This window comes from Mirounga angustirostris, unplaced genomic scaffold (assembly GCF_029215605.1).
Source record: "Mirounga angustirostris isolate CCGP_5_RB_7025 unplaced genomic scaffold, mMirAng1.0.hap1 SCAF_5, whole genome shotgun sequence".
NCBI classification, from domain to species: domain Eukaryota; kingdom Metazoa; phylum Chordata; class Mammalia; order Carnivora; family Phocidae; genus Mirounga; species Mirounga angustirostris.
In genome coordinates, this window is record NW_026991713.1 from 85893078 (window position 1) to 86469793 (window position 576716).

General features: G+C 38.6%; 2 protein-coding genes and 1 non-coding gene across 15 annotated transcripts; all 3 read right to left on the reverse strand.

The window, feature by feature from the left end:
* Positions 1–2394: 2394 nt before the first annotated feature.
* Positions 2395–71754, reverse strand: AEBP2 (AE binding protein 2). Its single transcript, XM_045873783.3, has 9 exons — positions 70955–71754; positions 48595–48802; positions 40367–40474; positions 21307–21493; positions 17256–17380; positions 10561–10628; positions 7022–7135; positions 4566–4592; positions 2395–4017 (listed from the first exon to the last, which is right to left on the reverse strand). Exons 1-9 carry the CDS (start codon positions 71611–71613, stop codon positions 3972–3974), a joined length of 1542 nt encoding a protein of 513 aa, XP_045729739.1. The 5' UTR covers positions 71614–71754; the 3' UTR covers positions 2395–3971.
* A 47955-nt stretch (positions 71755–119709) lies between these two features.
* LOC123845178 (U2 spliceosomal RNA) lies at positions 119710–119901 on the reverse strand. The gene has a single exon (XR_006791007.1). It is a non-coding gene; the product is annotated as a U2 spliceosomal RNA (small nuclear RNA).
* Positions 119902–122912: 3011 nt separating this feature from the next.
* On the reverse strand, positions 122913–367028 carry PLEKHA5 (pleckstrin homology domain containing A5). Of its 13 annotated transcripts, XM_045873790.3 has the most exons (31): positions 366703–367004; positions 366483–366562; positions 364092–364149; positions 225808–225891; positions 224959–225079; positions 221175–221279; positions 218458–218530; positions 212447–212547; positions 208483–208598; positions 203625–204092; positions 197349–197814; positions 194086–194169; positions 191334–191453; positions 190457–190510; positions 173669–173749; positions 169065–169100; positions 168493–168555; positions 166523–166603; positions 166240–166389; positions 157010–157111; positions 153278–153389; positions 152130–152176; positions 151159–151347; positions 150186–150303; positions 135185–135303; positions 131422–131631; positions 130387–130527; positions 129865–129989; positions 127775–127920; positions 125601–125706; positions 122913–123570 (listed from the first exon to the last, which is right to left on the reverse strand). In XM_045873790.3, exons 1-30 carry the CDS (start codon positions 366792–366794, stop codon positions 125612–125614), a joined length of 3837 nt encoding a protein of 1278 aa, XP_045729746.1. In that variant the 5' UTR covers positions 366795–367004; the 3' UTR covers positions 122913–123570; positions 125601–125611. The 13 variants fall into 13 exon arrangements, 12 of the variants coding, with proteins under 12 accessions (XP_045729746.1, XP_045729741.1, XP_045729740.1 ...); XM_045873785.3 differs by lacking the exons at positions 151159–151347; positions 169065–169100; positions 173669–173749; positions 190457–190510; positions 191334–191453 and having other exon boundaries at positions 366703–366999; XM_045873784.3 differs by lacking the exons at positions 151159–151347; positions 169065–169100; positions 173669–173749; positions 190457–190510; positions 191334–191453 and having other exon boundaries at positions 127775–127923; positions 366703–366997.
* Between the last annotated feature and the right edge of the window lie 209688 nt (positions 367029–576716).

Sequence of the window (576716 nt, forward strand, 5' to 3'; positions counted from 1 at the left end):
TTAAGGTTTTTTTTAATTAAAAATAAAAATACAGTATTTCATTACATTTTTAAGGCTCCTGAGGCTCATAACCACCATTAGAAATGACAAAATATTCTTAACCTAAAAAGAAAAAAAAAATGCTGCAGACCCTTATTTATATTAAAGCTGTTGGGGCGCCTGATTGGCACAGTCGGTTAAGCATTCAACTCAGTTTCGGCTCAGGCTGTGATCGGGGTGGTGATGAGGGTCGCGAGATCGAGCCCCACGTCTGGCTCTGCGTTCAGCACAGTCTGTTTCAGACTCTCTCTCCTACTCCCTGCCCCTCCCCACCAAATAAACAAATAAATCTTTAAAAAATAGTAATATAAAACTGTTAGTGCTGGAATTATAAAATCCTCCACCAAGTCACAAATTCTTTAAGAATTAAAAAAAAGGGGGTGCCTGGGGCTCAGTCGTTGGGCATCTGCCTTCGGCTCAGGTCATGATACCTGGGTCCTGGGATCAAGCCCCACATCGGGCTCCCTGCTCAGGGGGAAGCCTGCTTCTCCCTCTCCCACTCCCCCTCCTTGTGTTCCCTCTCTCGCTGTCTCTCTTTGTGTCAAATAAAATAAAATCTTAAAAAGAAAAAAAAGAATTGAAAAAAATGTACAAAATTTTCTAATAAATTTTATCCTTTTAAGAAATAGTCTCAAAAAAAAAAAGAAAGAAATAGTCTCTACATATTCTAGAAGAATATTTTTCATTTCAAAATGTACCATTACCTCTCCCAAAAAACCCAAAACATTGAGGGTGCCTGGCTCAGTCGGTGGAGCATGCAACCCTTGATCTCAGGATTTTGAGTTCAAGCCCCGTGATGGGTTGTAGAGATTACTTAAAAATAAAGTCTTAAAACAAAACTCCAAACATTCAAATGATATACAGGATTTAACTGCCTTTCTAAGAAAGACTATATGTTTATTAGCATTTCCTTGTAGGTCTGCAACCCTAGGCCTTGTTTTACAGATAAATATCAGTTTTTCATACTGAGCAGCTACCTAAACTAAGGATTTGTGTTTGCCTTTTAAAGAACTCTGAAGAGGTATTAAAGACTTAAAAAAAAAAAATTAAGCATATAGAAAGCCCCCACCAACTATTTTACATTTATTCAACCATATTTTCCCATTTTAAATTTTATCTGAGTATCTAATACTTCTGTTAATCATATATTATTAAAACAAGAATTCAAATAGCAAACGATAAAAGATGTTTTAAATAACTGTGGCAAATTCTAATCCTTTTAGAGTACTTATATATTTAAAACATTTTATTAAGGTGTGAAAGGGAAAAAAGTTTTACAGTCAAAGATTTACTGACATGATTATCAATGCTTTCAATCAGAGTAAAACAAATCTTAAAATATGCATTGAGGTAATTACTCTTCATCTTAATTTCCTTTCATCTGAAATTCAGAAGTCATGTGTGTCCACTTTAGGGAAGATTTATATAGGAAAAAGTTTATTAGAAAAATAAACAACTTTAAATTTTACAGTATTTTCCACTTCCAAAATTCTTTTATATAGAGGAGATGTGCCTTATGATTTAAATATAATCTTGATTTACAAAATCTCATTTAGTCCTAAGGATACAAAAACACAAATGGTGAAATGTTGGTAACTATTAAGAAATTTCAATGTAAATTTTTTTAAAAAACACCATTTGTTGCAGGTACCTAATATAGCAATATTTACTGAAAAGTATAAATGACTTTCACTGAAATTTACTGTACTGGCTTATTACCAAAATTAGTACTGTAAGATTAAAATGTAGATTAATTTGTGTGTTTTTTAGGTGTGTTTTTTCAAAAATTTTATCGACTATACCAGGAACTGGCAAATTTTTCCTTAAAAGGTCAGAGATGAAGTATTTTGGGTTTGCAGGCCTTCTGTTCTCACTACTCAGCTCTGCCACTACAGGGAGAAAGCAGTCACAGGCAATGCGGACATGAATGGATACGCCTGTGGGCTGCAGTTTGCCTGCTGCTGAACTATACAATGGATTCTGAATAAGAGACTGATAATTTCAGGTGCCATATTCCAAATACGTCATATATGGGGGTTAGGAGGAAGAATATAAATGGTAAACATCACTAAATGAACTATTTTTGGTTAAAATTTTCACACTTATTTCCCAATCTTAATTGCATGTGTATATATACAAGTTATAAAACTATTTCGTTTTAATTCCATATTCTTTTTGGTGTGTTAATATATAGTATCAGACCAAAGTCAGATAAGCAGCAAAGTACCATGAGTGATTGAGTACTCAGAGGCCAGCTAATCAATAACCATGAAATTTGATTCTGACATCTAAATATTTCCAAACAATGAAAAAACTAATTTATTTGCTGTGCCGTTAAAGAAAATATGAGATGTGTATTTCAGATGTCGTTTTAAATTTTAATTGAATTGTTACAATTTTGAAGCTAAATGTGATTTGCTTTGTTTTATTAGAAAAAATACTCAGGCAAGGTCTACAATCATCGGTCAATTAAGAATGACTTACAAGAACATGAGGCAATAAAATAAAAAATACAGGTACAAACTATATATCTGAAACACTTCTATTTGGCAATTTTATAACAAATCAAAATTTTAAAAGAACAAAGGAGATTGCAGATTACTTCGTAGATACAGAATAAAGCAATTGATGAAGTGCTTAAGCAAAAGAAAACAAAAAAAAGTAAAACACACTGCTTTTCTTTTCTTTTCAAAAATAAAATCACATTTGCTACAGATCAAATGGATAATACCCTTATTAAACAACCATTCCAGAATGTCTTCTAGTAGCAGTGCTTTTATTTGCACTTCATTTAATTTTATATGACTCATTTCATGTATATAGCTCTTTACCCCACTGTTAACGAATAAAGTCTCCCATAATTTTTATTCTTTTTAAAATTTTTTAAAGTAAATGAGAAATGACTTATGTATCATGGAACCTTTCCCATTTTGGAACCAAAGGCTTAATTCTATATTTTTGTCTATTCTTTAAAAAATTTAGTGTAAAAATTGCTGGTTTTTATATCACTGTAGTAAAGTGAAAACTCCTCAATCAGGAGTATTTTCTGCAGTTTGACTGCATATAACCACATATACTTTACAATATGTCCTTCCAACAGTAAGGAAATAATTGATTTCACGGTCACTGTCAGAAATGAGTGCCATAATTCTATTATGGGTATAGGTCCTCCCTCAAAGACTTTCTGGAAGGATGTTCAATGTGTTTTGTTCTTATAGATATTAACAGTAGTACATAGTCCCTTAAGTCTGCAAAGACATTTATTGTTAAAGAAGGTGCTTTATTAACAATTCCTCTGGCAGCACTAGTGAATTACAATATCCTTCAATATTATTTCTACCCATAATATATACATTTAACTTTCATGCCTCTAGAAAAACATCTACAGTACATTTCATAATATAAAAATATATTACAAATCTGCTGAATTATTTACAAGCAATGTTCTATTATCTCTATGCAACATTTGTTTGATACAATACTAACAAGTTACACATATTTCCATTTCTGTAAGTTAAAAAAAATCCATATGGCTTCTTGCTTACCAAGCAAGAAAGTGATTTTATTTTCCTTTTCAAAACCAACTTTGGTGCATAAAGGATTCAGTTTGAAAAAACTTAAAAAAAAAAAAAATACAATTTTTCTTACGTTAAGAAAAAACAACTCATAAACCAAATGCTTTCCTCAGAAAAAAAAAAATTAGAGGCTTATATAGGTTAAAATGAAAATATGAGGATTATTCAAATAATTTGAAATAGAGGTTTTTCAAAAACCGTTAACAGATTAGTTATATAGGTAAATATTAACATACTGTACTCCATGAGAAAACCCTAGTCCTGAAAAGGGAGCCACCAGACATACTGCAACACTCTTTAACAGAAATTTTCAGCCCTAATTCGATAGACGAATTTTTAGTTGATTGCAAATGTCGTTCACTGTTTGCTTAAATACAAATTGAACACTTTTCTTATCAGAGTTCTGCAAAAGAACACAAATGGCAACCAATCACATCTATTTATCATAATTGAAAGGTAAATTATCTCTTGATAATTTTCATTGTCTAAATATTTCCTAATATGACTTCAAATCAATAGACACTGTCAAGACAAATATCCTTACAGTGCTTTTGGTATTTTTAAGGGCACATGTTGTAATTGTTTTCTTTCCAATATAAACTACTGTAATCGCTAAAAGGGGGGAAAAAAAGCAGCTTAAAGCAGCAAGCATGCAAAGCCTTTAAGAAGCTGTTCCACTAAGTTGCCAGAAAAGTGTTTGCTCAGTCTCCCACAGTACCATTCCATGAAAATGTGGATATACAGTAATATATTAATATATTCCACAGAAGAGCCTACTTCATTCACAGAATGTTTACACTAAGCATAAATATTATTCTAAATACTGGATTTAAGAAAAAAAAAAGGAAAGGGGTTGACTCTAATGTGCAACTTTTACTAAACCCATTGTCAGTGACTAAGACTGCAGGTGTCCCCGCTTGTTTGCTTTTTATGTATTTATTTATTTTTTACCTCTTCAACCTCTTCTGCGGCATTGTTCTAAAAAAAGAGAAAAGGAATATTCTTTTATTCAACTGAATCAAAACACATTAAGTATTACAAAAGAGACATTAAAAACATTAAATAAGATATAGGCAATGTGATAATCATTGATCATTAAAATTTATTTCCAAAGCATTCACACTTTAATGGATGCAAACTCAGTTACCTAATACAGCTTTTTAATAAATCCTTTTTATGTAACCTGATTCTGAAAGAGATTCTCATGCTTAACACATGCACTTTAACCAACTAGGACTTTAAAACTGATGCTTAAATCTTAAATAAATTATGTTCTTTTTAGTTTCATTTTGAAGTTAGTATGTTTTTGGAAGGTTTGTCATGGTTTCATTTTGAGATGTGTATAAGCCACAAAGTAATTCTCCTAAAACAAGTTAGAACAAATGCTTTTTTACCTCATTTCACAAGTTTTCAAAATCAAAACCCAGACCTTGCTCACATGTTACACCACAGCAAATGTAGCCACTTCTATTAATCTGTACCACTTTAGGAAAGACTCAATTCTAATTTCCGGAACAGTAGAAGCATGAAAGTTTAAACTCAAAATTAAATGTTAAGACCGGGGCAGGGATTGGAGGAGGGGGGTGAAATACAGTTAAAGAAAATTAACTCCACAGATGCATTTAATATGTCTTAAGAACATGTTCATTACCCAAAAATGAAATCCGTAAGAACTGTAGATGTACACTTTTGAGAACATGCAATGGAATTCCTACGCCCTTTTGGACAGTAGTTCCGCACCTGAATGCTTTTTTTTTAAGTCACTAAAAATATTCACTAAAATATCTAATTCGCTTCCTATATACACAAGAATTACAAAAATAAGCTGGTCTGTGAAAAAGGAAGACCCTTAGAGAGGGGGAAGTAGAATGCAGGGCAGAAACACAGAAGTTAGTCTGAATCTTATAATTAAGATTCATGCCCCTTTGTCAACCCTCTGCCTAAGGGATGTTTACAACCAGTTCTAATAGCAGGGTGGCTTTCCCAAAATATCACTCTTTTAGAATGCTAATTTTAATTACTACCTTCAAAGAGTAAGCAGAAATAAACCCTAAATTAAGTACCAGTAAATAAAGAATATTCAATTATTTTCTTATAAAGAGAAAGGTAAATCGTTACTTTCGCGTTATTTTTGGTAGTGGATTTTCTTCAATCTTCTCCTTTAAGGTAATTTCACTATTTACTACACTAGTTAACCTCTTGTTAACATAGTTCATCCCACAAAAAAACAAGTTTTTATGGTACGTATTATTAGCACCTTCATCAGAAGACATTTAAAATAAATTTGGGAGGGGAGTAGGGAAAACTCAAGAGTCTCAATGTTTCCACATGGCAAGGCCCATTATGTTAAAATTTCATTCTCAGAAGATATCTCCAATTACAAGAAATCCTATTATACTGAATAACATTCCAAAAATTGAGTCATAGAATGAACAGAACCTTCAAAGTGTTTAACTGCTTCAGAATTTGGCATAGATCACGGTCTCTTTATGACAGCTAAAATTCATATTTGGGATTATCAATTATTATATTCTATCTTATATTCTTATTCAACCTACCTATCCCTATGCAAAATACATATCAAATTAAAACTGATTTTAAAAACACAGGAAGTTTGCTCATGAAGAGTGCTTTTAAGCATTTTCACCACTTTCTGAATCACCCTAGTATATGTCATTTGGATGGAGGCAGTAAGGAGAGTTCAGTCACATACTATCTGTGTAACCTTGGGCAAGCTACTTAAACTCTTGCCTCAGTTTTCCCATCTGTAAAACAGAGATAGTAACACCTACTTCACAGGCTGCTGTGAGGATGAAGTATATGTAAAGCACCTAGCAAAGTGACTCAGCACATAGTCAGAAATGTTGGTCTCTTCTCCTTCCCCCCCTATACCTTCATAAGCACAGCACACTAAAACAAAGGTCAGATCAGAAAGTTATTAGCAATGTGAACACTGAGCTACCTCTTAAAAACAAACACAACAATATTTAAACTGCTCTACTAAAAAGTTTGGGTGGAGTATAAGTTTAAAGATTCAACCATTTATGGTATTTTAGGGCACATGGGATATATTCCCAGACCCACAGAAGTCTGGTATTATAGAAAGAATTACATACTTAAACAAAAGGCACTTATTTTCAAAATACTATATATATTACAATCTAAGCTACATAAGATAAATCGGGAAGTAAAGTGGCATATAAACTTTACCAAAATATTATCTTTCTGGATCCTACAAATTTATAAACGTTTGTGATGTAATTTCCATATACAAAGCTCCAGAAAGCAAAGTATGCTTGGTACTGAAATTCAGTACTTAAAAGTAAGTCCTAACCTTATATCCAAAATTTAGGGAGATTTAAGATTACAATTCAAAAAGTAAAACATCAAATCAAGAATTAAATTACCTGTATATGTTTGGATCCAAAAGCAAGGCAGTATCTTTGGGTAGCTTTGATAAATGAACTACTTTAGTTTTTAATTGATGTCGTTCACTTTCATTCACCCACACGTCAGGCAGACTATGTAAAAAACAAGTCATAAATGAAATAATATTAATCTTAAGCTTACTCTTCATATAACTTCACATTACCCAGACTTTTCTGCTGGGTTAACAAGCTTTTCAGGAGCCAAGAACAGCAATGGGATGCAGAGTCTCAGCTAAAAAATGGCAGTGAAATTTCAGGCATGAATTTGGGAATGAGTTAGGAATTTCTGGTGGCAAAGCCACATCAAACTTGGAAACATGCATTATAAAACACTTAATTCATGGAGTAAAATTCATATTTGAGCTTGACTTGATGACATTTTGACAATGACTGCTTTTTATTTTCATTTTTTATTGAATTACAGTTGACTTACAATGTTATATTAGTTTCAGGTGTACTACATATTAAATTCAACAATTCTACATTACTCTGTCACCATATCACATTATTATAGTACTACTGACTATATTCCTTATGCTGACACCAAGGTTTGTTTGTGTTTTTTTTTAAGATTTTATTTATTCATTCAAGACACAGAGATACAGAGAGAGCAAGAGCATGAGCAGGGGGAGAGGCAGAGGGAGAGGGAGAAACAGGCTCCCCGCCGAGCCAGGAGCCGGACGCGGGGCTCGATCCCAGGACCCTGGGATCATGACCCGAGCCGAAGGCAGACGCCCAACCATCTGAGCCACCCAGGCGCCCCTGACACCAAGGTTTTTTTTTTTTTTTTTTTTAAAGATTTTATTTATTTATTTGAGACAGAGAGAATGAGAGAGACGGAGAGCACATGAGAGGGGGGAGGGTCAGTGGGAGAAGCAGACTCCCTGCCGAGCAGGGAGCCCGATGCGGGACTCGATCCAGGGACTCCAGGATCATGACCTGAGCCGAAGGCAGTCGCTTAACCAACTGAGCCACCCAGGTGCCCCTGACACCAAGGTTTTTAATGAAGAAATAAACAAACACTCCACTAGATTAAAACCCATGTAAAAAAATGCAAGTGATCAAATCCTGAATTCAAAGAAAGCTAATCCTACCAGGAAATTCAAATAAAAGCATTCTGATATTTGGACTGATCAATTTCCAAAATACTAAGAATACACATATATTTCAATATATCTTAAAGGAACTATGTTTTTAACCTTAATATAAAAAGAGCTCTTACAAATCAGTATGAAACAGGTGAATATTCATTGGGGAAAAAGGGACAGGGGAGACAAAGGACACAAACCCAACAATTCACCAAAGATTAAAAAGTTTAAAAATTATATGTAATCATAGAAATACAAAATTTGTGATAATAATCAATGTATTAATAGTAAGCCAGAGAAATAAGCTCTCTAATGTAGTAGGTGGGATTATAATTGGCACAAACTTTCAGGAAGGCAATGTGTATCGAAAACCATTAACATTTTGCAGTTTGCGTATTGATTTTAATAGCTCTTAACAGTAGAGAAAAATGGGTAACTTTAATGTTTCAGCTAAAAAGGAGCTCATTAGGGGTGCCTGGGTGGCTCAGTTGGTTAAGCGACTGCCTTCGGCTCAGGTCATGATACTGGAGTCCCGGGATCGAGTCCCGCATCGGGCTCCCTGCTCGGCGGGGAGTCTGCTTCTCCCTCTGACCCTTCTCCCTCTCATGCTCTCTGTCTCTCATTCTCTCTCTCAAATAAATAAATAAAATCTTAAAAAAAAAAAAAAGGAGCTCATTAAATAAATTTTACAAAGCCATTTCAAAATATTTTACAGTAGGGGCGCCTGGGTGGCTCAGTTGTTGGGCGTTTGCCTTCGGCTCAGGTCATGATCCCAGGGTCCTGGGGTCGAGCCCCGCATCGGGGCTCCCTGCTCGGCCAGGAGCCTGCTTCTCCCTCTCCCACTCCCCCTGCTTGTGTTCCCTCTCTAGCTGTCTCTCTCTCTCTCTGTCAAATAAATAAAATAAAATAAAATCTTTAAAAAAAAAAATTTTTACAGTAGCATTTCCACAAAACCTGGGTGGGAAGGGGGGAAAGTGGTGGAAAATATGTTCTACATTAATGGCAGTTTGATAGTCACAGATCTAAAAAAAAAAAAAGCTAGATTTCTTTACCAATATGCTAGCATGTATTGTAAACTCCCAAATCTATTTAAGAACTCTTAATTCATGGGGCACCAGTGATTCAGTCTGTTGAGCATCTGACTCTTGATTTCGGCTCAGGTCATGATCTCAGGGTTTTGAGATAAAGCCCCACGCCGGGCTCCACACCCAACATGGAGCCTGCTTAGTTTTCTCTCTCTCCCTCGGCCCCTTTTTTCACCCCCATTCTCTCCCTTCTCTTAAAAAAAAAAAAGAATAAGAACTCTTAATTCACATCACATTCATTAACATCTCCTTAGAATGAGAAAATATTATAGAAAGGTATTTAATAACAAAGACAAATGTTAACCACATACTACTGATTTCTGAAAAACCAAGGATACATGAGATTCCATCCACTTAACTTTATTCTATTCTTGGTAGTTTTTTATTTTATCCAAAACTTCTATGATACACTTTCATTACCTTTTCTAACAAGAAAAAAAAAAAATTTAATGAAAAGATAAAAGGAAAATTGAACATGAAATGTCTAATTAAGGGATGCCTGGGTGGCTTAGGTGGTTAAACATCTGTCCTCAGCTCAGGTCATGATCCCAGGATCCTGGGATGGAGCCCCACCATCAGGCTCTCTGCTCACTGGGGAGCCTGCTACTCCCTTGCTCTCTGCCCCTCCCCCTGCTTGTGCACGCTCTGTTAAATAAATAACAATCTTTGGGGAAAAAAAAGAAAGAAAAGAAAGAAACGTCTAATTAAGGAGCATGTGGGCCAGAAAAACATAACTTGCTAGAAAACTAGCCAATTGATTTTTCTTCAAAATGCCTTGTGTGGTAGAAAACATTTAGAAATTTTTTAAATAAACAATTCAAACAAAGGCACAACTAAGGCTGCTTGCATACTACCTAAGGGTCACTGAAAAATCCTAAAAATAATCACATAATCACATCCTAAAAATGATGCTATTACAACTTTTATTAAAAACAGTAAAAAAGGAGTGCCTGGGTGGCTCAGTCGTTAAGCGTCTGCCTTCGGCTCAGGTCATGATCCCAGGGTCCTGGGATCGAGCCCCGCATCGGGCTCCCTGCTCCGCGGGGAAGCCTGCTTCTCCCTCTCCTGCTCCCCCTGCTTGTGTTCCCTCTCTCGCTGTGCCTCTCTCTGTCAAATAAATAAATAAAATCTTAAAAAAAAAAAAGACTAAAAAAAAAAAAAGTCATAAAAAAAAAAAGAGCTTTCACAGATTATCTTTTTAATACTGACAAGTCAAAATGTTTTGCAGTTTAATTTCTGTAATTCTTTTATGATATTCAAATCCAGTAACTTAAGTAATTTTTTAGTATAAAATTTTAATAAAAATAAGAGTCTATTCATTATACACAGTATTCCAAATACTTACATGTCTTCAGGCATCCAATGAAGCAAAAGTTTTATCTTTCCAGAATCCTCTTTTCTCTTAGCTATTACCTAGTAATGATATAAAAGAGATCATAAAAATGATTTGTAGAACATTATTTTAATATATCAATAAAAAGTACTTTTGATCCTAATCAAGATTTTTTAAGTGTTCATATCCTAGACCATTTATTACTACAATATTTTGTTCTGACCTGCTTTGAGAAGCTTCACCTTTGATAATGTATTTTCACAAAAAAGAGAAAAAAGGAGTTGAAGTTTTGCATTGCCAAATACTAATACCATGTTAACTTTATTAAGGGACTGAAAATGCTATTTATTTTACTATCAATTAAAGTCTGAAGATCAGCTAGACTGCCAGCCAAAAATCCGTATTGGCTGGAATATTCTTTTTTTTTCTACAGATTTTGTTTATTTGACAGAGAGAGACACAGCGAGAGAGGGAACACAAGCAGGGGGAGTGGGAGAGGGAGAAGCAGGCTTCCCACCAAGCAGGGAGCCCGATGCAGGGCTCGATCCCAGGGCCCTGGGATCATGACCTGAGCCGAAGGCAGACACTTAACAACTGAGCCACCCAGGCGCCCCTGGCTGGAATATTCTTGAAGAACAAGTAAAAGAGTAAAGAAAAAATAACAACAGCTGAGATAGGAAAAGTCTCTAATTTATGACTAAGATATTTATTGTTTGCTTGGATGTTTCTGTTTGCTGGTTGGTCTGTTATTTTATTTTATTTTATTTTTATTTTTTATTTTTTTAAAGATTTTTATTTATTTATTTGACAGAGAGAGATATAGCGAGAGCAGGAACACAAGCAGGGGGAGTGGGAGAGGGAGAAGCAGGCTTCCTGCCGAGCAGGGAGCCCGATGTGGGACTCGATCCCAGGACCCTGGGATCATGACCTGAGGCGAAGGCAGACGCCCAACGACTGAGCCACCCAGGCGCCCTGGTCTGTTATTTTAAATGAAACATTAGCCGATCAGTGTTTAGGTTCAGTTATAAGGAATCTACAGATCAAAGTTAAATGGTGGATCAACTGAATAAAAAGACCAAATAATATAAAACGTAAAAAAAGGCAACATACTTGACATTCATTACCAGATTCTGAAAACTTAAGGAAATGCTTAAATAACTGACCAAAATTGTTATTTTATAACTCTTACAACTTCCATATTAACAGAATTAGCACTTTAGTGTTCTCATAATCTAAATCTCAGTATTTTTACCAAGTTTAAGCAGCAGCCACCTCAAACTATATTAGAACTAAGTAAAGGGCGCCTGGGTGGCTCAGTTGGTTAAGCGACTGCCTTCGCCTCAGGTCATGATCCTGGAGTCCCGGGATCGAGTCCCGCATCGGGCTCCCTGCTCGGCAGGGAGTCTGCTTCTCCCTCTGACCCTCCTCCCTCTCATGCTCTCTGTCTCTCATTCTCTCTGTCTCAAATAAATAAATAAAATCTTAAAAAAAAAAAAAAAAAAAAAGAACTAAGTAAAAACAGCACTTTATAAAAAAATACCTCTATTCCCATTATTTAAAAACCAACACTAACTCTAGACTTGGCAATGAGATTAATTTAAGAGCCCAAAGACAGATCTGAAAATGTTGAAACAAAATACCTATACAAAAAAATAAGACATGAAAACAATGCAAACCAACCAAGCACAGCAAGCCAACTAACTGGTAACTAGGATTCTGCTGACCTCTTCTGGAGAAGGCTCAAAAGAAAACGTTTCAATTAAAGAAGTAAGACAAATTAGGGCAGCTGCACAGTATGTACCTCACAACCTATTTTTCTGCAAACTGTTTCATTATCAGTATGGTTATTTCCTCTAATTGCTTATTTGGATGCTAGGAAACTTAAATTTGCAGTTAATATTGAATAGTCTGCCTACTAAAAGAAGTGATTCAGGGCGCCTGGGTGGCTCAGTTGTCGGGTGTCTGCCTTCGGCTCGGGTCATGATCCTGGGGTCCTGGGATCAGGCCCCGCATCGGGCTCCCTGCTTGGCGGCAAGCCTGCTTCTCCCTCTCCCCACTCCCCCTGCTTGTGTTTCCTCTCTCGCTATGTCTCTCTCTGTCAAATAAATAAAATCTTTAAAAAAAAAAAAGAAGTGGGGGCGCCTGGGTGGCTCAGTCATTAAGCGTCTGCCTTCGGCTCAGGTCATGATCCCAGGGTCCTGGGATCGAGCCCCGCATCGGGCTCCCTGCTCGGCCGGGAGCCTGCTTCTCCCTCTCCCACTCCCCCTGCTTGTGTTCCCCTCTCTCGCTGTGTCTCTCTCTGTCAAATAAATAAAATCTTTAAAAAAAAAAAAAAGAAATGATTCTATTTAACACAACACCGCCTCCATCAAAACCTTCCTAGTCATGGAATTTGGGAGGTCCACATAACCCCCTTCTTTTCTATTGTGTCCAATGAAGTACCTTTTCCCATACTGTTACCTCTTCTTTCCACTTTCCTCAGGAAAAAGCACTCCTCAGATTACACTCTACCTTTGTGGCTCTTCCTCAGTTCAAGGTATTCATGCATCCCTGATGTGACTTCAGGGTGCAAATCACTCTTATTCGTTAGTTTTTTATTGTACGGCAAACATTAAGTATCATGTTCTTAAAACCTCTCAGATATTTTCTACAGCTAAAAAACTGATTTTCATGTTCACAGACGATTTTGACACAGTGAATTAAAAAAATTTTTTTTCCAGACTCCTAATATCACCAGTTTTCAGTTCCTTCATTCTTTTGATCATCTCTGTTCTTCCCATGGTGAACCTAAAGATTTCATCACAAGAAGCTGCTCTAATGGGCGCCTGGGTGGCTCAGTCGTTAAACGTCTGCCTTCGGCTCAGGTCATGATCCCAGGGTCCTGGGATCGAGTCCCACATCGGGCTCCCTGCTCAGCAGGAAGCCTGCTTCTCCCTCTTCCACTCCCCCTGCTTGTGTTCCTGCTCTCGCTATATCTCTCTCTGTCAAATAAATAAATAAAATCTTCAAAAAAAAAAAAAAAAAGCTGCTCTAATGAAAGCATGTGAACATTGGTGCTTCATTTTCAAAACACAAGCTTATTCACCGTCACCATCATTATTCCTTAATATTCATGATACTTGCTCATTACTAAACCATTATTTCACCAGACCTATTGCCCTTTAAAATCAGTGATAAGCCCCAAACCTCATTCCTTACACTTCTCTATTTATACTTAGTTCCTAGGTGACCATATCCAGTCTGATTCCTTTAAGTACCACTAATATGCTGAAAATGTCCATATTTGTATCTGTAGCCACACCTCTCCTCTGGGCTCAAACTCTTACCTCCATCTGGCTAAGTGAAAGAGGCAACAGATTCTCTACTGAAAGTGTCAAAAATTAAGCTCTTGACACTGCCCTCTCCCTCAATCTGCTCTCCCCAAATTCTCTGTTAGATGGCAACTCCATTCTTTTGTCCAGTTGCCCAGGCCAAAAACAGTGGAGTTATCCTTTACTTTCATTATCAAACACAACATCTGATCCATCCATAATTCTGGCCAGTACTTCTTTTTTTTTTTTAAGGTTTTTTTTTTTTTTTTTAAATTAGAGAGAGAGTACGAGCAGGGGGAGCAGCAGGCAGAGGGAGAGGGAGGAGGAGCCCGATGTGGGGCTCAATCCCAGGACCCTGAGATCGTGACCTGAGCCGAAGGCAGACGCTTAACCGTCTGAGCCACCCATGGTCAGTACTACTTTCTAAAGATATTCAGAATCTAACAATTCTTAGCATCTCCACTGTAACCATTCTGGCCTTTTCTCACCTCAGGTACTAAAAGGACTGATCCTCTTTTCCCCATCCTGACCTACATTCTGTTTTCAACACAGAAACCCAAGTGAGCACATTAAAATCCACATGAGAGGAAAGAGATCAGTGAAGTTTTACACTAGAAAACTTTTGAGTGATGGGAATGTTCTATATCTTAACTGTGGCGGCCGGTGGTGGTTTCACAGATCAACTGTCAAAACTCATAAAACTGTGTACTTTAAATGGGTGCAGTTTATATTTATTATACCTCAATAAAAATTACAAAACTTAAAAAATCACATCAGATCATGGCTACTCAAACTTCTTCAATGGCTTTCAATCACACAAAGAATAAAAACCAAAGTCTTAGTACAACAAGATTCTCCCCCTATTACCTCTCTGACTTAACTCCTACTCTCTGCCTTCTCGCATACTTGGCATATTTTCAGACATACTTAACATATTCCTATTTTTCAATTTTATATTTGATTTTCCCTCTAGCTATGACATTCATCCCCCTAATAATTAAATGGCTCATCCCCCACTTCCTGTAAGTTTTTGCAATTTACTACTATTTCATCTTGTTTATCCTGTCTCTTCCACTAGACACAGTTGTTTTGTTTTAATGGTTTTGTTCACTGTTGTATCATTAGTACACAGTAGGTGCTCAATATTTAAGTGAATGAACAAACAGGTACTAATGCCATACTTTGGGTCTGGTGACCACATCTTACTTACTGACCTTTGAAAAAAAGAACAATTATAGACCTACCAAATCATAAACCTATGTTACCAAACTTCAAAGGAGGATTTCAGGGGCGCCTGGGTGTTCAGTTGGTTAAGCATCTGCCTTCAGCTCGGTCATAATCCCAGGGTGCTGGGATGGAGCCCTGTGTCGGGATCCCTGCTCAGCGAGGAATGTGTTTCTCCCTCTCCCTTTGCCCCTCCGCCCACTTGTGCTCTCTTCTCTTTCTTTCTCAAATAAATAAAATATTTTAAAAACAATAACAACAACAAGGGAGGACTTTAACCATTACTGCTGAACAAGTACCTGATCTTGCTGAATCCCAACAGAATTCCCAATACAGTCATTTTAACTGTCTTCTCAAACTCTAATTTTCTTTTCAACCCTTTCATTCTTATTTAGATAACTATATTTCCAATGTTCTTTTTTTAATCCAATGTTCTTTAAAAGAGAATAAATAACGGTGCACCTTTCCTCAAACCCAAACTCATAACACATGCTCCAATCTCAGAAAATGTCCCTTGCTTTCGGTCTAATCTTTACATTTCTTGCCCTTCATTCTGGTAATCATAATCAAAATTGGGAATGTTTCACTGGAAGTATACATAAAAGAAAAAGTGAAAATGCAATGCAATAGAGTTATTTATAGGAGATGGAAAAACTATTCAAACCAGTAGAGAAACTGGTATCAATACTGATTTTTTTAGGCAGCTCTTTCTGCCCACAGGTCCTGTCTCCATGCTATACTAAAACCACATTTTTGCACCAATAATAATAATAATAGATCTTTTGTATTTAATTCTTGTGCATTCTGACTGATATAAGAAATAAAACCTAGGGCGCCTGGGTGGCTCAGTTGGTTAAGCGACTGCCTTCGGCTCAGGTCATGATCCTGGAGTCCCTGGATGGAGTCCTGCATCGGGCTCCCTGCTCAGCGGGGAGTCTGCTTTGCCCTCTGACCCTATCCCCTCTCATGTGTTCTCTCTCATTCTCTCTCTCTCAAATAAATAAATAAAATCTTTAAAAAAAGAAAGAAAACCTAAATTTAGTATATTTTATATTTCAACAGTCAAAATTAAACAATCCCTTTCTCCAGGGTTTCAAATCACCAAGGTCTGGTCTAAAATTTATCTCTACTAACTTACCTACACCAAAATACACCAATTTAAGGATGACTGGATAATAAAATGGCAAGGGGCATGGGAATAAAGAACAACTCTCTGTTACTTCCTAGCTAACCAAAAATAAAAGTATTTATTGCTTTTTCAAATTTGACACTTGAAATTTGAACTTGATACTGAACATAGTCATTCAAACAAATATACAGACTGCCTACTATGTGTCAAGGCACAATTACAGAAATTTGGGATACATCAGTAGAATAAACAAAAACTCCCTCCTTCACAAATCTTTAATCTGTGGCCGTTATCTTATTTAATTCCAACTTTAGATGTGTTCTGGGGGGTGAGGGGGAAGCATGTAAGCACTTATGGCTATGAGTTAAAAAGAGTCTAATATTCTAATTTTACAAATGAGGAAAGCAGAAAAGACACCTAGTTTAAGGTTAGAGCCTGATCTTCAAATGCCTACAAGCCCAAATGTCACCCCAATATTCCTAAATAGCTCAAATTAAAGGCTAAAATATTCAATTTAATCATCAAAATGTTGAATTGTGGAAAATACAGTTGACTCTTGAACAATGCAGAGGTTAGGACTGCCAACCACCCATATTATCGAAAATCCACGTTTAACTTTTGACTCCCCAAGAACTTTACAACAGTCTATTGATCAGAAGCCTTACTGATAACATAAACAGTCGATTAATATATTTTATACATCATATGTATTATATACCATATCTTATAATAAACTAGAAGAAAATATTAAGAAAATCATAAGGAAGAAAAATACATTTACGGTACTTTACTATCTTTATTGAAAAAAAATCTGTGTTAAGTGGACCTGTGCAGTTCAAACCCATGTTAAGAGTTAACTGTATTTGCTTTATAACCAACAATACATGTAATTTTTAAAATACTGATAAAGCAGAACTTTTTGTGATTTTGTTAAAATATATTTTAAGATTTTGAGCAGTTTAGAAATATGATTGTGAAAGTCAAAATACATGTTCTTGCAAACCTACATTGATAATTAAAAAAAAACAATAACAAATACTTACAGTACTATGAAAAACAACACTGTGTCCCTTCCCTAAACTTTCTATATGAGCTGAGAGATTAAAGCATATGGCTCGATGTCTTATCGCATCCAGTGTTTGTGCATCGAAGAAATCATGTGGTCGTGCTAAAAGTCAATACAAAAAGGTAAAGAATATTTAGAAAAATGCAACAATCTGCCAAGATTTTCCACAAAAATATGTAAGAAGAAGGACTGAAACAATTAACATACGTATCTGGTATTTAAATAAAAAATTTTATTTTGCTTTCAGAACACAGGGTCTACCTGACAAGAAGGATACACAAAAGTAGACTTCCAACTAATGAGTGAATGTGTGTTAACTATGCCCATTGGTGTGTGAGGTTCTAACCTTAGGCCTCATGATTCCACACTACAGCTACTATCTTTTCCATATAATTTCATATTTTATTTCAGTACCTCTCCTGAGCACCAGTCCTGTATTTTCAACAATCTGATGAGTATCTCATCTATCAATATGCTGAGATCTAATTCACCACACCCAAATATATAAAATACACGTCATGAATATTCTGTATTAACATGTGATCAAAAATTTTCCAAATCTGGGGCACCTGGCTGGCTCAGTTGGAGGAGCAAAGGACTCGATCTCAGGACTGTGAGTTTGAGCTCCACGTTGGGTGTAGAGATTACTTAAATAAATTTAAAAACAAATTTTTTTTCCAAATCTGAAAAACCTGTAATATTATTTTGGAGTTTTTGGCAAGTATTTTCTTGAATATAAGTAACTCTTCGGGGGCGCCTGGCTGGTACAGATGGTTGAGCATCTGACTCAGTTTGGGCTCAGGTCCTGAACAGTGTCCTGAGATTGAGCCCCATATCAGCTCCACACTTAGTGGGCAGTCTGCTTGGGATTTGCTCTCCCTCTCCCTCTCAAATAAATAAATATTCAAAGAAAAAAAATAACTCTAACAACAATCTAAGAAAATTATAAATACAGTTTTCAGTGCCAATGAGTCTGCCAAAATTCTAACTCCCAACTCCACCAGTTATTAGCTGTGTGACTTCGGCAACTGCTTAATCTACTTAACCTGTTTCCTTATTTGTGAAATGAATATACAACAGCTATAGACTATGATTAAGTAAAACAAATGCATATGAAAAATGTCTTAAATCACAAAGTGGTTTATATTAATAAGCTTATACTACTTTTTAAAATAAGTTCACAAATCTGGAGTAAGCAATCTCTTAGTGTAATCACAACAAAACTATACACTGAAGATTTAATTTGGTTTGGTAAGAACATTTTTTAAATTTCTGTTTTAATCCCACTAGTATTATTATAAATTATGCTATTTTTATTCCTAATAAGAATGTTGCTCAAAATAAGGAAAGTGAATTTCATATTTTACAATTGTGGAGCTTACTAATACATGAAAATTTTCAAGATCATCTGTAATTAAAAATTAAATTTTATTGACAATAAATGAAATGGCCTGATTTCCTGGTACAGTCTATTCTGAATTACATGTATGCTGATTTACCACACTATTCTGATTTACTACGTGAGGTGGATTTGCCTCTGCTAATCATGGAGTTCTCAGAACATCTACACAAATCCACCAGAGCTTTTGTGGGAAATGTTTTCACCAGTTGGCATACTCAATAATGAATAGCTATTTTTTCACTGGACTTTTCTTCAAAAGGAAATAAGCAAAACATCAAATAATAAACTAGCAGAACCCACAAGACTAGGAATGCAACAGTAAATCAGAAAAAAATATTTGACGTTTATGGGGGGAAAAAAAAAATCAAAAGGAAAAACAAATCCCCTTCCTATCAGATTTGTGCCTACTGGGGAGAAAAAAAAGTGTACTCTACTCTGTCCGTGCTCTCCAAATACGCTTTTTCCTGAGCAGGATAAGCACGTAGAGGAAACAGAGAAACTAGAACAATAGTCTCCAAAGCAGGTCTGTGTCATGATCCCTTAGGGTAAGGGAAGAAAGTACTATCACTACTTTTGTTTTTCATCTTGATGTTTTTCAATATGCCCTTCTTGGTACCTGCTTTATAATGTGTATCAGTAGCATTATCTGTGTGCACTATATAAGCACAGATGTTGGGACTGGGTGCTCAAGCATTTTTTTTTAACTGAGGAGCTATACACTCAAAAAACCTTTGGAGACCACAAAAATAAAGACTGTGGCTCAAAACTATACATGTTACCTGATTTCTTTTTGCCTTTTTGGTATGGTATTATGGGTATCTCCCCAAGAATGGTATTATGGCCATGTAAAAGAATATCTTTATTCTTAGGAGATGCATTCTTGTATGTTGGAATCAGGACAAAAAAGTATGTATGCAGGGAGATAAATCAAATACGGCATATTCTCTAAATGAAAGATATACAACTATTTATTGTACTATTCTTTCCACTTTAAAGTATGTCAAAATTGTATCAAACAGTAAGAGCTACAGTTCTACTATTTGTTAATATACATTTCACCCAGTTAAGTGAAAATGACCTCTCTGAATTGCATGAAGAAGGTACTATCAAAGTGATTTTAGTACACTACTATAGACTTGTATATTTTTAAGGAAGGAATGGAGTGCAATGGCAGCAGCTCTGCCATTCAAACCACAGCACTTAATAGTGGCTACTCACAGTGAAAGGTCTTGGATCTTTTAAAGTTCATATATTCAGGATTATCCTCATTCTCCCCCATAAAACAGGAAACAAAAAGGTTTTTTCACCTACCACAAGACCTCCCTCCCCACCACTCTCCCTACGTAGCCCGTTTTATTAGTTAATATTGGAAAAAACATTCTCAAAAGAGGCCAGACTTAAAAGCAGCCACCGGTCCCTCCATTTCTAAGTGAGGACTGGATACTTAACTGAACCATTCTCCTTAAGAGAACTAGCAAACTGTCGAGGTATTACCAAACAAATAATGTGAAAAAGTCAGTAAGTTTAAATGATTACTATGTATACACTCAGAAGAAAATAATGAGGTTATTAAGTGGAATAGGTGGGAAAGTTATTCTCAGTTTTGAATACCATAATATATATTTAGCAATTTTCTGTGATTGCAAGCTACCCAAATCAATAGTCAAGTAAAATAAACAGATGTCATTTCTGTTTTTACAAAATGGAAGGCAAAAGGAAAATGGATCCATAACCTAAATTCAATAGCCAACTCTGAAAAATACACTTGTTTATTTCAACAAGAAACTTAAGAGTTTAGAAAAGTTTGTCACCTATGATTTGTTCATTTGTCCACTGCAGCTTTGTAGTAACAAAAAAATGTTAACATTCTAGAGACAAACCTTCTAATCTGGTTTAGTGCCTGGAGTCTCTTCTATAATCAAATCCCAAGAGAAAGGAGGGTACAGTGCAATCTATTTTTTTCTTTCTAGTTCACCCTTGCAGTGGACTCCCTTTCAATGACAGCTGCAGTCAATCATACTTCTTCATTTAGGACATATTTATTTGCCAGTTGACACTAAGAACCAGGGCCAGTGCTAGGCTCTGGAGGTTCTAAGTCAATTCCTGCTCCCTGCATTTGTAAGCCTCATCATCTTGTGTTCTATCTTAAATATTGAGGATACATTTCATAATCTGGTAATGGAGCACATAAGAGGTGTTACAATAGACTTAAGTACTGAGACACATACTACAAATAGTTTTTGCTATTCACACATACCGCTTTGGGGCAGACTAGTTACTTTTATTTCATTATTACCTTTAACATGTCCAAATTTTCTAAAATACCAACATTGCCATATTTTAAATTTTCTTATTTTAGAACAGAATCAAAGGAGCCATCAAAATGTAATTCTACACAGATTTTATATTCTAAGGCCACATATACTTACCCTCCCTTAACTACTAAGATAAAACATTTATCACACTGAACTCTCACACTGACACCCAAGGGATCCTATCTGTTTATTATTGTTAACCAAAACATGCAAGCAGAGTTAAAGAACAGTAAAACCTCAATTCCATGAATGCCCCAAGATATAAACAAAAGCTATCTAATACACATACAGATTTTTAGTGAAACACTTACGTAATGAGCGTCGTCTTTTGTTCTTTAATTTTCTCCTTTTGTTCATCCCAGCTTTAGAAGGAGATTCTTCTTTGGCCTTTGGCTGGCTAGAAACTTTTGAGGAGTTCTGCTGACTGAAGTGTGTGGGTACATGGCGAGCTAGCCCTCCCTGAGAAGCAAAGCTGGCGTTGCAGCCACCAACAACACACTAAATAAAAATAAAAAAGGATGTCAGGGATGCCATGTAGGGCACAAGTATAATATGAATGAGGGAATATTTTGTAGTTTCACAAGTAAATCAGTAACACTATAGAACTATTCCAGATAGGAATTATAAGACTACTACATCCTTTATTTTTATAAGTTGCCCAAAATAATACACACTAGGCAGTGGCAGAGCTGGAGAAGAAAACTCTATAGTTTCACAACTCTCCAGTTTACTGCGCTTCCCGCTATACACAAGACAAAAATAGTGAATGTTCTTCCCAGAAAAAATATGGGTCTTCAATTAATCACTTTCCTAAGAGAAACAGTAAGTTTTTATTTTTTTTAAGATTTCATTTGTTTATTCGTCGGGGCGGGGGGGGGGGGGGAAGGGGAGGAGACACAGGCTCCCTGCCAAGCAAGGACCCTGATGCAGGACTCGATCCTGGAACCCTGGGATCATGACCTGAGCCAAAGGCAGAAGCTCAACCGACTGAGCCACCCAGGCGCCCTAGTAAGTTGCTTTTTGGTTTGTTTTTTGTTTTTTTTTTTTATTCATTTGAGACACAGAGAGAGAGAGAGAGAGAGAGAGCATGAGCAGGGGGAGAGGCAGAGGGAGAGGGAGAAGCAGGCTTCCCGCTGAGCCAGGAGCCCGATGTGGGGCTTGATCCCAGGACCCTGGGATCATGACCTGAGCCGAAGGCAGACGCTTAACCATCTGAGCCACCCAGGCCCCCCAAAGTTGTTTTTAAATCAAAGAATTAGATATCCTGGGGTGCCTGGGTGGCTCAGCTGGTAATGGCTCATGACCTCATGGGTAGTGGGATCAAGCTCCACATCAGCTCCGCACTCAGCTTGGGATTCTCTCTCTCCCTCTGCCCCTCCGGCCAAACACACACTTTCTCTAAAATAAATAAATAAAGCTTAGGAAAAAAAAAAGAATTAGATATCCTAACAACTACTTAGGACTCCTAGATTTTTAAAATTATTTTTATCTTAATGATACATACTACTTCAAGACCTTTGGCAGCCTCCCTACTGTTCTACACTGTTTTAACGGGAAGATAGACAGGGATACTGACTTTTGAACTACTAGATCCAGCTGCTCAGAGAAGACTTATGCCCAGGGTTGGTCTTATGCAACTCTCTGTAAGTTCCATTAAATAATGCTCTTTAGCCTTCTGCACTTGCCAGATTGAGAAAACAAAAGGTTAACTCTCCAAGTCCCCTGGCAGAGCACTATCCCACAATGAATGCAGAATGTTTGAATATCACTAAAATCATAGTACACAAATTAGCTACAGTACAAGTGTGTGACTTCTAACAAATAAATGTTACTAATTAGAACAAACACCATTTTCAAAATGATCCCCAAACAGTAAAATCCACAGCTGGATTTCTGGTGGCTTTTCTAGTAATAACTCATCCAATTTACTTAGCTTCTGACTTAACAACCAAACTCCAAGCATGACATCGGTCATGCTGAATACCAAATAAATCCATCACATTAGTCCTAGGTGGTTCAACTTATATTAGAGTTTATCTAGATAATACCATAAAAAATCTACATGTTTCCAGGCTCTTTCTTTCAATCCAGGCACCTTTACCATTTTAAACTTTTAAAAACACAATACAACTCTGTTGGTAGAGATCGTACCTTTATTTAGAAAGTCCCTCTAAATCTACCCAACTTATAAAAAGCCCATCTTCCTCTGAGGATATCCTGACACTTTCCTGCTTATCTAGATACTTATCCCAATTCATCTTTTCTCCATGCATTCTGAAGGCAACAATATACTTCTACGAATACATGCATATATATATATATATATATATATATATCCAGAAGCACCTTACAAATCCTATTTCTAAATATATCTGAAGAACTAAACTACTTAGAGATTCTGATAAAACTGATGCTGGCTGAAATATTTCACAGCAAGCTCCTTATACAGTGCCATTCATAATTATTCTATTTATTTTGATAGACAAGAGACATTTCATGGGCTCTAATGGTACTCAGCATTACTAATAAAAATCTTTGCCCATTCTAAGGTGCACACTAAGAGGCAGAGGAATGAGTCAAGGTTTTAGTTCAAATATTTACCTATTCTATGTACTATGTAAGATGCTAAAAGTAGGGGCTTCTGGGTGGCTCAGTCGTTAAGCATCTGCTTTCGGCTGGGGTCATGATCCCAGGGTCCTGGGATGGAGCCCCACATCGGGCTCCTGGCTCAGCGGGGAGCCTGCTTCTGCCTCTGCCCCTGCTCGTGCTCTCTATCTCAAATGAATAAAATCTTAAAAAAAAGAAAAAAGCTAAAGGTCTAAGAATGAATACTTAAGTTCCCACCCTTAAAGTGCTGACATGTGGTCAGCAGACATATGAAATGACAACTTCAACTACATTCAGGGGTTAAGGGACAGAAAGGAGCAATCACCCCTATCCAGTGTTTTATTTTTATTTTTATTTATTTTTTATTTATTTGAGAGAGAAAGAGTGAGAGAGAGTGCACGAGACGGGGCAGGGTCAGAGGGAGAAGCAGACTCCCCACCGAGCAGGGAGTCCAACGCGGGACTCGATCCCGGGACTCCGGGATCATGACCTGAGCCGAAGGCAGTCGCTCAACCAACTGAGCCACCCAGGTGCCCCCTATCCAGTGTTTTAAAATTAGTATTTCATTTAATTCTTACAATGACCCTATCAATAGTGTCCTCAGAGAGCCTGCATCAAGAATGTTCAGCTACAGATTCTGACAACGAGAAGTTTAGCAACTAATGGTTACTGAATTCTCAGAACTTAAAAATTTACTATGTATATTTTGAGTGCCAAGAAATAATGCTTTAAAAATTTCCATCTCCTATAGGGGCACCTGCGCCTGGGTGGCTCAGTCGTTAAGCGTCTGCCTTTGGCTCAGGTCATGACCCCAGGGTCCTGGGATCGAGTCCCACATCGGGCTCCCTGCTCCGCGGGAAGCCTGCTTCTCCCTCTCCCACTCCCCCTGCTTGTGTTCCTGCTCTCGCTATGTCTCTCTCTGTCAAATAAATAAATAAAATCTTAAAAAAAAAAAAAATTTCCATCTCCTATAGATTACCAATAGAACACTGTCTACTACAAAATCCACTAGGCAAATGTTGCTACTTAAAACTTTAAGAATACTCTAACCAAGAAACAAAACTTTAATTTTATTTAAATTAATTTTTATTAATTGAGGTAAATTCATAGAACATACCATTTTAAAGTGTACAATTCAGTGGTCTTTAGTGCATTCACAATGTTGTATAACCATCAGCTAGCTCCACATCCTTGCCAACACTTGTTATTTTTAGTTTATTTTATTAAAATCATCCTAGTATGAGGTAGTAACTCACTGTGGTTTTTATTTTATTTCCTTAATAACCATTTAATTAAAAAAAAAAGTAATGTCTTTTTACTGTAACAGTAAGACCAGCCCCTTCCACTTTAATTTTCAATTGAATACCTGATACTCAATTTCACTACTGAAAAACTTTTAAGTATATCTGAACAGCTTGGTATGTGAATCTACCTCTCCAATTGCAAATTTTGTGAAATCTAAATAAAGATGAAACGTTTAGCATCTGAACTGAGAATGCTTAAGTAGAATTACCCTAATGAGTTAATTTTACACTGTCCAATACATTTTAGGCATTGGACACATATAGTTAGTGAGCACTTGAAATGTGGCTATTACAAATTGTAAAGAATTTTAAGTATAACATACACACTGAGGGTACCTGGGTGGCTTGTAGGTTAAGCGTCTGCCTTGGGCTCAGGTCATGATCCCTGGGTCCTGGGATCAACTCCCTGCTCTGCGGGGAGTCTGCTTCTCCCTCTCCCTCTGCCCCTCCCCCTCGCTTGTGCCTGCTCGCTCTTTCAAAATAAATAAATAAAATCTTAAAAAAAAAAAAAATACACACTGAATTTTGAAGATTTAGTACCCAAAAAAGCAAAAACTTTCATTAACTTCGTATACTGCTAAGATGTTGAAATAATAAAATGGGTTAAGTCAAAGATACTGCTTAAATTATTTTCAACTATTTCAATTATTTTAATGAAGCACTGGAAAATATGAAATGATATATTTGGTTCATACATATTTCTATTATACAGTACTGCCACAGAATAAAGCCATACAGTATTTATTTCTCTTACTTTTTAATTTTAGAAGATATCATCCCTGTATTTCCTAACACCTAGTTAAAAACATACATTGTCCTTTGTGGTCCTTGTGTCATATGATTTAAGGAATACAATAAAATAAGACCATCTTTGCTCTGGAATTCCCAGTTTAATATTAGTTATTCAAACAAATTTGTTGAAAAACTCTGTATTTCAAATTTTAGAATAGCTACCTGACTACAATTAAGGAAGAGATGACAGTTCAGATTCAAGCCCTCAGGTTTAAATTCAGAAGGACTTTGTGATATAACTCCACCCAGGAAAATCCTTAAATATAAGAGTCCCAGTAGGCTAGCAGATTCATTTTGTCCCAGAATCCTTCAATACTTCAACGAACAGGCCCTGATAGCATCTAGAACTGAGTAAATATCACAAGTGTATTTTTTTTTTTTTAAGATTTTATTTATTTATTTGACAGAGAGTGAGACAGCAAGAGAGGGAACACAAGCAGGGGGAGTGGGAGAGGGAGAAGCAGGCCTCCCGCCGAGCAGGGAGCCCGATGCGGGGCTCGATCCCAGGACTCTGGGATCACGACCCAAGCCGAAGGCAGACGCTTAACGACTGAGCCACCCAGGCGCCCCGTCACAAGTGTATTTTAATCAGCAACACTTCAATGTTCTGGAAATTAATAATGAGAATTCTAAAAGAAAACAGTTTTGATTTTAACCATTCATCCATCAAGAATCATAAATAAATCTAAACAAGAAAACACAAAAGTACAATGAGAATTTAGAATGAGAAGTACTTTAAAAAAAAAAAGAAATAACAGAATTACACACATTTCATTTAAATACAAATTCTTTTACCCTAGAAGAGAAAATAATTTTAAGCATCATCTAATGAATATTCCATTCATTAGGTATATATCACAGAGAACAAGGTGAGAGACATTTGAGCTATTGCCTCAAATGGCCTTTCATTCCTCTCAACATGAGCATCTCATGGTGCTGAGTATGATTTTAATGTTCAAATAGTCATGTTTTCACCAACACATAAAATGAGCCCTGAATTTAAGCCACCACTCTGATGTTCTGATTTCAACAATCAGGGAAAAATCTGGTTGTTGAAAACCCAATGTTTTAAATGATCTATCTCCCAAATCTACTGAATACTCATGTTGGCTACTGTTGTGGTCAAGTAGCTGTTCTAAAATGTGAAACATGGAATCGCTGGTTTTGTTTTTTTTTCCAAATGTGTTTGAATGTAGTAATAATGAGACTATCTTTGCTAGTACTGTCTTATTCATATATTACGAGAAGTGCTATGAAAATCTAGGAGGGGCTACTGAAACACAGAGCAGAAAACATCAGTTTCACAGAAGATAGGGTAGTATTTATTAGCAGGTGATCTAAAGAAAAATAAAAATTCCAGATAGAAATGTTGGTTTCTTAGTTGTGACAAATGTACCAAAGTACTCTGAGGTAACACCCAGGGAAACAAAGTAAGTGAAGGTATATGGATACTCTCTGTACTATCTTTTCTTTGCAACTTACTTTCCTGTAAATCTAAAATTTTTCCAAAATAAAAAGCTTTTAAAAATTCCAAGCAGGGGTGTTTGGGTGGCTCAGTAGGTTAAGCATCTGACTTCGGCTCAGGTCATGGATCTCAGGGTCCTGGAATGGAGCCCTGCATTGGGCTCCCTGCTCAGCAGGGAGACTGTTTGTCCCTCTGCCCCGCCCCCCCCACTCGTGCTCATGCTCTCTCTCTCAAATAAATAAATAAAAGCTTAGGGAAAAAAAAAATTCCAGGCAGAAAGCACAGCCTATACAAAGCCATAATGATGGGGCGCCTGGGTGGCTCAGTCGTTAAGCCTCTGCCTTCGGCTCAGGTCATGATCCCAGGGTCCTGGGATTGAGCCCTGCATCGGGCTCCCTGCTCAGCGGGAAGCCTGCTTCTCCCTCTCCCACTTCCCCTGCTTGTGTTCCCTCTCTTGCTATGTCTCTTTCTGTCAAATAAATAAAACCTTTAAAAAGAAAAATTTCTTAAAAAAAAAAAAACACAATGAGCGTGATCCACTTGAGACCTACAAGCAGTATATAGTATAGCTAGATCATTATAGTAAGGGAATGAATGAGTTAAGCAGGTAAATAACAGATATGAAGACCCCATTATGCATCATGCTAGGAAATAGGGATTTTAATTTGGAGAGAGTGAGGAGTTACCAAATATTTAAAACTGAGTGACTAGGGGTGCCTTGGTGGCTCAGTCAGTTAAGCGTCTGCCTTTCGCTCAAGTCATGATCTCAAGGTCCTGGGATTGAGCCCCATAGCAGACTCTCTGCTTCTCCCTCTCCCTCTGCCCCTTCCCCCACTCTTGTGCACTGGGCTCTCTCTAATAAATAAATAAAATCTTAAAAAAGAAAAAAAAAACCTGAGTGACTAATAGAATCACAGAAGATAACTGGGGATAAAAGAGTAGGGAGAGGGGTGCCTGGGTGGCTCAGTCATTAAGCGTCTGCCTTCAGCTTGGGTCATGATCCCAGGGTCCTGGGACAGAGCCCGCGTCGGGCTTCCTGCTCCGTGGGAAGCCTGCTTCTCCCCCTCCCACTCCCCCTACTTGTGTTCCCTCTCTCGCTGTCTCTCTGTCAAATAAATAAATAAAATCTTTAAAAAAAAAAAAAAAAGAGTAGGGAGAGTAGTAGTAGTCATATTCAAAATATACTGAGGCTCAAATTGACAGGATTTGCTAATGCATTTATGGGAGTACAGGAGAAGTTCTTTAAGAGAGGAATCAAGAATGACACAGGGCTCTTAAAGCCAGAGCCCTTGATGATCTTACTATTTACTGAGTCTAGAGTAGAACCATGTCTGAAATGAAAAAATACTCTCTTAGACATCCAAGCCAAATATTCCATTCTGGAACCCAAGAGGGAATATTGTTAGGGCTAGAGATAAACATCTGAGAGTAATCAGTATATAAATAATATTTAATAGTATTTAAAACCAAAGGACACCTAGGGTAAGAACTTTAAGAGAGCACTCTCCAACATTTAGAAGTCAGGTAGAGCAGAAGCCAGCAAAGGTGACTAGACAGAGCAGCCAATGAGTTTGGAAATAGGGGTGGGAAGGATGAAGAACAGGCAAGTGCGACATCAAGGAGGCCTAGAAAAGAAAGTTTACATCAATAAAAACAAGATCCCAAATGCAACATGCACACAGTATACATAGCATAACTCTTTGTCCTTCTATTTTTTTCTCCCTTTTCGAGGACCACTGAACTGGTAGTTGCATTTACCATAGCAATGCTATTTAGTACAAGGTACCCCATAAGAGAAATACCTTGTAGAACAGTGGTTCTTAAGCCTAGGTGCACATCCAAGTCATCCAATTTTTTTCATTACAGCAAAATGCCTGGCTGCATGCCCCCGATTCTAATTTAATTGGTCACAGATGCAACTCAAGCACAGGATTTGGACACCCAGTGGCAGCACAGTTCACACAGTAAAAGAAAAACTACTTGATTCTTACCAGCTTTCTAAATAATGAGATCACGATCATCCTCCAATGGTGACCAATTAAGTTTTTCTTTTGGAGGAAGAAAGGGAATCATTTTTTTGTCTTTTAGAATCATGGGGATCACTGCAGTTATTATTCTTTATAGTCAAATATTACCACGTTTGGTCAGCGGGAGCATCCTAAACACTGGCTGCCAAGGCTAGGGAACATGAGAGCTTCAAATACAGACACACAGGGCGCCTGGGTGGCTCAGTTGGTTAAGCAACTGCCTTCAGCTCAGGTCATGATCCTGGAGTCCCGGGATCGAGTCCCGCATCAGGCTCCCTGCTCAGCAGGGAGTCTGCTTCTCCCTCTGATCCTCCCCCATCTCACGGTCTCTCTCTCTGTCTCATTCTCTCTCTCAAATAAATAAAATCTTTAAAAAAAAAAAATACAGACACACATACAAAATGTCAAAGACAAATTAAAGAAAGATAGCAGCACAGGGTATTTAAAGCTTCGTGTTACTACAGAGAATGTCTGTTGAAAATCAAAAGATTCGGGATGACTGGGTGGCTCAATTGGTTAAGCGTCTGCCTTCGGCTCAGTCATGATCCCAGGGTCCTGGGATCAAGTCCCACATCAGGCTCCTTGCTCAACAGGGAGCCTGCTTCTCCCTCTGCCTGCCGCTCCCCCTGCTTGTGCACTAGCAAGCTCTCTGACAATAAAATCTTAAAAAAAAAAAAATCAAAAGATTCTCACCAAAAAAAAGCTATATATATGAGGTGATGGATGTGTTAATCAGATGGAGAAAATCCTTTCATCACAACTGTATATACATATCAAATCATCATGATGTATAATTTAAATATCTTACAATTTCATTTGTCAATTATATCTCAAAAAGCTGGGGGCCCCCCTCAGGCACTATAATACATACATACATACATAAAATTATCGGCATCAACTACTACTACAAAACAGGTCATAAAGGAATAAGAGAAGGAAATTATTTCATCATCCATCACAGTGATGATGTAATAACAGTATCTATCATTCACTATACAACAAGTTACCAGAATTAACTTGTATGCACAACTATAAGGATATCATAGTTTAAGTCTGATTTGATAAAATTTCTTTTTTCTTTATCAACAATTTAGGCTAGGATCTTGATTCCAAAACACCTAAAAAGATAGGCTATTTAATGTACCAACCTTGAAAAAAAGTCTGAGTTTTTCATGCACTACTCCAACACAACGAGAAGTCATTCAAATATGTCAATATTATGAACGTAATCAATCATGCTGAGCTATAGAAGACTAGTTGCTGAGGAAAAGCTACAATAAATAAATTAACCCAAGACAAGTAAATAACTGTACTATGTTCAAAGTAAACAAATACTGGCAGAGGGGAGAAATGTGTGTGCAAAGTAAAAGTACATATTAATAAGCTTATCTAATAAAAAGTACAACTATGTAATTTCTAACATATACAAATCTACCAAGACAAACCACTGCCTCATTAGCAATAAAGTAAGGAAATCAAAACCATCACTAAACATATTGCATATCATTACTTTTTATTTTCCTCAGTTAAGTAATATATGTATTTCTAAGCATGGTAGGATTAAAGCCACTTAGCTGTCATAAAGCTTAACACCAGATAACTAACAAGAATCAAAATTAAAATTGAGGGGCGCCTGGGTGGCTCAGTCGTTAAGCGTCTGCCTTCGGCTCGGGTCATGATCCCGGGGTCCTGGGATCGAGTGCCACATCGGGCTCCCTGCTCAGCGGGAGGCCTGCTTCTCCCTCTCCCACTTCCCCTGCTTGTGTTCCTGTTCTCGCTGTCTCTCTCTATCATATAAATAAATAAAATCTTTAAAAAAAAAAAAAATTAAAATTGAAAAGGGAAAAAAAAAAGGCCAAGAACAGTTTAAAATATTCCCATACCCTACTACTGTAAACACATGTCATTTTTTTCTTTTAAAGATTTTAAGTAATCTCCACACCCAATGTGGAGCTCCAACTTACAACCCCAAAAGATCAAGAGTCCTACCCCCTCTACTGACTGAGCCAGCCAGGCATCCCAAAACATGTAACGTTTTCCAAACCCTTAATAATTAAAATGTTTCACTACATTTAACAAACCCTAAATGTATACATTATGCAGATGTATATATACATGATAAAGTGAACATAGGGTGGGGAAATCTTATCTAGAAAGAATCTTTGCACTTTAATTATCAAAGATAAATATTACAAAAACCCTTAGCAAAGCAGCTATATTTACATTTTAGGAGTATGTTGATTTTACAAAACTAAAATTCATAATGAGCTAACATCAATTATTTTCATAGGATACATATGAAAGCCAATTCCATCAAGTGATCTAGGTAACATCATCTATAATGGAACAAACTGTCATCAGGTACCCCTTAAAGTGATACAGTGAGACTTTTGTTCTACTTTCTCCAAAATTGCATTAACCAAATCTGATCATTACAAAAACACCAAACAAGCCCAAAATGGGGAGTATATAAAATTAAAGGTTTTTACTCTTCAAAACTATCAGTGACATAAAAGATTAAAAAAAAGGTTGAGGAAACTTTAAAGGAGTCATGAAAACTAAATGCGATCCTTGATCCCCAACTGGATTCTAAACAGAGGAAAAACAACGACTACAAAGGATATTATTGGGACTTAGTGCAACTTCAATACTAATAGCATCAATGTTAAATTTCTGGGTCTTGATAATTATGCTGAAGTTATGTAAATGAATATCCTTGTTCTTAGGAAATGCACACACTGAAGTATTTAGGGATTGTGTTCCTCTCAACTGTTCTCCAAAAAAAAGCGTGTGTGTGTGTGTGTGTGTGTGTGTGTGTGTGTGTGTGTGTGTAGGTAGGTAGGTAGGTAGGGAAGGAGAAAGAGGGAGAGATTGGGGTAGGAGGAAGGCAGGCAGATGGAGAGACAAATGATGGATGGATATGAGCAAATGTAGCAAAATGACAACTGGTAAATCGGGGTTAGGATATATGGCATTTTATACATTAATGTGTGACAGAGAAAATACATGAGTGTTCCACCTTCTCTGGAAGCTGAAATTATTTCAAAATTCAGTTTAAAAATTCTGCCTTTCAAAAAAAACACCATAAAAAAAGTCAAGAAAAACAATGTCAAAATGGGGGAAATTAACTCCTATCACAGCAGGGAAATGATGTTTTTCCTACTTAATAAAGATGAGTAGGTTAACAAGATTTCCATTCTAAAAATAACAAAATCGGGGCGCCTGGGTGGCTCAGTTGGTTAAGCGACTGCCTTCAGCTCAGGTCATGATCCTGGAGTCCCTGGATCGAGTCCCGCATCAGGTTCCCTGCTCGGCAGGGAGTCTGCTTCTCCCTCTGACCCTCCCCCATCTCATGTGCTCTCTCTCATTCTCTCTCTTTCAAATAAATAAAATCTTTAAAAAAAAAATAAAAAATAAAAATAAAAATAACAAAATCGGGGCGCCTGAGTGGCTCAGTCGGTTAGCATCTTGACTTGATTTTGGCTCACGTCATGATCCCAGGGTCATGAGATTGAGCCCCACATCAAACTCCATGCTCAGTATGGGGTCTGCTTGGGATTCTCTCTCTCTCCCTCTGCTCATACTAAATAAATAAATAAATAAAGCCGTTTAAAAATAAAAATACAAAAACAATACAGGAAAAAGAGTAATGCAAATATATAAAAATATATTTACATTGTGTTTACATTGCATATATCTACATATATGTAGAAATATATGGTAATATCACTACACAGAAACTTCTTGATGGCAGAACACACAAAAGTTTATGAGAAATGACAATCCAGACCAAGTATCTATTACATGCAGGAAATATGTACATTTAATATTAAGGTTTATATAAATCAGGAGGAAAAACTCCAAAAGAAGGGCAAAGCAACCAAATAATCAATTTAGAGAAAAAAATACCAATAGCCAGAACATGTAAAGATACTCAAATCTTGCTAGTAATCAAAAAAATGTGCTTGGTAAATTGGCAAAGATAAAATAATGCCAATTATTAATGTCAATAATTATTGCCAAGCTTCAGGAAGACTGGAGAAACAGCACTATTATATACACTGCTAGTTGGACTATAAATCAGTATGGTTTTCTGGAAGGAGATTTAATAATACCTATCAAAAGCAAGCCTATACATCAACTCTCTGAACTAGTGAAATAGCTTCTAGGAATTTATATTAGCTCCCAAAAGCAGTTTATAAAATACGTTCATTGATTACATTGTTCTTTATATTGAGGATAACTGGACCAAAAAAGATCCATCAAGAAAGGACTAATTAGGGATGCCTGGGTGGCTCAGTTGGTTAAGCATCTGCCTTCAGCTCGGGTCATAATCTCAGGGTCCTGGGATTGAGTCCTGCATCGGGTTCCCTGCAGCAGAGAACCGGCTTCTCCCTCCCCCCTCTGCCTGCCACTGCCCCTGCTCGTGTGCACTCACTCTCTCTTTCTCTGACAAATAAATAAATCTTAAAAAAAAAAAGACTAATCAAGAGCACCTGGGTGGCTCAGTCGGTTAAGCCTCCTACTCTTTAATTTCTGCTCAGGGTCATGAGATCAAGTCCTGTGTTGGGCACTACAGTCAGTGGGGAATCTGCTTGAAATTCTCTTTCTCCCTCTCCCCCACCTCTCTTTCAAATAAATAAATCTTTAAAAAAAAAAAAAAGGACTGATTTAAATATGATAAACTATCTCATAGGAATAGCATACAACCAGGGGTGCCTGGGTGGCTCAGCTGCTCTTAAGCGTCTGACTTCAGCTCAGATCATGATCCCAGGGTCCTGGGATCGAGCCCCGCATTGGGATCCCTGCTCAGCGTGGGGGGGGGGGGCTGCTTCTCCCTCTCCACTTGCCCCTCCCCACCACTCATGCTCTCTCTCAAATAAAACCTTAAAAAATAATAATAATAATATACAACCATTAAAAAGTAATATTCATTGATGTGAAACAATGCCCAATATAGAAATGATGACATAAGCTACATGTAGGTGCAAAATGATTCAATTTATTTCTTGATTTCATACATAGGTTAAGAAATCCAGTATGTACTACAGAATAAACAATGGTTTTCTATAGATGTTATAGTACACTATCTTCTTGAAGGTTTTTAGTATCAAATCTTTCAAACAGTAGCTGGTATTACATTTATAACATACTTATTTCCATGTGACAAAGTGGAAGAGCAAGACTCTACTGGGAATTAAGAAAAAACTTTGTTGGCTGTGAAATTTCAAAGTCTGTCATAATCAGGCAACGTTAGGTGCTATACTTAGCCCTTCCTTTCCCTATTCTCCATCCCTTTTCTTTATTCAGACTTCATCCTGAAGAATAAACAACTTTAAATATTTTCAGTAAAGACAGTGCACATTTTAAAAAATTCATCATCAAGATGATTTTATCAATTATCCACACCAAAGCACCACTACAGAGCAGCCACATTGATATTTTTTTAAGGTATGAATAAAACTGAACTCTTAGGTGAATGCTTGAAGCATACTGTAAATATAATGAAAAAGGCCCCAAAATACAATGCAAACTCCGTAGGATAATCAAATTCCAGAATAAGATATAGTAAGAGATAATAACAGTAATCGAAACACAGTACACAATCCATATATTGCACAGGGGCTATTCTGCATTATAAATTATTGAGAGGCACCAGAGCATGAGTGGTTAAGGACTAAGACCCTGAATTAATACTGCCTCTGAAGTCCTCAATCTACCACCAACTAGCCATGACCGTAGAAAATATTTAACCTCGGGGCGCCTGGGTGGCTCAGTTGGTTAAGCCACTGCCTTCAGCTCAGGTCATGGTATCGAGCCCCAAAGTGAGCCTCTCTGTTCAGCAGGGAGTCTGCTTCTCCCTCTCCCTCTCCCTCTCCCTGCAGCTCTGACTACAAGTGCTCTCTCTCTCCCAGTCAAATAAATAAAATCTTTAAAAAGAAAAAAAATATTTAATCTCTTCTTACCTCAGTCTCCTCATATCTAAAATGAGAGCAACAGTAATTACTTCAAAGACTATTTTAAGAATTAGTTAAAATAGGTAATGCAATAAAATATATGGGTAATATGCAAGGCACAAAATAGCATTAAAGCCTCTGCTAATCATGATTATTTCTGACCCCTACGTTCCCCTTATTCATTATACAACAAATACTGTAACAGTAAATATGAAAAACTTTTTGAAGTCAATTGCTTATACATTTAATTTCTAGATAGTCCAAGCTTACCAATCTACAGAAATAGTTCTAAAAATATTTCAAATTGCCACAATAAAGTATCACATACATATATGAAACATGCTACTCAAGGGGCACCTGAGTAGCTCAGTTGGTTAGGTGTCCGACAATTGATTTTGGCTCTGGTAGTATCTCAGGATTATGGGATGGAGCCCTGCAGAGTGCTCCACGCTCAGCAGGGAGTCTGCCTGAGATTCTCTCTCTCCCTTCTCCTCTGCCTGCCCCCCCACACGCTCTTGCTCTCTCTCAAATAAATAAGTCTTAAAAAAATAATAAGAAAGAAATGCTACTCCCTAAATAGTCCACTCATTCTTTTATGCTTCCTTTTCTTTCTCTCAAAAGCTATTAATTCTGTAAGTAAATAGTGGTGACGGCTGCAGAACACTATGAACACACTAAAAAACTACTGAATTGTACACTTGGTAAACCTTATAGTATGCAAATTATATTTAAATATTAGCCTCAAATGATTTCCCTATAACCATTAAGACAAAACTCTTAGATTTTCTATAATACCCCCTTTTTTTTTTTAAGATTTTATTAGAAAGAGAGAGAGAGAGAAAGTACAAGCAGGGGGAGGGGCAGAGGGAGAGGGAGAAGCAGGCTCCCAGCTGAGCAGGGAGCCCAATGCGGAACTCGATCCCAGGACCCTGGGATCATGACCTGAGCCGAAGGCAGACACTTAACCTACTGAGCCATCCAGGAGCCCCAACCCTCCTCATCTTCATATACTAAGGGTAGGCAAAAATTTCTTAAACAGAATACAAAAAGCACTATTTAAGAAAAAAAAAAAAGTTGGTAAATTAGGTTTCACTGAAATTAAAAACTATTCTTCAAAAGATCCCATTAGGAAACCAAAGACAGCAGTGCCTGGCTGGCTCAGTTGGTGGAGCACATGACTCTCGATCTCTGGGTTGTGAGTTTGAGCCCCACACCGGGTGTAGAGATTACTTAAAAAAAAATAAACAAAATAGGAAACCAAAGACAGATTGGGAGAAGGTATTTGCAATACATATAGATGACAAAGAAATTGCATCCAAAATATATTTAAAAATATATAATAAAAGACAAGCCAGGGACACCTGGGTGGCTCAGTTGTTAAGCATCTGCCTTCGGCTCAGACCATGATCCCAGGGTTCTGGGATCAAGCCCCACACTGGGCTACCTGGTCCAAGGGAAGCCTGCTTCTCCCTCTCCCACGCCCCCTGCTTGTGTTCCCTCTCTCGCTGTGTCTCTGTCAAATAAATAAATAAAATCTTAAAAAATAATAAAATTAAAATAAATGCTCATGTTATTTAAAAAAAAAGAGAGAGAGAGAGAGACAAGCCATTCAATAAAATAACAGGAAAAGGCTTAAATAGGCACCTCCCCAAAACAGGAAATTCAAATAGCCATAAGCACCTGAAAATGTGCTCAACCTCACTTCTCATCAGGGAAGTACAATTAAAGCCAAAATGAGATACCACTACAAATCTACCAGAATGGCTAAAATTAAAAGACTGATAATAGGAAGATACAGAGCAACTAAAACTCTAATTCACTGGTGTGAATGTAAAATGATACAACCAATTTGGATAAGAGTTGTAGTTTCCAAAGCTAAAAATGCCCTATTCTATGACTTGGTAATTCCACTCATAGGTAAACAGCCAAGAGAAATTAGGTTAAATAAAATGCTGCAGCCAGAACTAAGCCAGGATGACTGAAATCATAATAGAGCCGGGGGAGATTAGAGGATAGAAGAACAGACTAGAAAGGGAACTAAGAAATTCTGTTTTACTGAGAATATTCTTCATCAGGGTGGTGGCAGCACAGGTGCATACATCACAGTGCATGCGCACATGGAAACAATCAAGCTGTGGAACACTTAAGTATACTTTAGACACTTCATTGTACATTGTAACCAAAATATTTTTTCAAAAAAAAGAGAATCCCTCAAACATCACCACCTCATGACCTTCTCTCTATAGTTGACTCCCACTTACTTTCTACTACTCCTTCCCAGTCCTTATTAGAGTATTTTTAATTGATCCCTAATCCCCATTTCCAGACAACCTTTCACAGGTCACTATTAAAGCATTTAAAACATTTCATTACTTAAATCTATTTAGAGCTGTATACATCTGAAGAAATGTTAAGTTCCCTGAAGAGCTGAGGCCTGGCTTTCTTATTCACCTTGCTTCCAAGGTGCCTAGCACACTGCCATGTACTGGAGATATCAATAAATGTTTTCTGCACTTGATCTTAGCCAAAAGGCCGAGAAGCAATCAATAAATGTTTTCTGGATTTAAATGATGCCTATGGGGATGCCTGGGTGGCTCAGTTGGTTAAGCGTCAGCCTTCAGCTCAGGTCATGATCCCAGAGTCCTGGGATGGAGTCCCACATTGTGCTCCCTGCTCAGCGGGAAGCCTGCTTCTCCCTCTTCCTCTGCCTGCCGCTCCCCCTGCTTGTGCTCACTCTCTGACAAATAAATAAAATCTTCTTTAAAAAAATCAATCAATAAATTAAATGATGCCTATGACTTACAGAACAATGCCTCACTAAATCATTCCCCTTAACTTTTGTCTTTTAAAAACAATTTGTTTCCCTCTCTCCAATGGCAATCTTCTACCGTTTCTAAAAAGAGGATTTGGGCATGCATAAATACATACATACATACATACATACAGACATACAGACATAAATAGAGGATTTGGGAGAAAAAATGCATCTGACAGGCTTTGAAATGGATCTGCACAACATAATCAACCAGCAGGATTGCTGCTCTAAATAAAAATTTATGGAAATACACAAAATGAGAAAGTAAATGATTCTTCTACTTTAACAACAATAAGCTCCTACATTTACTGGATACATACTGTACAGCTCTATGAGGTAACTATTCTTACTAGCTACACCTTAAATGGGAAGTTTAAAAACTGTCCCAGATCATACACTTCCAGTACCTACCAGGGCCAGGATCTAAAGTATGACCACAAAAAAGACTAGGGTGTTAAAGTTATATAAGACCCACATGCCAAGAGAAAGCTCAATGAGACCATTTATTTAAAAAAGAATAAAGAGGGGTGCCTAGCTGGCTCAGCCAGTAGAGCATGCAAATCTTGATCTCAGAGTCATGAGTTCAAGGCCCACACTGGGCACAGAGCTTACTTAATATAAATTAATTAATATTTTTTAAAATAAAAAATAAAGAAAATTTGTAAGAAAAAGAAACCCAAATAGTTAAACATATGAAAAGATCCCCAAATTTCCTCATAATGAAAGAAAAGCAAACTCAAACTACATTAGGATGCAATTTCTCATCTATTAGACTGGCAAAAATCCAAAAGTTTGACACCACCTTCTTAGCAGGGCTATTGAGAAGGCAGATGCTCTAATGATGATGATGAGGACACAACCCCTAGGGTGGGCAGTTTGGCAATATTTATCAAAATCACCAATACTTACATAACCTTTGATCCACCCTCTCATATCATTTTTAGGAATTTTTCCTACATATATAATTATACATGTACAAAATGACATTATGGTCAAAGATTTATCACTGCAGCACTATTTAAAATAGCCAAAGACTAGAAATAACCCAAGTGTTTATACAAGTTTGGTTAAATAAACTGAAAGAACATTCTCTATGAACAAATATAGAAAGATCTCTAGCATAAAGTAAGTTAAAAGAACAAGGTACACATACATGCAACAAAGATATTAACAGTGGGGGAAACTTGGTATAGGGTATAAGGGAGCTCTGTAATCTTTATATTACTATAAATCTAAAACTGCTTTAAAATAAAAAGCTCAGGAGCACCTGGTGGCTCAGTCAGATAAGCATCTGTCATGATCCTGGGGCCCTGGGATTGGGCCCTGGGATTGAGCCCTGCGTCCGGCTCCCTGCTCAACGGGGAAGTCTGCTTCTCCCTCTCCCTCTGTCCCTCCCTGCCAATCATGAGCTCTCTCTCTCTCAAATAAATAAAATCTTTAAAATAAAACAAAATGAAAAGCTCATTTAAAAAAATAAGGTATAGACAGTATACAGTTCACTGGATTACGTGTAAGAAAGGAGAACGAAACTACGTATTTACCTGCTTACACTTTCATAAAGAAATACTAGAAGAATTCACTGGAAACTAGTAACAGTGACACGTATTTCACGAAGAAGGAACAAGAAAACAGGGGGCAATATTTCTCAATATAAGCTATTATTTTTTTTTTAACTTGTTAAAGACTGTCTTTCCAAAAAAAAAAAACCGGAGTAATTTTTAAAAAGCAGCTCCACAAGAATTATCTCCTTCTCTAATGAAACCCAAGGAAAGTTTCTGGCACAGTATTTACATACCAGCAGATTATGAGTTTAACAATTATTAAACTTCTCTAAACACAAACTTTTAACCTCTATGGTATATGCTTTCCATAATTAAAAATCAAAATATTTTGTTCAATTTTTAGTGAAGATAAATAGAAAAATGGTTTTTATAAACACTTGCTCTTCATACAATTTCTCAGAATACACCTATTTGATGCAGTTATTTACAACAAAGCTCAGTAATATGATCTCAAAACTGAGTGAAAACAATCAAACCCCTTAATGTTGTACAATTTCACTTTTTTGTATAATAATCAGTGTTGTTTACTAATAAAAAGACTGAAACCTATGGCAGTGAAAAAACAAAGAGCACAAAGTATTAAAAGCCACCAATTTTAAAGACGTGTATTCAAATTGGTCTGCTCATTAGCTATTTTGAAGACCCTAAACTCACTTTTTTCTGTTCTCCAAATTTTAAGAATTGGATTAAATTATCTTTATCTCCACCTATTTTTTAACTTCCATGTATCCACAGGAATGTCTAAACAAGTGCTTCCTTTAAACATTTTAAGAAGGGCAAAAGTATGCCCATTAAGAAATACACCAACTAAAAGTTAAAACAACTCACATATGCTTACTTACCTTGAAAGGTTTGTCTCCACTGTGTGTCAGCATATGCCTCTGTAACCAACTCTGACTGGTTGACGGAGTGTTATATACTTTGCAACCTTTCCATAAGCAAACAAATACCTGTTAAAAGAAGAGCCATAATTTTCATCACTCATTTCAACAGTTTTATTCCTTGTAAATTCAAATGAACATGTTGCAAGTCTTTAATTGACAAAAAGAGCCATTAATGTATGAATCAGTCAAAATGCTTAAACTTTTGAACTTCCAGTATGAGAGGCATGGTTTTAACCTTTTCCCCTTAAGGCTGCGGTCCAATTCCTTAAATGGGGACTGACAAACCAATCCCAAAGTGTCACTGAGAAGGAAATATACAAAATATTAACAATATATCCCTAAGGAACCAGGACTATACACCATTATTTTTATATTTACTACATGAGGGAACAAGCATGTATTAATCATAAATATCAGGAAAATATAAGGGTATAAAGAAACAATAAAAATAAATCAAAATAATCAAATATTAATTTTTAAAGATGAACTTAAAAAAATTAGTAAAGCAATTAAATTACCAAATTAAATTTTTCTGCTCTTGATTCCTTATTCTCACATGCATACTAATACTCAATTTTAGTGTTCATTAAAAATTATTTCTAATTATCTTGATTATGAAGCAAAATTTAATACAAAATGTTAAATTAATACAGTTACAAAAGCAATGGGTATAAACTGTTCTATCATCATTATAGATCCACATTCCTGGATTCATGTAATTGAGTATAACTGGGCTTGGAAAGTATTAATCTAACAACTAACAATCTAATCTTTATCATCTTCCTACTAATGAGAGATCAGTTTTCTAACATTATATTTCCATCAAACGGAACACTGAAAACTGTCCCCCAACATCAGTAAAAGTATGAATCCACTGTAATCATAACCTTCAAAGAATCATTTATAGGCTCTGCTCTCTTCTAAGGTAAGAGCAATTATAAATAGAGCGACACTTTGAAGACTTTACTGTATGTAGAACAGAATAAACTTACAGAACTGAAGAAACAATCATTAAACAGTTTAAAATAAACTTTTTTTAAAGCCTAGAAAAATCAACAGTCTAAAATAACTGAATTTTTACCGAAAACCAAAACCATTTTATATCAGATAGGTCTAACAAGGCAATACTGCTTTTGCTGTTTGACACAACTGTTTAGATACATATCCTGACTCCTGTACAGATTGGCTAATTTCTTTTAGTTACTTTTAGTTAAACAGATATAGAAATCATTACATTTCCTCCTTCATACTTCAAATCCCTGACCCTAGTGTAGGTTTATAAAATGATTCCTGAAGTTCCCAGTAATTAAGAGCTACATGTATTATCCTGTGGAAATTAATTCAATAATGTTTAATAATCACATGCAGATGATCAGTGCTATCTATCAATTTCCTGACTCAAGACTACTAGATTCTAAGTCTTGAATATTCAATTTAAGTAATAAACAGGACTCAGGTTGGTTTAAAATTCTCTCACAAGTCATACCACATAAAGAAAAATGCCTTAAAGTAACTGGAAACAAAATTAACATCATTTATGTAATGATTTTTGTAACAGTGAAGAATTCTGCTGTCTTAACTCTTAAGTAAGCTCTGTGCTGAGTTACTTTCAAACAATAAAGGTAAATACTCAAACACTACCCCTACCTAACATTAGCCAACCACTGCATTTGAGAGCAACAACAATCTGACTTCTCATTTTTTTCCCTGGTAATAAACATGAATATGGAGACAATGGCAGACTGTAATTCCACTCGATAATAGCCTTCACTCTGAGTAGGTATGGGCTAGACTCTAGATGGAATAATGTCTAGTAACATTATTAGAGAAACACCTTCAGGTTCAAAGAAAAACCATAACCTTCAACCTAACACATTTTATAGGAAATGAAGTAAGTGTAAAAAGAGACCAAAGTTAACTATGTTTAGCTATAATGGGGTGAAATATTTGGAAAATAATTCCCGGGGATGGGGGGTAGGGGAAGAGGAAGCACTAAAGTTGCACAAAGACAAAAGAGGCACCACAACACCACACCAAGGATCCATAAAAACCACAAAACTGTTTAAAAGCTGAATTTTTTCCCTAATCTGTGTTAGGAAGACACTTTGATAAAAAAAAGTTCAAAATCTGACAAAAGGGTCTTTCTTCTAACGTGAGTTTTTAGATGCACAGGATCTGAAAAATGTTTTCATACCCAATTTTTAGAAACTTTCTCATTGTAAAAATTAACCCTGAAAACCAAACACCATAGGAATCCAATCCAAATGTGAAAGGAATTATTCAAAAATAAAATCTGTCTTTGGTTCCTCTATACCATCTTAAAACAAATTAAGATCTAGCTGTATTAATTAGAATGCTGAGGCACAGAGGTGCATAGTGTAGTCTCTCATGATAGGCAGACATATAAGGTTTATTATTAGATGTAATAGAAATAGGGGCGCCTGGGTGGCTCAGTCAGTTAAGTGTCCGACTCTTGATTTTGGCTCAGGTCATGATCTCAGGGTGCGCTCAGCATGGAGTCTGCTTGAGAGATTCTCTCTCTCCCTCTTCCTCTGCTCCTCCCCCTGCTTGTGCTCTCTCCCTCTCTCAAATATATAAATAAAATCTTTAAAAAAAAGAAAAGTAATAGAAATAGCACAAAAGTAAATGACCTGAATTCTATCCAGAGCTTTCACACTTTGCAGCAATGCTGGAAGAATACTTATCTAAACCTCTATTTCCTTTTTCTTCAAACACTGTGAGCACACATTTGCTAACTCCAAAATACGATGAAAATGCAAGATTATATATTATAAGTTCTCTCAGAAGGACTACTTAACAGAAAAATTGGGTTTATAATAAAGACTGGCGGTCCTTTCTCAAAATAACTGCCACCAAATTTTTCTGCCAGACTGTCTTAAGAAAAAAGAAAAGAGGGCGCCTGGGTGGCTCAGTTGGTTAAGCGACTGCCTTTAGCTCAGGTCATGATCCTGGAGTCCCAGGATTGAGTCCCACATCGGGCTCCCTGTTCAGCAGGGAGTCTGCTTCTCCCTCTGACCCTACCCCCTCTCGTGTTCTCTCTCTCATTCTCTCGCTCTCAAATAAATAAAATCTTAAAAAAAGGGGGGGACGCCTGGGTGGCTCGGTCATTAAGCGTCTGCCTTCGGCTCAGGTCATAATCCCGGAGTCCTGGGATCGAGCCCCGCGTCGGGCTCACTGCTTGGCGGGGGGCCGGCTTCTCTCCCTCTCCCACTCCCCCTGCTTGTGTTCCTTCTCTCGCTGTGTCTCTGTCAAATAAATAAAATCTTTTTTAAAAATTTAAAAAAAAAAGAAAAGAAACCCCACACAGTTATCTAAAGAATATTTCTGGACTACCAAAGAATCTTCAAATTTATAATGACCTAACTTAAAAGATGTAGAGGTCTAAAATTTCAATGTTACAGGGAGGCTTGGGCTTTCTGCTGAGAAGTCTTCTGGAAAACCTTCCTCATTACTATCAGAATAGGTCAATTTTACCTTAAGGGAACTCCTCCAAAATGCCCCAAATTAAAAAGAATGGTACAAACCTGGGGACCAAGTGTAAATCTCCTTCACCTTCGTCAATTTCTTTGACCAAATGTACCAGGGGTATTTTTCTGACTGTATTCATGGCTTACTCCTTTGACAGCTTGTGACAGTATAAAGATACATGCACTTAAACCTATCTGGCCACTAACATTTCACACTTGGAAGTGTACAAATGAATCCAACAAAATTTTAATTGTAAAATCTACTGCAAAAGAATACAATGCAACGTGACAGAATCTAAGTATGCGTAAGGAAAATTCAGTTAGTAGTAAGATAAATTAAAACCAGCCAAGTATGGGGTGCCTGGGTGGCTCAGGCGTTAAGCATCTGCCTTCGGCTCAGGTCATGGGCCCAGGGTCCTGGGATCGAGCCCCACAATGGCCTCCCTGCTCAGCAGGAAGCCTGCTTCTCCCTCTCCCGTTCCCTCTGCTTGTGTTCCCTCTCTCACTGTGTCTCTGTCAAATAAATAAAATCTTTAAAAAAATAAAATCAGCCAAGTATATTCTAAGTAGAGCCAGTAGGCAATATAATTTATATGGAGGGGTGGGGAAAGGGGCTAGTATACCAAGGAATTAGATTTCTTTTGCAGTAAAATGATACAAAAAGATTTTATATAAAGCAAAAGATACACCATCTACAGTCAGGAAGGGGTTGAAGGATTTCATGGATCCCTTAAGCTTTAATATTTCTTAGGAAAAAACCCAGCTCACTCTTTTACAAGATTTGAACAAAGAGAAGAGAAACAAAGTATTTTTATATGTAATTATTTTGTCTCAAATTCAGTTTGCTCTTTCAAGACCTAAAATGACAGCTATAATTTTGTATCTTATTATTTTTAGCCACATTAAATGAACATTTTCAATTTTCTCTGTTAAAAGATATTTAATAAAAGAGAGGACAAAAATACTTAATAGAACACTCAAATTACAAGAATTAAGTATTTCTCCTTTATTACAAAAGATATGACCAATTTCAGGTTGTGTTCAGGAGATACCAGATAGGCAATCAAAACTCAAAGTGACCTCCTAATGATTTCACTTCCTAGGAGCATTCCAATTTAACCCTGAGTGTCTACAAATGTCATTTTATATAGCATATAAAGGTAACTGACCTCATTCAAGTCTTTGAATATCATCCCTCCCCCCGCAAATCTCCCTTGGGACCTCTACCCTCAAACACCCAAGAACATATACAAAAATAACTTAATAAAATGACACATGTAAAATAACTCCTACATCAAGAAACAGATTTCTTTCTGGCAACTGTTTTTAAAGTGAGAAATAGTTAAAACAGAAAGAACACTAATGGATGTCACTGAACCACTGAAATCCTACAAGACGAAAACTTTCCCACCTACCAAGACTTCAGTGTATATTAAGAGGACACTGGAATTTGAAATTTGATTAGTAAAATAGTTCAGTCCAGTTTTTGAAATCCAGTCATGCATGGAAGTATGGACCCAAGAACACAATTCTACCATACCTAACGAAAAAAGGCTACCTTTTTTTTTTTAAGCTTCTTTGTTTTTATATTTTAAATAGGGGCACTTTCATAAATGTTCCTTAAAAGGTACATTTCAGGTGCTTGAGTGGTGGAGTTGGTTAAGTATCTGACTCTTGGTTTAGGCTCAGGTAGTGATCTCAGGGTCGTGAGACTGAGGCCCTCATCAGGCTCTGTGCTCAGCACAGAGTCTGCTTGAGACTCTCCTGTTCCCTGTGCACCGCCCCCCTAAATAAATAGTCTTTTAGGGCGCCTGGGTGGCTCAGTTGGTTAAGCGACTGCCTTCGGCTCAGGTCATGATCCTGGAGTCCCTGGATCAAGTCCCGCATCGGGCTCCCTGCTCGGCAGGGAGCCTGCTTCTCCCTCTGACCCTCCCTCCCCCCTCTCATGTGCTCGCTCTCATTCTTTCTCTCAAATAAATAAAATCTTTAAAAAAAAAAAATAATAATAATCTTTTAAAAAAAAAGTTACATTCATAATTTGGTATTTAAGTGGTTAGTTTAACTTTTGAAATAGAAGAATCTACCCACTTTGATCTTTGAAAAGGTCTGGAAAAGCTACTCTACCCAATTTCAGCCTCCAAATATAGTTACAGTCCATGTGACATGGCAACATAGAAAGTTTAAAGGGGGGGGAAGAAGTTTCTAAGCTGTTACATGATGGTTTTATTTTCCCAGGGTGACAATTAGAATGGGATGAGAAAAAGAACAGGATTAATATAGTATTTAGATCTTGCTAACTTACTGCTCCAATAAAACTGTCATCTTTTAATAATTAGAAGCATAAAATCCTCTAGAGGTACCAATTTTTTCCTCATTTGTTTCTGTTCCATCAAGACAGTTTAACACTTGGGGTAGAAAGAAGAGAAATAAGAAATCTAAAACAAAAAAATTGTCATGAAAATCAGCTGTTTTCCACATATATGAGATATCTAGAACAAAGTTACGAAAACAGAAAGTAGAATAGTGGTTACTAGGTGCTGGGGAAAGGGAGGATTAGGGATTTACTGTTGAATGGGTACAGATTTCAGTTTTGAGATAACTGAAAAAATTCTGGAAATGGATAGTGATGATGGTTGTACAACAATGTGAATGTACTTAATGCCACTGAACTGTATGCTTAAAAACAGTTACAATGATTTTTTTAAAGTTCCCTTCAAAGAGGCCATTCAAAAAAAAAAAAAGTCCCAGCCAACACCCACTTTATTTTAAGCACAAAACCAGATCAAGATTTCCTGTTATATAGCTGTGTCTAGTTTTCAAAGTTTCATTCATACTTTCATTCTGAAAGCTTAAGTCTATGTACCAATGACTGGTATGTAAAAAATAATTTGAATGTATTTTCTCCATTGCTGATTCTTTAACATTTGTAGTTCAGCAATTAATGTCCTTCAAAGATCAGGCCTCCTTTCTGTGGTCAAAACAGCATTAGTCTTAAAAATTAACCAGATAATCTTATAATAAAGTAATTTTATGAATATGCATTCAAGAAATAACATGGGGGCAGGGAGGTTCATTTTAACAAGTTTATACTTATAGAAATACCAAGACTTCATGCCTAGCTCTTTGATATCAATAAAGTAAATATAGCTGCAGTGATTACATGATACATTCAGTCTGCACCTCCATTTTTTCTACAGATCCTTAAAGGGCTAAAAACTTTCTCATAAAGCTGTGTACCAACTCCTCAACATGTAGGATCCAACACTTACAGATGTGAAATTCTCCCACACCTACTAAGAGAAGCCCAGTAATCCATGATCCTATATATAGTTGCTAAGTCCAGTAACTAAAAAAGCATCATGCCATGGCTCAAAATGCTATCTTAGTGACATATACCAAGTGACATCAAGCACTGGCTCACAAAAGGCAACTCTGTAATAAATAGGAAACCAACTTGGTTGATAGTTCACACTAAAAATCTGAAATATGTGAGAAGGGAAAAAAGACTATTACAAAAGTAACCTAACCATTGAGCTGGGCTGGGTTAGAAGGTGAAAATACCATATGATGGGCAAAGTTCATTAATATACCATCTGTTGTCAAAATCAAATCTATTAAGACAAATCTTTACTTATCAAATTTAAGTAATCAAAAGATTGTTGACACATTACAACATATTGTGACAATGGCAAAGATTTCTTAGAAGAAATTTCAATGCACAAATACCACCGGTTAAAATGTTAGAGATGCTTATATGGTTGCATGTTTTTTTTTTAAAGATCAATAATGCAATCTAAGTATCAATGCAACCTTGGAAATAGTTACCCACTCACTTAAACCATAATGACCTTAACCATTTTAATATCAGTATTATCTCAATAGTGGTGGCAGGCTGATAGGAAATTATGTGGCCTAAAGATTATCTGTACTTACAATGTGACATTAATTTCTGGAAAATGCACTAAAGTGTGGTAACTATTCAAGACAAACCTAGTAAAGTTGAAACAAATTTTAAGTAACATTATAATACTTTGATCCATTATACTTTGACTCACCTAATTTACTTAGCTCTTAATTCACTATCCAATAAAAATTATATAAACTGACACAATTAAACGTATTCCTAAAAGGGTATAGGTCAATACTCACTAATCATAACTTCCTATCTAAGCCAGCTCTGCTAAGACCTGGGAAAAGACAATCAGTTCTCATTCACAAATAAGAATGCAAGTTGTCATTTAACAGAACTCTATATATTAATCCTGGTACCAATAGTCTCTCAAGTTAATTTCAGCATCAGAGATAATTTAGGACCATTCTAACAAAAGAAATCCTAGATAGTGCCAACTCCTAAAACTCAAAACAGAAACCTGGAATAGGCTGCATTCATTTATTATATTCCCACTATATTTTAGAAAGTCTAGTATTACCACTATATTTTTAAAAACTGAATTTCTTCCCACTATATTTTAGAAAGTCTAATTTCTTCTAAAGGCAAATTAAAATCCAACACATCTTCTGTTCTCTATTTGATTCCATCAAGTATGTGCGAAATAACCAAAGGAAAAAAATTGTGAAAAAATAAAGCCTGTGTAAAAACAATCCCAAATCACTTTGAGAAAAAAAGCCTAACTAGCAATTATAAATTAATAAAACTAGTGAAAACAGGGAGTGAAAAAAAGAAATGACAAAACCAACCCCTCCTCGCTGACCATCTACATGTATGGAACGGATGTGATCTGCCAGATCTGGACTAGAGTTGAAGCAAGCCTGGCACTGGTCCCAACAACAATTATAGGCAATATTTTTGCTTGAAGAAGTAGTGCTTCCTTGTCCATTCATCATTGCTGGAGTTGAACGCCCACTGGAAATTGTGCTGTCTACATCCATTATAGTACTGCTTATGCTACAAAAGAAGAAAAAAGGCTGTGTTATTCCTAGAAATTCACTAACATGAATATGATCTTATAAATAATTAAGATTACTACTTGACATTCTGCTCCATACAAAGCATACTAACCATATTTTCTATTAGAAAACAACACTGCTTTGAAATTATTTAGTTGGCAATGAAGTGCAAATCAAGGCAAAAAACACTAGTACCTCAAAACCAGATATGGAATAATTTAAGCAACTTTTGGCAGACATGAACTCCCCAATACTAAAACCTACAGAAAACACACACACACACGCATACACACACACACAGCTCAACACATTTCATCCCTTCCACAGTTCTAAGAAGCACAATACAGTAACAGAGTAATAGCTACTCTAGCTATAAATACTTAAGAATCAAGAGTATCTTTACAGTTCTGCAAGTCACTTGTTAATCCAAAATCTTATCTTCTATTCACTAATCTGAGGACACAACTGCTTGTCATAGCCTACCTCTCTCCATCTCAAAGAAGTTTGGGAAATTGTGCTGTATTTTCCCTTCTAAATAAAAAAGCAGGGACACCTGGGTGGCTCAACTGGTTAACCATCTGCCTTTGGCTCAGGTCATGATCCCAAGGTCCTGGGATCAAGTCCCACATTGGGCTCCTTGCTCAGCAGGGAGCCTGCTTCTCCTTCTACCTGCCGCTCCCCCTGCTTGTGCGCACTTTCTCTCTCTCTCTGACAAATAAATAAAATCTTTTTAAAAAAATTAAATAAATGAGCAGAAGAGAGAAAACTGGGTACAATCAAAGTTTCCCTGATTTTACTGAAGTCCAAATAAAATGTCTTTTCCTGGCCTTCAATTTTTTTTAAACTCATCTCAATCCACAAAAAAGGACTGAAAAGCCAATCAATCCTTTTTACTTTTTATTTACTAAACAAAGTATAACATATTAGTAACCCTTTTATTAAGAAAATCACATATTAGTAGAAATAAAAGTAATAGAATTCTGAATGCCCAAAATTTCATATCTTAATAAAATGAACACAGTTTTGCCTTCCTTTTAAAAGCAATCAATTTAGGGGAACCTGGCTGGCTCAGTCAAGAGAATATGTGACTCATCAAATAAATAAATAAAATCTTAAAAAAAAATCTTTAGAGGTGCCTGGGTGGCTCAGTCAGTTAAGCAACCAACTTGGCTCAGGTCATGATCTCAGGGCTGTGAGATTAAGCCCCTCAGCAGGCTCCACGCTAGCAGAGTCTGCTTAAGGTTTTCTCCCTCTCCCTTTTTGCCCCTCCCCTCGTGCTCGTTCTTTCTCTCTCTCTAAAAAACATAAACTTTTTTTTAAATTAAAAGCAATTCATTAAAAAAAATTTTTTAGTATCTTCCCAATACAGAAAGTACAGGGAAGTAGCTTCAACCACAGAGGGGTCAACAGTAACAATGTTTGCAGGCTAAAATCCATCAAAAGCTATGTATCTGCTTGCAATTTAACAAAAATTATGAAAGTTATACTAACTCTTAAGGGGTATGCTTCCCTACTCCCAAATTTTTAATTACAGAAAATTTCAAAAACACAGAAAAGTGTATCTAAATCTTAACTTCACAATTTACATTTTGTCCTTTTTGCTGTAATTTTTTTTCTCAATCATCTGCAAGTTGCAAACATGATACTTCAACCACAATTATTTCAGAACACATCTAAAAATAAGAACATTCACCTAAAACCACAACCTTATTTGCTCGTATGTAAAAGTCAAAATAAATTTTAACTTATTAAGTAAGCTTTCTGTTTTGTTTTTCCCTCCTCCCTTATTAAGTAAGCTTAATAATAATTTGTGTCTAATATCCTATGCACCCATTTAAAAAAACTAGCAAAAATGTTTTTGTAGGATGCTTCAGACATGAAAAATGTCTCAGATTTCCCTTTAAAGAATATTCACGTAAGTTCATCTGGCTATCTACCAGTCAATATATATGTTCTAAATTTAAACTCTAAAACTTCATTCTAAAACTTTGTAATTGGCGGGCTCAATCAGTAGAGCATGTGACTCTTGATCTCGGGGTTGTAAGTTCCAGCCCTACACTGGGTGTGGAGATTCAGTTTTTTTCCATTGTAATCTCTATTCAACTCTCAAATGCAAATCAGCTCTTGAATACCTAAACATTTATTCATGTTTTTTTGTTTTTTGCAGGAATAAACTGTTAATATGGCAGTTTTTCTATACTGAAATGCATATTTTAATTTGAGCCTTAGAAATTTCAAGTTTCATGAGGCCCTTAACCACAAAATGGTTGGTTACCTATTTTCCTTATTGCTGTTTCATACATTTTGACTATAAAACTCATACTTTTGTAAACCATACTAATTAACTCCAAAGGCAAATAAAATACTAATAGTTTTAAGTGAACAATCAACCACACTCAAATTATAAACAATCTTAGGGAAAGAGATAAATTTCAATGACCTACTATGATACAATCTCTAAGGTATAGCAAAGCGTAAACACACACACATGCACAAACGCAGGCACGCACACACGGTAGTAATGCTCTAATTTCCATACCTAGGTTGGAAAGGGAGATATAGACACAGCTATCCTCTAAAGGCAAACCTTGTTTTGAGGGATACACAAAACACTGTCCATGTTTTTTTGGAGGGGGGGAAGGGAGGGTCAGTAGGAGAGAAACTTTGACTATATATACCTTTTGTATAATTTTAAATCTCATACATGTACTACTTTCATGTCAAAGTCCAAAATTAGTTGAAAATGAAACCAATTTTCTCCTTAAATTGGACAGAGTAAAGGTCAAGAGCCTCCTACTTGTAACATATCCAACTAGCAATATAAAGACTATCTACACAGTGCTTAATGTACTTCTGCTTATTAATTTTACCATAGAAGGGGAACCTTGTAAGTCCAAATATCATAAACACTAAGCACTGGGTCATCAGTCTATGTGCAGTATCTTTCACTTGAAACACAGTACTTCATGTGGATACAGATCCTCATAAAAAGATGGTGTAATGCTGATGTTAAGCGCATGAATTCTATCAATGGCAACTAAGCTGCAAATGCAGTGGCAGAGGAGGTAAGGGACAGGTCCCATGCCCTAGAAGACTCAAGAGACCTTCACACGCGTGCAGAATACCCACAGAGTCTCCCATTCCCTAGCAGGGCCAACTGGAGTCCTGCCAAATAGCCCTTTTAGGTTCCTCCAATTTCTAGGAAGTGCCCAAATCCTAAGCCTCCAGGCTCCCTTTTGGCCCCAGTCATGCTGAAATCAGTGGTTCTCCCCATTCCTAAGACTGATAAAGGGCAAAAGTCCTGATGCAGGAGAGCACAGGAGACAAGCTGTAGTTAACTCCGATTTTGACAGGACACTGAGCTAGATGTAGATCTCATAGAAAACACTGTCCTCCTCCTTCCTGTAACAATAAGATATCAAGATGATCTGAACTAGATGAGGACATTCCTTTCACTTGATCCTGTAATATTCCTAGGATAGTAAATACATTAAAAGTTTTCACTCAGTTCTCCTTCCCAATGAACATCTATTGATTCTGTAAAATGTGAACAAAAGCAGACTAGTATTTGGACAAAAACCAAAGCCAGAAAAAGCACTCTTACTATTCAGATAATTATAATAATCTAAAGCAGTGCTTCTCAATATTATATGAATTACCTGGAATCTTATTAAATAGATACTGATTTGGTAGATTTTGGGGTAGAACCTAAGATACTGTATTTTTAACAAGCACCTACTTGTTGAGACTACTGCTACAACAGTGTAAGTAGCAAGACTCTAAAAGATCTTTTACCATTATTACCCAAGTTAGACTGATCAGACTATGTAAGGAAGTATCTCCCATTGCAAAATGATAAACTAAAGCATACACAAAAACACACAGACACACACGCACAACCTGTGACAACAGATAATCCCTAAGTTTCGAAAAAAACACATGTTGGAAATTCAAATGCAATATTTAGAGAAGGACATGAGACATTTTCAACATAACAACATTCCCTTTACCCTCTTTTCCATGGGCCCTTTTCCTCTTAAGAAACACCCAGCACACCAGACTTTTTTACCCCAACATCTAAAGTACACAGATTTTATGAAAATGATTTCCCCTGAGAATTCAAAGGCCAACTCACTGTAAGAACAGACTCTTCTTTGAGAACTCAAATACTATCAAGCAAAACATCTGTGTGGTGGATATGACCACAGCTGACAGGGTTGCCAACACTGAAAAGTAAAGAGCAGCTTGCTAAATGACAAGATACAGGAAAAGAGGAAGTGATACAAGGATGCTATATTATCATGATGGAGGACAAGACCATGGTCTTCATGTAACAGAGTAAGTTCACTGATCCGGTTTCAGATTCTACACTGCAAACACTATAAAACAAAACAAAAGAAAAAACTATGCCTTGTATGAAATAGCCATACAATTAACCTAAAAAGGCTATTAAAATATCCTTCCTTTTCCAACTAAATATCTGTATGAGGCCAAGTACTCTTCGTATAGTTCAACCAAACAATTCATTGCAACAGACTGAATGCAAAAGTAGATATGAAAAACTAGCTGTTAAGCCAGATATTAAAGACATTAAATATAAAACATCCCTCTTCAATTTTAACTGGAAAAGTTATTCTACACTAAGAAAATACTGTTTAGGGGTGCCTGGCTGGCTCAGGCAGTAGAGCATGCAACTCCTGATCTCAGGGTCGTGAGTTCAAGCCCCACATTGGGCAGGGAGCCTCCTTAAAAAAAAGATAGAAAATACATATACATATTGGTTTATTTTTTTTTTAAGATTTTTATTTATTTGACAGAGACAGACACAGTGAGAGAGAGAACACAAGCAGAGGGAGTGGGAGAGGGAGAAGCAGGCTTCCCGCCGAGCAAGGAGCCCGATGTGAGGCTCGATCCCAGGACCCTGGGATCATGACCTGAGCCTAAGGCAGACGCTTAACGACTGAGCCACCCAGGCGTCCCCATATTGGTTTATTCTTAAATTAATGTTTCTAAAGTTCTTGGTATTAATTTCTGCTCCTGTAATAGTGATAAATGTAACCCACATAAACAAAAGCTCTTTAATTTTTTCAATAACTTTTTTAATAGCTTACTGAGATCTAAGTTATATTCCTCAATATTTAAGAACGCAAAGGGGTTTTTAAAAGCAAAATGTTTGAGAACCACTGTTCTGGAGCAAAGCTTAAATGACTCCCTAAAAGAGACTGGAAAGAGTATGTTTCTGAGCTGGAATATTTTTATTTTATTCTGAATGTAATTGCTGAATTTGAAATTGAATCCGAGGCCCAATGAGTAGAAGCCTTAGCAGGAGGTTTCTTTTCAGTTACCAATGAGGAAATTCATTTGAATTGTGGATTTTCCTTGGTAAGATACCAAGGATACTTTTCTTCTCCCTGCTCCTAATTTCTAGGTTACTGAAATGTCTAACTTTATTTGTAAGATTTTATTTATTTGACAGAGAGAGAGAAGGCATGAGCAGGGGGAGCGGCAGGCAGAGGGAGAGGGAGAAACAGGCTCTATCCCAGGACCCTGGGATCATGACCTGAGCCGAAGGCAGATGCTTAACCAAATGAGCCACCCAGGTGCCCCTGAAATGTCTAACTTTAAAGGAGGGTTGAGAACAGGGGCCTGAAGGTATATGGGTATATAATTTCAATTCAAGTATAATTTACTCTTGTCACTCAAAACACTTAAAATATCAGAATTTCCTAATAAATATGTCACTGATTAGCAAAGTTGCAGATCTGTACTGCAGATCTAATTTAGGCCTCCACACGTCCATTTACATAAAATTAGATTTGCAAATCACACCCTTATGCCTTACCTAGTAAACACCTTCCAAGAAGACTCAACAGTTACTTGCTCCATGCTCTCCCCTCCTAGGCAGCTAGTAACAAATTAAAGGGCTGACATTAAACAATACTAAGAGTTTTACTGCTTAAGTTTGAGGCTCTAGGGGCGCCTGGGTGGCTCAGTCGTTAAGCGTCTGCCTTCGGCTTGGGTCGTGATCCCAGGATCCTGGGATCGAGCCCCACATCTGGCTCTCTGCTAGGCGGGAAGCCTGTTTCTCCCTCTCCCACTCCCCGTGCTTGTGTTCCCTCTCTTGCTGTCTCTCTGTCAAAATAAATAAATAAAATCTTTAAAAAAAAAAAAAAAATCATTAAGTAATGGTATTTTTCAAACAAAATTTCCCTACTAGTAATCCCCTTTCATAGCTCTTGATCAGTAGAACTAAGTGTAGTATATGGAGACTGAAAGACAAGCTGCCCATATCTGCAAGTCAAATTTTCAAGACTAAGCAGCCAAAATAGAACAAGGTGGAGCACTTGGTGGCTCAGTCAGTTGAGTATCTACCTTAGGCCTAGGTCATGATCCCAGGGTCCTGTGATCCAGCCTCAGGTTGGCTCCCCCGCTTCTCCCTCTCCTCCCTGCTCGTAATCTCTCTCAGTATCTCTGCCTCTTTCTCTAATAAAATCTTAAAAAAAAAAAAAAGGGGGTGGGTACCTGGGTGGCTCAGTCAGTTAATTGGGTTAAGCTCAGATCATGATCCTAGGGACCTGGGATCGAGTCCTACATTGCTCTTGCTCAGTGGGGAGCCTGCTTCTCCCTCTGCCTGCCACTCCCCCTGCTTGTACATGCTCTCTCCAGACAAATAAATAAATAAAATCTTTTTTTTAAAAAAAGCTGAAAACCTCTGGTGAGACTGACAAAAAAAAGAATTTAAAAAATAGAATAAGGAAATTTTGTTTGAATATTAAAACTGACATAAACTTGTAATGTTGATTTACAAAACCTACTTCGAATTTAAATTCACTTAAGTTTTACTGTTCTGACTTTATAAATTAATGTAAAATTTTTGAACTTATAAAAAATAAATACTAATAAAATATCATTTTAATATGTCTTAGGCATTGGGGTTCCACACAAAAATTCATTTGGGGGAAAAATGTCATCCACTACTCAGTCTGTAAATTGTTTAGATTATTTTCTCAACAATAGTCCTCAAAACTGTCAAACTACAAGTTATGAAATGGATAGTACTTTTACATTAAAAAGTTAGGAACAACAACAACAAAAAAACAGTTAGAAAACATGGAGCTGTATCATATACAGAGTGACAGAGAGGATAAAAAAAGTGCCATAAACTTAAAGAATGTAGTAGGAAGGAGCACCTGACCGGCTCAGTCAGTGGAACGTGCAACTCTTGATCTGGGGATTGTGAATTCAAGCTCCACATTGGCTGTAGAGATTACTTAAAAATAAAATCTAAAGGGGCGCCTGGGTGGCTCAGTCGTTAAGTGTCTGCCTTCGGCTCAGGTCATGATCCCAGGGTACTGGGATCGAGCCCCGCATCCAGCTCCCTGCTCTGCAGGAAGCCTGCTTCTCCTTCTCCCACTCCCCTGCTTATGTTCCCTCTCTCGCTGTGTGTCTCTCTGTCAAATAAATAAATAAAATCTTTAAAAAAAAAATTAAAAAAATCTAAAAAAAAGAATATAGTAGGAAAACAAGATGATCAAGGCATCTAACCACTTCCTTCAGGATCTCGAAGTTACTGATTGAGGTTCCACAAAAGAACCTTCCTAATCTCTAAAGAATCAAGGCTGTTTTATTTTTGTTCTTCAATGAAAACCATATAATCTTCAGAAAGTCTTAGGTTCGTAAGCTTCTATCTGACTTACTATAAAACAAATATTCTATAATTCTTATTTTAAAAGAATGAACATGGTCCTCCATATGGACTGAAGAAAGTGGCATGAGATAAAAAGAAATAAAAATTCTAATGATTTATAAGTTACATTTAACAGGGTCAGAGCAAGCATTATAAACTTAGCTTAATTCTAACTGGTAATAGCTTTACATAGAAATATGTAAATTATACACAGTTTTCAAGGTATTTATCAAATTGTAGGTAAACAGCATTATATCCACATTAGATTCCTAATCTAATCACAGAACGAGGTAAGTTGTTATTTGGCTAACAGGTGATGTTCCTGTCATCTACGAAATTGCCACTCACTACTAGAATGATTACTCTATGTCTCTCCCATGCTTACAATCAAAATTATTAAAGGCTAAAATTCAGGAGTGCCAAGCATTTAAGACAAGCCTGTATTCTTGACAAGTGTGAAGTTGTACACCTGATATTATATGAATATACAAACTTTAAGAGTGAAATTCTACTATTCCTCACCTCCATTTGTTGCAATGGACTATAATTTTGTGCCCTGCTCCTTATTCTAGGCATTGAAAATGGGATTGAAAGTCAAAACTAAACCAGTTAAAAGAAACAGGCAGTTCAAGAATATTATGAACTGCCTGCCTGTTACATTTTATGACTTTCTCCTAAGGAAAAAAAAAAAGATCATATAACCTACTGAATCAAAATTTGCATCACAAAAGGTGCTCTATTTAAATCTGCGCTACTATTCTTTATCATAACAGCTAAAACTTACTGAGTTTATTTCCCAAAGATGGCCACACCATATACACTTTCCCATATCCTTTTCTTACAATATGGCATCAAGGTGCTGGGGGGTCATTATTACCTCCCCTTGAATGTGAACAAGCCTGAGACTACTGCAAAAGTGATACTGCAAGACTTACAAGGCGAGGTCATAAAAGGCAATACTACAGCTTCAGCCTGACTCACTCTTGGGACACACAGCTTGGGAGACCAGAACTACCACATAAAGAAATCTGGCTCCCCTAAAGCCACCATGTTCAAGAGATCTCATGAAAAAAGTACACAGAGCTAGAGAGAGATGCCAGGGAGTCCCAGCTGTTTCGGTCTTCTCAGCCCAGGCACCACACATGTGACAGATAGGTGAGTGGGTAAGTAAGTTTTCTGGTGATTACAGTTCCCAGCCTTTATGCTGTTCTAAACTGACACCAAGTAGAGCAGGAATGATCTAACCCTACCCAGCCCTGCTCAGATCTTAGATTTGTAAGCAAAGTAATTGTTTTAAATCACTAAATTTTGGAGTTGGTTGTCATGGAGCCATAGTAATTGGAAGAATGCTTGACATGTATTAACTCATTTAATGTTTACAACAACTACATGAGATAGGAACATCAGTATCCTCATCTTAACAGATAAAAGACCGAGACACAGAATTATGTGACTTGCCCAAAGTCACACAAATACAAAACACCAATGCCAAACAACTCAGCTGCTACATTTATACAAAAGAAAAATATGGGCAAACCACAGATTTGAGAAATACTGAAATGCAGCCCATATCACATGTCAAAATAACAGTTTCACTTGGTGTGCTCATACAGAAAGTTGTTTCTTTGCTTTTGTACATCTGTAACACACACAACACAAAAGATATTTAACACTTACATATAATTTGATTCTTTGAGGCATATAGTTTTGCTAACAAGATAAACTATTAAATTTGATTCCTGGGGCGCCAGGGTGGCTCAGTTGGTGGCTCAGTTGGTTAAACGCCCCACTCTTGATTTTGGCTCAGGTCATGATCTCAGGGTTATGAGATCGAGCCCCAAATCTGCCTCTAGCGGGGCAGGGAGCCTGCTTAAGATTCTCTCCCTCTGCCCCTCCTCTCGCTCTTAAAAAAAAGGGGTGCCTGGGTGGCTCAGTCTTTGGGCATCTGCCTTCGGCTCAGGTCATGATCCCAGGGTCCTGGGATCAAGCCCCGCATCGGGCTCCCTGCTCAGTGGGAAGCCTGCTTCTCCCTCTCCCACTCCCCCTGCTTGTGTTCCCTCTCTTGCTGTGTCTCTGTCAAATAAATAAATAAAATCTTAAAAAAAAAAAAAAGATTCCTACAAGCCAATTAGCTTCATAAAAAAATTAATTCAAGGTCATAGAAAGCAACACTATCCTCAGATAGAACTTGTCCCAAATTTAGAACTTAAGCCACTAAAACAGATAGGAGCCTAAGAGTGCCAACATAAAATTCAACTCCAAATATTCATTTGTCTAGGGACAGGGGCAGTCACTTTGATTTTTATCAAGAACAAACAGTAAATTATGAAATTGGGTTTTAAATGCCATTAAGGAATTTAGATCACATCAGATTTCTGTTTTTGCCTTCCTGGTTTTGCCTTCCAAACTGCTACGGTGCTGAAGGCTTTTAGATCTTTAAGCTCAGAAGCGATCAGAAGAAATAAGTAAAGGTTCGCCTGGGTGGCTCAGTCAGCTAAGCATCTGCCTTCAGCTCAGGTCATGATCCCAGGGTCCTTGCTCAGCAGGGAGCCTGCTTCTCCCTCTGCCTGCAGGCTCCCCCTGCTTCTGCACATGTGCTCTCTCTCACAAATAAATAAAATCTTTTAAAAAAAAAAGTAAAAAAGAAGTAAAGACAAGTGCTTGTTTTATTACATGCGTTATATATGCTCAAGCCACATTTCCTTAAGGCCCTCCCTACTCACCTAAGGTGGAAAGAATTCTGCTCCTTCTGATCTGCTTGATTTGTACTATGAATCACCTAAAAGTCTCTCATTTAGAGTAAACTCCTAAGCCTAGGTAGTGTAGTGCCTTGCACACAGTAAATGCTCACATACTTTTAGTGACAAATTTAAGTAGGATATTTAAGGCAAGTAAAATATATGGCTTTGTCATACTGAGATAATCATAAAAATTAATTGGAGGCACACTAAAAATCATTAGCCAAAACCAAGATATTATTATTACTATTGTTACTGTAATTACAAGCTATTATCACTGTAATTTAAAAAGCTAAAATGGGTTTTTCTAATCAAGAAAAAGACTACTCTCCATCCCTACAATTATTTCTCTGAATAAAAACAAAAGATTTTTTCCCTAAGACCCAGCAGCATTCACTAAATTGGTCAAAAGGGACTTTATGCAACAATGATGAAATACAGCTTATGGAAAACAAGTAGGCTGCATTCGTATATTGCCACTGTGCACATCATTTTAAATCTGCTTCTCATTTCTAGTCTATTGCTCTTTAAGATTACTCCACCCACATTTTTCACGCAGTTTAAGACCAGATCAGCAAGCAATTACCTTCAAAAAGACTATTACTAAAAACATTCTATTCCAATGTAATTACATTATAAGGAGTTATCTTTTACCTTCTTTTTTTTTAATCTTTTACCTTCAAAAAGATTTCCAGGAAAATGCCTATATGCAAAGACGGTATGTAAAAAAATCTATGAAGACTAACACCCATTTTATAAGAAACAATCACATTTACTTGTTTTTAAGTTAGTGTTAAATCATAAAAATGATTTTATCAGATGATTTCAGTACACACATTTCTGCCAAAAATGCCTACAGGAGTCCTCAACACCTCAAAAGACATGTTCAAATGACTGCCAACATGAACGTAAAGCACTAAAAAATCTGCTGATTCATCCACTCTCGGTACTTTAACAAATATTTATAAAAAGTAATGACAAAAATTTTATAATTTAGCAATGATATAGTAAATGTATTTACTGAGAAATACAAATACCCTTCTACAGTCTCTATATTTTCTCTAATTAGTAACACTTCATCTTTTTAGAAATTTGAAACATAAATGGAAACCAGAAAGCAAGACAGGGACTTCGAAAAGCATTAAACTTAAATAAAATGCCAATAAAGACTCTCTATTCCCCTAAAAACTGAACAGCTACAACACTTAAAAACAACTTTTATACTTCACAGTCTTAAAAGGGTTCTAGGCTATGTATATTATAATTACCAATGAAAATAAGGCTCAGAAAGGTAAATGAATTCAAGCTCCTAAGTTATTCTTTGCAAAAGAGGCAGTTGAAATTTAAACTAGCCACTGACTTAATAGTATTTTAATTAAACTTCCCCAGTCAAGGTTGGTTACAAGAGTCATATAGGCAGTATAGTAGCTAAGAGCACATCCAGAGCCAGGACTGCCTGCATTCTCAAGGAGCGGTGTAAGTTTGGGCAAGTTCTAATGTCTGCACTTCCTTGCCTCATTAGTTTGTGAGGACGCAATGAAGTGAACTTCATAAAATCCTTCCAATAAGCTCAGAAGTCTCAGATTCATAAGCAAAGTACAGAATAGTAGTTTTCTCCTAAAATAGTATCTAAATTTATTTTTTTGTTGGGAAACAAAATATTAGTTGGGGAAGTCTGCTTTTTTTAATTTTTCAAAAATCACAACTTTTTTCAAATACTGTTTCTACATATGCTGTTAAAAAGAATTGGGAGAAGGGGTGCCTGGTGGCTCAGTCACAAGAGCATGAGGACTCTTGATCTTGGGGTTGTGAGTCTGAGTGCCACGTTGCATGTAGAGATTACTTAAGTAAACCAACTTTAAAAAAAAGAACTGGGGAAGATAAAAGGCACAGAACGGTTCTCCTTCCTGTTTCATACAGTTATGATAGTGAAAAAGAAGAAATACGTATCAGATACATCCACATTCAGTTGAATTCAACCGATTATTAAGTTCTGAATATGGTCAGTGCAATAGGTAAGTACAGCTGGTAGGGAATGGAAGTATAAAAATAAACTGAACCAGATTTTAATTCTTAAAAATGTTATAACCTAGAAAAGACAAACACAAATGGATATTTCAATATGACACCATAAAGTATGGTGATTTTTGAACCCAGAAGAACCTATGTAAAGTATCTTTGAGATCCTGGATATAGCAAAGCTATGCTTCCAATATTCTGGGTTATCGAAAGGATAAAATAGAGCATTTGCCAAGTCTACAACAGAATCACCAAATTTGAGCTCCAAATTATTTTACATTGTTTAAAACCCTCACTTTTAAGAAAAGGAATCAATCTGAAGTTCAGAGAAATGATTTGCAAGCAGTCTCTAGTAAGCCAGTACTATAATATCAATTACTTACTCTCACAGAAGTTTTCTTTCCACATCTATCTGCATAAGAAATGGAAGCATAAATGACTCTATGAATTAAATATAGCCCTAGGCCCTTTACATATTCCATATCATTTAATCACAACACTAAGATATTCTATTTTACAGGCAGGGAAACAACTTCTGAGAAGTTAAATGATAATTCCTTCTAAGTTAAGGTTAACTTCTCCTTGAGTTATTTTAGTGACGGATGTGTCTGGAAAAATAAGCAAGCTATTGTTCCAATGAAATCCTCAAGAAAAAAACATTTTACTCAAAAATAATAACATAATATTTTTCTTATAAGCCACTCAGGAAATTAGTTTTTCTTTCCTTTGATTTAGTTTCCCAAGCATGACTTTTTCCCCAACTTGTACCCTAGTTCAAGTCTCTTCATTTCACACCTGTAACTATTCCTACCACCTCCTAATTGGTCTCCCAACTCCCAAAATTTCCTCTCTACTTTTGCCAAATTTTCCTGTAACAAAGAAGTTTCATCATTCATCCAAAATACATTTAAGAATACCTAAGGGGTGCCTGGCTGGCTCAGTCAGTAGAGCATGCAACTCCTGATCATGGCATTGTAAATTTGAGCCCCACATTGGGTGGAGAGATTACTTAAAAATAAAATCTTAAAAAAAAAAAAAAGCACCTAAAATAAGCATCAGGCACTGTGCCAGGTGCTCTGGATAGAACAATGATCAGAAGAGACATGATTCCTGTTCTCAGGGAGCATAACCTCTAGCAGGAGAGATGAACAGTAAATAATACTCAAATTTTAACAAGGGCAATGAAGAACTTGGGAGTGCTAGCATGTGTCTAACAAAGAAATCAGGGATGGTCATGCCTGTGAAAATGTTTGAGATAAAACCTGAATGTGATTAGGAGTTACAAAGAGAAGTTGGAGAGAGGCAAAAAAAAAACAAAACAAAAAACTGATTCACACCCCTACACTGACAAAAATGCCAACATCTGTTATTGGCATGAAAAATCCCACTTTAGCCATTCTTATTTCTCAGTTCCAATGTGAACCCTCTGACCTAGGCAGGAAGTCTCCTGAATATGGTAGGCTCTATTCTTCCTATGTTTCATTTAGGCTTTCTAAAAATTTCTCCTTCCCTCACCTGGGTGGCTCAGTCGGTTAAGGCATCAGCTCAGGTCATGATCCCAGGGTCCCACTCCCTGCTCAGTGGGGGACGGGGGTCTGCTTCTCTCTCTCCCTCTGCCCCTCCTCCCTGTTTGTGTTCTCTCTCTCTCAAATAAATAAATCTTTAAAAACATTTTCTCATCACTCACCTAACCCTAAACTCCAATCCCCTCCCCACCAAAACTTTAACCATTGACTACAATACTTGCCAGTTTTTATTTTAATGTACTGTGTCACGCTTTACAGAAAAACTAGAGAACAGTGGAATCATCTTTTTAGTCTTCTCATTAAAAACTAGCTATCTGGGGGCACCTGGCTGGCTTAGTCTGTAAAGAGCATCTGACTCAAACTCAGCGTAGTGAGTTCAAGCCCCACATTGGGCATGGAGCCTACTTTAAAAAAATAAAAACTGGGGAGGAACCATCACATTTCTTTCTTAACACTAGACAGAGCACCATGCTAACCATCGGAATAAATGCTCAAAATGTGGCTTTTTTAAACATCCATACATCCCTCTCATCTCCTCTGATGCCCAAAATTGTCCATTTAGTTCCAAGGCCAATATAACCATGATTTTCACAAATGCAAACTATCCATCATAAAAATGAACTCAACATGTGATTAGATCACTGTAAATCCATTACTATTACTAGAGAATACACTCCAAAGATTTTTACTAATAGATCAGTAGCTTCACTTACATATTAAAAACTATTATATGGCCTTTTAGGTCAACCACTGAATAGATGTGTGTGTGTATATATATGTTAAAAAACCATTAAAATGTAGATTTTGCAATGAAGTATTTGGCCTGGCATATCCTTTTGCAAGTTTCTGCAGCACTCATTTACAGATACCTGCCACACATTTAACAGTTGGCCTAGTACATTCTTGCATTCAGATCTGATATCGCTTCATAACAACAATAAATCATTACTAACCATTTCTAGTTCATTTGTGCAGTCTGTCTGCCCACCCGTGAAGTCAGGGGCTTTGTTTTACTCGCTGCTCTTTACCCTGCACCTAGAATACTACCTGGCACAAAACAAAGGGGTTCTATGTATGCAGTAAACATTTAAAATAGACTGTGTGCCAGGGCGCCTGGGTGGCTCAGATGGTTAAGAGTCTGCCTTCAGCTCAGGTCATTATCTCCAGGTTCTGGGATCAAGCCCCTTATCGGGCTCCTTGCTCATCAGGGAGCCTGCCTCTCCCCCTGCTTGTGCTCTCTCTCTCTCTCAAATAAATAAATAAAATCTTTAAAAAAAAAAAAAAAAAATAGACTGTGTGCCGCCGGGACGTCTGGGAGGCTCAGTCGGTTAAGCATCTGTCTTTGGTTCAGGTCATGATCCCAGAGTCCTGGCATCAAGTCCCGCATCAGGCTCCTTACTCAGTGGGGAGCCTGCTTCTCCCTCTGCCTGCCACTCCCCCTGCTTGTGCCCTCTCTCTCTCTCTGACAAATAAATAAATAAAATCTTTAATCAAATAAAATAGATTGTGTGCCAAACACTCTACATGTAATCCCCATAACAATCTTACAGGATAATTAACTATTATTGACCCCTTTTGCAGATGAGAAACCTGAACAGTAAGATGGTAAGTAATTTAAATAACTGTCCCATAGTCACCCAGTTTAAGTGAGAGCCAGAATTCAAACCACACATTCTGACTCAAATCAGTCTTAAACAACTGCTCTCCCTACACTTTCTCCCTCCTTAACTTTGATAAAATGTTATGCATTTTTATACAATAAATGCTTTTTTTTTCTTCAAGATTTTATTTATTTGACAGAGAGAGACATAGCGAGAGAGGGAACACAAGCAGGGGGAGAAGCAGGCTTCCGGCCAAGCAGGGAGCCCGACGCGGGGCTCGATCCCAGAACTCTGGGATCGTGACCTGAGTCGAAGGCAGACACCTAACAACTGAGCCACTCGGGTGCCCCTACAGTAAATGCTTCTTAACAGTGATTTAGGAGGGGCACCTGGGTGGCTCAGTCAGTTAAGCGTCTGCCTTCTGCCTTCAGCTCAGGTCATGATCCCGGGGTCCTGGGAATGAGCCTGGCATTGGGCTCCCTGCTCAGTGGGGGGCCTGCTTCTCCCTCTCCCTCTGCTGCTCCCCTGCTTGTGCTGTCCCTCACTCTCTCACTCGCTGTCAAATAAATAAATAGTATCTTTTAAAAAACAAACAATGATTTAGGGAAAAACTCTGTGGTGATTATCCATTTCAGATTTTTCATACCCAAACTCATTTATAAAAATATGTATACAGAAATTCACAATTTCAGAATTGTTCCAACTTTTTTTTTATAGACTTGTCCACAATCATTTAATAAATATTTATTATGCACCTCTGGATCTCCTCTAAATTGGTAAATTGTTTTTGTTTTGTTCTAAGACTTTATTTATTTGAGGGGGGCACATGCATGTGAGCAGGGGGAGGCACAGAGGGAAGAGAGAAAGAATCTCAAGCAGACTCCACGCTCAGTGCAGAGCCCCACGTAGGGCTGGATCCCACAACCCTGAGATCATGACCTGGGCAGAAACCAGCAGTCAAGAGTAGGACTCTTAACCGACTGAGCCACCCAGGCGCCCCATGTTTTGTTTTGTTGTTTTATGTAAACTCTATTCTCAACATGGGGCTTGAACTCATGAGCCCGAGATTGAATCATAGGCTCTACCAACTGAGCCAGCCAGGCGCCCCTAAATAGGTAGTTCTTAACTTGGACCAAACTCTTGAAAATCTGATAGAAGCTGTTGACATCTTCTCAGAGAAATCACATGAAATTTTGAATAGGATCTCACGGGCTTTACTGGAGTACATGGACCCAGTAAACTTTAAACTTACCAACACCAAATACAATGATCCAACCAAAGGCACTAATTCCTGGCCCCCAGTTTACAATCTCCTTTATTTATATAAATGCTACTGTCGGTATTTCAATTTAATTCTAATAATTAAGTACTCACAAATCCAAGGTACTGTGTTTAGATCTAAATGAGCTAAACTGTCCCTGCTCTCAAAAATACCACTGTACAACAAAAAGGATGAACCAAGCATTTAAATAACATGGATTCTTCAGAGAAGTTCATAGGACTCAAACAGAAATTCATTTGGACTTTAGAATACCTTCATGGTAAAACCTCTTTTTCGCAGTTAAAGAACTAAGGCTCAAAGATTTAACTTAAAATCATAATACAGGCAGCAATACAAAGATCTGAATTCAGACGGACTCAGATTACATGCTCTGTATACAGATGTAGAGATATTCTACATCCCACCACCTACAGAACAGAGCCATAAGCAGGGAGGAAAAGAACAAAAATACATCTATGGGAATTAAAAGGAAAAAGAAATTAAAGCCAGGATTTACTGTGGCATTCTGACGGGCTTTGAAAGGTGGCCTTAGGTGAACAAAATCTGAAGGAATTATTGTGTAACTGGGTATGAATGAAAAGAAAAACAGGAAAAACTCATCCGCTAAATGAAAACATAGGAAGAATAGGGGCGCCTGGGTGGCTCAGTCATTAAGCGTCTGCCTTCGGCTCGGGTCATGAGAGCCCCGCATCGGGCTCCCTGCTCCGCGGGAAGCCTGCTTCTCCCTCTCCCACTCCCCCTGCTTGTGTTCCTGCTCTTGCTGTGTCTATCTCTGTCAAATAAATAAATAAAAATCTTTAAAAAAAAAGAAAAAAGAAAACACAGGAAGAATAAAAAATAAGCAAATATTTTAGGTCATAAAAAGACTTTGCGGCTTCTTCCTTGCTCTCTCAAATCACTTGCTCTGAGGGGAAATAGCTGCTATGTTATGAGGACACACAAACAAATATTGACTTGGTGAGTAACTGAAGGATCTGCCAAGAGCTACAATAAGTAAACCATCTTGGAAACACACTTCTAGCCCCAGTCAAGTCTTCAGATGACTGCAGTGCTGGCCAACTTTTTCACTGCAACCTCATGAAACTCTGAGCCAGAACCACCCAGCTAAGCCTATCCACTCCTGACTCTCAGAATTAACAAATGTCTGTTCCTTTAAGTTGCTAAATTTGAAAGAAATTTATTACACAGGAATAAATAGCTAATACAATTGGCAAAGTGTGAAATTTGACTTTGTTTACATTAGAGTCAATGCAGTTTTGTGCTAGGAACTAGGGAAAAACCTACACCTTGGAATTAAAAGTCTCACAATAATATGCAAGATGAAGTGGGAAGCATTTTTTCTTCCCATCTTCCACAATACTCAGTAAAGAGTTCAGCACACAGAAAATACCTGTGTTTGGTTAGCAAATCAACTTACACACAGGTTTCTCTAATCGACTCAACATAGTAGTCTTAATTTTTCTTAAAGTAAAATGACCCCCTAGAATCTCTCCATAAATTCAATCCTGAAGTCTTGTCAGTTTTTTCATGATTTTGTTTTGGGCACAGAGCCATGCCTTCCTTAACTGGGAGTTACAGGTCGTCAATGAAAACTGAGACCTACTAAAAGCTCTTTTCCCTCAAAAACTAATGATGTGAAGTATGGTGATTAACATAACATAATAAAAAAAATTAAAAGCTCTTTTCCCTAAATTTAATCAAACTAAAAGGGTAGCTAAAAGAATGATTTGAGAGACTACAGACAGCTGCTTCAGAACTGAAGAGGTTAAGTACTGAAAGGAGTTTATCATGAAGTATGAGCAAAAATTACTTTACATAAAAGTATTGTATTGCCTCAACCATACAGATTCTTAATAAATCTTGATGATAACTTCAGCAACCAGCCTTCTGGCATTAATAGGATTTAGAAATTTAGGCTCCGTATTAGATCTTCCCAATCATACTACTAAGAAATTGGGCAATATAAGCCTGTTTTCCCAGCATCAGAGCAATGTCAGTTACACCTCAAAGTTTGCAACTCCTAAGACTGGGTTTCCAAATTTTGATCCAAAAAATGGTAAGGGCTTGTGGCCTTTCCTGATCATTAAGTTTCATACTATATGCCTTTCCCTATCACCGCATCCTTACAAGTGCACTTTTCGCCTGACATCTGAATTTACCCAGAAAGGCTGATAGAAATCTAAAAGTGGTCTTGGTTTTTCAAAACAAGTCTTGGCTTCTATTCTAGTTGGGGCGGGGGGAGGGGGAGAAGAACATATATATGTGTATATATTTTTTTATATATATATCTGAGACAACCACAAAAGTAGTTATTATCAATTCACTTATACAGAAAAGGTAAGAATACTTTCAATGTATAATCTGATTCAATAGCTAGAACTAATTTGTAAACTAAAAAAATTTCAGAAATATTTTAAATTCTATTCAAAAATTAGTCTCAGAAATTAACTTTAAAACGGTGGTGATTATTTTTTAAAAGGCAGTAATTTTTTAAAAAGTAGTTAAGCTTATGTTTGAAGTAAAAAAAAAAAAAAGCTAGCTTATAGTGGTCTCGAGTAGCTAAATATCCCCCTAAAGAAAATAAATTATGTATCAACATTGTTTTCTAACTTTACCAAAATAAACACACTAACACCCTTACTCTGGTTTGAATAACTTTCTCATGGGGAAAATAATCAATGTTTTTGTACCAAGTGTCATTTATTCATTTTATAAATTAGTCTCTTTTCACCACACAACACTTCCAATACATGTTTGTAAACTGACACCTTGGATCATGAGCTTTAATACTTAAGCCTTTATATCTAAATGTTTCTTAAAAAGAAGCACTTACAGTTAAAATAAGACATTTCAACAAATTCTAAAGTATGTTAACTCAAAAGTATGATCTACTTTCAAAGTAAGAGAAAAACTGAATAGGCATTCTAAAAAAAACAGTAAATTCTAATAATAAAATCATTGATAGGAATGCCCCAAGTTTTTTAAAAGCACTTTAAAATCACGATATCCTTCCATCAGTCACAAAAATAAAAGCCTCCTACCATGAAATCAATTTATAAAATCCACATAGATTAGTGTAATCTGCAGGACAGTCCATAATAACTATGAATCCTTTCCAAATTTAAAAGGACTCATAAAAAAAAAAAATTTTAAGGCAACAAGGGGTTGGTCATTTAAGAATGAAGATTATTAAAATCACCATATCCAGTTTCACCAGTAAAGCTTTTTCATACAAGTGATAAATCTATTACCCTGAAACAGTAAAATGATTACAATATTTTATGGTCTCTAATGTTTAAGAATTAAGAAGAGCAAGTATGTTTGACTATCAAGTTTTAACCTTATTTGGACTTGTGGCTCTAATATCTTACTCTGAAAGATTATGTAAAAGTTAGATATTCCAGTGAGTATCTTAAAATATGCAATGAAGCCAAAACTCCACTTCCTGAAATATTACTTGACCAATAGTTCATCATCTCCTAAAGGGATGTAGCATAGATATTAACTCAAAAAAAAAAAGAAAAAAATCCTGACACAGCTTATTATTTAAGTTGAAGTATTCTAACTCTTGTGAAGTGGAAATAGCAGGGGGCTTGAAAACCTTTGTTCAGATCCAGCTCTACCACCACTTCCATTCTAGACTTACTGTTTTGAGTAAGACACTCAACTTGCTTCTTCATCTGTTAAATGGAAATCAAAATAATTCCTATCTTGCACCAGAGTTCTGAGAATGGGATAGACATTTAAACTGTGCAGTGCTAAGCGTTTATGTGTGTGCCCCCACGCGCTAGGTAAATGGAAGAGCTGTGGTAGATGCTAACGTTATAAACTGATGTCAACTTTCAAATATCTACTGGTATCAATGAAGGAGGATATAATAAAATGATAAGTAACATGCTTCATTGTGTGGTTCACATCCATTTTAAATTGTCTTGAAGACTCTCCTTCCTGCCATGCCTATACAGTTCAGCACAATTTCTCTAGGGTTTGTACAGTCTATTTTATCCCATCCAAAATATTTTTTCACTAGATATTAAAGTAAACGTCAAACAGAATCTAATGCTGTATTTTCATAATATTTAGAGCTTTGTATTCCTTATAACATTAAACATAAACCAAAGTTTTCTTTTTATTAGTTACCAATCAGAATTCCTAGAACTTTAGAATACTTAAACTTTTAAAGCCAAGTCAATACCGATGGTTAAAAATCTGTTCATCGAAACACTGATAGTCAAAATAAATGCTAGAAGCAGCATAAAATTCATGACGTGGTTCTCTCTCTGTTTAAAAAGTACCTTAAAAACCAATTAGTTAAAATAAAGTTTTCCAAAGTGATCAGAAGTAATGATAATAACAAATAAAACATACTAATGTAATAAATTTTAATGTCTCGGAAAAAATGAAGTGCATTTTTGTCAGTATCCACGTTATTTCTAACAAGCTTTAGAAAAAAGCTAGTTTCTGGAGATCTCTCCAATACATGACTTTAAATATCATCTAAAATTATGACATTCATGCTAAAGCATTATATAAGGATTATAAACCACATGCTATCATGATGTACCTTCCAGACTGTATTATATTACGATTCCAATTCTTTGATTCCGTAAAATTATTTTAAAGGACATCAATTCATTATTCTTTTCTACACTAATTTATACCTGTTTTAAACTTTCTCCCAGATTTGATCAAACACACACAAAAATATAGAAGTTACTAAAACCACTCTGGAGAGTATCTTAATGACTACACAGGAGGAATTTTAGAAGTACTGATTCAATATAAAAGATTAGTCTTTTCCTTAAGTAGTGAAAAGTGATAGTTGGGGGGTCTCCTCCCTAACAAGGAAGTTCTGTTAAATCCAGGCGAGACCAGCCATGTCGGAAAACACTTGTCAATTATAGTTCTGACAAGTGTTCGCGAGCACCGCTGGATGAAGCTAACCCTGGGTACCGAGGTGTGTACATCAAGGCCCTCTTAAGCTCCGCCAGAGGATCTGGGCCTACTTTGAGGTTTGTTTCTGAGTTAGAGCTGTCCGTAGGTCCGTAAAGAGTGCAGAGCGAGGGGAAAGAGGGCGGGGAAAGAGAGTTGGGGGGGAATTGGTTTGAGAGTTGGAAGCGGCTCTCCGCAGCGAGAGGGGCGCGGCGGCCAGGAGAGATTTCCGAGTTGAGAGCCTGGGGGAGGGGCCGAAGATTCGGGGAGCAGGGGGATCTCAGCAAAAAGTCCCCCCGGCCCCCTCTGAGGGGCACACGAGTGTAAAATGAAGAAGGGAAGGGAAAACGCTTCAGTGCACTGACCTGTCCTCCGAGTCCATGCGGCTCAGGGGTTCCCCATCCGACGACATCTCCAAGCTGCCTCGCCGGCCCCCGGAGGTCGCGCTGCTTCCGCCTCCCCCGGTCCCGTAGCCCTCGTCGCCGCCACTAGAGACGACGCTGCTGCTACTGCTGCCGCCCCCGCCGCCGCCCTGGCTGCCCCGCGGTCCCTTGGGTTCCTCCAGGCCCTCCTTGCCGTCCCCATCCCCGCTGCTGCTGCTGGCGGCGCCGGGGCTCAGCGAGCGCGTCTCGTCGCTGCTGCTCCCGCCGCTGCTGCCCACCAGGCTCTCGGCGCTACTCTCCTCCTCGCCCCCGCCGCTGCTGCTGCTCTCGTCCTCCTCCTCCTCGTCCTCTTCTTCGTCCTCGTCCTCCCCGGCCTGGCTGGCGCTCTCGGGGCTCGGCTCCGACATCGTCTCCGCCTCGCCGCCCCCCACTCCGCCGCCGCCGCCCCCACCGCCGCCGCCGTTCAGCAGCAGCGCTGCCACCGCCTCGGCCTCGGCCTCCTCTTCCTCCTCCTCCTCTTCCTCCTCCTCCTCGGGGGGCTCAGCCCGGCCCCGCGCCGCCGGGCCAGGGCTGCCGGGGGGCAGAGGGCTCAGGCGAGAGAGCTCCTCCAGGTCGGCCATGTCGGTGATAGCGGCGGCCATGGCGGCGCCTGCTCCTCCTCCTCCTCCTCCTCCCCGCCGCCGCCTCCCTCTCCTGACTCTAGCTCCCTCGCCCCCTCCCAAACGCCCAAAACTCCGCCGACGCCGCTGCAGAGCAGGAGGAGGGCCCGCGAGCTGCGTCAGCCTGCACACGCGCTACGGAGCCCGCGCGGGGACAGGCGCGCGACTGCGCGCACTCACGCGGAGACGGTTGCGCGCCTGCGCGGCGGCACGAGGTAGCGCCTCCCCCGGGCCGCGCATTCCGCGCCCGCGCCCGCGCCCCCACCCGTGTCCCCGCCGGGCCCCCGCCCAGACCCGCCGAGGGCTCAGAGTTTCCTTGGGGCCTGCCCACGCCTTCCCCCGCCTCGCAGCCGCCGGGACACGCAGAACGAAAGCCTGAGTGCTAGCCGGGGATTTTAACAGCCCTCCGAGTTCTCACGGTAAAGTCATTCATTCCGGGGATGTTTGGGGAGTGTCCCCCGGGTACGGGCAATGAGCCAGGAATCGAACAAGCCCCTGGTCTTCTGAGAGCTTGCAATCTACGAGGAGAGACGATTAAAATGAATAAAAATAAATAATGCAATGCAAGGTACTAAGTCCACACACGTAGCACAGAGCCACAGGTTTCAATCCAACCTTCGTTTGGATACCCAAGAAACGGTTAAGTCAGTCTCAGAGCAAACGTGTCTTATGTGCAAGATCTTCAAACTTCTTAGCTCATGAGTCCTCTAAATTCTGTACATCCTTGTACAGTTTAAAAAGAATCTACATTTGTCTCCAGCATGTTATCAATATTTTGTAATTGTCACCCTTGTAAATAAAGCCAGTGAACTCTACCGCAGGGATTTAATACCCACCAACATCCACTTTTTAAAATACAATTTTTTTTATACTTGATCAATTTCCATCCTTCCTTTATCTTCTGGAACTCATATTTACATTCCATATTCCCTCCAGAATTTTACCCTAATAAAAGATTTTATATTTGAGCTGTTTTATTGATCATCTTATATTTCCTTGTAATAAAATGAAATAAATTGAAATTTAAGGGTCATTTTTTAATTTCCTGTGATCACAGGAAAACTCGAAGTCTTATTTCAACTGATCAAAACACATATTTTAAATACTTATATAAGTGGGGCACCTGGGTGGCTCTGTCCGTTAAGTCTCCGACTCCTGTTTTCTGCTCAGGTCATGATCCCAGGGTCCTCAGATTGAGCCCCAGGTAGGGCTGTGTGCTCAGCAGGGAGTATGCTTGAGATTCTTTCTCTCCCTCCCCCTCTCCCCCTCCCCACCCCTGCATGCACACTCTCCCTCTCTCTGTCTCTCTCTAAAACAATAAATAAATCTTTAAATACTTATGTTAAACACAAAAGTAAATTTTTGTTGGAAATGCGTGTTACAGAGATGGAACTGCTAGTTCCAACCAGTTTTTTGCTTGTTTGTTTTTCAAGTAGTTTCCACACTCAGCATGGAGCCCAAGGCAGGACTTGAATTCATGACCCTGAGATCAAGACCTGAGCTGAGATCAACCTGAGCTGAGATTAAGAGTTGGACCTTTTTTTAACTTGAGCTATTTTTTTTTTTTTAAGATTTTATTTATTTAACACAGCCAGGGAGAGAGCAAGCACAAGCAGGAGGAGGAGCAGAGGGAGAGGGGGAAGCAGGGTCCCCACTGAGCAAGGAGCCCAATGCGGGACTTGATCCCAGGACCCTGGGATCATGACCTGAGCTGAAGGCAGCTGCTTAACTGACTAAGCCACCCAGGCACCCCCAACTAGTTTATCGGTAGTTGAGTAGAATGAGAACAAGTTCAGTATCACTTCTATTCCTAGTTTTCAATGCCATGGATGTACGCAATGAGCAAACTTATTCACATAAATAAGTAGATGAAAATGAATGGAGTTTCTAGTAATGCCACTTGATTCTTTGAACTCCTTCCAAATTATATGCCCCCCAAAAAAATCACATAAAGAACTAACAAAAAAATACTTTTCATGATCTATCAGCTGACAACTCTGATTAGGTTCTCTTTCAACTTTGCTGAAAGCAAGTAACAGAAAACCGCCTGACTTCTAAAGGATGTGTTACCCATTCTCATTCACTAGTCAACTGTTCCTTTTTTGGCATCCTGGAGATTTTTTTTTTTTTTTTAAGATCTCTGGGTGGGGAGAGAGAAACAGAAAGAGAATACATGCAGGGGGACCGGCAGGCAGAGGGAGAAGCAGGCTCCCCGCTGAGCAAGGAGCCAGACATGGGACTTGATCCCAGGACCCCGGGATCATGACCCCAGCCAAAGGCAGATGCTTAAACCGACTGAGCCACCCAGACGTCCCCAACCTGGAGATTTTTGCTTTCCCCCCCAACCCACCCCTAAGATTTGGGATGGGGAAGAATTATGCTTTTCTTTTGTAAAGCAGGGGAGGGGCAAGTGGGATAAAGAAGGCTGGAAAGAACTTCACACTCTGACCCCAGAGGTGGATCTTTAGGCAGATCACTTTTAAGAACAGCCACCTAAGGGAAGTGAGGATTTGAGAACTGCTTACATTAAAACAGAGTGTCCTGGGGCTCCTGGGTGGCTCCATCGTTAAGCGTCTGCCTTCAGCTCAGGTCATGATCCCGGGGTCCTGGGATTGAGCCCCGCATCGGGCTCCCTGCTGGGCGAGAAGCCTGCTTCTCCCTCTCCCACTCCCCCTGCTTGTGTTGTCTCTCTCTGTCAGATAAATAAATAAAATCTTAAAAAAAAAAAAATGTCCTGCTCATACACATCTTGGAAAGTCTTCATAGACCATGAGTACCCAAGCATTCTATCCACTGCCTTAGGCCTTTGGACAGCTGTTATACGTTCCATATGTTGCCTCAAGGGAAAGCAACAATTGAAAATATAATAGTATGGGGCATTATGGTTTACAGATACCTTTTTACACACATACCATGCAAATTACTAACCTCAAACATTTCAACCTCAAAGCCACTCTTTGAGATATACCAGGAATGCATTATCCTGTGTTGTAAAGTAAGTACTATCAGAGAGTTTAAAAAGTATATATTAGGCATATGTGCCAAGCACTGTATTAAACCCTGGAAATTAGGGTTAACATTTAGCTGAGCTAATCAAGGAAAGCAAGAAGAATGTAGGACTTGAACAAATTTGTATAATAAGATATATAACTACATTTAAGTTTAATTAATTTGAGCTGAATCTTGAAGAGTGAATAGAATAGAATTCTGTGTGAGGGGGAATTCTAGGACTGAGAAGTAATAACATGGAAAGGCATAAAATTTTATTCATGAGACTGTTAATCAACCATGAGTAAGCAATCTAGAAAACTAAAAAAGTCCTAAAGATTAGATTGCATAAAATCTTGAATAAAAAATTTGACTTTGAGGGCGCCTGGGTGGCTCAGTTGGTTAAGCGACTGCCTTCGGCTCAGGTCATGATCCCAGGGTCCTGGGATCGAGTCCCACATCGGGCTCCCGGCTCAGCAGGAAGCCTGCTTCTCCCTCTCCCACTCCCCCTGCTTGTGTTCCTGCTCTCGCTGTCTCTGTCTCTGTCAAATAAATAAATAAAATCTTAAAAAAAAAAAAAAATTTGACTTTGAAAGACAACTGAGATATATACTGAGATTTTTTTAAAGGTGTGATGATATGATTAAAGGTAATTATAAGGGGGCGCCTTGGGTGGCTCAGTCGTTAAGCGTCTGCCTTCGGCTCAGGTCATGATCCCAGGGTCCTGGGATCGAGCCCCGCATCGGGCTCCCTGCTCTGCGGGAAGCCTGCTTCTTCCTCTCCCTCTCCCCCTGCTTGTGTTCCCTCTCTCGCTGTCTCTCTCTCTGTCAAATAAATAAAAATTAAAAAAAGAAAAGGTAATTGTAAGGGTATCTAATGTATAGGAGATAGGAAGAAAAGTGTGAAGAGAGTGAAAGTGAATGGGGATTAAACACATGCAAGTGAGGGGCACCTGGGTGGCTCAGTCATTAAGTGTCTGCCTTCGGCTCGGGTAGTGGTCCCAGGGTCCTGGGATCGAGCCCCGCATCGGGCTCCCTGCTCTGCGGGAAGCCTGCTTCTCCCTCTCCCACTCCCCCTGCTTGTGTTCCCTCTCTCGCTATGTTTCTCTCTGTCAAATAAATAAAATCTTTAAAAAAAAAAACAAAAACACATGGAGGTGGCAGGTATCAAAGCCACAAGTTCTCTCGCTCCCTCCCCCCCCATCTCCCTCCCTCTTTCCTCTAACCCCCACCTCTATCTTCTCTCCCTTTCTCTCTCTAAGCCTTGGTTCAGTTGCAGAGGTCATTACTCTGCATGTATCTCCTTAGAACAAGGCCACTCTCCTCCATAACCACAATGGGTAATGACGCAAAATGTCATTATCCCACTCACTGAAGTGTGTGGCTAGAGGACAGACTTGTGGATGATGGAGTTCTTTCAGGTGGCATCAGATGAGAGGTGGGATGAAAACATGAACCCGCAAGAAGCAGGGTCTACCAACCAGTGCACATCCATAAACACCTCCATAAACTGTGACCCGTCTGTAGCTAGACAAGTACTGAAATTAGCTTCTGGAAACTTTCATAACACCTTGACAGAGTAATTTTATGCCTACTGAATCTAATAATAAACAATTGGGGCTTATATGTTTGATGTCATCAGTTTATCCTAGTATTCTTGTAATTCACCTTTCCTGTATTTTGCAGAAGTATCAGTCCACTGAAATTAAAAAAAAAAAAAAAATACTGGTCCTTTACAGATTGAAAATCACTGTTGTAGAGTTCCCTCCTTCCCACTAGGAGAGTGTGTGATTCTATGCATAATTAGAAGTTACCTAATAACACATCACTGAGTAAGAACTATTTGATTGGGAACAGTATTCAAACTCATCGACCACAGTACTAATGGGGGCAGATTAGTAATAATAACTTGAATTTTCCCTGCTTTTTTACCTACCAAGCCTGCTAACAGAATAAGGACACCTCTAGCTTTCTGGGAGCCTCTGGGGTGGGAGGTCTCTTGTACATTTGCACGCCCCCTCTCTCCCAGTGCCCCCCTCCCCTGCCCTGCTCTTCTAGGCACTGCAGGCTCCTTACCAGGATCTGTGATACAAGCCAAACAGCAAAGCCATGGTGTAGCCTGAAGAAAGGGAGACCACTGTGTTGACCTCTTTCAGGGGAACCCCGAAGCAGACTGCTTGTGCCCAATATCTTAGAAGGTTTTCAGTGAAACAGCTCTTTATGTTTTACTCAGAGCTCTGTTCCTCTTAGGAACCTAGACATGCTTTCATGGGCCTAGATTGGCGACAGATTTGAGTAACAACTACCCCAAGCTGTATTTATTACTCCCCATCCAATGACTAAGTCTTTCTTACAGAGCTTCTCTGTCTAATTCTTTTCCACTAAAATGAGTTCTGTTCTAGGAAGCAGTGTCAGCCCTCACGTCAGCAGTTTCTTTCAGGCCTGCCTTACCAGTTTGCCAGACATGCCCAGACACGCTTGAACCCAGCAACAGACCCAGCTGAGATTCAGGCTGAGATTCCTGCTCCACCACACGCGAGAGACTTCTGCAAACAACGTCTCTACGATGGACTCTAAAAAACAAACAGGGTTCTAGAGGGGAGGGGGGTGGGAGGATGGGTTAGCCTGGTAATGGGTATTGAGGAGGGCACATTCTGCATGGAGCACTGGGTATTATGCACAAACAATGAATCATGGAACATTTCATCTAAAATTAATGATGTAATGTATGGGGATTAACATAAGAATAAAAACAAACAAACAAACAACGTCTCTAAAACATGCAGCTATAGCACCCTTTCCACCTTTATTTCAGGCTCCTCATTCCGCATGTTGAGACCGCCATAGTGAGCAAGATCGGTAGTTGCATGATGACTTCATCCTCTGATGGACTTGGGGTCTAAAGAAAGTATGCGTGAAAAGATAGAACATCTTACAGAATGAAGGAATGATGGGATCCTAAAGCTGGAAAGAACTAGAAATCAGATGAAATCTTCCCCAACCTGCAGTTTGTCATCCAACCAAAACACAACCAAATAATGGCTATAGTTTTGTGTATAGTTTTATAGTTATATATACACATACAGATTATAGTTAAAATTTGTCAATGTGTCCATTTTGAGACATAACTGCATTTGGCTGACAACTTCCCACAATAAGGAGATCATATACATGTTTGGTATTTTGGATAGTTCCTCATTTTGAATATAGTAAAAATGCTTTCCTATAAACTAGCAGTGATGGGTAGGCAAATGTGAAAGGTAAATAAGTTGAACACCACATTTTTTGTGCTTTCAGGCATTTTATTTTATTTATTTTATTTATTTATTTGACAGAGAGAGACAGTGAGAGAGGGAACACAAGCAGGGGGAGTGGGAGAGGGAGAAGCAGGCTTTCTGCTGAGCAGGGACCCCGATGTGGGGCTCGGTCCCAGAACCCTGAGATCATGACCTGAGCCTAAGGCAGACGCTAATGACTGAGCCACCCAGGCGCCCCCTTTCAGGTATTTTATATCTGACTTGCTAACCAAATAACTTTTGTCAATGTTCAAAATACTCTTAATTACTAAATTGAATTTGCTGGATTAGTTACTAGAGCCTGCAAATTACAATACCAGTTAGTACTAAATCTCTAAGAAGGGAGGGAAAAAACTAAACAAAATACGTAATGGGTGAAATATTTAAAAAAGCACTCAGCAGCTAGGATAAATTACCTTGGCTTCAAGCCAAAAAAAAAGGTGTTCCACCCCTTTCTTTTCCTGATGAATGTATGTATGGCATCTATTTTGACCACTAACCTTACTCATACACTTTTTCTCCCTGTTCTTCCCATTCTCCCTTATTTTGTTATTTGTTTTATATCTACTTTGTAGCCCTTTATACATCTTGGTAAATTATCTCAAAAAAAAATTTTTTTTTTAATGAAACTCCACTCCCAACGTGGGGCTTGAACTCAGGACTCCCAAGATCAAGAGTTGCATGTTCACTGACTGAGCCAGCCAGGTGCCCCTCAAATTAATTTTTAAAGTGAGGTTTGTTGGTTTATTTTGTTTTTGTTTTTTGCAGAACCTGCTAATCCTCCTCCCACCTCGCTCCCACTTGGGTATCACTTGCAGCTAGATTTGGCCATGTTACTAAGTTCTGACCAATGAGGTATGAGCAGAAAGATCACATCCTCCTAAGGAAAGCCGGTTGCCCTCCCCCCTCTCACTCTTCCTGTGTCTTGTCCTTGGGTTGGGGCAGAGACTTGAATGTGGGGGTGATTCATGGTATGCAACCATGCATACCAGAACCACACCCTAGGATAACAGAGCCACAGAGAGAAGGGAACTGTGTCTCTAGATGAAGATGAAGGAATCAAGATCTCATTTTACAATACCGCCCACTCCATTGGATCAATAACTCAGATTTTTTGTAATGAGAAAGAAGTCTTGGGCGCCTGGGTGGCTCAGTTGGTTAAGCGACTGCCTTCGGCTCAGGTCATGATCCTGGAGTCCCGGGATCGAGTCCCGCATCGGGCTCCCTGCTCGGCGGGGAGTCTGCTTCTCCCTCTCCCACTCCCCGTTTGTGTTCCCTCTCTCACTGTGTCTTTCTCTGTCAAATAAATAAATAAAATCTTAAAAAAAAAAAAAAAAGAAGTCTTATGTTGTCTGTCTGTTGTAAACCAGCCAAATCAATATCCTAATTAATGCATGTTAAATGAACAAATAGATAGTGTTCCTAACCACTTCCAGTTTGGTCCTCCCTGATTGGAATCAATTTTGCTCAAATAAACTCTCAATTAAATTTTTGTTTATTCGTTTTAGAGAAGGGGGAGGGGCAGAGGGAGAGAGAGAGAGAACTTAAGCAGGCTCCGTGCCCATTGCAGAGCCCAAGGTGGGGCTCGATCTCACAACCCTGAGATCATGACCTGAGCTGAAATCAAGAGTGAGATGCTCAACTGAGTGAGCCACCCAGTCACCCCCCAAATTAAAATCTTCTTAAAAATTAAAAATAATAGGGGCACCTGGCTGGCTTGGTCCGTGGAGCATGGGACTCTTGATCTCGGCATTATGAGTTGGAGCCCCAAGGTGGGTATAGAGATCACTAAAAATAAATAAATAGAGAGAGAGAGAGAGAGAGAGATACAGATAGATAGATAGAATTAGAAATAATAAAATAAATAAACAGACAAACATGGTTTCTTATTTCCTAGAAATCTGAGACCCTCAGGAGTGAGGCCTTCAATTTTCTCCTCCTTTATCTATAAAATCATCTATATCTACACTAATTTTTTTTCTTCTCTAAACAAGCCTAAGCATTCTACTGTGGTGAACTCTTAGGTGTCCTAAAAAAAGAGAAAAAATGACCATATATGTATGCATGGTGGGATTCCCCCCTACCCTCACCTTCTTCTTAGGCACTTGGCTACCTAGCTGGAGGCATTTCCCAGCCTCCCCTATGCTCCCTTACATTCAGTTAGTTAACCTAAGCAATATTTGGTCCATCCAAATATTGGATTCTTTCAGGTAGAGAGCAGTAGCTACCAAAAAACTGTAAATATAACAAGTGTGTAAGCAAGGTGAAATTGCAGCTCTCTTTGTCATTTTAGGTGCTCTGGTGACATGTTGAATGAAAGATACCCTCAAGAGAAATATAAAACCATTTCAGGGGCAGGATTCTGTGCCCTGCAGTTACCATTTTGGAATCAGAAATCCCAACAGCTCAGCATAGGACAGTTTAGGACAAGCATCATGAGAAATCTCTAAGATATCAGATAATAAAACAAAACTTGTTGATCTGCAAACATAAGGAAAGTCTCCTAACTATTGTAGACAAGCTTTATACCTTGAGTAAGTTTAATGTCACTGTTTCTAACATTCATCCTGCTGTGTAACAAATCACTAGCTTCCCCAATACAAAACCCTTTTATAACATTCATTATGCCATTTAGTGAGGCTTTGTGGAGATCTTGATTGTAAAAAATGTGTTAGCAGCAACCTCCGGGGTATGCCACTTTCTGATAGAATGCTAGCTAAAGACCACTGACCTGGGATATTTTTTTTTTTCGTTAGTATACTAGTTAACTCTATAGAATTAAAACTTACGCTGTTGGTATAATATCACACAAACCAACTGAAATACGGTATTTTAAACTGAATTATGGAAATATTAACAGTTAATGTTAGTTCCATGACTGAATTCTTACCAAGAGAATGTGAATAGAGATAATATGTACAACCTCCATGTAATTTGTTCTTGACTTCCTTCCCCATGTGCTGGAAAAGAGCTGTACCATTAACCCACCTTCAACATGCAGTGATGGAAGAAATAATATGGAAGGAATATGGGTCCCTGAGTGACTGTGCCATGTAGAGCTAGAGGCCAGTTTACACTGACCAGGCTGTTACATGGCAGAGAAATAAACTATTTTATTCAAGCTACTGTATTTTTGGGTCTCTCTTTTTAATGACAACATGAACTTTACTCCAATTAAGAAAACTTTACATCTTGACCCATCAGCTTCCATTTCTTCTTCTGTGTCTTCAATCCCACCCTCTACTCTGGCTCCTTTTCAGTTTATGAACATGATCAAGTCCTTTATTTTATTTCTTTATTTATTTAGAAAGAGAGAGAGAGAGTGCGCACGTGCCCTAGTGGGAGGAGAAGGGGGAGAGGGAGAGGGAGAGAGAATCTTAAGCGTGGAGCCCAATGCAGGACTCAATCTCATAAATCCTGAGATCACAACCTGAGCTGAAAACAAGAGTCGGAGGCTCAGCCGACTGAGCCACCCAGGCGCCCCCATGATCAAGTTTTTCCATCCTTACAAATAAGTATTCCTTTCTTTTTCATCCAAACTTCTTAAAATATGAACTATACTTGTTTGTTCCACTTTCTTACCTCCCACATACTGCCTTTCTACTATAGAATGATATCCATCCCCAAATTTTTTTAAAAAGATTTTATTTATTTATTTTGAAAGAGAGAGAGAAAGACAGCAAGCACGAATGGGGGGGAGGGGCAGACGGAGAGGGAGAAATAGACACCCTGCTGAGCAGGGAACCCAACGAGGGACTTGATCCCAGGACTCATCCCCACATTTTTTAAGATGACTCTCAGTAAAATCATTAACTCAATCGGGAGGATACTCCTCAGCTCTGCGCCTACAAACTTGCTATCACATTGCAATGCAATTAAGTCTCAGGCCAAATTCTGCATTGTGCGCTTTGCTGCATTTTCTCCTCTGCTCCATCCTCTTTTCCTCTCCTCTCTTATTTCTACAATGCCACAGCTTCTAGATTGCTGGTATCTTTCACGGTTTCTTCTTGATCGTTCTGTTTTTGAAATGTTGGTTCCCAAGTCTACCTCCTTGGCCCATTCTTTCTTGTTCTAGGAAGTCTTCCTGGCAAATAACGTCTGTCCTGCTGATTCTGATCTCAGACAAGAGGCTCCTGTATTCACCCTCCATGTTGTTGGACAGCACTGATTCTCTCTTGAGGAAGAAGATCACTGATTTATATTGGCACCAATATATAAAATTTTATGTGCTTCTACCTCAGTTTTCCCCGTGTATTGCAAATTGTCTTCAGTCCATTTGACTTTTTAGCAATGATCAGTTTCTTTTTTTTTAAAGATTTCACCTATTTATTTGACAGAGAGAGACACAGCGAGAGAGTGAACGCAAGCAGGGGGAGTGGGAGAGGGAGAAGCAGGCTTCCCGCGGAGCTGGGAGTCCGATGCAGGGCTCGATCCCAGGACCCTGGGATCATGACCTGAGCCGAAGGCAGACATTTAACGACTGAGCCACCCAGGTGCCCCAGCAATGATCAGTTTCTATTAGTAACTGTCAATAGCATCCACTGATTGGACTAAGTGAAAGCTGGGCATGCCTTCCTCCCAGCACTGATAGCAGGAGGTAGATTACAAGGAAAGCAAGACTTCATCGTAATTCTTCCAATGTATAAACTTTTATTGGCCAAGTGGGCAAAAAAGTCATATAACATGTTCATATAAGTTTCAGGACATCTTCACACTTTGTCTTCAGGTATGCCCACATGAGTCTTGTATGAGAGACTCACTCTGAGGTAGGCATAGCAATATCCAACAGAGAATCAGCCAGCCTTCTATTCAGGTCTGTCTGTCAAGTCTGTCATTCCCAAAAATGGACTAGAAGGCATTGGGGAGAGATGAATAACACAGAATCAAATAGAACTTAGACCAAGAAGGTGGTAGATTGCTGGGCTTCCTACCAACTTACTCACCATGTATTGAATAAATTGTCTACTATGTGTCAGGCACTGTTCTTAGCATTGGGTATATAGCTATGAATAAAGCCAATAAAAATCCCTGCTCTTGTGAAACTTATACTCTGGTCAGGTGTGTTCTTGGTTTTTTTGTTTGTTGGTTGGTTTTGTTTTGTTTTGAGGCAGGTATCTTCTTGCATCTCATTCACATGAGTGACAGGGCTGTGATATCTTTCTAGCCAGCCATATATCTGGGACATCATTTATTTCACCAATGAAAATGTATTTCTAACGTCCCTTAAGCTAATTAATGAAACTTCTGATATAAATTTCAATAAAGATCCTTGAAATGCTTAAGTAGCCACCTGGGGATTATGGATCCCTGATTAGGGCACTTCAGATTATAACTAACTTCCCCTAGAGTGTGGATTCCTAATAGGGTAACTCTAATGATACCCAACCTTCCCCAGGGTGTAGATGAAAGCTGATTTACACACAAGTACATTACACTGTTTATAAGGAAGTGTTTTAAAGTAAACTATAACAGAAGTAATAAAACAACATGGCAAGAAGCATGGTTGTACAGAGCTCTCAAGTTTCATATACAGGTTTTAGAATACTGAAAGACACTATCTCCCTTAGGACCTCTGGGTTCTCCTCATGATCCAGCAACTACAGGGACAACAAACAGCATATCAGGGGCTTCCAGACCATTGTAGTGTAACCTGGTTTACAATCACGATTGTAAACCATCATTCTGAATGGCCAGTGTGGGAATAGTATGGGCATACTATTCCAACCATTGAGTATGTTCAATAACACTCTTGCTCAATTCTTTAGCCATGAAGAAACTGACAAGCCTCTTTGAATTTTGACTCCAAATACCTTGAGGAAGAGATTATAACTGTCCTATTTTGGGCCTGAGATTCATGCCAAAATTGATTTGGATTGGTAAGGCTAGAGGACCTTTACATTTTTGTTCAGTGGGGTGATGGAGATGCTTGAAGAAGTTCTTAGGAGTTTATGACAAGTGTATTGGATTGTTCTGGCACCAGGGTTTTGCCAGGAGAGTAAATCAAAAGGGCAAAGAAACAAAAGACTTAAAGATATAAGCAGGAGCATGAACAAGAAAATTTAAGTTGGGTAAAAAAGGAAGTAAAAAGAGGACTTTATGAGGGCGCCTGGCTGGTTCAATTGGTAGAGCATGCAACTCTTGATCTCGAGGCTGTGAATTCGAGCCCCATGTTGGGTATACAGATTACTTGGAAAACAAACAAACAAACAAACAACCCACAGGACTTTATTAAGTCATTTGTAGTAGAGAATATTATTTATATCAAAGGAGATATCAGGGGGGCCTGGGTGGCTCAGTCGTTAAGCATCTGCCATTGGCTCAGGTCATGATCCCAGGGTCCTGGGATCAAGTCCCGCAGTGGGCTTTCTGCTCAGCGGGAAGCCTGCTCTTCCCTCTCCCACTCCCCCTGCTTGTCTCTTGTCTTCCCTCTCTTGCTGTCAAATAAATAAATAAAATTAAAAAAAAAGAGATATCAGCATATACTTGAAATGCTATCTGTTTTGGTCCATTTATATATATATATATATAGTTCCACAGATGATCTGGTAGTGTTAATAACTGCTACTTTATTTTATTTCTTTATTTTTTTAATAACTGCTACTTTATAGTAATGACATTTTCCATATCTTATTGTGATATAGTAAGAAATATATGTTTTGGTCTTCATTCCTGACACCAGACCAAGAGGTCCTAAAACCTTTGTAATTTCCTAAGAAATAAAGGTGCTAAGGAGCACTTGGGTGGCTCAGTCAGTTGAACGTCTGCCTTTGGCTCTGGTCATGATGGAGTCCCAGGATCCAGCCCTGAGTGCAGCTCCCTGCACAGCGGGGAGTCTGCTTCTCCCTCTGTTCCTGCTCCTGCTTGCACTCTCTCTCTAAATAAATAGATAAAATCTTAAAAAAAAAAGATTTTATCTATTTATTTGTCAGAGAAAGAGAGAAAGAGCACAAGCGGGGGGAGCAGTAGATAGAGGGAGAAGCAGACAGAAGGAGAAGCAGGTTCTGAGCAGGAGCCCAATGTGGGACTCGATCCCAGGACCCTGGGATCATGACCTGAGCCAAAGGCAGACGCTTAACCAACTGAGCCACCCAGGCTTCCCAAGAAATAAAATCTTAAAAAAAAAAAAAAAAAAGAAAGAAAGAAAAGAAAGAAAGGTGCTAGAAACATCTTTTGTTCTAAAATTTGGTCTTTGACCCCACTTCCTGAGCCAGAGTTCCTAAATCACTTGGAATTTCCTGGGTGATAGAATCACTTTTTGTTCTAATGAGGCAATGCTTGGTGGGCTCCCATAAATTCAGGATGGGACCTGGTCACCCAAAGACCAAGCCATGATTAGAAGCTTAGAACGTCCAGCCCCACCCCCATCCTCTGGGGAGGAGAGAAGGAGTAGATATTGAGTTAATGATTTATCATGCCTATGTGATAAAGCCTCCATAAAAATCCCTGAACTACAGGATGGTGAATACATCCCATGTGCCGGGAGGATGGTGCACCCAAACTCTGCAGGGACAGAAGCTCCAGCATTTGGGACCCTTCTGGACTCTGCCTTAAGTATCTCTACATCTGGATGTTTTTCAGTATCTTTTTTTTTTTTTTTAAGATTTTATTTTTAAATAATCTCTACACAAAATGTGGGGCTTGAACTCACAACCCCAAGATCAAGAACTGCCCACTCCCACGATGGAGCCAGCCAGGTGCCCCTCATCAGTACCTTTTATTGTATCCTTTATTATATAATAAACTGGTAAATGTAAGTTTATTTCTCTTAGCTGTTCTAGGAAATTACTGAACCTGAGAGGGGGTCATGAGAACACCAATGTAGAGTCAGTAGATCAGAAGTACAGGTGACAACCTGGAACTTGTAATTGGCATCTGAGGTAGGGACAGTGTTAGGAGACTGAGCCTTAACTTGAGGGATCTGAGGCTAACTCCAGGTAGATAGTGTCAGACCTGAATCAAATTGTGGGACACCCAGCTGGTGTCTGAGAACTGTTTCACCCATCTGGTGTCAGAAGTATGGTGAGTGCGAGAGTAAAGGAAACCACCGTGTGATTTTCCTGCACACTTGTAATGACAAGGGAAGTGAAACATGCATTCATCCTTGACATCGACCTCTGAGGAATATAGGTGATCAAGGACATCACGGGTTTCACTGGTGTTTCCACTATGTCCAAAACTTCTTTTCAAAGAAAGTGAAGTTGCACGGGGGTATATTTAGAAGATCTGGCTAATAGCTGAATAATAATTGTAGCTGGAGTATACTGTAAGTGAAAGAGACTAGTGGGGTATTGTTTTGAAAATATAGCTAAGGAGACAGCATATTTCTCAGATTATTTAAAATAGTGAAAAGTAGGGGCACCTAGCTGGCTCAGTTGGTGGAGCCTGTGACTCTTGATCTCGGGGTTGTAAATTCGAACCCCAACATTAGGTGTAGAGATTATTTAAAAGTAAAATCTTAAAAAAAAAGAATAAAAAAAATAAATAGGGGCGCCTGGGTGGCTCAGTCAGTTAAGAGTCTGCCTTCGGCTCAGGTCATGATCCCAGGGTCCTGGGATCAAGCCCCTCATCAGGCTCCCTGCTCAACGGGGAGTCTGCTTCTCTCTCTCACTCTCTCTCTCAAATAAATAAATAAAATCTTAAAATAAATAAATAAATAATGAAAATGTCGAGGTGCCTGGCTGGTTCAGTTGGTGGAACATGTGACTCTTGACCTTGGGGTCATGGGTTCGAGCCCTGTATTGGACATGGAGTTTACTTAAAGGAATTAAAAAAAAAAAATAGCAGAAAGTTGAAAACTAGGAAACTGAAGCAATGAGAAAATATTGAAAACCTATTATGCGCAAGTCCTGTTCTTGCAAATTAATCTGAGTCAATTTGGGTAGGCACAACTTTTAGGTTCTTCTTGGTAGATACAAGTACCAAAAAAATTTCTTCTTAAGTAAAAGCCAAGATTCCAGAGGGAAAATTGGGTCAGGCACCCAGAATGCTCCAGTGTTTTGACCAGAGACCGACCCCTTAAAGGATTTAGCCTAGGGCATCATTGCTAAGGATACAGGCTACGGACGCCTGGGTGGCTCAGTTGGTTAAGCGACTGCCTTCAGCTCAGGTCATGATCCTGGAGTCCCGGAATCGAGTCCCGCATCGGGCTCCCTGTTTGGCAGGGAGTCTGCTTCTCCCTCTGACCCTCCCCCCTCTCATGTGCTTGCTCTCTCTCATTCTCTCTCTCTCAAATAAATAAATAAAATCTTTAAAAAAAAAAAAAAGGATACAGGCTACAAGTCTCTTGGGATTTGAACACCCTACTTATGCCAGGGCAGGAAGAATCTCTGCAATATTTTTAGATAATCATATATCTTGAATATCTTTTCATTTTGCCCTAAAAAACCCCCTCATTTCCAACATTCATCATGTTGGTCAACAAGTTACTGTTTTTACTGGTAAAATCCATTTCTCACATTTAGTAGGCAAATTGCAAAGAATCATTGTTGATCAAGATACTGATAACAGAAGCATTTGTAAAAGCTACCTCTGAATGTTAGGAAACCACCACCCTGCACTGTGAATTCCTTTTTTTCCCCTTTAGCTTTTCAATATTAACATTTTTGTACATATGAAAGGTAGAGAGAATAGTATAATGAACACCCAAACACTCATCACCTAGATTTAATAATTCTTATAATTTCCTCATATTTGCTCAAGTATTATAGAGTTAATTATATACATCATGACATTTCACCCTTAATTACTTTACTATGCACTTATAACCTAAATACATTTCCCCATGATCACACTTAATAAAATTAACAGTAATCCTGTAATATCCTTTAATGCTCAGTCTGTACTCAGATTTCCACATTTGTCCCCAAAGTGTCTTTTACAGTTGATTTTTAAATACCAGATCCAAAGAGAATCTTGCCTTGCATTTGGTTGTTAATGACTTGTAACTTCTGGATTAGAGCGCTGGCTGCCTCCGGGTTATGGTTTAAACCAAATGGCACACCCATAGCAACACAATGTATATGCTACAATATTTTGAAGATAACAACAGACCTCACAATTACTTTACTAGATATTTTCACCAACATTATCTTATCTATTTCATATATATATATATATATATATATATATATATTTTTTTTTTTTTTTTTTTTTAAAGTAACCTGACCCCAAGATCAAGAGATGCAGGCTCCACTGACTGAGCCAGCCAGGAGCTCCCTCACATTTTTCTTCCCCAAAGAGGAAGAAGGTGTCCAAAGAACTCAGCCAGACTAACAAGTATTCTCTATAGAGAGGAACTTTCTTTCTAATCAGTTCGGGAATTCTGAAGTTAAAAGCACAGATGGGGATACCTGGGTGGCTCAGTTGGTTAAGCAGCTGCCTTCAGCTCAGGTCCTATCTCAGGGTCCTGGGATCGAGTCCTGCATCAGGCTCCCTGCTCAGTGGGGAGTCTGCTTCTCCCTCTGATCCTTCCCCCCTCTCATGCTCCCTCTCTCTCTCTCTCAAATAAATAAATAAAATGTTTTTTAAAAGATGAAATAAAAACACAGATGATTCCAACACCATACTTTCAGAAACTTACCCACAGTATAACATGCAAGGTCTCAGAAATGACTCTAAAAACACTCTAGGATTGGGCCTCAAACCACTTCTCTACTCTTTTGTACCCATCCAGGTCCCCTGAGCTCTTCAGTGTTTACTGACAAGGCCAGGACTAGGGTGAGGAGAGGTGCCTAGGACAGAAAAATGGAAGGAGGCGGTATTCTCATATGCCACGCCCCCACTTACAGGACCCGGAGAGTAACATTTGAGATGATCATAGTAATAATAATATTTATTTATTTATTTATTTTTAATTTTTTAAAGATTTTATTTATTTATTTATTTGAGAGAGAGAGAGAGAGATGGAGAGCACAAACAGGAGGGAGAGGGAGAAGCAGGCTCCCTGATGAGCAGGGAGCCCAATGAGCAGGGAGCCGGACGCGGGGCTCGATCCTAGGACCCTGGGATCATGACCTGAGCCGAAGGCAGACGCTTAACAGACTGAGCCACCCATTTCTGCCAGGCACTGTTCTAAAAACTTTACGTGGATTTAATCCTCCCAACACCATGAGGTTGGAATTTGTAAAATCCCCATTTAGAGATGCACGAAGCCCCTCACCAGAGCCCGGGGGCTTCTCTGGCTTTGCAAAAGTGAAGAAATGCAGGCACAAGAGGAAATTCTCTCTTTACATGGTCATCTTTCTTCTCTAGTCCATGTGGCTATCAGGTCATGCACACCGCCTGCCCAGGGGGTTTCCATGCGGAGTTGGTGAGCTATATCCACTCCTTTGGCCAATCCCTAATACTGTGTTCTCAGATAAGCTGTGTAGTTCTTACAACACTTGAGCTAATGATGAACACTAGGTCGTAGGACGATTTCCTCTGTTTTACGAAATACGAGAATAGGTAGGTTTGTCTGCTTAGCAGACTTGAATACTTTCAGAATATCCAGTACCAAATCTGACATTATAAGCTCCCACACGCAGACTTTTAATAGTTTGCCAACAGCTTTGCCAGTTCTTTAGTTTATCAGTCAGCAAAATGGGTGTGTGTTTCACACCTAACCTCCCTGAAGAGCTTTCAGGAACCTACTCCTCGCTGCCATCATCAACTTCTTCTCTGCCATTGATATGGGAGTTAACTCTCGTTTAAGTAACAAAAGTTAGTTTACCCAAAACAAACTCTGCATCTTAGCACTTGTAAAGCACAGTAAGCCTCCCCTACACAGCCTGAAATGCGGCTATCTACATAGTTTAGCATATCACTGACAGTTCTCTTCAAGCTCTCAGCAACGAGACCTCTTTCAAATGCTTCCAGCCCCAGGAATTTGTAGCTCTCAAGGTCCACTTGGGCAGAAACAGTTCTGGTCGCTACCAGCAGTCTGGCCAACAGGTCCCATACATGATAATACGGTATTTTTATTGATTCAGCAAATACGTACTGAACCCCTACTATGTACCAGGATTTGTAAGGTCTCTGGCAAAGAATTCAAAACTCGGTTTGGGTCGGAGAAGGGGTGGATAAAGCCTAGAAACAAGAGAGCTGCAATTCCTAGAGGCACTAATAGGCTTTGGAGAGAGCAAGGCATTTGAACTGGGGCTCTCCGCTGGAGAAACCGTCTGTAAAGGACCAGACACAAAGCAGGTTCTGTCTCAAATATTTGAATCTATTCCATCTACACCATTTGGCTGGCAGGAAGTCCCTGCTCTCTGTGGATTTACTAATGGGAGACACAAACCTCTGACATAATGAAGTGGCAGGAGGTGTGTTTTACTCCAGTTTCCCTTGAAGGGCAAGAATAGCTGCAAAAGTTTCTTCGGTTAATCCCAGGGCACACATTTCCGTGTGGGTGCGCATGCTAGTATGTGATTTTCTGTTAAGTACAACAGGCTTCAGCTCTGTAAGAGAGAGTAAATGAATTCGTTTATATTTTCGATCAACAACAACAAAAAAGGAGGCTTAGCTGTGAAGTTAGGACACTGGGCCCTATTTTGTTTTTATTTTATTTTGGTGGGCGGGGCCCTATTTTAGAAAGAGTCTGATCTCTTAGAAGGGGGCTGCTTGTACTGTTTTCTTGTCCTGTTCGGCTCCATTCTTGCCCATATCTGACAATGAACGACACAAACAAGCTACATGCAGGCTGAAATCAGTTCCCTGGAGCATACTGAGGCTACCCATGAATCTAGGGGGTACTCTAGATTTTAGAAGGTGAAATCAGATAGTGATTCAGAAAGTTTGCTTTAAAATAAAAAAGGTGGGCGCCTGGGTGGCTCAGTCATTAAGCGTCTGCCTTCCGCTCAGGTCATGATCCCAGGGTCCTGGGATCGAGTCCCACGTCGGGCTCCCTGCTCGGCAGGAAGCCTGCTTCTCCCTCTCCCACTCCCCCTGCTTGTGTTCCTGCTCTCGCTATCTCTCTCTCTGTCAAATAAATAAATAAAATCTTAAAAAAAATAAAATAAAATAAAAAAGGTAATATGAATTATTGTTCAGAAGAAAATTTTAATGCAGCCCAAAAACAATTAGCTACAAAACCTAAATTAGATGCAGTACTTGCTAAATCGACTTTCTGTAACTTACGGAAAAACGATTCTGAAGCAAAGCTTACCACGTTATAATGAAAAAAGCCGTCTACTAAGCCTGGTCTGATTGACTTGGTCAAATGGTATATAAATTAAATCCATCTGAAGAATCTGATCTCCAAATGGGATTTTCATTTCCATAAGACTACAGTTTTAAAATGTACATGAAGTAAGAAAGTAAGAGTAAAATCATTTCCCCCCCACGGCTGGTGAACTTGGCAGCCCACGTGGAAAATGAGCAAGCTCTTCCCCTGCTGAACAAATCCATTCAAAATGATTTCATAGTTTTCCTTCCTCATCCTTTGGAATGTGGAAGCCATTTTCCAGTGGGTTTAAAAAAAAAAATTCTGAATTTTAACCCTTTGAAAGAAGATGTTTATTCTCTTTTTCTTTTGTTTTTCTAAGGATATGTAGAATAATGCATTGGGGATTTTTTTTTTTTTTTAGCACAAAAGCTGTAGGCAGGAAGTTGACTCCATCTTATTTAATTAGGACCCATGGGAAATAGTGTGCCTAATATAATGCAAAGTTCTGTAATTGAACTAATGTGATTTTGTAGCCACCTGCCAGAGAAATACCAATGCAGGTAGATTAAATGATGCAGGAAAAATTGTTTTTTTGCTTTGGTGTTGCAAAATTAAGCAAGCTAATTAAAAATCAGTAGTTGAAGATTGCTGGCTTTTTTGTCAGGTTGGATTTGTTTTGGGGTGTCTTTCTTCACTGGCCTAATTTCCCCGTATCTTATGCCAAACTCTACTCCAGGCAAAAAAAAAGATATATACATATTTGCTTATATACGCATAAGATATATCTTCTAGCAGAGAAACACACACAAAAAAACCTTTACTTTTGCATTTTTTTTGTATTTATTTTTTGTATTGATAAAGTTAATTCACATATTGGGATCCACAAAATGGAAGCTGTGCCCGTGGCCCAGACCATGTCACAAAACTAAAAGTAAGTCAGCTTGCACTTACAGGAAACACATGTCAAAGAGTCCTAACATATACTGCTCACAAACTTTTTTTTTTTTTTTAGATTTCATTTATTTAATTGACAGAGAGACAGTGAGAGAGAGAACATAAGCAGGGGGAGTGGGAGAGGGAGAAGCAGGCTTCCCGCTGAGCAGGGAGCCCGATGTGGGGCTCGATCCCAGGACCCTGGGATCATGACCTGAGCTGAAGGCAGACGCTTAACGACTGAACCACCCAGGCGCCCCACACTGCTCACAAACTGCTAACTGAGCTTTTGCTAGCTTACCTTACTCTAGAAAATAGGACCTGCTAACCTTATAAGGCAATCCTGGACCTCCTAGCCAATCATACCCCAATTCTGGGTTGCCTCTTCTGACGCTTTATAAAACTCCCTCTTGCCCAGCATACCTCAGGAAGAATGCTCAACTGCTTGTGAGACACTATATGTATTCCTCTAATCCATAGATTATTTTCCCTTGAATAAAGCACATCAGATTTGTTACTAAATTGGTTTTTTTAAAAGATTTATTTATTTATTTTAGAGAGAGAGAGACCGTTGGGGGTAGGGGGCAGAGGGAGAGGGAGAGAGAATCCCAAGCAGACTCCATGCTGAGCATGGAGACTGATGCAGGACTAGATCAAGACCAGAGCCGAAATCAAAAGTTGGACGCTTAACCGACTGTGCCACCCAGGCTCCCCTACTAAATTGTTTTTGCCATTTGACAGTATGTATTCATTCACATTAATCCAAACTGAGAAAGGGTTTACAGTGTTGGGGAGCAAGAATATCCTGTCCCCTTCAAGGTCCTTCTAACTGAATGAAGAATCAAATTGACATGATGCAGATTAACAGAAGAAAATAAAAGTTAAGGGGCGCCTGAGTGGCTCAGTCGTTAAGCGTCTGCCTTCGGCTCAGGTCATGATCCCAGGGTCCTGGGATCAAGCCCCGCATCGGGCTCCCTGCTCTGCGGGAAGCCTGCTTCTCCCTCTCCCACTCCCCCTGCTTGTGTTGTCTCTCTCTGTCAGATAAATAAATAAAATCTTAAAAAAAAAAAAAAAGAAAGAAAAGAAAAGTTAATAGCATACGCATGGGGAATCCACACAGATACTGAAATCCAAAAGCAGTCAGGCAGGGGCTCCTGGGTGGCCCAGTCGGTTAAGCATCTGATCAGGTCATGATCCCAGGGTCCTGAGATCAAGCCCCACATCGAGCTCTCTGCTCGGTGGGGAGCCTGCTTCTCCCTCTCCCTCTTCCTGCTGCTCCCCCTGCTTGTGCTCGTTCTCTGTCAAGTAAATAAATAAATTAATTAATTAAATAAAATCTTAAAAAAAAAAGTCAGGCAAATGGAGTATATATGTCATCTGAACTAAGGAGAAGTGGGTAGGGGTCTGGGACTTCCAAGGGAAGGAACACAATTCACAGGGCAATAAGAAGAACTGATGTTTGGTAATTAGATGTTTGCCCTGCCATAGAGATGGGTCACTCAGAAAAATTTTTCTTTGCTAATAACCTTAATTCTGGGAAAGACCCCCAATTTAGATTCTTCTATGTAGTTAGGGTGGGGGGGATTTTTCTTTTGAGCCCACAGGGTCTTGATTGCCTTCAGCTCAGAATAATCTTCATGACGAAGTGGTCCACCTTGGGGCAGCCTGACCTCAGTCCCTCCAAAAGGAAAAGTCTTTCCAACTCTACCTCCTAGCTGCCCAATTTTGCTTTTCAAAATGAATATTATAAGCTTGTTTTGGCTTTGTTTTTGTTGCAGTGAGGAATATAACGCTTTCTGAGACATTTTATGGACATTTAAGTAACTGCATATATATTTTCCCTAAACCCCAATCTTTATTTTTATACAAAGGATAACATTGCAAAATATTAATCTGTATTCTTTTCTTAACCCTCAAAATATATTTGACAAAGGAGCAAAATCTACAATTGGACATCCACATCCAAAAAAATTAATTTGGATACAGACCTTACACCTTTCACAAAAATTAACTCAAAATGGATCATAGACCTAATTGTAAAATGCAAAAGTATCGCACTCTTAGACAAGGACATAGGAGAAAACCTAGATGATCTTGGGTTTGATGATGACCTTTTAGATACAACACCAAAGGTGATCCATGAAAGAAATCATTGATAAACTAGATTTCATCAAAATTAAAAACTCTGTTCTTATGAAAGACGCTGCCAAAAGGATAAAAAGACAAGCCACTGAATATTTGCAAAGACATATCTGATAAAGAACTGTTATCCAAAATATACAAAGAAGTCTTAAAACTTGACAAGTGGGTATAATAAAAATATATTTGGTCTTTGTCGCCAATTCCTGACGGAGCTCCTAAAACTCTTGGAATTTCCTAAGTGACAAGAGTATCTTGTTATTCATAACTGGCCCCTTTGCACCAGTTCCAAGTTTATACTAATGAGGTGACTCAGAGTAGGGGTCCTAAGAGAGCCTGACCTGGTGATTAAAGGGTTGGAACACTGAGCTCCACCCACAATCTGGGGGAGGAAAGGGAGGCTAGAGATTGAGCTCTATAACAACCCTTGACAAAGAGATTGGAAGGGTTTCTGAGTTGGTAAACACATTAAAGTGCTAGGAGGGTGTGTGTCCCAAGTGGGATTGCAGCTGCACATCCCTCCATCCCTATACATTGCCTATGCATCTCTCCATTTGGCTCTTCCTGAGTTGTAGCCTTTATAATAAATGGGTGAACATAATAAAGGTGTTTTCCTGGATTTTGTAAGCTATTCTAGCAAATTACTAAATGCAAAAGGGGTTCATGGGAACCCCTGAGTTTGTAGTTGGTTAGGCAAAAAGTGTGGATAGCCTGGGCACCTCATTTGCAGTTGGCATCTGAAGTGGGGGCAGACTTTTGAGTGTGAGCCTTTTTATCTGTGGCATCTGATACTGACTCTAGGTAGATAGTCAGGAATTTAATCAAGTTGTTGGACACCCAGTTGGTCACGGAGAATTAGAGAATTGGAGAATTGACTGGTGTTGGAAAAGACACCATATATTTGGTGTTGGGGGAAAAAAAGTCTCACAATAAGAAAACAAACAACCTGCCCCCCTCCTTGAAAGAAAAAGAAAGAAAGAAAGTGAGAGAAAAAGAGAAAGAAAGGAAAGGAAAAGAAAGGAAAGGAAAGGAAAGGAAAGGAAAGGAAAAGAAAAGAAACAACCAGATTTTAAAATGCACAAAGGACTTGAACAGGCACCTCACCAGAAAAAATATACAGAGGGCAGGCAAGCACAGGCAAAGATGCTCAACATCACATGTCATTATGGAATTGCAAATTAAAACAACAATGAGATACCATTAAACACCTATTACCATGACCAAAATACAAAACACCGACAATACCAAATCCTGGCAAAGATGGGGAAGGTGGAAACTCTCATTTACTGTTTGTGGGAATGCAAAATAGTACAACTACTTTGGAAGACAGTTCGGCAGTTTCTTACAAAACCAAACCTACTCTTACCATATAATCCAGCAAACATGCTCCTTGAAATGAACCCAAATGTGTTAAAAATTTATGTCTACACAAAAACCTGTATCCGCATGTTTATAGCAATTTTATTCATAATTGCCCAAGTTTGGAAAGGACCAAGATATCCAGTAGGTGGATGGGTAGATTGTGCTAAACAATGGCATATTATTTAGCACTAAAAAGAAATGAGCTATCAAGTCATGAAAAGCCATGGAGGAAAATGAAGTGCATACTACTAAGTAAAAGAAGCCAATCTGAAAAGGCTACATACTACATGATTCCAACTATAGGACGTTCTGGAAAAGGCAAAACTATAGATACTGTAAAAAGATCAGTGGTTCCCAGGGGTTAGAGAAGGGAGGGAGGAATAAACAGGCAGAGCACAGAGGATTTTAGGGCAGTGAAACTATTCTGTATACCATAAGGTAGATGCATGTCATTGTATATTTGTCCAAATTCATAGAATGTACAACACCAAGAGTGAAGCCTAATGTAAACTATGGACTTTGGGTGATAATGTATCAATATAGGTTCATCGATTGTTAACAAATGTATCACCTTAGTGCCAGATACTGGGGGAGGCTGTGCATGTGTTGGGGTAGGGAGTATATGGGAATGCTCTGTATTTTCCTCTCAATTTTTCTCTGAAACTAAAACTGCTCTAGGAAGTGAAGTCTAAGGGCGCCTGGGTGGCTCATTTGGCTGGGGGTCCAACTTTTGGTTTTGGCTCAGGTCATGATCTCAGGGTCCTGAGATTGAGCCCCACGTTGGACTCCATGCTCAGCACGGAGTCTGTTTGCCCCCTCCCTCTTGCTCCTTCCCCAGCTCTTTCTCTCATAAATAAATAAAAACTTAAAGAAAAAAAAGAAAGAAAGTGAAGTCTAGTTTTATTTTGTTTAAATTAGCCAAAAAAGTAATTGAATATGTATCTTGGAGACATTTCTATATTGGTATTTTGAGTTTTTTCAGTTTATTTGCTAGTTCTATGGTATGGATGTACTAGTATTTATATTACCAGTTACCTACCAATGGCCATTTATGTGTTTTGTAATCTTTTGCAGTTATTACGAACCACGCTGCTGTAGTGTATGTCATTTCACATGTGTACATGTGTATTTTTAGGCTAAATATGCATTTGTAATTTCTATAGGTGCCACCAAATTGCCTCTATAGAGGTTGTATCAATTTATACTCTTTTTTTGTTTTTTGTTTTTTTAAAGATTGATTTATTTATTTGACAGAGAGAGAGAGCACAAGCAGGGGGAGCAGCAGAGGGAGAGGGAGAAGCAGGCTCCCCGCTGAGCAGAGAGCCCAATGTGGGACTCAATCCCAGGACCCTGGGATCATGACCTGAGCTGAAGGTAGACGCTTAACTGAGTCACCCAGGCGCCCCTATACTCTTTTTTTTTTAAAGATTTTATTTTTAAATAATCTCTACACCCAACGTAGGGCTCGAACTCACAACACTGAGATCAAGATTTGCAACCTCTACCAACTGAGCCAGTGAGGCACCCCTCAATTTATACTCTTAACCACAAAATATGAGTTTCTGTGTCTGTTTCTCATGTCACAACAGAGTGTCTTAGCAAATATTTGGATCTTTGCCAATCTGATAGGCTTAAATATGTTATTTCAGGTCATTTTTAAAAAACTTTTTCTTATGGGTAATTTATATTTCCTGCTTTTTTTTTTTTTTAGATTTTAACTTTCTCAAGGTTAATTCATCTGGAATTTATTTTGGGGAACAGTGTGAGAAAGAGATTACTATTTTTCCTTCAATATGATGAAATAGGGAGACATCGCCCACTCTTTCTTTATTCATTTGAAAGTCTCCCTCTTTCCGGATGCTGTTCTCTTTCAGGGCTATATTTTGTTATATCAAATACCAATATCTTAATGGTTTTAATAACTATGGCACCAGGCTATGCTTCAGAATCTAATAGGGCAAGATTTTACTTACTAATCTTCCTTCCTTAAAATTGTTTTTTTCTATTCCTTGTCATTTATTCTACCAAATGAATTTAAGAATCAGCCTGTCAATTTACATAAAGAATCTCTATGAGAAATAATGAGGATTGACACTGAATTCATAGGCTGATTTCATGGGATGACTGTATTTCAATTTAGGAATATGGTATGTCTCTCCATTTAAACCTTCTTTCACTTCCTTCACTAATGTTTTCTATTTCTTGTTAAGTTTATTTTTAAGGCAATTTAGGGGCTCTGTTGCCATCATGACTCAGATCTTTTTTTTTTTTTTTTTAATTTTTTAAAGTAATCTCTATACCCAACACGGGGCTTGATTTTACAACCCTAAGATCAAGAGTCGCATGTTGTACTGACTGAGCCAGCCAGGCGTCCCTCAGATCTTTTTTTTATTACAATTTTTTGATCTCTTGAATGGTTATTCCTATTGTGCAGGATAACCTTTTTTTCTTTAGTTTTTATGTTCATAATGATATGTATCTTCTATCTGGTGACTATCTTTCAGAATGATTTCCATTATTTTTCCTGAAAAAAATTTTTTAAAAGATTTTATTTATTTATTTGACAGAGAGAGACACATTGGGAGAGGGAACACAAGCAGGGGGAGTGGGAGAGGGAGAAGCAGGCTTCCCACTGAGCAGAGAGCCCGACGTGGGGCTCGATCCCAGGACCCAGGTATCATGACCTGAGCCGAAGGCAGACGCTTAACGACTGAGCCACCCAGGCACCACTTTTGTGAAATTTAAAAAATTTTTTATTTAATTTTTTAAAAAGATTTTATTTAAGGGGCGCCTGGGTGGCTCAGTTGGTTAAGCGACTGCCTTTGGCTCAGGTCATGATCCTGGAGTCCCGGGATCGAGTCCCGCATCGGGCTCCCTGCTCGGCAGGGAGTCTGCTTCTCCCTCTGACCCTCCTCCCTCTCATGCTCTCTGTCTCTCATTCTCTCTGTCTCAAATAAATAAATAAAATCTTTAAAAAAAAATAAAAAATAAAAAAATAAAAATAAATAAAAAGATTTTATTTATTTATTTGAGAGAGAGAGAGAGATCGCAAGAGGGAGAGCACAAGCAGGGGCAGGAGAGGGAGAAGCAGGCTCCCCATTGAGCAGGGAGCCCGATGTGGGGCTTGATCCCAGGACTCTGAGATCATGACCTGAGCCAAAGTCAGACGCTTAAACAACTGAGCCACCCAAGCGCCCCAAAATTTTGAAGTTTATTTTATTTTATTTTATTTATTTATTTTTAAAGATTTTACCTATTTATTTGAGGTAGAGAGAGAGCAAGAGAGAGCTGGAGGGGGGGGTAGAAGGAGAGGGAGAAGCAGTCTCCCCGCTGAGCAGGGAGCCCAACTCAGGACTTGATCCCAGGACCCCGGGATCACGACCCAAGCCAAAGGCAGATGCCCAATTGACTGAGCCACTCAGGCACCCCCAAAATATTGAATTTTAAATGTATTATTTCATTTTTTAAAAGACTTTATTTGGGGGGGTAGAGAGAATACAGGAGTGGATGGAGGGGCAGGGGAAGAGGGACAAGCAGACTCCCCGCTGAGCAGCAAACCTGACCTGGAGCTCAATCCCAGGACCCTGAGATCATGACCTGAGCCCAAGACAGATGCTTCAGTGACTGAGCCACCCAGGTGCCCCTATTATTTCATTTTTAATCTGCATAGCCTATTAAACTCATTCTATGTATGGGGAAACTGAGACTAAGAGAAATTAAGGAACAGGCCCATGGTCACACCCCAGTCCTGGAGTTCCTGGAATTCCAAAGTCAGTCTGCTTTCCATTGCTCCTTGGTACATCTCATTTTGTCTATTAAACTATCTTTTTATGTAACCATTAATTTGATCTTTAGTCAAAGGTAAATAAATCTTGTAATCAGAGCTTCGGAGGAGGATGGAGATAACATATTGACATATATCATTTCATTCAAAGCAAATGACTTGATATTTTAGTTAATCCATGAGGCTCTTTTATAAGGAGATTTATTATTTTTAGATAGTTTAGATTATTTTTAGATTTAGCACTTTTAGAAAATGGCACAGCGGCCCTTTTTCATCCCAGCATCTTAAAGGGCAGAGCTCATACTCTCACATAAAATAATTGGCGGGCTCATACTCTCACATAAAATAATTGGCGGGTTTTTCTCTTCAGTATACTATAAAATACTATTAATTTAATATTTCTCACTCATTTATCATAGAACAGGCACTACGCCAAGAGCTGGGTTAGAATGGTGAACAAAACAGACACAGTCTCTATACTTATGGGAGCTTCTATTTTAATGGAGTGGCATGTATTGAGAACATAATTTATGAAGTGTGATCATTGTTCTGATGGGAAATACAAGGTGATTTGAGAGCATGGACTGGGGAACAGGGCTAGTCTTGGTGTGTGTTGGGGGAGGCTATCAGAGACAAGTTCTTCAGGAAGCAAAATTTGTGCCAAGATCTGCAGAAAGTGTGATCAAGGAGGTCTGCTCAAGGGACGGAGGGGACTCCAGAGTGCCCAGAGAATTGGTGAGGGAGGAGAACATCCACATTAAGGTTGAAGAAGTAAGCATGTGGCACTTAAGGCATGTTGCTCTTTGGCCCAAAACTAATGGGAATCCTTTGAAGAGTTTCAGTAGTGTCTATTCACAACACTTCCGACAACAAAGGAGATTTTTCTCAACTATCTGACACCAGCTGGATGTGCAACAATTCATTTCAATGCAGACGCTTTCTACCTGGAATTAGCATCAGCTCCCACAGGTTAAAGGACTTCATCCCACAAGACTGCTCCCACCACAGACACTAATTATAAGTCTGGACCACTCTTCCTTCTGACTGACCAGCTATGAGTGAAGGGTTCCTACAACCCCCTCCCGGGTTTGATAATCAGCTAGAATGACTCACAGAGCTCAGGAGAAGGGCTTTGCTTCCTATTATTGGCTTCTTATAAAAGTTAGAACTCAGGGGCGCCTGGCTGGCTCAGTCAGTGGAGCATGCAACTCTTGATCCCGGAGTCGTGAATTCAAGCCCCATGTTGGAGATTACTTAAAAATAAAATCTTAAAAGGGTGCTTAGGTGCTTCAGTTGGTTAAACATCTGACTCTTGATCTCAGCTCAGGTCTTACTCCTAGGGTCGTGAGTTCAAGCCCTGCATTGGGCTCCGTGTTGGGTGTGGAGCCTACTTAAAATAAATAAAATAAATAAATAAATAAATAAATAAATAAATAAATAAATAAATAAATAAAATACAAATATCTTAAAAAATAAATAAAACAAGTATTTTTTAATTACTAAAATAAATAAATAAATAAATAAATAAATAAATAAATAAATAAATAAATAAATAAACTTTAGGGGCACCAGGCTGGCTCGTTTGGAAGGGCATGCAACTCTTGACCTCAGGGTCATGAGTTCAAGCCCCACGTTGGGTGTAGAGATTACTAAAAAAATTAAAAACTTAAAAAATCCTAGAACTCAGAAACAGCACAGGGCAGGGTGCTTGGGTGGCTCAGTTGGTTAAGCGACTGCCTTCAGCTCAGGTCATGATCCCAGGGTCCTGGGATTGAGTCCCGCATTGGGCTCCCTGCTCTACGGGGAGCCTGCTTCTCCCTCTCCCACTCCCCCTGCTTGTGTTCCCTCTCTCGCTGTGTCTTTCTCTGTCAAATAAATAAATAAAATCTTAAAAAAAAAAAAAAAGAAACAGCACAGGGCAAAGTATGTGGAAGGAACTTGGAGGTCCCATGCCCTCTAGGTGGGTGGGCCACCCTTCCGGCACCTCCATGTGTGTTCACCAACCCAGAAGTTCTCCAAACCCCATAATTTAGGGGTTCTGCTGGAGAACAACCTCCACCCTGGAGCTATCTAGGAGGCCACCCCCCCCCCACCAGTCACCTCAATAGCATACAAAAGACATTGTCATCACTCCAGAGCTTCCAATCATTTTATGAGCTGCACACTAGGAACTGGGGACAAAGACTAAGTATTTATCTTTTATGGTACTGCAGGTTTCAAGTAGAAGGATATGCTCAGGTTTCCATTTTTGAAAATAGCACTCTGCAGGATGGAAAATGGACTGAGGGAGATAAATCAAAGTGAGTGTTGTTGGAAGCTTGATCCAGGGGATGGAGGAAAAGCTGGAGAGAAGAGCATACACAAGGGCTATGAAAGAACAGTAGCAGGATGGGGAGGTGGCTTGGATGGCAGAGGTGAAGCAAGAAGAGGCATGTCAGGGGTAGCTCCTAGGGATCTGTCTGTGTAGCTGGAAGGAGAGTGATGAAGGAATCATGAGGTAAGAACTGGGGGAGGACTGGGTTAGTGTGAATGTGTGTGAATTCGGTGCGTAGCACGTTCTATTAAAGGTGACTTTGAGACATTCAAGTGGGATGCCTGTCAAACAAGCAGCTGGGGATATTCATTCACAGCAAAGACATGCTTCCAGATAGCTCTGGCTACAGATACTCATAAGATCACCTAAGGACATAATATAAAGTGAGAAAAGCTGGACACTGAAGCATGGGCTGATTACCTAGTTCAGGAATTTGACCAAACTGTCCTCTCTTCCAGTCTTATCATTTGGTCCCTAATAGGTACTGAATAAATGTTTGAAGAATAACATTTAAAGAATATTTTCAATGATTATTTGGACATCATTCTGGGCTTGTCATAAGAGCAAGTGAAATATCACTGGTTTACCTACCTCCCTTATTCCCTCTCAATTACACAATTTTTAGGCAGTAGAAAAGAGATAATGCCAGGGATCATGTGTGTGTGTGTGTGTTTGGTTGTAGCACAGAAGAGAACCCTGACCAATATCTGTAAAGGATACAAAGGACACAAATCAACAGCCAGATGAGGAGACACATAGGGCGAGGTCCCTAACAAAGGAGCTTCTATCCTCATGGAGCCTGGTGGCATGTGCAAGCATTCTGGGTCCCCAAGTGTGGAAGCTCTCTGAAAAAAAGAGAATAAAAAAGCTGTCCTCCTGTTTTTTTTATGGAGGCTTCATTACATAGTCATGACTGACTAAGCCTTTGGCCCCTGGCAACCTCCAGTCCCACTCTTCTCCCCAGGGGTCGGGGACAGGGTGGGACTGAAAGTTCCAACCCTCTAATCCTGGCAGCAGCCCCCACACTTGGATGGGATGCAGAAGTCACCTTCATCGATAAGAAGACACCCATTTCACATTTATGGCCCTGATTTCAGAAACTGTGGGTGAAGGCCAAATATATCTGAGAAAAAGATTTTGATTATCTGAATGACTGACTATATATTTCTTATAAATCATTATATAATAATGCACCATCCCATAGAAGAAAATGCCATCTTTGGATCTCCCTGAACTCAGGATATACTTCCATCATAGCACCACCCATAATTCCATAATTCCAGTAGAGCACTGAGCCTTTCTTTGTGTATGGGACTGTCTCCCTAGAAGACTGTGAGCTCTTTAAAGGCAGATATGTTGTCTTAGTCCATCTTTGTATCTACAGTACATTGCTTAGCATGAAGTAGGAAGCGCTCAACACATTTTTTTAAAAGAATACACTATCTTTTAGAGCAGTTTCAGGTTCAGCAAAATGGAGCAGAAAGCACAGAATTTCCCTATAACCCCTGCCCCCACACATGCTGTCTCCCACACTAGGGACATCCCGCACCTGAGCACTATATTTGATATAATTGATGAACCCACATTGACACATCATAATCATCCAAAGTCTATAGTTTACATTAGAGTTCACTCTCGGTATGGGAAATTGTACAGGTTTGGACAAATGTATAATGACTTGTATCCACCGTTATAGTGTTACACAGAATAGTTTCACTGTTCTAGAAATCCTCTCTGTTCTGCCTATTCCTTCCTCCCTTCTCTAACCCCTGGGAATCACTGATCTTTTTACTGTCTCCATACTTTTTGCCTTTTCCAGAATGTTGTGGGGTTGAAATCATAGTCTGTAGTCTTTTCAGATTTGTTCCTTTCACTTAGTAATATGCATTTAAATTTCTTTCATATCTTTTCATGACTTGATAGCTCATTTCTTGTTAGCATTAAATATAATACTCCATTGTTTAGATGTACCACAGTTGATTTATCCATCCACCTACTGAAGGACATCTTGGTTGCCTACAAGTTTTGGCAATTATGAATAAAGTTGCTATAAATATCCAGGTGCAGTTTTTTTTATATGTACATAAATTTTCAATTTATTCAGGTAAATGTCAAACAGGGTGAGTGCTGGATTGCATGGTAAGTTTTAGGTTAGGTTTAGTCTTGTAAGAAACTGCCAAACTCTCTTCCATCCTGCATTCCCAATGACAAGGAATGGGACCTCCTGTTGCTCCACATCCTTGCTGACACCACTACATACTATTTGAGTGGCAGAAATACCTTAAATTTCTTTTTCCTACATCAATGGATGGCTTGTATTTATTGGTAAGGTGATGTGAAGCAGCTCAGAGCTAATAATTACTTAGGGGTTTCCCTTGTAAGTGAACTGCAAACTCAAACTTCCAAAACCTGCTGAAGATTAGATTGAGAAATAAAATCTGGATTTTATTTTTTTGGCTCCAATTAGTGTGTAAAAATATTCTTTATTCTTATAACAAGCATAACGTTGGCAGATTAATAAGGACAAGAAAGACCTAGGTATTGAGTGTACCTGCAGATTGAATAACGAAATGTTTAAAGGAACATTTTGGGAAGTTTATTAGTCATTGTTGATTAAATGACAATGATTTGTTGCTCTGTGGGCCCAGCACACTTCCACTGCGTGACTCTGCTGATTTGTTCCTCTATATCATTTGGGAAAAAATAGGACATTAGGTCGCTAATGTTTGCCTATTTGTAAGATGAGCCCAAGTCATAAGTTATGTCTACAATGCTGTCCTTATTCACTTGAAATGCCCTTTAATATCCTACCAAGAAAGCTCCTATTCAATTACTTAAGAACACTTAAACTTCATAAATTATGAGCTGTTTGAACAGGTTGATTCAATTAAGAGTATACAAAAAACCCATATAACTATTGTCATAAAATTCTTTAAGATTATGCAAAAGCCACATGATCTTCCTGAGGTAGGACTGAAACACAAACAGAGCTGTTTTCTTTCTACTTCATGTTATTAAGTTTAATTGCTTCATTCTCGTGATTGCTTTTGAAAGAGAAGGAATCAATCAAGCTTTCACCAAAAGCGGATGCCATTGCATTATGTATGAGGTTGGCAAGGGAAGAGAGACCTGTGACCTAGAAGGAAATCAGGATCTAAAGCACTTACAAATGGGGGTCTCTCATGTGTCCACGTCTCCTTTGTCAAGGGGCACGTTGCCTTTGAACATGAACTTCAACATTATTCACTTCATAGAAGTTTCTCGAGTTTATCTTCTAAGATTGGGCAGTCCCTTGAATGTGAAGATGATGCTGATACATTACGAAAATATAAAGACACACTTTCCCCAGGAGTGTTGAAAAGGCCCTGTCTACACTGACTCCTCAAAGTCACTTGGGAATTCACAGCATTCATTTTTGAGATGGCAAAGAGGGATTAGGAGTGTTGATGACGGAAGAAATTTATCCTCTGAATCTCCTGGCTCCTGGGGGGCAAACCCTTGGCCTCATGGGTACCAGCACCCAACAAACTGAGTGAATTGGCCTGGATTCTTTTTTTTTTCTTTTTATAACTTATTTATTTGTTTTTAAATAATCCCTACACCCAACATGGGGCTCAAACTCACAACTCCAAGATCAAGAGTTACATGCTCGGGGCGCCTGGGTGGTTCAGTTGGTTAAGCGACTGCCTTCGGCTCAGGTCATGATCCTGGACTCCCAGGATTGAGTCCCGCATCGGGCTCCCTGCTCGGCGGGGAGCCTGCTTCTCCCTCTGACCCTCCTCCCTCTCATGCTCTCTGTCTCTCATTCGCTCTCTCAAATAAATAAATAAATAAATAAATAGAATTAAAAAAAAAAAAAGAGTTACATGCTCTACCGACTGAGCCAGCCAGGTGCCCCTAACATTCATGGGGTTTTAAAGCCATGTTAGAACCCATGTTACCTCCAGCATAGTTCCAGAACCATTTCTTATTTTGAAGTCTTCTCTTTCAACCTGTCAGCCAGCCCAGGATTCATTAATGTGTAATTTGTTTGTCATCTTTGTAGGCCCAGTTCAGCAGGCTGCAGAAATAGCCCACAAGGGCAGGCTATCCTAGGTGGAGATAAATCTCTGGAAGGAAAATAAGGATTTGGTAGAGAAAGCATCTTTTATTTATTTTTATTTTTTTAAAAAAGATTTATTTATTTATTTGAGCAAGAGAGAAAGAGAGAGCGACGGGGGATGGGGGTAGGGGTAGGGTGGGAAAGGAGCAGAGGGAGAGAAACTGAAGCAGACTCCCTGCTGAGTGCAGAGCCTGACTCGGGGCTGGATCCCACAACACTGAGATCATGACCCGAATGGAAATCAAGAGTGGAAATCAAGAATCGGAGGCCTGACCGACTGAGCCATCCAGGTGCCCCTAGAAAGCATCTTTTAATGGGCCTTTCTCTAGAGAAATCACATCATCTTCTGGCCTGACAGAGATTTGACTCTGATCATTATAGTTCTATGCAAGTCACAGGTCATTAACAAACAACTGAAAACCCATTTTTCTATAAAAGAGGTATTTTTTCTTAAGTGTCTAGTTTCCCTTTTACTAAGAATAATTTTAATGAACTAAATGGTTGTACGTGGACTGGACTTCCTGAACACAATCCTTTCTCTCACAGCCCTTAGTAGGATGGGGAGGAGAGAGAGGGAACTAACGTTTTTTGAGAGCCTCCTTAGGACCAGGTTCAGGACACAGGAATTTCCCAATTTCCTTTGTAAGGAGATGAGGAGAAGCAGGCAGAAGCCCAGCTGTCTAAGGATAGGCCTTGTAGCAGGGACTATGGTCTTGCCGAAGAGCTCGTCCCTGGTAGGAAGGGAGAAAAAGAGGGATAGTTGTACGACTACTGCAGGTACTACAGAAAGGTACTTTGCTTGGGCAGCCCTAATAGAGTGTCCTTCTGCGCTGCAACCGTGTCTACACAGCCTAAACAACACGTAGCCCAGTGCTAGGAACATGGGGGTCCACAAGGGAGGTTTTTGGAACTGATTCCCATTAACTTTATTTATTTATTTGAGGGAGAGAGAGAGAGCAGAGTGAAAAAGAGAGAGAGCACCAGTGGGGGAGAAGGGGATGGGAGAAGCAGACTCCCCACTGACCATGGACCCCCATGTGGGACTCGATCCCAGGAGCCTGGGATCCTGACCTAAGCCGAAGGCAGATGCTTAACCGACTGAACCACCCAGGCGCCCCCCATTAATATAATTTTTTTTTTAAAGATTTTATTTATTTGACAGAGAGAGAGACAGCGAGAGAGGGGAACACAAGCAGGGGGAGTGGGAGAGGGAGAAGCAGGCTTCCCGCCGAGCAGGGAGCATGATGCGGGCTCGATCTCAGGACCCTGGAATCATGACCTGAGCCGAAGGCAGACGCTTAACGACTGAGCCACCCAGGCGCCCCCCCCATTAATATAATTTAAAGCATGTGTTTAATGTCAGCTGTCACCACTGCTGTAACAGATTTTGATCATCCTTTGAGTCCCCCCCTTTTTTTTGGACATATAAACACTGTTGCTGGAATAGAATGATTATGAGCAAGGGCTGGGTGGTGAGCTCCCACTGCAATTCCGCCGAAAAATCTATTATTAATATCACATTAACAGCTCAGAATTTGGTTAATCTCTTAATTAGAAGGCACTAGGCATTAAAGACGAGCTGACCCAAATAAAGTTGGCTGTCAGGTGCTAATTATCTGCGTCCACGTGCTGCAGAATCTCTCAGCGGTCACCTCTGCCGACTTGCAGGGGCTCTGGCAGCCAAGCCGGGAAGGCTATATGCCTCCGGTGCATCTCCGAAGGGAGGAGGAAATGGAAGAATCTGTGGAGTGTGAGAGACTTGCACGGTGCTGCCAGAGATCAGTAGGGTACCAAACAGACATCCTGCCTCTGGGCTCGGACGTCTTACTTGTTTTCTGAAGTTAGTAGAAGCATCAAAACTTGGGAACATGCCCTTTCTCTCTGTCCCAGTTTTAAAAAGATGTAGAGGAGAACTTTTAGAAAGGGTTCTCTCTCTTTTTTTTTTTAAGATTTTATTTATTTATTTGAGAGGGTGGGGAAGAGCAGAGGGAAAGGGACAAGCAGACTCTGCACTGGGTGCAGAGCCCGATGCGGGGCTCAACCTCACGACCCCGAGATCAGGACCTGAGGCGAAACCAAGGGTCAGATGCTCAACCAACTGAACCACCCAGACGCCCCAAAAGGATTCTCTTTTGCATAATTTTATATTGAATTGAAGAGGTAACTGAGCATCCAAGTTCCCCACAAAAACTTACATGCTAAAGTCTGAGTCTTGTGGTATCATCACTCGAAATCCCGTGGCTTGCCATAGCACTCATTTATCAGCCACAGTTCTCTAGGTCTGAAGTCCTGGGGGGGGCTTCGGGCCAAAATCAAGGTATCAGCCCAACTGCGCTCCGATCTGGAGGCTCTGAGGAAGATTCTCTTTCAAGCTCAGTCAGGTTGTTGGCAGAATTCAGGTCCTGGTAGTTGTAGGACAAAAGTCCCCCTTTCCTTGCTGGCTGTCAACCAGGGGCTATTCCTGCTCCTGGAGGCCACTTGCATTCCTTCTTTTGTGGCCCTCTTCATCTTCAAACCGGCAAGAGGGTGGCATCCAGTCCCTGAGTTGTTAACCTCTCTGACTTCTCTTCTTGACGGAGAAATCTCCATGATTTTAAAGGGCTCATGAGGGAGATAAGGTGCATCTGGATAATCTCCCTTTTCCATTTAATGTCACCTGATCACAGGAGGGATGGCTCATCACAGTCATAGCTCCCACCCGTACTCAGAGGGGTGAGGTTCACAGCTGCTCTTAGCATTCTGCCTCCCTTAACTCTCAAAATCAGTTCTATCTCAAAAGACAGTAAAGAGAAGGGACTCAGGCACACCTTGAAGGGTATCAGTTCAGTACCTCCTTTTCGACCTTCTTGCTGTGAGGATTGGAAAGGGCAGTTGTTAAATCTTGGCAAATCCTTAACTTCTCTGTACCTCAGTTTTCTCATCTGTAAAAGGATGACAACCATGGTGTGTCCTTTGCCAGGTTGTTGTGAGGATTACACGTAGTCAGTATGCACACATTTCGTTAATATATATAGGACAGTGTTTGGCATGAATTGGTTGAACCATATGAAATTGCTGATGGACTGCAAATTGGTGTACAGAAAAGGTAATTTTATGTGACTCAACCTAATAGCAAACAGTGTATGGCAGTTTGTTTTAATTAGGTAAGGGCCAGGGAAACATAGTTCATCTTTTGCCTGAGACTAACAGGGCCCTCATTAAAGGGTTTCAAATAGGGCAGTGACATGATGACGTAGAGCAAATAGAAAGGTTGGTGGGGGAGAATCGGAAAAAAAAAAAAGAAGGACGTGAAAGGTAACTCTGCACACAGTCTTTCTGAGGCTGGCGCAGGAATCTGGGTGAGATGGAACAGTGGCAGTGAGGGTGAAACTAAGTAGATGTCACCAAGAGAGCTTTAGAAGGTAAAACGGACAGGGAAGGGACACTGACCAGATGCGGGCGTATACTGCTTCTGTTGATTCTATCTCAGAAATGCAAATATTACTCAAACATCGTTAGTTCACTCCATCTCTGTTATCACGTCAGCTGTCCAACGTACCATCACCTCTCAAGTAGCCTGCCACAAAGGTCTCCCAATCAGCTTTCCGTATCAATTATTATTTGCATTCCATTTTTTTTTCCTAATCCAATCTCCGTATTTCGAGGTGTTATTAAGAAAGTACTTCAGGGGGCGCCTGGGTGGCTCAGTTGGTTAAGCGTCTGCCTTCGGCTCAGGTCATGATCCTGAGGTCCTGGGATCGAGCCCTGCATCAGGCTCCCTGCTCCTCAGGGAGCCTGCTTCTCCCTCTCCCTCTGCCTGCCGCTCCCCCTGCTTGTGTGCGCTCTCTCTCTCTGTCAAATAAATAAATAAATAAATAAATAAATAAATAAATAAATAAAATCTTAAAAAAAAAAAAGAACGTACTTCAGGGGTGCCTGGGTGGATCAGTCAGTTGGGCATCCTACTCTTAGTTTTGGTTGGGGTCCTGATCTCAGGGTGGTGGGATCGAACGCTGCGTTGGGTTCCCTGCTCAGCATGGAGTCTGCTTGTCCCTCTCCCTCTGTTCCTCCCCCAACTTGTGCTCTCTCTCATGCTCTAAAATAAAGAAATAAGAGATGCCTTATGTGGCTCAGTTGGTTAAGCATCTGCCATTTGGCTTGGGTCATGATCCCAGGGTCCTGGGATAGAGCCCCACATCGGGCTCCCTGCTCGGCAGGATGCCTGCTTCTCCCTCTCCCACTCCCTTGTATTCCCTCTCTCGCTGTGTCTCTCTGTGTCAAATAAATAAATGAAATCTTTACATATGGCTTTGTCCCTCTTGTAACCCTCCCCAATCATGTTCTCTTCTCCTCATTCCATCTGTAATTAAATGTTATAGATAGGTAACTACCACCCTGATTTTGGTATTTATCATTTTCTTACATCTTTATGCTTTTACAACATTTACATGTGTCCCTATGTGTTTATGTATTTGTATATTTTCTTGAATATTTTATTGCTTCGTGTAGAAGAAATCACATTGTGTGTATTCCTCTGTCACTGTTCCCCACCCCCACCCTACTTAAACTCAAATCAGTGTGAAGTTTTCATGCTGAAACATGTTGTCCTAGTGCATTGATTTTCAGTGCAGAGGAATCTTCATTGTATGAGTATATAAAAATGACAGTTATTCTATTCAAAAGGCAAATCCAATCATGTCAATCTCCTGCTTAAAATACCTCAGCAATTTTCCACGGCTCTGAGGCTGAAGACTACAATCAGGCCTGGCTTGATTTCAAGCTCCTTCTGGAGCCAACGCCTCATCTTAAGCCTCTTGTCTTCCCCTTCTATTAACTAACTCCACTCATTTTTCACATCTCAGCTCAAATTTACTTCTTTGAGAGTGTTAGCCCCACTCTCTCTACCATACTTGCCAGATCACTTCTCTTATATGCTTTCATAACACCACAGTCTTTCCTTGGGATGCCTGGGTGGCTCAGTTGGTTGAGTGTCAGACTCTTGATTGCAGCTCAGGTCATGATCTCAGGGTTGTGGGATCAAGCCCCATGTCAGGCTCTGTGCTCAGTGGGGAGTCTGCTTGAGATTCTCTCTCCCTCTGCTCCTCTCCTGCTCATCTGTGTGTACTGTCTCTCAAATGAATACATAAATCTTAAAAAAAAAAAAAAGAAAAACCCAAAAAACACAGCAATCTTGTCTTTATAGCACCTACCAGAATAATCACACGATTTAATTAATGATAGTCTCTCCCTCCCCAAACTGGAAGTTTGTGGAGGCCATATCTATTTTTGCTCATAATTGCATCTCCAAGAGCCATGCAGAGTGCTTAGTACTTAGTAAGTGTTCAATAAAATTTGGTTGAGTGAATGAAAAGAGAAATAGTACTGAAAGCCTTTTCCTGCCTAGTAGGTATATTTTCCCATTTAATTCTACTAAATTATGGGGTGCCTGGGTGGCTCAGTCATTAAGCGTCTGCCTTCGGCTCAGGTCATGATCCCAGGGTCCTGGGATCGAGCCCCGCATTGGGCTCCATGCTCCTCAGGAAGCCTGCTTCTCCCTCTCCCACTCCCCCTGCTTGTGTTCCCTGTCTCACTGTGTCTCTCTCTGTCAAATAAATAAATAAAATCTTAAAAAAAAAAATTCTACTAAATTAAAACTTGTTAAATACTGTCAAAAGAAAGATTTCCACAGAAAATTTACTGATCTAGTAGGTTTTTATTCAGTGATTCACGAATTTGGGCAGCATCCAATCTAGCAGATAAGAAGGAGCTCTGAAGAGCCATAGAAGGTGAGAGATTTTTATAGACCAAAGCTGAAAGGAACAGAAAGTTACACTAGGCCCTTGCTGATTGGTTAAAGAAGGACTATTTTGGGGCTCCAGGCTGGCTCAGCTGGTGGAGCATATGACTCTCCATCTCAGAGTTATGGGTTTAAGCCCCACTTTGGGTATAGAGATTAGTTAAAAATAAAAACTTTGGGGGGGGTGCGGGAAAGCAGGACTACTTTCCTTACATGAGGTAAAGGGAACTTTAGCACTGGGGCCTGGATCTTCTTCTCCCGGGAGAGCTGAGTGTAGGAACTTATTAAGTTTTGCATTGCTGCTATAGGGCTTAGCACAAGCAACTCCATCTTGGGTCTACTTTACATATATTAACAACACATATTCCAGAATTTAATTTCAGACCATGATGGGGTGGCTGGGACTAGAGATACACCCTCCCTCTGTAAACAACTAGAAAACTGGACAAAGTAAATGAAACAACTCTTTTCAGTCACTGGACAACAAACACTGCGGGACTGTGATCCCTGAGGGGACGGAAACAAATGAGGCCAGTCCTATTGGCCGCCCCCCCCCCCCGCCCCGCCCCCGTATTTTTCTGGCTGGTGGTGCCAGGAGGGAGATCCTAAGCCGAGATAACACTGGATTCAAAAGAAAGAAAAAAGAAAAAAGGACTAAAGAACAGATAAGACAATAGTAAACAAATAGTAAGATGGTAGATTTAAACTCAACCATATATTGATAATTACATTAAATGCTGATAGTCAAAACAGTCCAACTAGGATGCAGAGATTGTCACATTGAATATAAAAGCAAGGTTGGGGCGCCTGGCTGGCTTAGTCGGTAGAGTGTGGCTCTTCATCTCTGGGACTGTGGGTTCCAGCCCCATGCTGGGCAGAGAGATTACTTAAAAATAAAATCTTAAAAAAAAAGGCAAGTCCCAACTATTGGGCTATCTACAAGAAATGCACTTTATGTATGTATGTATGTATTTATGTATTAATGTAAACTCTATGCCCAATGTGGGATTTGGACTCACAAACCTGAGATCAAGAGTCAGTGGTTTGGGGCACTGGGTGGCTCAGTCAGTTAAGGATCCGACTCTTGATTTCGGCTCAGGTCATGATCTCAGGATTGTGGGATCAAGCCCCTCATTGGGCTCTGCACTCAGCATGAAGTGTTTGTCCCTCTCCCTCTGCTTCTCCCCTGGCATGCCCTCTCTCTCTTTAATAAATAAAATCTTAAAAAAAAAAAAGTCTGCTGCTTCACCGACTAAGCCAGCCAGGTGCCCCAAGAAATGCACTTTATTTATTTATTTTTAAGATTTTATTTATTTATTTGACAGAGAGAGACAGCGAGAGAGGGAACACAAGCAGGGGGAGTGGGGGAGGGAGAAGCAGGCTTCCCACTGAGCAGGGAGCCCGATGTGGGGCTCGATCCCAGGGTCCTGGAATCATGACCTGAGCCGAAGGCAGATGCTTAATGACTGAGCCACCCAGGCGCCCCAAGAAATGCACTTTAAATATGAAGACACATAGAGGGTAAAAGGGTAGAAAAAGATACTAGGAAAACACTAATCATAAAACACTGAGGTTGCTATATTAGTACCAGGCAAAGTGGACATCAGGACAAGGAATTTTACCAGAGTGAAAGAGTGACACTTCATAATGACAAGAAGTGAATTCACTGAGGGGCGCCTGCCTGACTCAGTCGGAAGAGCATGCAACGCTTCCTCTTAGGGCAGGGGCCCCTTGTCCCTGCCTGGCTTTTCTTCCAATTATCCTTCATCACTTCCACCTAAAACCAAAATTTCAAAATATGCTAAGGAAAACCTGACAGAACCAAAAGGAGAAATAGATTCAAAACCACAGTTTTAGTTGGAGCTTCCAATATGGCTCTCTCAGTGATTGATAGAACAAGAAGATAGCAAATCTCTAAGGACAAAGATGTGAAATGATATGCTCTTGTTAAGTACACATGGAACATTTACCAAAATAGATAGTAATCTGGGTCACAAACTAAGTCTCCATAAATTTAAAATGACTCGACGGGATGCCTAGGTGGCTCAGTCGGTTAAGCATCTGACTCTTGGTTTCACTTCAGGTCTTGATCTCAGGGTCTTTTTTTTTTTTTTTTTAATCTCAGGGTCTTGAGTTCAAGCCCTGCATTGGGCTCCAGGCTGGGAGGGGAGCCTACTTAAAAAAAAAAAAAGATTGGAAATGGTTGGAAAACTGTAGGATGTGCTTTTTTGCTACAATAGAATTAAATTAGAAATTAATTACAAAAGTTATCCTGAAAGCCCCCAAATATCTGGAAATTACCATAATTTTTCTCTTTCTTTTTTTAAATAGGGTCCACACCCAACATGGGGCTCAAACTCAGGACCCCAAGATCAAGAGTTGCAGGCTCTTCTGACTGAGCCAGCCAGGCACCCCAGGCACATTTTAAAAGTTGATTTTAAACAATATATTCTTTGGATTTCACCAGACATTTTACAAAGCTGCTAAGTGAACTCTGTACTTGAGTGCCCTTGACCTTTATTATTCTCTAAGCCCTCAACTTGATCCACTTTCTGGTCCTTGTTCCCTTCTGTCTCTAATCCTCATATTTATATCCTTATTATTGTTTCCAGAGTTTTACCAAACTCTTTACTTCCTTTTCCTTTTGGATTTCTTCTACATTTGTAAAAGGAGGTAAAGGGATCATAGTTCATATATTATTTCTGTAAAGTGTATGTGTTGATTCTCCTTTCGGTTCAACCACAGGAATCTTATGAGAACTGATTACTGTCACTTTAGAAAGCAATCACAGACCTCCTGTAAGTTTTCTGGAACACTCTGGCCCAGATACTGTTAAGGTCAAAGCCTAGTGCCTCTTCAGACCTGACGATTTGGGGACAAGATAGATTTATGCTATTATTTTTTTTAAAAAATAGTGTTTGTTTTGGGGCGCCTGGATGGCTCAGTCTGTTATGCATCTGCCTTCGGCTCAGGTCATGATCCCAGGGTCCTGGAATCGAGTCCCACATCAGGCTCCCTGCTCAGCAGGGAGTCTGCTTCTCCCTCTCCCTCTGCCCCTCCCCCCTGCTCATGCGCGCGCTCTCTCTCGCTCTCAAATAAATAAAATCTTTTAAAAAAATAGGGTTAGTTTTGATTTAAAAATATAATTCTGCACATTGTCTATACAATGTCTTATGAGCCATCCCATCAGCAATCAAATAAACCAAATCACTTGAAACTCCAAGGAGAACTTACGCTTTATGTTGCTGTTCCTGAGATTTCCTTGGAGATGATACAACTTTACTATATCAAATCCCACTGGACCAATTTACAAAGAACTTTCTACTTAGCGTCCTCGGCCGTGACTGCTTTTTGGCACCCTGATCAGCTTTTCTTCACAATCAAGTTCTTCACCATTTTGAGCTGAGCCTATTCCTGTAGTAATTACCACCTGGCTTCACTGACTAAGCTTTGGTCAGGCAATGGAGGATGTGCTGGAGTTTGTCCTCTTAGAAGTAAAATGAAACGGAACAGACTGCAAGTAACAGTATTTTCCAAAATGACTTATTTATGGTTTTCTCTTTATACTTGGCTTTGAGTCAATCTCGAGAAGGTTTAATGGCTAAGATTCGGAGGTCACTTGGGGGCAGGAGGCCTCATCAGGTTGATTTTAACGGACTAGTTTATCTCCTATTTCAGGTCCCATGAGAACTTTCAAAAATGGAAATTTATGTTCTGTTCTTTATTCTAAAAGTAAAACATGATTGCTTGCCAAAAAAATTCAGAGAACGTAGAATCCTTAAAGAAGACCGAGAATTAGCAATACCACGCATATCAGGTTTTTCTGTGAGTGTAGAGTATCCATGTCTTTTTAGCAAAATGGGATCTTGTGAAACATATTATACTCTTTTTACTAAATATACAGTGAACAGGATTAACCACACCATAAGTAGCTGCAGAGTATGGGTATTCTCTTCTTTAATCAGTTCCCTAACAACAACAACAAATCAACTTCATACAGGTGGACGTGTAGGTCGTGGGGTATTTTTTGCAACGTGGCTCATTCAACACTCACTTCAACTTGCTTTCACTGCCCTGCTCTATTCTAGAAACTGGAAAGATGAACACTTGCTTTCCCAGACACCCTTACGGGTAAGGTGGCCATATCATTTGGTTCTGACCCTGAGATAGAAATGGAAGAGGCTGAGAACGTGTTCTGGGCTTCCTGCAATCCGCTTGGCACGCCCGGGCCCAGCAGTGACTGCTGAGGGCAGGGCAGGAGGAGAGGAGCTTGGCTCCCCCTCTGCATCCCTTGCCACGGGCCCCCTACTCTTTGATTGCTTATGGCAAGAGATAAATTATTTAAACCATTTACAAAACAAACTACAAGTGCCTCTGGATACTCACTAGATTGTTTAAGATATATTCCCAGAAGTAGCATTGCTGGGGCAAAAAGTATGTGTTTTTAATGCTTTCTAAAGGTTTTATCAACTGACACTCTAACCAACCCTATATGAGTATAATGGTTTCCCCCACCCTGCTAACTGTGGACATTACTTTTTTTTAATTCTATTTTATTATGTTATGTTAATCACCACACATCATTAGTTTTTGATGTAATGTTCCATGATTCATTGTTTGCATATAACACCCAATGCTCCATGCAGAAAGTGCCCCCTTTAATACCCACCACCAGGCTAACCCATCCTCCCACCCCTCTCCCCTCTAGAACCCTCAGTTTGTTTTTCAGAGTCCATCGTCTCTCATGATTCGTCTCCCCCTCTGATCTTCCCCCCTTCATTCTTCCCTTCCTACTATCTTTTTCTTTTTTAAAAAGAAGCACAGCTTTACTGAGGTATGACTGATATACAAAGAACTGGATGTATTTAATATGCACAGTTTGATGAGTTTGGACATATGATATACCTGTGAGATCATCATCAGCCACAGTAATAAAGACATCCAACACCTCCCAGAGTGTCCTTGTGTCCTTCATGTTTTTTGTGTGTGTGCATGGTAGGAACACCTAACATGAGATCCACTCTCAACAATTGTTTTCCAGCTTTATTGAGATATAATTGACATAAAACACCGTAAGTTTATCTCTTAACTTTTGAAGTGAATAATACCACATTGCATTATCACTTTTTGGGGCATGATTTCCAAACTACTGAGTAAAAAGGGATTTTTAATTGTTTTGTGTATCTTTGATTACCACTGATAATGAGCACCTGTCCCTGTTTACTATGTATTTGTGTTTCTTTTATAAATTTCAAGTTACATCAGGGCCCTTACTGGAAGCCTTTGCTGCCTCCTCCTTGCTCTTGGGCGGTTTATGGGATAGGGCTAGGGGCCAATTTGTTTGAAATGCTACAACTCCATTAAGTCCCTGTCACTTTCCAGTAGGGTATTATAGGCATGAGCTCTGTCTCAGGTCTGCTTTGGCAGACGCCCAACCATCTGAACCCCCCAGGCACCCCTGAAGATTTTAAGTATTCTCTACAACCAACGTGGGGCTCGAACCCACAACCCCAAGGTCAAGAGTCCCATGCTCTACCGACTGAGCCAGCCAGGTGTTCCCAACATCCTTTTTAAGTAAAAAACATTGTTTTCTGTTTTTGTAACTCCTCAATATCTGGATTAACAGAAGACAGTTGGATTTTTCACATCTCCTTCTGCATTCCTTCAGTTGAAATATCAGAGGTCAGACAGCCTTTGGGAAACTCCCCTGTTCACTACTTGGAGAATAAAGGTGAAAAGGGCAAATAACATCTTAGTGTTACTATGAAAATAGTTTTGATTTCGAGGATCCCCTGGAAAGGTCCTGAAAACCCCCAGGAGTTCCCAGCTACACCCAGTACAACTCTTGGGAGCCCCAGAGAGCAACTGGAGTGATAAGAGTGCCGTCAGTACATTTATTCTCCTGGATCTATCCCATGCAGGGTTGCCTACACTGAGGTTGGCTTTGTCTCTTGAAAAAGAGAGTAAGGGCTTCTCTGAAGTAACTCTCTTCTTTGGATTCTAGTTACTTCCCTCATCTCTTTGGACCTTCGTGTGAAACATCTGAGTTACTGCGTCCTCTTCGGTTCTTCTATATTCTGTGCACACCTTTGTAAATGACTTCTTAATGTATCCTCGCACTCTATCACGACATATAAATGAAACAAAAATTCAACACACAACACAAAACCTTATTATATGTCAGTGGTTTTCCAAGGGTGGTCCCTGGAGCGTCAGCATTAGTATTATCTGGGACCTTGTTAGAATTAGAATTCAAATTTTTGGACCACACTCCAGAGTGACTAAATTAGAAATTCTAGAGATGGGGCCCAGAAATCTGTGTTTTAACAAGCCTTTCAGGTGATTTTAATGCATGTTAACTTGGGATCCAATCTGAAAACACTGCTCAAATAAAGTAATTAATAGTGCCCTGGAAAATTTAGAAACTTTAGATAAAATCAGCCTTTAATTAATAAAAGCTAACGGTAGCAAGCATTTACATGGTGCCAGGAAAGGTTCTAAACACTTAACACATGTTAACTCATTTAGTTTTTACAATTAACTATAGTGTAATAGTAACAGACCAACTTTTGATATGTGGAAAAAACTAGGCATAGAGAGAATGTAAGTACTTTGGCAAAGGGCGCATAGTAAGTGACAGAGCTAGGTTCCAATCCAGGCAGGCAATCTAGTGCCAGAGTTTGTACTCCTGACTGCCACACAAGGAGGCCCCAGAGCAGTAACAAAGGTCTGGAGGGATTCAGGTTTCCTAGCAACAGAGTTGGTGGATGGAAGGTCCCTTCAGCCATCCTGCCAACCTAGGATGATGGCTTACACGGTTTCCCAGCACTGGAGGAGTGGAGATGAGCCCTTTCTAGGAGAGAGATAGAAGGAGTCTTCCCTCAAGTGGACTTGATAGGCTTTTCTGAATATAGCTAACAGAGAATGTAAGGAACTTTCCAGGAAGTTTGTGAGGCACTGAGCTTGTGAGAGAGACACAGCTCTGGGGTCCTATCCTCCACTTAAATGTGTTGTCCCAGGCTTGAATTACATGAAATACTTCTGCTGTATTCCCCTCACGCCTCTGACCCAGTCTTTCACCTTATGTTTTAGGTTGACTTTTCATTGTTAATTATTTTAAAATAAAAAATTAATGTTAAATTAAAAAGTTAAATTTAAAAATTTAACATTTCTGCTCTTACAGTACGATCCAAATGCTTCAGAGATTTATTTTTAACCTATAGATGAAGGATGTGATCAATTTTTCTGGAAGAATTCTGGGAAAACTTTCCAAATTACTACTTTCGCATAATAAAAAATTTGTTTCTGCATTAGTCAATTTATTCTCATACATACATAGTTGTTCGCAACTGTTCAATAGTGAGTTTCTCTGCCACGGGCTAAATCTATATAAAACCTTTATATGGTTAAAGTGACCGGGTATCTATAAATCAATATGCTTACAAATATTTTAATGGCCAAATAGCCTAGGACAGCATTCTTCAATCAGTACACAGAAACATTTCAAGGGTATGTGGGCAAGGATGACTTCAATGGACTTGGCATCCAGAACTTTTACTTTCCACGTGAACTCTTCAGTAAAACATATCACCCCTCCGACTCCTGAGATCAAGGCACTCCTTTCACATTAGCTCCTTTCTCCTTCGAGTATGAAAAACTTGTCTGAATCTTACTCTTACACCTCAGGGTATAAAATCCTCCAGGATGGTGAAAAAGTGAATGGCTATAATGGCTGAGTAACCAGATCTTGCAGAAATGGATGGAATTAGAAATAATTAACATCATTTAATTTTATGTATCATAATTTGTTGTGATCAAGTATGAAGTAAAATGGAAAATATAAGTTCAAGGAGAAAAAGGATGATGTAAATTTTCCTATTTAAAAAAAAAGCTTGTGGGGCGCCTGGGTGGCTCAGTTGGTTAAGCATCTGCCTTTGGCTCAGGTTGTGATCCTGGAGTCCTGACACTGAGCCCCCATGTTGGGCTCCCCCCTCAGAGGGGAGTCTGTTTCTCCCTCTGTCCCTCCCCCTGCTTGTGCTCTCTCTAATAAATAAAACCTTAAAGAAAAAAAAATGCTTGTAGGGTGCCAGGCTGGCTCAGTGGGTACAGCATGGGAATCTTGATCTTGGGGTTGTGAGTTCAAGTTGCACATTGGGCATAAAGATTACTTAAAAAGAAAAAAAAAAGCTTGTTTGCATTTTTATTTTTTTTTTAATCTTTGTTTTAGCCCCCCGAGCGGGGGGGGGGTGCACTATTTCTGGAAGTATTGCAATATCAGGAGGTTGATGCAAGGAGTGGCCAGAGCAAGCTCCTAGTCCATCTCACTGCTCCAAAAATCCACTTCATACACTGTCCTTGGGTAGAGGATGTCAGATATTAAACTGATAAGAACAGAAACTATACTTGATGTTAGCCAGAAGGCCAAGAAGTGATGAATTATTTTTTTTAAAGTAAGCTCTACACCTAGGCGGGGTTTGAACTCACGACCCCAAGATCAAGTCACATGCTCTACTGACTGCCTCCGGCTCAGGTCATGATTCCAGCGTCCTGGGATCGAGCCCCACGTCAGGCTCCCTGCTCACTGGGGAGCCTGCTTCTCCTTCTCTCTGTCAAATAAATAAAATCTTAAAAAAAAATGGATGATGAAACAATCAAAACAGTATTTATATTCTATTGGATACACTAAAAAAACTGATTTAACAGTTTTATTTTACAAAGTTAAATTGATAGGGGCATCTGGGTGGCTCAGTTGGTTAAGTTTCTGCCTTCAGCTCAGGTCATGATCCTGGGCTCCTGGGATACAGCCCCATGTCGGGCTCCCTGCTCAGAGGGAGTCTGCTTCTCCCTCTCTCTCTGCCTCTCTCTCTGGTCCTTCTCTCTCTCTCACCCTCTCTCAAATAAATAAATAAAATCTTTAAAAAAAAAAGTTTCAAAGTTAAATTGATAGTATGCTAAAAATTGCATCTTTTCGACGATCTCAACTTATGAAAAACTAAAGGTGTCAAACTTAAAATGTGCAAAGGGAAACATAATTTTAAAAAATACTTTTGTGGATATGCAAAGAAGTCTGCAGATTGCTTATGATTATGTTTAATTTTTGACCACCATGGGAGTATGACTTTTTTTTTTTTAAGATTTTTTTATTTATTTGACAGGGAGAGACACAGCGAGAGAGGGAACACAAGCAGGGGGAGTGGGAGAGGGAGAAGCAGGCTTCCCACGGAGCAGGGAGCCCGATGCAGGACTCAATCCCAGGACCCTGGGATCATGACCTGAGCCGAAGGCAGATGCTTAACGACTGAGCCACCCAGGCGCCCCAACTGTCTTCTTTTTTTTAAAAAAGATTTTATTTATTTGAGAGAAAGAGAGAGAGCACAAGCAGGGCGAGTGGCAGGCAGAGGGAGAAGCAGACTCCCCTCTGAGTGAGGAGCCCCATGTGGGGCTTGATCCCAGGACCCTGGGATCATGACCTGAGCTGAAGGCAGACGCTTAACTGACTGGGCCACCCAGGAGCCCCAGACCGTGAACTTTCTATCAACTGGGGGCAGGGGCATGTGGGGGACTTGGGCGTGATGTCTGAGTAACCAACCCAACAGGGACACGCATTAAACTTTGGAGCTTGCTTCCATGCTGGAAAGGTGGCGCCCATAACAACCCTGCATCTGGAGTAATGGCCTTTCCTGCTTGTCTGCCGCCCTCCTTACTCTAAGTCTCCATACTTCCTGGGCTCTCTGCACACCTGTCCAATAAGATAGCAGGAGTTGAGTAAGGTGAGCTTTAGGTGAGATAGAGAGTACTGATCTAGTTCACCATTTTGGAGAATAGTTCCTTTTGCTATATTCTGTAACAAGTACCTGTGCTGACCTATTGTTTGCAAGTACGGGATTTTCAACTGGCTTTCTGAAATGTTGACCCGAGTGACAACTACTCTATATTGTTTTTTCCAAACTCCCTAGGCTTCTAGCTATTCCAGTATGGGACATTTTTCCTTTTTGAAACAGTTCAAAAAAATGTTGTGTTTAAGCCAAAGTAACACACACAACACATACACAATAGACTTAAAAAGCCTCACCAAAAAAACCCAAGGAAAAATGAAAGAACAACAGTCACTCTCCCCCCAACACACTGACTGGAAGATCTGTAACAATAACCATATGGTGACTAGAGGGAAATAATAATCTGTAGCCTATTTCCTTTGGAAGACTTTGGTACGATGTCTTCAGATAAAGGCGGTATGCATAAACTTGTTTATGTGGATACAGTGAACTGAACACTCTCCTTCCATCTTAACCTCTCTTCTCATTCACCTCCTACAATATAGACTGTATCTATTTGCATTTCATTTTCTGTGTTTCTGTTTGGAGCAGATGAATTTTTATACATCTGCATTTTGAATTAAATTTAAATACTCTTTACTATAGCATGGGAAAAAAAAAAAAAAAGACTGACCAGTGCCAATTTAGTTTCAGCCATTTCATATAGGAATCCAAAAGCATCAAATTTCCTAGTATTCTGGGAACAATATATAGCATGAACAAAAGGTTATAGAGGAAAGAAATGTAATTGATTCTGAAGAGCGTAACATCTGCTAAGAATGTATTGTAAGAGAAAATGATCTCTGAGGGTCCTACTTCTGATGATGAAACGGTTTCTAGTTCCCCATGTCAGAGAAATAACCCTCTGCTCCACACACCCCTCTTCAAGCCCAACCCACTGAGCGGAGAAAGCAGATGTTTGAAGCTAGCTTCCACAACACAAATAGAAATAAGTGTGGAAAACTTTGAGAAATGAAACCAGCCCGACAGTATTCAGCCGATGGCCTCCAAGGAAATGTGAAAAAAAACTATGTTCTGGTCCAAATTCTGTCATTAAATATAATGTGACTCTGGGCCACTCAATGTATCTCCCTGGGCCTCAAGTTCCTTGAGCTCTCACATGGGAGAACGGCCTGGAGGGCAGAAAAGGTTTTTTTATGATGTTGTCTACAATGGTAAGATTAACAGACTATTGTTTCATCGAGAAGTCCCTTGAGTCTCAGACTTTCCATTTATTTTAATTAACTTATTTTTTCAAAGATTTATTTTTCTCAAGTAATCTCTGCACCCAATGTGGGGCTTGAACTCACAACTCTGAGATCAAGAGTCACATGCTCTACTCACTGAGCCAGCCAGGTGCCCCACAGACTTTTCACTTTATATGGGAAGAGCAAAAATTCTAACACAAGTCATTTAAGAACATCAACATTTATTTAACATGATAAAAAAGAAATGAGATATGAACATTTGCATTTAAACAATAGTAAGTAGCCTTTAATACTTACATGTGCTCATTGTATAATATATACACAATGAACATAATTACATTTGTACACAAACTAAGTACTGGATTTGAAAACCTGCTTATTGCTGTACACATCTATCCCAATTGAAGTATAAGCCCAGTCCTTCAAAATACCTACATTTTAAATTGTATTTTTAATAAGAAAAAGTAAGCGGTAACATTTGTGTTTAGGCTGACAAGAGTGTGGCAGTAACTGCTGACATTGCAATCTGACTGAGAAATAATTATAGCAGAAAACGGGACATACTTCACTTAGCAATAATAAAATGGCACATTTTAAATATATATAAAATTTTTACAAATCAAGTGTGAAACAAAGCATTGCAGTAGCCAAAATGGGAAGAAAAAGAAAATAAAACAGGAAAACAAGCTTCATTGGAAGTAATAACTAAATTTATGTACTGAAAAAGCAAAAGGAAATAAAAATCCACCTAAACTTTAGAAACATCAAAATCTGGAAATCAGCAACTAAGGAAGATCTGGCTGTAGACCGCACATTAAAAAAGCACCTTTGCTTATGTGCTCTGAAATCATAGCAGCAAGCTGGTGTCAGAACAACAACCTTGAGATTATGGAGTGTACATATGAGCCGTTAAAGCTGTTTGGAATAAACATTTTCCAGAAGTGATAAAATGATGCTCTGTGGCCAAAAGCATCAGAACTATGAATTTCATAGATTTAAAATATACTGTACAATATCTTCTCACATTGCTGAAGGTCCATGTCTTTAGTTTTGAATGGTTTCAACAGGAGTCAGTATAGCTGAAAAATAAAGACAGGGAAAATTACTTGACACCTGCAAAGTTAATGAGTGACAATTTCCTAAAGTAACTGAGGGCAGTGTTCTGTAACAACGGAACTGACAAGCATGGCCATGAAAATCCTAAGACATAATACAATGGAAGGACCTTTTCTTGTCATTTCATAGGTTTAATTCACAAAGCCAAGAATGCAATTAAGTAACAATTCAGAATAAAAAAAAAAGTAACCAAATTTGTGGCTCAGTCCAAAAGATCAACAAAATGAGCAAAGATTTGCATAACTTTGCTAAGATATAGATTAAGCTGCCTGTGCAGCACGGTCATTTATAAACCTTTCCAAAGGTTTATATAAACCTGCCAAAACGACTAAGTCAGCGAGATGACATACACACAGTGAGAAGACAAAGTAACGCCGCTTTGAGTGCCACCAGCTATTCCAGGTGGCTGTGTGCCAGAAGTCTAGAAAATAGCCGGCAGTAACTGGACGCCATTCCAGTATGTCATGCCACTGGCTCTTACAGTGAAAGTAAAACGAAACAAAATCCAATAATAACAACTTAAGGAACCTGGAAATGTACTTGAGTTTTAACTGTACATACTCTTTATTGTCAGACAACATTCTTTATTATCATTGGTCTGTGTACAAAGAATGGTAACCTGTTTATTGAGCCAAAAGATAATGAGACTGGATTTTAATGTACACTTCTCCACTAAGACGGACAGAGGCCATCTATCAAGTCCTTGCACAAGACGAATCAGATAAGCATGCTGACTATTCTTATTCTGGTATTTTTCTGTCACTTCAAAACACAGTAAGTTGAAAGTTTAAATGCCTGAGTGACAGAGGCAAGACACAGGTAAGACTATAACAAACAGGTGCTTTGTAACTCCAGAAAGGATGTCAATCCTGCATAAATACCAACTGACAAACAAAGGCCTCTTCTAGGCTCTATGTAGACATAATCTTAAATAAAAGTTACAAATATGACAAGACAGACATAAATCCTTCCAGATGAACAAAAGGACACATGTTACAGTTGCTACAAGAAGGTATGAATGGAAGAAGATTCTAGAAAATAAGCACTACTGGATAAGTCAATTTAGTATTTGTACTAATTTATTTTGAGAATCTAAAAGTCAAAGAATATGTTAGCAACAATGTTTGTAATATCTCTATGTATTTTTGCTGCTTATAATTGTTTAACAGAAACTGGTGGTAACCCTAAAGCATACAATATTCCTAGATCTGGTAGATGGTATGAGAAAAAAATGCAGAAAAAGGCATAAATGACTCCATATCTCAGTTTCCCTGAAAAGTAAAAAAGAGTATGTATCTACAAGTCCAAAACTGCAAGTAAAATTTAGCATTTTTCTATAAAATTGTTAAAAGACCTTAGAAAATTATTCTCAGCTCTTAGACTGTGGTCCAAGGAACAATGTTCAAGTAAGGATTCCTCCTTTCCCCGGCCCCACCCACAGCTTTTTTAGTAGTGACCTCCCTTACTTAAAAAAAATTAATTATTTCAAAATAATTTCTGACAGATCTTAACGACTCCATGTAGCTGGCCGTACCACAAACACTCCTTTGTACTTTAAGATAATTAACAGACTCCCCACGCGGTAGACATGTCTCACGAGCTGTAAAAAACATTACTTGATCAACATGTAATCGCTTCCACAGAATTCTCAGATCTGACTATGGAAAGGAATGCTAAGTGGGAGCACAGCTGCAAAATACCGTGAGGCTTGTCTTGGCACGGGCCATCCGCTCTTCGTTTTGCTGTTTTTATGGACGATGAAATAAGAGACAGAGAAATTCTGTCACGTAGCAAATCACTGGAAGGGCTGATGATGTTGGAGATCTGAGTGATTGGCCATGGCCCAAATACACAGCCTCCTTGCCCTGCCAGCGATCCCTAAAGCACAGTCCAGGATCAATCTCAAGTTTTTGTTCACCAAACCAACGAGTGAATAGAACTCCAGTTAAAAACTCTCAAGTTCAAGCACAAATGCAAAGGGTAACGGACGTACTTTTTCCGAGACTACACACACATGAAATGAGATCCCTCTGTGAGCTGCGGCTGAATAGCTGGAACGGGCGATGCTGAGGACTCAGGAGACGGGGACAGATTTTGCACTAAAACACACCAAGAGAACGCAAGAAAGTAAACATCTTTAGGGCACATCTGGAGAAGGAAATCTGGACGCTGTGATGCCATAAAATAAGAACATGCTTCAGGAAGGAATTAATAGTTGTATCTGGGTTCTTTGAAATTGACAATTATTATTTAGCATGAAATGTCTCTTGAAGACTGTTTAAAAATTCTTCTTCCTCCTGTACCTTAAGCTTAGACATTGTACACAATGTTTTATGTCAATTGTACCTCCACAAAATTGGAAAAGAAAATTCTTGTCGTCGTCCCCCCCTCTTTTTTTTGGCTTTGAGGTTAATTTTTAGGTGTCTACCTATGAATCACTCCTGTTGGGTCTCACTTTTTAAAAATTAATTAAAACAATTTTTTTTAAAGTACACTCTACCTAACATGGGGCTTGAACTCACAACCCTGAGATCAAGAGTCCCATGCTCTACTGGCTGAGCCAGCTGGGCGCCTCTGGGTCTCACTTTTAAAAGCCTTTCTAGTTCCATGCAGCTAAATACCAACGACAGTTTAAATGTTGTGATTTTAATACACCCACACACTTTATGCAGTTCTGCCAAAACAAAAACAGAAAGTGGTCATTGATAATTAAAAAAAAAAGGGAGCATTCCTGTGCATAATGCCTTATAAATGAGAGAGGCAAAAGAAAAGACAGTGCTTAGTATCTTTTACAAGGAAACACGACTTATCACATAAATTCGCATATGTATATAAGCTATAGAGAATACTGCCAGAATCCCATGTTCTTCCTAAGAACAGTCCCAAATAATTGAATTTCACTGTATTTGCCCTTTTGCAAAATGATGGGGAGGAGGGTCCAAGTAGGGAGGATTACGGATTACTATATATATATATTTTTTTTTAGTTACAGGTTTTTAATAGATACTCTTTATAAAAAGTGGGATGTTCCTTTCTTTCCCTGGCGTGCTGACAGTGTTTGTGTTTTTTTTTTTAAATTTTTTTATTCTTATGTTAATCCCCATACATTACATCATTAGTTTTAGATGTAGTGTTCCATGATTCATTGCTTGTGCATAACACCCAGTGCTCCATGCAGGATTACTATTTTTTTTAAAGATTTTATTTATTTGAGAGACAGTGAGAGAGAGTGTGTGTGCACAAGCAGGGGGAGGAGCAGACTCCCTGCTGAGTGGGGATCCCGAGTGGGACTCGATCCCAGGATCCTGGGATCATGACCTGAGCTGAAGGTAGACACTTAACCCACTGAGCCACCCAGGTACCCCAGGAGGGAGGATTATTAAGAATGGTTTTTTGCTTATGGACTATGAGAAGCAATGCTGATAATGTGCACTAGTTTTATGATCCCCCATCCCCATCCCTTCCCAATATCATAAAGAAAAAAAGAGAAAATCAAATCCGTGAAGGAAAAAAAAAAACCCTGAAAGTAGCATAGACATTTTTGTTATTTTATTTTTTAGTTAAAAAAAAAATTATTTTTAGAGAGGGAGGGAGGGTGAGGAGACGGGCAGAGGGAGAGGGAGAATCTTACGCAGGCTCCACGCCCAGCACAGAGCACACGAGGCTCGATCTCACAACCGAGACCATGAGTTGACCCGAAATCAAGAGTCAGTCAGTTGCTTAACCGACTGAGCCACCCAGGAGCCCCTATCTTCTGACATGCTATGGATCACGACCTTCTATCAAAGAGAAACCCACATGTGGATTATAGCAGTGGCCAAACAAACCTATACTATTAGGTATTAAATTTTCTACAGTTCCCAAAGTGGTAGGTTTGTGACTATTCTGAGAATCCAGCCTCAGAGAAACAGGTACATTTTCCACGTTCTGGAAGATCTTTTTAGAAAAAATTTATGGCATATATGTTAAGGTTAAGATGAAGAGAGAGTGAGAGAGAGAGAAGGAAGTGATCCCCAAGCCAGGACACTCTGGATCTAGGCCGAGGTCCCCTTTCCATCCTTTCCAGAAGTGGCATCCTTCCTGAAGGTGCATGTGGGAAGGCAAAATATGAATTCAGAGGTTCAGAGGAAACCCCAGGGAGAAAAGTATGAAATGTGTAATATCTACCTGCCATCGTTTCATTTCCTCTAGAAGCCTCAGGAGTTTGTTCATAAGAAACAATAGTTTCTTCTTGCTCATGAATATTGTCCTTTATATTCTCTTCAGGGTGGCTTTCTGCTTTATGATTTATGATCTGTATCTCATCTTGAGGGCTACTGAAAATAGATTGATATTTTACAACTTGTTATTACAAAATACAGTAAAATTTTTTCTTCCAATTTATCATTATGAAAATGTTTAACCATACACAAAAGATGCCACCATCTATAGCTAGTAACTGCTAACATTTTACTTGTAATCTCTTTTCTGCCCCCTTTATAGAAATTTTTAAACATAAAAAAATGAGAGCATTATAATAATACATGAAACCTGTGCACTCAGGTAATCCACGTTTTACCAATCTTGTTTCACCTAAACTCGCAGTCTCCTACTCTCCAAATTATTTTAAAGCAGATTCCAGACATATCATTCGATCTATAAACACTTCAGTTTGTATTTATAATACCTTAATGTCATCAAATATCCAGTCAGTGCTCAAATTTTCTTGATTGCCTCATTATAGCATTTTATAGTTATCAGTTTCAAGCAGATCTGAAGTCTATGTATTGTATTTGCCTGAGAAGTTTCTTAAAATTAACTTTAATCTAAAATAACCCATCCCACACATCCTTTTTATTCTTTGCCACTTAGGTGAAAGAACCTGGTTTATCCGTACTACATAGTTTACCATATTCTGTATTTTGATGATCATATTCCTCTTATTTTTCATAAACTGATAAGGACTTTGAGGCTTGATCAGATTTAGATTTTAGGGGGAAAGGTAATATATTTCATTAGGTGGGGTTCATGCATAGAACAGGTTGTTTCTTTTCGTGATGTTAAAAATGATCAGTGAGTTCAAGTTTCTTGACCCACTCATTACAAAGTTCCCTGTCAGATTTTCAGCTTTTCCAGCCATTGAGGAATATTGTTCAAATCCTTTATTTCATTAGGGTTAGCAAAACAGTGATATTCTCAGTCTTTCATTCCTTATTGAATGAAATTCTTCTAAAAAGAAAAATATTTCCTCGAAAACTTTCTGGCTGCAGTTTATTTGGGAAAGGCAAGATAAACACTTGATTCTTTGCCTTTATGTAAAAGGTTTTGGAATAAGAAGTCAATTCCTTACCATTGTCCAAAGTGGCCAACAAACTATTTTTTGTTGTTGTTGGGTCATGAAACTCACAAATTTTTTTTTTTTTTAAGATTTTATTCATTTATTTGACAGAGAGAGAGAGAGAACAAGTAGGCAGAGAGGCAGGCAGAGGGAGAGGGAGAAGCAGGCTTCCCGCTGAGCAGGGAGCCCGATGTGGGGCTCGATCCCAGGACCCCGGGATCATGACCTGAGCCGAAGGCAGCGGCTTAACCGACTGAGCCACCCAGGCGCTCCGAAACTCACAAATTTTTAACATACTAGATGTGTTTTAATCTATGCCTATTAACAAAACAGCAGGCTTTTTTTTCTTATCAGCTATTGCAAAAGTTTTTCAAACTCTATCTTGCTATTCATTGAAGAAATAAAGGCATTCTAAGTAACATTAAATCACAGCATTTCTTTTTTCCAGCTCTGGTAATTTTTCTAATGAAGGGTGGGACTGAGTACATACAAGTTAGAACGCCAGTTAAGAAATACAGCTAAAAAATAAATAGCATATCACACTAGCTTTTGGAATACATCAGATACTTTGGATTTCTGATCTGTGTCTATACAATCCATTACGCAGGCAATGCTGAGGTGCTGACTTTGATACAGCTTATGTATCTTTCTATGCTTTTTAAAGGTCCTTACTGAATTCCTAGGTGCCAAGCATTGTGTTAAGTGCTATACCTGTGTTTTCTTAATCATCGCAACACATTTGTGATATATAGACACTATTATTATCCCATTTTTACAAGTAAGGAACCTGTAGTTTAGGGAGTAAGTTGCTCAAGATCCTACATTTCTTAAGTAGCAAAGCTGGGACAGGAATCCAAGACTTTTTGACTCCGAAGTTCCCCATTCTTAACTGTTACATAATTTTGGGAGTGATTCCTTTGTCACTTTCCCTAATTATTACCTGTATGAAACATCCTCGGGCATTTTCTCTTGGTTTCCCTCTTTATCCATCACTTCCTCCGAACTTACTCCATTTGGTTCAGGTTTGAAAAGTGTTTTGGAAAAAATGTCCTCAGTTTTTTTAAACTATAGAGTAAGAAGAAAAATGATTCAAAAAAGAAGTTTGTTAAAAAATGATACCCTGTCAAATAGTTACTGAAATACATCTTTAGATTCAAGTATATGAAAAATATTTGCCTAGAGGGATGATGATGCACATTGCTAATAGCTAGCAGCTCTGGGATATAAGATTCTTTAATTGGGGTTAACAGTAATTTATTCTAGCCTTGATTATGTTTTAAATGTTCAATTAAGCCATTTTTTGATGCTGAATACATCACTCAAGTTAAACAAAACCTATCATTTCACTTAGACTTACGGTCTCTGCAATGAAATGAACCGTAATTATTTTCAACCTTACCACTTGATCTAATCTTCAGAAATCTACCCCTGTGGAATATCTGTTCTAAAGTAATCTCTCTACCTCTTTGCTGAAATCCGTATTTTGAGGTTCTGCTTCTTTTAGCTGAACAATTTCTGCTGCGGGAGTTTCATGGTTTGGCTTTACATCATTTTCTTTAATGACGGTATCCAATTCCTTAATGTTATCATCCCTTCTTCGAGTCTGTCCAAAAGATACATAGCAGAGATTCATACCACAAAGCCATGTACGGTTCTGGATAGCACCTGTTAGTTTTCACTCACAAGGAGGTTTCCTTATGAAAACCAACAGAGGAAAAAAAATATATATATATCAGTATTCCACACATTTTTTTCTCATCTCTTTTAATCATCCATCCTGTAATTTGTAGAATGTGTAATTATTCAACTGTTAATCTGCTGGATCTTTAGTAGCAGTGCCCGCCAGCTCTTGATTAGATGGCAAGGGGATTTCTAGGAAGGAAGAGCAACACTTTCAGCTGATACATGCGTACTAACAGGGACAACCAGACAGAAGCCACTCAAACAGGCTCCCTAGTCTGCTATCTCTGTATTTATGAATTGGAGTAACAAACAAATCATAAGAAATGGAATGGTATCACTTTACAAGGGTGGGGTTGGGATGTGATGAACAGTAGATTGAGAACTTTTATTTAGAAGCTCTCTCCTACTACAATTTAGGTCATGTTAAATTAGGACACAGAGTAATACACATTTTATTGGAGGGGGAATTGGGGACTATCTTGGCATTTGACAGTTGCTGAAAGCACTTTTATCTGCTTAGTATCTCTGTGAAGTCGATGGGATGGGCTATACCGTCATCTGATTTACAGCAGAGAAGAGTGAGTCCACAACTGGGACAAGGACACCCAACAAGTAACATAGCTCTGACTTTTTGAGTTCGGGCTATTTCCATTTGATTAAGCTGTCTTAGCTTATTATTATGGGAATTAAATAATATAAAGTAACTATCCATACTGTAGACATTTTTGAAAATCCATCAATCATGTAACTCCATGATCCCGAGTCAAGTGACATTAGATTTACACAGAAGAATGATTAAATGCATTAGATATACCTGGGTAATCCTGAATAGATTATCCCTGAAACCTGAAGGACTCTGTAAGGGTGACTGGTCTAAAGCACCAATAACATTTAATCCTTTTTTCTTTTCCCTCAAGCATGCTTGTTGATGTCTCCTTATTCTTTCCATTTGCTCTTCCACAGTCATCCTAGGTCGGGTACTTTCAGCCAAACAGAGCTGTTCCACTGCACTTCTGGGCCTTTCCTTTAAGTTAAACATAGACATATGAATACAAGGATGCAGAGTAACTTCTGAAAAGTATGTTGGAATAAAAAATGTTCTAAAATGCATTCATTTTGTTCTCTAAGTCAAAAGTAGAGGTTAACACCAGAAAGGCAAACTGTTTTATCCTTCACTAGTATTTGGTGATGCATGGTCATTGTAACAGGAAATTGTATAAAACTCAAACTAGGAAGGGGCACAGCTTCTAAATATAAGAGATTTATTTTATTTTTTAAAAAATTTCCCCAAGATTTTAAGTACTCTCTACACCCAACATGGGGCTCTAACTTATAACCCCGAGATCAAGAGTTGCATGCTCTGCCAACTGAGGCAGCCAGGCACCCCAGAGATTTATTTTAATGAAAATGTGATGTTTTAAGTCACACATTTACTGTGAAAAGACCTGTAGAGAAAAATCCTTAGTTAGTGATCAATAACAGGACTATAAAAATATTATTTTCCACAAATCAGATGGTTTTATTCAAAAACTTTATACATATATGACCCATTTTTATGGTTTACTGAAGGGTTTAAAAACATTAGTCACATTAAATAACCCATTCTTACTTCTTACTTTCTTATTAAAGATGAAAACAATATTGGTATAAAATGCAAAATAAGAACTTCAGTATTAGTCATAAGCAAATTTTAGCTTATTTTATATCCTAGAACATTTAAAGATTAAACATATGCTAGAATCTATGGCACAGAATCCATCGGTTTCTTTATGTCTCTGGTCTGAGTTGGCAGGGACTGACTGCGAGACACTGGTGACGCTGCTTGCTTTTGAAAAAACCCAGGGTGGAGTAAGCACTTCGTGATGAAGCAGCGTATCAGGCAAACCCTCGAAGATCTGTTCTCACTCCCGCCATCTGAAAAACGCCTGCAGGGAAGGAGCTATAGCTCTAGAGCCATTTTCTTTTTTCTCTTTCTTTCTTAATAATGATTTTCTTTTTTTTCTTTAAAGATTTTATTTATTTATTTGAGAGAGAGAGCGCACACATGAGAGCACAAGCAGGGGGAGGGGCAGAGGGATAAGCAGGTTCCCCACTGAGCAGGGAGCCCCACCCAGGGCTCAATCCCAGGACCCCGGGATCATGGCCTGGGTCGAAGGCAGATGCTTAACCGACAGCCACCCGGGCACCCCAACTAGAGCCATTTTCAATTGTATAGAATAAATATCTTAAAGAGCTCAAGTAAAAACTAAAAGGGAGAGGAAATGAAAAGTCTTAATGTGCAGAAGTGATGGTGATTCTCTTTTATATGTAAAATAAAACACATTTGCTTTGGAAAACAAAACACCAAAAAAACTATTAAAAAAAAAAAAGCAAATTCTAGATACAGATTGGGAATTGGCTACTATAGCATCCCTTTCCTTTTGTTTTTATTTCGGATTTTATTAAGTTTCTTATTTTATCCTTTTATTTTTAGTAACTACAAACATGTAGTCTTCCTCGCTTTTCTACTCTTACACAAAAATGTCACACTGCAACTTCCTTTTCCAAGTTGTCATATTGTAAATATCTACTGTTTTTAAATGCCAAATATTGTAATTTTTAGATCTTTTTCTCCAGCGATAACTGGAAAAGAGTATCTCACTGCAGTTTTAGTATTTATAAATTATTATGGGGTTGAACAATTATCATATATATTTTCCATAAAGAAACTCTTAAAAATAACTGACATATATTCATTCCTCATATATTATGAACTTGTCTGTTATATTCCAAGTATTTTAATCTAGCACTGATTTTGCTTATAAAGGTCTTTCCTGTACCAATATTATATAAGTGTAGTCTTCCATACTCTTCCTACCTGTACTTGGTTATGTACAATTTTCTACTACTTAAGATAGTTATGTACTAAAAAAAGATAGTTATAGAATACAAAATCCACTAATATCTTTCTTCTTCATCTCAACACACATTTTAACTTTTTTTTAATGTAAGCTCTACACCCAATGTGGGCCCTGAACTCATGACTACGAGATCAAGAGTTGCATGTTCTACTGACCGAACCAGCCAGGCATCCCTTAACATGCATTTTTATTTTAAATTTTATTTTATTTTTTTAAGATTCTATTTTTAAGTAATTTCTACACCCAACATGGGGCTTGAACTCAAAACCCTGAGATAAAGAGTTGCATGCTCTTCCAACTGAGCCAACCTTTTCCTGTTTATTTTAGCATTATAATTTCCAAAGAAAATAGCCTTTCAATCAGTAAAAAAAATGCCTAACTATGAACAAATGATACTATTATAAAACCATGACTGCTAATGGTAATATGGATATATAGAAATTCATTAATTTTTATTCTACAATAATTATCTTTCTAGGTCTTTATAATTTTGTACTAATTAAAAATATATTTCTTGTATATAAATTTGTCAGATATTTTGGGCATATATTTTGTAGCTGTAGTTTAATATCTTTCAAGAATAACCACAGATCTTATCATTTGTAGTACTTTCTATTCTTACAGTTTAAAATTATCAAATTACTTCATACCAAATTAGTAGAGAATTTATAAAGATGAAAAGTAAAAGTTCTGGGGGCACCTGGGTGGCTCAGTTGGTTGAGCATCTGGCTCTTGATTTCGGCTTAGGTCATGATCTGAGAGTTGTGAGATCGAGCCCCGTGCTGGACTCTGCACTCAGCTTGGAGTCTGCTTAAGATTCTCTCTCCTTCTGCCCCACTCCTGCTCATGCTCTCTAAGATAAATAAATAAAATCTTAAAAAAAAAAAAAATTCTTGGGCACCTGGGTGGCTCAGTCAGTTAAGCGTCTGCCTTCAGCTCAGGTCATGATCTCAAGGGTCCTGGGATGGAGCCCTGCATTGGGCTCCTGCTCAGTGAGAAGTCTGCTTCTCCCTTTCCCTCTGCCCCTCCTACCTCCCCCCTCCCCTGCCAGCCCCACTGGTGCTCTCTCAAAAAAAAAAAAAAAAAAAAAAAAAAAAAAAAATTCTTTTGCAGCCCAAATTTCTAAGACTACCTGGTTGAAAAGGAGTTAAGTACCCTGATAATCTTCCCCAAATGACCAAGATTAGACTGGTTTACAGCAGGTTGAATTAAATGGATCTCAGATGAGTATGTGAAATATAGAATTTATTTCCCAATCTCAATTCACATTTCTCAGGGTCACCAGACGACTGGCAAACTCCAAATCTACCACAGCTAAAAGGCCCTCTAAACTCAAGGTAGTCTGGAAATCCATTACCTTGTTGACTAAAGGACATGTTTATCAGTCTCATCAAAGAAATTCTTAGAGGTGTCAAGAAATGTAATATAAGGCAGCTATATTCCACAAACTGTGGACATCAACTCAAGGCTGATCAAAACAAACCTGGATTAGGTATTGAGTAGGTCTGTCCCCTAGGTGCTAATTTCCTGAATGTAATTTAAAAAAAAATTAAGATTACTAAGTTTTTCTTAGAGTATCTAAAAAAATTTTGGTGAAACACTAAAAAGAAAATTATGTATGAGAAAACAATATATAGGATTAAAAATCCTTCTAGAAATTAACTTCTAGTTAAATACCGTTCTTGAATCCATCATCTTCTTAGTTTTCCTTAAGGTTACATAGGAGGCTATTGTCGAAGATTCAGGTGTTGGTGATTTTGTTCTGGGAGGGACTACTCCAACAGGAAAGTGGGAACCTAAAAATTAAAACAGCAGTAAGTTCTACAAAACATCTTTCACACAACATAATGCTTTCTTTTGACATACTCAATTTCTGAGGCTTTTATTTATTTTATTTTTAAGTAGGTTCCGTGCCCAGTGTGGAGCCCAGAGCAGGGTTTGAACTCCTAACCTTGAGATCAAGAGCTGAGCTGAGATCAAGAGTCTGACGCTTGACTGATTGAGGCACACAGCCACCTCTCTGAGGCTTTTAAAATCAAAAGGCAAATTTATTGGAGCGCCCTGGTGGCTCAGTCAGTTAAGCGTCCAACTCCTGATTTCCACTCAGGTCATTTTCTCAGAATCATGAGCTCTGTACTTCCTAAGATTCTCTTTACCTCTTCCTCTGCACGCCCCCTTCCCGTTAGTGTGCACATGCTCTCTCTCTCAAAAAAGGGGCAAATTTATTTTTATTTTTTTCCAAAATGTCTCTAATTGCCAGCCTTATGTTTATTTATTTTATTTTACTTTTTAAAGATTTTTTTATTTGACAGACAGAGACACAGCAAGAGAGGGAACACAAGCAGGGGGAGTGGGAGAGGGAGAAGCAGGCTTCCCGTGGAGGAGGGAGCCCAACACGGGGCTCGATCCCAGGACCCTGGGATCATGACCTTAGCCGAAGGCAGACGCTTAATGACTGAGCTACCCAGGCGTCCCTGTTTATTTTTTTAAAGATTTTATTTTTAAGTAATCTCTATACCCAGTAGGGCTTGAACTTACAACCCCGAGATCAAGAGTCTGCATGCTCTACTGACTGAGCCAGCCAGGGGCTCTACAGGGCAAATTTATTGTTTGAAAAGGGCCAGGGAAAATGTAGTAGCCTTCCATTAATGTACTCTACCTAAGGTTCTACAGATTAACAGATGATATCAAACATTTTAATTATAAAATTAGAAATACACAATGGATAATATATCCTCACAACAACCTTCTAAAGGAAAGAAGGTAAATGAAGTGCAGTGTCTGCACTGATTTACTTCCTCAAGTCCATATAGCTCAGCAGCAGCATGGCTGGGCCTTCTCCTTTAGCCTTCTTTCCATTCACAACATTTTCAGAGATTGAAAGGACCTTAATCCTCTCACATATTAAAGATCAGGAAAGGCATGGCCCAGAAAGGTTAAGTGATTTACCTAAATGTCCTTAATTTCCATTTGGTCTCTTTTCAGTCACACTGTCTCAATAAAGAGTCCACTAACAACGTTATCAATAGTTATCTATAGGTAATCACTGCCACTTTCTCTTTTGTAATTTTAAAAATTTCTAAAATGAACACACACCATAGAAAACAAAACATACAACACAAAATCATTAATGCAACAAAAATAAAAGCAGCTAAAAATAAGTTAACATATAAAATATGCATTTATATTGTAGTCATCTTGTTTAAGCAGAATATATGCACTATCATCCACTGAGGACATTAGTAAAAGAACAAATTGTTAATATCTCAATGGTTTCCTTAGGGGAAAAAAAAAAGAAAAATACCACTCTCTTTGGGCTCACTTAACAGTTACATCAACTAAGTAGAAAAAGGAAAAAGGAAGTCTAATTTCTCCCCCAAGACAAATGGTAGGTCAATTATCCAGGACTCCTTTAATTTATACACCAAACAATCTGTAGCTTAGGTTTCTTTTTTTTTTTTTTTTAAGATTTTATTTATTTATTTGACAGAGATAGACACAGCAAGAGAGGGAACACAAGCAGGGCGAGTGGGGGAGGGAGAAGCAGGCTTCCCACCCAGCAGGAATCCTGATGTGGGGCTCAATCCCAGGACCCTGGGATCATGACCTGAGCTGGAGGCAGACGCTTAATGACTGAGCCACCCAGGCACCCCTGTAGCTTAGGTTTTAATATTGTTTATAAACTCTATGAATATTATAAGGTTGTATATTTAAGAATATGAAGAGCTGAACTGATACACAGTATAGGTAATTTTGCAATTCAAAGAGAAAGTCTCTATTATCCCAGTTAGTGATCCATTTTTAAAAGCCCCACTTTAAGTCACGTGGCACAAATTATACCATAATTGATCTGCGTACTTCAGACATTTATTCAGATGAGAGCTTATGATTATAAGTTAAAAAACAAACAAACAACCCAAACACCTAGGGGTGCAAAGCTGGCTCAGTTGGGAAAGCATTCACCTCTTGATCTCAGGGTTGTGAGTTCGAGCCCCATGTGGGTATAGAGATTATTAAAAATAGAAAATAAAAAACCAAACACCTAAGTTTTAAGAGGCAAATTTTGAGGAAGAATTCAAACCGAATAGAGAACATATGTCAGACAAGGTATTTTTTGTCAGTAAAGACATGCATTGATGGAACAAATAATTATCAACTTCTTTACTTTTTCCAATTCAATTAAATTCCTACTGATGAGTTAAAGTGATTTATTAAATTGCTAAATTTTATAAACTTGACTGGTCACATTTATCCAATACAGATCATGGGGCATTATGACTACATAGGAGCCAGAAAAAAGAATGGAATAAGATATAAGGTGTAGTCCTTATTTTATATATGCTCTAAACACTTTGCCCATAGGAATTAAAAATGTTACACATGTGATATACAGCAACATTTCCCCCATACCCTACCCGAAGCGAGTAGATGCTACTCAGGTCCAGGGAACCAGTGCTGTTGAAACAGGCACATTCTGGCTAGGTTTATTGAGGGTTTTTTTTTTAAATCTTTTATTTTTAAGTAATCTCCACACCTAAGGTGGGGCTCGAATTTACAACCCTGAGATTGAGAGAGTTGTATGTTCTACCCACTAAGCCAGCCAGGTGCCCCTAGATCTACTGAGTTTTTAAGAAAAGCTACAAAGTTCCTATTTTTTTTTTTTTTTTTTGTTAAAGATTTATTTATTTGAGAGAGAGAGTACATGAGAGGGGGGAGGGTTGAGGGAGAAGCAGGCTCCTCGCTGAGCAGGGAGCCCGATGTGGGACTCGATCCAGGGACTCCAGGATCATGACCTGAGCCGAAGGCAGTCGCTTAACCAACTGAGCCACCCAGGCGCCCCACAGTCCCTATTTTCTTTTAACCACAGGGAATGTTCCCTTATTTTTATTTTTTAAGATTTTATTTATTTGAGAGAGTGAGAAAGAGAAGGAGCAGGGAGAAGGGCTAGAAGCAGACTCCCTGCTGAGCAGGGAGCCTGACGTGGGGCTCGATCCCAGGACCATGAGATCACAACCTGGGCTGAAGGCAGATGCTTAACCCACTGAGCCACCTGGGCACCCCAAAATCCCAATCTTTAAATGTTGGCAACCAACAGGGAGCCTGGGTGGCTCAGTGAGTTAAGTGTCTGCCTTTGGCTCAAGTCACGATCTCTGGGTCCTGGGATCAAGCTCGGCTTCAGGCTCAGCACTCAGTGGGGAGCCTCTCCTCCCTCTTCCTCTGCCCCTCCCCTGATCATGCTCTCTCTCTCTCAAATAAATAAAATCTTAAAACAAAAAAAAAATGGTGTCAACCAACACATTTTTTTTGTGGGCTAAGAAAACTCCACATTTATTCATAAATATTAATACTTACAAATATTTATAACTATTAATTCAACAGGATGAAATAAATCATTATCAAATAGAATCTAGTAGCACCTTAAAGGAAAAATACACCATAAATGAGGTTTATGTTAGGAATGCAAATGGATGGTTTTTAAATTTTTTTATTTCTCTCCCCCCCCCGCTCTTTCTTTCAGCAGGCTCCATGCCCACTGTGGAGCCCAACGTGGGGCTTGAACTTATAACCCTGAGATCAAGACCTGGGCTGAAGAGTCAGACCCTTAACTGACTGAGCCACCCAGGCGCCCTGCAAATGGATGGTTTAATTTAGAAAATCTAGTAAATGTAACTCAATACATTAATATATAAAGAGAAAAACATGATCGCTAGCAAGGCATTTAATGCAATTCAGTATCCTTTCATGAAAAAGGAAAACTTGGGGCACCTAGGTGGCTCAGTCAGTTGAGTGTCTGCCTTCAGCTCAGTTTGTGATCTCAGGGTCCCGGGATCAAACCCTGCGTTTGGTCCCTGCTCAGTGGGGAGTCTGCTTCTCCCTCTCCCCATCGCTCATTCTCACTCTCTCTCAAGTGAATAAAATCTTAAAAAAAAAAAAGGAAAGCTTTAGTGAAATGAAAATGAATGGATACTTCCACGATATGATCAATGTAGATAGCCCACACCAAAGCCAGTACCATGATCAATGGGAAAAATTTAAAAGCATTTCCACTTAAGTCAACAACAGAATTAGGATATCCACTACCTTCTCTATTAACACTATTGTGCAACTACCGGCTCCAGAGAAGGAAGATACATAAAATGAGGAAAGGAAAATTACAATCATGACATAACTGTATATCTGGAAAATCCCAGCAAAACCACTAACTACTACAAACTACAAAACTACTAACTAACTACTACAACTACTACTAAAAACATTTAGATAATTTAAAAGGGTAATGCCAGTCTTAACTGGGGCAGTGTGGTATGCCGTAAGTGGGATCTCACTGTGGTTTTAATCTGCATTTCCCTGTGACTACAAACACTGCCCTTTTTTTTTTTAAGATTTTATTTATTTATTTGTCAGAGAGAGAGACACAGAGAGAGCACAAACAGGGGGAGTGGCAGGCAGAGGGAGAAGCAGGCTTCCCGCCGAGCAAGGAGAGTGATGTGGGGCTCGATCCCAGGACCCTGGGATCATGACCTGAGCCAAAGGCAGACGCTTAACTGACTGAGCCACACAGGCGCCCCAACACTGCACTTCTTTTCATGTACTTATTTGCTATGTGAATATACTCTCTTGTGAAGTGTCTGCTCAAGCGTTGTATACTCCCTGATTTTTTTTTTTAATCTTGGCCGTGTATTGTGTATTCATCAACAAGGAGAACAAAGATCTGGTTTGTAGGTGGCTGGTTGTGAACCTCTGCTTTAAAAGTTTCTCAAAAAAAAAAAAAAAAAAAGTTTCTCCAAATCATGGCTCTATGCCTGATATTTCATTAACTTATACACTACCCAAATTTTTACTTAGCACTTACTACACAATTATTGATTGGATAAATGAAAGAGACTTTCCCCTTTACTGTTTTTATTAAACAGAGCAGATAGAAAGGACTAAGTGTAAAATATGTGCAAGCATAAAGGATGACCAACCCATTTGGTCATCACATAGCTTAGAAATATCATCATGACCTTAAAACACTCCCTTATCCCCTCTCCTTTCCTGTCTCTCCTCAGAGGTAATTAACTGTCGAATTATGCATTTATCTTCCCCCTCGTTTTTTTTATAGTTCTGTAATATTTGAATTCCTAAAAAAAAAAAAAAACAACTTTCAGTTTTGCATATTTTTAACTTACACATATGTGGAGCTATATGCTATGTATCTTTCTACAATTTGATGTTTTCCCTCAACATTAGGTTAAATTTTTTAGTTGCCTTAAGTTTTAGATGTTTTTATAAACATGACATAGCTATATTTTATTTTTAATCCAGTTTGACAACCTTCTTCTTTCAAGAGAAGCATTTAGTCTAATTATATTTGTTATAATTATAATTACTCATGTATTTAGATTTATTTCTGCCACTATTTTTTTTTTTAAAGATTTTATTTATTTATTTTACAGAGAGAGACACAGCGGGAGAGGGAACATAAGCAGGAAGAGTGAGAGAGGGAGAAGCAGGCTTCCCGCGGAGCAGGAAGCCCGATGTGGGGCTTGATCCCAGGACCTTGGGATCATGATCTGAGCTGAAGGCAGTCGCTTAACGACTGAGCCACCCAGGCGCCCCCACCCTATTTTTTGTTTAACATTTTTCCCACTTCCTCTGTATTTTCTTTTTCTTCTTTTGGATTCTCGTTCGGTTTGCTTCCCTACTAGTTCGGAAACTATACAGTCTATTTCTTTTTCTTTATCTTATCCTTAAGCATGCATGCTTATTAAAGTATAAAAGTAATCATGATCATTACCATCCTCTGGAACAATACAAGGACTTCAGAACATATTAATACCAAGAAATTTCCTCCTGTTTTATATGCTATTGCTTTCAAATATTTTAGTTCTCTGCTTCTCAGACTTTCCATAACTGAACACCTTCCTTCTATATGAAGTGCTGCAGAACTCTCTCAAATGACAGTAAGTGGCAAATTCTCCTGTTTTTGTTTTCTTAAAAAAGATTTTATTTACTTATTTTTGAGAGAGAGAGTGCGCGAGTGAGCGCACGAGTAGGGGGGAGGAGGGGCAGAGGGAGAAGCAGACTCCCTGCTGAGTAGGGAGTCTGATGGAGGGAACAATCCCAGGACCCCGCTATCATGACCTGAGATGAAGGCAGATGCTTAACCAACTGAGCCACCCAGGTGCCTCAAACTCTCCAGTTTCTGTCTTTACTGTTCTTTCCTAGTTTTATTGAGGCAAAATGTATAACTAAGATGCAGAGATCTTAAATTCTTAAATGCACAACTGGTGAGGTTTGATAAATGCATTCTTATCCCTAGCTGCATACATATACAACATCTGTGTAATCATTTCAATCAAGATAGACCATCTTTGTCACCCCACAAAACTCCCTTCCAGTCAATCCCACCCTTCTGCCAAAGGCAACTGTTTTGTTGTTGTCTATCACCAATAGATTAGTTTTGTCTATTCTCAGACTTCATATAAAGGGAATCATATACCTGTCTCTTTATGCCTGACTTCTTTCACTTAACGTAATTTTTTTCATATTTATACAAGTTGCTGAAAGTCACACATGTACATCTATCAATGTTTTTTAATTGCTGAGGGGTATTCCATTATATGAAGATATCATAACTTGTTTATCCATACTCTTGTTTACAGACATATGGGTTGCCCCCAATTTTTGTTTATAATGAATTAAAACTGCTGTAAAAATCCTTGTAGAAGTTTTTTTGAGTAATGATGTTTCCATTTTTTTAGGTAAATATATAGGAGCAGAACTGTTGGATATGATAATTGCATATTTAATTTAATTTTAATTTTGTAAGAAACTACCAAACTGTTGTTCTATCTTATACCACCATCAGAAGTGTGTGTGAATTCCAACTGTTCTGTGTCCTAACAAACACTTGGTAGTAGGTCTTAATTTTAGCTATTCCAGAAGGTGTGAACTGATTTTAATTTGCATCAAAACTGCATTTATGATTGATCAGTTGTAAAACTTCTTCATATGTTTGTATACTTTATTTGTTTCCAAGTCTTTTGCCTACTTTTATTGGGTTGTCTTTATTATTGCTTTGCAAGACTGTTTATATAATCTGAATACAAGGCCTTTGTCATATGATATATATACTATTTTCTCCCATTCTAATGGGGAGGAGTTTTAAATTTTGATGAAATCTAATTAATCAGTTTTCACTGAGAGTATAGCCCTCAGAGGTTTCCGGCTTTACTTGAGGGGGTGTCCTATCAGATTCCTAATTTGTTCAGGTTCTGAGCTTTGTACTGTCACAAGGCATTTTAGTGCTCCACTTAAATTACTGGATTCCTCCTCTCATAAACTCACGACCCCAAGATCAAGAGTCCACATGCTCTATAGACTGAGCCAGCCAGATGCCACTGCATATGACTTTTGATTCCTCAAAAACTTAACTATTAATAGCCTATTGTTGACCGGCAACTACTAACACGTTATTTTATATGTTGTATGTGTTATATACTGTATTCTTACAATAAAGTAAGCTAGACAAAAGAAAACCCTATTAAAACAACCATATGGAAAATACATTTACAGTACTGTACAATATTTATTGAAAAAAAATCTGCATTTAAGTGGACACTCATAGTTCAAATCTATGTTGTTCAAGTCAACTGCATGTGAACACACACACATACAGTTTTTTATGAGACATGTACACATTTTCCTATATAACCACAATATCACACTGTTGATAATCTCTAGAACATACTTAAATTTCCATAACTGTCCCAAGAATCTCTTTAGAGACTTCAAAAAACATTTACTTATCATTTTTTTTAAAGTAATCTCTTCATCCAACATAGGGCTTAAACTCACAACCCTGAGATCAAGACCTGCATGCTCCACTGACTGAGCCAGCCAGGGGCTCCTAGAGATTTTTTTAAAACCACAATCTAGGTGCTTGGGTGGCTCAGTCGTTAAGTGTCTGCCTTCGGCTCAGGTCATGATCCCAGGGTGGGATTGAGCATCGGGCTCCCTGCTCTGCGGGAAGACTGCTTCTCCCTCTCCCACTCCCCCTGTTTGTGTTCCCTCTCTCACTGTCAAATAAATAAAATCTTAAACAAAACAAAAAAACCCACCACAATCTAAAAGAGATAGTACAAGATGGCAGAGGAGTAGGAGACCTTAGTTTCGTCTGGTCCCAGGAATTCAGCTAGATAGCTATCAAATCATTCTAAACACCTGTGAACTTAACCAGAAAGCTAAGAATAGCTGCAACTCTCCAAATAGAAAAGCCACCACTTTCTGCAAGAATGACAAGATGGAAAATCTCACCTCAAAAAAAAGAAGAAGAGGCAGTAATGACTGCCAGGGACCTAATCAGTATGGATAGAAGAAGTCGGAACTAGAGTTCAGAATAACGATTATAAATTTACCAGCTGGGCTTGAAAAAAGCATAGAAGATACTAGAGAATCCCTTTCTGGAGAAATAAAAGAACTAAAATCTAATCAGACCAAAATAAGAAAGGCTACTACTGAGATGCAATAAAAAATGGAGGGTCTAACTGCTAGAATAAATGAGGCAGAAGAGAGAATTAGTGATATAGAAGACCAAATGATGGAGAATAAAGAAACTGAGAAGAGAAACAACTCCTGGATCATGATGGGAAAATTCAAGAGATAAGTGATACCATAAGACAAAACAATATTAGAATAATTGGGATCCCAGAAGAAGAAGAGAGGGAGAGAGAGAGTCAGAAGGTACACTGGAACAAATTATAGCAGAGAACTTCCCTAATCTAGGGAAGGAAACAGGAATTCAAGTCCAGGAGGCACAGAGAACGCCCCCTCAAAATCAATAAAAATAGGTCAACATCGTGGAATATAACAGTGAAACTTGCAAATCTCCAAAAAAAAAAAAAAGGAGAAAATCCTGAAAGCAGCTAGGGACAAGAGGTCCGTAACCTATAAGGGTAGAAACATTAGACTGGCAGCAGACCTATCCACAAAGACCTGGCAGGCCAGAAAGGACTGGCATGATATATTCAGGGTGCTAAATGATAAAAATATGCAGCCAAGAATACTTTATCGAGCTATGATGTCATTCAAAATAGAAGGAGAGATAAAAAGCTTCCAGGACAAACAGAAACTAAAAGAATTTGTGATCACTAAACCATACCTGCAAGAAATACTAAAGGGGATCCTTTAAGCAAAAAGAGAGGCCAAAAGTAACACAGACCAGAAAGGAACAGAGACAATATACAGAAACAGTGACTTTACAGGTAAAACAATAGCACTAGATTCATATCTTTCACTAGTTACTCAGAATGTAAATGGGTTAAATGCCCCAATCAAAAGACACAGGGTAGCAGATTAGACAAAAAAGCAAGAACCATTGATATGCTGTCTGCCAAGAGACTCATTTTAGACCCAAAGACACCTCCAGATTGAAAGTGAGGGAGTGGAAAACCATTTATCAGGCTAATGGATATCAAAAGAAAGCTGGGGTGGCAATCCTTATATAGACAAATTAGATTTTAAACCAAAGACTGTAATGAGGAAGGACACTATATCATAATTAAAGGGTCTATCCAATGAGAAGATCTAACAATTGTAAATATTTATGCCCCTAACATGGGACCAGCCAAATATATAAACCAATTAATAACAAAATCTAAGAAACACATCTATAATAATACAATGATAGTGGGAGATTTTAACACCCCCCTCACTGCAATGGACATATCATCTAAGCAGAAGATCAACAAAGAAACAAGGGCTTTGAATGACACAATGGATACATTCAGAGCATTACATCCTAAATCAACAGAGTACATATTCTTCTTGAGTGCACATGGAACATTATCCAGAATAGATCACATACTAGGTCACAAATCAGGTCTCAACTGGTACCAAAAAACTGGAATTACTCCCTGCATATTTTCAGATCACAATGCTTCAAAACTGGAACTCAATCACAAAAGGGAATTTGGAAAGAACTCAAATACATGGAGGCTAAAGAGAATGAATGGGTCAATCAGGAAATTAAAGAAGAATTAAAAAAATTCATGGAAACAAATTAAAATGAAAACACAACTGTTCAAAACCTTTGGGATGCAGCAAAGGTGGTCCTAAGAGGGAAGTATATAGCAATATAAGCCTTTCTCAAGAAACAAGAAAGGTCTCAAATACACAATCTAAAGGAGCTGGAGAAAGAACAGCAAATAAAGCCTAAATTCAGCAGAAAAGAATAAAGATTAGAGCAGAAATCAATGAAATAGAAACCAAAAGAAAAGTAGAACAGATCAACGAAACTAGAAGCTGGTTCTTTGAAAAAATTAATAAGACTGAAAAATTCCTGGCCAGACTTATTAAAAAGAAAAGAGAAAGGAGCTAAATTTTTATTTAAGAGGAGAGATCAGGGGTGCCTGGGTGGGTTGGTTGGTTGGGAGTCTGCCTTTGGCTTGGGTCGTGATCTTGGGGTCCTGGGATCCAGCCCCACATCTGGCTCCCTGCTCAGCGGGGAGTCTGCTTCTCTCTCTCCCTGCCACTCCCCCTGCCTGTTCTCTCTCTCCAGCCCCCTCTTCTCTGCCAAATAAATAGTTAAAATCTTAAAAAAAAAAAGAGAGATCACAACCAACACCAAAGAAATACAATTATAAGAACACATCATGAGCAATTATATGCTAAAAAATTAGGCAATCTGGAAGAAATGGATGTATTCCTAGAAACTTATAAACTACCAAAACTGAAACAGAAGAAATAGAAAGCCTGAACAGACCCATAACCAGCAAGGAAATTGAAGCAGTAATCAAAAATCTCCCAATAAACAAGAGTCCAGGGCCAGATGGCTTCCCAGGGGAATTCTACCAAACATTTAAAGAAATATTAATACTTATTCTTCTAAAGCTGTTTCAAAAAATAGAAATGGAAGGAAAACTTCCAAATTCATTTTATGAGGCCAGCATTACCTTGATCCCAAAGCCAAAGACCCCACTAAAAAGGAGAATTAAAGACCAATATCCCTGATGAACATGGATGTCAAAATTCTCACCAAGATACTAGCCAACAGGATCCAACAGTACATTAAAAGGATTATTCACCATGACCAAGTGGGATTTATTCCTGGGCTTCAAGGATGGATCAATATCCACAAATCAATCAATGTGATACACTACATTAATAAAAGAAAGGACAAAAACAACCTCTCAACAGATGCAAAAAAGCATCTGACAAAATACAGCATCCTTTCTTTTTTTTTTTTTAAAGATTTTATTTATTTATTTGACAGAGAGAGAGAGCGCGCGAGAGAGGGAACACAAGCAGGGGGAGTGGGAGAGGGAGAAGCAGGCTTCCTGCGGAGCAGGGAGCCTGATGCAGGGCTCGATCCCAGGACTCTGGGATCATGACCTGAGCTGAAGGCAGACGCTTAACGACTGAGCCACCCAGGTGCCCTACAACATCCTTTCTTGAATAAAACTCTTTACAGTGTAGGATAGAGGGAACATACTTCAATATCATAAAAGCCATATATGAAAAGCCCATAGTGAATAGCATTCTGAGAGCTTTTCCCTAAGGTCAGGAAGACGACAGGGATGTCTATTTTCACCAGCCTCAGCAATCAGACAACAACAAAAAATAAAAGGTATCCGAATCAGCGAAGAAGTCAAACTTTTATTCTTAGCAGATGACATGGCAACTCTATGTGGAAAACCCAAAAGGCTCCACCCTAAAATTGCTAGAACTCATACAGGAATTCAGCAACATGGCAGGATATAAAATCAATGCACAAAAATACATTTCTAGTTGCATTTCTATACACAAACGAGACAGAAGAAAGAGAACTTAAGGAATCGATCCCATTTACAATTGCACCTAAAACCATAAGATACCAAGGAATAAACCCAATGAAAGAGGAAAAGGATCTGGGGGCGCCTGGGTGGCTCAGTTGTTAGGCGTCTGCCTTCGGCTCAGGTCATGATCCCAGGGTCCTGGGATTGAGCCCCGCATCAGGCTCCCTGCTCCGCGGGAAGCCTGCTTCTCCCTCTTCCACTCCCCCTACTTGTATTCCCTTTCTCGCTGTGTCTCTTTCTGTCAAATAAATAAATAAAATCTTTAAAAAAAAAAAAAAAAGAGAGGAAAAGGATCTGTACTCTAATAACTATAGAACACTTATGAAAGGAATTGAGGAAGACACAGAGAAATGGAAAAACATTCCATGCTCATGGATTGGAAGAACAAATATTGTTGAAATGTCTATGCTACCTACTGCACTTTATACATTCAATGCAATCCCTATCAAAGTATCATCCACTTGTTTTCCACAGAACTGGAACAAATAATCCTAAAATTTGTATGGAACCAGAAAAGACCCCAAATAGTCAGAAGAATGTTGAAAAAGAAAACCAAAGTTGGTGGCATCACAATTCCGGACTTCAAGCTCTCTTACAAAATTGTAATCATCAAGACAGTATGGTACTGGCATAAAAAGAGATAAACAGAACAATGGGACAGAATATAGAGCCCAGAAATGGACCCTCAACTCTATGGTCAACTAAACTGCGACAAAGCAGGAAAGAATATCCAGTGGAAAAAAGATAGTCTCTTCAACAAATGGTGTTGGGAAAACTGAACAGTCACACTCAGAAGAATGAAACTGTACCATTTCCTTACACCATACACAAAAACAGACTCAAAAGGGATAAAAATTCTAAATGTGAGACAGGATTCCATTAAAATCCTAGAAGAGAATACAGGCAGCAGCCTCTGTGACTTCAGTTCCAGTAACATCTTGCAAGACATATCTCCAAAGGCAAGGAAAACAAAAGCAAAAATGCATTATTGGGACTTCATGAGATAAAAAGCTCTTGTACATGAAAGGAAACAGTCAACTAAACCAAAAGACAACATATAAAATAGAAGATATTTGCAAATGTCTTATCAGATAAAGGGGTGTTATCTGAGATCTATAAAGAACTTATCAAACTCAACACCCAAAGAATAATCCAGTCAAGAAATGGGCAGAAGACATGAACAGACCCTTCTCCAAAGAAGACATAGAAATGGCCAACAGACACATGAAAAAATGCTCCACATCACTTGGTGTCAGGGAAATACAAATCAAAACCACAATGAGATACCACCCCACACCAGTCAGAATGGCTAAAATGAACAATTCAGGAAACAACAAATATTGGGGAGGATGTGGAGGAAGAGAAACCTTCTTACACACTGCTGGTGGGAATGGAAGCTGGTGCAGCCACTCTGGAAAACAGTATGGAGGTTCCTCAAAAAGTTAAAAATAGAGCTACCCTATGACTTAGCAATTGCACTACTAGGTATTTATCCCAAAGATATAAATGTAGTGATCCGAAGGGGCACCTGAACCCCCAATGTTTATAGCAGTGATGTCCACAATAGACAAACTACAGAAAAAGCCCAGATCTCCATGGACAAATGAATGGATAAAGATGATGTGGTATATATATGCAATGGAATATTACTCAGCCATCAAAAAAGGAGAAATATTACCATTTGCAACAACATGGATGGAACTAGAGGGTATTATGCTAAGCGAAATAAGTCAATCAGAAAAAGACAGTTACCATATGATCTCACTCATCTGGAAATTAAGAAACAAAACAGAGGATCATGGGGGAAGACAGGAAAAAATAAAACAAGATGAAATCAGAGAGGGAGACAAACCATAAGAGACTCTTAATCTTAGGAAACAAACTGAGGGTTGCTGGAGGGGATGGGGTAACTGGGTGATGGACATTAATGAGGGCACGTGATGTAACGAGCACTGGGTATTATGTAAAACTGATGAATCACTGACCTCTACCGCTGAAACTAATAATACATTATATGTTAATTAATTGAATTTAAAACAAACCACAATCCAATCAAGGTTGAATCATTGCACTGTATCTGGCTTCTTCTATCTTTTTATTCTTGAATACTGCCCCCTCTATCCTTTTTCTTTACAACCCTGAAGAATGATCAGTATTTAAAAAAAAAATCAGGGGTGCCGGGCTGGCTCAGAAGGAAGAGTGTGCAAATCTTGATCAATCTCCTATCTCCACGTTGTGTGTAGAGATTACCAAAAATAATTAAACTTTAAAAAGTCAGAGTACACCCAGTAAGAATACTATGTCATGGAATTTGTTTATTTATGTGTTTTTTTGGTTAAGTAAACTCTACGCCCAATGTGGAGGTCCAACTCATGACCCTAAGATCAAGAGTCACATGTTCTACTGAATGAGCCAGCAGGGTACCCCTCAGCCCTTGATCTTTTATGTACAATTTTCAAACAGAAGAAAACCAAAACCTCCCTACCCCCAAATCTCAGGAAATGGAAAACTTTTCAAAAGTTTGGAATGTACTTATTTCTCAGTAAAAGCTAACCTGGACTGATATGAAGCTTTTTAGTCTTTATCCCTCCTCTTAGGGCGAATACTCCAGAAATATTACATTATTTCAGAAGGGGATGTGGCCTCATGCCTAGCTGAGATGACATATAATGCATGGTTTATGGATCATGTTACCTTCCTAATACGTAAAACTTCTGAATTCAGAAGCTCATCAGATTCCAAAGGTTTCAGATAAGGGATTGTGGACTTGTATATATATACTGGGCCAACACATAAACTGATTTTATTGTTAAAATGTCTGAAAAACACAGGAGATAAAACATATCCCAAATGCTGACCTTTAACGGAAGTTTCCATTTCTGAAACAGGTTCTGATTTTTCTTCTCCATTAGATTCATCAACTTCTGCCACTGTTGTTAACTCTGGTTCACTCTTGTAGAGTCTATAATCTGGACCCTTGAAAGGAAGACATGTAATTTCAAAAAAAAAAAAAAGTGGCACAAGTTTCTTTTATAATGTTTACCTCTAAAGCTTCAAATCAAACCCCAAAAATTGAAAGCTTCAGTCAGCTATCTTGGGTACAGGCACAATTGATATATATAATTGATACATATATATATATTACAAATAACATAGGAAAAAAAACTGAAATATTTTTAACCAGTAAAAGTTTTGGTTTTCAAATTAAGAATATTCTTATTAGGGACAAAGTCATTAGAACATTTTTTATCCCAGTATATCTGAGGTCTGAAAATAATTATATTGTATTAATTAAATTAGCCCTATTCCTTATCTCCTTAATTCTCTTCTAGTTTACCACATTTTACATTTATTTGTTTAATCCCAAACCTCTTATTTCCAGCTTCCATGGGTAACATCTCTCCTTAGCAATGTCCACATCCTCTAATAGTTTTCCTAGATGGAACTGCCTATATCCCAACCCTTTTATCATTCCTAGCAACAATCTTTTTTCATTCTCACTTCTTTCTGATCCAAGGATATTTTGCCTCTAATATCCTGAAATGGTATATTTAAAATATGACTTCTTAGGCAAATGCAAAGTAGCCACTTTACAAAAACATTTATTAAAAATATGAAATTATGAAGTATTAAAATTGTGAAAATATAAAAAAATGAGAATGGTAAAACCAAAACAGGAAAAGCACAAATGATAACTATATATAAACAAACAGAAAAACACTGGCTAAAAGTGGGGTTTTAATCAACAAAAAGTTTGAGTGTAAAATAAACTTTCAAAAATGAGAGGGCAGGTACATGATTGCTTATTCTGTGGCTACTGAAGCCACTTACACAGTGAGATCCATTTCTTGGATATCCTTGAACTTGATGACTCTTCTTTTCTTCAGGCAGATGGACTGGGCCCCTGCTATAACAGAGCAAGGAGCTGCTATCACTGGGCAGAGGGGGGATTATGGGAGGCTGCTCTGTAAAGTCATAGGACCGAGGAAGTGGAGGACGAGGTGGGACTACTTCCTCTTCCTAAAGATTGTAGAATAGTCACCTTATTTAGATAAGCATATTGAATTAAGTATATCTAAATTCTTTGCAATGGTAAGTTAACTTAAATTCACTTTAAGATAATTAAAGGGACACTGCCAAGCCAAAAGTCTCATATTGGAAAGTAAATAAAAAAATGCAAAGTACGATAGCCGGTAACTGGGTCTTAAATATGGTTTTATCTAATTTTTTCCTGTAACATATGGGTTAGTGTTCATCTGAAGCTTAACATCAAAACAGATGTATAAAACTACTGTTATTTCACTTTAAAAATAGAAGAAAATCATTAATTTAAAAATCTTACTTTTTTTGGGTAATTTTAAGAGATAAACATTTTTTTGATTGGTTTTAATACAAAATTCAAGACCACAGATGGTTTCAATCAGGTTGACAGTATCTCTTTGTAGTTGTAATTTCTCTATGGTATGCATGACACACAACCAACTTATCTATCAATCATCCTACAAATTTTACCAAGAATAAGAAACAATGATAAATATTCAAATTACTTGTATTAGAAAAAGTATGACAATGTTAAAGTTTTAACACAGATGAAAAGTAGTGATTCAACTTTTTTTTTTTTTGCATTAAGGGAAGAAAAATCACATCTGTTAGAAGTATCAAAGTACTGAATCAGTGAAATTTCAAGATTAAAACAGTAACTTAAATATATTTAGGAAACATTTCTGTTATGAAGAGAAGACAAATTCTAATTCATGTGTTACACATTTGAAATAATTTAGAGATAGATAATCCAAACTTACCTCATTTTTGTACTTAACTGTTGAGAAAGGCTTTGACCCTGCCATACCTAAAAAAAACCCAAAATGTAACTACTTACACTAAACATATTCTTTAAATCTACATTAAAAGGAATCATTTCATCTCATTTATTTTATCTTATTTTTAAAGATTTTATTTTTAAGTAATCTCTACACCCAAAGTGGGGCTTGAACTCACAACGCCGAGGTTAAGAGTCGCATGCTCCACTCACTGTGCCAGCCATGCGCCCCCATTTCACTTATTTTAAATGAAGCCTTCAGTTTCTAATCCCTTGTTTATTAATGTTTCCAGAATCTGAAAGCAACTGTATTTAAAAACACAAATTAAAATATCTAGTTTAAACAAGAGTATAGGGAAATGGGTTTTCTGAAGCACTACTGATGTAAATGTAATTCAGTACAATCATTTAGAAGGGCAATTTGGCTGTGCCTAGCAAAATGAAAGATGCGTGCTCATTTCCAACTTCTTGTAATCTCTAGCCTTCACGTTTAGCTATATATACAATAACACCCCCCCCCCCACACACACAACATGGTTTATGACAGAAAAAAACAAATCCCATACCTGGAAACAACCTGTATGTCCAACAACACAAATGGATACATTATAGCTCATCTATACAATGGACTCTTACAGTTATTATTGCACTATACCGTTAAGGAGAAAAAACCAAATTGTTGAAAATAAGTATACTATGATTCCATTCTTTGTTGTGGGGGAAAAAAAAATCACAAAAGCAAAACATTATGCATGTGTATAATTATATACAAAAAACAGTCATTTATTTTTGCTGTGGGTGAGGCTGGCAGAACTTTTGTTTTTTACTTTATAAACTTAGTGTACTGATTCAACGTTACAAGAGTGCCTGTTTTCTGATGTCAAAAATCCATTCATATAACAAAAGAAATCCAATTCTATGCATCATCCTATTTACTTATTTATTTATTTAAAAAGTTTATTTATTTATTGAATAGTAATCTCTATACCCAACACGGGGCTAACACGGGGCTCGAACTCACGACTCTGAGATCAAGAGTTGCATGCTCTTTTACCTGAGTCAGCCAGGCACCCTGTGTCATTCCACTGAGACGTAAGATTATGGTCAATTACTGCAGAAAAGCTGATTTACCTGTTTCTGTAGTGCCTCTTTGCTGTTTGTGTTTACTCAGTCCTTCCATGACATCCTGAATTCTCCAAAGTTCTTTCTGAATCTGTGCACGCTGAATTCCTGCTGATTCAGTCTTTCACGAAAAAGAGCCCACATAGAAGGGGAAAAAAAAAAGTTGTAAATCCTACTAATTATATATTTAAAAAAATGAGAATTGCAGTGGATTAAGTTTTGAGAATATTTAACATGCTCTATGTGATTCTCCCAATTTTTCAACTTCTGTGGCCTTTGATGAAGCAGAGAAAGAAAAAATTCAATTTCTCAGACTTAAGTGCACTATTTCACATCTGTTCAATAAGCTTTGGGCTTGCATTATTGCTGATCACAAGGAACTAAAAAATGGAAAACAAAAAGAAAACAGAACAAAATAGAAACTCACAAACTCAAATTAAAAAAAAATATTTTTAAGGGAGAAGAAAAAATAAATGGGAAGTATAGTAATTTCCTAAGTTCTAGAAATTCTAGAAAATGAGATCATATTGGTTTCCAGTAAGATTCTAATAGAACTCTATGACTTATTGATACTTTGGATAACAAGAAATATCATTTTTTGGAATGTAAATTTATTTATTTATTTATTTAAAGATTTTGTTTATTTATTTGACAGAGAGAGAGACACAGCGAGAGGGAACACAAGCAGGGGGAGTGGGAGAGGGAGAAGCAGGCTTCCCGCGGAGCTGGGAGCCCGATGTGGGGCTCGATCCCACGACCCTGGGATCATGACCTGAGCCGAAGGCAGACGCTTAACGACTGAGCCACCCAGGCGCCCCAGGAATGTAAATTATTTTTTTAAAAAAAGGGCAATGAAGTACAAAACTGTCACATTAACCAGAAAAAAATTTTAGCTAAAAAGTCCTCTGAGGGGTGAAAATATGCTTTTAAGGTCTATAAACATGAGGACTATGTGCTATGCTGCTTCAAAAAGGCACTACATAACCTTGGTTACCCAGTTTCCCAAGCCACAGGGCTAGAAGCATCAAAATAAAAGAAGGGAAGTATTCACACAAGACCCAAACACAAGGACAACCCAGGGATGTGAATACTGGCAGAGACTTCTAGGGAGTGAATTTCAATTATAAAAATCAGATATGTGCACATGTATATAGGATACATATTATTTTTGCAATAATTAAAAAAAATGTATGTAGTTTTACCTATCTGAAAGGTGTACAATGAAAATCTCATTTTTGTATTATTTTGCATTTCTCTGATTATGATGACTCTGAACAGTATTCAAACACTTGTTAGCAATCTGAGTTTTACTTTCTATAGATTAACAAGTCATGTTCTCTGTCCATTTTTCTAATGTATTGCTTCTCCAAATCAAAGAAATTTCCTTGAAGATCAAAATAGTCACTCTTGTTGAATTTTAGTGGTTAGCAATACTTTTTGCCAGTATGCCATCTTTTAAGTTTGTTTATGTTGCCTTCATTGTTTGCTTATTTACTTAATTATTATTATTATTTTTAAAGTAAGCTCTATGCTCAATGTGGGTTTTGAACTCACAACCTCTAGATGAAGAGTTGCCTGCTCTTCTCAGTCTCCCGACTGAGCCAGCCAGGTGCTCCGTTCACTTATTTATTTAATAAACACTATACAGTATGTTTTATGTGCCTGATACTATTCTAAGTGCTTCAAAAATATCAACATATTTAGTCATTATAATAACCTGATAGAGGTAGGCACTATAATTTTTATTTTACAGTTGTGAATACTGAAGTGCAGAGTCATTATGTAACTGGTCTATGTGCAATGTTATAGCTCATAGAGTGAGCCTTTTAGTTCTTTCTTTTTCTTTCTTTCTTTCTTTTTTTTTTTTAAAGATTTTATTTATTTATTTGACAGAGAGAGACACAGCAAGAGAGGAAACACAAGCAGGGGGAGTGGGAGAGGGAGAAGCAGGCTTCCCGCTGAGCAGGGAGCCCGATGCGGGACTCAATCCCAGGACCCTGGGATCATGACCCGAGCCGAAGGCAGACGCTTAACGACTGAGCCACCCAGGCGCCCCTAGTTATTTTTCAAAACAAAACAATATTGTGGCCTTCATTATACCTTTAAAATATTAGTACTATTTTGTTAATTTTTTGAAAGAATTCTGGAGGAAATCTGATTAGAATAGAATTTGAGTTTATATGAAGAATTTTCATTAGAGAATGTTAAATTAGGCCATCCATGAACATGGTATACCAATTCCACTTCTCTATTTATTCAAATCTTATGTCCTATAATATAGACATTACATTGTCATGATGAACATTTTTTGTTAAGTTAAATCAGGTAAACTGCTGTGGCCTGAAAGCTAAAAATGAATTTTCACATCCCAAGGGGTTATAAAAAAAAACAAAACTGCCCAAGATTATGTGACCGAGTATATACATCTGCAACATCTAAAATATTTTAATATCTGGCCTTTTACAGAAAAAGTTTGTTGACCCCTGGGTTATTTCTTAGATATTTCAGGTTTTTTTTTTTTTTTTTCCTACTATAGTTAGTATTGACCCCAGTGTTCAATATAGAAGTGGGTACTTAACCACAAGTGGGTACTTAAATTTAGATAACTAAAATGAAATACAATTAAAAATTTAGTTTCTCATCACACTGGCAACATTTCAAGCCCAACAAGAGCATGTAGCTCGTGGCTACTATACTGGACAGCCCAGATGGAGGACAGTTGGTTTTCTAAGAGTCAACTTTACTAACCTTTATTCCTTGTATTGACTTGTCTGTTGAGTCCATAAGGTTTCCAAGGCAGATGGCTAAATTTATAGTCACAAGCATGAAGTGACTTTTACTATTTTCTCGAACATATATTATCTTCCCTTTCTCAGATCAACACTTTAAGACAGGTATTACTGTTTCTATTTTACAGACAAGAAAATTAACACCTGGAACTTAATTCTAGATGTGAGTGTTTACAAAACTGGATTCTTTATGCTAAGCAGTGCTGCATCTTTCCCTATCCAATAACATATCAAAAGTCAATAGGCTAAAATAGTTTGATAAAAAAGAGGAATTTAATACAGAATGCATTAGGATAAATTTTTATTTTTTTATTTTTAAGTAATCTCTATACCCATCATGGGGCTTGAATTCACAACCCCAAAATCAAGAGTTGCACACTGTACTGACTGAGGCAGCCAGGTGCCCTGGATTATAATAAATTTTATGAAAAGATAAGTTATCCTTTATTTGATAAGTCCATTTAAATTCAACACTTCAATACTAAGTTTAACACAGTTAGGCAGGAGCAAAAACATCACAGGTATCACACCATGTGCCCAACAGAAAAAAGAACTTTTAAACAATGAGAAATGGGCCACTTCGTGGGATAGTAAGATTCCTATCATTGAAAGTATTTAAACCTATGTCTTAGGTGGCCAATAATGTAAAAACTATTAAGGGCATGCGCAAATCTTTTTTTTTAAAGATTTTATTTATTTGACAGAGAGAGAGAGAGCAGGAACACAAGCAGGGGGAGTGGGAGAGGGAGAAGCAGGCTTCCCGCTGAGCAGGGAGCCTGATGCGGGGCTCGATTCCAGGACGCTGGGATCATGACCCGAGCCGAAGGCAGACATTTAACAACTGAGCCACCCAGGCACCCCATGGGCATGCACAAATCGTTCTAACGAAGTGGATTGTACAGTACCAGTCAAAACCAGTTGAGACAATGCAAAAAAAAATTCACTTCTGTACCTGAACTTCACCAAGGCAATCTAGCTGTTCTTGCATCTGGTTCCTGGTAACAGTTACATCATATTCTAACTTGTCATATTCTCTCCATGCTCGTTCCAGTTCCTAAAAATCAAAGAGCATTAATTACTTTAATGGGGGAAAATGTGCTTTTATATTGTTATCACTGCAACTACAAGCTTTCTAGGTTTTAGAAAATTGTGTAGTTAATATTGGGCAAAATAAAAACTTTTGTAATTCATTTTCCTTATAATTCATTTTTCCTTTCCTTTCCTGTTTAAAGCATTATCTAGATTATCTACCCTGGTTAAAATTTCTCCATAAATGAAAAATACTAAATAGTTCTATTTTAGCATGTTGGATTTTCAATAACACCAGAAGTCTGATGTATCTTTACTCAGAATAAACTTACAGTAATGTAATAAACCTAATTCAGCTAAATAAATCAGTGAATCCTGCTTATAGAGACTCAATATAGATGCTACTCACCTATATTTTTCTCCTTTGGAAAAAAATCACCCCCAACCCTAAAATCACAGAGAAAATTTTCACATTGGTATTTAACCACCTGTCATCTATTGAATATGGAATGATTCTACAAATGGTCAAAAATACATTGTCACTTCACTGTTTCAGGATGCTATTCTATGGGAGTGTAGGTACTCTTCTATAGGTTGTAATTACTCTTCAGACATTTCAGAGTGGTATGAAGTCAACAAATTGATAAAGTAAGGCAAGGATCTTGATCAGTTTTATTACTAGTATATGATGTGGTGTTGGCACATGTAACACAAACAACAAAAATATAGGGAGCACTGTTGTAAAATGAATTAGTAACTCTTGTCTAAGAATCTTCCACAACCAGAGATTTCATGCCCTGAACTGTGCTGAATGAAGCCCGCCCCGGGAAACGTCAGTTTAACAACACTAATAGTCTTGGGATAAGGAAAGAGGGTATGGAGTATGGAGGAAAGGTTATTTAAAATAATCTAAACAGTTTTTTTTTTTTAAATTGAAGAATAGTTGACACAATGTTACACAATAATCTTAACAGTTTGTTCCTAATGGTTCTCTTTTAAAGAGTTATTTTACTTCTGGGGCACCTGGGTGGCTCAGTCAGATAAGTATCTGCCTAAGCATCTGCCTTTGGCTCAGGTCATGATCTCAGGTTCCTGGGATCGAGCCCCAAGTTGGGCTCCCTGCTCAGTGGGGAGTCTGCTTCTCCTTCTCCCTGCCGCTCCCCCTGCTTGGGCTCGCTCTCTCTCAAATACATAAAATCTTAAAAAAAAAAAAAAAAAAAAGTTATTTACTTTATCTATTGTGTAACTAGCTTAAAATTACTTGAAAAAACTCAGGCAATGAGAGGAGCCTGGGTGGCTCAGTCGTTAAGCGTCTGCCTTTGGCTCAGGTCATGGTCCCAGGGTTCTGGGATTGAGCCCCATGTTGGGCTCCCTGCTCGGTGGGAAGCCTGCTTCTCCCTCTTCCACTCCCCCTGCTTGTGTTCACGCTCTCACTCTCTCTCTCTGTCAAATAAATAAATAAAATCTTAAAAAAAACCCACCTCAGGCAATGAAAAATTATTCAAAGTACATACTTTTAAAAATTAAAATGAGTGTTAGAATTTGGCCATTTGGGATAATTGCTTTTTGAATCTAAGATATCTCCTTAAGCAGGTTATACAGTGAATTTTATTTTTTAAAAAGTAGAGATATACCACTGGAGTTTTTTTTTATCATCTCTATATCATATAGATAATTTAGGGAGTTTATTTAACTGATTTCACAAGAATAAAATTTTTAAAAGGCAAAGTGATAAAGGACTAAAGGTTTTTACCTCTTCTATATGGTGTAAATATTAGTCTTCGTACTTGGCTCCAGCAAACTTTTACCTGAATGAATAAGGGTACTGATCTCCTTATTTATTTATCTCCAGACTCCATGGTGGCTCAGCAATTAAGATGGCATTGCCAGGTTAACACCTAACCTCTCTTGGAGGAAAGGCAGGTGTAGGGTCGGTTCAAAGGCTATACAGGCATCCAAATGTAAGAACTTTTTTTTTTTTTTTAAAGATTTATTTATTTATGTGACAGAGAGAGAGAGAGCGAGAGCAGGAACACAAGCAGAGGGAGTAGGAGAGGGAGAAGCAGGCTTCCTGTCGAGCAGGGAGCCCAATGTGGGGCTTGATCCCAGGACTCTGGGATCATGACCTGAGCCGAAGACAGATGCTCAGTGACTGAGCCACCCAGGTGCCTCTGTAAGAACATTTTAGGAAGGTAAGAATCCTTGCCTTTCTAATCCTAGAAGTACAGAAAACATTAACTCTAGAGCTAGAAATTATTATTATTATTATTATTTTTAAAGATTTTATTTATTTATTTGAGAGAGAGAGCACAAGAGAGGGGGAGCGGGAGAGGGAGAAGCAGACTCCCTGCTGAGCAGGGAGCCTGATGCGGGACTCGATCCGGGGACTCCAGGATCATGACCTGAGCTGAAGGCAGTCGCTTAACCAACTGAGCCACCCAGGCGCCCGAGCTAGAAATTATTTTAAGGGTGAAGAAACACAATACACTTTCAAGTTTTCTAGCCTGGAAAGTCCTGCCGTCACTGCACTATAACATTTGGCTTGAGACCCATAATCCTGATGGGCTTAGCTGTTTCTGCCTTTGTCTCTGGGCTCCTCAAACACGGTTATGGGTGGGCAGGACACAAATCAACAGAGGACAGCAAGGAAAGTGTCAGCGCTGGCATAACATCAGTTTTTTCCATTACCTGGCCGAGCATTTCACTGACAAATTCACAAATACCATGTTGAAAATCTTTAAATATGACCTTACGGGTTTTTTTTTTTTTTGTCAAGAAGATAATATATAGTTTGATAAGGCAATTAAAAGGGGTAATGACTTTTAGGGACACCTGGGTGGCTCAGTTGTTAAGCATCTGCCTTCGGCTCAGGTCATGATTCAGCTCAGGTCATGATTCCAGGGTCCTGGGATCGAGCCCCGCATCGGGCTCCCTGCTCAGCGGCAAGCCTGCTTCTCCCTCTCCCACTCCCCCTGCTTGTGTTCCCTCTCTTGCTGCGTCTCTGTCAAATAAATAAATAAAATCTTTAAAAAAAAGGGGGGGGTAATGACTTTTAAACATTCAATTATCTTAAAATCACAGGCATTAAGTCAGGAGACAGTGCTTTTGATAAAAAGCATGGAGAGTTTCATGCTATATACAGTTAAGAGAATACATGACATCTTGCAATCTACAGCCACATGGATTCCTCTCACAATGTTAAAAGAAGCCAAAGAGTATATACTATATGATTATACATGATTTATATATATATGATTATTAAAGTTCAAAAATAAGCAAAAAGCTAATGTATAGTTTAAGTCAGATAATGGTGGTTCTAAAGCAGTCATTGGGAGGGGAGTTTCTGGTATTTTAGTAAAATTCATTGTGTTGATATGGATGTCAGCCATATCTGTGCACTTAAATTGTGTCCTTTTCTGAGAATATTTATACTCTAACAAAGGTAAAAAAAAAAAAAATGTGTGTACACATGTAAGATTGTTACAGGGATGGCAGAAGATGTTAAAAAATTTGACTCAGTCTAACTTCAGGATGTGGAACAAGTAAAATGAGGATTTTAATATCTACCAGTAGAGCTATAGTGAATACGTATTATCATTTTTATTAAGAAAGTATTAGGACAAATAATTCATTTCCAAGTTTTAATGTAATAAGACCTTTCCTTTCCTTTTTTTTTTTTAATATTTTATTTTTAAGTAATTTCTCTACACCCAACGTGGGGCTTGAACTTACAACCCCAAGGATCAAGAGTTGGATGCTCTAATGACTGAGCCAGCCAAGCACCCCTCCTTTTCTTGTCCAATATCAATGGCAATTTATAACCAAATGCAGCCATGGGAACAGCTATACAATATGCTACATAAACATAAACGTGTAATCTATTTTTATAATCTTTAACTCGTATCTAGTTCCTCTTCTAATCTCTGAAATAATAACTATATTCCATCTCAAAGAAAGTGGCTATTTATTGTACAAATTTTAGATGTAATAAATTTGTATAATTATAAATGTAGAAATGCTAGAATATAGGGAAAGAAAAAATACCTATTAATGTACTACACTTTTGTTAGCAATTCTGTGGATTTTCTTTTAATCTTTCTCAGACATACACAATGGAAATTCACAAATATAGGGAAAAGTAGGGCCCACTCTGAATTCAACAGTATGGATACATGGCCATTCTGGTTTCATCTATAGTACTCACATATTCTATCTTTGGGGGATTATTTCAAGGCAAACACCAAGCATCACATCATTTCATCTATTAATACTTCAGTATGTATTTTTTTTTATGATTTTATTTATTTGAGAGAGAGAGAGAGGGAGTGAGAGAGAGCACCAGCGGGGTGTAGGGGGAGACGGGCAGAGAGAGAGAGGGAGAAGTAGACTCTCCGCTGAGCAGAGAGCCCAACATGGGGCTTGATCCCAGGATCCCAGGATCACCTGAGCCCAAGGCAGATGTTTAACTGAGTGAGCCGCCCAGATGACCCTCAGAATGTATTTCTAAAGAAAATAAACTAAAATGAAAAAATAACATGGAAATTCTTGTTTTAAAAATCATTAATATTTATTCCTTAAAAATTTTTTTAAAGGGTTTATTTATTTGAGAGAGAGTGAGAGCTAGCGAGAACGAGTGCCATGAGTGGCGGGAGGGGTAGAGGGAGAGGAACAAGCAGACTCCCTGCTGTGTGGGGATCCCAACGTGGGGCTCGATCCCAGAATCCCAAGATCATGACCTGAGCTGAAGTTAGAAGCTTAACCGACTGAGCCATCCAGGCACCCCTTTCTTAAAAATGTTTTCAAAAAATTACAACAGTTTCCCCTATCATCCTCTCTATGCCCCTGCTACTTATATGGGGATGAGATTGGGTCACTTGATCTGCAGAATTTCTCCTACTCTACATTTTGCTAATTGAATTCCTAGGTATTCCTTACATGCTCTTCTGTTTCCTTTTATTTCCTATAAACTCACAGTTACATATTGAGGCTTGTTGAGATTCAGATTTGATTTTCTGATAAAAATGCCTCACATCTGTTGTTGGGCACTTTCTACTGCAGCACATCAGGAGGCATATCATACCTGACTATCTCTTTTTGGGGGGATGTTGTATTGTAATTATAAAATAACCAGGTATTTAAAAATTATATTGGGGCACCTGGGTGGCCCAGTTGGTTGAGCGTCTAACTCTTGGTTTCAGCTCAGGTCATGATCTCATGCAGCCAGGCATCAGGCTCAGCTCAACGGGGAGTCAGCTTGAAGATGTGTTTGCTTGAAGATTCTCTCCCACTGCTCCTCCCTCCACTCATGCACGTGCTCACTCTCTTTTAAATCTTTAAAAAAAAATTATCTTAAAATCTTTCAAAACAGATTCCATGCAAATTCATAAATATTGATGGAACTACTACAAAAAAACGACACTATTGTAACCATGATTCTCAGAAACTCTTTATTACCTGGAGTATGAATGAGTATATGAAGATATTTAATGTGCAAGCTTTTCCCCAAAGCAGTTCCTTTGTCCTGCTTCCCTGTCCCTGTAAGTTTATAATCCTAAACTCTAGTATATCCACCGGAGTCTAAAATCTGTTTACTTATGGTCCTCCTAGCTAGAATCCAACTTAGAACACAAATCAGTTTAATGGAAGTCTATACACACAACTTATTCACTGTAATCGTGGGTAATCTCTCTGTTTTCCATCTTTAACATAATAATAATGGTACCCATGCCAAGGGGTTATGGGGATTAAGTACATGTTAAGTACTTAGAATCTGGTATCCAATAACTGCTCCAAGAAATATTCCTGATTACTGTTATTACTTCATATATTGGTATTATTTTTGCAGTGGATAAATGTATAAGCTAACTACTAGCATGATTCAGGATGAATGGGAGCCCTTTATACCTGCTTTATGATTTCTGAAATTCCAATTTTGGATTGTTGAGTAAGATAATTTAAATTTGATTTCAAGTTCCAGAAAGTACATGTTATGTGACCACATAGATAGTGAAATGGACTAGAAAGTACAGAAGCCTAAGAATTAAAAAGTCCTTGATTTAGGTGTTGATTCTGTTCCTTACTAATTATGTCACCTACACAAGTCATTTTGGCTCCATGAACTTCAGTTTCTTCATCTGTGCAGTGAAGATAATAAAAATGAAAATAAATGGAGATAATTATTTATTTTGCATAGGATTTTCTTAAAGATCAAACTAGATAATATATGTGAAAAACACAGAATTACAAATATATTTTGCTGCCATTATTAGATGAGTCACAAATTATCTGGTTCCTTGAAATGCTGGGTAGAGTAAGAGAAGCAGCCATTGAGCTGATAAAGCCTAAGAATATTTCTCTTACATATGGACATGAGGCCTAATGTAAATTCCAAGAGAGATGACTGTAGCAGATGTTTTATGGAGCTCCACACTATATCCCCTTTGCCCACCTAATTTCAAGGGACTGTGGTAAATTCCACGCACACCAGAGCCTCATGGCAAGCCAGCTACGGCAGTTTGGATGTGTGGGTGAATTAAGGACACTGGGGTAACTTCAACCAATGAGACATAGCCTCTCAGCCTTCAGTAGAAAATTCTGGGGCATCTACTCATTTCCTCAGAGAGTCCCCAGTTCCATAGAGTGGAAACCAGCTCAGTAGGGAAACCTTTCCTAACTTTTCTCCCTTCCTGTCTTATTCTCCACACACCCTCATTTCTGCTTCCTGGAATCATCTCCTAAATAAACTATCTTAACCCAGTCCCTCATCTTAGGCTCTGCTTTCAGAAAAGACCCCAAACTAATATAATGACACACTGAAAAATTTCAAGCGTAACTGACTGTTATTACAACCTTTCTCACTAATCAGGCTTACGTAAAAAGAAGTAGAAACAAGGTGAGAACACAGAGGCACTATGTGCTTAAAGCATGTATGTTTGTTGGATGGGGCTTCTAGAGAGAAGATATAGTATCAGGAATTAAATAAAACATAATAGGCACACTGCTTTACATGTCTGCCTTGTGTTAATCCTAATTTTACATACCTAAATGGCCAACTAGGTGAGGAGAAGATGTTCTCAGAATCAAAGCTTTGATCTTTGGGAGTATTAATGTTATACCTTTTGTATCTTTTATACCTCATGACTTGGATTTGAACCAATGACCTCAAGCAACTGTGAAAGAATTAGAGGAATCCTCTGGGATTCTGCTAGCATAAATGTAATTCAATTTTAAAGATTTTATTTATTTATTTGAGACAGAGAGAATGAGAGAGACAGAGAGCACATGAGAGGGGGGAGGGTCAGAGGGAGAAGCAGGCTCCCTGCCGAGCAGGGAGCCCGATGCGGGACTCGATCCAGGGACTCCAGGATCATGACCTGAGCCGAAGGCAGTCGCTTAACCAACTGAGCCACCCAGGCGCCCGATTCAATTTTAAATCTAATCAACATCCACTGACTGTTAACCATATGCTGTTAGGCTTGAGCTACAAATATGAACAAGTTTACAAAGGCAATAGTATAGTTTGTATTCTATGTAGTAAGACATGTGTTAGAAGAACACACTGAGGGTCTGTAATGACCAATGAATAACGCTGAAGGCAAAGAAAAAGAAACCTGGAAAGTGATTATATGGGTAACAACCAGAAAATGGGATATTCAAACATGATTAATTTCTACTAAAACATTTTTAAGCCTACTGGTCAAATTTAAGTTACTAAACCCATTTGGTAAGGGGAAAAAATAACAGTTCAATTGAACACTCATCCTCAGAATTTTCTAAAACAGATACTAAATCATGAAATAGTTCCCAACTACATTTTGATTCGACTCAGGTTGCCATAGGGATACTGAGCTTTTCATTAGCTTGGCGTTGACAACCTAGCCCCGTTTGCCCCTTCTAATATCATATTCCTAATCTTCTCTCCAGTCAGTTACTTTTATTTCTTGTTTCTCCAAACATGTCTCTCACATTCTCATCTCTTTGTTGTGGTTCAAGGCATTTTATCTTGTATGGACTACCCTTTTCTGTCCCTTCCTATCCAAATCCTACCCACCACTGGTTAACTAAGTGACTACTTCCTTTTAGACAACATTTCAGGTGCATATATTTTCTTTTTGACTCTATTAGAGAAAATCTATGTAGATTTAAGTCTTCAGGATTATGCTCAGAAGACATGGGTTTGAATTCTAGGCATAGCATTTATTAGCTTTTAACGCTGGGTAAGTCATTTGGTTCAATCATCACTTTTTTTTTTTTTAAAGCAGGCTCCTGCTGAGCATGGAACCCTGGATGGGTCTTGAACTCAGGACCCTGAGATCAACACCTGAACTGAGATCAAGAGTCGGACACTTAACCGACTGAGCCACCCTTGTGCCCCTCAATCATAAAATTTTTAATGCACATCCTACAGCGCTGGATGCCAGAACTACAAAGATGAACGAGATAGGGTTCTGATTTCAAGGAGATCACAACTGAAAGGATATTAAATTCTTAAAAAATTTATGAACATCACAGTATAATTAAGAGAATCAAATGAAATAATGGAAATATCTAAACTGAGATCAACACTGCAGCTATTAGATGATAATGTCAACAGCTTCCTAAAAACATTTCACAGGTGTCTTTTTTTATTGAAATGGTTGGTTAAATGAATCCAATTACCACCTTCCCATAATTATTCTAACTCCCCTAAAATCCACAAAATACTTTTCTTCTCTTTTTTAAAAAGATTTTATTTTTAAGTAATCTCTACACCCAACATGGGGCTCAAACTCACAACCCTGAGATCAAGAGTCGCATGCTCTACCAACTGAGCCAGCCAGGTGTCCCGAAAGACTTATTCTCTTAATGCAATAAATGTTAACATAATAAGTTTTCATTTTAATAATACATAAATGGAGTATTTATCTCCCTTATAAACAACTATTTCACAAGGAAAAGAATGCTTACTATAAGAGAAATAATTATATTTATTTTGCATCAGAAAACAAATCACCCCTTAATTTTTATTATTAGTTAATAACAAATTAATTTCTTGTTATAGTAAAGAATAATCCCAAAGACAGTCAAATTACATAGAAACAAATAGAAAAAAAAAAGAAAAAAGAACCACATAATATTTCAGTGACTCTTACTAGAAAAAAATCTGCTACTTACGGCAGTGGCTCGAGAGAGTTCTCTACATGTACTGAGGAGTCCGTTTTGTAAATCGTCCCTCTGTAACACCACGGTCTGAATGGCTGCTGGGTTATCTGCATTCATTTCTATCTCTTGGCTGGCTGATAGCAAAGCTTGCTCAAGCGTGTACTATTATAATAAAAATAATTACACTTAATGTTCTGCATCATCGAATTAATTCTTTTTACTTTAGTTTTATCAGTGTCCTGATAATAAGCATAAAAAGTAACATCAACTGAGATAATAAACATAATTGTCCTACTTTCTCCTTGTGGAGTTGCTGAAGTTTCTCTTCCAGGGCATGTACCACTTTATCTTGTTCACATAACCGGCTTAACTTGGCCTAGGTTTTAAGAGAAAATCTGTTGTTAGCAATTTTTTATTTTTCCTGTAATTGGCAGTAGGTAGTCCCGTAACTGAAGGTAGGTGTAACAAGAAAACACATTTAAGATAGCCATAGAATAATACCTAATTAGGCCAATCTTTATTTCAATCAGTAAAATAAAAAATAGCTTTTTATTTAGTTAGTTTAAGGATTTTATTTATTTAGTCAAGCAGAGAAAGACATGTATCATAGGACCTCAATGATACGAGGAATTCTTAATCTCAGGAAACAAACTGAGGGTTGCTGGAGTGGTGGGGGGTGGGAGGGATGGGGTGGCTGGGTGATAAACATTGGGGAGGGTATGTGCTATGGTGAGCGCTGTGAATTGTGCAAGACTGTTGAATCTCAGATCTGTACCTCTGAAGCAAATAATACATTATATGTTAAAAAAAGAAGAAGAAGAAGATAGCAGGAAGGGAAGAATGAAGGGGGGGGAAATTGGAGGGGGAGATGAACCATGAAAGACTATGGACTCTGAAAAACAAACTGAGGGTTCTAGAGAGGAGGGGGGTGGGAGGATGGGTTAGCATGGTGATGGGTATTAAAGAGGGCATGTTCCGCATGGAGCACTGGGTGTTATATGCAAACAATGAATCATGGAACACTACATCAAAAACTTATGATGTAATGTATGGTGATTAACATAATACAATAATAAAAAAAGATTTTATTTATTTACTTGAGAGATAGAAAGACAGAAATAGCGACAGAGAGCACAAGCGGGGAGGTAAGGGAGAAGCAGGCTCCGCGGGGTTTGATCCCAGGACCCTGGGATCATGACCTGAGCCAAAGGCAGATGCTTAACTGACTGACCCACTCAGGAGCCCCCAAAATAGCTTTTAAAGATACAATGCTTAACATGCATATAAAGTGAAAAAGCATTTCAACCATATTATTTAATCTACATAATTCGAGATACTGTTAGTAATTGAGCAGTCTCATATAACTTTAAATCATTTCAATGTGGTTAATATTTTTTTACCTACCAACTGCTAGGTATGTTAAGTGATATATGCAATCCTTAACGAAAATATCAACTGAATTCTGTTTTTATATTTTAAAATTATGCTCTTATGTTTATAAAAGAATATAAGGAAAAGATCGCTTCTAACTGCAATAATACAAATAAAAATTTGCTAAATGGAGAAAAAAACATCATTTTCAATAGTTTAAATGTTTGAAACTCTTGGTATTACCCTAATTTTTTAATTATGAAAATATCAGAGGATACTCCATGAAAATTTAAATACTACAATAAACCAGTTGTCCAGATGTCTGAAAATAAAAAACCTGGATAAACTGTATATATGCCCCAAACTTGACTGCATAATGACAAGTAGGCAAGAAAACTGGAGATTTCACTTTCTTTGCCATAGCTGTTAAAATAATTACCCTGTCTTTGTTAGATGACAAAACTCAAGCTATACCAAGTGGAATATACTGAAATGAGAAAGTATAACGACATGGTAAGTCAACCAATCTAAAATATAATAAAAAAAGAAAAGACTAAATTTTAAAAAGGAAGTAGTGATAGAACTTTTAGAGGCTGATACTTTCTCTAGAAGACAGGACAATTTTACTTTGCTTTTTTTGATTAGAAATGCCTTTTACTTTCCTTTAAGTGATTCTTAGTATGCTCAACTGCTAATTATGGGGGGGGTTTGTTATAGAATACATAGAGGAGTGATGATTTAATCTAACCTAGATGTAAAAGAAAATGCTACTTTATTTGATGTCGTTTTGGAGGGCAAGGGAGGAAGAGGAAGCTTTTTGTCATGCTTATTTCCAATGTTTTGGCAGGGAATATAACAGAGTACTGACAATATATATAGCATACTAACACTTACATCAATATCCACTTCTTCAGGTCTGTATTTGTATAATGTGCCTCTACATTCATCTTGTGACAGCTATAGGAAAAAATGTCAGGTAGCAAGTTTAAAAATAATATTTAAAAAATATACTTAGCCTATAGTTAACATTTTAGATTTATATAACAATAACAAAAATGGGATTTTAATGATTCTTATACTTTAAGAAGTTTAATTCAAACACAGATCATTACAAAAGCAGAAAAATATTTAACATTGATACAATATGCAAGATACATAAAAATGTTAACTTAAGCTTGTCAAACAAAATAATAAGTTGGTCAAACAAATTATACAGCACCTTACATTTTCCATTTGTAAGACACATATTATTTTAATGAAAAATTGACAAATACAATCATAGCAACTGTACTGAATCAAATATTCAAACCAGGCATATTTCAGCAGTCAAAACCACCCTTCACGGTATACACATAATCAGACAACTATGTATGTGTACACTCAAATGCGAACACATCTTAGTACAACTTTATTAACAAAACCCGTAACATACTGTATACATATACATAATATATAAACACACATACACAATATAAACTTATCTTGTTCTTCTGTCTTAAGAACTAAAAGATAATGGGGGAAAAGGATGAGTTTAATTGAAAACAGGAAACTCATTCAAAACCTCATAAAACTGAAAGCCTATGTTGTAAACTATGGATAGTCAAATTTCATAAAGAGTTTATATGTGTTCATTGACGCCATTTGTCTTATGATACTACAAGAAATTACTGCTCAGTGCATTTAAACATCCTTTCTTCGGCTTCGTCCCAATATCTTTTGGTCAAACAAACCTTCACTTCTGCTTGTGTTAATCAAGATTTCAAAAGCCATCCCCGTCAGTGATACCACAGGTAACATCACAGCCTCTGCAAGCAATATTTCACGCTCTCTTGTCTTTTGACTTTATATTGACTGCTAAGACAGTAACAAAAACATAGCAGGAAAAATTGACTTGGGCTCACTGCGTGTTTACTAAATGGCACACTTCTTCTCTAAGTAGGGATGGGAGTAATGTATCCCCAGTACATTCTAGATTGGAAAATTAAACTTCACATAAACACATATAAATGAATAAAAATGATAAAAAAAGGTTATAACTATATATACCCACTGTAAAAAACTGCTTGCCAGTTACATCTTAGAAGGAGGCATAATTTAAACAGCAAGTATCTTTGAATGAATCTAGAAATGTGGGTATCAGGAGGTTAAAAATGTAAGCATTACAAACATACAATAAGAAATCCTGGATTTATGTGTTTCATTTCAAGACATTACTTTCACGTCCTCATGCAAATGAATCTGTGACTATTTAAGGGTATGCAGTGATTAAACAAAACTTTCATAGAAATGAATTACCACATGAAAAATGAATTTAATGACAAAAGTCAGAATACTTGTGCACTATTTTAAAATAAAGATCATTGAATATGTCCTAAGAAGTGTCAATTGTCTTTCTAAATTAAAGCACCTAGATCCAAGAAAGTAATTTGTACTCTTATCTGAAAACAAAAGTGATGAAAAATAAGTTTTAAAATGCTTAGATCCATGATAAAAAATGAAGATAATGCCAAAATTAAATTTTCTCATTTATAAAAAGTTAAGAGATGTAAAGCCTTTAGCTCCTAAATGTCCAAATACACTTTACTTAATATTTAAAGTTAAATGCAAAACAGCTTTACTAAACCATAGAATATAAAATTTTGATGTAACTAGTGGATAGTGCTACACCTAGATTAAAATATGAATTGTATCCTATATCCCAGGGTCAACAGAAAAAAGCCTTGTATTTTAAAATGGAAATTTAGCAATGTGTAATACAAATTTAGGGTATTGGTATACTATTTTTATTTAGGGAATCTTACTGCATATTCATTTTCACATCAGTGGCAAATTAATAAAAAATGTGTACTGTGTTGTTACAATTTAAGAGTGATAGATCCTTATAGCCATATAAATATACTGCACAATACATTAATTTATTTTGTTGTTTCTGTATTTTTAGTACCATTGAAAAATTTATTTAAACCTTTTATCAAATTATTCAATAAAAATATTCATTAGACACTAACAAAATCTTAAAATAATCAGCCTTCCACTATACATTGCTTTTACCTATCAGAAGAAAAGAATAAGGAAACAGGATTGATTATTCTTCCAATAATTAACTTTTAAGCATGGTCTATTTTTCATTACTGATAATAATTACTGAGGCTTTTCTTAAGAAAAAATGGATATAGTTTATTGAAAAAAATTCCACCTAGAATTGAAGAAGTTTGCTACTTCAATTCAATAGTCCTCATTACGAAAATCCTACTAATAAGAAAAAAGTAATTTCATGAATATTCTCATTAAGTTCTGCCTAAAATGTTTCATGGCAATACTTTTTTATCATTTTTCAAATTCATCTTTAGCAAAAGAAAAAAAAGTTCTGGGTTTGAATACCTTTTTCTGAAGTACCTCAGAAACACTAAAAAAGCAAATGAAAATGGGCTATGTAGAATTACGAAAGGTTGAGCAGTGTTCAAGCTTCAATTTGAGAAGTGTATTATACAGATTTTATTGACATACATACATATAAGGAAATGTGCTTTATTTAGAAAGCTTTTTCATAATAAAATATCTAACAATATTTAAAAACACAGGGTTGGCATTAGGTTAAAACAAAATTACTTTTGTTAATCAAAATATAACTTTCTACAGTATCCCTTTTAAATATATATGTATATATTTTAAAATTTATAAATAAATACATATATATAAACCCCAAAAAGCATTTTTGGGGAAATATTTGATAAAATTAGACATTTTATGAGGACTCAAAAATCCTCATAGGACTGTAGGTATTTGCTAATATTAGTCTGTACCTTTAAAAAATAAATAATATTTATTATTATTTTATAAAAACTCTAGTACAAAAATGTAATTGTGAAAGACAGTAAAATGATTAATAAATGTAGAGGAATTTTTCAACACAATGTGGATTGATTTAGCATTTGTTTTGATTCAGTTTTATGTCCTTTTTATATTACCAATTCTAAAAAAATTCCCACATACGTAATTTTTCAGGTGTCCTCTTTTTTCTAAGAAAATGCAAACATAAGATTTCTCCTGCAAGAAAACCCAACGGCTATGATTCAGAATAACAGGTCATAAAACATGATAGTGCCACCTTATTTTCAGGTGTATTTCAGGAACCTATAACACAGCACTGTAATACAACGTCAGAAGCAAACTGTAAGAGTGTACAATATAAACTTCCATGAAGATTTCCTTTGGATCATAACACGGTAACGGAAATCTGAAGAAAAAAAATAAGATCTAATTTCAATTTAGGCAAATTAATAATATAGTTTGGGAAGTGTGTCTGAAGGTCACTGTTATCCACCAGTGGTGCCCTGTACTATTTAAGTACTATATTAATGGCTGATTTTTAAAAAAGGACTGCCTGAAGACACCCCAACTTGACAGGACTGAGAGTCAACACGCATTACCTGGTAATTGGTTGCCTAGCTCACGCCCAGGAATGGCTGCTGATGTTAGCCATTCAGATTTTTCTGTTTTGTACAATTTTAGTTTTTCTCCTTCAAGTATTCATATATTTAATAAGGAAATATAATAATGAGGAAATATATTTATATAAATCTATAGGTCTGGTCAGTGACACCGGTATATAAGACCACTCTCCGATATCACACTTTTGGAAAATTCCAATTAGAACTTTTAGTGCAACTGAGTAATTTCAATCAGCAGTGACTTCTGCATCATCAACCCTGATTACTGATCAATATAAAAAAGGAAAACCAATCCAAACCAAACTGAAAACCCACAAATGAAAATATACAAAATATGAAAAGTAGAAAGTATAACCTATTACAACAAAATGCCTTTGATCTCTTGTCATTTACCCTTACATAAAATGATAAAGTGACAGCTTCAGATACTGAGAAAGGTATTAATTCCAGAACAAGGGCTAAAGGTTCTCAGCAGTGGAATTTTGGAATGAAGTGTCAAGGTTCTATAATCTGGTTACTATAAAAATACAAAGATTTCATTTTCTTTTGAAAAGTAAAGCTGTTTAACTTTAAATATTTAATACTTTGTTTCTTTATTGATAGAAAACTTTGTTCAGAAGTAAGAGTAACCTCACCCTCCTACCAACTGTTTCAAGGCCCATCCATGATGCTGATCCCAAGATGACTAAAGCAAACCAGAGGCCTGTAAAGCCAGAGAGAGTTCAAGGTGCTTTTTCTTTTTTTTTTTTTAAATAGGTGCTTTTTCGTATTTTAATAAAAATACATTCATTTTTCATGTTAGTTAATTTTCTTCTTCTGTATGAATTTTAAAGTATTATAACAGGTCATAGGCCACAGTAATTTGAAGGTGTTGAAGTGGAAGAAGCTGATGTTGCAACACACACAGCTAAGAACATTTAGACCATGAAATACAAAAAAATCGGATAGGAATGTATAAAATGACTTCTTTTGCAGATCTGCAGATTACCAAGCTCCTAAAGTAAAGCCAGCCAGCTCCATGGTACATATTTTGAGTTAGGGAAAAGAATGACGTAAGATGATGCATACGATGGCTTAAGAATTTAAGACTACAGGGAGAAGATATTCCCAGTATGTCAAGAAGTGGCTATCTTTAGGTCTTACTATACCACAGTATAGAAACTAGATTTAAATAACTCCCATATAAATATTATCTATTCCTAAAACAGTGGGGTGGGGTAGGGTGGGATGGGGGCTGCCCCTAAAAGGAAAAAAAAAATTTTTTAACTTTTCCCTAGAAATCAGTTCTAATGCTTTTAGAGTTAATCGAAATTAATGGCAATCTAGTAAAAATTTTGCAAATGTACTGCAGACCTCCAAGTACATATCAAATACTCTGCACAAAAACTTCAGGAAAATGGCACACTTAATATTCAACAGCAAAATGTTCAGCAAAGCCATGCTAAGAATACTGCAGCATCTTAAAAAGCATGGATGAATTGCATTTTTCCAAATAGACAGAAACAAAAAATGAAATAAGAAAACACTAATGTTATGAGTAACTCTGAGGATAAACCAAAACTGTCACTGAGGGATTTTGCAGATGATAAAGCAGTATCATTCACTGTCCAAGACCTTACTTGCTGGTACAGTTGGGGTCTTAGCGCCGAGTTCTCAATCATTGTGTGAACCATGGTGATAATAGGTTCATTTTCTTTCATCTATTTCAAATCAGGAGGAGCATACAGCAAACATCAGTTTACAGCATAGCTAGATTTGAAAGACGACACTGTAAATATAGCCTCTACTTTAATATCTTCCTAATAGTGCAGTTGTTTACATTTTACCCCAAGGTTGTACAGATTTAACTTCTATAAACCATTTCAAGCAAGTATTAAATGCTGTAAAATACTTCCCAGGTTATAGAAAAGCTTACTAATTGCAATACTGCTGCAACTAGGTTTTACTTTATAAATATATTCAATATAGTCAATGAATATTCTTACATATACTAGAATAGATGATAAAGCATCATGACTTATTTAAAGAGTAAATTACAGGGTGAAAACCTATTTAAAAGGAGAAAACGGTATCATTTAATTGATTACTTATTTAGTAAAAAAGCTTAAAATGATATTCAGTTCTTTGTATACTGATCAGAAAAATATTAGTTCTCTTGTAATATTAAAATTCTATAATATAATAATCAGTATATCTCATCATTTAGGTAATCACATATTTCATTAAGGTTAATTTTGATAGACATCTATATACACTGTTTTGGATTTTCTCACAGTATAACACAACATGTAGAATTATTTCAAGGATATGCAAACTAAAATTTATTTGGCAAAGACTCAATGTATCTCCCTAGCTCCTAAAAAGGCTGAAACCATGTTTCACATTTCCAGCTAATGTTGTACTTAATTACTGCCTCTAGAAAAATATTTGTTTTAGGAGGTCCTGGACTTAAGAGCTAAAGCATTCAAAAGAGAATCATCATAATATATAGAGAGTAAAAGGCCAATGATGTACCATTTGTAAGCAGACAAGTCTGTTTATAATTGCAATTTGCAACATACACTTTACATAATTTTCATCCTGCATATTATAGAAAATAAGCATTTTTATTATGGTTAACAAATACTAGTTTACTGCGTTAAATCTACAATAAAAGTTTACTAATCTTGAGACTAATAAATGCATAATGTAAATAAAAGATAAATCCTGAAAAGCGTACATCTAAACAATTTTATTTTTAGCCTAGTTACCAATGTTTCATGTCAATAAAATGTTTTGATTGTCAAATTAGAAACTGGTGACTGGTTTATTTTTTTTTAAAGTTTTATTCAAACTAAATAATTTATTTTTTAAAAAATAATTTATTTTAAAATCTCAACATTTGCATATCAGTTAACCTCAAACTTCTTTTTCTCCCCTGCAATGCTATCCAGTAAGGGACTAAGGCATATTTATAGGTGACATTTCATGTACACAGGAAACAGATGTGTTGATATGCAGTTCAGGGCAATTTTTTTTTACAGTGTTGGAAAGTAACTTATAAATAGCCAAGTACAGATGTAAATTTTCCTTAGGAGAAAAAACTTTTATCATGGAAATTTAAGACCTCTTTATGTTTTCAAGTGTCTTCTATGTTTTAAGGGAATGTTTGTTATCTTAGTCAAATGTGAATCTTGGAATAAAGTATAACTGCTTTTATGTTTTGGCTTACTCATTTGTACTGATACACACACTTCATATAACACAAGTAAGCACAGGTCTCTATCCATTTTAAATTTTAATTTTCAAAGCAATCTCATCATTACTATTTTTCAACAGCATACCATGGAAATTAGTCAAAAGAATACTGGACTCAAATTTTTTTGCATTGGGTGGAGGTCAGGAACATGAATGTTTTAAGAAATAATGGAGATCAGAGAGTATCCAAATGTAAATGATACTCAGGGTCAAACTGAAATTGCCCACTGAGTCTTGGAAATCTGGCACTACAAATTGACCCCTGTGTCAAATGGTTACGTCAATAAGGCTCACACCTCTAAGTGGAGCTTCAATATAGTACAGATTAAGGACAAATGTTCATACTCTAAGCCTGGCAAATTTACTTGAAGGGACAATATGGTTTCTATACAAGGGTAATCAAGCCTGACTTATTTAGTGGACTACTTTGAGAGGGTAAATAGGCATGTGTGGAAAGGGATGACATATTTGTGATTTAAAAATGTCTGTTTAATTTACATGTCAAAGCTTATTAAATACTGAGTCACCAAGAAGGGTTTTTTTCCAAGAAGAAACTAACTAGGAACAGAAAAACTAAAAGTAAAAATAGTATTTAAATTATACAAACTGTAGGGCACCTGAGTGGCTCAGTTGGTTAAGCTACTGCCTTCGGCTCAGGTCATGATCCTGGAGTCCCGGGATCGAGTCCCGCATCGGGCTCCCTGCTCTGCAGGGAGTCCGCTTCTCCCTCTGACCCCTCCCCTTCTCATGCTCTCTCTCTCTCTCTCTCTCTCAAATAAATAAAATCTTCAAAAAAAATGAATTATACAAACTGTAGAGTGTTTCAGAGATCATTTCTGAAATGGACTATTTTTCATTATGAAAAATTTCATACATATTAAATCCTAAGTATTAAAATTAGAAGTCATCTCTAGAAACTGACAATTTAGTACAACAAAGGAATAAAAATGTTAGCAGAAATTATTTTGAATTGTGGGACTGTGGATTATTATTTTTTCCTTTCTCTATACTTTTCTGCATTTCCCAAGTTTTCCCCAGAATAGATACTGCTTTTCTAATAAAAAAAAAGTTACTAAAGAGTCAAGAGTAAAATATATAAACATGAAATAAACAAAATTAATGGAACAATCATATCCTCTGGCAAATACTCTTTGGTGATGAAAAGCTAAGAAAAATCTTAGCACCATGTGTTCATATCATGCTCAAGGCTGGGAATTAAGTGGATGAAACCTACTAGAGCTGTCTAGTGTAGTAAGGTCCTGATCCAGAAAACTGTTTTTATAAACCTTTATTCTGTCTTAGGAATCTGTATCTACATCCAAAATTTATTAGAAAAAAATGTTAAGTAATTAAAAAAAAGTAAGCTACCCAACACATTTGTAAATACATGTTAACTATCCTGTAATTACCGCCCCCCCTTTATTACTACTTCAGAAATCAAAATTCAAGTTTAGACCAGGGTTCTTAACTCACAACCACACCACTTGAGGAACTTGAAAAGAATACAGACACCCTGATTCCCAGATAGTTTTTTTTAATTTTTAATTTTTTTAAAAAAGATTTTATTTATTTATTTGACAGAGAGAGACACAGCGAGACAGGGAACACAAGCAGGGGGAGTAGGAGAGGGAGAAGCAGGCTTCTCACCGAGCAGGGAGCCCGATGCGGGGCTCGATCCCAGGACCCTGGGATCATGACCTGGGCCGAAGGCAGACGCCTAACGACTGAGCCACCCAGGCACCCCCTGATGCCCAGATAATTTTAATGAGCCCCTCGAGAATCTTTGATGTCATTAAAACACCAAGGTGACAGGATGGTCTAAAGATTCCTTTGGCAGAACTAACTATGATGTTCTCATAGTGTTAAAGTAAAATATAATTGGATAACAGTGTATGTTCTTCAGCTCATATATTCCCTGGGATCCCGTTTTACTAATAATAGTCCCATAATTACTCAGATGGGATAAGACTGTCTATGATAGGAGAAGCAGCAGGATCATTTCAGAACTCCCCAGGGTACCAAATCTACCTAACCAAGAGCTGTTAGTACAGCTGAGTAGTGGGCTGTTAATGATTTGAAAGTGAGTGGTCCTGTATGTGGGGGCTCTCTCTGCATGTGGTGTGCAACAGCTAAAAACTGAACGTAATAATCAGGATCCAATACAATGAGAGCTCGGTCCCTATTAAACAATTTCACTGATCTGACTGAATTTTCACTCTTTCCAGATTTATTGAATTGGAAATACTAGATCTGCTTTATCTCCAAATATATTCTAGAAATAGGCTAGCGGTTCCTTTCATTAAAACACCTCTCAAATATTCTATATTTTAATACTTAGAAACTAACTTTTTAAAAAAAGATTTTATTTATTTATTTGACAGAGAGAGAAACACAAGCCGGGGGGGCGGGGGGACCGGGAGAGGGAGAAACAGGCTCCCTGCTGAGCAGGGAGCCCGATGCAGGGCTCATCCAAGAACCCTGGGATCATGACCTGAGCCGAAGGCCGACTTTTAACTGACTGAGCCACCCAGGCGCCCCAAAACTAACTTGTTTCTGTAACTTACATTGAAACAGCATATTCTATCTGACTTTGGCTGTGTAAACTTTATGACAGCTTTTCAGTTAAAGTAGTAAATAATGACATAAAAAATACATAATGCTCCATGAGCAAGTTGGAATTTGATGCTCAAGTTCTTTAAAGTAAAATCCAATAATTCTCTTCTGATTTGAATACAAGGATCCTACACAGTATTATGATAGTGATGTTAACAGTTGACGTATTTTGTTTTAGGGAATCAGAGCAAGAGAAAGACTAATTAGTACATGGAAAATGTTTAGTGATTCACTTGAAAAGGAGTTAAATGCTTCACTTTCAAATACTTTAATTCCTTGTTTGAAGTAACAGGTAATATAAATTTAGATTTCAGCCAACTGATAAATTATAAAGCTACTAGTAAGACTCATCATTTCATAATAATAAAACATAAATGGAAATATCTTGGAAATACACTTAGGTAATGTCAATGTATTTGTTTACAACAAAACCACACATTTTTACTTAAAGTTTTTAAGTCCAAATGTTTAGACAAACTGCCTAAAAAGTCTGGCACTTCATTCCAGCCTCTTTCTCAGTTTTGAGGTATGCTGGGCTAATATGAACACAAAGTGTACTTTGATGTTGCTATCAGAAATATCCTGACTTACAAGCCCATCACCAAAGAGCCTTTTCAACACAATCATATGTAACTAGGTCATACTTACTAGGACCTTGAGCAGAACTTCCCAACTGACACCTGTGGGCTGGGAATGGATTACAGGTGTGTGGGACGGGGACAACCTCAGCCCTCAGTGGGCCTAACATGCTGCTGCTTGCACTTCTAGTCCCTGCCAAGGTGCTGTACAAAGATCGCCACTTTCTTTGTGTGCCATATATGAAAAAGATTAGAAAGCACCGAGATCGTGTTTTTACTTCAGAAAAACTGGACTTTACTTCTTTCTTTGGGGTTTCTTGTGATAAATCCATCTACCTCAATGGTTCTCAAACCTGACGGGCAAACAAAATCACCTGTGGACATTTAAAACCATAGGCAGGGCTGGGCTCTTGGCAATTCTAACTGGGGATAGGGGAGACAGGGCCCTGAGTACTGTACTTTCTTTCTGTCTTTCTGAAGATCCATTGATAGTTCTGACAGGAAATCAGGCTTGATAACCATGGTCCCATCTTGGCACTAACTCAAGTAATTGAGGACTAATTCAACTGTCCCCCAATAAAGACTTTTTCAAGGTCTTGATGAGTCAGTACTAAATGTTAATCAAGCTATCTGCACAAATATCAAAAGATGAAAAATTCCAAACTAATTATCTAAACGCAAGTATTACATCTCCATTAAAATAACTATCTTTGTATAAAATATAGCGTTAAGGTATTAACCCCCTTAAAAAAATCAACTGAATCTCATTATTAATAATACTGATGGACTCAGCAGAATCATGGGGGACCTGGGGTGTCAGGAATCCAACTGCCAGTTGTTCTATTTATCTAGCAACTCCTAAATATTAGTTTCAAAGTCTTTATCTTAGAAATTAGACCAGCTACTAATGCAGAAGGAACAGGATATTCTAACTCATGAGATAAATGCTCCTGAATAATTTTGGGGTAAATGGCAGGAAAGAGAAAGATTAGCAGTGAGCAGAGCCAAGACAATCATTCATATAATTTATCCTTGGAAAAGATTAATTCTTGAATCCTCTTTTAAGTATAAGAAGTGGTTAAGTAGAATCACAGACCTGTACCTCTGAAACAAATAATACATTGTATGTTAAAATAAAGAAGAAGAAGAAGATGATGATAGCAGGAGGGGAAGAATGAAGGGGGGAAAATCGGAGGGAGAGATGAACCATGAAAGACTATGGACTCTGAGAAACAAACTGAGGGTTCTAGAGGGGAGGGGGGGTGGGGTGATGCGTTAGCCTAGTGATGGGTATTAAAGAGGGCACATACTAAAATGGAGCATTGGGTGTTATACGCAAACAATGAATCATGGAACAGTACATCAAAAACTAATGATGTAATGTATGGTGATTAACATAACAAAAAAGTGGTTAAGTAGTGGCTTAATTGGTCTTTAAAAAGTTTATGTAATAAATCATCTAGAACTGTGTTGTCCTATAGAACTTTCTATGATGATGAAAATGTTCTACATTGGTATAGTCCAATATTGTAGCCATGTGACTCTTCAGCCCTTTAAATGTGGCTAGTATGACTGGGGAAAAGAATTATACTTTTATAAAAATGTAACTATTTTAAATGTAAATTTAAATAGTCACAAATGGCTAGTGGCTATGATATTAGACAGTAGGCTTAGAAATTCTAGACAAGTAAGTTTGATATAATTTTTTCCCTGATCTGGATCTTATTCCCAGAAGGGGAAAACATTTGGTCAAGCTCTGTCTTGTAACTGAGTTTGAGTCTGAATGCTGTGCTAACAGCTTCCTTCTTTTTGGGAAGAAGCAGTCTGAGATGACTCCTATCTACCCCACAGAGCTTTTGTCCTGATAACCTATGAGAAGACCCATTTCTGTGCTGTCATTTTCTATTTAAATGGAAAATGGGCTTTTCCTGAGTTCTTAATGACTTCTTAGGAAAAGAATTTTTAAGGTTGAGAATCTGTCTTAACAATAGCAAAAACCCCTGATGGCCTAATCACTGAAGAATTCATTTCTCAAGAATGTCCTCCTGCGTCTAGATCAATAAACTCTTAAGAAGTGTGGCAAGACTAAAACGCTAAAGAATTTGACATGCCTAGGGTGAAGCTTTGAGGAATGCGGAGTTCTTTATAAACAGGTCATTTAGATAATGACAATGTAAATGCATTCCACTCTCACTCTAGGAACATCTGAAAGTCCAGGAACCTGAGATTGAAGGGTATGACTACCTATTGAAACTACTCATTGTTTAACAGGGAGCAGGGAAATTTGAAGTGACTTTTTAAGTAGAGGAATGTAAATAAGTCTCTTTATAACTGATGGGGCAAAGTATGGAGGTCTATTACTGTGAAAATTTTAGAGCAATCTGAATAAACTGTCCATGCTATATAGGTTCTCTAAAAGTAAAACTTTGGGAAAATATTACTATTGCTATATATTCAGAAGAATCAATGGTACTTTAAAAGATGCTGCTAGACAATATAATATGTTTTCTCTCTTTCTTCAAGGGAGAAAGATGGATAAAACAAAAAATCAAAAAAGGAACAACAAATTGGGACACTAATATAGGAGTCAAACATATCTGACATTCCCTTAAAAGAAAAAGCAGAAGCATTTCTAAACTGGCTGATGCAGTCAGGATCACTGATTATAAGGCCCACTTACTGAGAAACATTATAAAAATAACCTGAACCCAGCAGAAAAAAAGGAGGGTAATCTCTATACTCACAACCTCATTTAAATTGCTGAATTTTTAGAGCCCCCATTCTGAGAAATATATGTACCTCTGATATGTTTGAAGAAAACTTTGAAAGCCTCAGGTAATGTCTTTCTAAACAATTTACTTATTTAATTTATTCACAGTGAGTTTCACCCCTTTTTACCAAGGGACTTTTAAGCTTTTTTTTTTTTTTTAATTAAAATCCTTTTGGCTACAGGATGAACTTTACAGATCTGATTTTTACTTCAGTAGCTTAAACCATTTTCCTTATTTAATGACTCATTCTTTTTTTTCATAATTTATGAGCTAAGGTGACATTTTAGTGCTCTATGAAAAAGCAAAGTTACATATCAATATCCACTATACTAAGAGGATTTAGGAACTCATTCTTAACCACTGTTCCTTTAGCTTCAAGGAATAGATTATTATCTGATGCTACTACCATCTTTATTCCTGGGATTCACAGGCAACCGGAAATATTAAAAGAACTCAAAATTCACTTTGTAAAAATGTATTATTGTGGATATGATGTTTGATATGGTTATATTTTTCTCTTCTTTGCATGTATTTTAACGATGCCATTCTTAAATTTTTTAAAAAGGTTTTATGCATTTATTTGAGAGAGAGAGAGCAAGAGAGAGAGAAGGAGTGTGGGGGAGGGGTAGAGGGACAGGGAGAGGGAGAAGGAGAAGGAGACTCCCCGCTGAGCAGGAGCCCCAGGTGGGGCACTGGGCTCTCCTGGGCTCAGCCCAGGACCCTGAGCTGAAGACAGATTGCTTAACCGACTGAGCCACCCAGGTGCCCCACCATTTTAAAGGGACAAACATTCCAAGAGTGAAAATCTGATTATCTGTTAGTAAAAAAGGTGTTCGTTTTGTCTGTGGGTAAATCTGCTTAAAAATATATTTGAGCTTTAAATCAAAGTTAAAATATCTCCTAGACATAAGGACCTGGGTTTTATTAATAGCAATTGTATTCTGAGTTACAACTGGCACTGAGTAGCAGATTTCCTACCATTAATTTAAAGATTTATCAGCTTATGTTTTAACTACATAATCAACTCTTAGGTCAATCTTAAAAATGATTTTGGCATTTATGCTCAACTTTATTTCCTTCCGGGGCTTTGAAAATAATTAAATAATTCTACTTTGTAAGCACTAACTTCCTGCCTTACACACTGAGCTCCATAAATCTTTGCTGAATGAACATTCTGAAAAAATTAATAAAAATGAGATAGAAACAAAAGCTACAGTCATTGGGCTACAAAAATATTTGCTTTTGTAAATACAAAATAGAACTGTATAAATATTATGCATTTAGGAGAGGTGGGGAAATTGTTTTCATTTTCCCATCTTGTTAGATAGGAAAATATAAGAACAACTCCATTAATTTTGGAGGAAGTCAAATAGATTTAGGAAAAGAAAACTCCTTAATACAGTGTACCCATCCCAGCTTTGTGATTTTGGGCAAGGGATTAAACCTGACTTACGGGAACAAATCTAACTGGCCCACATGCTACAGAGGGTATATATAAGCACCCAGGTGGGATACTGTATATGACAATGCTCTGGACTGTAAAGTGTTACTTAAGCTGTAGGATGAACAGGTACTGGACAGGTGCACGGTGTAGAGAATGGGATTGCTTTTAAAGGAGTATTGAGAAACAGTGACCTGCTGGCTGGAGAAAAGGGGCTCTAGAGTAGGAAGTGTTTCACAGGTTGGGGTGGTGGTGGTAGAGGAGTGAGGGTTTGAATGACAAAACAAAGAGACCTTATTTTGTAGCAAAAAGTTTGTGAAATTTTTGGAGTTAGCCGAAAGACATAACGTGGCAGGTGCTTTTAATTTGCCAAGATTTTGTGATTAAATGGTAACGAGGAGCTTATTTGTACAATTAAGGGTGTTATGATTGCCTCTATTATCCTGACTAAACACCATGCAGATATTGTGTATTCAGCTAAAATAACCTCTTCAGATAGTTCTACAGAATCTCACAATTTTCCTGTTTTCAGTAAAACTGTTCTTAACGTACTTTAATTTCGAGTTTCATGGTATTTTAAACTTTAATTGTGGTGGGTTTGGGCAGATAAAATATTAGGAGAACATACTGTAACTACAGGAAGCTGTTGGACTTAATTCTTCCGTTTTCATAAATTTGTATAATTTCCACGCTTAGAGTGGCGGAACAACAGAATTGTCATACCTTGGATCCTTCTAGGTAGGCTGCCATTGGTTTTTCTTTTCATCCTCTAGGCAATCAGACCATCCAAGACTGGTGTCAGGTTCTCCCAGCCATAGCTGGAGGAGAAGACTGGGTCTCACTTTTTTCTTTTCCCTTGAGGGCTTAAACCACCACTTTGAATTCTAGGTCTAAGCCAATAGCTAAAGTAAAGGTCCTGACCCTTCTCAAAGCCCAGGGAGCTCTTCCCCAAGGATGATGAGTTCAATAAATGTTACACCAATGATGTTAAAGGTCAACAATATTTTGAACCATTTCTGCTTTTAGTTTTTTGGTCAGGGAACTGAAGGATAAGATGACAATTGAAATTTTGGACACGTTGGGATTGTACTGAAGGCAAAATGTCCAAGTGCAGATTTCTACAAGCAACTAGAAACACATAACTGGAAAGGCAGAGTGAGGACTTTTAGATACCTTTTGTGCCCTTCTCCACATCCTATTAGCCCATCTTTTATTTCCACTCTTGCTGAGCCAACAATCACTTTGTGCATGGGAACCCACTAGGTGCTCATGTATGCATAACCTCGATATGCTGGAGAGTTAGTCTTGAGGCAGCCCTTGGCCAAAGGAGGATGGGAGTACAAATGTACTCCCAGTACAAATGCTCCACCTCCCGTTGTTCAGTTGGGCAAGTCTGCAGTGCTTCTTTCGTCAACAAGTATCAGTCAGATGAAGCCCAAGTTGCCTCTGGCAGTTGATAATATATTCCCTCCTTCCCTGCTCACTTTCTTTACTCCTGTACCTTGGTATCGCTTCCCAAAGTAAACTTCCCAAGAACAAGCCCGTATCCAGGACACCCACACCACAGACTCTGTTTCCTGGGAGAAATCCAGGGGCTAGAGATGAATAACTAAGAGACAACTAGTAAAATGATGTGTAGATGAATGCTTAGATGAGAGAACACCAAAAACCAGAGAACTTCTGGGACGCCTGGGTGGCTCAGTCAGTTAAGTGCCTGACTCTTTTTTTTTTTTTTTTAAAGATTTTATTTTTATTTATTTGAGAGAGAGAGAATGAGAGAGAGAGAGAACACCTGAGAGGGGATAGGGTCAGAGGATGAAGCAGACTCCCTGCCGAGCAGGAAGCCCGATGCGGGACTCGATCCAGGGACTCCAGGATCATGACCTGAGCCGAAGGCAGTCGCTTAACCAACTGAGCCACCCAGGCGCCCCAAGTGCCTGACTCTTAATCTCAGTTCAGGTCTTGATCTCTGGGTCATGAGTTCAAGCCCCGCACTGGGTGTGGAGCCCGCTTAAAAAACAAAAACAAAACTCAAACCAGAGAACTGCCCCAGTTAAGGCTAAGATGAGTGAAAACAGCAAAAAGTGATAGATTAATTACTAGTAAGAAATAGGAAAACCATGATAATAATGTGTAGGCAGTGGATAGGCCAAGAGATCAGAGTTAACACATACAGAATTTTCAATTCTAATCTACCCACTGTCTATTTATATATGACATTATGATGTCATACACTGCTTAAGAATTTTCTGGGTACTATCCCCCTCTCCCCACGACTTCTGTGATCAAATATGCAGAGGAAGGGAGAGACAGAAAAAGAAGAAAGGAACAAGGAGGTATAAGGGAGGGAGAGAAAGGATCGCTCTTAATAGCAAGGCATAAGAAAATACAGATATTCTGTATCATGTAACTAGCAGCATTAATGTTAAATAACATACTTTAATTTTTCCAGTTTCCTTAGTTTGCTTTTGCCAAAAGCCTATTCTATATCCCCTAGAAACATTATCTCTCAATCATCCCTAAAAATAGAAGCTCCAAGACCCCTTGAAATATTAGAGAAAATGGGATCTTGCTTAATAGCTCCACAGAATGAAGTTGCTGAATTGACAGGAACAATGAAAGCCATCAAGAATCTTTTCAATCATCTTGTTAGCGTTTTTTCCCTTATAGGAAAGCTGTCCTTCATGAACACAAAGAACAAAATGCAAAAAAGTATTCTTGGATTTTTACCTTGAATGGTTTCAGTACCAATTACATACATTCCGTTAATTGTTCCTTTTTACATTTCTCTTGGCATAAGTACGTTTAAAAGTGGTCAGATTGTGTCTACATAGAGTTTTCTTTCATTATAGTTCCTTGAAAGGATATCTCAATGCTACTACAAAACTTCTGCAAATTAGGAAGTTTAGCTTACTCTTCAAGATGTTTTAAAAGGTAATATTAAACCAAAATGAGTTTATCTTCCCCACAAGCATTTGAGGATACTTAAAAAAAAAAAATGTACTGATACATTACATACAAATAAGACAAAGATATAGCTATTGATTCTCGCAAATCTTAAACATTTTTGTACACCAAAGAACACCAGAGGTATGCGTGGGCTGTATTTTTCTTTTATTGTACTATGGCAAACTGGTTTGTCAGGAGAAATTTCCAGTTTTTCTCTGAGAATTTGAGGATAATGAGATCCTTTAGGTATCTGGTGTTAAAGAATATACTCTTTGATGCTATATTCGGAAACTTGACTTAAGTGTGTTCTAGCAGGGGGAGACAGCTCTAGCTGGGTGGAGGTAAGTCAGTTTCATTAATTATTGGAACAGAGGCATATTCTTTTCACAAAGAACTTTTGAATACATGGGGAAGAGGCAATCCCCAACACAAATGTGGCTGATTCCTTTCCTGTTCTCAAGCAAATGTTTCTGGTACAAGTAATTATGATGAATCCTGAAGGGAGAGGGGTACAGGCAGAATGCCACAATTTTAAGGGCAATTTGTAAAAGCACATTCAATGTTACAATTTTATATTTGAAAGATGAAAAAAATACTTGCTGCAGTACCAGTGCAAGTAAAGCTCGGATATGTAGAAGTCAAATTCCATTTTCTGTAGCAAGTATTTTTTTTTTTTTTTTAAAGATTTTATTTATTTATTTGACAGAGAGGGAGACAGCTAGAGAGGGAAAACAAGCAGGGGGAGTGGGAGAAGGAGAAGCAGGCTTCCCACCGAGCAGGGAGCCCGATGCGGGGCTCGATCCCAGGACCCTGAGATCATGACCTGAGCTGAAGGCAGTCGCTTAACCAACTGAGCCACCCAGGCGCCCCTGTAGCAAGTATTCTTAAAGGAGGAGGTTGGCCACCGGAGTGCTACAATAAAACCAGGGGGTGAGGAGCCAGGGCGCTGGAGAGGGTTTGTTACATGTTTAGTTTGCCCACAAGGGGGCAGCTCTTTGATCCTCATGTCCATTCCTACCTACCTCCTCATTGCCTAATCTCTCAGTTCCTAGCATCTCATTTGTTATCCCTGCCTACATGGCAAGCTGGCAGGAAGGTTTTAGGAAGAAGAGAAAGAGAACATCATCTAAATTTTATCGCAGCTCCTTTTTACTCACTAGTAGGGAGAGTTAGAAAAAGCATGTGAGGAAGAAAGGAACAAAGGGAGGGAGGAGCTAAAATCGGGGTGAGGAAAATGGATAAAGGAATGGAAACATTCTCATTTCCCCATTCCTATTCATCTTCCCTTCATGACTGACCAGAAAGTTAGGTACTCCCTTATTTTCTAAATAGAACCTGGATGAGGTACATGAAGTATAACCAGTTAGGATTACTGTATGTTCATAGGCTATCTTAAAATTCACAATGACAAATAAACCTAGGCTGGTCTTAATAAATGTAGACTGTGAACAGTCTACTAACTGGGCTGTATAAGCATAAGCAGACGATAATAGTATACTTCAAAATGAAACAAAAAGTAGAAGAAAATTCTACCATATAATTAGTATAGCTTTTGTTACTGTTAAAAACACTTCAGTACAGGACTCATCTTCAAAACAGTGGTTAATCAGAAGCCAAATTATATTGCTCAAGCTACAGGGACCAGGAGTCAAGATTTTTGGATTGACTGTGTAACATGTAGATCTTCAGAATTTCAGAGAAGGCATTTTAATTTTTTATTTGTTATAAGCATTCTGGTAATACCAGAAATGAATTTACCTCTGAAGCAACTCAGAGACTAGCAATTCAGAGACTATACTTGGCTCTATTTTTCATGAACAATTATAGGAATTAAGAGAATTTCCATCAATAAAACCTTTCTTTTGACTTTCTCACAAGGGGTAGGAGAAAGACTACATTTTGTTGCTGGCCTTAGGTTATTCTAATGATTTATTTGAGCTAGGAGAATTAAGCGTTGAAAGTGGGTATTAATTAGTATATGTTCATTTGGTATGATATGTAGTATAAAATGTGACTGGAGCCTTTTCCTCTGACTTTCAGATTTTAAAATCTACTTTTCAATTTGTAGCTATATAAAAACTGGTGAATCAGTTTATAAACCAGGCAACCAATAATGCTAATAAAAACAACAGACTTGTTAATCTAAAATAGGTTACTGGCAGTAACAAGATTAGAAGCTGGAAATGTTTTTTTTTTTTTTTTTAAGGTGGAAATGTTTGAATGAATGAAAAAAATTTCATTAAAATTCAAAATTAAGAATTTTTTTTTTTAAGATTTTATTTATTTATTTGAGACAGAGAGAATGAGAGACAGAGAGCATGAGAGGGAGGAGGGTCAGAGGGAGAAGCAGACTCCCTGCTGAGCAGGGAGCCCGATGCGGGACTCGATCCCGGGACTCCAGGACCACGACCTGAGCCGAAGGCAGTCGCTTAACCAACTGAGCCACCCAGGCGCCCAAAATTAAGAATTTTTTATATAACTTAATAACCTTACTACTGATATAAAATAAAGAACAGTTCAAAAGTAAATATTTCATTTACATTAAATGTCATTATTTAAAACCATAAAAAAATTTTCATTTATTTAAAGAGAGATTTTCTTTAGGAAACCTTAAGGATACATATATTTAGGCATATCTGAGTTTCTGGGCAAAGCCACCACCTTGTTTCTATATATTGTCTAATTACAGTCTAAAAATGGCCCATTTTTTCCCATCAGAAATAGTCTTATTTCGATTATGCAAATAAGCATTCAAACAATAACTGTAATTCTTTTCATTACCACAAAATCTCTGCTGACGTGTAGAGGGAGTAGAGAGGATCAATGAAAAATTGAGATTTTTGGAAGCCACCTATAGGACCATTAACATGGTCCTTTCCAACAGCAGAGGCTCAGCAGAGCGTGCTTAGAGAGGACCAAGGGGAACAGAAATTTTAGTCGGATCTGGGTCTCTTGGGCAAAGGGAAAAAACAGAGATCAACCCGGGAAAAGGAGTTGAGGAAAAGCATCTTAGTAGCCAATGGTGGTATCTTCAATATATTTACCTGAACTTTCCAGGTTTTTTTTTTTTTTTTTGAAGTTTATTTATTCAAGTGACCTCTATGCCCAACTTGGGGTTTGAACTCACAACTGGGAGATCAAGAGTCACATGCACTGACTGAGCCAGCCAGGAGCCCCCTGTGATTTTCTAAAGGTCTGTGTCTCTGTAATTCCAGTTTTGATTTATTGAGGTAAGTAACAAATTACAGTGAACCACTAGGTTTATTTCCAGAGATACTATATAACTTCAGATTCGCATTTATATCCTTGCTTTTTAAACCTAATTTTTGTAGTATCCCATTATTTTTCAGAACTATCTCTAGCTTTATAGGCAAAGGAGCTTTATGAAAGTTATCTACCATCTATCTTAGAGGCTTTCTGGCGATGTCACATTTTGAGGGAAGACTTATGTTTACCATTTCATTGGCTAACCTGTCTTTATTATATTGCTTTCAAAGTGCACAATGTAACACCGTGGTTAAATTTCAATAGTACCAGTCTCTGGAGTGGAGACTGGAATTTGGAGTCATGAAATGCTGATTTCTAAAGCATTCCCCATAGGCAAAATCATGATGAAAACATGTTGTGGGAAAATAAATAAACTACATATTAAGAAAAGTATATTTCTTTTTTTTTTTTAAAGATTTTTATTTATTTATTTGACAGAGAGAGACACAGCGAGAGAGGGAACACAAGCAGGAGGAGTGGGAGAGAGAGAAGCAGGCTCCCCGCAGAGCAGGGAGCCTGATGCGGGACTCGATCCCAGGACCCTGGGATCATGACCTGAGCTGAAGGCAGTCGCTTAACCAACTGAGCCACCCAGGCGCCCGAAAAGTATATTTCTTTTAAAAATTAAAAAAAGGACTGAACATCTTTTAAAGGGTTATCCTAATGCAAAATCCCTCTTTAAATGTAACCAAATTAAAGCAGTACATTATTGTTTTATTTGAAGCAGGCAACTATAAACATGTAAACATCTGTCCTACATCCTTTTCCATAGTAACCTCTTTCATTTGGTAAAATGTTCAAGTTTGAACATTTTGAAACAAACTAAAGTTATGGCTTAATTTATATAGATTAAAAAATGCATTCACTGGAAGAAATTCTGTGTAAGAACATGTCAAAAATTCTCATCAAATTAAAATTAAATATTAAGAGAGAGTTTCATAAAAACTAAAATATGGAAGTGTCAGTCCCTATTCATGAACTGCCATTCACCCTAACCATGCACGCCCACTGCTACCACTGAGGTAATTCGAGGAACAGCGGGCCACTGTAAAACTGACTCTACACAGCTTAGCAAAGACCAAACACCAGGAGGAGATGGCAAACAAGGACCCAAGCTACACAATTAAAAATGACCATCACACTTTTCACCCACAGTTAAACTTCTCTTTGGGAAGTTCCCTCTTGGTCTTCCAACAAGGCATTCATGGCTTGGTACCTATTTCTTTAATTAGGTCAGCTCCAAGCGGAGAGAAGCCTTAATGAGTATGAGTGTTCTTGGGATAAGAAAAGGGAAGTCTAGAGAATTCAGGCTCAATTTTCTGGTGACCCAGTATCTGTATCGCCCCTAACATTCACAACTGTCCTTTCTACTTGTTTTTTTGGTTTTGTTTTATATTTCTGAATTCCCCCTGTTAAGAATCTTATTCTGTCACTGGAAAAAGTCATGCTATTAGCTCTAAATGAATGAAATATCGGAGTAGCCTGGAAAACTGTACTACATTTCAAAGGTTCTATTAGGTATTATAAGCAAAAAAATTCTACAAATCCCACCTGGTGATCCAAATATATGGTGTTCCTTTGAAGATGATGTGAAAGAATTTCATTCTAGTAGGCATCAATCAAGAAACAAAGGGGATAGAGAAAGAGGGTATAGAATTCATGAAAAGGTCAATTTTGAAATAAGAAAAACAGGTAGTTTACCCCAACCTACTATGTCACAGTACACAACTTTCACAGGCATGCTCCCCTGTAAACTGTACCGATGACATATTAAATTATAAAATTACACTTAGTTTTATAAGAAATTAAGTAGACATGCACAGAAGCTAAGATATTAAGCAGAAAAATCCTTCAAATGGCTTTAGCAGACTCAGTGTTACAAGTTTTACATGTTAATACTTTTCTGCGACATAGTACTACTTCTTTAGATGTTTCTCATATAACCAGAGGCTATTAAACCCTTTGAGAAATGTTTACATGTGTTCATTCTTTTAATCAAGAACAAAAGAAATATCTTAAACTTAATCTCTGACATTTAAAAGGCAGTATTATTACAAGTATAATCAATTTTCAACTTACTACTTTCCAGGAAATTATAGTATTTTTCAATATGCTTTATCAGATGTGGAAGCTATAGTATACGGCGAATGATAACCCTGTTTTGCAGTCTGTATGTGTTTCCTATCTCACGACCAAAAGTTGGCTGGTGGGTGAGCGGGTTGGAAGGCTAGGAAGAAATTCATCCTACCCCATCTCCCTTTAATGACGTATAAGTGAAATCTCAAAGGGTCAACAGGAGATCATAATGTCGCTGCAATGATTGCATGGGCTCATGCTCGACACCAATAACACTGATCAAACTGATTAATGAGTGGCTCAAAGTGAGTGGTAATGGGAGACGACACATACAAAACTCTTCATAGCTGACCTTCGGGCTGTGGGCCTCAAGTTTCAGCTGCATGAGCTGTGCTAGCGTATGGTCCCGGACACTGTTCAGTTCGGCCTGCTGCCGTCTCAGCTTTATTAGCAGCAGCGTAAGCTCCTCTGGCTGAAGGAGTACAATTTAAGAATCCAAACAGTGGAAAACAGATTAATTGTTGTCTTAAGTGACAGATATTAAACCAAGATTTCTTGGCAAGTTTCCTCTTATGGTTGACATCAAACATAGTGCCGAGGCACTATGAAGAGAGGTCCTACATAAATGCATAGATATCTAGAGAAACAGAAGGAACAGTGTTACTCAGAAGATACAGAGAAACAACAGTGTATTAAGGCATTTTCTCAGAACTCAAGAGAGAATATTTAAATGTTAAGTATAAAAAACCACAATGCCAGAAAACCATTATAATGGTTTGTACATAAGAGCTATTATTAAAAGATATTTTAAAATGATGCCTAAGACTTTTACAGCAACAGAACAATACCTGCACGTCCAACACTCTATTTTAGAGAACAGTAGGCAAATAAAAAGAATTAAAACTCATGTAAAACTTGGATGATATCTTCATATCATTAAACTCAGTACCCAGGATCTATTAATTGCTTCCCAGTTATATTTTTAAATGTCTCTGTTAGTGTGTTCACAGGATATTTTAAATGACCAAAAGATCAGTTTTTATTTTTTAAGGAAAAAAAAAAAAAGACAGCATTTAATACAAACAGAAACGTTCCTTGAGTATATAAACCCTCCTCCCACACTCTGGGGAAAGCAGAGAACCTTTTGATTTTTGATTGGTTACTATGATCCCTAAGGGAGATAAATTTTCAAAGGGAGAGATAACATTCCTTAACAGGCTAATCTGATATATTTTTCTTTGTTAGAAATGCAATAAAGTATGGTCGCTGGCTGTCTTACAGGTCATAAAATATTATTTGGTGTTTCTCTGAACTTTCTTATGATTAAAAACTGCAGATGGGCCAGAGGGAGCCTCTCATCACCTAAGGGCTACAGTGTGCTCTTAAAACTTCCAGGCCAAAAAGCGTTCCTGAGATTGATTGGTCTTGCCTACACCACAGTGCTAATGCTAGCTCTCTTCTGTTCTGTTCATTTGCTGTTGCTCTTTATTTTCTATATGATGCTTCTATACAAAGTGTTTCTATACAACGCTTTTGAGGGACAGAAATAATTTTTAACTGTTATCTGAAATTATATTAAAAAATATTGCCTTCAGGTGAGAAGAATATCAGAAGTAAACTACAGTTACTATGGGATTCTTCAGAAAGAGCTATCTACATGGATGAGACAACAGTCTTTTATACTAAAGAGTCAAAGAACGTGTATGTGTGGGACTTGAAGAAATTTCACAACAGGAAAAGAATAGCTGTTTTTGCTCTAATGCAAACCACATCTGGTGACCTCATGACTATGGGACAGTCTGTCTTATGACCACCATATCAAGCTCTTGAGGTCTTGCCAAGGAGAAGGCAGGGTGGTGTAAGGCATGTGGATATTCTAAGACCCAGAGTGATATTTGAAAGAAATACCAAAAGAAGGAATCTTGAGACTCTGGTTTATTATTTGCTGAGTTAAAAAGATAAAGAGTTTTTCAAAAGGACAAAAGGTTCCAGTAAGTTTCCGATAATAGGCAAAATAAAAAACAGGCACATTTTTGACCTGCACAAAAGGAGGTGATAAGTAAATTTTATCCTAAATATCCACTAGAGGGAGCAAGGCAGAAGATAAAAATTCATAATATGATACTTAGCATTATCTTAATACTATAATGCTCTATGTCTATTTCTTTGTCAGATCAACAACCTCATATTTAAAAATTGCAACATTTAAAAGTTTTTAGTTTTAATCAAGCAATATTTATAACCTTTAATAAATAAGCTGCCAGTAGTTTAAAGCCAGAATATCCTCCTTATATCTAAGCATGTAAAGGATGAAAGAGGAAATAAAACAATGTCTGCAAAACACATACAACATGAATTTGTTTTGATTCCTTCAGGAGAGGAATTTTAAAAGATGAACAACTGTATAGATCCTCAAATCACATCTTCACTAGAACTGAGACTACCTACTGATATTAAAGCACAGATAAAAGAATGCCATTAAAATTAAACGAAGTAATGAAAAGTTGTCCTTTCTCTTTAATGTGAAGAGTAACAGTGTCCTGGTGACAGAACTCCTTCCCAATTTGAACATAATACTGAGGATGAAATGATAATGGTTAAGTACTTGCTAACACCTCGTGTATTATTATAGTATCTCCCTGCATAAACATGTAAATCAGTTTTTTCCCTTCTTAAGTTGTTTATCTATATAAAAATTCACGGGAGAAACTTCTTAAGGGGCCCACAGTGGGACTACACACACTACACCACCCTGCCTGGATCTGATCTGTTCCACTAATCAACTACTCCAACTTCTGTTTTAAGAACCAGGGAATTAACATCCAGGGAAGTAAAGAAACCCACCCAATTTATACAACAGACTTTGAAAATATAATCCTGTATTTAGGCATTCAGACATCTAAGGAGACGTATCCAGCCCGACAATGAAATGGTGACATGATCCCAAATTCTTCTGATGAGCATCTCTTTCACAGAAGTAGCAATGGTTTTTCTTTGGGAGGACTCCCTCTAAAAATTCAAACTTAGAAGCTCTGTCAGAGACGTGCTATCGTGTGTAGCACATACATAAAACATGACATGGTGAATACAAATACTGGACTCACCGTTTTGCCTTGGAGGCTCTGGGGACTGATAGACTGTAGAGTCAGGCCAGCTGGCATTGACCTCCTGTCAGGCACATAGACATGCTAGGAAAAGGAAGGTACAATACAAATTCTGTGGTCAGTGTCAGTGATGAGAAATCTGAAGTTTCCATTACAAAATATCACTTAAAATTTGCTACTACTGCTTAAGAAAGTAGATATTAAAAGTTAGTTGCAAAGTGGTATCTGAAACTGCATCAATGAACTTTTCATACTGTTACGTTAACACCTACTGGTTTACAGGCGTACCTAGGAGGTAACTGTGGGTTCGGTCCCTGACTAGTATAATTAAGTGAATATTGCAATAAAGCAAGCCAAATGAAATTTTTGGTTTCCCAGTGCATGTGAAAGTTATATTTAAACTATGCTGTTATTAAGTGGGCAATAGCATTATGTCAAAAAAAAGTATATACCTTAATTAAAAGATACTTTACTGTAAAAAATGCTAACCATCATCTGAGCTTTCAATGAATCATAATCACTGATCACAGGTCACCATAACAAACAGTAATAAAATGGTTTGAAATATTGTGAGAATTACCAAAATGTGACACAGACACAAAGTGAGCAAATGCTGTGGAAAAATGGCACTGACAGACTTGCTTGATACCGGGTTGGTGCAAACCTTCAATTTGCAAAAAAAAAAAAAAAAAAAAAAAAAAAAAATGCAGTATCTGCAAAGTGCAATAGAACAAGGTATGCCTGTGTTTATGCTTTAAATGAATTTTTTACCCATCTCTGATTCTGTAATATCAAACGCTGGTCATGTGGAAAATACTGATTCAGTGAGTTATGCAGATGTTGCCACATATCAGTATACAATATCAGTAACACACATTTGTTAATACCACCACTGATCTTGAAGCACCGGAACGCTGTCAAACTCACAGTGACAGATACAAGATTTCCAAAATTCTAATATTTGTCTGAAAGCTCAAATTTGTCATCAGTGACAAATACTGTTAGTTGTTTCCTGGAAGTGACAGGATAACATTTCACTTTGAGAAGTGTCTGTCAAATACCAAGTCTGAACAACTATAGTTTGTCTGTCATTCTTTCTTTCAAGTAAAAATGGTGTTTCATGAAAAAAGGAGCTAGTTGCAACTCAATCACACAAATCTCTTTCTGTGAGTCAACCCTAATATTACTTAGTACTTCGGTATGCAAGAGAAATGCCTTAAGCATATTTCCCATTTCATCACAAAGAATATTAAAATTAATGAAAGGTCAAGATGGAATAAAATTATCTTTTACTGCTTCATCAAAGGGTTTTTTAAGTGAAACTGCTACTTTATTTCTACTGCAAGTATGTGGCAGTGAAGCCTACGATGACCACGCCACTCGCTTGATTTATGCTAAGGTGCCAATACCCACCATTGCTTTTGCGATATTAGAAAATGGTAACACAATGAATAATGCCTTACTGCCATTATAAAAATAGTTTTGAGCTTATTTATAGACTCCCTGAAAGGGCCACAGGAACCCTCAGGGAATCCATGGACATACTTCGGGAACCACGGATCACACCCAGGAAAATGACAGGATAGTTTGAAAAAAAACTTTTTGGCAATGTTTAAGAAGTTTTTGGAAAGAGGAACAGTAGACATTAGTTGACTGGGAACTAGATAGAGAGCACACACTCATTTTATATTTGTTGTTGAAACAGATGATAAATTTTGAGCAAGACTATGAAAAATACTAATACCAGGAGAACACTTTTCAACCACACACTAATAAATTGTATTACAGCAGATCTGTCTTAAATATTGTTACTATTTATTTTATTTTGTTTGTTTGAGACAGAGCGCACATGCACGGGAGGAGGGACAGAGGAAGAGGGACAAAGAGACTCCATGCTGAGTGCAGAGCCCCATACAGGGCTGGATCTCCGGACCTTGTGATCATGACCTGAGCCGAAATCAAGAGTTGGGTGTTTAACCAACGGAGCCACTGAGGCGCCCTATTATTACAAATTTTTTTTTTTTAATCAAACTTGATTTAGCCTTTGGGTATACAAAGTGTTAAAACATCGAACTTTGTTACCATGGAGTTCAACGTGAGCTTTTTTTTTTTTTGGTGAGGCAAACTAAAGCTTCCTCCAAAAAAAAAAAAAAAAAATCCTGATTGACTTACTCATTTCTAACTAATGCTTATTTATGGAAAAGTCAAACATAAACTTTATGCAGTGTTATAACTGAAGGATTCAGTCTGTCACAAGGATAAGAAAAGGTACATTTTAACATGGTATAAAGCAAAAAAATTCTTTAGAATTAAAAAGAAAATGACAGAAAAATTCTTTTTCTTCAAATGATTTTTTTTTTTAAGATTTTATTTTTATTTATTCGACAGAGAGAGACACAGCAAGAGAAGGAACACAAGCAGGGGGAGTGGGAGAGGGAGAAGCAGGCTTCCCGCAGAGCAGGGAGCCTGATGCGGGGCTCCATCCCAGGACCCTGGGATCATGACCTGAGCCGAAGGCAGACGCTTAACGACTGAGCCACCCAGTAGCCCCGAAAAATTCTTTTTCATTTTAGGATAGACATTAAAGAAATGGCTGCATGTAGGTTGACTGATCAAAATGACCGCTTTAGTATTATAAAAAGCTAACTAACACAAAGCACTCTGAATTCACTCCAAATAATTTACTAAGCAATGGATGCTTAAACCAACTGCATGTACAAATGAGAACATGATCTCTATGTATATCTTAATTTTAAAAAAAGTATATGTACCAGTAAGCATTATTATTCTAATATTAAATTGGGCATCTAAGGAGGTATTTCAATAAGCCAAATATGCAGCTGATTAGAAGATGAGGTTAGCACTTATCTTAGCAAAGAGCAGGATGAGCCTGATATATGAATACAGGTATGCTGGAAAGGGGCAGGTGTAGAATTTTCAAGTGTGTGAAGAACCAATAAATATGCAAGTGGTCTTAACGTACATGGAAAGCTGATGAGATATGCTATCCAGCACAGAAGAATGCATGAAGCATCTGCTACTTCTTTGCTCTTGAGGGACGATGCATTACAAGCTTAGGTTTTTATACGTGAGATTCTGATACTGCAGATTATTTTTGCTTAATTTTTAAAACAAAAGAGCTGCCTTGCTTACCTGCTCCCTGTTTTCTTGTCTTTCACATTTAAAAGAAGGAACAGTGTGGCCAGAAACAAAACACAGCCTCCACAAAGCAGTAGTTAGCACAGGCTGAGCAGACATCTTACCTTAGGGTGGTGGGCCCTGTGCCTGTGGTCTATCGTCACATCTGCTCTCTGGATTGGGGAAGATACTTCTGATCTGTATGTTCGTTGAGGGGAGTATCCCTGATAAGCAGCTATTGACCCATGGGAAGGTGATGTGGGAATAGAGTGCATTGTCTGATCAGAGATATTAACCATGGTTTTAGGACTGGTCAAAGTACCATGACGAGGGAGGGTGCTCTGCTTGTTATAAAACTGGCGCTGCTGCCACTCGTAAAGCTGCCACATCGTGTCATCTCTCATTGACCTCCGTTTCTCTTCTGCTCCAGGTCCCACTGTTTTGTCATGAGTGGAGGGGGTGATGCTGCAGATACTCTCAGGCCTGGTCTTGCTGTTTCTTGGGAGTGTTCTATAACCCTCTGGATAGCGCGCCATAACCTGGGCTCTGTGGCTTGGCATATTTCTTGGTAATGTTTGGTAAGAAATTACTCTAAAATTGAAAAAAAAAATAATTGAAATGTAAAAATGAAGAAGAGAGTTGTTTTCCAGATTCTAAATGAGAGTACATTCCCCCCCCCCCCTTCTGGTAAGTAAAATATATATCGGGACTTACTTTTAAAAAGTTGATCAAAATATTACATGGGATATCAAATACTAATGAACAGATTTTAACCTTTTTATGAAATTCAGTTTGATGAATTTACTACATTAAGTAAAAAAAAAAATCTTTGTTACTTACATAAAAGACTATTAATTCCACACAACGTACAGTTTGGTTAAAAAAGGGAAAATACTTATTAGTAAGAATGTCCAAGGTCTAATCTCAAGTCTGTCTCCATATCTTGTTTTCATATCAACAGACTCCTAGAATCTTTTCACACATCTCACCAGAACAGGTGAGTGGGATCACTGTGTAGGAATGGAGTCCTGAAGGGTGTGGGCTGAGCCTACACAGCCAGAAGACAGGTGTATGTGATTCCTCCATTGCAACGCTTCCTTCAGAAAGCATGACTGTTTCTGGGAAGACGTACATCAGTACATTTGTGGTTGGAAGAGAAAATTCCCCTTGATAACTTTTCCTAATTCGAAAAATAAAAATGACTCGAAGCTAAAGCTCAAAACTGAACGCAGAGACAAAAATACTCAAACATAACAATATTTAGGTATACAACTGTAAATCTCAGGAATTTCACATGTTTCTAGCATAGAAATGAATATTCCACCTTGGTATAAACATTTGTGGGAGGCTTTTTAAAGCAATCTAAAACTTCCCCATGGACATTAAGCATCTAAAATAAAGTTCTTTTTTTTTTTTTTAAGATTTTATTTATTTATTTGAGAGAGAGAATGAGAGAGAGAGAGCATGAGAGGGGGGAGGGTCAGAGGGAGAAGCAGACTCCCTGCCGAGCAGGGAGCCCGATGTGGGACTTGATCCTGGGACTCCAGGATCATGACCTGAGCCGAAGGTAGTCGCTTAACCAACTGAGCCACCCAGACGCCCAAAATAAAGTTCTTTTAAAATGCCGTATTTTTGGATATAGATACACTAGTCATATTACTAAGCAAAGATTATTCCAGTTTCCTAAAATGAAAGAATAAAGTAGAATTTTAGTTTACAATTTTTTTAAAAAGACACTGTGATAAAAACACTGCTCTGAATTTATCAAAACTATCCTTTTGCTAACCTCATGCCAGTAGATAAATTAAATAAAAAGGATTTTCAAAAATCAATTAAAAATTTTAAATAAAGTTAGCATTTGTGTTTCCCCACCATCTTCAGAGGTAGGCATAAGGTGTAATTACAATTCAAATTCTAAATGCTAACACAACCTTTTTAATAACAGTAACCACAATAAAATCTAGATTTAAAAGATCAATATTAAATCATAAGTATTCATCTTATGCTAGCATCTATATTGGGCATAAATTTATATCCTAATATAAAATGTAATTCAATAAACCAAATGTGGGAGAGTTGGGGCCCCATAAACCCAGGTTACCTGACCTCTTCTTTCAATGTTTAGTTAATACTTTTCTTCTGTATACTGTATTTTCAACAAAGAATATATTTTGGAATTGTGCATATGTAATTGCATAATATTTTGCTGCCTCCTACTGGATGTTAACATGCCCAAAAGGTTGGTGATTACATAGACCAGAAAATTTAATGTGTAAGTTACTTGACCATACTCTTCAATCATCTGAGAATCCTTGGCTGACAAGCTGGATGTCAGAGCTGTTTGACCCAAAGACTGTTGTCAGTAACAATGCATACTAATGTACTGTAGTAAGAAAAGACTGCATTGTGATTAGGTATAATGAGCTGGGTGCATTCGAGCTATGAAGTATGGGGAAATAAAAATCCCTGCAAAATTTGTGCCCACTAGGGCAGTAAAATGATGTTACCTTTACACAAACACCAGAGGGAGTCTCAAATATACCTTTTTGTGGCTTAAAGCACCCACAAAGGGGATAAAGCTGTGAAAAATACAGCAACACAGTGGAAAAAGAGTAAAGTGGAAAAAAGCAGTTGATCCAAAGTCAGGAGGGCCAAGATCCTTGCTCTTCTACTAAGTACAAAGACCTTGGAGTTCATCTGGGACTCAGAGAATGTTAGAGTGTGTGGTGGGTTTTTTTTTTTTTTTTTTGGCGGGGTGGGGGGTAGAATGTGTTTTGAGAACAGGGTAGGAAAGACCAAGAGCACATACTCCTTTTAATTTTTTTATTATTTAAAGTAATCTATACGCCCAACATGGGGCTTGAACTCATGACCCTGAGATCAAGAGTCCCAAGCTGTACTGACTGAGCCAAATCTGGCAAACTGAAACTTTTGGAGATTTGGTTTTATCATCTATAAGATAATCTGATCACAAAACTATCTCATAGTTCTAAACTCCATGTCTTATTATGTATTTGAAATATTTCCAATTCCTTCAACCGTTTCCCTCTAAATCTCCTTCATCATGCTGGTTGTTCTTTAGTTTCTCAAAGTCTTCACTTGTAACAGGCTTGCTCAAAATTGAACATCGTGCCTCACCCTCCCCCCACAATCCCCACAAGAACTATTGCAAGCAAGGCTAATCATCTGATGCCTTTGGGGCTGGAGTAAAGGAGAAAGATACCCAGTATTCTGGTATAACCAGCATAAAGGTTCACTTCTTTGTGGCTTTCTCGCCACAAATATTTCCTCTTTTTTCCTCTGGGATTGGTCTTCCTTCCTTCCTATCTCCACCTTCTCTGTTCACACTAAAGCTAGAAACTGGAAAAAGTACCGAGTTGGCAACCCCACCTCTATCTGCTTAGGAAGCACAGAAATAGATTCCATCCTAGAAATTCTGTCCTACTACTAAAGCAATTTGCCCCAACATACCTTGATTTGGTCATTCACAAATTCAAGAACTATTATAGAAACCTTAATATGCAAAAGGCTCTGTACTAAGCACTGAACTATATCATAGAAGAATATATTGATAATATAAATATTAACTTTATATCCAGTTTGGAAATATGGGAAAATATTATTTATAAACATGTAAGGATGGGACATATATTGTTAATCTAAAATACTAAAAACTGTCTATAAACTAATGTTTAAATTCCATTTCAGAAAATCTATTGCACTAAACACCCCCAACAGTGCTCTGAAGCATTCACAGTATGTGAGCTGGACCCTCTTGTAGAGATGTATATGGAACTTGAACCGTTAACATACCATACGATCATTAAGAGGAGGCTAATTAATGATTACAAAGTTTAAAAAGCTCTTCTGCCATCTCTGAAACTACTTTTGAAGAATTTTAATAGAAAGTTAGGTTATTATCAAGTAAATTTATTTTTAGCCCATACGCTTTCTAGCATTTTGAGATCTGTTTTTCAAAAACTAGTTTCCTTCAGTGGTTTTCCCCAAAGAAATTCAAATTAAGCAAAGTGTGATTTACTTTTAAGTGAAAGCTTAAGAAATGAACACTGTAAGCTCCTTCATCAGGTTTGGTGCTCCATTCACCAGCAGCTGCCTGTCAAACACCATGAAAACCCTGTCCCTGTGATTCTGCCAGGCAGAACAATGGATTAAGGCACCATGCATCTTAACAGTGACTGCCACTCACAAAGAAACTTTAAAGCTCTGTTCACAGACACAGGGATCTATTATTTGATGAAATATTAAACTTTTCTTTCCATCAGAACTTTAAAAGCAAGCCTTTCATAAAGTTTTACAAAATGAATTATACTATGAATAACCTGTATGCTTCTTTCCACCAATAAAAATTATTTAATTATAAAACATCAACTGTTTTTTAAATATGAAGTTCATATGATAATGTAGAATTGATCTATCTCAATGATCCAAAGTAGACTCTAGCCAGTGAATCCAAAGTTGGAGGGGAGAAAAACACAGAGAAAATCTTAGCTCAAAATAAACTTCAGAAGCTGTAGGTCTGCATTCAAAAGAGTCACACACAAAGCCTTTACGTATGTTAATTATACCCATCAAGAAACCCAAAAGTTCTTGAAACTAATATTTATGCTCAACAATTAAAAAAAAAAACCTAACTTCTAGATGTCTGTCGAACCTCTTTATACAGTTTCAACCGTAAGAAAGTATGAAATCATTGAGGAACGTGATTTAACTAAGAAGTGAGATTTAATTTGCTGGGTAGAGATTCAGCAAATTTTCTGGCTGGGATTTTTATTATTGTTTCCCTGAAAATGGTTACCTTAAGTACTATGAAACATCCGTTCATCCCCCCCCCCCGCCCCCCCCCCCGCCGAAACTAACTCTGGCATCTCTTCAGCCAGAAATTAACAAATATGTCTCACAATTCTCCCTTGGGAAAATCAGAAAAGTGAGTGCTGCGGGTGGAGAAGAAGAAAATGAAAGTGAACACATTGCGGGAGTGTTTTTGCAGTGCTGGTTGAGATAACAAAAGATGAGGCCAAGTGCACCCAGGCCTTTGAGCTGTTCCTGAAAGGAGAGAGACTTTGGCTGACAGCCGCAGACGTCAGCCACGCCAACTGAGCAAACTGGAAGAACGTTCCTATACCTCAGAAGTTTCACATTAAGTTAATCTTCATTTAACCGAAACACATTAATGTCATCGTTTTGTGGTTTTCTACTACTGAGAAGTAAGAGTCACAATAACTCCTCAGGTAATTCTTCCCACTACATTAAAGTATTTTTAAAATTTTGCATCACCAAATTCCTGCCTAATGACAGAACACTGTTCCTCATCGGTAGGTGCCTGCTTTTCCTCCCTCTCCTCTGGTCTTCATTTTTCATCTCTTTTGCAGGCCCCCACAATCCGTTTGTTCCCTTAAATGTAAATGTTCTTTCAGGTTTTCCTCTAGAATCTTTATTTTGTCCAGCCTCCAGCTGAATGAATTTATCTTCTCTCATCCTTCCCTGTAAGTACTTTTGATATAATGATGATGTCCCAAACCTTACTCAAGTCCAGATTTCTCTTGGGCGCTACAGACTACAGGCACCTCAAATTTAACCTGTCCAATCATTTATTACAAAATCTCTCTTTCCAAATCTCCATGCTGTTAAAGGCACCAAACCACCCTTGATGATCAGAGGCCTAAAAGCAGGGTTTCATTCTTGATTTTCCCCATCACTCAAACTAGACTAGGACTAGTTTGCAATCAAGCACATCCAAGCACTCAACTAGTCTTGTCAGTCCTACCTCAAATACATCCCCTTCCTCTCCTTGTTTCACTTACTCCAATAGCTTTTGAACTTTCTCTAATCTGTTCTCCAGATTCTGCAGCTGGAGAGATCGTTCTGAAACACCAATGTGAACACATCTCCTCTGGCTTATCTCTCCAGCCTCCTCTCTCCTACACCACCACAGCAGATGCACTTAAGCCATACTGGATTTCTCTGGATTCCTTTTCCTGCTCCCTATCAACTCTGCAGTTTTGCAGATCTAAACCAAGATAAATATGCCAATTTTTTTACATTTCATTTTGTATTTCACTTCCTGCAGAAGGGTTTTCCTGGACCCACAGATTGTGTTGATTGTCCCTGTTCTTGTAAGTATCATGTTCTTCCTTCATTTTGTCACAGTATACTGGACTTGTTTATTTTTCTCCTCTACAGGGTAAGGACCTCTTTGAGAAATCAATGGGAGACAGAGAAAAAACACTCATGTCTCATTACCATGAAGAAGAGAGACAGGAAGCTATAATGTCTAAAAATGCAATTTAAAGTACTATTTTTCAATAGCTGTGTCAGAAACCAATCGCCACTGACATAGTGTGAAAGAAATCTGGGTTCAGAACACAGAACAAGACACTTACCCCCTGGTTTCTTCTTCACGGCCCCTCCCCTTCTGGATTTTAATCCACTGTTCCAACTGTTGCATTGAGTTTGTCCTCTGGATGACTTGATCAGCCTCTGTGTGTAAGGGCCCTGTATTTGGGTGATTTATACCTCTAAGATCTGCCAGGCTAACATTGACTGTTTTGTTCTCCAAGCTATTCACATTGACTGGCCTATAGTGTCCAGTCTGAGCTGGGCATGTTGACCCGCTCTCATATTCAGATGACAGAGAATTCAACTTTACGCTATTAATTTTTGTTAAAGGTCTATCTTGACCATTCTTCTGAAATCCGTATTTTTCGGCTTCTAATGCCTTTTTCTCTTCATTTTTGCTTATTTCCTTGTTTTTCTGGTTATTTTGGACCTCTGGTTTAATTAGCACTCTATGGTTGGGAAAGTTATTGATTTCTTTAGTTGGTGCATTTTCAGATGTAATCTTGTCCACTCTGAAATCAGAAAAGAAAATCATAGTAAGTCAGATGAAATAATGCACGTGTTATTTCTTGGATTCAGTCTAGGAAAAATGCAAAGTTACCTTTGACTTTATGAAAAAAACTGAAAGGGTCATAGAGGGTAAGCCTGTATAAATCCCTAATGTTGTGATATGAAAATTCAAGCACAACATCAGAATGTGTAAATAGAAAGAAGGTGGGGGGAAGAAAACATAAAATATACAGTGTATAAAGCACTGAAGGATAAAAAGTGGTGAGTGTCCCCATTAGAAATCTGGAAATAAAGCAAATTAGGATTACCCTTTGAAAGTAAAACCACAAAATTCACACTTAAAAGACCACAGCAGCTAGTCATTTGAAATAAACAACATGGCCTCCAGCCAGGAGGGTTTAACTCATCTTGAGACAAACAGGAGTCTGGTTTGTGGAAATGGCTGCACCAAGGAATTACAGTCTGATGCTGTCGAAGATCTGCACCATATGACTAACTAGCGTGTTTGCATTCAAGAGGACCTGACTTGGGTGCCTGGGTGGCTCAGTTGGTTGAGCGACTGCCTTCGGCTCAGGTCATGATCCTGGAGTCCCGGGATCGAGTCCCATATCGGGCTCCCTGCTCGGCGGGGAGTCTGCTTCTCCCTCTGCCCCTCCCCCCTCTCATGTGCTCTCTCTCTCTCTCACTCTCTCAAATAAATGAATAAATAGGGCGCCTGGGTGGCTCAGTCGGTTAAGCGACTGCCTTCAGCTCAGGTCATGATCCTGGAGTCCCGGGATCGAGTCCCGCATCCGGCTCCCTGCTCGGCGGGGAGTCTGCTTCTCCCTCTGACCCTCCTCCCTCTCATGCTCTCTCTCTCTCTCACTCTCTCAAATAAATGAATAAATAGGGCGCCTGGGTGGCTCAGTCGGTTGAGCGACTGCCTTCGGCTCGGGTCATGATCCTGGAGTCCCGGGATCGAGTCCCACGTCGGGCTCCCTGCTCGGCAGGGAGCCTGCTTCTCCCTCTGACCCTCCTCCCTCTCGTGCTCTCTCTCATTCTCTCTCTCTTGCAAAAAAAAAAAAAAAAAAAAAAAAAAAGAGGACCTGACTTTTGGTTAGGGCTCTCACAGCCAGGCTGCGTGTGTTCAGCTTGCAGCTCTACCTCTTACTGGCTGTGTCTCTGGACAAGGTGTGGAAATTTACTGTGCTTCAACCTCCTCTTTGGTAAATGGGGATAATTGTAGCACCAGGGTTACTGGACTGTGTGAGGACCAGATGAGTGTATCAGTGGCTGCCACACACTTTATTACTATTATCATTCTATCTTAGCACACAATTTTGGATTAGAATGTGGCATTCCGTGTCCATCTCCCCACTGGAAGAATGTGCTGCTTAATAATAGTAGGTGACGGGGCCACCAGTTTTATTGCTCACCATTCCAGGCGTTTTATCTAGGTCTTTTTGATGAGCATCAGCTTCTCTGAGACCAATCACTTCCAGACCCTGACAAGACCAAGCTGAGTGTCTGAACCTGCACGAATCGCCAAGATCGTGCCATGCTGGGAGGCCTTTCCGGAATTGGCCAACCGTCCACATTTCAATATGTATTAATGCTCCTATGGGATCCTAATGGGGTACTGCTGTCAGTGTTAAGTGATGAGCGGGAAATACATAACTCGCACATATACAGCTATAGGTAGTTTAGAATATGGTGAGTCAGGAAAACAATGACAAGAAAGGTGACTGCTTTTCGTAAATTTGTGTATGAGCCATGTATTTAGGTTGGATATAACTCATAGCTTGTAGACTGGAAACAATATTAGACACTGGGAAAGTTTACTAAGATATGCTATGGAGTTTCTTTCTCTTAAAAGATAAAAGAGAAGATTTACACTAAAAGCACATTTATCCTTATTAAATTCTAGGGGTGAAGGAATGGGTTTAACATAGGATATCAATACCTGAAAAAATATTTTTTTTTATCTAAAAAAAAATTTTAAACTTAGTTACCTCTAGTTAGTCTAAAGCTATTATTTTAAATTAGAACAGCATTGCCTTTCTTATCTTGATTTTTCCAAAGACTTATCATTTAAGAAATGTAATAAAAAAAGACATATATACTGACTTTTCAAATGGGAACAAGCGAATTTAAAAGAAATGAACTATCTAGTTAAAAGCTAGATGTTTTATCTCTTAGGTGATATGCTCTGATAAATATTTGTTAAGTATTCTAGCCATACAGGAAAGAGAGCCCATTACCTTAAAACCAACCAAAGAAAATCTCCCTATACTTAGGAAGTATTACCATAATTAGGTTCCTTCAGTTTGAAATATTAAGTGAGACCAACAAGGCAGGATAAAAATGCCAACAGCGAGAAGTAGAAGAAAAGACGTAATTCCTACAGGATAATGGTGACATCAGGCTGGGCACATGGGTGGTCTTCAATAATTTCTGGCTGAGTAAATTATATCAACACAACCTGCTAAAAATTGTTACAGGCACATAATCAACTAAAAGCTTGTCAGAAGTCCAACCAAAATACTATTATTTTTATCACCCTAAATTATGAGTAATTATCAGTTTTTAGAGTGGAAAATTACAAAAAAAAAATTGAAGTTGAAATTCTGAGATAAGGACAACATACAATATGAGATTATCTGGAAATCATATATTTAAATTATGACACTGATTTCTTTATTCTAAATAGTTTCTTGAAAATTTTACTCTAAGGTTAAAATTATCTTAAGATTTTCAATTAATTCTTTTCACCTACACATTTTCCCTAGCTATCTGTGCTAATCATCTCCGCTTTATGTCCATTTGGGTAATTATTTTTTTAAAAGTAAACTCTACACCGATACATGGGGCTTAAACTCATGACCCTGAGATCAAGACTCCCATGCACCACCAACTGAGCCAGCCAGGCAACCCCCATTTGGATAATTTTTACACATGAAATTCCAAAAGCAAATTTTCCTTTTATTAGCTTTCAACTTAGAATACGCAACTAGTTGAGTGTCTTTTTTTTTTTTGGTTTTTTTTTTTTTTTAAAGATTTTGTTTATTTATTTGAGAGAGAGAGAATGAGATAGAGAGAGCATGAGAGGGGGGAGGGTCAGAGGGAAAAGCAGACTCCCCGCCGAGCAGGGAGCCAGATGTGGGACTCGATCCTGGGACTCCAGGATCATGACCTGAGCCGAAGGCAGTCACCCAACCAACTGAGCCACCCAGGCGCCCTCTTTTTTTTTTTTAATTGGTGTCCTACTGTTTAATCTGGGTCTTCCTTTCTTTTCTCTCCTTTTTCCTAGCTCTAATGACTAGTGACTGGTTAAGTTGATTTGAACTTGATATTTAAAAAAAATAAACACAAATATATTTATATAGCCTCAACTTCATTCAATCTTTTAACCAGTGAGTCAAAAGACTTTATTAATATGTACACTAACCCTCCTCCCCATCAAAACTAAAGATTTATATTGTAACAGCCCCCTAATTCCTTGAGAAGAGAGAAAAAAGACCAAACATGCAAGTAAGCATCTTCCTTGTATAAGGTATATGCTCAATTGCTGCTGACTGGAAAAGAACTTAATTGTGTCACAGATTTTTCTTCAAATTACAGGAATACAATTTTTTTTTTAAGCACATTATTCAGCTGCTATTTAAGTAGTTTTATAAACAGATTTCCTCTCACTAGTTCTTAATATAGTTGATTATTAAAATGATTTAGATGTTCAAGCAGAGAAAAAGAAATCACAGATCAATTTTAATAGTACATATTTATATTATCAAGGACTCTGAGTACTGAAGTTTCAAAAGAAAGAAAGTAGAATTCATCAAGAAATAGACATACTTAGAAATGATCTTAATGAGTTGTTTTCTGGAGACATTTATCATAAAACCATCAGAATTAATCAGCAAATGCTGAAGAAACGAAACTCATCAAAATTTTTTATTTCTATTTATTACACTCCAAAAACATACAACATAATATAAAAACACAGTAAAAATTAACTTCATGAATATAAATTCTCTTCGAGGATTTAGGCCTTAAAACACTGTCTTGTGTAGGTTTAAGATAACAATTAAAAATGTACTTACCGGAAATTAAAGGTAATTCTGTAAGAAGAAAGAATATTCAGTTTGAATGTTAGGATTCTGTATTCACCTCAGTACACTGATAGGTGAAAATGAATAAAGAGGAAATGTGGAATAAAAATGCAGGTGGTATCTCAAATTAACTAAAGGTGTATTAATTTAATACAGAATATGAATTACTCCTTGCTTTCGGAGGAAGAAATGATTTCATATCATGACTTATAAAATGGTATGTACTATGATAACGATACATACTTGCAGGGCATGGATTAAAATGTAAGTGGCAATCACCATTATTTTCCCTACAAGCCTTTACCTTTTCACAGGTTCTGTCTGTACTAGGGCAGCATCTAACATGGCTTTCATCCACAACTCCATTTCCTTTCCTGTATCAGTGCAGAAATAATAGGTCCGCATGTTTGGATGGGCTGCCTGATTGAAAATGACAGGATCATCGTAAATAGATACACGGGATCTGTAAGAGAAAAAGAAAGACAGTTAAGTGGTTCCCTACATAGATCATTACTATCAACTTTCAAAGAAAGCAGACTTGGCTTATACACAGTTACAGAAATGAGTGACTTAAAATATAATTCAATCTTGAAAAAATATAAATATTAGTATGTCCTCCCAACATTGCCATTTTTCCTTCGAAAATCAAAACAAGGAAAAAAGGTGTATGGGAAGGAAAGGAGGTAAGAAATGAAGTCCCTTGTCATGCCTCCTTGCCATGCCTGTTCCATGTACACACCCTTAGCGATTTCCATTTATTACAATTCACACCTCTTGATTCAAGAATGTTCCATAAAAATAGAACTATCAAACAATCCAGCAAATCCCCTTCTTATTCAAAGAAGAAAACACCAATTCAAAGAGAAATACACATTGGTGGCTCAGTTGGTTAAGCATCTGACTCTTGGTTTTGGCTTGGGTGGTGATCTTGGGGTCATTGGATAGAGCCTGGCATCAAGCACCATGTTGGATGTAAAGCCTGCTTGGGATTCTCTCTCTCCCCCTCTCCGTTTGGCCCTCCCCCTGCTTGTGTGAGTGCTCTCTCTCTCTCTCTCTCATAGATAAATAAACTCTTTAAAGACAAAACAAAAAACAAAGAGATATATGCACCCCCCACTGCAGCATTATTTACAATAGCCAAGATATGGAAGCAACCTAAGTGTCCGCTGATAGATGAATGGATAAAGCAGATGTGGCAGACAAACACAGACACACACACTGGAATACTACTTAGCCATAAAAAAGAAATGGAATCTTGCAATGACATGGATAGACCTGGAGGGTATTATGCCAAGTATTGTAAGTCTGACAGAAAAAGGCAAATATTGTCTGATTGTACTAATACGTGGAACCTAAAAAACAAATGAACAAACAAAACAAAACAGAAACAGACTCAAAGATATAGGGAACAAACTTTTGGTTACCAGATGCAGGAGGGATTGGAGGGCAGGAGAAAAAAAGGTGAAGAGGATTAAGAGGTACAAACTTCCAGTTATAACATAACTAAGTCACAGGGATATAAATATACAGCATAGGGATACAGTCAATAATACTGTAATAACTCTGTATGGTGACAGGTGGTAAGTAGACTTACTGTGAGGATTACTTCATAATATATAAAGATATCAAATCATTATGATGTACACCTGAGACTAATTGTATGTCAATTATACTTCAATAAAAAAGAATGTTCTAGAGCAACCAGCAATAAATTAATAGAAATGTACATGTCATAGTATTTCCCCTTTGTGTTAGCAATTTCTTTTGTCTTCAAAAGGTGCTGCTGTGAAAGCATTTTGTTTAATCCTCATAGACATCTACACACAAACATAAAAGATTTATAAATGATCCAAAATGGTATCTCCCTTTAGATTTTCATCTCAAGTGTCAGAGTTAAATAAAATGTAAATGTTTTGGGTTTGAGGAAGACCTATGTAAGTGGTAAGTGGGTTTTTATCTTTATAGTGGTTCAATCTGCCTCTGTTCCTGAGAAATGGAAGAAAAATGAAATAAAGGCATTGATGAGGGACTGCTATCCCAGGTGTGAGCACTGAGAGCTCAGCTTAGCACGTGGGCTGACGAGGCAAAGAAGGACAGCAGTAGTAGCTGTATCAAAGTAGAAAAAAGGCCAAGGTAGAGAATTCTGTGGAGGAAACATTCTTAATTTCCATGTAAAAATGCCTGTGACAGTTTCCTATCATACACGGAAAGACAAAGAAAAACAAACAAAGGCTATTTTAGCATACAATGAGGTAAAGGAGAGTATGAAGTACAGAGTTAGTCTGCTAAATATAAAAACTGGAGAGGAATAAATCTGGAGCCACACGCTTTACTCCAAAACCTTGACTATCTGCTTTGTTTACAGTGTCAAATTAGCTTTTTCTAAAAATTTCTTTCAGAAAGAATCAAGACAGAAATAAATTCAACGAACACAGCGATCCAAACAACGACATAAGCAACAAATCTCACTTGACCTTGTTAGAGATATAGTTTTATACCTAAAACTATCATGGGAACAATTTAATAGAAACAGCTCAAGTGCTACGTGTTGTTAAAATGATTAAAGCCACGGCAAAGCATCCCTGGACTGCCTGAATCGGGTTTTAGAGAAATGAATGAAAGACCACTGTCCACATTTGTGATCAAGGGAAGGAACGTGGGTCTAGTGCTAAGAAGCTCGAGGTACAGCCGTGATTCCCACACCCATGCTTGCCAGCTGTCAAGCAGAAATATTTACTAGATGATGATGGAGTCTGCTATCTAGCTTTAAGTTCCACAATCGTCCATGAAGTTTCTACTCACCATTGTGATAAGCAGTAGCCTCAATGTCAAAAGTGGCTCATAAATTTGGAGGAAACAACATTGCAAAAGAGAGAATTTGAGAGAGAAATTACTATCCTTGTTAACAAGTAAAGTAAAATTAATACCAAACCAAATAATTACAGAGAAAATATACTTAACATGCATGGTCACTGTTATTGTGACTTCAACATTCTAATATTTAAGAGTCTAAGAACCCAGCAAAATATCCTACAAAGAGTACATTCAATGAACTTTTGCCAAATTGATGAGCAAACACAAAAATTAAATTCAAGATCAAATAACGGTATCATACAGTCTTACACGTGGAAGTAACTTTTATCAAATTATTATTTTAAGTTACCAGTATTAAATTTTGTTACAGCATCATCAATACTTAATTCTGTTTCTCTGGCTCACACTGTTAACACAATTTATTGAAATTCCATGCCTTTCCCTTCTTACCCACAGTGTCTGCTCAGACATCACCTTCTCCCTGAGGCCATCCATCACCACCACCCCCACTCTAACTTTCCTGCTTTTTTTCTTCCACAGCTAATAATGCAACACGTTAATTAGCAAAAGTTGTAAATCAGCTGCAGTCCTGAGTATTCTTTAAAAAAGTGGATGGGCAGTAAAAATGGAATCAATTTTATAGGGGTGTAAACATTTTCACTGTTAAATTACAGCATGTGTTACCCTTCCTTTTCCCCTTTCCCTTCAAATGAAATTTTTACATCAAACCCTTCAGAGTTCTTAATTTAAAACTGACTTAAAAAAATAGGTGACCTCTAAAATTTATTTCAGCCATAGTCATGAAGCAAAGAATGCAGTATGGCTTTTGAAAACAACCAAGTTATCATTAAAGTGGCCTTTAACTTGAGGTATTTCACAAACCAGCATATCAGAAGTGGGTGGGTATTGTTAGTCAGAGGACCGGGGCTCAGGTCTGCTTGGATTTAATACTTTTTAACGTCTCAACATCAATATTATCTCAAAAGTACCTGATGTTCATTATGTACTTAGACCCAAGAACATCTCTGCAAATACTCTCTAAGATCATAAATGTACATACGTTAAAAACCACAGTTGTTGTCTCTACAGTACTCTTCCCCCCAATTTATTATGAAAAAATTCAAACATACAGTAACCTTTAAAGAACAGTACAGTGATTGCCAGGACACCTACAGCTATAGTTACCAATTATTAGCATTTTCACATATTTGCTTTATCTAAAACCATTCTGAAGTAGACATAAAGACACCTGGCCCTTAGATATTTGAGAACATGCTTCCTAATTAAAAGGGTCATTCTCCTACTCAACCTTAAGACTATTAACTAATATATTTTAAATATAAAAATGACCATCACTAAAATATCTTTTTGTAATAATCTATGGGCCAATATCCATCTCTTAAATCAGTGCAAGATTCAAATACAAAATTAAAAAAGTACGGCTATTTCCTTACCTTAAAAGCATATTTGCGATTAATGTGATCCTCAGAGGTAAGCATAGCTATTTGAAAACTAGGTAATAGTATGCTTCCCAGGATACCCTCTTCTTTCTCATCTAAGAGATAATTGAACATCTGATTAGCATTTTAAGTGTTCTCATGAAGCAGAATAAATTTTCTCAAAATTTATTTTGATCAAATCAAAAGGTTCTTATATATAAATGAACTGGACTCACGTGTCGTTTAGATAATTCTTTATAAGGTTTTAAAGGAAATATTAAATAGCACAAGTATATATACTTCTTCACTTTCATAAGCTTCCCCATCCTAAGCAAATCAGAAATGGTTCTCACACATCAGAAAAATGTCAATTAGGCATAAAAACAGCATACATTCGTTTGACATATATATCACATTCTACAAACCTCTTCACATGTGATTCACTGAAAATATATTAGCATATAAGTAACAACACAGAAACCTTACAAAGTCAATCTACCCACATTTCTGGTAGGATTTAAATGCCCAACCATTTCAAGCCAAGACAAACATGCGGCTCACTTGCTCACACCCTCCAGTCTGGCTCAAATGTCTCATTATAAAGCCTTCCTGGACCCCACTATTTTTAACTGCTTCCCATCCCAACCCATCCAGAGCCCTCTCTTCTCTTTCTGGAACTTTACTGCCCCTACCCCCTCAATACCTTAGACACACTATATGCTTTATTATTTGTTTATCAACTCTCTCTCCCCACTAGAATGTCAACTGAATGAAGACATTTAGAACGACAGTAGATGTGCATTTGAATAAATAAACATTTTAAACTATGCTGTAAGAATTATATGATTTTTAAAACACATAGCTGTGGTTAGCTTTTTACCAGTCATTCTGATACACAACAAAGTTATGGGAATAAATTACAGGCCTACAAGGCAAAGCACATAAAACACACCCAGGAAAATGATAAAACATTAATCTTGGCACAGTATAGATTCACATTATTAACTTGCTGCTTGGGGGCAGAGATGTTTATGAAACTCGAAATACATAGTTCATTGTTAGAAACCCGTAAGACAACTTAATAAAGCTGTACATTAGGCTGATGAACTCAGCAATGAGAAAAACCATAAATGAGAAATAATTCTTTTCATTATGCTTGCTGTGTTTTTTTTATTATCATAAACTGAACAAGGAATTTTATTTATTTTCCCCTCATTTCTAATATATATGGTAAAACTTCCAAAAGAAAGTTGCATTCAACAAGGTTACTTCTGTAGCTTTTCTCATAAGGCTACAAAATTCTGCTCTTACTATACTAATAAATGAAAGAATGAACACAAGTGCAGATTTCGTCTAAAAGGTAAAAAAAAAAAAAGAGGTAGAAAGCAGTCATCAATTATAGAGAATACGACAATTTAAAAGAATGAGTCACACTGTATTTTAAATCCAATTTTGTTTGTATAGAGCATATAATCAGAAACGGTTCTGGGGCGCCTGGGTGGCTCAGTTGGTTAAGCCACTGCCTTCGGCTCAGGTCATGATCCTGGAGTCCCGGGATCGAGTTCCGCATCGGGCTCCCTGCTCGGCGGGGGGGTCTGCTTCTCCCTCTGACCCTCCCCCCTCTCATGCTCTCTCTCAAATAAATAAATAAAATCTTAAAAAAAAAAAAAGAAACGGTTCATGAAGTCATCTTTATTAAAAGATCATTTTATCAAATAATACATTCTTTTATGTTGCATTATTGGAAACGGTGACTCTTCCTGAAGTTATTTCAGAATATGCACAGGCTGATTTCACTGGATCATCATGAATGGTTTCCCAGATGGACACTAAGCAGCTGTGAGATCTTGGCAAGTTATTGATGCTGGGTATCTGTTTCATCAACTATAAAACTGAGGAAAACAGGACTTACTGCAAAGGATTGTTGTGAGGGTTAAATGAGCTACCAGACACGAAGAACTCAATAATGCACTCAGCCCATTTGAAGTGTTCAATGAATACAGCCCTTATTATATAAAACTAAGGGCACTGCATATATAAAAATCTTCATCTTTTGTCAAATGACTATCCTAAGAGTTCTTCACTAGATTCTTCAAATGTTCCTAATCATGACATTCTTCTGTTTAGTTCTGTCGAGCCTGACCTAAGTAACTGTCTTTTACCTAAAGGGCTTCATACACTGGCAAGCAAAGAGTGGGTACTGATTATCTGTAGAATGAACAAACTCTCCAGCGGGGGGTGAGCTGGACCTTTTGTTAGACTGGATGACAGCCCAACTCCCTCTGTCCCAACATACTTTCTTCCCTTTCCTGCAGGTATAATGGTCCCCTGAACACTCCCCAATAAGCCTCTTGCACATTAATCTCCATCACAGAGCTCGTGTCCTGGGGAACATAACCTGGGGCAAGAACCTAAGAATCTCAACATTGATTAGATTCAAGTTAACATTTTAGACTCCCCACTTCTACTTCAGCTTTAAAGATGTTTGGGTAAAAGACAAAAAACACATATAATTACAGATGGATATATAACTTACAGACTGGAATATTATTACTAATTATCATTACCTAGAATATTTCAATACTTTGTTAATTGGTCTCCTGGCTTGTAGTTCAAGTGCTAGGGTGATTTTTCTAAAATGTGCATTTGATCCTATTATTATCCTTGCATTTAAGATAGAGTTAAAACTCATTAGGATGGTAAACAAATTACTTTTGTGCCTCGATCTACTTTTTAGCCTTTATTCCTGTGTCTGCAGGCATAATCTTCATTCCAGCAACATAAGCCCCATGTGCAATTTTACAAATATGCCATCCTCACTCATGCTTTGAACATGCTAAGTCCACTGTCTAGATCATCCTTCTTTCCTAATTCTTTCCTTGTACATCTGGTTAACACTCATTCAACATAACTGAATACTATGACAGTCTTTCTTAGACTCCTTTAGCTAATCTGTGAGTTCCATGAAGAGAGGAGTTTATATTGTTCACTTCTGTATCTTACTAGCTAATAATATATCTAGTGTACCAAAAGTGCTCACTGCTACCTACCACCTTACTCCGAGCCATTATCATTTCTACCTAATAACCCCTAACTAGTCTCTGCTTCCTTCCTTCCTCCTTATAATCCATTTTCTAAGAGCAGCTTATGTAAATCAAAGCATCTCATTCGTATACTGAAAAACATCCAATTGTTTCCTACGGTATTTACAGTAGAATCGAAATTCTAGTAGAGTCTGACATTGGTGCAATCTTCATTCCTCCCACCTGCCTCCCTATTGCTAGTCCTCCAGCTGGGTACAACGGTTTCCTTCTGCTCCTTCAATGTTCCACTTTCCTAACGTCAGAGCCTTTGCACTATTGCTCCCCCTGCCTGAATACTATACTTACTCTGGCTCTTCTTCATCATTTAGACCTTGCTACCTAAAACATCTGCTCAGAGAACTGATCCAAAGAAATCTTTCCTCCATGCGTGTCTTTCATACGATGACCTTATTTTCCTAAAAGCACTTACCATCATATTTTTTATTTATTTGAATTTATTTACTGTCTCCCTGATTCCTCTAGAATGAAGCTTCATGAGAGCTTTCTTTCACTGTTTTGACTGCACCTGGAATGAAGCGGGTCCTGCTCAATAAATATTTGTTGAATGAATTAAGTCCCATAATAAGTTTTGTCAGTAGACAGACCGCAAAATAGAGCAATCTAAGTGTTCTGTCATAATATGCCCGCGACTTTGCAAAGAACAGTGGAAACTTGAGCTTCCATCTGGTATTGGCTGCTAATCTATTATAAAAAAAGCAAATCACTTATTTTGTCTTACTTTCCATATCTGTGAAATGTGGACTGATTTGTCAAAAAATTCTGACAGTGCACTGTGTATGTCAGTATACTAGACACTTGGAAAGATACAGAAGAAATGAATGGAGCTGCTGTATTCAGCCCGTTAAGAGAAGAGACCTGTAGAAGGAAAAAAACCTGTGGTTAAGAGAAGTGCGTGTGCATAAATCCTGGCTCTGACACTTGCTAGTTGTGAGACCTCAGGCAAGCAATATGACCTCACTGTCCTTTAGGGTCCTCTTGTGTGAACAGGCAAAGTAAGATTTCCTACCTTGTTAAATGGCTGTAAGGAAGAGATGAAACAGATCATCTATGTTACATGCTCAGCATGTAGTAAATGCTCAAAAAAATGCAAGGTATTATAATCATCTCACTAAAATCTGGTAGTTTTTATTTCAAATATGACAGTTCCTGTTGATAAAATAGTGAAAGTGTATAATATCATCTACTCATTTCCAACCATCTAAAGTGCAAAAGTGAGTTAAATGATATTTCTTTCCTTTTTATATTTTCTTCTTTTTTACATTGCTTCTGTCTGGCAAACCATACTAAAATTAATAAATATATTAAGTATAAAATGCATACGGTTAATAATAATATGGAATCTCATATTCAACATGGCTTCTGAACTCAACATTTACATTTTTAAAATTAGGTTAAAAGTTTTTCTATTTTAATAATAGTGGTAAGCAGTACCTTTCCATGAGCAACGATAGCAAGTTATAAGGAATTCAGTGTTCTTTTTGTTGTAAATTAACATTAAGGAATTTTATATGAGAATAGTAATAAATACTTTTTTGTTCTCATTTAAAGCTCTAAGTAGACTATAAATAAACTGCAAAAGAGAGAAGTACAAACTAAGATCCAAAAGTATCTAACAGCTTAGAAATAATGCCTGAGTTATATATAACTCCTGACTTCTGGAAGAGTGGGAAAACCTTTAAGGAAAATTGTAGAATATGGTTGGCACTTAAACTAAAGATAATACCACACCTGCTGCCTGACCAACACCTCTATGACAAAATGAAATTTTATAGGTTTGGTTAATTCCAACTCAGCAGTGCTTCTCAACCATAGTTTGCAGTGGGGGAAAAATAGATGAATACAATTCTAGTAATTTCTAATTTGAAGGTTAATATACATTATATTGCTCTGATAGATGACCACAGAATTTCATCACACTTTTTTGGTATAATCACAAATTTTAAAGTTGTTAATCAGTTCTAAAATCCTGTTATAGTTTGTGAAATACTTATCTAGAAAAGTTATAAATTATTAAACATGCTTTGACAATCTAATCCTTTGGTGACTGTTTCCAACTGGACTTTAAAAGTAGGAAAGAAAGAGCTACTGCCCAGATTAATGATTTTAATCACAGCCGAAGCAGACTTTTCTCTGTTAGGTACCAACCGTGTAGCATCTAACAGATCCATACAGCACAGAGCAGAGACTTCGCTGGACTTTCCTTTAAAAATTGTATTAATCAATAACTTACTAACAAGAAAACATATTTAAAAAAGGAGTTTATGATATCCACATAGGAGAAATGAAGACCGTTACCCCATACCTAAGATAATACCTTTATTTCCTCTACATCAACATTAACAGCCTGGTATATATCCCTTACACCATTTTCTCCATGTTTCAGGGAGGTTGTCATTGTTTTAAAAAAGGGGGGGCAGGGAGGGTGGAGATCATAATAAGTACATTTCTTTGTACTTTAAAAAAAAATTTGCCAATATATCAGAGTAATCTCTGATACTCTCAAGACATTTGCTGGGGAGTACTGTGTGTTCAATGAATCAACAGCTGGATCTAACAAAGCTGACACATAAAAAGAATCTCAACAAACTAATGACTTTTATCTAGTAGGCACTGAATTCAAGGATAACATTACAGAGTGAAGATTCATATGCTATTTACATAAAACAAATAAGATTAACACAAACTACAGAAATCAGACCCAAACTCAAGACTAAGCCGCTTGAAGCCCTATACTGCCTTCAGTCCTACCCTCAATTACTCAGTATTATATATGGATGAAGAAAAGGTTTTCTGGATACTGTTTGTTGATAATAAAATAGCCGAAGAACTGTAAGGATTTTTTCTTTAAAAAAGCATCCACTATTTAACACGTTCTGTTGCAATTATGAAATAATACACTACGACAGTTTACGGTAAGCTCACCTCTGTAATAAAAGAGGCAGAGGTCGGAAAGCACGAACCAGCGTTTCTTCCACAGCTTCATGCCGGTACTGTCCTAAATTAAACCAGCATATTAAAGGGTTTTTTTCATTTCAGAAAATTCAAATTCATTTCTGATGCATTTATTTAAACTAAGTTTTTAAGACAAGATGTATTTGATATAGGCTGGACAGAAACCTAACTAAAAAGCCAAAATATGGAGGAACTTTTTCTAGAGACTTGGATCACGTGAACACGAAGATATTCCCAAGTATACAGGTCTCTGAAGAGTAATACTCTCACGTGAAAAACACTTTTGAAGCAATCTGATTCGGCTTCCTATTTGTAAGCAATTTGAAATTCACTTTTCTGAACACACATGTCTGCTAACATGAGGATAATGTAACTATGCAGCATTGTGTGTATTCTGGTAAGCCACATTTAATAAATATGTTAATCTTCAACAATAAGAAAAATATGTGATTTGAAATTATCCCAAAGGTAATGTGATTTAAAATGACTGTGAATAAAGGAAACTTAGCATACAAATACACTTCACAAACATTTTTCCTTCTTACATGTACAGTTTGGGTTTTGCTCATCCTGCAAGAGAGTGCCTCTTTGGCAGCTTCTTCTAAGTAATTCAGTTAATAAAAATACCAAGCTCAAACAAAATTACAATTTTAATAAAAATTACCTTCCCCCATGCAATAAGGCAAAACTGCAAGAGAAAATGAAACACACACACACACACACAAAGGCAAAAAAGAGGCCAGTTTGGATATGCGTTAATATTTCTTATTTATTTCTAGTTGTAACCACCTAACAATGACTTTAGAACTTAAATTATATAGGTAAAAATCTCAAAACAAAAGATCTGTCCTTAAAATTGACAGTTACACCAAAGGACCAAAAAAAAAAAAATCTTTTTAATGGTTATATGGTATTTTCAGTTTCCTAATAATATTCTTTAATACAAATAATTAAAAAGTTTAGACTTTTAAGTGACTCTGCAAACAAACTCTCTGTAAGTCACACACCTATTATAAAATAAACACTCATGGTAGAGAAACTGGTTGGTAACACTTTTCCAATACAAATTAATCAAGGGATCAAGAAACGAGAACAAAAATCATTTTAAAGAAGTCCCATATCCTCTATTAGGCTCAATACTATGCTAAGCTATCTGAACATAATTTGGACTTATTAGAAAGACTAGTTAAAAAAAAAAATCTTTCGGGCGCCTGGGTGGCTCAGATGGTTAAGCGTCTGCCTTTGTCTCAGGTCATGATCCCAGGGTCCTGGGATAGAGTCCCGCATCGGGCTTCCCGCTCCTTGGGAGCCTGCTTCTCCCTCTGTTTCTCTCTGTCTCTCATGAATAAATAAATAAAATCTTTAAAAAAAAAAAAAAATCTTTCAGGGGCACTTGGGTGGCTCAGTCTTCAACTCAGTCTTCGGCTCAGGTCATGATTCCAGGGGTCCTGGAATTGAGCCCTGTATCACAGGCTCCCTGCTCAGTGGGGAGTCTGCTTTTCCCTCTCCTAGCTGTCCGCCCCCCACCTGTGCTCTCTCCTGCACGCTCTCTCTCAAATAAATAAATCTTTAAAAAAATCTTTCAGCTTGGATAAGTTTAAATGTCAGATAGTTAAAATATACATGATTTTAAAATAAAAATTAAAAATTGATATTCAAGTTATATACTCAATCAACTCAGTGGACACTGGCAAAACTAATTTGCTTGAATGACTGGGAATTCTCTGGATTTTAAGAGGGCCTTCTCTTGGTATATGTTTAGTTGTCACCCCAACTTTCATGAAACAATGTCTAATGAATGTTTCATAACAATTTCACTATGAATTTTAATGACTATAATTATTAGGTAATCTGAAAACAATTAGCAATATTTGACCGAATAACTAGCACCATCAATGACCTAATATTTAACTTGCTTTGTATCATCTATGTACATATAGAATCAGAGATAAAGCAAAGATAAAGGTCTTGAATGCCTAGTACATCATCTCAGTTATCTGGTGGTCACTTGGAAACCCGGCTGCAAACCAGAAAGTAAAAAAGAAAATAGCCTCCAAGCAGTCCAAACAGATGTCGGAAAGTCCAGTGTACATGCATCCTTACTAATTCTCAAAGTAATGGCAAGGCTCCAAAAAACCTTAGTTACCAGGTTTTCCAAACAACAGAAAAATATATACCCCCAACTTATTAGGGTGTCTGAGACTGAACCATGCTAAGAGAGTAGTCTTGAGAGCCTAAAAGAAAAAATTTGAGAAAAATCTGAAAAATCTCAATTATGATCAGATTTCTCTGTAAATTAAAGCAAAGAAGTATATAATTGTACATTTAATGATTTTTATATGAATAGAAAAATGAACAATACCTCTGTATGTTTTCTACCCCCATTTAAAAAATGTTTCTGCCTGGATAATTTTAGCATATTATTGCTAACATTTTCATGCAGCATATGTTTAATTTCAAATCCAGAAATACCTAAAACAAACACACACAATCTCTGTTCTAAGTAACCATTACCTTTTCTTTCTTTTCTGTTCCCCTAACAGTCTTTGGTGGTAATAAAAAGAATCTGATGACTACTCTACAGTTCTTTCTCCATTTTATGTAATTGTCTTAGGTGCATTCAGTTGAAAAGGTCTCTTTTGATTCCATCTTTCTTTCACATCAAATAGAAAATAAGCAGAAAATACCTGTTTATAAAGCCAACCTCGTCTGACCACAGGTGCATTAGGATTCCTTTTAATTGAATTCGATCTCTTTCCAAAATTGTGAACTTTTTTTGAAGCCCGTGAAGTCTAAATAGAAAAAAGCAAAACAGAAAATGTGTTATTAGTGCGTAGGTACTTATATTTCATCTTCATAGTTTTATCTCTTCAGATTTCTCTGAAACTTGTAGGACTTAATTTTTTCAGGTGAATTATAATAATTCTGCATTTGAGGACTTACTTATTTCAAGTGTAAGAATTCACAAAGAATTTTTCCCTCAGGATATTACAAAGAATCACAAGTTTTACAATCTGTCCTTTAAAATTGGGACATACAATTTTTTTTTTTTAAGAGAGGGAGAGAGAGCAGAGTGCACATGCACACACCCGAGTTAGGGTGGGGGGAGTGGGGTGGGGTGGAGGGGCAGAGGGAGAAGAGAAAGAGTCTCAAGCACACTCCATGCCCAGCGTGGAGCCCAGCCCGTGGCTCCATCCCTTCACCCTGAGATCATGACCTGAGCTGACACCAAGAGCCTCCTGGTTAGGGTAACTGACTTTTGTCTTCAGCTGAGGTCATGATCTCAGGGTCCTGGGATCAAGCCCTGCATTGGGTTCCCTGCTCAATGGGGAGTCTGCCTGAAGATTCTCGCTCCCTCCCTCTGCCCCCCACGCCCACCCGTTCTCTCTCCCTCTCTCTCTCAGAATAAATAAATAAATCTTAAAAAATATATAAAAAGGCACAATGTATGGCAGTATTTTGTCCTACCTGCTATATAAATTGAATAAACCTTGGGTAAAAATGAACAAATCTTTAAGAATTAATGAAATGTAGAATTTTTTTGCTTGCTATCTGCATTTAATAGTGTTGTTTCAATTATAGAAAGTGAATAGTGTCAAGTCAGGTGTCAAGAGAAATACTCAGATATAAAATATAAAACATGTCACATCAAGTCAACACAAGACTGGAAGGATCTGCTTAATGTCATATAGTGTTTTCTCCTTTATGGGCAACTCTGAACTTAAACGATATGAGACAGATGGTGTTTACTGTATTCTTCAAAGTGTACACAAGGATATACAATCTTCTGAAATACTGCTATGTTTAGCATGAAGATTTATTTTGGCAGTAATGGTAGTGGTAACCAACAAAAACAAAGAAGCTGAATTTGAGTTCTCTATAAAAGTTATTATCAAATTATTTCTAATTTTTCAATTTATCTAGAATCTAGCATATTCCACTAGAATTTGGTTTTTTGAAGCTTATATTAGTACATAATAGAATATTAAGACTCAATATCAACCACATTTTCCCCAAAGCATGTTTTGTTGATTAATTTTAACTTACTCTTGAACAGATAAATACTTAAACACAGTATAGAACTCTAATGGTATACCAGGACCCGTCTACTTCTCACCCCTGGGCTCCAGCACCCAAACAACCTTGTGAGGCAACCAACATCAACTGTGTGTATGTGTGCATCTCTTCATTTAAAATAACTGTTTTCATAGGTATGGAATATCTTTTCTTTGTCAAATGACTACGTATGTTCCACTATTTCTTGGAGCTTATTACATAAAGAAAATGACTATTTACCCACAGTGTTGTCAATGTACTGTGCAAGAAAACTTTTTAACCTTTGAAAATCAGGTATGTGAAAAATGGTATCCTTTTTTGATTTTAATTAGCATTTTTCATATTATGAGTATGAACATCATTTTCATATATTTAACAGTAAAATTCTGTTTTCTGGGAAGTGATTTTACATAATTTTCCCATTTAAAAACTAGGTTGTAAGCCTTTTCCTTATTGATTCATAGAACTTCTTTAATTATAAAGGTATTATTCTTTAATTGTTACATGAATTGCAGATATTATGCATGCATGATAATTATGTATCCTTCAATCTCTCATTATTTTTATTTGTGGGTTTTATGTCATACTTAGAAATCCCATCTGCATTCTGAGTTTGTTTGATTTTTAAAAATCTTCCATTGTTTTTTGTAGTGTTTTTATAGTTTTGTTTTTAACATTTCAGCATCTGATCCATCTGGAAAATTTTTAGTGTAAAGTTTGAGGCACAGATCCAACTTTCTTTCCAGATAAATGATTTGTTGGCTGGCCTTCAACTTACCTATCATTTCTCTTGATTTTGATGAAAATACATTAATGAAGCACTATAATGCTCAGTTATTCTACTAGCATTTTATGTTATATAAGAATTTGAAATTACTTACATTATTTGGAAATTTACATTAACTTGTAATACTCTACAAAACTTCATTTTAAGAACATTAAAACAAAAAATGTTAAAACAGGCATTTAAAATCACTGTCTATTATCCATTTCTTTACAATAACCATAATTTAATATTATAATTGTTCTACTGTATTATTTATTTATTTTAGAGGGAGACCGCACGAGTAGGAGGGGCAGAGAGAGAGAGAGAGAGAGAGGGAGAATCTCAAGCAGACTCCACACTGAGCATGGAGCCTGATGCAGGGCTCAATTCCAGGACCCTGAGATCATGACCTGAGCTGAAACCAATAGTCAGATGCTTAACTGACTGTACCACCCAAACACCCCTATATTATTTTTTAATGAATAAAGATTGTTCTTGTATTATCCCTTGATTCTCTTGCTATCCATTAATTTAAGAACTGAGAAGCAACTTTAAGGCAATTATTTATTCAGATTTAGTAGCATATTTTCCAAGGGTTTGTTAGAATTTTCATATTAAAATTCTGAATTTAAAATATTAACACTGTGGTTTAAAGTATTACAAGCAGTAAGTATAAATTTTTATAGACACAAAATGTAGGCTCATAGATTAAACAATTAACATTTTTCTTTCTAATTATAAAGGAAAACCACCCACCTCTATTCCCATTTGACTATGGCACTTTCTGTATCATGGATTCTAAATACATCAGAGTCATCAAGCAGACTAGCATAGGGTTTCCCTTTGGCAGTAAGGGATTTTATATTTATTTTTAAGAAGTTTGTCTGCTCGGGGCGGCTGGGTGGCTCAGTTGTTAAGCGTCTGCCTTTAGCTCAGGTCATAATCCCAGGGTGCTGGGATCGAGCCCCGCATCGGGCTCCCTGCTAGGCAGGAAGCCTGCTTCTCCCTCTCCCACTCCCCCTGCTTGTGTTCCTGCTCTCACTATCTCTCTGTCAAATAAATAAATAAAATCTTAAAAAAAAAAAAAAGTTTGTATGCTCAGGGGCACCTGGGTGGTACAGTTGGTTAAATGTGTGACTCTTGGTTCCAGCTTAGATGATGATCTCATGGTCATCCGGCTCTGTGCTTTGCAGAGTCTGCTGGAGATTCTCTCTCCTTCTGCCCCTACCCACCCCTCCCTCTCTAAAATAAATAAATAAATCTTAAAAAAAAAAAGTTTGTCTGCTCAACCTAGGCATATGTAACAGTCAGAAAAAGGGATTTCTATGCCATTATATTAACCTTCATCTTTAAAACTTCAGTTAATTCAATAAACTGCCATTTTTTTCACACAAACATCCATTATATTTGTAAAATTATTCAAAATCTGAACTCTACAATATTTTTTAAAAAGTCATTAAATTATTAAAACATAATCTTATTAGTTTATATTCCACACCATTGCTTAAGTCATTTACCTCAAATGTAATTAGGTTCATATAAGAGTAAAAATGATTATTCTATAATTTTAAGTCCTTTAAGAGTAACAGTAATAGATGCTATCAATTATACCAGTTATCAAAAATTAATAGTTAAGTAGAATAACTTACTCTGCCTACAGGACTCATTGGATGCACCGCATAATCTGAAGTCATGTTATAGTTAGAAGCTTCATTTATCATGCTTATAGGTCGTTCCTTCTTCTCTTCAGATGTCATGGTTGCAACGGTCCTGAAAATATGTCAGAATGCTAAAACTTGCTGTATATGTTAACTGCTTTACAATGAAGCTTCCGTAGAGTTAACAATGCTGGTGTCCCACTTTTTCAAAATATTTGGATACTAGTTAGAGCTTAATAAGCTCTAGAGTCAGAGCTTAATATTTATAACTACTTTAAATAAAATTAACAGTTCTCCTAAGCACAACATAGGTTAAAATCATGTTTATTTTAATAAGTATTATTACAGATATTCTACTTGGTCATCTAACTGGAAAATTAAAGCTTCAGTTATAAGATTAGCTATTCTAATATTGAAAACAATAATGACACCAAGAACTATTTTTTTGGTGAACAGATTTACAGCATATATAGTATTTAAAGTATTTTCATACATATTTCATTTGATGCTTAAAACAATCCTAAGAAATAGTTACCACTATCTCTGATTTAAGGATGAGAAAAACTGGGCTCAAATTAGTTTAATAATTTGACCAAGTTTATAGTTTTTCTGATCTTAAATTTCGGACTCTTGGGCTTACTATCTGTGCTTGAACTATCGTAAAAACAGCTTCTGAGATTACATTCTTCAAGAAAGAAAGTAAATAGATGGCTTTCTGTTACACTTGACTGCAAATATCCAGATAACTGTTAAACCGTACTGTATTGAAAATATGGATAAGAGCAATCTTAATACTAATGACATTTAAAATGAAGGCATTCCATGAAATTTTTTACTTACTGTTCATTCACTACAAAAATACAATTGTCCTGTGATGGCTGTCCTGTGACTGGATGTTTACAGGTCACTTTCCTTTCATTATGGCTAAAAGAGAAAAAGAGAAAATGTATGTATGTACCTCTATTATCACAAATGTTTCTCTAATATTCTGGTAGCAAAACAGTGATTTCTTTATTGTAACATTAGTGTAAAAAAGGGATGAAGTTCATACCTCCCAGGTATGCAATATCCAAATACACCCTTTCTACTACCTACCATATATATATGTGTGTGAATGCTACTACAGTTTTACCATATAGTTAAATGCACCTCCTACCCCCCACGCCTGACCTCAAGTCTTTCTTCTCACATTTTATAAATAAAGGTAAGCTGATTTGGCTCCATGGTCACTGCATTTTACATTTGAGAGGTGGGCCATCAAGAATGAGTATCTACCTACCTCCATTATTTTGTATCCTAATTTAGGCACATTATAGAGGACTAATGCCAAATTCACATACAGAAAAAAAATGAACAGTGCTACTATGTCGGTACTAATAAAAACAGTACCACAGGAAGAGCAATATTTTATGGTGTTTTGTTTTATTAAAGAATCTTTATATAAATAATGTAATGGGATTGAATTTTACAATACTTCAGGAAAGTATGTTATAGAAAATGAAATCTGAAGGAGAAAACAAAAATCTTAAATGTACAAACAACAGAAAGAAAGAAAAATCTACTTGTTATCTTTGCTGAAAAAAAAATTTGCTCTGAATTAAGGATGGCTATTTCTTGGAGAAATACTATCCTCTTTAGGTGGGTGATAAGATTAGGTCTCCTGTTGTCTTCTTGAAATGAGAGGGGAAAAAAAATTCCCAAACTAATTATCTAAACCAGAAATACCAGATGCCAAAAAAATATGTAATATACATTGATAAATTAAATAACAAATATCATCCTTTGTAAATTAATTTTTTTCCCACTGGGTCACATACAATAAGGCAATCTGTAAGGAAGATGTATTGGTGTGCCCGACCTTAGAAAATTTACTTTCATTACAGAGAAAAATTTCAAGATGTTGTAACTGAATATTGCTTTGTTAATCTTCAGAGATTATTATATGTGCTCTGTATTTCAGGAAGTCTATAACCGTAAGACACCAACTTTCTGACAGACTTTAGATATTTAAATTCCTTTTCTATATCCTAACTTTCATTAATATTACTTTTATTGGTAACATAGTACTTGAAAGTTTATCCATGAAATAAAACTAAAATCACAAAAAAGAAAAGGTACAGATACAATTTAAAAGATATTACATATTGACTACTGTTAGAGTAGAATGACTGATGGAATATAATGTGTTTCTATTATTCCTTTAGATAATTGGTCGTTATAACAAGTATACAGGACTACTAAATTATCAGCTATTTTTCCTTTTTTAAAAAAAATCTAAATTCAATCAATTAACATATAATGTATTATTTGTTTCAGGGGTACAGGTCTGTGATTCATCAGTCTTATATAATATCCAGTGCTTATTACAACACATACCCTCCCCAATGTCCACCGCCCAGTTACCCCATCAGCCCACCCCCTTCCCCTCCAGCAACTCTCAGTTTATTTCCTAAGATTAAGAGTCTTTTTTTTTTTTTTAAAGATTTTATTTATTTATTCATGAGAGACAGAGAGAGAGAGAGAGAGAGAGAGAGAGAGAGAAGCAGGCTCCCAAGGAGCAGGGAGCCCGATGTGGGACTCGATCCCAGGACCCTGGGATCATGACCTGAGCCGAAGGCAGGCGCTTAACCGTCTGAGCCACCCAGGTGCCCCAAGAGTCTTTTTTTTTTTTTTTAAGATTTTATTTATTTATTTGAGACAGAGAGAGCACATGAGAGGGGGGAGGCTCAGAGCAGAAGCAGGCTCCCTGCTGAGCAGGGAGCCCGATGCGGGACTCGATCCAGGGACTCCAGGATCATGACCTGAGCCGAAGGCAGTCACTTAACCAACTGAGCCACCCAGGCGCCCCAGATTAAGAGTCTTTTATGGTTTGTCTCCTTCTCTGGTTTCATCTTGTTTCATTTTTTCCTCTTTTCTCCTATGATCCTCTGCCTTGTTTCTTAAATTCCACATACCAATGTGAGATCATATGATAACTGTCTTTCTCTGATTGACTTATTTTGCTTAGCATAATACTCTCTAGTTCCATCTATGTCGTTGCAAATGGCAAAATTTCGTTTTTTTGATGGCTGTGTAATATTCCATTATATACACCCCCCCCCCCAAATCTTTATCCATTTGTCTGCTGATGGACATCTGGGCCCTTTCCATAGTTTGGCTATTGTGGATATTGCTGCTATAAACATTGGGGTGCAGGTGCCCTTCTGATGACTACATTTGTATCTTTGGGGTAAATACCCAGTAGTGCAATTGCTGGGCCATCGGGTAGCTCTATTTTCAACTTTTTGAGGAACCGCCATACTGTTTTCCAGAGTGGCTGCACCAGCTTGCATTCCCATAAATTATCAGCTTTTTGTGATGGTTTTGTTTTTATACAAGATTTCGTGGGTTTAGGGGCACTGGGTGGCTCAGTCGTCAAGCGTCTGCCTTCGGCTCAGGTCATGATCCCAGGGTCCTGGGATTGAGCCCTGCATTAGGCTCCCTGCTCAGGGGAGAGCCTGCTTCTCCCTCTCCCACTCCCCCTGCTTGTGTTCCCTCTCTCCCTGTGTCTCTCTGTCAAATAAAAAATTTAAAAAGCCAAAAACACAAGATTTGGGGGGTTTAAATATTTATTTGGAGTGATATTTTCACTACGGAAAAGGTATGTGAGTGACTTTCTAACTTGCTGATTTACAAAAGTACAGTGGTAGAAACCTAAGGTCTTATCATGTGGGATACCAGTTTATGTAATAAGCAATAAATTGATTAACAGAACAACTAAGAAAGTAAAGCCTCTGGAGATAAGTGGAAAATACTGAAGTACCCAGATGTGATTAACACTATGAATGCGTCGAGGTATGTAAATTCTGATGTTTAACAGAATAAAACACTGTGGGGGCAAAGGGGGATAAAGTAATCTGGGGTAGGGATTGGGATACCTTAATGATAAAAAATGGAGGCTAGCACCTTTTTTCCCTTAAAGTCTCTCCTTGAAAGCATTAAAAAGTCAATGTTGGTTGTGTGGTAGAAAGAACAGAAATACACAAATTCTTAAAAACAAAACAAAACAAAACAACAATGCAATATTGCAAAAAGAAAGCAAATAAACCCCTATATATTGCAATTTTTCCCTATGCTCTGTCATCTTGCCTAGGAGGAATACAGTAGACTCTCTAATACTAATATTCTGGAAGCTCTAAATTATAACAACATGGCTCTGCAATGGTTATCTGGCTAACAGACTTCTCTGACATCCTGACCATTAAAAAGATATGGGTACGCATTAGAAGCATTAGACAAAGACATAAAGGAATGGAGATATTTAATAATGAATGGTTAAAAAAAGAGCACATTCTTTTCCCCAAAGTGGATGCTATTTTCAATTAAATTGATGTTTTTATTGTCCAAGTACTTTTCAGATCACAATGTCTTAAAATAAAACTAAATAAAAATCTTAGTGTTTCTATTTTAAAAGACCAGTGACTAAAATCAATATGAAATATGAATATATTTATGTTCTTTTATTTCTTCAAAGTATCCAATGTATTTTCTCTTACATAATGTTGATATTATATTGACATAAAATTCATATAAAATCTACAAGGACACTCTAACATGAAAGTCTTTTACAGGCATATTTTAGAGATATTGCAGGTTTGGTTCCAGATGACTATAATAAGGTGAATATTGCAATAAAACGAAAAATGAATTTTTTGGTTTTTTGGTGCATATAAAGTTATGTTTACACTATTAAGTGTGCAGTAATATTATGTCTAAAAAAACAACATATTAAAATGGTTTATTGTTAAAAAATGCTGTCATCTGAGCTTTTAGTGAATCACAATCACTGATCACAAATCACAACAAAGGTAAAAATAATGAAAAAGTCTGAAATATTATGAGAATTCCCAATATGTGATAGACATGAAAGTGGGCAGCCGCTGTTGGAAAAATATTGCCGAAAGATTAACTCAATGCAGGGTTGCCGCAAACCTTCAATTTGTAAAAAATACACTATCTGTGAAGCGCAATACAGAGAAGTGCAATAAACGAGCTATGACCATAATATTTTTTAATGAAAGATATAACTTTTCCCACTACATATATATAACTGTAACATAAAATAAGTCCTCTCAAATGTTCATTTGTTCTGTCTTATAAAATACTCCTAAAATCTGGCTCCTGAGAACTAATTTATTTATTTATTTATTATTATTTTTTAAAGATTTTGTTTATTTGACAGAGAGAGAAAGAGAGAGAGAGAGAGCACAAGCAGGGGGAGGGGCAGAGGGAGAAGCAGGCTCTCTGCTGAGCAAGGAGCCTGATGTGGGGCTCGATCCCAGGACGCCGGGATCATGACCTGAGCCGAAGGCAGCCGCTTAACCCACTGAGCCACCCAGATGTCCTCCTGAGAACTAATTTAAACAACATATTTATCAAACAGGAAAATCATAGTAATGTTTTCTAATTATTTCATCAAAAACATATTAAAACAAAAGTTGACAAGCCAAAATATCAATTCCAGTCTTAACTGTATTAAATGTGGTAATTTTCTACCACCTGATAGGACTGTCAATCCTTACTGCTCCTGCACAAATATATTTTTATATACACTTTTATATATTTAAAAATGTATTTGAAATACATTTTTAAATTTCAAAATCATTCCTTCTTATGTTGGCATTTATACTAATGTTGCATTTTAAAGTAACGGTAAGGGTAAACATAATTTTTTTCTTTCTTTCTTTTTTTTTTTCTAAAGTAGGCTCTATGCCCAGCATGGAGCCCAACGTGAGGCTTGAACTCACGACCCTGAGATCAAGACCTGAACTGAGATCAAGAGTTGGCTGCTTACTGAGGGTTGCTGGAGTGGGGGGTGGCGTGGGAAGGATGGGGTGACTGGGTGATAGACACTGGGGAGGGTATGTGCTCTGGTAAGCGCTGTGAATTGTGCAAGACTGTTGAATCTCAGATCTGTACCTCTGAAACAAATAATGCAATATATGTTAAGAAAAAAAAAGAAGAAGGTAGCAGGAGGGGAAGAATGAAGGGGGGGAATCGGAGGAGTAGACGAACCATGAGAGACAATGGACTCTGAAAAACAAACTGAGGGTTCTAGAGGCGAGGGGGGTGGGAGGATGGGTTAGCCTGGTGATGGGTATTGAGGAGGGCACATTCTGCATGGAGCACTGGGTGTTATGCACAAACAATGAATCATGGAACACTTCATCTAAAACTAATGATGTAATGTATGGGGATTAACATAAGAATAAATAAAATAATTAAAAAAAAAAAAAGAGTTGGCTGCTTAACCGAATGAGCCACCCAGGTGTCCCCATAATTTCTAAATCATACTCAGAAACTAAAAATACAAGTTAAATGGATACTAACTGCCAATTAGTGAAAGCGCTGTAAATGAAATCCAAATGAGTCTTGATAAAAAAATCTCCACAAAGCCACCTCTGTTAATGTACAGAATTCTTTGAACACACGATACACTAATTCTTTATTTTATACATATATACATCTCTATGTATATATTTGGTGTTATGCACATATATCGACTGGGCACTGTGGGAGGTGGCTGGCCCACTGTTTAAGTCTCAAGTCAGAGCCATTGCCTTCGGCACAAAGGAGGACTGACTGTTCAGGACCAGGAGAGAGGGTAGGGGAGGACAATGATTCTCAGCCTTTCTTCAATTCTACCAAAGTTTGTCCCTTGTGCTGTTTACAAAGGCAGTGTTCTCATCCTACACCTGCTATCTTTTTTGTAGTCCACAAGTTTTTTTCTTTTTTGGAAGGGGCTCAAAACTCAAGTCAGGAGTACTATCAATTCTGCTGTTAACACTTGTGGAAAAGTGAGTTCTCCAATGTGATTCATATGTTAGGGTACAGCTTGAATATCACATAAATTCTGTGTTTGTTTATGCATGATTTTGTCTGTGATCTTCTCGTTTGTGCACATAGGAGTATACCAATTGTATGACTGCACAAGCTCAAACATCTGCCAGCTACTTTAGTTCATCACCTGTTTTATGAAACACACTCACTCACACATAGTGATACAACTTTATAGCTTCAGATATCCTTACTTCCAAAACTTCCCCAAAACTCACAAGCTGAAACCCTCCCAATGTTCACGTCCACATACAAACTGCAGGTGTTTTTCAAGGTAAAGGATATCTGTAGTATTTCTGTGTTTCTTAACCATTTAACAGTAAAACCGTGCAACCGCTTTTATTAGATTCCTATCTTTATTTTTATGTGTAACTTTTATGAAGCTTTTGAGTGGTCTTCTAATAAAATCATCTTCTACAAAAGCCCCCTGCTTTTCATTGCCTGATGCTGCATAGTGAGGTGACTTTTAAGGAGCATATGTGTTGTGTTATAGCAAAACTGACTGTACCCCTAAGTTACAAACTAACATACTTCTATGCTGCTAAAAGTACATTTGAATCTTTAATAGAAAAGATGCCACTTAAAAAATCCTTGCCAGAGATTTTATACTTTTCATGAATGAAAAGGAAAAACTGGAAAGGTATGATGTTTCATAAATTTGTTTCTAGAAGAATCCTTATGAAGAAGAGATAAAATTCAGGTCGACGTAAAAAACTCTTATGGTCACAGAACAAACTAATTCCCATCCTGTCTTTGAACTCTGTGGCATAGCAGAAGTCCTAACTTAAAAAAAATATGACACCAGCTATTCACCTACTCTTACTTCCAGATTTCTGTGAGGTTTCATTTTTTTTTTAAGATTTTATTTTATTTTTTTAATATTTTATTTATTTGACACAGAGAGAGAAAGCACAAGTAGGCAGAGAGGCAGGCAGAGAGAGAGGGAGAAGCAGGCTCTCCACTGAGCAGGGAGCTGGACGTAGGGCTCGAATCCAGGACCCAGGGATCATGACCTGAGCCGAAGGCAGCCGCTTAACCGACTGAGCCACCCAGGCGCCCCTTAAAATTTTATTTTTAAGTAATCTCTACACCCAATGGGGGCCTAACCCACAACCCCGATATCAAGAGTCGCATGCTCCACTGACTGAGCCAGCCAGGAGCCCCTGTCTGTGATGTTTTAATGTTCTAAGTCGAGACCAGGGGATCTCAACTGGGAGTGACTTTATCTCCCAGGGGACATTTAGAAATGTAATATTTTTGAATGTCACAACTGGGACTGCTATCTAGTGGGTAGAGGCCAGAATGCCACTAAATGTCTTACAATGCCCAGGAAAGCTTTCCACAGGAAAATGTCAATAAGCCTCCACTAGCCCAACATAGCCCTCTAACAATGAACTCTGCTGAATAAGCCACATTTATTATTTCTCTGGGTTCCTGTCCTTCTCTAGAGACAACAGGCACAGCAGGAAATAATGGCAGTTGAGAGTACAAGTTCTGTTATCAGACCCCCGAAGCTTGAATCTGAGCGCCCCCACTCACTGCTAGGTATCTAAATTACCTTTCCACACCTTAGTCTCCTCAACTTAGTTTCAGAAGTTTGTGTTTCAGAACTGCTCTAGGTACTGGGGATAGCAGTGAACAAAACGTAAGAATCTTTGCCCTCACGAAACTTACTTTCTAGTGGAGATGTTTATGAGGATGAAAAGGGTGAGTAGCATAAACACGGCCTGAGACAGAATAAGTCCTTGATAATTGTTGTTTATTTTAATCGGAACAACAGGACTTTCAGCATGTCACTGTCATTAAATTACTGTTCGGTCCACTGTTTACATTAAAACAGTTTAAATTAGTACTCACCCAGTAGGCCACGCTCATTCATGGTTTTTCGCTTACTAAGTTTCAGTTACCCACGGGTCAACCGCAGTGATGATCCTTCCGACCTGTCCCCCAGAGGTCACTGGTAGCCTAATGCTCTGTCACAATACCTGTGTCATTCCCCTCACTTCATCTCATCACATAGGCATTTTATCATCTCACATCATCCCAAGAACAAAGCTGAGTACAGTACAAAATAATTTGAGAGAGTCCATATTACAGTAGACTGTTATAACTGCTCTATTTTATTACTGGTTATTGTTGTTACTCTCTTTCTGTGCCTACTCTATAAATTAAACTCTACCATAGGTATGTATGCATAGGAAAAAACATAGTACATAGAGCATTTGGTACTATCCGTGCTTTTAGGCATCCACTTGGGTTCTTAGAAAGTATCGCCTGCAGATAAGAAGGGGTTACTATACTCAGTATTTGTTGTAAATGAATAAAGTTGTAATCTCTCTTAGTTTTCATGCTTCTGCCCTAATATGTCAAAAAGACAGGAGAAAAGTAATTCTAATATAAAAGTTCTGAAGAAAGATTAGCTGTGCTTTTATGCTAGCAAAGGCAGTATGTGCGAAGGTTCTTAAATAGTGACAAACAACATTAAGAAAAAAAAACACCAAAAAACAAAACCAAACCAAACCAAAAAAAACGGACCCAGCTATTCCAGAGAGTTCAGGGCTGAAAGAAATAGGTCATATTCACAAGCTCAATCTGAGGATCATGCTCTATCAAAAGTCCAAATAAAAGGATTGAATTAATGCCATTTTTAGAAAGATATCAAGAAACTGACAAATAGCAACAGAAACGGCTTGTTCCTTGGCATTATGCCCTCATCACTATTTATTACCAGACGTGTAATCATTTACTAAACCAGAAGATCAAATGCAAGACCTGCTTATTTAAAGCCTCTATGGAACTACTTCATTCAATAATAATTTAGTTTTAAAAGATTTTAAGATGAATAAAGTAGTGTGTGTATAAAATGGTTATGTTTCTTTCAAATTATAAAAATAAGTTAAAAATGACATGTCTGCTGGAGATAGAATATAGTCATTATCTTAGCTTATTCCTTTTCAACTCCTGTATTTGTGAACCAAATAATACATCATCTAGGTAACTGTACTAGAAAATCTGGATGAAGCTGGGTCATTTTAGGCAGCTGAGCTTTCTAGCAGCCTACATAAAAAGGGAAAGCTGAGGGGCGCCTGGGTGGCTCAGTCAGTTAAGCGTCTGCCTTCAGCTCGGGTCATGATCCCAGGGTGCTGGGATCGAGCCCCGCATCGGGCTCTCTGCTCAGCAGGGAGCCTGCTTGTCCCTCTCTCACTCCCCCTGCTTGTGTTCCCTCTCTCTGTCAAATGAATAAATAAAATCTTTAAAAAGGGGGGGGGGGCAGAAAGCTGACAAACTACATTGCTCCTATAGCCTCGTTACGGAAACAGAGCAATTTACTGGGTTTGAGTCAACTCTTAGTGGCAGGTGCTTTTATATGAAGAATAACTTAAACTGTATGGCAGACACTGAAGATAGTGGATGCTGGTATTTGTGTCCCTTTCCAGGGTCACTGGAGCAGGCCTTTTTTGTTCAGCCCACATTGCCAGTCTTCCCTCAACAGGAGACTTGTAAGGGAGGATGCCACTGACATTGCTAAGGAAATACCCCCCCTCCACACACTAAGTAGGTGCATAAAATGCACAAAATTGCACATTTCATATATAAACCTCAATAAAATTACGGGTTTAGAAAGAGGAAAAAAAGATTTTAAAATCGGATTGTGTGTGTGTTGCTACTGAGTTGTAGGAGTTCTTTATATATTTTGGGTATTAACTCCTTATCAAATATATGATTTGCAAATATTTCCTCACTTGGTAGGCTGCCTTTCGTTTTGTTGTGCAGAAACTTTTTAGTTTGATTTAGTCCCACTCTTTTCGCTTTTGGCGTCAGAAAAATTTTTTTTTAATGTTTTGGCCAACTAATTGCAATGTTATAGATACTTCTTAGTATTGTAATTTTCTCCTGTGGAAATACTTGTGTGTGTGTGTGTGTGTGTGTGTGTTTTAACACCTTTGTTTCATGGGTAATTTCAATGACTGCTTTAATACAAAATCCATTCTGTTTTTAAATTTAAGAAATATCAAAATTGCTATTAACATGGTCAATAAAACAACAGAATTCTTCTGAGTAATACATTTGACAAAGCAAGCTTTAGCAGTGTTTTATATGTGTAACTCTGGCAATAACATTGAAAATTCATCCACTGTGTACAAAAAAGACATAGTTTTAGAAAACTGTTCCACAGAGGAGATTTTTGTTGTCTCTTGCAAAACTCCGATGCAAACCCCTTTGTATGATTTGTTCTGAATCATGTGTTTCCCTTATGGGGAAGAAAGGAGGATTTAATTTAGTTTAAGAAAAGCAGGCTATCATAGTGGTTTGGCAGTTCCTCTGGCAGCTCTGGCAACGAAGGCGGTATCATGACTTGGGGACTTTTACAAGGGCCCAACCCGTAAAAGGTGCCACATATTCACAGTGTTGTTACACGGCAGCAAGACGGGAGAGATGTGGGAACGAGGGAGCTATTTATTTCTCAAATTAGGCTGAAACCTATAGAACAAACAGCTCAGATGTGTACTTGTTAACTCTTGTTTTTAGTATCCTTCTACTTAAAAAGGAGTACTGTACATTCTCAATTTATCCTTGGTTTCAGAACACTTTCAGACAATAATCCTCTCCAGCTTGTTTTAAGATTGAAGAGCTTATTATCACTAGAAATCATACAGCCTTGTCAACTTTGAGACTGAAAAAGTCTCAAATTAGGTTTTAAAAACATGTTTGCAACAGTGACTTAGTTATTCAATCAATTGGTTCTATGGTAGTTCACAGTAATTTCTAAAATATTGTTAAATGTTAAGTTTGTTAATGTTTTATACAGATAACTACTTTGTTTTTCTTTTAATAAAAAGGAGAAAATGTTATGTTGAAATCTGACTACTACAATGACTATGTGTGCAATTTATTTTTAAACTGAAAATATGCTGGCATGGAAAACGATGCCTACAGTTAAAGGCAATGTTTTAAGAACAAAAGAAAAACACAAGTGCCCTGCCTTTCTTAAGAGAGACTCAATTCTTGAACCTTAGTTATGTGAAGAAATAACCACTGAGTTAGCAATCTAAAAGGTTGTAATTTTTTTTTTTTTTTGCAAAACATGAAAAGTATATATTTCCTTTCCCCACATTTCATTCTAAATGCCATTTGCCTTTAACTTAGAACTAACTGCTTCCAGACATCCTGCTCAAACCTCAGTGATTCATTTACCCACCATCTCCCTCAGGTCTTAACTCTTTATCTTCTGCTCTCCTTTCTCATCATTTAGAAAATGGATCATCTCCTATTTTGGTGGTGGTGGGGGAGTGGTTAAAAAAGAAAGGATTTCTCAGGTGTGAGTACCTCGTTCATCCTCACTTCCAGCAGTAGGTATTAAAATCACCACCTTCACAATTGCTACCACTTAAGCAGGACAGTGTCACACCTGTACTTAAAATGTGACAATTGATCCTCACATAGACCCCTGAAGGTATTACTATCTTCACTTTATAAATGAATAAACTGAGGCTCATAGCATTTACAAAGTAGTCAGAAGTCACACAGTGACAAGGTGAGGAAGAGGCAGCCCCAAGGCCAGAGCGGTGTCCTTTTCAGATCCCCACCTTTCAACAGCTGCCCCTGCTGTGGCTCTTACCCCAGTCAAAGAGACCTTTCAGTCCTGCCCTACATCTCTGTTTCTGCCCAATGGTACTAAAACAAAACACTCTACCTTCCTTTCCTTCCCCTCTTCCACAGACCAGGGGCACACAGCCTCTCTCATGGCTCCTTGTCTTGCCTCCTTCTGCCTCACAGCCTAGCATCACCCCAAGACCACATCTATCTGAAGCACAGTAATGAAACCTTTCTCAATTTCAATTTAATTTTAGATTCCCCATTTCTTTTCTATCTTCCTAATTCTCTAAGGCTTCACATTTTCCACTCTTAGATGCTCAGACAAAATTATCACAACATAATCATAAATGTTGCCTCACAATTCCCAATTATAGGTACCCAAGAATTTAAGTAGAAATAGTAGCAATTGTAAAGCCTGGGTTTTACAAAAGGCATCCCAAAGGAACTGAAAATCTTGCTTTTCTTAGTGGGGAAATATGAACATGATGTAATGCTGCAAGTACAAAGATGAAAGCATTATTATAGACTAGGAACAATAAAGAAAAATTAAAAATACAAGGCTTACATACAAATTCACCTGATGTAGTTTTGGATTATTTATAATTTCTAAATCACCTTTTAAACAAAACCTCAAATAAAACCAACATTCATTTATAATCTATAAACACTTTTTAATAGATTTTAAATAATTTTGGAAGTAAGGCAAGAATAATTCAATTAACTGCATGCTAGTTATAAACAAAATGTACCTATCACATTAATAACTGCTACATCTTCTGACTGCTACGGCACGGTTATGTTTTAGATCACTTGATAAATTACATTACAAGCAAAAATACCTAAAATAATTGAGATAATTCTTTTACTCGTAAGTCATTTCAATGACTCTTAAGAAGCTTTTAAATGGGAAGGTTAAATGGCACTTAATGGTTAGAACAGAAATATGATTCTTAGAATATACACAGTAACCCACCAAAGTAATTTCCTGCCAAGCATTCAAGAAGGTGACATTTCTGGTTGCCACCCAGAAATCACCCTATGAGAATACACAACTGAAGACATCTCCATCACTTTTATGTCCCCAGGACTCTTTTAACAGCATTCAAATTCACCTCATTTTAACTAGGCTCTCTCCTATTTGGAACATCCTCCTCACTGAACCTTAAGTATTTTTTGTAAAATGGGAACTAAAACCCAAACAACAAAAACAAACCCTACCCCATAGGACTTTTGAAAGAATAAAGTACTTGGTAGCACAAAGCTATATTACCTGGACCTAACAAAGTACTCACTAAATATTAGTTAAACTTGAATGTGCTAGGAGAAATTTCTTGAAAACTAAAATTGTATCACTTTCTTGCTTTACAAAGCTGCTGGCTCTCTGCTCTGTCTTAAATGTAAAGTACAGTGGTTTGCATATGAGTATAATGAATGAAGAACCTGATAATTTGATCTGAGGTTAAAGTTCACTGTTGAATAATCTATGCAAAAAGCACTTGTAAAACTACATAAGGGGAAAAAAAGTGTTAAAAGGGGATATTATAGTGGTTTAAGAGAAGACTTATTTAAAAAAATTACAGTCACTTGTATAAAAAAGTTTTATTTGCAAAAGTCTAATGGAGTTTTAAAATAAAACTAAGTGGAACTCCAACTCAGAAGCATGTTAGTAGTCAGAATATTCTTCTTAGCATTTAAAAGCAATAATGTGGCATTAAAAAAATATATATATATATTAAAAACCTGGAATTGCATTAATTCAGGTAACTCTATTATCCCCTAATGAATGCCAATTACTAATGTTTTATGGTAACATGCATTAAACAGAAGTTTACTATATCATTGGTAAGGAAGCAAACAACAAATCAGAAAAAGTTGAATTTAAGCACTATCTCTTCTGCGTGTGGTCATATACTACTTTAAAAAGTTAACCTAATTTTAACCTACATGTAAAGAACCACAGTTTCAAGATCCAGTTGTTTTATTGTAAATGAAACATTCTTCCCCATAGTCAAATTGACAGAATAGCTCAATTCAAACAGAAAAAAATAATCAGTAATCACTGAACTTTACTCTTCTTCATTGCGCAGTGTTTAATCAGTTTGGTACTGCATGAGCTTTATCTGAACAATCACTGCAAGAACAAAAAGGCAGTTACTAAGTCAAATACCTCTGTGAAACAAAGACTTTGCAAACAAACCGGAAGAGTAATAGAACCATAATGAAAATACAAAGGGGAGGCCAAGTCAGGAATGGTCTTGCTTATAGCAAGGGGAAGAGCAGGGAAGATGTACCAGAAGTGATGCCACTTGAGTGAGCCTGAGGAGCAGCAGTCGGATGTGGCCGGGATTTAGCACCAACTGAAGGGGAGGGGTGGGTACAGAAACCTGGCAGAAAATCTAGGCTTTGAGTAACAACATACTTACATATAAAACATTTACATATAAGTTTTGTATTTTTTTTTTTTAAAGATTTTATGTATTTATTTGACAGAGAGAGACACAGCGAGAGAGGGAACAGAAGCAGGGGGAGTGGGAGAGGGAGAAGCAGGCTTCCCGCTGAGCAGGGAGCCCGATGTGGGGCTCGATCCCCTAACCCTGGGACCATGACCTGAGCCGAAGGCAGACGCTTCACGACTGAGCCACCCAGACGCCCAGTTTACTATTTAAGTTTTGAAGCAATGTATCTGCTTCATTCTTAGGGGCAAATATATATTTTTTAACTCTGAAAAGGTTCAAGACACTTCTGTGACGCACACAGCACTTAATTAAGGCATCGTTTAGTGAACAAATCATTATCCCTGAGGAGTGAGAAATTTCTCACTTACAGATGAGGCGGGAGTGGGACAGAAATCTGACCCAGAATGGCAGGGTAAGGCCCACTTCCTACAGCAGAGACAGTAAGTAGAGTGACCAGTGAAATCCAGTGGCCACTGCAGGCCATGGTGATGGCAGTATTGAACTCCAGAGACACGTCTCTTTCTAACAGAGTACTAGGCTATGTACTACCCTATTAGTTGGTTTGATAACTAGCAGGTTTTCATCATCACAGTGAAAATGAAATCTCTCCAATACAAGGATCAAGGGAGTCTCCTCATTCATTTAACTTGCTTAATCAATTCATTTACTCATGGTCAAATATTTACTAAGCATCTATGATGCACAGGTTTTGTACTGTACACCGCTAGAAAACAAACGTATGGTTCAAGACTATTAGCTAAAAGAATACGATTTCATCTCAGTGTTACTAAGCTAAATTTCAAAAAAAAATAGCACAATTATACTTTTCCATCAGGCTTCAGTATTCGTGGAAAGAGTTCCTTAAAGCGTACCTTATTCACTAGAAAACAGATAAGTACTTTATTCTCTACTGTTTTAGACTTCCTAAAACTTTTATGTCAATTTCAGGTTATTTTCCCCCTGCAGTTCTGCTCATCCCTCTCCCCACTCCCTGCTTTTGGCTAGATTTAATTTCCTGTTCATACAAAGAAGTTTAAGTAATTTCCCTTCACTTGAACTTTAGCAGCATGTTGGCCAATGACCTCTGATGTCATAATGCCTCAAAAACATCTTTGTTTAAAATGTATACTGAATATATTCCGATTCATCGTTACTATAGTAACTTCCTGATAAAGTTTAAAATATAGGCTATTTTAAAACCATGTTAAAATATTTTAAGTGGGCTCAAGATAAATTTTTAAAGGGAATAAAAATATTCATGAGTTCTCCATATACTTAAATTTTCTGGCTTTGGGCAGAATTTTCAGCTTCCAGCTTAAAATTTTGCAACTCAATGGAAAAACTGTGAATCTTGAATTAAGGCCATCAAGTCAAATAAAATGAACTTGAGACCCTCCTTCTATATTTCCACGCTTCCAAAATGTAGAAGTATAATGTATACTTGGAGTCACATATGAGGCAGTGATTGCAAATTCCTCAAGTTTGATATTTTTTACATTCACATATAAAAAGATGACTTAATTTCCTTTCAATACTCAATTATGTAATTCACAGAAAAAATATGTACAGGCGTCTTATTCTTTGTTTCAGAAAACTGATGTGAAAATATTTAAAATATTAAGAATTTCCATATTGCCCTTTCTTCAACTAGATTTAAAAAGTAGAAAGTGCCTGTTAAGAGAAAACTTTGTTTGAAAATACTAAAAAACCTTGAAATCACAAGACTGCTACTGAGCCCGCATAAAAAGAATTATACCAGAAATGGCAAAATGTAAAAGACTTTAAAGGCTTCAGTTTGTACCATACAAATAGTATGAAATTAAAATAATATCATCCATCTCCTCAAAATGGAGAAGAAAGTTATAAGCAAAATAGCTACATGCATACAAAAAACAGTCTTTCCCAGTCTAATCTACTTAAATTAATGCCTTCAAAACAACTAAATCAATAGTGAAACTCAAAGAAACATGAATATTGTTAATAAGAAATAAATCTTTAAAGGCATGTTGCCCAGCTTTTATAACCAGTGACAGTAGTAACTTTATTTCTTTAAATGCCAAAATATTGTCTATAATAATCTCCTACCATTATATTGCTTTCAAATTTTAGGTTAATGAGGATTCCTATTTTTGAATCACATTACTGAAACAGCCCAAATAATTAACTTAAATAAATAAACAGCAGCTTCAACCAATTGTTAGTTTAAAATAGTATTAATATACATTTTAATAAAAACATTATGTAATGAATATTGTTAACATCATTTAGTTCTCTTTAAGGAAAAAAAAATATACAAGCTTCTCTTCTAAGTTAAAAAATAAACAAGATAAATGTAAAAATTTAATTAAAATCTTTAGGCTTGAAAGCAATATACAACTACTATGCATTTACGTAGCTTAAAGTTAAGGAGAGACTAAGAGGAAGATTACATTTTAAAATGCCCAAGTCATCTGAAAACCTAATGATGTACAGTATTTATATTTTTACAAAAACACAATACTTCAGTTGTAGAAACATTTATAATATGTCAATTCTTTTGCATTAGGCACTGTGCCTGGCACCAGGGCCACAAAGATTATTTACTACAGGATCATTAACTGAGAAAAAAGTCCTAATGCTCATTTAGCCATGATTTATTTGTTACTAATACATAAATATATAAAAGTAACAAGAATTACTCACCAGCCTTCATCAAAATCACATTTGTGAACAGACATTTAACTACAGGCAAAAAGGATACTGGAATGAGAATCAGACTCAACTCCTTTGTCTTTGAGCTGCTCCCAAATGAGCACTGTGGGGACTAAGCACTAAGGAAATGCACTGGGGCTGTCAGGCCAGCCTGCCACCCTGCAAGTCTGACACCAGACTGACGTCACGTACCAACATGTCACTGCAGCTGCAAATTCAGGCAGCTTCTCCAGGAAGACTCTGTTGTGACTATGCACGCCTTCCAGCTATAAGAGTGAAATATGATTTCAATTCCCTTTAAGACTGGCATATAGCATAGGGTAAAATACCAGCATATACGGTTGCAAACAGCTCTTGAAGAAAACATTCCATTTACATAACCTTAGCTCAAAATAAATAGACGTTTCCTGTTAAAACTGTAAGCATACCAATTTACACGACTCCTCTAAAAACATTTTTTGTTGTTGTTGCTTCCAAAGTTTATACATACTTATTTCAAAAAATTCAACCAATAAAAGGCATAAAGTTAAAACTGCCTGGTGTTCCACCGCCCAGAAATGATAACAGCTGCTTAGATTTATTGATCACTTGCTATGTCAATCACTTTACAAACTCATCTGAGCCTCATAACGCAGTAATAGAAGTTCTTCATTTTACTGAAGAAACTGAGACACAGAGTAGTTATGGAACAATGCTATTAAGTGGACTAAACAGGATTCAAACCCAGATTGAGTGTCTCTAACTGCCTACATATTTGATCACTAAATTATACTATCTAGCAGTAAACATACCCGTTGTTTACATTCTGGTAGACCAGAGTTTGTATATATAAACATATTTCAATATAAGGAAATCAAACTATATATGTTGTTTACAACCTGCTCTATGCCATAGACAGTTTCTCATGTCAATAAATATATTCTTAACTTTTCCTTTTTTGATGACTACCCATCACAATTACCTAAACCTGATTCCTCCTGGACACTTACTAATTTTTTATTATTATAAATAATACTTAATGCATACCACTGTCCAGACATCTTTGTGTTTTCCTGTGTTTAGCTGTGTAGGATTAATTCTTAGAAGTGGCTGAGGGTTCTAGAGGGGAGGGGGGTGGAAGGATGGGTTAGCCTGGTGATGGGTATTAAAGAGGGAGGGCACATTCTGCACGGAGCACTGAACAATGAATCATGGAACACTACATCAAAAACTAATGATGTAATGTATGGTCATTAACATAACAATAAAATTAAAAAAAAAAAACAAACCAAAGAAGTGGGATGGGTAGGTCAAACCATGTGCACATTTTCAACATTTACATGCTTTGTCCTCCAAAAAGAGGTAAAAACTTGTGTATCTCAACGCATTAGATTTCTCCTTTCCCCACAAACTGGGTATTGACAATTACTTTTCTTCTTTACAAATCTAATAGAGATACATGCCATCACACAGTTCTAACTGCGCATGTGTGTTTGTGTTTTGGGGTGCAAGTGATGTTACCCCTTTCTTCATACGCCCATTCACACAGAAGGCTGTCCCAGCTTCATGGTCACAAGCACCTGGCTCTGGAATCAGAGACAGGAGTCAAACTCTTCTTATCAATAGTTCTCTGGGGACAGGTAAGTTACTTTGCTTCTGCACACCTCCATTTCCTTATATAGAAAATAAAGATAACAATTTAATCTTCATGGGATTTTTGTGAGAATTGTATGAGAAAAACTACACAAGCAACTGGAACAGTGCTTACCACATAATAAATGTTGAATTAAACGTTATTTCATATTAAAGGCCAACGATAGTTCTTCTGCATTTCATGCCCTTTGCCCAAAATGATTTTTAAATGAGTACATGAACAAACCATTTTACAAAACATATTGTAAATATCTTGTAGGAATGCCAATGTCATAAAAATGTTCAGTTCCCTCAATATGAGTTGAGTTGTCTTACAACTAAATCTAGCATATAACATAACTGGAGCTACAACACTCCTTTCATATGAAACTGCTACAGCAAAAATTGAAAATAGCATCTCACGTTGAGAAAACAAAATTGTTTCATCATGTAGTTTGAAATACAGACAAGCAAGCCAACACCGTTTGCTATAACCAGAAGGGTTTGCATATGTTTTAGAAAAGTAGTGATTCACGATCTTCCCCATTTTTCAAAGTGAAGATTTTGCTAGTCTCAATTATGTTCAGTTTAAACTTCTTATACGAAGAAAGAAAACAAAACCCATTCTTGAAAACATCAAAGTCAGCAATTTTTCCCACAGTTCTAAAAGTTCCATAGCCCCCTTTATTTTAATTTTTATTAAAGATGTTATTTGACAGTGAGAGAGAGAGCACAAGCAGGGGGTGCGGCAGGCAGAGGGCGAGGGAGAAGCAGACGCCCTGGCTGAGCAGGGAGCCCAACGCGGGGCCTGATCCCAGGATCCTGAGATCATGACCCAAGCTGAAGGCAGATGCTTAACCGACTGAGCCACCTGGGCGCCCCTACCATAGCCCCCTTTAAATGACACAAATCATTAACAACCTATAAACAGAATATATGGAGATTAAAATGTATTAAGCTTATCACAGCCCCACTCCCAAACCCAAACTAACCTTCTATTATATACAGTGTCTTCAACTGTTCTCATTATCAGGCTGGTTATAAAAAAAACACCTCTAAAAATACTAAGAAGGAAGTTTTATATTATTCTAGCAGATCTGGTTTAGGTGTATTCATTGTTGTAGATGCTATAAAATTATCCTATGCAAAGGCAGACATTTCTGTAATACGTTTGTAGAATCACAGTGACATGGTGGTTCTGCATATGGCTGCTAGGAGAAAAACAATAATGAAGCAGTAGAGATCTGTCAAGATCCTAGAAGATTAACAGGAATACTGAGAACTAACAAGTCGACCAAGCGTTTGGTTTATGAAGTTACCAGCACCTTGCAATATTTCTCTAGAACCTGGGAGGCTCGGGCCCCCTCATCACCCACCCACAGCTTACAAGGACTTCCACAGGGAAAAAGAGGGAGTGAGAGAAGGTCCCTCCTCTCAAGGCCTTAACAGCTTGGAACAGACAGTTTAATAGGGAAAAGAGAGCTGTAAACAGATCATTAGAATATAACCTGATTTGCAGAGCACTGAAAAGGAAGTGGCTAAATGCCTGGGGGGATCTGGAAAAGGCGTAACAAAGTAAATGACAACAGGCCTAACTGCGTCAAGAGGAGATTTCAGTTAGAGGTACCAGTAGTTGTAGAAGTACGTATTTAAGATGAAATCTAAATTTTACACCTACAAAAGGTGCCCAATTAACAGAGAAACTATTCATTTAATGGAAAAAAAAAAATGCCAAGAAGACAATTCTCCCAAATGCCTTATAAGATTCTCCCCTGCTTTTCCTAAATGTCAGTGATAGCTAGTTTAGCTTTCTCAATTCTGCCCAAACCACGTTTTAGAAAAAGAAGCTGCGGTAGACTGTGGATGTATGCCTCACTACTATATCAGAGCTAGTAAACTTCTTTAAATCAGTAGGAAATCTTAAATCTAAATTAATCCTGATTCTCTTTCCATGTATCTCTATGCTATAGGGCATGCTTCATTAAAAAGCCACAGAGGAAAAGTCCAATGAGGGCCTCCGAAGTATTCACCAGCAAATAATGTGTTTCAGTGTATTCTTTAGGGATGTTTATGATAATGACTAAGGATTCAGTTGTGAGGACTATCATTTTTCATGTCTTTTTTTTTTTTTTAAAGATTTTATTTATTTATTTGAGAGAGAGAATGAGAGACAGAGAGCACGAGAGGGAAGAGGGCAGAGGGAGAAGCAGACCCCCCGCCGAGCAGGGAGCCTGATGCGGGACTCGATCCCGGGACTCCAGGACCATGACCTGAGCCGAAGGCAGTCACTTAACCAACTGAGCCACCCAGGCACCCTCATTTTTCATGTCTTTTAACTTCACTTCTCAGTGGAATTTAAAACTCTTGACTACACTTCTTAGAAATGCCACTTGATCTTAACTTACGTAACCTGGTTCCCAGGCTTCCCTCTGCAAAACAAGCTGAAGTCCAAACGACTTGATCCAGCACACAACTGTCTCCATAATTTGGTGCCAATTTACTCATCACTAACACCCAAAGGAGCAGTCCTCTTAATGGGTGAGAAACAGATCTACCAATCCCTTTTCCATCAGTTGATTATTGATTTCATCTCCTAGGTCAATAATGCAAATCTCTCAGGTGAGAAAAAAACTAGTATAATGAGAAGACCACAAATGCATGTTTCTGATGTGTGTTTTTTCCAACACCACTAAGCACTGAACTCAATTCGACACCATGTACCTGGAGATGTGTCAGAACCCACAGGTTAAGTAAGGGCTCTGTCCCACAAGACTGCCTCCACCTTAGATAACAATCTTAAATCCAGGTTGTAACCTGTGCTTCTGACCCACTGGGTATAAACTGGAGGTTCTCACAACCTCCTTCTCAGCTTTGATTAATTTGCTGGAGCAGTTCACAGAACTTACAGAAACATTTACTTATGTTTAAAAATTTCTTATAGAAGGTATTATAAAGGATACAGTTGAATAGCCAGATGAAGAGGTACACACAGCAGGGTTTGGAAGGGTCCTGAGCACAGGCGCTTTGGTCCCTATGGAACTGGGGTACACCACCCTCCCCAGCAAGTAGATGTGCTGACTAACCTGGAAGCTCCTCAAATCTTGTTAAGAGTTTCTATGGAGCTTAATCTGCAGTATGGAATCCCCCAACTTCCCTCTCCCTGAGGTCAGTGGGTAGGGCTGAAAGTTCTCATCATTTGATCTTTCTGGTGACCAGCCCCATCCTAAGGCTATCTAGGGTCCCCACTCTTAATCACCTCATTAGTATAAGCTCAAAAAGGGCTCCTTCTGAATAACAAAGGGTACTCTGATTCCTCAGGAAATTCCATGGGTTTTGAGGAACTTTGTGCCAGGAACCAGGAACAAAGAACGAATATATTTCTTACACATATCACAATACAATATTCAAAAGCAAAGTTACACCAAAATAAAGTAAGAACACCAACAGCCTCTTTTTCCTTCCTCCCAAATTTCCAAATTCATCTATCTTGGCATCACACCGTATCTTTATGACTTAAAGAGAAAATACCAAAGTAGCACTAATTACAAAAGTGTATTAAAAGTAATTCACAAATAGAGTATATCTCTCTCACATATCCTCATATCTTCTGTTAAAAGATGGTAACCAGGTAGAGAGTAAATCAACTCACAGAAATTAAGCTCACACCCAATTATTGCCTGAGAGGGATTCCCAATGTCCCACAAATTCACTGCACAGGTAAGCACTACAAAACTTGAAGTTCAGTATAAAAACAAACTCTGTACCACCAAGGAGACAGTCAATGTGAATGCTGGGCCAACAACTTCTTCTAACACGAACTTATTTATCATCATTGGATACTGTGAAAAATTAGTAATGGGAATCCTCACTAAAATGGAGTCAGGAGGTTTTGGCACGGGGAGCTCTCATACCCTACTGTTATTGAATGATCTAACACAGCAACTAACTCCAGAATCGAATGGGTAAGACCTGGTGCACTGTGTGGTCAACCGCTCTGTCCTATGGAATCCTGGGGAGGCTGGACAAATTGAAAACACAGCTTCTGGCTGGGTTTGCCAACAATGTTGCTGAACAAACTCGGACAAACCGAGTTTGAGTTTGCAAGAGAAGCCAGTAACTCAAAAGATGAGTATTTGGAAAAAGAGAAAAGGGAGAAATTTATTTTAGGTGCTGGCAGCCAGGGAAGGCGGCAGGCTCAAGCCTCCTCCGCCGGCAAGATGGAGTTTTACAGATTTTTATAGAGTTTTAAACATTTTATTTATTTATTTTAGAGAGTGAGCAGGGAAAGGGACAGAGGGGGAGGGAGAGGGACAAGCAGACTCCACTCTGAGCATGGAGCCCAAAGTGGGACTTGATCTCACCCTGAGATCATGACCTGAGCTGAAACCAAGAGTGGGGCACTTAACCAATGAGCTGCCCAAGTGCCCTGACACTTAGAGTTTTATAAGGAGAGGTTGGGATGGGGGTACATGCAAGACAGCAGGCAGGGAGCCTGTGATCATGGGTGGGGTGGGTGTGTGTTCAGCCTATGATCATGGGCAGGGAAGGGGACATGCTGGGTGGGTGTGGTCTTCTAGGCATTCAGCTGCTATCAGAGCTTTTCTGGTCTCTGGTGGCTATAATGTTCTGGTCATTGCAAAACATCTTCATCAATGCCTCAAGAAAGTGTGGCAATAAGAACAGAACAATAAGAAAAAAAAAAGAACAATGGGTTGCAGTTAGAGCATGAGGTAAGTGGTCTTGTTTATTTCTGGTTTTAACTATTAGGGTCTATAGTTTGAGCATGAGGGCTCACTGACACTACCACTCCTGGTCCACTGCAGACCCAACAGGAACTTGGGACCTTGGACAAATGGACTTGACCTTGCATGTGGATACTATTCTACTATTCCAGTGGAGGAAGAGAGGCTAAAGAGAGATAAAGAAATCTCCCCTCACTAACTGCAACAGCTCAGCCAATGAAAAGTCACATACTTCCAACTCCCAGGTTGCTCCAATGGGCTTTTAGTTTGTAACAGCCTTCCCAACAGAGCATTCTTCTCCTTTGTTGCCGGGTTTTTCTGCAGCTAGTTAGTCTTGGATTGCAATTTTCTTTTATCCCCAAATAAACTCATTTTTTGTTGGTAAAATAACTGGCAGTTCCCATTTTTAAGGTTAACAACACTGACATTAGCAGTTCAGATATTCTCCATTTACTACCCAAGAAATGTTCAAGGGTTGTTCTATATTATAATCTTGGTTTTCTATTAGAGCTGAACTTTCACAACACAGCAAACTCCTGGAAAAACTGGAAGAGCTGAATGATTTAAGAATCAAATTAACCCATAAACACCTGCTTAGGAAGGGACCAATTAAAATGAAAGTCCTTCATACCCTTAGAATCTTCTTCCCCAGGGAGTCGTAGCTACCAAAATGTACTTGCTTGCTAACAGGACTCAGAGCCTTCTAATTTGAAAATATCCAGTTCTCAGGTCATCAATGAACAAGTTTGGCTCTTGAAGGCCAGTTTAATAAGATGATGACTTAGCCATTTTATACTCTCTCTAATTTATTTCTTCTAATCCTTTCTAAGTTCTGTCCATTTTTTGTGTGAGATTGGCAGCCACAACTTCCTCTTTCTGAACTGTCATAACCCGTGTTATGACAATTCACAGGATTTAGGTGCAGCTCAGATGTTAAGCCTTCAGAGAGATTGCCCTCAATATCCCTCACTGGAGTAGTTCCAGTACTATATATCAGGAACAGTTAGCATAACTGACAAAATACGCAGTCATGCATACTTACATCTCAAAGAATCTGCCAATAGGGATGTATATAAACTAATTTGCACAATAAACAGAAGGTATATACCCATGGAGAGGGGACTAATTCTAATCAGTTCATTCATACAAGCAAATACAAACCAAAGTGAAAGATACAATCAAAGAGGCAATAATGATATGGCCATTAAAACTGATAATCTGTCTTCCCTTCTATTATCATATGACACATCAACTTCTGAGCTATGGATGAGATACCTGGTCATATTTACAGCTCCTTTGAATATATAAACTCTTCTCTGGATGCCTGAAGACAATTTCTCTTTTTTTAAAAAAGATTTTAGAATTATTTGACAGAGGAAGACAGTGAGAGGGGGAGTGGGGGAGGGAGAAGGAGGCTCCCCTCTGAGAGAGGAGTCCCATGTGGGACTCGATCCCAGGACCCTGGGATCATGACCTGAGCCGAAGGCAGACGTTTAACCGACTGAGCCATCCAGGCGTCCTGACAATTTCACTTGACAGGAAAAAAACTGGATTTTGAGTGGTGAATTTTTAATGGGCTCTGGAATCTTTAACTACATTTTTACTTTAACCATTACAATTCTGGAAAAATTCCAAGTCAAAGTGTGTGTGTGCAACAAACATATGATGCAAACTTTAAATTTACTAATTTTGTATTTAAATGTGCAATTGTAACTAAGGAAGCTGGATTTGGAAGTACTCGTGTTTATGAAAGATAATCTGAAATTCTAGCACAATAAAAAAATGCAAACTCAAGAACATGTTGATGAATATGATATAATAAATCAACAACCAAGTTATAGGAGTAAGAAAACAAATACAAATTTAGCTAACTTTAGTTTCCTTGCCTAGGTCCTAACTTTAACTCTGGATGAGTATGCATCTTTGAATGACAGTTTGTGGCTTATAGTCTATCTGCATATCTACTGATTTTCATTCTGAAAGAAATTATAAAATCTACTACGGAGCCTGATTTACTAACAAAGCATTTATTATCCAAGTACTAAGTCAATTCTACACTTGTACCATCTGCCTGGAAGATACATAGTCTGTTTTTGACGCAGGAATAAAATCAAACATATGACAGTGTTACCAGTTTCATTATCATCAAAAAACAGGCCTCAAGGAAAATATTTTCACGGTTTTGTGAAAATAGAGGAAATCTCCTAAAATGGAGTCAGGAAACCCTGAAGGGGGAGCTCCCATGCACTACCACTCACATCCCAAATAGGAGGAAGCTTACTTTACATACCCCAGTAGGAGGAAGAATTTCTCCTTGCCCAGCAACAGCTCAGCCAATGAGAAGCTGTCACCACCCTGAACTCTGTGAAACAGCCCCTCCCAGTGGTCTCCTTTGTTTCATGAGAGCAAGCCCTTCTCTATTCTCCACACTTGTCTATGGTTTGCCATAGTCGGCTTCTCTGGAATTGCAATCCTTTGCTACTCCCAAATAAACTCACTTTAGTGGTAAAATATCAGGCCCTTTTGTTTTGTTTTTTACAGTCAACAGCTGCTTTGTGTGTTGGCCTGATTTACTCCATAAGAAACTCCAGCTTACTCTCTTGAAAGGAGGTGAGAAAACATGCATTTAAAAAAAAGATGTTATTTATTTGAGGGGGGGTGCACATGCGAGTTGGGGGAGGAAGGGAAATCTCAAGCAGACTCTGTACCAAGCACGAGCCCTAGCCCTGGTGGGGCTTGATCTCATGACCCTGAGATCATACTTGAGCCGAAACCCAGAGTCAGATGCTTAACTGACTGACTGCGCCACCCAGGCGCTCCAAAAACATGCTTATTTTTAAAAAGTTTTACTACCACAGGACAAAATAGATTATGGAGACTCAGGATTCAGACATAGCCTTGGGACTTAAGAGATACTGTGATATCTACAATTGACTCGATGAAAGCAACTGACTTCCTAAGTTGGTCCTTTCTCATCATGAGATTTCACTGAAAAATGACTTTACCTCCATTTTGACCTTAGTCTGTACTTTCTAACCAATTAAGTTTTTGTTTCTTTCCTGTGTATCTTTTAACTCAGGCAAAAGACCCGATATGCAAAGCATCCCGTGATGGGAAATGAAACTAGCCCTCAAGCAGTAACAACTGCCCTGACAGCCCACAAGACCCCACATGACTGACCCCAAGGCCATGATGACCTGACCTTTACTGCCCAGCTGTATGTACCCACTAACCTTTGTCTCATACTTTCCTTATATAACCCTGGAAGTATATTCAGCACTTCAGAGACAGTCTTTGAGACATGAGTCAGCTGTCTTCCCGGTGTTGGCCTCACTGAAATGAATTCCTTTCTTGTTTCACCACCAGGTGTCTCTTTGCCTTTGGATTTCGTCAGCGGTAAATGACCGAACCTGGGGCCCCCAGAGCCAGGTGCTTTTCTTGTACCCTTGTGCCCCAGTTACAACATAACAACCACATCAGGTGGTTTTATGGCAACAACTCCAACCAAGATCATTTGTTTATCAAAGCCAAGTTTTATTAAGGTATGAGGAGAATTCCCTTAAAACCAAAAACAAAACTGGTTTTAACTTGCCAAACTTCTACACTTACGTTTCTGGCACAGGAGAGATAATTTCTTTTTTTCTTTTCTTTTAGAGAGGAGAAAGGGTTTGGGGGAGGGGCAGAGGGAGAAGGAGAGAGAGAATCCTAAGCAGGCTCCACGCCTGGCATGGCTGGACACGGGGCTTGATCTCACAACCCTGAGATCATGACCTGAGCCAAAATCAAGACTGGGACGCTCAACAGACTGAGCCACCCAGGAGACCCATCTTTGTGTGTATTTTTTTTTTTTTTAGATTTTATTTATTTATTTATTTGAGAGAGAGAGAGAGAAATAGCATGAGAGGGGAGAGGGTCAGAGGGAGAAGCAGATTTTTATATCTCATTTGTACAAATTCCTTGGCCCACAAGTTTTTTGTTTTATTTTATTTTTTTTTTAAAGATTTTTTTTATTCATTTGAAAAAGAGATACAGAGAGAGAGAGAGTATGAGCCGGGGGAGAGGCAGAGGGAGAGGGAAAAGCAGGCTCCCCGCTGAGCCAGGAGTGTGGGGCCCGATCCCAGGACTCTGGGATCATGACATGAGCCGAAGGCAGATGCTAAACCATCTGAGGTGCCCCAAGTTTTTTATTTTAAATGAAGATACTTTATTTTGGAAGTTTACCAGAAATGTTACACATACTGCTGTACAGTATTAAAAAGAAAAATCAAACAAACTCGGGGTGACATTTAATTTGTCTGACTACGGTTAATAGATTTTTAAATTCAGTTAACAAATATTTATGGAGGATATTGTTTCTTCTGTAGAAGAAGCATTTGCTAGATCCTGTGAGAAAATGAGAAAAAGAAAATGTCCAAACTAGTTGTGGGTAAATAAGTATATAATTAAAATACAAGTAAGAATATGAGATGCAATAGCATAAATGAATTCTGGAACCAGAAAGCCGAAGTCAGAATCTTGGATCAGTCCTTAGGATAACTGTTGTATCTCTCTGTGCCTCAGTTATCTCTAAAATGGGTATAACAATAGTGTCTTCCTCACAGAATTTTTTTTTATGAATGCACACATTAAAGCCCTTACAACAGTATTTGACACATTTGGGCTCATTAAGTAATAACTATTATTGTTCTGGAAAAAAAAGAAGGCAGAGGTAAGTGTAAATGGCCTGTCAGCATGAAACATTAGGGTGGGTGATAGGATCTGCTGAGTATAAACTAGGAAGGTCATGGTGAAAAAATACTGTAGTAAGAATGAGATGATTAGTTTGACTTGGTTACAATGCAATGGTTTAGAAAGGGAGGTCGAGAGCAGGGCTGAAGGCTGTGAACCTCAGAGGGGCCTGGGTGTCACCTGATGGGCCATGGAGAGCTACTAAAGCGAGAAGTGTGATATGATCAAAAGAGACTGATCAGCAGAGTTGTATAAATGATAAAGAGGGTTGGTGAGTTTTCACTTTTGTCCTTGAGAAACTTCATTTTCCTATATAGCAGTTTTGCTTACTATAAAATAGGACTTATACTAACAACCTCATCTCTACAAATAGAAGCCATAAGCTGGAATGTAAGTGGGCTTCCACGTCTGGAGAGGAACTGAAGGAGTATAAACAAATGAATATGAAAGAAAGTGAGATTTGACACTAATCTGAAAACAGGCTGACTCAGTTCATATTACTGTTTAGATTTTGAGTGAAAACTTGCCAATGAACTCTCAGTATGGCCAACCTTTGATATCTGTGGATGTTGAGACACTGGTCATTGCCACACACTGCCCACACTCCCTTTCTTGCTCAGCTTCAGGGCAGCAACGCACCCAAATAAATTACTCTGTTTCTGGGCTTCTCTTGCAACTAGGTAAGGCAACGTTAATGAGCTGTACCCAATGGGAGATAGATTAGGAGTGTCTTGTGGGACCCCTGGAAAGGATGCTTAGAGGAAGCTGGCTCAGCTAGGAAATAAATGCTTTTGCTCTTCTGAGCTTATTCCTTTTGGACATAAGGACAGCCACTTTGGTCCATGAAGTCATCTTGACAAAAGAAGTCTCATGTTAGGATGGTGAAGCAGGAAGACGGAAAGATCTAGGGCCCTGACTCCAATCTTAGAAGGCCTATCCCCGAGACTACTCTACTTGAAAGGAGGAACTAACTACTTTGTGTTTAAACCACTCTCAGGTCACTCATCAGAGCCTAACAGATTTCCCAACTTACAGTGCTAGTTACTAACTGCTGTTAGTACAATTAATTACAACTAAGTTAGTTGTCACCACAGTGTCCCTAAATTTGGGAATGTGTGTAGCTCAGCCAGACTCATTAGACTATTACAATTTTCAGATGTCCAGGTTCCTTGTTGTATTCCTACTACCCGGCACAGTGCTTGTTACAAAGCAGTCATTCAAGAGAGGGTCCTCCGGGGTGATGAAGCTGTGGGGATGGGGTCTGTGACCTGCTAGCGGCCACTGTTCTACTTCTGGGGAGGAAGCAGGTCTGAGATAATGAGGCCAACCAGCAGTGAGAAGCAGCAAACATCCAGCAGAGTTAAGGGTCACTGTTTCTAAACCTTACTGCCACGCCCCAGCCCAGCTGCACCCATGTCCTCTATAGGGTTTGGATATATAAGACATTTAATTTCTTTTTGATTAAAAGTTTGAGTTTGATTTCTGTAACAAGAGTCCTGAGTAAAACAATGTATTGAGGGGAAGGTGGCTTATTAGGTACACAAAACAGAAAAAAAAAATTAAACAAAAACTTCCTTTTCTCAAATTATAAAATATTTGCCCTATCTACATAAAGCTGCTAAATAAATAGTGCAGAGAAAACAGAACAAATTCAAGAACAGCACTCTCACATATATTGCGTATACTTGACGGTCAGTGTTTTAGTATTAATTTAGCTTCTGAAATGTGAAATTCAAATACTTGTTACCAGCAAAAAAAGGTAGCAGTATTTAGAGTTCTGAAGCACTGAGAAATTTAGACATTTGCCCTAGGGTCAGTGGTTCCTCAACTCAAAAACTGGTCGCCTCAGAGTCATGGGAGAGCTGGTTTAAAATACACATTACTAAGCCAAACCTCAGGAGATTCTGATTCAGCAGTTTGGTTTGGGCATTATATTCTAAGCCACAAAACTACTTTCAGGCAAAAACAGGCTCGAGTAGCTCAGAGGTATATGTGAACAAAACTAGTGAATATTCTGATTTCTTTCTTCATTCAGGTAAACCCCATCTTTATTTATAATTTATATGATGGACCATAGTTACCTAAACTGTAAATGTGAAGAATTTAAATAAAACGTCTTAAGTTTTTCTACTTATAAAATTCTTGAGTTTCACATGTAAGAATTATAAAGCATATTAATAGGTTTTTCACATTTTAACAAAATACTTCTCATCTTTTCTTTGGTATGAGTTAGGATGCTGTCGGTAACAGAACGCCCAATTAAAAAATGGGTCAAACAACGAAGAATTTAGTATCTCCTGTGACAAGAGGGGGCAGGGTAGTGTCTGGTCAAATTCAGAGGCTCAGGAATGCCTCTGTGATTCTCTTCCTTTTCTCTCGTTCCACAGCTGCCACTGCAGCTCCAAGCTCATGTTCTTCTAAGTAAAGGAGGAAACAAATTCCTATCGTAGGGACTTCTTTTTTTTTTAAAGAAAATGAAGAAAATTTCCCCAGAAGTTCTTCAGTTTAAACCAATCAATGGCATAGAGAATAGGATTAACTCCCTAAGAATAATTATTATTTAGGGATGCCTGGGTGGCTCAGTTGGTTAAATGTCTGCCTTCAGCTCAGGTCATGATCCCGGGGTCCTGGGATGGAGCCCTGTGTGGGGCTCCCCGCTCAGCGGGGAACCTACTTCTCCCTCTGCCCCTCCCCCCTGCTCTTGTTCTCTCTCTCTCTCTCAAATAAATAATCTTAAAAAAAAAAGATTGATTATTATTTATACCTTAAGGTTTGGGAGGCTAACCTTTCCAAAGCACATGGAAGAAAAAACATTCAGAACAAAACCTGGACTCTCCAAGAGCAAGAAAGTTGGAGGAAGTGTGGAGAGCAATAGCAGTTTGTGAGGCACCGACAGTGGTCCACCACATTCTGTGACAAACTAAGCAACCATATTTAAAACAATCAAAACGTAATTTAGCATGGAGAAACCAGTTTAGTACATTAGGTGACTGGAAAACATTAACAATGAGCAATAAAAGGAAGATTAAGCTGCTAAAACTTTAAATCCTGCACAACAGAAAAAGAAACAGAAGATGTACCCACCTGGAAACTGGAAGGATATAACCCACTTCTTTATGCAGTAAAATTACTGTCAGTCAAATAAAAAACATCTTCCAAATTACTACTCAGGAATGTTCTCCTACTCTAAACAATCTGTATCCATTACTCTCTGATTTCTAAATCTGCTAAATATTTCAAACGTGTTATATATTAGATATAAAAGACAAAACAAGAAAGAGAATAGATATTTTAATTTACGTAACAGCGAGTTCCGTTTTTAAACACTGATCTTGAAAATTCTGTTCAGACGCCAGAGGATCAGTGGCATAACAAATTACGGAAACTCAAACACAGACTTTAGAAATGGACCACTTTCGGGGTGCCTGGGTGGCTCAGTCGTTAAGCGCCTGCCTTCGGCTCAGGTCATGATTCCAGGGTCCTGGGATTGAGCCCCGCATCGGGCTCCCTGCTTGGCGGGAAGCCTGCTTCTCCCTCTCCCACTCCCCCTGCTTGTGTTCCCTCTCTCACTGTGTCTCTCTTTGTCAAATAAATAAAATCTTAAAAAAAAAAAAGAAATGGACCACTTTCATAGGCTTCCTTTGAAAATCTTCATGAAACAATACATACTAGTGTTCCCCAAAAGTAAAAAATCCTGATGGTTCAGAATTTAATCTGGAGGCCCCAGAGTCAGTTCAGGATCCCAGCATAAATATTCAGTGTTTGCAGTAATGTAAAATAGCCCAGGTGCTATGGACAAGTGTTTAGAGACTCCTTAAAAAGTTAAACACAGAATTACCACATGACGTAGCAATTAAACTCTTAGGTATAAATCAAAGAACTGAAAATAGGTATTCAAACAAGTATTCGTAGACAAATGTTCCTAGTGGCACTACTCACAAAAACCAAAAGGTGGAAACAATCCAACGGTCCATCAGTGGGTTAAAGAGTAAACAAAATACAGCACATACATAAAATTTATTCAGCCATTAAAAAAAAAAGCACTGATAGACGCTACCAACATGGATGTACCTCAAAACCATTATGCTAAGTGGAAGAAGGCAGACACAAAAGGTCACATACTATGATTCCTTTTGTAAGAAATTCCTTTTATAAGAAATACTTGAACAGGTAAATTCCCAGACAGAAAGCAGATTTGTGGTTGCCAGGGGCCGAGGGGAAGGGGGAAATGGGGAATAAGAGCTTAACGGGTACAGGGTTTATTTCTGCGGTGAAGGAACTATTTTGGAACTAGATAAAGGAAATGGTTGCCCACGACTGTGAACATACTAAATGCCACTCAAATGGCTAATTTTATGCTATATGAGCTTTATAGCAAGTAAAAAATAACTGATGTAGCTGTAATATGAAATATGTACAGATGTGAAGGAAGATGTGCATTGGAATTGAATCAATCCTGGTCAATACTATTTCCACTTGCTTTAATACAGTGTGGTATTCTACAATTCTTCTGATTAGATGTAGTCTGGGATCTTCATTCCACCCAGCATTCTAAGATTTAGAATGTAAGTCTACATACTGAAGCTCAGATTAGTTCCCACACTACAAATGGAACTGCCCACACAGCTTGTTCAGGATAAGGGTAAGTCAAAGAGCATTCTGATCTAAATCATAAATGAAAGAGACCCTAATTGTTAACTGTATGGCGATCTTGGGGAAGTTACTTGGTAATTTATAGTTGAGGCCCCTCTGACATCACCTTATTGCTTCTTTTGAGAAAGATGGGGTAAACAGATTACTACTGCTGTTTTAAAGCGAGGGTCTACAAAGATCAGAGTCCTTCCCAGGAGGCAGACCACACAGCCTAATGTAACCAGGGAAAAGAACAAGCTACACTTGCAATTTTTAAACTCCACAAATTCTGTTATTAAAACTCCATTTTTATCTAGAAATTTTATGTATTTGCAAATATTTTGGGATGCGATAAGGAAGTTCTGCACTGGGCCAGAATTTCTGCCCTAAGGAAAGTAATGAAAGGAGTCACGCACTCCCATGGGAACTGGCCGGGGCTTTGGGGCAGGCAGGAGATACCCCGCCATCATCTCTCCAAAAAGATGGAGCAAACACATGTAGTTCTGGGGTCCTGAAATATCTGGACATTGCAATTCTCACCCAAGGGAAGCAGACTGGAATTGGCAGTACACCCAATGGCCAGGTACTAGCTTGGCATTTCCTATCGTGTGGAATAAAGGCATTGCAAAAACTCTTCTCAGTGGTTCCCTTATTGTCTTAAAATTGCTGTCCCATTGAGGCTGAAAGAGAGAAAACCCCAATTTTGACAGATCCTAATATATCTATAAAATATAAAGCATACATATTTCACAAGTTAATGACATACATTTTACTCTCAGAATGTACATATATATATTTTAAAGCCATATACTTTTTTTTCTAAAAAAAGATTTTATTTATTTATTTGAGAGAGAGAGAAAGAGTGATGGGGAGGGGGAGAAGGAGAGTGAGAAGCGGAGCAGGGAGCCCGACACGGGGCTCGATCCCAGGACCTGGAGATCATGACCTGAGCTAAAGGCAGACACTTAACTGACTGAGCCACCCAGGTGCCCCTGCAGCCATATACTTTTGAAGGATTATCATATTAACTCTAGTTTATTAGACTACTGACTGATAATTATGAAAATGCTTTAAGTGGAAACAGTCACTGAGGTAAAACTGTCTACAATTCCATAAGTTAATCATATATACTTAGAATATTTTATAAAACTCTAAATCTGAAGGGCATTTACGTTTAAATTTCTGCAACAAATTCTTTTTAAAAAATTTCCTATGGACACTATTTCGTTATAAAGGTAGGTATAGGTAGGTATTTTCCTTGGGATGATATCTTACCAAGAAATTAGTCCAAATGTAGACAATTGGCTTATCTACCAAATAACAGCACCATCATCCACTGACATTATGGGCATGTGAGAAAAGGAGCTAATTGTAGAATTTTGTCCAGAGAAGCCATTAAACCAGAGTTCTGTCCACTTCTGCCACATCAGAATATCACATGTACTATTTATTAAAGATTTTATTTATTTGGCAGAGAGAGAGACAGTGGGAGAGTGGGAGAGAGAACAAGCAGGGGGCAGAAGGAGAAGGAGGCTTCCTGCTGAGCAGAGAGTCCAACGCAAGGCTTGATCCCAGGGCCCTGAGATCATGACCTGAGGCCGAAGGCAGACGCTTAACCGACTGAGTCACCCAGGTGCCCCTCACATGTACTATGAACAGTATTTAGTTTATATTTAAAAAGCAACTTTAGAAGCTTTATCCTAGGCAGCATCTGCAATATTGCAGGTTTTATCCACTAGCTATATTTTCCAACATGGAACATATATTAAAAGGCAAAAATTTCATTCACATATTACCTTGTTACATTGTAATTAACTTTAAAATTCTTTAATATAAAAAAAATTCTTTAATATAAAGGAGAGGAAGACAGTTGGTTAATATTTTAAATACCCTATCAGGTATCCACATTCAAGGCAACTAAGACCATCACACAAATACTTCAAATATCACTATCTAAATCTGCATCAGATGCCTTATTGGCATAAGGGAAGTTGGAACTATTCTTTTCATGGTGAACTATTCACTCATGGTGAAATGAGTGATATTCAAAGTATGTGGATGGCTAGAAGGTCCTTGCACAAATAGGAAAGAAGAATTTGGCTAACCCAGCAGTCAAACACTTTTGGAGTAGTGCCCATTATAAAATCTCATTTGGTTCTTTGTTCCTCTCAGTGAAAGGTTCTGTTGGCTGAATTCATTAAGTTAGCTGATCCTTCTATCAGAATGTTGTTTTATTTGGAGTATATCTTCCATGTTAAGGTGTTTTTTTGGAATGCTTAAAAAGGGCACAGAGTAGGGACTTCATTATTCTTTTTTTTTTTTTAAGATTTTATTTATTTATTTGACAGAAAGAGAACAAGTAGGCAGAGCTGCAGGCAGAGGGAGAGGGAGAAGCAGGCTCTCTGCTGAGCAGGGAGCCCGATGGAGGGCTCGATCCCAGGACCCTGGGATCATGACTTGAGCCGAAGGCAGACACTTAACCGACTGAGCCACCCAGGCGTCCCGGGACTTCACTATTCTTACAGGAATAGGTTAAATGACTGTTTTTGTATCTACTTGCTAATAGTGTGTGTGGCAGAATTCAGCCCAGGACTTGTTTTCATGTGCTAACATACCTGGCAGCAAGGCTGCAGGGAAGGAAACATATATGGGTCATGTCTACTTACAGCTGTCAGAGGCTATAGGTACTTACTAAAAGAATTAACAAAGGTGAACGGTCAAATTGGGTTATCTCACCTCCCAACATGCCTAAAAATTATTTTCTATACTACCAATGACATGGGTACGAGGCTCTGAGAAATGCAAAATTAAACCTTATGTTAAAAAAAAAAAAGAGCAATTATTAAATCTAACAAAACAAACAACTATGGCTGTAGACTGAGAGTTCCAGACTTCCTAGATGAGTTGCCGGTGTTCAAAACTATTAGCATATCATCCCACAATAAGAAGAATGCTAAGAGTACCCCTACTTAAGAAGCACTTAAAAAAAATCACTTTAATAGTTTTGAAATTGGGAAACTTCTCACATCTCATGGCATTTTATGATCACTGTCCACTAGGCAACAGTTGTGACAGTCGCACTACCTATACGCTCAATTGTCAGAAGGATCGTGTGTGTATCAACATCTTGGAATAAGATCCAAGAGACAAGTAGCAGAGCAAACCTTTACCCTAGGATCCAGAGGTTATGGGGTGGAGGTACTCAGCAACATTTTGGATGCAGGCATCAAAATTAGGCTTGTACTATCTAATTGCAAAGCTATCTTGATAGCACCACAGATCTGACACACTCATTGAAAGAAAAAATTAAAGAAAAAACTTCACTCATATCTACTGCTTCCCCTGTCAAACATTTATCTAATAACATCTTTTGATATGAACTGGTCCACTGAACAAAAATTTAGGCCAAAGCAAATGGGCAGCTACCTCCTTGAAGCATGGTGCTTGATAAAGGGGATGGCACTGGTAGGGTAAGCAGAGGCTCCACCACTTCCTACTATATTACATTTCACTCAACTGTATATATTTATAGTATCTGTCTGGCTCTCACAGGCATTGAGCTTGTCATTCCCAGAATTAAAGAGTTACTAAGAGAAAACCTGATGTGCTTATATTTCAAAAATATGTACATATAGTTCTGGGTCTGAATCAAACATATATTTTCTCTGGAACTGATTTTCTACCTCCTTTATTTATATGTTATTAATTTATTGTCTTTTTGTTATAAGCTATTTCAAATCCTTCATGGGAAAAGGCTGGTTATGAATAAATGGAAGTTTCTAGGACCTGAGCCAGTTCTTCACTCATTCACTATTTTAATCAACAATTACTGAGTGTGCACGGCAAGCAATAGGGGGTGATATGTGTAAGGTGTGTCATGTGCACTATGTAATTATTACAGCTCAGAACAAAAACATTAAATCAGGCACTGCTTTCATTTTTTTTTTTTTAAGATTTTATTTATTTATTTGAAAGAGAGAGAGCAAGCATGAGAGAGAGGGAAGCAGGCTCTCTGCTGAGCTGGGAGCCCGATGCGGGACTTGATCCCAGGACCCTGGTATCATGACCTGAGCTGAAGGCAGATGCTTAACCTACTGAGCAACCCAGGCACCCCGCACAGCTTTCATTTTCAAAAGACAATTCTATCAAGATTTTTATAAAGTATAAAATGTAGCTTTGTTTGAGCATGTTTGCACATTATAATCTCAAAGCTGGACAGATAAAAAAAATATTGTTTACTAACTAAAGTCCACAGTTTATTCAGATTCTTTTAGTTTTTACCCAGTGCCCTTTTTCCGTTTCAGGATTTCAATCAGGGTACCACATTATATCTAGTCATCTTGTCCTTAGGCTCCTCTTGGCTGAGACAGTTTCTGAGCTTCCCTGTTTTTGATGACTTTACTAGAATAAAGTATTTATGCACAGTCTTTTGTCTTTAGTCTTACAGACTCCACTTCTTCCCACAGTTACTTAGGTCAGCATCTTTTTGCCCCATCTCCTCCAAGTAAGGTTGTGTCATCCATAGATTCTTTTGTCACAGCCTGCATTCTATCCTGGGGTCCCTTGATCTCCTAAATGATTTCTTAAATTTGCATAGAGTCTGGTGTCATTCGTTGTGCTGTAAAGTTCAGTGGGTTTTGACAAATGCACAGTGTCACACAACCACAATTACAGTATAACGCAGAATAGCTTCATCACCCTAGTCCCTGATCTTTATATTGTCCCTATAGTTTTACTTTTTCCAGAATGTCTATAGGAATCGTATGCTAGGTAGAATTTTTAGATTGTCTTCTTTCAGTTAGCAATAGGCACTTAAGTTTCACCTATGTCTTTTTACGGCTTGACCATTTCTTTTTACTGCTGAGTAATATCCCTATTATATGGATGTACTACAGTTTGTTTTAACACCTATTAAAGGATATCATCTTAGCTGCCTCCAGTTTTGGCAAATATGAATAAAGCTCCTATAAACATTCATGTGCAGGTTTTTGTGTGGACATAAGTTTTCAGCTTATTTGGGTAAATACCAAGGAGTATGACTACAGGATCATATGGTAAGACTATGTTTAGCTTTATAATAGACAGCCAAACTATCTTCTAATTTTGCATTCCCACAGGCAATGAATGAAAGTTCCTGTTGCTCCACAATATTGCCAGCGAATGGTATTGTCAGTTATTTGGATTTTAGCTATTCTAATAAGTATGTTGTAGTATCTGACTGTTAATTTAATTTGCAACTTCCCAATGACAAATGTGTTGAGCATCTTTTCATATGCTTATCGGCCATCTGTATATTTTCTTTGGCAAAGTGTCTGTTCAGATCTTTTGCTCATACTTTAATTGTGTTGTTTTCTTGTTGAGTAAAGACATTTTAAATAAAGGAATTATGTTTTTGTTCAGATTTATATAATTTACTAGAGAATAGGTTATAAATCAATCTCATCATTTCATCTAGGTCAGCAAAAGTGGAACCAATAGGAAACTACTTGAGTCTTTGATTTTCTTTTTCTTTTTTATTTTTTTTAAGATTTTATTTATTTATTTTAGAGACAGAGCACAAGAGGGGAGAGCAGGAGAGGGAGAAGCAGACTCCCTGCTGAGCAGGGAGCCCGATGCGGGACTCGATCCTGGGACTCCAGGATCATGACTTGAGCCGAAGGCAGTTGCTTAACCAACTGAGCCACCCAGGCACCCTGATTTTCTTTTTAAAAGCAACACATAAAACTGAATCACCCCAATGTCACAATCTTATATGGAGAAATGATTAAAGAAATTAAGGCACATTCACAGAAACAGTGAATAGTGAAACTAAAAAGCTGCTAACATGATCATTATAAATTCTGACCACATTTTGGCTTTATAAAAGATTGAGTTGTACTGTTTAAAATATGAGCCATGTAAATGACACAGCGTGTCCACTTATCAGGACTTTGGCAAACATCTATGCTTCATTTTCATACTTTAGTCAAGTGTGAAGATGCAGATTGCAAGTCGGTTAACTGATAACTTTCCTCAAGGAGTATTGGGCATTTTATCTGAGATGTGGCTAATAACAGCTTAAAGAAAATTGACTTCTTATTTTCTGTAGAAATTATAACTGCATTCAATGAGTCAATGTGATGGGAACATTCAACCGAAGGTTAAAAAAACAAACAAAACATAACACCAACTGGAGAGTTTCTTTGACTTCCTTTGTGTTAATTTGTTTTTTAAGGAAAAAAAATCAACAAACTTTGGCAAGTTATGTATTAACTGCTATTCTACAGTGTATCTGACATAAGCACAAAGTGCTTCTACTGTTCCCATGTTTTTAATGACTCCCCCTTTCATATTCACCAAAACCAAATACATATGGTCTCGTATCAAACATCTATCCTTCTGAAAAATCCAAAGGGGAAAAAATTAAATTAAAGTCTAAGACTAAAAACAATCTAACTGTATTTTTAAAATAAGGAGATATATAAAAAGTTATACTAGTAACGAGTACCTAAGCTTTTTAAGTAATAGATAACTATAAGCATTCACTATAGAGTAAATTGGTCTTTCCATCTAAATTATGATCATCAATTCAGAGCAGGAAATAAAAAAAGAAACAGAAGTAATCAGGAGCAGGACACATCCAAATGATTCACAAACCTTTTATAGTTGTTCCTAAAAACAAAACAAAACAAAGCACACAGCACACACCCCCAATCAACAACAAACAGAAAGTAAAAATAAATGCAGCTCTAATGGATCAAAAACAGAAGTATAATTGACAGATGTGTTAAGAGGAGTGACTGGATTAAGTTTGAAAATACAATTATATTTTATTTATTTATTTATTTATTTATTTAAAAAAAAAATTTTTTTTTTTTTTAAGATTTTATTTATTTGTGAGAGAGACAATGAGAGACAGAGAGCATGAGAGGGAGGAGGGTCAGAGGGAGAAGCAGACTCCCCGCCGAGCAGGGAGCCCGATGTGGGACTCGATCCCGGGACTCCAGGATCATGACCTGAGCCGAAGGCAGTCGCTTAACCAACTGAGCCACCCAGGCGCCCAATACAATTATATTTTAAAGTGTTTTATATTATATCTCACTACACACACAGTAGTTTCTTTTTAAAATGAATATTTACCAGTTGTTGTTTTTTTTTAAATACAGAGACATATAGAAGAAAATGGAACAAGAGAGGCCAATGATCCCAATGCCCAGGATAACCTGCGGACATACAAAAATAACTAAATTTGGTAGTTCAAAGCTCATTTAGGTAGAGTGTGAAAAGTGAAATGAATTTAAACCCTATCTGCCCAAACCAAGCAACCTTTGTTATCAACTGTTTCAGATAAATAGTTCATTTTACATGGAAACATTTCTATTCTACAGCATTTTTGGACATGGCTGCTAAGATCATGAATTTTTAAATATAAAAGAATAGGTTTTCTCTTGGTCTTGTTGGGTCTAATGAAATTAAGGTTCCCTTAAATATCATCAATAAAGTACAAACTTGTAATGAGTAGTGAATAAGCCACAGAGATCTAAAGCATGGTAAATGAATAGACACAATACTGTACTATACTATGTACTGTGGCAAATATCACTACATCAGCAATCATATCACAACATATAAATATATCAAAGCAACACACAGTACACCTTAAACTTACCCGATGTTACAGATCAAATTTATTCAATTAAAAAAAAAGAAATTAAGGTTCCTTTCCCATAGGAGAATATAACATACTTATTTTGGTGTTTAGCATCTAAAATCCTCATTTTGTAGTATTCTTGAAAACTAGATTAAATAGTTGGTATTATAGGGGCGCCTGGGTGGCTCAATCGTTAAGCGTCCGTCTTTGGCTCAGGTCATGATCTGAGGGTCTTGAGATCGAGCCCTGCATCGGGCTCCCTGCTCCACGGGAAGCCTGCTTCTCCCTCTCCCACTCCCCCTGCTTGTGTTCCTGCTCTTGCTGTGTCTCTCTCTGTCAAGTAAATAAAAGCTTTAAAAAAAAAAAAAAAGTTGGTATTATAAAAAAAAAAAAAATCACTAGTCTCCCCAACTTTTTAACTTGCAAAGAAGGTTAAGAGATGGAATTCAGGTAAAAATAATCTAGTTCTATTATGTGACACTGCAGGAGTACAGATTTTGAGCAGAAAGTACCACTAACCCCTGTTACAGCTGTCTTTGGAGCTGTGTCTCAGTGCCTCTCAAACACTACTACTTATCCCATTCCTACGTAATTCATGTCCCAACTCCCAGAAAAGCTACTTTTCTGCTAGTCTCAAGTCTCTCAACAAGTCTCAGCAGATGATCTTTCCTATTTACTGAGAAAACTGAGAACTGAAGTCATCTAAGACGTGTCCTCTCAATTACTACACTTACCACCTGGGGTAGGCAGCCCCCAACATGGCACCCGATGATCCCAAGCCAGAACCATCCAGCTGACCTATAGTAAATTCCTGATCCACAAAAGTGTTTGTTACTGCTTTAAGCACTATTTTTGCTTAAAACAAAGCTCTGATTTGTTTTACAGCAATAGATAAAGTTAATGTAATCCACTTAATTTTCCTATTAGCTTCCAAATATTATTTAAGTTTTTGCAAATATCATTTAAGTTTTTCTCCAATGTAGAAAGCACTTTTCCTTCAGTTCTTTTATCCTTCTCCTTCAGCCAAACTTTTCCAGAAACCCCAACCTCAATCATGCTACTAAAACTGCTTTCTCAAAGGTCAATCGATATTCTCATAATTGCTACATCAATGGTCTGTTTCTTTCTCATCCCTTTGATGTGTGTGCAGCTTTTGACAATTAAAAATCTTTATACCCTTGGCTTCCACAACACTGAATTCTCCTTAGTTCTGACCCAGGCTCTGTGCACTAATTTTCTGACTTTCTTCATGTGCTATATTATTATTTGGGTATACCCCTTAAACACAGGCATTTCTCCAAGATTCTGATTTCAGTTCTCACCTTTCCTCAAAATAGGTATAACAGCAACAACCAGCACAACTAAAATTTACTGAACACTAACGTGCTAGGCCTTATGCCAATCTCTTTACATATCTTATACATCATCCCATACATGTTTAGCCTTTCCATTATAACCCATGGAGCCTAAATATATTCTACAGTTTGGGTAATTGACCACATTAGTCAAGCTTCTTTCCCTCTCCAGGATTAAACTGTATTTCAAATGCCTCATTCTCTGGCTTACCACCATCTCCCCGATGTTTAGAACAGGGCTTCATATTACAGTAGGTGTTTATGGAGCACATGGTAGGATATTTGTTGTATAAATGACTGGAAAACTCACACATATCCCATTTCTTTTTGAGACAGGGTGGGCTGCAATAAAAAATAAGACTACTGGCTTAGGGCTACAACTATTATAATAAGTAATTCAACCTGCTTGTTGCATTTCTAAAGCATTTATCTCATTTAATCTATATTATAAAATACCAACATTTCAGAAGTTGTGCAAGACTTCTATATAGAAAACTACAAAATACTGAGTGAAGTTTTAAAATTTCTTCAGAAATGGAGAAATAAAGCAATGCATAAAATGAAAGCTCAGTATTGTGAAGATGTCAATGATCTCCAAATTAATCTACAGACTTAGTTCAAGCCCAATCAAAGTCCAGCATTTTTCTTGTGGAAATTAAAACTGATTCAATAGCTTATATGGAAATGCAAAGGACCAAGGTAGAATAATAGTCTTTAGAATGATGATTGACAACACTGCCCTGGCGAGGCTGTGGAACAATGAGAACTTTCTCACAGGCTTTTGGAAGCCTAAATTGATACAAGGGCTCTGAAACAATGTTTGACAGTATTTTCTAAAGTTGAACATACACCTATTTTGTGATTCAGCAATTTCCTGAAAATAAATTCAAAGAAAGGTAAAAATATGAGCACTGAAAGACATGCAAGAATGTTAACAGCAACACTGCCTATAATAGTTTTAAACTGGAAATAATCCAAATGTCCCCCTACAGGAGAATAAAATGAATAGTAGCATATTTATACAGTGGAACACTACACAGCAATGAAAATGAGGAAACTCCTGCTATATGCAACCTGGATAAATCTCAAAAGATGCTAATGAGTAAAACAAGCCAGACTGCATTCTATCACATCTCATGATACCTTCTTCATAAACAGTTACAACTATACTTTCAGTGTTAGAAGTTAAAATAGAGGTACTTTTAAGACAAAGGAGTGGGGGGTAGTAATTGGGTGGAGACATCTAGTGGTCTTTGGGATACAAGCAATATTCTATTTCTTGAGTAGTGGTGCACAATTACGTTCACTTCGTGACGTTTATCAAGTTATATACTTAAGATATGTGCACTTTAATCTTTTTTATACTTCAAAGCAAATGAAAGAAGCAATACTCAGGGAAGACCATGTACACCTGTGGTCCTTGATCAGTATGTATGTACGTATTTATGTATTTAAGATTTTATTTATTTGACAGAGAAAGAGAGCGACAGCACAAACAGGGGGAGCATCAGGCAGAGGGAGAGAGAGAAGCAGGCTTCTGGCCGAGCAGGAAGCCTGATGCAGGGCTCGATCCCAGGACCCTGGGACCATGACCCATGCCGAAGGCAGATGCTTAACTGACTGACTGAGTCACCCAGGCGCCCCCTTCATCAGTTTTTAAACCAGCAATCACAACATTGAAGATACAGGATTCTTTGAGAGAAACCACACCTACTTTTTAATTCTCATAATCCTTCTATATATATGGATTGACTATAGTAAGCTTAAAAATCGTAATTATAACATAGGGTTGAATCATAGGGCATTGCCATTTTTGTAGGTCGAAAGCAGGCATAGATTGGCAACTGCTGTTAACTTAGTCAATACTGTTATAAGATGGTTTCATTGGTATGACTCTAAAACACAATCAAAATAATCCCCCCAGTAGGTACATGTAATAATAGTATTGAGAAAAGAAGTCTTGGAGGACACTTTCTGGGCTGGAGAGAAAGGGGAGAGGGACTAGAAACACTGATAAGACTCCAAGTTATGATGATTAATATTTTAAAAGGTAATAGTTGCAGTAGACAACTGGCAGTAGATCTAGAAAACAGCAGTCCTAACCTCCGGCAAATATGCTATGTCCCACTTTCACCTCCTCCCTGTTCTAGAAGGGGGCGTGGGGCCACAGCCACCCAGCCAATGAATCCCTTACGTGGTCTAGGCTCTGCCCTTTCAGTCTGGGCCCTCTAAGAATCCCCTCTATTAAGATGTGTCCAATGTTACTCCCTTAACTTTTTCCAAAGGCAGCTGCAATGAAAAGCTACAGGAAGTCTGCCTGTTCAGTGGCAAAAATTTTGTACAGCCAATTGTCTATTACACCACTAAGTGTTCCTAAATAAAAACTCATAAGAGAAATCCTTTTCAAGGGATAACCATCTTCTGGATGAACTGACATGCATCTTTCTGAGAGCAAGCTAACATATTATTTCCCTTTTATACCGAGAAACAGAGGTAAAATCAAAGTCCAATTGGAGCAATTCTGACTGATGTTGAGCAAATCTGCATTTTATTATTTTCTTTGTTTTATTGGTCATATTGTCCCACCTGACGTTTCCCAGAAAAAACCAATGTAAATAAATCTAGTTCATACCAAACTCAGTATTATACAACTTTTTGTATATCTTATTCGTAAGTTGGGGGCTAATTGTTAAATTAACATTTTACCTTTGAAAATACAAATTTAGTCAAAAAACCCAAAACTCAGCACCTCATTGAGCTACAGTGAACTCAGCTCTTGAGCACCAAGTGGTTAGAACAGATTTCTTTAAACTTGCTAAATAATGAGATTTCTTTAAAAGTCCTAAATGAATTTTCAAAAGAGGTCTCAGAAGCTAGGATTAGGTCCTTTATATGGTTTATTATGACATTTTCAAAAGGATATGAATATATGGTTTCAAATACAAAAATGCTTTAAAAATTTTTTAAATGTAACTTGAAGTGGAGTGTGTCTGTGGATACTGTTATCTGACCTACTTATCTGTACCCCCTCTTCCCCTGGTGAAAATCTCAGCTATTAACATGTCAGAGTGCATATTACCCTGGCCATCTCTACATGCTAGAGAGCACTAAACACCCAATAAATGGTTATTCAATGTCTGGATTCTGTTATAGCTTCTGTATTATTTATAACTCACTACATTTTTATATTTCACACTAAAAATTTTTTTGGCTAACCTAAACAAGCTTAAACTGACAGGGGTTCCAAGTACTGCACAAGAAGGAATAGTTTTCAGTAAGCAAATAAGTTCTGGAGGGAGGAAAAAAGAAAGAAATATGCTTGCTTTCAAATGAAAGCCAGCATCTACCCATGCACACTGACGTGATGAACAATTCCTGGTTTCCAGCTTCAGTTGGGTTCTTTTTTTTTTTTTTTTTTTAAGATTTTATTTATTTGACAGAGAGAGACAAAGCAAGAGAAGGAACACAAGCAGGGGGAGTGGGAGAGGGAGAAGCAGGCTTCCCGCTGAGCAGGGAGCCTGATGCGGGGCTCGATCCCAGGACCCTGAGATCATGACCTGAGCCGAAGGCAGATGCTTAACGACTGAGCCACCCAGGTGCCCCCTTCCTGTATTTCCTAATCTCACTCCTCTGATTCTCTCATGCTAACCATTTCTTCTAGGTCTCCTCTGCCCATCACCTAGACATTTGGCTTCCTTTAAGGTTTTATCTTCAGTCCTCCATTTATACTCTCCATCCTTAAGCGATTTAATCCACTCTTCAATGACTCCTGTTACTATTCAATAACAATATTGGTGTTTTAATTAAACTTGTACATTCTAATCTACATCTGTTACCCTTGTATGTTTTCTTGCTCTGTAGGACTCTGTATCTAATTTCTGCTCTCTGAACAAAAGGAATATCCTACCCACATTTCAAACTCAAAATGTCCAGACCTCTTTATTCCCAATTTCTTTATTCTCTTTATTGTCTCAATTTCTCATCTCAAATATAATCCAAATGCTGGAGTGCGGTCCTTCCCCTCTCATTTGCTAACCCCCTATCCCAGCTTATGCAACCCTAAGATTCTGCCTCCTTAACTTCCACAGCATCTATCTTCTCTCCCTTTGTGCTGCCATAGTTTAAAATCTTTGTCCCATTTTCAATCATACCACTTCAAACATTAAGGATTCCATGCTCAATCTCCTCCACCTCCAATTTATCCTCTACACTGCTGCAGGTTTCTCTTTTAATACACAGATTTGCCTTTTTCTGTTCTCCTACTCAAACCCTTAAAAATGGCCCACCAATGCCTACAGGATTGTCTGTGCTCTTTGGCATGGCTCATAATACGACTCTGATCTACTTTCCTCGTCTGCCTGAGCTCCCTGCCCCCAAGCATCTCACAACCAATACTCTAATAGCACTGAAGTAGGTTAACTGTTCTTGAAGAGACCTAGAAGACTTTAGTCTCGTTCTCTTTAGAGTGCCCCCTCGCCCCTGCTTTTCTGCTTAGTAAATTCTTAATCATCCTTCGTCAAAACCCACCACAGACACCATGTGCTCTGGGAAGCTATCCACACTCTCACGTCACTGGGCAGGAGTAATCACTTCCTTCTCTGTGGCACGTCTAAACAGTTAGAGGTCCCCCTCTAACTGACTGGTCCCCCAGAGGGATCAGTCACCCATCTTTGTAGACTTAGGTCACACCTGGGTCATGAATGTGTAGATGTTCTTGTGTTTATTTATTTGACGGAAATGATCTCTTTCGAGGCCCTATTCCCCTCTGTTGGGTGGGTCAGGAGCTGTCTGAGGCTCACAAGAATCTAGCACAGGAACTGGAATATCAAAAACACAGAGTTCTTCAGGTTAGAGAGAAAAAAAATTTGTAATTACACAAATCTTGGTTTAAATCCTGGCTCTGCTATTTACAAGTTCTATGAACTTGAAACAAAGAGCCATTCTCAACATGTTTTCCTGTTTCTGAAATGGGGGTATCTTTCTCATAGATAGTTATACCAGAAAATGGTCACTCATAACTATTTAACATAGTATCTGTAATGTTTGGTGAATTTATGAATACATTGGTCAGGTAACATTTCAAATGTGATAAGTATTTAAGATTAAAACTAGACATGTGAGCACATATTTATTTTTTAAAACCTACTTATCAATATATTTACTTAAAGTTAATATTTTAACAGACACTTTACATTTCTTGGTAATATTTTATAAGATTTTATTTATTTATTTGAGACAGAGAGAATGAGAGAGACAGAGAGCACATGAGAGGGGGGAGGGTCAGAGGGAGAAGCAGACTCCCTGCCGAGCAGGGAGCCCGATGTGGGACTCGATCCCGGGACTCCAGGATCATGACCTGAGCCGAAGGCAGTCGCTTAACCAACTGAGCCACCCAGGCGCCCCATTTCTTGGTAATATTTTAACAGACACTTTACATTTCTTGGTAATATTTTAACAGACACTTTACATTTCTACTAAAACCGAACTGGAACTTTTTTTCTTTTGACTTTAGTTGATGGCTGCTCCATGCTTAAAATCTTTTTTTTTTTTTTTAAGATTTTATTTATTTGACAGAGAGACACAGCGAGAGAGGGAACACAAGCAGAGGGAGTGGGAGAGGGAGAGGCAGGTTTCCCGCAGAGCAGGGAGCCCTATGCGGAGCGTGATTCCAGGACCCTGGGATCATGACCTGAGCCGAGGGCAGACGCTTAACGACTGAGCCACCCAGGCGCCCCCATGCTTAAAATCTTTATAATCCTTGTAATAGAAAGAAGCATGAAATCACTAATTTAATCTACTTCCTCAAACTCAACATGACTGGGTTTCAATTACCTCTTCTACTTCACTACTGAGTAACTCGGGTGCTTCAAAATAAAATTAAAAAGAAAGTGACTGAAAGACATACTAAGCTAACAGACATTAGAAAAAAAAAAATAAACCTGATATGAAACTGTCATTTGCAGTCAAGACAGCTATCACTCAGTAGCATCAGGTTAAAGCTGAGAACATAAAAATCAAGAGTCACCAAAACATCAGTATTAAAAGAGTAGGGCCATGAATAATTTTTTCGTCCCTTCTACTTGTTATGTTCTGTAACATTTTCTACAATAAGCATGTTCCACTTTTTACAATAAAAATATTTCAGAAAATCTTTTTGAAAATGCTGAAAATAAACTGTCAGTGAAGATGTAGAATTATAACACTGCATTCCATATGCTCTCCATTACAGAAGAAAATGTATATGCATGGGATATACATAATGGGGAAGAAAAATGAAAAGACAATGTGCAAAAAACGTTTGGTTCTCTGGTGAAATTACCAGTAGTTTTTATGGCCTTATATATAGTTTTCTGTATTTTCCAATTTCTTTATAATAATATAGTATACTTCTTAAAAAAAACTGCTTTTTGATTCACATACCATATAATTCAACTATTTAAAGTGTATAATTCAATTATTTTTGGTATATTCAGAAGACTGTACAACCATCTCCACAATCAATTTTTTAAAAAGATTTTATTTATTTATTTGAGAGAGGGGGAAGCAGACTTCCCATTGAGCAGAGAGCCCGATGAGGGGCTCTATCCCAGGACCCTGAGATCATGACCTGAGCCGAAGGCAGATGTTTAACCAATCAATTTTAAAACATTTTCATCACCCAAAAAGAAAACCTGTACCCATTAGCAGTCACTCCTCATTACCTCCCTTTCCCAGTCCCTAGCAACCTCTAGTCTATTTTCCAGTCACTATGGATTTGCCTATTCCGGATATTTCGTGTAAGTGGAACCATATAATACGGTTCTTTGTGAATGGTTTCTTCGACTCAGCACAATGTTTTCAGGGTTCATTCATGTAGCATGTATCAGCACGTCATTTCTTTTTGTCACCAAGCAAAATTCCATTGTATGGCTAGAATGCATTTTATTTGTGCATTTTTGAGTTGGCTGTCACTTGAGTTGTTTCCACTTTTTGGCTATAATGAAAAATATGATGCTATGAATGTTCACATACATGTTTTGCATGTACATATGTTTGCAAATCCGTTGCATTGATACCCAGGAGTGGCACTGCCTGGTCATTTGGTAACTCTATGTTTTAACTTTAAGGAACTATCAAACTGTTTTCCAAAGTAGCTGCATCATTTTACATTCCCAGCAGCAATGGAGGAGAGCTACAATTTTTCCAAATCATTGCCAACACGTGTTATTGCCCATCTTTTTGATTATAGCCATCCTAGTGGGTTTGAAGTCAATAGTCCATTATGGATTTGATTTATATTTCTCTGATGGCTAATGATGTTTAGCATCTTTCAAGTACTTATTGTTCTTTGGCAAAGGGTTTATTCCGATCTTTCGCCCATTTTTAAATTGGGTTATTTGTCTTTCATTATTGCGTTGTAGGGGTTTCCAAAAATATATTCTAGTCACAAGTCTCTTATCAGGTATATGATTTGCAAAATGTTTTGTATTGCATTATAAAGACAAAAAAAAACCCCTCCGAGACTCTTCGGAGAATTCAATTAGCAAACACTGTGGTCAGGGGGTATAACATGGCAATGGCAATTATAAAACAACTTAAAATGTGAGCAGCACTTTATAATTTTCTACTTAATCCTCACATGGACTTGTAATCCTAGACCTGGTTTTCAGGTCAAGAATCAAAGGTCTGTAGAGGTTAAGCTGATTTATTCAAAATCTTCCCTGATTTCATTATTTTCCTATTACTATTTTTCTATGCTTCATCTTTCTTACTTGTTTTATTTAAATTAATGTTCCCCCTCTGTGTTGTTTTCAAATTTGTAAGCAAACTGTCTTAAATGCTTTTTATAACAAAGCAGGTATGTTTACACAGAAATTTCTCAAAGACTCATAGCTAAGTAGTTTTAATAATACCCAATACTCTGGGTATCTGGTACAGATCTTCCTCTACTATGATATTACTCACACACTCTCTGACAGTGTGGTAGGTCTGATAGAAGGAACTGTGTAGCCTGACAGAGACTTGTGAGGACTGACATGACAAAGGTGGAAGGTGAGTGATCCCAATGAACCCAGCTCTGTGGCATTCTATTAGTTTCCTATGACTACTGTAATAAATTACCACAACCTTGGTTCTTTAAAACAACAGAAATTTATTCTCTCACAGTTCTGGAAGCCAGAAATTTAGCCTGGAATCAGTCTCACTGGGTCACAATCAAGGTGTTGGCAGCCACAATCCCTCAAGAAGCTCTAGAGGAGAATCAGTTCCTTGCCTCTTCTAGCATCTGGTGACTGCTGGCATTCCTTGGCTTGTGGTCCCATCATTCCATCTCTGCCTCTAGAGTCACAGTGCCTTTTCTTCTTGTGGCTGAAATCTCCCCCTGCCACTCCTACCTTCCATAAGGACACTTGTGATTGTACTTAGTCCTGCCCCATGGTCCAGGTCCTCATCAAGGTCCTTAACATCTGCGGTCTTTGCCACATAAGATAACCTTCCCAGTTCCAGGGATTAAGACATTATCAGTACACACTGGAGGTATATGTATGTGTTGGGGGGATGTCCTTACAAGACCCAAGAACAAAGTGCCAAGGGGCAACTCTTCATTATCTTCTTTTCTTTATATGCATGAATTTACTTGATTCAGGTAGAAAAACTGCTCTCACAGGTATGTTCTCTCCTCGTCCTGACACTATCCCCCAATACTGCTAAAGTTACCATCTTAGTTACCCGATCAAGATCATGTAGTTTCAATTACTAAGAACTCTTTCCTACAGAAGAAAACACTATCTAGATGCAAATTTGTTATAACAAAATAGTTGCAGGAAGAAAAAAGAGAAGCTGAACAAACTGCTTTCCCAAAATTATTTACAAATATATGCTATAAACCTAATATTAAGGAGGAATTAGATATTTAATATTAAATCACTCCTCTGTGACCTCCGAAAGTAACTGAAATGTGCAATACTGCATAAATGGTTCACATATAGTACAAGTTATGAAATGTATTGGCAATTTCTTTTCTCTTATGCTAGACAGCGAGTATATGGGCATTCTTAATGCATATCCTTTTTATGTCTGTAATAGTTTTACAATATTATTTTATAATTTTAAGTATTAAAAAAGAAAAAGGATACAATGTCATCCTCCCTGAGCCCTAGAAAGCATCCCATGAACTAAGCTTCATGTTTATCTCTAGAACTACAACAGTAATTCTATCAAATGCCATTGTTAAAATCTACAAACAGGTCAACTCTTTGGTTAGGAAAAATTCTTGCTTCTTTATTAACTCTTTAGGGAAGCAGAGAAAAGGTAGTGAAAATGAGAAAGTTTCTAACCAGGAAACAGATATGCTGATTAAGTTGCCGGTCTCCACATGCTCTGCCCTATAATTTCCTACTTGTTTATACAGAGAGATTTTTGTGCTATTTACTAAGATTAAGTTATCCATCTCCCAGATGGATTTTGCTGGCTAGATGTTAACTGCTGCAATTCTCCTTTTCTTGCCACAATCAACTTGTCCTCAAAGGAAAGATATGTTTCCGAAATACTTATAAAATCGCTTTTCGAAGACAAATCATACTTTCTCATTGACTTAAGCTGTAATTTCAGAGATTTATTCTTAAGGAAAAAGTATAGCTCCAAGAAAAATTTATGCTTATATCCAAAACATTCTTTCTGACAGAGAAAAAAAAAAATTCCATCATCGTTCATCTCAACTGGGGAAAAAACCCCGAAAGATGTGTGCTAGACAGCAGACAAGCAATGTACCAGACATTAAGGAGACCAGGAGAAGGTCCTGGTTACTAATCCTAAACCTTTTCCATTGGAAACTGTCCATGCTAAATGATGGCTAAGGGGAAAGTTACATCTGTATTAAATTAGTCACAGATCTTGTGCTCAAACTTGTGGTTTGTGGTTTTCTATCTTTACAAAGTAGATTTTAGACTTACACTTTGAAACGTCAGTAATAAAAATCATAGAATATTTGTAGGATTTTACTAACATATGCATTTTCCAATAAAGATTCTCTATATTGCATATTCAATGTCTAGTCCTTTACACTGGATTACTCCAGTGTACATGGCTTACTAAACCACCAAAATACTGATTCTACATTAAAGCTTCATAAGAAACCCAGTCTAGGGCGCCTGGGTGGCTCAGTTGGTTGAGCGACTGCCTTCGGCTCAGGTCACGATCCTGGGGTCCTGGGATCGAGTCCCACATTGGGCTCCCGGCTCGGCGGGAGGCCTGCTTCTCCCTCTCCCACTCCCCCTGCTTGTGTTCCTGCTCTCTCTGTCTCTGTCAAATAAATAAATAAAATCTTAAAAAAAAAAAAAAAAAAGAAACCCAGTCTATCTCCATTCTCAGAGACAAAATAAGATCAACACTGAATCTGCAGAGGATCTTGGGGAGTCAAGCAACCAGCTCATCTGAGGTTCCTAAGTAGCTCAGGGGTATGAGTCCTCGCTCCCATATCTGTTAATATGTGTACCCTCCCTTCTAAGAATAAATGAGGATTTGAGAACATGTGTACTCATTAGGTTACAGCAAGGAAAACCGCAGTTAATCAGGTTTCATATTTAACAGAGGTGCCAGAATAAGAGCCTCTAAGCTGATAGTTAATCAAATGATCCATTTTTAAAAATAAAATCAAAACAAAAAGTCCTTAAAGTGGGTGGGCCAAGGGAGCAGCCAACAGATATTTCACTTTCATATGAGTCTGATGTGTTTCACTGAAGAGGCCTGAAGGCTTGAGACTCAAGTAAACTAAGGGAATGAGGGCCATTCTTTAACCTCCTGGGCAGCATTCGGGGTAATGGGGAAGAGACAACACAACCTGAGGGAAGAGAAAAAGTTAACAAATCCATTTCAGGGCCAGTGAGCTGAGGAGTTGTGGAGGAGAAATCATTCTGGAGTTATTATCGTAAACTGTAATTCAAACCGTTTTATGGCTTAACCCCTGTAAGGAAAATTTGTGACAATTTGGCAAGAAGAGCTTGCCAACAGTTAGTCAATGGAAGGAAATAAAGGCATTCTAAGAAGTGCAGAGCCGGAGGGGACTTGTTTCCATTCTAGCATCAAGCTTAACATGGGTGGGAGGAAGCGATTTCTGTTTGGAAATGATGTAAGGCTATTGTTGTTACTGCTGCTGTTGTTATTTTAACTTTTATTCTGACCTGTGGTCCATACTTTTTATTACTCAGGTAGATGACACCTCAGGAAATCCAGATTGTAGGAAACTGAAAATGTTTATTTTTTTAAAGACTGTATTTATTTGAGAGAGAGAGCGAGAGCACAAGCATGGGGAGGGGCAGGGCGAGAGGGAGAAGCAGACTCCCTGCTGAGCAGGGAGTTCAATCCCAGGACCCTGAGATCATGATCTGAGCTAAAGACAGATGCTTAACTGCCACCCAGGTGCCCCAGAAACTGAAAATGTTTCCTGTGAGTTAGGCAGGACTGAACCTGCACATGTGGCTTACTGAAAGGTAAGATGCTGGCAAAGATCTGGATGTGTAAGTCCAGGAGCAATATGGAGAAACAGCAAAACAAACTAAAGAACAGAAACCCCAAACCCTGATTCCTAGACTAAATGTTTGAGCTACAGATGCAAGAGAGGACTTGATAAAAGGCTGCTGAGAAGAATCTAGATGAGAAAAGAACCAGTAAAGTCAAGAGTGACATCTAAGAGATTGTGGATGCAAGTTCAAGACAATGTGAAATCGAGTGGGAATCTGGGCACCATCAACAAAACATTGAGGAAACTGCAGATGGAGGTTAAACTCACATGAATTTGCTGAGTATTTGTTTAGTGGCCATCTATTAATGGCATAATTAAAGAGATAAGTTATGTCAAGTTAGGGTAAGTAATGACCACTCTATATATACTTTTGATGTACCTGTCTTAAATCACTGATACCCTTGAGATCTCATTAAAATAAAGTAGTTTTATATCAAGCCAGCTAGCTGACTTAGAATTTGCCAAAAAGCCATTGTTAGAAGAAGGGTATTAGAGAGAAGCTGATGTACGATGGCCATGGCCCCAGTGACACAGTATTTGACGTATCTTTCCAATGCCAACCTATGCATCCATTCAATCTCTAACAGCTGAACAATCTTGCTATATAAGGGCTACAATAGGCCAGATTTCACCAAATTTTCAATGGATGAGCCAGAGAGTTCCAGAGTTCTGGGGTATAAGTAATTATAATATTCTATCAAGGTCAGCAAAGAATTATTTACAGTTTAAAAGAAAAAAGTGGTATTATCTGCTCACTTATGAAGATTACAGTATGGGGCCTAATAGTTTTAATGTGTTTCTTAAACAATAATGGTATGAAAAGGGTTTTTTTGTTGTTGTTGTTGATTGGTATCATTAAAATCTTTTTTTAATTTAATTTTATTATGTTATGTTAATCACCATACATCATTAGTTTTTGATGTAGTGTTCCATGATTCATTGTTTGTGTATAACACCCAATGCTCCATTCAATACGTGCCCTCTTTAATACCCATCACCAGGCTAACCCATCCCCCCACCCCCTCCCCTCTAAAGGGTTTTGTTTTTAAAGAACAGCAATCTTCACAAAAATACAGGCCACAGGAACAGAAAATATAAGCTCTAAAACAGTGGTATTGATAATGGATTGAAAAGCATGAAAAAGAAAAAAAATTAATTCAATAAACATTTAGTGAGTGCCAATTGTGTGCCAGGCACTGTTGGGTATCCACTAATTTAAGAGTTCATATTTCACTAAATGTGATTTTATTTATAATAACATTGTTTGTATAGTAACATGAACACATTTGAGGTATTTCTTTAGCCTAAAAATTCATCACTTTGTCCACCAGGCCAAACACAGCTGAAACACACAGGTATTTAGCAATTACTCTTACATTTTATCATGTATACATTCTGTATTTATTTATTTATTCATTTAGAGCGCAGGGGAGGAGCAGAGGGAGAGAGAGAATATTAGGCAGGCTCCATGCCCAGCATGGATCCCCACACAGGGCTCGATTTCACGACCCTGAGATCATGAGCTGAGATGAAATCAAGAGTTGGACACTTAACCCACCAAGCCACCCAGGCGCCCCTACATTCTGGTTTTAAAAATAAGTTACAGGGCCGCCTGGGTGGCTTGGTGGGTTAAGCATCACACTCTTGATCTCAGCTGAGGTCTTGATCTCAGGGTCATGAGTTAAAGCCCACACTGGGCTCCACACTGGGCATGGAGCCTACTCAAAAAAAAAAAAAAAAAGTTACATAAAGAGAGTCCAAGTATATTATTATTTCTTATTATTTATAAATCAGTATACTTCTATGAGTCTGGTATTTAAAATAGGATAAGTAACATTTTGAAAAAATTTTAATACAGAAAAAACATAATTGTTGGGAAGGGGAATTAAGGAGACAAACATTTATTGAACACTTTGTGAGTGACATGCTGGGTTCTAAATTAAATACTCATAATCTAAAAGAAAAACATTGATGTTTCTGTTTACTACTGAAAACACAGAATGGAGAAAAGAAGATACTTGCCTAGAATCACAAGTGGCAAAGCTAGATTAGAACCCAGGCGCCCGTGGTTTTTCTTTTCAAAAGTAAACCATATTTCAGAGAAAATTAAGTTCTGGAATAAAGTTCTGAACAAGACGTTAAAGGCCAAGAAGTTCTGCTATAAACAAGCCTTTATGGACCATTATTCCCCAAACTTACTTGACCACTGAACCCATTTTCAGGTAAGACCACCCGGGATCTTTAAGCACTACTGAACTTCACAAATGTTAGAGAACTAAATTATCCTTAATTGGTAGATGTTAGGTTAAATAAGTGAGTAGGCAAACTTAATGATCTGGAAATGAAAAATATGGGTATGTGCTTCATCTTTAGAACCTGGCAAAGAAATCCTTGTTCACTCTTCATATTTCTCTCCTTTCACTCCCCCAGTATTTCTCCATATTTTTCTTTAACAGACTTCAATTGATTATCTATTTATCTCTAATTGAAGATCTATTATTAGAGGCAAATGAAGATCTATGATTAGAGGACCAGATACATAAGAGAATAGTGTAAAGTATAATTCTGCCATGAAAATTTCATGATTATTCACAGACTAGAGTAAATATGTATTAGCAAATTAGTTTCAAAGACCACAGAGGACTTATATATTTTTATTTTTACACATTCAAAATATTTTTTAAAAATATTTATTATTTTTAATTAGTCTCTATGCCCAAATGTGGGGCTCGAACTTGCAACCCTGAGATCAAGGGTTGCATGCCCCACTGAATGAACCAGTTAGGACCCCCGAAATATTTTTAATTAAAAAAGAAAACAGTTGATAGAGGATTCTGTAAAAGCAACACTTACTCGATTTTTCCCCACAGTGGCTATCTGTGAATGGCTTACAGCCCTCATGAATCTTTGCAGTAGTTCCAAGAAGTAATCTTATTACTTTAGAAATCTTAAATGAACCTCTATTATTACCACAGTAAAGTACTATACTAAAAATAAGTGGAAATAAAGAGTGTGCATGTTGCCCAAGGTCACGCAAGTGAGTCAGTGTGTAGAAGTGGAACAGACTTCTTAAGTATTGTCACTTCATCCTCATCTCTTAACTGCTAACCCTCCCTTTTCATGAATATACAAGTTTAAGTATACACCCACCTCCTTCACATGTGCCAATCCTGGAAAATGGCACAGTGGGGGCAGTTCACAAAATAAAGATATTTCAGGAAAGCATCACATAAATGCCTGGCATTTGAAGGCACCAAGTCTTCAGTATTCTCTTCCTATTCCTCCCACCCCACCACATCGTTTTTCTAGAACTCTTTCTATACCTCAAATTCCCTACCTGACATTGACATTTACTAATAAACATGATTTTTGCCCAAGGAAATAAAGTTGGTAATTTTATGCCTTTTCTTCAAATCTTTAAAACATATAATTTATCTCATGCAGAATATGCAATTTTAATTTCCAGAATATCCTGAAGATTTGGCTGCCAAGTTTATCTATGATAAATATAAATCAAAATCATGTTCATTATGAAATAATAATGTGTAGACTTTAAATATTATTTGATGAGAACATAATATGGAAAAAATGCACAAAAACTTCCCTCTTTAACTTCACGGTAAAACATGAGCACTTGGATAACAAAAACAACCACAAAACATTTCCTAACAGTCACCATAATATGAGCTCAAGAGAAGTAAGAAGAGCCCAAAATGGCAAAACTATTACTATACTCCAAATACTTCCATAGCTACTTCAATAACTAAAAAGAGAACGGATTCTAAATATGAATACTGTGTAACTGGAACATATTTCACAAAGTGTTATCAATCTCATTTTATTTTTGGGTACTGTAAATGACCAATTATATTATAAAGCCAACCGATTTTTGAATCATCTATATAAAAATATGTACATATAGAATAACATACCCTCTCATTGTCTTTCAAAAATTCTTGCTTTTATGCTAAATGAGTCCTACCCACTACTTTTTTTAAGATAAAGTGCAGAAATGGTGAAAGTAAAAATTATAATTTCATCAAAATACAAGAACAAAAATGCTAAACTATCCAAACAGACAAATCCTGAGCTCCCTCAGCACACAATTCTGCCAGCATTATTCAGCACCAGTGAGCAAATGAAATTTGTGGAGAACACGAAGGAGTATCATCATAGCAATTTACGAACTTGTCACCTCAGAAATGTACTGAAAATATTTCAAAGGAGTGAGATCTGGGCATCAGAAACAATTTTCTCCCAATTTCAGCTAAGTTACTTGCTACATAAAGCTTCAGCTTAGTACAAAACAAGCAGCAGATATAAGACACACAGCCTTGCTAGGAATTACAATACAGAATAAAACAGCTAATTAACTCACCAAAGAGCCTTTTGCTAAAACCCTGCCTTCTTCTTTTTGTCTCAGGGTTCTGGTTTCCAAAGACAAATAACATGCCCCCTGACAGAATGATGACAAAAGGGCAAACGGTGAGCTCTTTCCTGCTCTTCCCACTAAAAGAAAACTGAACCTCACTGCAGTCTCCAAGAGTAAGTACTTCATATGAGCATGCTCGGTATCTAATTTAAATGACTTGGTATTTCATCTCAGCATGTGATGGCCTACTTCCAAACAAACCCAGAGAGCTGCAAATTCAATCGAAGATCATTAACTGCAATAAACTAAACGGAACTGCCAAATGATAACTGATGTGTTTTTGACTTCATGATTTTTGTGGTTCATTTTGATGTGCCTGGAAATAATTATTTCTATACTTTAACAACAACAAAAATCCCCAAATCCTTAGGTTTCAATATGTCATTAACTATGTCAACATAGGTATTTCCCAAAATGCTGGAAATATCAAGACATGCAGGGTATGACCCCAAAAAGTAAATCTGACCACTCATAAATTAGGCAAACTATAAGCCATTCATATTTCACTTTTTAACCTCTTATTCTGTACTCCTGGCTATTCACCAAATAAAATAATCTACAAACTATCTAGTAGTATTTTAATTTTTCCTTTGGAAAAATTAGTAAATATCAATAAACTGAAATGTTCAGTATCTTTATTAAGTCTGCTATCTTCAAAATATAGCAGTAAGGATTTTTCTCATCTACAGATTATACATAATAGCATATAATAGATTATATGCTTATATAATAACAGACCTCACCCAAATGTTGATAAAGTGATAAATAGGATTAATAATTTTTTTTGCATTTTTAAGAAAAATTTTTACAAAAATGTCACACACACACACAAATCAACAAAATAGTTTGCATATGTATGCTTATGTAATCAAATAACTAATTTGCCTGGTATGCTAAGTAAGTTGCTGCAAAGGCATATAGTTTTGCATGATGGATATATGGTCAAGAAGCTCACGATGACCATTTAAATCTTTCAGGGAAAAAAAAAAAAATCTAGCACAGCAGATGCAGCCCCACCAAAAGCAAGCAGACGATTCTTACGAATCCACTTGCCATTTTCACCTTGGGCAGACAGACAAAAATAGAAAGTGTTCATACAGTTGACACACACCAAGCTTGGGATAGCAAACCACAGGCAGAGTGGGGCTAATACGTGTTCACCAGGGTCCATACACTAATTTATGATTTTCCTTTCTTCACAACCAGTCTTAGGTCTTTAATGCCTGAGAAGTGCAGAAGTAACCAACTACCTCACACACAAATGTCTCATTTCATGAATAGTAGCCTTGTTCCCCTTCCCTCCTGACTCCAAATTTGGAAGACCTGGGAAAATAAGAAGGCACAAGAAACAGACAAACTCAATGGCAGTAGCTAAGGTAAGGCCCCTCATAGATAGTGAGACAAAATCAGTAAGAGGTTCAGAGAAGTCGTAAAAAATAAAATGTTAAAAAAGAACATGAGCACTATTGATGGAACCACACCTACCTAATTCCAGCACCTTCCCTCCCCCACCAAAAAGGTGGTAAGTTTAAAGAAAGCTACCAGCACATCATTTTCTTTCTTTCTTTTTTTTTTTTTTAAAGATTTTATTTATTTATTCATGAGAGACAGAGAGAGAGAGAAGCAGAGGGAGAAGCAGGCTCCCAAGGAGCAGGGAGCCCGATGCGGCACTCGATCCCAGGACCCTGGGATCATGACCCGAGCCGAAGGCAGACACTTAACCATCTGAGCCACCCAGGCGCCCCAGCACATCATTTTCTTTAGCTTTCTACCAAAGCAACTCATCATTCCCATTGCCAACAGCATTAGGTAGGTTTAATTGCAAGGTCTGTGGGCAATGTATGCTATATAAGCATTCTCTCTCTAAAAAAAGAGCCCAGGAAAAAAAAAGCACAGAATAAAAGCAAATACCAAGAGCCATACAATGTATCAAACAAAAAGTGTCAATGTGCATATGTTCTGTGTACTGCTAAGTCTAGTAAGTTTTGTGTACAGTAAGTGTCAGGGTGAGGATTCTATAAAAAGAGTTTCTAGAAAACTATGTTCTCTGAAGAAGAAAGGAAAGTTTGAAAACAAATCTACCTCTGCTCTACAAATATTTATTGAGAACATGTTATATATGAAGCATGGTGCAAGGGGACTTCTCTGTCTTCAGAAGAGCTTACGGACCATGAGGCAAGAGTACATGTCACTAATACAAGATGATCACAGCAGAGGAGACATTGATGGTCTGCTGCGCTGGGAAGTTTTGAGGGATGAGTGAGAGCATTTTGATGAGGAAAACTTAGAGAAGATTCTGGGAGGGGGTGACCTTTCTGAAATGCTGTAGATGAAGGCTAAGGATCTGGACCAGAAAGAAAAGGCAGGGAGGAGGAAACAGCCAGGTTGGGGGCAGACAAGTAGGGCAGGAGAGGACTGGGAAGTGGCGTGGGGACTAGAGAATTTGTGGCACTGGTGTGAACAGCAGGAAGAAGTGTAGGCTGTCAAAACTGGGAGGGGAGGAAAGAGAAACCAAAAGCTAATATTCAGGGAGGATAGAATCTGGAAGCAGATGGCAAGAAGGGCTTTACACCCTGCATAATGGAGGAGCTAGGGTCATGTGCTAAACAGCTGAATGAAGGAGATAACTTTGGAAAGACAGGCAGATACAAAATTAGGTAAAAGAGGCACTAATTCCAGCACATTGGCATAGCACGTCCATTTTTTAACTCATGTTTTGAATTCTTCCATATTACTTAATAGCTCTTTAACCTGAATATTTTCTCTCTCTTAAACGTTCAACTTTAGCATTCTGATTTGAAATTGAGGTCATCTTGTAATTACATTTACCTTTGATCTTAATTAGAGGTCCTATTTTTTTTTAATCTTTATCTCTTGCCACTCATTCTTTAATTTACTTACTTACCCTTTCTCTACCTACAAAATTTGATAAAATGTTTCCCAAATGCTACTCTGATAAGAATGAATGAATCTGTAAAAATTCAACAAAAGATATAATCTATTTCTATGACAACTGAGTAGAAGTGAAGACTTCACACAGTTCTGGTGCACTGCACACACACACACAGGAGGATAGATGGGTCGCTCCAAGACTAAACATACTTGCCATTCACTGGATACCGAACCACAGGGTGGGAAGGGGAGGAGGGAGAACGGAAGTGAGTACGCGAGTCTTACTGCAATTTGTCGTCATTTTGTTTTTTACCATAGCTCACAAAAGAATCATTTGTGTGGCTGAAAAACAACTTAGGCAGACACATTCAGCGTCCAGAAATCTTTCAGTCTGACCAGGGTGGGGCCAGACATTATGAAGAAACTCTCCACATCATTTTGAGGTTCTTCTGGGAAAGAGCTACTGTTCTAGGCACTCACTAGTGCACAGGGTGAGACGGACACAGAAATAATCATGAAGTACTGATGCTACACAACTTGTTGGTAAAAGATTCCTATTTATTGCTTACTGCTTTCTCACTCAGAGATCCTCAGATGGTATTTTTTAAAAGTGGAAGCACTTTGCTTTTTTAAAATATTCAATCTTAATATAATGAAATTAGGAATTCTTTTCAAATATGTATAGTAAAGAAAGTGAGCCCCAGGAGGTGTACAATGACAAAGAAAAATAATACGTAAAAGAGTCCCTACAAAATCTGGAGCATATATTTATAAGAATCTGGGGCAAAGGCATACATTTTGCATAATAATTTGTCTAAAAAAACTTGTAAATTTCAAAACATATTTTGTAAAATAAACTTAAATATCCTAGTGACTTTTACTGCAGTGGTAAGCCCTCAGCATCTACTTTGCATGTGGCAAGATAATAAATAGACCTAATTATACATTATTTTGGCATTCAAATGGTCTTTTGCTATAGACAATGCTTAGACTATAAGCAAATCTTTCGTGCTTTACTAGAAAAACAAAAGCAAACACAAAACAATTTTGCTTCTGAATAAAGATGTAAGAGAAGAGTATTTTTAAAATACTGTATTGTGTACATGAAAAGAAAAACTGAGGGTGCGGTGTTTTCTACTAAGGGACAGAGCAGTATTTCTTAATGCCTCATCCCCCAAATCAGAATAGTCGTAATTTTTTTTCCCCATCCAACCGAAGGATAGTCTTAATCAGTTAGTTAAAATATTATCCTAAGTATTACAGAAATTTGTAACTCTTAAAAAGCAATTTGGTCTCTTTTGTTCATTTATTCATTCAGTCTACAAATATTTATGGAGCATCAACTTTATCAGACACTGTTGTACATATTAGGGATACAGTGGGACATAGGTACAGACCTCTCACAGAGCTTACAGCCTCACGAGGGAAAAGACTCAGTCAACAATATATAAGAAGAAAGGTGGGCTGAGGGACAGAGTGAATGGCTGGTCAAGAGAAGTCCTGAAGAGGCAGCATTGAAGCGCCAGCTTGGACACTGGCAGTCAGTCTAAGGGCTTTCCCATTAGCACAGCTGAAGAGAAGAAGGAAGGCCTCCAGTGACCACAGTGTCGTGGGGTGAGGGGAAAACAGTTAAGAGATGAGGTTTGAGAGGCAGTCGGTCAACTACTGTTGGCTTTATAAGCTGGAGAAGGGACTCTGGGTTTTATTCTAAGTGCTATGGAAAGCCACTGGAAGGCTGTGGTATGATCCGTTTTGCAGTTTTATATTTTAAGAAGATGCCTCTGGCTACAGCGTGGAGAACGGATTGTAATGGGTCAAGGGCGGGAGCGGGGGCAAAGTTGAGAGGCTGCTGCTGTTGTCTGGATGAGAGGATAGTGGCACAGATGATCTGGGATAGTCTTTGAAAACAGGAGGAGTCAATAGGGCTTACTGATAGATTGGAGAGGAAGGAAGAAGAGTGAGTGAAGGTGAGAGAGAAATTAAGGATGCCTGCAAGGTTTTTTGTTTTCTGATTAGGTCTAGTAGAAACGATGTGGAGACGTCAGTGAGCAGAGACTTGGAAAAAGGTCTAGGCGGAGATGTAGATTTATGCATGTGGTGTGCAAAGAGCCTTGGAAGTCAATGAGGTGACCTAAAAGAGAACACAGGCTAGATGCTATGCTTTCATCAATCAATAATGCCTACTATGTGTAAGGCCCTATGCTAGGTGTTTGGTCTATCCATGGAAAAAAAACCCCAAACAAACACAAAATCCAGATCCTTGCCCTCATGGAGCTTATACTCTATCAGAGAAGATAAATGAACATAATAAATAAGTAAACTATGTAGTACGATAGAAGGAGTAAATGCTATGGAAAAAAGACAAAGTCAGGGATGTGGCTAGGATAATGCGGGTCAGGATAAGGCTCATTCAAAAGAACGGGATGTGAGCAAAAAAGCCATGCAGAGTGAAAAGGTCAGTGCTAAGGCCCTGAGGCAGGAATAAGCAAGATCTTCCAAAGCAAATTTCACTGCATATTTGAAGGATGGAAGAGAGAGCAGAATGGCTACAGCAAACAAAAAAGAGCCAGTAAAAGAGTAGCCAGAAAAGCAGCAAGAAACCCAGAAGTGCATGATGTCATAGAAGCCAAGGGGAAAAAGGTGTCAAGGACTAACTATGCTGAATGTTGCCAAGAAGTTGAGTAAGATCAGAACAAAGAGGTTCTTAATGTTGAAAGAGCAACGTGGAGTCAATTGAGCAGAGAGCCATCTCCGCAGAAGGGCAGGGAAGGAGGTACGTTTGACAAGGGGTATATTCATTTCTAGAGGTAATAAGACAAGTTGGCTCTCAGGACTTGACTAAATTCTTGATTGATGGCAGCCAACAAACAAGGATTTAAAAATTTTCACAGTCAATATCATCAGTCAATTCTGGCATCCAAAAAGCCCAGTCTGCTTATTTTCTCACCCCATTAATTATAAACCACCCCAAAATCACTACTCTAAGTGATTTTCATAAAATAAAGAAAAGAAAAAAGAAAGAAAATCACTGGACAGAAGAGAAGCTAAAAACTCATAAGCCAAAGCAATAGCTTTACCAGCAACACGATACCAACTACCACTTGTTGAGAATCATTGCGGGTATTGTGGATATAGGACTTCATCTTTCTTTTGCACAAGAACATTGTCCGATGGGTTCTGCTGTTCACATTGAATATGAGGAAAGGTGAAAATAGACAGAAGTTACCCAGGGTGGCACTGCCCTGAAACTTGAAGGAAGGGGTAAGAGAGAACTCATGTTTTCTCTACTTTGCCACATAGTTTCTCCCTTCTATTCATACTCATCTAAAACAAGAGGGCAAATGGGCAGGTTTTCTTGCTTTGTTAGACATTCTTGCTAGCTAGATATGTTAATGTTTATTCTTTACAGTTCTCCCATAACCATTAACATTGTTGTACTAACAAATAGACAACTTTCTTGATTTTTTGTCTCCTTCTCTCCTATCCATCTATCCTTTCCTTCATTTCATAAATACTACTACTACATACAAGTAGACACTGTATTATCACATTTTAGACAAGTTAGTTTTCTAAAGTAGTATCTTCCAAAATAAGCATCACTATTTACCAATACATCAACGATGGTCACAGAATTATGTACTTTATTTAAATAAGTTACTAAAATGATACCAGAAATTAGATTAAGTATCTTAACAACTCTTTTTTAAAAAAATATTTTATTTATTTATTTGAGAGAGAGAGAGCGAGCACAAGCAGGGGGAGCAGCAGGCAGAGGGAGAAGCAGGATCCCCGCTGAGCAGGGAGCCCCATGTGGGACTTGATCCCAGGACCCTGGGATCATGACCTGAACTGAAGGCAGCCGCTTAACTGACTGAGCCACCCAGAAGCCCTGGTATCTTAACACTCTTTTGGAAAAACTTCTTTCTGATAATTCATGGTTCAATTTTTTTCACTACATATATATAAACCATATATAAGATTTACAGTCTAATGACCTATGAAGAGTCAACTTAAAAGTCACTTTTATGTGGTAATTCAAAACTTTTGATTGAGGTAGCTCATCCCTAAATTTTTAAAAATTATCACTGACATATAAATTATAATTTGCTGATAACTGAGAAAAGAAAAGGAAGTTTAAGAAAGGGTCACAAGACCAGGCGCCTGGGTGGCTCAGATGGTTAAGAAAGGGTCACAAGACCTCATGATACAGAAACAAAATCCCATTCAAGAAATTATACTCAAAATATCATTAAGGTCATGGAAAGAACATAACCACCATTGCTTTTTTTTTTTTTTTTTTAAGATTTTATTTATTTGACAGCAAGAGAAACAGTGAGAGAGGGAACACAAGCAGGGGGAGTGGAAGAGGGAGAAGCAGGCTTTCCACTGAGCAGGGAGCCCGATGCGGGGCTCGATCCCAGGACCCTGGGATCACGACCTGAGTCGTTAAGGCAGCTGCTTAACGACTGAGCCACCCAGGCGCCCCACCACCATTGCTTTTTAAAAACTATCTAGATTGATAAATAAACTTCAGTCATCTCAATTAGTGTATGCAGAGCAAACACCAGATGCTCATTAGGCCAAGTTATACAAACAGCAACAAAGAGAAAACAAGATGCCAAAAGTCAAGAGAATAATCAATAGGAAGGGCTGCATAAATTAACTTCTGTACTGTGGAACATGTCGTGCAGCTGTTAAAAATAATAGGAGAGAAAGAACTGTGCGCCCCGTCGTGGAAAATATCTATGGTGTGTGTGTATTATCTTGGGTCAAGGAAGCAGGGAAGAGAACAGTAAATGTTAACAATATGGATAAAGGCTACTTTCACTTTTTACTTCACACCACTTTGTCCTAAACTGTTTTGATACCATGTATTAGTTATGTAATTAACAATAAAAAAAGAAAGGAAATGGGAAAGGGAAGAAGGGGTGGGAGGAAGGGAAAGAAAATGGAAGGAAAATAATATGAGCTGGGAACAAGATGACAGATTTATGGGCTTCAGTGTGATGTGGAGACATCTGGAGTGAGATGTTCCCAGATTGGAATCCTACTCCGACTACTGAATTTAGGCAAGTTTAACTCTCCAAGGTTCAGTTTACTCATATGCTGAGTGAGGATAACACTATTTTTTACCCTATGGAGTTACTGAGAGCACTAAATGAGCCAGTTTTTGAAATGCACCTAGCACAAAGCCTGAAATGGTGTGGGTGCCCAATCAATGGTAGCTGTCGCTATTTTTTAAAATTAAAATGCAAAAATAACTTCACTTCTAAATCTTTTCCTCTTGATACCATAATCTTTTTTTTTTTTTTAAAGATTTTATTTATTTATTTGACAGAGAGAGACACAGCGAGAGAGGGAACACAAGCAGGGGGAGTGGGAGAGGGAGAAGCAGGCTCCCTGCAGAGCAGGGTGCCCGATGCGGGACTCGATCCCAGGACCCTGGGATCATGACCTGAGCTGAAGGCAGTCGCTTAACCAACTGAGCCACCCAGGCGCCCCTTTGATACCATAATCTTAACGTATATTCTGTTTGGTATAAATTCTTCTTCATAGTTTAGAAAAGCAGGTTTTAACAATGACCACAAAGTCACTCTGGTAGGGCAACATATGATGGTGGTACTATCAGAAATACATTTCATCTGGGATTTCCTCATCCATCTGCACGTGAGTACCTAGCTCCTTGTCCGTGCTCATACAGCTCTGAGCCCTAAACTTTGTGCTAATTATCTGGAAATTTCATTTCTCAATTTGTCTGCAGCCTATCATTAAGACTGGTAAGTACCTATATCTCTTCAAGTCATTCTGCAGATTATTACTCATGGGCATATTCTCAAGACTGTACTTCCATGTTAACCAAAAAGAAAAAAGGCAAAACTCTAACCATAAACCAGAACAGATTTCAAAGTAAATAATAAAATTCCTAACTTTTAATTCGGAGGAAGAAATAAATTAAAATGTTTAAATTGGTTTTTCACAATAACCTAATTCAGTCAACATAATGCTCACATTTGTTTTTCAAATGCTGGCTTCATGTGTTCCCACATGGGCCCTATTCGAAGCTCAAGAATTTTCTTAATAAGCAAAGTCTTGCCTAATGAAGCATTATTCTTGCAAATCTTACGATATTCTGTCCCTCCCTCTTCTAATTAATAAGATTTTTCTTCTAAAAAAATTAGAAACACTGTTAAACATTGCACCCTCTTTTATGTTTAAAAGTTTACTTACATGCTACTGTCCTTATTATGCATCTCATCAACACTCCAAAACCTAATCTTGTATTTAAAAGTCTAAAATCTAGAGCAGGTGTCAATAAACTTATTCTTCAAAGGATAGTAAATATTTTAGACTTTGTGCAGTCTTTGTCCCAAAACTACTGCCTCTACTACTGCAATAAGAAAGCAGTTACAGGGGTGCCTGGGTGGCTCAGTTGGTTAAGCGACTGCCTTCGGCTCAGGTCATGATCCTGGAGTCCCGGGATCGAGTCCCATGTCGGGCTCCCTGCTCAGCAGGGAGTCTGCTTCTCTCTCTGACCCTCCCCCCTCTCATGCTCTCTCTCTATCTCATTCTCTCTCTCAAATAAATAAATAAAATCTTTAAAAAAAAATTATTAAAAAAAAAAAAAAGAAAGCAGTTACAATGTGGAAACAGATGAATGTGGCTGTGTTCTAATAAAACTTTATTTATAAAAACAGGCAGCATGCCAGATTTGGTCCACAGGCCCCTGTTGCCAAATCCTAATCTAGAGTATCAATTAAGTGGCATGTTATGATAATCCTTTATCTACTCTTTAAAGGTTAGTAACACATGTCTCTGCCCAATTGGTTTAATAGGTTATTTTACTTGTTAATGATTAGTATTTACCAGTTTTATTGAGAGTAAATTATTTTCTATTCTTACTAATTTCATTTAGGGTCTTCCCAGTATTTAACTAATTTTTCATAATTCTGTACTTAGCCAACTAAATAGAATTTGCTTAATCATTCAGTATTTCATCAAGAATCCCATTTTCTGAAATTTATCATTTTTTTATACCTTTAAATTCACTCCAAAATTCCTGTGAAAAGTAGAAATGTCAATACTTCTCTGCCAATGCTTTACAAAATCCAAAAATAAAACAAGCATTTACATGTTTACTTTTTCCTTCGTTAAAAATTCAAGGCAATCATTAATAAAGATATCTGTCTATGGTATGGTAGCTAGTCTCTAAGATATCCCCCAAGGATCCTCACCTCCTGGTATTCACACCCTTGTAGTCCCCTCCACTGCAGCTTGTCTCGGTCTCTTGGAGAGCTCACTGTGGACAAAGCCAGGTGCCAGGTCATGAGGGCACGGAGCCCTGTGGAGCAGCCCACATGGAGAGAAACCAAGTGGCCAGTCCCAACTTGCCAGCCATGTGCTCCTCCAGCTGAACCGTTCAGACTTTCAGAGACTGAAGCTCCAGCCAACATGGAACTAAAACCTCATAAGACACCCTAAGCCAGAACTGCCCAACCAAGCAGCTCCAGAATTCTTGCGCCATAGGAACTGTGAATAATAAGAAATGATTACTGGGCGCCTGGGTGGCTCAGTTGGTTAAGCGACTGCCTTCGGCTCAGGTCATGATCCTGGAGTCCCGAGATCGAGTCCCGCATCGGGCTCCCTGCTCGGCAGGGAGTCTGCTTCTCCCTCTGACCCTCCCAACCCTCCCCCCTCTCATGTGCTCTCTCTCTCAGTCTCTCTCTCTCAAATAAATAAATAAAATCTTAAAAAAAAAAAAAAGAAATGATTACTGTACTAGGTTTGGGGGTGATTTGAGGACACAGTGGATCCTCTTCATCCAATTAGATTACAATTTAGCTTATTTTGTATAACTTCATGAATATTTTGGTTCATGGCAGCTGCAGTTGATACACAAACATCTCCTGTCTTGCAATGAGATGAGTTCAGGGGACAAGACCAGCATCCAACAACCAATTAGGCTGCATAGCAGTGATGACCGTTTGCCGTTTGTTCAACAGCATTCAACGTTAACTCGATGCTTGCTGTGTGGAAAGCTTTGTGCCAGGATATAAAAGATAATTTCATTTCTCCATACGAGCACATGACCCATGATAACAGTTACATGCAGAAAATAATCCTTAGGGTGCCTGGGTGGCTCAGTTGGTTGAGTGACTGCCTTCGGCTCGGGTCATGATCCTGGAGTCCCGGGATCAAGTCCCGTGTCGGGCTCCCCGCTCAGCGGGGAGTCTGCTTCTCCCTCTCCCGCTCCCCTGTCTTGTGCTCTCTCTCTCTCTCATTCTCTCTCTCAAAAAAAAAAAAAAAAAAAAATCCTTCCTTCATCCATCGGTGCCCACATAAATCTCACCATTGCACAGGTCAGTATTTGTAAACCCTGGTCTAACCCATTAGAGGATAATGAAATGCAGTTAATGGGATGCTTTCTACCAGCACTTTAAAATAATGAAACAGAAGAGAAGATACAGGTAATACGGGGAAAGTATTTTTTCATTTCAGTTTTATGTAAAAAAAAAAAAAAAGTATTTGTATGTGGACAATACATCATGCAGCAATACTGTGGATCATGGTCAAAAAAGTTTAAAACCAGTGACCTAAAATACCAATGGTAACATCCTTAGAAACTAAGGATGAGTCACCACGTTCCCAGTTCTCACCCATCACATTCTTTTCTGACTACTCTTCTGCCTGCCTGCTAAACACCTGGGCTTCACTGCTCATTTTATTTTCATGTTGAGATTTTAAAATCCCTGTGGAAACTGGGTCTGGCCCAGTTGCTTTTTTCCTAATCTCAGTCCTGCCCATTTTGAAAATAGGGAAGTCCCTTCTCCTTGGGGATACCCCTTTTAAAACACACTTAGTGGCTGACTCAAAAGAGTAAGTAATAAGAGGAAGATCATAGAGGGAACTTGAAATGACTCTGAGATCATTGAAATTTCTAACTAAATGAATCATATTCACTTCTCAAACATGTTAAAAATAATTAGATATGCTAGGCTTATAAGGCTGGTACTCTATAATGCTCCAGAAACAATTATATTTTCCGCTAGGTGGACTTTCAGGTTGTTGTGACTTATATGCAGTACAAAAGTACTATGCTTTTATGACAAGGGCTGCAGACATAGGAAGTATCTTGAATCCAAGAATTATCTCCCAGCTCTCTCTTCTGCAGTGCCTGGCATAGGCTTTGCATTAAACTGATAAATGAACAAATATATATATATATATATTAACATATATATATTAAAGATGTTATTTATTTATTTGAGAGAAAGACACAGAGAACGCATGAGCAGGGGGAGGGGCAAAGGGAGAAGGACAAGCAAACTCCCCACCAAGCAGGGAGGCCGACGTGGGGCTCAATGCCAGGACCCCAAGATCATGACCTGAGCTAAAGTCAGATGCTGAACCAACTGAGCCACCCATGTACCCCATGAACAAATATTTTTAAAAAGATATCTTCGGAAATTAAAAAAAAAATTATCCAATCGAGTGATAATTCATCTACCTATTTATGAGGCTTCAAGAGAAAGGCATTGTTATCCATAAGGAAGTTTTCTTAACTTTAAACCAGTATCTCAACCGTTGAAAATAAAAATACTAATAAATAGAGCTAAACATTTCTTTGAACTAATAGGAAGATTCTGAGATTACTCCAAAATGAGTCAGGATAAGCAAAAAAGGTCAGGGTAATGATTTTATTGTGCACTGACGGTTTTCTTTTTACCAAAAAGGCACAATGAAGCTTAAGAGAAGCTATGGGGAAAATGATACTAAGACTCAGCTGATTAATAACCCCTAAAAAAACAAGCTATAAAGAGGAAATGGGGAATCAACATGCTGTAACCAGACCTCAACATTTAATAAGGAAATGGATTGATGTCTTTGGAAAAGCACAGAAAAGCAAGTAATCAAATTCCTCTAGAATGAAATCAAGAAAAGGGGGGGGGGGCGCAGGCATTAAATCACAAAAAGCTCTAATGAAAAAAAAAAGTTCTGGCTTTTTCCAACGTTCTTTTTCTAAGCAACATTCTGATTTTTATTAATTATTCAAAAAGCAGTTGTTTTTCATGTCAATAAAATTTTAGCACAGTATGTCACCCTCATCCTATCGTTGGTCTAAACAAAACTTAAGAACCTGTCCTCCGGTCTGTTCATTGGCCGAAATTGCAGAATACGCTGGCATTTGCCAAATTTATTTTTCTAGCCCACTCTGAGTTCCAGACTAGTATATCCAACTGCCTGCCTGAAATCTCCCTACTTGGGTTTTCCCACAACCATTTCAAACTTACCTACCAAGAAGAGAATCTCTAGACCTCTCCATCCTTCATTCCACAACTCTTCCCCACTCCCCACCTTGCCTCACCCCCCAAAAAAAGAATATACCATTTTTCTCATTTCAAAATATGGAACTTCCAACCCAGCTGCCAAAGTCACAAAGCTGGAAATTATTCTTCCCATGTAATCCAACAAATCCTGTGTGCGTGACCTCCGAAATCTCTCTCCAGTTAGTCTACTTTCCTGTATCTCTGCTGACATTCCCTGAATTCATGTGCCACCTTTTCTCATTTGGACAAATGCAATAGCTTCTTAACTATTCTCCTTTTTCTATTCTAAGTCTTGCATCATTTAATTTTCCACCCGGCAACCAGAGTAATATACAAAATATCTCCTATTGAAAACCTTCAGGTTCCTACAGCATCTGAAATAAAGTGCTAAGGCCTTAATTGGGCTGTAAGTCCTTGCAGTGTGGCCCCTGGCCCTGTCCCCAGCTGCAGATGGGGAGGCTCCCACCCCACTCACTCCTCCAGGGAACCCAGCTGCTTTCAGACCCTGTGGGTCTTACAGCCTACAAAGCTCTTCCCCAGCCAAATAACTCCCCCTACTTATCCTGTCAGGTCTCAGCTTAAGTACTTAAAAATACATATTTACCACTGTGGTTATTAGTCTAATGCCCATCCATTTCTCTTCTGTGCTGACAGATGCAAAAATTCAGTGTCAGTGCCTATTTTGTTCAACACTGACCCCAGAAGCCACCAGAGGCTTTGGTATATAATAGAAGCCCAGTAAATATTTGTTCAGCAAAAGGACTTTCCTTTAAATTTATCTTACCACTAAGATTACATCATGCCTTTATATAGAAATTATAAATGTAAATAACTACAAGATAAGAAATGAATAAAATCGTAAGAAAAGAATACAGTCCATGAATTACATTCTAAAGAAAATAATCTCAACATATAATGTATTATTAATCTATCCATTTCCCTTTCAGGATTACAGACTTACGAATATATTAATTTCATAAGTCAAATTTGCAAAACAAGACCTTAAAAGATAAACAAGCATTACAGGCTATTATATAGTTATTCCGTGGAAACATTTACTCTAGGTTGGCTATTACCAGAAGCATCAATAAAACTGCAGCGCCAGGAACATCATTTCTAATATGATTTGTTCCTAAAATGGTACTGAAATGATTAGATGAAGAACAGATCAATACAATTTTAATATTTTAAATTGTCTATATCCTATTTTTCTTTCTTAAACATCCACAATGCTCAAAGTATCATCGTTATATTTTCAAAATGAACATATTAGCCTGAAAACATGTTATCTATGAAAAAAATGTATTAAAACAGAAAACAGAGGAGAAAAATAACTTGGCGGGAAGGTAGCAGAGAAGAGTGACAACTTCAATTTTCCTTACTGATTTTACTTCAAAGTCCTGCTGTTCTTAATACTAAAGTAAAATTCTGGTTTAAACACTTTACTCTCAGTTCTGTTCATATCTGATCTTAATAACCCAGCAATGAAGTGCCCACATTCTACTTACCACCCAATCGACTTTTCATTTTTCATCATGACATTGATGAGACTAGCAGAGTTCTGACAGGTTGTAGACCCAGAACGGTGCTCAGTGCTCAAATTAAAATATGCAAGTAATTTGACAAAGAAATCTTTGAAAAACAAGCAGTAGTTTCTATAAAACCTGGTCAGCCATCACTAAGCATTCTCTGCAGAAATTATTTCTCACCACTGAGTGGCAAAGAAACGTAAATTGAAATACATCACATTTAAAAAATAATTAAAATGTTCCAGTCTCACCTTCCTGTAAGTATGTTCTCATAAAACTCTTTCTGTTACCATGCTTTTCCTATTTCCCTAAGTGCTCCATTTAAAAGTAAGGGCTTAGAAACACAGAGCACTTATAAACATTCTCCCAGGAGAATGAAGAATGAAAACTGAAGTGACGATGAGTTGGTCTGATTTTTCAACCCCGTATTTCACTCTAAAATAGTTCCACTTGAAGATTTGCTTGCGTCTTCTTCACACAGGGCTACGAAATGTGGTAGCCAACGTACAAGGTGGCCCCCAGTGATTCTCAAGTCCTGGTACTCAAGCCCTTACGCAGACCCCTTGCACATGAAATATACCTGATTGTCCTATACAACAGGTACTGCAAAAATGACCAAAGCTTGACCCCAAGGACAGGTCACTGAAAACACTGTGGCCTCCATCTTGCTCTCTTTGAATCAATCACTCTGATCTTCCAGATCCTCCAGCCCCAGTGAAACCTTCAGGTGACTGCAACCCTGACCAATATCTTGACTGCAATCTCCTAAAAGACTCTGAGCCAGAACTACCCAGCTAAATCACTTCCATAATTCCGGACTCACAGAAACTATGATATTCAATGTTTGTTGTTTTAAGCTGCTAAGTTTTGAGGTAAATTGTTTGGCAGCGAGAGAACTAAAACACTACACACTTCATCATTTCTCACCCATCACATATATACCCAGTTCGAAGCTCAGTAGGCCTAGAAATGTTACATGTAGATAGGAAAACACTTTGTAACCTAAATACAGAATCCCGAAAGTCAGATTTAGCCATATTGCAAGCATGCTTTCTGGAATTCCATTTGTAAGACCTCAACTATGTTAACTATTGCTACCAAAGGCCAGGATGCCACCACACCAGACAGGTAGTGAGGAAGACTGTCATAAAGAAGATGCCCATTACATGCTTCATAAATCCGTGAACCAATAAATGATGCGGGAATAAAAGAAACAAATGATACCAAGGCTGGTAAGACTCATAACACACATCTTTACTGTTTGCAATGTTTCTTTCAACCACCAGAGGGCAGGAATGGCACACTGTTCTTCTTTGGCCTGAGAGCCCTTAACATAATGCCTAAAGCATAAAGCATTTAGTAGGAATAAAATAAAAATTCTGCACAAATGGAGAAAGAGAGAAAGGGATGATGTTTGTTAATAAATGGGAAGAGATAAAGTCTTACTACGATGCCCAAAAAAGCACCCTGGAGTATAAACTGAGGTAGAATATAGGACTTCGTATATACCACTATCAATTAGTACTAATTCATGTACTTCTTAATTCAATACTAATTCTACCCAATTAGAAACTGTTGGCATTTTTCTTTTCTGAAATGTCTGTTTCTATAGGAAACAGTAAATTTAGTATATTAAATTCAGGCACATTCTCACACTATCCACAAGTGATTATAACTCAACTTTCTTGTTCCTTAGAACCAAAATAGGCATCATTATGTACCTAGTAGGAGCTACATCCAATGCAGGTAGAGTGTCCAGAAAGAAAGAATCACCCTCTCTGTGGCCAGACTCATTAACTCCTACCTATTAAGTTATTAAGCTCTCTGAAATCTTATTATCATAGCAAGTACTTTCCAACTGTCCTATTATTTTTAATGTTGCCTTGCAGCAAACAGTTTTTATTGAATATATTTTTAACTATCCATCATTTTCTACTGAATCGGAAGCTTACTCCTAATAACAAAATTAACAAAATCACTTTCCCTTTTCTTCAAGTTATTTAAGTTAGCGAGAGTCAGGGATGACTTCGTATTGTGTTTTATGAGGCCTTTGGCGAATTATGTTGCTTTTATGGTTTATGGTCTGATTCCTAGATCTAAGAATTATGGTTGGCAAGAATATTTATAAGCAGATAGAGACAGATAATGAATAAAATGGAATCCCAACATTTCAAAGGATATCCTTGCTGAAAGAAGCTGAAGGAGATAAATGGGTTAACTCTTGATTAATCTAAAAGGCATTCATAAAAATATCCCATCCCCTCAACTACAATACATAACAAGATGTTATCTGTATGTTTGTAATGAAGATCAAATTGTCCCAAGGATAACCATTAATTAGTTAATGATAACAATACTGAATCTGGATTTATGGGGAAATCTTGTTGGCAGTAATGTTGAACAGAATAAAGCAGAGGCATTTAATTTGGTTCAGGGGGCCTCTACAGATCTGTAAACCCCTGATCCTTTGCATACTTTAAAATACATAAGCACATAAGGCATTCTCTAGGGGAATGAGACTCTTTCACCCTCAAATGACAGAGAATCAAATTCAAAATAGCTTAAGCAAAAGAAGGGAATTCACTGGCTCAAATAATTGAAAAATCCAGAGGTAGATCCAGCGACTCAACTCCTGGTGTGTATCTGTCTCAGCTCCCTCCCTCCCTTGTTCCCTCTCAGTCCCATCTCAGTCTCAGAGATGCTCATCCCAGGAGGGCAGCTCTAGGCTTACACCTTTACAGCTTCAATCCAACAGAAGAGATTCTCTTAAGGAAAGTCCCAGGATCAAGTCTCAGTGGCCCAGTTACATCATGTACACACCCCTGAGGTCAGGTCTGCAACAAATACTCACCCCTAAGACCAGGCCTGACAGTGAGGAAGGAGTTACTATACAAGGAATATATGGATTAGATTCTCAGAAGAAAGAAAGAATGATGGGCAGGAAACAAAATAAATGTAAGTCATCTATGTATATCCAGTTTCAGAGAGATCCCTGAATGCCCTTCTCCAAAGTTAAAAACCAGTATAAAAAAGGTTTAAAGAAGAATAGGTACATTTCTTTTCTTTTTTTTTTTTTAAATTTTATTTATTTATTTATTTGACAGAGAGAGACACAGTGAGAAAGGGAACACAAGCAGGGGGAGTAGGAGAGGGAGAAGCAGGCTCCCCACCAAGCAGGGAGCCCGATGCAGGGCTCGATCCCAGGACCCTGGGCCATGACCTGAGCTGAAGGCAGACACTTAACAACTGAGCCACCCAGGTGCACCGAATAGGTACATTTCTAACATGTTACCTTAAACCTAACACTGCATCACACTGCTCATAGTTAAATAACTAATATCCTAATCAAATCCAGTGCCTTACTTGGCTTCCTTAATTTAGAAGCACAGCATTTCCCTTCACTGACTCCATAATTACCTCTTCTTTAAGTTCTGTCTTCTGACTCTGGCTTCCAGGCTATACGTGAGTCAGGTTCTACGGACTCTCTTTTTCAGGCATTCATTCCCCACTTTCCCTCCTTCTTTTTCTATCTCATTCTATCACTATTCTATCTTATCTTTCATTTTAACTTCAAATGACGCTCAAGGATGCATCTCCAGACCAAAAAATCCTTTAAAAAAAAACCCCTCTATTCCCACATTTCTTTTTTTTTTTTTTAAAGATTTTATTTATTTATTTGAGAGAGAGAATGAGAGAGAGAGGGCATGAGAGGGGGGAGGGTCAGAGGGAGAAGCAGACTCCCTGCCGAGCAGGGAGCCCGATGTGGGACTCGATCCCGGGACTCCAGGATCATGACCTGAGCCGAAGGCAGTCGCTTAACCAACTGAGCCACCACCCAGGCGCCCTATTCCCACATTTCTAAAAACCAAATATACTAACCTCAAAGTCTAGGTGCCATACCCCAAAAACTGAAAACAAACATCTTCTCTTTAACAAGTTTATTTCCTTTGTTCCTCCCTCTCAGTTATCTGAGAAATGATCTGACCACTTCAGGATTCAGCTCAGACATGACATCTTCCATGAGGCCTTCCCTCTCCTCTCCCCTCCAGGTGGGGTTATGTGCTCTCACAGGGCCTTGGAGGCCCCATGCCCACTGTCACCGTACTTATGCCATTTCAGTGTAATGACTGGTCCACTTCCTGAGTTCTTACCCTAGACCACACGCTCTCGCTAGCAGGGACACAGCCGAGTCTTCCATCTGTATCCAATGTGCCAAGCAGAGGGGCTGGCACATGGGAGGCTGCCAATGAATGCTTCACGGAAAAGGGGGAAAACTTAATTCTTTTTTTTCTTTTTTGAACAAACTTAATTCTTTTTCAAGATCTAGAAGTTTAAACTATTTACTACTTGCTAAAAAGGACTGGCAGGGAAAAAAAAAAAAAGATTTGTTTGATTTACCATTGGAACAGACTGTGTCTTGGTAAGGTGTAGGCAACGAGACTGCTACCAAAATCTGTAAAATAAAAGTCAGGGACCAGAATTAAAGTGAAAAATCACCACTTTCTTTTTTCCTTCTTAGTTTAAGCCCCAAGGTTAAAAAAAAAAAAAAAATGATGGTAGACATGGAACACTAGGGAACTCTTCTTTCTCTCCAAGGGACTAATAACAACACTTCATCACCAGGCACCAGATGTACTTGCTGTCGAGGCCTTAAATCTTTCCTTACGGGTATCAAGCACCCCAGCTATCCCTTGACACACCAAGAGATGGCTTTCTGAGACAGAGCTGACTGGGAATGACTCAGTCCTTTTAACCAAAAGCCTTTGCTCCTTGGTGATATTCCTTCTAACTTTAAAGCGCCTTCAATCCTTATGACCTGAAGTCTGAGACTTCATTATTCACTAGTTTCGCTGACACTGACCACATTACTTAATGTCTCAATTAAGAGATTAGGGATCTACTTAATCTGGAAAGTCTAAATTTCCACATCTCTAAAATGGGAGTAACACTAGCCACCCACAGGGCTGTTGACGAAGGTAAGTGAGGGAGCAGGAAAAACACTCGAAGCACCGGTGGTGTTCGTAAGAGAGGTACTGATGACAGGGTTCCAGCCACTCCCCGGCATTCATAAAGGACATGAAGGTCTGTGGGCTTCACTAACACAGCACGTCTTCCAGAGTCGCTCGGTAGCAGCCTTCTCTGACCTACTCCAGGGAGGCATCATTCCTACTCATCTTGTTGTACACATAATTTTAAAAATAATTCATTCCTTCTCACGACTCCTAAAATTGTGTAAAATTGTACACATGCTCTGAACTCACCCTTGCTGGTTTCCCCCCTTGAATTTCCTTCAAGTCAATCAAGTTGAGAAGGCATTATTTTCATTAGTGTTTTTGTAGACTTTAATGAGCAACGACTAGTTCTCTGTTTCACTGCTTTGCACAAGGTCAACTTACAAACCTCAATGTAATTACTGTCTTTGGTTTTCTCCTTAGATTATTCACATCAACGCCAAGTGGCTGCAGTCTGTACTGTTTTTAGCAGCCTCACACGTAACCTTGGCAACTCTGTCCTACTCAGCCTAATCCTTGGCAGCAACCATTGCAAATAAAAAAGTAAACAGGCCATATTTCTGATATTTTATTTGTAAGTGTGGGACTGTAGTCCATTTATTTATTTGAGGGGGGCGTCTGTTTGAAGACAAAATATTTCTGGTATTTTATTTCCTTTCCATACTTCTGAATGATTTCCGTGGGGATGCAAAGTAACACTGATTTGATATCAAGTAGGCATTAGAAATTTGATGAGGAGAGGAATCTAGTCAATGTCACTTCATCTTGCTATGAACAAATAGAGTACTAAAATTAGATTAAAAAATTAAAAAAAGGAAGCTTCAGCTTCTATTATTAATCATGAGCAAAACCACAAAACATGTAGATTTGTTTTCTTAAAACTACCTCTTTCCACAGAAATTTTGTCATTTAAGTTTCCATATATAAAAACTTTGCAAGAAACTGAAGCTTTTCCTTTTGGGGAAAGATCAACCTATAAGAATAAACACAATCAAAACATTAAAAATGTCAAAACTATTTCTCTCACTGGCAATAACAACAGAAAGTAAGTAACAGCTTGGATGGGAAAAAAACAAATCTGCTTCACAGCTCAAACTCCAGAAATGTAAAGAAAAAGTGCCCTCATCTGGCCAGACAAAAAACTTAACATCTAAACTCACATACTAACTTGCTAAAGCATAATTTTCGGGCTTTAATTGGTATAGAAATAAATCTGAAGGTTTAAAAAAAATAAGTAGCAAATCCAACAGTATAAACTTTTTTGCTAGGTTTTTTTGTTTTTTGGGTTTTTTTGGCTGTTAAAAAACAACTACTTAACCATAAAATATAAAGCAAATTATACAATACACAGTCTCTCCCCAACTGGATATATCAGAAATATCATAGGAAGAATTTAGTTACCAGTCCTCTTATTTGCAAATCATTAATTATAAAACGGCATAAATAACTTTATATCCTAATGACAAAGCTGATTTATGACTTTCACATGCTATTATCTGGAAAAAAATATCTTTGCAAAACTTTAGAGCTCATAATCTTTTTCCTGAGTACTTTTTAAAACTAAAATGCCATTTAAAGTTAAACGTTGGTAACTACTTGTATTCTCAGCTGGCATCTCTGCCAAACAGACCCAGCAGAGCCCTGAACAGAAATACCGATTTCAGCAGCGCTGACATTGTTACAACCAAAGCTCTACAGATGAGTAACCCTACCATTAACAGTAATGATGATGCGGCAATACTAGTATTAGAAATCACTCAAATGTTAGCTATTTGCCGGGCCCTGCAGGAGGCAGGCAGAACACTGCCCCGACACCCGCCCGCCGAAGTCCATGGCCTAATCCCCAGAACCTGTGATTAGGTTACCTGACTACCTCACATGGCAAAAAGAGCTCTGCAAATGTGGTTAAAATGAGGGAGAGAAGACGAAGAGCCTTGTCTGAATTATTTGGGTGGCCCAATGCAATCACAAGGGCCCTAAAAAGTGGAAGACAGGGGAGGCAGGAGAGTCAGAGGGAGGTGTGACTACGGAAGAAGGGTTGGAGATTCAACACTGCTCTTGCTTTGAAGATGGAGAAAGGAGATCATGAACCAAGATATGAGCAGAAGCTCTAGAAGCTGCAAAAGCAAGCAAATGGATTCCACCCTAACAGTCTCCAGAAAGGGACACAGCCCTGCAACACCTTGTCTTTAGCCCAGTGAGTCCTTGGTCAGATACCTGACCTACAGAACTGCAAGGTAATGAAACCGTGTTTGTACTGTTTTAAGCCACAAAGTTTGTGGTAGTTTGACAGCAGCAACAGAAAGCTAATACACTGTGCCAAACTCAGTTACTCCCCATACTAGTGAGGTAGATACTATTATTAATCCTACTTTATTTTTTTAGATTTATTTATTTATATGGGGGGGGAGGGGAAGGAGGGAGAGAGCATCTCAAGCAGACTGTGCTGAGTGTGGAGGCCGGCATGGAGCTCGATGGATCCTAGGATCCCACGACCCTGAGATCATGACCTGAGCTGAAACCAAGAGTCAAGACAGCCAACAGACTACACCACCAGGCACCCCATTAATCCTACTTTAGAAAAAGGAAGCTCATACTTAAAAAGAGAGGGGTGCCTGGGTGGCTCAGTCAGTTAAGTGTCCGACTCTTGGTCTCAGCTCAAGTTTTGATCTCAGGGTTGTGAGTTCAGGCCCTGCGTTGGGTGTGAAGTCTACTTAAAGAAAAGAGAGAGAGAGAGAGAGAGAGATTAGGTTGACTTGTCTGAGGTCATACAGCTAAATAAACTTCGGACTTGGACATGTCCATCTCCTGTCAGTGTCATGCAAGGATGAGCCCACCTCCTACATCACTGCCTTCAAGCTGTGAACATGAGCATTGAGCTTTGGAGGAGTTGAAGTGCTCCACTAATTTCTCCTACCCTCACACCCAACGAGATCTTCCAGTTACTGCTATTTGAAACTATTTACACCTCATCTGTCTCCTTGTTCGACCAATCTTTGGATCATTATTATCTTCTATGTATTTTCTATTTTCCACATCCACTGGGCCATGCTAAAGTAGAACAAATCACTTGGGTAAAAATATTATTCTAACTCCCTCCCTATTACTAGTTCCAGTCACGTAATGTCCCATTCTAAAGCTTTCAATAGCTCTCCAGTATATAACCAAGTAAAACCTCATTTCTTTTAGGAGTCTGACTTCAGGAATCCTTTAGGGATCTCAAAAAGATCTCATCTTATCTTTCCATCTTCACACTACTGCTTCGCACATATTATAAGATACATCCAAATGCAGTCCTCAGGCCCGTATTTTGGCAATGTCTCACTTCTACATCCTTTGTTGTGTTATGATATTTATCTAGAATGTGTGTCTATCAAAAACCATACCCACCCCTTAAAAACAGCACACTAACCACAAAACCCTATAGAATTTTGCTTACACCATTCAGCTCCATTTGGCTTCAGACACTAAGGACCCAGTTAGGCTAAAGGAGGTGGTATACCATTGTCATCTTTTAGGTTAGACATCCTGGGTCCAAATCCAAGCTCTACCACTTTCTAACTTTGTGATCTAGGGTAATTATTTCACTTCACTGGTCTAGGTTTCCTTCCCTGAAAAATGGGAAAAATAATAGTACCCTCCTCATACAGTTGTTTCAAGACTTAAATGGATTACTACATGTAGCTGACATATAGATTCTTGATTTTTACTATAATTCCCCTAAAGAAATGATGTATGTAACTCATGACCCCAAGATCAAGAGTCACATGCCCTCTCAAATGGGCCAGCCAGGTGTCCCACAAAGGGTGTATCTAATCATTACCTTTCCTTCTCCCAGAGAGTTGGATCTTGTGATCCAACACAGTGTCAAGCTATGCCTCTACTTCCACCAGATGGATCCCAATTCCCAATCCTTGGTACTACAATATGGAAATCACCACGAATTAGTACTTCCCTTCACGATCTTTCCCCTTTTCCCTCCTGACCGATCCCCTTACTCCCAGATCACTTAATACATTTTCTCAAGCAAAGATATACTAATCAACTTAGATACCGTGACTTTAATAACTGCCCACTATCAAGATTAGCTCTACAGATGAGCTTCCCCAGCAAACCCCTTTTCTTATTATTGCATCAATGAAAAATGTCAACATGCTGTTATTGTTGTTATTGGTATTTGTCTTATTCAGCTACACAGTTATAGGTTTCTTACGAGCAAGGACTATGGAATAATCATCTTTGAATTTCCCAGACCTAAACACATTTTTATTTTTGATTAAGCTGACAGATGAAATGAGTCACATGTGAGTCACAGCTGAGTACCAATCAGCAAAAATAGCTTTTTGTTTAGCACCCCTTCCCCAACCACTGGTACTAAAATACAAACACACAAATTTATCCTTGTAATTATAGTAAGTTTTAAAATGAATGATACCACTATAGTTTTCTCAGGTTTTCAGTGACATATCTTTACATTATCTTACCTTAATTATTTTAGATTAATGTACTGAAATCTGTTCCATACAAAGCTTTTAGAATTCATTTTGAAATATCATAATAATAATTAATAGAGCCACATTAATGTTTTCAGTATCACCTTTTATTATGTCAAGTTAGTGGTATCTTAAGCTTTCAGTCAATACTTCAATACTGTGAAATTACTGTGCTGCATTCAACAAGAGACTTCAAATATCTTCAAAAAATAACGGAGTACTGGAGGCGGCTGGGTGGCTCAGTCAGTTGAGTGAGAAACTCTTGATTTCAGCTCGGGTTGTGATCTCGGGGATTGTGAAATCAGGGTCATGGGATCGAGCCCAACGCTGGGCTCCGTCCTCAGTAGGGAGTCTGCTTGGGATTTTCTCTTGCCCTCTGTCTTGCCTCTCCCCTTCCCATGCTCTCTCATGTGCACTCTCTCTCACTAAAATAAATGGACAGATCTTTAAAAAAAAAAAATGAGAGTACTATCGTTCTGCTTCATTTACTCACATGCTTCTCCTTTAACCTCAGCTTAGTACTAAATTTAACTTGCTTGATACTCTAAGTCAAATTCAAGTCTAACCCATGCTAATATTGGTCTGTAGCTATCAAATATTCTACTACCATCTTCTATTTTATTATGTTTAGTTCAGGCCACCTCAAGTAAATAACAAAATTTTCTTAGAGAGGGAGGTGTTCATTTTAATCTGACATTTTCCACAAGATTAAAGAAGTAAAACTAGGGGCGCCTGGGTGGCCCAGTCAGTTGAGCCTCCGACTCTTGGTTTCAGCTCAGGTCCTGATCTCAGGGGTGTGAGATGGAGCCCCACCTCCGGCTCAGTGCAGAGTCTGCTTCAGCTTCCCTCTCCCTCTCCTTCTGCCCCTCCTGCTCTTGTGCACTCTCTCTCGCTCTCAAATAAATCTTTAAAAATAAAAAGAAAACTGATTTTTTTTTTACAGTTACTACACGATAACTACAAGATTTCTTTCAACTGCCTTTCCATGTGAAACATACAGAACTTTAGAACATTGGCTCAGAACCCTGACTATACATATTATAATCATCTGTAGAGGTCTTTAAAATAGATCCCCAGACCCCACGCTAGAGGGGTCTGATTTGGCTGGGGTCTGGTCAGCCCAAGTTTAAATGTTGCTGCTGATGACTTTAGAAGAGCCAGTGAATAAGAGGCAGAGTCTGAGGCATCTTTCCTTTCTTTAAAAGAAAACACTGTATGTCAAAGATCTATATAAGACATATGTAGATACAGATTTAAAATACGTATGTGTCATCTATAATCAGTCATCTAATTGAAATAACTTATGTAACAAACATACTTGAAATCATCATTCTATGCATATGTCTTTGAAAATATAACTGTAGTAATCAATGGCAAATTTTTCCCCCAAATGATCAGTCCTCACATTGGTGACTTTCTAAAATAAACTTCCAGGTATAAATTTTTGCACATCAAAAGTAATAACACAACACATATTCTAAATACCTTTAATCCTCAGTATTTGGCCAAATCGTTCCCTATCCGCTTGCTGCCAATTTAAAATTCACTTTCTGGATTAGTCTACGAAACAAATCCCTCTGTGTTTTATTATTTTTTTGCATGTGGAGCACCCCAGATTTAGTATGCCTTAGCCTGAGAATGACTCCCCCACCTTGGGCTGATAGAGGAGTTTTCTGCTGGGCCTGCGAAACAGTCTTGAGAATGAAAATGCCCTTGATGACTGTCAAATGACCTAGTCTTTCAGAGTAAAATTTAAATCCCAATGGTTATTTAAAGTCTATATTCAGCTGTTAAGCCCTTTTGGACTCAAATAGCAGACACACATAATAAATCTCAAAGCTGACAGTTTGAGATTTGCTTACTGCCTCTGGTATTTCTAAGCTCTAAAAAAAATCATTGGCATAACTGCAATCTGATACAAAGCATAAAACCAAGTATAACATTAACTATAGGGCGGAGTAGGGAGGCTCTGAAAGACTTTTGCTTAAATAAATGCCATAGTTTCATATATATTTATCAAGTTCTATTCTACCTCATTTGAATTATTTTTTATCTCTTTCACACAAAAAAAGAAAAAATACTATTCTGTTACAAATAAGAGGCTGAATTTCCGCTCCCTTGAAATTAACTTGCCTGTTACTACTTCAACAAGCCCATCCCTCTCCCATACACCAGGGAAAAACCTATATCCTAAAAATCTACAATTAACTACCACTTCATTTGTTTGCAGTTCCAATTGTTTTTCAGGTTCCCCTCCAGTCTTTAGCAATATGCATAAATTTACAAAACTGTGATCATAGTTGTGTATCATAATTGTTTCTTCTGTTTCAATATAAATATAGTTAAGCACCTTTAACAATAATGCATGAGATATTAGGACAAAAAAGGAAAGGAAAAGCATTCAAGAAGTTATGCAGAACAGTCAATTTCACATTAAAAAAAAAAATTACCCAAAAAACTGATTTCGTGCCAACGAATTAAATGTCTCCTTAAAAATGTAATGTAATCATCAGAGTCATAAAGATTTCTGAAGAAGGCAATATGTGTCTGTAATTAAAAATCTTCCCTTTCTGGGGCGCCTGGGTGGCTCAGTCAGTTACAAGCGTCTGCCTTCAGCTCAGGTCATGATCCCGGGGTCCTGGGATCAGAAGCCTGCTTCTCCCTCTCCCTCTGCCTCTCCCCCTGCTTGTGCTCTCTCTGTCAAATAAATAAATAAATAATTTTTAAAAAAATTTCTCTTTCTATTCCCAATCAGAATAAACTGAGTAAGATACGTAAGACATAGATTTCTAGATTTCAACTAGATTAACATATACCATCAGTCACTATAAATAGTTTTACTTCTTCTCTTTAAAAAAAAAAAAAAAGCCCATACCTCCTCCACAGAGATGAAGAAACTGACACCCAGTAAGGCAGATACAAGTGATGCTGCAGTGCAAGGCAAGAGGTTCTACCACTTTCTGCCCAGGACGGATCGATATCACCCCGGAAATCCCTGTACCTATCTCCCCAAACAGAAGTGAGCAGTTTCTAAAAGCTACCGATTGTTACCATATTGCCTCTGTACAACATCATCACAATTTATTTCATTACATGGATTTTGTAACTTCAGTCATGAAAACTAAGAATAAAATTAACTCCCACTTGGAAAATGTGCTCAAGCATTCTACTGCATGTCCCACTTCATGTAAACCACGCTGTGGCAATCTGTCTCTCTGGGTCTTGATTCCCTTGTTTTTCCATAAAAATTGAGTATGCTGGCCTAGCATTCAATAATCCCCAAATATGCTACTGTCTTCAACTAACGATGGGATCGGTTTGACATTTTAGCTAAGTCTGTTGCACTGACTTGGGAATAATGACTTCTGAACAAATGTGAAAATCAAACCAATTTCTGTTACACTTCTACAAATACCTGGCTTGCTGGCAGTGCTTCTGCACTTCTCTTCATGTTCCGGGCACACAAAATAAATGATAATACTTGGGCAGCACACTGGAGACTGCCGGAGGTGGGTGGCTGGGGGTGCTGCTCAATGGCTCCTGAAACCTGATGGTGACATACCAGGTGTGGGCGCTGTGGGTTTAAGTACAAGATGATGACAGGAGCACGGATGCAACCGCCATGAAGAATGACTTGCTCACTTTCAAAGCCAGAGCCTGTATTTCTAGAGTTAACTCATAAAGCTAGGCGATTAGTCACACACAAACTGATCACCAGCATTGGCTGAATCACTGAAAATTAACAATGGCAGCAAAATATTCTTACCCCCAGAAAGAGAAATCAAGCATTTTTGGGTAGGGAAATCATTTATTATTAATTATTCTTAGAATTATAAATTTATAAATTACAATTATAGATGTTTATGAATGTTATAACACAGGTCTGATTATTCTAAACTATAAACTGGAAACAAGATATGGAAGGAACCACCACTCGGACATCCCAGAGTTCAAACAGGCTCCAGGTCCGCTCTCGGTGTGCTTTAAAATCATTACTGTGGATTATATAAACATTATTGCCAAAAGATGAGGCAGAACTTCCTCCTGAGAAACAGCATGGAGCCGTGAGTGTACAGATGGGCTGGAGTGGGAGATGAAGGGCTTGACTGGGATTTCAAAACAAAGCTCATCTACATGACAATTCTTACTCCCCTCGACCTTAGTTTCCTTTTCTATCAAATAGAGCCCATATCATCTTCCTTATCTGGTTTCTCTGAGGATTTGAGATAATATAAGAAACCTGGTTTCTACCAAGTCTATCTGGTACTCAAAAAGCATGACTGTAGCCACTGGTACTATTTTATGTGCATTTTTGTTTACTTAACCATAACTTATGTATCTTTTTACAAGTATCTTCACAGTATCTATGTTCAATATATATTTTTAAGATTTATTTATTTCAGAGGAAAGAGAGAGAACATAAGTAAGAGGGGCAGAGGGAGAGGGAGAGAGAATTTCAAGCACACTCCATCGGAGTGCTGGGTTCCATCTGAGGACCCCGAGATCACGACCTGAGCCGAAACCAAGAGTCCAACACTTAACCAACTGCACAACCCAGATGCCCATGTTCAATATTTTTAAAGGCCACATAATATTCTATCTTGTTATTTCACAGTTTATTCAACAGGAGTCAACTGCTAGACATTTGCATTACTTTTTTTTCCTACTATTATGAAAACTTTCCTTAGTATCTAGACGCAGAAATGGGACTATGGAGTCAAAGGATATGATTACTTTTATGACTTTTGGTAAACATATTTCTTAGATACCTCTCTAAATGGAAGACTGGGGTGTATGGTTTCAGTTGGGTAGAATCCTACTGATTTTAAAAACTTTGCTACTTGAATCTCAATCATTTTAATTGAATCTTAGAATTAAACATGCTTTTTTTTTTTTTAAAGATTTATTTATTCATTTCAGAGAGAGAGGGAGCGCCTGTGCGCACACAGCAGGGGTAAGGGCAGAGGGACAGAATCTTCAAGCAGACTCAGGGCTGAGCCTGGCATGGAACTTGATCCCACAACCCATGAGATCATGACCTGAGCAGAAACAAAGAGCTGGATGCTCAACCAACTGAACCACCCAGGTGCCCCTAAATGTGCTTTTTAAAAAGAAAAATTAAACTATAAAGAAATCAAGAACAAGCTTTTCAAAATTATTTCAAAATAAGGGAAGATTTCCTCAATTGCAGTTACAAAGCAAAAACATTTTAATAATGAACAAACTTTACTGTCTAAGTTTTTTTAAAAAAGATTTTACTTATTTGAGAGAGAGAGAACATGGGGGGGGAGGTCGGGGGGAAGAGCAGAAAGAGAAGCAGACTCTCTGCTGAGCAGGAGCCCGGCCATGTGGGGCTGGATCCCAGCAGCCTGGGATCATGACCCCAGTGGAAGGCTGACATTCAACTGCTCAACAGACTGAGCCACCCAGGCGCTCCGTTTTAAAATTTTTAAATAAAACAACATATGCGCATAGCGTATATATATCTTTTCTCACAAAATACAGAAGGATTTAAAGTGAAAAGGAAAGTATCGCTGCTCCTTGATACTTCTTATCAAAACTCAATAAAACCCAGAAGTCATTAATATTTTCATTTGTATCCTACTAGAACCTTTAAATAGAAAAAGCGTAAGTATGTATATCTTTATATACAAACTGTTCTAAAACTTGATTTTTTTCCCTCTTGGTAAATTTTGCATTTCAGGACATACAGATCTACTGCTACATATATTCTATTATTTTCTACTGTTCGATAATTTATACAACTCGTTCGTTGATAAACAACACTTGAGCAATTATCAGTTTTTACTGTTTTTGTGTGTATAAAAACAAAACTTCAGCAACCATCTTGTACATCATTACAAAATAGATGAAAATTCAACCTCATTAAATAATACTATGATAGTTGTAGGACAAAGTTGCAATTATAGAACTGATGAGTCAAAGGGTATGGATACTTTACATTTAACTATTTTCACCAGTTTACATTCCTACCAGTAGTAAAGAGATTATTTCCCCTCTCCCTTCACTAATGGGAGGTATTACCGCTTAAAACTTTGCCAATCTGATAAGTAAGTAAGGTATCTCATTCTAGCTGGCTTTTTTTTTTTTTTAAATATCTTTCTGAATTTCCTTTAGTAAGAGTGGACTTTCCTTGTTCCCAACTTTTATCCATTTTCTATTAGCTTGCTCATTATTTTCTTACTGGGAATCAAATGTTTTTATTTAATTAATTTATTTTAAAATTTTTGATTTCATTCTTTTTGATTTAACTTAACTTACATAACTTTAAAAGCAACTGGGAATTGTGACATTAACCTCAATATATTCTGTGCCAATAATCCTGGCACATCCTCTCAATTATTCTTTTCTTCCCCCCACATTCTTTGCTTGTGTTCCCTTAAAATTTTAAATTTGAGTATAGTTGACACAATGTTATATTATTTCAGGTGTACAACATAGTGATTCAACATCTCTGTACAATATGCTATGCTTACCACAAGTGTAGCTACCATCTGCCAATAAATAACACTATTACAATATCACTGACTACAGGGAATCAAATATTTTTAAATGCTAAATATTCAACATCACTTAATACAATTTCATTGCAAAAATAAATCTGAAAACTGGTTGCAGTTTCCTTGTGTTATTTGAATTGTTTAAGAATTCTTTCACTCCCTCTATCCAATAGAGATGACTGCACGTCGATTTGTTTTTACGTGCATAAATCTATTTTATTTTACTTATTTATTTATTTTTTCCCTCAAAAATTTGAAAATAGAGCTGCCATACGACCCAGCAGTTGCACTACTGGGTATTTACCCCAAAGATGCATAAATCTATTTTAAAGATCAACAGATGTGGAAAGAGCTAACAAGGATACAGCATCATGCAGGTAAAAGGTCAACAGGCAAGGGTCCATCTAAATCTGGTCTCAACTCTACCACACCACAGTAAGCTGAATAATCCATAGGTGCCACCTCAGCCTCAAAATATTAGCTCCTTAACCAATAAAATGAAAAAGTTGGACAGAATGATTCCTAAGATTGTTTCCACATATATATCCCATATAATGAAACTTGATTATTATAATTAAAAAATTAAATAATAAATATAACCACAAAGTATATTTTTTTACAAATAAAACTAAATGATAATATAACAAGATTATCAACATGGTAATATCCAAGTTTCTTAAGACGTTTGATTTTTCTAAGTCCTCAATATATTAGGAACTTGGTAAAACATACATAAAAAATGCATGTACTAAAAGTATTAACTTATCACCTTCACTCTGATTTTCTGATAATCATTTTATGAGTAGTTCAGCAGGAATAAAATATAAACCCACTTAACAGCCCACTGCTATTAAAAGCTTCTTGTTGCTGGAATAATACCACCACTTTCTGGCATTTATGCTATTTTAATTTTTCAACTCTTGCTTTAAATGAGATATGTCTATAAATCAAATTAGACTTGTATTCGAGTTTACCCCGATGAGCTCCCACCCATGAGATCAACTGAGATTTGTGATCAAGTCTTCATGTTTACACTGATGAAATTATTAAAAACAAATCACCTTTCTCTCACTTGAATTATCTCAGGGCCATGATGCCTACGCTTATTCATTTTATAATTTTAAAAACTGTGTTTAAGAAAAAATTGTCTCAAACACAAATTTTATGTAGGCGAAAAATCATTGCTATAGCAACAGTAGCTTTAGTTGATGAGAACTGAAAAGTGAAAAATTCACATTTCCAACCCTTGAAACTTAACTATTTGATTTTTGATGGCTGAGGGGAGAGGGGGGTAGCTCCTGACCTTTCAGCATTACTATCATGAACTGGACCCCAGTGAGACTTGGCCAATCTCAAAGCCTTCAAAGATAAAAATTCATGGTGCCTTCTTTAACAGGTGAATTACTATAAACCAAACATGACACGTTAGGCCATTCCCCACAGGCTGCTCGGCTCCCCTGCCTCCTGTGCCAGGAACACAAAGGAGCTGGTCGGACAGTGACAGCTTCGAATGGCTGCGCGATGCGTCCATCTCTGCAGTCTTCTTGCTAAAAACAAAACAAAACCAAAAACCAAAAACCAAAGCACTCGCGACATGCCACTGCTTTGCTTGGAGAAAACAAAGCACCGGTCCCAGCTAAAAATGGCATGCCTACCCTTAACTCTGGCTGGCTCCAAGATGCAGTGTATCTTTTTCTGAGGATCATTTCCCTACTATTCCGATGGGCAGAGGTTAAAAACTAGCAACAAGAAGAAATTAAAACAGTATTTTTCCATAAACAGATGGCAAAATTTCTGAGTATGAGTGTCCGTATGCAAGAAAGGGAAATCAGGAGCAATTGTAAAATATTTGCTCCCCATTCTACTGTCTAGCTGCAAAACATACCCCTCGCACAAGGGGAATGATCACCACTACTAACTTAACCCAACAGCACATGACTCACTGAATATGGTGTAGTAATACAATGTTCATGTAACTCTGTAATCATATTTTCCTGGTTCTGCCCTTTACTAGCTGTGTGGCTGTGGACAATTTAGCTAAGCCTCAGATCTGTCATCTGAAAATATGGATGATGATGGTACTATCTTACAGTTTGTTATAAAGATCAAATGATCTAATATATGTAAAGCATGGAGAACTGTCAGTGGCACATGGTAAATACTTAAAGGGAAGAGTTACCTTCATTGTTCTGAGTCATTCTAATAGGGAGGCAGTGGTACCTAATTGTGGTTTTAATTTGCATTTCCCAAAAGACTATTGATGCTAAGCATCTTTTCATGTATTTATTTGTAATCTGCATATCTTCTTTCTTGGTGAAGTGACTTTTCAAATCTTTTGCCTGCTGGATGGTTTGTCTTCTTATTGTTCAGTTTCAAGAAGTTCTTTATGTTATTTGGACACAATTTTTTTTTTTTTAAAGATTTTATTTATTTATTTGAAACAGAATGAGAGAGAGAGAGAGCACATGAGAGGGAGGAGGGTCAGAGGGAGAAGCAGACTCCCTGCCGAGCAGGGAGCCCGATGCGGGACTCGATCCCAGGACTCCAGGATCATGACCTGAGCCGAAGGTAGTCGCTTAACCGACTGAGCCACCCAGGCGCCCCTATTTGGACACAATTTATTTGTCAGGTACATGATTTGCAAATATTTTCTCCCATTCAGTTGCTTGTCTTTTCTTTCCATTAATAGTTTTTTACAGAGCAAAAAGTTTTTAACTTTGATAAAGTTCAACTTATCAAATTTTTTTCTTTTTGTGGATTTTGCTTTCGGTGTCAGCTGTAGGGCATCTCTGCCTGACTCAAGATCACAAAGATGATCTTCTAGATCCATTTTGAGTTTTGTCTTGTTTTTTTAAAGTGAGCTCTGTGCCCAAGGTGAGGCTTGAACTCACAATCCCAAGATCAAGAGTTGCATGTTCTACTGACCAAGGCCAGGTGCCCCCTTAGATTTTTTTTTTTAAGTTTTATATAAAGTATAAAATGAGTCAAAGTTCTCTTTTCTTGCGTAAGAATGTCCAACTGTCCAGAACCACTTGTTAAAAAGACTAACTTCCCTCCATTTCAAGACCTTTTCACCCAAGCATTAAAAACAAACCCAGGCACGCCTGGGTGGCTCAGTCAGTTAAGCATCTGCCTTCGGCTCAGGTCATGATCCCAGGGTCCTGGGATCAAGTCCCAATTTGGGCTTCTTGCTCAGTGGGGAGCCTGCTTCTCCCTCTGCCTGCAGGTCCCCCTGCTTGTGCACTCGCTCTCTCTCTGACAAATAAATAAATAAAATCTTTAAAAATCAAACAAACAAACAATTGACGATGTATGGGCCTATTTCTAGATTCTATTTTGTCACACTTTTTGTTTTTTGGGTTTTTTTTCGTCTATCCTTTCTCTGATGGCCACGCTGTCCTGGTTACTGTGGCTTTATAATGAATCTTGAAATTGGACAGTATGAGTCTTCCTACTTTGTTCTTTAAAAAAAAAAAACAATCTGGCTACAGAAATAAATATATGAATATAAATAAATTCACATAAATTTTAGAAGAGCTAATCAAGCTTTCTTAAGCAAGGTAAATTTATACTTACAAACAACTATGGAACTTATAGCTATTTAATACAGAGTGTCTCTCCATCCTTACATTAAAAGAAACACTAAAATCTTCCCAGAGGTATATGAAGGAGCTGATAACCTTCATGTTTCCCAAATCTTTTATCAAAGTCTTATGACAGAATTTAAATACTCATCCCCTAAGTTGATTTCTTCTTGACAGTCTCAGTCCTTTCAGGAATAACTTGCCATCACAGCCCTCAGCTACCAATGAAGCTGTTTTTCTCTAGCATGTCTCCCTATAAGTCAAGCCAGGCTGTTTGGGGTTTCTCCCTGGAGTGGGGTAAAGGGAAAGACTGGGAAAAATATCTCTATCTCTATTCTAATTACTATTCTCATTTCACATGTCAAACTGCAAAAAAAATTTTCACTTAAGATTTTATGAACTTCTTGCAACTGCCTTGTTAGCCAAACACCAAAGACATCAGAAATCGGCAACAGTAACAGACTCTAACTATAAATGAGGGTTTTACAACTGTGGTTTTGTCAAGTGTATGGGCTGTGGCACAGTCATCCTCCCAAGTAATTGAACTATCTTCCCAGCCAGCTAGGCCGCTCATTTTAAAGCGAACTATGTAAGGAAAGACAACCAAGTTTCAAAAAATTATGTAGACAGAAAGAACAGATGATAAATTACTTATAACATCATTACAGGGAGATTTCAATTGCATTTCAAGAAAGAGATTTCAATTGTATTTCATGAAGATCCCTGATCTGCATTAACTGGGTTTAAAGGCCTACACCCTTGCCCCTTTACAGTTTGTTTACTGGAGGAAAAGGCTCTGTAAACACATGCAACTGAAAAATCAAAACTTAAAACACAAAATAAAGCCATTAAAATACTCATTTAGTACCTTGAAGGCCAGGTTTTAAATTAACTTCTTATAAATACAAACCATGCCACCTATAACAGGTCAGACAGGCTAGCCATCCTCCCATATTCCACTTCAGAGGTTAAGAACAAACCTTAACGAACCTTAACAATGATTATCCAGTTTATGACCTGATTTTCCCGCAATTTAATTAAGCTAAAGCCAATGACTAAGAGAAAAATGCTGTCATTAGAATCTTCTGATTTGCTACCTCACAAGTCTCCTTCATATAATTAAAAGTTTTTATTTCACTCATTCCTAGACTTTCAACTCCTATTATTTAGAAACAAAATACTTGCAGAAACTTCAATACCCAAGTACAGGTATGGTACAGGGTTTGTTTTTTAATTTAAGGAGGAAAAAAGAAACATTCTAGATTAGCAAGCTACAAGAAGATTTTTGTGATCATATAGAGAAGATCACACACATGAATTTTATCAATAAATGAAAGGGGGCAAGAGACAGAGTTCACAACAGTGGGATCAGGGTTTCTACTTGATCTTATTTCATAGTATTTTAATGCAGGGTTGCTACATAGGCTACTTTCTAAAATGGTTGATCCACTGAGGGCTAGAGGTTGGTAGGGAGCTCTAAAGCAGAACACACATAATTATAAATGCACAGTAAATACTGATAAAATATTACTTCTTCTACATATTGTCTTTTCTTTACCTATAATGCTGAACATTCATTTCTTAGCTCACACCACTGAGTAAGGAATGAGAAGACTGTAACAAAAAGTTTACAAAAAGAGCAGACTCTGGTGGGGGATGTTGAAAATGGGAGATGCTACGCATGTGTAGGAACAAAGGGCATATGGAAAATCTCTGTATCTTTCTCTTAATTTTGCTGTGAACCTAAAATTACTCTAAAAAAAAAAAAAGTCTTTTTTAAAAAAAAAGAGTGGAGAAAGAGTTACACAACAGAAGAAAAAGAAGTACGAGTTATCTGTAATGGCCCAGTAAGATGCTCAGTCCAAGCTCTAAGAGACTGTGCCCCAATTAAATCTTTTTTTTTTTTTTAAGATTTTATTTATTTATTTGACAGAGACAGCGAGAACAGGAACACAAGCAGGGGGAGTGGGAGAGGGAGAAGCAGGCTTCCCGCTGAGCAGGGAGCCCGATGTGGGACTCGATCCCAGGACTCTGGGATCATGACCTGAGCCGAAGGCAGCCGCTGAACAACTGAGCCACCCAGGCGCCCTGCCCCAATTAAATCTTGACCTGATTTTTAACCAGGCCCTTTCTCAGGAGTCACTGTTGGCTCTGTAGGATGCAGAAGACAAGGTTTAAGAGGACCTTAAGTGTATCAACACATATAAGGTCACCAAAAAACTCACTAATGAGTTCTTCAAATTATATTTTTCCTGGATTTATACATTTTGTTTCACACTTTAATGATTATGAAATTGGATCTTAGATTCAATGTGTGCATTTTATGTAGTAGTTGTCTGTCTGTTTTGTCCCTACAAAAGCCTGTATTTAAACCACCGGCAGATCTTTCAATCAAAGTGTCTCAGAAGACAATGTGAAACTCAAGTCTACCACTCGTAGTCAGAAACAGCCAATTTAGCACTGTCATACAAATCACTGCTAATTGGATGAGTAAAGGCCAGAAGACGCTAGAGGCCCTCCTAGGACTGGGCAGAGAGCGAAGGCTCCAATTCCCTTCAATGTAATATCAGTGGAAACCAAGTAGGGAAGCGACACTAAGTTCATCTGTGGTCACTTTAGTTTACAACCAACTCCCCCCCCCCCTTTTTTTACACGTGATAATCTTTAAATAGACCTTTACTTAGGTCCAAAGATAAAACTGAAAATTGGTTTAAGCCAGTTAAGTCCTGGGTCTAAAGTAGCTGTACAACATTTGCAAAGCCCATTACTGATAACTCAATTTTTCTTTAAGGATAAAAACAGAAGAAAGATGACACATGCTTTCTAGGGCAACTACCAGAATAAAATAAACCAAGCAATTTGTTTTATCTCTGATCATTTAATTCAAAATAATGACTGCAACTTATTATTCACATATCTACTATGTGCCAGGAACTCAATCAAAGTATATTACATTAATCCTGTATGGCAGCTGTTAAATCTCACTTTACAGAAAAAGAAACAGAAACTCAAAGAGGTTATTTGGCTAGAACCAGGTCCGGGATTCAAAGCCAAGTCTGGCTGATTCCAAAGTCTAGCTCCTTCCTCTTCCCCAAGTTGTCTCCAGAATACTTACTTGCTAAATTTTACCATCATTCATTTACCTCTAACTGAGTTTCTGTTTAGAACACATTCTTACAAGAAATCTCAAAATTTGGTTTTATCCACTACTAATATACTCTTTCCCTCATTTGAAGAGCTCTTGATCTTACTGATGTTATATGCAATACAGCATTATGAAAACCAGAATGTGTGTATATATGTGGACTTTCAAGTGTGTGTACGGGGAGGAGGAGAATGCATGGGAAGATGAAGTTCAATTTTAAGTACATTTAATATTCAAATAACAGAAAAGATATTGGTATCAAATTTTTGTATCTCCCACCCAGAAGAAATTGTTCGATAGCTATTTCTTTGTAAATCACTGCAATAAACTGCCTTCAATTCAGAGTCTTGAGTTTATCACAAATGTACTTGTCGCAATTGATTTGTTTCATCTATGGCATAAATAAGGTATAACTCACTTTGGCTGCACAAACTCTGAAGTTTATTTTGTATTAGAACACCTCATTTACACATAAAAAGAGAATTTTTTTTCCCCTATCAACAGAATCCAAATACACGATTTCAACAAAAAGTAAGTCTCAAAAACATTTCATCAGCCAAGGATAATACTGAAGCAAAATGGCAGCCAGGAGATGGTTCCTTCTGTTTATCTAAAACAGCTTATATGTTAAAGCCACTCTGAAGGTTATCTCCATTCAAAACACATAGCTTTAATGGATTGACACTAAGGTTCGAAGTAATCAGGAACTCCTTCAGTGGCTGGGTGCAGTGGGGACAACAAATAGAAACTTTCAACTAGAAAGAAGCAGTAGTCTCTCCACTAATTAACTGTACCATACTTTTAGACTAGAAGGGCCTGCAGTGAAATATGGAATTATTAATGACCACAAAGAACCCATGCTACCATGGATGCCTTACAGAAGAATGCTGACTAGGAAAAGGGCCATCTCAAGAGTTGTGTCATTTTCCCCAACAGTATTTAGCTTCCCTCCGTAGGGAAGCTGATCCAGGGTTGGATTTTTTTCTGGGGGTTTGTAGCAAAATGGAAAAAAAACATGAGGAAATCAAGATCCATGGAGTTGAGAAGATCAAAGGAACATGTAGTAGACATTATTAGTTGGGAAGGCTCACCATCTCACAGTTCTTCTGACACTTAGAAGAGCCTCCCAAAACATGTCTGTGCTGTTAAGCTGAAGCATGAGAAACTGCATTTTCTCTGAGACAAAAACAGTCAAAGTAGCAAATTAGTATGATTCAATCTACTACAGATGGCTCTGTCCTCCTATCCATCGAGCAAATCAGATTCTCTGTCTGGGAAATTTGACAATTGTGTGACGACATGGTCACAGCTGTGTCACCCTGATAAAAGCACTCTAGAGCGTGTTCAGAAGCTCCCAATGCTCAAGGCCCTAGATTCTTGCTCTGTGTAAAATTTAGCTGTGTAGCAATTCCTTCAAGACTGCAAGTTCCCCAAGGATCCTTTCAATAACCAAATAACTTCTTTTGATGAAGTTTGACTTAATTTCTGTTTCTGTAACCAAAGGAACCTTAACAAACATGGTAAGCCTGGGAGGTTAGATGTGTGGTTCCACTGGACCCTTAAGCTACCTGTCCAACACCTAACTTTTTCCTTTCCGTTGTTCACAAAACCTGTGCATGATTGCTGACTAAGCAAAGTACATCAAGCAAGGAAGAAAGACTTCCTTTTTCTTTTTTCAGAAGACTTAAAATTGTTACACACATACAGACTTGTTCAAGGCATGTTATGTAAAACGAGAGAGAAAATTATGTTAATAAAATGTCTATAAGGGTTCAAGGACTTTGGTTATTTTCAATAGCAACTTTAATAGTCACACATGTTAAATAAATTAAAATGATGTAAAGTATTCATTAAAAGAAAAACCAACAGTACCCAAACTCATCATGATCTCAATTCTCACTAAAAAGAATCAGCTGGGCAGGTATACTGACCTCCCCCGGACACAGTTAAGAGCGGGCACAAAAAACACAGGAAGTAAGAGTCAAATGGAGCCCCATGTAAATTAGGGGCAGGGGACCAGCTAGGAATATGGAGAAGATTTTTCAAATATGAAAGCAAATCATATTTTCTGAGCCAATAAAAGGGACTGACTTTACCTTCTCCATGATATAAGTGTTTAATGCTTAGTGATGCCACCTTTTGTATGAAGCAGTGTGGCTCTCTCTGCTTCAAATGGCCCAGAGAACTGATACTTTCTACCTTACTCCCTAATCACTAATTATTAAGGACATTTTAAAATACGTGGTAAGGGCGCCTGGGTGGCTCAGTCGGTTAAGCGACCGCCTTCGGCTCAGGTCATGATCCTGGAGTCCCGGGATCGAGTCCCGCATCGGGCTCCCTGCTCGGCGGGGAGTCTGCTTCTCCCTCTGACCCTCCCCCCTCTCATGCTCTCTCTCTCTCATTCTCTCTCTCAAATAAATAAATAAAATCTTTAAAATACGTGGTAAGAGTTTTATATATATTCACACAATCCTATATATTGAACAACAACACAATTAACAAATAATGCTATTGGGACAATCAGCCAACAATCTGACCAAAAAAAAAGACAGGTTCTATATGCAAAACCATTGCTTGGTGGACTAGAAACGTAAATACCAATAATAAAAACATAAACCTATAGAAGGCAATATAGCTATTTTTATAATCTAAGGGTAACCCCAAGTATGACACCAAATGTTGAAATCAAAAAAGGAAAAGGCTGATCGATTTCACTACAACAAAACAAAAACATCTTTGGGAATTAAAAAAAAAATGACCGTCAAAATACAAATGAAAAACTTATTTAAAAATGATAAAAATGATTAATATACCAAACAAAAATGGACACTGAAGGCAATTAATCTGGAGGCCAAAATAGGAATGTGTATCAAAACCTTAAAAATGGGCTTACATTCTGGCCCACCAAATTCTATTTTTAATAATTTTACCCTACAAAACCAATTTTCTTATCAAGTATATTCACTTTAGCATTGTTAATGACAGCCAAAAAACCTATAAGAAACAAAACCACCAACATTAGCATGTTAAATTATAATTCACCCCATCTGTTTAAAGCAGTAAGGTACTGCCACTAAAAACAGAAAGAGACCCATATTCACTGACATGAAATGATAGTCACCATGCACTAGCATGGTGGAAGGAAAAAACAACAGATTACAAAACAGCAGAAATAATGTGCACAACACGGCATACTGATTATCAAAGTATGTTCTCCCTGGGCACAAAAGCAGATTAGAGTTCCACCTCCTATCCTTACTCCTAACACACCCACACTTTGGTGTGCCTTGTGATTGATTATGTTCTCGGCAACCGAATGTAAGCAGAGGTACAACCTTGGAGCTATGTTTTGAAGGTATCAGACACAACCCTGGCCCGAGTTCCTGAAAGAAGGCAAAGAGTGGTAAAGAGTGGTAAGAAGCCCCCAGCCAGACCCCAACCTGGAACATCGACCCTGGACTATTACGTGTGAGTGAAAAATAAACTCTACTGTGTTTGTGGCATTACATTTTGGGCTTGTTTCATTACATTCAATAGCACGGCCTATTAATAAAGTAGAAAGCCAGCAGTTTCCCTTTGAATGAAATCTATATGCACACATAAATATTTTTAACGGTCTGGAAAGATATGCACCCAAGCTTATCTTTATGATATTTAACCCTACTGCTGCATGCAGCCGTTAACTATTCCCGTTGCTATATAGTACTTCATTAGGTGAGTATGCCACAACTTGTTTACCTACTACTGATGGGCACTTGGGTAGTTACTAGCTTTTTGCTATTATTATACACCTGTTAGATGAACAATCTTGTATATGTCTGTTGGTGAACATTTATTCAAATTCCTGTTGGGTATTTACTTAAGAAAGGAATTACTGAGTCATAGGATATGCATGTGCTCAGCCGTAGTAGATAGTAAAAAACAGTATTACAAAGGGACGGCACCAATTTGCCCTCCCACCAGCAGGACAGGAGAGTTCTAGCTGCTCTGTATCCTCATCAACACTTCGTTTTTTTTTTTTTTTTTAAAGATTTTATTTACTTGATAGAGACACAGCTAGAGAGGGAACACAAGCAGGGGGAGTGGGAGAGGGAGAAGCAGGCTTCCCGCTGAGCAGGGAACCCAATGGGGGGCTTGATCCCAGGACCCTGGGATCATGACCTGAGCCGAAGGCAGACGCTTAACGACTGAGCCACCCAGGCGCCCAACACTTCGTATTTTTTATCGTTCCCCATTATGGTGGTGGTACCATACACTTCTAACTATTCTCAACATAAAACACTTTATTATCCCAAATTAAAGTAGTTTAATTACAGTGTGCCTCGATGGAACAATGTGTTCTTAATGATTTAGATGATGTTTAGAATACACTAAAAGGGGGCGCCTGGGTGGCTCAGTCGGTTAAGTGACTGCCTTCGGCTCAGGTCATGATCCTGGAGTCTCGGGATCGAGTCCCGCATCGGGCTCCCTGCTCAGCAGGGGGTCTGCTTCTCCCTCTGGCCCCCCCCTCATGTGTGCTCTCTCTCAAATTAATAAATAAAAATATTAAAAAAAAAAAAAAGAATACACTAAAAGAAAATGGGCTGCCCCTCTAAAATGAATTAGTTACAGACGTTTGAAACTGCCTTCCTCGACTTAAAGAAAACTATCCCCTTGACGCCTGAAATTCCGCTGGAAGCACTGCAGGGACTCTGCAGTCAGAGTGCTGGGCTGGGGTCCTGCTTCCATGACATATTATGCAGTGTGACCTTGGGCTCTAACCTCTCTAACCTGCCACCTCTGTGACCTTTGACCACTTGGAGGAATGGTTTTAAGAGCTTGGATTCTGGAAGTAAACTACCTGAGTTCATACCCTGCTCTGCAATTTCATAAATCTCTCTGGGCCTCATCCTCATCTCTAAGTAGAGAACATAAAAGTTCCAACACCTCATGAGACTGGAGGAGAAATAAATGGATGTATATACGCAGAACACTCAGAACAGTCTCTGACATGTACGTATTTGCTCTTATCACTGCTGCTGCCACTGTCACCACGGCCGCGACCACCACATGTCTCATATCTAACAGACAAAAAATAAGAAACCAATGAAATCACATCAGAAGGCACGGTAACTCAGACCTCAATTCATCCTAGCTTATTCTCTGAGACTAACAGTTGATTACCTGAGACCAAGTGGCCACAGAGCTAGAGGTCGCTATAACCTTCACTTTCACTTACCGCGAGTAGACTTAGGGTCCTTGTGCAAAGCAGAGGGAGAGACAAGCTTCCACCATGCAAGTCCCAAATACAAAGCACAAACATGGTGAAATATGGGCACCATTTTATAACTGAAAATTTATTAAAATGACATTTGCAATAGCTTAATGGGTTTTCCGCCACCTATTCAGGCCTCTCTAATCTCTTCTCTCAGGATGAGCTTTTCGAAACAGAAACGTGATCTTAAAACCCTTCTGCTCTGAGGATAAACACAAAGATCTTGAACATGGCCTTCATGGTCCTGCTTGGAATGACCTTGTTACCTACTTCTCCCACCTCAGCTTGCTTTAGACTTCTCTGTCTACACACTCCAGACACACAGGCCTTTCCTGAATTCCACAAACCCACCATGCTTCCTCTCACCATGGGGCTGTTTTGCAACTCTTCTCTACGCCTGCAATGACCAGCCTTTCCCTCTCTGCCTGGGTAATTCCCATTTATCCCGTGGATCTCAATTCAGTCAACTCCCCTACAGACTAGTCTTACGAAACTGCATCTCTCTTCACCAAACTTATCACAGTTGTAATTTACAGTGATTTGTGTGACAACTGATTTAAGGACCAGCTCCCTCATTAAAATGAAGACTCCATGAGGACATCTGTGTTTGCTCAACCACAGTAACCCCAGTGAAGGACACACCACCTAGTGCAAAGTACAGGCTGAATAAACATCTTTTGGTTGACTAAATGAATAAAATGAATGGAAGAAATGAAATAAAAAACTGTGGAGTAACACAGGTCAAACCAATAGGGAAAAGATAGAGGATTTTTTTTTTATTATGTTATGTTAATCACCATACATTACATCATTAGTTTTTGATGTAGTGTTCCATGATTCATTGTTTGTGCATAACGCCCAGTGCTCCATGCAGAACGTGCCCTCTTTAATACCCATCACCAGGCTAACCCATTTAAAACCTGAAAAGTGTCAGCAAACTCAGAACCACAAAAAAATGATCTCAACATCAAGACTGAATCTGTCCGGTAGCCATGTTTCCAAAGCAAAAGAAAAAGAGCCCTTAGAAGACCTGCAGTCTTACATAAGCATGAGGCCAACACCAAAATCAAAACTTCTGCAGTTTCCTAAATCAAATAAGGTATTGCATCTGTTGCCACTTTTATCCATTTTATAAGTAAGCTACATTCAGTTCATCCCTTTTGAAAGACACATTCTTTTTAGCTCTCCTTGGTTCCCGGAAGAATCTGAGATCAAATTATTATTCCAAGGTTACCCTGAAGAATGCTTTCATCACTGATCTATATGCAAAGTGTGGATTGTAAAATGGGAAACAATCCTAAACAGATATAACAACTGGGTGAGCAATGAGGTGGGAAAGGTGGGGCTGGGTGTGTGAATAGTACCATCTTATTAATGAATACAGAGAGTAGGTATTATCTGCCTGTATAAATATATGTTAGCAACTTCTTTCACTTTTTATGTTTTGGTAGTGGGAAGATAATATATAGAAGAGAAATTTTAAAGCCAATGGCTTATTTGATAAATCTGTTAATTCCACTTCAACACAGTGTAAGGTGGACCGCACATTAATAGACAAGAGTCACAAAGAGTGACAAATCAAAGGTCAAATGGTCCACAAAATTAGAAAAAAACACATTTATGTTACTATGGTCACTACTATTTTCAAAAAGAAGCAAAGAAAAAAAGGGAAACACACAGGTTTTTGGGTTTTTTTTTTTAAAGTTCAGTTTATCATTATTTACATTCATAATAGCTATCAACATGGAAGCTTGATAAACTTAACTCTTAAAATTGCAGAGGCTACAGAAATCATGATCTGGAACTTCTCCTAGACAGCTGACAGCCTTTGTATAGGCAAAGAGAGTCAAGCTCCTGGATCACAGCCATTAGTCAGCTGAGGTATAAAAAGGACAAATGTGGGAGGTGGCACACCATTTTAGGGGTGATAATCAATAATGCATGAAAGCAGAGTACAAACACAAGGATCTTACCCAGGGAAAGATAGCCAGACATTCAAATGAAAAAGAGAGGCAAAAGCAGAGAGAATGATGTAACACTGTTATCTTTTGCCATTTGGGTATAAAACGTTAGTACCATGATGTGTTTGTGTAACTGCAACAGGTTTCAGTGAGGTCAGTGACACAAGGAATAAACTAGGTAAAATTAAGTCAAGTGTTAAATTTAGGTAAACTTTCTTCAACCCTGCTCTAATTTGGGACTTTTTTCTTTTATGTTTTAGCATTAGAAAAGAACTGTTACTATTTTTTTTTGGAGCCCACACATACTTTATTTTAGAAAAAAGAACATTAGGAGAAACTGCATAGTGTTGCACTGAGAATAAGGACTTTGGAGCCAGACCCCAACTCTACCACTTACCATCTGTGAGACGGACCTTCAGGCAGTCACTGATCTCTTTGTGCCTCAGTTTCCTTCTATAAATTATCAAAAACAATCGTATCTACTTCATAATTACAAGGATTAAGTGAATTAATATAATTTATAAAAGTAAAAAGTCCTGAAACACAGTATGCCTCATATAAGTATGTTAAATAACTATTTTAATTAGGTTAAGTAGATTTCTAAAATCCCATGTCATAAAACACACGAAAAAAGTATATACTTTAAGAGACCTAACTGCTCATACCTTCACAATAAATTCTATTAAAAGCTGTCCATCTTTTACTTTGGTTCTTAAAAGGAATGGCAACAGAAAAGCTATCACTTACTGAGTACTTACTTTGTGCTATAATACATACTTTGTTACCGAGCCCTTACAACAGTCCTATAAATTAGATATCATCCACATTAAACAGTTGAGGAAACAGATTCAGAAAGGTTCAATGACTTGCCCAAAGACACAGCTAGTCATGGTAAAGCTGAAATTGAAATCCAAGTCTTTCTGTTCCCCAAAGTCTGTCTTCTTAATCAAAAAGTGTCTTGTTTCTAAAAATAGCTTTCTTATCTACTGAGTTCAGTAGTCTTTATTTATTTTCTCTCCCCCTGCCCCCACCCAGTGGGCTTTAAATACTTAGCTTAGATATAAGCGGACTTTATTTATTTATTTATTTATTTATTTATTTATTTATTTATTTATTTATTTGACAGAGAGAGACACAGCGAGAGGGGGAACACAAGCAGGGGGAGTGGGAGAGGGAGAAGCAGGCTTCCCGCGGAGCAGGGAGCCCGATGTGGGGCTCGATCCCAGGACCCTGGGAACATGACCTGAGCCGAAGGCAGCTGCTTAACGACTGAGCCACCCAGGCGCCCCATAAGCGGACTTTAAAAAGTTAGCTCATCTTAATAAAAACTAGGTTTCTAAACCTAGTATGGATCACAGAGCTTCTGATAAGCACATAGTAGTTTCACATCTCATAACCACTTCCAAAATCAAACTCACCAATCGAAAAATCATTGTTGTATCACAACACTAAGTTGGAAATGCTGGGTACCATAATTTGAGTATTATTTCTGAAAAGGGTGGAAAGGAATTCTTTTATTTACTTACTTTTCTATTTTATTTTATTGGGGGAAGGAGTGAGATGCTGAGACTTGGGATGTGGACATCTGTGTCCATGTGCGATCAATTTCTAATCCCCAGATGCCCGTGGACGCGCTAGGCCCACTTCTCTTTGTGAAAAGCCAGTGCTGCCCCCACCCCACCCCCTTGCTTCAAGATGATGCAGAAGCCTCTGCCTTGCAGGATAAGCAGGGCCCCCTAACGGTTTCCTCTAAATAACTGAGGAGGAGTCTTTCTGCCCTGGCTAAATACTAATTTAGCTGGTGTCAATAAAAAACAAAAAGCTGGGAGTTAAAATGAATAATATCTGAATCACATTTTTATGTTCAAATAGGCCATTCGTGAAAGTAAAATGTGTAAATAATTATAATGGGGACATTAAATGTAATTGCCAATATTTCGTTCCTTTTTAAAGGAAGTAAGGAAGAGGTAGGAGAAGCAATGCAAAAGACAATAAGCCTCTGGTATCCAGGGCACGAACAATCTCTGGTATTTCGGTGAACAATGGGGCAGCCACGTTTGGATTTACACTACAGCATCCTGGTTAACCACTTGTTCAGGGTGAAATCAAGTTTCTTAGTTACATCTAATTTTCTAGTCTGTAAACTCATCTAGCACACGCATGTACCAATGTTGTATTTCCTAGGATTCTATCACAGTGCCTCCAAAGTCAACCTTCAACAAATCTTTGCTACCGAAAAGTTATTAAATCTTCCACACTTCTATATATTTTACAAATTGAAACCACGGTTAAATAATGGTACGTGGGACAATACTAAATACTTTCCCTTTTGTGAACCCTCTTTAAAATGGCTCACAGTGTAACTATGATGTAACCACACCCCCTAAAGTGGTCTGTGTGTTTGAATAGTTCGACCAAAACATACAGAAATTTTAGAGGATAAAAGACACTACAAGCCACTAGGTATAGGAACTTCCCCCAAGTGGATCCTGCAGAGAATCTGCCCAGTCTTGGTTACAGCACAGGCTAAACAGGTATTACAGGTTTCTGGTTTGAACTCTTTTCTATACTCTATACTTCAGACCTCATCTCTGAATATCAAAGATTCTATCGCTACCAATTTAACACTGATTAAGGATGTGGGTGAACTAAACACTGTCCAAAGATCTACAAAAATGATGTCTAGGATGCTAACAATAAAAGGTTCTTAACCAGAAATAAGATTTTTCTGATCCAAGATTTACTCTAGGAATTGAAAGGAAACTAGGATTTAACAAGAAAGAAATGGGGCACTCATATCCTCAGTTTATAAGTAAAACAACCAATGTTTGCAGAGCATGGGTCATAATACATGCCTGTAAGTCTGACCTAAATGTAGGTCAGATACCGTATAAGTTCTTACAAACCAACTTACACAATACCTAAATAAGAAAATCAAACCTTACATGGTACTTCTTAGAAGATGCACAACCTATCCATCTGCGGGAACATCATCTTCACCCCATCAAGAGAAAAATTTTCAGCAATTCCAAAATTGTAAACTTTAAGGTGTTTGGCACAATCTGAGTGGGTGTGTCCCAAAGACTGGAGTCTTCAGGGAGGAGAGAGCAGGGTGATATGGGTTGGGTTGTTTTGTTTTGTTTTTTTTTTTTGGCAGGGGGAGGGTTGGTTGTTCTTTTTGAGGAGAAAAATAGAGGGAAAAATTGGGGAGGTTGCGGGAAGGTAAGAAGAGAATGTGTTTACTTGGGAGTACTTCAATTTATCTGACACCCACAGGTAAAAACAAAAAAATGGGTTTGATGGTGGAGAGAAAGATGGCTGGAGATGAAAACTCAGGAGGTATCACCAGTGGCTAAGGATTAACGTGAGAAAAGAAGATCACTCAGGGAGAGTGACTGTGTCAAGAAGACATATGAAGGACATGCGCAACAGAGGCCACCAGTACTTACTGTACAATTATGTCTTTGATTTAGTGGTGTTGGCCACAACTCACACCCTTTGAATTTCGTGATTTACCTTTCATCACCAACACCAAAACTAATAATGATACCATCTTATATTTGTTAAGATGCTTTGCAGTTTAAAAGTGTTTACTTTCAGTGATCTCATTCATTACTCCTGACAACAACCCTCTAAGGTAGACAGAATAGTTAACTGGCATCAATTTGTATAGAGGAAAAGTTGAGAGGCAGGGAGATGAAACGACTTGTCCCTAGGTCAAATTTAATGTTCATTTAGTTATCTTTGTTCTGTAAAGTTGCTGAAGTTCACTAAAAACAAAGACAACGTGTCTCTGTACAGAAAATAGGCTCCCTTTGCTTTTATTTTTATAAAGCTAACTCAAATGCTGATTTCATTTACATCTTATTTTGCATTGTGCTTTAATTTGCCAATCATTTCACACGTCTTTCTAAAAAGGCACTAAATTCTACCCATAAATAAGAGAAATATCTAAAATCGAATTTAGTATGTAAAAGTACCTAGATCAGTGCCTGCTACGGCCCACATTTCTACAACTTTCCCTACAATTCTATATGTACAGGTGTAACTTATTTCATTAGAGAGGGACTATAATTTTTAGATGCAGACGGCCTCTAATTTGCTTTATTCCCTCCATACAAATAGTATCCTAGGGAATCGGGGGGAATACAGGGACCTGGGGATGGAATTCAGAAAATTCATTAAGTTAGATGGGAGAGAAATTATCCTGTATCTTCACTGATCTCTCACTGAAATTTAGCATTTCCTTCAATTACGAATGCAGACAAGTCACACTTAACATTAGCAACACTTCTCACTTTTATCACCAATAGAATTCAGATATTTTCTATCATATTACAGTCATTGCAGATATCCTGAAATATCATTTACACATCACCACTTCAAAAAACTTAGACTCACTTCTAGACTTTATTTTATGTGTTAATAAAGAAGCAGATATTACAATATCAAAACTTTGTTTTAAAATGATCACCTCTCTATTTCAATTTAATTGGTCTGCTTTGCAACCATAAATATGTGAGTGTGTGTGTATAACATAAAAAAAAAAGGTTAAGAACTTCTGCTTCAAAGGATGGTTAAGGTCTTGCAGAACTTCCTCCTGGTGCTCTACTTCAAGGGATTTCCTCCTTATTTCCTCTTCCCCAGTTCTACCTTCCTTACCCAGCTCTTCCATCCTCCCTGGCTCCAAATACAAGGAACTCAGAAAGAGAGAGAGGGGTTTGTGAAGAGTAAAACAGTAAAATGTATGGCTAATCCTGATTCCCTTTTCTTCTCTCTCCTCAAATATGGGCATAATGGTTATGATTTCTATCCATAGCCTCCAAATTCACCTTCTCTCCTAAACTCTGAAATGCCCTTTGCTGCTCTTTGCTCCCTAAGCCCTAACACCCAACGTCAGTGATAAGATGTCTGGGGTAGTCAGGGTGCCCCTATGAGACAGCTTAATATCCAAAGAACTACAACCTTTATGGCTATAAAATTGATGGAATGTGATCTACCAGAAACAAGAGAAAATAGCCAGGATAGGGTGGGGGTGACTGTGGAAGGGAGGCTGGACTGTAGAAAGCGTTTTCATTTCTCATCTTCTAGCAACTGGAAGGAAAGAAGGAATGAATAAGGAAAACATGTATACATACATTCACACCCGTAGAAGCCACCACATGCGCTATGAAATTGCTTTTGGGGAACGTAGAAGAAAGAAGTGAGACTGTGTCCCTATTGGAGGTGGGCCAGGAAGAAAAGATGCACTGGTTGAGTTGAGAGGACAGTGAAAAAAAAAGAAGATATGTTGGTTAGTTCTTAGTAGTGGAAGAGTCAGTCAAGCACCTAGGTCAAGACTAAGAAGTGTCCAGACAGGAAGCCCAGGTTTGTTCATATTTCTAGAGCTCTTCTCCACAGCTTCCACATGCCCAGAACAAAACCTCCACTAGAGGTGCCGAGCAAGCCACAGGAGTGGTCTGCAGAGGCTAAGAGAGAGGTGTCCATCACATTTGCTTAAGAAGTGAGGGGGAAAGCAAAAAAGAAGCTTTACAAGACTACAGTGGAGGGATGTACCTGTCCAAAGAAATACTGCAAACGAATTTAAGTTTTCCAGTACTATCCGTACTACACATCATGAGCTGGCTAGTTTGAGGACAGATCTACCTCCACAATGTTGTTTCTATGGGAAAATGTACCAAAAGTTATAAACAATGATTTTTTTCCTAAGATTTTATTTATTTATTTGATAGAAAGAGAGCGAGAGAGCACAAGCAGGGGGAGCGGCAGAGGGAGAGGGAGAAGCAGGCTCCCCGCGGAGCAGGGACCAGGACCCTGGGATCATGACCTGGCCGAAGGCAGATGCTTAACTAACTGAGCCACCCAGGCATCCCCTAAACAAATGATTTATATAAAGTCTGAGCACAATTCATGACTGAGAACTACTTTTATTAATTATCCTCCAAAGTACCAGGCAAATGACAAATATAACAGAAAATGAAAAAGTAAATGTTTAAGAAATGATGAAAACATCTGAGACAGTGGTAAATATCACAGACCTGTACCTCTGAAACAAATAATACATTATATGTTAAAAAAAAAAAAAAGAAGATAGTAGGAAGGGAGAAATGAAGGGGGGAAAATCAGTGGGGGAGACGAACCATGAGAGACTATGGACTCTGAGAAACTCAGTGTTCTAGAGGGGAGGGGGCTGGGAGGATGGGTTAGCCTGGTGATGGGTATTAAAGAGGGCACATACTGAATGGAGCACTGGGTGTTATACACAAACAATGAATCATGAAACACTGCATCAAAAACTAATGATGTAATGTATGGTGATTAATATAACATAATAAAATTAAAAAGATACTTTGATATTCTATACAAATTTCAGTTGACTATTAATTTTAAATTTAAATTTATTAAAAACCAGGATACATGTAGCATAATCAAGCTTGAATTCAGTGTATTAACTTAAATTTTAAAACACACATGCAAATGGGTTATTTTTCTATGCTACTCCCCTATAAAAACATTTTTCAATGAAATGCCTTCTTTTCCTTTTTCATAAACAAAACATTCTGAATTAACCAGAAAATCAATATAAGGAATACTTTTTACATGATACAATAAAATGCTATTCTTTTAAAAGATAAAGCAAACTTGTGTAGTTATAAGACAGGGAAAATAAAGCTAGAATTTTCTTGCCTCTGATTTTTTAGTAAAAATCAGCTTAGAAAAAACATTGTTATTCTAGCAATTAATGTTCAAATAAGAATATGTAAAACTCAAGTTAATGTAGTAATATCCTACTGCTCCTTGAAAATACTGGGATGAAATGACACATCAAGATTATAAACACTTGAAGAAAATGAAAAAGCCTACTGCAGTTTTCCAAAGTAATTGTGAATGCTGACCCTTCTATACTTACTAAATTGTAACTTTTCTAATTATACTGTCTAGTTTTTACCTCCCCTATAACTTCAAGTACTATTTCATTACTACCTTGCTAATATAATACTTGGAAGGAAATTTCTATCTGAATTTGTTCATAAGGTCCACATTCTTACAAGATGAAATGCTCAAGTGCTTCGTTCTTTAGCTAAAGCCACAAAGCAATCTGACAAGGAATATATTAGTATCTTCAAACTGAATGGCCAGACTAGAAAGTGCGGAGAGAGACTTCCTTTTAATTTTGGTTCCTTTAAATACTAAAACATTACAGAAAAAAATTGTCTTCAAGGAAATAAATTGAAGGGATGAATTATGTCCAGTAATTTCATGTTTAAGAAAAATCAACTTTACCCATAAATAACCTATTTTCTTTGCCTACATGCTTCAAAAGAAAACATTTTCCCCAGAAATGTTCAGTATAACACTCTTAGGTAGAAGAAGGGTTAAAATTAAGTACAAACCCATCTCCTATGAAAGAATAATGCAGTAAACTAGGGTCACCATTTTAAAATCACCTAACAAAATGCTGACAGGGGAAAAAAAAAAATCAGAGCTTGCCTGACACATAGTAGGAACTCAGTAATTTGTTGAATAAAGGAATTTAATGTTGAGAACTTTCTAGTGGGAATAAAATTAAAGTTGGAATAGCAACTTGTTCCTCTCAAATTACTTAAGTTCTGTACTAAGTAAAAACGTTAAACTAAGGCAAATGTATAATAATTCCATTTTATATTAAAACAAACTTGTATTTCGACAGAAATACAAAGCAACTGCTAAAGCAATAAACCTAATTGTGAACTTCCTGCATTTCCCCCAAATGATTGCATCATAGTACAACTGCTTTTCAGAAGTTAGATGATTTCTGATTCGCATTAGATGACTAATAATTTTTTTTTTGGCCATTCACTTAAATGAGTGCGTGCAAATCCATATTATAGGAACAGAAGTAAGACTACTTTACGGCTCCAGAAAAATCTACTCATTCTGTTTTGAAAACGGTATCTAGTTTGAATAACTGAGATTGTATTTCTTTCCTTTGCCCCAAAGGAAAGAACATTCTCGGTTCTGTTTGAAGCTCGCACCCACATATTCAGTCTTGGTTAATTTCCAAAAGCACATATGTTATAGTAAATCCTCTTCTTTCAATGCCAAACGTTTTTGCTCCTAGAAATTGTTTTACTGGCATATTCTCAACATACCAGTATCTGAGTACCTTCTAATCCTGGAGAAGCAAGAGTAGTCGGCATACTTTAGAAAGTAAAGGCTCCATTTTAAATCTATAAAAGGTTAAACTATTACTTGGAGCAAGATCCTACCTGCAAAATCTGAGAGATCAAAATAGTAGTTCTCAGTCTTAGGTGCACATGAGAATCACAGAGTGAGATGGGGTATTGACTATGTTTTAGTAGGTAGCTAACTATTGAACCAATTAGCTCTTAATACATAAAGGGTTTTCTTACAAATGAGGAAACACTTCAGCCTTTAGAAAAACACAAAAACATATTTTAGCCAATTCAGATGGAAGTTTTCGGACATTCGCTGAAGTTTATTTTTCCAGTAAAAAAAAAAAAAGAAACAGTAACTGATTCAAAATGAGTTGTGAGAGAATTTGCTTTTCTTTAAAAATATAGGGGTAAAGCTGAAGAGTAAAAGAAAATATTCCATAAAAATACCTAAGTTTTCCTACTCTCTTTAGGGAATGTCCTGAACATTTCTAATATAAAATGTTAACGTATTGCTGCTAAGAAGGGACTTGAATTTCTAAAAACTTAAATAGTTAAAAAAAAACAAAACAAACAAAACCCCTGAGTGCCAGACATTTCATAAGACTAGGGTTTCTACAAAAATCCTTTGATTTAAGTGAAAACAAAAGCCTTATTGCTTTCTTTCATAAATGTGAGCTATTAATATTATTATTACTATCAATTTTATTTAATATTTTAGCATTTGAGTAGCAAAAAAATTACTTCTCAGAATATTAAGATTATAAAGCTTTTGTGTCCCATCCCCGCTCCAGTTAAATTTTAAGACACCTTACTATAAAGTGTCAAGTTTAAAATTCATACTCATTGACCCAGCAATTCTACAACTATGAACTTAGCTGAAGAAAATGCTTTAAGGAATTTATGTTCAAGGATGTTTTTTATAGACTTAAATTAATAAAAAGGATTAGAAAAACCAACCACTGAAAATAGGAAACTGATGGAATATATTATGATTTAACTATACAATACAGTGTAATCTTTGTAAGAAACTGTCACCAGTGGTTGGAGAAAAAAGGAGGTGAAGAGGTAGGGAAGAGAGCCGAGGAACTTTCCAGTCCTCTTACAGCCTTTATACATTTTTAAAAGAAAAAATGTATTTATTTATTTGAGAGGGAATGAGAGAGATCACAGAGGGAGAAGAAGAGGGAGAGAGGGAGAAGCAGATTTGCTGCTGAGCAGGGAGTCCGACGTGGGGCTCCCCGCAATCCCAAGACCCTGGGATCATGACCTAAGCTGAAGGCAGATGCTTAACCAACTGAGCCACCCACGCCCCCCCCTTTTTTTTGCTTTTATACTTTGTTAAACCTCCTGGGCAAACTAGTAAAGGGTAGATAAATTATGGCCACAACTATATGAAATTGTGGATAAATCTATTTCAAAAAATTTTAATATTATGGACATATCGATATATCATTGTTTCAACTGAAAAAGATAAGGCAATTTTTCTAAGCCTAAATGCTCAGTTTGCTTCTTTTGAAATCCAGATTTTAAGTAAAGGAATAAAGAATAAAATTGAATGCACAGCTGTTTACTTCTAGGAATACACACAGGCGGAAATAAACAGAGGGAGGCTAATGTCTGTGAGACTGGGCTAACTACTTCATTCCCAGCTGTGTTTTAATTTGTATTACTAAACAGTAACAAACCCTTCTTATGATCGTCAGAAGCTGAGAATTTCCATTTGTGCCCAGCAAAAGTTAAAGGCACACTAGAAAATACTTGGAATGTTAGATTCAGTAATTTATTGTCTGGTCTGTGTTCTAAGTTGTATAACATCAGTTGAATTATTCAGTTGTTAATTCTAATTTAATGCCAGTTAAAATCAGAGATGCCTGCCCACTTACAATTGGCTTAAAATAAAAGAAAAACGGGCAAGATAAAAACCGTATCAGATTTGCTGTGGGTAAGATAATTAGGTCAATAATAAAGCAAGCTGGTATAGACTGAGGTCAGTTTATGCCACTGGGTCATAACTGCAAAAGTCCTGTTCCTTACCCTTCAAAAACCATATAAGATTTCTACTACACCCATAAAAACCAGGGAGGCAGGGCTATGTTCAGATGGAGGTGAGGCAATACTTTGGCAGGTGAATGTATTATAGCTACTTTACACTCTATTTTGGTTTTTTTTTTTTTTCTCTTCTAAATAGAGAACTGTAAAGCCAATAAAAGCCCAGAACCTGTAAGAAAGGGGGGGGGGGGGGGGGAAGCATTCGAAAATGTACTAAAAAAGAGATTATTTTTCATACTATCAGTTTTTAAAGCCATTAGCATAAGATGACTACCTTTACACAGGACACTGGCTGTAAGAAAATACATAAATTTCCAGCCTAATTTTACGGAATTAATTTTTTAAAATTTCATTATAAACTTGATCCTAGGTTTACGACAATAGTTGTATGAGCTGAAATGGGTGGAGTTTTTTTTTTTTTTTTTTTAAAGCTGGTCACTGGGATGCCTGGGTGGCTCAGTCGGTTAAGTGGCTGCCTTCAGCTCAGGTCATGATCCCATGACCCATGATCAGGATACTGGGATCGAGTCCCTCATCAGGCTCCCTGCTCGGCGGGAAGCCTGCTTCTCCCTCTGCCTGCAGCTCCCCCTGCTTGTGCTCTGTCTCTCTCTCTGACAAATAAATAAATAAAATCTTTAAACAAAAAAAATAAATAAAAAAGCTGGTCATAACAGATATAATATTGGTTCTATAAAATTGATTAATTCCATAGTTGAGTACCACTCCAATCTTCTGTTGCCTCTCTTCTGAATTGGTGAATTTTAAATAATCTGATCCTCTGTTATTTATACTGTAGGTGACAATTTTACCATAAAGCTCAACTGCTATAAGATCTTTTCCGGTGGGATCCACACCCACAACTGCTACCTACCCCAAGTTTGAATCCCAGCTCTGCCAGTTCTCTGAGGCTTAGGTTCCTCATTTGTAAAGAGATGAAATGCTTACAAAGTGACAGGTACATAAAATGCTCAACAACTGGTGGGAGAGTCCATATGGTGTATGCAATAAATGACACACATAATGCATATAAAATACTGAGCAGAGTGCCTGGAACATAGTTCAGGGTTCCACAAACAGCATAAAACAAGCAGCCAAAAACTTAAAATAACAGGTACAAATGCAAGTAGTTTTAATTCAAGTAAACTGTTTTCTCAAAATCTTAAAAAAACTAAAAAACATACAAAAGCTCTACTACTGGCATGCAATTTGCTACCCTAGCGTCTAGCATTGTATCTAGCAAATAGTAGGTATTGGATAAATGTTATTACATTACTAGTGACTACCAAAGTCAATTGTGAAGTTCTGAGAATAACTAGTTTGTAGACCTTGCCTATTTCATCTTTGCATCCCACTGCCTGATTATGTAACATAAAAAATTCAGTTAATTTCATCTTTTCTCAACTAAAAAATAAATTTATTTAAAATTTTCCAACTTTTTATTTGTAATTTTTTAAGTTCAATGCAAGGGGTTTTGTGTTTGGACTACAACATATGCAAGGGTAAGGGCCAGGTCTGTCTGGTTCGTTATTATATTCCCAATAGACAGTCAATATTTAACATGTATTAGGGGCTCAAATGTTTGAATAAATGCATGAACTTTTTCATGTCCTATAGAGAGAGGGAAACAAAACCATAATTCCTGAGCAGAGTTCATACCAAACAAATGTATGAGAAGACTATAATGAAAAAATTACTGCTGGGAAGTTGTACTTCAATAAAAAGTCTTGGTGTGGTATACACCAATTATAGCTCAATAAAGCTAGAAAAAAGAAAAGGATAAGCCCTGGAAATAACAAGTAGAATAAGCTGATCGTTACAGGAAGAGACCAACAGCAAGCAGTGTTACCTTGCTGGATGCCAGAAACACTTACTCTAAGTGGAATACTGAATTTCTGTATGCTTCCTTACTAAAACTAAAACAAAAATTCAGTGTCATATATAGTTCCACCACTAAACCTGAGAAACTCTATACAACCAACTTTCTAAAGTAAAAAAAAACAACTTTCTACACTGCTCTACAAAAATTTCCAGATACTTCCTCTTCTGATTCACAGAAGTTGTAATGACTGACTTGGTTCTATTCCTTAAAGAAAAAAAAAAAAAAAGCAAGGAAATACTCTACCTTTCTGATTCCTCTGCCAGTTAAAGATCGCATTCCAAGGGAGGCCCCTGCAATACTCACTTTGTGAGACAAGAACTGACACAGGAAACTTCAAAGAGCAAGACTGTAAAATGGAAACTACCTTCTAATACAAGTAACCGTCTCAGAAAGCAAACAAAAATAACATGTACAATGATAAAAATTACCTTCTCCATACACCTGGATCTACCTGTGTATAAACTGACAAGAGAACAGGGCCAGTCATTCAGGGCACACTTTTCAGGAGTGTCTCTGAAGATAAACAAGATCTTCAATCAGAGAGGAGTTATTTTCAGAGAGCCATGCGAGTTGTTTCAGGGGTTATTAGGACATTTGGGTCAGTAAGGTGTTATCATGCTCAGTTCCACAGAAGCCAGAAATTGTTTCACTATTCTTTCCCATGTGTTTGATTCACTGTGAAGATTGTGAGAAAATAATTCTATCGCTCATAGTCTTGTCACCCAAGTGGAGGCCTTTGCAATCTTGAGTGCAGAGTAAAACAAATTCTAGATAAAGATTAATAATATTATATGCCCAAGATTACGATTCACATCTTTAAATGGTTATCCTCTTTTGCAGAAGAAAACATATTCCATTTGATTCTAAGTAAGTCACATTTAAAGTCCTGATACAGGTGATGCTAAAGCTTATTAAAAAATCTACAGGTCCCCAAACTACTCCAGATCAGGAAGATGTCCGACTAAAGACTAACAGAGCAATACACACACGGGACCTGAAGAAAAATCAGGGTTTAGGGACTTAATAGGAAAGACTTGCTTTCTTCCATCGCCAGCAAGAGCTCTTTTACTAATAAGAGTTGCATGGGTTGGGGGAGGGGGGAGACAGAGGGAGTGAGAGAATCTTAAGCAGGCTCCACATCCAGTGCAGAGCCCCACAAGGGGCTCGATCTCACAACCCTGAGATCATGACCTGAGCCAAAATCACAAGTCACACGCTTAATGGACTGAGCCACCCATGTGCCCCCAAAATGTTTTTATTTAATCTCTTGATTAAAACAAGTTTGGGATTGTCTGGACTTCCTTCTTGCCAGGTGAGACAGCTGATACTATAAAAACACACCTCAGAGCTTGTGAAGTCTCCCCAGTATGTGAAAATGAGCTTTCAGATAAGCACTAGGAGTTCATGCATGCATCTTTAAATAATCTGTTTAAAGACAGGCAACTGGGGCGCCTGGGTGGCTCAGCGGTTAAGCGACTGCCTTCGGCTCAGGTCGTGATCCCGGAGTCCCGGGATCGAGTCCCACACCAGGCTCGTTGCTCAGTGGGGAGTCTGCTTCTCCCTCTGACCCTACCCTCTCTTGTTTTCTCTCTCACTCTCTCTCTCAAATAAATAAAATAAAATCTTTAAAAAAAATAAAAAATAAAGACAGGCAACGGAAGGAAACGGTCAGTGCCACTCTATTCGACCTGCACACCCCTACTAGAATTCCTTCCTTCTTTTCTGACTCTTCCTTACTGTTTCTCATCCCCTTGCTTCATTTTCCTCCCTATGCTTCAGCCATGCCTCTATGAACCCAGAGGTTTAGCTCAATACTGATACAGCAAGAAAGAGGTTTTTCACTCTTATCTGGCATTAACTTAACATCAGGAGATAATGCTGGGACATCTGAACCCCTCAGGGTAAAGCCTATGATTTCTCTGTACTCACAAGTACAGACCTTAATCCAGATGGCACTCGGTGCTGGCTGAAGTCTTGATGAAAAAATGACATTTTCCTTTAAGTCACCAGAAAGCCAATATATATATCAGATTATTATTAAGAAATTCTAGTTTTTAAGTTTTAACATTCTGCTTCCATTGATGAACACAAACAACAAAAAAGCAAAAAGCATTTAACCAGCATATTTAACTAGCCAACTACACAAAAGAACAGTCAGTAATCCTCCTTAGAATTACTTCTTCCAAAATTATGAAGACCTGTTATCAGGCATTTCCTCTAATAACTTCTTACTGAATTTGTGGTACATACTGAAATTTACGTCTCCTAAAAGTCAACTACTAAGGTGAAATTTATTATCTACCGCTATCTAAATATTTGAGGTCTATACAATGTAAAAAATGATATAGCTTATCTTCTTAAAAATCAAAAAAAGCAAGAGAAGTATAAAAGAGGAAGGCATAAATAATTTTAAATATACCAATGATCACAAGAAGTAGAAACTGACTAAATTTCTAGATGAAAAAATGTTTCAAACTAGATAAAAATTTATATGCTATTTAAAAGAGATATGTAGAAAACGGATACACAAAGTTGTTTTTTTTTTTAACAGTAAAAGAGTAGGAAAAATTATATTAGGCAAGTACTAAATAAAAGAAGGCTGGCATGATATATTAAAATCAGACAAAATAGGCAAGGCCCTGAGTATAAATGGAGGTCAAGGTCCCCTTCTAATGATAAAATGTTGAATTCATTCTGATGACACATTCTGTACCTAATAAAATATATCATTCCACACTTGCCTACATCTGCTAACATAATTTCACAAATTAAAAAAAAATGACAGAACTTCACAGAGAAAATGAAGTCATCACAACAGTCAAAAATTATAACAACACCTTTCTCCCAATAACTGATTCCAATCTCATGCAATCAGAACATAAAAAAATGGAATACCCTCCAATTCACTTTCTGGGGCTAGAATAACCTTGATATCAAGGGCAGACAATGACAGTATAAGAGAAAAGTATTATAAGGCAATTTCACTCATTATCATAAATGGCAATGTCCTAAACAAAACACCGACAAATCCAACAGAGCAATGTATAAAATAGAAAGTACATCGTAACCCGAGGTGGGTTTACTCCAAGAATGTAAGGTTGGTTTACCATTAACAAGTGTATTAACACAATTCACAGTAATTCACTGAGGTAAAAATTTAAAAAGTCATTTCGATGGATGCAGAAAAAATATTCAATAAAATTCAACACTCACACAATAAAAGTTCTTATCAAACTAGGAATAGCAGAGAATTTTCTTAATCTGAAAGGGATACCTTTCAAAAACCTTCATTAAATATTCTTTTTTTAAAAAGACTTATTTGGGGGGCGCTGGGTGGCTCAGCTGGTTAAGCGACTGCCTTCGGCTCAGGTCATGATCCTGGAGTCCCAGGATCAAATCCTGCATTGGGCTCCCTGCTCGGCAGGGAGTCTGCTTCTCCCTCTGACCCTCCCCCGTCTCATGCTCTCTCTCTCTCTATCTCATTCTCTCTCTCAAATAAATAAAATCTTAAAAAATAAATAAATAAAAAAAAATAAAAAGACTTATTCGAGAGAGTGCACACATGCACACAAGTGGGGAAGGGGCAGAGGGAGAGAATCTCAAGCAGACTCAATCTCACAACCCTGAGATCATGACCTGAGCCGAAATCATGAGTCAGATGCTTAGTGGACTGAGCCACCCAGGTGTCCCTAAATATCATTCTCAATGGTAAAGTTAGAAGCAGTTATTTTTAAGTCAGAGCTGTAGTTGCTTCTATTTATCACTGTACTGGATGTACCAGCCAGCAATACAAAGAAATATAAGGACTAAAATGGAAAAAGACAAAAAGGGCTAGAAAGAGGAAGAAAAATCCCCATCACAACCTACAGAAGACTGATTAATAATTACACTAAAATGAAGAATTACGTTCATCAAAAGAGCCCATAAAGAAAGTGAAAGCAAGTTACAAACTTGGAGAGCAGATTTGTAAAAGGTTACTATTTATCATTAATAGACAAACATAAAAATTCTAAAAGTCGTAAGAAAAAAGATGCCAAGAAAAGCAGACAATATATAAATAGGCAGGTCACAGAGGACAAAATACAAATATACACTGGACCTAATACAAGATGCTAAATTTTACTAATCTGGGAAATCCAAAGTAAGAGCCACAATAAGAAAATATTTGACAACCACCAGATTGTCAAAAATGTAAAAGTTGGACAATATCAAGCGCTGACAAAGATATGAAGCAACAAGAACTCATATACTGCTGGAGGGAACTTAACAGTACCACTTCAGAAAATATATTCAATAAAGCTGAAATGCACATACCTTACAATCTCAGTGATAGTTATATATTCTAGAGAAACTCTTGCAAATGTACATGAGGAGACATACAACAATGTTCACATAATGGCCATAAAATAGGAAACAAATGTCCACTAATCTCGTAAATGGTTAAACTGTAGTATAATCATATAGTGAAATACTGCATAGTCATAAAAATAAACCACATCAACTTCGGATAAATCTCATCAAAAAACTGTGTTTAACAAAATTAAATAAGGGGCGCCTGGGTGGCTGAGTCGGTTAAGCGTCTGCCTTCTGCTCAGGTCACGATCCCAGGGTCCTGGGATCAAGCCCTGAGTTGGGCTCCCTAGTCAGTGGGGAGCCTGCTTCTCCCTCTGCCTCTACCTCTCCCCCCTGCTCGTGTTCTCTCTCACTCTTTCTGTTAAATAAATAAATAAAATCTTAAAAAAAAATTAAATCACACAAAGAATAACTTTACCACTGTATAGTTTTTAAAAAAACAGCAGGAGAAATTAAACCATGTATTGTATATGGACTCAGACATATGTGATAAAATTTAAGAAAACCCATTGAGAATGTTATAAGCACAAATTCAGGATGGTGGCTGTCTATGACGTGGGGACACAGAAAACACAGGGATTAGACTGAGGAAGGATAAGTAAGAGGGGCTTCAAAGGTCCAAGACACATCTGTAAAGCTGAGTGTCATGTGCAGGAGTATCATGTAAGTATCGTCTGACAAATGTTGTATTAATTTGGTACGTATTAAATTTTTTGTAATGAAATAAAACATACTCAAAAAAGGCTTAAAAATTCTTAGCATCAGATATAAGTAGCAGTAAAATAAATATTAATTGATCCACAGAGTTCAAACTATTGCTAATCGCACAGAACAAACTAGATGTGCAGAGAGTTACATTATAGATTTTAACCTGCCTTGTTCCCTTCAGTGGGACAAGTCTGACCAAAGGGTTAAAGGCAAGAAAGTAATTACTATTAATCATTCTTCATGTTACACAGTCCCTATTTATGAGCTTATCATCAAAGGCCTTTCCTAAAATTATTTCTAGGGGGTTTCAGGAATTTGTAAAGTCTTCCACTACTGTGATTCCTACTCTGTTGTCCATTAGGTAACTTTGTGGTTTAAAGATTATGAAATTTTGTTCTGGTTCACCACACAATTTGAACTCTCCAAGTGACCAGCAGCAAAAAGAAGAGATTATTTATTTACATTTAAAACATCTACTTCTGCTAATACCAATGCAAAAAACTTTATGACCAAAACACAGACAGTACTAATTTGAAAATCCTCATCTTTGGATTTTAGTACCTGATAAATGGTACTACATAAATTCCTGGGCTGACCATCCCCCTTGGCCAAATGAATCATGGCCCCTCTGTCCCTTAGTCCCAGGGTCACTTCTGTCTAAGGGTCTACTGAAACTAAATCCCCTAAATCAAGCCCCTTGATGCCCAGGGTTCATACCATCCCCGTTCCCTTCTCAATCCATCCCCTGACCCAGCATTAGCCCTACAAAGCTTTGTTCTTTCTGTCCCCGACCCAGCGTGCACTCCACCTATTTTGTAAACTAAACTACCTACAGTTATACAAAAATAAACAAATAAATAAAAATAAACTACTTATGGAAGTGGTGCTCCCTAATTAGCAAACTTTCCTATGGCCTCAAACTTTTCAAAGCATTACCCCAATATCCTGGCTGTTAAGGATTTTCCCCTGAAGACGTCAGCTCTACTGATGCACAATCTCAAACAGCAGCTGTTTACCCCTACCCCTCAAGGTCCTTCAAGCACCTGAGCCAAGCGTTCACGCCCATTCAGGCCCACAATGTGGCACATTTGAAATCACTACTTCAGTGAGCACACTGCATCAACACAGCCCTAACCTCCCAACATACTTTCCCTCCGTGAATTCTTTGGTTTTGAGAGAATTTCTATGCCAACCCATCAGATTCTTATTCCACCTCCTTCCTTCCCAGCCTGAAGTCCAATGGTATAACATTGCAACAAATGTATCATATCCTAAACTCTCCTGCTCATCTGCCTTTCATTGCATCATGAAAAAACCCTTTGTGGCTCAAATGTTCATTTTCTCTGAGCTCCCACTGTCCATGAGCCTCCTTCAAGATTGCATAAATACTTAATGAGTGTCTACAATGTACCAGAGACAGAGCACATAACACTCTTGTCACGAAACTTTTATTAGAACTGTTCAACAAATATTTACTGAGCACTTCCTGAGAAGACGAAGGCACTATTCTAAGGTCTGAGAATTCAGCAGTGAACAGGTCAGAGGAGGTCTCTGCTCTTATGAAGCTTACATCCCAGTGGGGGATGACAAACCACCAAAAAAGTGAATGAACAAGAACTTGAGCCAGTGCTATGTGCCACAAGGAAAATAAAACATGGGAAGAGGACATCAAGTGCCTGGTCAATGGGTTTTAGGTGTGGGCAGGATAGGGGAGGTTTTCTATTTCTCAGAAACACACTGAAACCTATGTATCTTCCCCACCCCCGGCCCCCACAACAGAAGCACTAGGGCCCATTCTGAACCTTAAACAGACATAGCCCTGATGAGACTACCAAACCAACTAAACACATCATCAAAAGAAACAAATAAATTACTCTACAGGAGTTAGGAACTAACAGAATAAAGAAGAGAATTGCACACACACTCATTTAACTTTCTATATACTCACAGGAGTACATGATCAGTAGTATGACCATGATCAAGTGTAATCCCATATTTAAGACTGAGGAACCATAAACTTCAGTTGGGTTCAGTAATTTTTTTGGCACATATGCTATATGAATTACAAAAACGCTCCAATTCTCCACCTCCCAACCCCACCCACCCCTGTATCCACAACCCTTGTAATCAGAGTTCCCAATTCTTCCTTTAAAAGATGGGAGTCCAGGGGCACCTGGGTAGCTCAGTCCATTAAGCATCCGACTCTTGGTTTTCACTCAGGTCACCATCTCAGGATCTGGGGATCAAGCCCCCTATTGGGCTCTGCACTCAGTGCAGACTCTGCTTCAGATTCTCTCTCCCTCTCCCTCCTGCTCTCTCTCTCTCAAATAACTAAAATCTTAAAAAAAAAAAAAAAAAAAAGATGGGAGTCTGTTTCTCCACTCCTTGAATCTGAGCTTGGCTTTGTGACTTTCTTTGGCCAATAGAAAGCAGTGGAAGTGAGCCCAGGCCTCAAGAAACCTGGAATGCTCTGCTCGCTCACCTGGAACTTGCCTTCACCACAAAGGCAAGCCTGGGCAAGCCTACTGGAGGATGAGAGATCATGTGAAAGACAGCCCAGTCGTTCCCACCATCCCAGATTAAGGCCATCCTAGACCAGCCAAAATCAGCAAAATTTCCTACCTGACCCACAGCTAATCTTATACAAGAGTAAACCCAACAGAAGCTAGATGAATTGCCCAGCCAACAGAGGAATATGTGCAAAAATAATGTTTTAAGCCACTGAATTTTTAGATGGTTTGTTCTATAGCAATAACTGATACACAAGATTAATTAAACATAACTATTCAACTCAGATAATCTATTATATCTCTCGTTTTATGTTTTTGAGGAATTGAAGCCAAAAATTGTGAAATATTTTAATTTCAGGGTTTTCTGCAATGAGGCTTTAAAAGAAGACCAGGCAGGAACTGTTATATACAGGAAGGATTTAGAACCACATCAAAGGCTTTTACTTCTCCTACCAATACTACTACTTGTTTTCAATCCAGAGTTTCTTCTGCAGCTCCACTGAGAAAGGAATAGCAGCTGAACTGAAAATCATTCATATTAGAATAGCGGGGCTGACTTGATATTGTAAAAATCTGAATTACTAGGTAAATGTTCAAAATGACCTGGGATCCTCTATAAAAGAAAGATATAAGTTGATTTTCTTGTCCTTTTATGCTTTTTTTCTGAAGTATAGAAATTTCTCAGTATGAATAGTTTCTGAGAAACTTACCTCTTTTTCCAAGTTCAGTAAGGATTTCATTTCTTGTCTGCCTCCTGTCTCTTACCTCCTCCAAGAGTTTTAAGTAACTAAGTTTTGAAAATAGATAATAATAAGTATACATTCTATCTGCCCCCCCCCATTCATCTGGGTAAGCATAAAAGCTTTAGTGACTTCAACTGGACCAGGCCTATCCTGCTTTCTACCCTGTGGGGTTGTTCTGAGAATCAAATAGGAGGGAGGGAGAGGAAAGTGTTCAGAAGGAATGTGACCTCGCTAGGCTCACCGCCCATAGTTCTTCGTCCCAGCCTACTCCAGCCACTCCTGGTCATGGGCTTGGTCTATGCCAGCCAGCAGTGCCTGCCTCAGAGCGCCTGTTTTCCAGCACCTTTGCAGAGCCTGAGTATTAATACATTTTAAATATTTCACACCTAACATTTACACAGGTGTGGTCCCAATTTTTTTATTCCTTTTTATTAAAGACAAGGGTTTTAGTTCTTACTTCATCCTGCAGCTGCCCTTTTCTACAATTTATTTTACAGCTAAATTCATTTTTTCAAAAAAATTCATAAAATATATTTTTAAAAAACAGCAACATCTATATTCAAAATTGCCTTTTCATGGTCACTCCTGGGCATACTGTATTATATACAGCCCTTAGCATTCTCTCCTTTTAATTCAGTTCTACTTGCTTATGTGAGAGTCCCTAATGTTACAATGTCTTAAATTTTTCTTTTGTTTTTTTTTTATTCTTATGTTAATCCCCATACATTACATCATTAGTTTTAGATGAAGTGTTCCATGATTCATTGTTTGTGCGTAACACCCAGTGCTCCATGCAGAATGTGCCCTCCTCAATACCCACCACCAGGCTAACCCATCCTCCCACCCCCCTCCTCTCTAGAACCCTGTTTGTTTTTCAGAGTCCATCGTCTCTCATGGTTCGTCTACCCCTCCGATTTCCCCCGCTTCATTCTTCCCCTCCCGCTACCTTCTTCTTCTTCTTCTTTTTTTTTTCTTAACATAGATTGCATTATTTGTTTCAGAGGTACAGATCTGAGATTCAACAGTCTTGCACAATTCACAGCGCTTACCACAATGTCTTAAATTTTTCATTACCCTGGAGAATATATTCAAGCTAGGTCCTGCCTTTTTAATCTATAGCCCTGGACAGTAGCTACCTTACTCTTTAAAGAAAGCCTTTCTTAGAACCACCAGGCATTTCACAAATACACTGATTTCTAATTCCTAGATCACAGGGCTTTCTTAAGTAGAAAACAACATTTTAAAAACCGAATATGTATATTATTAAAGGTACACTATATCATCACCAACTTTTTATTGCACATAACAGTAAGTGTTGGTGAAGTTCCTACCTTCAAGAGGTTTAAAATCTACACAGAATGAAGACTTAAAATGATGTTTCTGAACCACTGTTAGTAGGTCATACATCTTTTTTTTTTTTAAAGATTTTATTTATTTATTTGAGAGCGAGAATGAGATAGAGAGAGAGAGCATGAGAGGGGGGAGGGCCAGAGGGAGAAGCAGACTCCCTGCTGAGCAGGGAGCCCGATGTGGGACTCGATCCTGGGACTCCAGGATCATGACCTGAGCCGAAGGCAGTCGCTCAACCAACTGAGCCACCCAGGCGCCCAGTAGGTCATACATCTTAAGTTGTTTCCCAGCATTAGCAACACTGAAACGTATTCTCTTTTTACCCAATGTGATGAACTCGCAAAACAAATACCCATGTGAATTAAAATTTTAAAAATAAAGACCCATATATTTTATACCTATACCATGTTCTACAGTTTTTCAAAGTTTGTTTACATAAATTACCTCATAACATCATCAGCCTATTTAACAGGTAAGACAAGAAGAAACTGGTACAAAACAGGATTAAGAAATTTTCTTAAATATGGCTAACAGAAGTAATAGAGCCAAGGTCTGACCCATGGCTACTTTCTATTTCACTAGAGTACTCAGTGCCCATAGACGTACAAGTTACATACACACTGGGTCACAGAAAGAAGCACATCCCTCTTGGCAAATCTAACTGTCTGATAAAGGGCCTAACTCATATTGTGCTCTGAACTCGTGGCTTTCCAGGTGGATGTACACTAGACTTCCACCGGGTTGTGAGAAACAATATTTGGCACCCCTATGTACATTAATTTTTAAATCATAGTAAGAAAAAATAAGCTTTACTAATATGTAAGACATGAACTGACAGCAATACATGTGTAATTTACAAATATACAACGGGGGTGTATAATCAAAAACTTTTTTGCCTGCAGGAGTACACAGTCAAAATACTTTGGAGATCTCTACCAAGCTAACTGGCTCAGACATCAAAAATACAAATGAATAGGGGTGCCTGGGTGGCTCAGTTGGTTAAGCGACTGCCTTTGGCTCAGGTCATGATCCTGGAGTCCCGGGATCGAGTCCCGCATCGGGCTCCCTGCTCAGCGGGGGGTCTGCTTCTCCCTCTGACCCTCTTCCTTCTTGTGCTCTCTGTCTCTCATTCTCTCTCTCTCAAATAAATAAATAAAATCTTAAAAAAAAAAATACAAATGAATATATGACAGAACAGAAAAACAGAAAAAATACATGGAAGAGGCAATTTACAGAAGACATTCAAACTGGCAACAAATAGAGGAAATCTTGCCAAGCATAGCCAAAACCAAGAACATACAAATTCAAACAAGATACCATTTTTGTCCATTAGATTAGCCAAAACGTTAAGTCTGGTAATACCAAATCCTGGCAAGAATACGAGAGAGGATAATCCCATACACTGCCTGGTGTGAGGATAAAATGGTAAAGACTTTTTGGAAGACAGCTGGACTAACTGTAAACCACGAATAGTAAAACCATTCATCTGGATGCGACTATCAAATGTCTCCAGTAGATGACCCAACTCCAATTCCCAAAGGCATTCAGGAATGGGATGCACTGGTACCTGGGGCTTTCTGATTCATTATGCAGTCAGTTTTGCACAATTTGTCACTTTTTATCACTTTCCTATTTTTTGTGTGACTCCATGGACTTAATGAAAAACAGCGGTCTTTCATTAATTTTATAAGTATGCATTTTAATAATTTCAATATTTAGACCCTATTTATGATGTACAGCAGGATTTTACTATATTTATCAAAAGCTAAAATATACACATGGCCTAATCCAGCTATCCCACATTTAACATTTTCTAAAAATATTTGCAAATAACCACAAAGTTTATGTGTGAGTATGTTCACTACACACTTTTAGAAATTGAGAAAAAAAAATTAAAAAACCTAAATGTCCAACAATAGGGATATGGTCAAATAATCAAAGCATATTTTGCAGCCACTGAAAGAACGGTGCTGACTTATACCTACTAATATAAAAAGATCTAAGATATTTATTTATTTATATATATATATTTTAAAAATTTTATTTATTTGAGAGAGAATGAGAGAGAGAGAGAGAGCATGAGCAGGGGAGAGTCAAGAGGTAGAAGCAGACTCCCCGCCGAGCAGGGAGCCCAATGTGGGACTCGATCCTGGGACTCCAGGATCATGACCTGAGCTGAAGGCAGCCACTTAACCAACTGAGCCACCCAGGCGCCCTCTAAGATATTTATTAAATAAAAAGTACATCTAGTATAATCTCATTTTTAAATACAATCTCAATTTTGCTTATATATGCACACGTGAATGCAAAGAAAAGGAAGCACAGTATGGGGTGGGAGGGAAAAGTATAAAAAGGAGACTGCACTACTGTATCAGAGGTATAACATTTTCCTTTTTTTTTTTTTTAAATATTTATTTATTTGAGACAGAATGAGAGAGAGAGAGAGCACATGAGAGGGGGGAGGGTCAGAGGGAGAAGCAGACTCCCTGCCGAGCAGGGAGCCCGATGCGGGACTCGATCCCGGGACTCCAGGATCATGACCTGAGCCGAAGGCAGTCGCTTAACCAACTGAGCCACCCAGGTGCCCAATAACATTTTCCTTTAAGTCTCCCTTAGAACGCAGAGTGCTATAGTGCCTACTTGGAAATACTGCCCCTGATAATTACTGTCTGGAATCACATGAGTTGATTCAGAGTTCAAGCTGACAACTTAGTCAAGCACTTAAAATCTCCCCCCACACAAACACACATGCAAATGCATATGCAGGTGAGACACCTACCTGTCCATCTACCTATCATTGATATACTACATCAACTGTATTGTCAATACGAAACCAGGATGAACAAAAGCTTAAGACTCAATTTACTCAAGTACTCAAATGTCTTTAAACTTATTCGACCTTACATGCAAGCTCATGAACTGCTTTCATTTTTTAGGTTTATAGCTTTATGATATAAATTCACAGACATTAAAAGATGGTAAATACAACCAGTATACCCACCTCCTAATCTAAGCCCTTAAATATCACTAGCTTATAGCGCAACGTGCTTTCCTACTGATCCAGGAGTTGGTCTCCAAATTCTTCTGAATACAGTGCTTCAAAATGCTACTGCTAATCAATTAGAGCTGTGATCCTAGTTGTAACTTATTTACCATCTCTGGTAATCTATTACATCAATGGTCTGCTATGACCACACCTACTGGTATTCACAGGCTTGTACAGTCCTCTCCCACTTTTGATTTTGGTCTTGGTTTGTGACTTGCTTTGACCAACAGGACATGAGCAAGCATGATGTAAGCAAAGGTTTTATAAGTGCTTGTGTACTAGGGCTTGTCCTCTTGAAATGTTCCCCCTGAGAAGCCAGCTGCCATGGGGCACCTGGGTGGTTTAGGTGGTTAAGAGTCCGACTCTTGATTTTGGCTCAAGTCATGATCTCAGGGTTGTGAGATCAAGCCCCGCCACAGGCTCCGTGCTGAGCATGCTCTCTCTCCCTCTGTTCCTCCCCCCAGCTCGTGCACGTACTCACGTGCTCTCGCTCTCTCACAAAAAAATAAAATAAAATAAAATAAGCCAGCTGCCATGTTATAAAGAAATTCTAGATAAACCACTAAGTGATGAGAGGCCATGAGGAGACAGACACTGGATATTCCAGCCACAACCGAATTCCAGCTGAACGTGTCTGCTGCATGTGTGACCTCAGTTACATCACAAAGAACAGAAGAACGGTATAGCTGAGCCCAGTCAACCCAAAGAAAGGGAGAAACTATAAATCATTATTGTTTTAAGCCACTAAGATTTGGGGTTGTTGGTTACGTAGCAAAAGATAACTGGAAAACTAATCCCTACTCTAAACCACCTGCATCACTAACAACAATCCATGTAGATTCTCTATCAGTTACCTTTAAATTTCATCTGTCCAATCAAGAGTGTTAACTGCAGGTAATGGAGAAATGGTGGCACTTTCATATGCTCTCATGTACTGCAGGAGAGAACATAAATGTATACAAATCTTCTAGAGAGCAAATTGGCAAAATATTAAGGTACTGAACCTTTTAAAAAGGTCACATCCTTTCCCAATAATTCCAAGTCTAGGAAATAGACATGCATATAAGAATGTTATATGGGATTTTTTTCACAGCAAAAAGTAGGAAACACCACAGCCACCTAAAAATAGAGAAGTGATTAAACAATTCTATGTTCACAGGACAGAACATTGTAGTTACTAAAGAATTTTCCAATGAATATATAACCATGGGCATACACAATTATTACTAATGGAAATAGTATTCAACACAGTATTAGCAATAAGACCCTCCCAAAATATGTGTGTACAATTAAGCATATATACTGAAATATTAACAGAAATTCCCTAAGCACAACAGGACTGGGTGATTTTTCCTCAATCTCCTTTGCTCACGATGGCCAGTAAGCATGGTTTTTACTGTTTCTTCTTCAGAATTCAACACTTGCACTCCATTCTCCCAGGTCTAGGCCTGACCCATCCTGCTTACCTTTTTAATTCCTCCTTCTGCAAGGTACGGCAAAGAGCGTCCTTGAGGATCACTGATACTATCATTCTTGGAATTCTGCAGATGCTCAGGTTCACCGTCCTCTTGGCCCTGTGCATGCAGCACTATTTATAAGGGAGGAGCAGCAGACCTCTGATCTCGCAGTCTTTCACACCCTGGTTTCCTACGGTGAATTGGACCTTTCTTTCTAGTCACATGGTTTCTGGAAGGCTTGCCAGTAGTAATTTTGGCTGCAGCCAAGGAGAGAAAATTACTGAAGACCAGAGGGCCAGTCTTTGCTCCAGCAAATAGGCATGTGATCCAAGGTGGTCAAAGTCCTGTCCAAGATTTTTTTTTTTTTTTTAATTTGGGAAGAGAGAAGAAACCTTGGTTAAAAAACTGAAAGGGTATAATTTGGGCTGAGGCTTAATTTTTCTGGTTAAGTGGAAAGAAGCTTTCTAAAGCAAAAAAAGGTAAGAGCCTTAAAGAATTCATTTGTATCACTCCTGGAATTAATGTGGAAAATAGTTTGGGTCACTGACATTTGTAACAATAAGAATCCCGACTGGGTGACAAGTAAGAAGCAGAAAAATGCCCCGGGATGTCCAGATTTGGGTAAAGACTTGCTTTTTTTTTTTTTTTTTTACAATCTATAATAGGTCTTCATTTCAAACATCTAATCGCCTATTATGTGTCGGATGTGGGAAACGTAAAGATTATTACAACTTCAAAGAGTTGGGTGCTTCTGAAGTTACTGACCACTTCAGAGAATAATTCCCAAACAGCTGAGAGGTTACTCCTAAGTGGCTAAGGAGTTCTCCAACTGGCTCTAAAGCTTCCATCATCTGTACCTCATAAGAACTACTTTCTAAGCCCCTCAGTTTTTTCTTTTTTTTTTTTTTTAAAGATTTTATTTATTTATTTGACAGAGAGAGACACAGCGAGAGAGGGAACACAAGCAGGGGGAGTGGGAGAGGGAACACAAGCAGGCTTCCCGATGAGCAGGGAGCCCGATGCGGGGCTCGATCCCAGGACCCTGGGATCATGACCTGAGCCGAAGGCAGACGCTTAACGACTGAGCCACCCAGGCGCCCCGGCCCCTCAGTTTTCTATAGGAGCCACTGATGTCTATATATTGAAGATTTGGTCTCCATCCACTTTACCCATATTAGTACAACAGTATAGTCTTCCAGATCTCCCTTGCTCTCTAGGAGCCACATTGGCCTGAACTGTGAAAGTTTCTAAATGCGAATGCCATGGCCAACGGCAAGATCTAGATTTCAGCTGCCTTCTGAGAGGCATCTCAGGTCCCTGCATTCTCTTGGCTTTGTCATGGATCAGGTCTACCATCAAGCCTCTAAGCAGATCCTACAAAGAATCGCATAAACCAAACTCACAGATGATTTGCTAATTCATATTGGGATAAATATCACATGGACAGGGAATATCGAAATTTCACAAGGAGGCAAATTATAAGGTTTCTGAATAGCATGGAATTAAGCTGACTGTCATCATCAAAGTTTAATCAACAAATATTTATTGAGGAACTACTATAAGAAAGGCTTAGGCCAAGGGACTAAAAATACAGCAATGAACAAGACTGCTTTCCATGAAGCTTACCTACCATACCGAGTGTGAGTAAACAGGTATTAAACAAGCGTTGCCTTGATTCTAACATGTACTTTTTTTTTTAAAGATTTTATTTATTATTATTATTATTTTTTAAAGATTTTATTTATTTATTTGACAGAGAGAGAGATAGCGAGAGCAGTAACACAAGCAGGGGGAATGGGAGAGGGAGAAGCAGGCTTCTTGCCGAGCAGGGAGCCCGATGTGGGACTCGATCCCAGGACCCTGGGATTATGACCTGAGCCGAAGGCAGACGCTTAACGACTGAGCCACCCAGGCGCCCAAGATTTTATTTATTTATTTGAGAGAGAGAATGAGAGAGAGCATGAGAGGGGGGAGGATCAGAGGGAGAAGCAGACTCCCTGCTGAGCAGGGAGCCCGATGCGGGACTCGATCCTGGGACTCCAGGATCATGACCTGAGCCGAAGGCAGTCAGTCGCTTAACCAACTGAGCTACCCAGGTGCCCCTCTAACATGTACTTTTTAAATATACTGTTGCTGAAATAAAGATGGAGAGGTTTATTTAATATGGTCACAGTGCTCTCTTTTTCCCCCAAAAAGATGCTATTAAATCAATGGTAACTGATAATCACTGGCAGCTTAAAAGAAACATGATAATTATATAATTCAATATTTAATCATTATCTTGTTATATGCTAAGAAGAAAAAATATTAGGAGAGAATCTGATGGGGACCAGAACTTACTCTGGAAGGCTCTGTCAGCTCTCCAAAATCTCCTCATAACACAGTAGTCAGAGTGACCCTTTCAAAGGGTGAAGCCGGATCATGTGCCTCCTCTGCTCAGATCTGCAGGGGCACCCTATTTCCCTAAGTAACAGCCGATTACACCAACCCATGACATCCCCAAACAGTACAACCCATTAACTTCTCTGATTTCAACTCCTTTCTTCCCGTACTCATTCCTCATCATTCCTCTCCTGATACACCATACCCTGCTCTATTTTTTTCTTACAGCATTTGCATATTATTACATACTATAAAAAGTACTTATTTAACTAAGGCTTACTTTGATATTCTGCCCCCCACCCCCGTCCCATTCCACAGAATAGTTTTCTGGTCTATTATGTTTAGTGATAGATCTTAATCACTAAGGCATATTTAGGAGTTCAAAATGTGTCTAAGAGAATCAGAAGAAAGAATATATCCGTGAACAAGTGATTGGAAGACCTTGCACTGGGAATGAAAAAATCATCAAAACCAGTTGGTGAAGCCTTGCTCTCTATTTTTTAGTGGAGGGCAACTTCCTCCTGCAGTTTTTCTCCTTTTACTCAATTCCCAAACCACACCAATCCCACCCAAGTGTTCAGATATAGCAAAACTTTCACTCAGGTTATGGTCCAGTCTCAAGCCCAAGATGCTATTTATTCTTCATTTTTCGGACGATTTTGTACTGCTTTGTACTGATCCACTCTGGGAATTTCACCGGTGAACTTTCAAAGGCAGGCTTATTCCTCATGTTTGTGAGAAAGTCCTCTTCCAGTAACTCTCATATTGGGCCAAATCCGTTCAATATATCTGCTCAAAGCATGATGCATACTTCCCAGAGTTTATCACAGTCTACCAATATGTACTTGTGATTATTTTATTATCGTCTCTCCCACAAAATAACGGTATGCCCTTAAGAGCAAGGTCCATGTCTGTCCTTCACAAAGCTTACAGCACCTGGCACACAGAAAATACCCATAAGTATTTGTTGAATGAATAATTGGATGGATGAATACAACATTTCTGGCTTGGATGTATATGCATATAGAGTTTAGTCAACTAGGTAGCTGAGATAGGATTTTTTGGGTAGAGTGAGTTGTGCTTCTTGTTTGTGAAGGAGAAACAGAAGATACTGTTGGGAGTCCTTTGGAAAGGCCGATTTTAACCACCTAAAATGCTATGTCCTCTCAACCAGCTCAAAGACCAACTCATGATCAACACTTCCACCTAGAGCTTCTCCCCCTTCCCCCGACCTACTCCATTATTCTGGTCAAGGGTACCAACCATTCTTATAGCCTCTCAGACACAAAGGCTTTGAGTAGCTTTTGACCTCTTTCTGTCAACCTCCTAGCTCAGCAAGACTCCTAAAGCCTGTCAACTCCTTTTAAATAGCGTTGATCAATCGTCTCCTCCTTCCTTTCCATTCCTGCTACTACCAACTTGGTACAAGCAACTAAACTCTCAGATTATTATAGCAACAGATCCAGAACTGGTCTCCGTGATTCCAGGTATGCCCCTTTCTAATCCATCCTGCCTACATTAAAATCTCCTTAAAACCTTCATTACACTACTAATGCTATACCAAAAAATATCTGCCATGGCAACCTAGAAAATAAAAATCTCAGCCTGACATTTGAAGGCCAGACACAATATAGCTCCAAACAGTATCCCAGCATTTTCTATGTTAACATCACTCACCAGCACACTAGTTCTCACTAGTCATCACATGCATTATACACGTTCCCACCCCCATGAATTTATCCTACCAGTCATTTATATGAATGTAGAATTCCATCTACACCCTCAAGTCTAGCTCAACTCCCACATCTTCCTTCAAGCCTTTACCAGACCTCCCCACTTAATCTGCCTCTTCCTCCTGGGCTTTCTTATGACACCATCTGACAGACAACTAGGATCTTTTTTTTTTTTTTTTTACACTATTTACTCCAATTGACACATACACATATACACATGTAACTTTTCACATTTAACCCCAACTTACACCTATCTGTTATGGAAAAGTAAAAGGGTCACAGGAGAGGTGCATTCATCAACAAATGCTAATAAACCCTTTATTTTTCCTGGACAGATAAAGGTGGCTATACAGGGATGTTTATATCTGGCCAATTTCCAGGGCTTCCAACTCTCACTCTTCTAACCAATTTTGTATTTTTCTACTCCTTGTTTTTTCCCCTTCCTAAACATATACCAGAGCTGTGAGAATAAGAAAAACTAAAGAGGTCTACCACATTAAGGGGAAAAACATTTAAGAAATCCAAAAAGGGTTCTCAAAATGCAACAACCTGAGGTGTGGGGAAGCCTCTTACTCTGTCCCAATTAACTCCTTCAAAGACTAGAAGCCAACATCATCATCATTGATACCACTTACTTAGAGACTAACTGGATGCTACGCATTAAGCTACACACTGAAACCACAAAGAGACACTAAGCAGTCCTGGTCCTAGCATTGGTCCTTGGGCTAAAAAGAAGGACAATGGGTTTCCACAATAAAATCCACTACGATTGGAAGTCCCAGCTTCCTAATCTTGACACTCTAAATGCAATTCATCATTGAAACTTTCCTAAACTGTCACAGAACACTCTACATTTCCTTTAAGAAGATAGTATTTTTAAATTACCTATTTGCTCCATTTTTTGTTTTGTCTGTTTCTACTACTAGAGTATAGACTCTAGGAAGGCAGAGTCTCCTCACTGTATTGTAGAGCACCTGGAACAGTGCCCATCATTTACTAAGTACTCCTGAGAGATTGTAAATGAATGACCAAATTCTAAGACCCTGTTAATATAATACTAGTCACAAGAGTTTTAGGGGGTTAAACAAGCTTTTATTTGTAGGCCAGCCTACTAACCTAACCACTGTACTTGTTTCTATGAAATAAAACCTGTAGTGTCAGGCACCCCACTTATGGAGAGATACATATCATAGGGCCTGTTTTTAATGCCCAGTATTTTTAGGTATAGAGGGGCTTTAGTGCAGAGATCTTAATTTGAATGCTAGTGACTAGTAGTGAGGCTATATGACCTACAATAGGCCCTTAACCTCTTTAAGCTTCAGTTTCATCATCTGGAAAAAAAAAAAAAAAAGGAAAAAGAGAGCAATAAAAGGCCACTGTGAAGATTAAATTCATCTAATGCTATGCTGAAGGACCTAGTACTAAGTAAGTCCATCTTTCCCACCATCTCCCTCTTTTAACACACTGCCTGTTTTTTCCTATATTACAGACTCCTTGAAGTTTGAAACCATAGTTCATAGTTGTGCTGTACCTAATGAATTAGCATAAACTGCTTCACACACATAATCACATATTATAGCCTAAAACTCTGTTATGAATATAAAAAAGAAATATAACATCCATGAATTGTTCTGAAGCATTATACTGCTATACCCAATTATATATTACAATATCAATGTACCCAACAATTTTAAATATCAAATATGTAGTAATATATTCTAAGATTCTTGGTGGCAGTTATGTTACATTCCCTATCCTTGCTCATAGTTCAAACAGTGAAGAAACACATTTATTTTCTCACTTACAACCTTAAATGGCTATGTCAAACTAGAATTCCCTTCACTGCAGGTTGGTTTGAAATTCCAAGCACACATTATATTCAGCTATCGCAGATACTGAAATGAAACTTCATTAGTCAAAATTCAAACACTGCTCTATTTGCATATCTAAGAAAAAGTTCAATTTTCAGAACTTAAATTTTAAGTCAAGAAAAAAAGCAATATGAAAATATAACCTCACAAAATTTACATACTACTTTTATTACCCTGCAAAGACATTTTTTGATTCCCAATTCTGCCGCATAAGACAATGACCTTTAAATAATCAGAACAAAGTTTCTCACTGTTCAGAGAGCATTGTTTTAAGATTTACTTGGCACTTTAAGTTAACCATCTTAAAGCTTTGAAGCACAAAGGAATAGTGACACATCCATTTTAAGCTACCATGACCTGTCATTACAGAGTCATTAAGCAGTAATTTCAAGGGGTAAGCAGAAAGCTTTATAACTTTCAAATACATTAAGATTAGCCTCTGTACTTCATAAGCTAAGTTATTTGGATATTTAAAGCTACACTTCATAAATTATAAAATTCACTGATAGTTTTCTGCATTCTTTCTAAAGATAAATAACACGAATTAACTGTTAAAAAGCAATACAGAAACCCAATAATCAAATCAAACACTGTATATATGTGTTTTTATACGTACACGTGATGATTTCTGAGCTGGCTAGCTTAAGGTATACAGAAAAAATATTCTTCTCAGAAAGAAATTATTTATCTTTATGATAAATAATTTCCAAATATTAACATTCTTTTGTACAAATGGATTTAAAGTAAAATACATTCTCTATATCATATATTCTTTTACCTAACCGTAAACTTTCATTAAAGAACCAATTTCAAAAATTATATAAAGTAAACTGATTATCCAATTCAAATCTATACAACTCTTAATTCCGATTAGGTCCTTTGTTGACGCAGCTCTCCAGAGAAGGTATCTTACAAAGCACAAAATGCAGCAACAGAAAGAAAGCACACCCAACTCTGGCACTACACACTTCACACTCACCTGTGGTTATCTATACAAAGTTTAAAATAGTTGGCATGACAGGAAAGCTAAGGAGCTTTCCGTATTTCTCACATCATGTCTTCCTGACCCTTAAGTTAATCATTTTGCAGACTACTACAAATTCCCAAAATATTATAAAATCCAGAGAAATTTAAAAATGGGATGGAATTCAGAAGTTGCCATTTCCAGCCAGCCTAATTTAAAGGCATGAAGACTGAGCTCCATGGTCTTTAAGAAGGTCAAGACACAGCCCAGCTGTTATGACTTACCCGAACTCCAATCCTCTTTCACCTTACCACCACAAGAGATGCAATGGTCAATACCAAAGTATTATCCAAAAATAAATTCTTTTTGGCAGTGTGCCATTTTGAACAACCACCAACATTTGTTCAGAAGAGAAATAATCTGAGAGTTAAATGTACCTTTGGGAACAAAAATAGAAACTCAAGTTCTTTAGGTCTTTCTTCTTGTTAAGGGAACCTCCCAGGAACACCAGATCAGGATTAGGAGGAGGATCAACACATCTTTTATTGATCTATCTTCCCTCTTCCCATGAGAACAAAACCCACACTGTTCACTATATCACAACCTTTCTTGTAATTTGATCAATAACATCCTTTCTTCATCTAAGAATGAACCAACAATGAGAAATACATCCACCAACATTAATCATTTTCCTACTTCAGACTCCTATCCTTTCTTCTCTGAACATTCTAAATATAGTTCACGTTCCTGCTGTTTCTCATCTTGCTGTTTTTGTAGCCTATAAGTTCCAAAGGCATGTTTCTGTTGTTTTATTATGTGGTGTGACAATGGAAATAGTAATTCTTCTGACTACTTCTATGATTAAAATGAGATTCAGACATGACAGTATATATGAAAGCACTTGGTAAATGGCAAAGTTTAAGATAAACGTAGTGCCCCTATCATATAAGAACGATAAAGCATCCCTAGTTGCTCATATACAAGTTAGCAAAAAATTTCTAGGAAATTATGGCCTACATTAGCGATTTAACTAATCTTAAAAGAAGTTAGTCTGATACATCCAGAAAGAAAAAGGAGTAGCACCTAACATTCAGCAAATCATGTATTTTTGTCAATGATCGTTTTACTTCGAAGAAGTTTAATGAGTGATATATTTCTATAACATGCTCAATTTTAGAACAAATCACTTTCAAATATAAATTATTACTACTTTCAGGCACAATTATTGGTTGTCTACTAATATCACATGATTAAAACCCAGTAATTTAAAAATGCCATCAGAATTAAAGTAAAATTATTATAGCTTTCTTAATATTGTCCTCATTTTCCTGAGAAACTTACTTGGGCATGACACTCAAAGAAGATTCTAATTTGTTTAAGTCAACATAAAAGAAAATCTAATCAAAATGGCTACTAGAACAAAAGAAAATTCAGTCTTTCTAACAGCTCAGTTCTGAAATAAAACATTTTCAGCCCACACAAAATAACATTTTGTACTATCGAATAAATGTTCATCTAAGAATGTACATATTCACAGGAATTAAAATATTATTGAGAATTACAGTGTTACTCCTATTCTTATAAGATTAGCTAGGCTTAATGTACAGTAAAATTATATTGGATAAAAATAAATTAACTCTATCGAAAAAAACTTTCTTCAAAAATATCAATACTACATCCAAAAAAAAGAAGCATCCCTTTTCATGGCAATACAAACTCACTTTAATACAGGATGAAAATAGCCACTAGGAAAATATTTGGTGACTCTGCACTTCACTTATGCCTTTATTTTTTAGGCCATCTAATAATGTATAGCACAATCTCCAAATAGAGATGTAACTGAAAAATACCCAGAGAACAATCACATCATGAAATCCTCTATGCCTGGATCTTACTTCTGCCTTCTCTATTTCTATATCCAAATGTAATCATTCCTAATACCTATAAATATCCCTTGACATTTTACATAAATATCATTCTGAAAAATTTTTAAACCATACAAATAATTATAATTTAATGGAATTATGGTGTGATCTTAAAAATATCACTTAGTAAAATAACTTATTAGGTCCAATGAAATAAAGGTGACTTTAGCTAGGTATCTGTTATTATTAATAAACTACTGACATCTCAATCAAATCTTGTATTTAAGTATTCTTTCAAGCCTCAGTTCCTTAAAATTCAACAAAAAATTTTAAAACAAGCTCTTAAGTAAATCGTTTCTAATTTAAAACAAATATAAAAACCACCTTTATTTTCCCCTTGGGAGGTAAAAAAATTTCCTACATACTGTTGACCTCAAGCATTGTTGATTTGTCTCCAAGTACTACCAAATGAACACAGAATAGAAATTAGTTCAATGTTCTATAGAATTAAAAGTCAGGACTAACTGGTCATCTCTCCTTTGTAAGCTCTAGTGAAAGCCTTTTATTCAATCACAAACAACCATAAAACATTTGTATTTTAAAAACTTATATTTAAATAAACTAAGGCAAATTACAATGCTCCAACAGATGCTTGTGAAATAATTACTATTTGTTTGTTTTTACTTTCAGCCCTGTCATTGTTCATCCAACTGTAACCTAGCTTCACATCACTTTTGCTTCTTATTAACAGCTCTGGTCAAAATACACATGAAGAGAATTCACTTTAAAAGAAAAAAAAAAAATATGGTAACATGCTAAAGACAAAATACTGTAATGCTCTATCACCCAGGACCAAAAATGTAATTGTGGCCATCAATGATCTAATTTCCAAATGCATGAATGTCCAGGCAAATAACATAAGAAAACTATGTAAGTGTCATCTTTCCTCTCAAAATTACAACACTATATAAAGGATAAATATATGATAGACCTTAAAAAATTATGATCATATCTAGAGATACAACTATTCAACAGAAGAATAATTATAGCATTCAAATTACGTAGGAAAAAATCATAATTAAAAAACTCACTTTATATAGTATCTTGCACCTTCAAAAGTATATGCTTCTTCCCAACCAGTAGGCAAATCTAAAAAACATACATTTCACAGTTAGTATTACTTCAATGGGATAGCAAAATAAGTTTCAATCCATTTTAATTATTCATTTTCATGATCAGCTATTTTCATTTATTAAGTAAATTTCTAAAAAAAAAAAAAAAATGTTGGACCAGTAACAAAACTCATAGTCAACAAAATATCATTTTTGGGAAAATGGCGATTCAAATTTAAAGCCACCAGAAAACAATGAACAATATTAGAGATTATCTCATGATTATACACTTTAATGATCAGTGAGAAAGCACTACTCTCTGGCATCCAAAAAAAGCAAGGGAAGCCTTCTAATCCTAGGTAAAATACCCATGATGGTTGGCCAAAAAAAAAAAAAAAACCAAAAACACCCCTGCGTTAAAGGCAACACCTGCTTCTTAGGTGTACTGTGTCTATTTTAAGACCCAACTTCAGCTACATAAATGAATCCATCCCGGAAGTGTCACTGATAAGAAAGAACTTCCTAAGTCCTTAATTAGGGGGAAAGAGCTCTGACATCACATAGTCAATACATGTATGTTTCTACAGACTTGACTTCAAGAGATGTGAAGTTTCAAGTAATAAACCTGGGAACAATTCAGGTGAATGATGGTCATTTATATGCTACACATTACTAATGACAAGTGGCTTGGATTTAACCATATCTCTCTGAAATAAAAACCCATGATGTGTGTACAAAACCACAAAGTCAAAGCAAAGTAAACCAAACCAGAAAAAAAAAAAAAAAAGGATCGTGTCTTAGAAATTAATGTGAAACCAAAAAAAGAATAAAATTTTTCTGTAGTGTTAATATTTTCAAACCTGTGGGGGTAAACAGGATACAAATTCATATTACACATAACCAAAATAAGCATGAAATAATCCCACAAGATGATTAGGGTAAATAATTTAAATACCATATTGTCTTTTGTGAAATAAGTTCATCATCCATAACGCAAAGAGGCCATGAGAATTGAAATATATATGCAAAACACTGAAAGGTATACGTAAGTCAGAGACTGCAGCGGGGAGGTAAGAAATATGACAGTGTGTTAGTCAGAAATGCCTTAAAAATGTAACCTCATCATGCTTGCTACACCAGCTTTCCCTTTCCTCCTCCACCTTTTTGCAAATATGGAAATCAGTCACTTCACTGAACTCCAGAATTTAACAGAAAAGGCATGCTTGTTCAACATCCTGGCAACTCTAAGAGACTCACCGAATCTCAGAGTTGGAGAGCAAGTATCCCAGAGGACTGCTGAAGCCAGCCTCACCTTCGACCCAAACAATTCTCAAGCCTTTCCGATTACCAGAAAGAGAGGCAGGCCAGTAAGAGAACACATGTTACATTTCAAAGACAAACAAGTTTCACGAATGTAAACAAAGAATGACAAAAGAAAGCCAGACCAGCACTGAAGCTACAATCAACCTTTCTCCAGCTCGACTCATATTCAGTGTTCAAACAAGCTAGCAAAGGCACCGACCGGAGATCCGCTTCCCCGCCGACCCTCTCCAATTAGGGCACAAATGCCCACACGCGGGACACCCCTAGCACACCCACCGCCTCCTGGCGGTCCGTGCAACCTCTCCGCCGCTGCCGGGGACTTTGAATCTCGCCGGCCAGCAGCTGCAGCTGCAAATGCCTCCTCCGGCTCCGGCTGCCGCTCTGGCGGCGGAGGAAAAGCGCCAAGCGTTTCCCGAGCGATTCACTGTCACACAGAGGATCGCAGCCCCCCCAGACTCCTCTCCTCCTCCTCCTCCATCAGTCACCTACCCACAAGTCCCACCTAGGAGGAGGAGGGAGCCGCACGACCGGAGGCAGTCGTCCGGGGAGCATGGAGAAGATGTGGCTACCATTATCCCGGCGGACGAGTGCCAGGGTCCGGGGCTGCAGGGAGGGCAGTGGGAAAGGACTTCCTAAAGGGTGAAAGGGGGTGAGGTCAGCGGGAGAGGGTGGTGGTGGATGGATTCAGGAGTGGCTGCGGGAGGAAAAACTCGGGATCACAGATTCCTGGGAGAGGGGAGTCGGCCTCCCTGGGGGCGTCGGGGCGGCGGCGGGAGGTGTCCAGGTTGGGAAGGGGGAGAGGGCCCAGGAAGAGGGCGCCGTCTCCAAGTGGCGATGGAAGGCTCAGGAGAGAGAAGCGTTCGGAGACTCGAGAGAACTCCCGCGGCCCCTCTACCTGCGGCCGCCCCGCCGGCCTCCGCCCCACCTCGCCGCCTCCCGGGGACGGCGGCTGGGGGCAGGTTGCGGGGAGGCGGCCGGGCGGCCGGGCTCTGCCGCCTCCTCCCGGCGGAGCCAACTCCGCTCGGGCCCGGCCGGGCTCAGCGTTACCTGTGCTCTGCCGCCGGTGTCCGGTAACCACGGCCTCGCCGGTGACGGGGTGCAGCCAGGTGGTGCTCTTCGCCTCCTCGCTGCACGGATGAGAGAAGGGGCAGAGACGGAGCGTGAGTGGGGGCGCCGGAGGAGCTGAAGCGGCGCAGACCCGGCTCCCTCTTCCCTCCCGCCAGCCTCCCGCACCCTCCGGTCCACCGCGCCGCCCCCTGTTCTTTACTTGATGAAGAAGACTCGGCCGCCCCTGGTGATCCCGTAAGTCCAGGACCGGGGCAGGGAGCAGATCCACTCCAGGTTTAGATCCGCCGCCATGTCTGATCGCCAGCCGCCGCCGCCGCCGCCGCCTTCTCCTGCCTGCCGCCCCGGCTGCCGAGGGAGGAGGGAGCGAGCGAGCGAGCGCAGGGAGCGCGGAGCGAGCGCCGCCGGAGCGCGCCTCCCCGGCCCAGCGCGCCCCCGCGCGCGCCCTACCCCCTCGGGCGGCGCCCGCCCCGCCGCCCCGGCTGGGTCGGGCCCGCGTCGCCGCCCCTCCGCATCCTCCGCGGCCGCCGGCCGGCCGCCCCGCCGCGCGCTCGGGGGATGGGCGAGTGGCGCGGCGCCCCGCGGCCAGACCCCTCCCTCGCGCCCCTCCCTCGCGCCCCCACCCCGCCCGAACGAGGGTTCCGGGATCGATAGAAAAAAAAAAAACAAAAAAAAAACACCGCGTCCTGCCCCCGGGGCTTTGCCCGAAGGCTTCCCAGCCTAGAGCGGGAGTCAAAGGGAGCGTAATCCCTGCGCCCCACATTGCTCTCTCTTTAGAACAACAGGAACACAGCAGCTGAGCTTTGTTTTTTTAGAGCTCTTGGATATCAGAGATTTTTCAAAAATGCATATATATATATCACTTTAAAATAGAAAACTGTTTCATTAAAGCACACGGAAGGCTTTTCCTGTTTGTGTTTTGTGTGCCAGATATCAGAGGTTTGACTAGTTACCGTGGGCCCATGAAATATGAGTAGATTCAGACTTGATAAAACAAGTTTGCCTCTTCCTAGGCCCCTTAAATCATATGATGTTTTATAAAATAAAACCTTGACTTTTTCTCTTATTTTTTTTTTAAAGATTCGATTATTATCAATCTGGATTTCTACTTTCCCATATCTCCCATAAATTACAATGATATTCCAACTTATAGAGTCCTTGCGACGGTGCACATTTTAAAATCCCCACAACAACCCTATGGATACTATGATAATTAATCCCCATTTTACAGATGCAAAAAACGAAGTTTAAAGAAACCGTAACTTGCCCAAGGTCACAGTAGTAAGTGACAAAGCCTGGATTCAAACTAGCTCTAGTATTTAAAAAGTCTATTTGTAGAGCCGCATTGCTGTACTTATTTTAAAAGTCTTGTTTCCTCTGTACCCCACCCCTTTTTTGTTCTTTAAACAAGCAAAGGGCAGATTTCCATGCAACTGAAATCACCCCTAACCCCACCTAGGAGTACTTGCCTCTTCTCTTTGTCTCTGGTCCTCTGCCACACTCGAAATTGCTTATGCATCTTCACAGCAAGATGACTCATTCCAACAGGATACACAGTTCAATAATAATAGTACTACTTGATATTCCTATAACACCTTTTCTGACCAGTCTTGGGTGCCTCCTGAAGCTTTATCTCATTTATCTTTCCAGTAGTTCAAAGAAGCAAACCATCTCCGGCGCCTAGGTGGCTCAGTTGTTAAGCGTCTGCCTCGGCTCGGGTCATGATCCCAGTGTCCTGGGATCGAGTCCCACATCTGGCTCCTGCTGGGTGGGAAGCCTGCTTCTCCCTCTCCCACTCCCCCTGCTTGTGTTCCTGCTCTCGCTATCTCTCTCTGTCAAATAAATAAATAAAATCTTAAAAAAAAAAAAAAAAAGCAAACCATCTCTTTCAACATTTAAGGAATCTAAGGCACAGAAAGGGTAAATGACCTTGGCCAAAGCCATATCCAGCAAGTCAGGTGGGGCCTGGATGAGAATGCAGTTTCATTGGACATTTTCTCTCATACTCTAATTCCCCAAGGCCATTCTGTCTTTGCTGAAAAGAAGTCTGCAATTACTGCTATAATTTTCCTGTTCATCTGCATACACAAGGAAAATAAAACAACACATCACTTTAATGTTTTCTCTTTTTGGTTCCTTTGCATTCTCCTCTTTCATTTTGCTACTTATTACTTCTTGACATCTTATCTCCTGCCCAGTCTCTGGAAAAAGTGCCATTTTTTTTTTTTTTTAAGTCAATGAATAACTAGCAGGAAATGTTCCACATTACCATCAGTGGTCACTGGTTATTACATAGCAAGAAAATCAAGAGCTATTGGCATTATACTGTGCTATCATTAGAAATTAAAAAATCTAAAGTGAATCCTTCTAATACCATAATAACTTTAGAAATCTACTGTTAGTCCAGCTATAGTATTTGACTTTTTGACTGGGTACTGTTAAGAATTCTTTAGGCTGGCCATGTATTGTATGGGGATTCCTTTTAGCTGTGAATCTTTGATGTTACAAGATTCATTAGTGCAAGGCGTATTTCAAAAAGTGATAGAGATTCACTTAATAAAAATGTGTATCTTGGGATGCCTCCATGGGTTAAGTGTCAGACTCTTGACTTTGGCTCAGGTCATGTTCTCCAGTTGGTGGGATTCATTAAAGCACACGGAAGGCTTTTCCTGTTTGTGTTTTGTGTGCCAGATATCAAAGGTGGGACACGAGCTGTGCTCAGCGGGGAGTCTGCTTGAGATTCTCTCCCTCTCCCTCTGCCCATCCCCCCCCAATAAATAAATAAATAAATAAATCTTTAAAACAAAATGTGTATCTTTTTTTTAAAGATTTTATTTATTTATTTGACAGAGAAGGAGAGAGAGAGCACACAAGCAGAGGCAGAGGGAGAGGGAGAAGCAGACTCCCCACCGAGCAGGGAGCCTGATGCGGGACTCGATCCCAGGACCCTGGGATCATGACCTGAGCCGAAGACAGACGCTTAACGACTGAGCCACCCAGGCGCCCCAAAATGTGTATCTTAAGAAATCACATTCACAGTGTTTAAATGGTAACCTAAAATCTTAAGTACAATTCTATGTGTCCCCAAGTTTAGGAAAGCAGTAAATAAAAAACTAAAAGATAGATGTACAAAATGAGGCATGCTTCCGATTTGAGGAAATAATAGCCCTCTTGCCTTCAGGGAGCCAATAAAAGCAGCTTCATACATGAGAATGTTGAGTTCTCTGGATAATGTTTACCCTTCATGAGTAAAATAGTATTTTTCTAAAAATTTTCCTAGAATGACCTTTGTCTGAAACTTTATTGCCTTATCCTGGTCTGTTTTGCCTTTTAGTTGTATGTACTTGTGTGTCTCCTTCACTGCAGGAGGCTGGGAGTCATGTCTTCCCTATCACTGAATCCTTCCCAACCATGACTCAGTACTCAAATGGTTATTGAATTTCATTTTCTTCCCAATGCCTCCACCTCCCAAAGGAGTTATTTCCTAATAACATATCCCCTTTTTATCACCCCATACCTCTTCAGTAACTGACTCAGACCTAACCTCATATATAACCTCTGTTTTTTATTGCATTTTTTCCATATTTCTATACTATGAGACTATTTAATTTCTCATGTCATGATCTACTTTTTTGAGTAGTATTATCCTATGACTATTGCAGCTTCTCTGAAAAAAAAAAAAAAAAGAAGAGGTTTCAGAAGTACTGAGCACTAAAAATAAATATCACTCCATTGATATGTAGAGGACAATCTTTGTCCTAAAGAGCTTCCAGTTCAAACAGAGAAATACACATGATGATAAGAACAACTCAGATGAAAGTTTCTTAAAATATGTGAAAGGAAGAAGAACAAGGTGACATCTAGGAAAACAGCAAATCAATGTTCCCCCCTTTTTAATAAAAGGGAATGAAAAAAATCTTGGACTCTTGAGAGAGAGAAAAATTCTTTTACTATCAAAAAACATCTGTTCATACATATTAGTGTTTATAAAAATCTACCAACAAAGTTTTGTGACTTTGATTAGGTTGTCTCTCCCAATATATTTGCATTACCTTATATATTTTGTTACATTTTAGTTCACGAAGTTAAAAAATATTGTAAACAGTTCCTTTAATGAGTCATCTGTAGAGTGTTCTAGATCATGAAAAGTTATAAGGAAGGGCAAAATAAAGGATTCAATTAGCTTAGTGGAAATCTAGGCAGAAAGGAGGGCAATTGAGGGTCTAAGTCAGGGAAGAAAAGTAATATTTGGAACTTGATTTATTAGGGATTTTTTCTTCAAAGATTTTAATTTAATTTTATTAATTTTATTATTTTTTGTTTTAGAGAGAGAGCTGAGGGGGGGGCGGGGGGGGGAGGCCAGAGGGAGTGGGAGAGAAAGAATCCTAAGCAGGTTCCATGGCCAGCATGGAGCTAGGCTTGGGGCTCGATCCCACGACCCTGAGATCATGACCTGAGCCAAAATCAAGAGTGGGACACTTAACCGACTAAGCCACCCAGGCACCCCAGGGATTTTTTTTTTTTCCATTAAGGCATAAATTGTTAAGAGAGTTATGGATAAAATTATTTTGTTCATTCATTCAACAATCATATATAGGCTCCCTACTATATATGGTGCACCTGCATTCTGCTTGGTCACAGCGATTAAAAGACTTGGCCTGCTTTGGGCAGCTTAGAAAGGGAGATGGAGATGTAAATATTTAAGTACATTGTGGAAGCAGCATCTCTGTCTTTGATCATAGAAATAAACATTCTGTAACAGTTGTTTTCCAAAGGGTGTCCTATGAAGCACTCAAGACCTATCTCAAACTACAGTCTTTTAATGTTGATGTTTTGGAGAGCTCTTCAGTTATGAACAGGGATAATTGCGGGAAAAATGTAGCAGCACTCGTTACCCCTGCTGCTGCTGGCCGATCCCTCCACTCCACAGTCAGTACTAGACTCAGTCGGCATCCGCCTGGAGGCTTGGAAAGAATCTTGAAAGGGAGTTCAAAATTGTCTTCAAGGAGCTTACAAATCTGAACCCTTGGACTTGATCAATTTAAACACCTCTTCCTCTACCCTAGTCAGCAAAGCTTCAATCATCTACTTCTCTCTCTGCTGTAAAAGAGAAAGACCAAAATTCAAATGGTGGAGATTTAAGAAAGGAAGTAGGTTATAATGCAGGGGCAGGGGGGCAGCATAGAGTGAGTCAGCAGTCTGGCTGAATTTTTTGCTTGGCTTTGCCATTAATTTGCTGTATGACTTTGAGCAAATCATTTAAACTCTACTCCTCTCAGACCTCTGAATCCTCATCTGTAAAGTAAGAGCATTGATCTATTTAAGACATTACTTACGATTCCTTTTCCCTCTAAAGTCTTCTGCTTTACTGGGTATTATGTAAGACTGATGAAATCACTGACCTCTACCTCTGAAACTAATAACATATTATATGTTACTTAACTGAATTTAAATAAAAAATAAAAATAAAAAAAAATAAAGTGGTCCGCTTTGTTGGGGGGTGAGCACTCCAATAGCTGAAGGTGGGGATGTTTTGTCATAATGCACAGACACGAGTAGGACACCTGCTATATAGACTGCTTAGGATTTTCTGCCACTCAGATAGTTTGTTAAGGGAGAAGTTTGGAAGAGCAATTTACAAAATTCTTTCACATGTAATATCGTATTTAACTTGTACAAAAGGCTCTGTAACATCGACATTAACAACACATTATAAACAAAAAATGGGCTCCATGAAGATACTATATAATACAGCCATTAGCCAGGTCTTCGGATATTAGATTTCAAATTCTGTCCACAAAGTATTCCTGTTCTAGCCAAGCTCTGTTCATTGTGTCCTCTTCCTTCCTCCCGGTCACTCTCCTACCTACTGCAGTTGGTGTCTGCTCTCACCACCTCACTGCACCTGCTGTTCCAGGTCACCAGTGTCCCCTTGCAGGCTGCCAAGTCTGCTGGATGCTTTCAGTTCCAAGTTTTCGTGACTTCTCTGCTGTACTCACATGTCACCACTTCTACTCCTTTGAGACTTTCCACTTTTGGCTTTCATGATACCACTTCCTTGAGGTTCTCCTGCTCTTGCTATAGATTATCCAGGTCACCAGAGAAGCTTATATTTAATTATTGATTCCTGAGCCTCTTTTCAGACCCACTCAATCAAAACCTCTGAGGATTAGACCAAGGAATCCACATTTAACAAGCACTTTGGTGATTCATATGGTAATTTCTGAGAACAATGACCAGTATGAAAATAATTCCTAAAACTATGTTTCCAGCCTAGATCTCTCTCCTGAGTTCTAGACCATATACCAAATTTCTTTGTAGACATGTTCCTTCTGGAATATTCTTTCTGGATGTTCCTCAAGTATGTCAAACTCAACATTCCAAAACAAGCCACTTTTCCTCCAAATATGCACCATCCCAATGTAGTCCCCTCCAAGTGAATGGTAGCAGCATCCAAATAAATAGCCACATCAGAAACTTCTGAATCATCCTCCCGCAACCAGTTGGTTAGTAAATTCTATTAATTGTGCATTACATATATCACAAAGTTATCTCTCTTCCTCATTTCCCATATCCAGATATAAGCATTCACCACTGCTACCAGAATGATCTTTTTAAAAATGCAAATCTGATTATGGTCCTTTCTTGCATGAAATCCTCTCATGGCTCAAAAAACTTGGAGGATAAAATGCAAAGCCTGTTGCCTGGCACTGGAAGCCCTTCTTGGTCTGAGCCCTGCCCACCTGCACGCTAGCCATATGGAATGGCCTACTGTTCTCAGAACAAACCAGGTTCTTTCAAGTCTCCATACATGCTACTCTTTCTCCCTAGAATGCCTTCTTCTCTGTTTACCTAATAAACTACTACTTGTGTTTAAATTCTTAGCTCAAAAGTTAACTCCATTAAGAAACCATCCCTTATTCCTTTGGGGCAGTCTAGCTACTCCTTCCACCATACATGCTCCCGTATCTTCTCTACTGAATTGTTATTATAATCTACATCTCTTTCCCCTCCCAAAACTCCATAAACAAAAACATTGTATTTATTCATCTTTATCACCTCGCTTTCAATAAATGTTATTTACATGAATGAATAATATAGTACTGACATTTACATAGTGCCCTATATTTCACTCTATATTTGATATTTATTTCTGTTTGTATTGCAGCAACTTGCCAGTGAGTCATGTTCCTATCCTTTCTTAGATTTAACATTCTCTTCAGCTTTTTAGAGACTATCCCTTATAGAAGAGGCAAAACATGGCATGGGCCCAAGAGCAGCCTAGCAGTATATGAAAATAGCTGCTTTCTGTAGAGCTGTCTACCTGCCTTAGAGAATACTAAGATTTGTAGTTATACTGAGTAAGATACTGAAGGACAGGAAGGATTCAGCATTATATTTAACTTGGTCAAGGGATCTATGGGGCCATCTTTTGAGGGAATCCTTCCCAGAAAAATATTGATAAAAATAATATGCAGTATTTTTGAAATCAAATGCTATAGCTAGGTGAACTGGGGAAGAAACACGTAGGCTTATACCATAATCACAATTATGTGTATGGCTGTAAGTGATAAAGGTTATCAGATACCAAGCCCCAAGTCCAAGGAATAAATGAAAGAATGAAGGGTAATCCTTTCCTCCCTCACTATTGGTATTTTACACAATGCACCAGTACTCTCTGAACAGACGATTTTTCTTTAATGTCTTAAGTCACTATCTGCTTAAAGCAGAAACTTTTTTTCCCACCTGATGATTCATGTCTTTTTAGAGAAAATCACGTACACACACATGTTATATGTCTATTTTTGCAACCAGTTTCGAATTCCTCAGTTTCCAGTTGTTTTTTTCAGTTACATGTAGAGTTAGATAACCAGTAATCTAAATTGGAGTATCTGTAATTAATTGCAATATATCGTAATAGCTCAAATTAATGAAAATGTAATGTGAATGCAAATTTTTGTACTATCATAGGCACTGCCTTATATATAGTTAGTATTCAACAAATGCTTAGTAATTGAACGGATCATAAAATAACAGGGTACGGTGCTAGGGGAAATACTGGAGGCTTTTTAGCAAAGCGTTTCTGTTTGGGATACATTTTTCTTAAAATCAAGCAGTTATAAACTCAGAGGTGTCTCATCAGTGGGATTTCTGATCCGAAGAACACGCATGTTTGACCTATGAAAATTTAAAAAAGTTATGAATAATTACAATAGGAAACTAATAGGTTTACAAAGAAAAGGGCTAAAAAATAAATCACAGCTGCTTAAATTTCTCTCTTTTCACATGGTTGCATCTGGGTAATAGAGGAAAGAAGAGAGACTGAGCTGGAACACATTATGAAGAAAGCCTAGCTGTCCACTGGCGACCTACCCTGCTCCAACGGTGTGAAGATCTGAACCTAGGAAACGACATTGGTTAGAATCCTGTGTGTCACTCTATTTCCAATTGTGTCATTCTGAGCCCAACTTTACCATTTCTATAGAGGAGATAGAATTAGCTATTTATGTTTTTTTACTAGACCATTTTTTAAGGGCTTTTTTGGCAATTTTGATAAAAGGGTAATTTTCAGATTTTTATAATTGTCATAACATTCATCATTGGCAAAATGCAATTAATTCTGTTTGTTGGCAATATTAAACATGCTCAGAAAATCAGATGCTGTTCTAATTATTGATGAAAATAAAAAAATCACTCGTGTTCATAAGCAAAAAATTTGCTGCTAAATATTTTGATAGCTGGAGAAATTTTTCTTTTTATACTATTATGCACTCTATGGTAACTAATCTTTATTACATGTCATTAGGGATCCTTTATCTGCAGTTCATTTATTCATCCAGTTTAAGTACTAGACACTTTTCATGAATCTAGTGTATATGTCATATACTAGGCTAGGGATAGTAGGGACACAAAGAAATACAAATTCAGGTTTTGGCCTTCAAAGTGTTACAATCAAGTTGGGGTATAAAGGAGTGGGCAAAAGATAAACACACAAATATTATATTGGTAATAAATGGTATGATAGATACTGCACAAGATGGAAGATAAAAGCTTTTAAAAGGGGCATCTATCCTGCAACCACGAGGAGAGGTGTCAAGGAGGCCCTCCAGGAGAAAATGGTACCTGAGTTACTGTTGTTAATTAACACTATCTCTACAAGGACTTCTTGAAATTGGTGAATTACACCGTAAGCTGATTCTGCCTTTCTTCCCCCCTCCTCCAGCTCTGGTGAGGGCTTAGGTATAAGAGGTCCGGGGCCATGTGTGGCAGAAATTAATTCTTCACCCCAACATTTCTTCTTCTCTATTAGATTCCACCCCCCTACCCCCACCCCTGATTTTTTGCTGGATGTTTGGATGCTTAAAATAAAGATGTAGTTCTCAGGCACCCTTTTACCTAGATGTGAGTCCTTGGATTGGGTTTTGGTGAATGGGATATAAACAGAGAAATGTATGGCATATTATGGGACATCTCCTTAAGAGATGGTTTGCAAATACTTGGTCCTGCTCTTTTCCCTCTTCCTCAACCTGCTGCTTGGAATGTGGATGAGTTGTAGCTCTTTGTTGGGTGAAGAAGACAAAGGACACCTAGAGATGCCAGAGCAGACACCTGGATGTAGCCTGGGTCCCTAAGGATTATAGGCAGCAGAGGCAATGTAACTGCTCTGAACTTACAAGTGAAGGAGAAATCAAATTCTGTCTTGATTAAGCTAATACTATTTTGTAGGGGAGGGGGGTCTTCTGTTACTCTCAGATGAACCTAATCTTACCTAATATATCATGTCTATCTTATTTAACAGCACTTAGTACATGTTGGGTGTTCAATAATTTTTTAAATGAATGAATGAATGTACGAATCTCTATACACATCAAAATTTCATACATAAAATTTGCCTCATGCCTCAGTAACTCCTGATTTTTCTCTTAGATGAACCAGATTTTCTCATTGCTTCCCTTATGATTTATTGATGGTAAGGCAGACCCTTACAGAAGCTGCTTTAACTCATTCTGGCAAGTAGATTATTAATTTTTTTGATATCTTAATTTGAACTACAATCGTCAAAAGTTAACTAACCTTCCAAATATCCATACTACTTTATTCTCTTTATAGGCTACACATTGCCAGTATGTTATATTGCAAACAAACAGCAAAATTGACAGAAAACTTGAACCAAAATAGGTACCTTTGCCAACTATGCACTGATGGACATACGCTGTGTTGTATTTTTTTTTTTAAAGATTTTATTTATTTATTTGAGAGAGAGAGAATGAGAGACAGAGAGCATGAGAGGGGTGAGGGTCAGAGGGAGAAGCAGACTCCCTGCTGAGCAGGGAGCCCGATGCGGGACTCGATCCTGGGACTCCAGGATCATGACCTGAGCCGAAGGCAGTCACTTAACCAACTGAGCCACCCAGGCGCCCCGCTGTGTTGTATTTATGTTCTATCTACCCAGCTCTCAAGGAGAGGCTCAGAATACTAACCATGCCAGAATTTCATCAAAATTCTCCCAAAAACATGGTCTGCAGAAAAGTTCTACTTATCAGGGGCAAGACAAAGTTGTCAAGAAGATTTATGTCATATAGGTTGTTCTACATATAATGAAGTCTGAAGGGTAAACATTTTAGAAAACATAAAAAAAAACCCTTTCAAATTGTTCTGGTCCACTACTTGGTAGTGCATTTTATTAAACATTTTGAGATGCAGCAAAGAGCACTAACTCAGAGATCTAAGCTTTGTGCAACTTTGATACAGGTTATTTTCACTTTCCGTCTCTCTGTAAAATGGCAGAACTTTTACCCACCACATTCTGTTATGTGTGTTGAAACAGATAACATCTTGAAATAGCTTGAACTGCTCAGATATAAATGTTTTAAAATAAAGATGGCGTTTTCCTAGAGTAGAGAAGAAAGAAAGGTAATTTAAATTAGTAGTAATTTACATGCTGTTCCCATCTCTGGGCAGCTTGCTGTGATTTTTCCTCTGTAGCCCATCACTTATTTTCAAAATGATTATTCAAAAATAAAACTGGAGCAGCGGTTGTTTCCTTCTGAGATAGTTGTATATGAGAATTGTCATTTATGAAATTATACTTAATTTGGAAATGGAGATCAGGTGTTTTTAAAAACAGATGAAGGATGGGGTGCCTGGGTGGCTCAGCCATTAAGTGTCTGTCTTTGGCTCAGGTCATGATCCCAGGGTTCTGGGATCGAGCCCCACATCGGGCTCCCTGCTCTGCGGGAAGCCTGCTTCTCCCTCATCTACTCCCCCTGCTTGTATTCCCTCTCTCTCTGTGTCTCTCTCTGTCAAATAAATAAATAAAATATTAAAAAAAAAAAAAACAACAAAACAACAGATGAAGGAAGGAAGGGAGGAAGGAAGACAGGAAGACAGGAAGAAAGAAAGAGAAAGGAACCACACTATCCAAGATTCTGATTATCTATCAGTTAATGGTTAGGAGCTCAAATTGATTTTTTGAATTCTTTCTTTCTTTCTTTCTTTCTTTCTTTCTTTCTTTCTTTCTTTCTTTCTTTCTTTCTTTCTTTCTTCTGCTCAATACCCTCATTATAGAAAATTGTATAAGAATTTATCATCAGAAGTAACTTTCTTGGGGCACCTGAATGACTCAGTAGGTAGAGCATGTGACTCTTGATCTCAGGGTCATGAATTCGAGCCCCATGTTGAGGGTAGAGATTACTTAAAAAAGAAAAAAAAGTAACTTTCTCTTTTCCTAACCCTTCACACTTAAAGGTTAATGGTTGCAATGCTGCGAGAGTAAATATAATCCAGCGCAATGTGGAATCAGAAGGGCAAGGACGAAGGAGGCCACTGATGGAGATGGGTTGGAGAAAAAAGCCAAGTGATTCACAGAAGGAAGGACCTTCATCAAGCAATACCAATGGATCTCAAAATGTTCCAAGGTATTTGTGTATCTAAATAGTAGCCTCCTGTGTTGTATTCAGGAAAAACTCATCAAACCAGAATTGCCATGACTTGAATGGGCCTCATTTTCTTTTCTTTTCTTTTTTTTTTGAAGATTTTTATTTATTTATTTATTTGAGAGAGAGAGAATGAGAGACAGAGAGCATCAGAGGGAGGAGTGTCAGAGGGGAAGCAGACTCCCTGCCGAGCAGGGAGCCCGATGCGGGACTCGATCCTGGGACTCCAGGATCATGGCCTGAGCCGAAGGCAGTCGCTTAACCAACTGAGCCACCCAGGCGCCCGGGCCTCATTTTCTTGATCTTGTTTTACAGATGAGGAAGAAAAGGCAGGACCAGCTACATCATCTGTGGGGCCCATGGAAAATGAATATGTTGGGCTTCTTGTTCAAAAATTATTAGGCATTTCAAGATGGCGGCAATAAGCCAACCATAGGATACCACTGAGGGAAGAGGCCTGTGGGACTACACAGGTTGCATGCCCTTGAAGCCAGTCCCGAGAAGAGGTCGCCCAGGTTAAATTATTTGCTGGAGGTGATGAAACTGGTTAGGAGTGGAACTAATCTCCTGATTCCTTGTTTAGTTTTTCTTTTTTTCCTCTACATTTTATTATTTTTCCATATTCACTTCATGCTTAGCTTAGTATATATTTATTCATTTTTTCTTTAATTTAATGAGTATTTCTTGAACACAGACTGTGCTACAGGCACTATATTAATCATTGAAGAAACAATTATTAGACAATTCATTTCCATAAGTACTACTTAACAATGGGTACAGAAAAAGGACATCAGGAAAAAAAAAATCCATTTCTACAGCGGTTGTGGGGGAAGGTGGAACTCTCAGATACTACTAGTGAGAATTAAATAGGTGTTAATTTTTTAGAGGGCAACTTGGCAGTAATTAACTTTTTGTAATTAGTTTTTCTCTGTATTTAGTTGTATTGTCCAATATTTCCTTTTTTATTGAGATATAATTGACATATAACATTGTATGTTGTTTTCAGGTCACTATTTCTTTATTGAGCATATTTTATTTTCATAATGAAACAAAATTTTAAGTACTATCTGTATTAAACTTTGGAATTCTGTTATCTTAAATATCTAGAAAAGAAGGGCAGCCATTCTACATTTTACCATTGGAAAAAATTAATGATTAAATTCACATATAAAAGTTCAATATAAACTAAGTTAAATGTCCATCATAAACTTGGGTGAATTGAGACATTACCCTTGTAGTTGAAAGAATTCTTCCAGGTCCTGTAACCTAATCTCCCAGCAGTAGAAATTGACTTTGTTATCCCTGAAAAGAGATCTAAACTTAATGAATTTAGAGGTAGAATGTTTTTACTCATGAAATATTGGACATACCTAAGTTACAACGAAAAGAAGCCCATTTGGAATCAGAACACCAATATTCTGTAACTACACTTGAATATTTAGGTGGAATTGTGCATGGTAAAGAAAGGAACTGGTGTGTTCCTGACACTGTTCCTGAAACCTGAACACCAGTGCTCTAAAAATCCATCCAAACTGAGTAGTTGACTTTGGCCCCTATACTCTTTATTTAGTTTGTGTTTAGTGTCACCATTCACCCTCTGTTTTTAAATGTATGTATAAGAAAATTAGGAATGCTTCACCCAGAGCACTCTCATGGGGCCTGATCCGCCAGATTCTAGCCATAAAAATACCTAGAACAAGGGCTTCATTCAGAACCTCACTTGACAACTTATTTTTATATTTGTATTATTATGGGTAAAAATTTGTTTTTATAATCATTACATTTTGTAAAGTGAAAAGGCTACTTTTGAAGACTAAATGTGAAGTTACAGACACCAGAACACACACAAAAAATGGTCGGGTGCCATTTTTAAATCCCAGTTTTGTAAGAAAAAAGAATATGTAGGGAAAAATGTGTAGAGGATTATAAGAAAATGTTAGTAGTAATTATCTCTGGGGAAAAGCTTCTGATAAAATTTCAGAATAACAAAATGATTTCTAAGAAAACAATTCCTTTAGAGCAGTACTGAAGGCAACACAAAATTAGCAAGGAATTGGACACATCATGGGTGTGCTGCCTGAAGGAGGCTATTGCTTTGAGCCTGGGCATTCCTTAACTCGAAAATCCCATTTTGTTTTGGTTTTGGTTTTATTTTTTGCCTGTAAATGCCACCTAAATACAGTAGTGGATCTCAACATTTTTTTTTTAATTTCAAAAAATGTCGTTGATAATTATTATCAGTTGTTAACTTTAGGGTCCACTTTGACTGGGGTATAAATATATATATACACACATGTATACGTATATGTATATCTACTTTGATTCCTAGTAGCTGTCCTCACCCTGCACCGCAGATTTCCAAGACAAATGGTTTAGGGATTACTGTTCTATATCTTTTAGCATTTGATACGTAAAGTTGGTTTAGTACACTGTGTAATGACAAAGATGGTGGTAAAATTACTTTTCCTTAAAAATGACAGCTACCGGGCGCCTGGGTGGCTCAGTTGGTTAAGTGACTGCCTTCGGCTCAGGTCATGATCCTGGAGTCCCAGGATCGAGTCCCGCATCGGGTTCCCTGCTCGGCGGGGAGTCTGCTTCTCCCTCTGACCCTCCCCCCTCTCATGTGCTCTCTCTCATTCTCTCTCTCTCAAAAAAAAAAAAAAAAAAAATGACAGCTACCAAAGCAACCACAAAAACCTAGGTTTTATAGCTTGGAACATACTTTCTTTTCTAGAAAATATTTCAAAAATATTTGTCCACTGCTGGTCTTCTGTGAACTCTTTGAAACCCACAACAATTCCTATAGCATTCTTTATAACCATCAACTTGACCAACTTTGTTACAATGCAGTCAGATGGAATTTATAAGTTAAGAATTATATCTACATTAGTTTCCTCTCTCCTCAGTTTTCTGGGCACCTGCCAAAACACAAAACAAACAGCTACTGGAAGTCTCTTCTTAGCGTCATGGTGTCTTTCTTCTCCTCTCTCCACCTCCTAGCATTCAGACCCCATGATCCTTTCTGGGCTCTGTGCACTTCTACTTTTTCTCCCACCCCCCTCTTTGCTAGTACCCCTTCAGCACCCGTCTAATCCTAAGAGCTACTGGGGATTTTTGCCACCTTCCTCTTTTTTAAAAAATTTTATTTATTTATTTGACGGAGAGAGGGAACACAAGTAGGGGGAGAGGGAGAGGAAGAAGCCAGCTCCCTGCTGAACAGAGAGCCCGACGTGGGGCTTGATCCCAGGACCCTGGGATCATGACCTGAGCTGAAGGCAGACGCTTAACGACTGAGCCACCCAGGCGCCCCTGCCACATCCCTCTTTTTAAAACAAGGGTCTAGAGAATAGAGAAGAAAAGAAATTTGCTTTAAAGTCGGGTGTTTGTTTATTTTGCAGAGGCTGCCGATCATAGCATACCCATTAAAAATAATGTTACTTTCCAGCTTAAAAGAATTAACCCAAGGAGAAAAATTTCAAGGACAAATAATGCTTGTAGAATGGGGCAAAGGTGGTAAGTAGAAAAAGGTCCTATCGCAGGGTGAAATCTATCCAGTCACACAAAAAGCCTCCAAAACCTTGTGTTTATTTCACATCTCATTGTTAAAAGATTTGTAGAATTGAGTGATGTTGGTACGATTTTTAAAAGACAAATGGCCTATGTGATGATGTTAACTAATAAAATAAGTAAAGATGATAACAATAATTAAAAAGAAAGAAAATGAAACATTGAAGATATAAATATTCAACTAAATGATTCATTTTGCCTTATCCTTGGGTAGGTAAGAATAAAGGAATAGTCATCCAAAGGGAAAAGAAGGAGGGGCATCAAGGACAGTGGGTAGCATGCCACCTTGAGAAAGTGACACTGGAGAAAGATTTTGCATTAATCCATGGTTGAAGCTGGGAGGAAGGGGAGCAAGAGGGACAAATATATTTTTACTGTCTTTGTTATTTTTCGGTTGTAATGCTATGTGATTATAGCAATCTTCTCCTACCACATCCCAAGAATGTTCTTTAGCCCTAAATATTGTGGAGAAATTGTTTTTCTTATAAAATGATGATTAACTAAACTTCCTGCTAAATTGTACATACTCTTGGTATGAGCTATAGCATAGAATAGCAAAATTCAAACTTTATTAACTTAGCAATTAAGAAAAATATTCAGTCACATAAAAAGTAAAAACACTGATTCCTCAAAAAGTTAAACATAGAACTACCATACAATCTAGCAATTCTACTTCTAGGTATATAACCAAAAGAACTGAAAGCAGGGACTCTAACAGATACTTGTATACCAATGTTCTTGGCAGGATTATTCACAATTGCCAAAAGGTGGAAATAACCCAAATCCATCCAACAGATGAATGGACTTAAAAAAAGTGCCGTATACATACAAAGGAATACTGTTCAGCCTAAAAAAGAATGAAATTCTGATTCATGCTACAACACAGGTAAACCTTGACAACAATGCCAAGTGAAATAAGCCACACGCAGGAGAACAAATATTGTATGATTCCATTTATATAAGGTAACTAGAATAGGCGAATTCACAGAAAGTATATTAGAGGTTACCAGGAGCTGGAGGAAGAAGGGAATGCAGAGTTATTGTTTAATAAGTACAGCGTTTTGGGCGCCTGGGTGGCTCAGTTGGTTAAGCGATTGCCTTCGGCTCAGGTCATGATCCTGGAGTCCCGGGATCGAGTCCCATGTCGGGCTCCCTGCTCGGCAGGGAGTCTGCTTCTCCCCCTGACCCTCCCCCCCTCTCATGTGCTCTCTCTCTCTCATTCTCTCTCTTGCAAAGAAATAAAATCTTAAAACAAAAACAAAAACAAAAACTACTGGGGCGCCTGGGTGGCTCAGTTGGTTAAGCCACTGCCTTCGGCTCAGGTCATGATCCCGGAGTCCCGGGATCGAGTCCCGCATCCGGCTCCCTGCTCAGCGGGAAGCCTGCTTCTCCCTCTGACCCTCTTCCCTCTCATGCTCTCTGTCTCTCATTCTCTCTCTCAAATAAATAAATAAATAAAATCTTAAAAAAAAAAATAAGTACAGCGTTTCTGTTTGGGATGATGAAAAAATTTTGGAAACGTATAGGGCTGATGGCTGTACAACCTGGAAAATATACTTAATGCCTCTGAATTGTACACTTAAAAATGGTTAAAATAGTAAATTTTATGTTCTGTATATTCTACCAGAATAAAAAAATATAGTAATAAGTAAGATAAAAACATTGATATATTTACCACCATGGAAATTTTGAAAAATGTCATAACCTTATACCAGAAATGACTCTTGTTTTCAAATGTGCATTATATTTAAACTTTCAAAGCAAATAATTCAATTTTAGCTTTAAGTATTTTTCAAACTTTGAGATTATTTTGTTCTTTAAATTTCTCAGCAATCAGCGTCAGACTACTGAACACTATAAAAGGGAAAAACGTGCCACGCTATTAACTAAACAAAGCTAAACAGAGTCCTTAATAAGCTAATGTTTGGTTAAAAAGACAAAACAAACAAGGGGACGCCTGGGTGGCTCAGTCGTTAAGCAGCTGCCTTCGGCTCAGGTCATGATCCCAGGGTCCTGGGATCCAGCCCCGCATTGGGCTCCCTGCTCAGCGGGAAGCCTGCTTCTCTCTCTCCCACTCCCCCTGCTTGTGTTCCCTCTCTTGCTGTCTCTCTCTCTGTCAAATAAATAAAATCTTTTTAAAAAAAAAACCCAAAACCCCAAAAACCAAAAAACAAAACCCCAAAGCAAAAAAACTCCATTGTAGAATTTGTTGCCTTTTTCAAATGTGAGTGATTACACATATTTCCGCTTCTCCCTGACCCAATGTTCCTTGAGACACAGTTTGGGGAATGCTGCCAACCTGTCACCTGTATGTTGTAACTTCTGGATTGGCCCCCACAATTGATTGATTCACTTATTGCCTTGTCATGCTTTCATTATTTTATTCTTTTATTTGTGGACCGATGTAACACATTTATTGGGTACCAACGTTGTCCCAATCAGTATGCTAAATGCCATTCATTCAGTGTCCTTGGTGAACTTCCTATGTCTAGGTATGAATAATCTGAAATACCCTCTGTTTAGCATTCACAGTTATCCCTGATCTCTATCCAATCAAAGACTTGCCCAGTTTCATGTAGATCCATCTCACTTTATTATATGAAAGAGATGGAAGAAGAGGAGCTTCTCAATTGGGATTGGTCAAGGTCTAGGATGTGGAATGAGGATCTTCACCTATGTCCCAAGAACCTTTCTTCCTTTGCCCTCAGATGATGGGGATTGCTTTCTCTTTCAGCCCCACAGGTTCACACCATAGGACCATCTCTATTTTCACATTTCTATTTTTCATTTAAGTGGATCCGGGGTTTCCAGGTCAGAAACCTGGGGTGCACTGTTCTTTGGGACTCCTCTGCCTTTGCAATCTTGTTTTCTCAGGGGAAGAATCTCCTTGGAACCACGTGCCAGGGACTTATTCATTTATTCTCAAAATAGACACTGAACATCCTCTAGTACCTATATTTTGCTTAGATCCTATGGATAACAACAACAACAACAAAATGTTCCTTGACTAGGAAAATTAGACATATACAAATCTAACAAAAATGCAATGGGATAAGTGATGCACTATTAACAACAGCTGAGTTATAGCAATTCCAATTATCTATGGAATATTCATTATGTATCTAACATTGTTCTATAGCAATTCCAAATATCTATGGAATATTTATTATGTATCTAACATTGTTCCAAGTGCTTTACCTACATTAACTTGCTATATATCCAATAACAAACTTATGAGGTAGTTACTCCTATTACCCCCATCTTATAGATAAAGGAACAGGTTTACCGTTAACACAACTAATAAACGGCAGATCTGAGATTTGAACACAGGCAATTTGACTTCAGAGTTGGTACTATTAATCACTGTTCTATGATGCTTCTGTGGTGTTAGTATAAAGCAGTAGATGAGAGGCCTCTGCTGTGAAAATCACAATGGAAGTACTACTTGAGCTCAATCTTGATGGATAAGTCACATTTCAGTCAGCACCAGGTAGATGTGTGTATGTGCTGAGGTGGGCAGAGAGGGCCGAGGAGAAGGGAATGTTGCATATACAGTTGTATCTGTAAGTTGTGCACAGGGGTGCCTGGGTGGCTCAGTCATTAAGGGTCTGCCTTTGGCTCAGGTCATGATCCCAGGGTCCTGAGATCAAGCCCTGCATCGGGCTCCCTGCTCAGCAGGAAGCCTGCTTCTCCCTCTCCTACTCCCCCTGCTTATGTTCCCTCTCTCGCTGTGTCTCTCTCTGTCAAATTAAAAAAAAAGATGAAGAAGAAGATAGCAGGAGGGGAAGAAGGAAGGGGGGGAAATCGGAGGGGGAGATGAACCATGAGAGACGATGGACTCTGGAAAACAAACTGAGGGTTCTAGAGGGGAGGGGGGTGGGGGAATGGGTTAGCCTGGTAATGGGTATTAAAGAGGGCACGTTCTGCATGGAGCACTGGGTGTTATATGCAAACAATGAATCATGGAACACTACATCAAAAACTAATGATGTAATGTATGGTGATTAACATAACATAATAAAAAAAATACCAAAAAAAAAAAAAAAAAAGGAATGCCCAGCTAAGGAAGTTGGGGGAGGGACTGAAATCTATACCCACTCTGCTCACTGAGCTGGGCACCTGAAGAGGGGACAGTGTGCATGAAGCTATTGTATATTGTTCTTTCCATTCGGTTTCGAGGAATTTTGTGGGACACATCAACTATAGATTAAAATTTAAACTAAGAAGCTTGATTGTCAAGACTCTGTGCTTGTTTTTTGATTCTTGTCTCCTAATTCCAGCCCTTCAGATACAAAGTGTCATCAGCACTGCCTTCCTGTCCTGACTGGTCCTGTCTGCCCTTCAAATTACTCCTGTTCCAAAAGTAATTCTTCCTTCTCTCCAGCCGTAAGAACATTTCCACATTTTAAACTACATCTAGGAACTGATTGGTTCTTTCATAGTTCACACGAAGGTATGAAAGACTGATAATCTGGGGCGCCTGGGTGGCTCAGTCGTTAAGCGTCTGCCTTCAGCTCAGGTCATGATCCCAGGGTCCTGGGATCGAGCCCCGCATCGGGCTCCCTGCTCCACGGAGAGCCTGCTTCTCCCTCTCCCATTCCCCCTGCTTGTGTTCCCTCTCTCGCTGTGTCTCTCTCTGTCAAATAAATAAAATCTTTAAAAAAAAAAAAAAAAAAAGAAAGACTGATAATCTGCCCTAAAACTCTAGAAAGAGATTGCTTACTAACAGAAAGAACATGCAATTCGTGGAGTTTCAGGTGGGGGGCAGGGCAGATGTTTTTGGATAGAGGGAAAAATTTGATAACTTGTGGGTAAAATTAAGAGGTCTCTATCCACCTGTGTTTTCTTTAGGTTCAAGAATCTTATAGTAGTATTTACTTTTGCCTGACCCCTCCATGCAACGGACCCTAGAAATATACTACCAAGTGCATATTTTAGATCATTTCTTGTCCTTCCTTTAGGACCCTGGTCAACTCTGTTTCTTTGTTCTTTTGGGAGGTGGGCTGTTGCTCAGCTAACGACTGCCCCTTGCCCCAGATCCACCCCAGAAAAAGTCATCTCCAGCCCTAACCCCAATCCCAGCTTGGATAGACCGAGCCAGACCAAGATGATTTTTTCTGAACATTCAGCATGATGATCTGTATCTGTCTCCAATCCAGTAACTAATATTGTTTAATATAAACTCCATATTCCGTAGGGTTATCACTTACAGAGAGCCCAGAAATGTTCTGTTGGCTTCCCTCTTCTTAAGGGCTTTTTTAAAAATGCAAATAGTCCAGGTGTGGATCACATGTTTGACTAATTTACACTCAAGTGTAGGCGATTTTTTTAATGGCCTTTTTCCTTCAGGAGGCACTTTGGCAGGAAGGTTAGAGAAGGGGGGGTGGATATGGAAAGAGAAAGAGAAGAGAGGAAATAAGCATAATCAAAACTAAAGACTTAATTTAGCCATTTCACAGGTTTTACTTTGGGGACGACATTTTAGAGTCGTATCTGGAAGAAGTGAATTAAATGAGTTTATGCTTCAACTGCTATGTACAAGGACACCAAGGTTTCCAAATATAGAATTTTTAAAAACAAGTGTTTATATTTATAGTATTTATTACAGAGAGGCTAACTTTCCTACTCTTGATGATAAAAAACAAGTTTTCCATTCACATACCTCATGGACTCTTGAATTCTTTAAGGTTTGTGAAATAATAAAAACTTTGCCTCAAAGTGTGACAATATTATCCATGCCTTAGGATATGTTTGATATAAGAGACAGTTGTCCTCTAAGCAATCTAAAGAAAAGAAGGATCTCTTATAAAGAGGCAAAGTATGTCATAGAACCCAAGGACAGGAAATACAGCCAGATCTCCCACAGGGCTGGAACTGAGGAGTGGAAAGTTGTCAGTGACCAAGGCAAATCTTGGTATATTTTTCCCTTTCCCTCAGTCTCAGCCCCTCCACCACTGCATGTTCACCATGGTCTTTAATTTTCCTTATCTCTGTGTTTCTGCCCTCTTTTTTTACAGAACAGTGCTCTTCACTTATACATGGCACATCGTATAGTGTTGCCAGATTTAGCAAATGACATTATAGGATGTCTATACTTTGCCGGGCAACCCTATAATCATGCCTCGCCAATCCGTTGCCCTCATTTCCTGGGTCTACCTGATCCATCACCAGAGCTATTTTACGGGAGTTTCTGTGTCCTCATTCAAAATTCAGTAGGGAGAATCTAATTAGTTCAGCTTGGGCCAGTGGCCGGCCGTGGTGGGTAAGGCAGCCAGAGGACCATCTCTATAGGTGGGAAGCATTATCAGGAAAAAAGGTAAATGCGGATGAGTCAGCCCCAAATGTTATCTACTAAATATAAATTTAGGCTATAAGTAAATCTTGCTATACACATAGAAGTTGCTCTTGCAGATTTCTTGAATTCATAGACCAAGTTCTATTGGTTTTTGTGTTTCCTGCTGTCTGGCATCTTGTACTTCGAACATATTGGTGAATTGGGTTAAACAAGAAAAATTTCAAAAAATTATTCTATTTCTCTATTAATTTGAATATCTATGAATATAGATAAGGACAGAGCAACTTTCCTGAAGTGGTGTTTTAAGTTACTAATATGTTGCTTTAAGGTGATAGTATGGTATAACAGGGGATCAAATGGAGAATGATGTTAACCTCATTTTGTAGGAGAGAGGCACAGCTCCAGAGCACTGAAAAGTTACCAAATATCTTTTAGAAGTACATAAATTATTCCCCAAAGTTTCGTATATTAGAACCAGTCATTAGTAGGGAATTAATTTATTAAAATTTCAGATTGAATGGTTTTCTCTTCATAAACAATAAAAAAAACACCCCTCTGCTCATTTATTTTCTTGCTTCTCTTTTGGCCACTCATAATACGTTTTCCATGATGATTTACTCTAATTTTCCAGGATGCTTTATGCAAATGGTAGCTAGTGACCTTTACTCTATTGCCAATCCCTTATATCATGTTAACCATATATGGAATAAGTCATCTATATTATCAACATCTACAGAACTGATGGATAAAAGTCACGGTACCATCACTCACTTGAGGTCATAGTGTTATAGGAAGCAGAACATGGAGGGAAGGAAACTGAGCCTGGGTCACATGACCTGGGCTTGAGGACACCTGGCCTAGGTTTAACTCCTAGTTCTCCTTACTATTTACTGGGAGTCCTTGGGCTAGTTTCATAACCTCTTTTTGTCTCATTTTTTTAAAAGCAGGGATAAATATGCCTGCCCTGGCCGCCTGCCAGGGTTGTTAATCAAATGAGATAATATATGTGAAAGTGTTTGTAAACTATAAAATACTGCACAGACATAAGATTCTTCTTCTTGTTGTTGTCTGATAAAATATGTTTATAAATCATTTTAATATCTAAGCAAAAATGTCATTGCTATATTGATGGTTACTATGAGCTAGAGATATAAGCTCTAAAAAGATAGAATTTTTCAAAGAAAAATAATCCTCCTGAAAAGAATATTACTTTACCTGCCATTTTTAATGACAAAACTATTCTTATTGCTTATTATTGTTTTTAATGTATAATTTAAGATGAACAGAAACACACTAGGCTTGGGGGAAATATGAGCCATAACCAAGAATATCTGAGTAAAAAAAGCTCGCATGGCCGCCACATTGTTAATGGCATTGTTTGAGGCTTCCCTGTTAGATTCCCACACTGTCTCATCCCTTACTTTTTTTTTTTTAAATAAAGACTTTATTTATTTATTTGAGAGAGAGAGAGAGACAGAGAGAGAGCATGAGCTGGGGAGAAGGAGAAGCAGACTCCCTGCTGAGCAGGGAGCTGGACATGGGACTCCATCTCAGGACCCTGATATCATGACCTGAGCCAAAGGCAGTTGCTTAACTGACTGAGCCATCCAGGCGCCCCTCATCCCTTATTCTGCTGGGATCCCCACAGATAAGGAAGACCATAGCTATTAGTCATCCCTTGCCCTACATAGAGGCTTTAGTATCAGTATCTATTCTCCTCTCATTTCATTTTCCTCCATGGTCTTAAGCCCCACCATTTGGTGAAAATGAGAAATAACATCTCCTCACAAAATGGTGGGAACTTTGTGGGAAATCAAAGCTTTCTGTGCTGTAGAAGTCTCATTTCTTCTTGTAATGAGTTTAGAACGTATTTATCTTGTCTAGGGTGATTTTCAGCCCCTAACTGGGGCCCGGTATACATAGATGTCCAATAAATGACTAAATGAATGGACACATGGACTAATGTAGCTTGGTTAAATTATTATATTATCAAGAAGAGAGATAAATGTCTTCTTATTAATTAACCCATTTACTATATAAAAATGATATTGCAAATACTTTGACCTTGAAATTGTCTATGAATGCAATACCCCAATATAAAATAGTTGTGGAAACAAATACCATTAAATCAAACATTTGTGACTTGCCTTATTTGGGAACACTTGTGAATATCTATTTTGAATATTGATAAAGCAATGTTTATATACCCTCTTTTGTATTAATGATTTTTTATTTTTTTATCATTTAAAATTTTTAAGTCAGTTGAATTCATGTCTAACCAAACTGAATTGAATTTCAAGTCTATGCTGTTAACTTGAAAATGATCAACATTAACAAAGGAAACACAAGCAGGCTATTCCAGGCAAATTTTATGTTTACAAGTTGTAGAAAGATTGCTTATTTTATTTTATTTTATTTTATTTTTTTAAGATTTTATTTATTTATTTGAGAGAGAGAGTCAGAGAGAGAGAGAGCACAAGAGGGAGGAGCGGGAGAGGGAGAAGCAGACTCCCCGCTGAGCAGGGAGCCCGATGCGGGACTCGATCCAGGGACTCCAGGATCATGACCTGAGCCGAAGGCAGTCGCTTAACCAACTGAGCCACCCAGGCGCCCAAGATTGCTTATTTTAACCAGTGAGATTGATCTGGGGTGATGAACTTTTGAAAAAAGATGGACTGTGGCCAATTTGACCTAGAGATAGAAAATGAGTTATGAAAATAAAACATAGGCAGGCTAGAGTTGCATTGAGGAGCAGTTTATAATATGGAATTTAAGCCCTGGTTATTATTCTGTTTCTTTTGTTAGTTTCATAGATTTTGTAGTTGAAACATTTCAGCTAGTTAGCATATTAGGTTTGCTCATATACTTATTGCAGAATCTGTAATTGCTTGTTATTACATGATGTTTTATTTGTTGCGCACTGCTGTTCACCATTACCATCCAGGCTTATAGAATTCTGCCCCTTGTTTATAGTGTTCGTTTTCTGCTCTTGTGCCTGAAAAAATTATCTCCACTTTGTTGCTTTCTCCTGTGACTTGTCTCTTGCTTAGGTCCCAAGTTTCTGCCTAACTGGATGGAGGAATACTTCTGGGCTTGCCACTGTAATTTGTTTAATCAGGTCCAGGTCATGGGAACAGAGCAGTGATTCTGAGAATGATTCGCCCTCAGCTGAGGTCTGGCCACCCCAGAGAACAGACTCAACATTATGGGAGCCACAGCATCCTGTCTCAAAGCAGGGGACATGTAGCCCTGAGAAGTCATTCTGGGAAAAAAGTCTGGAAATTAACCTGAAAATAGGAGACGAGTGGATAGACTAGAGTAAAATATCTGCTGTGCTTGAAAGGCAAATGCAGTGGTCATATACTTGGCTCAATTGTCTTGCCTTAGTTAAAATGAACGTTAACATATTTTTTGCTTCTTTGTAAGCAATTACATTTACTTACCAGTTAAAATTTTGCTCTTTGATGTCATCAAAACTTTTTCTGTAAAATTTTACTAAAGTGAGTTTTGGATTATAATTATTAATTCACTGATCAAAACAATATTTCTAGCAGAGATATAAATACAGTCTTTAACAAATTTTTAAAAAGATTTTATTGGGGGGGAGAGAGAGAAAAAGAGAGAACATGAGTGGGGGAAGGGCAGAGGGACAAGCAGACCCTGGGATTGTGGCCTGAGCTGAAGGCAGACACTTAACCAACTGAGCCACCCAGGCACACCTAGAAATAGATACGATCTTTAAAAGAAACAGCAACCAATCTTAGATTATAATAAAGGAAATATTTTGACATTCTCCAAAGTAGACTCTGGGTATTAAAAATATAGACAAAACATTAGAATAATGGTACAGTAACATAACAGCTCTATCTTCATGTTTGTCCACATATACAATAGACTTAGTAATTGCATAAATGTCTTTTGCCTCCCATACTTCAATATGCCACTGAGGTTATGTAAAATTACACCTAAGAACCACTTCTGTCCCATTTGAAGCAGAAAAAAATGTCCCATAGAGGGTACTTAAAGATTCCCTCTTTTTCCACAGACTGTTTTGTTAAAGAATGACTTCCTCACTCCAAAAGGATTTGGGGGACAATAAAGCTTAATTACTTAAAATTACTGTGGGCCATGAAAATAAAACCAAACTGTTTAAGTATGATTCTTTGGATATTACAATTTTAAACCTGCTTGCTTATATTCAGTTCAAAATACTATTAAGATAAACCTTGCCATATGCACTGGATTCCTAATGACTGACTTTATGATTGTTGCAAACCCAGCTAGAACATAATATTTGGAAAATCTGGTCTTTATTGGGAAATACTAGTCAAGGGTGGGGGTAGATGTTGTAAGAAATGAGGTTCTCATTACGTTCTCATGAAAGTTCACTGGCCAGAGGAAAAAAAATATTTCATGTTCTTATCATGTTTGTGCAACATTAAAAAAAATACTGCTCTAAAAATTGTGCAATAGAAAGTAGTCATAGTCAGAGCTTTATACGATTACAATACATGGGACACAGATGTCATTTAATTATGTATGATTTACCTGTCCAGACATGTCTTTGCTGTCCCTGTGTATTCATCAGAAGTTCAGGTATAACTACAATTAAGATTTTAAGTACTTGGAAATGTACATAGAAAGCATTTGTATAATTATTTCTTTTTGGTAAAAATAGAACAATAGGTTTGTTTTGGAGTTAGAGACATCAGTACAAAACAAATGGCATTTCTTAAGATTATGCTTCAAGTGTAAATTTTTAGCTGAAAAAAAAAGAAGCTAACTTTGTCAGTAATATTCAATTTTTTTTTCCCCCACTATTGCTGAAATTTCAAATATATCAAGTGATCAAGTTCTATCAGAAATGTAAGTAAGTCAACTGTCGGTTGATTTATGGGTTGCACATAAACTGTTGGGCAGAATTTAAAATAGGATAAACTTGAGATAGTATCCAAACCTTTGTGCCCTCATTTTTGTCCTTCAACTTTTACTGAAATGGTTAAGTTTTCTAATATTGGTGTACTTGCAGTACACAAAGAAAGAAAATAAGATAATTGACTACTACTTCTATATTGTTGAAATAACCAGAATTCAAAATGAGGGTAGAGAAACCTCTGGAAGACTTCTTTCTGACTAAACCTACCACACCCATCAGAAGAGGACAAAGTTCAGTCTGTGAATAAGGCTCACAGGTTTTTTTTCAAAGTGGCTCTTTTGCCAATAATATGCCATGCACTCCAGTCCCTTCTTCCCTGTAATAAGTGCTTTTCTGAAGTTTACTTCTTAAGTGGTCCATTAACCAGTCCCTCACTAGCTGAATACTAGCTACCAACAGTTTAGTGCTCCAAGAATACAACTATGATGGTTCTCAGGAATTGTCCAGTAAGTTTCATGTTGATAGGATGGTACTTGAATGTAAGAACAGGGGGAAAGACACATCTTAAAGCTGAATACAAAAGGAAAAGCATCGTAGAGAAATAGCTATGCTTAAGAAAAAGAGAGTTCTTGAAACCAGGGAAAAGAAGAAAGTTCTTGATACCGGGAAGTAATCTCAGACTGTCGATCCTAATAGTTATAAATTGCTTAAGGTTGGGGCGCCTGGGTGGCTTAGTCATTAAGTGTCTGCCTTCGGCTCAGGTCATGATCAAGCCCCACATTGGGCTCCCTGCTCAGCCGGCGAAGCCTGCTTCTCCCTCTCCCACTCCCCCTGCTTGTGTTCCCTCTCTCGCTGTGTCTCTGTCAAATAAAAAAAAAAAAAAAAATATTGCTAATGGTTGGAAGAGGAAATGAAGTATTCTAAACCAGCAAGCATTCTTACCTGCAGCTCCTTCGCAAATGGAAGGTGAATTTGTTTCAGGGTATCATTCTCCTTTGTTTCTGAAGGACTCCTATTTCATGAGTTAGATATTTGCAAATGAAGTAAATAACATTTCTTTTAGTTGATTATTTGTAAAAGAAGTCTCTACCATTATCAATGGGGAAGTCACCCAAAAGTAGATCCCTAAGTCCACTGAATTCTTTGGGGGGCGACATGCCTCCTTGAAGATACTTTGATGATGTGACCGGGTTCTGCTTCTTCTAGTTGAATCTGAGACAGGGGTTGGGAACGTGGTACTTGGGAAAGAAAAGAGATGAAAAAGGGAACTTTTGGCTAGAGGAGATTAAGTGGATTCTGTAAACACACAAACCAACTGGGGCCCCAAAAAGGGTTCACTAGGTAATTCCCTGTGAATAGGCATGTCAATAAACTCTAGCTTCTAGGATGAACATTTCACATCAATGTTCATATTATTCTTTTATTATAATCCCCTATAGCTTCTTCAAGCCTTAGTAAAGTATCCTGAAATGTCTTAGCTGTGTTTGCTGAATTCAAAGTCGCAGGGGCAGAAAACCCATTTCTATACTTTGGGGGGAATCTGTGTCTATACTTTGGGAAGTGAAGGAGCCTGGAGAGCTCCAGCCAGGGGTGATCAGTGGAGAACTCTGACATGGCAGCCTGGAAGACGTTGACACAAAACACCCCGGATGGATTTGTGAAACGTGTGAGTGCTCACTGCATATCTTCATAAAGTCTGGGGGAGGGACTGGACTCCCTGCATTCCCTTGGATGGAGGCTCTTATCCTTCTTATTTAGATATCAAAGAGAAGAGTGACTTTGAAAGGCTAGCAACGTTGTGTTATATAATTCATGTCATAAGAATATGAGAAATGAAATCCAATGTCACACTGACATGCTAGCATCTTGCAGTCATGTAATAAGATCATATCAGTTGATTCTAGAACAATTTGGAAGGTAAAGATAGGAAGCTTTAAATATAAAATTCAGTACTTCTCTACTAAATATGACACCTTTTACTCTTGTAGAAGGGCATATACAAAAAATACATAAGCACGCAAAGAGAAAATTTTAAATCCACATTAATAAACAATTATAAAAGGCCGACTGTTCACTCATCATGGTGGGAAATGCAAAAAAGTTAGAAAATATAACCCTGCCCTTGAGAAGTTGAAGTCTCATTTGCCTTAAAAACAGAGGGACACATACAAGAGATCAAAGGAAATATGTGCAGAAATCCATATCTTTCTTCCCAGATAGGACACACTTTCCTGGACAACAATGACTCTAAGTCCTAGAATGTGGTGACTATCCTCAGACCAGATCTGGGGTCAGGAAGCAGAGACACCAGTCGCAGTTCTACAGAAGAAATGTCTCATTACCAGTGGGATGCAATTGGACCCTCTGCTGCTTGTCAGGATGCGGGGGTTGGGGGGTGGGATGGAGCAGGGCCCTGAGAGAGGGGCTGTGCACTCCAGAAGTCCAGTGCAGGAGCTCAAGAGCCACACCACCGGACTTCTAACTTAGGCACGTTACTTCACCAGTCCACTTCTTTTTCTCAAGAAGTGACCTTGTTTTTTATTACAACAATCAATTTGGATGAATCACTAAAGGGGCAATGTTTGAAGGCTTGATCTGAATATTTCTGCCTAGGCTCAGATGAGTTCTAGTATGGTGATTCTGGATGGCCATTGGTTTCTGCCTACTCTGGACTTATTTGGGAAGTAAAAATTAATCTTGGCTAAAAGTAATGGAATTATGTCAAGGTGGATTCCTTCTCCTACAAATGAGGTTAGTTCTGTGACATTCTAGACTTAGGACACAACAGGCTCAGGGGGAGTCTCTAGGATGATTAGCTGGAAATATGTTGGTTAGAGGCTATTGGTGCCATTAGAAGAGTTTCTGTAGTCACCATGTTTTTTCTGCGACAGCCTACCACCTGGTGACTTGGCAGTCTGACAGAGTGAAGGAAACAGTGATTGAGGGAGAGCCAACAAGTATTTCTTTGCTGACTGGTATAATATATAAATTGTGCTGTCTTGTTAATTGAGAAGCTCTATGGATATATAATGGTGTAAGAATACCCCAACTGCAGTATTCTGTAAAACTAAATGAATTCCCTTGAGATCCTAAACTACTTTTTTTTACTTTGTCTAACAATGGGTTTTTCTGTATGTACAGTACTTCTCTGAGCTGACATTAAAAAATGACCTGAAGTCCAGGAAAGGAAAGCTAGGACAAAAAGGAACACTAATATAATTGGGAACAAACAATTCTACACAGGAAGGAGCTACTTACAGAAAGGGCACATATAATGTGCCTGGGTGGCTCAGTTGGTTAAGCATCTGTCTTCAGCTCAGGTCATGATCCCAGGGTCCTGGGGTCGAGTCCCACATCGGGCTCCCTGCTCAGCGGGGAGTCTGCTTCTCTCTCTCCCTCTACCCCTCCCCCCGCTTGTGCTCTCGCGCTCTCAAATAAATAAGTAAAATCTCTCTCTCTCTCTCTCTATAAAAAGGGCACATATAAATAGTATGCTGCAAACATTTTTCTAAAAGTATAGTTCTCATACTTGGAATATCTCAGGTTAGAATTTTAGGTACTTTACAAATATTCAACCTGCCATTGTTCAAATTTTTTTGAAGATAACACTAACTATCCTTAGGTTAAAAAAATTTTTTTTTAATTTTTTAAAAGATTTAATTTATTTATTTGAAAGAGAGAGTGTGAGAGAGAGAGCGAGTGTCACCAGGCTCCCCATCCTTAGTTTTATAGATGGATAATATAAACCAAGAATTAAGACAAATAAATCATTGCAAGAAAGAAAGCCAGAACTCCTGACTCTTGATTCCTGCTGTAGTTAATAAGACACCCTTTCAAGAAACCTTCCCTCTAGAATCTTAATTGTTACACCACTGAATGTCTCAAAGGCCTGGGGGCTGAGGCTCTTCCTCCTCGGGTGGAAGTTTTCTTGGCCTGAATAAGGAAAGCTGTGTCTATGTAGCAAATTGTCGCAGTCTGCATCCTGTGACTGTCTGGCACGTTTCTTCACAAGCCTAACATTGGTGAGCCCTGTACTCCTTTGCAAGGCTCACTGGTACTTGCACTTTTGCTCTGTGGTGCAAGTGGTCCAAGAGGTGTTTGCTAGAAGCTGCACTTAAGTAGAGCCCCCGCCCCAATCCCTGACGCTTATTCAGTCGCTCATTCTGGGCAAAGCTGCCATAAGTTGCAATCACCGTTCCATATGACTAAAACTTCAAAACTTCACGTTCAGGCTATAGCAGGCAAAACTCTCTGCCCATCTCTCAAATCAGCTTGGCTAATATAAACTCTACAAACCACTGAGATCAAAATGTCCTGCCCAAATGCTAACGTCTAAGGCCCTAAGCCACCTGTCTGGACCCATCAAAAGGTACTCCTGTGTGTATATATTTTCTGCCCCCTAATGTCACTTCTTTTGTTTTATCTCTCAATGTTAGCAGTCAATTCATCAGATTTGGGGGTCTTTGTGAAGGTTCACCAAACAGAGCCTTCCTTCCCCATTTGGATTCTGAACAAATCAAGAAGTAAAAGAATCCAACAGGTGGAATGTCCAAACAATCACCATTACTACCGTAAGGCCTTAAATGAAGAACCAAATGGACTTCATCATACTAAATCCCATGATGAAAGTCATAGCAATGCTGGGCCCCGCATGGAGTGTTTTAATTTGCTACATTCAATGGAAATGAAGAGAAGGCAGTGGTACTCGCTCTTCTCAGAAGTATCAGATTGGCCCTATCATGTTGCGCTATTTTGTAATTCAAAGTCATCTCATTTTGTCCAATAATCTGGAATTCAGCAGGGATTCCACAGGAGCCCTGTCTAGAGTCAGAAATAAATCAATGGGATCTGTCCTTCACCTTTCTTATGAAGTTTAAGAAATAAATCAATGGGATCTGTCCTTCACCTTTCTTATGAAGTTTAGGGTGTAACAACTGCCTTCTGCTAATTACAGAAGCTCTGTTTCATTTTTCCAGAAACACTGGTTAGATCTGTTCGGAATCAGCAGCCAATCAGCTTCACTACTTTTTGTAAACACTGGGCTATGTTCTGCTCCGGACCTGCTCAGACTTCTGGAAGCAGTCAAGTGGCATTTCAGCCTGGAAGATCTGGTTTTTATTGTTGCTGTTTTTGTTGTATTTGTTGTTGGTGGTGGTAGGTAGACAGTGAGGAGGGAAGAATTTTGTGGGAAATACACTTTTTTTTTTTTAAAGATTTTATTATTTATTTGACAGAAAGAGACAAAGTGAGAGAAGGAACACAAGCAGGGGGAGTGGGAGAGGGAGAAGCAGACTTCCTGCTGAGCAGGGAGCCCGATGCGGGGCTGGATCCCAGAACACTGGGATCACGACCTGAGCCGAAGGCAGAGGCTTAACGACTGAGCCACCCAGGCGCCCCAGAAATACACTTCTTTAAAAAAATAATGAGAACAGGCTACTGTCATAGAAATGTGCCTTTATGTGAGATAAAATTAAATGCCCTGGCTGAAGGTTTACTGGGAAGACAAGAATAAAATATTGGAGGAAAATAATACTCTGAAATAGAAGAGTGGATATGGAAAAACAAATCTCTAACACTGAAAATTTGTAATTTGCTAAGAAATGTGACCTAATCTTTTCTAAATAGACGGAAAAGAAGCTAAGAAAGAGCAGAGATTTAAAAGTATGGTATCATATTTAAGAAAAAAGTCTGCAAACAATAGGGCAATAAAAGCAGTGTTCATCTTACATGAATGCTAAATTAGATTTTTTTTCCCCCACAGTGAATGGCCTAAGGGATTTTGCACAACTGTGTAATTTAAAAAGAGAGCTTTTTTTTTGACTTGCAAAAAAATTATGGTAGAGGTTTTAAAGCTCATTATTATTTGGATGATTATTTATTTTGATTTATTTGATTTGAATGGAGACTTTTCTATCCAGATGTAAGCCTTTATCTAAAACGAAGTCACAGTAATTCACAATCAGTAATTATACCTAATAATAGAAAAACATATGGTTAAAATACATGCAGTCAATTTAGAATATGTTCTTCTAAAAAGCTATCCTTTGAAGTTGATTTTGGAATTAAAATAGGACTATAAAGGAAAGGCAAGGAAGAAACAAATTCTCCAAGTTGAAACTCATCAAAAATTTTCATCTCCATTAATAATGCTTTTACAAAGAACTACTTTTACAAAATTACAGGCAATTTAAATTAAAGATTGGGCATGGGAATTCATTCATTATACAATTTAACATTTTGACTTTTCAAAAAACATGGTCACTACGAAGTCTGAATTATCTGTGGGAAATAAATGATATGTTATTGAAATTCCTTATAGATGACCAAAATTAACATTTTTAGTCTTCTTCCCTGATATTTTTTAAAAAACGAATAATTAGGAAAAAAAAACCCTCAATTATAACACCTTATTTCTCCCTCCATACGTCCGTAATAAAATGAAAAGAGATAATATAATATTGACCTGAGTGTTTTCTTAAGACAGATAATGTTTTGAAAATTGTAGTTAAATAAATTAGGAAACTCTAGATTGGGTAAAATTAAACGAGTCTTTCTCTTTAAAGTATTGCAGAGATTTTAATATGCTAAAATACATATCCAAGAATATCCAAGAGGTAAACATATTTCCCAATGGGTTTTATTTGATTACAGAATATTTATTCTCAGGATATCTCTCAAGGCTAGAACCATGCACACAGTATGTAGCTGTTGTTATTTTTATTTAGATATCTGTGAACAAGAAAAAAGGGACCTGGATAACATGCAAGCTAGATAACCAATGTCAAGTTTAGTAGTCCTTGGGGCCACTTATCAATATCCAGTTCTCTTCTCCTTCCTGGCATATCGAATATTGAACTTTCTAGGCAATGAATTTTACGGAAGTGCTGTGAATCACTTCCAGGCTGGAACATTTATATATCAAAGCAAATTCCTTAGGGTTCTTTCCCTTGACCACAACTCTTGGCTATCCCCAAGGGTAGCTACTTGTCAGCCTGGGTCCCAGAATCAGGAAAGCAGAAAGTGGAGCAGAAGATTGAGCGGCACACTCCTCAGCTGACTCTTAATGGACACATAGCAAAAGCAAGAAAAAAAAAAATCTTGGTTGTTTTAAGTTGCCAAGATTCGGGGTTGTTATCATAGCATAACTTAATTTATACTGACAGTATGACAACTGATCAAGAGTAAATTGTATTTTTAAGCCTAGAAAAAAATCTTCACTGTTTAGTAGAAAGAAATTAGGTCAGAGCTTAGTCAGTGGTTAGACAGGCCAGAGCAGAGAAAGCAAGGATTCAGAGAAGGACCAGATCCACCAAGTTGGCAGAGATCATCAGGGGAGGTGGTAGCTATAGAAGGAGCCTCAGGAAAGTAATGAAACAGAGTGTTAGTCAGGGAGACTTATGGGCTGCCAAGAAGGCTCAACATGAGCTGGAGTTTAAGGGCAGGCCGCAAACTAGGGTTGGTCATAAAGAAAAAAAGGAGAGCCTACTTATTAGAACAATGCTTGACCATTGTCCAAGATGATTAGATGATTAACCTATTATTAAATATTGTCCGACTAGGGATATCTTTAATTTTGGAGCTCGTAGTGGAGCTGAATCTACAGATGAAAAATAAATGGCTCATAATTAGTAGAAGAATAGCAGAAAGAAGCCGAGTGAGTTACTAAAATGAAGATTTTGCAGATGGTTCTAGGAAATGGAAGAATTGGTTTGTTTTTTTTTGAAACAGATATTAGAAAAATGAGTTTCTATTGATTTGCCACCTGTTAACTCTCTAAGATGGAAAATATTTGGTTATGACATGCTACTGGTTCTTTCTTAAACTTTAGGGTATTTGGTAGAATATTCTGCCTCGAGATCCCTTCATGGACTTTTAGTTGCCCTTGTAGAACCTTTTATGTGTTCTTGGGCTGACTTGACAGAATGAGGCCATCTACGGTACGTGTATCAGTTTCTAGGGCTGCCATAACAAGGTACTACTAGGTGGTTTAAGCAACACAAATGTATTGTCTTAGTTTTGGGGGCGGGTAGGAATTTGAAATCAAGTTGTTACAGGGTTTGTTTCTTCTGAAGTCCGTGAGGAAGAATCTGTTTCATGCCTCTCCCCTTCTAGTGGTTTGCTGGTCATCTTTGATGTTCCCTGGCTTATAGAAACATCACCCCAATCTCTGCTTTCATCTTCACATGATGTTCTCCTTGTGTATGTGTGTCTGCCTCCAAATTTCCCTTTTCTTTATAAGGACACCAGTTGTATTGAATTAGGAGCCCACCCTACTCCAGTGTGACCTTATTTTAACTTAACTAACAACGTCTGCAATGGCCTTATTTCCAAATAAGGTCACATGCTGAGGTTCTGGGAGTTAGGACTTCAACATATGAATTAGGGGGGATAATTCAACTCATAACAACACAATCAAAGGAGAAGTTTGTTTTTCCCACCATACCTACTTGTCCCCATTTTTTCTCTTTCGTGTGGCCTCTTAATGAAGCATTTACAAGCCTTTTTAAAAATTTTTCTAGAACACGAGCTTCTTAAGGCACAGGACTTATCACAAAGTAGAGTAGTCCTATCTCCCCTGAACTAGTGACTGCAATAGTCTTATTATCGTGTTACCTACTCTCCTCACTTTTGTTTTATTCATTCGGATTCATCTTGCATAAAGCTGTCTCCTCATTAAAGATGCCCTTCACCAAACTCCCATTTTCCCTTCAAATCTCAGATCAAGCACAACCATCTCCAATGCCTTCTGTGACATTCCTGGGCAAAGTTAGGTAGCTAATTCCCCTGTGCTCCTATATAACATTGTACATACCTATGGCAAGCATGAGATACTCAAAAAAGGTTTGAATGAGTATTTGAATTAATTAAATGAATGATTTGTAAGACAAACCCTATAGTAATTTTTATTCTGAAAATTTTAGGGAAGATTTTTCTATTTCTGTTTGCACTGCTAAATTAAATGGGTCACACTTTAGAATTAGTCTTCTCATACCTACATTACTTTTAAAAATATATTTTTAAAATTGAGATATAATTGACATATTTCATATCCCTGTAATTCTGAAAAACTACCCATAAATTTCAAAGAATGTAATTCACAAACTATACAATTTACAAGTTTTTATAAAAATAAAAAACAAAACAAAACCATAGAAGATTCTTTCAAATAAAGACTGGTGTTTTTATTTCTTTCAAATAAAGACTGGTGTTCATAAAGTAGCTAAAAGAATACTGTACAATAACAGTCTAACTATCTAGAAATGCCATTAGCACCATTTGACAGATCAGAAAACTTCATCTCTGAAAGAAGACCTTGGAATGTACCACTCCTTAACTATTTAGGTCGTGATGGCCAGGCATCAACTCTTTGGGTAGGGCACGTGAAAAGTGGTAGATGACAATCAAGTTGGCAGAGTGCATTAGGACAGTGAGTGGAGCAATTCAAATTGCTTTCTACTGAAAGCAATTTGAAAAGCTCCACCTATCATCATTAAGGACAAGTGGGAAACTATTGTTGCTAGCATATCTTGGGTTTGGATTGAATGAAAAAGTGAAGTATCTCCCCTATAAGAAAATGCTGATAGCCAAGTTCAAGAATGGCTAAGCCTCCCACCCTCCACCTGCCACCCAGTCTCATATCATCACTTCTCATGCACCCTTCTCCAAAGAGTCCTCTCCATTTGCTGTCCCCATCTTCAATTCCTTTTCACTTTCCTTTAGTCCATTTCAATCTGGCTGACATCATCACAATGTAAGTGAAGCTATTTTTCTTTTAAATTTTGTTTTTAAAGATTTACACATACACACAGACACAGACAGACAGACACACAGACATATGCGTGAGCAGGGGGAGGGGCAGAGTGAGAGAATCTCAAGCAGACTTCCAGCTGAGCACAGAGCTCAATGTGGGGTTCGATCCCACAACCCAAGAGACCCTGCTAAGCCCAAACCAAGAGTCCGATGCTCAATCAACTGAGCCACCCAGGCGCCCCATTCTTTTCAATTTTTAAAAAAACATTTGTTATTATGTTTTACTAGTTAGCTATTTTATGAATACTTTCTCCTTTTTATTATAAAAAACACATAACATGAAAAAACCCCCACACAAAGTGAAACCTACCCTCTTAAGTGTTCAAGTGTACAGTACTGTTAACTATATGCACATTGCTATTCAGCAGCTCTCTAGAACTTTTTCATCTTGCGTGGCTGAAACTATACCCACTGAACAGCAGCTGCTCATTTCTCCCTCCCCCCTAGGCCCTGGCAACCACCATTGTACTTTCTGAAGCTATTTTTCTAGGTCACCACTGACCTTTCAACTACAAAAACCTACGACGCTTTTCTCTTTATCTTACTAGATCTTCTGCTGCGTTTCACCCTGATGATGAAATTTTTCTTCCTGAAGCTTTTTGTCTCTCACCTTTCCTTACATTTCTCTACCAGTCTCCACTTCCGTCATGGACTCCCGTCTTTCTACCCATCCAGTGAATGTTGGTGGCTTCACAAAACCCAGTAGTCTTCTCTCTCTCACTGGGAGAGAATCCCCCCTCCTTTTGTGTTATATCAACATTGTTTTCTGCTGATATACCTGCTCATGACTCCTCCAAGCCTCAGAGCTGTAATTCCTGATGGCCATCTACCTGAAGGCCCCAGAGGCACATCAAACTCAACCTGTCTAAAACTAACCTCCATATCCTCACGTGTGATTTCCCTCAGGTGACTCTGACAGTCTTACAGTAACCACACCAAAGGCTGGGGCATCATTCACTGAATTCTACTGATTTTAATTTCTGAGCTTTTTTTGAATTTGTTTGCACCTCTGTCTACCATCACTGACTTAGTCTAGGCCTCATCCTCTCTGATCTGAAATTCTGAAGACTTCCAATCCCTCTCCTTGTTTCTAGTTTTATTTTCTTAAATAATCCTTCACAGAGCAGCCAGTTATCTAAGTAAAACACAAATCTAAATATTTGTCATCTATTGGTCCTTGCCCACTGGCGACTTGATCCCTACCTGGGGATCACTGAGCCTTGGGCAACCAGGGTATCCAAGATGGACTCATGAGCTCAAGGAATAGCTACTAGCAATTTCAATAGTTTATTATTATTTTTAAAGATTTTATTTAATTATTTGTCAGAGAAAGAGAGAGTAGGCAGAGGGAGAAGCAGGCTCCCTGCTGAACAAGGAACCTGATGTGGGACTTGATCCCAGGACCTTGGGATCATGACCTGAGCTGAAGGCAGATGCTTAACCAACTGAGCCACCCAGGCATCCCTCATTTTCAATAGTTTAGAAATCTGTACAGCTATACTGTTATGTGCCTGCTACACAGTGTACTATTTCCTATCTGCAGCTTTGCTCCTGCCCTGTCCCTCAACCCCACCTGGCTAACTTCTATCATTCTTCAAAATTAGCTCTGATGTCTATTCCTCCAGGATGTCTTTCTGTCACCTCCCCTAAATACCTTGTCTCGATGCTTCCTAAATAGATGGGAATATTTATCTTTGTATTTTCCACATCAGTTTTATAAACACCAAGACTCCTTATAGACAGTGACCATGTCACAAAGCCATGGCACACAGAATCAGATATATACTTGCATAGTGAAGGTTATTGTGAAGGGGGTGGTTGGTACCTGGGAGGATCTGGGACTTAGATGGGTAATTTTTTATTTTCACTTGTATATTTCCAATCACAATTTTTACACAGGTGAAATCAGGTCAAAATGTTTATATATAGGAAAACAAAGAAAAGGGAGAAAGACATCAAGGACATCTCAAGGCATGTGGTTATGATGGGTTGAAGGGCAAATCCACATTTTTGCTTTGGGAGACTAAGAGCCAGAGTAAATGGGCCTTTAAAATGTGTGTAAGCTTTTAGTGTCTTTTGCATCTGATGACAGGGCCACCTCTTTCTTCCCATCAAATTATATCCTGATTTACTGCCTCATGGGAACATTGTGAGTAGGTATCTAGGTGCTGTCAGGGACTATCCAATTTTTAGGAAGAGCTGAATTCTGCATTAGAAGTTTTGAATAAAGGGGTGCCTGGCTGGCTCTGTTGGTTAAGCATCAGACTCTTGGTTTTGGCTCAGGTCATGATCTTGGGGTCGTGAGATTGAGCCCCACCTCAAGCTCTGTGCTCAGTGGGGCGTCTGCTTGAGATTCTCTCTCCCTCTCCCTCTGACCCCCCCCCCACTTGCGTTCCCTCTCCCTCTCTCTGTAAAATAAATAAATAATTCTTCATTAAAAAAAAGAAGTCTTGGATAAAGATCTTAATATTCAGTATGTGCAGTAGATATTTGTTTATTGATTTATTTCCTGGTTCATTCTACAGAGGGTCTAAGGCTAATTATAATAAGAATACATATAATAAAAGAATGGTAACATATAAACAGAAATAGAAGGACTAAAGAAAATAATACAAATATGCAAATCACAAGGGCCAACACAGTTGTTTTACTCATTCTTTTAATGATTCATTCTTTCTTTCATCTGCCAAATATTTAGTGGACACTTATTATTACTAGCCATACACTGGGTCCAAATTTGACTTTGAGTTTCTTGGGAAGCCCAGTCATAGGGAGGTATGATTAATTCCATAATTCTTATTATTAAATAGGAGGAGATGTATAGTTTCCTCTAGGAAATTAAAGCTTTGTCTAGTACTAAATTCTAAAATTCTAAAAAAAGCAAGAGCTTATATGGTATTAGACATAGTAGGCAATGAGTCAAAAGACAATGTCTTCAACAACTTAGAGTAGTAAATTTATATGTTCTGATATGTGAACCAGATAGAGGGGGTTCTTTGAGCAGGTTCTAAACAGATCAGATACTGATGTGCATAATACACACACACACACACATATGCCTAACTAATACATTCAATAGTAGTTTAGAGGAAAGAATAGCAGACTTGAAATAAGGAGATCTAGAATCTGTCCCTGGCTCACCAGTAATTGAATAAATTACTTATGCTTTTGTGTCTTAAACCATAAACCGATCATCACTATTATACTATTCCACCTCCTGCAGTGTTGCTATGAGAATTAAACAGGGGTATGTGTGCAAAGTGCTTTGTAAGTTGTAAGTTGCAATACAAATATTATTTTTTTTGAAATTATGAGTGCTTTGATGGTAAAAATACATATCTTGTTTCTTTTCCAGCTCCAACGTCCCATCTTCTAACCATGGTAGTAGACAAGCAACATGTGTTTGTTAGTAAAATAGAGAAAAGGCTAGAGAGAGCAGAGCAAAATCCTGTCTCATGCCCCTGGAGACTATTTGACTATTCATTAAATTACTAAAATTTCAGGTTTCTGAGTATCAAAACTACTTGTCTGTCTATAGAATCTGTCTATAGGTAATGCAAACTGCAACTTGTTTTGCACTAAGGTTGGAAGATCTCTCTGGGGTGGTAGAGAGCAGCCCCATTCAACAAGGGACTTACTCGGCCCGAGGTCTGCTTTCCCTTCACAAAGAAATGGAAATGAGAAAACCCAGTCTTCTGTTTGAGTAGCAAGCTGTTAGAAAGCATTTGAAAATAGTGAGTTTTTTTCTGCATATAAAGTAAAAACTGCTTATTGTAGGAAGTTTGGACTATATTTTAAAGAAAAAAATTAAAATCACCCAGAATTTACATATTTGAAGGTAGTAATTTTTAACATTTTAATGATGATCTTCCTGTTGTGTTTTTTTCTCAATGCAAGAATGAAGGCATGCACAAATGTGACGTCCTGATATACATACTATTTTGTAACCCTTTGCCTCAGTACGCCTAAAAATTCTTTTATACAATGATGTTTAATGGCTCCCAAACACTTCAACTAAATCAACAATATTTGTTGCTAAGATCTACCAAGCACTTACTATGTACTAGAGCTAGATATAGTTTAAATACTCATTTAATTCTCACAGTAACTCAGCAAGCTCATTTTTTTTAAAATTTATTTTTTTAATTTATTTTTTATTATTTATTTGACAGAGAGAGACACAGCGAGAGAGGGAACACAAGCAGGGGGGTGGAAGAGGGAGAAGCAGGCTCCCCGCCGAGCCGGGAGCCCGATATGGGACTCGATCCCAGGACCCCAGGACCATGACCTGAGCTGAAGGCAGTTGCTTAACAACTGAGCCACCCAGGCGCCCCTCAGCAAGCTCATTTTAACATGAGGAAGCTGAGGCTTAGAAACTTTAAATAACTTTCTCATTGTCACACAGATAGTATGTGACTGACTTGAACCCAGATTTGTATCAATCCGACTACTAAGATCCTAGTCACTATTGACTACTGGCTCGTTTGTGGACATAATATAGTTTATTTAACCAGTTTTGTACGTTTGGACATTTAGGTAATTACTAATTTGATGATATGAAAAAGCATACTGTAATTAACATATTTATAGAGAAATTTATATACACAAGGAGATTATTTCATTAAATTTCTTGAAGTAAAATAGCTCAAAGGAACTGCACAACTTTAAAGACTTTTTAAAATACTTATTGCTTACTAGCCCTCTAGAAATATTAAACAAATTTACAGTACGTGCTTTCCTAAAATCTCAACACTGGATATTTTTTTTCTTCAGTTTTTGGCATAAGGTTTTTGAGGTGTGCTCAGGAAGGTAATAATTCTATATTTTTGAGGGAGTAGAAGATTGTCCTTTTTGAAAAGTTGGCAGAGTAGATCTTTATTACATCCACCTGGTTGTATCAGACGAATTAAATCAATAAATAGTTTGGTGAGAATTGGAGCCCTAAAATCAGAATAGACTTTGAAAATTTATGTTAGCAAGCACTCTTCACCCTGATTCATTTAATTTAAGAACTTAAAGCAAATGGAAGCTAAAAGGAGGATTTACTTTGTCTTGGCCTGAGGGGAATATTAATGGTAATGAATCTTCCTTGTGATATATTACATTATATACATCTACACAACTTGATAGGAAGAGTAATTTTTCAATGTCGTTTTTAGTTCTGGGAGATGTGAATTATAGTGTTATGTTTGATCTTAACAAAACTTCTCTTTCCAAACTTCTTTAGATATTTGAGGTCAAAGGACAGGAGAACCAATGTTAAATAAAAGTCAGAGCTAAGGGACAGCCAAGTCTAGTAAGATGATGACCTGGGAGCTTCATGACCTGGCGTTTTGCCCCAGCTCCTTTAACCCCTGAGCAACATTCTTAGCTTCTTTTGTTATGTTGTCTAATTATAACATAGGTTTTGGCCAAAGTAGTGATTTTCATACTGCTACAGACATTCTTTTTTTTTTTTTTTTTTAAAGATTTTATTTATTTATTTGAGAGAGAGAGAATGAGAGAGCATGAGAGGGAGGAGGGTCAGAGGGAGAAGCAGACTCCCTGCCGAGCAGGGAGCCCGATGCGGGACTCGATCCCGGGACTCCAAGATCATGACCTGAGCCAAAGGCAGTCGTTTAACCAACTGAGCCACCCAGGCGCCCTGCTACAGACATTCTAATAACATTTGATTCAAATTTCAAAAGGAACTTGTGGACTATTAAAAATTCAACTGGTACACACTCAGGGTGTTAAATCCCAAACTTTAACATATTTGAGACCACCCAGACATGGTCACATCCACTTCTTTTTTGTGTGTTAACCCTGGAATAAAACTTCCTGTCCTTATGCTTGACTCTTATAAATGTGTCATTGACTAAGAAGAATATAGTTCTTGAAAATCTGCAAATTTCGGCCCAGGTCCACTCTCAGGAGATGATAGAACTGAATACAGAGGCTGCTGTCAAAGAAATGACAAGCAAGCGGTACGCACATGTGCCTGGCCAGTTTCCATTCACCATGAAATCACCAGTGGTAGTGTCCAGAGTGACTACTTTCTACGTCTCTTTTCTTTCTTTCTTTTTTTTTAAAGATTTTATTTATTTGAGAGAAAGAGAGAGAGAGCAGAAGCAGGGGGAGGGGCAGAGGGAGAAGCAGACCCCCTGCTGAGTAGGGAACCCAACTCAGGGCTCGATACCAGGACCCTGAGATCATGACCTGAGCCAAAGGTAGCCACTTAACCGACTGAGCCACCCAGGCGCCCCTCTACATCTCTTTTCAATAATGCACTTGGCAGTCTGTTTAAATGCTTACTTTTTCACTTTGAAGCCTTGTTACTTGATCTTTTTGATAAAATTGTTACATGTTTGGGGTGCTTTGTGTTTAACTTTACACACACACACACATATTTTAGGTAAGGTGGAATAATTCATCTTGCAACTAGAAATGCGTTGTTGATTAAAAGCAGGACATTTAAAAAGCAAATGTGCAGATGGAAATGATAATATTGATCAGGCCCACATTTTAGGATAGACGTGCTGTATTGATTAGACTCAGAATAAAACGAGTCATATTATAAAGTACTAAATGTATCTTCAGATTTTATCGACCAAACTGACAGCAGTATGCAAAATGAAAGCAATATGCAGAAAATCCTCTTCAAAGTCACTATGATACGGGTTTATATTTGTTTGGCAGTTCAGGGTGCCAATAAATTATAGGTACAGGTTAGGGTATCAGTAAAGAAATGAAAACTTAGGAGCACTATTTTTTTTTTTTTAACCATTATTTCTCACTGAGACTTACCTTTGTGGTAATAAGAATGCTTAAATCTTCAATGTGAAATATGTAATGAGATTTTGCAAGATACTTCTCTGTCCTATGACAAGTTACACCACCATTTGAAAATGAAGTTTTGTGAATGTAGACAGAAGGACTCCAGATTCTTTCACTATTGGGTAGCTCCTCCCATCAAGAGATGCAATCTATTTTCCCATCCCTTGAATCTGAACTTGCCTTGTGACTTGGCTAGACTAATACAATGTTCCTGAAGTTACACTGTACAGAGGTGAGGCCTCCAAAGCCATGGATCTCTTGTCTTTCCCTCTTGGAATGCTCTAGCCACCATGAAAAGAAGCCTAGCTAGCTACTGAATGGTGAGAAAACACAGAAAGAACAGCTTAGCTAATAGCCAGCACCAAAACCCAAGACATGAGTGAGACCATCTTGGACCTTCCGGCCCAGGGGAAGTCACCTGATCAACTCAACTACAAGAGTGAACCAGGCAACACTAGCACAAGAATGGACCAGTTAACTCATAGAATTGTAGAAAAGATGATTATAAAAAAAAATTGTCATTTTAAGCCACTAATCTTTGGAGTGGTTTGTTATAGAGTAACAAATAACATACAACACGGTAACAGATATGGGAGCAGTTCGGTAACATTCTCTGATAACACAATCTAGAGAGGATTTAAGAACACATCCATTGAACTTGATGTATTAACTTGATAGATGATATGAATTCTTTACAGTTCAATGGATGATATTGCAAATACTGGGGATCTCAGTTTTGCTGAATTGATGGTTTGTTCTGATGTGCATATATGAAGAAGATGTAATGCTCTGTCAAACACATGATTCATAGGAACCAGAAAGCAACAATAAGAGTTAAAATCAGTTTTCAAATACTACTAACGTGGGCATGTCTTCAATGACTGTGTAAGAGCTGTGATAGGGGCAAAAGAGCACCAAAGGATTGGTGACTCATAGAAAGTTGTTGCCAAAATGTACTTGGTCATCATATGTTGTATAAGGCAAGCACTAGCTTTTAAGAAGATGCTGTCATCTTTGCACATAGTGTTAGATAGTGTCATACCAATCTCAGGCTTATTAAAGCTTACATTTTCAGTTGCTGGCTTTTCAGGATTATTTGTAATGATACGGGCAGTGACTTATAGAACATGAACAAGCTCATCTTATTTTGACAGTGCAAGCTCCCGATGAAGTATAGCTACAGATTAAAGTGCCCACGAAGAAATGGAAACAAAATTTAGACTCAATATACAAAATAACATAAATCTGATTATTTTGAGAATTTAAAGAAATGTTGGACAAAATTGTTCCTCAAGCCCGGGGTTTTAAAAAAGACACCATTGAAACACGTCCTAATGTAACAATAGATGTTTGAAAATCATTTTTCCATCAAGCAATGACAGCCTGAAAACCTGTTCATTCATTCTCTCCACATTGAACATTTGTCCATTAAGAAATGTTTGTAGATATTATTACTTATTAAATATTGAAACTTCACTTTTCTTTCAAATGTCTTGATTGGTTTTCCTGAATGTGGTAGCTGTTTCTAAAGGACCAGCATCAAATCTTTCAGCTCTTTGTATGGACATGCCATTTTCCCGGTGAGAGGTAGAGTCCATTCCTCCCCACCCTTGAACTTGGGCAAGTTTTAGTGACTTGTGTGATCAGCAGAATATATTGGAAAGGAGATTCTGAAATTCTGAAGCCAGGTCACAAGAAGACTTGCAGCTTCTTCCCAGGCTTCTTGGAATGCACACTCTTGGATCCCTGAGCTACCATGCAAGAAACTTGACTACCCTGCTGGAGAAACCACATAGAGAGACCCTGAGTCTGCATGGAGAGGGGGAAGGGCCCATCTAAGCCTACCTACCAGCTGTGCCCACCAAAGAATCACACATGTGAGTGAAGTAATTTACTCCACATAAGGTCATCTATCAGCTGAGTGCCACTGAAGAATGACTCCAGTTAATGCCACATGGAGCAGAATCAACCATCCATGTTCTGCCTGAATTCTGGACTTAAGGAAATTATCGTGATTATTTTTGGGAAGGGGTAGAGGCAGAGGGAGAGGGAGAGCAAATCTTAAGCAGGCTCCATGCCTAGTATGGAGCCCAACATGGGGCTTGATCTCACGACCCTGAGAACATGACCTGAGTCGAAATCAAGAGTTGGACACTTGGGCGCCTGGGTGGCTCAGTCGTTAAGCGTCTGCCTTCGGCTCAGGTCATGATCCCAGGGTCCTGGGATCGAGTCCCACATCGGGCTCCCTGCTCTGTGGGAAGCCTGCTTCTCCCTGTCCCGCTCCCCCTGCTTGTGTTCCTGCTCTCGCTATATCTCTCTCTGTCAAAAAAATAAATAAAATCTAAAAAAAAAAAAAAAAAAAAAGAGTTGGACACTTAACTGACTGAGCCACCCTGATGCCCCAGGAATTGTTGTGATTTTTTTTAAGCCACTAAGTTTTAAGGTAGTTTATTGTATTGCAATAGATACTTAGAACATTGAATAATAACCTGAGATAACAAGATAAGCTATTAGAAAATTGTTACCATTTCAATCATTTATCTTGTGAATCAAACAATGGAAATGGAGAATACAAAATAGAGAAATAAATTGAGCATCATGTCTGATTTAAGATCACGTGTCTGATATAAGACCATAATTAAAAGCAATAACCTCCAATTTTTAACATCTTTGCATTTGCAGAACAGCTTTACTGTTTTCATTGGTTGTTTCTTAAATAAATATTATAAATTTGAGTTCATATTAAACTTTTGCTAGTGTCATACCACTTTTATCTCTTGGGGTATCTAATAATACTCTACTAGGAATATTTGATCTGGGAAATAGTTTCTGAATTTAAAATGTTTGAAAACCACTAGATAAAAAGTCTTAGTGTCTCTTTTTAGTTCTAATATTTATAAAATGTGTCATAGTGGGCATGGTAGGTTTTGAGTGGATTTTGATTTGAGCCACAATCTCTCTTCGTCAGATATCAAAAAAATTCTCCTTGGTGTTTGGACAGGAGGTTTTTCTTAAAAAAGAAAGCAGAATCTCTTAAAAACAGCACCTTCCTAAATTGTGGTGAAATAATTTCCATTTTATATGCCTACATAGATGTTATAAATCTCAGTCCATAGATCAAAGTATGTAAGAAATGGACCTTCATTTTTCAAGAACTTGATTTAATTTCTGTTTGCATACCCATTCCTCCAGCATGATAGAAACTTAATTGTGGTTAATGTGGTTGGTTTCCCTCTATCTCTACTTCCGTTCTCCTTGGGTTGCATTTTTTTTAAAGATTTTATTTATTTATCTGACAGAGAGAGAGCGACAGCACAAGCAAGCAGAGCGGCAGGCAGAGGGAGAGGGAGAAGCAGGCTCTCCGCCGAGCAAGGAGCTCGATGTGGGGCTCGATCCCAGGATGCTGGGATCATGACCTGAGCTGAAGGCAGCTGCCCAACCGACTGAGCCACCCAAGCGCCCCCTCCTTGGGTTACATTTAAGCCCTAGAGAGCTTGTTTGGGTCTAAGCCCTCAGGGCTGAATTGGACATTTGATCATACATGCATCTTCAAGACACCCATTGTCCCATCCTGTCCATATAGCTCATCATGCATGCATTCTTCATTTCTGCCTGAATGAGGTCTTTAGGTCTGACAGGACTCTCCGCTACATCCAATCCATTCGAGGGCTCTTGAGAATCATACTGCTGCTCCCATGTCATGCTGGAATTTTTTTTTTTTTTAAAGATTTTATTTATTTATTTGAGAGAGAGAATGAGAGACAGAGAGCACGAGGGGGAGGAGGGTCAGAGGGAGAAGCAGACTCCCTGCCGAGCAGGAAGCCCGATGTGGGACTCGATCCCGGGACTCCAGGATCATGACCTGAGCCGAAGGCAGTCGCTTAACCGACTGAGCCACCCAGGCGCCCCTCATGCTGGAATTTGTAAAGCTCTGTGACGCTAGGACGTTCTCTTGCCAATTCTTAGGGGCCTATTCATAGAGTTGGGCTCCAGTCTCCTTTGCTCTAAGATCCCAAAGACTCACTAGGAGTTTTGCCGTCTCAAAGGAGCTTGGTTCTAGGAAAAAAGTTCTGTGTCCTGATTACCCCATCTCCCTGTGAGATAGTCAGGGGCTTTATGAGGGCGGGGGGAAAGCCTTGCTCTTACTCTATGTTTTTACTAAAGTGTTCCTATGTCACGAGTTCTTACTAGTCTGCAGAGGTTCTTCACCTTTCTAGGTTCATGATGTTCCCAGTGTGTCAATTCTTTCATGGCATCTTTAGGTCTAAATAAACAAATAAATAACAAGCAAACAAATAAAACACTAAAAACCTCATGGTTCCATTTTTTAAATAATTAGGTTCCAACATGAAGTTTACAGTAGCAGTTTGTACCCTGGCAGCTCAAAAATTTAAATATGCCACAACAGTCCTGTAAATTCATTACGGCACTTAAGGACCTGTGGGCATAGCCTGCTGAAGCACAAAATCCAAGAAGACCCTCTCTTTGCTGTTATATGCTTTCACATGCACAGGAGCTCCGGAAGGCCTATCTGTTTGATTGGCAGGAGTGAGCAGTGGGGTTGTGGCAGGGGAATGGGACAAGATAAGGGAGAAAATGCCATAAAAACAAGTAAGTTCAGTGAGGAAATCACAGCCATTATAAGTAGTATGGGAACAAGAGACTTATTATAGGAGAGGGAAGGAGTTTGGTGAAACGAAGTTTTGGAAGGAGGAAATGAGAAGAGTAGATAGTCACTAACCAATCTGTTGTGTGGGTGATGAGAAGCTGAGCACACAGGTCACAACATGTGAGCTCACAGAGGGGCCGATGGAAAACTCTTAGCCCTGTGGGTCCACAACCACGTGTCTGGAGTCACTGTTGGTAAATCAGGACCCCAGTGGAAAAATACTTTCACATACATGCAGTGATGGTAGAGGGGAAAAGTAGGAGAGCTGAAGAAATAAAGAAGAACTTTATTTAGGAAGATCGGGAGAGGACATAATATAGCTGAGCAAATAGCCTCCAAAGAGAAGAAAGACAACATCAGATTCCAGTGGCTGGAAAGTTTTACAGACAGAACAATAAAACTAAAAAAGCTCTCTTGAGAAGGATTACCTATCTTGCAATAATTTGCACCTCTTTCATTGCCGTTACCTGTGGTAAAGTAGCTATTAATGTTCTCAACAAGAATGATTGTCATGTCAGTAGCTAAGGATGAGGGAAATCAGGAATAAACGGTGTGAGGAGACAGACTCCTGTTTCCAAGTTCATGAATACAAGAGCAAATCTTCTAAAGCTCTGGTGGTCACAGCAAAGTCAGTTGGTTACTTTATTGCCACATTTCCGGACAAACTGGGTCTATGAGTTCTATTTGACACGATCACAGCTGTAAAAGTCAATAGATGTAGAAAGGATTGCCCTGCCACGTAACTAAATTCTGACCTTAATTACATGAGCATATTATAGTGAAAATGTGAATTAAGTCTTCAAATCTTTAAGTCACTTTACTGGTAGTAACAGGTTGATTTGGGGGTGGTTAAAAACCACAGTCTGCAATTCCTGATGCATAAAATCTTGACAAATTTGAACAGAGTCTGCAGAAGATGGCATTAGTCAACTAATGGTGGATGACAATCACAAACTCTAGTGGCATAAAACAACAAGCATTTGGGCGCCTGGGTGGCTCAGTTGGTTAAGCGACTGCCTTCGGCTCAGGTCATGATCCTGGAGTCCCTGGATCGAGTCCCGCATCGGGCTCCCTGCTTGGCGGGGAGTCTGCTTCTCCCTCTGACCCTCCCCCCTCTCATGTGTTCTCTCTCTCTCAAAATAAATAAATAAATAAAATCTTAAAAAAAACCCCCCAAAACAACAAAAAAAACCCAACAAGCATTTATTTCTTGTTCACACATTTGTGTGTCAGCTGGAGTTCAGGGGCTCCAAGCTCTGGCTGAGGGCTGGGCTCAGGGCTCTTCCAAAAGTATTCATTTTAGAGCCTGGGTCAAAAGGGTAATGGCTACACACTGAAAGTTCTTCTCATGACAGCTGGAAGGAGTGCAAGAGGGTAAGCCCAAACTCACAGGCACGCTTCAAGCTTTTGTGCATGTCCTGTATGACCACGTCATTGGTCAAAACAAATCACATGGCCAAATCCAACATCAGTGGGTGTGGAAGTATGTTCCTCCCCCCGAAAGGAGAGGGGTGAATATTTCCTTAGCAACAGTCTAACCGAAGATGTTTTATATATTACTTTTTATTATTCCTCAAATTTTAAATCACATAATTATACTAGCAAATAGAGATGAAAATGTACACTTTATCCTTAGAAGTCTCCAGTTGGCCCTGTTTCCTGTGCAAAAATAATGGGTTTTAAGATGTTAATATACTGAAGAACAGCTGTTGGTATAAATGACTGGTAGTCTTTGTCACCCCATTCCGAAGAAACTGCTTGCATTCTCAGCACTACTATGTCTGTACATGAGATATTTAGTGTCTTACAAAAATGATTGTTAGCAGATAAAGACACCATCGATATCAGTCCTTAAATTAAATTTGTGAATTATTTTTAGTTATAGCTGGCAAGCTGCCCAAAAGAAAAAGGTAGAGGGATTGAAGTTTTTAACATGTATGGGTATTCTCAGTAACCTTCCAGGTTGTAGATAATCACTATCTACAACCTGGTTGTTCCTGAAACCTGTTCCAGGTTGTTCCTGAAAATGAATTCCAGGGAAAATCACACTTTTTATTTTCCACTGTAGTATGTTAATGCCAGTGCACGAGTTCTTGAGGGATTTCAGAGAAGAGAACATTTCCTGTCATGAATAAATGGCTGAGATTTTAATTAGCCCATGGACATAGATGGATCACTGCTTTTTGTCATAATCATTAGCCTATAATCCTGGTTATCCAAGATCTGTTCCCAATATACCTTTCGAGGTCTATCTCACAGGAGTCTTTTTCATGTATCTTTATAAAATCTATGAAATGTTGCAAAATATCAAGCATTATATAGGACTTCTTCAAACAAACTAGATCAATTGTGCCACCCAAATATATTCTGTATCTTGCTTTTTTTTTCTGCCTATGCTTGAGCCATCTTAGAAGAGTGACCCCCATCATACCCACTATAAACTTAGCCATTCATTTAAGACTTAAAATAAAAATGTGCTTCCTTAAAAAAGCCTCTCTAGAATCCCACAATTAGAAGTGACTTCTCTCTAAATCCCATGTAACTGCATATCGTATTCATTCTCTCCTTGATTAATTTACAGTTAATGTTTACTGACCACCCACTTGTGTCTCTGTGCTGGGTTTCATTCATAGCATTTATAGTCTAGTGAGATGCATTAATCAAATAATATTTTCTTATGTATATACCGCAACCTATCTCACCTTATACTTCTATTGTTCATCTTACTTACCTTCACAAACACTGAAAAGATAATTGAAAAACAGTGTCTTCACATCTGTATACTCTTTTGACACCTAGCACTGTGCCTTGCACTGTTACTCAGATGTTCAGCAAAAATATTTGATGAGTGAATATTTTTGGTGCATTTCATTTACTGCTTTCCCTCTTCCCGCAGGGGAGGCAATTCAAAGGAGGAATGTTACTATTAAATTAACTGCTGTAGAAAAATTCATCGAAAATTAAAGCACACATTTTAAAATATATACATGTATCTTCATTACTGCAGTGGTGAAGATGGAGAAAAATCTACAAGATGAAAATCTGGCATTTGCCTTATTAGAAATGCGAAGTGTCCCAGTGTAAGATTATGTGAAATTTCAAGAGACTAAGTATCCGGTTCCAGTGTCCAGACTTGCAAAAATTACAGAGATAAAATCAAATCTCTGTCTAATCTTTATATGCCTTCTGTGATTGAAAGAAAGAGCAAACGGTAAAGAAGGGACATTCAGGCATTTCTGGAAATAGTTGCATTCTGCTACTTTCTGGGTCAGCAACCTTTTCCTTGTTTCCTATTTATTCAGGTTTCGGATCTGAGGCATGGCTCATAATTAGGAATCTGGTCATTCTTTCCCCAACTCGGATTCAATTAGCCATATGTTACAGGCAACAAACACAGTGCCTGTCAAACTTCAGCAATTACCAAGGGAAAAAGAAGGTAGTGGGGTCAAAACTGTGGGCTTCTACAAAGCTCCTGACGTAGAGGTGACTCCTAATTATGAAGCATTAATCAAAATTTTGTCTGGTCATTTGCCAGTCATCTCCATTGACCAGCTCTGGAAATAGCCGCCTCTCATTCGCAGGGGACAGAAGCATGGCGCTCTTGGAACAAAGGTATCAGAAAATGGAACGACTAAATATGCAATTCTATTTACATTCTTCATCTCAACAATGAAGAAAAATCAATAGGCTGACAGAATATGGCGATTGTACTTTTAAATGAAGGGTCTCTAGGAGGTAGGTTGCTGTGTTTTGTTGTTGTTGTTGTTTGTTTGTATTCCCCTTAACTCATAAGGGCTGATGCCAAACAAAATGATTTCCTTATTGTAGAACTTTTTCCTGCTTAACGAGGGCCGCGCTGGGTCAGCCCTGTGGTGGGAAAGCCTTGGCATGGAGGTGACCATGAAATCCATTTTCCTTGGAAAAGGTGGAATTAAATTTAAGCATTTGAAATCGAAAAGTGTGTTAGTTCACAACTTTCCTGCTCTGCTACATGCTGATTTGTTAGAGAAAGAAGTCGGAAATCCTGGGAGTAGAGAACATTTAAAAAAGTAGTTAAAAGAAAATGAGTATTGAAGCATGTGGTTCTTGAGGAGAAACATACACAATTAGGTAGGCTTTGTGAAGAAATCTACCATTTTTAAAAAAAGAAAACCTTTTTAAATTTTTTGGCTAACCTACCTGTTCAGGCTCTTCTCTGAAGGAGAACGGACTGAGTTACAATACAGCCACACTCCATTTAAAATAACATTTATTCAACAGCAGGTCTGCCTCCTAGGCTTACTTCCACACAGAAAAGGCCTATTATAAATCCCACTAATTTTCCCGTGAGTTCTACAAAGAGTGTTTCTTCCTGGTGGGTTTGAGTATTTTATCCACTATAATTTAAATGTCTCAAATGATGTCACTTCAAATCATTTCCCCCCCTGGAGGTTGCTCTAGTCTGAAAAATATCTTCATTAAGAGATTTTTTTCTTTATTCTGTATTCTCTGCCACCAGAAATACGTCCTTTTTGCCTCAGCCTTGACCACTGAACTTTATTCAAGGAGCTGGTATACTCTAGTATGCTTTAGCACTTTTCTTCATAAGTGACTTTTAACTCAATGGTACTGAGCAAATGAAAATTCCCATTTGATTTCTTCTGCTCCAGGTATGTCTACAGGGACTAGTTTTGAGATTTTTGTCAAGAAAAGTTGAGGTTTGGTTGGGGGAGAGTGAAGGCCACTGGCAAGGGTTTTTATTTTTATTTTATTTTAATTTTTTAAAAAGATTTAATTTATTTATTTGACAGAGAGAGAGTTAGCGAGAGTAGGAACACAAGGAGGGGGAGTGGGAGAGGGAGAAGCAGACTCCCCGCCGAGCAGGGAGCCCGATGTGGGGCTCGATCCCAGGACCCTGGGACCATGACCTGAGCTGAAGGCAGACGCCCAACAGCTGAGCCACCCAGGTGACCCGGCAAGGGTTTTTAAATATAATTTTTATTTTTTCATATCAAATAGAGATTTTTTTTTAGTATCAAAAGGTTAAACTTTAATCTGGTGGAATGGAAACTGAGGAAAGCAGTGAATCTACAAGAATATAGGTGTGACCCTTTAGAGTTTTTTCTCTTTAAGGAAAAAACAAGAGGGAAAACATCTTGTTAAGAATTTAGGGCATGGATTTCTGACCCTTTTAAGAACTTCTACCAAAACACTTGAGCTTTAAGCACGTCTACTTTAATTTTAATAACTTAACTGGAATGACAAGGGATGCAAGGGTTGTCAAAGCCAATACAGTCAATGCCTATGGAGGACAGGAGGCTGCTCCCAGGAGATAATTCACTTAGCTCCATCGCTCCCTCCTGTGATGGCAGCCACAGGGGTGAGGATCTTTTCTGCTGGCTCTCTCGTCGGTTTGAAGTGTGTGTGCCCATACGGACAGTTCTCCTGCAGAAGGCAGAGGTCCTGCAAGGTCCACAGATGATGCAGCAGGAGAGAATTTTTTTTCTACAAGGAGAGTTTAATTAAAACTACCTGCTGTTCCTTCTCTCCCGGCAATCTTTACAAGGTACCTTTCATAAAAGGGAAATTCTTAAGTCTTTCATTTAAATCAGCGAGATGATAGCTTCGGTGAGGGTTGCTGTGTGGGCTTTAATAGAAGATTATTCCAGGCACACTACAAAGACCATGGCTGAATTTGACAGGCCACTGGCTGGTGCAAGTGTCCGTGTCACTGGATACCACCAGCTGGTGGAAGGTTTCTTTAAGCTTTTCCGTTTTGGAATTTAAAGCATATGCAAGGAAATCTTGCCATTTGCAACAGCATGGATGGATCCTGAAGGCATTAGGTTAAATGAAATTAAGTCAGACACAGAGAGACAAAAACCATATAATCTCACTTACATGTGGAACCTAAAAAAACAAAACAAAACAACAAAAACTCAACTCATAGATTCAGAAAACAGGTTGGTGATTGCCAGAGTGGGCGTTGGTATGTGTGTGGGGGGGTGGGTAGGCAAAATGGGTGATGAGGGTCAAACAATACAAACTTGTAGTGATAGGATAAGCAAGTCATGGAATGTAATGAACAGTATGATGACTATAGTTAATACTACTGTATTGTATATTTAAACATTGCTGGCTCAGTCAGTAGAGTAGGTGACTCTTGATTTTGAGGTTGTGAGTTCAAGCCCCACATTGGGTGTAGAGATTACTTTAAAAAAAAAGCTGCTAAGAGAATAGATCTTAAAGGTTTTCATCACAAGAAAAAAATTTGTAACTATGTGTGGTAATGGATGGTAACTAATCTTGTTGTTGTATTCATCTCACAACATATACATATATCAAAACATTATGTTGTATGCACCTAAAATTAATACAATGTTATATGTCAATTTATCTCAATTAAAAACAAAAAGAACTACTAAAATCCCTATTATTACTAAATTAATTAAATTTCAAGAGACACAATTTGAAAAAAATAATAAAACATATACAAAAAGTATAAAATAAAAATGTGGGCCTAAGAATTTATCCTAAAGCAAACTGTAATGTAACCACCACCCATATCAAGAAATAAAATCTCGGCAGTACTTCCAAAGCCCCTGTCATATCTCCTCCATCTCCCCCTGGCTATTATATAATTACTTCCTTGCTTACTTTATAGTTTCAATGTATCTCCAAACTCCATAGTTTACTGTTTTGAATTTTATAGCAAATGGGGTTATACAGTACGAATACTTTCATGACTGGCTTCTTTTGCTCAACATATTTGTGAAATTTATCCAGGATTTGATTGTACCTATAGTTTGTTCCTTTCCTCTTTTATAATTTTCCATTGTATAAATATACCTACAATTTATTTATCCAATTTAGTCTTTTTTTTTGAGAGAAAGAGAGCACATGTGCTGGGGGCGAAAGGAAGAAGGAAAGGGAGAGAGAGAATCTTAAGCAGGCTCCACACCCAGTGTGGAGCCCCACATGGGGCTCCATCCCATGACCTTGAGATCATGACCTGAGCCAAAATCAAGAGTTGGACACTTAACCAACTGAGCCACCCAGGTACCCCTATACAATTTACTCTTTTTTTAAAAAAAAATATTTTATTTATTTATTTGACAGAGAGAGAGAGAGAGTGAGCACGTGCCCAAGGAGGGGGAGCTGCAGAGGGAGAGGGAGAAGCAGGCTCCCCACTGAGCAGGGAGCCTGACCTGGTGCAGGGATCAATCCCAGGACACTGGGATCATGACCTGAGCCAAAGGCAGATGCTTAACCAACTGAGCCACCCAGGCACACTGAGTTTGGTTTTTTAGATTCCATATATAAGTGAGATCACATAGTATTTGTCTTTCTCTGACTTAATTCACTTAGCATAATGCCTTCAGGTTCATACACATTGTTACAAATGGCAGGATTTCCTCTCTTTTTATGGCTGAATAATAGTTTATATATATGTTCATATACATATATATCACAATATACTTATATATCACATTTATTTTATTCATTTATCCTTTAGTGGATACTTAGGTTACTCCCATGTCTTGGCTATTATAAATAATGCTGCAGTGAATGTAGGGGTGTAGATATCTGCTTGAGACAGTGATTTCATTTCCTTCAGATATATACCCAGAAGTGGACTTTGCTAGATCATATGATAGTTCTATTTTTTAATTTTTTGAGAAACCTTCATATTGTTTTCCATATTAACTATACCAATTTACATTCCTTTTTTGAATTTTCTCCGAACACATACATGTATCATCTGTGAATATTGAAAGATTTATTTCTTGTTTCTTCCTTTTCCCCTTTCCTTAATCTTTTCCTTTCTCTCTCCCTCCCTCTCTCTCTCTCTCTTTTTTGTTGTTGTTCTTTTTTCTGTATTAGCTGTGTTACCTTTCTGTACTGGCTGGGACCTTCCATTCAATGTTGAATGAGAGTGGTGATCGCAGACATACTTGCCTTGTTCCAGGTCTCAGTAGGAAAGCTTTCACCATTTCACCACTAAGCTTAATGCTTGCCTTACGTTTCCAGTTGATACTTTTTTTGAAATAAAGATATTTCCTTTTTTCCTAGTTTGCTGAGAATTTTTATGATGAATAGATGGTGAATTTTATCACAATATTTTCTCTGTTTATTAAGATGGTCATGTGATTTTTCTCTTTTCTTCTATTAATGTAATAAATTACATGATTGGCTTTGAATGTTCAATCAATCTTGCATTCTTGGAATAAACTCAAATTTTTATATTTTGGTAAATTTGATTTGTTAATATTTTATTTAGGTTTTCCAGTCTGTGTTCTAGGTGATATGTTGCCTTGAAACTTTTCTTTCTCATAATGTTTTGGTCATGTTTTGATATCAAGGCTATGAAGCTCCCTCAAAAATGATGGAAAATAAATAATCTCATGTTTACTGTTCTCTAGAAAAGTCTGTTTAAATGTTTGGTAGAAGTCACCACGAAAGCCATCTGTGCCTGTCTTTTTTCTCTGTGGGAAAGAATTAAATTAAGGATCCAGTTACTTTAATAGTTGTAAAACAATCTAGATTTTCTATTCTTGTGTTAGCTTTGGTAATTTGGGTTTTTATCTATGTCATTTAAAATTTTAAGTTTATTGGTATAAAGTTTTTCATAATTTCCCCTTTATGATCATTTCAATGTCCGTATGATCTAAAGCAGAAGTCAGCAAAACACAGCTCTTAGGCCAAATCTGGCCCATGGCCTGTTTTTGTTTGGGCTGGTGATCTAAGAATGATTTTTATATTTTTTAAAGGGTTGTTAAAAATAAAACAAAATGGGCGTCTGGGTGGCTCAGTTGGTTAAGCGACTGCCTTCGGCTCAGTTCATGATCCTGGAGTCCCGGGATCGAGTCCCGCATCGGGCTCCCTGCTCGGCAGGGAGTCTGCTTCTCCCTCTGACCCTCCTCCCTCTCATGCTCTCTGTCTCTCATTCTCTCTGTCTCAAATAAATAAATAAAATCTTTTTAAAAATAAATAAATAAATAAAACAAAACAAAACAACATACATACAAAATTATGTGACAGATACCTGAATTCCTGCTCTTAAATATTTCCTTTATTTTGTTTTTTGATTTAATTTTCTATCCTCAACCATCTTCTTGAGATGCCAATCTTTGTAGATATTCTGTGTGTATTGGAAAAGTCAGATTTGTTATCATGTTATTCAAATCTTCTATATCCCTACAGATGTCTTATCTCCCTATTCTATCAGCTAATGAGAATTGTGTTAAAAATCTTTTTTATTGTGGATTTGAATATTTATCCTTGTAGCTCTGTTAAAGTTTTGATCTACATATTTTGAAACAAGGCTATTAGATATATTTAAATTTAGAATTGTTATACCTTCCTAGTGAATTGAATCTTTTATTATTATTAAATGAGGTGGAACAGCGAATAAAGCATAGATAGGAGAAAATGTGAAACATATTTTGGGAGACAAAATTATACCATTTAGTTATATTGTGAAGTCCATTTAGGGAAATAGAGAAAAAGGAGGCTGTAAAAACATAAGGATCATCAATTAACTAGATTAGTATCTATAGATTACTTCAGCCAACAACAGCAGAATACACATTCTTCTCAAGCTCATATGTAATATTCTCCAAGATAGACCACATTCTGAGCCATAAAACACACCTCAACAAATTTTAAAGAACAGAAATCACACAATACTACTCTTGGGCCACAATAAAATTAAACTAAAAACCAATAACAAAGAATTAGAGAATCCCAAAACATGTAAGGAACACACTTTTTTTTTTTTTTTTTTTTTAAGGAGGTGGCAGGGGGAGCAGGAGAGACAGTTGATCAGGCTCAGTGGCCAGAGTGGAGCCTGAGGCAGGGCTCAAAACCCTGAGATCACGACCTAAGCCGAAACCAAGAGTAGGACGCTTAACTGACTGAGCCACCAAGGTGCCCCTAGACACAGATCTTATAGTTTTCAAAAAATTAACTCAAAATGGATTGTAGACTTAAATGTAAAACACAAAACTATAAAACTCCTACAAGAAAACATAGGAGAACACCTGGCTGATCTTGGAGAGGTCATGACATTTTAGATGCAAGACCAGAGGCATGATCCATTAAAGAAATAATTGATAAGCTAGATTTTACTAAAATTAAAAACTTCTGCTCTGTAAAAGATACTGTTCAGAAAATGAGAAGATAAACTACAAACTGGGAGAAAATACTTGCAAAAGACACATCTGATAAAGGACTGTTATCCAAAATATAGAAAGAACTCTTGAAACTCAACAGTAAGAAAACAACCAGATTAAAAAAAAAAAATGGGCAAGATGCCTGAAAAAAGACCTCATCAAAAAAGATATGCAAATGGCAAATGAGCATATGAAAAGATGCTCCACATCCTGTATCATTAGGGAAATGCAAATTAAATCAGTGAGATACCATGACACATCTATTAGAATAAGCACACAACACCAAATACTTGAGAGGATGTGGAACTAAGGAGCTCTCATTCATTGCTGGTGGGAATGGAAAATGATACAGACACTTTGGTGGTTTCTTACAAAACTAAACATGCTCTTACCACGATCTAGCAGTCATGCTCCTTACTATTACCCAATGAAGTGGTAAACTTATGTCCCCACAAAAACCTGCACATGGATGTTTATAGCAGCTTTATTCAGAATCGGCGAAACTTGGAAGCAACTAAGATGTCTTTTAGTAGATAAATGGGTAAATAAACTGTGGTACATCCAGACAATGGAATATTATTTGACGCTAAAAAGAAAATAGTTAACAAGCCACGAAAAGACATGGAAGAATCTTAAATACATATTACTAAGGGAAAGAAGCCAATCTGAAAAGCCTACATAGTGTATGATTCCAACTATATGACATTCTGGAAAAGGCAAAACTATGTTAAGAGTAAAAACATCAGTGGTTGCTGGGGTTCTGCGAGTGGAGCAGAATGAATAGGTTGAGTGCAGTGGATATTTCTTTTCTTTTTATTGTATCTATACAAGATGATGGATATTAACTAAACTTACAGCAGTAATGATTTCACAATAGATGTAACTCAAACCATCATACTGTATACCTTCAACTTATACAGTGATATATTGTCTATTATTTCTCCATGAAACTGGAAAAAAAAAAAAAAAAGATGGGGATTTTATTTTGGTTTGCTTTAAGTGCCAGAGGGAAGAGATTGTATTTAAGCCACTCAGATTTTTGAATGCAGTTTTTCTTACCTCAATTCAAGCTGGTCACAATCACAAGCAATTAAGAAAGACTTTGATTCGAGGCTTTACAACATCTTTCAATACCTTTAAGCCAAATAAGTTATCTTACCCATTTAATCTTAAACATTCCATTTTAATAATTTTTCTACCATCTTATTTCATTTTTCTCAAGAAATAAAGGAAGTAGACTTTTATAAACAAAAATAATGAATAAGTGCTTGTTTATTATCCTTACATGAAAATATTCGTGCTAGGTTTTCCTTTGTTTTCTTCTGAACAGTGACCTCTGAAATGAAAATAACTGCTGGAAAAGCAAAAGTAAAAGTCTTGCCTCAGAACCGGCTCAGTGCCAGAGGTCTGTATGTTCTAATTCTTACCTTAAAGAGTGGCTGCAGTGTGATTCTGGTTTGGCGGGTGGAGATGTTAGGTGAAGATTTAGGACCCGTTCAGCTGTGCCGGAGTTGCAAAGGGACTTGCTTAACAACACTTGGGACGAAGCCAGTTAAAGAAGAGTTTGGTGGGACAAACCGAGAAACATTCTTCTACCTATAGAGAACAAAGTGATGGTTACCAGAGAGGTCGGGGGGGAGAGTGGGTGAATTAGATGATGGGGATTAAAGAGTACACTTCTCATGATGAACACTGACTAATGTAGAGAATTGTTGAATCACTATATTGTTCCTGAAATTAATAGAACACTGTGTGTTAACTATATTAGAGTTAAAAAAAATAATTTAAAAAATTTTAAAAAAGAGAAGGGTTTGGTGGGAAGGTCAGCAAAGGAGGGGCCTCCCAGGCTTTATAGGATACACAAATGCTCATCTAATGGACAGAAAGCTACTCCGAACTTTAGCCTCAACTCCTGCCTTACTTACAGTGACCAAATCCGTAACAATTATATCTGCAATGATGTGTTGGAGACTGAACTATTTATTCTTATTTCCTTGAGTAGGATCCCATCTTCTCATCCTTTCACCCATTGGTACTAAGGGTTCAGAAAAAGTCAGGTCCCAGCTGGGATGGGACGCTGGTGTCCTTATCTGACAGGAGAGGTATCTATTACATGACTGGTTCTATTTCCTGCTCAACTACTTACGTGTAGTGAGGCCATAGATAAATTACTTTATCTGTCTGCTTTTTTTTTTCTGTATCTGAAATCTGGAGATAATAGAATTATACCGCCTCCTTACACACTTTAGTGACACACTCATGAAGATAAATTGAGTCTGAATTGTAATGTGTCTGCAAAGTCCCAAGAGCTCTGGGAATAAAGGTGATGTATAAACAAAAATGTATTACAAATGCTTGAATATTAATAAAGGCTTTTATATTTTATCCTCATGGCACTCTAGAAAGTCATAACTGTTGAATATCAAACGGATATCTCCCCCACCCCAAATAATATTTCCCAATCTCTCTGAGTTAGTCCCTAGGAAATAACCATAAGGGAGATCAAAGCTGTCCGTGCCCCCAGGTTCCCCTTTTCCTTCGCAGGATGATGCATCTCTTTCAGCACTGCAAATGGATTCGGGACTTTCATGGACCTTCTGGCTCCATTAAAAGACACTCTCGTCCAAGAATTTCATACATATGTCCGCTGAGGTAGAAGCAACTGACAGACCGAATGTGTTATCTTTCAGTATTTTTAAGTTTTTAAAATAGTACACAGTCTTTAGCCAGATGGATTCATCTAAAACAGGATTTTCAGATTTCAATTTGAGTATCCATGGGAAAGCTCTGCCTTATTTGTTTGTTTTCTGGTGGTAGTATGGTGGTAGGGGCAAGGAAAGGAGGAAGACAGCAAGCTGGAACTTCTAAACTCTTACTACATCAGTTCAGGTATTAAAAAATAACTCCTGTATTAAACACTTTAACAGCCCTATATATACACTATCAAACACACCTTTTACAGATGAGAGTACTAAAGCTGTCTGCAGCTGAAAGAGCTGAATGGAGCTCAGATTTTAACACAAGCTTATTCTTTTTTTTTTTTTTTTTTTTTTAAGGTTTTACTTAGTTATTTGAGAGAGAGAGAGAGAGATAGCGAGAGGAGCACGAGCAGGGGGCAGAGGGAGAAGCAGGCTCCCTGCTGAGCAAGGAGCCTGATGTGGGTCTTGATCCCAGGACTCTCGGATCATGATTTGAGCCCAAGGCAGACACTTAACCAATTGAGCCACCCAGGCGCCCTGAACCCAAGCTTCTCTGACTCCAAAGTGCTTTTCTTGCCATGTACAATGTACAATAACGAAACAAATCACAGTTATATAGAACTGCCCCTAGGATTAACTTTGGACTCAGCTCTTTTTGTTTCTTTCATGCTGGTCAAGCCCACACCTTTGGATGGTAACAGGTCTCCACGTCCCTGGCTCTGTTAACTCTTGCCACTAAAATTGACACACGTCTTTTCAGCATGTTCTCCAGAAATAGTTCTGTTGTGGTGAACTGTCATCAATAGATCCTTGGTATCTTCCAAATGCTTTTCAGAATTTCATCAAATTGAACGATGAATGTCTTTTAATTAAAAATCGGGAAAAAGTTAACAATGTCATTATATGTTTATGTATGACTCTATTTGAGAGCCTTTTCTTTCTCAGCAATTTCCTTGACATGTGTGCAGCCTTTTCCTGAATCTCTCTTTACTGCAATTATAATGTATTCTTTTAGTTCTCTTGCTCCTTCAGTGACGAAGGATATTTTATATTTTTATATTTTGCTGGCTCTTCTTTCTCTTTAACATGTATGTCTCCCCGAGCTCTTATAAAAATCCTGTTATGTTTTTCTTTCCCAATACTCCTTAAGTGTTTGCAATCTTTATGTTGGCTTTCATTTCTTTCCAGCATGAAGCTTGGTTCAGGCAATACAAGCTTGAATTTCCATCCATTCCCCCCACCTCCTTGTTCTTCTGTATACTTATGCTTGTCTCTCACACACACACATCACACATGGATCCCATTCAGTCCAAGCCCTGTGTTGCCCATAGTATGGTAAATTACCATATCGCAGAATTCACAATCTTTTTTTTTTTTTTTAAAGATTTGACAGAGAGAGAGAGCACAAGCAGAGGGAGTGTCAGGCAGAGGAAGAGGGAGAAGTAGACTCCCTGCCGAGCAGGGAGCTCGATGTGGGACTTGATCCCAGGATCCTGGAATCATGACCTGAGCTGAAGGCAGATGCTCAACCGACTGAGCCACATAGGTGCTCCTAGAACTCACAGTCCTTGAGGGTTTTTTCTATAATATTAAGAAAATTTAACATAATAGAAATATATACCAAAGGTAAATTCCCAGTAAAATTAGTGATACATAGTGAAGTGTATTACTGATATTAACCAAATAGAGTCATTATCCGACTTTGTCTATGAGTGTACCATTTTAATTTCTTATGTGATCTTTCATCCATGGGTTTCTCTCTATTCATTCACAGTTCTTCACTCACTGCATGTCATGACTCAGCTGCCTGTCAACAGAAGTATTAATTGGAACCACTGATGACATGTCCTCTGTTGCATCCTCTTACTTCACTGTCATTACTCTGATCATTTGGTCTTTTATCCAGAGCTCTCCCTAACCTAGCAAAAACAATTTTTTTTTAAAGATTTATTTATTTATTTGAGAGAGAGAGAACAAGAGCATGCACGTGCATGCAAGCAGGGGCAGGGGCAGAAGGAGAGGGAGAGAGAATCTCAAGCTGACTTCCTGTTGAGTGAGGAGTCTGTGGTAGGGCTCAATCTCATGACCATGGATCATGACCTAAACGGAAACCAAGAGTTGGATGTTTAACTGACAGCCACCCAGGTGCCCCTAGCCTACCAAAATTTTTAAATGTTTCAGGTTTCACAATATGCCAAGTTTAAAACCCTGGGTTTTATCTATTAATATCCTTCTAACTCTGTCCTAAAGTGGAGGGACAGTCTCTCACATCAATAACTGCATCTTTTTCTTTTAAAAATCTGGCTATCATTTTTCCAAAACATGCTGAAAGTATTTAAAAGGGAAAAGTCTAAAAATGTTTTTCTTGCAAGTTGTGAGGTCTATTTCTTTATATAGTAGAGAAACACCCTATCAAATTTTTCTCTCACACGTATTTCCTTTGAAATCAGAAATAGTTTACAAATTATGTTTTGAATATTCACTTCTATCTCTCGGGTATTCTATCAATTTCCTTAATTGTGGTCAATAGAAACTGCTGCTGCTATTCTAAACAAGAGAGTTTGGGGGGCGCCTGAGTGGCTCAGTTGTTGGGCGTCTGCCTTCGGCTCAGGTCATGATCCCAGAGTCCTGGGATCAAGCCCCGCATTGGGCTCCCTGCTCTGCGGGAAGCCTGCTTCTCCCTCTCCCACTCCCCCTGCTTGTGTTCCCTCTCTCGCTATCTCTCTCTGTCAAATAAATAAATAAAATCTTAAAAAAAAAAAAAAAAGAGAGTTCGGGCACCTCAGGTAAGCATCTGCCTTTGGCTCAGGTCATGACCCCAGGGTCCTGGGATTGAGCCCCGAGTTGGGCTCCCTACTCAGCTGCTCAGTGAGGAGCCTGCTTCTCCCTCTGCCCCTCCCCCACCCCCACTTGTGCTCTCTCTCTGTCTCAAATAAATACAAAATAAAAAAGTCTAAAAAAAAAAAAGGAGAGAGTTGAAGACTATGGTGGCAGGGATGGGAATGGATATAGTGCTTGTGTATGTAGGGATAATAGGCTACAAGGCTGTAAGGCCAGGCTTGGGAACAGAGAGGAGCAAAGGGAGCTTGAGAGGACCAGGAAGTAGGGACAGCAACCACCACATGGTGAGAGCTGCCTAGTCTAGTCAGCACCCCTCTTCGTTTTTAAAGCCACTGAACCAAATCATCTCTACAGTATTTTCTTCATTCTTGCATCACTCACTCAAGATTCGTAGTTCCAGGAGAGATAACTTGGTTGGCTGAGGCTGTCACACATCCAACCTTTGGGTCTACCAGAAAAAGGACCTGGGTCCTCCTGCCTCCAAAGACAAGCAACAGCCCTTCTACCATGACCACAGACAATAGGGATAGGTAGTTTTCTAAAAGAAAGTCAGGAAACTTTTTGGCTCAGTTGGTAAAGCATGTGACTCCTAAACTCAGGGTTGTGAGTTCAAACTCCACGGTGGGTGTAGAGTTTACTTAAAATAAATAAATAAAATCTTAAAAAAAAAAAAAGAAAGAAAAGAGAAGCAGGGGAAGGGTGCATGGATTAGGCAGCCAATGAAAACTAATATCCATAAAGGAACTAGTATTTTGGATTGAGTTGCTCCTCTTTTGAAATGTCATAGGGACATCTCAAATAATACCCATTTCATACTTATTTGTCATAGGAAATAAGTCTAAATAACACATTCCAAATATGTCTGCCTAACCAGAATTTATAATAAACACAAACAAGTGATTCCCAAGTGGCATAAAAGATGGTGTCTGTTTTTTACGTTAGATATAGAGCTGCTGTTCAAATGTTGTGGAAAAGGAGGAGAGAAGAGAGGGAATAAATTTGAATGGGGGTAAAGACAAGAGAGCTACGTGGACAACAGATATGAGTGTGTAATCACTGTACATGTCATCTGTAAGTCTAGTTCTTTGTGGAAACTTGGAATTGATTTTCAAACCCTTTAGGGAACCTTCTTTTCTGTTCAACTTTCTTTCTATACTTTAATAGGCAGACTTTTCAGCATATTGGATCAAGAATTTGAATAGGCGAAAAAGCCACATATTTTACCATCCACTTTTAAGCAATTTCTTTCTCTGTTTTATGCATGCTGTTCATAGGTTTCAGTAGTAACAAAGATTCATTTTTCAAAAGGGAGCATCAAAATTAAGAGACTTGTAAAACCATTCAGCATCCATCATTCTTCTTATAATTAGGCTGAGGGCAAGATAAAGTGTATGGATTTCTGACATCCTTTTGGGTTTCCTTTTTTTGTTTTGCAGATGACAAGGAAGATTGGGCTGTTCATTGTCTAATTTGACAAGCTGAATATTGTCAGGCAGATGTCTTCATTAAGTCTGTGAAGGAAGAGGGAAGAGCATCAAAGGGGAAAAAGTAGAGCACTTTCCTTCAGGTACTCTGGAAAGGGGTTGTATATCTTGCAGGATGATCTATGAATACAAGAGTAGATTATAGTGTTTTTGGTGAAATGGTAAATTTTTTTAGTATTAAAAATACCTATGGCAAACATTTGTTGGGTCCTGACACTGCATTTGGTAGTCTTGGGATATGCAGTGTCATGACCCACTTCAGGAAGTGGTAACAACTGAAAGAGATTTTAAGTACTTAGGTCATGAAGCATAGCAGAGGGATATACGGCAATTCGGTGAGGTTAATCAAAAATGGGGAAGACTGAAAATGAGCTGGAGTAACATCCCTGCCTCACTGTATCTATTTAATCTCAACCTTGTCCATTCCAAGTTAACGAACTAACCACCCAAATGTGAGTCCTTTTGCCATCTACTATTCTTCATTTTCCTTCCTCCACTCCCAGTTGGAAGATTAAAATCATCTTCCCTCTATAATTTCTCAGATTTACTTCTTGTATGTTCTTAAAATCTTGTCAAATACACCCTCTCAGGATTTACTCTTATTTTTGATTCTTTGGTTCTTTTAAGTGATTGCACAACCTCACATTGGTCATATTGTAATTTTTTTTTTTTTTTTTTTTTTAAGCAACAAAGAATCTCTACAACTTCCGGAGCAACTTTCTTTCCATAAAAACAATGAGGCTGGCCCAGCAGGATGGTGTGAGGAAATGGCATCACAGCAAGAAGTTTCTATTATACCAGTTAGGAACCAGGAGTGACCAGTAGTATACAATCAGGGGCTGGAGACTGAACAATACTGGTAGCTATTTTGGACAAATTCCGGCTCTATTAATTCAGTTATATATTGTGATAATGACTATGCGTCCTTAACAATGAACTGCAGGTAATCAAATTATGCCTCTCAATCATCACGATGATGGAGAAGGACATTATAAGAGCAGCAGCTATAAAATGCCATGTACTCTCTGAGTAACCCAAGAATCAGGATTAGAAAATAAGGCTTCCAGGAAGACCCATTTTTCTTTTCTTTCCTCCTATCCTCTACCTTTTAAAATTACTGTTTCCTTCCAAAACTGCTAGGAAAATAGCTACTGTATGTTTTAGCACCAGATCTGATCCTTCTTCCCCTCCTCAGGTTGTACAAATCTTGAGATAACGAAGTAGAGGAAATAGCATGACACTTTGGATATATTGATCAGAGAGTATTGTCACATTTAAAATTCAATAACTAATGGGGTAAGGATGGGGGGGCAAGAATGGACAATGACAAGTCACTTTAAAACAAAGCACATAAGGGGGCACCTGGTTAAGTGACCGACTCTTGATTTTGGCTCAGATCATGATCTCAGGGAGGGGAGCCTGCTTAAGATTCTCTTCCTCTCACTCTGACCCTCTCACTCCTCCTCCATCCCCCACATCCCCCCCTCCCTCTCACACCCGCACCTGCTCACTATCTTAAAAAAAAAAAAAAAAGCACATAAAAATATGAAAAAAGGAAATTTAATGTAAATACTTTCATTTAAAAATCACTTCCAATACGTCAGGAAACCTTTATCAATTTATAGATGTCAAACAAAAGATTAAAGATAATGCAATTACAATATTAATGCACCCAGTCAACAAGAATTTAATGAATGCCTACATGCCAGGTACTGTTCTAGTTGCCCAGGGAAACATAGCAGCAGACAGAGCAATATTCTTGCTCTTATGGAACTTATATTCTAGTGGTGGTGAGAACATAGAGACAGTCACTAAATAGTAAATATACAACTGTTGGTTGGTGAGGAGTACTACAGAGAAAAATATATCGGGGAAGGGGGAGTGGAATCATGACTATGGTGAGGAGCTAGCTGTTTTATATAGGTTTATCCAAAAGAATCCCAGTGAGGGGTGGGGGTGGGGGGGAGAATTCTCGGTGACAAGATGGCATTTGAGCAGAGGTGGGAAGGAAGAGAGCCATCTATGTAGGTATTTGGGCAAAGAATGTCCAGGCAGAGGAAACAGCAAGTACAAAATCTCTAAGGAAGGAGCATGTCTGGTGTGTACGAGGAAAAGCAAGGAGATCATGGGGCTGGACCTGAGTCAGAAGAGTTATAGGAGATGAAGTCTCATTTAATCTGGAAAAGATCTTCAGTCTGCTTTTGTTTTTCATATCCTTGACATATTTGAAGAATAGAGGCCAGTTATTTTTGTAGAATGTCCCTCAGTTTGGGTCTGTTTGATGTTTCCTCATGATTAGTCTGAAGTTTTTTGGCAGGAATACTACAAAAGTGATGTTGTATACTTCTCAGTGCACTGTATCATGAAGCACATGATAGTGATTTGTCTTAATACCAGTGGTGTTAACTTTGATCACTTGGTTAAAGTTTTCTCCATTGTAAAGTCTCTGTTTTTCAATATTTAATTAATAAATATTTTATTGGGAGATAATATTTTGTAAGAGTATGTAATCTCTGATTCTTCACCAAACTTTTGCCTACTAGTTTAAGTATCCATTGACGATTTTTTGCCCAAATCAATTATTATGATATTTGTTATATAAAAGTTTTTTTCTGGGGTGCCTGGGTGGCTCAGTTGGTTAAGTGTCTAACTCTTGATTTCAGCTCATGATCTCAGGGTTGTGAGACTGAGCCCCAAGTCAGGCTCCTCGCTAGGCTTGGAACATGCTTAAGATTCTCTCTCTCCTTCTGCCCTCCCCCCACCCACCGGCTCGCACATGTGCCCACATGTGCTCTCTCTAAAAAAAATAAAAAAATAAAAGCTTTTTCTATCCCGCATTCATTCATCCACTCACTCCTTCACTTATTCATTCCTATACTTTCTATATTAGTATGAATTCATGGATTCTTATTTTTTTAATGGGTTTTAATTTATTAATATAATTATTTTCTTGCTGAAATTGTCCCAGATTTGGCTAGGTAAGAACCTTTTCAAATAGGTTCCTGTGCTCTTTTGGCATCCCCACTATTTTTGAACTGCTTTCATATGGTGGTGTGATAAGATGTTTGAGGTTCCTCTTATATTTTCTCTGCTTCAGGCTGATATCAGCCATTTCTCCAAGGAGCCTTGATTTCTTTTAATAGAAAATATGTTTAGAAGCCAAAATTTGGGCATTAATCGTTCTTACTGCTATCAGGGACTGATCTTTCTCAGCAGATAGTGCTAACAAATACACACAGATTCTTATTATATTAAAAATTGTATGTTCATACACTTCTTTCCTTTTAGGATGAAGTTATAGTGTTAAAATGCTGTGCTCAAAAATGACTTGACTACCTCTTCCTGATTCTCTCCCCCACTCTCCCACCGCAAATGTGGTTATGTTATTCTTTTGAAATATAATAAGGTTCATTTGCTTTAGTTTGTATTCTTTTTTAGGAATAAAATATATATATATATATATTTTTGCATTTTTTTTTATTCTTATGTTAATCCCCATACATTACATCATTAGTTTTAGATGAAGTGTTCCATGATTCATTGTTTGTGCATAACACCCAGTGCTCCATGCAGAACGTGCCCTCCTCAATACCCACCACCAGGCTAACCCATCCTCCCATGCCCCTCCCCTCTAGAACCCTGTTTGTTTTTCAGAGTCCATCGTCTCTCATGGTTCGTCTACCCTTCCGATTTGCCCCGCTTCATTCTTCCCCTCCCGCTACCTTCTTCTTCTTCTTTTTTTTTTTCCTTAACATATATTGCATTATTTGTTTCAGAGGTACAGATCTGAGATTCAACAGTCTTGCACAATTCACAGCGCTTACCAGAGCACATACCCTCCCCAGTGTCTATCACCCAGTCACCCCATCCCTCCCACCCCACCCCCCACTCCAACAACACTCAGTTTGTTTCCTGCGATTAAGAATTTCTCATATCTCAATGGAATATTATGCAGCCATCAAAAGGAATGAGATCTTGCCATTTGCAACGACGTGGATGGAACTGGAGGGTATTATGTTGAGTGAAATAAGTCAAACAGAGAAAGACATGTATCATATGATCTCACTGATATGAGGAATTCTTAATCGCAGGAAACAAACTGAGTGTTGTTGGAGTGGGGGGTGGGGTGGGAGGGATGGGGGGACTGGGTGATAGACACTGGGGAGTGTATGTGCTCTGGTAAGCGCTGTGAATTGTGCAAGACTGTTGAATCTCAGATCTGTACCTCTGAAACAAATAATGCAATATATGTTAAGAAAAAAAAAAAAAGAAGAAGAAGAAGAAGGTAGCGGGAGGGGAAGAATGAAGCGGGGGAAATCGGAGGGGTAGACGAACCATGAGAGACGATGGACTCTGAAAAACAAACAGGGTTCTAGAGGGGAGGGGGGTGGGAGGATGGGTTAGCCTGGTGGTGGGTATTTAGGAGGGCACATTCTGCATGGAGCACTGGGTGTTATGCACAAACAATGAATCATGGAACACTTCATCTAAAACTAATGTTGTAATGTAAGGGGATTAACATAAGAATAAAAAAATTAAAAAAAAAAAAAAAAAAAAAAGAATTTCTCATATCAGTGAGATCATATGACACATGTCTTTCTCTGTTTGACTTAAGGAATAAAATATATTATTTTATGAATATTAAAAAATAACTGTTCAAAAGTCAAAGTGATAAAAATGATGTACTTAGAGAAGTATCACTCTAGTCCTTTAAGTGACAATGCTCCTTTCTTTTTTCTTTAAAGATTTTATTTATTTACTTGAGAGAGACAGAGCATGCAAAGGGGTGGGAGGGAGAGGGACAAGCAGACTCTGCATTCAGCACAGAGCTGGAGCTCGGTGGGCATGGGGCTTGATCTCATGACCTGAATGAAAATCAGGAGTTGGTCGCTTAGCCAACTGAGCCACCCAGGTACCCCAATGCTTCTAGCTTTCTTAAGACCTTCTCACAGACTATGCCCTCTACCTGTTCATTTCTGCCTTTTAACCTTGTTTATAATTCTTCAAACTCCAGGCTCAAGTCAAATGCCATTTGTTCAGCGAAACCTTCTCCCTCCTAATCATCCCTTAACCTTCCACCTCCCCAAAAAAGAACTGGGTCAGATCTTCCTGTTATTAAATCCTCCAGACATTTTCTTCATGGCACTGATCATGGTTTGCTGTTATAATAAAAACTTGTTTATTTGAATTATGGCCCACCAAGCTTCAGGTTCCATGTATAGCGAGTAGTTGTTGAATTAAAGAATGGACAACAGAAAAAAAAGTTTAAGTTACTATGTAGTATCATGATGAAATATAATTAAATAGGTAGCTATTTTAGCTAATTCAGTTATTTTAGCTTTCTTCACAAATTCGTATTTCTTTGGTCTTTTGTCCAACTGTAAAAATTTAATGTAAATATCAGTCTGGCCTTAGATAATTGAAAGTAGTTGTATTGGCAAATACCATCCTATGTTTTAAATAACAAAATTATAGAAAAGGAAGATTTTTAAGGAAAGGCATGTGGATAAATAAAATAACTGCTGTATTTCTTGTTGCTAAGTGGAGGAAGCCGATGGAATGAAGTAGGAGATAAAAAGAGCCTTTATTTGACAAAACAAAAGATAGCTGTTTTGGCATATGACTGAAAACCCTTTTCATTATCTTTGCCATGTTTTCCAATATTATTGCAAATATGCTTAAGTCCCAATGCAGAGCAAACGACTTTAATTCCCATGGCCAATAGGTATAATTTTATCTATAATAATTCCAAGCAACCACTTAAAAAAAAAAACGTTTTATATATTTATTTTTAAATAGATTTTGTATTTTAGAGAAATTTTAGGTTAATGGCAAAATTGAGAGAACGGTATAGAGATTCCCCATATATCCCCTGCCCCACACATGCGTAGACTCCCTCATTATCAACATCCTCCACCAGAGGGGATTTTTTGTTACAACTGATAAACCTACATTGACATATCATTATCATTGGAAGTTCATTGAGTATATTAGGGCTCGCTCTTGGTGTTGTACATTCTATAGGTTTGGACAATTTCACAATGACATGTATATCATTATAGTATCATATAGAGTAGTTGCATTAAAATCCTCTGTGCCCTGCCTCCTTATTGCTTCCTTCCTCCAACCCCTGGCAACCAACAATCTTTTTATTGTCCCCATACTTCTACCTTTTCCAGAATGGCAAATAGTTGGAGTCACAATATAAAGGCTTTTCAGATTGGCTTCTTTCATTTAGTAATATGCATTTAAGTCTGTCTTTTCATGGCCTGGTAGCTACTTGGTTTTTAGCCCTGAATAATATTCCATTGTCTGGATGTACCACAATATATTTATCCATTTACCTACTGAAGGACATCTTGGTTGTTTCCAAGTTTTGCCAGTTCTGAATAAAGCTGCTATAAATATCCATGTGCAGGTTTTGTGTGGACGTAAGTTTTCAACTTTTTTGGGAAAATACCAAGAAGTACAATTGCTAGATTGTATGGTAAGAGTATATTTAATTTTGTAAGAGACCACAAAACTGTTTTCCAAAGTGGCTGTACCATTTTGCATTCCCATCAACAATGAATAGGGTTCCATGTTCTCCCCAGCATTTGGTGGTATCAGGGTTTTGGATTTTGGCCATTCTAATAGGCATATAGTGGTATTTCATTGCTGTTTTAATTTGTAACTCCTTGATGACATATGACGTGGAGAATCTTTTCATATGCTTATTTGTCATCTGTATATCTTTTTGGTGAGGTCTCTGTTCAGGCCTTTTGCCCATTTTTTAATCTGGTTGTTTGTTTTCTTACTGGTGAGTTTTAAGAGTTCTTTGTGTATTTTGGATTACAGTCCTTTATCAGATGTGTCTTTTGCAAATATTTTCTCCCAGTCTGTGGCTTCTTATCCTCTTGACAGTGTCTTTCATAGAGCAGAGTTTTTAATTTTTTTTAAAGATTTTGTTTATTTATTTGAGAGAGAGAGAGATAGCATGAGAGAGAGCAGGAGCAGAGGGGAAAGGGAGAAGGAGGCTCCCCACTGAGCAGGGAGACCGACATGGGGCTCTATCCTAGGACCCTGGGATCATTATCTGAGCTGAAGACAGACACTTAACTGACTAAGCCACTCAGGCACCCCCAGATATTTTAATTTTCATGAAGTTCAACTTATAAATTATTTCTTTTATGGATCATGCTTTCAGAGCTGTATCTAAAAAGTCATCACCAAATTCAAGGTCATCTTAAGTCTATAGGATTTGTGCTGATGTCTCCTCTTTCATTTCTAATAAGACTAATTTGAGTCTCCTCTCTCTTTTTCTTAGCCTTGTTAGAGGCTTATTGATTTTACTGATTTTTTTTTAAAAAACAGCTTTGGTTTCATTGATATTCTGTATTGATTTCCTGTTTTTCAATTTCATTGATTTCTGCTCTGATTCTTATTTCTTTTTTTCTGCTTACTTTGGATTTGATTTGCTCTTCTTTCTCTAGCTTCCTAGTGAAACTTTGACAATTGATTTTAGATCTTTTTTCTTTCCTAACTATGCATTCAATGATATAAATTTCCCTTTGCACTGCTTTTATTGCACCCACAAATTTTAATAAGTTTTATTTTCATTTTCTTTGATTATTTTTTAAAGATTTTATTTGTTTATTTATTCATGTATTTGAGAGAGAGAAAGCATGAGCAGGGGGAGGGGCAGAGGGGGAAGGAGAGAATCTCTTATGCACTGGTGCTGAGCATGGTGCTTAATCTCACAACCCTGAGATCATAACCTGAGCCAAAACCAAGAGTTGGACACTCATCTGACTGAGCCATCCAGGAGCCCCTATTCTCATTTTCATTTAGTTCAGAATACTTCTTAATTTTTATTGAATATCTTCTTTGACCTATGTATATTCAGAATTGTGGTGTTTAATCCTCTTGTATTTTGAGATTTCCCCAGCTATCTTTGTGTTATTGTTTCTGAGTTTAAGTCCATTGCAGTCTGAGAGCAAACATTTTGTGATATATATATATATTTAAATTTTTAGATTTTATTTATTTATTTGAGAGAGTGAGAGAGAGCACAAGCGTGAGTGGGGGTTGGAGCAGTGGGAGAGAGACAAGCAGACTCCATGTTGAGTGCAAAGCCTAACATGGGGCTTGATCTTATTACCCTGAGACCATGACCTGAGCTGAAATCAAGAGTCCTACGCTTAACTGGCTGAGCAACCCAGGCACTCCGTGATTTATATTTTTAAAAATATGTTAAGATGCATTTTATAGCTCAGAAGTTGTCTATCTTGGTGAGTGTGTCAGACATTAATTTAGGGAAATTCTCATTGCATAAAATTGCTTTCCTTCCTTCCTTCCTTCCTTTTCTCCCTCCCTCCCTTCTTCCCTCCCTCCTTCTCTCTCTTTCTTTCCCTTCTAGTATTCCCATTATGCATACATTGCACCTTTTGTAACTGTTCCACAGTTCTGGATATTTTGTTCTTTTTTTTTCTTCAGTCTTTTTCTCTTTGCATTTCAGTTTGGGAAGCTTCTACTGTCATATCTTCAAGCTCAGAGATTCTTTCTTCCACCATGTCCAGTCTACCAAATCGTTCTTCATAGCTGTTATAATGACTTTTGACCTCAAGCATTTTTTTTGTTGTGTTTTAGAATTTCCATCTCTCTGCTAACATTATTCATCTGTTCTTATATGTTGTCTACTTTTTCTGTTAAAGCTTTAGCACATTAATCTTAGTTATTAAAATTCTTGGTCTGATATTTCTAACACTCTTGCCATTTCTGACTCTGGTTCTGATACTGTGCAGGCTCTTCAAACTGTGTTTTTGCTTTTTAGTATGACTTGATATTTTTTGTTGAAAAGTGGACATGATGTATTTAGTAAAAGGAACCATGGTAATTAGACTTTTAGTAATGTAGTGGTAAGGTATGGGGAGAGGGGAAGCGCTGGTTGGTCCTATGATTAGGTCTCAATCTGAACTTCACCACTACTTCTCAGTTGCGGGACGGGATGGCTAGAGGGGGCTGAGGTTATGTGTTTCCTTGCCCTCAGGTCAGGTAGACTCTGATAAAACAACCCCAGCAGGTTAGGTTCTGGTAAAATCATTTCTCTTGGGGGCAGACTTTGTTAAGAACAGAATACCCCGGCATATTTCAAATGGTTCTTTTCCCCTTTATCCCTGCAGGAAGCATGAGGGGACTTTTCTCTGATATCAACTGTGAGAACCTGGTAGAGCTCCTGGAGAGAAAGCTCACAAATATGTGCCCCCCTCCCCTGAATGGGTCTCTCAGAGACTTTTAACTCTCAGACTTGTCCACACTGAGACTCCAGGAATTTGTCAATTGCAATTCAGGTTTTCTTCTTGTTCCTGTGAGGGTTTGTGCTTACAGGTTTCTGCTCTGTTGAGTTGCGATTCTCTGTATCTGTCTGTCTGTTTTTCCAGGGGGATAGCAGTTTGCCTGGTGATCTCATTTCTCTGATGAATGTAAGAAGACTTGATGATTTTTTCAGCTTGTTTAGCTTTTTACTTGTTGTTAGGATGGAGTGGAAGCTTCTAAGCCACATTGCTCTAGAAACCGGAAGTCTAACTGCTCTGCTTTAAAAGATCAATGATGTTAGAGGCTGAAGTAACTTAACTGTGAAGCCAAAGGAGGCTCTTCCTTGCGTGCCCCTTCCAAGGCCCTGGGAACGACCCCAGCAATGTGTTCACATGGTCAGATGATTTGTAAAATTTGCAAACTTATCTATAATTGGTTAAGTCTCCTGTCCCCATGCAGACTTCCCCTCACGTTTCCTGGGGTGTCAGGCATTTTGGGAATTTGGTCATGACAGTCACTTCCCTGTATAATTAGCCACCCCTTTGAAAGAATTGCTTCCTGAAAACTTCTCCTGCCCACCTGGCATTATGACATGAAGATGCAAGATCAGAAGTCATATTGTCATACGAATGTGTCCTATAATGCCAGGCACTGAAGTAGGTGGATAACAGAAGAGGAAAAGATTTTAAAAATAGGAAGCCAGAAGCTAGTGGTGGCAAATACTTCTAAACATCAGAAGTGTAGAATTGTAACCAGAGCATCTACTTCACATTATTACCTAATTGAAATGGTTGCTCCCTCCTGTCAGGAATATATTTATTAATGAAGAGTGTACAATTATAAATGCATCGTATTTTTTCCTTTTTTGGTTGAAAATCACACAAAATAAAATTTGGTCCAATAATTCCTGTATTTATAAGTCACAGACTTTAGAAATATTACAGAGAATGAGCCTCTTGATGTACTGCTTACTGGCTTCCAATACGTCAGATCACCTCATAGAGTATCTGACATATCTTGTCCTTAGAACGTTGTGCAGTTCCAGATGAAATTGTAGACAAAATTGCCAACAATGCAGAAATACAGACTGAAAAATAAGTGCTTGGATGGCAAAGTACCTATACATATTCATCAACTTAGTTGATGTAGCGTAAGGGTGATTTGATTATGCATCATGTAGCTCTGTACAAGGTAGCAACAACTTAAAACTGTATTTTAATTCCTCTTGTGTTACAATCAATTTTGTATATTTTTTTCAGAATAGAAACAAAAAAAGAAGGAAAAAGTTTATTAGAGAGATTTATCAGGCAATTATAAAATATTATGCTATTTTTCTGTATTGTGTATTTTTTGTATTTGTGGGGTGTCTATTTTCTGTATTTTGTATTTTCTCTTTCCACGCATATATTCCCTTTGGTTTCTAATTTTATATTTGTGAATTTGTGTTCTTTTCCTTAAAGTGTGTCCCTTTAGGCCAGAAAACATTTGTCTGCACAAAAACTTAATCTTCCTTTGTTTTGGTGAACTAAAAATGTTTCTGTCCTATGAAAGTCAGGAGGTGTTTTCTGTTAATCATAAAGATAATTAAGCACACGAGTACATATTGCCCTTCATCAACTATGTTCTCCAGTATTTATGAGATAATCGTTCAGCTTTCATTTATGTATATATGTTTGGACTATGAATTCACAGAAATTGGGCAAATGGAGAACTTTTTTCTTTTAAGAGTTCATTCATTTATTTGAGAAAGAGAGAGACAGAGAGAGAGCATGAGTGGGGGATGGGGCAGAGGGGGAGGGAGAGGGAGAAGCAGACTCCCTGCTGAACCAGCAGATCCCAGGACTCTGAGATCATGCCTTGAGCTGAAGTCAGACACTCAACTGACTGAGCCCCCCAGGCACCCCCCAATGGAGAACTTTTAAACATCCCCCTCACTTTCAGAGATGGGTCTTCTTTTTTCCCTTGGTGAAGGTAGGCAGCATGCAGTGAAAGATGAGTCAGGGATATGAGCCGGCTCAGAATAACAGAGGGAGATGGAGCTGGATGGTGAACTAAATTAAAAAAAAAAAAAAAAAAAGAACATAGCTAGATCCTACTATTGGTATCGGTGTTAAAAATGTAGCTAGGGGGGCGCCTGGGTGGCTCACTCGTTAGACGTCTGCCTTCGGCTCAGGTCATGATCTCAGGGTCCTGGGATCAAGCCCCGCATCAGGCTCTCTGCTCTGCAGGAAGCCTGCTTCTCCCTCTCTCACTCCCCCTGCTTGTGTTCCCTCTCTCGCTGTGTCTCTCTCTCTGCCAAATAAATAAATAAAATCTTAAAAAAAAAATGTAGCTAGAAAAAAAAATAAAATGTAGCTAGGAGATATTAGATGCCTACGAATTACCTACTGAATACAAAGAAACCAAAATAGTCAGTTGAAGTTTGAGAAATGATGAGACCCAGAAGCTAAGCATCTATGTAAAAAGATGAAACAAACAGAAAAACCCCAAAGGAAATAAAAGGAATCGAAGACAAAAAAAAAAAAAAAAAAAAAAGACAAAAGATCAACTGAACGAAGGATGTACTGTTAAGTGGAAAGCGCTCTTGGAAATAATTTAAAGAGAACAGTTGGTTCACCTTCTGACCAATTTCGATATGAGAAGTCAAAGCCTCTGTTACATGTTTTTGTCCAGCCTCAGATTTTGGTTTCTCTTCTACTGTGCTCATATATCTGGTGAGCAGAAATAACATTGTTCTTCCACAATTCCCACAGAGGCTTTGCCATTGGATCTCTTGGAGGCTCCTACTCACCTTTCCTTTTGGGGCTTATTTATTTCTGCTTAAGTAGAGCTGGGAGTTGCAATTTGCAACGGGCAGCTCAAGTCTCTGAAGCTCTCTGATGTTTTCATCATTGCAGAAAAATTAAACTAATCTACAGATTATGAAATACGCACTCTAAGAGTACATGGGGGAAAGGATATAGAAAAGCCCAAATCTGAGGACAGCGTGGCTCAGCTGGTTAAGCGTCTGCCTTCCGCTCAGGTCATGATCCCAGGGTCCTGGGATGGAGCCCTGCATCGCATTGGGCTCCCTGCTCAGCAGGGAGCCCGCTTCTCCCTCTCTTTCTGCCTCTTTCTCTCTCTCTCTCCGTCTCTCTCTCAAATAAATAAATAAATAAATAAATAAATAAATAAATAAATAAATAAATAAAAATAAAATATAAAGAAAAAACCAAAAACTTTGAGGACAGGGTACCAGGTGCTAAAGCCAGTGGTTAATTGTACCAGTGGCGACTCCAAAACAGTGTGAAAGGCTATTCAGTCAAAACACCTGAAGCTCACCATTCGTTCAGGCCCATCATTTTACTATCCCCTCTAGCTTAAAAGATAATAAGATTCTTTAGAATTTTGGGGAGCAGTCAGGTTACCAGAATAAAACATGAAAAGAGTTCATCAAAGAATTTTGAATTCTGAGCTGCATTAAGAAATAAGGTCAGTATTTTAGCAAAACATCCCAAAGTCTCTGCACAACACATTACCTTCTCTGGAGAGCTGTACTGATACGACCCTGCTGAGTGTCACCAGATGCTTGTTTTGAAAATATTTTGCATTTCTTAGATGAAGGGCACGCGTTAACACTCCAGATTACAATAACATGGGCTTACGTTTCAGCTACTTTAATTCACATCAATCTCACAACTTGGCAGAAACGTCTTTCACCCAGTCTGTGCTTGTTCTGGTCGCCCTGAGAATTTTATTTTTGGAAAAAGGGGTTTAAAAAAGGAACCACAAACACAGATTTTAAAAAATGTTATCTTGAAACTTACGTATGTGTTTCAGATTTCAGTCTCAGGAAAGGAATTGCTGGTTAATTTCTACAGAAGGGCCTATCGGGCCTGAATTGAAGAAGGAGAAAACAAAAGAACAAGAAATGTATCCTAGCAAATCAGAGAAAACTTTTCTCTCTTTTTCCTTTCAGGGGTATAGAAAGTGTAAGGGTGGAGAATTATTTGTTGTCTTCTGCTAGGATTATGTTTCATATTTTCATTTAAATTTTGCTCATGTGCTTAGAGGCCTTGTCATAAAGAAAAACAAACCAACCCGAATACCCAGAATTGCTTATTAAATCTAATAGCACACCTGCTAGAGATTAAATGCCAATAGCTCCTTGACGCATAACACTTCTTTTCACACCCAATATCTTTTTTCACTGAGGTGTATCATTTTTTACTGCAGGAATCCAGAGAAACATGGGCGTTAGACACGCAGGCCAGTTAAAAGCAAACAAACCTTAGCACTTAGATATTTTTGAGGAAACATTTGAGCTTGCAGAGCTGACGATACTCATTGCCCTAAACACAATCCTGATCCTCTTGATAACCATACGCAGCAGGGCCTCTGCAACACCAGCAGGGTACTTTGAGTGGAATTGTTAAAACAAACAAACAAACAAACAAACAAACAAACAAACAAACAAACTTACCTTGCTATCTCATAAGAATAAGAACTAAGAAAGCTCTCTTCTGCCAAAGGGAAGATCTTCTCGATAGATACCTCACCCCTGGAAGCTACTTATTGTAGTTTATTTTCATAGGCCCGGCAGCCACACCAGAGAGGCACTTTTGGAGAGGGGAGGGAGGGCCCCGGGTGAGGACCTCAATCGAGGGCAGAGCTGAAACCGGTGAGGGAATCCACAGCTGAGCTGGAAGCAGCTGGAAGAAACGGGCCCTATTTGGGAAGACGGCGCTATCCTAGGAGGCCAATCCAGCGTGGTAAACAACTGCAGAATTGGGATTGGTGAAGCTCGGCAGAGGTCAGACGCAGGTTTCAGGAACAGGCTTCAGTCTTGTGTAGCAAATGAGGAAAAAAAGAAAACCCTGAACGGGTAGCCGGCACGTGGTCCAGGCCAACACAGCTGTGGTCAGGGAGGTCGTGGCCTCGTGGCAGGAGACAAGGCCAGGCACAGGTCATCAAAGCTAGCAGCACGGTACGTTCTAGACCCTGCTGACGAGCATGTCTGAGCCTCGATGTGAGTCTATAGGCAATCTGCTCTGGTTACAATTATCACCAGAACACAAGTTGTTGGTATCAGGGTCTGCAACCGAGAAACTTCCGGAAGTTTCCGACCAGAGCTACTTACATGGTTTCCCTAAATCCACTTAGGCCCCATTCCAATCTATTTTTAGCTGAGAAGTTGGAGGAGTCCTTAAAAAATATATCTGATAATTTCACCCTCTGTTTAAATTCCATTGAAGGGGTTCCTTTGGCCTTTAGGCTAAAACCAAACCTCAACACGGCCTACAAATCTGTACATCTAGCCATTCTCCCTGTTGATTTCTGCCCTCCAGCCACAGTGGCTTTTCCCTGCTGTTACACACACGTGCTCCCGCTGTATACTTTCTCCTCTGCCTGAATTTCTCTTCCCTATTTATCTGCAGAAGGAGCCTCCTGGTCTTAGGCTTGCAAGCCAAAAGTCAGTTCCTTATGGAGATGGGGACTATGCGAGGCCCCCTGTCCTAGATTCTCTTGTAGCTTTTCTTTCCTATTCAAAGCAGTTACCAAAAATAGTGATCAAATAATTCAGTCTGCAATTTATGTTTTAATGTTTGTCTTCCCCCCTGCCCGAAAGCTCTCCTAGCCTAAGACCACATCCGTGGTGCACTCCGCTGTGCCTACCTATCATAAGATCTTTGGCAAAGTAGGTGTTTAGTGAATAGTTACTGAATGCTTGGATGCATAAGGATTGAGCATCTTATCATCATGTCTTAAAACACAATAGAGTCAGTAATCTATTCTGCCTGTTTTCAAGGCCAGCTCACTGCAAGGATCAATCTTAGCAAAGTGTCAGATCACAGGATGTTACATCAACAAGTGTAGCATAACGACGATGATAAAATGAACCATATTTATGGACTGCTTTAGATACTACTAAATCCATTTTTCCAAATTTCTGTTTTTAGAGTTGGGAGAAATATTACTTATGGAAAATGAAAAGAGACAACAAAATACCACATCGGTTTTCTGGAATTGATAAATCAAATGAATACTCTGTATTTGTGACTTTTTCCCATGATCCATAAGCCACTACATCCAATGTGGTTTTCCACAAAGTCATATTAGTCAACAAGCCATAATGCCCTCAACAGCCTAGAAGTTTTGGAATGTGGCCAGAGGCTTTTATCTTACCTCCCTGTGGTACTAATACCTTGGAGCTGAAGTAGAGCTGAAATTACATCAGTCCACCAATGGAGGGAGGGGAGACTGTACAGTTTTCTGCCTGCTATGCCCTGTCAAACACTGGCAAAAACCACTATGGGTGTAGTAGGAATGGTAAATGGCTGTTCATCCAGTTTCCAAAATGTCTCTAGAATCTGTTCCCTCTTCCTACTTCTGTTCATATTCCTACTATCACTACCTCGGTTTGGACCCCTGGTCATCCCCGCTATAGGCTATTTGCAGTCCAACTAATTGCTTTCCTGCCTTTCATGTCTACTTTCTCTAATCTTCCCTCCTGTCCTGCAGCCAGAATCAGTGTTCTGAAATGTAAATATGGTCATTCAACTTCCCTAACCAAAGATCTATTTTGTGACTTTTAGTGGCTTATGTGAGCAATTTTAAAACTTAAAAATAACAGCTGGGTCCTACCTTCAAATCAAAAATATAAAAGAGATATATAAAAGATACAAAGTGGAGTGGAGCATGGAGGAGGCGGCCAGAGCTTTGGCCTTTTGGCCCACCCTGCCATTAGGGCACCTCTTTGGAACCTGTAGGCCCATTGGATGCCCTGGTTGGCCTCAGAAAGACTGATCTCTTCAGAAAAGCATTCATGAGATTTCATCCGACTACATTGGATCCTTCTAGCATAACACCTTGCTAGTCTACTCATATACTTTCTAGCCCCTGGACTTGTTATCATTCTCCAACACTCCATGCTTTTTCATTCATTTTTGCCTTGGCATATGCTGTTGGTGCTGACTGGAAAGGCCATTCTCTGCTGGTGAAATTTAAGACCCAGTTTGAATGTCATCTCTTCTGAAAGCCTTTCGGAACCCCCAGTCAGAGCTGGGATCTCGCCCTCTCCAGTGCTGGCTCTGTACTTAGCCCCATCATGGCACTTAGCACATTGTATTGTCCGTCTCCTTATTTGATGTCAGAAAATATTTTACTCATCTTGGTGAAACCAGTGCTTTCCTAACGCAATGTCTGGCTTATAGTTAGGTGTTTGCTGAATGTAAGATGATTCTATCCACTTCTCTCAGGAAGTAAAATTCCTAGTGGGTGAATTCGATGTAACTTTTTCCTCACCACTGCTTCCCTTTCTCTGTAGTATGTACTGAATTGAATGTTTGCGTCCCCCCAAATTCATATGTTGAAGTCCTAATCCCCCATGTGATGGTACTTAGAGGTGGGAGGCAATTAGGTCATGAGGGTTGAGCCCCACCCCCCACAACGGGATTAGTGCCCTTATAAGAAGAGATGTGAGGGAGATGATCTCTCTCTACCATGTGAGGATACAGGAGAAGGTCGCTGTCTATAGGTCAGAAAGCAGGGTGTTGCCAGATACCAAATCTGCTGGCACCTTGAGCTTGGACTTCTCAGTCTCCTCTGAGAAATAAATGTCATTTACCCATCCAATCTATGGTATTTGTTATAGAAGCCCAAGCTGACTAAGATACATACCTACGTACTTAAGATGATACCTTTCTTTTCTCTCTGATTTGCAGAGACATTTCAGCAGGACATGAATATCCCTCTCTTGAACTTTAAACCAGACTTTGGATTACTAAGAAGAATCTAGGGACAAAGTGGGCTCCCTCCTAAGTGTATTGGAGGAGAAAATGTAACAGAGGTGTCAAGCCTTAAAATAAAAGATCCAGGAGAGAAAAATTGAGAGACTCAGAATTGTTCTTCCTCAGGTAGGCACATAGTGAATATGAATTTATCAAAATCCTAAACTCAGACGTGCAACAAAGAAAAGTTTTTAGATTTTTTCCCCTAAATTCCAATTTAATATTTATTTAGAGACCCTATTCTTCCCGATGGCCATAACCACAACTTTAGTCAATTTCTGGCAAACTCAGTCACTGCAAATTTTAACTCAGACAGTTCCCTGATTGCATGTAAGTAGACTCATGGCTCTGGGGGATGAAGCTGTATCTGGGTCTTAGTAGTTGTCCATGCTGTTATTTGCTGTAATCATGTATGGTTTCCAGATGTAGTCACCATTTTATGGTGGCTTCTGTCGAGATGTTCATGTTCCTATTAATCCCCAGCTGTATGGTCCATGCCTCCTCATGCTGCACTGTTCCCTCGTCATGAATATGAAATTCTTTCAGGAGTCTTCCCTCTCTGTCAACTAACCCAGTACCTTTTGTGGGGATTATAAATCTAAGCCAGTTTGGGTTTATACAGCTTTAGATTATTTTGGTAAATAATAGTAACCACCACAAGATTGATTTGCTCTTCATAAATTATGCCACAAGTACAGACCTGATTAAAAGAACGTTTATTAGCAAGCAGGCTCAAAAACATTTATACAAACTCTAAGATTGATGAAGTCCCAGCTCTCTGTTCTTTTGGAGTGCTCCGACTACCTCTTCACATGAAATGTTTACTTGAAGCAGATGGAACAATATCCAGAGGCAGAATCCTGTGCTCTTAGAGTGAGCATCAGGCCACCAGAAGTCCTCTGGCTCAAGGACTGCACACAGGTTCATTTGTGGGGCAAGCCTTGGACGATCTCCCTCAGGGTACAGGTAACAACAGGCCTGGTTAGATTTTCATATTCTGTTAGTTATACAATGTATCTCAAGTTCCACTCATTTCCACAAGGAGACCCTATTTCTAACATTCGTTATACTAATTAGAAAAGCTTCTGGGAGCGCCTGGTGGCTCAGCCGGTGGAACGTCCAACTCTTGATTTCGATCTCAGGGTGGTGGGATCTGGCTCCGCACTCAGCGGGGGAGTCTGCTTGAGATTCTCTCCCTCTGCCCCTCCCCCTGCTCACATGCTTTTTCTCTCTGTCTCAAATAAGTAAATAGATCTTAAAAAAAAAAAGCTTCTGGAATTTATGGAGATATGGATAGTAGAAGGCATATATTTATATTGGCTTTTTCTGGAGTGTTGGCTCCTTGATTTGCATGCTAATTGATTGCTCCTGGGATTTTAATTCCTGATTTGGGTAATTTCTTAGTCAGTTTGGCTGCTATAACAAAAATACCATGGGGCACCTAGGTGGTGCAGTAGGTTGAGCACCTGACTCTAGGTTTTAGTTCAGGTCATGATCTCAGGGTCATGGGATTTTGAGCCCTGAGTTGGGCTCCGTGTTCCACATGGAGTCTGCTTGGGATTCACTCTCCCTCTCCCTCTGCTCCTCCCGCTCATGTTCTCTCTCTCTCAAATAAATAAATAAATCTTAAAAAACAAACAAACAAAATCAGACTAGGTGTCTTAAACAATATTTATTTCACACAGTTCTGGAGGCTGGGAAGTCCAAGATCAAGGCACCAGCAGATTCTGTGTCTGGTGAGAGATCTCTTCCTGGCTTGTAGATAGGTATCTTCTTGTTGCATGTCCTGTGATGTGGAGCAGAGAGAAAGGGCTAGAGCTCTTTGTCTTCTTAAATGGACACTAATTACATCATGGAAGTTCTACCCTCATCATCTAATTACCTCCCAGAGCCCTCACCTCCAAATATCACATTAGGGCCTCGACATATGAATTTTGGAAAGATGAACATTCAGTCCATACCTGGAAACTAACTGAACCTTGAGGTGTAACTTAAACTAACAAGTCTATAATATTACATTGGTTATGCTAAAGAATTTTAAATTAGTTCCCTTCATACTCTGTCATAATCATTATCCTTTTGGGCAATGGTGGACCTATGTTAAATTGCCTGGGTTTGAGTGGAGGGTGGAGTGGGATGGAGTAAAGATATGTGGATTAATACTTCAAACTACTATTTTACCTTGTGAGTGTACTTTTCTCTCTTGAGAGGAAACAAAGTCTGTTTTCTCATAAAGTATCAGCAGGAGGGTAGATGGCCCTTTTAGATAAATGTTAACATTTTTCTTTGTGACAAGGAAAACCTACTGACAAGTTGGGTAAGAGAAAAATTTAAACTGACCTGATCTAATTTAGAAAATAAATCTTGGAGATTTTCCTTTCTTAACATAATGTAGTTTATCCTCATTTTAATTAATCATTACACCACAGAAGGTTGCCTTTTCTAATTAACACATAAAAAGGCAGTGATTATAAAGAACTTTGAAACATCTTAATTCCTAAGTATGGAAACCACGCATAGAGAAAAAAAATAATCTTAAGACACTCAATACTAAGTATCTGGCACACAGTAGGGCTTCACTATATATTTGTTTTTGAATGAATGATTGAATAAATGAAAGCCTGATACCAAAAGAGCTCATGTCTGTGGATATTAAAACATAGGAAAGAAAGACATGACAACCTTTTGCACACTAGAAACTTGTAGATGATTAAGAGAATTTGTTTCTGTGGAAATTATCATAGAGAAAACAACACTCTGCCAAAATCTGATGGAAGAATTAGGATAAAGCCTCTCCAGAACATCTGTCCCTTTGAACTCAGCCCAGAGTCTCAGGGTCTGAGGCATTCTGAGGGGGACAGAGAACTGCTATGGAGACAAGCGGGGAAGCCCCAAAAAGCCTTTTGTCCTGCTTTGAGTGCCAGAACACAGAGTAAGGCAGAAATTATCTGTAAGAAGAAATTTAGAAACACTTACTAAACTTAGTGGAGTAATTTATTGTTTTAACTTGATTTTATTTTATTTTTATCAGACTAATACAAGAATAATTTAAAAGGTCAAATGCTTTTATAAGGTTTGTAACAATAACAAAAGTCCCTCCCTTACCTCTCTCTACCCCTCTTCCAAAGGGGCAACCAGTTTTTTTTTTAAGATTTTATTTTTCAGTCATCTCTACATCCAATGTGGGGCTTGAACTTACAACCCCAAGATCAAGAGTCACATGCTCCACCAACAAATCCAGCCAGGTGCCCCAAAGATTTTTATTTTTTATTTTTTAAAGTAATCTCTACACCCAACGTGGGGCTCAAACTCATAACCCCAAGGTTAAGAGTTGAATGCTCTACTGACTGAACCAGCCAGGCCAGAGGCAACCAATTTTAACTCTTTTAGTTATGCTTATATTGTTAGTTCCAAATTGTTCAATTATAGGCATTATCTATTAACTTCTTTATATGGAGGATAAGGATTTAGCTTTCTTACCCCTCTGTCTCGCTCCCATTTTGTCTTTGTAGGGGAGGAAACATAATTTTCCCTCTACCTTTGTGAGTTCTTGGGTGGGACCCCTATAAAAAAGGGGAGAATAAAGTGACTTTTAGGAAAGATGAATGGGCCCTTAGAAGAATAGATAATAGGTATGATAGTGTGTAACAAAGTTTGTCTGGGTGGGGTGTGATGGCCACTTCTCATCTCCTCTCCTGTTGTTGCAGGATTTCTTCCCCTTTAGCATCCCTGGTTCTTGGTCATGCTGCTTTGTAGAATGAAGAGGTAGACCAGACGAAGAGTGGGGGCAGCAAAGCAAATTTTATTGAGCGATAGTACAAAGCTCCCAAAGAGGGAGGCAACCAGAGAGGGTTGCCATTTGGAGTTTAAATCTAGGGGTTTTTATTGGTTCTTTTAATCTGATTAACTCTCCAGGTGCCTGTCACCCAATCAGGTTTTTGTGACATATTCATCTATCAGGTAGTTGTTCACGTGGCAAAGGGTGGAGGGCTCCTTTCTGGATAGTGTTTCATAGCCTTGGGGATTAAGAAGGCAGGTGGCTGCCCTTGCCCTAAGGCCAACCAGCTACAGGCCACCAGATCAAGTTCTTTGTTCAAATATCCCCCTGGCTGTTGAGCTGCGCCCCGGGGCCTGGGTTAGGATGTCCAATTGGGGCCATTGCCTTCCTTTCTGTCACATACAAGTTGTAAGTCCTCCTAGTAGGAAGACTTAAAGTTGGGGCACTGAGTAAAGCCTAGAATAACGGGGGGTGGGGGGTGGGGTGTCTTTTTCCTTTTAAGGGTAGTTTTCCTCTTAGGATGGGGTCCCTGCTTGCCTTTCTTCAGACTATCCTCCATCACTGTGGTGAGAGTCAATCTTTCCTGGTTGAAGAAACTTCCCAGGGAAGGGATTTATGACAATTGAGTTCCTTTTTTTTTTTAAGATTTTATTTACTTGAGAGAGAGAAAGAGCATACATGAGTGGCGGGGGGTGGGGGATGAGAGGAGAGGCAGAGGGAGAAGCAGCAGACTCCCCACTGAGCAGGGAGCCTTACTTGGGGCTCGATCCCAGGACCCTGGGATCATGACCTGAGTTGAAGGCAGACGCTTGACTGACTGAGCCACTCAGGTGCCCCGACAATTGAGTTTCTTTTTAAAGAGTCTTTCTGGGCGCCTGGGTGGCTCAGTCGGTTAAGTGTCTGACTCTTGATTTCTGCTCAGGTCATGATCTCAGGGTCCTGGGATCAAGCCCCATGTTGAGCCCTGAGCCCCATCTCAGGCTCCCTATTCAACAGGGAGTCTGCTTGTCTCACTCTCCCTCTGCTCCTCCCCCTGTTTGTTTTCTCTCTCCCCCTCTCTCTTAAATAAATAAATAAATCTTAAAAAAAAAAAAGGAATCTGTCTTTCAGCAAATAAGGGGAGCTCAGAGAAAACCTCTCCCTGCATTAGCTGTTTTTTCAAATGCCCACAGCTCAAAATAGTTAATATATGAAAATGGCATATTTTGGGGTGGCATATTCTGCTTCTCTTCATCTTGCTATCCATCCTTCTAATATAATGATATAATTTTTCATTAAATCATTATTTAGTGTTTATTCTCATAGGACTATGCAAATATTAGCTCCATCATATAGTATGATTACATTTCCTTTCCAATGCAACTTTTTTTTTCCCTCCACGGAATATTTGCCTCAGTTTTGCTTGTTTGGTTGTTTGGCTTTCTATGTATTCATCCCCTATCTTCCACAGAGATACAGATCTCTCAATAAATTTAAACACAGCAGGCATGTACTTGGTTTCATTTTTTGTTGGTGCATGTGGGGTATGTTGTAAATAAGAGCATATGGGTCCTGGGTGTGAATCCTGACTGCAGCACTCAATAGCTGAGATCTTGCCTCGCTTTCTTCATCTGTAAAAATGGAGAAATAGTAAGGCTTATCTTGTTATGGAACCTGGCCTGGATCGCCCAACGGAAGAACCAAGCGGCACCCGGAGATCTTGGAGGATAGGAGGTTTATTTAATGCCGGCGGGCTCAGAGGACAGTGATCTCCAAAGGTCTGAGCCCCGAGCACAAACAAAGTGGGCAATTTATACACTTCTATTTCCACATACTTGGCACTTTTGGTGCGTGCCAAGCAGGGCAGGGAGAAGGACCCAGATTGGTGCGTGTGGGAAGCAGAGCAGGGAGAAGAACCTGGAAGAGCCCCGGATCAAGGACTGGGACTCTCTCGCGGGCTCGGTTGGCCATCTTAGGACATAGATTTTCCTTATCAATCTCATAAGGTTGTTAAGACAATGATTTAAGCAGGCACCTGGCTGGCTCAGTCAGTGGTGCATGCAGCTCTTGACCTCAAGAGTTCAAGCCCCATGTTGGGTGTGGAGATCACTTAAAAATAAAAAATCTTAGGGCGCCTGGGTGGCTCAGTTGGTTAAGCGACTGCCTTCGGCTCAGGTCATGATCCTGGAATCCCGGGATCGAGTCCCACATCAGGCTCCCTGCTCGGCAGGGAGTCTGCTTCTTCCTCTGACCCTCCTCCCTCTCATGCTCTCTGTCTCTCATTCTCTCTCTCTCAAATAAATAAATAAAATCTTTAAAAAAATAAAAATAAAAAATAAAAAATCTTAAAAAAAAAAAGACAATGATTTAATCACTAATAAATAGAAAGCATTCAAAACAATGACAGACACACCATAAAAGATCATTGTAATATCCCTCCTGTAGTCTTGTGCTTCTGTTCTGGACTATTTTGTGTTGTGTGTCTTGGAGCACCTGTCTTCTCTTTCTTGGTTCACTCCTCATTCTGGGGAAGCATATCCACTGGTAAAGTGTTTTTCAAACTTTATTTATTTATTTATTTATTTATTTATTTATTTATTTATTTATTTATCAGAGAGAGAGAGCGTGCATGAGCATGAGTTGGGGGAGGGGCAGAAGGAGAAGCAGGCTCCCTGCTGAGCCTGACATGGGACTCAATCCCAGGACTCGATCCCAGGACCCTGAGCCGAAGGTAGATGCTCCACCGACTGAGCCACTGAGGGGTCCCAGTGTTTTTCAAACTTTAGCTTGTACCCAAAGGGCTTGTTAGGAAAGGGACTATAGGGCCCCACTCTTAGAATTTCTGCTTCAGTAGGTTTAGGGTGAGGTCCCAGAATTTACATTTCTAAACAAGTGTCCCAGTGATGCTTTGGTAACTTTAGCAGCTTCCTGAGAAAGAACATTTAGGTGATAAAACTTCTGAGATCTTGCTTATCTTACAATGTCTTTATTCTGTTATCACACCTGGTCAATAATTTGAATGGGTTAGAATTCTAAGTTGCAAATCATTTTTTTTTGGAATTTTGACTGCATTGTAGCTTTCAGAGCTGTTAATCAACCCATATCATTTTTATTCCTGATCATTTTGTATGTGATCTGCTTTTTCTCTCCAGAAGCTTTTAGGACCTTGCGATTAACACACACATACACAACCCAAGGCATATTATAGAAAAACTTTAGGATACCAGGAATAAAACTGGGTGATCACTGGGCCCTTGGGCTCCTTCAATCTGAAAAGTTACCTCCTTCAGTTCTGGGAACTTTCTTGGTGTTTTCTCTTTGATAATTTCCTCTTATCCATCTTCTCTGTTCTCTAATCCTGGCTTTTGTCACTTGAATGTTGAACTTCCTTGCTGATTTTCTTTTTCTCAACTTCTTTTTATATTTTTTACTTACTGGTGGTTTTATTTGCTTTTGGACAATTTCAACTTTATCTTTTCAACACTTGACTCACATTTTTATTTCCACCATATTTTAATTCTAGGAATTCTTCTTTTCTAAGTATTACTTTTAAGAAAGCATCCTGTTTTTATTTCATAGATTTGTAATAGTTTCTCCTCTCTACCTGAGGATATTAGAGTTTTGTTTATGACATCTTTTACTTCGTGGGCTCTATGTCATCCACTTTTCCTTTTTTCTGTGTTGGCCCCTACTTTCATATTAAAAGCCTACATCATGCCCAATGATCCTTGACTGTCTTTTTTTTTTTTTTTAAGATTTTATTTATTTATTTGACAGAGAGAGACAAAGAGAGAGAGGGGACACAAGCAGGGGGAGTGGGAGAGGGAGAAGCAGGCTTCCCGTGGAGCAGGGAGCCTGATGCGGGGCTCGATCCCAGGACCCTGGGATCACGACCTGAGCTGAAGGCAGTCGCTTAATTGACTGAGCCACCCCGGTGCCCCCTTGACTGTCTTTTTATATCAAATAATGAGGTACTAGAAAGATGACTGAAAGCTCTGTGTGTACTGACGGGGCTTGTTAAGTGCTGGCTTCATTGTTGGATGATTAGGACCAAACCTGGCTCTTTCTATGGGGAATTTCTGGCTGTCAGCCTCTGTGGGTCTCTTTTCTCTTGGGCTGATCTTTTTCTTTAGAGACTGATTCTCTCTTCCCTTGTTTGAGGTTTATAGTCCAGGCTGCCAGACTCTCGGAACAAATGGGAAAAAGGTATTGAAGATTTTGCCATTCAGACTGGAGTTTTTCACTTAATCCTGGTTTTCATCATGGCACACATCTCCTGTTCCCAGCTCTGCCTGTTGTCAAGTTCATATTCCCTTCAACTCAGTTTTACCAAAGAGAAAACCTTTACTTTTTGGCTGGAGCTGGTGACAGGTAGACTCCAAGTTGCAGGGAGTTGGGGAGTTGATGCAGGGATTATCAGACTTCCGAAAAATAGTCCAGCTTGCACCCCACTTGGACACCACCCTGTCTTACTTCAGAGGTGTTTTGTTTCTCCAATTGTTGAGCCCTTCTGGGGTTTTGTGGGGAAATTTATTTACTTGATTTTCTACTTTCCTTTGATTTATCACTCAGCTACCTGCTTCTAGTTCTCAGAATTTTGTCACTCTTTCTCTCTCTTGTCATTTGCTATATATTCTTGTTCTTGTGTATTTATACATTTTGTTAGGTGGGAATGGAGGCAAAGAAGTATATTCGAGTTAATGGATTATACCAGAAGTTAAGTAAATGCATTTTTTTCAAAATAGATTGAGAAATATAGGTATCCTTACACATGAAATCTGATCAGTGAAATACCTTTTGTAACTCTCATTGTTCTTAGAGTAGCCAATGATGAAATATGTAAAAAGAAAAAAAATGTAAATGGTGAATATAGGCACCAGAAAGCAGAAGAAACTTGGGCTTCCTATGGAGAAAGAAAAGAAATTAAAAGAAAAATATATCCTTGGAGGTTACTGGTCATCTAATTGGTTGGTTTATTTTCTATGCCACCTAGTTGTTCAAACTAAAAATCTTTTTTTTTTAAAAGATTTTATTTATTTGACTTAGAAAAAGGGGGAGGGGAGAGTACAAGCAGGGGAATGGCAGAGGGAGAGGGAGAAGCAGGCTCCCCCGCCGAGTAGGGAGCCCAATGTGGGACTCGATCCCAGGACCCTGAGATCATGACCTGAGCTGAAGGCAGAGGCTTAAGTGACTGAGCTACCCAGGTGCCCCTCAAATTAAAAATCTTGATTTCATCCTTAAAAGGCCCTCTTTTTCATCCTCATATTCAGTTTTTCCCTCAATTTGATTTATTTTTCTCTGTCTCCATTGCTCTGAGCTTAGTTCAGACCCTTTGCCATCTCTTCCATACACTAGAGGGCCCCTATATACTAACAGCTTCTGTGATGGTTAATTTTATGTGTTAACTTGGCTGGGCTACAGGGTGCCCCAATATTTGGTCAAACATTAGTCTAGATGTTTCTGGGAGGGTGTTTTGGATGGGGTTAACATTTAAATGAGTGGATTTTGAGTAAAGCAGATTGCCCTCCATAATGTGGGTGGGCCTCATCCAATCAGTTGAAGGCCTGAATAGAACAAAAAGCTGGCCGCCCCTGAGCCAAGAGAGAACTTTCAGCAAACTACCTTTGGACGTCATCTGCAACATTGAGTGACTTTGCGGTGCTACGCAGACAGTCTTTGGACTAGAACTGAGGCATCAGCTCTCCTGAGTCTCTAGCCTATCAGCCCAACCTGCAGATTTTAGACTTGTTATCCTCCATAACTGTGTGAACCAGTTCCTTAAAATAAACCTCTTTCCATAATGTATACACCTCCTATTGGTTCTGTTTCTCTGGAAAACCCTAATACAGCCTCCTTCCTGACTTTAATTTCACCTTTATTCTTATCCATTCTCCAAATTGCAACACCCAAGTGTCTTTTAAAACTCAAATAGGATACTTTCACTTAGCTGTTTATTTGTATTTTATTTACTTATTTTTAAAGATTTTATTTATTTATTTGACAGAGAGACACAGTGAGAGAGGGAACACAAGCAAGGGGGGTGGGAGAAGGAGAAGCAGGCTTCCCACCTACCAGGATCCCGATGTGGGGCTCGATCCCAGGACCCTGGGATCATGACCTGAGCCAAAGGCAGACGCTTAATGACTGAGCCACCCAGGCGCCCTCACTTAGCTGTTTAAAAGATCTTCAGTGTCTTCTCTACAAGACAACTTTTTCAAGGTTCCAGGCTATCTTTCCAACTCTAAACCCCGGCCCCTCATTGGTGAAACACACTATGGTCTTTCCTGCTCTGTCCTTTTGCATGTGTGGTTTCTTTTGGAAATGTCCTCCCTCTTTTGCATCTGGAAAATTGATCTTTTGGGTCCCAGCCCATGTGTCATCCTATGAAGTGTTACTAAGGCTTTTCTCTCTTTCCCAACCAAGTTAAGGGCTTCTTTTTCTAGCTCCACAAAACCTCTACCATAATATATACGGAAAGAAATGCAACCAAAATTGGTCACACTGCATTAGGATTATTTGTTTATGTTTCTCTTTCTCATTAGATTCCAAGACTCTGAGGGGACTAGTCCATAGGAGGTATGCCACGAACATTTATTTAACTAGTATTACTAGAATTGTATCTGAGATTCCTTCAGCATTTTTTATTGCAGCTGGAAGGTGAATGAAAAAAATGTGAAGTCATTTCACTACAATTGAACTGAAATTTTAATTCTGTATTACACGGTACAGATGAATACTATTCTATATTTTCTGGTACAATTTTTCCTCCTCCCTGCCCCCAGGTGGGGGACTGCCCTCATTAGGTCCCACCGTTTTGTTTTTACTCCTAACAAATGTTCTAATTGTTTTAGTGTTTTCATAGTTTCTGTTGTATGGATGCCTCAACTTTTTGGAAATTGATAGTTCATAAATAATAAATAGCCTACGCCAGCATATTGTTTATGTTCCCAAGAGACTTGACTAGTTTTTTTCTTTTGCGAGACTTTAAATATTGTTTTAAAAAAATGAGGCACAAGAAAAGTATTGAACATGAAGGGGGTGTAAATGAACTGTTACTTCCGTCTTTTCCAGAGCCTACCTCTCTCCCCATGAGGAGGCCCATCCTCAGGACTCCGGAAATTAAAGGAAATACTATCAGGCAGGCTCTTGACGTTATCCCTCACTTGGCCCCACTTTTCATAGTGATAACCGAGTGGATCTCCAGCTTCCGCGCTCTGAAGAGATGGATGCCTTTCCCGGGGCACAGCGCTATGGGACCAGCGCTCCGAGGCTGTGCCGGGATGGGAGTTGGATTTATCCGACCCTGATTTCTAGCACGGGCGGGTTTGCTTGGATCTCGCAGGCTTTCTCCTTTAAAGGAATCTTCCTCCTGACCTCACAAAGTTTCTTGCTCCTTTGTTGACTTCCCTGATATTTGCGATTTTTTTTTTTTTTTTTTTTTTTGGTCAGTTGACTTTTTTTTTTTCCTTCCAAATTCAAGTTAAAGTTTCAGCCTTTTGTTACTTGGTCCTTAGGGCAGCAGCTGTGCAAACGAGGCCTTTTCTCTGTTGCTAGTGGCTGAGCCTGGAAAAAATCTGCCTCTGTTAATAGAGGCAGATCTTCCTTTGTTTATTTTAGGGAACCACTCCGTCCCTTTTAATGCTTCTTTTTTTTTTTTTCTTTTAAAGTTTTTGTGGGGTTGTTGGATTCAGTGAGCTACAAACTTCTTTAATCCCACCATCTTCCTCCTTAATCTTTTCAAAATTTTGTTATGGAATGACAGATTCACCTGAGGAACCAGGAACGGATGTAAATTTACTGCGGGACACCTCCACAAAATAAGTCTTTGGTGTAGGGACTCTTAAGACTTTTTTTTTCCTTGCTAATAGGTATGCAGGATAAAGCTTTTCTCTTAACACAAGGCTGAATAGAAGCGACACAAGCCACCTAACACAGCAACAAAAAAGATTTCTTTTTATGGTTTCCAGGAAAACCAAGTCAGAGCTTCTGAAAGAATATTGGAGTCTTGTTAATTTTCCATCTGTTGTGGTCGGAGTTGATAGCCAGTTTTCTCTCCCAAACTTGAGTTGCACAATCTCTCTATTCAGGATCATCCTGAGTAACAGTGAAAAGCGGCCTCATGGCAGGGAGAGTAATCATCCACGGAAACCTGACATGGGGTATGCTTTTGATTAATTATTCCCCTAAAATGCAACATGCGGTAAAAGTTTGGGTTCAAGTTTCGTGGTTCTTCCCCACCCTGCGTCCGACATTCCCAGGCAGGCTGGTTTGGTTTCTCGAGCTGCTCCTCCTGGTATCAGTTTTTCCTGCGAGCTGAAATTTAAGTCCTTATTTAGAGAAAGGAAAGCAAGCAACTTAATGCAACACCTTGTAAATGGTAGTTTTATTGGATGTAAGTGAAATTGGTAAATAACGTCCTGTCCCTTTTATTGTTATGGACTCTAGCTGCTGAGACACAAATTGTTTTGGTCGGGGCTTTGTACATCTTTTCTTTCTCCTGCCCAAAGGGAGACTCCAGAGGTGGGCAAACACCAGCCCTGCAGGTGGCCCGTGCAGAGACCCAGCCAAATGGGGATCGGCGGCCTGCACAAATAGCTCAGCAGAGCTGTGGAGGTGGTGAGGATGAGGGAGGAAGATCAAGCATAAGGATGCAGCAGTTTTCTGGCTAGGTATTGGCCATTCTCCAAAACAAGGAAGAGAAGGAAAAGTTTATACAGACGACAAAAAGTTCACGCATGTTATGAAAATTTTGCTGCTTTCCCTCAGAATCAGACCAGTGTCACCAGGTCGAGTAAACGTTGCCTTTCACTCATGTAAAAGAAGATAATTATTACCATCGAAGGGGTATTGTACCATGTGCCTGGTGCAATGGGAGGCTCACTGTGTGTGCATTATCTAATTTAATCTTGACCGTTGATATTGGTTTCATTTTATAAGGGAGAAAATGATCTCAGTGAGATTAGGAAACTTGTCCAGTGGGATGCAGCTACTTAAAAGTGTACCCATCGCTTTGGCCTATTCTGTAGATTGAAACACTCCTTTATATGAACTCAATAATTTAGCAATAAGTCTTGTATTCACTTTATCTGAGAACCAGTTGTTGGAGAGCAGGCGTTTTAAACTAAAGGACACGTGAAATCCTTGTTGCAGGCCAACATTCTTTCAACACAGTAATTGTATATATATATTTTTTTAAGATTTTATTTATTTATTTGAGAGAGAGAGAGAGCACATGAGGGGGGGGAGGGTCAGAGGGAGAAGCAGACTCCCTGCTGAGCAGGGAGCCCGATGCGGGACTCGATCCCGGGACTCCAGGATCATGACCAGAGCTGAAGGCAGTCGCTTAACCAACTGAGCCACCCAGGCGCCCACAGTAATTATATATTGAGTGTCTACTATGTCTGCTCTGTAAAAACAGGTGCCGGACATAGAGCAGTTAGTGAGAGCTGATCAGTTGTAAATAGAGCTGCGTAATTATTGCACTGTGCCCACTGCATTGACTTTTGACCTTGTAAGCTCATGTTTTGAATAACACATACAAGGGAGCTTCAAATTGTCCTCTGCCCAATTGCATTTCATATTACATGCAGGATCATAGCATCTAAGGTAGGCATTGGAGTACGTCTAACTCGATTATGCCCACATTTTCACAAGATACCTTCTTGTGGAGTTTAGTATTAGCCCATAAAGTAAGAATATGGGAAAGTGGTTTCTTTTAAAAATGGAAAGCATGCATATTAATGACCTTGATAGGAGCTGCTTTTTTTTTTTTTAAAGATTTTATTTATTTATCTGAGACAGAGAGAATGAGAGAGACAGAGAGCACATGAGAGGGGGGAGGGTCAGAGGGAGAAGCAGGCTTCCCGCCGAGCAGGGAGCCCGATGTGGGGCTCGATCCCGGGACTCCAGGATCATGACCTGAGCCGAAGGCAGTCGCTTAACCGACTGAGCCACCCAGGCGCCCAGGAGCTGCTTTTGTTAATCCTTCTCTGTAGAGAAGAATTTTCAAAAGCAAATAGGTATTTATTAGCAAATTCGATCTAATGATAGGTAAATTTTTGTTTTATTTTGTAGTGATAGGTAAGACTTTTAAGCTTGAATGGAAAGGAAAAAGTTTTGATGATTTTTTTACAGTTTTGCTGGTGACTTTTTCTTCTGTTGATACCACTATACAAAAAAGATGACCTTTTCTAAGTGATGGTTTGCATTAACAAGAAACACAAAATCTTTTGGTAGCGGGAGGGGAAGAATGAAGCGGGGGAAATCGGAGGGGTAGACGAACCATGAGAGATGATGGACTCTGAAAAACAGACTGAGGGTTCTAGAGGGGAGGGGGGTGGGAGGATGGGTTAGCCTGGTGGTGGGTATTGAGGAAGGCACATTCTGCATGGAGCACTGGGTGTTATGCACAAACAATGAATCATGGAATACTTCATCTAAAACTAATGATGTAATGTATGGGGATCAACATAAGAATAAAAAAATAAAAATAAATCTTTTGGAAGTGAGATTGTTTTCAATATGCAAAAGATTTTTGAATTACTGCAGAGTGCAAGGACTAGAGCAGAAAGAAGCTCTTAGTTGATAATGTACCAGTAGGGAGCTTATCCATTTAGGTGTAATTTTGCAGAAGCCACTGGGAGAAGGGGAAAGGGGGTTGGGAGAGGAAAGAATGCTTTTGAAACTGAGTACTTAGGTGAAAAATGATGCCATATATTTGGTTGTATGTCTCTCCTTTGAACCTGTTTTTATTTTTTTTAAAGATTTTATTTATTTATTTGATAGAAAGAGAGAAACAGCACAAGCAGGGGGAGCGACAGGCAGAGGGAGAGGGAGAAGCAGGCTCCCTGCTGAGCAGAGAGCCCAATGTGGGGCTCCATCCCAGGACCCTGGGACCATGACCTGAGCCGAAGGCAGACGCTTAACCGACTGAGCCACCCTGGAGCCCCTGAAACTGTTTTTAAAAAGGGAACACTATAGAATGAAAGATTTGGAATAATTTCACAACATATTAAAGTCCCACATAAAATACCGGGAAAATGTAGGAAATTAAAACCATAAAGGCTCACTTTTTGCTAGGATGGATAACTTCTCCAAAATGTATTTGCAAATCATCAAGAACTCAACTGAGACAGTGAATTCAATGATCCAGTGAATCAAAGAGGCTGCAATGATTACTTCTAACTAATTCTTTGTTTAGATTAAATTGAACAAACAGCCTTCCCAGGCAGTTTTGATATTGGACTATTTTTTTTCACTAGAGGAACATAAACTAATCGATACTCTTATTTAAGCTATTAGGACTGCTTGAGAAATTTAAATAATGAAGGAAAGACCTTCAGAATTTGAAGAGCTGAGCCACTAACAAGAGGCATACATGTAATTGTCTGTTTAGCGAAGTATACCACATGGGTGCCTTGCAGGGTTGGACATAAAGCAATACATATTTGGTGGCGATTAGTTCTTTTAAACACACTCCTGGCTAAGCTTCCATTATCTTCCTATGTCCACATTTCCAATAAAGAAGGCTATTACTGGGGTGCCTGGGTGGCTCAGTCGGTTAAGCATCTGCCCTCAGCTCAGGTCATGATCCCAGGGTCTTGGGATTGAGCCCTACATCGGGCTCCCTGCTCTGCAGGAAGCCTGCTTCTCCCTCTCCCACTCCCCCTGCTTGTGTTCCTGCTCTCCCTATCTCTCTCTCTGTGTGTGAAATAAATAAATTAAATCTTTGAAAAAAAAAAAAAAGAAGGCTATTACTGACTTAAAGGCCATATGAATCAAACGGTAGAACATTTTGCCATTTTAGCAACTTTTTAAGAGTCCCAGTAATACCGCAAATACATGTATTAATGTACATTATTTAACCAGAAATAAGTGCATTTTCCTTTTTTAATGTTCCAATGCCAGAAGAAAATTTTTAATTCACTTCAGGAACTGATCTGATGTGACACAGGAAAAAAAAAAAAGAGCAAAATTGAGCTTTTGACTCTTCAGGCATTCATAGATGAATGAGAATGTGAGTACTTGCCACTATAAGGGAGCTCTGCATTTAATATTACCTCTCCTATTTGAAGATAATGCTCACAGGTTGACTGCAATGCCAAAAACACGCAAAAAACTTTCTTGTTTTCAGGAACTATTTGTATCCATTAGGGTCTGAGCTAAGTGGTTGTTAACTTGGAGACTTGACAGTAAAATGGTACAACCTAGGAAATAACTTATTTCTCTCTTTGCTAATAGTCCAGAGGCATTTGAACTGACCGGAGCAAGTCGACAGCTGTGTTTCTCAAAGTCATGCAGGGACCCAGGTTCCTCCCGCTCTAGATTACACTCTCCCTTAGGATGGCTCATTACCACCATGTCTGTGCTCCAGCCACTAGGAGGCAAAAGAAGAAGTACTGGGCAAGCTGATTCCTCTTAAGGTTAGGACAGTGTTGAACTTCACCTGAGCCTTGGGATCCTGGAAAACAGCAATGGTTTTTTGGATAAGAAAACAAATCTTCATGAGGTTATATACCATGCTTATCGGTCCTCAGCTATTTACTGGCAGTCAGGATTTTGTATCATCCATCTCTAAACACCAGACTGCCCGATAGGCGGTTCAACTGGTGTAATCATATACGATGGTCCTGCTAAAGCTTATTTCTTTCCACAAAAAGACCTTTTCCAAAGTTGGATTAGGTTAAGTCCTAAGGTGAACTGGAGAAGCATTTTGCCCCAAGCATTTTGTCTGGAAGGAAGACCATCTTGACACATTTTCAGAAATATAGCCGTGTAGTTCAGTGAAACTGAGGAAAAACCAAGGTGGCACATGACAGCTAGATTCTGGGTCACCTATTTTGAGCAAAAGTACCAGACAGTCTGAGAGAAAAGATTGTAGAACTCTAAATTGTGGCTTACTTTATCAAGAGTGTGGGCGATATTGGTAATTGTCCTCTAATATCTATTACCCCCTTCTTCCTTTTAATAACAGAACCCCTGAGTTTTAGCTGGGTTTAGCTATTCATCTAGACACTACACTTCCCTGCACCCTTTGCAGCTAGGTTCCAACTCATGGAACTTTTGGTTCACATGTGTCAGATTAAAAACAAATCAGGACTTTATTCGAAAGGATTATTGCAAAGGGTTAGGGAGGGACTACTGCAGTAGGGAGAACACTCTGACCAGGAGATCGGCAAGTATTCAGTGAAATGGGTTTCTTCCAGAGAGGAGTAAAAAAGGTTAGAAAGAACTGGGTGTGGGGAAATGGGATGAAAAGATGTCAAGGTCAGACAACAGATCAAAGAATGTTTTGCCCGGTGTTCAGCCGATTTTCTGAGAGGGACCCTTAAGCAGAGGGTGTAAGCTGGATCCGGCTGAGGGCAGGCCAAAGTTCAGGAGCCCCAGCGATGGAGAAAATTTTCACCAAAGCTCAGCTAAGAAGCATTTTGTTCCCATTGATCAGTGGAGACAAATCAGTTCAGCTAATCATTTAGGAAGCAAAGAATGGGAATTTGAAGGGTCTGTGTCTGGACCCATCATATGTAAACAAGAAAGACATCCTTGAGTCTTCTCTAAGTCCTGGGTATGGGTGGTTGTCTGCAGTAAGCTGTTTCCAGAACAGAGAGAGTTGGGGGAAGGACCGTGAGAGATGTTTCTCCCTGAGAGATGGATGATACAAAATCCTGACTCTGCCAGTAAATAGCTGAGGACCGATAAGCATGGTATATAACCTCATGAAGATTTGTTTCCTTATCCAAAAAATGAGAATATTTAAGACCTACCTTATAGAATTATTGCAATAATAAGAGATAAAATTCATAAAGTATCTAGCTTAGTGCCTGGCCTTTGGCATATGCTCAATAAATGGTGGATGCCATTTTAATTATTGGATAAAGCTGTGCTCCCATTACATCTCTTCCAGATGCTTCCTCATTCTGTTGCTCTCGCTAGTCTGGTTCCACACCCACATCTCCTCTTGCCAGGAAATATACAGTGCTGTCTTCAGGGTTTTTGCTCTTGCTTTTCTCCACTAACAGAATTGCCTAATCTGTGTTTAATTACTTGAAGGCTTAGTTTTCTGATTTTAGACATAAAACTTCCTTTTAAAAAAAGTAATTCTGGGACTACAACAGATAGGATGCATTTGGTTGTTTCAAACTGTTATCATGCTGAGCTATTGGACATTGAAATTACCCTGTGATATCTTCTCAAGTATTCTCCTGTTATCTATTTTCTGCACCAAGGAGGAGCTGTGGAATTGCACTGCTCCCACTTGTTGAGAAAAATCCCACAAAGATGTTTAAAAAGCCAGAATAAATTACATACCTTGGAAGCCTGCATTTTGATGGCATGTGCATCAAGTGGTGATTGAGATTAGTTACAGAATCTATCCCTTGACAGGGAGAAACATAGAATCACTCATACTCTTTCACAGTTGAGGGTGTTTGTGGATGAATGTACCTGAGTTCTTATTTCAGGTATATATGATTTTAAATTCAGATTTTCAAGTCATACTGTATGCTTCCTTAGATGTTCTTTTGGTATAAATCTTCAGACTTTAAAGTCCCGGCAGTGGATTACTTATTTTCTGAGAATAATCTTTAATCTTTGAGTTCTTACTGAATTCGACCTTTCATTATGCAACCAAGTATTCCATACCATCTGTTGGTGTTGTTTACAAGGGAATGGAAGTAAGCACACAAGAATTTGAAACAAACAAACAAAAATTCACCTTGAAAAAACTATTATAAGTTATGTAGGGAATCCTTGAAGCTCCAGGTAAGGCAAAAAACAAGTTTCATATAGGGGCCGATCAGTAATTTTTGCTGCATTAAAACAAGACTTCACGTATTACCAGCTTCTCAGCTTGGTGCTGAATAGTAAAGTTTTCCTGATGATGAAGCATTTTTACTTTTCCCTTGGTCTTCCTGCAGGATTTGAGGAATAGTGACGTAAATGGGGAAATGTGTTGTAAGTTTCTGAGAAGGTTGCTAGAGAATAACTAAACAATTATAAAGAACGTATTTAATGATAATATCTAAAATTATTATTCTGCCACATCCTCTTTTGGGGAATCTACAGGCCGATTGGTGATCCTTACAGGTATGAATAGCAACAGGAAGAAATTCATGTCAACCGCAACTTCTCCCTCCCCCAGTCAATACCATGGTGAGAGTTGATTTTACTAATTTTATAATATATTTCAAATACTTCTTTTTCTCTTGCACCCCTGTCACTAAGTCCAAGGCACGATCACCTTCTTCCTGGTTTATTGCAACAGCATCCGAACTTCTCTATCCACTTCTTTTGCATTTTCCCAAATTATCACGAAAGCCCAATTAATTTTCTAAAAATAGAAATTATATCATGGCACTCTCCTTCTTAAAACTCCTCCATAGTTTCCCATTGCACTTAGAGTAAAATCCAAACTTCTTCCCATACCCTACAAGATTCTACATGTTCTGGCTTCTGAAGATCTTTCTGCCTTATCACTGCTTCTTACTGAGCACCTCCCAGACCCATGGCCTTCTTCATTGCCTGGTGACAAGTGGAAGACGGGGAACAGAGGCTGAGCAGAAAGCCTCGTAGCAGATTCACAGCATTTTCCTCATCTTTTAGGTTGCAGTTTAAAGACGACCTCCTCCAGGAAGTCTTCCTTCGTTACCCCCATCTAAAGTAGGTCCCCCTTTCTCTGGTGTTCTCTATCACAGCACCTTGTCTTCTTCTTAGCCTTTGTCACTATTTGTAGTTACATACTGATTTGTTTATTTATTTATTTATTTTAAAGATTTTATTTTTAAGTAATCTCTACACTGAACGTGACCTTGAACTCACAACCCTGAGATCAAGAGTCACATGCTCTACCGACTGAGCCAGCCAGGTGCCCCTATACTGATTTGTTTACTGTATATCCTCCCAGGAGTGTGAGCTCCGTAAGTACAAAGACCAGGTCTGTCTTATTTGCCGCTTGTTGCTCAACTTTTCCAGCATGCCGGGAACATGGTAAGTGCTCAGAGAATAGTTGTTGGATGAGTGGAATGAACAGTGATTACAATAACAGACATCTCTTAGGCCCTTATAATGTGTTAGGCACTCTGCCTACCACGCTCCTAACATTTCATTCTTACAAGAAACATGCAAGATAGGTATTCAAATTCCTGGTTTATAGTTGAAGAACCTAAGGCTTAGAGAGTTTAAGTAACTCGTCCAAAGTTTCACAGCTAATAGGTAACAAGGCTAAGACTCAAACTTCATTCAGACTTAAAGTCCGTGCTGTCAACCACTATGCTATGTGGGATGTCTATCCATTTATCCCGAAAATGTTTACTAAGAATATAAAGTGAAGGAAACTACCGGGAAGCAGTACTAGTAGTAGTAGTACTTTGTTTCAAATTTATAAACTATTTGACATTGAACACATTTGTGGATGAAATTGCCAGAGGATATTTGTAAAGTCCATTAGAAGCCAGCCCCTACCGCGCTGTGCTGTTCAGAGGGTCCGCAGGGTAAGGGGACCCCTGAGTGTGCGCGCCGGGCTTGATGGGAGCCGAGCAGCCTCAGCCTCCAGAAGGTGATGGATGCGATCTGGAGAAGCCTCTGACGGTGCTCGCTCCGCTGTGGGAGAGGAGACAGCTGTCCTAACAATGCCAAGGCTGCTCTTCGTGTGACGGGAGCAGAGCTAAAGTCAGGCTTTCAATCTACTTTTGAGGAAAGTAATGGTAAATGTTTACAAGTTTGTAGCCTCGGTGGAGAAAATGTCCTTTTTTTTTTATAAAGATTTTATTTATTTATTTGACAGAGATATAGAGAGAAAGGCACAAGTAGGCAGAGAGGCAGGCAGAGGGAGAGGGAGAAGCAGGCTCTCTGCCGAGCAGGGAGCCGGATGCGGGGCTTGATCCCAGGACCCTGGGATCATGACCTGAGCAGAAGGCAGCCGCGCAACCAACTGAGCCACCCAGGCGCCCAGAAATGTCCTTTCAAGCAATTTGAAACTGTTCCATAGATCGAGGTTGTTCCGGTCATGCAATGGAGCAGCTGTAGAATAGGGAAAACAAAATCCAAGTCTTAACACTTACAGCCTGTCTTATCAGTCTCATTTATTGCTCTTTGAAAATATGGAGGGGTTCATAGGAAGTTAGAAAATGTGAAACCATCCAGAGGCTCTCCATCCGGTCCAATATTCTAATACACAATCCAATGAAAGCATGAAGATCCTTTCTAAGTTTATCTGTACAAAAACAGCAACTTCAGAGATTTTAGTTAAAAAGAATCACAAACTAATTAAATGGCAGAAAGTTTGAGCAAAAGGTCAAGATGCTTTAAATTCTATTTTTCTGTGTATCTCTCAAAATCTCAGAAAAAAAATTATTGTTTTGGTCAATCATTAGATTATCTGCTTTTAATTTCCATATATTACATTAGGGCCGGGAATGCTTTGTACAAAAGCACGTTTCAATTAAATTTATTTTAACACCTCCAGTTAGGTGTTTATTTGCAGACAGAAATAGGATATTTCAGACACTGATTGGCCTGATTAATGGCGCTCATCAGGAAGAACCGAGGGATCATAATTAAACACCAAAACTACATGGTCTGTTGGCTTTATGTTGTATAAATTATGCATGACTCTGGCATTTATATTTCATGGAAAAATTAGAGTGCTGTTTCCTCAATGCATTTTCTACATAAAGAATACAATACCTGTGTGAATGTGAATATGAATTTACAGCCTCTGATGTACTACTCTTTTTTTTTTTATAAGCAAAAATTTCAAACGAAGATTCAATAGTCTCAGTTTAAGAACCCACGAGGCCCCACTTGCTCTCTCTATACTACCAGCCCTTACAAAATAGCCACCACTTAACAGAAGAATCAATCTAGACATTGTTACTTTTTGAGTCAGTTATGGATTTCACAGACTACAAAGAGACATCCCCAAATCCGGTGAAAAATAGTTTTGGCGGTGCAACAGAGTTGATAGCTTTTGATTTTTCTGGGTAAAGGCATTCAAAATAAAACTATCATCCCTATTATTTCGTGAAAAGTAAGGACATAATTATATAATTCGAAATCAAATGAGTCTATCTTTATTAAGAACTCTCTACATTGTCCTTGTTTTTCTTACCTCACTTCCAAGCGTTAATATTTATTATTCACAGCGTGGCACCAACTTGTCGAGCAGTTGGAAATGATTGCTTCCCGGGTCAGGCACCTTTACTTCCTAGGTAGTATTTGCACGTTGCTGGCACTCGGTAACACAGGGCCATAGCACTAGCCTCTCGGGATACGTGTTCTAGGCTAGCTATTAAGAAAAATCTGAGGTTTATCTCTTAGTCTCTATTATACAGCTCTCCTTCTGACCAGACCTGAGCCACGGCAACCTTCCTCCAGCTTGTAGAATGTTCAAGACCTCTCCTGCATCAGAGTCTCGTACTGCTGTTCCTGTCCACACCAATCTCTCCAGCACTCTTTACCTCCTTAATACCACCTTACCTCTTAGGATTCAGTTTAAATATTTATCAGAGAAACCACACATCTCAAATAGGTTTCCATTCTCACAAAACCTGTAGTTTTCCTCTGATGCACTTAATACAATTAACAGACTAGAAGACCCCTGAGAGCAGAGTGCAGCCGCAAGCTCATCTTTGTTTTCTCAGCACCCAGCGTAGGCTTGTCACATAGCTGATCCTCCAGAAACATTTGCTGAATGATGAATAATGATAACAAAATGATAACAACAGTTCCTTTTACCATTCACCGAGTGCAGACTTCGTTTCTGATACTTTACATGTAATCATCATCTCTCGTCTTTACAATAAGCCTGGGATGTAGTTCTTTCTGTGCTTAGTATGTGAATGAAGAAACTGAGGTTCACAGGCATGATCTTTTATTTTGTCCATGGTTGCCCAGCTTGTAAATGACAGAGCCAGAGTTTTAACTCAAATATGCCCTGTTTTAGAGCTTATGATCTTGGATCTATAATGCTAAGGTATCCTTTAACTGAAGAACAAGGAATTATTATTTTTTAAAGATTTATTTATTTGAAAGAGAGAGAGAGGGAGAGAGAGTGAGAGAGCAGGGGAAGGGGCAGAGGGAGAGAGAGAGATAGAATCCTGACGCAGATTCCTTGATGAGCTCGGAGCCTGACACAGGGCTCAATCTCACCACCCTGAGATCTGCACCTGAGCCAAAACCGAGAGTTGGCCGCTTAACTGACTGAGCCACCCAGACACCCCAAAGAACAAGGAATTATTAATACATAAAATAAGTTAATTTAAGTGTTTCAACTAATTATTATACAAAAGCATTTATTGGTTGCTTTGGTTATCTGTCGTTGCATTAAAAAAAAAAAAACAACAACCCTGAGATCCTTAATGTCATTTATTGGCTTATAATTCTGCAGTTGGAACAGGTTTGGATGGGATAGTTTTTTTCTACTCCATAGAGCATCAGTTCTGGTGGCTTAACTGTGGCTGAAGGACCCAATTCCAAGAAAGCTTCCTCCTGTGGTGGCAAGTTGATACTTGCTAGGAACTCAGTTGGAGCTGTGAGCCAAGCCACTGATGGTCCTCCATGTGTCCTCTCTATGTGGCTAGGTTGGGCTACTCAGAACATGGTAACTGCATTCTGAGTGGGAGTGTCCCCAAAGCAAGCATTCCAAGAGGACAAGCTCCATGTGCAGGCCTTTCTTTTCACCATGCCTATGAGTGCACTATTGGCCAAAGCCAGTCAAATAGCCAATCTCAAAGTCAAGGTCAAAGGGGACGGTGCAAGGAGACATAGCCCTCTGTGGACCACTAGAGAAACAATCCACTACACTGCTTTTTAATGCAGAATAGTAGGAACAAAGATCTGCTGGCCTCAGAAGATCTTTAGTCTTTGCTTCTAAAAATGTGAAGTGATGGCTACTCACAGATAGTCATTTCCCTAATGACTACCCTTCTGAGTAGAAGCACAGTCATCTCTGTATTAGTCCAGATAGGTTAGGTATCTAGCAGTAGTAGCAACCCCCAATAATGTAACTCAGTGCAACCCAAGCTTATTTCTTGCTCTTGCTGCATTGCCAATGCAAGTCAGAAAGGAGGCTCTTTCTTTCACATTTTATTGGCCAAGGCAAGTCACGTGGCCACAGATAATTTCAGAGAGAGTGAGAAAGTACAATCCTCCATATGCTCAAAAGGGGATAGCTAGACATATTTGGTGAACAGCACTGTTAGAGGTTGAATTATTCCCCCCCGCCAATTCATATGTTGAAGTCTTAACCCCCAATATCTCAGAATGTGACCTGATTTGGAAATAGGGTTATTGCAGAGATAATTACTTAGGATGGTGTCACACTTGGAGTAGGGTGGTCCCTAATTCATTGTGATTGTTTTGTTTAGTTTTTGAGGGAGAGAGAGAGTGCGAGTGTGCTTGAGCTGTTGGGGGGAGGGGCAGAGAGAGAATCTTTAGCAGGCTCCACTCCCAGCACAGAGCCTGATGCAGGGCTCGATCTCACGACCCTGAGATCGTGACCTGAGGCGAAATCAAGAGTGGGACGATTAACAGACTGAGCCACCCAGGTGCCCTGTTGTGATTGGTTGTCTTATAAAAAAGGGGAAATTTGGACACGGACACACACATAGGGAGAAAACTATGTGAAGATGAAGGCAGAGATCAAGGTGATGCAATGGGAGCCAAGGAACCCCAGATTGCTGACAAACCACCAGAAGCTGAGAGAAAGGCATGGAAAGATTGTCCCTCACAGCCCCAGGAGGAAACAATCCTGCAGATTCCGTGATCTACTTGTAGCCTTCAGAACTGCTGAAAGATGTATTTCTGTTGTCCTAAGCCTCTCAGTTTTTGATACTTTGTTGCAGCAGCCCTAGGAAACTAACTGATGGTGAACATAACCTCTAACATCTTTTCTATTTTCCTTTTATAATACTAACTCACTCTTCTGAGTTTTCTTTTCTGTTCTCCTGCACATACCGTGTACCTGTGTGTGAACAACCTATTTTTCCAATTCAAGACTTTGAAGTGAAGTCGTCAGCAACTCCTGTTTCTCTTTTGCTTCTAATTAGAGCAAATTTCTGAAGATATTCCCCTACAATATTGCTTGCTTGCTCACTCATTTTTCTTTCTTTTCCTCTCTGTATTTCGCATAGCAGAGTGATAAGTTTCTAATTTATTTCTTTGTCTCAAGTCATGCCCTGCTTCTATTATAACATAACGTAGTTTTCAGGATAGCCAACTCACAACACCGATTTCTATATTTCACTTCTCTACTTGGTTTAACATGTCCTATTATTTCCTACTCTAGCTTTTGCATCTCTGGACTCATTACCTCTCGCCCTCTCCTCCTCTTAATTTCTTTCCCAATTTTCATTATGATTAGCTGTCACTTGTCTAACCTAGCAGAATACACCTGATGGTTGTCCTTAACTACTCATCTTGGTGATATTACCTCAGTACTTTTGTTTGACATTTTCTAAATGGAAAGTTCTCCCCAAGAATTCATGTCTCTCTTTTCTGATTATCTCAGGAATCACCTCACCCAGAAAATTTAACGGATAACACCATCCATACTACTCTTAACCTTCTCAGCAGTTATTTAGTTTACATTATTATTATTTTTACTTTGATCAAGGCATTGTGCTAAGTAGTTTATATGAGTTATGTAGTATAATTCTCTTGCCTCTCTAGTATTCATATTTATTATATAAAGTTACAGTGAGGCTAAAGCCCATTGAATTTTCATAACTAGTGAGAATGATCATGATTAAAAAATCACTTTAGGTATAATTTTTTAAAAACAAATGCACCAATTTTAACAGTACAATTTGATGACCTTTGAGGTACGTGCATGTGTGTTTATATTTCCTATAATCATCACACCAAACAAGATAGAGAATATTTCCATAACCCCAAAAGCCTTTCTCATAATGTTTGCAGTCAGTTCTCTATCCCCAGGCTCAGTGATCTGATTTCTGTCACTATAGATTAGTTTTGCTTGTTCTAGAATTTCATATAAATGAAACCAAACAGTATATTCACTTCGGTTTCTGCTCAGCATTATGTTTTTGAGATTCATTCATGTTGTGTATGTATATTAGTAGTTCTTCCCTTTTAATGCTGAGTAATATTCCATTGTGTGAGTATCCCATAATTTCTTTACCATTCACCTTTTGATATTCTTTGGTTTCCATTTTTTTTCACTATTTCGAATATTGCTGCTATGAAAATGTTTATAGAGGTTTTTGTGTTTATGTTCATTTCTTTAATGGGAAAACATCTAGGGGTAGAGATACTGGGTCATATGATAAGTATACATTTAACTTGATAAGAAACTACCCAACTACTTTTCAAGGTGGTTATACCATTTCACATTCCCACCAATAGTATATCAAATTTCCAGTTTTTCCCATCCTTGTCAACACTTGGTGTTGCCAGTCTTTTTAATTTTAGCCATCATGTAGTGAGTATGTAGTGATATCTCATTATAGTTTTATTTTTCATTTCCCTGATGGCTAATGATGTAGGGAAACTTTCCATTTGCTTTTGGACCATTTCTATATCTTTTGAGAAGCTTCTGTTTAAATATTCAGCCCATTATAAAAGAGCAAAATATTTTAATTTTTTGAAGTCTAATTTATTTATTTGTTGTCCTCTTATAGGTAGTGTTTTTTTGTGTCTTGCCTAAGAAAATTTGCCTTTCTCAATGTCATAAAGAGATCTAGTAAGTTGTGTCTTTCAAGAAATGTGTTGATTTCATTTAAGTTTCCTAATGTATTCGTATAAGTTTGCCTAGAACACCTTCTTAATATTGTCAAGAACTGGGAAGAACTGAGATTTTACTCTACTTGCAAGTTGAGTTTGCCTGCTCTAGTTTCATGGATGCTGGCAGAAGACACAAGACTCTTGGGTCAGAGATGAAGGATAGTTTGTTACTCACAGGAAGATCAGTAATTAGAGTATTAACATTTCATCTTCTTCCCCAAATTCTAGTTCTCATAGGGTGATATGAAGAAGGCCAAATGATACCTGCACATGCAGTAGGTTGTATTACAGGGACAAACATGAAGCTTAGGGAAGCCAAAATTTTTCATGAGTGATAATCTTACCTGCCCTTTGTTCCAGAGACAGTCACTGTCTCTATCTTCAAAGGCTGTAAGCAAGTCTGATAACACTATCAGAATCTTCATTAAATAGTTCATTAATTAGCATAAAGAGTGCTAATTTAATACATTTAATAAATACTCATATAGCATTTATTTGTCAGACACTGATCTTAGCACTTTGTAAACATCAACTCATGTAATTCTCATAATGACCCTACAAGGTAGGCATAGTTAGCATCCCTATTTCACTGATGAGGAAAAACAGGCAGAGAGTTTTAACAACTTGCTCAAGGTTATGTGGCTAGTAAGTGGCACAACCAGATTTGAATCCAGATAATCTGACTCCAAAACATACGTTCTTTATCATTAAACTATGTTTTTTCTGCAGAAATAATTTTCCGTTGGTGAAATAAGTGGTATTTAAGGTATGTTTATTAACTAGAAATAATATGCAAATGCATCTATAAATGTTACATAACAATACTGCATCATAATATTATATATTGATAAGAGTTTGGGAGCCCATCAGCCTAAAACTCTTTGAAAAACACTCAGGCTAAGGATTCGATTTGGTTCAGCATTCTATCCCTTAATGGAAGATTCTGTTGTCTGATCCAAGTAGATTAGCTGATTCTGTTGCTAAAATATTTTCACAACTACCATGGCTGCAAGATACATGTTTGAGGGGTGCCTGGGTGGCTTAGTCGGTTAAGTGTCTGTGTTTGGGATCAAGCCCCGCATCGGGCTCCCTGCTTAGAGAAGAGCCTGCTTCTCCCTCTCCCTCTGCCTTGCTCTCCCTGCTTGTGCTCTCTCTCTCTGTCAAATAGATAAATAAAATCTTAAAAAAAAAAAAGATACATGTTTGAGTACCTAAAGGACTTTAACAAGCTCAGATTGGATGGCATTTTTAGTGACTGCCTACTAATAAAAATTTGTATGTGTCACAATATTTGGTCTGAGATCTGTTTCATTATAACTTCCTACATGTTAATACAACTGCAGATAGAATTCTCAACAACTGTAAATTGCCAGAGATTACAGACATCTACCAAAAAGAACCAGAGAATTTTGAAAGTCTTAATTGGCTTAGGTTGGTTAGTGATGCCAGGTTTGTCTGACTCCAAAGACCTCTGCTTTTGTTCTAGTTATAACTAGGTTATAATTCTCTATTCTGGTCTTCCTTTAGAAAAAGACAACTCATTTATTTTCTTTTTGAAAAGGTGATACAAACACATGGCACATAAGTTCAAATTGTGCAAATGGCAAATAGTGCAAAGAACATGTCCTACCCACTCCTGTCTTACAGTCTTCCTCTGCAGAGGAAACCATTGTCATTATGTATTCTCCCAGAATTGACTAGTTAACAAAAGAAATATATAAACTAACATGACCTCTTAACTGGGAATTCTTAACTAAATAATTCTTTTTTTTTTTTAAGATTTTATTTATTTATTTGAGAGAAAGAGAATGAGAGACAGCGCGAGAGGGAAGAGGGTCAGAGGGAGAAGCAGACCCCCCACTGAGCAGGGAGCCCGATGCGGGACTCGATCCCGGGTCTCCAGGATCATGACCTGAGCCGAAGGCAGTCGCTCAACCAACTGAGCCACCCAGGTGCCCCCTTAACTAAATAATTCTTAATTATCCTTTATGTGTCATTCATATTCCTAAATAAATTTCAGGTTCATTACTGGACGGTATTTATTTCTTTTCTTTTTAAAAAAATTTTTCACACAGCTTAATGCAGTTTCTCAACAAGAAAACTCTCAATAAACACATATTGCTGTTTTCTATTTGGATAGGATGAATAATCAAGGGAAGAGAGAGCTGGATCAAGTGAAGGGTGATATTCTGGCATCCAAATATCTGAAAAACTTAAGTGAAATCACACACACACACACACACACGAATGGTTAACTTTAATTAAGAAGGACACTGATGTATCTACTTATGACTATATGCCAAATATTGTCAAATTTTAGAGGCCATGTTAGCTTACCTATTTATTTTGTTAGCTCGGTGATTTCCCACCTGTGCATCCCCTAAAACTCCCCAGTCATCCCTGTGATTCACATGTGTTCATGACATCCCTCGCATGCTATTCCATTTAAGTGTCCTTGTTGAGAGCTGCTGGTTGCAAGCTGCGTTCGAGGGGCCTTTGTGGGAGTGCTGCTTCTGTATTCAGCGTTCTTTCTTACAATGCTTCCAAAGCTGCAAAATTTCCAAACTGCCAAATACTACCGGATTTCTCTCCATTTTTACTACCACACTGGAGCCATGCTGTGTGATTTGCAGAAATGATAAAATGCCTTTTCCCTACCTCTGCTTTGGACATTGTTAACCTGGCACCAATCTCATGAAATTTTTTGGCAAATAGCCACGGCAGGCTTGCTCCGCAGCCCTTTCCCCTGGTACTTCAGACTGAGTCCTTAGGTCAAGCTGTAAAATGGACTAGAAATTGTCCTTTGCATTTGTTCCTCTCCGGACCCCTGAAACCACATATAAAACTGTTCTTTTCTGTCTTCATTTTCCATCTGGCTCCTACAAATGGATACTGAAGCTGGGTGGTGTCGGGATGGGTATTGCCAGCCAAACCCACCAATCTCAGCTGGGTGACATTTATTCTAGTTATTTAGTGGAAATACAGAACATGGTTTACCAAAGTGTCTGGCATAATATAAAGCTTCACCTATTTGATGACATTTTAGAACTCCATATTTTGGGGAATCTCTATAACACTGGCATTTTTCTTAATCTTTTCTAGTGGAGAATCTTTGAGCACTGGCTTATAAATAACTGTGTTTTGGTAGTTCACATATTAAGTGTTATGCTGAAATCAATGGAGACATAGTCTGAATACTGATTTGATAGAAATGCTTCACTGATTTCACTAGAGCCGAGCCAAATTCATTAACAGCCTAGATTCATTAGGAGGTACTATTATTTCAAGAAAAATTAAAAAAAGATTAAATTCTTTCACTGTGTTTTATAAAGCATTACACATTAATCAGAATTTAGTATATTTGGTTTTAAGACTCCTGCCATTTCGTCTATAAATCTTACAGAGAACACATTTATTAGTTTGCTTACCAAATATTTATTTGTGCTAGTCACTGCGTTGAGTTTTGTGGGACTGTGTGAATTGCAGGATGGGTTTTTAAAATCCTCACCCTTTCATAGGAAAAGTGCTTACCCTCTTCTCCTGGGGGCTCTGGCTTATTCCAACCTAGAATAATAGAAAATGGGAAAAGTAGGAAAAGAGACAGAAATTCTTTAGAACAATGTATCCGAGCTCTGCAATCAGATAAAGATGCTTCATGTAGTTCTGGTAGGAGAGAGGTGGTTCCCTTTTGTTCCTTCTTTCTGCACACAAAACACAGGCAGAGGGGATGGATGGGCGGAATTAGAGAGGAGAAGCAAGTGGGTGAGGAATCACGGAAGGAAGAGAGAAAGGGGGAAGGAGACAGGAAAGAGACTTCTTGATATTCCTCTGAGTTGGACTCAACAGAGACTGTCTGTGACTCCAGGGAAATGTAAAGGGCTCTTTCCACCATCTCTGGAAATCCATTCCCTTCCCTCAATAACATTAATTTTGGGGCAATGTGCTTATCAGCTGAGGTAGTGCTAAGGGATCTTGGGGTCTCCATCAGAATCTTAAAGCTACCTAAGCAGCCTAAGTGAAAACAGTGGGCTAACCATACAAATGCTACTTCCAACAGTCTCTCATGTCTCCCTGGCCCCGCAGCCAGATTTCTAAACCTTTCCTTCTATTTTTATTTTTATTTTTATTTTTATCTGTCTATCTATCTATGATCTATCTATCTATCTATCTATCTATCTATCTATCTATCTATCTATCTATCATCTATCTATCAGAGAGAGCAGGAGGAGGAGCAGAGGGAAAGACTCTGTGCTGAGCATAGAGTCCAACACGGGGCTCAACGTGGGGCTTGATCCCAGGACCCTGAGATCATGAGCTGAGCTGAAATCAGGAGTTGGCTGCTTAACTGACTGAGCCCCGCCAGGTGACTCACTAAACCTTTCTTTATAGAAATTCTGGAACCTATTGCTTCCTGCCCTTCCAGCATTTAATGGCACCACTAAAAGATTACACCGTATGAGTAAGACACAGTCCCTTGTGTTTTAAAGCACACAATTTAGAAAAAGACAACGCTGTTAGGGGCGCCTGGCTGGCTCAGTCTGTAGAGCATGTGACTCTTGATCTCGGGGTCATGAGTTTGAGCCCGACATTGGATATGGAGTCTACTTTAAAAAAAAAAAGAAGAAAACAACTTTACACAAATAACTAAAATAAAATCAGAAGGTAACCCTTGTTAGCTACTGTGATATGCTTGGGAACAATGTTGAAAAAGAAAATAGAGATCTGAAAGGTGTTGAGAGCTTGACTGGTTTGAAGTGCAGGTCATGGGAAAGGAAGAATTAGAACAACTCTGAAGTTTTTCCGGTTGATCTGAAAGTTAGTAGTACTGTTAATAGAAATAGGTCAGAAATAGGTCATGTGGAGTTGGTGTCCAGAGGGAGAATAAGAGGAACTCCATTAGGGAAATGTTGAGTTGAAGGAGTGAAGGGACAGACTGGTGGAGATACAGGGTAAGTATCTAAATGTTTGGGTCTGGAGCCCAGAAGAGTGTTTTGAGCTAGAGGCATAGATCTGGTGTCACTGGATGCAGGGAAATCTGAAAGTCGGATAGGATAGTGGATGGTATTACAAAGACAGACAGCAAAGAAGGGGCTGAACATTGAAATATATGTTTAGCAGGTTAGGGGATGAAGAAAATATGCAAATGAAACATAAAAAACAAGCATAGTGAAGTTTTACCAAAGTCAAATAAGAAGAGAGAGGAGGAGGAGAGGAAAGGAATCGATTGTGTGAAATGTGGCTGAGAAGTTAAAAGGGATGAGTGCTGAGTAAGTTCCATTAGGCTTGGCAACTAGGAAGGTGTTGGTGTTAGAAGAGCGGGATGGGAAAATGGTGTTGGATTAAGGAGTGATGAATAGAGAGAACAGAGAAATAGTGAGTGCAGATTTCAAAAGGACTGTTGCAAGAACAAACACCTTGCTTGAATGAAAAAATTTACAAGTTCGTATTATTTACATTTCAAAGCTCACCAATGGTGAGCAAGATGAGCAATTGAAAGGTTTTCAGATGCTATGAAACCGTAATTCTTCAAAGGTTTTCAGATGCAGTGAAACAATAATTTGTCTATCAGAAAACAGTTGGTGTCAGAATTTTTTTTTGTGGTGAGAAAGGTTAAATAATCTATATAAAGTCAAGTCGTGATCAATATATGTAGAACATTTTTAAAAAATGAGGCAATGGTGCCTTTATCCTGTATGTGCCTTATCTAAATTGCTCTGAGCTCTCAAAGGTATGTGTTATACCTTTGGGGAAAGTAATTTTATATTATTTTATGAGAGGGATAAAAAATGGTTTTGATTTCTAGTTCCTTAATTCAAAGTCAGTTAACTAAACTACCCGTTTTCCACTATTATTTTAGAGAGTAGGTTTTCAAGGTCTTAATACTTATTAAGAAATAGACCTTGGCATAAATTACGCTTTTTCCAAATATTTTACATTTCTGGAAACAATTACAAGACTAATATAAAAGGAACTTAATTAAAAAAGGAAAAAAGTTCTAAACGTTTAGCTGCTCTTCTGCGTCTTCAAGTTGCATTGCAAATATAACGCGATGAGAAGAATCTAATTTGTCATAATTAGTTAGAAGACACTGAACATAGCTCTAGGAAAAGTATAAACTAATTTAAAACATAAGACTATATATCAACCTTGTGTATAGGGAATCTTGATTTCAGTGAACTAGTTTTGGTGTCTTTAAAATTCTCATCTTGAGTCTCTAATACTGCAATCATGAGCGTGTCAAGAATCGCAGAGAGCAGGACTATTTTTCTAGGCAGACATCACATGAAGAGAAAGCTTAGCTGGAAATGTCTGAGAATTCTTTAAGAAAAATTGTAAAGCAAAAATAGTCTCCCTCTTGAACTCTATGGCATGTAAGAAAGCTATAGTACTCATCTTAATCTCTTTTTTTCTCTAAGGAATACTACTGAATAGATATGAAAAGTGTCAGTCCCCATGAATACATAATATACAATCTACAGGATTTCAAGTATAAACTAGGAGGCATTTGCACATAGATGACAGTTATCTTAAAATATCAATCACTTAATTATTTTTACAGGGAGGCGAGGATTGGCTTTCTCTTCCATGATGGTACACTGGGGCTGGAAATAGTAAGGGCATCAGATAGTAGAGTTTTGTCCCAACTATTCCCTTTACTACCTTACGACCTGGCAAAATTCTTTTGTGACCATTAGTTTCTCTCTGTAAAAAATGAGGAAATACGTATCTCACAGGGTTGTTGTGAAGGTTAAATGAGACAATGCATGTGTGACTTGTGACTCAAAGATCACCTCCATACTTTTTCCCTCACATGCAAAAGAGACCTACCAAGCCATTAGGTTGGACCATATGAAATTGCCAATATTTAGCATTTTTGACCCATTGAAATGACAACTTCATATGATCCAATCTAATAATCCCATTCAAACTAAAATCCAACTCAGATCCCAATGTCCAACGTAAGATTTGAGGTGGATAGCCCCCAGGACATGGTTGTCTTTCCCAGCCACATTTCCTGTACCATTTATTTGGACACATCTTGTGTACTATTTTGTATGGTTGGCAATATTCTTATACGAACATGTCTTGCTTTCTCAACTATTTTGTATATTCCTTGAGGATGTTCATTGTCTATTCTCCATTGTGGTACCTGGCATTTTGTGTTCCATGTAATATTTGCTGAGTACATTTTTTCATGATGCTTATAATAATAAATAATTCATAACTATTGACCTGATTGCTCTGAGGATAAAAAATTTATACTATGCTTTCTTCCAACATTTAACCCTTTCAACCATGTGTCTAATATCGATGAAGGAAATTTCTTTGGTTTTGTGGAATCTTCTAATGATAATATAATGTTTTATAATGGAATCTTCTAATGATAATGATAATGATAATGCTATCCTTGGTACACAAAAATGATTGCCACTGATGAGTAGTCCAGCATGAATCTTAGACTGTTGTCCCTCTAAAGGTCCTAGAGTTCCACTAGTCATTATATGCTCTCTCTTTATGTTCCACTTGGCTAGAGAGCTAGGGAAATTAGGATGTTAGCCAAGGTGAGGTGGAGCAAAGTTAAATTAATGAGTCCATGTGGGGATTGATTCCTTGTTCTTGGAATGAATTTATATTGTACTTTAATCAACAGACAAACACAAGCATCAAATAAAGCTGGGAAAACAGCTCTTTTCCCAGTCTGAGCTACTAGTCATCTTGTTTTGCTTCCTATGTGGAGAGGCCAGTGAGAAGAGAAGGGAAGAAGTTTCTCCTTAAAATTCAGTCAAGATAACAGTCAAAATGAAAATGGTATTTTTCTTTGTGATTCTAATCTCATATTTTCAGCAAGAAATAGGGAGGAAGAATCAAGGTGTCGTATGTCCCAGAAGGCTAGAGCCAGCAGAAAGATTCTTGTACAGTTAGGTTTGATAAAACTGGGAAAGTATGCACACATCGAGAGCTGAGCTGCCAAGTTAAAGGAAAGGGTCTAAGTGAGCCATCAAAACGAGGAACAGAGTGTAAGCTAGGGCACTATTGAAGTTTGAGGGGGCAATAAATCACACATCTTTCTACTCTAGGTTCAGTTTTATTAGTAGATATGAATTTGAAATGTATCCTGTGCCCAAGGCCAAAGTAGCTTCCTGCTCTTTCTCCTGGTGAATCAGACTGATTTGGGCCAGGGCAGGCCGAGCAGCTGGGCACCTGCGTGGCCGCTTCAGGGAGGAGAGGCCTGCCGCCTAAGAACAGGTTGATTATAAGAGACCAAGAAGCACAGAGGAGGATAAACCACCTACCTAGAACAGCTCTTTTCCCAGTCTGAGCTACTAGTCATCTTGTTTTTCTTCCTATGTGGAGAGGCCAGTGAGAAGAGAAGGGAAGAAGTTTCTCCTTAAAATTCAGTCAAGATAACAGAGCCTAGTTTTGAGGCTGACAAAACTTCACTTCACTAGAGAATAGTACCCCCTCACCTTGGGCTCCCCGCCCCCACAACAAGAATGAACTTGAAGGGTTGAGGAGAGATTACATGTCAAACTGGTAAGCAGACTGGACAAATGCCAGAGAGAGGTGCTCGGCTGAAACCAGCACTTCCGGACTTCCGGAAGAATGCATGTGGATAGTTGGCCTTCTAATAAGGGTCTGAGACAAAACAGATGCCAGAAGTCTATTGAATTTTCACTTTATTTTTTCAACATCCTCTTATGGTTAATGTCTTCAGTCTTCTGCTTCTGATTATGATGGAGTTATTGGTACAAGGCTAGTCTCATGCCATAAACAACCAAGAAACCAGACAAGATATATGAGGCAAGGCTCTTTAGGTTTTAGATAACAGGCAATGCAAGACTCTGATCCCTGAAAAAGGGACACTCATCCATGATTGACTTGGATGTCTGCCTGGGAAACATTTCAGAATCATAGCACAGGACCTGGAATTCATAGTGCTTATGCTTTGCTGAAGCTATACTGATTAGAGTTCAAGACAGCAGAAGCAGTTGGCATATGTGGGTACTAGACAGGAAAAGGTGGCACAGAGGGGGAACCTTGGAAGTCTATATGGAGGTTTCCCACCAGTGTTGCCTGCCGACCTGGCTGCATATCTGCCCTATGAGACTACCCAAGGCTTACCACAGAGCTGAGGTTTGTAGCTATTGAGTTGAGAGTGGAATAGAGAGATACTATAGCTTGAACGATGTTGGGGACATTGGAATTCCAGCTCAGCCATAGTGGAGAAATCTCATTAACATTTCACTAATAGTTGTTAAAATCCAGTTAAGACACCAGGAAGGCCTCTAAGGACCACATCCTTGAGTAAAGCCTATGGTACACCTGGTATAACAAAGTCAAACACCACACCCGGACAAGATCCACAGCAGAGACAGTTTGGAAGTTGAATTCTTCCAAGTAAGGGGTGCTTGGAAAACTCCTTGTTTGGATCCCCTTGTTAGGATCCTCCCTAACAAAGCATAAAACCAAGCAAACAAGATTTTCATACAAGGGTCAAAGTAATCATCAAGTAATTCAGCTGCCTACAAAAGCAAGACAAAGGAAGATAACAGAATTCAGAATCTTTACAATGATTTATCCACAATATGCAGTGTAAAAGAAGTTATTATAAACTTAAAAAAACTAGGAAAATGGGGCCTATCATCAAGAAAAAAGTTTAATAAAAGCCAACTCCAAGAAGGCCCATGTGTTAAATTTAGCCAGCAAAGATTACAAATCTGCTATTATGAATATGTTCAAAGAATGAAAGGAAAATATGGTAAGATCTCTTGGATAGGATCTCTCAATAAGGAATTTTAAACTATGAAACAGAACCAAATAGAAAACTAATTTTTCAATGGAAAATTCACTGGGAAGTCTTAACAGTGGATTGGAAATGACAGAAGAAAGTTTAAAGAGCGCTTGCATGGCTCAGTTGTTAAGCGTCTGACTTCTGCTCAGGTCCTGGTCCCAGGGTCCTGGGATCGAGCCCCACATAGGGCTGCCTGCTCAGCGGGAAGCCTGCTTCTCCCTCTCCCACTCCCCCTGCTTGTGTTCCTGCTCTCGTTGTCTCTCTCTGTCAAATAAATAAATACAATCTTAAAAAAAAAAAAAGAAGAAAGTTTAAAGTCTTCAAAATGAAAATTCACCCAAATCAGCTTTGAACTAAATGTCCTAAGTGACTTAATGTTGGAAATTTTGGATCACTTTGGAGGGAGTTTACTCTTTTATTAATTGTACTCAAGCAGTTACTGGGGCCTATTGATCTTCTCCTCAAAATATTTTTCATATGGGTGCTTTCCTTTTCATTTCTATTTCTACTTTCCTAGTTCCAGGTGTCATTCTCTTGTGCCTAAATTACTGGTACAGATGGACTTCCAGTCCATCTAGTCTTACTCACTGCTGTAATTGTTCATTCTTTCAACAAACATTTATAAACCACCTACTTTCTTTCTGATACATGTCTCTATTCTGTCCTGAATTCTTTAATAGTTCCAATCTTCCAACAGGAGGAAGCTAAATTCTTCTTTCTGGATTTCAGGGTCATCTATATTCATTTCCTCTGTTTTCCACTAGTTATCCCAATCATATTTTTATTTGTCATAGACACCGTAGTAGCCTTTTGGCTACCCAACAATTGAACTCTCTTCTTCTCTATGGGGAATCTCCTGCCTTCTGAAGCAGAGCTGCTTCTGTGATGTAGAAGTTGTAGATGCTAGATAATCACTTCTCCCGCTTTCTTTGCAGTGTCATCATATGTTACAGTGCATGAGCTAGGCTTTCTCCTTTGGACCTACTTCTCCCAGACTTTGGCTCACAGGGTAGAGATGGAGAGTGACAGTGCCCTCACAGAATGCACAGTGATGTGCAGGAGTGTCAACAACTCCCCTGTCCCCAGAGACATCAGTTGGCTATCTGGGGTCAACAATGCAAACTGAGGTATCTGTGTGTGCATGGATGGCTGCAGAAGAATCTTCTAGACCAGACTTGCATTACAATTTTGGTCATTGACCTTGGCCGCTGAGCCTCTACACCTGGTTCTATGTTTCTTCTGAAGATTTTGCGAGCTATCTGCATCCTTCTATTAGCCAGAGTTGTTTTCTAATGCACACAACTAAGGATTCTGATGGAACACATACAAACAAACTCTACCTGGGACAGGTCGATCTTCCTATCCCAAGAACATGCAAAGCTCATCCTGGACTATCAGCTTCACCAGGCCCATTCTAATCACTAGGAATTCTTCCATTTTCCACGCCTTTGTTCAAATCCTGCAAATCTTCAATTTCCACTGCTTCAAAAAGATTTTTCCTGATTTTTCTAGACCTTAATAATCATACCCTCCTCTATACTTTACACCTTAACACTAGGCTATATACAGTTTGCTGTTGTTCACTAATTTTAAATACATATTAACTTTCTTCTTGGACCCAGAGTGCAAGTTTACTAAAGCTGTTGCAATGCATGCCCTAGATGCATGTCTCCCACACCTTGCTTAGCACCATATTCAGAACATTGTACTTATTTATTACACGCTAAAAAAACATGAATTTTATGAAAGACTTTGCTTTTTTTAGTGTTTCTTGAGTAGCAATAATATCCTGGGCAGCGTTAAAACATGATAGCCTTTGTATGGGAAGAGAACACTCCTGACTGGTTGAAACCATCTGACATGAGCTCTTTCCGTTTCTTCTCTTCCTGTCTTAATATTTTCTTAGGGCTAATCTTTCTTCTCATTATTCTTGCCTCAGAGAAAGGAATGTGCCTCTTTCTACCTTGATCCTCTTTCAACTCTTTTGAAATCTTATTCTATTAATCTTTTTCCCCTCTCATATTCTTTCCGTTTTGGGAGTGATTCCCCATACCAGCACAATAACAAAAAACAAAAGCTCTCACAATCTAGTTCTCTCTTCTGTTACCTTCAAAGTTGCTGAATTCTTTCTGTTTTTTTTTCATGACCAGATTTACCAGTGTAGTGATCTTGCTGAATACCTCACTTTTTCCCATCCTATCACTTCTCAGCATGTTGAAAGGCAGATTTTCCCCCTCACCACTGTAGTGAAGCTGCTTTCTTGATATTACCCCCAATCCTGCTCTCAGTATGGGCTTGATCTTAGCCACAATCTCAGCCACTTAAAACTGCAAAGGTTTGCTTCTCACTCATGCTATACAGATGGTCTTTGCAATATTGTGGGTGGGCTGGGGCTGCTACTCCATGTCCTCTTCACTCAGATCCAGGCTGAAGAAGCAGCTCATACCTTGAACATTGCGGGTTGCCTTGGCAAAACAAAGGAGAATTTATAAGGTTGTGCACTAGCAAATTACAGTTTCTGGCCTGGAAATGTGACATGTCGCTTTTCTCAAACTCATTGGACAGATATGACTCTACGGCCCTATCTAACTAAAGGGGTCAGTTGAGAAAGTCAAACCGACCATGTGCCCAGAATGGAAACAGTCTGTGAACTACCAGCTCTCCTTATCATCAAATCAAACAGATTTTTCTCTCCATTCTCCTTTATTTTTCCACAGCATTTGATATCACCAACTTCTCCCTTCTTACAACGAACAGACTGCTGTATGAATCCAGATAAGTGTTTGGCCAATTTTTCAAACTCAGCACAGTTGATCCCTGAACAGCACAGGTTTGAACTCTATGGGTCCACTAGTACGTGGAATTTTTTTTTATAAATACGATACAGCACTGTAAATGTATTTTCTCTTTCTTATGACTTTCTGAATAACATTTCTGTTCTCTAGTTTACTTTGTTGTAAGAATACAACATATAATACATATACAAAATATATGTTGATCAATTGTTTATGTTATCAGTAAGGCTTCTGGTCAACAGTAGGGTATTAGCAGTTAAGTTTTGGGGGAGTCAAGAGTTATATTTGGATTTTTGACTGTGTGGGGTCCCTAACCCTTGTGTTGTTCAAGGATCAACTGCTTACACAAACACAAATTCACTATTATCATCTGCCTTCCTGACTCCTACTGGCTAATTCCAATCCTTTCATTTCTATTCCTTATTTCCACTTACTGAACTACCATTCTCCCTATCATTGGACTTTGAATCCTCATATATTTTTAATTTCCCTTTCTTCAATAATTTCTTCCATTTAATCCACTGCCAATCCTGGCTATTTTCATTTTCCTTGCATTTCCTGAACCTGTTTCCATTCTCACTGAGATTTTGAATATATGCTATCAAGAAAGCCTTATTTTGGCTACTTTTATCCAGATCCTCTATCTCCAAGGTGTCCTGTGCCATTACAGTTTAGTTCCTCAGAATTCTTATTTTTTTAAATTAACATGCAATGTATTATTTGTTTCAGGGGTACAGGTCTGATTCATCAGTCTTACACAATTCACAGTGCTCACCATAGTACATACCCTCCCCAATGTCCATTGCTCAGCCACCCCATCCCTCCCACCCCCTCCACTCCAGCAACCCTCAGTTTGTTTCCTGAGATTAAGAGTCTCTTATGGTTTGTCTACCTCCCTGGTTTCATTTTGTTTCATTTTTCCCTCCCTTCCCTATGATCCTCTGTCTTGTTTCTCAAATTCCTCATATCAGTGAGATCATATGATACTTGTCTTTCTCTGATTGACTTATTTCACTTAGCGTAATACCCTCTAGTTCCATCCACATCGTTGCAAATGGCAAGATTTCATTTTTTTGATGGCTGCATAATATTCCATTGTGTGTATATATATATATATATATATATATATATATATATATATATACCACATCTTCTTTATCCATTTTGGCTCTTTCCATAGTTTGGCTATTGTGGACATTGCTGCTATAAACATTGGGGTGCATGTGCCCCTTCGGATCACTACATTTATATCTTTGGGGTAAATACCCAGTAGTTCCTCAGAATTCTAATCAAGTTGTTGCTGTATTCTAAAAAAATATTCTAAGAATTCTGTTTCTTGGAAGATAAATTTACAATGATCTGTTTAGTATGCAAGCCCCTCTGTCATTTAGTTTTGACCTTTCTAGAATTTCCTCTCAAATTTTCCTATAAGCTCCAAACTAGCTTTCATTTATTCCATAGTCACTTTTGATCACACTAGCTGAATGTGAACTCTCTGTCCTTTGTAAGACCCTGAAGCTTTTCAAATTTCATGATACGTATCATGCATCTTATTACGTTCACTAATTCTTCCTGCTTATATTGTAGTCTGTTTTATATGTCTCAACCCTATTATTAGACTTTCTTTGTTGGGAGGGATGTCTCCTGAGATTGGATGCCAGACTGTAAGCTGGTGTACTCACCTTAGTTTTCTTCCTATCTACTACTTACCTGAAACATTACGTTGTACACTGCAGATATGGGATATTTATTGCTGAATGAACGACCCACCAATTTTCTGGTTTTTTTTTTTTTTTTTTTTTTTTGTGAGCAAGTCAATAGTGACTTGCCTTGAGTTACCCACATTCTCTCTCTTAATATTTTTTTGAGCTTACTGGCATGTTTTTTACGTAACTGGCTGGGCTTAGGAGTTTAACCTGTATCTGTGGAATGCTGGTTTTGTCTAAGTGAACTTAATTGGCTCATGCAGCCATTGAATCCACAACCTTGGCCTCATTAGCACCTTGCTCCAGTCAGTTGAGCTCTCTGGCTTGGTGCTATAAAATATCCACAAAAGACAGAAATATAGATATGTTTAAACCAAACTCATGCTTTTCTCTGTTTACTATGGCCCAGGTGAAAATTAGTTGCTCATTGAGCTTGGACAACTGGTTTAAATTGAATAGTGGAATTAATAACGCAATTTTGAAAGAAGGCATAAATTTAATCGAGTCAGAATAGGCTAATTAAAAGCAATGGAGCAGACTGAGCCTTTGAAATGAGTAAGAAAGACAGTTTCATGTGATGTTTTGTACCTTGCCCCCTCCTGAAAAAATGCCAGACAACTACTCAGTGGGGCTTTCGAAATTTTGAAGAAACATGCCTAGATGTCAAAAAAGTGGTCCAGCACAGCAAGAAACTTCTTCAAAGCCCTAACTTGCCAGCTTTTTGTTGGAGCCAGAAAGCAGCTGCAGTTTGGTAATGTTGGGTTGGGGCCAATCTTGAGCCACAACTGTGGAGAGCCACTTTAATGGGAGACTAACATCGTGGTGCTTTAGAGCGAACCCTCCGGGGTAGGAAAGGTATCCGACGAGGGGGGCCCCAGCTGACTAGTCATAACCTATATCCTTGTCCATTCACTGTAAACAGTCCTAGTCAAAGGGCCAGATCACAACTTACCTCCAAAATCAAAGGGTAGGAGCCCCTATAAGGGACCAGGCCACCTGGGATCTGAGTTCAACGGATTGAAAACCCTACTATTATTTGCCTGTTGCCTATTTCAAACTGCATTTATATCAGAGTCCTAAAACAGCTCATTAGCTAATGTCCTAAGTTGAAATTTTAAGTATTTAGTATGGATACATTAGTTTGTTTCTTTGTGTCACCTTGTTACAGATGTAGGGTAGAATTGGGAATACATGTCTAAATTTGATACAGCATTAATTTTGCTTTAAGACAAGAATTGCCAATTTTCCCCTCATGTACTTGAAAGATTGAGAATTGGCATATTTGAAGTAATTTGCTTCTGAATATGGAGCTCCAAGGGCAGCATCGCTATCTCTGAAGTATGAACTTGTGGATTTGAAGGCCCTTTTAACAGGTCTGAGAGGTTTGTGATAGGAAAATGTTCATTAAGCCCAGGCCTTGGGGGAAAAGGTCAGTCTACGTTATTCAGAGAAAACATTTAAAAGGGATCATGCAATCTTAATGAAATTAAAATAATTGGCAGAAAGTCTTTTTAAAGGGAAGGATGAAGTTTTGGTGAAAAATGTGAAACATAGCAAGGAAGATGAATGTCTTTCCTCATTTCCTATGATGAGCAGTTTACATAACTAAGAACAGTTTGATAATCACACTGCCTCCAATGTAATTTCTTTTTTATTGGTTTATTTTTCCTGATTGTAAAAGCAATCAATGTGCATTGTAGAAAAATGAGAAGTTGCTAATATAATTTCAAATAAAATTCTGAAATAAGCTTGAGAGGAAAATGAAATCAGACAACGGTTAATAGATTTTAATACTGTCTCCTTTCTAGTAGTAAGTGCTTCCCAAGAGTATTAGGAAAGAAAATTCGACTGCAATGGGCCTTCCTTCCTGAAATCTCTACTGGCTAGTATTGATTTAGTTTAGAAGTGGGGAGTAACAACCGTGGGTATTTGGGCAGGAGAACTAATTTGGGGACATCAACTCTCTGTCTTCGTGAGATTCTGACAAGGACCTCTTCTTTCTTTTTTCAACCGCTCTGGATTGCTCCTTCCAGGCAGAAGACAAGCAGAAGTCTGCTTTTAGAGCAGTTGTCCACTGTTAAGAGACTGCAGAATCATTCACTATGTGGGCACTTCAATGTTCGCTTTCAAAAGAATCAGGCAGTCATTGTTTTCACAGTTGGGCCTGTTGTTCTATAGCCACAAAACAGTAAGCTTTTCTTCGGAGCTGGGCTATTTGACTGACCAATTTTATTTTTAAATCTACCCGGTGGACTTGATGGTGTCAAGAAGAAGCAGAGCCTTTTCTATCCAATAAACACATGTAGAAACTAATCATCTACATACACGATATAATGAACAAAATTTATTTTCATTGAACTCTGAGTAAGAGGAAAAGTCTCAGAAAAGACTAGGAATCAGGTTGGGTTCTTTTTTTAATACTGAATTTTTAGGACTCGTGGATATTTTGTTGAAGTCTTTCTCTCTGATGCTTAATCTATTTAGGAGTTAATTGAGACTAAAATGATGTTCACAAGCAGTATTTTTCACTGAAAATAGTGAGGTCTTTGTCTTTCCTTGTTTTAGATCTCACTGCCAAATTGCAGTGTAATGGGGCTAACCTACCTGTATTTGCAGTGAGGTGTGATAGCTCAGTATCAGAAGAATAAGATAAAATAAGAGTAATAGTTCTGTGGGTAACAAGTGCAAAGGAACGAGTTTATTGCCTAATGAATGTTGTTTAAGAGAATGTCAGGAGTGGATTGTTTCTGTGACTTTAATGGTAATTCATCTTTGAGGTACTTTCAAGAAGTGAAACTATGACTTCTTTGTTTTGTGATCAAAATAAAACCAAAATATGCAGGTGCCATAAAGGATGCAGTTAGACTTTGCTTTATCTTGTAAATGAAGGGAGCGTCTGCATATTTCCTCTTCTCTCCTTAAAGTAGCTTTTGTATTTGGAAGTTTAGAATAAAGCATTGTTGTGATGAAGGAGGAATGATTTACATGATGAAAGCGTTGATTCTGGAGTAATTCTATTAACAAGACTTTTACATAATCAGAAACTCTTTAGCGCTCAGGCCCTGCTACGGTTTAAATGTCATTAAACTGATCCTAGAATACATCTTAAGGGGCTGAGTCAGATGTAGTTGATGATTTACCCTCTTCTAAATAAACCGTGAGCAAATACCATCATTTGACCTGGGAACCAAGATTGGTCAGATTCCCAGCATAAATCCAGGTTGTAATCAGTTTCCGACTCTTTGTATTAAGAAAGAAGCTTTGGTGTTTTTGTTTACTTAAGTGGCTGCCTTTCTGTTTATAGAAGGCCAATTTTTCAAGCCATGGTTAGTATCTGGCTAAAATTTATTGGGATGAAAAACAATGGGCATATCTAATGAATAATCTGTTATGGCGCAAACAAGATTATTTGTGTCTGATGATTAGCTCCCAAATTAGTTTTCTAAATGTAGTATTAGAGAGTAACTTTAGAATGCTAAACATAAACAGTCACACAAAACAACAAAGACAGAAACAATTAAGCATCCATAAAACAGAGAGCAAGCAGGTCTGAGGGTAATAAGCCACAGAGCAATGGCTTACAGCATAATTATCTGATATTCATATTTTTCAAGTTTCTTTTTTTTTTTAAAGATTTTATTTATTTATTTGAGAGAGAGAATGAGAGACAGAGAGCATGAGAGGGAAGAGGGCAGAGGGAGAAGCAGACCCCCTGCCGAGCAGGGAGCCCGATGTGGGACTCGATCCCGGGACTCCAGGATCATGACCTGAGCCGAAGGCAGTCGCTTAACCAACTGAGCCACCCAGGCGCCCTATATTTTTCAAGTTTCTAGTGAGAAATATCTCACTTTGAAATAGCTTAAAAGGGGGCGCCTGGGTGGCTCAGTCGTTAAGCGTCTGCCTTCAGCTCGGGTCATGATCCCAGGGTCCTGGGATCGAGCCCCGCATCGGGCTCCCTTCTCGGCAGGAAGCCTTCTTCTCCTTCTCCCACTCCCCCTGCTTGTGTTCCCTCTCTCGCTGTCCCTCTCTGTCAAATAAATAAATAAAATCTTAAAAAAAAATAGCTTAAAAGTCTGGCTGAAATGTATAGGAATTACAGAAAAGGTGATACTAGGCAATTTATAATTAGCACACTGTCTACTCTGGTAGGAAAATTTTCAGTGGTCTTGCAAGGTCTACTCTTGTAAAATCAAGTCCAAATTACCTTGCATAGCCAAGAAGGCTCTGCATGGTCTTGCCTCTGCCTTATGATTCTGGCCTCCTCTCTTCCAAGGGGCTTCCCCCCAAACTTGTTTGTTTGTCTAGTTAAATCCTACATATTCCTTAAGAGTCATTTCAGGAATCTACTCCTCTGGGCAATCCTCTCTTGTCTTTCTGCAAACATGGCAGTATTCAGCCACAGTGGTTATTACTAAAATTTCTGTGTAGTAGTTACATTATGTTGGGCTCATAAAATGCTTCATTATTCCTTCCACAGTGCGGAAGTCAGCTAGAGAGTTAAGGTTACAACTCCATGCACACAGTTTTCTGGTATTTCATTCTTTGAATGAAGACATTAGAGAAAGAATAAGAGAATACAACAGTTCTGAACAATGCTTGTTAGATATGTAGCGCAAAGAAGGAGATTTGAGGGAGGATAAGGCAAAGTCACCATCATTTCCAAGTTTCTTTTAGAAGAGTATAGAAAACTCATTGATCCAGCTTTTTTCCTTAGTAATCTCACCAGCACTTAATGAAAACTTGACTAGAGTGGTGAAGGACTGCTAGGTTATGGTTTTTTCCTGAGAACTGAGTATTTATCTTTGTGATCTCATTTTTTTCTTCCATTCCTTTTGGGAACACAGGCTTATTTCCATAGATTTTCTTCTCAATTCTTTTCTCATTTTTCTAATATTGCAGAATTCTTCTACTTCCTTTAAAGATTTATTTATTTATTTTAGAGAGAGAGAGTGTGCACACATACATGTGAGCTGGGGGAGGGGCAGAGGGAGAGGGAGAGAGAATCTCAAGCAGACTCCCGGCTGAGTGCGGAGTCCGAGCGGGGGCTCAATCTCACAACCCTGAGATCATGACCTGAGCTGAAATCAGGAGTTGGACATTTAACTGACTGAGCCACCCAGGCACCCCTATTGCAGAATTCTTCTTAAACTCCCAGTAGGAGGGCCTCTGGGCTTATACTGTTCCTATTGTACTAATAAAGCTCCTTTAAGAAAAGGTGTTTGGATTACTGCTTTAATATTCATTCAATAGTTCAGGAGGCAAATACATCTCCATATCAGTCTCATCTGCTTTTAGCTATTTAGCTACAGCCTTTAATAGCACTAAAAAACAAAACAATGATTTTTTTCCCCCTTGTTTTTGGGAGGGTTTGGTAAATGCAGGAGGGAAGGAATAAGTGGACCTTTGAAGCAGATGCAATCAGTGAGGACTTTCAGGGAGCAAGGCTTCCCTATATGCTTTTATGCCTTCTTCTATAATATTCTAATACTCCCTTTTAGAGGGAGAGGAAGAGATGATTTGAAACTCTGTTAAAGTAGCATGGAAAGCTAGTGGAAGCAGCCAAAAAGAAAAGGCACACATACAAAAAGAGGCACAGACTTCTTTTCTTTTTGGCCTTTAACAGTGTAAAAAATGACAGCAATATCATATACTGTATTTACAGGGCCAATGGTTTCCAAAGCAATTTGGCTCGTATTATCTCATATGATCTTCACAAGGTTAGGACAATTCATATGATGCATTTCATTAGACGAAGTAAGATATTTTACTGGTTGTCTTTTCTCAAACACAAAAATAAAATTCTAAGGTTCTCCCCAGCGCCACCTGCGTGGCTCAGTCAGTTAAGCATCTGACTTTGGCTCAGGTCATGATCTCAGGGTTCTAGGATTGAATCCTGCATCGAGGAGTCTGCTTCTCCTTCTCCCTGTGCCCCTCCCCACTACTAGTACTCTCTCTCTCTCAAATAAATACATAAAATATTTTTAAAAATTCTAAGTTTCTCTCCAGTTCAAAGATGCATAAATCTATAAAAATACTATTAAAGTGGGGTTCATTTTGAGTTGTCTCCAAAACCAACTTTCTTTAAGTTTTTATTTTTGTTTCAGTAATCTCTACACTCCATGTAGGGCTCAAAATCACACCACCAAGATCAAGAGTCGCATGCTCTTCTGACTGAGCCAGCCAGGTGCCCCTCCAAAAACAATTTTTATTTTTTAATTAAAAAAATTATTTATTTATTTGGGACAGAGAAAGAGAGAGCACAAGCAGGGGGGAGGGGCAGAGGGAGAGGGAGAAGCAGGCTCCCCGCTGAGCAAGGAGCACAATGTGAGACTTGATCCCAGGACTCTGGGATCATGACCTGAGCCAAAGGCAAATGCTTAACTGACTGAGCCACCCAGGCATCCTTCTCATTGTGATTTTGATTTGTTCATCTGATGTGTTCATTCTCATCATTCACTTCCTTAATGGATAATGATGTTGAGCATCTTTTCTTGTGCTTATTGGCCATTTGTACATCTTTGGAGAAATGTCTATTCAGATCCTTTGTCTTTTTTTAAAATTAGCTTGTCTTTTTGTTATTGAGTTGTAAGTGTTCTTTATATATTCTGGGTCCAAGTCCCTTTTCAGATATATGATTTATAAATACTTTCTCCCATTCTGTGAGTTGTCTTTTAGCTTTCTTGATGGTGTCCTTCGAAGCACAAAAGTTTTTAATTTTGATGAGGTCCAATTTATCTACATTTTCCTTTGTCACTTGCATTTTTAGTATCTCTAAAACCATCACCTAATCCAAGATCACAGATTTACTCCTATGCTTTCTTCTAAGAGTTTTATAGTTGTAATTCCTATATTTAGGTCTTTGGTCCATTTTGAATTAATTTGTGTGTGTGGGGTGAGGTAGGACTCCAACTTCATTCTTTTGCATGTGACTATCCAGTTGTTTCAGTACTATTTGTTAAAGAGACTCCTCTTTCTTCCTTGAGTTGTCTTGGCAGCCTTGTTGAAATTGAATGACCATAAGTGTAAAGGTTTATTTCTAGACTCTTAAGTTTTATTCCATTGATCTATATGTCTATCCTTATGCCAGTGGACAATTTATAACTTGCTATCTTAAAGATTTCTTTATCATCTTAGTTCAATATCTATTTTGCTACCTTTTGTGAGAAACATTTTTTTAGAACTCTATATTAAGGACACTGGATGATGAAAGAAAATTATTTATACAATAGTTTGTGGTTATTTTCATACATCAATTGCTTTAACAAAATGATCAAAATACAGGGAAGTGTTAAGGAAGGAGCATCAAGTCTAAAAGTAAGTCTCTCAAAATGTTTTTTTTTTTCCTTGTAAGAGCTTAAAAACTATCATATAGTTTATAGTTATTAAAGACGTATCTTATGTCTGAAAGCATACACTTTCTGGAAATAAGAAATATCCCCTTAGACAGTGTTTTTGGACTTAAAATTCTAACAAGCAATGACTTACATTCAAAGACTATATTACACCCAAGAAGCTGAAGCAGATGTTTCATAAGCAAATTTGTAGAAAACTATGATCCCCAGAGTAGGGGCTAGAAATCTTGTTTTACTTTATTTATTCACTAGCTATACAGTAAGAACTTAGTCCTTACTAAGCACTGTGTCATCAAGGCCTGAGACCCAGTTTTTCCTTATGGTCTTAGGCACCAGCATGGAGAGACTGATACCTGTGATGGTTTATCTTGAAATGCTTCCCTACAGGTATATGTTGTGTGTTATAAGGAAAAATTGTGGAAAACTTTGAAATAGGTAATATTTGTGTTAAAAATTTGCTGTTATCATAGCAGTCTCTTTAGAATCTGACATTTGCTCCTTAGAACTTCAGAATTTTCCATCCATCCATCCATCCATCCATCCATCATCATTCATTCGTCCAATTAACATATTTATTCAGTACCTTCCATGCACTAAGTACTGTTCTGGGCCCTGATAATGCAAACAATGAATAAAATAGAAAAAAGGCCCTACTTCAATGGAACTCATATTTTGGTGTGAGAGGGTTTAAAGCAAAATAAATAAATAAATAAATAAGATACATATATAAAATATATAAAATGTTAGACAGTGGTGTGTGAGGGAGAAAAAACCCCCAAGGGAGGGGTATGAGGTTAGGAGGTGTGTGGGTGTGAGTATGTAGGCCTCTGTGTGTGTGTGTGTGTGTGTGTGTGTGTGTGTAGAGAGTGGTGCTTGAGATGTTTTGATGAAGTGGCTACAGACGGCCTCACCTAGAAGGTGACCTTTAACTACCTTCAGGCTTAGACCCTTCATGGCCCTCCATCTTCTATTTGTCACTTCTGCTTGGGGCATGCAGCACTTTGGAGACTGTTGTGTTGTGGGTAACTTTTCGGCAAATAAGATGCTCAGACTTCTGCAGAAAATGACTTTAAAATCCTTAAGAAAGATTTTGCTATCTCCAAATTCTTTTTTGCATTTTGAAACATTGTTTTGACACTTTGGAAAAGGTATTACTCATCTTTTAATAAAACTGGATGACTGTAGACTGGACCTCAACTTCTTTTTTTTCCCCCTCAAACTAAAAAGCCTGCCAATCTTAAAGCCTCAGAGCCTTTTGGGGCAATTTGAATTCAGCTTTGAGGGTAAACTCTTCCTTTGTTTTGGGAAAATCTCTTGACTAAGGCTTTTAGATATGCAAATAAAAGGCTTCTTTTAAAAGTTGTTCTTTTTCCTCTTCTATTATAGTTGGGGAAGGCCTAAAGGTGGTGCAGTAACTGGAAGCAGATGTTTCAGATGAAGATGGTGAGAGTTCTGTAGTCAGGGGAATTGAGAGTATCCTTTCTGTTTTCTTTAGAGAATTTTTTTCTCCTGCTAAATGTAGACCCCATGGTCTCTGAAAGTTATTGTTTGTTCTTGTGGAGACTGTGTGTGTACTCTGACTTATGCTGCTGTCCAGCATTTGCCAAAGATTAGAGGGGAGACACCACTGGGGTAGAAAGGATGCAATTGGACAGCTCAGACTGGGAGAGGGGATCCTAAAAATGATTTAACTGATCTGGTTAAAACTTATTATTCTATACCGTTCTGTGGAAGCCCCCCCAAAGAGTGTTATTAAAAATCAAATAACCTAGATTTTAGAAAATGTGCAATTATTGAATGATAATGGATTGTTCTGTTACAACTCCAGTGGGTTGGAGATAGTATATCCCTTATAAATTACTGTGGGAAGAGGCCAATCCTGGGGCAGAGAAATACAAGGACTTGAAGGCAAATTTCAGATTTCTTCTCTCACTGAGTCAAACAACAATTTTGCTTAGACTATGGGTTACAGAGTTCCTGACCCTACCTTGTGGTGGAGGGGGTGAGCTCGCCTCTGTTACATGGAGGAATTATGGGAGCCAGACAAAGGATTCTGAAGTTGAGTTTGTGTTTTTACGTTCTAAGAAAAGTCGTCACTTCTATTAGCAGTTTAAACTACTCTTTGTTTGTTTGGTCTCTTAGTTATCCTAAGTCTCTGCTGGAAATGTTGGTTTGGTTTTTGAGCTGTAGAACACTGGGGACAGAACTCTTGGGGAGCCTGGGTGGCTCAGTCAGTTAAGCGACTGCCTTCAGCTCAGGTCATGATCCCAGGGTCCTGGGATAGAGCACCATGTTGGGATCCCTGCTCAGCGGGGAATCTGCTTCTCCCTCTGGCTCTCCCCCTCTGCTCATGCTCTGTCTCACACTTTCTCTCTCTCAAATAAATAAATAAAATCTTAAAAAAAAGAACTCTCCTGTGCTTAGGAAGGAAGGATGGAAACATCATGGCAGTCACAGTGGGGGCTAGGTGTACCTAGCAGGGGAGACTTCTCATGAAGGAATTGGCACCTACAGTTAAGCTGTGGTGAGGATTTAATTTTTGAAACTGAGACTGGCAGAAGTCTGAGCTATTTTTCTTTAACGTTAAGAAATGTGTCCTTCTTTTGGTGTTCTAGGTTTGTGAGGTCTATGACATATTTACTTAGTCAACAAACATTTATTGAACTCCTTATATGTGCCAGGTACTGTTCATGTGTTTGGAATACATCCATGAACAAAACAGACAAAAATGGCTGACTTCATGAAACACACATTGTAGTGTGGGAAGATAGACAAGAAATGAGTAAATGATGTAGTATGTTGGAAGGCGGTAAGTGCTATGAGGAAGAATTAGAGCAGGTAAGGTAGGGGAGTGGAGAAGGGAGTCAGGAGTGTAGGGGTGAGAAGTTGTTTGTTGTTGCCATTCTAAATAGGGCAGCCAGGGTTTGGCCTTGTTGAAAAGGTGACACCGAAAGAAAACTTGAAAGTGGTGAATAAATCAGCCATATGGGTATCTAGAAAAAGAATGTTTCCTGCAGAAAGAATAGCCAGTGCCCTGAGGTGGGTGGGATAGGCTGAATAATGGCCCCACCAAGTACATTCATGTCCTAATGCTCAGAACTTGTGAATTTTTTTTTTTTAAGATTTTATTTATTTATTTGAGACAGAGAGAATGAGAGACAGAGAGCATGAGAGGGAGGAGGGTCAGAGGGAGAAGCAGACTCCCCGCCGAGCAGGGAGCCCGATGCGGGACTCGATCCCGGGACTCCAGGATCATGACCTGAGCCGAAGGCAGTCGCTTAACCAACTGAGCCACCCAGGCGCCCAGAACTTGTGAATTTTACCTTGTATGCAAAGAGGACCTTGCATGGGGCGCCTGGGTGGCTCAGTCGTTAAGCGTCTGCCTTCGGCTCAGGTCATGATCCCAGGGTCCTGGGATCGAGCCCCACATCGGGCTCCCTGCTCAGCGGGAAGCCTGCTTCTCCCTTTTCCACTCCCCCTGCTTGTGTTCCCTCTCTTGCTGTGTCTCTCTCTGTCAAATAAATAAATAAATAAATAAATAAATAAATAAATAAATAATAAATAAATAAAAAAAAGAGGACCTTGCCAATGTGATTAAATTAAGGATCTTGAGATGGGGAGATTATCTGGATTATTCAAATGGACACAAAATAATCACAACTCTCCTTATAAGAAAAACACAAGAGCAATCAAGAGTCAGAGAAGGTGAGGGGTGCCTGGATGGCTCAGCTGGTTGGTGTCTGACTATTGATTTTGGCTCAGGTCATGATTTTAGAGTGTTGGGATTGAGCCCTGCCTCTGGCTCCACACTCAGCTCACAGAGTCTGTTTGAGATTCTCTTGCTCTCTCTCCCTCTACCCCTCCCCATGCTCTCCCGTTTTTTCTCTCTCTCAAATAAATAAATACATCTTTAAAAAAACAGAGTCAGAGAAGATGTGATGATGGAAGCCAAGGTCGGAGTAATACAATTTGAAGATGGAGGAAGGGGTCATGAAGAAACACACGTAACCCCTAGGAGCTGAAAAAGCAGGAAATAGATTCTCTCACTCAGAGCTTCTAGAAGGAACCAGCCCAGCTGACACCGTGGCTTTAGCCCAGTGAAATTGATTTAAGACTTCTGACCTCTAGACTGTAAGAGAATAAATTTGTGTTGTGTTAAGCCCGTAAGTTTGTGTAATTTGTTACAATGGCAGTAGGAGATTAATACAGTGTGAGTGTGCCTAAGTTTGTTCAAGCAACAGAAAGGCCAGCGTGCCTAGAGGGAGAGATGAGAATAGAAAAGGTCAGAGAGATAAAAGCGTTGGGGAGGATCTCAGGAATCCAACTGAGGCTTTTGTGGAGTGGGGAGAGTGATCTGACTTTTACAATGGACTCGTGTGTGTGTGTGTGTGTGTGTGTGCATGCGTTGGGAGGAGGTTGGGGGAGCCTAGGGTGGTAGAAGGGAGATCAGTTGAGGAGCCTATTTCAATAATCAAAGAGAGATCAGATGAAGGAGGTAGCAGTAGAGGTGGTAAGGTCTACTTTAAAGATAAAGCCAGCAATATGACTTGAGAGGTTAGATGTGGTGCAGGAGAGAAAGAGTAGCCCAGAATGGCTCCAAGATATTTGGTTTGAACAACTGGAAGGACAGAATCACCAGTCAACTACATTGAGGAAGACCACAGGTAGAATGTGGATCTCAAGTTTGAGTATGTACTAGATATCCCAAAAATGGAAATGTTGAGTAGATAGGCAGATATGTGGGTTTGGAGTTCAACAAATGGACGGGGATGTGATACAAATTTGGGAATTGTTGACGATATAAATATTATTTCAGCTATGAGATTGCATAAAATCACTGATGGGTGATTGCAGGCAGAGAAGACTAAGGCCTGGATACTTCAGAGGTCTGGGAGAAGAGGAGGGACCAGCAAAGAAGACAGAGAAGAGCAATCAGTGAGACAAGAGGAAAAGAAAACATTTTTGTTGTTGTTGTTGTTCAAGTGAAAACAAATTCCTGTATTTTAAAAGGACAATACACACCACGCCGTAGCCCCAAGAGAGAGGTAACTACAGGGAGACAGTTCTCCCCAGGTCTCTTGTTTCTGCACATTCTGTGAGCAGAGGCACTGACAATTTTTACCCCAGACTATCTTTGTAAGGATATTTGTACAGTGAACACCTTGGAAGATAAAGATAGTGTGTCCCTCTGGAGCAGAGAACAGGTTTGTTTGCTGTCCAGTAAAATAGGGACAATGCCTCCTTCCAGAACAAAGTTCAGGCCACTTTGCTTACTCTCATTATAAAAGATGGGGGATTGCTATGCTTGGGTTTTCTCAGCTGTGACACAAACCCACTGGAACCCTCTGGATAGCCCTTGAGGGAACTGGTACAAATTAGAATCTCCTGCTCCCTGTTGTGCTGTAACAAGGTCCTTTGTCTCTGACCCGGGAGTCTTCAGGCTTCTGCCAGCATGACCATGTGGCAGGCTCACTTATCAACTTGCAACGAGGGTAAAACCTCAGGCCCTTCACAGTTCCTTTTTTTTTTTTTTTTTTAAGATTTTATTTATTTATTTGACAGAGAGGGACACAGCGAGAGAGGGAACATAAGCAGGGGGAGTGGGAGAGGGAGAAGCAGACTTCTCGCTGAGCAGGGAGCCCGATGCAGGGTTCAATCCCAGGACCCTGGGATCATGACCTGAGCCAAAGGCAGATAGATGCTTAACTGACTGAGCCACCCAGGTGCCCAGGTCCTTCACAGTTCTTGCCAGCCACAGCCACAGTTCTTCAATGATCCTGCTACACATGAAAATAATAAAACTCTAAAAATCTTTGCATATTAACATCTCTAAAGGATAACCTTTCTAAAATGGATCAATCATATCCCTTCCCATTTTCTAAAGGAGGAAGGCTCTGATATAATCTTTGATGTATGATTGGGCCCTGAAGGCCTACGGAGTAATGTAGAGTTGTCAGGGTCTACACCTGTGATTCTCAAACCACCTGATGTGCTTGTGAACATAGTATTTGGCCACACCCCAAAGAGTCTTACCATTTTAACAAATCCCAGGTGATTCTAATGTAAGTGTTCAGGACCACTTTGAGAAACTCTGCTCTATGTGAAATGGTGCTGGATTAGCAAGGGTTGAACCTCTTTTGACTGTGAGAGTTGTTTACCCTCATCCCTCATCCCTCATTGTACATTGCAAATTATTTTTATTAATCATCTGACTACTTAAAGCAGTTTCTCAGTCCTGCTTCATATTTTCTTTGCCCTAAGACACACAATCACCAATCTTGTCATGTCTAAACAGAGTTAAGTGAAGGACAGGGTCATTTTCCTGGTGTAACATGTCTGATCTTTGGTGCAAAGCTTTTGTAACTAGATTGGAACTGTTTAGAGTCTTTTAAATTTACCTTTTTGATTATCAACTGTGTTTCAGAGAGTCAATGTTGCCATAAGTGCTCTCTGATAATTGAATTTACTGATTCCAGTTCTTTCCCCAAAAGAATTTGAAGTAGTCTTTGCCATATTTACTGATAACCAATAGAATTTACAAATAACAATCCTTTCCCTAAAAGAATTTGAAGTAGCTTTTACAATGTTAATAAAACCATAATAAAAAACCATGATAAAATAGAAATAGAAACAGAACTATGGAAAAATGATGAATGTAAAATGGTGCCATATAGGTTATTGCCACATTGAACTTCATATTGTGAGATTTCTGGCAGTCAAAGCAAAGGGGGAAATATAACAAGTACATGTTTCTTCTTATTTAAAGGCAAGAAACACAGAACTTAGAAAAGATAAAGTTTTTCCTGGCAGCATTTTCTGGAATAAATTTTGCCCAAGGGGATTTTCTTTATAGGAGACATTGAATGATAGGTTCTATGATCTACCCAACTATTTTTTAAACAGCAAATGAAAAGGCAAATTTCTTTTGACTTTCTTATAGCAACATTGCATGGAGGCAAAAGGCATCATTAAAGCATAACTCAGTCAAAGCAATGCGGTGAGGTACTGAACTCCTGTGAGCCACGTGTATATTATTTTTGTAATTTAATAAAGTGAGCTATAACTATGTTTAATTTTGCCGGAAAAAAGTGTTTGCCAAAAAAAAGTTCACATTTATCTTTTGGGATAAATGGCTGATGTAATATTTCTCAATGAGCTCATTTAACTATGACATAGAATGTACCTACTGCTCTGACCCACTCATTTAGTTCACACGTCCCACACTGTGTTGCCTTTTTATTTTTTTAAGATTTTATTGAGAGAGAGAGAGAGAGAGAGCGCGCACGCTCAAGCACATGCGCGTGAGTGGGGGGAGGGGCAGAGGGAGAGGGAGGAATCCCAAGCCGACTGTGTGCTGAGCACAGAGCCTGATTTGGGGCTCCATCTCACGACCCTGAGATCACGACCTGAGACGAAATCCAGAGTTGGACACGTAACCGACTGAGCCACCCAGGCACCCCTGTGTTGCCTTTCTTACATAAAGATCTGTAAATACTGTATATGGGTCTTGCTGGTTGCGGCTTTTGTTTCCTAGATTACTGTGTGCTCACTACATTCATTAAAAGCTAACAATTTTTTAAACTCAAACCCTAAAACTTGAGGGTCCTCTTGCCCTGTTATCATTTGTGCTTGTGCTGTACGTTTTGAAGCGTCATTCATCACACAGTCCTCTGAGGCACTGCATAAAAATTACTACCTTGACTATAAGACATTATGTTAGCCAACTGTGACTAAAAATGGTGTTTAGATACTAGCTGTCAGCATGGTTTGAAACTCCCACCTAAAGATGGAAATTGCAACAACAGCAAAAAATCTAACATGCCTCTAAACACAATGCTAAAGATACAATGGCTGCCAATACCAATCAAAACAGAACAATTGTAGAAAGGGAAGGACCAGTGAATAGAGATTGGCTGTAACTGAAAAAAAGTAGGCATTTATCTTTGTAAGTATCCAGCTTAAGTTAGAAACAGACAACAGGTTACACAGTGCTTTATAATGTATTACAGCAAGATAAAAATTTCTGCTAGTTTCAGGTTTTTACTTCTGTGGATAGAGAGAAACTCTTTTGTAGCTAGTAAACATCTTTGTTGTTGAGTGCATTTTTTCTTATACTTCCCTATAGTTCTCTCAATACACACCAACCAACTTCCGTCTAAGGGCTTAGAGGTCCTTTCTCAGCTAGAATAACATTTGTGTTTTTAATTGGAAGGCAGCATAAAATATCTCTCATTTCTATTTAACCAAGTTTTTCTGTGTTATCTTGATACGCTGTTTACCATTCACTAGCAAGGAGCATAGCAACCAAGATAATTATATAAACACTTTATGTAAAAATATTCTATTTAAATCTGTAATTACATAATAGCATAACATAGTAAGCTATGTTTTCAGATCACCTCTCAAAGAGAGATTGTAAAACTCTTATACAGATGTGCTCTGGGACATATCAGGAATCTGAAGACAAGAAGAAATTTTAAATTTGAAAGCAAGGTTAAAATAGTCTGTTTTCCAGATTTCTCATTTGGTGTCTTGAATATTAAGATGTTATAGCAATGAGGGGGCTCCTGGGTGGCTCAGTCATTAAGCATCTGCCTTCAGCTCAGGTCATGATCCCAGGGTCCTGGGATTGAGCCCTGCATCGGGCTCCCTGCTCTGTGGGAAGCCTGCTTCTCCCTCTCCCACTCCCTCTGCTTGTGTTCCCTCTCTTGCTGTGTCTCTCTCTGTCAAATAAATAAATAAAATCTTAAAAAAAAAAAGATGTTATAGCAATGAAAACAAAATATTTGCCACTTCTCAAGAAAATTTTATTTTTGATAAAAAATGATAATGATAATCTGAATCAAATGGTTAAACATTCTTGTCATAAATTCCTACCCTCTGAGTGAGCAGTTTAGATATTTTCCAGAATGCTTGACTGGGCAGTGAAGAACCTTTTGGGGCTGTCGTGGTGGGCAAAATGGGGATTTAACAGTGGTGCTAATCATGGCTTTCGTAGCTAAACACATCCTGACATAGGAGTCTTTGCCAATTCTTGCAAGTCAGGACAATTGGGAAACAGCCTCTGTGGGGCAGGGAAAATGGAGAATCAAAGTAATTAATAAGATAAACAAAATGGTTTAATTCCAGTATGTTAACTATACTGGAATTAAAAAAAAGAAAAAGGTCTAAGCAAAAGTGTTCATTCTATTCTATTAGCACTGTAGGGTGGGCATTCTACCCTATGCTCTCTTCCAATTTTAGAGATTAACAAAATTGAGAGTAAGCCGGTTTAAGGAATTCACTCAAGGTTATATGGTTATTAAATACATTATGGGGTTCATATCCAGATTTGTCTAAATGGGAAATTTAAATCCAGGCTTACCTAATTCCAAGGCTGGAGTTCTTTCCATGAGTTTCCTAAATAATGAGCTCACACGGCTTTCGTTTGATTGATTACATTGGAATCAGCTAAGCAGAATGACTTTCACCGCAGAATGCTTATAAAAAGAAAAGAAATCAAAGAGACCTGCCTTCATCAGAGGTGTTCAGAGGAAAACAGATTAACGCCAGAGAAAAGTTCAAAGGGTTCAAAAGTTCAAAGACCCATAGGAAGGATTTTTTCAAAAGAAAGGATTTTAGGACAAATGTTGCTGCCAGGCAATGTTTCCTAAATTTACCTTACTATAAGGCTCACTTGTGATGCTTGTTAAAAAATAGATTGTTAGCCCTCTCCCTTAGAGAATCTGATTCAATAGGCTTCATGTGGTCTGACCCCCAAATCTGTATTTTAATAAGGACTCCTCCCCCCAAGTTGTTTTTTTGATCAGGTGAGCTTAGGAAACATTGTTTGAAAAGGAGGGATCAATATTCTCAAAGTCCAGAATTTAACACAGATATGTATTTTAAATGTTGGAAAGAATATAACAACAACAAAAATATTGTTCAGGAGATTTTGTTTGAAGGTGTCTGTGTGAAAAAAAGAAATCAGGGTAAATGGGGTTCAAGTAAAATAAAAGATGGCACACATGTTATTCAGAGCCTTTCTGGATGCATGTGACTGAAGACCAGCTCACACTAGTTTAAGCAAAAGGGTCCGTGTGTGTGTGGGGAGGGTAGGGGGTGGGGGTGGGGAATGTGTGTGTGGAGGGGTTTATTGGCTCACAAATACTGCAAAGACCCAAAGGGTTAAATCATGTGCAGATTCCCTTCTCGGATTGCCACCCTCATTCTCAGGGAAGGCTGTGATTGGTCATCGTGAGTCATCTGCCCGCCCCTGTGTTGGGCTGTGGCTGATGATGGACAGTCATATGCACCGCAGGGAGAGGAGAAGCAGGATTCTTCAAAGCAAAGTAGAGCGTTATAACAGTAGGGCATGGGAAAGGAGATCTAGGGCTGGGGGATTAAAAAAAACAACCACCAAGGAGTGACAAGATACCCTCACGCTGTCATTATTTTTCCTTTATCTTGCGCCATATCCAAGAATTTGGGTAAACTGTGAGAGTAACTGTTTGAAGTATTGTAAATAAAATTAAGTACTGTAATTGAAAATGTATATAAAACCCCGAGGCGGATCCAAGCTCAAATTAACCATGCCACTCGCTTTTCCTGTGCAATTGAATGGAGAAAGGACATTTCTTATGGGCAAACTAACAAGCTTCTTCAGGGCTTGCTCACTTCCCAGATAATGAGTACATTTTATTTCATTTCCTTTTACAACCAACTCTTCCCTAAAGTACCTGTTCGAAGTGATAACTTATCTTTGGAAATTGATTTCTTTCCAAAATTATAAGCATCAATTCTGTTAGTTTTCCAGCGATGTTTCCAATAAAAATTCCGAGACTTTACTTCTTTGCCTAAGCCTTAGCCTCCTTCCCCAAAAAAGATTTCTTCTCAATAGTTGCAATGATAAAGCAATATCATGATATTTAAACACACTTTACTGAAAAGTTGCAAAGATTTAAAAATATTTTTAGCAGTCTAAAAATACTGGTTATGTTGGCAGCTTTTTAAAACAAAATGTCCTTTAAGATCAAGGACAAAAGAGACAGTCAAAGAGAAACCATTCATTCAACAAATCTTAAAAAAAACCCTACTCTGTGGCACGTTACAATAAGTACTTTGGGAGTCTTGGTATTATTTGTTATCTAGGGTAAGATAAGTGTTTCTGGAATATCAGTCCTTTAAGTCCCTCAGAAATCTGATGCATAACAGCTTTTTTGCTCAGTAAAACTTGGAGGCTCATGGGGTTGTTGCCTATCACCAGTAACATGGGTAAGCACAGTTGGTCACTGGCACTCCTTCCTTGCTTCCTGTTCTGTTTGCTCTGGTTGGGTCCCTGCATACCCCATGTCCTGAGTGGTGTCCCTCTGGGGTTGCAAAGGACCTCACTATAGGCTCCCTGCCCAGCTCTGCCCTCTCAAGAGTGTTTCTCTTCCAGAATTTTTACCAGTTATAATGAGTTTGGGTTGGTGTTAAGATGGTATTATGTTGGGGCACCTGGGTGGCTCAGATGGTTAAGCATCTGCCTTCAGCTCAGGTCATGATCCTGGGTTCCTGGGATTGAGCCCCACATCGGGCTCCCTGCTCGGCAGGAAGCCTGCTTCTCCCCCTCCCACTCCCACTTCTTGTGTTCCCTCTCTCGCTGTGTCTCTCTCTGTCAAATAAATAAATAAAATCTTTAAAAAAAAAAAAAAAGATGGTATTATGTTTAGCAACACACTAATACTTGAATCCTGCCAGGCTTTCAGGCACCCGTTCTCTTCAAGTTCCCAAGGAAGTGCAAACGTTGCAAAATAAAGCAAGGAAATGCTTTGCTCACTGTGCTAAAAGAGAACCTGGTGAGTGAGGCTGGAGTTGGAGGCTCAGGCTAGAGGGCCAAGAGCTTTCCCCTCCTTCAACCTAAATGAGAATCTTGAATCTTACTGCTATATAATAAGAGGCACATGAACATACCAGCTCTAAGAAGACGGAGACACAGAGAGACAGACAAGAGAGATGGCCAGTATTTCTGGTCTCCCAGAAGACCTGGCTGTCTTATAGGATAGCAAATCCTTAACTGTGTCTTTAAGATTTACTCCCCTCCAAGAGCATGTCTTAGAGATGGTTATCAATAATGAGCCTCCCCAGAAACCATGTCTTGTTCTGTACTAGCTTTCCCTTTACACTCTGCACAAACTGATATTAGCAGATTGGACCTCATTTCTGAAATGCTGGTCAGAGGCATTTATGTGGCTCTCTTAAATAAGGCACTGGGGCGGAGTGCAGAGAAGATGAAGCTGGAAGGCAGGCAATATATTCCAGTTGCCCTTCTGCTACTTAGTGCCACTCAGCTCCAGGCAATTCACTCAAATTCTCTGAATCTCAGTTACCTGATCCATAATCTGAGGATATTACTACCTTAGATATTTTCTGAAGGCAAGATAAATTCTTGACATATCTGCCACCACCAAGATCTTAAATCTCTTATTTAGGCTTTTGAGGACCCCAAAGTGTGAGAGTGTATATATATATACATATATATATATATTTTTTTTACTTAAAGAAGAGTGAAGATAAATGTGGAGGCCTCATGTACTTCTAAGATTTCAGAACTCATCCACCCAAGAGGCTTGCTTGCATTTAAGTCTGCAGGTCTCCTGGGAGAAGAGTGGCAGAGAGCCTGCCCTCCAGACAGCAGGATGGAGACGTTCTAACAAGCAGGAGAGGACTGTGGCCCCAGTGGCTGATGTCTCTAGTGTCTCGGGCACAGAAAGGCCAAGGTGCTCAGTGTCTGCCTCCAGGAACAGAATTTTTTTCGACAATGATGAAGGGGCTTCTCAGGAGATAAAAGACAAACAAATGAAGGACAGTAGGATAAATTCTTTCCCGATTGAACGTTCGCTTGACGTAACATTCTAGAATATGTAAATCCATTTCTGAAGACCTTCTTGATAACCTTGAGCATTTGTTGGGGTCATAGAGAGTTGAGAGCTCCTGTTCATAAAATTGTTTTATACTTGGAGAGAGGAGAGTTGCAGAAGGAATGAAATTGTCTCTGGGAATGAACTCTTGCATAGAAAGATCCTGATCAGTTTCTCATAAGCAAGCGGTTGATAGTAGAGCTGAGAAGGACAGCCCTGTCCTTATGAATACTCTACAACCCACGCTCCCTGGGCCTCCCCTGTCTGCATACACAGGGGGTCGCACTGGTGGTCATGCTTATGTCTCTCTGGTCACATACAGCTCTTACTTCTCATGAAGTTGCTCCTGGCTATATCCGGACCTGTGTCTCATTTGTGCTTAAGAACAATTTTATTGGCTAAAGATAATGCCAAATCTGCCATGTTCTTTCCCTCTGGTCCTTTTGGTCACTGTGACCATCCTGGGGGGCACGGCTGCCTCGCTGCTGTGGCTAGGATCAGGGCGGGTCCTCCAGGCGTGATCAGTGAAATTCACCCAGTTCTCTCAAAGGGCCACTTCTGAAGTCTCCAAGCAGCAAGGTTAGAAGTCTGAGGAGGCTTCTGTCCCCGGCTCTGGGTCACATTGTTACTCAGTATTACTCATTAGTGGGATGCCAAATGCAGTGTGGAGCCTCTGCCCTGTGATTTTCAGAATCTCTCATTCAGCTTGGCCTACAGTCTGTCTCCATAAAACAGCTCAGCCTGAGTCCCTGGTGCTGGACCTGGGAATTCAATAGGCGACAGACTGCAGATTTTTCTTTCCTTTTCCAAAAGGTTTTTGAGAATCAGAGGCCCCTGGGATTATTACTCATGCCCTTGGTTATTGCTTAAAGCAGATGGAGCCTGTATAAGAAAGAGTTACCTGAAGTTAGACCTTAAGAGAGCATATCTCAGGAAACCCGTAAGAGTGTCCTAGCCCTTCTGACGTTAACAGTTGTATCTCCTGAGTTTTAATATTCTGTGTTGAAAAATTCTGAACTAAGACTCTGTCTACTTATACGAAATGACAGAAAACACTTTTCCCTTAGAGAGATATAAAAATAGAAATAGTGCCTTGAAAACTTTAGCCTTAGAAATATTGTCTCTATTGATCTGAATTGCTAATGCAAAAATAGTGTTTTTATTTTTAAATCTATATGTCTCTGATTTAAAATTTTCATAAATATTGTAGCAGAATATTAACTTTCATTATTTATGAATCTGTTGAACTTTGCAAGGCTTTGCTGACAGTTAAAAGATTACAATTTTAAGGATAGTTCATTTTACATCATAAATAACCTAAAAGGTCACTTAGTATCCTCCAATAACATCTAAAGGCAGCAGATATGGAGAGTAGGTATTAGAAGGTAGGAGAGTTGACAATTACTTTTAAAAAGGTCCATTGATTTTTTTAAAAAAGTTGGAAATGAAAAATAGAAATTCACTCAGGGTTAATCTGTATTGCAAAGTGGTTGTTTTAGTTTATACCTTTCCTGAAATTCTTATTATTCTGGCAGTGGTTCCCCTTTTCAAGCGTGTAGGTTTTTGATTTGTGGTAATGTATTAGGGAACAAGCGAGGCAGCTGTTAAGAAAGACTCAAAACTGAAGTGGCTTCAGCAAAACAGAAGCTCCTCTCTCTCTTTATCACACACACACATACACACACACACACACCTAGATGTCTTGGAACGGCAGGCAGCCTTCCGTTTCTCAACCTATAGCTGCCAACGTGTGGCCCTATGAGTGCCGCTTCTTCCAGCCATTGGAAAGGGGCCAAGGGGCCAAGAGACTCGAGCTCAGTCGTGGGGAGAGTCAGACCCAGAAGTGGCACATATTATGTTTGCTGACATTCCACTGAATGGAACTTAGCCACGTGGTTGCAACTAGCCACATAGAACCCTGGGAAATATCTGGGACCATCTCAAAATGTTACATTTGGATTTATTTAATTAACAGAGGTGGACAAAATAAGCAATGGATTCGTTAAGCAGAAGCCAATTTTTTTTTTTTAAGATTTTATTTATTTGCAAGAGAGAGAATGAGAGAGAGAGAGAGCACATGAGAGGGGGGGAGGGCAGAGGGAGAAACAGACTCCCTGCTGAGCAGGGAGCCCGATGCGGGACTTGATCCCGGGACTCCAGGATCATGACCTGAGCCGAAGGCAGTCGCTTAACCAGCTGAGCCACCCAGGTGCCCGTTGGGAGGGTTTTTTTTTTTTTTTAAAGATTTTATTTATTTATTTGAGAGAGAGAGAATGAGAGACAGAGAGCACGAGAGGGAAGAGGGTTAGAGGGAGAAGCAGCCTCGATGCGGGACTCGATCCCGGGACTCCAGGATCATGACCTGAGCCGAAGGCAGTTGCTTAACTAACTGAGCCACCCAGGCTCCCGCAGAAGCCAATTTTCTTATGTCTTTTACTTTTTAATAAAATAATTTTGATTAACTTTCATTTAAGATAATAAAATTAATTTATCTTATTATGTAACATTATCAGTAGTGTCTGCTCATCAGGATATTTTTGGAATAATAATGGTTTTTTTAAAAAAGATTTTACTTATTTATTTGAGAGAGGGAGAGACAGAGGAGAGCAAGCACAAGCAGGAAGAGAGGCAGAGGAAGAGGGCGAAGCAGACTCCCCGCTGAGTGGGGCGCCAGACATGGGGCTCGATCCCAGGACCTTGGGATCATGACCTGAGCTGAAGGCAAATGTTTAATCGACTGAGTCACCCAGGTGCCACATGTTTTTGTAATAATTACGAACTTCATGTAGGATGTGTCTAGTCAAGTATAATTGTCACTGTATATGGAAAATAAGTTACTATCTAGGTGTCGTCCTAGATGGGGGTTTTACATGCTTATGTTTCTATTGGATTGACAATTTAATGCAAAACTTCCTTTTTTTCAGAAGACTGGTATACTGAAAGTGGTTTTCAAATATTATGCCAACTAAAGCTTTTGTTTTGATTTTCTGTTCCAAAAACACTTTGAAAGACCTAATGGAAACAATTTCTCTAATGAACCACTATTTCTTTCTGTGCTGTTTAATTATCTAATTTGGTTCATCTCATAAATATTTGGTTATTGAATGACATGGAGGCTGAATGTGGTGGCACATATGAAGGGTTCTTGATACCTCTGGAAGCTTGATGACGAGGTTGCTCTCCAGGCCAGTGAACAGGGCCTGCCACCCAATTGGTTAGAGCCCAGGAGGCTCGAGGAGAATTATGAACAAGGACTTTGACTTCTATTTCCCTCGCTTCTGTGAAAATAAGAATCACCCCGGACACTTATTAAATATTTAACTTTCCAGCCTCCTCACCTGGAGATTCTGATTCAGTGGTTTTGGGTGGGGCTTGGGAATTTGTGTGTTCAGCAAGTACCCCAGGTATTTCTTATCGTCAGAGATGTTTGGAAAAGGCTGCACAGTTGTAGACTTTATCCTCTGTCCTAAAGGACAAAGACAGCATCCTCCATTGGGATTGGCTGTTCCAAGTAATAGACAGGGTGGGCTGCCAGTCACTGCGCAGAGGCTTCGTAGGGTCTTCCTTTGCCTTGGAAGAGATGAGATGACTGGAGCAGTTGTATAGTGTATGCACTTTGAAGGGCACACCTTAGTTCTTGGACCATGGGTTGAAAGATGGCATAGAACTGTTCTCTCTCGGGGCGCCAGGGTGGCTCAGATGGTTAAGCATCTGCCTTCGGCTCAGGTCATGATCCCAGGGTCCTGGGATCGAGCCCCACATCGGGCTCCCTGCTCTGCGGGAAGCGTGCTTCTCCCTCTCCCACTTCCCCTGCTTGTGTTCCCTCTCTTGCTGTGTCTCTCTCTCTGTCAAATAAATAAATAAAATCTTAACAAAAAAAAAGTGCTCTCTCTGCTTCCAGACTCACTGTCTAATGGCAGCTACTTTCACCTGGGAGGAAATAGTTTCATGAGCACGGATGCTGCCCTAGCTGCCCTTCCTTGTATTTCGGTCCTGAAGCAGAATTCACAGTAGTGAGCAATGAGGACCACCTAAAAATCAGGGATTACCCAGTTATCAGGGATGGCTATTTAATTTTTTTATAATCCTTGAATCTCTAGATTCTTGGTACGCATAATATTTTCCTTTTCTCTTGTTTTTACAAATAGAAACAGGAAAAGTAATGGCCTACATACAAGAATCTGCTGCTTTTCAAATTTTGCATTATGCCACCTCACTTTGACAAAGCATCTACATCAATACCTGTTTTTGTCAACCAACAGAAATCCAAAGAGCACTTTCGTTTTTACAAAAAAAGACAAAAAACTGAAAATAGCATCCAGTGTTTGTTTTGCAGCATGCCTCTAGCAGAGAAAGTGGCCCCACCTAGTTCCTTCCCCGGGAGCTGGACTCAGCATCTCAGCAGCAAGCCACCACAGACTTGACCTGTGTCTGTGGGCATCTGTGCTTTATCCCCATCTATTTTGTGCATCTTTTAGCAAGATGTGTCCTAAGGTATCAGAAAAACCTAAGAGAGGTTATTTTTTGGGTCTGGGAACACTAAAAAGGTTTTCCCTGTAAATCAATTGATAATTGCTTCTTTGCTTTATGCCATTTCCATCTACAAAAAAAGGCATAGGAACACTCTACTTTTGGAAAGCAGGGGAAACCTGTATTCAAACTCCTGGCCTTTCCCTGGGCTTTGAATAGTTCAAGCTGAAGCCAAAGCCCGTACATAACAGGATAAAAATAGACAGGGCCTTTGATAAGCAGACATGTGAAGACTATTTTTATTAAACATCTGAAGTGGAAAGCTCTTCTAAGATTCTATATCCTTGATCACCAAAATGAGGCACTATAGAGACTCTGATTTTACACAGGGTGATTACAGAGGATTTCCCCCCTTTTTCTTCAAGTTCCAGTGCATCTGTGTTCCACGTTTTGGGTACAGTTCCACAGATTGGGATAGCTGTAGATTTTCTAGTGAATTCTAAGTGGAATTGTGTAACTGTACCATGAATACAGAGCCCTGAGTCAACAGTGAGGAATATTTATTTATTTATTTACAAATTATTTACTTATTTTACAGAGAGAGAGAAGGAGAGAGAGAGACCACATGCAAGCAGGGGGTGGTGGCAGAGGCAGAAGGAGAAGCAGACTCCTGCTGAGCAGGGAGCCCGATATGGGGCTGGATCCCAGGACCCTGGGATCATGACCTGAGCTGAAGGCAGACGCTTAACCGACTGAGCCACCCAGGCGCCCCAACAGTGAGGAATTTTTAAAAAGTAGCATGCGTTAGTAATGGTCTCTGCTTGCCTTGAATAAAATTAGGAGGCAAGAGAATTCTTCTTCAATATGGGATAATAAGTGACTCTAAAAGTACACCTCTATTCTTGGAATATACGCTTGAGACAACCCAGTTGGGGCAGTTTCTGTTCAGTGTGGGGTAAGTACCAAGTTGACTTGATGTAATAGCTCATGAAATGTCAGGAGGTCCTGAAAGAGTCATTTTGAAACCCTTTTAGAGTCCGAGGCAGGCACTCATCTATAGTAAAATACTAGAAACAGCAAGGATGTTTTTACAAACTGAAAAATGAATAACTATAAGTTTCATGGACATATGGGCCGTGCCTATCTTGCTAATTGTTGTGTTCCTAGTTCCTGATACATAATCGATGCTTAATAAATATATCTTGCACAAATCAAGAAATGAGTGAATATGCATTCTTGTTATACTAGAAGGTTATTTGTAAAGACTGTCCTTAAAGAAGTGCTGGAAAGGTCCTGTTTGGAGATCCCTTTAGAGTCCATCTCGACCCACTTTCTGGAGCATTGAACATTAGCATCATTCATAGTCATGATGATGATATATTCTCTGGAGAAACAGTGGCAGAAGTCTTTCCTCTGTCTTACACTCCTCTCTGCCATTCCTAAAATGTGACTTTCTTCTCATTTATTTCTATTGTAAATCAAAGAGAAAGGAATAATAGAATCGTAGGATCTCATAGGTTCTGAAGAATCCTAATGGTTTTCTAATAGCCCCACCGTCTCTTTAATGCCGGAGAAACTTTTCCATTCCACCAAGCTGCCAGCTGACATTTAATTGTTGCAGGGACTGGAAGCAGCGTCTCATCTCTTGAGGTGAATCAGTCTCCTCTTTTATGCCTCAGATTGTTCAGTAGATTTTCCCAAACTGAGCTGAAAATTGTGTCTAAATTCTACCTAGCAGGATAGGTAAAAGACGTGTCTTTCTCTCTCTCTTCCATATGGCCACCCTTTACAAATTTGCTGACAACATTCATAAACTCCCATGAGTCATTAATAGCAATAACGAAGGCTGCCATTTGCAGTAAGCCGGGCCCGCCGTAAGCCCTTTTCAGGCATCCTCTCCTTCAACCCTCGCAATACACCTGAGTGTCAGGTACTTCCCGTCACAGGTAAAACCCTGAGGCATAGAGAGATTAAGTAATTGGCTGACAGTCACAGAGTTTGGAAGCTGCAGGATTGAGACTTGAGCATGTCCATACCGGGGTTCAAGTTCAGGTTGACCTTACAACGAATTACCCATTGTTTGTTTAAGAAGTTCAAGTTGCTCTCTGCTCGTGGTGGCTGAAATTGGCCTAACAAATATACGCACTATTCTGCTTTTTTGCAGCTTCCAACTTCCTTTTGCATTTGGGAAAAAAGGCCAGTTTTTTTTTGTTTCCTGTCTCCAGTCTCACAGCACTTTCCCTTTCCCCCTAGATTCTTAAAGGTCACCGAACATAGTTTGAACTGCTTCTGATGGGAATGCACCCTGTCTACAAAGCAGAACAAAGTAAATTCCCACTCTGCCAGGCGGTGTTTTAGACCTAGCTCTACCTATCTCCTCAATCACTAAATACAAAACATTATGTTACCTTAAGGGGAAGTGAGCCTAGGTGGCAAGATGAGATTTCCTTTTAGTTTTATCCTCTCATATGAATACATTTCTCTGTAGATTAGAAAATTAAGACAAGGGGTGCCTGGGTGGCTCAGTCGTTAAGCATCTGCCTTCTGCTCAGGTCATGATCCCGGGGTCCTGGGATCGAGCTCCGCATCGGGCTCCCTGCTCAGTGGGAAGCCTACTTCTCCCTCTCCCACTCCCCCTGCTTGTGTTCCCTCTCTTGCTGTCCCTCTCTCTGTCAAATAAATAAATAAAATCTTAAAAAAAAAAAAAAAGAAAACTAAGACAGACTTAGGGGGTGGTCTATTTTCTGAGCAAATTTTGGCCTTTATATGGCCATTGTTTGAGTATTTTACCATTCTTGGTTGACTCATATAGACAGATCATCTCATTCTTGCATCAGAGAAAGCATAATACCTCACCTGACTACTGTTACATCAGTGAGGACAGGTGATCCAAGAGGATGGGAAAGCAAAGTGACCCTAGAGATAGGGAAAGACGAAACATACTTAGCCAAAAACGTAAAAAATCAAACATATACATACACAGTACAATTAGATCTTTTAAGAAGTGTGTGATTCCAGGCCCCTGGGTGGCTCAGTCGTTAGGTGTCTGCCTTCGGCTCAGGTCATGATCCCGGGGTCCTGGGATCAAGACCTGCATCGGACTTCCTGCTCTGCCGGGAGTCTGCTTCTCCCTCTTCCTCTGCCTCCCCCTAGCCACCCATGCTCGTTCTCAATCTCTGTCTCAAATAAATAAATAAAATCTTAAAAAAAAAAAAGTGTGTGATTCCAAACATCTGTAATTTTCCTTTCTCCAGGTACTTCCAGCCTGGTTAGAAAGGTGACCATAAGGCTATTTTAAGAGTAATTAATATTTCCCTGGTTCTTATCCATTCAGATCCACTCCTGGTGTATCTCATGGAAACTCAGATTCAGGTGCCCTCTGCTTTCACAGGATGTCCAATCCACTTCCTCATTTTCTGCATTGGTTGCGCTCAGTGCTGGCTGATGCTGAGGTCCTGGCTACCCTCTAAGCCAGACGAGGTGCACTGGCCATTTGTACTCGCTGCCTGACAAACAGAGAACTCATATTGCTCTCAGTTACAGAAGTGCCTCTGTCACCCTCTTCCTGTGTCTCATTCAGGTCCAATGTATGTGCCCTAGAACAAAACAAAACAAAACACAATTTAGACTCAAGTTTGGACAACCCCATCCACTATAAAGCATTATTAAAAAGGCAAAATAAAATAAAATAAAATAAACAAGGTCTATTGAGATTTATCTGACTCTCATTACCACAGTGGAGACTGGGCTCCTTTGTATATTGATTATGATTCTCCCGTTGTTGTCATTTCATCATTTATCTGCTTGTTATCAAGATCACTTTCACCAGTGAGTTAGCATGGGTAAGAGAGGAAATTAGAAATTGAATCAATTTTATTAGCAAATTTTGTGACGTGTTTAGTAAAGGAGAATCCTGAAAATGCAGTACTGGTGACCAAGAGATTTTAAGATTTTTCCTTGGCTTCGCTTATCTATGCCCTTCTAATCATGCGCTACCCCAGATAATTGGAAAGGTGCTATCTCTGCATAACCATGTCAGTCCTCAGCACGATGACACAGTGTGACATGACAGATTTGGGTGATGATGCTGGCTTGGTCTAAAACAGTGTGATAAAATCAAAGAGCTAAAAACAATTAAAAAAAAAAAAAAAGATTAAAGAATCCGAACAAAACAGAATGCAAAGTCACTTTGGAAATATAACAGAAAGAAATTCCCGTGTTTAATTTAATATTCAGTGTACAGACCCATAAAAAGTCAATTAAAGGTTTAAAATTTCAGTGCTGATCCATATGTCACTGCATGTTTCCTTTGGCCCTGGTGCAGAAATGAATATTTCTAATAATAATCCTTTTCTTAGCAGGTCCGTTAGGCCTACCAGGCTCACGAGTGAGAGTCTGTCAGTCAGTCTAGTGAAAAACGTTTAGATACATTATCATACTTCTCCAGATCTGAGGGATGCAACATAAAAATGTATAAGAACCAGTGCAACTGATACAATTATTTTCAGCTTCAAGCCATTATGGACTTTCTTCTAACCATGGTTTCTTTGCAGCCTCCTGAAATCATCACCTGTATATTTATTTTTATTCATTATTTTTTTTTACCCCTCCCAAAAGGGGGGAAAAAAAGAAGTTAAACGCTAAGGAACCGATCTGATAAAGATGGCAAGAAGGTGAGAGGGTTCTAAATTCAGAAGTTCTGTGCAGGAAACAGCGCTTCATTGGGAAGGTTCATGCAAAATGATTTCAACTCTGATTTTTGATTCTGTCTAGAAAATAAAAGAATTTGATTCTGTTATCTCCTCCTTTCCCCTGGAGTGGGGCGGGTAGAGAGCTGCTGACTCTTTAACACAGTCCATTGAGTCCGGGCAAAGAAAGCAGAGCTGTAAGGCTCTGGCACCTTCCCGGAGATGTGGCGGGGGGCAGGCTGGGACAGTCCCGAGAGTTAACACCCTTGAAAACTCACTTTTGCTGTCCCCTTCTCTGCCCCTCCTGGCCGTGTGCCAGGGCAGAAAAGGGAGCAGGAGTGGCTGGGCTAATACCTGACTTCTCAGAATTCAAATGTGCCTGACCACGGTTTCTAAGGCCCACAGATCCCTGTGTTGACCTTAGTTCTTTGCCTCTCCAGTGTTCTAGGAGAAAGGGGAGGGACAGCAGTGCCACTTGGAGTCATCCCATGATCTTGGGATGCAAAGAAGACTGTGACAGGCTTCTGAGCAGCACTGACGGGGTCATCGCTCAGTAAATGGGCAGCAGTAATTATTGTAAAGAGAGGAAGAGGGGAGCGGGGCTGAGGAGACCAACGTGGGGTTGTGAGGGATGGAGGGAGCCAGGTGAGGTCAGCTCAGGGGATTATATAATGATAGATAGGAAAGACAAAAGGGAGGCATCTTTATGAACTTCTTTTCCAGATGAAAGAATCGAGATTCATGGAGGCTATGATTTTTTCCAAGGTTTCAGAAAAATGAGATTGAATACTCATGGATAGGTTTGGAATGTAGTGCTAGCAGGTGTCGGCACTTCCATCTATAGTCTGGGTTACAAAAGGAAGGAGCGCCGGCCGGTCAGTAGGATGCTGGGTGTGTCAACATTCCTCCTGGCCAAGCATCTTCTTCAGAGCCTTGATAGACTTTTATCAAGCCTCCAATCAGGGTACTATCCTGAGGCTAGATCTTATCCAAACAATAAGCTCTCTACTACTCAGAGGTTTAATTTCAGAACAGAATAGAAGGAAGCTTTCCAAGCTTTAATTCCAATTTGCATTAGTACATCCCATAGATGCCTGTGGCGGGCAGATCGGGGAGAGCAGAAAATGCCATCTCCCCATTCATAAGATAACTGCCTTTCTGCATTCTCTGTGCCGACCCCCCCCCCCCCCGCCTCCCCCCCCCCCCGCCCCGTTCCCCAGGCGAGATTGAGAGTGAGGTGGTGGTTAAGGCAATAAGCGTCTATTTTTTTTTTTTTTTTCAAAATGCCTATTTTCTCTTGGTCCCATGATTCTTTGGATAATTGGAAGAGTTCCTAGAGCAAAACTAAAGCCCTGGTAGTAACTCAATCATCCCTGAATTGTATTAGACCATTACAGTCCTGTCTGTCATGCGGAGATTACAAACCTCCCGGGCATGGACTTGGTCTTCTGTTCTGTTTTATATAATATCAAACCCAAGACTGGCCCTTAAGAAACCCCAAATACAAATAAAATGAATACGATTTAATATAAATGTCATCTCAACTACTCTATAAAAAAAGGGGAAAGTCCTAGTTAAATCTGTAAGCGAATTTGAGATTGGAACAGCATAATAAAGCATCTTTTATTTTAAATTTGTGTGACATTCCAGCAGAATACTGCTTAGCCCAGTATGAAAAGTGGTAATAGTTTCTAGAATTTGACCAACACTTACCATTTGACACATGAGTCTAATTAGTTTTAAAGACCTGTAGCTTCCCACATGGTACTGCTGGTATCCACTCCCTCCTATTTAAAAAATAACCAACCATAGTCACCCAGTTCTTGAATTCTAGTATCTGGTAGGTGCAGAAATTCATAAACATTTAAAATTTCACAATACTTAAAATGTGTTAATATGCTAGAATTTACAACTATGTATACCATTCATCCATTTACTCATTTCTATGTGAAACTGGTTTTCTCTCTACATCATATTATCACATGAAGTCTTTCCAAGGACATGATACTTTACAACAGAGTAGTGGCAGTATTTTCTGTCCTGCTTGCTTTTCAGGTTGTGTCTGAAGCTCTCAAGAGTTTCTTGTGGCTTTAGGGTCATTGGTTGGGCTCCCAAGCAATCTAGATGGCAGTACGTGTCCCAATCACCCTTTATTCCTCACATTTGATTGCCTCAGTGTTGTTAGTTTTCCTGAAAGACAGTTAACCAGTCCCCTCCTACTCCTGATTCTTCTTAGTTACTTTTTCTACTTCTTTCGCTTGACCTTTTTTTGTTGTTGTTAAGTAAAGTCTACCCCAGTGTGGGGCTCAAACTCATGACCCTGAGGCCAAGAGTCACATGCTCTACTGACTGGGCCAGCCAGGTGACCCTCTGCTTGATCATTTTTCATCCTAGGCTACTGGAGCCCTTCATGAACTCTTCGTAAATGCTTCAGAAATGACCATGCTTGGGAGCGAATCTTTCTTAGCCACAGCAATTTCCCACACATGATGCTAAATTCCCTCTGGCTTTGGCCAGTATGTAAGTCTTTACCCATTTTTCGATGAACTTGAGGCTCCATTCACCTTTAAAGACCTTGAGTGGTTAATTCCATGCATGCTATAGATCAGGCAAAGCCACATACGTCAGAGTGAATACTCAAATAGTGCTGAGCTCAGGACTTGGTGTGTGGTAAGTGCTGGGCAAATGCTAAATGCATAAATAAGTAAATCCTGTACCTGGTGTCCTGGACCAGCCTTTGGTTTGCTTATACTCCTTTTCACCGTTATTCAGGCCTTCGTTATGGGCCATAGTCAGTGGTGTGCTGGAGCTGGCTTGCACTGGTTTACATTTACTTGTTAAAATTTCAAGAGTTTTGTGAGCTGGTTGTTAGACATAGTCATAATTAAAAATTAAATGATAGGAACTTATAATTAAATAACTTATTTTTAAAAAACATAGTAACGGGGCGCCTGGGTGGCTCAGTTGGTTAAGCGACTGCCTTCGGCTCAGGTCATGATCCTGGAGTCCCGGGATCGAGTCCCGCATCGGGCTCCCTGCTCAGCAGGGAGTCTGCTTCTCCCTCTGACCCTCCCCACTCTCATGTGCTCTCTCTCAAATAAATAAATAAAATCTTTAAAAAAAAAACATAGTAACGTACTCAAAACTAATCACTTCCTAATGACTTTTCTTTCTTTCTTTCTTTCTTTTTTAGGATTTTATTTATTTATTTGAGAGAGAGAGAGAACACATTGGGGGGTGGGTAGGACAAAGGGAGAGGGAGAAGCAGAGAGTCTGATGTGGGACTCGATGCCAGGATCCTGGGATCATAATCTGGGCCAAAGGCAGACGCTTAACCCACTGAGCCACCCAGGCGCACCGCCCCCCATAATGAATTTTCTACATTTTAATATTATCTCTGTTTTGAGGTTACTTATGACCATTGTATTTATACCATAGGTGGCTCATGGCCACAGAATAGCATGTGGCGGTGGCTCCTTCCACAGCTGTCTTCGTTCAGTGGAGAGAAGTGGAAGCCTCATGCTGCTTTATGTATTACCTTACACTAGGAATGGTCTTCCAACTAATTCTACTGAAATCTTTTCCTTTTAGAAATATTGTTTAATATAGTATACATACAAAAAGTGCATACACCTAACTATATAATTTAATAATTAATTGGTAAAGATTCATGAAACCACTACCCAGGTTAAGAAATAAAATGTGATCAGCATCTCAGAAACCCCTAGGTGCCTCTCCCGAGATAGAGAAAACCCCTCCCCTGATTTAATCTTTTACTTGCCTTTTTTTTATAATTTTGCCACTTCTTCCCATATAACTCCATGCCATGGTTTATTTATTTTTTTAAGATTTTATTTTTCTATTTGGCAGAGAGAGAGAGAGAGAGAGAGCACAAGTAGGTAGAGGGACAGTCAGAGGGAGAGGGAGAAGCAGGCTCTCCGCTGAACAGAGAGCCCTGCTCGGGGCTTGATCCCAGGACCCTGGGATCATGACCTGAGCCCAAGGCAGCCGCTTAACCCACTGAGCCACCCAGGCACCCCAGCTGTAGTTTATTTCTGATTTAGAATTTTATATCACTGAAATCATATAGTATGTATATGTGTGGCTTTTTTTCTTTTCAATATTATTGCTATGTGCTTCAGACATGTTGTCATTTTTGTTAAAAAATGAATGCTTGAACTCTTGTGCTAAGCAGGCAGTTGGTCAATTTTAACCAACTTATCCCACTAAACGAAGGTGAAATTCAACCGAGGAGGTAGAAAGGGAGACCTGCATGCCTTCCAGGTGTTTCCAGGTCCTAACTGTCCTCAGGCTCTTTCCATTTTCTTCTCCTGAAGCCGGGCCACCAGAACTAAAGCATTCCCCATTTTGTGCAATGGCCTCATTACCTACATGTTTGCTCTCCTCTCCTCTCTCCTGTGCTCTCAGAACCAAAGTTCTACGGAGGTATAGACTGCACAGCAATCTTCTAAGGGAAACACGAGGCTGGTGGTAGTTGGCCATAGCCTGGGGAGCCCAGGTAGGCACTTGGCATCTACTCGAGGGGGGCCAGTACCATGAACTGGGATGCTCCCTCCCACCTTGTATTGGGGGTCCAGGTCTGCTCTGGCTGGGGCGTATGTAGGGATGGGAGTGGTATGTCAGAACAATGGTGGGTGGCTGGCAAGCTGGTCAGTGCCGAGTGGCTCCCTTGTGGTGTCAGTTCCGTACTCCGTGGGGCTTGGCAGAGGGCATGAGGCGGCAAAGCCAGCCTTCTGAAGTCCTGGAAAAGAATCTGTGTGCAGGAAGGGGAGATCTGGGGAGATAATGTGCATAGATACTTAGTAACTAAAAAAGAAGTTCTCCTTTATTACTAGAGCAGAGTTCTGGAGTCTCTCTGGTGTTCCAGGAATAACCCTTTAGCTTCTGCATTGAAGAAAGCTTACAGTGTTCCCAAGGCAGGTACTGGGGCAGCTTCAGGAATGCTGGCATCTTGCATAGCCTTCAAAGGAGTTGTGGCAGTGACCTTCACCAACAATCAGGGAAGTAACTGGGTATTTTAACATTGCTGCAACAGTGCTCGTGTGCAGTGGCCGAATACCAGCCAAGGGGGTGTGTGTGCGTGGTGGACAACAGAGTCCCTGTTCTCTAAGGACTCTTGATTCTTCCTGCTGGCTTTCAGAAACACACAGATCTCTCTTATTGTGGAGCAAAATAAATCAAAACAAAGCATACTCACTTGACTGTTACAATCTCTAGCTACCATTTTATTTTTCTACCATTGTTCACAGCAAAACCAGTGGCCATCTATACCAATGGCCTTAAGTTCTTACTTCTTCGTGCCCTTTAAACTGATTATTTTCCCAGAGTCAGGAAGACACTGAGGCTAAGAATGAGCTATCTCAGGAAAGGAGCTACTAGAGAAGAAGGGGGAGTTCCTGATTATTACAGGTATGGCTGCTGAAGTAGAGAAAAATTAAGACAAATGGAGAACCCGTCCATGAGCTCCAACCAACATCCAATAGGAGATCCAAAAAAGGAGAATTGAGAAAACAGAAGAGATGAAAAACAGACAAACAAATGAACAAAATAAATTTTTTCTCTCAGAACAGTTAGAATAAATGAATGATCATATTGGAAGGGCCTATGAAATACCATAATAATAGTTTCTGAATAATAGTTTCTAACATCTTATACCAAGGATATCCTTGATAAATTTCAGAAGATGATGAATAAAAGGAGGACTAAAAATTATTCATAGAAAAACTACTTACTTACAAAAGAAAAAGAATTACATTGGTTTCAGGCTTTCCATCAATTGCACTAGATGAAAGATAACGATTTAATAACTTTAAGTTCTGAAAAGAAATGTTTTATTCTAGAATTTTGTATCTAGTCAAAAAGACACTTCCAGAAAAGCAAGGAGTCCAAAAACTTTTTCCTTTCATTTACTTTTTTGAAAAATTTATTTAAGGATGTGTCAAGAAAAGTGAAAACAAATCCAAGAGAAAAGAGGATAGATAAACCAAGAAACATTCAAACTGATCTAGGAACATGATAAAATCCTGGGATAACTCAAATTACAACACGAAGATTCCAGAAAGAATGTCTTCAAGAAGAAAGTGAATGATACTACAGCATTTCATCATCAAGAAGTTGTGTTACCTTATGGATATGATTATGATCTGTCTTATCAATGACAGGAAAGAAGGACAATTAGCTCTGGAAAAAGGAATTGCTTGCAAAAAATTATAATCCAGGGACACCTGGGTTGCTCAGTCAGTTAAGTGTCTGCCTTTGGCTCAGGTCACGATCCCAGGGTCCTGGGATTGGGTCCTGCATTGAGCTCCTTGTTCAGTAGGGAGTCTGCTTCTCCTTCTGCCTGCTGCTCCCCCTGCTTGTGCTCTCTCCCTCTTTCTGACAAATAAACAAAAAAAATTATAATCCAAATGTTGAGCAAACTAAAATATGTTGTGTTTTATTATTATTATTTTTTAATTATTATGTTAATCACCATACATTACATCATTAGTTTTTGATGTAGTGTTCCATGATTCATTGTTCGTGTATAACACCCAGTGCTCCAGGCAGTACGTGCCCTCTTTAGTACCCATCACCAGGCTAACCCATCCTCCCACCCCCCTCCTCTCTAGAACCCTCAGTTTGTTTCTCAGAGTCCATTGTCTCGCATGGTTCGTCTCCCCCTCCGATTTCCTCCCCCTTCATTCTTCCCCTCCTGCTATCTTCTTCTTTTTTTTTTTTTTTTTTAACATATAATGTATTATTTGTTTCAGAGGTACAGGTCTGTGATTCAACAGTCTTACACAATTCACAGTGCTCACCATAGCACATAACCTCTCCAATGTTTATCACCCAGCCACCCCATCCCTCTCACCCCACCCCCCCATTCCGGCAACCCTCAGTTTGTTTCCTGAGATTAAGAACTCCTCATATCAGTGAGATCATATGATGCTTGTCTTTTTCTTTTTCTTTCTTTCTTTTTTTTTTAAAGATTTTATTTATTTGACAGAGAGAGACACAGTGAGAGAAGGAACACAAGCAGAGGGAGTGGGTAAGGGAGAAGCAGGCTTCCCGCCGAGCAGGGAGCCTGATGCGGGGCTCGGATCCCAGGACCCTGAGATCATGACCTGAGCTGAAGGCAGACGCTTAACGACTGAGCCACCCAGGCGCCCAATGCTTGTCTTTTTCTGATTGACTTATTTCACTCAGCATAATACCCTCCAGTTCCATCCACGTTGTTGCAAATGGCAAGATTTCATTCCTTTTGATGGCTGCATAATATTCCATTGTATATATATTCCACTTCTTCTTTATCTATTAATCTGTCGATGGACATCTTGGCTCTTTCCACAGTTTGGCTATTGTGGACACTGCTGCTATAAACATTGGGGTGCACGTACTCCTTCGGATTCCTGCATTTGTATCTTTGGGGTAAATACCCAGTAGTGCAATTGCTGGGTTGTATGGTAGCTCTATTTTCAACTTTTTGAGGAACCTCCATACAGTTTTCCAGAGTGGCTGACCAGCTTGCATTCCCACCAACAGTGTAGGAGGGTTCCCAAAATATGATGTATTTTTGAGGGGCACCTGGGTGACTCAGTCAGTTAAGCATCTGCCTTTGGCTTTGGTCATAATCTTAGTGTCCTGGGATGGAGCCCCGAGTCGGGGTCTCTGCTCAGAGGGGAGTCTGCTTCTCTTCCCTCTGTAAAATCTCTTGCTCTCTCTCAAATAAATAGAAATAAAATCTTAAAAAAAAAAAAACCAAAATGTGATGTATTTGAGAAGTAAATGACTTTAACTAACTAATTTTTGGCAAAGCTTGTGTTTTAAATAGGTATATAAGACTTCCCATGTATATAAATGAGTTTTCAATCATTTAAAATAATTGTTAAATTTCCCTTTGGGAAGAAATAAAAGGAGCTTGGCCAGATATGTAATCAAATGATTACACTGAAGTGTCTACAAAGTTTTAAAGCATATAAAATATTTAGAGAGAAAAAATTTTTTTTTGGTGGAGGTTTTTAATGCTCTGAATACCTCAAAGGAATAATGTAGTAACTGGAAATACAATATCAGAACACAAGTACCTGTTCTCTCTAAAGGAAAATCAGTATATCATAACAGACCAAAGTGATACATTTATGATTGCTTTGCTCTTTTTTTTTCTTTCTTTACAGCAAAGTATATATTCCCACTACTCTGTTGCTGTAGACATTTCAAGGAGATTGGTATGTTTCAATAGGTTTCCTGTCCTTCCTTCAAAAGAAGCAGAGTGTATGAAAAATCCTAGGCAGATCATTAAAATTGTAATAATACCCCAATGTGGAAGATGAAAGAGGAAAACTCTGCCTCATGCTGGATTTATTTTTAGTACTCAGTGATGTGTTCTTTGTATGGTACTTGGATCAGGTCATCCCGGAAGGAAAGGATCACATTAACATTGGTGTTTGTGGTGAGATATAATATTATTTAGTGGGACCATAGCCTTTGAAACATAGATGAAAATGAATGGAGATGATCCTGCATCAAATCCCATTTATTGAAACCAGCTATTTTGGCGAGCGATGTGCCTGACAATTCAGTGTAAACTCATCTCTTTTTAAACAATTTATTGCCCAATTTCAGATAGCAATCTACTGCTTGATGCATGCCAGACCACATGCAAAGTATCCATCAGACTCGCCTGAGAGTCCTAGAGTCATAATTTATTTGCTTCCACATAATAGAGCCCTAATCTCCCCTCAGATTTTTCTAAAAATGCAAAGTCAATGGGGATAGATATCCTATCTGCTAATGAGAGGTAACTCAGTTATTGATGGCTTTGTTACTTCAAGTGAATCTTAAAGCTGCTGCCCCTCCTTTTTGCTTCTGCCTGACTTTTCCAGTTTTCCCATTTCAGTAGAGCCTCATCAGAGCGGGATTGGAGGAATACATAGGTGGCAGAATGAAGGGAAGCTAATTTTAACACTGGGAGCTTTGGGAAAAGTTTGAGGAGGTAGTTGTAGAAATGATCTAGCAACTAGAAATTTTAATTTCATTTCATACACCATTGGCATTGAATGATTAGCTCTGTTCATGTAAGAACAGTATTTTCACAACGACCATTAAAAACCAAATCGTGCTACTCAGAAATGTTAACAGACAGTGTTCTTTTTGCTAACTGTGATATTGGCAAGATATCTAACTCACTCGGCTTTATTCTCTTCTTACAAAAATAGCATCTACTTCCTTGGGTGGTGGGGAAGATGAACTGAGGTAAGTTATAAAACATGTTCATAATGGTAACTGTGCATATGAAATATAAATACAAAATTACATATTACATAATTTAAGTAACATAAATGTATGACCTTTTAAATAAAAAAAAGGTGCTGAATCTGTTGTTAGATTTTAATTTAAAGATTTCTTTTTTTTTTTTAAAGTTGGTATTTATTTTTGACAGAGAGAGTATACAAGCAGGGGGAGGGGCAGAGGCAGAGGGAGAAGCAGGCTCCCAGCTCAGCAGGGAGCCCGATGTAGGACTTGATCCCAGGACCCCGGGATCATGACCTGAACCGAAGGCAGACACTTAACCATCTGAGCCACCCAGGCGCCCCTAATTTAAAGATTTCTCTAATGTTCCAAATTTCATGTCTAAGCAATTTAATATCTTACTAGAAGACAAGTTTCACCAGATTGCTTTCTAGAACTGAAGCATGAAGTGCTAAGGTTTGCTTTAATTTCATTTACACTTCCTTTCTCTTTTCTGTCCATCTCAATAAGCAATCCTTGCTTTTCTTCCCCTATTGATAGATGCCCCCTGTAGGTCCTGACTGTGAAAACTTGAAGTCAATTACAAATTTGTGCAACTAAATTTTACTCTCAGGAATGCCCATTTTATTTAGTAGAAAAGTACTAGAATTCTATTAAATGGTTTTTAAAAAAAGATTTTTATTTATTTATTTTAGAGAGAGAGAGACAGTGTGTGAGCAGGAGGGTAAGGTTGAGGGCAGAGGGGGAGGGAGATGGGAAGCAGACTCCCTGTGGAGCTCAGAGCCCCAGGTGGTGCTCCATCCTGCCACCCTGAGATCAGGAGTTCGGGAGATCACAGTGGAGCAGAAACCAACAGGCAGACACCCAACCGATCGAGCCATCCAGGCACCCCTTAAATAATTTTTTATTACATTTTTATTTTAATCCCAGTGTAGTTAACATACTAGTGTTATATTAGTTTCAGGTGTACAATATAGTGATTCAACAGTTCCGTACATTAGTCAGTGCTCATCGTATGTGTCAATTTTATTTAACTTTTAAAAAAATCAGCTTTTGGTTTCATTGATTTTTCTCTATTGTTTGTCCATTTCTATTTCACTGATTTTTACTCTGTTTTCTTTCCTTGCTTCCGCTTACTTCGGGCTTACTAGAATTCTATGAAATAATTTTTATAATCAACATTGCAAGTCATAGAAAATGATGTCTGAAAAAAATGTAAAATGTTCCTTAGCTGAAGTATTGCATGTTTAAAGCTTTAAAGCACATGACTATGTATCAATAACACATTTTTTCGAAGACCTGTATTTTTAGAATCAATTTCACCAGATTATTTTCTTGATCAGGCACAGTATTTTTATTTGTTCTCTGTTCTCTTCTTCTGTAATTTTACTTAGAATCATGTTAGTCGTTATTATTCTGCTTTCCATATGTCTTTATTTTTTATTTTTTTAAAGATTTTATTTATTTATTTGACAGAGAGAGACACAGCGAGAGAGGGAACACAAGCAGAGGGAGTGGGAGAGGGAGAAGCAGGCTCCCTGCAGAGCAGGGAGCCCGATGCGGGACTCGATCCCAGGACCCTGGGATCATGACCTGAGCTGAAGGCAGTCGCTTAACCAACTGAGCCACCCAGGCGCCCTCCATATGTCTTAATATCTCCATATTTTGCATTTCTCTGTCCTCTCTGTTTCATTCTGGGTAATTTGTGTGTGTGTGTGTGTGTGTGTGTGTGTCTGAGTGTGTACTAGTCATTAATTCTCTCTTTAGCTGTGTTTTGTTTTTAGTCTAGCCCACTGACTGAGCTTTCAATCTCAATGTTATCTGTTTCCTTTCTATAAGTTTTATTGCAACTATATCTGCCATTCTTCACAATCTCTTTTTGATAGATGATCTCTGACTTTATCTATTTCCTTAATCACTTAGTATGTAGTTCTGTATTTTATAGCTACTGACTGAGCCACCCAGGCACCCAAAACACATATATTTCCAAGTCATCATCAAACCACCCAACAAACTGAGCTAATCTTTTTTTTTTTTTTTTTTATTCATGAGAGACAGAGAGAGAGAGAGGCAGAGGGAGAAGCAGGCTCCCAAGGAGCAGAGAGCCCGATGCGGGACTCGATCCCAGGACCCTGGGATCATGACCTGAGCCAAAGGCAGATGCTTAACCATCTGAGCCACCCAGGCGCCCAAACTGAGCTAATATAAGACCAAATTGAGGGGAGGGGTAGTGTCCTCAGTTATGGTCCAGCACTTATGTGGCTGAATAAATACATAGTAGACCTCTTTCCAGTAGTCAAGCCAGCTGATGTCAAATGGCAGATTGAAAACCTCAGTAGAACTACTAAAGTATTTTAATTTGAAAATTTATAGTATCATCAGTTCCTATAAAACAATCATCTCCATAAACCTTTAAAATAAAAATCTTCTTTTTATTGAAATTAACTTTCCCATTATACTCAATAACTACTATGTTCTGCGGTGGGGAGGCACAAACTCATATTCTCAGAAGCCTGCTTTTTATTTTTAAGTATGTAAAAATCCCAGTGAAATTCCAATAAAAAGAGAAGGCTCATAATCTAGGAGTCTAAATTTTACAGGTTTTCTCTCGCCCAAAACAAGTTCTCAAAATATATGGAGGTTTTAGTTCATGAGAAGGATTATGGCACAATTTGCAGGAAGTAGTCTTTCCAAAGTGCTAATTATGAATCTGTAACTGGTTTTTAAATTTTAATGGATTGAATTTTTATTTGATAATAACAGTCATATAACCACTGTGTGCTGGGTCCCAAGGAATTCCAAAGCAAATAAGAGACAGGTTCTCTGCCTTTCATTTGCTTACAGTCTGGCAAATCATGAAGAAGCAATTAAGCCGCAAATTTTACAACACATGAGGGGCAAAGAAGGGGCTATATGATTTGTATTTGGGCATTTGACAAGCTAAGTCCCAGTTAATAAACATACCAGTAGATACATATTTATAAAACTTATGTTTTAATAAAGCTTAAAAGAATATACAAAAAATATTAATTTAGTGGTTACTTCTGGGTGGTGGGATTAAGTGTAAATTTTACTTTCTCTTTTGTCCCTTTAAAACATATGTTCTGTAAAAAACACAAATTACACCTTAATAATCATTAAAAATCATATTGTTTAAGTATTCAACAAGGAATGGCAATGACCCTTTTAAGTAGGGATTAAAGCATTGTCTTTTAGCTTGTGGCCTGACACAGACCCCATGCTTCTTGCTAGGGGTACAATGGTGAATAAGTTATTACAGTTCTACATTCATGGATCCTAGTTGCCCAGTGGACAAGGCAATTATTATTATTGTTGTTATTATTATTATTATTTGGACAAGGCGATTAAATGAACAGTTACAAGTGGGGAAGTACTGGACTGTAATTAATAGTTGTTGAGAATTCTATCTGCTGTTCTATTAACATGTAGGATGTTATAATGAAAGCAAATCTCAGACCAAATATTGTGACACAAATTTTTATTAGTAGGCAGTCACTAAAAATGCCATCCAATCTGAGCTTATTAAAGTCCTTTCGGTACTCAAACACGTATCTTTTTTTTTTTTTTAAGACTTTATTTATTTATTTGACACAGAGAGAGAGAGAGTGCACAAGCAGGGGGAGCAGCAGGCCGAGTGAGAGGTAGAAGCAGGTTCCCTGCTGAGCAAGGAGCCCGACCCGGGGATCATGACCTGAACCAAAGGCAGACGCTTAACCGACTGAGCCACCCAGGAGCCCCAACAAGAGCTGTTTTTAAAAAAAGGAATCCTCACGGTGACTCTATTAAGAATGCATAACTATTACTTCCTCCCCATTTTTTACATATGAGGAAGCTAAGACTTCGATTGAAGTAACTTCTTCAGGATTCCATAGTTTATGTTCCCAAGTGTCATGAGGTCTGCAGCCTATTTTCAGCTGGTTTGGCCAAAGGGCAGGTGGGTCTGTGTTTGTGTTTATCTGTACCTCTATCTCTCTACATTATCAGTGTGGCAAACTATTAACTGTGCTTATTGAACTTTTCTTTCAAATTTACTAAAGGACTAAAAATTTCCAAAATTGAAAGAAAGGGTACACAACAGGTAAGAGTTGGGCTTCAAATCTAAATCTAACACCAAAATTCACATACGTAACCGCTTGGCTACAGCCATCTTGTTCTAGATAGTCTTATTGTCTGGGCACAGGTATCATTTTATATGGGGAAACAGGAGCAACATATATGGAAAAATATTACACAAACCTACTGAAAAGTCCTGATTCTCTTATAGCATCAATGGATTTTTAATTTTTTTTAAAGATTTTATTTATTTATTTGTCAGAGAGAGAGAGCGAGCGAGAGCACAAGCAGGGGGAGCGGCCGGCAGGGGCAGAGGGAGAAGCAGGCTCCCCATTAGCAAGGAGCCCAATGCGGGACTCGATCCCAGGACCCTGGGATCATGACCTGAGCCGAACGAAGGCAGACGCTTAACCCACTGAGCCACCCAGGCGTCCCTCAACAGACTATTTTTAAAAATTATACTCAATTTGGACCTTTGGAGCAGTGGATTTGTAAACCTATTTTGTATCTCCTTTCTGATATGTGCTCAATTTGACTGATTGATTTGTCATTCAAGGGGTATTTATTAATTACCTACTATATACTCAGCCCTGTGGTAGATCTAGCTACCACAGAAAAGTTCGAGTTCAAAGTACCTCTCCACCTTTTAAAGAGTGTAGAGTTGTTTTCTCCTTTTCACCACCATCCTGGTGTGTGTGGTTGACTGTTCTTCACAATGTCTTCTTAAAAGAACTTTCAGAATCAAGCGATTCCTGGCCAAGGATACAAAAGCAGAATCATCCCATTCCCCCAGTGGATTTGGATGAAAACTGGTAATAAAGTCAGGTACAACTTCAAAAGGAGGCACTGGAGAAGAACCAAGCTGGGTCTATAAGGCATTGCACATCATGAGATGGCGCATGTAATTGGCACACATGTTTAAGCGGCGCGAAGATCACATGTTCCTATCCTATCATTCTGTCAACATCCCTCCTACCTGGCCAAAAGACATGTTTTATCAGGGAAATGATTTTTCTCTGTTACTATGCCTCTACACTAGTAGGTTGGTTCAGTAATAAATGTGAGACCTTTCAGCTGGAAAAAAAAAAGAGTGTAGAGTCTGGGTAAATACACATGCTAATACATGTAAAATGAGAATGACCAACACCAATCCGAATATATGAGCAGAATTTTAATATAGACTCTAAGTGCACTAAGAAGGAAAAAGACAGAAATCAATGCTGTTGGGCTCCTGAGTGGCTCAGTCGGTTAAGCATTTGCCTTTGACTCAGGTCATGATCCTAGGGTCCTGGGATCGAGCCCCGCATTGGGCTCCCTGCTTGGTGGGGAGTCTGTTTCTCCCTCTACCCTTCGCACCTGCTTGTGCTCCCACTGTCTCTCATGCTCTCTCTCTCAAATAAATAAATAAAATCTTTAAAAAAAAAAAGGAAATCAATGCTGTTAGGAGTAATCAGGGGATTTTTCATGAAGAAGGTAATCTTAGAATTTCTTTGAAAGATGTGAAAGTTTAGAAAAGGACCTTCCAGGTGGGAACAATATAAACAGTGACACATGAGTATTTCGTGTTCATGGGACAATGACACAGCCTTTTAGCAAGAGTATTTACAGAAAGGTATATAATAGTGGGATGGGTTGAATTGCAAGCTATTAATTGTAAGGCGAGTGAGTAGTTCATTCTTGTTATCCGAGGAAAAAAATAAACTTTTGAAGGTTATATTTATCAGAGGTGTGCATAATAAAGCTTTCTTTTGGAAAATCTGCATTCTCTGCTTTTATTGTTGAGGTCTCTGTCAGAATTGCTTTCACTGAGTTGGATTTTTGTGTTACAATCAAGGCTTTCAATAAGAAACTCTTACACAAATCCGTCTTAGTAAACTCCTTCCTACAATCGCTGCAGGGATGTTGACAAATGCCTCGTCTGCCACACCCCTCAGGGACCCTTCTGTGGGGGACAGGAACTTTTCTCCCCTGCTCTTGATTCTATGTGGAGGAAGCTGCAAAGTGGGACGCTCCTCGAATCCCTTTGCCCCTCAGTGGCTGCTCTCCTGGGGAGGAAAGGATAAATCAGACTGGTGATTTGGGAAGGAAGAACTGAGCAGGGGTAGCTCATTCTCTTCCTCTCCTTTTTGGAAGTGAGTCTGTCCACAAAATGTGCCCTCAACTGCCCTCTGCTATTCTGGAAGCTGAACAGTAAAGGGGCAGGCCCTGCCTCCACTGGAGGCCACTGGGCAAGGACTGGGCTGAGAGAGTCTATCCAGCCCTGGGTTCAGGGTTTAAGCTCACTTGTCTGCAGATGTAAGTCACGTTGTCAAGCATCAGCTCTATCAGTGATAATGTTGCTCTTTTAGCTTCATTGGCTTAACCTTCGCTCTTTTCTTCTAATGTCTCAGTTGCTACAAAACCTGAATAGAAAGAAGGTTGCTAATTATTGCTAATTATTGAGCCTCTTCAACCCCCCATCACCTTACAAAAGCAATGTTCATACTGCATCAAGAGCTATGGAATGTAGGTCTCCCATTTCATTTTCTTCATCAGATTGTTCAAAACCAAATCTTTACTAACTTAGAACAATTATATGTGCTTTTACAGGCTACCTAGCTGTATTTTATTCCTCCCTGATACTGTATTTGTATTTTCATTTCTATTTTCTGTCATTCTGATTTTTTAAATAATAAACCATTTTGTTACATGAGCTCTCTATATGCCACCTCAAATATTTCTGTGGGATTAGGGCAAGTTTAAATCACATGATATTTCCATGATGGACTGACAGGCCCAAGAGACTGGCTGGGTAGAGAAAAGAAAGGGGAGGAGTTAATTAGAAATGATTCAAAATCTTATGTAAGTGACCATAAGAAGAGGGCATCACTGTGAGACCTCACCATCTTGCAGATGGCAGGGGACAGTTCTCCAATGAACAAGGGACATCTGAGTGGAAATGCCCAGAAGACCGGGCAAAGTTTCCCCACTCAGGCAAGTGGGGAAATGAGAACAAATTGCTACAGAATGGACGAGTAGGGTGGACACACACATACACATACACATGGGGGGGTGGGTGGGTGCGAAGAGAGAGCTCACATTTATGTTTATTCTTTGGGGGAATCTCCATAGTTGGTATAAAGAAAAAGGAAAAGAGGAAGTAGGACTGGAGAATAAAATGAGAAAGAATCAGCCAAAGAAGGAGAAAGTAAGGTTGTCGAATCACGGGAAGGAGCAGGTAGTTAACATGTAAATACTGCATGTTTTGCCAACTGCAAAAGAAAGTTTTAGGAAAGTGATGATTATAAGCCCATTACTAGGCAACAATTTCTTTGAAACATTTTATCTTGTGTTAGTTTACCCAGTCCAGGAATATTTATATAGTGCCTGGAATAATACTATATAACTTGTGCTTTGTTCATAATAAGCACTAAATGAAGAATTTGGTGGATGAACATAGGCTGCTGGTATGTTACCTAGGGTGGTCTTCCCCACAAGGCTCTCACCTAAACTGGAAGGCTGACTGTGAGTACACAGTTTGTGGATGAGTGTGTCAGCTGGAGAGTGTGAGCACGAAGTATGTAGCCAAGCTGGCCCGTCTCCTGGGCTGATTAAGTAAGAAGCAACTAATTCTGTGGTATCCTCATCCACACTAGGAACACTGTCCTTTCCAGGCGCATTGTTCAATTTGTTTAGAAAGCCTTTCTTTGATTTTAGTCTCGGGGAGAAAATGCTCCCGCTGCCAGTCGCTTTGCACAGGCGAGGGGAGGCGAGTGGGTGGGGCGGGGGTGGGGCGGACCAGTGCAGCTGCGCTGTAGCGGGTCCTTTGATCAGCTGCTTTCTGCCCCCTTCCTACTGTGATTCTGGGTTTGGAGCTTCTCCGGAGCTGGGCTGGAAAGAATGGCTTCCACGTCCACTGCAGCCTCCTCTGTACATTCTTGACTGCAGCCTGTCTCCCCACCTCCCTTTATTCCATCTGCAAAATTCCACCTGTTTTCTAGAAATCATTCAAATCCTTGCTCTGGTAATGTCACTCCTTCCTCTTGAGGCTGCTCTAAATGTATTCTCTCTCTCCCTCTCTTTTTGTTTTTTTGCAGTAATTATTGTCATTTCAATTGGATCTTTGCAGGAGTGGGTACAAATGTATTTATTTGTCCAATCTACCATCTTGAACCTGAAGTCAATTCTCAACTTAAAAATAAATTGCCAAGACCTTCACCTTGCTATTGGTTTCCTTGTGAACATTTGAAATGTCTTTATCTCCCAAACTGCATTTATGATGATAAAAAACATTTCCCCTAAAAATTTATTATTTCTAAGGGCTAAAGCTTCTGATCAGCAAAATTAAATTATGGCATCAAATGAATTGATACAATTCCATGAAAGGACAAGAAATTTGATATTTTTACTTTCTAACACAGCTATTGTGTAGGAAAATATGTTATTAATGTCAAGAGCTGATAAAGATATTTCAAATATTTATCAAACAGTAGTTATGTCTAGGCACTCTCCTGGACTCTGGATGTATTGGTGAACAAAATAGATGCTGATAGATGCCTGACTTCAATGCATTTAGAGATTACTGGGAGAGAAAATTCATTAAATTCACACAAGTATAAAGAAAATTGTGATATGTCTTTCAAAGGAAAAGTATAGGTTACGATGAGGAAGGATAATAAGAGAAGCCTAATCAAGTTTGGAGGAGCAGGAAAATTTCTCTTTAGGGATGTAACATTTAAGTAGAATCCTGAGAAATTAACTATTAGCAAGGGGAGTATTGGAGGTGATGGAAGAGCCCGTCAGGTGCCCAGTGTGAGAGGAATGGGCTAAGAATAGAGAAGAGTGGCCCAAGATGAGGCTGGAGAGAAGAGCAGAGACCAAGTTAAAGTCCTGCAGAGTCTTAGATTATATCCTGAGAGCTGTCAAAAGATTTTACCCTTGGCATTAACTTGATTGGGTTTGTACTTTTAAAAGTTTGCTCTTTTCAGCTCTGGGAAGAACAAATTTGTAAGGTGGTGCTCTTGCAGTAGTAAAGGTGAGAGATGATGGTGGCATGGCCAGAAAATGGCAATACACACTGGAAGAGGTAGATGCGATATTGGGATAGATTGAATTGAGCTGTATGTACATTGTGTTGAATTTCTAGAACTTTGTGATGGTTGTGGTGGGTTTAGGAAGGGGAGTTGTCATGGATGACTTCTAAGTTTCTGACTTGGGCAACTGGTGAGATCGAAAGTCCACTTACTGAGATGAAGCATAGAGAATAAGGATGAATTTTGGGGAGAAAAATTAAGAGTTTTGCTTCTAAGTTTTATTCGGAAGAGACAGAGAGCTCCAAGTAGAAATATCAAGAAGGCACTTGGATATGTGGATCTGGATCTCAGAAAGGAGAGTGTGGCTAGAGACATAAATTTAGGAATTGGCATCACATAGATGTTATTTAATGCAGTAGGAGTGGAGGATATCAGGGAGAAAGAGGGAAAAATAAAGGAAGGCTGAAGACCCAAGACTAAGTGCTGAGGACCTCAACATTCAGAGGCTGAAGAGGAGGAGAAGCTACTCTGAGAATTTGAAAAGAAGCAGAGAGGTAGAAAGAAAAACCAAAAACGGGTGAGTCGATACCAAGGTTTCCAAGAGCAGAGAGTATTTTAAGAAGGGAGAAATAGGGGCACCTGGGTGGCTCAGATGGTTAAGTGTCTGCCTTCGGCTTAGGTCATGATGTCCAGGTCCTGGGATCGAGTCCCACATTGGGCTCCCAGCTCAGTGGGGAGTCTGCTTCTCCCTCTCCCTCTGCTTCTCCCCTTGTTTGTGCTCTCTCTCTCTCTCAAATGAATAAATAAAATATTTAAAAAAAGAAGGGAGAAATAAATGGTAACCTCCTTAAAATATTCCTAAGAAATCTTCTAAGTTCAAGGATCCACATGACCTTTTCCCTGTAAAAGTTTAAGAGAAGGTGAAATCACATCCTAACACCAGGGAGAGAGATTCTGGGGGTGGAGCTGGGCCAGTGGGCAGGTGGTCTTGGTGGTGTGTATCACTGGTTGTTGGGAGAACAAGTAAAGAAAATGTGTCTCAAGGATCTGGCTTATCTAGTATCTTTCCCACCTCCTACCCTCAAACATCTTTGCTGTCATAATCTCAACAACTATTATGCTAATATATATTCAAGAAATTGTGGTGAAGGCAGCCCCATTGGAGAATTTCTCAAAAAGAGTAATCTCACCTCGTATTCCTATCCAATCACACTGGTCTGGACCAGGTTAACAACAACAAAATTTGTTAATACACACGGTTTTGGGGATAGGAGAGCTCATTTTTACCTCAGGTTTTCGGACTGATTAGCAATGTCATGTGAATCACTCAGATAAGAACTTGTGTCTTTCACTGTGAAGAACTGAACATTACTTGAAAATTGAGTATCAACTTCTGTTGAGTCTTTCTTCCTCCTGCCAGCTTAACATACTTACGAAGATGAGATTCTAAAGTATTGTGATGGTTTTTTGCATGTGGGTTTTTAGATCAGCATTGTGACCAAAGATTGCATTTCTAAGTGTTTTGTAGTTCTGCAAGTGTGCTAGAAAAGATTAGGTTGAATCATACGAAATTGTCATTTGTTTGGTAAAAAAATGGTCAAACGCAGGCAGTTTTAATATGGTTCAACTTAATACTTGATATGTTACTTGTAGTTTACTCCAGCTCCTATTGTTGTTCAAGTCGTCTCAGTTACTGTGAACTATGATATGTTAACTTGCACTAAATTTAATTTTACTTTGTAGTACTGAACATGACATTTTGAATTTTTATCTCCTTTTGTACTTTCTTTGTTAAATGGTTTCAGACAGCTCTAAGGAAGGAACGCAATCCAGAATATAGTGAACAGTTTTTAAGTTTTACCTATCCTCTTCTATGGCTTTCCTTATACCCAGGATGTAAATGTACTGGATTTCATAGAATCTCATTCTGTTTTTCTGAGTTATTTTCCAGTATTTTCTTAGGGAATGAAAGAAGCAGTTCAGAAAGAGTCCTGTGGCTATCTTGAAGGAAACTAGCTATCCTTTTATTACTTTTCTCAGGCCAGGTGATCTTCAGCTATTTTATGAGGAATTTCATAAGGGAGCAAATTTCCAGTGCTTAATAGTGGTCTACTAAAAGGTCTTCATTCTTAAGCAAGCTTTATGCTTAAGAAGCTTTTATGTAGCTTTTATGTAGTTTAATTTATCTTCAAACTTAACTGAGGCTGGAATTGTTTTTTTTTTTGCCTGTCAGGTTGGTAATTTTTGAAAAATGGGAATAGATTCAATGCTCATTAAGATTAGGTATTTTATATATGTATGTATATGTGTGAAAATAAGAATTTAGGGTTTTGTTATTGCGTAAATAAGTAAGTGATATTCTAAGTCAGGAAGTTTGAGTTATTTTTACTTGTGTGCACATGTTTTAAATTTGAAAACTATTATTGGGAAATAAATTGAAAATGAAGTTAGCAAGGACCTATTTGTTTCTTGCTTCTAATACAGACAGCACATTTGGAAAAACATAGATTTGGCAGTTCACAATCTAGGGACTCTGAAATGATATACACAGTTGCATTTTCTTGAGATTATGCATATAATATCCTTCAGAAGATTAGGAAAACAGAGAGAAGAATAAAGAAAATTGAAGCCCCTTGTACTTTTGCCACCAAGAAATAAACCCTATTAATGTTATGGTGTGTTTTCTTTTCTCATATACAATGGAATGTGATGATTTAGACTGTCTTTATTTATTTAGTTTTGTCTTTGCTTTGCTGCAAATGAAAGATAGTATACAACTGTTTCTTCTTATCTTCTGGAAGGGGTTGAAGATGAAACTCACCCTACATTCACGAAAAGGGAAGTGTGTTTTTAATTGTTAAAGATATGGATTGTGGGTTTAATGGAGCTTCTGGGTCATTATAAAAGATAAGAGGAGTGTAAGTTTTGAGGAGGAATGGGGTGCCACTGAAGAAAGTCTGAAGGGAAGAGATAAGTTGGGGTAGCACGTGGCATGGGGTGGTGGAGAAGTAAGGAAGACTAAGAAGATGTATGTATTAAGATGGGAAATTTTCTCCAAGAAAGGAGAGGACCCAGTTTCTGGGAAGTGCCTGATGAGTGGGCCTGACAAAGAGATGCTGTAAAAGGCATTATTTAATTTACCAGGTTGTACATTGGACCTGAATGCCCATGGGTAACAGCCTCTCCTAGCCTCCCAGGGCCCACAGCGGGGGCTGGAGCCTTTCTCTCTTCACAGCAGGGCCAGAGAAGGGTTCGTTCTGTTTGTATCTAGTGTGTCACTCATTGACTACACAGCAGAAGTGACCTTGTCCATGCCACAAGATGTTGCTCTGTCCCTGTTTGGGTGTCCTCTGTGGACATCTCTCCAACAATGGCCTGGGAGTCTTTCTTAGTTTGGATTCTCCTATAGAAGTAAATTCTGATATGAATATTAGAGTAAAAGAAATTTATTTGAGGATAATTCTAGGACACCTGGTAAGAAGGTGGGGCGGGGGTGGGGGGCTGCTCTGCTTGGGTGGCTCAGTGGGATAAATGCCTGACTCTTGATTTCAGCTCAGGTCATGATCTCAGGGTCCTGGGATTGAGCCCCACATAGGGCTCTGTGCTCAGTGGGGAGTCTGTTTGAGGATTTTGTCTCTCCCTTTCCCTCTGCCCCCCATCCCAAGCTCTCTTTCACGCTCAAATAAATCTTAAAAAAAAAAAAGAAGGTGGGAAGGTGAAATAGGGGAGAGATAACAGTCAATAAAAGGAAAAAATAAAAAAATGAAGCAAGTTACCCCTGGATAACTGGAAGTCTCTGAGAGCTCTAGGAAGCTGTGTAGAACACACATCTCAGAGTCATTACCTCCAATGTGAAGGGAACTATGGTATTTGTACCCCATTTCCATTCAGTCATTGGTTGTTGATTCTGGGGGTTGGTGTTAATTCTCTGACACTTCTGATTTGCCTTGTCCGTGGACAGAGGGGTTCAGTTGGAAGTCAGTTTCAGGAACTACAGTGGTGAAATTTGAGGGTATATGGGTGGGGCACCAACAACATCTACTGTGGTCTGCCCCTTGCACCACTTAGACCACTCATGTGCTCTGATTAGTTCATTCCATTCTGTCACCGATTCTTCAAGGTGGTGGCTAGTCATGAATTCTAAAAAAAATTTCAACAGATGCCTTATAAATCCCTTGAGCTCCAAATATAACCTTGTCCCTATTATGCAGAAGAAATTCTGGGTTCCCATGAGAGTCAATTACTCTTGCCAGTTTATTAACTCATGTTGTCTGTTGTTGTCTCAGCACGAACAATAAAAATGGCTGGAAGGCAGTCATTGTTATAGGTTTAGTGGTGTCCTACTTTGTCCTTTATTGTGTTTTCCCTTACACACAAACCGGGATTTCTAGTCCAGCCGACCCTAAAGTTTCAGGAGAAGTAAGTGCAAACTCTTTAAATAAATAACTGGGATTAGTAGTAAGAAGGGCCACTCTTATTCTCATCCTTTGGTACCTTAGCTATTGAAATGGAGCAGCAGGTAATTGTCATTAGTTGAAAGCATATACTGCATCCCAACCTCTAGGGTACCATGCCTTAGCTGGTACCTCAACTGTGTCTTTACAGTGCTGTTCTAACACCCTAAAAAGCCAACAACTTCTGGCACACAGTATATGGTAGGCCCAGTGCATCTCATGGCCATGTACTCAGGGACACATCTCTTTCACCATAAAGTGCCTAGGCAATGTTGTGTAGGATCTCCTTACAATAAACTAAACACTCTGTTAGCTCCTAGATCATGGTGTCGGCTGAGGCACTGCAAGAAGGAAAGCAAATCCATCCCTAGAGTACGTATCAATTTTAGTAAAGACCAATTTCTGGCCCTTGCAAAATAGAGTCCAATGTAATCAATTGTCATCAAGAAACTGATTGGTTTCCTCAAAAGATGATACTATCTAGAAGTGTTTCGACATCTGTTTCTTTTGTGGACAAGTAGAACAGTCAGCAGTGGTAGTAGCTGGATCAGCTTTTGTGATATGAAACCCATAGTGTTGGTTCCATATAGTCTCCATCCTTGCCACATGGCTACTCCATTCATGGGCCCATTGTATAAGCATTGAGATGGTTGATGACAGACTTTGATCTCCATTAGATAAGTAATTCTATACACCTGGGTGTTTAGAGCCACTTTTAGTGGTAAATACTTCCTCATGGGCATTTTTTTTTTTTTTTGCATATCAGATCTGCACATTTATGTCCCACTCCTGTAGGTCTATCTTTATCTTCATTCCTCAGATCTCAAAGTCTCCAATCTTCCAATTTTTTGAAAAAATACAATGATTCAACAATTTTATACATTACTCAGTACTTACCATGATAAGTGTAGTCACCATCTGTCACCAAACAATGAATGCTATTACAATCTTATTGACTATATTCCCTATGATGTACTTTTTATATTTATATTATTTTATGACTGGAAGTTGTTCCTCTTAATCCTCTCCAGTCTTCCAATCTTGCTCCATCCTGGCCTCTGAGGAATGAGCTAAGTTATCTGCCAATGCCCTAAGAATCCAAATATATCCTACCTCAGACCACTCTCTCTCTCCACACTTAGCTAAGAACTAAGTATATTGACTTTTACTCCTGTGAAGATTCTCCCACAGCATTATCTTTTAGGTTACCTCTGACTTGGGCCATAATGTAATAGCTTCCTATTTTCTACCTAAACCAACAAATGAAGCTGATGCATTCATGAACAAAGCCCAGGATTTTTCTTCCTTCCTCAACTGATCATAGGAGACCCTCCATGAAGCCAGAGGTACAATAAAGATTGGTGACAGGGGGTCTTTTCATATAACTTACTGTGATTTCTGGATCTGCTGGAGCCCAATCCTGAATATACTGTTTTTTTTTTTTTTTAAGATTTTATTTATTTATTTGAGAGAGAGAATGAGAGAGAGAGAACACATGAGAGGGGATAGGGTCAGAGGACGAAGCAGACTCCCTGCCGAGCAGGGAGCCCGATGCGGGACTCGATCCAGGGACTCCAGGATCATGACCTGAGCCGAAGGCAGTCACTTAACCAACTGAGCCACCCAGGCGCCCCTGTTTTTTTTTTTCTTTATATGATGGACTATCACTCTGCCCACTTGAACTTATGATTTGGAGATTTAGACAATGCCCAGTCTCAAGATAGGCAGCTTGGGTTGCATATTCACTTTATATACCATGGTTAGGAATCCAGTATTTATGAAGGTCCAAAAGCATGCTAGAAGCTACTTTTTGGAGAGTGAATAGTTCTTTGCTATGAAGTTCTTTTGTCTTGTTTCAGAATTGAAGAGGCTAGCACTGTGAATCTTTATAAGGCTTGCCAGAGACTCTACAATAGCCCCATTGGGTCTGCCAGGAGAGTACCCCCATATTAAATTTTTTTTTCATTACCCACTATTGTATTCCATTGTGTTTGGTTCAGTACCATAAAGATCCATTCCAAGGCATGTTCTTCTAGTTCTGGCCAATACATAGTAGCAGACCTTACAGTTCTTTTGATAGATAGCCCTTTTCCCCCAGTAGCAGGGACCCAAGTTTGATTATGCTGAGACTTGGCCCTAGTTATTGGCCTGGAAGCAGTCAGGGGAGGTGTGGACAAATCTTGAGGAGGCAAATATTACCTTGTGAGACATATGCCATGGGTGAGGATTTTGCATGATCTGAAGATAAGAGAAAGATGCTTCTTAGTAGGGGGTTTGGGCAATTTCTGCCAGCCCAGAATGTTTGGTGGAACGTGATATTCAAGTTTCTCAAGTGCACCTAGCCAGATGCTCCTGTCCCAGTTTTTGAATCCCATTCTTTCTATATCCAGGGTCTTCTCTAGATCCTGGGCTTCTGAATTCAGTTTTTCATTGTAGTTGCTAAGCTCACATTCAGGTTCTGTGCCTTATATTCAGCAGTTGCCCTTTCAGCTGCAAGAGTTAAGGGTCTCTAAAGCCTATCATGGAGGCCTTCTTTTCGTTCTCACAGAGTGCTCTGATTGGCTGACCTGAGCCTATCAATATCTTTCCTTTAGTGTATAGATATTTAGCACCAATCAACTAACCAACAAACCTGATAGTCCTTATGATATCTCTCAAGTTCTATGCATGTTGCATAAGCAAATGCATCCTCTTCTACCTTAATCTCATCCCAATTCACCGCAGTTGAGAGTCTTCATAATTATGATGCCACAGCTAACTGTAAGTTATCACTTCTTGCAACTGGCCACCATCCAATTCCAGAACCTATCAGAAGGATCTGCTTCCTAGAACCATTTCTGTTACCAACCGTCCCACTCTGGGTTTCCACAGAAGCATACACTGAGATGAAGATTTGGTACAGTCTTTGGGGGTGATCTTAGGAAACCCCAGCAATTGTTGAGTTATTGACCCAGTTAGCTTTATGGGTAACTAGAGCTTAATCCTGCTGGGAGAACACAAGGAGTCAAGAGAGAACATGTGTCTCAGAGTTATCTCACTGGAGAAATGAGAGAGCTGGGTTATTTATACTACTCTGGGTGGCCATTGGTTGAATTCTGGCACGGATGGAAGGTGCTATCAGGCACATCCAGCTTGTTCTAGGTGCAGACAGAGCAGACTCTGGATGCCAGAGAAAGCCCCAAGGCAGGTGGAAGTCAAGCAATATACTCTGCACTTGTTAAGACCTGAGAAGATACAGTGGGGGCACTGACAGTCCCTGATTTGGGGCCCAGTAACTCAACAGAGGACCCTGGACACCTGGTGGGCTTGTGGGTCACATAGATACTTTGGGGGTGTCTGAACTCACCATGTTTGAGATCCCCAAGCTGGAACATGGCTAGATGTTTTACCTATACATGCTGCACGTACAATTTTGTACTCCTTCTTTTCCACTTAATATTATATAGGGAGTATGGTCATATTACATGAAGTATTATTAAAAACATGTTTTTTAGGTGCCGTCAGGAGTTTCATCATTAAATTAGGAGGCAAGTTATGTTCCTTTATTGACAATTTTTGGAAATTAAAAAGCATTACACCATGTTGATAAACATCTTTCTATGGCTGTCTATGGATAGTTTTGAATCTGTAGACTTAGAATGCACCCCCTGTTTTAAAAGAACGCCAAGTGCAAACTGAAGTCCGGATTTAATATGCGTGTATGTACTTCATTATTGAAGAGCGTTCACTCTCCCACCCTGTTACTGCTCCCTCCTGGCTTGTTGCACCATGTGTGTGAGTGCTCCTGGTAGACAAATTACTTCCCATCCCGGGCCTCGATCACTTGTATGGAGTAGTGCTTAAGAAATAATTGCTTTGGGGATCTCAAAGTACTCAGACCTAATGAATTCTTCTGGCATCTTCTGAAGTAGTCACAGGACTTGTGACTGACGTACCAAAAAATTCCGTGGGCAGTAAAAATGTATAACTAGGGCAGGACCAAGATGCAAAAGGAGTTCTGTGACACCCAACACAATCAACCTGTTTATAGGTTCATTCAGTGTGCATAATGGGAGGTTTCTAGTTTCTTGTCTGTGGAGGTGGGGTGGGGTTGGGTTTCCAGATAGCTGTGGACAAGGTGAGGGAGCACTGAAGGGTAAATAGCACAGGGCCTACATGACACAGCAGACCTTTAGAAACTTCATTCCCCAAAGAATCGGCCAAGAAAAGGGCATTTCGTCATGCACGTGAAGCAGCCTTTCGGGCGCATAAGTTATGCACTGAATGAGCTCAGAGGGGCTCAAAAGCATAAAGAAACTTTGTTTAATACAGGCTCTGTGACTCTTCCCTGCCCCTGGCTCTTGCATGACATTTCAAGCAGGTTTCACAGTTTTTAAGTTATTTTTTCAATAATCCTCTTGTTTTAGCACTAAGATCCCAGTCTCGTCTAGCAAGCACATAATTCCTGTTTAGTCCACTGTTGTACAAAAATAAAGAATAAACCCAATTTACTTCAAATTCACTTCCCTAGATCAAGCCTGCTTCAGGCTTATAAGCCTGCTGTGGGAGAGGCGGCTCTGGTCAACTTCTTGCTCTTGATGTATGTCCTTCCCCCTGTGAAGCTACCTCCTCCGACCCCTCCAGAGCTGGCCCGGTCAGAAAGCAGCTCAGGAGGAGAGGCGCTGCTGTAGGTAGCTTGTGCAGGTGCCGTCTGGGGATGGGTCCCTTGGGATTTTGTGCATGTGTGGTTGCTGGTTCTTTTTCTCCTCCAGCTGTGGCTCTCTTCCCTGTGGCTTCCAGGATGTGGGCATGCCTCTCTTCCCATGGGAAGTAACGAGTCCCCCCTACCCTGGGGCTTTGGGTATGTTGCACTAGGCAAGACCCTCTCTACTTGTTGAGGTCTCTGTCCTTCCAAGTAGTCTAGGGTTGACTCTTTAAAAAATTACCATGAATCTGCTTCCTATAGCAGAGTCTACATCTAGTCTCCAGAGAGACTCACATCTTTCCTGAATTGGTAGTGAAGCAGCTCACTCCCAGGACAGCCCCTTCTCTTCAAACAGTCACCTTTTTCTTCAGCTTTGCCTGGTGGGATGAGTTTTGATTTTTAAAAGTTGAGGGGACACATGTCAAACTTTTCTAGAAGTTCTTCCCATTTGCCTTGAGGTTATGAAGATTCATACCCCTCCTCACTGCCAAGGAAAGGAGAGAAGAGATGCCATGATAGCCCAACAGTTTGCTCCAAAGGAAACATTTTCTCTGGTGTCTTCCCTTTATAAACCCTTGAGGGAGATAGGTTAACCCTGACAGAACTGATTTTATAGTTCTTAACATGCCCCACATTTATTGGTGCTCTAGATTTTCGAGTGAAGATTTGGACCCTACTCGGCACTTATATTGTTCTTGGTCTTTGGGAACGCAACTGCAGCTGAGGTAAATCTAATTTCAGGTACCCCTAATCTGAGGTAAGTCTACCACCCCGCTTCCTGTTCTTTGGACAGAAGAGCACAGGTTTGAATACAGGCTCTCCTGTGTGTAACTGAGCAACCTCAGGCACATAACTTAATCTCTTTTGGCTTCAGTTCCTAGTTCTGTACAAAGGGGAAAAAATACTTCTCAGATATGGGTTTATCATGAGGAGTGCACAGTGCACGAGCTCAATATGGGGGCACATAGATGATGAAAATGATGATGGTGGTGGTTTGATCCCCTCAGGTTCCTGACTACCTTCCCACCTCCACCTGCTAACAAGACAAAGCTGCAGCCATTGCTTAGACTTCCTGCCTACCATTATCCCCCCAGCTCTCCACTTCTGGAGTGGTGGAAAGGCCAGGGTAATGGCAGGATGGCAGTCCTAAGCATCTTCATCCCTCAGTGGAATCTTGGGAAGAGATGAAAACAAGTAGGAGATGGTCATGGTCTCTTATTTTTTTCTCTAGTTATTCTTGTCATATGCCTATTGGAATTGAAGTGTTGGAGGAGTCAGCTCTACTGTCTCCTCTCCCTGGTCATCCATTCTCTCTCTAGCCTCCCCTACCCATCAGGAAGGGTGTTCAAGGAAACTCTGGCTGGTGGTGGGGTGCCAGGCAGTCTTCGCCTGCAGGGAAATTTGATGTGGCAACTCTAACTTATTGTCCTTGCGGTTACCCTGCATATGCCAGAGAAAAGAGCTTTGTAAATAAGTGTGAGGAGCTGATAGCAAACATTTCAGACTGCACTGCAGTGCTTCCAACAACATTATAGGGCACTGATTTAGTATTGGCTCCCAGAAATGAAAGCTACTTTGAGTACTGAATTACCATGTCCCCAGGGCAATCCTTGGCATTCTACCCAGGCTGCTAACCAAGTCCTCCATGCTTCATTTATGGGATCTGACACTATCACAGACTCCAGCAATATAGCTGCAGGCTCTAGTAAACTCCTAAATTAAAAGTCAACCCAGTCAGGGATATTTTGATGTCCAGGGATTTGTATGCAGCTCCTATTAGGATTTGTGTCCAAGTAACTTCTGACTTGTTGAAATGAATGCAGATCCTTCTATCTTATCTTTAGGTTTTTGCACAGAAATTTTTTAAAGCTGAGATGAGATTTTCATGTAGGTCAATCACTCTAAGAAAGCTTTATTTTTGTGCAAGGGGCATATTATATACGTAAGGCACTCATCTGCAGAAAGCATAAAAATACTCTACTGAAAATAAACTATTCTTTTTGGTTTTGTGCTTTACATTCTACATTCTAATGGAGTCCACCTAACATACAGCTATTGAGGAAAAAGGAGAGGGCACAATCTCTTAATGAAGCAGTCACGGATAAAATTGAGGTGGCCAGAGAGGGCTTTTTCATGGATCTAGGCGGTTCATGGATTAGGTGTTGATCAGAAGCTACCAAACATTTAATTGCAGTAGTATTTGGGTAACAGAAATTGGTAGTATGCTCACCTGTTGGCAAGATTTTTAAAAATAGTGTACTTCTCAGAGCAATGCAACCAACTACAGTTTTTATTGGTTCATTTTTTCACTCTCTTCCATGACATGCAATTTAGATGGGAGTATTGTCCCAGTTACTCAGTGGTGATGTGTAATCAATGTGCTCAGCAGCCGCTCGGTCATGTGTAAGAAAACTGCACTTAGAGCCTTTGGTCTTACAACATTTGGTCAGCTAGCAATTTACAGAAGTGGTAAAAAGAAAAAAAAAAGCGAAAACAAAAACAGAAGCAGACCTTCTAGAACTTTTGTTTTAATTTGGTACTTTAGGTATGCCAGATTCTTCCGTTATACCGTGTTGTATTTAGAAAAGGTAAATGGTTTAGAACACATAACTTAGCAAAAAATTTTTCCTACTGCAAATTGTGACATCTGATTAAAAAAAAAATTCCAACTGTTCGTAACATACAATCACAAACTGCTAATTAAGAATCTCAACATCAGGCTAGACGTTGAACTAAAAACCTTAGGCCTGGAAGGGATCTCAGAGAACATCTAGGTGAAACTTCTTCTTTTTCTTATCTTTGTCTCCATTCTGTCAAAGAGCAAACGGAGACCGTAAGAGATGTGATGGCTGTCCCAGTTCACAGTGCAAGGTGATAGGCCACCGTCTCACGCTATGGCTTTCTGGCTCATTTTATCCAGTGATAGAATTTTAGGACTGTGAAAAGCCAGTAGGGAGATATTCTGGGGGGCAGAGCAGGATGAAGAGAGGCACACGGTTTCTAAAGTATTTGTGCAGCACTAAGCAAAATAACCAAGGAAACCTTCTAAAATTAGAATAGTGGTGAGGGTGGAGGGAGGCGGGGAAGAATTAACCTTATCAGATGTTAAACTACATTATAAAGCTTTACTAATTAAAACACGTGGTACTGATTCACAGACCTATAAACAAGTGGAATATACTAGATTCAAATATATATAGAAAGTTGGCATTTGACAAAGGCATCTCAAATAAGCAGGGAAAGACTAGCCTATTTAGTAAGTGATATTGGGACAACTGTCCAGCTACCTGGAAAATTATAAAGAATTGAATGTAAGAAAAGAAACCGTAAACATTCTACAAGATAAGAAAAACAGTGAATGCCTTCAGAACCTTGGCGTGGAGAAGGTCTTTCTAAGTATGATGCAAAATCTGAAGGCCATAAAAGAAAAGACTGATAAATCAAAATACATAAAAATGAAGAAATTTCCTGTGGAAGGACCACCGAGAGGGGCAAAAGGCGAAAGAAAAATTGGGGAAAATATTAGCATCTCATATCACATACAGAAGAGTAATCTCCCTCATATATGAGAACTCCAGGATGATGTAAAAGACCACCAGAAAAATAGTCAAGAGATATGAACAGAGGTTGTACAGCAAAAGAAAGAAAACATATTAAAAAGATATTCTATGTCACTCATGTGAAGTGAAATGTAAATTATACATCTACTGAAACATACTTTTGTAATTTATTGAATTGGCAAAAATTCCAAAGTTTAATGATACACTTGTGCTGGTGAGGCTGTGGGAAAATAACCATTTTCTAAACAAATACTTCCTTCAGGTGACAGTGGGAAATCTAGGACAATTTAGGAAGATCTCTCAAAAATAGCAATGTGTGGACCTCTTTCCCTTTAAGTAATTCCACTTGTGTGTTCTACACATACCAGTTACATATACATGTGTCATTATATATAGCTGTATCTATCTATCATCTATCTACCATCTATCTATCTATCATCTATCTATCTATCATCTATCTATCTACCATTTATCTATCATCTATCTATCATCTATCTATCTATCTATCTATCTATCTATCATCTATCTATCATCTATCTACCATCTATCATCTATCATCTATCTATCTATCATCTATCTATCTATCATCTATCTACCATCTATCTATCATCTATCTGTCATCTATCTATCATCTATCTATCATCTATCTATTTATCATCTATCATCTATCTATCTATCTATCTATCTATCTATCTATCTATCTATCTATCATCTATCTATCATCTATCTACCATCTGTCTATCATCTATCTATCTATCTATCTATCTATCTATCTATCTATCTATCTATCTATCTATCTACCTATCCATGTATTTCAGTGTTTTTAAGGATGTTCTCTTGTGAATAATAGTGAAAGTGTTGAGATAAACTGAATCTCCACCAATAGATGATGGATTAAATAGATCATGGTACAGACATGAAATAGAAAATAATAGAGCTGTGAAGAAACTATGAAGTAGCTCTTCGTATACTAAAGTGGAAGAACCTTTAAGAAATATTGTGAAGGGTAAAAAGAGTTCAAAATACTGTGTAGAGTTGGTTACCCTTTTTTCTTTTTTTGTAACTTGGCATGGGGTGGGGGGAGAATATATATATCTGTATTCATATGCTTATGTATAAAAAACTTTAGAATTACCAATAAGAAAGTAATTATAGTGGTTTTGTGTGACAGGTGGCAGGAGATGAGGAGCTGGGAGGATGGGCAAGGGAGTAGGAAGAAATGTTTTCACTGTGTACCTTTATATAAATATAAGAAACAGGGAAATGTGTTACCTTTTCAAATAATTAAATGTAAAAAAAAAAAAATGTTAGAAGGGAAAAAAAGTACCACTGACCTTCTGCATCAGTCAGGGTTCCAACAGAGAAACAGAACCGTAGAATACACATACAAAGTTTTATTGCAAGAAATTGGCTTATGTGACTCTGAGAGCTGGCTAGGCAAGCCTGAAATCTGTGTATCAGGTTGTCAGGAAGAGTTGGCTGGAAACTCTCTGGCAGGAGCTGATGCTGCAGAATTTCTTCTCCCTTAGGGAAACCTCAGTTCTGCTCTCCTAACCTCTCAACTGATTGCATCAAGCCAACCCAGAGAAGGAGGATCATCTTTTTTAATTAAATTCAACTGATTGTAGATGCTGATCATACCTACAAAATACCTTCTCAGCAATACCTAGATTAGTGTTTGATTGAATAACAGGGGACTAAAACCTAACCAAGTTGACATATAAAACTAACCATCACCCTCTTCCTCGGAAATCCCGTTTGGGATCAAAGAAATAGCAAGGTTTGAATGTATATATTAAATGTGACAAAAAACACATTGCTTGTCTTGGATTTCCTGGGATAAGCCTGGGGTCAGATACATTTTATCAAATCTAAGATGCTATTGATTGTAAGATACACCATTATTTTTTGTGCCACCAATAAAGAAAAAAAAAAAAACCCACCAGTTAAACTGACATGCTGTTGATTGATTGCAGAACACATCCTTATTTCAGTGATGTTAAAATAACAAAACTATATGTATATTAGAATTCATGAAAATACACTCTACTCTGTTCTTGTTAGACCATATGCAGCTAGATCAGTGTGTCAGACCAGAACATTTCAATTTCAATTCAGAAAATATGACCATATTACACATAAAACATGTTACACATGATGTATATTGCACATAACACTCAAGTTAGCTCAAGATCTAAAAATTAGCCCAGGGGTGCCTGGGTGGTTCAGTCGGTTGAGCATCCAGACTCGGTTTCCGCTCAGGTCATGATCTTGGGGTTGTGAGCACCTCTCTCTCCCTCTCCCTCTTTGAGACTCTCTCTCCCTTTCTCTCCTTCTCCCTCTGCCCCTTTGAGACTCTCTCTCCCTCTCCCTCTGCCCCTTTCCCCTTTGCATGAGCACCTTCTCTCTCTCTCCCTCAAATAAGTAAGTAAGTAAGTAAATAAATAAATGAGCCCTGTTGAGAATCTATAGAAGTGTCTCCAAAGGTGAGTTGGGGTAGGGAGGCTTTTTGGATGGAGAGTAGAAAGAGAGAGGAGAGTCCTTCCTGCCTGCCTTTCCTCGACCCTCTGCCGCCCCTCCACCTAGCAGGCAGAATGACAACAGCCCCATGGCATTGTCTGTCTCTCATGTTGAGAATATTGGTTTCTCCCACTTCCTTTTCTTTCTCTTTGGCACTCAAATACCGCAGGGAGAGGCCAACCGGAGGTATTTCACATGCTAAGCCGAAGTATTAAAAGATTGCTTATATCATGATAACCACAGGCATGTCTAATTTTCATTCAACGATTTTTGAAGAATCCTAGCTCCTACTTTAGTTTAACATAGGACATAAGAGCGACAAAGCCTCCCTGCTGTCCCATTTAAAGAAAAAAAAAGTTGGGTGCCGTGATTCTAGCCAGTGAGAACAGAAATGACATCTGCGACGCAGCTGAGTCATTATAATTGGTTGCAGTGACCTACACACCTCGAGGAAGTGGGTGGCCAGTCCCTCTATTTTGCCGGGGCCAAATTTTCAATTGCATTACAAATTGAAGCTCTTACATGTAGCGAATGTTTGAATATCATCTCATCGAATGTAGCCTACTGTTCGTAGAAAACTGATTCTGATTCCTATCTTTAAAGGGGCCAGAAAGGCATATCGGAAGCTGCCTTGTTTACCGTAACTCACTAATCTTGCTGTACTTTGTTTTATTATATTTTAAGGAACCCACAAAGAAATCTTGATTTTGGGCTCAACAGTGGGCTCAACAAAGCAAAAACAGTGCTGACTGCCTTTAACCCTCAATTAGTGTGAATACAGAGCTCTAAAAAGATCAACCCAGTTTTATTCAAACTGGCAGTGAAAAATATAAGAAAGGATAAAAATACAAAAACAACAGAATCACTCACCAACTCTTATTTCTAAAGCTCTAGGTAATGGTTTAGGATATACTTATGCTGTTTAAAAAGATGGCGTCATAAGCTATTTGTGCTTTTTACCTTGCCTCTTTATTGGTTTTCTTTTTCTGAAAAACAAACTATAACCAATTTTAATGCTAAGCTTCCTTCCTAATTTGTCAACCACTGGACATATTATTGTAGATACAATGTCAAAAGAAGAAAACAAAATCCTGTAAAGAAACTTATTATACTCACCTCAAACACTGAGTGCTTCTGAGAACAGCTGTTAATATCTGCTGTGCCAAAAACCCACTTAAAATGTACAGGCATATACAATAGCCTCGAAGCAGCTCAAGGAGCCCTTTTGTGTCTAATGTACAAGTCATCTGAATGCGTAAAGAACTGTGACTCAAAAATATATTTTATATGAAAGGTATTTGAAAAAAAAAGGAAAAAGAATAATAGTTAAGGGTCCAAGTTTCTCCAATATAAAAGAGGAAAAAACCATTTAGAAGAGATCCTAGGAGCTGATGAACTTTGGCATATTTTCATTATTTTTGACAAAATCATCCCGTGATGCCTCTGATGCTATTGTGAAATCTTTTTTTAACTCCTATCTTCGAAAATAGGGTTCCGGAACGTGCACAACATCGGAGATAAAATCGTGAGTGGGCTCTTTAAAGTGCGCCATGGCTTGAAAAGGCAGACACTTATTTGATGGAAGCATTTAGTGAGCATCTTCTATGTATGAGACATTGGCTTTGGGCTGTGCACGATGCAAAGATGAATAAGGCACAGTTCCTGCCCTAGTAGTGTTTACAGAAGAGAAAAGAGAGAAAACTGTAAAAATAATTACTCGATGTGCTGAAAATAAGTCATACAAATGAAAGCAGTGGGTGTAAATACTTCCTTATGAATTCAGCTCCTTCCTCTTTTCAGCCTTGAAAGCTGGTCACAAACCTAATCTCACTTTCCCCTCTCACACTGTGAGTGTAATGTTCTTTGTTCCAGAGTTCTCCATATGTAGAATCTGAATTGCAAGTAATACTTGCTTATTTCTCCCGGTTTCCAGCAGGGCTTTGAGAACAAATGGGTGGACTTCTAATTAAAGGAATGTGTGAGAAAGGATCTTTTTCAGATCTTCCTACTGAAGCGATTCTTTTCAACAAAGGCCAATAAAAGTCCTATCTTCTGTGCTAAGAATCGATGCCAAGATCTTGCATCAGTTACAATCCGACTATTTTCTACAGTTGTAGAGACCACGTTAGGTTTTGAATCTAGGGGTCCTTAAAAACTATAAAACCCGGAGAAGAGATGGGTAACTGGTTCCCCTAAGTCAATTTATTAGAAACGATTCAGCTAGTTTTCTGGTATTTGTTAATGGAATCAGACCTAGGATGGCTGTGCCGCTCTGAAGAGGGCGGGGCTGCTGTTGCAGTGAAGGCAGGGGAGGGAGGAGAGTGGGCAGGGAGAAGGCAGCGCCTGCAGGAAGCATGGCGGCATCACCGGGAGAGGGCAGACTCTGGGGGTGGGCAGACCAGACTTGAAGGTTGTGGAGTTGGCCGTGTACCTTGGACACTTAAGTTCTTTAGGCCTCAGTTTCCTAATCCATGTAAAATTGGCTTAATACCTACAGTTGTGGAGATTGTTAAATGACATGACACATGATTTAGCACGGGTTACTTATGTGTTTCGTGGTGTCTGGTGCCTAAGGAGTACTCAATAAATGCGAATTCCTCTCCCAGGCCAGAGGGAGAGCACTGGAAAGAAAGGGGGTGAAGAAAATGCTAAGGGAAAAAGGAAGGAAGAAAAGAATGAAAGATGAAGTCCATTGTGGGCTGGAGGGCACTGCTTTTGAATACATATTAACTACGGAAATCTGATATTGTCTAGGAGAATAATTATTCTTTTCCCAGGCTTGTAGGTAGGTGAATGGAAAGACCACTGGATTGGGGTTTAGGAGGCTTGGGTTCTAGGATCAGCTTCCCCTGGGCAAATCCCTGAACTTCCCTGGGACTCCATTCCACCATTTGTTAAATGAAGATTTCATTTAGATGATCTCTTCTGGTCTTAAGATTCTGGACAAAAGGTTTAAGGTGAAAATAACTATGAAGCAGCTTAGTGTATTTAATCTAAATCTAATCTTTTAAAGGTCAAAAATAAGTTTGAGGAAATTTTATTTACAAAGAGACTATTTGCAATGGTGCAGTGTTAATATTATAAAAAGAGTGAGGCAGTTACCATCCCTAGGCCTGAAGTGGGCGGGGGGTGGGGGGGATACAGAGTCTTGTAGAGATCTCTTTGAGAAGAATATGACCTTGGGTCAAGGACACAGCAGCTGAGACTTCCAATTGCTATTCTAAATCCAACTGGAAGCCTTAGGACAGACGAGTTTAACAATGTAGGCCCTACCAGTTAGGTCTTGGGGCAGGGAGCAGGCTGGTAGGGTAGAGAGTCGATATGGAGGGGAAATGGAAGCCATCTGGCATAGGTCCAGATTTGGATTGGAGTCTTAAGTGAGCCTTTGTTTTGCAACAGCAGAAGAACCCCAAGATACTGCTGCTACAATGAGCCTGCTCATTGTACAATGTACAATGTACAACGGACTCTGGTTTAGCACTGGCAAGATCCCTGAAATATTCAGAGTATCAGAGAGGTCTGAAACACATAATCATCAGTCTGATCCATGAGCTGACAATATATAAAATACATCTAGCTGTTACATGAGGGATGTGGAGCCTGCCATTGCACTGAGAGTTCTACTCAAATTGTGCTAGAAACTAAGAGGGCAGATATTTTGCCTCCAGCAAAGTAAGTTTTATTCTGATGCTTTGTATCCTCAGGGCCATTTTGGTTACCTTCAGGGAAAATAAATAATTACCAACAATTGAGGGTTGCCTCTGTACCAAATATCGTTTATATTTCACATGTGAGGTGAGATTAAAAATGATGCCAGTTTCTTCTAAATCATGGGAGTGGGACTGGTAAAACTCCTGGGGCAGATTATTTTTACTAAGTGACAGATTTGGAAATATAAGAAGACGTGTTTGCAGTCCCTTGTTCTGGGAAAGTGGGTGAAAGAAAAATTTACATAGAGAGCCCAGTGAGCTTTCTAAAAGGAAGGGGTATGAGAAGGGTTCTTTCAGATATTTGAAATTAAGGAAATGAGTCTTCAAGTTTTGTTATGAAGAAAAGGTGGGTTAAATAGTGTCCCCCCAAATCCCTGTCCTCTGGAACCTCAAAATGTAGATCTTATGTGGAAACAGTCTTTGTGCAGGTGTAATGAGTTGAGATGAGGTCATGCTCATCTCAAGGGTGGCCCTAAGACCAATGATTAGTATCCTTTGTAAGATTTTATTTATTTATTTATTTAGAGAGCAGGGGGGAGGGGCAGAGGGAGAGAGAATCCCAAGCAGACTCTCCGCTGAGCACGGAGCCTGACGCAGAGCTTGATCTCATGATCCCGAGATCATGACCTGAGCCGAAATCATGAGTTGGACTCTTAACCGACTGAGCCACCCAGGCACCCCCAGTGACTGTTGTCCTTATAAGAAGAGAACTCTGCAGGGATATACAGAATGAAGGAAATATGTGAAGATACAGATAGAGATGGAGTTATGTAGCTACAAGCCAAGGAACACTCAAGTTTGCTGGACCACCAAAAGCTAGGAGGCACCAGAATGTTTCTCCCTCACAGATTTCAGAAGGAACCAACCCTGTTAACACACTGATTTTATACTTCTGGCCTCCTGAACTCTGAGAGAATAAGTTCCTGTTGTTTTAAGCTAGCTCGTTTTTAGTAATTTGTTATGGCAACCCTAGGAAACTAATATAAGTTTGAAGACCTTGAAAAGGAGCTTGGGGATGGATGTGTATGTGGTAGATGGGTTAGTGCCCAGGACCCAGTGTGAGAGTCTGAGGAAGGATTAACTACAATTAGTAACCTGGGAGCCCAAGATTGAGACAGCTTTTGTCCTGCACAGAAAATGGAGTCAGCAAAGCCATTACTGAGACTGTGGCCAAGCATCCATCAGGGAGCCCAGGAATAGTCTTTGTTGACACACTGTGCAACCAAATCTGGGCCCCTGGATTGACTGGAAGCTCCAGCTCTCTCTGACTAACCTAGATTTGACCTTTTCAAACTGAGTAAGTCCTTAGAATTCTTGAACTGTTTGGCGTTGGGGGTGGGTTAATGGTCAAGAGGGAGATACTGAACATCTTGTTAATAAGAGCCCCTGGACGCTGGAATTATCGCCTTGAAATGAAAAAACACGTCGTCATGTGTTTATTCTGAGTTGGTGCAGCTGGCTTCCTGCTTATACCTTTATCACTAATGGGGTAGGTTCGATGTATTTATTATCCTTAAATAGGTTTAGAAACTGAAAGTTGGAGGAATTAAGTAACTTGCTTACTGTCACACAGTCTGGATTTAAATTTGAGTCTGAATTAAAAGCCTGTACTTTTAGTGGTTATTGATCTCTTTTCTTAGATCTGCTGGGAAGCTACTGGATCTCCATTATCTCACAGGGGAAATGTATCCAGTAGACCAATGTTGGAACTGGCTAGGAGGGGGCGGTCTGTACCCCATGCCCAGAAGCAGGGGTCTGAATGTGGGCATGGGTAGCATGGAAACTAGGAAGGCTTGAATAGAGCTGGAAACCAGGTGTGGGGTGCTCCAGACTGAAACGGGGCCTCAGCCATCGTGACAAGTTGAAACCATAGGTGGGGTTGCCTGGGTGAATCCAGATGTAGCAGCCAGCTAGCAAGCAGGGCTTACATAGGACTGGGTTGTCATGGAAACGGAGACAGATCCAAAGGCCAGAATCTGGAATCCAAACCAGGTCAGAAGCAGACAGTGACTGAAGCCACTGCTGGACCAACAGGGGTGCACAGGGCTGCGCTGCCTGGCTTGGGTTCCTGCACTGCGGGAGCTCTCTGGTCTGGAGTGCCTTAAAGACCCTCTCATTCTTCTGACAAGTAAAAGCCCTTCTATCACCTCTCTGGAACTGGCTTATTAGCCCCTGTTTGAATACATTCAGTTACAAGTTTCCAAGGTAATGGTTCTATCTTTAAACAGTTTAACTATGACAAAGTGTTTTCTTATATACTACTAAAACCAGGTCCTGAATCAACAGAGTGTTTTCTCTTTCTCCTGGGTCAGCCCCTAAATGTTTAGTCACAGGGACTGCAAAGTTGAAACGGCAGAAAATTCTGATTCACTAAGTCTTAGCCAGAGCCAGAGAATCTGCATTTAGAAAAACTCCCAAGGTGTCTCTGATGTGCAGCTAGAGTTGGAAACCATTCATTTAGGTTCCTTCATTAGTTCCTGTTGACCCATCCCTTCCTTCCTTCCTTCCTTCCTTCCTTCCTTCCTTCCTTCCTTCCTTCCTTCCTTCCTTCCTTCCTTCCTTCTTCTCTTCCTTCCTCCCGCCCTCTTTCCCTCTTTCCCTTCCTTCCTCCATTCCTTTCTCCCTTCCTTCTATTGTTTCAGCCCTCTGAATGTTTCTGCAAACAACTGGGAAGAGCTGCCCCTCCTCACCTTGCTTGCTGTCTTGGTGTAAGCTTTCAGCATTGTCTACCTGTATTAGCCTGAAGACTTCCCACTGGTCATCTCATCTCTAGTCTTTCATCCTTTTAATCTATCCTCCTCAAGGTTACCAAAGTGATCTTTTAAAACCGTATGCATGAGCATGGCCCACCTTGTGTCAAATCCTTGTTCACTCTCCATTGCAGTAATAAATGAGATATGATTAAGTAGACAACCAGTGATGTATCATTGCCTTTGGCAGTTAGGTCTCTGTCTGCCTTCCTTTACTCCTATGCCTCAGCCATGCCACATCACTTGAGATTCTCTGATGCTTCCTACTTTCTCAGCATTGTGTCTTTGCATGTGCTTTTCCTTCCACCAAGACTGCTCCTTTCCTTGCCCGATTAATTTCCTATTTGTCCTTCTATCACTCAGCTCCTGCATGGCCCTCCAGATAAGCTATCCAAGACTCTCCTGCACCACACAGTTTGTTATATGATATTTTGACTTGGCTATTTTGGCAATTTTACCCTGGGATCATTTGATTTCAGGAACATTTTTATACACCATCATTTATTTGATTTGAGTTCACTTTGATGGAGCCTAAAAAAAATAAAAAATTAAATTGTTGACTTTTAAAAAATCCCAAAGAATTTCTAAAGCATTTATTCTTACTCCATTGCTGACACTTATGGCATTCCTGACCCTCCCCTCTGGGGGTGAGGAAGAGATGTGGTTCAGGGATGCCGTGAAGATGAGGGTGAGGAGGAGCGGAGTCACAAATGGAGGACGGGTCCGTGATGGAGTGAGGATTGGGTCAGCGTGGAGGATCGGAGCCTCCTGCTAATATAAGAGTATAACTTTTGTCACAACTGTTGCTTGGATATTTATAAAAAGAAAAGAAGATATTCTGACATGCTTATTTCAAGTTAGCCCTGTGTTATGGGTCGAACTGTCCTCACCCTCCAAAAGGTACTGCAGCCCCAACCCAAGTACCTGTGAGTACAACGGTATTTGGAAATACAATCTTGGCAGATGATCAAGTTAAGATGAGGCCATTAGGGCACTCCTTAATCCAAAAAGGGGAATTTGGCTATAGAGACAGACAGACACAGAGAAAAGGGAGAACACCATGTGAAGATGAAAGCAGAGATCTACGAGTCAGTCAGAGAATACCACAGATTGTCAAAAAACCACCAGAAAGTAGGATGGAGTCACAGAAAGATTTTCCCTCTCAGCCCTCAGAGGAAACCTATGCTCAGACACCTTGATCTTGAACTTCTATCCTCCAGAAACTGGGAGACGCTGTGTCGTTTGAGTTGCCTGGCTTGTGGTCCTTCATTATAGCAGCCCTGGTAAACTGATACATCATGCAAAGCAAGTGTCTCAAGAGAGCCTGGTCCAAATGTCCTGTTTCAAGGCAAGTTGCCTGTCCTCTGAACTCCCAGAACATCATTACTCTGTATGTTAATGGACTGAAACGCACTTGCCTTGGGTACAGGACTATTAGCTCTCTTAGGTCTTGCTTTTTATTCTATACTTTTAGTACCTACTGTATCGAGTCCCGATAATTTAGGAATAAGAGAACCACAGGGCCCGAGGATGCTGAGTTTGACAGGGGTTGGTTGAGGGGCTGCCCTGCTGCCCTGATCGGTACCGTGCTCCCTCTGCTCTGGTCTCCAGGCCATGTGCTTTCTATTACACAGTGAAGAGGTCTAGCAAATGTACTTGTAGAGTTTCCTCTTCAGGCTCAATTTCCTCTGTTCCTCTAGCTGTTCCTTACGTGCCCAGGTTTTGAAAGCTCTCATTATACTGCTCATTCTCCTCTAGGTAGACTTGATCTTGAATGGTGGTGTCTAAACAGCATACTCTTCCATCACCATCCCCTTCCTTGATGCAGACTCTAGGCTGGTATTAATGTCGCTTAAGTCTGTTGGCACATTTGGGCTTATTAGGGACTGCAGCCTCCCTCCTGTGCGATGCTTTTTCACACGGAAAGTTCATCCAAGTCTTCCTCACTCTGTTCGAGTTCTGCAAGTTTTGCGCCTACCTATACTACTACACATACTACATACGTATACTCTGCACACACGCTACTTTATGAACTACCCTGCTACATTTTACTCGGTTTTCCTTCGTATTCTGGTTTATCAAGATAATTTTATTACTCAATGTATCATCTTAATTTTATTAGCTCTCTTACTCAGGTTTGGGGCATCTGAAAATATGTTAAGAGTTTTGTTTGTTTTCAAATCACCACTAAAAATGTTGAACAATTGGACATTTACCTGGCACACCATAGCTGGGTAATCATCAACTCTCTGTTTTATTTTTATTTTTATTTTTCTATGTAGCCTTGGCCCAAATGAGCACAGAGCTGGAAAGCAGAGCAAAGCCTTTCTTTCTTTCTTTTTTTTTTTAAAGATTTTATTTATTTATTTGACAGAGAGAGAGACAGCGAGAGAGGGAACACAAGCAGGGGGAGTGGGAGAGGGAGAAGCAGGCTTCCCGCGGAGCAGGGAGCCCAATGCGGGGCTTGATCCCAGGACCTTGGGATCATGACCTGAGCCGAAGGCAGATGCCTAACCGACTGAGCCACCCAGGCGCCCGAGCAAAGCCTTTCAATATGATGCCAGGCAAGCAGCTCTTTGCACCTACTTGGGTACCTGAGAGGGAGATTTGCGTGAGTCACAGGTTTCTTCTTGCCACAAATGATTGTCTAGTCTCAGCTGGGTGTGTCTGGCTCTCGCAGTCTGGCGCGAGCCACCTCCTTCCCCAGCTGTTTGAATGGGACCTGGCAGAGTGATGGCTATCCAAAAATTGGCCTAACCTGCCCATTTGTGTTTTTGCCTTCATTTAAAGTCCTGAGGATCAAGATTTTAAATATTAAATTGGCCAACGCCAACTTTTCCCAAACTCTGCTATCATCTCAGGTGCCAACTAACTGGTAGGTCATTTAGTGAACTTGGGATGTTATACAAGAAAGAGTGGGACCCGTGGAATTTGTCTTGGGTCCAATTTCAGCTCTGTTAGTCGACTGTGTGGCCCTTGCTCAGTTATTTAACCTCTCTGCGTTTCCGTGTTTTCATCTGTGAAGAGAGGATATTAATACCTGTCATTATTCGTGAGTATTAAGTTGAATTAATTTATGGTAAGTGCCTATCACAGAGACTGGCACAAGTAGGCATTTAATAGACATTATCATCATCATTATCATTTAAGCATAAAGCATTTACATCTTTTAAAAACACTAAGACGGAGGGGATTATGTGTGAAATACCTCAATGTACTTACCACCTCTAACGTAAGAGCTTCATGCACGAACACAGGCTTTTATTGAATTATTTCACACATCTAAGGAGTGCCTCCAGATAAATGGAATGGTTCACCTAATTACCCAGCTCCTTTCATGCTAAGCAGGATTGGTTCACTTCTCTAGTGTGCCTCGGAGATCTGTGAACTCCCCAAAAGGGGGCCATCTCAACAGAAAGCAGCCCGAACCTCCTAAAACTGAGGCTTAAAAAAACCCCCTACAAAGTCCGCAAAAGAATAAAGACTAATGCTGATGAAGTCTATCACGCACTATTAACTAAGTAGGAATGTTTCCTTAACATCTGTACATTCGACCAACACACCCATTGGAGGATAGTGAAGCGATTGCTCTTCCACGGAATTGACTTTTATGGTCTGGTTTTTTATTGTTTCACTCTGCCCACTCCTTTAACTCCTTTTATTTTGTTCTCCTGAAAAGTTGGTTTTCCCTTTTTGTTTGTTTTGTTTTTGTCAGATTAAGAAAGAGTAGCAGTAGAAGTTGGTCAATACTTGTTTGTCTTGGGATGTGAGAGTCACTAGAATAATGACTGAAATCAGTAATCAAACTTCGGTTTAATTGAGGAAGCTTTTATTGTACTTCTTTTTATATGCAGCTACCCTGCGAGGGCCTCTAGGGGACTCAAGGATGATCCAGCGTGGGTTCCTGTCCTCAAAACAATTAAAAGTTAAGAGGGACAATCCCAGCAGAAATTGCAGGAGCAAAGGCAGGGGGTGGGGGGGTGGGCGGTGGGGGGTAGGCAGCAGGAATTTGCAAGATGCTCAGAGAATAGTGCTAGAGGAAATGATTTGTTTTGGGGGAAGAGGAAGTTGGAAGGGCCTGACTGTGAGGGCTTGATTGTAATTATTTTGCACGCTGTTTTCTATCTGATAATTGATCTAATATACCAAGTGTCAGTTTTCATTGAATGAAACACTGAAACAGTGGTGCTCAAATGTGATGAAATCAGTGTTAAATAGCTTTTGGTATGTGTATCTGTTAGTTTTCTCAGTGTTAAATTTGCTTGTCTGACATATCACTGTGTATTAATTAGTGATGAAAGCCCTCGAAAACTTCTAATGAAAAGCTCCACAGATTGACAACGCAAAAGTCAGGCACTTCTTTGTCTCTAAATTTCAAGTGCTTTTCCTCTCTGTACCATCTGTTTCTCATCTTCGAATATTCAACAAACTCAAAGTAGTTGGATTATGTCACATTATTTCAGTTGGATCGGATTGTGACCACAGAGATTAAGTAAGAACAACATTGAGCCCTAACTAATATTTAGCATTTGGTAGTTACTAAGAATTTCAGAGAGGGCTAGCCCATAGGCAAAATGAAATCTTTATTAAAAAAGCAACCTCAATGTTAAACTTTTAGAGAGAACATGGTAGATGATTGAGTCCAAAGTCCAGCCTGGGGCATCCTGTATTGTTCAAGTGTTTGTTTACTTCTCTATCTTTCTTCTCCTAGAGATGGCACTCCCTGGTTCTCTGGGTTCTCTGGCTCTATGGAGATAGCCCCTGGCAGCTTTTGGGGGGTAGATTGCCTTCACGCATCAATATTTACATTAAGCGTTTATCCTAAGATCAGAGCTCACACCATCATATACACAGGATCTCTCTGTTGACCTCTGTTTTTTTGTTTTTGTTTTTTTTTTTCCCCTTTTATCTCAAGTCAGACAAAAATGTATGGTGAGAAATAAAATGAACTTTCTTTTCCTTAATCGTTTTCATAGATCTGGCCCAGGTCCATGAGCTTTCTTTCTGCTGATGAACATAGATTTTTAACTATAAAGTCTCATGTATAAGAATTGACATAGTTTTTTTTCCCTTTAAATCAACTGAAATCTGCCTTTGAGCTCCCATCTTGGTAGGGCTGGCAGCAAATTTAATCTTTAGCATCATCTGTTTTTTACTCCACCAGATTGTACAGAATTCTGAGGTATTTTAAACTGCACCAAAATATCAAGGTAGCTTCTATCTTACTGATAAACTCTGTGATGCCTATTTTTCATGGTCCTTCCAAGTTTAGCAACTGTGCTGCCTTTGTTTCAGATGTGGGGACATGGAAATCACTACTTTTAACTAGGGCTCAGTGTCCCTGAGGGACTACATAGCAATGGCTTGAGCTAGCCTCTCCAGTTACTGCTACAGAGCAGGGCTGTTCTTGAGACAGGTGGGCCTTTGTTATCCATGCACTTCTCTTAATTCCGTCCTCAAGTCAGGGGTCTTCTCCCTGTCCTCCAAGACACTGACATGGTGTCTTCAATGAAATCAGTCTTTTGCTGACTTCAAAACATTTGAATCAGGAAATTCAAAGGGTCTGGCTACCTGGTGGGTAACATGGAAAGAACATGGAAGAAAGGCCTAAAATAATGAAATACCAGTAAATTATCCTGCCTCATTCTCATTGAAGGAAGTAGGATTCTTAGTGAGACCTATGTTCTCTCCTAAAATATTTTCTGTACTGGGTTCTGTTACCGTCAATATTTTTCATATATTGCAGGTGTTTTTAACATTTTAAAGCTGCTTTCAGAACTTTACTAAAAACACCCTTGCTGTCATTTTTCTTCCTGAATATCTTTCACTTTTTTGAATAACCGTAAGTGCATTATAATAATATAACTCCTCTGTTATGTGTGTGTGTGTGTGTGTGTGTGTGTGTGTGTGTGCAGTGTATTACTAGAAAAAAAAACAACTTGGGACGCCTGGGTGGCTCAGTTGGTTTAAGCGTTTGCCTTTGGCTTATGTCATGATCCCAGGGTCCTGGGATCAAGTCCCGCATCAGGCTCCTTGCTCAGCAGGGAATCTGCTTCTCCCTCTGCCTGCTTCTCTCCCTGCTTGTGCTCTCTCTCTCTTTCTCTCTGACAAATAACTAAATAAAATCTTAAACAAAAAAAAAGAAAGAAAACAATTTTACATTAGTTGATCATAAACATGTGGAGTCCAGGGAATGGGGGTCGGCACGAATAAACATTTCTATACTTTCCTTTTCCTGTTGAGTTGCCACTTCGGAGTTAGTTTTACTTGGGTTTCTGCAAAATTTTTTCCTCCCTGGTCTTGTCTATCCTGCACAAGTCCCAGCTCTGCTTGTGCACAGAGAAGTCAAGGTCATGATAACCTTTGTTCTGGACTGGAATGGCTGCCATAGATTCTTCTTTCTGTGGTCGTCACTAGGGTTGTTTCATCTCAGTACCGGCACAGGGTAAGGTCACACTTCCTTAACAACTCTGTAGTTAGGCATGTTCGTGTGACTTGCTTCAGCCAATAAAATGTGAGCGGAAGTGATCTGTGTCACTTTAAGAGCTAATGTGCGGTTCTCGCTGCCCCACCCCACACTGTGACTCATCAAGGAAGCCTGTGTTAAGATAGACTTCCCTTTAGTCTCAATCCTTGAGTAACCACAGTGAGAAGAATTCCTGTGTTGGTTCACATTGCACGTATGGGGGGGATGGGAAATATATGTTTAGCCACTGAGATGTTGGGGTTGATTTATACTAAGCATGACCTAGCCTGTGCTGACTGACATAGTCCTTTTTAGGAGTAGATAAGCTATTTCAGATTTTTCGGAATGGAGCATCTAAAAGATAACAAAATAACTATCTTTATCTTACTAACATCCACCAACTCTGACTTTTTTATTTTTACAGTTTATGATGTCTCTGCCTTTTTCTTTGGTCTTCCAAAGATCCCTTTCTATCTGAGCAAATATAGATAGAACGAAAAGAACAGATGGAATGCGGTAAACAATGCCTCTATGGGCACTGGCAGTCGCCGGGTTTCACAGCTTTGTATTTCTTAAAAGATCCATACATAACAAACACCTATACCTCACTTTTCTCTCTCTCTCTCTCTTCTTTATTTTGTTAAGCTATTTGATTGTCCCAAGAGCAAAAGGTGAGATAGCATTTTTTCCACACTGATGTGGTTGCTCGATTTGGGTTAAACACAAACCCTTCAGGTATTGCTCGGGCACGCAGTCAGCAGGCTTTTCATTCAGCCTCATAAAATGGTTATCGATGGCGTACTGTGTACTAGGGATATTCCTAATTATAATCAGTGATGGTTGTTCTGAGTAAAAATCGCAAGGATATATAAAGGCATACATGAGAGAGAACTGATCTATTTGGGGGCACCAGAAAGGCATTCTTGAGGAAGCGACATTTGAGTTGAGAGCTGAAAGATGAGTTACACTTGGCCAAGAGGATGATGGGAAGGTGCTGGGAGCCAAGAGTTTCTGCAGAGTAAGTGGCACTTGCAAGGAGGCTGGAGGAAGCACGGCACACTCGAAAAAGAAAAAGACTTGTCTAATAAGCTGGAGCACAGAAGCTAGCAAACAGTGTATGATGAGACTGAATGGGTAGCCAGGACCTGCCTTTATAGGGCCTGGTAGGCCATGTTGAAGATTTGGTTATTTTAAAAGTCATGGAAATCCATAGAAAGATGGATATTTTAGGCTGGCCATTGATAACACAAGATCTGAGTTGGGGACTAGATTTAAGTTTGTTTAATCAATCATTCATTCATTCATTTAGATTTCATATGGGGATTAAATAATAGGTTGTTGCATTAGCTAGGGTGACCTTTATAGAAACTAGAGAAAATGCAAGGAAATTGTTTAAAACAAACTTAATCATCTGTAGCTTGCTTTGATGTGGCAGCCAAAGTGCAGGGCTTGGGGTAGAATGCGTTTATCTGAATTTATTGGACCAAGGCTAAGATGGGCAACAGTAGGCCTTGTCTTTTTAGTGTATTCTCCCAGGGACGGGGTACATCCTAAATTACAGATTCCATGAGCCAAATTAAGGCAGGGATCTTTATCTCTCTCTCTCTCTCTCTCTCTCTCTATATATATATTTCTATCTCTTTATAGTCCAAGTTTTTACTAGTCTAAGGCCAATTGCAAGCAAAAAATATGTTTAGATGTAGATAGGTAGTATAATTTGCAGAAGTTTACCATTTATTTTTAAATTTATTTTTCCAGTTTTATGGGGGTATAATTGACATAGAACATTGTATAACTTTAGGGTATACAACACGAGGATTTGATCAATGTGTATTTTGTGGAACGATCATGACAACAAGTTTAGTTAACATCCATTATGTCACATAGTAAGAAAAATTATTTTCTTATCTGTGATGAGAACTTTTAAGATCTACTTTTTTAGGAACTTTCAAATATACCATACAGTATTGTTAAGTATAGCCAGGTCACCAGTTTATATTGAAATATATTGCCCAGGACTCATACAAACTCTCCTTGATGTTTGATAGCTGCTGAATCATATTTTAAAATAGTCTGAACTCACCCTCTGAGCTTTTACGGTAGGAAGCAATTCCGCATTGGCAGGAAGCTAAATTGAATGCCCTGTAGATCATTTCCACATATGACTTTCTGTTGTACAAAACAAATCCATATTCATTCTAATGATTTTCCCTTCATTCTTTTCAAACTCCCAAGCAGAAAAGATTAGATTCAAATTTCCTCTCATAAATTACAGTTTTAACTCAGTATATTTACATAAGCCCCTAACACCAAACTTCCTCCAACTAGTTGAAAAAAAATATAACATTGATGTATCACATTATCTATTCATAGATTTTCAGATTATAAATTATCTAGCTTTTTGTAGGGTATAACTAAGAGAAAGATCAGCTTCAATCCTTGCAGCAAGGATGGAGCCAGAGGTGTCGGGCTAATTAATGAGCCTAGGACCCATGACTCAGAGCCCAGAAAGGATCAGGAGACATGAGGAATAAACTAGAATCCCAGAAGAACCAAACAGAAAACAACACTTTGGAGGAGTGTCTTGACATGAGGACTGGTGTTAAGTGCAAGATCCAAGCCATTAGCCCATGTTCTTTCCATACTAAGCTGATATTGGATATTCTAAATTGGTGATAAACTCCTCTAAGGGACTCCAGGGAGCCTTTTCTGGAGATTGGATGGACTCAGGGCATCTAGCTGCATGTGCTTGGCAGAGTGAAGACATGGTTTATTCTTCCCACTCTCCCCCTCTTCCCTTTATTGCACTTCTCCCCATTGCTTCTGCCCATCAGGTGTTCTCATTCCTCTCCTCTTGTGCTTATCATTTCCCCCATTACATTTAAATTCATGCCTTCTCTTCTTTATTCAATCACTTTTCATCTTCTGAAATAACATTTCTCTTTGTCTTCTAAGCAGACTCTATCTACCTTTCTTGGATTTTTTTGAATTCTCTTTCAGAAAGCTGTTATGACAATTACTCAGACCCTTTCTCCCCTAACCCACCCCCTTTCTCTGCCTATCTATTGTTCTTATACTCAACATCACAAAATTTCATGTCTTACTGTTCTCTCTCTCTTTTTTTTTTTTAAATGAGTTTTGTTGCATCTATTCAGGGAGCTATAAGCTTCCTTAAGACAGGGCCATGTCCCATACTTTTTTCACTTGAACAGGCTTCGGCTGCGCATAAAGCGCGTACTAAAAACCTGTTGACTAATTATATTGCTTTTTCTTTTCTTCCTGTCAAGATTGTGCTGTATCATTTGAGGTTTTTAGTTCAGCTGCTATTGGAATAATTTCACTGTAACAGCATAGGTCTTGCCGAATACATTAAAGTAAAATACTGTGCAAATATAAATCATCTAGTAATATAGTAAATGAAGTCCAAAATTTATAGCTCACCAGTTTTCCAAGTGTTCATTGCACTTCTGTAAAATTCACACCGTTTACTAAAATAATAATAATTCTTATATATATTTTTCAGGATAACAGGTGATTTTCATGTCTATTTTAACAGTGCAGTTAAGAGCACTTATCTAATTTATTATAAGTAGAGAAATAGCTTAGAATTACAAAAAAATGTTGCCTCCTTATTTTTGTAAGATATTTAGGCTTTAATGTATTATGGTATAACCACAATGATTACTGTATTAATAAATAACTCTTATGATCTGTTTCAACATTTACTGTAATTCTTTCCAGCTTATATTGATAATTTCAATTGGAATATTGGTCTGCTGACCATTGCCAGGAAAATTTTCCTAAAATTCCTGATGGTATGGATTTGGGGATGTGAAAAATATGAAATTAATTTAGTCCCTTTAAATAGAAAGATAGATGTTTGGTTACTTGGAATGATTTAAAACATATTTTCAAAGTAATATCTGTTCAGGGCACCTGGGTGGCTCAGTCAGTTGTGTCTGCCTTCAGCTCAGGTCATGATCCCGGGGTCCTGGGATCGAGCCCTGAGTCAGGCTCCCTGCTCAGTGAAGAGCCTGCTTCTCCCTCTCCCTCTGTCTCTCGCCCACTCTGTGCTCTCTCTCTCGCTCATTCCTTTTCTCTATTTCAAATAAATATATAAAATCTAAAAAAAAGTAATATGTATTCACACAGAAAATTTAAAAAATACGAAAAGTATGAAGTGGAAAATAAAAGTCACCAATGACCCTAATCTCTGAGATAACTACTGTTAACATTTTAGTGTGTCTAGTTTTTTTAAACTCAGCATTTGACCATACACATAAAATATATTTTATATTTTTGTTCTTAGCTACATGGAAATAAAAATAAATGCAAATATTTATAAAAAATTTTAAAGTTATGAAAATATGAGTGCATTTCATGGACTTTAAAGATAAACTTTTTTTTTTAAAGATTTTATTTATTTGATAGAGAGATAAAGCGAGAGAGGGAACACAAGCAGGGGGAGTGGGAGAGGGAGAAGCAGGCTTCCCACTGAGCAGGGAGCCCGATGCGGGGCTCGATCCCAGGACCCTGGGATCATGACCTGAGCCGAAGGCAGACGCTTAATGACTGAGCCACCTAGGTGCCCCTAAAGATAAACTTTTGCTCTGATGAGTTAGTAAAATGTCTAGCTTCTAGCTTGAGTCCCAGTGTTTTAATTTTTAGCATTATATCTAGATGCAAAGTTACTGATTTCTGCCCTTGGAGACGGTTGTGTTTTTGAAAAACATTTTGCAGCCTTTTGGATCAATTGTTTCGCGCAGGCTAGAACATATGCTCTAGTTAGGATTAGGGACACAGTAATTTTTCCTTTCAAATTTCCAGTGAATTTTAAGTGTTCAAGAAACATGCCAGATTGACAGATGCTAACTTGGAAGACATCAATAAACACTGATTAAGGACAGAAAAAAACTGATCTGCTTTGAGCACACTCAGAAATAACAGGCAAGGCGTGCTTGGGTGGCTCAGTTGGTTAAGCATCTGCCTTCAGCTCAGGTCATGATCCCAGGGTCCTGGGATCAAGTTCCGCATTGGGCTCCCTGCTCAGCAGAAAGCCTGCTTCTCTTTCTCCCTCTGCTGCTCCCCCTGCTTATGCGCTCTCTCTGTCAAATAAATAAATAAAATCTTAAAGAAAAAAAGAAATAACAAGAAAGCACTATAAAGCTCAAAACATATGAGGGCAGCATATCAGGAAAAGGCATTCAGCAAACAACAGAGATTGAGGATAGTTATACAAAAATTGTGCTCTAGTGGACTATCAGCAACCATATACACACTGGTAATAGACAGCAGAGGTTCTTCTCACTTTTTTTTGAATGATTACATGTGCAGCTTTGGGTAATTAACCCTTATTTTTGGAAATATGTACATATGTTGGTGGTTTAGAAACAAATGACAAAATATTAACATCAGCGGGAAAATCAGACATCAGGATCCAATTACAAGTACATTTAGATTGATGTATAAATGTCTATAGCATTTTGCAATTTAAGTGAATTGCATGGAGTTCAACCTCAGAGTGTAAGTTTAAGGTGACTCAAAATCCAAACCATGTAGATATAAAGTGAGTCTCCAGAATCATATATGTCAAACATCTCCATCAACTATGTGGGACAGACGTGTTATGGTAAGGCATTTTGTAGAAGTATGTTTCCACAATTTTTTTGTTTCCTTGATGTTGGTCCTCTCTGGTAGACCTAGTATTCATATTGGTTCCAGCACTAAGGGAAGAGATTCCTTCTTACTCACCACACATTTACGAAACAACTTACTTAACAAATATGATTGAATGAATGAATAAATAAATAAGGAAAGCAAACTTTTTGGTTACAGTAGTCATGCATATCAAGGGAACTGCTGTCTACCACCAGAAATAATGCTTTGGTTGGGAAGAATATGAATCTCTTCCAGAATTATTCAAAAGTAATTCTTGAGAAAAATTTAAAGGCAAACTAGTGAGAAACACAAAACAGAGAGCAATTGTGATAGGGAAATGGGTGGGATAATTTGATAAGCTTTAATTATATCTCTGCCCAGAGAAAAAGGTCTTGTATAAAGGCAGATTACAAGAAGAGCAGAGGCTGGGAGCAAGAGGGTTATTTTTGCAACCCTACTGAGATTCCCCCGTCATTTGGATCAAGATTGGCTTGGCTTCTACACGTAGCCCAGCTGTGTCTCCACCCACTGAGGGAAGAGGGGACAATTCTGTTCAAGACAATTATCCTGCTAATTTATCTAAAAAAGACAAAATTATAGACACAGTTTTCTCATTTCCCCCTGAATTATCCATGTAGGGGGTCCAGCATGATTAAGTTTCTGAGGAAATCTTCCCTTCTCTTCATCTTGCATCTGCATATGCAGCAGACCCTTTCCCCCATCTCTGCAGCTGAAATTTGCCTCCTGCTAAATACTTTGTATTCTGTACCTTTACAATTTGGTCAGGAGGTCACAAGATACGGAGCTGAGAAGTTCCATCTTCAAACACACACACTCAAAAAGTGGAGATCCATTCCCACAACAATTCTGCTTTGATATATTCCATATTTTATAAGTGCCAAATGAAAAGCAGAAGCTTCTATTAGATGGACCACAGTCCAGTGGAGGCTTCATTTCATCTTTTTTTTCTAAGTAGATTCTATGCTCTTTGATGGGAAGGACTATGTCATATATTTCTCATTGAAACCTCCCTAACACTTAACATGGTGCTAGTCATACAGCTGTTTTTTAATAAAGTACTTTTGAAATTGAAATGTCCATTTAGTGTTTATTGAATGTGGAATAAGTCTTCAGCAGAGTTTTGTAGAGTGCCTAACATGTGTGAAGCTGATGTAGGGATGGTAGCATGTTGTCTGAGTCTGTTTGGGCTGCTATAACAACATACCACAGACTGAATGGCTTCTAAACAACAGGAATGTATTTTTCTTTTTTTTTTTTTAAAGATTTTATTTATTTATTTGACAGAGAGAGCCACAGCGAGAGAGAGAACACAAGCAGGGGGAGTGGGAGAGGGAGAAGCAGGCCTCCCGCCAAGCAGGGAGCCCGATGCGGGGCTCGATCCCAGGACCCTGGGATAGACCTGAGCCGAAGGCAGATGCTTAACGACTGAGCCACCCAGGCGCCCCCAGAAATGTATTTTTCATGGTTCTCGAGGCTGGAACTCCAAGATAAGGGCGCCCGGATGGTCAGGTTCTGGTGAGAGCTCTCTTCTGCGTTGCGGACTGCCGACTTCTTGCTGTGTCCTAACATGGGTGGGAGGGCCTGGGGAGCCCTGTGGGGTCTCTTTTCTAAGGGCACTAACCTCATTCATGAAGGATCCATCCTCCTGACCTAAGCACCTCTCCAAGGCCCACCTTGGTGATTAGGATTTCAACATACGAATATTTTGGTGGAAGAGGGGACACAAACATTCAGTGTATAGTCCATGTTTTAGAGGGAACTATGTAGCCTATCTTAATCTCTTCATTTTGTGTCAAGGACAGCAGAGGCAAAGCCAGGCTGGGATGTGGGGCTCTCTGGATGGCTATAATCATTTTAGTGATTTTTAAATTGTTACTCTTTGAATATTCCTTTAACATTTACTTTGAGAAGTTACTGCATAAGATGGGAGAGAAGGATAAAGAAAGACACCAGTTGTAGCAGTTCTCAGCTTTTTTAGAATAATCATCAATGAGTCAGTTTTGAACTACAACTTGCATTCCCCTCTTAGCAAGAGGAAAAACAAGCACACTGTGGTTAATAAGGTGTAGCTTCTGTAGAACGATTGAGGAATCAGCGGGTTGTTACGATGTCTGACCTCTTCTGATCTCCCACCTTCTGAGTTTATTCCTTCCATCTATAACCAGCTTTCTCTGAGAAAAGTTCAAGGAAAAACAAATTTCTTCATCTCATTCCTGTCCAGTGACACATAGTGACTCTTTAGAAATGGTCACTATGTACAGTTGCCTAGCCACTCTTATGATTTGGCTTAGGGCGGAATTTGTGATATGAAAAGTTTGGATAAACCGTTTTGCTTCAGGACATGGCTGACTCATGTGCCACGACATAACCGAAATAGCCCAGCCTCCATCTAAAGTCTCCTCTTATCTTTGGAGATTACTTTTTGGAGATGATCTATAAGAGATGAAAAATAGGAACTGCTTGGATTGTCATTATTTTTTTCCTTCCTCCTGAGCTCTGCTTGGGGGAAAGACTGACTTATTGAAGAGCTTGTATTCTAGACCACTCTCCACAACAAATGTGGAGCTGGGGAAGCTGTGGCAGGCTTGTGGCGTCCCAGGGCTTCTGGAAGTTACGTTTTCAGCAACATGTAATCAGAAGCCACGAACAGAAGGGCCACAGACAAAGTTGCACTTAGCTTTCTTTATAAAATTTTACACTGTTAATCCTTAATCATAATTCTGGTATTAAAATGTATTGGTTTGAATCTACATTAGCATCCTCTGGGATTTAGAAGCAATTACATTTAAAAATGGAATTGCGGTCCACACATAAACAAGAATGATCTTTAAAGCAAATTAAACAAAGGCTCTAATTACAAATCCATTTAATTTACAGACAGAATTAACCTTTGGTTCATTGGTAAATAAATATGCAGAGAAACAATAATCCACAATTTATTAACATGAACAAAGTAGTTCTTATAAGCTTCAGGGCTGATGTTTGATCATAGTTGCCATGTTTCCATATCATTTCACCTTTTGAATTTTAAAAGGTTTGAGAAGAAATTAGTACGTGGAGAGAAAAGAATGAGTTCTAAGTTAGATTCTGGTTACTCTTGCTCATTTATTATGTCTGGAGATTATTATCTCACAGGAGGATTAATAGTATAAAAACCAAACTTAAAAAAGTTTCTTTCACACTGTTCTTATTTTATTAAATGGCCTCATCATGTAGAGTGTTCTCTTCTGGAAGTAGGAATAGTTTAATCTGGAGCCTCCACCAATCTCTCCCACTCCATATAACTTGAAAAACTGCCCTGAGTTTGTAAATCTCCAAGGTAAATTCACATCAGTCATTTTATTACACTCAATGAGAGAGTTAAATAAAATTTCTCCCTTTTAGGAGCAATTTATAGAAAACTGAGATTCACCAAATGAGAGTGTTGAGACTTGGGTATAGAAATTCAATGTACTATAAAATTTGGCTTCTATATTTTACTAAAGTCATTCCCTTTACTTCTAACCTAAATACTATACCGTAGTTAGATTGAACTGAATAAGCTGAAGTTAACAAGCAAAATAACTCATTAAATAATGGGTATGCATGTTTGATCAAATAGAATTAAATATTTATTATTATTTTTTTTAGAGAGAGATAGATTATGAAGGGGGGAACAGAGGGTGATGGAGAGAGAAACTCAAGTGGATTCGGTGCTGAGCGCAGAGCCTGACAAGAGGCTTGGTCTCATGACCCTGAGATCATGACCTGAGCTGAAACCAAGAGTCCAATGCTTAACTGAGTGTGCCACCCAGGTGCCCCGTAGAATTAAAAGAAAAACTATTCCTTTTTCATATCATGAAACAACAGTGGAAGCAAACGAAGTGGTACAGATATAAACTCAAGCAACCTTCCTTTACGGAATATTTTCACCACATCAGCATGGAATGAGTACACAAATATAGTCTTGTGGATTGATAGATTTTGTGTAAAACTGTCCACAAAAATACCACTTGGCTTTGTTACATCTGTTGGTGAGACAGAAATGCTATCAGTGATCTTTTCAATGAGTGCCAGAGTTTCTCTTAAATTCTGGAAATGATTTTTGGAGGAGTCCAATATATTTTGTTTACTTATTGCTGTATAATGCAACAACAATCATTTCACTGTCTCTGTACATTTAGTGAACTCAGCTGGATGGTTCTTCTGCTCTATATGATCTTGGCTGGGGCTGTGGTTATCTGGAGACTTGACTGAGCTGGAACATCCAATATGGCTCACTGACATGATAGACATCATGGTGGTGATGGCTGGAAGGCTGATACCAGCTGGGATGCTGGGGTGACTGGGCATCTCTCTCTCTCTCTAAGTAGTCCCAGAAACTCCCTTCTTCCATGTGTGTGGACTTCTCTGTGTATTGGCTCTCTTTGTGGCCACTCCAAAAAGATAGCTGGTCTTAGCTGTTCAGGGGTCCTAAAAGTACAAAAGTAACAACTGCCTAGTGTTCTTAAGCCTTAAGCCTAGAAGTGGTAAAATATTCTGCTGCATTTATTGGTTAAAATGAGTCATAGAGCCATCTCATTGTTAATGTGGGAGGGGACAACACAAGGGTAGAATACAAGGAGGTGTGATTCATTGGAGTCATTATTAGAGACTAGTTACCACAGTCATTCATATACACACATACACACACACGTACATGTATGTGTGTATATATATATATATATATGAACGACTATTGTAACTAATCTCTAATAATGTACATGTATATATACACGTATGTTTGTGTGTGTGTGTATATATCTATGTGTGTGTGTGTGTGCATACGTATACCCCCTTTTGACCACATTTGTGTTTATTGTAGGCCATCAGCCCTGACTCGCTGGATTCATTCTGCCTGGTTAAATTGTGAAGCTGTTCATATGAAATAGGTTATGGGTATGACCAAAGAATTTAACCACGTATCAATCAGGGTGTAGTCCGAAAATCAGATTGACTAAAAGTAGTGTGGATTGAGTTGTGCCCCTCCAAATTCATATGTTGAAGCCCTTAAACCCGTGTACCCTGGAATGTGACTGTATTTGGAGATGGTGTTTTTATAGAGGTGATTAAGTTCCAATATGGCTGGTGTCCATCCAATATGGCTGGTGTCCTCATAAGAAGAGAAAATGTGGACACATAGGAGAGACATCAGAAATGCACATACACAGAGAAAAGACCATATAAAGAGGCAGCAAGAGGGCAGGCATCTGTAAGCCAAGGAGAGAGGCTTCGGAGGAAACCAGTCCTGCTGGCACCTTTATCTTGGACTTCCAAACTCCAGAACTGTGAGAAAAGAACTTCTGTTGTTTAAGCCATCCAGTCTTTGATTTTTTGTTATGGCAACCCTAGCAAACTAACAAAAGTAATAGAGGAACAAGAGGTTTTCCATAGAAATTAGAACTTATACAAATGTGAGAGAGGTAGAGAAGTGAAGGGCCAGAGGAGGAGTCAAAGGGTGAGAAAAAGTCACTGATCACAATAGTTTGGAACAGGGGCTCTCAAAGTGGTATCTGGGGACACATCAGTATCCTTGAGACTGAAGACTCCTTCAGGAAGTCTAGAGGGCCAAAAACATTTTAATGACAGTATTAAGATGTATTTTCCTTTTTCTTTCATCTTTCATGAGTAGATGGTGGGGAATT

Coding starts and splice junctions, on each gene's coding strand:
- PLEKHA5 (XM_045873790.3), bottom strand. CDS start 366,794: ATGGCGGCGGATCTAAACCTGGAGTGGATCTGCTCCCTGCCCCGGTCC. Junction 166,390..166,522: donor AGCAACTCCACAAGGAGAAA/GTAGGACAATTA, acceptor TTATTATAATAG/TACACGCTTGAGCAAGCTTT. Junction 127,921..129,864: donor CCCGAGGATGTTTCATACAG/GTAATAATTAGG, acceptor TATTTTCAGTAG/CCCTCAAGATGAGATACAGA.
- AEBP2 (XM_045873783.3), bottom strand. CDS start 71,613: ATGGCCGCCGCTATCACCGACATGGCCGACCTGGAGGAGCTCTCTCGC. Junction 40,475..48,594: donor TAGATGGTCAGCGAGGAGGG/GTTGGTTTTGTC, acceptor TTCTTTTAACAG/GTATTTGTTTGCTTATGGAA. Junction 7,136..10,560: donor CATTGGATGCCTGAAGACAT/GTAAGTATTTGG, acceptor TTTTTTACATAG/TCTGCCTGACGTGTGGGTGA.